At 37.9% G+C, this 576,716-nt stretch overlaps 3 protein-coding genes and 1 long non-coding RNA gene across 12 annotated transcripts in view; 3 read left to right on the forward strand and 1 right to left on the reverse strand.

The window, feature by feature from the left end:
* Positions 1-95,479: 95,479 nt before the first annotated feature.
* ARHGAP5 (Rho GTPase activating protein 5) lies at positions 95,480-144,844 on the forward strand. Of its 2 annotated transcripts, XM_054067652.1 has the most exons (8): positions 95,480-95,703; positions 102,951-103,057; positions 106,690-110,584; positions 120,348-120,495; positions 130,677-130,754; positions 132,101-132,232; positions 133,819-133,924; positions 138,140-144,844. In XM_054067652.1, the coding sequence occupies exons 3-8, from the start codon at positions 106,862-106,864 to the stop codon at positions 138,468-138,470; spliced, it is 4,518 nt and encodes a 1,505-aa protein (XP_053923627.1). In that variant the 5' UTR covers positions 95,480-95,703; positions 102,951-103,057; positions 106,690-106,861; the 3' UTR covers positions 138,471-144,844. The 2 variants fall into 2 exon arrangements, with proteins under 2 accessions (XP_053923627.1, XP_053923628.1); XM_054067653.1 differs by lacking the exon at positions 102,951-103,057.
* Positions 144,845-196,681: 51,837 nt separating this feature from the next.
* On the forward strand, positions 196,682-470,503 carry AKAP6 (A-kinase anchoring protein 6). 5 transcript variants are annotated; one of them, XM_054067987.1, is made up of 15 exons: positions 245,294-245,506; positions 247,867-248,224; positions 284,588-284,839; positions 289,796-291,574; positions 312,236-312,358; positions 329,081-329,177; positions 330,379-330,545; positions 383,881-384,029; positions 389,760-389,880; positions 420,070-420,216; positions 423,634-423,858; positions 440,954-441,169; positions 458,879-461,897; positions 462,057-462,351; positions 467,484-470,503. In XM_054067987.1, exons 2-14 carry the CDS (start codon positions 247,901-247,903, stop codon positions 462,308-462,310), a joined length of 6,873 nt encoding a protein of 2,290 aa, XP_053923962.1. In that variant the 5' UTR covers positions 245,294-245,506; positions 247,867-247,900; the 3' UTR covers positions 462,311-462,351; positions 467,484-470,503. The 5 variants fall into 5 exon arrangements, with proteins under 5 accessions (XP_053923959.1, XP_053923962.1, XP_053923961.1 ...); XM_054067986.1 differs by having other exon boundaries at positions 245,295-245,506; positions 458,879-461,945; XM_054067984.1 differs by lacking the exon at positions 245,294-245,506 and adding an exon at positions 196,682-196,794 and having other exon boundaries at positions 458,879-462,351.
* Positions 470,504-508,683: 38,180 nt separating this feature from the next.
* On the reverse strand, positions 508,684-516,645 carry LOC128852363 (uncharacterized). The gene is made up of 3 exons (XR_008450163.1): positions 514,512-516,645; positions 514,192-514,294; positions 508,684-513,761 (listed from the first exon to the last, which is right to left on the reverse strand). It is a non-coding gene; the product is annotated as an uncharacterized LOC128852363 (long non-coding RNA).
* A 1,225-nt stretch (positions 516,646-517,870) lies between these two features.
* Positions 517,871-576,716, forward strand: part of NPAS3 (neuronal PAS domain protein 3) — a 605,022-nt gene continuing 546,176 nt past the window's right edge. For 2 of the 4 annotated variants that reach the window (XM_054068727.1, XM_054068728.1), the window contains exon 1: positions 521,350-521,884. In XM_054068727.1, coding sequence (XP_053924702.1) covers positions 521,835-521,884 — 50 coding nt within the window. In that variant the 5' untranslated portion in view covers positions 521,350-521,834. Of the gene's footprint in view, positions 518,122-521,349; positions 521,885-576,716 lie in introns of those variants that run through there. The other 2 variants (XM_054068725.1, XM_054068726.1) reach the window with 2 other exon arrangements.

Here is a 576,716-nt window from a genome sequence, read left to right on the forward strand (position 1 = left end):
TTCTTAAATACATATTAATGAATTCTGTTCAACCTATGAAATTTGAAATTGCAGTTTGTAATATCTCTGATAAAAGTTACTGGCTTGGGGGTGGTGGTGGTTGGATCAGCTGGAGGTTGAACAGGAGACAGTGGCATTTAACCATAGTTTATAAGTACAGATTATAGACTTGACACACGGTGTTGTTTGTTCTTTTCAACTCCGATATTTTACTTTCATCTTTGTGATACATCCTAGCGTAGTAGTAAATTTTTTCCAAAAATGCTAATCCGGACAATAGGACCTGGCTTTCCCGAGCTGTATGGATAGATGCTCTTTGCTCAGGAGCAACGGAGGCTCACTGCAAAATTACTGTGATTATGGGTTACCAGCACAGACTTATTGAAGTCTGTAGTGCTGTAAGCTGCAGTCCCACGGACGGAGAGAAAGCAAGAGGAAGTCTGGGGAGGTGCGAGGCCAAAGGCAGGAGCTGGGACAGAGGCGAATGTCAGTGCCAGGTTACCTCTTGTGGAAGGTGATGAGGAAGATTCCCAAGATCACCTTCCATCATTCTTGTAGTCATTTCCCTTTAAAGACATGATTCTTTGTGTACAGACTGCGGTTGTATTTGAAGAAGATTCCTTTTTGTTTCTTGAATGAGGTGTATTTGAGTTGTGTCTTAACACAGTGCATTTTGGGGCTTTCACAAGTTTTGATTTTGATGCAACTCAAAGAATATGGAATTGTTTGTGTCAGTGAAATATATTGCTTTAAAATTCTTACTGCGATGCTAAGGTCAATGTGAACTGCTTAGCCTTTGAGACTGTGGTTTGTGCAGTCCTTCGGGTGTTAAAATTTCTCACAACAAATTTTTTAATGCTTATTTGAAGTTATGAGAGGGAAATAGTTTGCAAAGCAGTTTATCTCTACTAATTCAATTTCAATTTAAACTACACCCCATTTTAGTTGCTCTGATTGGTTCTCATGGTGATGAAATAATGCAGGGAGAAAATGGCCAAAGCAGGTCATCTTCGATATATTAACAAAAAAACACTCTGTAATTCTGAACTTGCCTGAAATCAGTTAGACTTACTGGGATCCAACACAACAGGTAAATCATCCTGTAATAACTTTCCCCTAGGAAGAATATGGTTTTCACCTGGACCTACTCAAACTCCCTGTTGAGTTTTCCCCACTTGTGATGCAGTTGGGGCTGATGGTAGCAGGCTTTGATGAAGGCGGGTGCTGCATACTGGTTTTACTGGTAAACTTTTTCCAGGCTATTATTTGGCCCTCTAATGTAAACCCAAGGCTGCAATCGAGGGGGAGAAAGAGAGTAGAGAAGGGCTGAATCTCACTCGGATAGGAATGTCTCCAGGTTCCCACAGGCTTTGCTGTAATAATACTGAGTTTGCAGATGCAACAGTATATGTGGGAGAATAACAGCAGGAGAGCAGCAAGAAAGGAAAACCCTTCTGTTGCTTAGGTGAAAAGAGTAAAGAGCTGTGAGAGGCTCTGTGGGCTACAGAAGTGATTGGCAGAGGCTGAGGCACTGAAGATGCTGCCTGATAAGATGAAGGGGATTTTGGTACTTACTGCAGCTGTGCGAAACTTCTGTCAGAGCATTCCCAATCCCAAGACTGGCAGCTGAGCTCTGTACCTGAATACCTAGGTAACAGGCACTGCTCCCATCCTTCCAGATATTGTTGCTGGGGCAGGATCTCCATACTTACTTTTCCACGAGGTGTGCAGTATTTGCCCAAGGTGCGATAAACTTGTCCGATGTCTGATGCTAGCTGAGAAGATTAAAATCCATAGCTCCTAAACTTACGAGAGGTCCTGGCTTAGTCCTTGCTCTGGACCGTGAAGGAGCAGTCATCACGGCTTCTGGGAAAGCTGTGTCACTTGTGGAAGAAGTAAGGAACCTAATTCTAATCACAGCTAACTGGTTTTTTTCCTAATGATTTGGGCTGGACTTCGATCTTTGCTTTGTGTTGAAGATTTTTACAGGTCCATGAATAAAATACTCATTTCTTAGGATAATGTCTGACATTGTCGCTGCTTACAGACTTGAGAAAAGGCCGGGAGGTTCTGTGTTTGGATTTTGATACCCATGTGTCATTTCGCTTTCTCATGGCCACATCTGGGCCTATATTGTTGTAATTTTTATTTAACAGGAATGCTTCTAGCAGAGATGGTCAGGGAAAGCTCCTGCTTAAGGACACTTAGCTATAAGATGAATCTGAATTGCTGATTTAATTCCAGAATTGACTTATAATGGCAGGAGTTATACTGATAATTATGTTTTATTTTGGCAGGATATCAGCCAAGGCACTGGTGTGTCAGCCACATATCAGAAAAACACAGCAAAAGAAAAAATTAATTCCAAAAGTAGTTTTCAGCCTGAATTTAAGACTTATCTTTTTTTTTTTGTGAGTTCTGTTTTACATTATAAAGACATTAAGTCTGAAGAAAAGGCATAGTCAATGGTGTGTGTTTTTCCATTATCTTCACATATTCAAGGAGGTCTTTTTTTTTCCCAAGCAAGAAGAGGACAGGCACAGCTTGTCATTCCTTATGCACCTACTCCTCTTGGTTTCTCCATTTGTATGAGTCTGGGTCTGAATATCCACCTTAATCAATGCAAATAAATGACTTCTTCTAGGGAGTATGAGAGTCTTCGAATGAGCTAGTGGCGGTGGGAAGAACATCTGTTGTCTTTTAACATCGTTTTGAAGGCTAACAGATTTATTTGAAGTGTTTTCACTAATACCACTGGGATTTTCTGAAACTTATGTTATTTCCTCTGATGCAGAGGTTGTGTCTTTTCTGTGAGAGAAAGGCAGGAGACCCCACGCTTGCCTCCCCCATGAGTGCTCCTGGTTACTAAACAAAGTGTGTTTTAAGAGTACAAACTTCTGCTTACTTTTTCTGAAAGATGTTAACTTATTTACAGTTACTTTCTAATGGTATTTCTGCATATGTTTTGTCTTTTACTTTCATGTTTTGAATTTTGGTTTTGTTTTTTTTTTCCTTCAAAATAATATTTAAGAAATACTATAATGTATTTTTAAAGCCTGGTCTGGCTGCATATTTGGGAGAAATCAACAGAGCGATTATTAAGCCAAGCCCAAGCTCTGTAGATTTAATCTTGTGTTCCTCCGGTGTGTAAAGTTGCAAATAATTTTACGTGTCACTGAGGGAAACTGTTAAAATGGACAAAAGTTCAGGAACTTGAACACTTTCCTGCTCCACGGTAAGCGTTTTTAGGGTGGTGTGAGGTCTGTCTGTCTGTAGGCTGGTCAGAAGGCCAGGATGAGTTTATATGTTGTTTTATCTGCTGAATCAGGACATTACTCCATGTCTCTTTTTAGAGGATAAACTTCCGCTTAAACAGGCCTTTGTCTGTGGTACCGAAAGGCCTCTAATTAATTACGTTTCAGATGGAGTTGGGAAGGTTTGGGTTCATACTCCCTACTTCCTCCTGCAGGATAATAGAACCCAATGGCTATTTTTGAGCATTACTTTTTAAAACAAGTGTTAAAAGGATGGGAAAATGTGCCTCATTGGCATCTAGGCTTTGAAAACTTGGTCTGATAAACCCAAATTTATTTGTGAGTGCGAGCACTACTGACATCTCTTTTGTAATGCCTTAATATCCAAGGCTTTTAGAAAGCCTGTAAATTTGTTGCTTGTTTGCACTGTTTTAGAAATGTGTGTTTTACAAATGCATTTCTTTTTAACATAAACACCACTACTTCACTTCTGGCTTAATTTCTCTGCAGTGTAAATAAACTTCTTTTTCTGAAGTGGTTTTTGTTGCCTATTGGAAATGCATCTAGAAAGTTATCCCCCTAGAGAAAGAAATGACAGGGCTGTTTGATGCCAAATGCCTTCTTCCCTGTTGGGTTTATATAGGAAATTGTAATTGCTGTCTCAGTGAATGTTGTTGGCTTTGTTACCCTGATGGGAAATAGTTCTTCCCTAATACAAAATGAAAGTGCTGATGAATTGCCTTTTAATTGTTAAGGGCTCGTAGTTCGAGAGCATTGAAAACAGTACACACCAGAGTGATTTATTTAAAATATTCCTATTTTTACACTTTTTAAGTATGTTTTTTAAGAAAGATGTTTGGGCAATCTCTTTGCTGTTGAAATGGATTGCTTTCCACTGGCTGAAAAGGTCTGCCATTTTCACAATGAATATAACTCAGACAAGTTAAGTATTATTGACTGTAGTGCCTGCGTACAGAATCCTATATATGAATCTGCAGCAGCAGGTGACAGGAGGGAAGAAAGATGACGTACCAGTATTTGCCTGGAATGACCTCATGCCAGGAAGCAACAGAAATTTGTTTGGCACCAGCAAAAATACAAGCAGAATTACATTTTCTCGTGCAGGCAGGTGGGTCAGGGCAAAGCAAGGTATGTCTTAGTGGTTTGTATATGTGACTGCAATAAGAAAGGAAATAAAACATTAATACTGTCAGAAATTGGGAACATATCCCACTTCTGCCAGAAATGTGTAGTCAGCCAATATGTGACCTGGAGTATTTGACACCACAGGGATGTGTTTGTCCTGGTCCTTAAGAAATGTGGTGAGACAGAATTAGCAGATTAGTACATGTCATCAGGAGTCCTCATTTATGGCACAGAAACGTGTTTTTACAAGTGAACAGCTGAAAACAGTTCCCTCAGAATGTTACTTGAGAAATGGGACTCTTCGGTTCCTGGTCAGTCTGGTTTAGATCAGATAATGTGCCATCACAGGGTTTACCCAAGTTAGCATTTTAGCTGCCTTTGCCCCAGGAGCTGAAGTTGAATACAATAGCAAGATCTGTAATTACTGCAAAGTACTTTTCCTGACACGTTGGTGATACCAGCAATGAAGGAGTCGTTTGGAACGCTATACTGAATTACTGTGACAGACCTTGACATACAGTAACCAGAAGTTTCATCCCGTTACAGTATTTTTTTTAATGTGTTTCATATTTCGTTTTCTAGCACTTTATTACTGTCAGTTGGTCAGATAACGATAAAAAGATTTATGTGCAGGGCCTCCTAGAGGGAATTTCGTGCTTCGAAGTGAGATTATATAATCTTTTTAAAAAAAAAAAATTAAAAAATGATGGGGTGTTTCTTTATTTTCTGTTTAGTTTTCAGGAACTAAGGCTGTGGATGTAGTCTTCTTGGACTTCAGTAAAGCCTTTGACACAGTTTCTCACAGCATTCTGCTGCAGAAACTGTCAGCCTCTGGCCTGGACAGGCGCACACTCTCCTGGGTTGAAAACTGGTTGGATGGCCGGGCCCAGAGAGTGGTGGTCAATGGAGTTCACTCCAGCTGGAGGCCAGTCACAAGTGGGGTTCCCCAGGGCTTGGTACTGGGTCCAGCTCTGTTCAATGTCTTTATCAATGACCTGGATGAAGGCATCGAGTGCACCCTTAGCAAGTTTGCAGATGACACTAAGCTGGGAGGAAGTGTCGACCTGCTGGAGGGTAGGGAGGCTCTGCAAAGGGATCTGAACAGGCTGGACTGCTGGGCCGAGACCAATGGGATGAGGTTTAACAAGGCCAAATGCCGGGTCCTGCACTTGGGGCACAACAACCCTATGCAGCGCTACAGACTGGGGGAAGAATGGCTGGAGAGCTGCACAGAAGAGAAGGACCTGGGGGTGCTGGTTGACAGCCGACTGAACGTGAGCCAGCAGTGTGCCCAGGTGGCCAAGAAGGCCAACGGCATCTTGGCTTGTATCAGAAATAGGGTCACCAGCAGGTCCAGGGAGGTTATTCTCCCTCTGTACTCAGCACTGGTGAGACCGCATCTCGAGTACTGTGTTCAGTTCTGGGCCCCTCACCACAAGAAGGATGTTGAGGCTCTGGAGTGTGTCCAGAGAAGAGCAACGAAGCTGGTGAGGGGCTGGAGAACAAGTCTTACGAGGAGCGGCTGAGAGAGCTGGGGTTGTTTAGCCTGGAGAGGAGGAGGCTGAGGGGAGACCTTATTACTCTCTACAACTACCTGAAAGGAGGTTGTGGAGAGGAGGGAGCTGGCCTCTTCTCCCAGGTGACAGGGGACAGGACAAGAGGGAATGGCCTGAAGCTCCGCCAGGGGAGGTTCAGGTTGGATATCAGAAAAAAATTCTTCACAGTAAGAGTCATTGGCTACTGGAACAGGCTGCCCAGGGAGGGGGTCGAGTCGCCTTCCCTGGAGGTGTTTAAGGGACGGGTGGATGAAGTGCTTAGGGACATGGTTTAGGGAGTGTTAGGAATGGTTGGACTCGATGATCCAATGGGTCCTTTCCAACCTTGTGATTCTGTGATTCTGTGATTCTGTGAACTTCAGTCGCAGTAAGACAACAACTGGGCATAATTTTAGGTACTCATATTGGCACACTTCTAACCAGGTGCTAATCATAAACACACAAGCAACATGAAGTTCAAGATTTTTTTGTATAAGAATGTCTTTATTTAACCTTGTCTCTATTGGCAGGGGAGCAATAAAAAACTGTGGTGGATAAAATGCAAAGGACATTTGAGAAGCATGTGAGTTAATTGTCATGGTTAAGGATCATAAAAACATACCCGTTGAATCCAGATCTCTGATGGACCTCCTACGTATGCTGACACTGGAGGAGCCAACAGCCTTCAAACAGTGCCAGAGAAGTTTCCACTTCCTAAGTGAAGTCCAAACTCATTCTGTGATTTGCTATTGAGTAAAGTCACACCCTAAACTGTGTCAGTGTTGAACCTTTAGACTGTGCCTACGCATGCCGCAAACATGGGAAGTGACTCACCAAAATGTTTATTCTTCACATTGCAATCTACTCTCCTCGGGAGAACAGGGGTCTGTTTACTCTGTCATGTATCAGTGCTTCTTATCAGACGATACGATGTCCCTGCTGGGGCTGGCACTGGTCGATATTTGTTAGTAGCTAGTATTCTGTTTGTAGAAGCACAGTTGCTGTGTGTAATACTTGGTAACCATGTTCTTAAGTTGCACCTGACTGCACCTGACAGTTATTATGGGCTCTGATCGTTGCTTTGATTTACTTCCCAGCTGAGTAATGCTGGGTTATTTATAGGCAATGGGTGACCCTGTAATTCTGAAGTGTTACCATTCATGAGGTAAAATCCTGCACCGAGAATCATAGAATCATAGAGTCTCCAGGTTGGAAAAGATCTCTTGAATCACTGAGTGCAAGCATTCCTAACACTCCCTAAACCGTGCCCCTCAGCACCTCATCCACCCGTCCCTTTAACACTTCCAGGGAAGGTGACTACCCCCCTCCCTGGGCAGCTGTTCCAGTGCCCAATGACTCTTTCTGTGAAAAATTTTTTCCTGATATCCAGCCTGACCCTCCTCTGGTGGAGCTCGAGGCCATTCCCCCTTGTCCTGTCCCCTGTCACTGGGGAGAAGAGCCCAGCTCCCTCCTCTCCACAACCTCCTTTCAGGTAGTTGTAGAGAGCAATAAAGTCTTCCCTCAGCCTCCTCTCCTTAAGGCTAAACAACCCCAGTTCCCTCAGCCACCCCTTGTAAGACTTATTCTCCAGCCCCCTCACCAGCTTTGTTGCTCTTCTCTGTTCACGCTCCAGAGCCCCAACATCCTCCTTGTGGTGAGGGGCCCAGAACTGAACACAGTACTCAAGGTGCGGCCTTACCGGTGCTGAGTACAGAGGGAGAATAACCTCCCTGGACCTCCTGGTCACGCCGTTTCTGATCCAAGCCAAGATGCCATTGGCCTTCTTGGCCACCTGGGCACACTGGTGGCTCATGTTCAGTCGACTGTCAAACAACACCCTGAGGTCCTTCTCCTCCAGGCAGCTCTCCAGCCACTCTTCCCCTCGTCTGTAGCACACAGAATAACCCTCTAGCAATGACACTTCAGCCTTGTGATTCCACCGATTTGAGAAGAGCTGTGCATGGGCAATGGCAGAGCTGCCCACTCTCCTCTTCACCATCGAGGACATCCTAGAGGCTATTGGGACACAGATAATTGAGGGTCAATTAAACAATATGAGGAAATAGCCTTCCATGTTATGTTAGAACATGAAACCTTGGAGGAAAGCTGGAACCATTCTACTGTTTTTCAGGCCTTTTTACAAGGAAGACTCCTCTTTTGCAGCATTACAAGTGAGCAGTTATAAGTCACATGGCTTTGGTAAACTGGATTTTTACTCTTGGTGTTATTGTAGTCTTAAAAGGTAAGTGAGCTTTCTGTGCACGTTTCATCAGTACTTACGTCACAAATTATTCTTCAGTTAGGTTGAATATGTCCTGATATTTTTTTGTGTTTTCGTACCCTGGTTGCCTGGTAACACACTGATCAGTAATGATTTTAGTAATATTTACTACATCACTTTGTAAAACAGATCATTATTTTCCCCTATATATATTTTGAAAGTGCCCCATTGTGCTTTCATACATTATGTGCAGTACCTCTCCTTAGTGAATTCTTTTGAAAAAACTTCTACTATTCTAACGTGTCTTTGCCAAACAATACTCAGAGCAAAATATGAAGACATTTCTAACTAATGTTTTTATTGTTCTCCAAGTTCTTTTGAAAGTTTGTTATTCATAATCTTTAAGAAGAACTGTTTTCTTTTAAAGTGACAGTGTTTAATATGTTCAACTAAGAAACAAACTTCAGAGCGCTGTTTATCGTATAGTTTTATAGTTTCTGATGAGGTATATGAAATGCATGTTTATATATAACCTCCGCTCTTTAGCTTCGTGCCACTAAGATATAAAATAATGGAGCCTGGCATCCATGGAGAAGAAGTGGTCAACATAAAATGCAAAGAAGATGATTTGTTGCTTGCGTTGTAGCATATAGAACAAAAGAACTTGCCTGCATCTCTAAGCCAAGCTCCAAGAGTGGTGTCTACAAATTAGAAATATTATGACTTCCAATCCCTAGTAGTAAAAAAATAATTCATTTCACTCCTGTGATGTGTTGTGGAGAACCAGATCACTGTCTCTTTGCAGAAGGCAGGTTACTGCTTGACAAGACTGGCAGCAGTAAAGTTTCCTAGCAATTAATGCTTTACTCTTCAAGAGGATCATTGCCTTTTGATTATGATCAATTTATTGGCGCCGTTTGATTCAACCCTTGAAACTGCTGAATGTTGATCTCCAGAGATTTTATCCTATAAGACTTCTGAGACCGTAGTTTGATAGGTTGTCCAAAACTCATTGACTGACCTCCAACCTGAGGTGCACGGCTCTGCTTATGCACGCGTGAGGCATGCATTGCAGAAGTTTCACTGAGTCATTGTCTCTCCCAGGAAACCTCTGCCTGGCTCACTTCAAGCCTTGCTTCCCCTAAGTGGATTTTGAGCAGTTGTGCTCTTTTAATGAGCTACATTGGAAGATACTCTTGAGAAGCAGCGATTCAACAAGAGCAGAAATACTGTCACAGCTATTTCATCCTGGAACTTGTATTAACTGCTCATTACCAGTGTTTGTCATTATGTTTTCTTCAGCTGTTGTTTTGGTGTAAGCAATGTCAAGTGATCTGACAACAGCAGAATATCACACTGCTTTCAGAGGGTTAGATGCAGTTTAAGTGTGTATCTAGCAGTTAGCAATCATCTGCAGACAAGCATCCCTTCCTGGGGGGATTTTGGTCGATGAGAAGCTCGACGTGAGCCAGCAGTGTGTGCTCGCAGCTCAGAAGGCCAACCGTATCCTGGGTCCAAAGCAGCGTGGCCAACAGAGTGAGGGAGGGGATTCTGCCCCTCTATTCCTCTCTTGTGAGACCTCATCTGGAATACTGTGTCCAGTCCTGGAATCCTCAACATAAGAAGGACATGGAGCTCTTGGAACGGGTCCAGAGGAGGGCCACAAAGATGATTGGAGGGCTGGAGCACCTTCCCTACGAGCACAGGCTGAGAGAGTTGGGGTTGTTCAGCCTGGAGAAGAGAAGGCTCTGAGGAGACCTTATAGTGACCTTCCAGTACCAGAAGGGGCTACGGGAAAGCTGGGGAGGGGCTGATCATAAAGGCTTGTGGGGATAGGACATGGGGCAATGGGTATAAACTGGAGAGGGGCAGATGTAGACTGGACATTTATTCTTCTAAAATATATATACATTTTTCTTTACATTTTCAAAAAAGAATTGGTAATACTAAGGCTTTTATTTTCAAACTGGAATGAATTGCAATTTCATAGAAGCATAGAATCACTAGGTTGGAAGGGACCCACTGGGTCATCGAGTCCAACCATAATAATTTATTTCATAAGGATTTTTATTCCAAATTTTGGTATATTGCATACCGGGGCATTTTAAAAAGTTTTTTTTCAGGTCTGTGTGTGAATTTGAAATGCTGTGGCAAACATAAAAAGGTGTTCAATTGCTCCGGATCTTTTTCGAAGTATATAGTGATAGGATATATACTATATATAATTGCTTCTATATCAAACTAATTAGTTGTGACTGTGATTTTATTATGTCCTCTTCTAAAAGCATACGATTCATATTTCAGGATTTTCTGCAGTTTACATTTATAACATTATTATCACCCAGATTATGCTAATATTGAGATTTCAAAACAGAAAAGGGATCGATCATCCTCCCCTTTTCTAAAGCACTGTGAGCATGGTTAGGTAAAATACCGCAGGGTGGACTGAATAAGAGATCTGCCTTGCAACCTCCGTTGGTTTTGTCAAGTTTTGAGATGGCTTATCGGATGCCCCTGGAGTCTTTCGCCAAGGGTTACAGAACAAAGAGACCTGTCACAAATGTTAACAGCAGAGGCACGGAAACTTCGGCCTCGGTAGATGTGTCATCTGAGAAATCCACTCTTTTCTATTGCTATAATAAAGTACGTGGAGTTGGCATAGATCACAGCTTGGATCGGGCAGCTGTCACCAAGAGGAGGAAATGTCATAAAAAAATTTACACGGAAGGAATGGAATTATCTCAGTCTCTGATGCAACTACCTCAAATACAGTTTGTTCAAAGATAATCATTTTCGTTTGCATCCTGAATACCTGATGCCTACATACTCAGAAAGTATAATATTTCTACAGAAAATAGCCACGTACTCCAATTTGGCTTACGAAAGAATCCCTGCTCCAGGGATCAAACAAGTCTGAACTAACTGAATTCCTTTGAAGAGGTGTGAACCTGTCTGAAGGGATGCAAACCATGCTACCAAAACTATTTGGAAGCTTTTTCAGTCAAGATCCCTCTGTGCCTATAATTTCAGCATACGTACAACAATAAGGCATTTGCGGAGCTACTTTTATTTAAGGACAGAGTATTTGATACATTTATTTATATATTGTGCCTAATAATACTCCACCTAAGCCCTGAATGCTTTCATGTTTACTTTGCTTACAGAGCTGACTTTGAACATCCCTCCTAAAAGCCAGCGCGTAGGCATCGCTGGTGTCACTGCTCCTGCTTGGATGCAGTGAAGCTCCTAACGCAGAGTTTGTTTAAGGGAACAAAATTTACTTCTGGAAGAGCTTTAATCTAAGAGATACCTTCTTCAGCTCTTACTCTAAAGTGACCAAATGAAGGCCCTACCTCAGCATTTTTGAAGAATTCAATTTTCCTCTTCCTTTAGACGGGAGCACTTTTCTATCTCCTCACTACTGTGATTCTGTCATGCCAGACGTAGTGAAAGAAGAAAAATATTTGTGATTTAATATTGCTTTCGCAGAACAATTAAAATACTTTTTATATTAAAATGGTATTATTTGTATCCATTCAGCTGTCTAGATGTGAATCAGGTAAGGATGGAAATGCATTTTTGTAGAATAGAAGGCTGCCAAGCAATTTGGTTTGCAAAGTGGTGAGTGGAAATCATTTCCAAAGAAGAAAATATGAACAAATACTGCCAGATATTCTTTAAGGAACAATAGGTACCTACCCACCACTTCTATTTAAAAATTGCTGAGCACGGCCTTGTTCTACTATTTCCCCCATGCAAACAAACATCTAAAAATGCTTCTGCTTATGGTCATTAGCATGAACACCTTCAACAGCACATTGAAAGTGACTTCTACATCTGGTTACCTTGTAATTTATTAATAAGCACATGCTGTTTAATAAATTATTGTATTTCATAAAAAAGCCATTAAGAATTTATGTTTGAGGTTTGCCTTTTTTTTTTTCTTTTTAGAGAAGTGAGAAAATAATTTGGGAGTTCGATTTTTTTTTCTCTTTGTATCTCCTGTAGATATCTGTATATTCTATCGAGGTACCAGGTAGTGCACGAAAGGGGAAACTACAAAGGTCAAAGAACGCATCTTTTCAATATAATGAGACAATGAAATGCTGAACAGGGAAGCCAACCCTAGCAGGTCACCATTGACTATGAATAATTTAAAGATGCAAAACCAGTGCCCAGTTTTGCATTAGGATGATGGCCTTAGCCTGCAAGAGTCCAGTCATCCAGATTTTCTCTGGTGGCTGTTACTGTTTGGTTTTTTTTTTATTATTTTTTCCATACTGAGGTGTGGTTAATTAGAGCTCATGTTTTTACCGCTTGGATTTGTGTTTCAGGGTTTGCTTTCTTGTGGCTTGGAGATTTGATGAGCTAGTGTAGCTTCTGTTTCCAGTATGCTTTTATGCATGATATACCTCCTTATTTGCATGGCATCCATACTAGAAAATTATAATTATCAATCTGGCGTGGTCTGTGTATGGTCTGTCAGGGCATCTGGACGTTTGCTGAGTATTGATTTTTCAGCACAATGTGAGTTTAGTGGAAGATTTCAAATCCTGAAGTCCGTTTTCTGACCAACTCCTTCGAACAGCATTGCAGAAGGAGCGTTATCAAAATAGGTATCTATTTGATAATATATCTATATCAAATAGGTATCTATTTGATAATATCTATTTGATAGGTATCTGTGACTGAAGAAGGAGCTGGCTGTGTGAGTACTTGGTGGCTTTGCACAAGCTGGGACAGTTAAAGCTAAACAAGAAATGAGAAAAGACAGGGAAGTGCGAAACTCTGTTTTATCCAACTTGAAATCGGACTATTTCAGACACCAAAAGGTTCCTCTCTTGTGACAGCTTTCAAACAGCCCTCACAGGCTTCAGCTGGCACCATCTGATCCTGTAAAGACAGAATTCAGTCATCGCTGGCCTTTTTTGGCTTTATTTCCAGGGGCCAAAGAGGTCAGAGTGGCTAAAATAAAGTCAGTATAAGGTCTCAAGATAGTTAACATTTTAAAACATTTGTTTTATATTTCTTGATGTGACCTTCAGTTCCAGGAAACAAAAGTGAAGGTGAGAACAGAAAGTCAAGAGCTAATATTGACTCGGAGTGATCCCAAGTTCAGTACTGCCAAACCTGAATTTGCAAACCATCGGGCTGCATGAAACTCATGATCTGCTTAGGGAGAACTGAAAAATCAGCCAACCAACCAAAACCAAAATCTTTTAATTTGCTTACAGTTTTTAAGACTGTGTTTGAGACTGTATTCACAGCCTTCTGCAACTGTGGAGACTAAAATTGTACTACTTTGTGTTAATGGCAGTCAACATAATAAAGTCTCAGAGCTGCAGTATAAGGGGGAAAATATGGGAGTATTTTAATTAAATTGTGAGAGCTGATAGTATTGCAGGTTATGGAGATACAGGGCAAACCTCTGTTGCTGTTTAATTATTGCTTGGATACTGACAGAAAGGATTAGCTTTCTGTAGCCTTATTTTAGTGCGGCTACTGAGGCCATTGGATGGATAAGGTTCTAGATATGACTAATCAATGAAAGGGGAAATCCTATGACAACGAGCCGACGATGGCAGTGGTGTGACAAACCACATTAAAACTACATTCTCTGACAGAATGCCTCTTTGAAGGAGCTCCTCTATCTCCTGAATTAGATTGTCCAGGGTCAAAAAAAAGAACTTGGCTGGATATGAATGTCTTCATCCCCGATCTGACAGAGAATTATCCCCGTGGAATACCACCCCTTACCACAAGCTGTGTATGGAGTTTTGCAGGAGACCCAAAGCTGTCCTGGTGGTGGTGGATGCTGTGGGAGCACCAGGCAGGGGCAGGAGGGCAGGTGTGTGTTGTTCATAGTGCTGCATCCAACTTCCTACTGACGTGAATGAAATCGCTAAGGAGGACTATGCAATATCTGAATTGCTCTAATTTCTGCTCTTTTATACTAAGTTGATCACTACATATAACATTAAGACTAAAATAAACTGTATCTCTAATGTGTAAGACACCAGGTCAGCTGCTTGGGAACCTTCTCGAGAAAGTCTTTCATCAGTAAGTGATGACTGAATAAAACCAAGCATTCATATGTTAGTTTCCATTTATTTACTTCCCTTTTACTCTTCCCTTTACTTCTTTTCTCCCCTCCCTCTTACCTCCTTTTCCCTTTTGTTCCTGCAGTTATCAGTGCTGCAATCTTCCCATGCCTATAGCATCTCTTAATACAAGTTTTGCTTCTTCCTAGACTGGCCTCAGGTATTCCGAGATCCGGAAAGTAAATTCTGCCCTGAGACCTAGGAGTTATTTTATATGACTTAAATACAACCTCTGTGTCTACCTAGTTCCTTTTTTTGGTACATACAGGGGTTTTTTGTTTGTTTGTTTGTTTTTTAATTTAAAATAGTTACAAATCCAGGCTCTCTGCTGTTGTTTTTGTTTTGTTTTTTTCCCCAGTCCTGGGCTCTGCTTCTGCAGGGCTTGTAAATCTTTTAAATTTAAAAAAAAATTAAATTTGATTGTATATTAATAAATCTGCTGAGCTTTCTATCTTGTCTTAGAATCCCTCATCTTGACACTGCTTCTAATGTCTTCAGGTTGAGGCATTGCCTCAAATGTGCATAAGCAACCGGAGAGGTGCAGGGGTGGCTGATTCATATGAATTTACTCTTTTCGCTTTTTCTTCAGAATTTCTCGTCATACGTAATGCTTTCCTATTTGTGCTTCCTGTGGCTTTCTTCTTCCTTCTTCTGATGAAAGAGCGTTAGCACAAAGATCTCCTCACTAACAACAGCCTTTATGTGTGGGGGAGGGCAAAGAGGTGAGATATTCCCATCCAGGGAGGGAGATGAAAAGGAGAAAACACAATGAAGCATATTCACAGCATGAGAATTATTAATCGGTGTCTACTAAATAGGCAAAGGTTGGTGTTTCTGGCCAAGTAAAATGTCTTGATCACGGTTGCCAAGTGACTCAGTGTGTTTTCTATATAAATTTGGAGCTATGGCCTAAAATTGTTGCATGTGGAAAGCGGCGGTTCTTAAAGCTCGCCATCAGGTTCCTGTGCTGTTCATACATCTGTCGGATGTCCCTTCCACCCTGAGAGCCCAGGGTGACTGACTGTTCACATGCGCTAGGAAAGCACCAGTTTTTCAAGTATCCTGCTGGTTTCCATTTGCATTAGGCTTTGGTGGACCTAGTTTTGACCACACTTGTTCCATATCAACAACCCTTGGGTACTCAGTCACACGATCCCCCCCGGTTTCTGAGGATTTTGTAATCATTTAAATTGCAAGATAATGGGTATTTGGTATATTGATCAGATCGCAGAGTAAAAGTTGTTTTGTGAACTAGAACTGCTTGTTTGCTGTCTGTGAGGAGCGATGCTTCTCCCCTCTCCAGCTCCCTCACAGGTTTAAGCTGGGACTATAGGCTTGTGGTGCTTTCAAACAGCTCCACAGCTTCTAAAAGTAGTGTCCCAGAGCTGCACAGAGCGAGGAGACAGAAGGCACCATTGTAACAATTTTAGGGCCGAACTGAGTGTTGTAAGACTGGGTCACAACGCTCCAAATGGCGGTGAAAGGAGAGGTAATGATGGAGGAAATCATGTCTGTTACCTTCTTCTTTTCCCCAACCTTCGCTGGGTTCCAGCTGTTGCTGAATGTTGGTATACTTTGTTTTGGGCCTGGCAGGTGATTCAGCAGACAGGTGAGCTTTCCATTGTGGAATTGTCCCAGACATTCAGGGAATGATGTTGCTCAAATCTAAGTTCTGGATGTGTGTATTGTAGAGGAAAAGTGAAGAAGACAGACATGGTCTTTTCACTTTAGTATTTCTTTAATAAACCATAATCCACTATGGAAGCTTATTTCTGTATGCTAATAAAATGGAACTGCATTTCTGAAAAGTGTCAGTATCAGCACAGTACGCAGACTTTTATAAAGACTTTCATAATGCAAAAAAAGAGATGTTCATAACCTCTTTTACTCTAGTAATCGCTGCTGTTAATTAGTATGTCTTTGTTATCTCTAAATTGAAGTAATACTGTGAGCTACTCGTGCTTCCTGCTCGGCTTTACTTAATTGTCCAGTCATTTGACTCGGCACTGACTAACCTAGATGCCAAGGCCGTATGCTAACGCATTCCCGTGCTCTTTGGGGACTGTTAGTTAGCAAGCTGCCCATTTAATGCTGAACACGTGGGATCTGCTGTGTGGTGCGAATGTGCTGGCCCAGCAGACTTCTTTCAGTGCCAAAAGGCTTCACAATCAGACATAATTTTTCAGTGTCACGTTCCCTTTCAAGGAACTCTCCTGATACATAGAGTCCTTTCTTTTCTTCTCTCTGAACCACAATTAGATGCTCAGAGATCCAGGATGTAAAACCTACCCTGAGATTTGGGAGTGCATTACATGGCTTGCACACCGCCTCCCTTCCCTTCCAATGCCAAGGTAGAAATGGCAATGAAAGCCATTCCCTTTAGCTTCACAATGGCCTCTGAACCTGTATTGTGGAGTTATGGGACTGAAACAGAGATAAAGATAAAACAAATTAAGAAAGCCCAGATGGAATCATTTGGCCTGCTAGTAAGTTGATGCCATGAATATAATACCCTAACACAAAATACAAGAGTCTACCCCTATGGCCCATGAGGCACAGTGGGGTCTAATCAAGGTGTTTCATTCAACCTGATCAGGTACCAACCTGCACCTACTACTATCTCAAACTTTAAGTAACAGCATTGCACTGTGAGGATGCTTCTGCTTGAGGTAGTGCTTTGTTGTGGTGGAGATACAATATAAATAACGTGAAGTTTGCAGGTGGAGACAATGTCTTTTAGGAGATCAGTTGGGAGAGCTGGAAAAAAAATTAACAAGGCCTTCAGCCCCAGAATCTTGCCTCTGGGTGGGAAATGGCAGCTTCAGTACAAACTCAACATACTGATGTTGCAGTAATGCTGTAGGACTGGAGAAACCCCAAAACCTGTCCAGCCTTTCCAACTCTACCACTTGGTGTGACAAATGATGTTGCCTCTGCCTTTAAACTTTACAGGCATTGTAGTATCCTTCTAGGAGTTACAAAATCAAAAGTTGTGGGCCATCTTTTCTGAAAGGAATGGTACCTCGCATTGTTGGTTCACTGGCACAATGGATTGGATCCAGTCTGTCACGGTTCTTTGAATCCCCTCAGGGCTTGGACAGAAGCAGCTGTGTCTCTCTCTGAGGTATAGTAGAAGCTCAGCAGACTAGAAATTTATTTGTATATTTTATAAATAATATTTTATTAATATATTTTAATATATTTTCCAAGCACTTATCTAGGCTCTCTTACCTTTCAGCACACCTTACTCTGCAGGCTGCAATGGGCAGTTCAAGGGCAACAACAGACTCCCAAGGATCCCTGGTTGTTGTTGGGAAAATCCAGCTCTTGATCTTTATGAAAAACAAAGACTGAGGAGATATGATATAATTAAGTGAAAGGTGAGAGCAAGGCATTGGTTGTATTGAAACATACCATTGATTCTCACCTTTGCTCTCTATTGTCCATTCTATTTTTATGGGCAGTATTATTAGCTCAAAATATCTATATATAGATGTTTCTATAGCTTTGCACTGACCCATAGTTTTGCTTACCTTTTTTGTGGGGCTCTGCCGTGGTGAAGCTGGCAGGTTTCCTTCTTTACAGTATTTGTACGCACCTTTATTCTGTTCATCACTTGCTGAGGATGGAACAGTATCCACTGTTGGTGCTGTGCCCTGTAAGGGTGGAATGAGGTTTGTCAAAAAGAGAAAAAAGTGTATTTCTTTCCCTCCTGGTGAACTGAGCAACATTTTGAAGCTTGAGCTTCAGAGGGTCCATGAATGGGACTTGGTAGTTTAAAACTAAGCAGAGCGCATAGTCCTTTCACAGTCTGTCATATCATGGATGACTTCACATTGTGCTCTTAGCAGTTTATTAGTCTGACGTTTCACTTGCTTTCACATTTCTGAATGGGAATTGCATCTCCAACAGGGTAGGGAAGCCCCAGAGACAGGCTGAGTATTACATATGGTCACAAACTTTTCATTTGACCTTTTTCTTTTGAAAAATGCTTATTCATTGAAACTGAGTTGTGCAGGGGACATTGGCTTTGATTTTTTTTTTTTTGCACTTGCTTTTTGCTGTGGGTGATACTGATGCATAGCCCTTATTTTAGTTGGCATGAAACGAAATGGAGAGTAAATAAAATGTTACGACAAGACTGAAGTCTTTTAATTTACTGGAGTTTTAATGCTGTTTTGTAGGGAAATACACATTTTTTTTTGGTCCACTCTGGAATGAAACAATTTTTGCAAAATGAGCAGTTCACCTGAGATATTTTGAACTTTGACCAGTACCGTGTGCTGCTCTGCACTTCTTGCCCTCCTCTTTCCATCTGGCTCTGCTGTGCAATTTTTGCTGTGGTCAGTTATTAGTCATGGTTAGAAATGTTGTCCAAGTATCAGCCTGGAGAAAAGAGTGTGACACCAATGAGCAACTTCTGAGGAGGAAAAGCAGACCAGCAGGAAGGGCAGCTAATGGGAGGAAGATGGAGGAACATTGCTTGCTGCAGTCCTGGGTTTGGAAAGTCAGAGGGGAGAGTTTCAGTAACTTTCTAACCTATTACTTGCATGGCAGTGTTCTCTGTAGAAAGGAGAGAAAACAATGGTAAGGATAAAATCATGGAACATGGGGAGATTCCCTTCTGAGTAAGTTTGTGGAGAGGAAGAGTGGTTCTGGGCATGCGGTGCTATTTTCTATGCATTGAGAGAGCAGAAAGCGCCCTGACTTTTGGTACATTTTCTTGTCTACTTCAATGTCTTGAGAGGCACAGTATTGCCCTAAAGCCTGATAACAGGAACAGGCTGTGCCATGAAATTCCATAAGTTTTAATTTATTTGACCACCGTGGATGTCACGGGGCAGGTGTATCATGCAATTACTCTTTAATTATATGATTAGTAATAGGATTTCCTATTAAACACCATGTAACTACGAGGAGATTACAATGTAATTACCTTTAGTAGATGCAAAACTAATTAGCATATAACCTGTATTCTTGCCTTGTGGTTCAAAAGACTATAATCTTGTAATGATACGGTACTCACTGTGTTGTTAGCCTGCCACTGCATGCTAGTTTCCATGTAGTTAAACACACAGTAGTTTTCATACAAGTAATATTTGTGCCCTGCTACAAGTTGTCTTATAAACTTGTGCCCCTGTTGGCTTTGACAATGGCTTAAACCAATTACATTTACAAATTGCCTATGTGAAATGCTTTTGTTATACTCCTTGCTTGCTGCTACACTGTAGACTCAACTGGATGTGAACTGTAAAGAGAAGAATGAGATAGGTGACTTGATTACCTTCATTCATTTGCTTCCCAGCCTCAAATCTAGCGCAAAATGTACGAGCCCATGTTACTGATGTTTACAGTTCATCTGTGGAAAGCTATGAGTTCTGTGTAGGTAACGCTGCAGTAATGAACCATTTCAATTATCACAATAAAATCATGTATACTTTAAAGATAAACCTCTTTGTCCAAGATATAGTGGAGGTAAACTGTGTTTTGTTTCTCTTTTAAAATTCAGATGAAATATTGGTGAGCCAAGCTAGCTTGCTTGTTAAACAGAGGCTAGGTTATATCATTTACTACATGAATAAAAATATTTATAATATTTGGTTTATGTTTTTGCATATATAAGAGCGAAATTAGCTATGTTTATTCTGCAGTGTATTCTTTGCTATTCAGTTTCTGATAAAGGACTCCATCATACCTCTCAGCTAGGATAGGGCACAAAGAATGAATACTATGAAGACAGTTGCATTGATTTTTCTGGGTTACTTGTTTTCCCTCTTTTTCCTTTTCCTTTATTTTAGCCACTACCATTGTCTTTGCAGTAGTTTTCACTGACAGAATACAAATATTTTTTTCCTGGCTAAGAGTTGAGCAAACCCGAATTGTACATAACAGTATCGGTCTGTGTAAGACACAAAATTTCACATCCTATGGGCTATAAATCCGTTTCATTTTATACAGGAATGATGCAAGCTACAACTGTTTCTCCTTCAGCTTTGAGACTTGCCCTGTAATTTGCCATTAAAACGAATAGTATTTTTCAGGCATTGCCTCTTAGCTAGAATAATAATTTCTGCACTGATAATTTTTACTGTGCCTGGTATGTGATTTCAGAGGCTGATGTCAGTTATTAGGATGTCAGTATGTACCTTTTTGCTCTCCACCCCATCAGACTTCCTGACTGATGCCTCTAAAGACTGTTTGGTCAATCAGACAACAGCGACATTTTCATTGGATAATAAAAAGAGGAGGAAAAGATTCAAATTAGTAGTGTGGGGGTTTGTCCTTGCTATTTTTACTTTATGCGTTATTTGCTAGTAGGAGTTTCGATGTAACCACAATGAAGTGATGCCCTAAATACCAGGAGTTACATCTGTGTTCACCAGCAGAACTTCCATGACTCTCAACATAAGGCAGCGCGAAAACATTCTCAGACTCAGTGTAAAGATACTTTCTGAGGATCTCTCTCAGCAGAGACCCCTGGGCCCCTGCGGTGAGGAAAAGGGGATGGTCGTGATCCCAGGGAGCTTGAATAGGAGCCAGTCAGGGATTTTCTTTGCTGAAAGAGATGCTGAGAGCATACATTGGGAGCAGACTGCTGTATCAGATGTAGACTTACCCCGAGGGGTCTGCGCAGGCGTTCCCAGAGCCGTGCAAGCTGGTGTCCTGCTGGTGCTCATGGATGGACCAGGAGGAGCTGTCTGCTGCCATGGGCACGGCTGTGTGCAGTCAGACCTGCAGGGAGGTGGTGTTGAGCCATGATGTCTGTACGTGGGTAACCAGCCCAAATTTGGGGTACATGGGTCTCGCGGCCTATGAGATTCCTGTCATACCTATGCACACATACACGCTCCTAGGTGACAGTATTTGAAGTTGGATTAATTACAAATACAGTGATTTGCTGCCTGCACCTGACCACTTGCCATGCTGCTGTGTCTTCTGCTTCTCTTTGCCTCCCGGTCTAGACCCTCTCCAGCTGAACTCAGACTCTTACCTGATTCTTCTTCCCAAACTCCAGCTGCCCAACATCTCCTTCCTGCAACGCTCCTCGTATGGTTTACAGATTCCCTTGAACTTAGAGTTACCTCAGACAGGTAAATGCAGTCTAAAAAATTGCTCTATTGTTCCCTGCTTTTGCTCAGAGGGTCTACTAAGCCCAAGGAGGGGTTACTTTGAAGACAATGGGATTTTTTAGAGTGGTGGGTAAGCCGTGTTGGCAGGGTGGGATGGTTGTGGTCACCTAAATTGCTTGTGCCCTGTTAGTATTCTGTCGCCTGCAGGTGTAGTAAATGCACTTCACATTCCCACACTCAGGCTGCCTGTGAAAATACTCATGGGGAGCAGACCGGGCTGGAGACCTGAAGATCGCTGCAGATCACTACCTAGTCTCTGTATCCTTCACTTTGACAGTGACATTCTGCTGATTTTGACTATGCAGGTTTTTTTCCCAGCCAGTTCTGCACCCATCTTCAAATAGTTTCATCTAGACTGTGTTTCCCTGTCCTATTTGTGCTTGGAAATGTCATGCAAGACAGTGTCAAAAGCCCTAGTAAGTCAAGATATATGACATGCACTTATTCTTTTCTATCTGCCGTGTGTGCTTCTTTGTCAGAGAAGGAAATTACAAAGGTTTGACATTACTTGTTCTTGGCAAATCCATTATTGGCTTTTACTCATCTCTCTCCCTCTCTCTCTTTTTTCCTTCTAAGTTTTTTGAAGTAGTTTGTTTATTTGCTCCAATATTTTTCCTGACTGCTATAAAAGGGGTTTTGCTCCTGAAACAATCTCTGATTTTTTTTTTTTTGTAATACATTACTTGGCTTAATAAAATCCATTACTTCTTGCTATTAACCCTTTCTGGTATGTATCTCAATGCTACTTAAGCTACAAAACTCTGACACTGCTAAGGTATTGACACAGATTGGTCTGAAATTTTCTAGCCCCTCCATTCACCTCTTTAAGAAAGAGCATGATATTGCTTTTTTTCCCTTTTGCTGGAGCTCATCATTCACTGTCCGTGAGCTCTCAGCGGTAGCTGCTAATGCTCCTGACTCTATTTCACCTAGTTCTTCAAGTATCCCATGACGAAATTGGCCTGTCCAGGTGAACTGAAAGCATCCAAATACTCTCTAATGTCTTTTTCCCTCTTCTAGGCAGAGGTATCAACCTGTTGTTGGTATTACGAGTGTTAGCGAACTATCCACAGCTAAAGGAATTTGATGCTTTGATCTCTTTCAGATCTTCTACCGACATCTTTTCTCTTTATGCTTAGAAAACCAACACTTTTTGTCTTCTTTTTACTAATACCTTATTTACAGAAATTCACTCATGTTGCCATGGAAGTTTCTTCTTAATTGTATCTCATTTGGTCCTTTTCTGATTTTACCCCTGCCCTTATTTTATATCCTTTCCTCTGTGACCCAACTTACACTTTAAAGTATGTTTACCTTTTGTGTCGAGGGCAATGAAGAGCTTATGATACAGATGGCAAGATGAGCACCACCTTATATTTAATATTTATATTTAAGTATATTTAAGTATTATTTATATACTTATAGTTAATACTTATATTTAAGTATTCTGAATATTTAATAAGTACATGAAATGCAGAAATATTAAACCATGTGGGAATTCAGATTTGTGAGTGGACACAGGCTCAGCAGAACTAGAGAAAATCTTCCTGAGCTGCGTGCTACGTTCCAGAGAAGTGGTTGCTTTCTGCAGCAGTTAATGTCCAGCTTTGTTACTTGGGACTGATGATGTGATTTATCATTTCAAAGTAGCTCTAGGAACTACGATGAGGCAGCAACACGGGAGAACAGAAAATTCTCTTGCCTTACAGGAAAGCTACAGGATAAAATCTGAGGCCTCTTTTATCTTCTATACCTTGTTTGTATCAGCCTTCATTTTTCTATGTCATTTATCTCTGTCTCACGTTTCTACTTTTGTCTCCTCGCCTGTTTTGATGTGTCAGAAAACAGTGGAAATCCAGGCAGAAGCTGGGAAAGCCCAGCAGGTCACAGGCAAAGGCAGTAAATGACAGGGAGTTAACAGATGCTCGTGGCTGTGGTGCCTGTTAGTGGGCTCAGAATCAGCCAGTACTTGTGAGGTTAATCTGCTGGAACTGGGATCAGTGGTGGAACTGGGATTCCTATTACCAGAGAGCTGGCAACTGTGTTAGTGATGAGGTCTGCTTGTGAGGTCCTCCTTGCCAGAACTGCGTGTAATGGCTAAATCTATATCTAAACCTATACTGGTTGCTTTGGCAATTCAATCCTGATCTTGTTGCTTCTGGTTATTTGAAATCTCTAAAGATGACTCTCTACCACTGTTGTAAAAAGGATCATAGTTCCTTTACCTATGATCCTTTTCACATAGTTTTTACCATAGTTCCTTTACTTGTGATCTTATACCTACTTCGAAATAAATGAACTCTAAAGAAACTGGTTCCATCCGGGTTGCCTGATGAAAATCTGATGTCTGATGAGAAGGCAAAACCAACATTGTCTGTCATCGTTTCCTGTCTGGTCTGTGATGTACTAAATAACTTCAGGCACACGTTGTGCAGCTTGCGCTAGCGTTGAACCAGAAGAAGCTTCGTGTGTTCGCTAATGAGATCAGTACCGTTGGGGGCAGAGTTGGTGCTGTCAAATTCAGTTCACGATGTTTAGTGCTGTCTGCTTTTGTCTTGTGTGCCGGTAAAAGGTTTCTGCAGTTCACAAAATCTGGCTGCTTGGAATCTGTTTGTTTTCTTTCTTTCTTTCTTTCTTTCTTTCTTTCTTTCTTTCTTTCTTTCTTTCTTTCTTTCTTTCTTTCTTTCTTTCTTTCTTTCTTTCTTTCTTTCTTTCTTTCTTTCTTTCTTTCTTTCTTTCTTTCTCTCTTTCTCTCTTTCTCTCTTTCTTTCTCTCTTTCTTTCTCTCTTTCTTTCTCTCTCTCTTTCTTTCTCTCTTTCTATATTTCTTTCTATATATCTGTCTTTCTATCTGTCTTTCTCTCTTTCTCTCTATCTCTCTGTCTGTGTCTCTTTCTCTCTCTCTTTCTCTCTTTCTCTCTCTCTTTCTCTCTCTCTTTCTTTCTCTCTTTCTCTTTCTCCCTTCCTTCCTTCCTTCCTTCCTTCCTTCCTTCCTTCCTTCCTTCCTTCCTTCCTTCCTTCCTTCCTTCCTTCCTTCCTTCCTTCCTTCCTTCCTTCCTTCCTTCCTTCCTTCCTTCCTTCCTTCCTTCCTTCCCCACCTTCTTTCGAGAAATCCTTGTGATTTGAGTTAAGATGATACTCATGATTCCATCATGGGACAGTGAGTATAGACATGGGTATTTCATAGAATCGTAGAATTATAGAATCACTAGGTTGGAAAGGACCTGCTGGATCATCAAGTCCAACCATTCCTAACAAAATTTAGGCTCTTAAATGGAAGAGAGGCACAAATTTGTGGGATATATTAAGCTTAAATCTGGGAACAGGTGCAGCCGCTTTCTGGGGTAGTAGTAGGGATATTAAAAGAACAATGTCCTAAAAGCAATAGAAGTTTAATAACAATGTCAGTAAGAATGAGGGTAGTCCACTTTTCAGGAGAATATAAAACTGTCAGTGGCATTAAATGTTTGATTTCTTTAAGCTTCCCTTTCTCACAAGAGCTGTGGTACTTTTGCCTGTTCTGAACGGAGATGGTGAGCATATCCCAAAAGAGTGATAGCGCTCACATTTTACTCATGTCTTAACTAGAGCTGTGAAGTGATCTATTGATTACGTACTGGTGAGGAAGCTGAAGGAATATCCTGGGTCTCGGTTCTCCTTCTTTTAATGAGAGCAGAGCCGTTTGGCAGAGTCATTCTTGTACAGATTGATGAGATGACAGGTAAACTAAGGGCAGGATCTGTACTTGCATCCTTGATTAGTTCTGCTCCCAGATCTTGGACTTTCATATGGGTATAGATACCTTGGCTTACCTCCTTCTAGATGGGGTGCTGTGGTGTGGATAACATAGCAACGGTGGGGTTTGAGTATTGTTTTTGACTGTAATAAAGAAAAAGGAAAAGTTACTTAACCCATATTTTAATTTTGTTTGGATTTTTTTTTCATCTATACTAACCTTTTTCTGTTCTCTTTTTTAAAATGTGGATTTAAGATTATATTTTTTTCCATCCACCTCTCCTAATCTCAGTTGTGAACGCAATATCGTTATCTATCCGTAGCTGTGCATGAGGGACTTTGTTGAGAAGCCAGTAAGACTTCTGCAACAGAAAATGCACTATTTGTCTGCTATTCATATTATGTGTTCATATGGTATAAAAATTTACCTCAGTCTGCTATCATGCAAAGCTATTGCTGACACATATAATCACTAGAACCATTATTACATTTTCAGAAATCTGAAATGAGATGAACGTATGTCTTACCAGATTTTGTCACAAATATTTCACAGCGTGGGTATCTCAAAGTCATTACAGTGCCTCGAATAGATCCCAAGACAATTATTTACCTCATTTGAGCAAAATAAATTTAAGTTTTCATTCAACTTGCTAGTTACATGAAACTAGTTAAGTACCATCATTTCTGTCTCTAGGTTTTTGCTTATAAATCTTCCAAAGGTTATGACTTCAGGTGATGCTTGCAGTCATGAAGGCCAGCTTGAAGTTCCTCAATAAATTTGAACTAATTACTCACTCTTTGCTCTTTCCGTAATGTGCATTAGACAGAAACGCTATTAGTGCCCTACTGACCATATCAGAGCTTCACTTTCAAGAGGAGACGTGGACTGTTTCCACTTGTGACTCTGCTACATTATATAACAAGACAGGACAAATGTGCTTTGTATTGATGGTATTGCTTGCATGACAAAGCTAAGAAAACTGGCCAAAATTGTATTCATGCTGTCCCAAACACAATTAAATAGAAATAACATTTACATGAGAGCGCAGACAAAGACGAAAAAAGCTGCAAAATAATGAATTGAAGAAAATTTTCCTGAAGGTGCAATGTGATTTTAGGACTCTCGACCAAAATAATTTCCAAGTTCAGAGTTTAGCAAAAATTCAAGAAAGGGATTAAACATACAAATGACTTTCAAGCGGAGAACGTTGCTTGAATACAATGATGAGCAACAGACCGTTATGATAACAGAGCATTATATTAAAAACAGAGCACTATGATTAACAGAGCATTATATGGAAAAGCAAATATTTGTGCTTCTGTATTTAGACTGAAATGTTAACAGCTTGGATGAAAAATCATGTCCTTTTTCCTTACGTCTCAAAAATGCTTGGTGTTTAACCTAAGCTGATCTTTTAACCATTCTCTGTAGTGTCAGGGGAGAAGGAGAGACAAGGAGCTATTACCTTAGCGTGTTAAAGCTCTGATTCAGCAATGAGTTCTCTATTTATCTGCACCAGACCAATACTTCATCGGGTCCAGACAGCAGGAGCACCACTGCTCATGCAGCGCTTGGTGGCTGATGCCATCAGTGAGTGAGGATGGCTGCGGGCCACGACAGGTACAGAACCAAACCACACAAAGCTGCTTCAGGACTGGGACATGAATATGATCTATGGTGATTACTTTTCGAATATCATCTGTGTCTAGACAGATGAGTATGTTCTTGTTAGCTGATGAGTTGTGTTAACAGCACTGGTTGGAATGTGTCTTCAGACAACCATTTACTTCCTCTGAGTACTGCATTTATGATGTTCCATGAAGACAGTACACAATTCAATAGATGCTGAAAAGCCTCTGAATGTTTTTCATAGTCTCGATGTTTTATTTTAAATAGCACGTCGTTTACAAGACTCCCAAAGACAGATAGCTTTCCCTGCTAGCTTGCAGTCACTCTGCAATTATATGGAGCAGACGATGAAATGATGATGGTGGCGTCTCGCTGCTACATTTTGCTGCTGCTATGATCTAACGTATTTCAGCAACAAGCAATTCCCTCCTGCATTTTGTATTCATCAGATTTTGACATTAACACACTGTCACTTCTATCAGCTATACTCAGGGTTTTTTTTTAAACTTGAAAAATGGTTTTTAATCTAGAAAAAACATATCGCTGTAACTGTAAAGGTGGAAGTTACCCAATGCAATGGTAGAATGATGCTTTACTATTTAAAATCTTACCCTGAGTGTTAAAATGTATATATTGGCCTTTTTGGAGCTAAGTGTGCTGGGCCAAACTTTCCATGCTGACTGCTTAGCCTGTGTTGTTCCCTATAAGCATTCGCTTGTGACAAAACCTCACAGCTGATGTGCCTGATGACATTTTTAGCTATAGTTTTAGTTTAGTTTATTGATGATGGTTTAAAAACATCTGTTGAGGTTCTGTCCATGCTTGATCTGGATAAAAAGGAGTGAATAAAAAACAAACATCAAATAGCAGCACACTAATGCTATTGAAAAATTCTCTCTGAGGTTCCAGCCCTTCCTAAATATGCTGCACCTCCCTGGGGGACACGTGCCTGTTTATTTCACAGAGATATCACTTATCCTTAGAGGAGTTCACAGTTCAGAGCACATTCTGTATCTCCTTTTTTATCTCTCTGATATCAAAGTCTGCCAGGTTGGTTTTTATAATGGAATAAAGCATGAAGTTCTAGAAAACAAAGGAAAGGTATTTGTTTGGTTTTCATCCCCATGGCTGTAAATCAAGAGATCAAAGACATATTGAAAATGCATCATACTAAAATGGTGAGTAGAGAGAATTTTGTACGGATGATTTGATTATTAATACATGAGGAGGAATCAGAAAAAATATGAACATTCTGTTCTACCTGTCTATTTATTTCTCTCTATGTATCTGGTTTACAAACAGTGATATCTTCATACTGAAAGAAAGTGCTTTTCACTCTTCCTGCTTGTTGAAGATTTTATTTCTTGTACATCTCTAAAAATACACAGAAACATAAAAAAAAATCTGCATGCAGCAACTTACCACCATGCGGGGACTTCCTCTGCATATGCTCAGTGTTCTAAAACTGCGTCAGCCATGGATAACTGCTCACACAGCATTTATTACTGACCTGCTCTAACTCTGCAGTCACCAGGCAAAACTCACCACCGATATTTTGCCCTCTGCTACTTTGTACCAAGGCTACAACTTCGTACACTTTACACAACTGAAGAATCTTCAAGATCAAAGCCTCATGCCTGAGCACAATCTTGTTCCTGGTATGTTACACCAGGCCCTTTTTTCTGCGAGCGCTTTGATGCAGCAACAGTCAGAAAAAATAACACACCAGGAGAGGAAGAAGGCATTGCAATGCATTCTCGTGTCTCTAGGATAGGCTTCTGCACTAAATCTAATACGTGCACACCCCCAGGTTTTGGTTGGTTTCTCTTCATTGCCTTTGTTTTCCTTAGTTACTGTTTCCATCAGTCACGCCTGGAGACTTCATCCTCACTTTCTTGGAAACACACTAGGGAAAACAAAGGATTCAGGCTGAGAGCAAGAGACCCTTTCCGGTGATTCCCAGTGTAGGAAGAATGGCACACCCATTGATTCACCTAGACTTGCACCTGGGCATCAGCGAATAGAAATGTTCTGCGTGATATTTAGCAATATCACCAACCTGGGAGGTTTGCAAGAACTATGTCTCCCTTCCATGGAACTCTTTGCTCAAGAATGGCTGTTCTCAGTGACTCGTGCTCATCTTTGAGTCTCCTAAGGGACTGTCATCTTACTGTGTTCTACTAGAAGAGGCCATGGCACAGGACTGAGAGTGGACATCACAGATGAGGCAGTTCAGAAGAACCTCTCATGCTCGTGAAAAGATAGACATGGTTTCCAAAGAGAAAACTAGGGTGGACACAGAGAAAAAAACCCTCTTATGTGAATGCCACAAGAATTCAGTAATTCCAAGAAACATGGGGGAAAAAACAGGGTGACCTTTGAAGCCAATGAGAGGCAAGACAGGAAAGTATGCTGCAGATCATATCTATTTCAGGCTCAGCTTCTGGAGGCAGCCAGACAAAAGTGTTCTCCTTTTTTCCCCTCATGGTAAAATAGAACTGCCGATCCCCTGCCTAGTGATTACACTGAAATACCATGTTCTCACTGACATTATGTTTTCACCTGCAGAAGGAAGCAATTCTGTAGAGGAAGTCTCCTTAGTTTCCTCTCTGTCAACAGGACAGAGAAAACCGATTGCAGGAAGGAAGGCTTTTCACTAGAGTCAGGGAATGGTCCTTCAGGTCACTTGTTGGAATCCATTTGTGCAGTTGCAGTCAAAGCACCCGAGAAGGTACCACAACACAGCAGAAGACACAGTTGCCCAGCTTCACGATGGTACTGCAGCTTCGGCTCCCGGGCCCAGCCGTGACCTGGGGCGTTGCAAGGTGTGTGTTGGCAGGCTTTCAGCTGCAGATGCCTGAACCTCAAGTAACAGGGCAGAAGTTTAATGTCTTTGGCCTGTCAAGCTTGGTATTAAGCAGATTTATGATCTGTGCCTTCAGCCTTTACCCAGGGGAAAGTCCTATTGAATTCAGTAAAAATTTGCATAAACTGAGATTTTAGGAATGAATAAGAATGTGGATTAAAATTGCTTTTCTATGGTTATTTATGACAGTGCTCTTTTATATGCCAGAAAAGTTACAAACACTTAGAGATGACAGTGAGGGTTTCACTCTATGAAAACAAACACTGGATTGCATTTAGATGGTCATACAATAAGTTAAACAAAGACTCCAGTTCCAAGTTATCTTCTGTATTTGCTTCTACTGGCGTGTCCATATGGATCTGCCAAATGGTTACCAGTAGGCTGAGAGCCAGTAGGGAATATTAAGCTTTTCTTTCTTGCTTGAATTGATTGTGAACTGCTGTTTGTAGTGAATTTTACCAAGTTTGCTGCATCTCACCTCTATCCTGATGTAAATATATGTTCTTCATATCATTTCCTTCATATCTCTTATGTCTTCAGGTTGTTTCCTGTGATTACTTAAGATATCTGCTCTTAATTAGCTGTCTATGAGTACACGTCATAAAGTGCCTATGAGCAGATTTCACTTTTTCTTGTTTTTTACATAAACCAGAAACCAGTATGTGACTGAGGATGTTCCTCTAACACAGTTACTTACTGCCATTTTACTACCGTCTTAAATGTTATCAGTAAAAATTCTTTTGATTACTGCTTTGCCAGATCAGCAGAAAAATCCCCTTCTGAGCCACAGATCGTGTGTGGGCAATGCCAAGCTTCTACTTTTGCTTTCATTATATTAATAAGACTTCTCCGTTGTCATATCAACAGGAATAAGTGTTGATAACAGCTAAATAGAGGATGAGGTAAATTCCTCAAGTGACTTTAATGTTTGAGCTGTTGCAGATGTTGGCTGTAGTAATTGCACTTGAACTCCCTGTCTGCTTTCCAGCTTCAATTCTTAGCTGATGTCATCTGTATTGTAAGGCTGGAATTCACTATAATAATATGAAATGGATCAAAGAACCACACAACTATTATTCTCTCAACTGATTTTTTTGCTCCACTTGGACATGCCAGTTCTTCAAACACTGACCCAACAGCAGAGCTTACTACCTCCATCAGCATTTAGAAAACAAACACAAACCCCAAAGCAAATAAAACCCAATAACGTGTTTCCATTAGAACATATATACCAGAAAGCCTCTACACACACTGTGTTCTCTATGACCTGTCTGCATCATGTGATTTTTGAAGTACGATATTTGCAGTTTTAACCATTAATAGGTAATTTGAAAAGGTTGGCATCCTTCAAGAGATCACATTAACCTAGAAAGGTATATGTTTTTGACAGGAAACCGTGCTAATGAATTGATTCAAACCAACCAAATCAGTTCATTTCAAGCTTTTGGAGACTTCTGAGCAGAGATCTGTCTAACATTCACTCAATGTGAATCATACTTAAAAGTCTTCATCCTCTGCCATGTAGATTCAGGGGAGTTTACTGACTTTCATGGAAACAGGCTCAAACACGTTATCCTGCCTACAGTGAAGTCAGCATCAAAACTGGCAGACTCTACATTAATTGCAAGAACATAATTGTCAACAATTTAACATCTGAGGAAGCCGAACTGAAAAATACGTTGTTCTCCATTGTTATAAACAATATATAGCAATAAAACAAAATTATTTTTTTCTTACATTGTCACTGAAATAAAACAAAACAAAAAGTAAAACCCTTTAATTCAGGAGAAACTCTCACAAATGTACTTTGGCTAAAGATTAGAAATATTTAGTATAAACACTTTTTTAAAGGTCCGTATATTTGCCCAATATATTCTCATTATTGTTTTACCAACATGAATCAGATGTAACTTGTATAGATGCAAGATGATTGGTGAAATGAAAACAAGACTATTTTCCTGCAGACAATGATTGTAGATGCTACTGAACAGTAAGACTTGTGTGGCTTTTCTTTTTAAACATCATCCTGTTTATGCAAACATTTACATTCCGGTTTAAACTCTTCATATTTTAAAATAACAATGAACACGTATTCAATGAAAGAACAGTATATAATAATATAGTCGGCATAGAGCCAACACAGACTTTTCTTAACCGTCTTCAAAATCGCGTCCTGGATAAAATCTTGTCTTCCAGTTAAGGGCAAACGTAAGGAAGGTAAATCCAGACCTCTAATCCAGATTGCCTCTCACAACAAGGCTTTACATGCCCACATTTTCTTTTTACATTCTCTTTCTGTTTATAGCAGGCAAGGGAAAGAACAATATGAACTATTACAGCCTTTGACTAGTAAATAGGTGCACGTGGTCTGTGTCCAATTGTGTTTCAATTGTACCATGGACGCCACAGTCTTGGTGCCAAAGTGTTGAATATAAATATCAGAGCAAGATTATGCTAACCTGATTGATCTGAATTGATGAGCTGCATTAATAGCCTAAGCTTTTCTACCTCATTTGCATCAGATGTAATGGAGAGAGCAAACAGTGATAAGAAACATTTTTCCCTTTAAGGGAATGAGCATGTCACCGTATAACTCGGTGGGGTCACTGGGAACTCTGCCTTTCTGAAGAATCTTGGCCATCTTCTTCAGAAATGATCAGAGTTAAATAAATAACAAAAGCAATGAGCAGCAAAGACTATGTGCAAATAATTTCCATTTCCTTAATGAATTTTTTTCAGTTCCAGTATCAGTCCTGGAATGTGTTAACTGCACAAGCTGTAACAGAAACAAGAGAAACATCTTTTTTTATTTTTAGTCGTATGCACAGCTGCCAAACTTATTATCACATCACAGACATTCTCCACGAGTTATGTATATCCTGCATGCTTGTGCTTTCTTATCAGTGAACATTACAGTCTACACTGCACTACATATTACTCAGCTGCTTCCCTTTCATGAATGCTCATTTATCATGTGTTTTTGTTCGTACAAGGATGAGGGTAACGGTCTCCTAGTTGCTGCCTAATTCACTCCTACTTTTCATAACTTCTCAGTATAGTCAGCGGTATTTGTTCTTAATGAGTGTATTAACTATAATTAAGCACCCTGTTTATCTGGGAGAAACTCAGGATCCCTTGACTCTACATCTTTCATCGTTGTTCTCCATGAAAGACAAACACTATCAGAAAAGGTTCACCTTCTCAATGATACTGTTCCGTTTCTTCTGTCCCATCCCTTCCCAAAGCTGTGTATTTTTAAATTCTCCTGAAAGTATTTCCCAAGCATCTGGACTTGTGTTACTCGCCTTCCTCAAGCATTGTCCTGTCTCTCAGCTTCTGTCCTTCCCATGTTTTCCTGATACACCCTAAATAAATCAACTTACTGTTTATTAGACCCACGGCTGCAAGCTGTGACAATACTGAAATATGAACATGTAGGTTATATTCACGTTGTGCACACTTTAAAGCCAGGCAGGCAAAATCTAGAACACTGCTTGTTGTTTTAATACAGTAAGCTGGACCAACAGGGGGTAAAACTTCTCTGGAAATGTTGCTAGTTTTGTCCTGAAATTTTCCTTTCCCAGTGGATTTAAATACTGAACTGCCGTTATGTTGCCACTGATCATAATCCTTTGCATCAAAGCTAAAGCAGAAGAAATATTCCAAGCGAGAATTCACGTTTCTCCTTCCTATGCATGTATGTTGCCTTATCTATTGATATTTCTCCGAGAGAACTGTCAGCGGATGAAATAAAGAGCACCTTCCTTCAATGGCATGGAAAGCCTGTATTTCAGCAATAGAGTTCCATTTCTTGGCATGCTTTGCGGAGAGCTTTAGTCTTCTGCTGCACCTCAGTGTACTTTGTTACAGTCTATCAGGCTTTTTCCTGGAACTACTGCCTCAAGACCTTTCCCTTCCAGACACCACTTCTGCCCTCCTCCACACCAACTGCATGTCAAACTCTGCCAGTTCCTGTTTTAAGATACTGATGTTCTTGGGAGCTGACAAAAACATAATTTGCAATGGCGTTTCGTTGATGTACCAAACTTCCCAAGGGTCAGGGTAACAGCCTGCGACGATATGACCTGCAAAAAAAGAAGCCAGTAAGTTGCTTTTCAAAATCAGTAATGCACAAATAGCAAGTCACACTCCTCCATCCTGCTGCTGCTCTGTCTCTAGAACTTTGAGCTCTTATCTGTCTGTATTTTCTCTGGGACATCTTCTGTCTCAGTGTAATCTTCCCTGCCATTTTCTTTGGCAACTTTCACCAGAAGTCTCTCTGCCTATTAAGACAATTTGAGGTGGACAAAATCTCCTGTATTTTATTCACACACTATGTTCTTCGAAAAAAATCTCTGGATTCTTCTCTGGATGTCTTTTTTCATAAGGGAAAACATATGCAGTGAACAGCAAGTAGCTGTAAGCCTACTTCAGTCGTGTACATGTTTCACTTGGAGGTGAGATAAATAGCTCAATAAAGCCTGAGATGTTAAGGTCAATACGATTTGAGTACCTAAATCCATTAGGTCTCTTTTAAAAAACCTAACCTTCATTTGTGATATATTTTAACGTTTTAGGCTAAATAATCACCTGGACAAGAGCCTTTTAAAGACATAGATCTGGAAAACCTAAAGACATTACTGTGTTCGTCTGAGAGTAGGGCCATAGGGAGCCTTTTAACCCCACCATCCATCCCCACCATCGTTTGAAATACACTGCCTGGCCAACGCACAGTTAAAGGGACAATCCAAGCCCGGAGCCCTGAGCGTCTGTTTCAAAATCTTCAGAATGTATTGTCACGACTGCAGTTGCATCATAGTTGTGTCCCTGAACTCTCAGCTACTGGTTCCCAGCCTCCAGCTGAGGAGCAGTTTGGATTGACTGGGTTAGTCCTCTTGGTCCCTTTCGGTGCCAAGTCATACAGATTAGTTTAAGACATATTGGTAATGGTTTAACTTTGTAGTGAAATATATTAAAGAGTTTTCATGCATGCATTCATCTTCTGCTTCTCATCACATCCAAACAGCAGGAATTTACTGTCTGGAGCAGCTGTGACATATTTACTTCTTGAACTGCTACAGCTGTTTCCCAAGCAAACTGAGGAGCTTGGCACTGACATCCCTGTACTTTTCCATTCGTACAGCCTTTGAAGAGGAATCGGAATCTCTTAATGAGCCTCTAGCCCTCTGAGGGCCCATTGGAGAAAAGTCATGCTGGTCTAGACAAATGGGTTTGCTGTGTGGCTAAACAACAGGTGTGGTGTGAGGTCTCAGTCCTGGGTCTTCAATACCAACGTGTGGTCCAGAGTTGCTTCTGACTTAAGTCGCTTCACATTAACTGTACCTGCCCTGTCACTATGACAAAGATCAAGCAGCTTCTTTGGTCAAACCAGCTCTAAGAAATGGGGACAGGCTGTGCGAGTACCAAGAAAATTATGGAGCTGACTCCCAGAACAACTGTAGACATCCCCGTACCTGATTGATCGCTGTTGTAGCCTTGCAGACAGCTACTCATGGACTGATCCAGTCATCATGAATTGGCTTACATCACTAGAGTCTGAGTTTTATACCTAGGATCTGTACTCAGCAGGGTGTGCACAGGAGATTTTGCCGCAGTGGGACATCAGCAGCTTCCTGAGAACTCCACACGAAAGTATGGGGGGTGAGTGAGAAATGGGATGGCACGAGGACAGCCAGACAAGACATTGGCAACATTGGCACAACTGCCCTGGATGTACTACAAAGGAATACTTCGAGGCTGCCACAGCATTTCACGTGAATGATTGATTCTCTCTGTCACCTCTTCTGTCCCAGGAAAGGCAAAACAATCCAGAGGAGACTGAATTACTGAGGATTTGTTGAAAATAAAAAAGAGGATCTTAGGAGTAAAATAGTGTTAATGGAATGAGCTCAGGATAGGTTCGAGCTCTGTGCTTATAAAGGGACAATATGAAAAGAATAACAGTAGCTTTATACCATCATCATAACCAAGTTGTATGAGTGCACATTAACCACCACACTGATGTTAATAAGAAGTGAAATCTTTTTTTCTGGGTGTATATTAACTAACAAGTGAATGCCATGCACTGGTAATAGTGGAAATACTTCGTTTAAGTCAAAGAAAATCAGAAACTGTAGATCTTTACCACCCTTCCTCATGCAGAAACTTAGTTGCAAAGATTTTTTCAGCCAGCACGGAGCAAGGCTGCATGCAGGGCAGATCCCAGCATCACCCAGCCCTGTAGCAGCATTCACATACTGACACGGCAGCCAGCTGCCCATCCCGCTCTCCCAAGGCTTGGCAAGACTTCCAGGGTCAATGCAATGCAAAAAAAAACCCCAGCAAGTTGTTCTGTACAGTCACTTGGGAAGTGCGGCTTACAGTAGCGAGGGATGGCAGAGCTTTGCACGAGAAGCTACAAGTATTTCAGCCCACGGGGGTGTAAATCTCTCTGTAGCCAGTGGCTGCTCCAACTGCTTTGGGACAGCAGCCAGCTGGATATTGCATAGCTGCGCTCCTGTCAGGACCTGGGTGCTAGGCCTCTTTCCAAAGCCTGGCAATTAAACCAGGAAAACATTCAGTTGGGGGATAATTTAAAACTTTAACTGGAGTACTAACCAGAACAGGAAATTCCATCATTTAACAAGATTGGTAATGATTATTTGCCCTAGAATGAAGAGAGAGGCACAGAAGAAAATTGAACACACTGAATAATCTCTGCATCCCTGGTAAATCAAGATTCACCTCTGTAGATATTTTACTGGATGATTTCAACCTAATCATAAAGAAAGAGGAACAAAAAAGCCTCTTCCCTTATCCCTCACAGAAGTGGTTTCTTGTCTGATGAACACTTGTCGGACCTCATGGAGGTCTCCTGCAGGATGCTGCTAACCAGCAGTTGAGTATGACTGTCCCCTGTTAGTTGTGCCCCTTAGAGGAAGGATACTGAAAGAGTGAGGATATAGTTGGAAAAGAATCTCTACCGTGATATGTCAGCCTGCAGGTGGAGGCAGGGTGGGCTGCCCTCGCTGAAGTTAAAAGCTCCAGAGAGGCTGCCAGTGGCCATTGTTCATCTCTGACAGGGTTTCAGTGCAATGTTTCAGCACCTCCGTAAGCTTCAGAAAGTTAATGAATCTATCCATTAATTTTTTTGGTGGTTTCTTTTGGCTTGTGAAAAAGCATGGTGTGATTGTAAAGTGTCTGTAGTCCAAAAAAGACTTGTTGAACTTTGCTTTGAATATTGCTTTGCTGCACAGAAGTACTTGTTTCCCCATTGGAGGAGGAACTGAAGCCCAGGCCTTCTCAGGATGTGTCCTTACTAAACCTATTAAACTGTTCTTTTAAGCTCTTTGCCCTAATGAATATTTAAGTGTTTTATCCAGACTGCTTCGTTCAATCTCCAAGCGGTAGGAAGTGTTGGTGGTAAATGGCCAGGGAAGACTTTGAGAAGTAATGTAAGTAGTAGCAATGTCAAAATGTAGATAGAAGCTACTCTTACTTTCTCAGAATATTTATTTTTATCTGCTTTTTGTTTTCTCCTTAGTCCACTGTTTGGCAGGAGCGTGATATGAAGAGCGTGTGGTGGAGGGAAAAGCATGGGAGAGCCCTTGTCCCTGCCCTGGCGGCTCCTCCTTAATAGATGGCTGCTCAGCAGAGCTCAGGTGGGATGTGAACCACATCCTTAAGCATCCTTAAGTTTTTCTTTATAAAACATGAAACTATTGCTTTAGGACCAGGACTCACTGCAGCAGGATGCTTAAAATGCGAAACCTAATTCACCTCTAGGAATTAAACCCCTATTTATTTCTTTTATACAGTACTGTTTGCAATCCAGCAAGTGCAATTAACTCAAGTTTCAGTCTCTACATATAAATAATGCTTTTTGTTTGCTTAAGTCTCTCTACAAGGGCATGTCTGTTTGAGAACTTGTCAATAAGGCTGGCAGGGTGACTGCTGTATGTTTCTAATTCTTTAACCATTTGTTTAGAAACAACAGTTGGGTGTCTGTGCTGTGCAAATTAGTCAATAAAAGAAGAATTTAGCAAAAAAAGCAAATGAAGGAGGATTCATTTTTTAACTGTTTATATTTCAATTTCCAAGAAAATAAATAGAAATTTCTGTGGTTTTTTTTTTTTTTAGGACAATACATTCCTTAGTTACCAATTCCTTATCATTCCTTATCATATTATATTATTATCATATTCTATATATTATATATTTATAATATCATATATATAAAATATATATCATTATATATTATTATCATATTCTATATATTATATATCTATAATATTATCATATTATATATTATCATATTCCATATCTGGGTAGCTGTGAAAAAAAAAAACCCTCACCAACTTAATTTAACATCACTAATATGATTTTAATTCTAAAACACTCAATTTCTATGGCTAGTTTTTTCATTTGTACACTCTCATTCATGCACAGGGAGCACACTGAGTTAGACCGAACCCATTCTGCAAGGAAAACTGAAGCACGACTTTGAGTGCCTTCCGTTGAACAACACACACCCATAAATCTATACAAAGTCAGAACCCCCACTATTTAACACAGATATTGGACGAAGCTGTTCAAAATCAGTAGTGTCTATATTGTTTTTAAACTTAAATTAAATTCAACAAAACCAGCAGCCATACATGAGCTCTTCTGTCATATCTCAGAGGGAACTAACAATTTATTATTAAAATTAAGTTAAAACCACATGAGCATAAAGATAAGCTTATCTTGAAGGAAAATGATACTAGAAGCCTTTGATTTTCACAAATGGCTTGATTTTGGTTGTTAGCAGTTTGGGGTACCAAGCTTTAACAGACAGGAGGATTCACTCTGTGAAAAGATGCATCAGCATGTTTCAAAATGCACAGATTTTAGAAAACTCAGACAGAAGTAACTTGAAAATAATAGCTTATAATATTCCGTAGTGGTGGGACCCTGTAAATGCAGTAAGAGTTGCTACATGCTTTTGGGTTTGTTTTTTTTTTTTTCTAGAACGTTGTAGTATTTTTACAGGATTGTTTAGACAGATGTTCTTTCTTTTTTTGTGTAAGAACTATTTGCTCTTTTGAGGCTCAGAGATATTCCTTCAGATGTTGAACTGACATCTGGTCTCTCTGTGGCAGGATGTCTGCAGGAAAAATTGCTGTGGAAATACATCTGTTAGAAAATTTAAGTACACAAAATTTTAGAGTTGTGACAAAGAGAAATTTGTAAGCCCACAAATCCTGACTAGTATTAAACGTACATCCTACCGAGTGTGAGAATGCAGAGACTTTTCAGATCAGTTTTTTCTCGTAGATGTTTCTGCTGCATCTTGAAAGTACAAGGCAGATTAATTTGATCATTGATATGACAGTTCTTGAGAATCTGAGTCATTATACAGCGATTTTTCTATGAGTCTCAAGTCACAGACAAATTGGAGAGCTGAGCCAGAGGGAGCACTATTAGAGACAGTGAGACTTACAGTTGCCTGGTTGTGAGACTGCTCTCTACATGGTTGGTTAGTCAGTTTGTAGGGATGGATGAGCATAGAAGAGGTCACAACAATGCTTATCCTCACTGCCCTGTCCCACAAGGATGATGCAGTGGGATAATGGGATAGATTGTCATCAGTTCAGAGAACACTTTTGTAATTGAAGCAGTCAGTATCAACAAATAGTGAGCTGGTTATCTTTGGTATCTACTGACCATTGAATTGTCTTCACTTTTTCAGATATTCAAAATTTTACACTACTGAGATTGCCTCTTTCCCAAAACGCAAAGCTCTCATCCTTCTGTCCAGGATTTCCACAAGGAAGACATTCAGGTGCATGCACTGTGCCTTAAATCCAACTTCTAGATATGTCAGGCTCACTCTCCATACATTTAGAGTGAACCTGATCATGTTTAGTTCTTCTCTACTCCAATCAGGATACCAGACATCCTCTAAAAAAAATAGCCAAAGTCCTCCTTTTACATCCAGACATGTCCAGAGTAACTCAGACACACAGCAACCAGAAAAAGAATTTGTTTGTGTCACATTCTGTGAAAGAAGCGATGTCGTTTCCTTGTACTTTTTTGAATCCATTTATGAGAGCTGCCTGCGGTCAGAGGTGAGAAATAATGCCATGTTTTTCTATACAGACTGATGCTACTATCCTTCCACAGTAAACAGATTTATCTCAATTTATCTCAAATTCCAGCAAAAGAAGAAATCCCCCTGACTGGTGTGGAAGGGCTTGGTCCTCTGTGGTCTCAGCCCCCCAGGTCATGCACTCCTGTTCCAGCCAGCTCAGGCGTGAAGCTGCCTCATCCCATTCAGACTGTTATTTGTGCAAAGCATGAAGCCTGTTGTAACCATTCACTCTTCCCTTTGGCACCTAAGGAGTTTCTGTTCAAGTTTTGTCATTTTAGGACGCAGTAAAAGAGATGGGAATGAAACTTGGCTGCCAGTAGAAAAGGAGAAAGGAAATACAACTTTGAATTATCCAATGTGCAATGGCAAATGTTGTCAAAAAATCAGGGGTGTGTCTGTTTTAACCTAAGAATCTGCCTGGGTCTGGTGCAAGAACACAGTGTTTGATGAATAACTCTCTGTTTACAGTTTTGAGGCCCCAACCAAATCAAACCTTTTAGCTATGTATGCTGCTGGAGCCACCTTTGCCAGGATAGCTCCCTGCAGAATTCCTGTGCTTACTTGGTTTACTGGCGTTGCTGACTCTAAATTTGAATGTATAACTGGGTAGCAAGCTGTCTTCCTATTTCAAAATACTGAAAGCCAATTAAAGATGAAACTACTCGCTAATGAGTTCTGTATTCACTGGACAGTTTTCACTGTGGTACCTCATTATTTCAAGTCATATAATTGTCCTCTAATAGGAATTCTTATACTGAATCTTATTTCCTTGATGTGAATTTTCATAGGTGCACCATTTTAAGGCAATATTTCAGCTGAGATGTTTCAAATGAAATAGTGTTCCTTGAAGCCAGTTCTTCTCAAGGATAGAAAATTATTTTTCAAATCATCCCTAGTCAATCAGCTAAAAGCATCAATTTGCCCTAATCTAATAGTGGCTCCAAGGAGTTAAATACATTCCTCTGGAGCAATGCCACTGAGACAAATTAGATATTCCAAGCAGAGCCAGGTTCATTGTGCAGTTTGCACATGTGAGACAGTATTATTCATGGAGTTTTTATCAAGAAAAGATACTGAACTTGTCAGAAAATAGTTTGTATTGGGCTAAACTGTGCAGTCTTCATTCATGCTTGTGAACATTTGCACAAATAAACCCATTGACTTCCCAATGAAAGTGTTTCATTATAAACATTCCCATTACAGTGATCATTATGTGATTTGAAATAATAAAGCACCACATCCTCATCGACTTCAGTGACACGATCCACCACCACGAGTAAGGTCTGTGCAATGTAATTAAGAGGGTCTTAATAACAAAACCCCTCTTACCAAGTTAAATATAATCCGTACCACAACCCTGCCATGGAATAGTCACAGAACTACATGGGTGTGACTCCTTCCACTCCGCCCGCTCCCCATCCCCCTCTAGTTTTTCTTTCAGAACAAAACCAGCTGTAACTAGAGGCTGAGTTTTACTAACTGAAAGGAGCTTCTAGCAAAAAGGAACAAAAGTGCCAGTGTGCAGAAGCCACCCTGCAAAGAATGTTGGCAGGAGAGGAAGCCAGACCCTTCCACTGCTGTAACCTTAAACTATCATTTGTTGATGTTGATGTATTTCTAATAAGTGAGGAAACAAGAGCACAAGAAAAAGGAAGATGGAGAACTTGAGACCTCTTGGAGACTATGCTTTTCACATTTATATGTAGCCTGGCAAGGCAGAAGGGACTCTTTATTGAGTGATAATAGCATACGCTGCACAATTTACCCTTACACTTATGTGAATGGGAAGTGCCATAATCTGCAGGCTTTTCGTTTTACAGAAGTGAAACTAGCAAAGAAAAAATGCTCTGTTGCTCAGGTCCAAATTGCAGACAGATATGGGATTGTGGCTCCAGTTTCAGAGGGCGCTGATGCTTCTTCACTGAGTGAGCTATTATATATAGCTATCAGATAAAGTGATGTGAACTGGAGCACAGCGGTGCATTACTTCAGTGTGAAAATAATACGAAGTTTGGTCTTTCCATGTGCACTAGGAAGGAGCCTCGGCTAAAAGACAACACCATTTTAGTAGCAGTACTGCTGCCCAGGGAGCTGCAGAGTCCGATGTATGGATTAATCTACGGTCTTGGGCTGAAGGTTTATCTTCATATGTAGAAGAAAAAATTCTCTTAGGCACTTTCTAGTGTGTGAAGTAAACAAATAAGAACCCATAGGCAGTCACTTTCCACCTGAGGATCTCTAAGCACCTCAGAACTCTGCAGTGTCCTTTACACCCATTTGACAAACAAATCATGACCAACAGAAGTTGTGGCAAAGCTATGACCAACACACACACTTACAGGCTCATTCTTTCTTCCACTGGAACGTAGCACTTAAAAGACCTTTCTCTGTCAATTTTACAGCAGCCTTTGACTTTGAATGGCTGAAGTGGAAATAACAGCTGCAGTGAAGTCAACAGCAATTTTTTCCCTCACTGCAGTGTCCCAGTTAAGTAGTAGATATTGTAATAAAAATATTTCACAGCCATCAACTCTGTATGAATTATCAGCAGCTGTCGGTTTTTATACTGAAAGATAAAGGGCAATAAAATACATGGTACCTTTTTAAGTTGTAATGCTCTAAGGATGAAAAATTCAGTCCATTCAAAGGGTTAAACCCAAGCTTCTTCTCTAAAGTTTCTATGGCAACTAGATGCAATCTATAGTGATATGGTAGTTAATGAAATGTTTCTTCCAGACCAACAGGGCAACATGTAGCATTCAGTAATGAGGGATGTCTTTGGGGAAAGAACAGTGGCATCAAAGCTGCCTTCTAGCAAAATATATTGCATGCTAAAAGCCTGGGGTAAATTGTGTCCCAAAGTCCAAATTCCCTTCTGGTTTTTTCACGGCACTTCCTTCATATCTTCTCTGATGATGAGAAATACTGGTAATAAGAACATTAAGTGAAAAGGGAGAATGTAAGAAAAGAGAATATATTTGATCATTTCCTTAATTGAACCATGAAAAGGAAAAATGCTTGCAAAGAAGTTTGTTTGTTTGTTTGAAAGAAGTTTACTTTTCCTTAAAAATGAAATATCTAAGTGTTGACATTTCACGTCAGCATGCTATATCATATCTTTATGTGCATGTCTGTGAATCATGTGGCTACTGATTAAGCCTCTTTCCTCTTCTTGGCTTCTCAGAAGCTGAAATCTGTGTTAGCCTCAATGCAAAACCCAAACATCTTTTTCAGCCTAAATTCATTCCAACAGATGAAAGACAACGTAGATAAAAGTGTATGTGTATCTGAGAGGTGGTGGTAGCAACTCAAACACAACAGCCCTTATGAGGGGCAACACAAACTCTGGTTGCTATGACAGGGGTTGGCCATGCTGCGAAGACCCTCCACTCCTGGGAAGAAGATCCTTCCCTCTACACTGGCACGGACTGCTTCCCCTGATTAAGAGGGAAGAGAAGGGGGTCAGGTTAGGGCAGGGCTTGGGACCATCCAGTAGTCTTCTGCTCTGCATGAGAAGGCAAGAAATCTCACAAATGACCACAGATACTTGACTTTGAGTGTCCAAGTTGTAGATGGTGGCTGTTGAATTTCTATAAATACTTATCCTACACGCAGGCCTTGCAGAACTCTACTGTTAAACAGTCTATCCAGAACAAATCAATACATCCTGAACTGCCTTTCTTCACTAAGATGTGAATGCAAGTGTCAGAGCATGAGAGAAGATAGCAACGTGCTCTCTCCCTAGTCAAAAGAAAGAGAAACCTAGAAAACCAAAAGACAGGGATTTTATTTCATGAGATGAAAATCAGTTGTTCTATATCAATGTGCTGGTTTTATGTTGTACATGATAATACCTACTATGCTGTAGTAATACTGCTGTTGCAGCTGTTATGGCCTAAGGATAAAAAAGAAAGAAAACAGGACCTCCAACACACAAATCCTTCTTAAGGACTTGGAAAACACTTAAATGCTAAAATGCTAGTCTGCTTCTTCCAGTGCTGTAAATGCTGTAAAGGATAAGCATACTTTTTCTTTCCACTCACCTAGCCTTGCTTCAGACACTTAGACAAAAAAAGAGGATAAACGAGGTCACATGCAACGCAAATTCTCATCCCGAAAAGAAGAATGAGTGGCTTATTTCAGTGGTTACATCCTTTTACCTGGACCTGTCAAGGATCTCCAGCTTTGTAGGAGTGACTGCATGTGACATTGACATTGTGACATTAGATGCTTTTATTTAGGCATTTGAATTTGAAGATTTTTAGCAAATCTAGTATTAAATGTATAAACTGGAAAAAAAAAATCCCTTGTGGCTGTACCCTTGCCTCTGTACTATTAAAATACAGTGAAAAAGACTAACCTCATCATCTGGCAGTGTGCTGGATAAAAACCAGTTTTTCCTTAGGCAAAATTAGCAAGATTTGAGTTTTTTTTTACTTTCTGGTTCTTGAAGTGCATTAACAGCCATAGGAAATAAAGAACAAGGTACTTTAAAACGTCCTTGTAAAGTTTATACAGCCACTTAAAATGAAACACAGTAGGAACCACCTACTAAAATGTGGGCCACCATCCTCCTCCTCCCCCACAGAAATCGCAAACTGCTTTATTGCTCGATAAAAAGAGGCAAACCTTATTTATCTTCCATCTCCCCCCCTCGACACAGTCCAATTACATCTTTTAACACCCCCATCTCCCTCCTTTCACTCCCACCTACCCTTTTCATGCCTTTCTGCCCCATTTTGCCCCAAATTGCAGAGCACCTGAGCTTTCTTGGAGGCTCCTCCCTGCCCAGGTGTTGCTGCTTTGCTCTTTCCAAGGATTCCCTTTTTCTCCCCAGGGAAGGGCAGCAGTCCCCAGTTGTGCCCGGCTGGGCTGTGGCCAAGGGATGTGTCTTCTGGCATCGCTGCTGCCCCGGCATCGCTGGTGAGTCCCCACGGCACACCTCGCGTCCTAAGGGAGCGCGGAGGGGGGGAGAAAGGCTGGGGGGCCTGGTGGCCCCCCAGCTTGCCAGGCAGGTAGGGGAGGGATGATCGAGGGGGTTGGTGGCTGCTCCAACATCACCCACGAGTTCTGGCTGTGCCCTCCCAGCGGGTCTCGCTCTGGGGTGGCTGAGGGTCAGTGGTTGAACTTTTGGTTTATTTCCAAAAGGTTGAACTTCATAAAAATTTTTGTCATTCCGTGAAGAATTCTTTCTCCTTAGCCACGTTACGTTAAGATGCATAATGCCTGTTCTCTGGAAGGCCTCGTGCCCTGTGTCTCTGCTCCTATTGCTCTGGCATTCTCCTTCCCCCGCTCATGCCAAATACATCCATGGTTAAAGCATTCATAGTTCAGGCAGTGTTAGGAGCAGAAACTTTATCTTCACGGACAGGGATTACATTTGCCATTGTTTTAGCAGCTGCGAAAAAAAAAATGTCCTGCAGTATTAAACAGAAACACTCTGTTTTCAGCTTCCTCCTTATTTTGGAACCTGTTTGGATCACTAAAAGAAAAGCAAAACTATGCAAGCAGTAATTCATCTGACTGAGAACGGGATTTGTTGTTACAACCCACATTATGCTAGCAATAACAGGATTCATTTGAGCTAGATGATATGCAGTAGGAAGAGTTGAACCTTTCTAAACCCATATTTTTCCAGCCTTCAGTTGAGTCAAATACAACATTTCTCTACAGATCCTATGCTTTTATCTACCTAGGGTTCAGGATAATAATCCAGTTTGAGATATCACCTCTGTTAAAAAAAAAAAGCAAACCAATCAATAGGATCACAAAAATAAAATCGGGATCACAAAAGCCAATTGATTCACAATAAAATCTTGCGTCATCGAAAATCAGTGTACAGTTTATAGCAAATGAGAGCCAACCAGAGCATTTTAGGAGGACAGATAGCCATTTTGGTGTAAGGGTATTGCACGTGTTTGCGTGGCAGCTGCTCTGTTATGAAAAGATCACTGTGCGTAGAGCTGAGGCACAAATAAAGCTGGTCTGGAACCACATTGTTTACTATGGCTGAAGAAATGAGTTTTTTTCTGCAAAAGTAAGTCAACTTCGATTTGAGTATGCGTTTTGCGTTGGTAGAGATTTCATGCAAGGTTCATTAGACAAGTAGCCCATAAATACACTTGCTTTTTGAAAACAGTCTCAGTATAATTAATGTCTGTGAGCAGCTATCATATGAACTGTATATTGCAACAACAAAGAAAATTTTCCTTGAGGTGGATTATGACTTGACTTTGCAAAGTGTTACGGAGCTGAAAATGCTGAATATGCACATTCAGAACAACTCAGGCTGCAGACTGACGCTGCTGAGACCCTGTCCTTCCCTCCTACCGTGCATGCCTCTGGTGCTCATGTGGCCTCATAACAACTGGTTTCAGAGAAGTGATGAAAGCTCATCCTATGAGAAAAGTAATTGCTTCTTGGCTAGATCAGCCTTCTGGACAAGCAAGGCTAGGAACACACAGCCAGGAATGAGGGAGGAAGGTTTAGGTTGACTTAATTTGCCCTGGAGGCACTCTCTGAAACTGCTTTAGCATGCTGATGGCTGGAGTCTTGAGAGAGGGGCTGGAGAAGCAAACCTTTTAGGTGTATATTCAGTGAAATTTATTGCTTTTAAGAAGAAGGAACCTGAAAAACCATGGTATGAGGAGTTTTCTGCACCTTTGCCCACCAGGTTGATCTAGGCAAGACTCGATGATCCAATGGGTCCTTTCCAACCTTGTGATTCTGTGATCTCTATGTGTAGCTTTTCCTTGCCCAGCTTGCAGTAATTTGGTAGGTAGAGGACTACAAACAATTCCCATGGTGAGTGGAAAGAATTCCTTCTTAGATTTCTACAATCTACAGATAGAATGTAGAAAATATAAAACCTCATTGAATGTCTGCCTTTTCCTGTTCTTTGCAAGTCAGTTTTGTACTATACCTAAACAAAGCGTGGTCTTCCTCTACAAAACCAGTACAAAAAGATGCACGCGTCATCCCTGACCGTTCCGTGTCATAGCAAAACCACTCCGTACTGACTGCAGTTTGTGAAGTCCCGTAATGTTGTTAGAAGTGACCTGTCCTTGCTCTTTCATTATTGATGCATTTCCTCACTGTGCTGAAAGATTCTCGACTCACAGATTTTTTTTCAGCACCGGAGTCTCATTGTATTGAATCAAGCGCTATAATATTGCTAAAGTTCATCATTTATCAAACAGACACAGGACTGAATTAAGATCCCATGTAAATGGATAAATAAAGATCACTGTACATGTAGTTTTTCTGGGTCACTCTGTTTTCTGGCAGTATAATTCTTCATGTGAGCTGGGCTTGTTGTGGCTGTCACAACAGCAGGAGATGTTAGTTTATGGTCTTTTACCACCATACCTACAAATTCATTGTACGGTGGCTTTGAGTACGATTGTATAGTCCTGAGATGCCTATCCTGTAGTGCACTGCAAGCACTACAGTGATTTTTCCCTAAAATACTCGTGATGAAGTATGTATAGGGAACTAGGTTTGTATCCTGAACTTGTCCCTAAGCCTGTGTTGATTTAACACAGAAAACATGTTTGTCTTTTAGGAAGGACACTGCCGTATGGCTTGGAGGCAGAGGTGCAGGGCAATGAAAACCAAATATAACAATGCTTCCCAAACATAGGGAAGGTTGTCATCATAAAAGACCAGCGGAGTAAGGAGGCAAAGATGATTGCCCTGCCTAGATTCAGCATTGTAGCTCACAGCTTGTTGTTTTATATGGTAAATTCTTTGCTTCCCCAAATAAATACAAAAAAAGAATGAAGGTAATGCTGCTTTTCATAATTTGAGGAATAAATTACGTTGTTATTACTATCAAACTGTAGGTGTGCTTCCTATTACTAAGTACTTCTCCTAGAAAGACCACAACATAACGGCCATCCTAAAACCTGGAGATGGAAGAGAAGCCTTATCTTGTCTTCCAGGATTGTTATTTTATAGTAACACCTTTCTTATTGGACTGGAGGTGTCGTTTTTGTCTAATCATATTCCAGAGAAGGCATTGCACTAGGACATGCCCGTAAGGGCAAGTCATTAAGTCAATTAACTGAATATATACTGGATATCCCAGTGATCAGATAGAATATCTGTAGCAGGTACATGTGCTCTGACAGAAAACAAGGCTGGTGGTGCAGCAGGTTGTGAGTCGGCACGTACTAACATACACCAAAATGAAAAAAAGATGAGAACCAAGAGTCCTTGGACAGCACTGAACAAACACAAAGCTGGCTGAAAAGATGGGGAGTGAAGTGGCACGTAGGGAGGAAGGATGCTGTTACCACTATATCCACCATACGCTTGTAGTTTGTCTCATCCCTCACAGCAGGTAAAGCTCCTGGAGTGGTACAAATGAGTTTTCAAGCTCCAGTGGGGTGCAAAACCCCAACATGGGCATGAGGGAGAGGGCTTGCGTACCCCTGTCCTGCTTTACCATCAGCAGGGGGGTTTCGTACCAAACAGCAGAGGCCCTGTGCAACCGGTGGCAGAAACCTGGCTGCAAATGAGGTGCCCTTCCCTGATTGTGCGGAAAGCCATCACCGCCTCAGGGCAGTGAACGTGCAGCCCCGCTGCACATCCCTGTGTAATGCACTGTCTGCTGGCAGGAGGGACCACTGCCTGCAGTAACCATGGCATCCTTCCCTCTGCTCCAGGACTGGAACCAATTACTGTGTCCATCCTGTCATTTTATCGCATGAAACTATACTACTCAGTGTGCGCAGATATAAACTTTTTTTTTCTTGAATATTCTTCTACCACTGGTAATGTCACTAGCTGACCTAATTCCTTCATTCACACACATATATTTTTAGTGAATGTCAGATAAAATAAGAGCATCATTGTGCAGCAAAGAACAAATCGACTGTATGAACTTCTTTTCTAAAGGTGAACAGTCCATGGGGAAATTAATGTCAGTTTTTAATTACAACATCACAATAATATTTGACTCCCACTAAAAGTTTTGCATTTCAAATGCGAGGGAAGAACTATGATCTAGTCTTAAATGCATTAAATAAAAAAATACGAATGTATACAAAACTACATTTGAAATTTGTGATTTAAGTGCAAAATAGCTTAAAATGCAGCTTCTATTCACCCATGCAGGAGAAGGAAGAGACATTAATTAGTATAATTTGGCAGTTAATTGTCATAAATGTTATTTAAAGATTCTAATCATAATCATGCATATCTAAGCAAATACCTGGAGACTCTTTAGCATTTATGAACTTCTTTATGCTAATGTATTTCTATATTCTAATGTAATACATATACATTATGTGTGCATATAAATATATATACATATCTGTACACACACTACGTAAACACTATGTCCATTAAAAGAGAGTAATCTGTTGTAGATTTGCATCTATTGCAGATTGTTCTATAACTAGAATCCCCCTTTTCTTTTCCCTTCATACTTACCAGGTGTGGTAGACATTGGCTCATTGAAAATCAAAGCTAAAACTTCCTGGCATATGTCTGAATTTGTTGTTTAGAAATAAAAGTCCAGTCAGGCATTTTACATGTAAAGCAAAAGTTACATATTTGTATGTGCATCTACATATATGTATTTATGATTACAGTATTCATAATGGTAGTTATGGTAAGGCTGAACATTTTTTTGAATGCTGGGGAAAGGGTCTCAGGGATGTGAAAATTGAAAGCTGGCCTCAAATGTTTCCTGTAAGCAATTTTTTTGCTGTTAGAATATAATTATTGTAAACATTTTTCATTTTGAAAGGAACAGAAAGAAAAAGGGTCACTAATAATAGGTAATGGACTAGAAAGATGAATTACTTGAAATCAAATAATGTACCGTATCAGCTAGTGATTAAAATAGATTTTTTTTTTTTCTTCTATCAGGAATCTAACCATTAGTTCCAGGCAACAGTATTCACTGTGTCAGCTCCAGGTTTCTTATAAGTTCACATCTGTGGCAATCACCATCTAATGGGTGATGCGCTGAAAAGATTTTCTAGATGTTACAGGCTAGACTTTGATTTACACAGAAAACAGCCTCTTCATTCCCATTTCATGGTGTGGTTGGGACACAGGCTCTATGAACTGACTTCCCTGAGAGCTTCTTGGAGTTCACATCCAGGCCTGAACTCAGCAGCGTTGGTCTGTCAACCCCCTGTCCAAGTGACAACCACTGATCCCGTTCATTGTGTTTGCTGTGAATTTTCCTCTGAGACTGAACACGGGAGTTGTCGGGGAGAGCTGCATTGAGGGTCAAGTAAAAGCAACGTGAATGGTGAGATCAATTTGCAGATAGGTTTTATTTTTGGGGGGGAATTGTATTGCGCATTGGATTAGCAGCAGAAAAATGCTTTAGCTTACCTAATAAGTTTTTGGGGGGCACTATGAAGAATTTTCCGTCCAACATGAACATTTTTCATGAGAAAAACGAAGTCATGTCTGAAAGAGAACCATGGGTAAAATCAATCTTAAAAGTACTCATTTCTTAATGCCTCTTTGGACTCAATTATAGCAACTTCTGCTTCTTGGCCCATGCCATCTGCCTGTCCTCAATTACACCATCCTCTGAGAACTGAGCCGCACGGCTCTGCGCTGACCGGGGCACCTTTAATCCCACGGTAGGTCCTCGAGACTCCCGTGAAGGTGATTGGTGCTGCTTGCCCAGCCCAGCTCTTAGTGGCTCTCCAGAGGGACCAAGTGGCCGGACTGCGTTCAGAAATGGTTGGCAGGAGCCATTCCCTCAGGGAAAGCAGCACCTGTGTTGGGTACCACCGGGGTATGACAGAGCGGAGAGGGTAAGTGATGGGCATGTCATACTCCAGTGGTGCTGGTGAGTGTGACAGGAGCTGAGGCAGAAATGCATTATGACTCTATTATAACTCCGTTACACCTCACTGACTTGCCACGCCCAAGGGCTTTTACGCCAGTGCTATATGGCAGAGCGGGTCCTTTGCTACTTTAACGCCAGGGTTTTATCAGCCTAAATCGCAGATGCTATCTTAATAGCTACATCTGCTGCTCAGCCGAGTGAAATTTGGATGCAGAGAAGAATTGACTTCCTTTGCTTTACGAGGGAACATCATCTTAAAGCATTGCTAGGGATACTGTATCGAAATATTCCTTTGGAAAAGCTCTCGAGTCCTATTCATGCTCAATAAATGCCTTTACAGGCAGATAAATGCTTCTGGAAATATTGTCTTTTGAGTAGTGCTGTCCTTCTGGAATTTTGTTGGCTTGATTCTTCAAATGTTACCTTTTAAAGCTGAACTAACGCTGCAGCCGCCTGCATGGACGTGGTCATAGGAAGTCAACTGAGGAAATGACCATTTCTGCTGCTGCTGCCCAAAAGTCTAGAGCATGTGGTTATTTATTTATCCACTGCAACAATTACTCTGTAAACACACAGTACATTCTTGGAGAGAAACAAACCAGTATCTCTCAGCAGGGAAGAGGGAGCCCACTGGTGTGTCCCACCCAGTGAATGCAGCCAAGCATTGTTCGGGGCTGTGCTCTCCGTTATCGCATGGGGGAATCTCGGCTGTGCAAATCACAGCCCACAAAACTCGTCCTTGGAGTCCAGATGAGAAACTTGAACTGAAGCAGGTGAAGTCGTCGATGAAGAAGTGTCCCCGTTTCTTACCAACCTGCATATTAAATAAAAAGTGTGAGGAATGAAGTAAAATCGTTATTAAAAGGACACAAATTCCATTTAGCATGAATAGCACTGAGTTCAGTAAATAGAAAGGTCATCTTTCTGTCTATCCCTCATTCCCAACTGCAGTATGACTTAGAAGAATAAACAATTGAATTGGTTTTGTTAGATGCCTGCGTGCAGATTTGCCTGGGGCTTTTATTACTTGAAATTTCATTCAGTTCCCTGTTTGTACCACACAAAAAACCAAATAAATTCTTAAAAAATGCAACTGTAAAAGCAATAATTTTTTGCATATGTTTAACAATCAAGTGTCCTGATTTCTGAAATATTTCAGCCACAGATCATTACATGTCCCTGCTTTTATGGAAATGCAGAAACTGAAGACAAAAATTGGGAGGGAGAAGTTAGAGGAAAAAAACATCATAGATTTGTGCATGGATCTAGAGGCTGAAAGTGCATACACAGCAGGTGTGCGTGTGCTTTAGAGATAACCACACCAGTAGTAATGTTTGTCGTAGTCTGAAGGGAAGAGGAGTAAAAGGAGAGCTGGACATCACTGAAGCTTCTCCTAAGCCATCAGGTTTGGGCTGCCCTTCTCTGCAGGGCAGGCTGTTTCCAAGTGTTTGGTGCACACTGGGGCAGGCAGAAGAATCTATTCCTTATGACCTCCTTTAAAAAAACAATGTATAAGTAAAGTTTGCAGATATTCGTATGCTGGGATTAGCCCTTGGTTTCTTTACATGGTACCTTAGGGTACATTTTTAAAGCACTACACAGAATTTTGGTCTCACTCGTCAACTTCTATTGACTTTAAACCTCGCGAGTCACTTTGACAATATATCCCAGAGGCTTTCTATCTTACATTGGCTTTTATTTCAATTTCCTTGCTTTTGGGGGGGTTATTTCTGAATCTGGGGTTAGCTCACATGGGAAGTTGTCTTCCAGGAGATTTTTCTTTATGTGGAGGATGGCTTAGAGATATTCTGCTTTCAGCTTTTCACACAACTCTTTTCCCTCCTGTTTTCCTTTGTGGAAAAAAAAAAAGCCATTTTTGTTAGTATCTGTAATTTCTTTTGCTTATTTGGTTTACGCATGCCAGCAAGGGCTGTATTACCTCAAAGTCACCATGCATGGTCCCCTTGTGAATGCTATTTTAACTTACATGTAATTGTAAAAGAATGTACTCGGCAAGACCCATAGCACTATAATGACTAAGCACTATAAATAAGACCAAGCAGAGCATTTTGCTAAGTTATTTCCTTCGTAGAATGGCTATTTTCCCAGGTGATTTTCCATATCAAATCTTTCACTGAATCACTTGATGTGATAAAGCTTTATGAAAGGGATCCATAGCAGCTGGATGCACAACTAATCCTTTGCCTGGTAACCTGTTAAGGTGCCCAGAATGTCAGATTGGCCATAATTTATGGCTATCACATAGAAATTATGTCAAATAGAGACATTCACAAGGATGAGAGAGTCATTTTGACTGTCCCTAGAGGGGTGTTTTCCCAATTCATTTTGTTACTTCTTCAAAATGCTACTGAAAAAATAACAGTAAGAAGGGGAGATCAGTGAGAGATAGGTTAGCGTTCTGCTAAATACAGATGGCAGCTAGAGTTATCTTTAGATTTTTTCATTGTCTGATAGCACCAGGTGGCATAAAACGTACAGCAAAGAGCCAGCTTCCTTGGTGCCGAAGAAATTTTAGTCTCTGTTAGTCACCTTTGCCGGGCTGTGCCATCGTGTACATCTGGGTATAGCAACAAACAAAAAAGTAAGTATTTTCCCTGAAGCACTTGGCAGAAAATAAACAGCTGGATCAACTGTCAGTAAATTCTTACTTCCTCCATAGCATTCTGGTGACAATGGGAAGAGGAAGGAAAACCCAAACAAACAGTACTTCTGTTATAATTGACACAATAGGCTGGTTTCTCCTCTTGTGACTTTATGTGGTGATATACAAGGATGCAAACAGCAATAAATGCTACAGTTACCAAAGTCAGCTCTTCTCTGTGGTGGTACTAAGGTAGCAAGATGGTGAAGAGTCAGGCTGGACATCGTTTTCAAAACAATTTCCTACTTTGCTAGAAAGCAGCAGGCTGATCTTCCTTTTTCCCAGTGCGTATTTCATCTAATTGGCAAAAAGTTGCTCCAGGATTGGTAAGCACATTGAAAACATGAAATAATACCAATGAAATTCTTATTACAACTGGGCATGGAAATATCATTCAGCCTTTCCTTAGAGATTGTAAACATCTGGGCCGTAACTACAGCATACATGATATTGCTGCACATTGTTATCAACAGTATTTTTTTTTATTAAAAGAAACATTTTCTCTAGCTTCAATAACTATTTCTTACTTGTTTTTTGAATCAAATGCTTTACTGAACTCCAGTTAGCCTCAGTGTATTGCATCCCCTTGGCTATAGATTTGGTTATCTTGGTAAAGGAAGATGTTTTCTTAGTGTTTAACTATACTAAGTAAGCTCACATTATATTCCATTCAATTTCTGTTGTGCCTTCAGTTCTGATTGTTTTCCCTTTTGAAACTCTTCCGAAAGCTTTGCATTTTGTTCAGATCATTCTAATGGGGCTATAGTGGCTCTTGCCACTCTTTCTCCTTCCCCACTACCTCACCTGTAGCTGCTACGTAGGTGATTTTCTGGTTACTTGGTATCAGAATTTCCTCCTTTGATAATTCAGTCAAGGAGCTGACCTAGCCCTTCACATGAGGAAATTTGTTTCCAAGTCAAGAGGACTTCCGTACTCTTTCCAACCTGTCCCTGTTTAATTTTAGGAACATACCTATACGTTCTTTAGTAACTACCACTTCCGTCTTGTATGAGGCTAATTTTATCTTTCCCTGCTTTTCAGTTTTGTGACTAAAGGGCATTGTTTTCTTTTCCTTTGACTATTGAATATCTTGACTTTGTTCTTACACCACCTGACCAGAAATATGATTGTTTCTTGGCCAACTGTTTTGGTTTTTTTTTTTTTTTTTTGCCATTCCCTTCTTTTCAGTAATGTTTTTGAGATTTTTCCTACAATCTTCTGCCTCAGCGTGTCAGTTCCAACTAGGAATGGCACCTTTAACTTACTAAAATTTCCACCTTCCTGATGCTTCTTTTTTTGCTTGGCTGACTTCACTGGTCCTCTCAGTTCCTTAAAGTTTATTGTTTCAAATCAGGAACTTTCAGTATTACGTGTACTGCAACTCTTGCAGTAATAATAGTGGAGTGTAAACCATCCATGACAGCTTTGAATGAGGTGACTCTTGTGCTGGTCTAATTGTGACGGTTAGGTTTGTGCAGACTAATTTATTCTATTTTTCAGGTGGGTTTTACTTCACCTCCTGCTAGTGCCCAAGTTTATTACAAACTGCTGAGTTTCAGCCCATGCTTTTTGTTTGCTCTTCCATTTCATTTAAATGTCATCATTTTCGGATCATTCAATTCAAGTTTATTTCCTGCGACCAAGTTCTTTTATAAATGTCCATGCTACTAACAAACCCGAACTTAAATTAGAATTCTGTCCGGTCGTTTTAACCACTATTCGATGAAAATATCTGTTGGTTATTGTACTGGGGAATAGCTGGCCTCTGAGTTCTTAGTGGCATTTCTCTCAATCCTTTTGCTTGGAAAGCTAATGTCACTTTCAATTTGTCTCCTTCCAAAGGCACAAGTTTCTCTTTATGCACACGGAACCTCCTCTAAATAGTTCTTGGTTAGAGGGAGACTGGCTTTGACTAGACCTCGTTTTGTCACTTGTTCCTAGGCAATAGTCTCTGTTTTGGCTGCTGCTTTTTCTACCATCTGAATACTTGGCTGAGTTTGCTCTTAAATATCTTCATTTCTCCTCTAATGGAAAAGTTACATCATTTGTTCGTGATCCAAAAGAAAACAATAGATGGCTATTTCTTAGGTGGACTTTCTTCTCCAGTTTGGTACCCTGCCATTATCTCTTTGTATAGCATCAACCCAGATCCTAAGGCATGAATATTCTTTTATATTCCTTCTAACTGGTAACAAGTCTTTACAACACTTCTCCCATATCTCTGGTAGAGATGCTACCGGTCGCAGTGCTGCGGGTAGTTGAGGAGCAATTGGTATTGACTTGTAGCTGAGAGGCACTTCAGGGCTTTGCTCTTCGGTATCACCAAGTTGAAGAGTGACAAAAAAAGTCAGGGAAAGTTCTTTCAAAGTCGCAGAATAAATCCCATCCTTGTTCCTATTCATGGTTTGCCTGCTGATATCCCTTCAATGAAAACCAGACGAAAAAGAGTTTTCTTAAGGAAATCATCCTTTATTTATGAAATTTGGTTTGCTATTTACTTATTTACTTAATATTGTCATTTTTTTTTTTTGCTGAAAGGGTGGAAAACTCGTGCCTGGAAACAAAACTGGAGAAAATTCAAAGCATAAATTTAGTTTTCCTTGCATATTCATGTAGAATAAATATTCCATATTTTCTCAGTGTGTTCAGGATATTTTCTGCCTGAATGCACAGATAGTCTGTGGGAAAGTTTTAGAAAATGTAGTGGATCACCAGCCACGCTGTTTAAATAAATGTCATAATATTAAAAGGAAATGAAGAATATTAACTCTACAACATAGGTATTTGTGTTCACATTAATTTTATTTAAATATCCATGAGAATGATAGTAATTTTTATCACTGCTTCTGAAACAAGTTGGCAAAAAAAATGTGTAAATTAAATCTGCCAGTTAGAAGTTTTCTAAGTAGGATCTGTTGAGGAAGGGTTTTAGTGTGCCTTTTGCTTAACTTGAACGTGAGGCCTCAACTGCTTCACTTCAATTACAGTTTGAACTTCACCTGAAAGTTTTTTAATTTAAAAATGAAGTTTTGATTACAGATATAGAAAAAATAATTAATTCAGAAAATCTAAATCTTCATAAAACTTTAATTTTTTTAGCAGTTCTCCAAAGCTGATACAAACTATTTGCAGGTTGGGCATTACCTATGTATCTGTGGTTTTGATTCTGTTTTCCTCTCCATGTGTATGTAGGGAAAGGCTAAAGATAAACAAGGCAGAAAGAAAGAGAGGTAGAAAGTTGGGAAACCTCCATTTTTGTTGCTGATAAGAAGTTTTCCACAGGAAAAAAATCTACAGCTGGCTCTTCAGCGTGCTTTGCCTGATCTATTAAGCTAATCAGTTCCCTTATTTTTTTGCTAGGCAGCAACCACTCCTTCAAAAACCCCAACTAATTGAGTGCACTATTTTGGGGTGTTTTGTTTTGCAGCTGGGAAGCCAGAATTTTTGCCAGTAACTTGTAGTCTCTGCTTCTGAATGAAACAACTTTGCAGCTTCCTCAAGCTGGGTTTTTGGAAGCTATTTGTCAAAGCATTTTTCATAGTTCAAGGCAGAAGCCTTAACTGCGGAAGTAATGAAAAACATTTGGTAACTAGAGGAATTTGTTGATAGTAGTTTCTCTGTTTTTAATCACAGAGGTGGTCTCCTGCTGGGAGTTTCCTCCTTTATATAAATGTTCTGTAGAGAAGACATTTCATGTTTCTCTCTTGCAAGGCGTTTTAGATTCTCTAGATTCTTTCTGAAAAGCCTTTGTTTCCGCTCCTGTGACTTTCTTCTTTTCCTTCTTTCTCTTGTTTTCCTGTGAAAACTATACATATTCAGTAATATTTTTTTATAGCTTACATTATCCTCTTCTGGTTTTTGTCTCTTTCAAGCCTTTTGTTTTCTTGGCATTTAACAGTCTGCGTATTATTAAACTTTAGTTTTCAGCTTTGCCTGCCCTTTTGCCTTCATAAGAGCAGTCTTCTGGTAACTGGTGCTGAAGAGACTGCAAAAATATTGACATGCTCTTTTCTCCCTCTGAAAAACTGCCTGAGACAGATTCTTCTCAAGCCTGTTCCATTTCGAATTTAGTCAAGTCAGTAGGCTGCATCAGTAACTCTTCCTCAGTTAAGATAGTTAAGTAAATACTGTATTTTCCAGTTAAAGCATCTCGCTATTCCCCGCTAGAGAAGAACTGCTGCTAGAGATCGCAGGCTGGCTGCACAATCTTTTCCCTCACTAGCCATGAATGATCCTGATCATGGCCTTCAATTTAATTTTGAGCGTGCAGATGAAGGTTGGCTGAAGGTGGAGGGAATGCATAAAGCGCGACTATTTCTGTTCACAGACAGTGGTGACTGTGGGTGGTGTAGTCTTTCTCTGTAAGATATGACCATTTTAAGTCTTTTGTTGGCTCTCTCTGCTGCTTCGGCAGATGCCCAGGTCTGATGGGTGCTGGGAGGGCAGGCAAATTCCTGCTAAAGAACAGGGCCAGAACGCACAGGGGATCACTTCTGCTGCAGGAAGAGTCCCACGTGAGACCTTTACCACTAAGGACTGAAGACAAGAAGCAGGATGCTAACACCAGAGCCAACATCGTCACCAAAAGCAGCATGACAGGATTTGGTGCAAACTGAATGGTTAGCAGTTCAAAAAGCTGAAGACGGCGGGAGGAGAGCTCATAGCAGTTGCTGAAAAACTAGAGGTGATAGAACTCTAACCAGAGGCAGTAAAAGTCTAACTATTTTGTCTTCCCCTTTCCTAATGTCTTATGTGTCTCTAATGAAAATTTGAAATTTCCAAGGGAAGTATTGACCTCTTCCCTGTTTGAGAGCGTGGTGCTTGCTAGAGTGCTGAGGCCACGGAAGGCAGGCAATTACTTACTAGCTTGTCTTCTGCTTGGATCTTTGCTTGCCTCCTGCCATTTAGTAATGGTATAAGAAGTTGCACTTGTGATATTTGCAGCCTCCTCTGTAGAACTGAAAGGCATCTTCTCTATTAAAGGTGCAAGTGAATGTAGAGCATTCCCAAAGGTTCTTGACTTTAGTAAAAAGACTCTACCCAGGAGACAGACTAATCTTTTAAACTTCCTTCCCATGAGCCCTTTTTTTTACATAATCCATCGTTGCCTGCTAGCATACTACTCTTGATAATGAGCCTGTCGTCACATCAGGTTAAAATGTATCACTACAATTAATTTCTTTTAAATATATTGTTCAGACGATAATGAGAACTAAGCCCTATTTTAAAGCTGATCAGGCGGTGCAAGATAATAGTCTAATTCTTTTCAGGAAAACTGTCAGACTTTTACCTTAAAACCAACTACACTTCAGGGAAGCTGTTCTGGATTTGGCCCCGTCCTCAGCAGAGGAGCATATCTTGGCACACAGGGGAGCTCAGCTACGTTATCCACCTGGCAGAAAACTGTCCTCTGCACTCACTTTGATGACCCCAGACAATGTTCCCACAAAACCATCCAGGTCTTAGGCTCCAGGGAGTGACAGAACCTTTCACTGCTAATGGATGGCAGTAGTAAGAACAGTTGTGTGAGGTGTGACCAGGTGGAGAATCTGCTCAGCGTGGTGGCTGAGCTAAAGGAAGTAGAAAGGTTAAGGAACATCAGGGAGTCTGAGACAGGAATAGAGTAGTGGAACCACGCTCTGCCTTCCCTGAGACAGAAACAGGACCAGACACCAGTAAAAAAAAAAAGATCAAGGAGATCTCTATCCTCCCTGCACTGGGCTGAAGGCGATAGCTTGGAGGAAAGGAGTGAATGGAGGCAAGACCATGCTTGGAGCTGCAGGCGAACCCTCTACTTGCTCACCTTGCCTTCCCAGGTGCCTCTGTAAAATAGGTACAAGGCTCTCCGTGTGAAAGGCTGGTTGATGGATAATGTGGATGCAGGTCCGTCAACGCTAGAGGTATTGCCAGGTTCAGAAAGGCCTACGCCCCATATCATGACTGCTTCCATGAGGAAGAAAAGATGGGTTGTTGTTGTAGGCAATCCCCTTCTGAGGGGAACAGAGAGTCCAATACACTAGACAGACCTACGCAGGATGGGTAACAAACAGGAGGAGTTGGAAGCCACTGGCCAAGGGGAAGGCTGAGGTACCGAACAACTTTTTTTGCCTCAGTCTTCACTGACAATCTCTTCTCACACCTCTCACGTGGATGGACTGCAAGATGGGGACTAGGGCAAAAAGGTCCCTCCCATTGTAAGAGATCAGGTTCATCCCGACCTGACAAACCTGAGCATAATTCAATAGGACACAAGAAGATGCCTCCCAGCGTCCTGAGGGAACTGACTGATGCAGTTGCCAAGTGCCTCTCCATGATATTTGAAGTCATGGCAGCCAGGTGAAGTCTCTGGTAACTGTCTGTATTGGGAACAGTACTGTTCAGCATCTTCATCAGTGGCATACTGGAATCAAGTGTACCCAGAGCAAGTTTGCAGATGACACCGAGCTGAGTGTTGCGGTTGACATGCCTCAGGGGTGGGATGCCATCCAGAGGTACCTGGACAAGCTTGAGAAGGGGGCTCATGTGAACCTCATGAGATAAAATGAGGCCAGGTGCAAGGTCCCACACCTGGGCTGGGGGATGATGGGATTGAGAGCAGCCCTGCTGAGAGGGATTTGGGGTTACTGGTGAATGAAGAGCTGGACGTGAGCCAACAATGTGCACTTGCAGTCTAGAGAGCCAACTCTATTCTGGGCCGCATCAGAAGAAGCGTGGCCAGCAGGTTGACGGAGGTGATTCTGTCCCTCTACTGCACTCTGGTCTGAACCCAGCTGAGGTAGTGTCCAGCTTGTGAGTCCTCAACACAGGAAAGGCATGGACCCGGTGGAGCAGGTCCAGAGGAGTGCCACCAAAATGATCAGAGGGATGGAACACCTCTCCTGTGAAGCAAGGCTATGAGAGTTGGGATTGTTTGGCCTGGAGAAGAGAAGGCTCTGAGGAGACCTTGTTGATGGCCTTATAAGAAAGATGTGGACAAAGTTTTTAGCAGGGTCTGTTGGGATAGAAGAAGGGGTAATGTTTTAAACTATAAGAGGGCAGATTTAGACCAGATATAAGGAAGAAATTTTTTACTATGAGGGTGGTGAAACACTGGAACAGGCTGCCCAGAGGGGTGGTAAATGCCCCATCCATGGAAACATTCCAGGTCAGGTTGGATGCGGTCTGAGCAACCTGACAGTGTTGAAGGTATCCCTGCTTATTGCAGGGTGGATGGACAGAATGACCTTGAAAGGTCCCTTTCAACCCAAACTATTCTATGATTCTGTGAAATCTGTGGTAAAAGCCCACGAAGTAGAGTTGAAATATTGCAGCTGTGATTTCTCCAAAGTAACAGAAGAATTCTTGTATTGTTTCAGTATGACACAACGTGTATGTAATAGATGAACTCTATTTCCAGATATGTTTGGACCAGAAGTATTGTTTTTCTTCCTTCCTGTTTGTATAACTAGAGGAATTTGGAGCCAGACCCAACAAAGGACTTTCAGGCATCTTACATGGAATTTAAGTGGAATTTAAACGCCTATAGCCAACGTTTTAGTGCTGAAAACCTCCGCTTCAATTGCCAGCTGATTTTGATGATACCAGAATTATTATCTTTGGATCTAAAGCTTTTCAGGCATTTATTGCACGAGCTCCAAACTGTCTCAGTTCTGTGCTCAAATCTAATCAGAATCACCAACTAGAGGGTAGATGCTTTTCTTCGCAGAATCTTGAGGCTGTAGGTATTTCTGGAATGCATTTAATACTGCTGACCCCTCTAAATATAAATTTGTGATGGCCACCAACTTCTTGTAAGGCACAAGAAGAATCGCATCTCATTCCTTTAGCTGAGTGCCTGGAGCACTAAGGTATCCTAAGAGATTCAGCTTTGGTCCCTTCCCTTCCACTACTTGAGGAAACAGAATAGCGTTCTAAATGCATGGCATATTCTGAATGGGGAAAAAGGGAGAACCGAGAAGAAGCAGAAAAGTCATTAAATATTTCACTGAGCCAAGAGGAGCACAGGAGGTGGCAGAGCTCTGTGACTAGGAAGATAAGGTAAACCTCATAGATGTTAGGGAGGTAAATTGTGCTTCCACGTGTTTCTTTCAATGTTTCATGTAAAATACTATTTAATCGTATCCAGTTATTTTTTTTTCCCAAATAAACTGATTTGAGGCAAATTGATTTTTGGTATTATGGTGTTATTATATTATGGTATTGTGTTCTGATCAAATGGTGGTTTTTTTTTTTTTCTTTTAAATTGACTTAATGGTAAAGATGCAATAAAAATACAAACATTTACAGCAAGGGTAAAACAAGCACAGAATGATGGGCTATGTTTATAATGTTCTTGTAGCTTGCAACAGTAGTCTGCCAGTTGAACTCTTTAGGACAAGTAATTGCATCAGAAATGTAATGATCTCATATATATGTCATGGAAATACTTTGCAAATCAGGTGACATCTGAAATCCACTATCTTTTCTACAAATAAGCAGCTCAAACATATTAAAATTCTAGGGGTATCATTTTTATGAAGAAATTCAGTGTAAGGTTTCTTAATGTTTAAAACATAAGTTAAAATTGCCTAGCGATTACTAATTTCCTGTACGTGAGAACAACCACTCAAAAGGGTGGCTTCATCGGTCTGGCAGTGAATGGGATCAGGAGCTCTGGATGGATGCTCAGAGATGCCTATACCATGGCGTTATGAAAGAAGATGGTTGCTACTAGTTCTACAAGTAATTATGGAGATATTCCTATCAACTCACACAGTGAAACCAACTTGTCAGACGCAGAGGAGGTCACAGAATCACTAGGTTGGAAAAGACCTCCAGGATCGTTGAGTCCAACCATTCCTATCAACCACTAAACCATGTCCCTGAGCATCTCATCCACCTGTCTTTTAAACATCTCCAGGGCTGGTGACACAACCCTCTCCCTGGGCAGCCTCTGCCAGTGCCCAGTGACTGTTTTTGTGAATCTTTTTTTCTGATGTCCAGCCTGAGCCTCCTCTGGCACAGCTTGAGGCCATTCCCTCTTGTCCTGTCCTCTGTCACTTGGGAGAAGAGCCCAGCTCCCTCCTCTCCACAACCTCCTTTCAGGTAGTTGTAAAGAGCAATAAAGTCTCCCCTCAGCCTCCTCTTCTCACTACAAGAGATGGCATTACATCTGGGAAGAAACAAGATGTTCTGTCAATTAAAGGGTAATGAGAAATAATAATAAACCTTAAGGCACCTTCTCCCCACCCCTCCCTTCTTCCTGGGCTCAGCTCTACTCCCAGTATTCTCCACCTCCTTCTCCTAAGTGGCACAGAGGGATGGTGAACAAGGACTACAGTCAATCCATCACACATTGTCTCTGCTGCTGCTTCTTCCTCAGTGGGAAGACTTCTCACACTCTTCCCCTACTCTAGTATAGGGTCCTTACCACAGGAAACAGTCCTCCATGAGCTTCTGGAATGTGGGTCTTCCCCCTGGGCTGCAGATCTTCATGAGCTGCCCCAGCACCGCTCCCTTCTATGGGGTGCAGTCCCTCAGGAACAGACTGCTCCAGAGTGGGTCCTCCACGGGGTCACAAGTCCTGACAGCAAACTTGTTCCAGCACGGGGTCTTCTCTCCACAGGACCACAGGTCTTGCTGGAAGCCTCCTCCAGCATGGGATTCCACATAGGGTCACAGCCTCCTCCGGATGCATCCACTTCCATGGAGTCCTCCATGGGCTGCAGGGGCACATCCTGCCTCACTGTAGTCTTTACCATGGGCTGCAAGGGAATCTCTGCTCTGGTGCAGCAGCACCTTCTCCTCCTCCTTCACTGACCTTGATGTCTGCAGAGCTGTTCTCACATATTCTCACTCTTTTCCTCTGGCTGCAAATGCTGTTGTGCAGAAGGTTTTCTTTTCTTTCTCTTTTCTTAAATAAGTTATCCCAGCGGTTCTACCCCCTTTGCTGATGGGCTCAGTCTTGGCCAGCGTCGGGTCCATTTGGGAGCTATCTGGCATTGGCTCTGTTGGATACAGGAGAAGCTTCTAGCAGCATCTCACAGAAGCCACTCCTTTAGCTCCCCACTGCTACCAAACCCTTGGCGTGCAAACCCAATACAAGTATTGAGAAGAAATGTTGATTTACAGACATAAATTAGTTCCTTATAATATTTTTTTTAATGCTGCAAAACATAGGAACCATTAGAAAGATCAGTCCCAATGCTACAATATGTCTGTTTCCCCTGAATACAAGCATTTTCATATAGGTGTAATTTGGATCAGGCCACCCTCTGAGGCAATGAATTTAGTGACTGGAGTGGGAAAGGGTATTGAAAATCACTGAAAATATTACTGAATCCATTGCCTGATCTGTCAGTAGGCAGCATCTGAACAGAAGTTTTATTTCCCTTTGTGAATTGTGGGTACTATTGATCGTCTTTCCAATAAATGTGTAGTTACAGAAAGAATAATATAACTTGTCCCTATAAGTCATACACTGAGTGAATGAGCTTTTGGAAGCAGAAGTTTTGGTGATATAAACTTAGAGCAGCCCAGTCTGAATTTTGGGAAAATGGAACAATGACGGAATCTGGATGGTTTATCCAGTGCCCTGGGAGTCATAGGATGTAAACCTATTATTATAGTTACTACTAATAATCAGTAGAGGTCCTTTACCTCTCTTTAAGCAGATCTTTCCGCGAGGCTGAAAACATGTGACTTCTCTACCTTGAAAAAAGGGAGAGTTTAGACTGTTAGAACTGCAGGAGAATACATAAACACGTACATTAGCTCTTTATCTGTTTCTGCTGGTAAGAAACTTTCCCTTATTTCATAAGAGCACAGTGCTGCAGGTTGCTGAGAATTCTTGATGTCGGTTTAACGGAGGATGCTCAGCGTTTCCTACTAGCTGGTTGCTATATTTGAGCCCTTTATGATCTTCTGAGCTTTTGGTAGTCCCAAGGTGGTGAGTGCTTAAAAATATCAGTGCACAAAACTTATCTGTCTTTCATGACATTTTAGCAATAAAGGAATTATTGGAAAAATATGCCAAATCACTAACCTGCAAAGTAACATTTATATAGGTTTCACTGCATCCAGTAGGAACTCACCTGTTGACTTGAGTGAAATGGGAAATTATTTCAGATAAAACACAAGACGCATCACCATAAAATCCACCTTAATTACCCTACCTTAACTTTGGAATCGCTTATTTGGAATAGCCATTGCGGAAATTCACCACCTTCCTCAGCTGGGTGTTTTTTTCAGCTCACATATTTTCAGCCCACTTTATATAATAATATAATGTAGAAAATCAGCAGAACTCAGGTTAAATGGAACTGTTATCATTGCTCTATCCATGGGAAAAGGACAATCACATAGTTGGTAAGTGTAAGAAAGTGGATGGACTAGTATATCAGATAGGGTATGGTCAATATTTTGGGTTCACCTGACCCTCTGTCTTCCTCCAGCTTAAGACGCTTTCTTAAGAATGGAGAGGCATGATAACAATGCTGCTTTTTAAAATATTCATGTTGAATTTTTCATTGCATTTTAATAGAGAATAATCCTATGCAACAGGTGCTTTTCCTCTGGCTTGTTGAATCGCAGTATAACTAGCCTCCAGTTATTGGCCTCAGGGAAAGAAGCAGTAGAACAAATCAGCCTTATTTTGAAATAATTGCTGCAATCCTACAGTGCCTGTCAGTTGCTATTTTCCTATTTTATGTCAACGTACAGTACATGTACAATAGGACAAACTGGGAGAAAAATGCAACCTATTAAATAAAATTTGAGAAAATAACTTCTGGATTTAGTAAATATGATTGCACCAGAAGCAAAGAACCCATTCTATATGTGGTATTAAAATCCTTTTGAGCAGAGCAATAATGAATTCCTAGCACAACGATAAAAGGAGTAAGGGTTATTATAATTTTGCTCCTAATAATTGCTATGATATAAGGATGTATTTTGTGGCCCCATTTTATGGCTTTTACGTCAGTATTTAAACAAGATTAAGTTAATTTAGGCAGGATTAAGGATAACTTCAATAGGAATTGAAAGCATGTTTTAACACTGATTTTTTTACATTTCTAAAATACAATAGCAGTTAATAGGGCATTAGTGCTATACTTAAGTGATAAATTCTTACCTATTTAATTTAACCCATGCAGCACGACTTTGTGATGAGTCCTGGATATTAACAAAGGAGACATCCAGCTCATACAACCCTCCCACTTTTGCAGTTATAACACTACACAAATCCCGCAGGTCAACAGAAAGCTTGGAAAACCATCCCTCTGAATTCGAGCCTCTCTAAAATCTACGGAAGACTCATACGCAGGCTCTCTGTTGGATGGGCTGTTGTGGAAGAAGGCATCGTGATCAAAGATGTGCATGTTGACCTCTTGAGCTGACAATTCCCATTAGATCCTGTCTCCTACACATCACTCAGACTCCGAGTCTCAACAATCTCTGTCTGATAACGTTCAGGAAGATACTGCTTGCTAGGACAGAGACTGATACTGCTACTATTTTTGCAGCACGCATAGACGCATTTAGCAGGTGTCGTTCTGACCCTACCGAAGGTGAGTCACCCACACCTAACGCAACCATCTGTGACAAACTTTGAACAATGTAGTGCAGCTCTACGCATCTGTTTAGGTCAAAGGCTTAAGAGGCACGGTCTTTTCAGAGGTGATAAATTAGTCAGAGGCAGCTTAGAACACACACTGCTGAAAACACGCTATATTCCTCCAATTTTTTTTTCAGTCTCTCCCAGGCTTACAGGAGGACTGAGAGCTGTGGATTTCTGAGCAGCTGCAATGCACTGCAGCAAGACATTGCTCAAGCGTGCAGCTTCCCTCGAGCTGGTGCAGCGTGAGGTAGAATTGTTCCTTGCAGTGGATTCAGGATATGAAAAATTTATATCACTGTCCTCAGTTCTACCTAGTGGAATGCAAAGACAAATGAAGAAATAGTCTAAGATAGAATTCGAAGTTATTAAACTTAGGTAAATGTGTAGACTGTTAAGAGCGCTTTCCCAACTGTAAAAACTATATAAATGTTTTCGTTACGGTTTATTCTTGCAATAGCAAAGCTGATAATTTTTAATAATGTATATCTCTGTAGTGTTAGAAACCCAAAGCCAATTTACTTGTGCTTTTGCATGGGGCTGGGAGTGTTTTGTTTCTACTTTAACAATGAAAGATGCTCTCATAGTACACATGGAAATAAATTGTTTATACTTTTCACGTTGTCCCCTCACAGAAAATTATCTTCAGAGCACATAAGGCTATAAAAAAGTTGAAACATGAGATAAAAGCATATTTTCAGATTTGGAGCATAATATGAATAAGAGAAGATTTGTTGGACAATAGACTAAAATAAATGAAGCTTTGTAGCCCATATGTCAGGTGGAAATAGTACTTACAGCTCTTTTCATGATCTGCAGCATTTTTGGTAATGTTTCATAATGTGAGGAGTGGAATGTATACCAGCACATAGCAAATAATAACAAACATATTTATTGTACTTCTTTTTAGTTCATGTATTTTGTTATTTTGACACAGTCTGCATGTTAACTTTTTTAAATTATTCCAGCTAGATTTTTACACACAACACTTGAAAATATATAAATATATAAAAAATGTAGTCCTTGCACTTAGTCAGAAATAATAAAAATTATGCATTTAAAATGTTGATGAAAGATGTTGAGTGATTAAATGTAATAATTTTGTACGTTTGTTCTTCAAATTATTCACTTGTTTTGTATTAATGAAATACATAGATAATGAAAAGTATAGAATAGACTTCACAGTTCAATTAACAGTAAAACAGAAGACACTTCAAAGATTTTCCTTTCTATTCGGTTTCTATCCTATATCTCTCCCTCTCAATTTCAGAGGGAAGTAGGAAGACAAGGAGTTTCTGCTGTAATAAAAAGGTACTTCCGACACGTGCATTCCCATTTTGCCCTCTTAGCTCCCTGCAAACATTTATTCCCCTTCCCTTCAGCCAGCAAGGAGACAAACCACGGGAATGATTCCCCACGTCCATCAGTGAAGTTATTGTGCATTCACTTTGGACTAACTGAATCAGCACTAAAATCAGAATCCAGCCCTGCTTCCTTGACTGTAGGTGGAACAGCTAAATGGGATTACACATACAGGAAAGTCCTAACACCTTGACCTTTTCTTATTATTTTCCTCCTTTAGTGAATTCACAATTGCTGCATATACTCCCATTTGAGGAGTCAACAGAGGAAAACAACTATATTGCAACAAATTTAAGAGATTAACAACTTTGATCTTGATGCCTTGTTTCTTATGAATTGCAATAATAAAGGCACCCATTTTTATTTTTTCCTGTCAAGTATGATCTAGAGCAAAGTTGTCTAAGAATTACAGAAGAGATCTGGATTATTTTAATATTATTTTCTTTTGAACTAGACGGAAAGCATGGTTTCTTACCATTTAAGTCTTTTTGCTTATGTCTCTTCTTGTTCTAAGAGTAAAAGTTACTTAGGTGAAATACCAGCCTAAGTGAACTGAGTTTTGGTGAATCTTTCGGCTGAAACTCAGTATTTGAGATCTACCCTGCATTTTCATTACACAATTTAAAAGACCTACATCATTTCCAGGATTCCTTAATTTAAGAAAATATATGTGTACAGACTAACATACCTTCTTTGGGGAGACAGTCCTCAATTTATTTGGCTTTACCCCTGTTAGAAACAATACAATTGAGGCTGGAAATCTAGACCCTAGTGAGATACTTAAAAATGCTCAAGAAGTGTGGATATTTAAAAGCTCGGTAGTAGGTGCCCACACATAGAATTGCTTCTAAACTCAAAATAGAAGCCCTATGATACTGTCCCACCAGCACTGGTTCTTATCTCATCTTTACATGGCTTTTATTCTCTTCTTTTCCAAGGTGCATCCACAGAAGGAACAAACACACAAAATGTAGAGTTATTCAGCCAGTAGCTAATTGTGACTGGAACCTTCTAATTGTTCCAACAGTACTAATTAACAATCAGGGTCCAAAAAGTGTGTGCGCACTACCTTCTACTTGAATTTTTAGGTTTTTTTGGTTTTTTTTTACTCTTTTATTTTGGGTACGTGAAGTAGCCAAGAAGTTGGTACTTGAAGTACATCAAGTGTGCTTTACTAGAGAGGAAGATGCTTGGGAGTGTGACTGTATTATCGTTGCCTGCCATAACCAATGGCATGCTAAGAGCTGTAAGCAACCTGCGAAGCTTGATAGCATCACGCATCAAGGAAAGGACACACTAAGAATTTGAGAGTCTTTTTAAATAAAAAAAACCCACTGTGGTCAGCCAGGGAAACGATTCAGATACGATCCTGTGCTCTGCGTGTTTTATCAAAAATTCTGGGTTAACAAAGCAAGTCAGGAAGATGATTTGACAAGGAGTGTCATTATAAGAGATAAATTAAATAAAATAAATCCAGTGAATCACTGATTGCATACATTTACACTTATTTAAATTATGGCTTGATGACTGCTCAGTGTTTCTGGTTCATTATGATTCCAGTGCCTGATTTCCCAGCTTTTTACTCCTGATTTATGCTAAATAATGAGGTACACCATTGGTTTCAGACTTTCTGTTTAACTTCATGCTACATTAACCTTAACTTATGGGTTAGATCTCATTACATTATTAATTCCCAAAATTAAAAGTGTGTTTGGGAAGGAGAGAGAGAGAGAGTACAAGGGAAGCAATACATTCCACTCCTGTACCTACATCTCTTTTTTATTTGTGAATGTTTGCCAGAGATTATTATCACACTATTTCTCATCAGAGCTGGCGTTCTAGTTTATCAAAGTGTCAGCATAAGGACTAACACCAGGGCAAATTTACTGCAATATGGCTAGACCGCGAGCCTCAGTTTGACAGTAAACTCGCCAGAATGAAACATATCTCTGTAGCTAAAAGGGTTTTGTAAAAATTATTGAGCAGTAAGGGACAGATTTTACAGGTACTTAAGCCTTGAATAATTTAGTGCGATGTCTATTATTACAGTTTTCAAAAGCATCTGCAAGTCTGTCACTGTTATTTTACCGGGAAGCAGGCATACAGGCAGTTTGAAAAATCATAGTGGTTTTTGTTTTTTGTGTTACCGCATGCCTGGCATTACACTACAAAGACTATGCAATTTCTCAGTCATGGATCTTCACAGGACAGGAGATGCCACATCTCTCAGGATTCCATTCAAATTTATGATACCTCCCCCATTCTGTTTTTAAATGGTTTTAAACATCAAGGAATTAATCACAAATATCAGAGATTTTCTAATTAAGATGTATATGGCAAAGACGAGCATCCATAGTTACTCTTCTTAGAAACTTAACTTATTTAACAATAATTGAAAGAAATGCAGAACATTGTGCTAATTTGTCCCATTCCCCTCCAGAATAACAATGTACCTATAAATTTCAGGTATTCCTTACCCCAGATCTTCAGGTATTATTCAGGTAATATTCCTTACCCCAAATATTCAAACCTTAAAAACCTCTCAGACTATTTGCAATCTTTTATACATTTAGTGCATTCATAAAACACAAAGTCCATGGCTCAGAGCAGGGGATAAACAGGATGCAATAAGATAAGGGGCTGAAGATATAAATGAACTGACCTTCATCATTGTATCACTGGTGGCACGTGGCTCTAGGGACACCTGCAGTGAGCTGTTGGAGAGACTAACTCAAAACAAGCACAACAGAAGGCCATCTCAGAGAAAGATTGTAATGCTTCTTTACAGATTCCAACTCTTGTTTTGCAGTTCTGAATCACAATATCATTCCCACTTACATCATCCGGCCTTGCGCAATAAAGCTGAACAGTTTGGGATTGTAGTTCTTCAAAGCATCATTAATGCAAGTAGTCTCATGGCCTTCTCCTGGACCAAACCTTCCCCAAAATCATGAACGCTTGCTGTATGCTCTGTTGACTAACTAAAATTTTACCTATGCCTATAAATTGATAATTTATGTCAGCAAAGTTTTTACTATACACATTTTTTTCCTCAAGACATGTTTGTTTAGTGGAACTAGAGTAAATCTTTTCTAGGGTGATAGTAGCAAAACTGAATGGCAAGCAAGCACCTTACTGATCTTGGACTTGCTGGCTGGACATCGTAGTGAAAGACACACTGGCAACTCATGAATGGATGAGTGGTCGCTGTTCTCTGTGGACCACTGTGTTGGCACTCAGGTCCTGGGCTTGAAGTTCCTATGCGGATAAAATATTGTCCATTGGAAGTCTGCGGGAGTTTTGCCCATGTAAAAGTTGATGGAATGGTCCCAAGGAGCAGTCATTTACAGGGGACTTCATGGGTTAAGGTCACTGCTAACTTTCTGCGGGAGAGGGATCAAGAACCTTCTGCCAGGAGGGCTTTCCTGGGCCCAGTGACTCAGACTCCGGTATTGTTGTCAACCATTGTGGACAACCGCTGTGATGAAAAATTATAAGCGCATCTTTGAAGGGGTGTGATTTTTGTGACATAAAGATTCTTTCGCTTAGAAAAAAAAAAGGCAAATCACACATGCTTAAGAGTGTTCTTTTTTCCTGCCACTTAAATGTAAATTTAAGTAATATTTTTATTTGTTTTTCTGTGTCAAATATCCACTTATTTTTCTTTTGTTTTAGAAATACCTTAAAACACTCTGCTCACTGAATATTTTCTCCAGAACAAAGACTGTTCTGAAGAAGAACATCAAATGCTAAAATGCTGCACGATCGAACATTGTTAGTTTTAAATGAAAAGTTTCTTTTTTTTTGAAAGTTTCTGAATTACTATGAGCTCCTTTCTGTGTCAGCCCTTTGTCACTACAAAAACTATTCTGAATAACCAAAAATTAGAAAAAGAGAAAGCTAATTACAGAATAAAACTCCCTGAAGAAAAATAAAAGAAGAAGCAAACTAACAACTAAAATATTGTATTCTAGTAGGCCTCTTTTAAAAATTGAACTTTTCTTGCTTCGCTAGGGCTATGACCAGACTTTTATTGTCAAACTGAGGTGTTTTATCCAATATTGGAATACTATGTTTGCGTAAGACCAAAAGTGTATATTGGGGATTGAATGCTTGCCTAAGTAATCAAGGTACCCAAGACAGTAGCATCCTGCACGATGAGTGTTATGTGTAATCGGTGCTTTGTTGAAAGAAGCTGTACTGGTACATAAATCTATTGCTATTTGTTGTCCTTCCTTTTTAAGATGATTCACAGGACATAGGATAAGGCAGAAATTCGGTTTTTGTAAGTATATGTCACTATGCAAATTCACTGCTTCACTCTCTAGGTTGCAATGGACTGTGAAAACTTTAGCTGATTTGGGAAATGCCGCTTACCAGCTTTTTTATTACAGTCTGCCAGTGAAAGACAGGTCTACTCAAGCTTTGTCCAAGGCTGAGAATGTGACTTTAAATATATTTCATTTATTTAATACAAACCTCTGTTGAATAATTCTGACTGATTTTATGGCTGTGTGAATACGTTTCTGTTATTTTTCAGCTTAATAGTTTTTCTAAAACTCTGATATTTCACTCCTGGTCATTTTGAAATTACATGATTTCATTTTTGGAGGGATGAGATTTTGTAGAACCATGCTTTGAAAACATGCTGTGAAGCTGATGTGCAGTTGACCCAACTGCCCCCTTCACAGTGCAGGATGCAGCTTCACATTATATACCACTTGGTTTACCTGCTCTCAAATGCTAAAATGACAGTCCTATTTCCTTCGTCTGTCTGTCCCATATATTTCCATTCCACCCTTGATATAAAATCTCAGCTGAAAAGAGATTTAATTCAATTCGCTGGCCTGATGATATTTTAGTTGTTATTTTGCATCATCTTTTTTTCTTTTAGTCTTGCTTGGGGTGAATCAGATTTCTGCTCAGGTGGTGAGTTGGTCCGACTTATCCTACAGGCACTGAGTTAGGCTGACTGTAAGCAAAATGAGGGGCAGAACGTACAGATTACGTGTGACATGAAATGGCAGTCTCAATGACTGCTCTTTGCTCTTGATATTAGCTATGTCTGGGCTGAAGCCCACTACTCTGTGTTGCTCGAGACGGCTGCACTGCCATTGCCTGGAGCAACAGGTTTTGAGCTACTCTGGTTTTGATCTCTGAATCCTCCCCATCTCTGCCTTAGCTGCCCCTCTTGACAAGACAGCACAAGGAGGATAAAGGAGTTTGGGCTCAAGGTTGCATGACTATATTGTCTTACTCAACGGAATACCATAATTTATAGCTATTTTTATGAGGTCAGATTGTGAAGTTGCAGCACTACAGTGCAAAGGGCTGCCCAACACACACGGCAGAGTGCGGTGCTCCCAGCACGGCTCGGGGGTCTTCCTTGGAAGCAACGGACTGACTGTCCTCATCACATGGCATTCAAGCTCTCGGCACCTGTCCTATCTCCAATGGAACTGTAAAAGAAACAAACTGTACTAGTTTGTATTTTATTTCTGTGAAAGAAAATTCATAGAATCACCAGGTTGGAAAGGACCCACCGGATCATTGAGTCCAACCAAATGCACAACTGAAGAAATACACACACTCTTTCACAGGCCTTTATTTTAAACTGAACAATTTAATGCTTTGTAAATATATGGCATGTAAGTAAAATAAAACAAATATATATATTCAAAATATAAAATATTTTCTATGAATATATATATAAAACAAATATATATATCCCAGCTAATTAGAAGGCAGTTACCTGCCTGAAGGAGTTTTTAATGGTTTTATTGTCAGACTTTTCCCTAGAATGAAGAAAAATTGATGTGAACAAAATCGTCTGAAGTCTCTGGAATATGTAACCTATATATTTTCTGCATGTAAATTTACATATACTTTGGAATGTAAGTACAGTAAAAGGCTATTTTCGGGGGGGGGGGCATTAGAATATAATAAAAATATACTAACAATAGATGTTGATATGTGTAATAGAAGCTTTGTGTTTATGCAGTAGAGAGAATAAGTATTTCTATTAAATTAAGTAACTGGAAATACGCATAATTTTTACCATCACTAGAAAAATACTTGGTGGAAGTCAGTGAAGGTAACTGGTTACCATTGTCATTTGTCTGAGAGCAAAAGAGACAGCTGCCTAGAAATAACATACAGCAAATATTTTTAAAAGAAGAGAGCAAATCACCGTGTAGTTCCTTTTTATCATTCATAGCCTGGGATGCATATTAGTCATCATAAATGCTGCGCTAGGGGAGTAGATCCTTTAAAAGCTTTCTTCCTCTTCTGGAAACATCTTGGGTGAAGACTGTGGAAGGAAATCCCTAGAGAAGAATAAACTATCATGTTTATAAGAACATCCTATTGACTGACTAATTGGAAGGATACTGAAAAATTCCCAGGGGAAATGATCTACAGCTCACTGACTTTTATAGTCAATACTTGGAGCAAATTTTTTTATAATGGCAAAGAAATCTATTTAAACTGAAAATACTCCATATCAATATTCCTAATCTGACCATAGATTCAAAACCAGTGAGTAACAGTGAAGAAAGTGATAAAATTAAGCACAGGGTAGAGAAAATAATTCCTGTACTAATAGTGCGGCTGTAAGTTCAAAGCTGCTTTCCTAATTCAAATTTGTGACAGTTTATTTCAGCAGAAAGAATCAAATGCTTTATTTGACAAATGAAATGATTGCCTTAGAAGAAAGAAAAGGAATGCCTCATATCTACAATGCCCCCATCCAAAGGGCCGATCTCTCCTTTGTATTTCATGCCACCTCCTATTACTGACAAAAAATACTGCAAGTGCAATGAGAGCGATGCCACAAAGGAAGAGTGCGTAAACAGAAGCTGAGGCGGTTTCTCTCTCTACAACAGAAACCGTGAAAACTCATAAGCCTGTCAGGGAAGGGACACGAAACAAGCAGAGGAGAAGGTCAGTAGATCCAGCATTTTACTTTTCTGGAGTATTCCAGTACCAAACATTGTCTGTCTTTCATTTAGTTTCTGATCTCTTGCCTCTTCTTGTCTCCCCTCTCTCTCTCCATCAATTTTTTTTCTCACTGATGAAGTGAACTTGAAGGAAATTTCAAGATCCTCTTTAAGAATGTACTGTGTCAATTGCCATCTATTTAGAGCTATCCTACAAAAAGTACTACTTAGACTTTGTTATAAAAAGTTTGCCCAATTATAGCAATATCTACAGAAAAAAAATTATAATTGTTACTAACTGGAATGTGATACAACTGAGCCATATAAATTTATTTGAATGTCCAGAAAATTATTCATATCCGGTTTTAAATTATGAACTGCACTTTTGATGAAAAGTAATAATGATGAGCTTGAAAAACATACAGTTTTGTCCCGTAGTTTTCTTAATTTCAAAACCATCTTTGTAAGAAAAGTCACAGGTTCGGTTTCAGAATCTTTACAGTGAAAATAGCTTCCACGCATGTTATAAACTCACCAGCCTGAAAAGCAAAATTCGGTTTATAAATTCAGTATGCTGTACCTGTCTGCTAATAAATAAATATAAAAGAATATCCAATTCAGAAATACATTAGACATACCACACATCCTTTGGACTCTTCCCAGGGATGATAGATGCAAAATGACAGATTTATATGGATTGGTTTCACGTAATATCATGCTTTTCTTGGTGTTATGTTTTTTTGATAGCTTGTGTATATAACAGCAGCATAGCCTAGAAGTTTGTTTTCATCTGGAGCTCTGCTACAACTCTGTCTATCATATAAACAAGGAATTAGCATGGCTCTCCTCAAACACAATACACTTATTCTGAAGGTCTTTGTAGCTCTGACTGCGACTGAACAGCATTCTGCTATAAGTTTTATATATATAATATATATTATATAATATATATAATATTATATTATAATATATATAATATATATTATATAATATATGATGTTATATTATATATTTTATATATTATATTATATATTATATATAAATACATATTATATAATATATATAATATTATATTATAATATATATTTTATATATATTATATATATTATATAATATATATATTATATATATTATATATATGTGTTATTTCACTTCCTCCTAACATTTCATTCCTTTTGTCAGTTCTTTCTGGCAAACACAAATGATTCGTGTGGTGAGGAACGAGAAGGGAGATGCAAAATAAGCTGTCCTCTCCCAGTGTCAGGCCTGCCCGCCTCCTACCTACCAGCTCCCAGAACCTCAAGTACGCTTTGAACAGGTGTCAGTAGGCACAGGGCAAGAGGCAGACGGGTCTGACCTGAAGCTTGTGGTCAGCCTTGTTCTTTCCAATGATGATGCACTATGTTTTTAGTAGCAATGTTTTGTTCAGATTTCATCTGTTCTGCCAAAGCAGACCATTGCAGATGTTTGAGAGAGCCAGACCAACGGCGATCTGCATTGCCTAGGTGTGAGGTGGGTTGGAGCACACCTTGGGCGCCCTTTTTAAGTCAACCTGTGCAGGTATAGGTGCTGCACTTCATGCACAGTTGCATCCCAGTGCTCCCTGCGAACAAGGCAACGTAACAGTGGGTGCAGCTTATTTGCAAGCCTGCCAGATCTTGATAGCTCCTTAAATCCCACCATGCCCTCATACCTCGCACACATTCACCATCCTCACGTGCACCTTGTAAAAAGCCACTCAGTCTCACCTGTTTGGCACCACAGAAGCAGCAAAACACCCAGGAGCAAACTGAGCTCAGAGGGGATTCAGATACTCATCAGTACAAACAGAGACGAGGATTCATCACTGCTCTGGCGAGGAGGCTGCCTGATAGGACTATATTCTGAGCATGGTAGAGCTGCCCTATGCTGGCTGTTCACAAAGCGAGAACGGGTTAAGTTTTACGTTCAAAGAAGTACCCACATCTTTGACACTAACCTTCGCAGATAACATCAACTTTTGCAGGCAGACAAGTCTCCAGAATCCAGGAGATTTGCTTATAGCGGCTTTCTCCTCCTCTTCTTTCATAGGCAGCTGAAACCAGGACACACAGAGCAGCTAAATATCAGGAGAGGAGCAGAGCTGTGGGAAGTATGTTTAATGTTCTGGGAGTGGGGAGCAAGGGTTGTGTAGGTGATGGGAGGCCACTCTGCTTAGATTTGGGTCATCTGACAACGATGGGTAAGTTATAGTCAGACAAAGGCAAAGGTAGGACACAGTGCTCTCAGGGAGAAATGGAGCCTTTCAGAAACAACTCACCCCTTCCATACCCATTTGCTCTCCCTCTGTCCTGGATAAGGGGAATTCGGGACTGTTTATAGATGGAGCCATTCTCTGTGCTGGGGAGAAGCAGTGCTAGGTGTGGCAGATTGGCTGGCAACTACCTGCTAGCAAGCTGTGCCATGGCCAGGTCACTGCTGCGGCTGACTGGAGTGCCTGAAGGTGAGATATAGACCTTTTTAGTCATCTGCAGGTGACACAAACACACAACCTTCCTTCTTCCTGCTGCACCAGCCTGGATTAGCTGCTATAGCACCATGGTTCTACACAACTGCTGAATGCAAACACACTGTTCAGATCAGTAAACAACTACCTGGTAGGACTCTGTTATGATTACACAGCATAACCTGGCTGCGATCGGGCCCTCCTCACCCTAGCTAGGCGTCCTCTCAGGCACCTCCCCTTTCTTCTGGCCTTGGCTTGAGTCATGGGTTTGTTGAGGCACAAGTCAGCATCCTATCCCCTGGGGATTTTCTATGCATGGTTTCGGTCACATTTTGGTTTCTTCACCTTCTCATTGGAAGTTCACTAGGAAAACAAGGTATGGCTCTGCACATTATCGAATAAGTCTAGGAAGGAGAAAGAGGTCATCCATTGGGACTGCAGGACAAGTTGATGACTGTTGCTTTCTTTCTGTGGAAATGATCTCAGGCAAAGAGACGACAGCAGGGTTATGTGCCAGGTTTGGATAAGAGCCATATCCCACCCACTTGTCTTCTAGCTCCCCACGCCACGCTCACCATATCCTTGGTGAAGGCTCACAAGTGTGTATCCTCTCAGAATAAGGAAGTTTGGAAAGGTAGTGTTGTTGGTAACTCCCTGGGTGGACCCTGACAGACTAGTTAGGGGCATGTGAACCATAGTCCAAGGACTGTACCATCTGCAGGGCAGATGTAGTAACTCAACATCACGAATGTCTCTGCTGTCAGGAAGGGAGCACCACTCTGTGTGTGCTGCAAAAGATCAGAATACCCGGACAGGAGGAAAACTTTGTTAATATAACTGGCATGGCAGCTGAACCACTTGAAAGTGAGAAAACACTGAAGGACTCTTTGCAGGCATCTTATATTGTCTTGTTAACTTGGAAGTAGGTATGCATTTAAAGTGGTGAGATGTGCAAATAGATTCCTCAATTTTTCTGCAGCTTCATCCTTGTCCAGGCACTGCAATAGCTAATGAAGACTTGTGGCCATGGCCGGTCTGTAGGGTTGTGCAGTAGGTGCAAGCTTCTCTTGTCCATGCCTGGCACTCTACAAAAGTGAGCCTCTTTTGGACTATACCTGGAGTCTTGTCTACAGACAGAAACAAGCTTGTTCTTCTGCTGTGCATGGGTATGGGTCAGGTGAGTCACGCTAGATCCACCTCCGTTTGCCCAGCCACCTGATGGACATGGAGGGTGGCCCTAAAGTGGGTTGGTTGCCCCTGAGTTTCAGCATGGAGCGTGAAGGGCAGCAAAAAATGAGATGTGGATCACAGGAGATATCTGAGACAGTGGAGTTTACTGAATTTTGCATAGTATAAAAGCTTCTGGTTGCAGATTGTAAAGACCTAAGGGATAGTTCATGGCACTCCTTCCAAAGCATGAGATGATATCCTGATGGGCTTTGCCAAGGCCAGGGCACTGGACTGGATCTGGCAAATGATACATAAATCTGTACGCGTTAATAAAGATAGAATTAGCAGAGCCAGAGTAATCAGTTTAATTAAATGCTTTATATCCATAGTTTGTCTGATTTTAGAGCATATTAAATTGAAATTAAACTTCCAATATGTTATTACAGAAACATATTCTGTTTCCTTTATGTCCCGTTATAGCTGTGATTAATATATTCAAAAGTATACATTACAGTGCCAGAATAACGAACAGAGCTAAATTAATATAAATATCTGTAGTAAAATACAAAAAAGTCCTGTGGTGCAATGGTAATGTTAGTCATTTTTGCATGAATAAATGAAGGCAGAGTGTGAGATTCCATAACTCTGCTATGATCCAAAGTCTCCTACTGGCATTGAGAATCAAGTCTTTGCAGGACTAGTCTGTTGTAAATATTTATTGCCACTAACGTAATGCTTGGTCACAAAATAAACGTTTTTATTCTTCTAGATGATTTCCTATCTCCACTGTGTTCCATTTTCATTTCTTTCTGCAAGTGAAAACTTGAGATTTGGTTCTGATGGGGTCAATTCTGGATGTAAAAATCAAGAGAGAAGCACTTGCTCTCACACAGCACAGGCTCTTACAACAAGTGATTCAGCACTTGTGGCTGATTGCTGAGAATCCTTTGATGCTGAATTTTATTGGCCAGATTAATTGCTTTTTTTAAGACCTGAGAATAGTAACATTTGGTTGCAGCTCCTTCATAGCACAGACCAGAACCTTAACTGACATAGAGCATACTTTGAAGAACAATAAAATCTTGTTTGCATAGAAAACTGCACTACTCTAAAGATTAAAAATTATTATATTTAAGTATCTGCACCTTGTTTCTGTTCCCGATTATCCAGTTTGATCATTTTAATCCACTGCATCTCTTACTTCAGTTGGGCAGGTGGTGAAGTTTTTCTTTCCACAGACACAGGATAATAATACATCCAGAACCCCATGAATGTGCCAGTAAGTTTGCATAAAAAAATGTGTAGAAGCTCATGTTGGGGAAATACAGATTGGCTTTTATTTCCAAAGAGACAAAAATGTAAGAACATTTTGGATTAATTCACAATGTCTTTTCAAAAAATAGAATTAATTTATTTCTTCTACAGGCTAAATAAACTCTTTATTTTATTTTAAAACATTTTTCAGTTTCTCATTAGAAATGCTACAGGAAAGGCTTAAACCTTCATTTTAATGAAAAAATGGAAACAGTTCTGAAAGACATTTTGCAAATGTTGAAATGAAATATTCTTATATCTTAAAAATTCTCTACATTTCTATTGATCTTTCTTTTCAGATACATTTGCCATCTTGTACTGAAATTTGTAATTTTCTTGGTTCTTCTAAAATACTGCTTCACAGCAAATGAAGTAATTACTGAAATAAAAAAGTTAGCACCCTATAACCATTGTTATCTTGACTACTAGACTAAGAAGTCCTTTACTATCCAGTCTTCTCCACTGCAAACACATACAGAGCATAAACAAGTCAGCTCTATTTCTGACATACACTGGAGAAGTAGAAAGTACAGCGTAAGACAGGCTTTCCAAAATTCCGCCCAAGCTTGCAAATCTTTTCCAATGTCTTTCTGATTTAAAACACATATTCTGAAAGGGTATATAGGTTTTCTAATACTTTTGTCACCAAACGCGAGTTCATAAGTACTAGTATGTTGTTATACTGACTGATATTTGCAAAACTGGAGAATCATATAGTTTGGAAGGGATCTCCAGACCTTGTCCGGAACACGTCCTGCTCAAAGCAGGGCCAGCTAGAGTGAGTGACTGAAGTTAATCCCCTGCCTCTACAAAGATTACCTTACACCACTGCACTGGAACTTGTATTCAGATGTTATCTGCCATGAATCCTGTTCCTTCTTCTGAGGCATTTCTTGCCAAGTAAGTGAGTGGCACCTAAAAAAAAAAAAAAAAGAATGGTTTAGGTCTACTGACCTTTTGGATGTGATCTCCAAATCTTCCTGACAGATCCCCAGTGCAAGTTAAAATAGCATAAAATAACTCCATTGCATTTCTAGATGTGCTGTTACGGGTACCTTTGTCAAGAAGGAATCCTGTGATGACCCAAAGGCAGCTTCGTGTCTCTCTTTGCTGTCCCTGCCAAAGGACCTTGACAAGATTCGTTTGGGGATGGAAGAGTAAACCAGAAGCATCATTTACTCTGTGATTGGTGGCTGGTTGCAAGATCTGTAGTTTTACTGTTTTCATGGAAGAATTCTACCTTGTGTTGGGGCTTGCTTTAACCTCAGGTAGCTTCTGATAAAGGGGAAGCCATTGGTTACTGCCTTCCAGGGGTGCCGGGAACAAGGCCAGAGAATCTCCTAAGCCTGGTCATTTGCAAACCTTTGGATCCCCTTTAATCCAGGCTTACTAGATGGAAGAACCCAACCTGACAAACGGTGCTGTGCGAGTAGTTTATGGGCAGAGCCTTACTGCCAGGCTGTGAGGGCTGCACAAAAAAAATTGTTTGAACTTAAAAATATATAGTTGTCTGCATCCCAAGTGAAGTGCTCTGAAAAGCAGCTACTGAGCATGTGGTCCTGCTTGCAGGTTTTAAGCGTTCTTGGATAAAAATCGTAAGCAGGAACAAAAAAGGTCACATTTCTACATCACGTCTGAAAAGTCCTCAAATGAAAGGGATTTGCACGTTCTTCTAGGAATCTGCGGACAGTAGAAAATATTTTTTACAATTTATCTTGCTGACCATCAGGAGGAGATACTAAGTTCCTGGGCTAACCCCTTTTTTGACAAATAAAAGGGCATTGTCTTATTTAGAGTTCAAATCAGGTTTCAGTTAAGTGTTTTATCTTTTCTGTTAGTGTACTTCTGTGCTGCCATCTTCAGCAGATTATACTTATATAGCCAATTTTTTATCTTTTGTTTTTTTGAGACATTCACTATTTCTGTTTTTGAAATTAAAATGGTGAAAATATGTCAATGTCAAATACTGGGTAAAAACTGTTAGAGGTGACAGTATTAGAATGTGGTTTTATGGGCTTGTATAATCTTTGAAAGTGACTAAAAAACCAAGAATAGATACTCCTTTCCTGATATGATTTTTTTTTTTTAAAAGTAGGTTTTCTTGGTCAGCATAGATCCTTGAAGGTCTTAAGCAATACCACTAGAAATCTGATTTTATTGGCATTTTTAAATAAATACGTGTGGAAAAAATTCTTTAAAATTTGTTTGGAGAACTCTGGAACGCAGCTTTACTTTATTAATCCACAATATTTTCTGATCTTTGAATATGCGAATAGAATTTGCCAAAATTGGCTAAATGTCATGATGGTGAAGGTCTTGTGGTCAGTCGCAAGCTGATGGTTGATGGGACTGTTAAATACTGGCAATGCAGCATAAAGTCATTGCTCCTCTGTAATATATGGATCTCTCTAGGAATTTGTTAGTAGTCCTGGTCCTAAACCCTAGATTTGACAATCAGAGGCTTTTGTCTTATGACTAGTGAAATTATTGTTTTCATTTTCAGGAAAATGGGAGTTTAATTTGCAGTAAAAGTAGGTTCCTTCACATCACATCACTTTGTGTGGTTCCTTGTACCACTTCCGCGCTTTCCGCTGATTCTGCCAACATACTGAAGGGCAAGAGCAGCGAGCAGTCACAGCACCCTCAGCGTACGTGGAGGTACTGAGGAAATCTTTAGGGTTGAGTAGTTCTTCAGGGCTGTATTTCTGCTACCGGGTCCATGAATTTTATTGAAAGTGGCATCAACTCACTTAAGAGTCTTAATTGTGGGGAGAAGCAAAAGATTTCAAACAGCTCAACTACCTCACTTTACAATCCCAGTGATTATAATTTCAGCAATAGGAAATTTTCCAACAAATGAAGGCTTTGCCCCATCTCTGGGTAATTTTCTAATGTTACCGGTGACACATATCAGAATGGCACCATTTTGAGTGCTGAGGAAGTGCTAGTGAGTTTTTGCGGCACTTCCCAGGCAGGCTGTATCTACATCTGGGTTGTCCCCTTTTAATGCCAGCCCTGGACCCAATTCTTCAGCCTCAGGAAGTATGTATTGGAGACCTGAAATTAGGAAAAAAGGGAAGAGAGTTAAAGAGCTCATGTTTCAAAGAAATAAACTGAAAATTAAGTCTCCGTATCAAGGTAGCACTCTATCTGTAGTACAGTCATGGAATCTGAATGAGAGGAAATGCAGTGAAAACGCTCAATTAGATTATAGCAAAACCCAAACAGATAGTCTGCACTGAATTAAACTACTGACATTTATATTAACATGCAAAAGACTTTAAGAACAGTTATTGAAATGGCCTAAGATAGTCATGCTTCAAAAAATCCTGTGGATTTACATCCTTCTGAAAGATTTATTAAAAATGTACTTTTAAAAGAATAATAAAGAAGATGGCTATAGTAATTTTGAAAACCACTGAGAACCAAGGAGAAACCTTATCTGACCCAGAACAATGTATAGCAATCATTTGACAGATTACATTTATTTAAATGACAGATAAACCAGAATATTGCTGACTTGACTTCTCAAGTTACTGTTGAATCTTGTAACTTTGCAAATGAAAACAGTTAGTAATGATTTTCTTATTGATTTACTCAGAAGTCTGAATAGTAAGCACGTGATTTTTCTACGTAGTATGAAAACTGCAGTAGAGCAAATTGTTGTCAGAGTGTTCTCACTTCACTGGTAAGAGCAATTGAAAGGGAATATAGTAACTACCACTCCGTGAAAAAAAACAAACCCAAACAAAAAAGAATGCTAAACAATGGTAACCCTGTATGCAAAGGAATTAACCTTCCTATAATCTCACAAAGACGTGCATTTATAAATTCACAGAATCATAGAATAGTTTGGGTTGGAAGGGAACTTTGAATCACCTAGTCCAACCCCCCTGCACTGATCAGGGACATCACCTCGATCAGGTTGCTCAGAACCCCATCCAACACGACCCTGAATGCTTCCAGAGATGGGACATCTGCCACCTCTTCGGGCAATCTGCTCCAGTGTTGCACCGCCCTCATCGTAAACAAAAATCATCCTTATATTTAGTCTAAATCTACCCTCTTGTAGTTTAAAACCATTACCCCTTGTCCTATTGCAACAGACCCTGCTAAAATGCGTCAACATTTTTTTTTGCAAATTATTGCAAATTATTTTAAAGCAAATTCATTACTAGCTTTTCTTTGTTCAGATTGTCCACTCAAGATCGTTAAACAAATTCACAACACAATCTATAGTTTACAGCTAACAAATTGAAATTAAGTCAAACAAGGTAAGCGTCTTCCTTTTCAGAAAATGGAAATGGCAATTACTATTTTCTGTACTTCAGTTTACTATAGACTTAAAACACAAATGGAAACTAAAATAAATCTGCTATATATGACATATCATAGGAAAGTCAGTTTATCTACCTATCTAGTCATCGAATGCTACCCGGAATTTAAGTGCATACCAGGAAAATAAAAGCATGGAAAAATAATGATGGATGTTATTTCTTTTAATGTAATTTCCTATTCTCCATTACACAAGAAGAAATTGTGACCTGTATTCACTGCTTAACTTTAGAAATTTCACGTTGAACTTGGATCAATAGAATTACCAACATCTGGAAGGGTAAATGTACATGTTCAGACCTATTATCTTAAGGAAAAATAATGATAGCAAGAGTACTACTCTGCATTTTTTTCTGACTGTTTCTAGGCTTTTTTACAGATCTGAAATTAGTGAAGCCTAACAATAACTTGAGAGATGACACAGCAATTTGTTTGGGGATCTGAGCTGAAAACCTGAGCTGTAAAAAATGAAGAATTAGTTACAGTAACTATTCAAAGTGTCACTTAGTGAATGGAGAGTAATGTAAAGATGCCCAAAGGAAGCCGTCTTAAAAGATAAGCAACTAGATCTCTTGGTTCAAAGAGCAGAGTACAATGGAAAGCCATCTAAGGAAACAGAAAATATGTTCAGTGTCATCTTCACCTTTTCTTCTCAGATGGGGAGTATTCAAACTTGTATCTTTTATTTCCATGGAAAGATCCAAACCACAGACAAGACCAAAGTGTTTCCACTGGAGTTTTCTCTTGGAGCCATGCCGCTGGGCAGAAATGAAGGAAAGACTGATGTGACTACTAAAAGGGTAAAGAGCCTGTCTCTACCTCTGTTATCAGGACACTAGCTGAAAGGGAGGATGCTGAAATGCTGGTCTTCCTATCCATCCTGCATTAGGAAATTACTAGAGAAAATTTACAAAAAGAACAGGTTACAGAGCTGGAACCAAAGTCCAGGATTCCTTACTCCTAAGGCAATGCACTGGGCAATATAACACAAAGTGATCTGACAGTAGGTCGACAGGGTTTTCCCGTTTATGTTTGTGCCCTGTTTTACATATGCATTACTGTTTTTAAAATCTAGCCCTAAGCAATTCGTTGATTCCACATAGTCATTTAATGGCAAAACTAATACATCCTTCCCTACCGTGACCAGCAACTCCAGCTCCTGCAGAGCACTATTGAAAGACATTTCAAAAGCCCGAGGCAGATGGCAGCAATTCATGCGACTTACAGGGGTTTGGCAAACGCAAGAGAAGCTGGTTACCTCTCCTGAGGGAGAAAGGTTTTTTGACAACTGACAGAGGAGTTGATTTTTTTCATTGTTTGGCCACAACGGGTTGCACATCCCAATGAAAGGTGGAGAAGCCTTGTGAGTATCTGGGCAAGAGTTCTTCTTATATCTGTATTCTTGATGTAGGTTTGGCTCAGCTCTGCACTGCTTGCATCTTAAGATATTAATGAATTGTATACATGCACGATGGGAGAAGTCCTAGTGGAATTATCAGCAAACATCCCACTGACTAAACAGGAGACTTAGGTGAACCTAGTGAAAACTAAGGACACAGATCAATCCCCGTGCAGTGTTTCTCCGCAAAAATTATCTAGCCTGCAGCTGGCAAGCCTCTAAAACAAGGCAGCCGTTAGCTATCCCACCAACTCAGTTTAAGTACTTAAACTCAGTTTAAGTACTGAGTTGGTACTCAGTACTTAAAGTACTCAGGTAGTCAGGTAACATTTTTAACTGGAAACAGAATTTAGCCGTTACTTTTATTTTTCAGACAAAGCTAAAATGACAGTTCTAGAAAACAGAAAATAAATGTTCTTTTTAAAGCAAAGAGCAAAATCAGCTAGTCAGCTTTCTGAATGTAATGTGTGTGATTAATGTGTCTCGAAATACAGACATTTCTATAAAATATTAATTACTTCACTTCTGGACTGAAATTAATTGTACTTAGCAGTTTTGAAATTCCTCCCATATATTTTAATGAGTAAATAATATTTATTAAATATTTTCAATCACGGAAATCACTTCCTGTATAATTTTACTCTTTTTGTTAAAATATCTGACTCATTTGCCAGGAACAATAAAAGCCCAAGGAGCTTCCTAGGAGCAGAGATGACTTTTGTGAGGAGGAATCTGAGGAATGCGTTTAATTTTGCTTATAGTTTTAGTATCCAAAATTTCAGACACATGAATGTTGAAGAGTGACTGGTTTTTTTTAGAAGCTTTACTTTTTTAATAAGATAGCATTATTGTAGCTTCTCTAACTTAAATGATTTAGATGTACACATATGAAAGTTAAGATTATAGCTTAAGTGCTTATTTATACCTCAAACTACCCGGAATGACTGCAATGTGCTTAATTTTCTGTTTTACTAAGACGAAAAAATTCCCCTAACTGCAAAATGGATTTGGTGCCATGTTAGTTGTTTAACATAATAAAGTTTAGAGTTCATAAATACATCTATCACTTAACAAGATTATTTTCTGTTTTCTTTTCGGTCTTATCAAGATGAAACTTTGTAAAGAAGGATTAGATTATGGGATAACAGAATGGTAATAATAAAAGCTACTGTTTAAAAAACACCCTATTTTCTCCTATTCATGTGTTCAAAGATAGAGAGGAGTGCCGTATTCTTTCATGTGCACAACAGATTTGCTGTCAGAAGACTGAGAAGTTGGCAGGCTCATGAATAATTCGAAAGAAGGAGAGCAGCTGTTTAGTAACAAAACCTTCTTAGCAGAGCCTTTCAGCCAGTTGCTGTACCTTTTGACGTGGTGCTTATGAGGGTGTTTGTGCACGTGTATGTAACTGGAAAGGCAGGAACACAGGATCACAGTGAAAGCACCGATTGTCACACTAACTTGGTAAATATGTCATTTTTGTAAAAGCAAAGCATTTTAAGATTTTAAATACGGAAATACCACCCGAACCACCTCTTCTCTGGCTCTTCTTAAAATTCTTTTTGCCAGCACAGCATACCTACAATAAGGCACTTCGTCACCATCACTGTTCCTGCAACACCCAGTCAGGTAAACTGTGGCTTTAGGACAGTCAATGGAAATTCTGCCATTCATACCAACTGGATAAAAATTTTACCCTACGACTTTTCTCAAGTTTACCAATATTGATAAATACATTAAAAAATATGCAATTGGAAAAGACAACAGAAAAATTACTGAGGGAGAAACACCAGGAATTAAGAAAATGATGAAGAAAAAAATGCACCTGAAAAAAATGGCGAAGAATGAATTTCAGACACTAAATGAGAAAAATCTCTCTGTTGTCTATAGGGGCAGTTCCCATAAATGTATATGCGTGAAAGTTATTCCTACTTAGTAGAGTAATTTTCTTGACTGCATTCTGCAAAGTCTATATATAGAGAACAGGAAGAATAGGCCTGTTATCCTGAATTCATACCACTGGGCAAAAGAAGAGAACTGCATATCTATTCAAGGCAATTAGCATCTATTATGGAAACATGGCTGTTCTGCATTCTTCACACAGGCTAAAGAGCCACATACACTTTTGGTGAAAAAATAGAACACATATGCAGGAACAATAGGTTTCTAGAGGATATATTCTGTAGTTGTCTTTGTCCAGGGCTCCAAAACACATTCTTCATGCTAAGGATTTAATGATCGTGAGGCTTTGCTTTTTTTTTTTTTTTCCTTCCAAATTTGAAGGGCTGTTACACTTAATATCAGAAATTACCTTGAAAAGAGAGTTATACAACCTAATGTCAAAAATTCCACTGTATTAATAAATTCAGATTTGCATTTAAATATGTTTCTATGAATCTATTATCTCATTTTATAATGACAACAAAAGATCTTTTCCTTGTTTACTTTAGCTGCATAATAACTTGGGTTTTTATTGGCAACACGGAGACAAGTTTGCTCAACTGACTATTCTCATTCATATGTGTTTTAATTTGTGATTTAGATGTAAGGTATTTGGCACAGGCATATGGGACCCATTTCGGAGTCACAGCTCTGAATCCAAGTTTTAGGAGTAAATGTTCTTGATGTTTTGTTAACTTACTGTGAGCTGAAACAGCCTGAATTCTTTTAACACAGTCTCACCTGACTGCATACTGGATGCATAATACTGGGCAAAAGAACAACTGTTTATCTATTGAAGGCAATTGACACCTCTCAGGAAAATAATGACAGTTCTGTTGTTTGCCTTCGCCCAGGATTCTGATACACATACAAAATAAAAGTCTATTTGGCTTCTCCAGCCTTAATGCAAGACCAGCAATCCTTTCCACCATACTTCTTTCCTTTACACAGGCAGGTACAGCCCCATAATTGTAATTAGGCTTTAAAGTATTCTAACTTCTTGGAACTTCTTGGTAGCTTGTGAACATTATTTCTATTTGATTTGCTACTCAAAACAATTTATAAATAAGTAAAATATCTTTACAAGGATAGCTTCGGTAGCAGAAGTCAATATGATTGATGGTGTGTTCACTTTCTAATTGTAATCTTTTGGTAACATGAACACTCCCCTTGCTCCTTCCTATACAATTTGTTGCCTTGAAATCTCCTCAGATGCTTTTAACTTGAAGGAAACTGCCCTTCTTGCGATACTAAAAAACTGCAGTTTTGACAACTTTTTATTAGAAAGATGCTTGCCCTATAAGGAAGACTGCTTTGAAACACAGTACTCAATACTATTTCTTTAGAAACATTATTTTAGCGTATTTTTCTTGTAACACCTGAACTGTTAGTATCTGATGCTGCAACAACTTGGTTATTGAAATCACCTTCATATGTTTGGAATTTGACTAGTAATACTGTAGTCGAATGAAGCAATGTATTATTCATGCTTAGCTGGGTCAGCTGAACGCTTTTCAGCTTTACCATGTTTGCAATCATCTTGACTAGTGTCATAATATTTTTCACCACCTCTCCCAAGGCACACTTAGCACCTTTTTTTTTTTTCCCCTTTTACAAAAAGAAATTCTCAATTAATGCTGCAAAGCAAACAGGCAACTGAAATCCACCTATTTCCTAAAGCTTTATTATCCCTGAGGCACTTGAAACAAAAATATATCACTACTAATTACTTAGCAGAAATAATCAAGAAAATCTGCTTATTCCCAACTCTCTCCTCTCCCCATAGTCCTACAACCAATGTGCCTCAAAAGAGAAAAGCCCGAGTTGTCTGGAAGCAAGCAGGGAGACATGATGATAGCAAAAGCTTCCTTCATGACCTTGTCCCCAGAAGTCTTTTCTGGTATCTTCTCCTCACAGCCCTCTTCTTGTTCACCTGTGATAAGAGTAATCTCTTCTCAGCAGTTCCCAGTGCTTCACTCACAAATTTCAACAAGCAAGCAAGCAAGAGAAGAGGTGCTGTTCATAAAAAAAAAATCTATCCTTCTTTCCCTTCATCAGATTGACACCTGTACTGAAATGATTTATCATCCCCAAGTCCATAGGAGCTCCAAACCTGCATGGCTTACAGCAGTAGCCTCCGTCAGCTGGAGAGGATGCTGCAGGTGTGCCTGTTGCATGTCGCCAGCAAAGTCTGCAGGGTGCTGTGCGTGGCCGTCCCGGTGCTCTGCTGGAGCCAAGGCTTCTGTGAGGCTGGGCCTGAGCACCAGGCGTTTAGTGCAGGAGTTAAAACTGCCTCATTATAAGTTAAATAGCAAAATGAAACATTCTGCTATTTCCTTCTCTATGTTGAGCTGGGCAACAGCTTTCTCCTCAGTGTTTAGGTTTCATCAGTATATATATATAAGTACTAAACTTATCCTGAAAGGGTGTTTTTCTTTCTTTTTCTAAACTAAAACATATAAAGTGAGTGGCTAATTTTCTTTTCCAGTCAGTAGAACTGCATTCTAAGTCTTTGCACACTGTCTCTCTCTTACACTCTGTTGGATCTTTCTGCACTCCTCTGGGATCTTCCAGTCTCTAGAAGCTGTGGACTTCGTAATGGCAGAGTGGAATGTAGGATGGCATAAAAGAGGTAGAGAGTTTCAGCTCAAAGAGGTGATTATGTGAATCTACTAGCTGTCATTGCTATATTGGAGTGTGATACAGATGTTTTGATCAACAGCTTAATTTAAATCACCGGATGACTTATTTTGTATGGCAAATTCCAGTTTACTCTTCCACAAACAGAGTATTTTCTGCCTTGCTCAGGAGTACAGGGGGACTCCTGAAAAAGAAAGAAAAAGAGTTTTCTTGTACAACTTTGAGGTCTGCTCAATATCCCCTTCAAAACTACCCTTTTTTTACAGCTACAAAGTGAATTTTTTTTTGAGTAGTACATAGGAATATGGTGATGTACCACCACGCTAGTCCACAGCATGTTCAGGTTGACAAGAACGTGATGTGTCAGCATCTATAAGAAGATGACCAAAGAGCCTGTGAAGTAGTAGCAGAAGTGCTGACCTTGTTCAATTCCTTTCCTATGGTTTGTCTACATGCTGCTGGATAGTAGCCAATATCACCTAAAATAATGGATATTATGGGGAGAAAAAATAAACAAAGAAAAACCAAAAAAATGGATGCTACCTGATTTTCTTACAGATGTGGAAAGAATGATGTTTCTGTCACTCACACTTAACCAAACCAAAGTGAGACTATGGAATGAGGGTAAAGTACATCATTTTGTCAGTATACATAATAATAATAACCTTAGCACAGAAAATCATTAAACAAAATTATAGATTTAGGAAACATTGTTGCGTAGAGCCAAGTTGTATAAAGCAGTGCATTGACATATTCAAATATTTATTTACGTTTCAGTTTTCAATAGATAAAATGGCATTCTGCTACACAAAAAGTCAATAAAAATTTAAGGGGAGAAAAATCAATAATTGACTTCTTGAAACCCCAACACTAATCTGTGGCTAATTGATTGTTTATTAACTAGGTTTTTTGCATGTATGTGAAGAATCCTTAAGGGAAACAGTACTGGAGGAAAAATGCTTGATTTTGCATAAGCCAGGCTCAATGTAATCACTGATCATGCTCCTGATGTTCCTTTTTGACATAGCAGATCATCCAGATTAACAAAAAATGGCAATCAATGTAGTATTAAATTTAAAAATAAATAAAAGATTTGTTTAAAAATCCCACAACCTCAAAACCTGAACCCCCACACGAGAACAAAGTGGAGATGAGGTGAAAGGTACACAAAGCGGAATATTCTATCTGCTATTTGTATTGTCAGATGTACAGATGATCAGGAAACCAATAATGCTGGTGAGCTTTCCCCTTAACACCGTGAAATTACACAGTGATGTAGGTCTCTTAGTAAGTGAACACTTTTATCTAAATGATTCCTATTAGAAACCAAATAGCTTTTCCTTAATAATTTGAGATGACAGTTTAAGTATTTATGCTTCTATTTTGCCCTCTCTTCCTGTATATGAATGCTTTTACATGGAATGCTATGAATTAACATGAGCATAAATAGTCGAATGATTTCAAAGTGTGTGAAGAATTTCTCACAGAGAAAGCTCTGTAACACTGATTCTTAAAGTTTATGCAAAACAGTTTCTTTTCCTTGAAGTGAGACAGACCTGGCAGTTCTGCTGTTTAATGAGGGATGATGGCGAAGAGGTCTGAAAAGCAGCTTGTAGTAAAATAATATGTGCAGATTTCATGTTCTACAACCAACAATGGCATATTGATTTTTGGTTCAGTACACGGGTAAGACTGCTTGCCTTGCAATTCCAAGTGGTGTAAAGAAAGCAATGATGGAAAAGCAAAGGCAATTAAAAAATTGCTGTACCCATGAGAAGTATGTGTATTGCTGATCTGATTTCTTGTTTGAAATCCCTTAATTCTAGAAACATGGGGAAAGTGACACATGAAATCTTACTCACATTTGGCCCTGCTTAATGAAAGAGACAGAAAGTGGCTGTTGTTTTCTATTCCTAGCACTCTGGAGTCCAAAAGGAAAGACAGAAGCAAGCTATTCATTCTTTGCTCACCTTGCATGGGCTTCTACATATCTAGAAGATGCTTACTTTAGTTGTGTTTATGATCATCCCTTGAAGCATGAGGATGTTTCTAAGGAGAAATCTGCTATGGAAAACAGCTCAAATAACAACAGCCTTTATAAATAAGAAATGTTACACATCATTAATTACTTTCTTCTGAGTTTCTCAAGGTTTACTAAAAGATTTATCTGAAATGTCTTTCTGTATAATTAATAAAACACTAATCTGGTTAAATTATTACCTGCATTTCTTTATTACACTTTCTTTCTATGCCTTCTCTAAGTTACAATGCTTCCTGTATTCTTCTCACTCACATAAAAGATTTTCTGAGAGAGTTCTTCTAACAAATATTTACAAATATTTCTGAACTATTTTAATAAGATTTCATATTGAAAATATTTCGATCAAGTTGTTTTCGTTTTATTGTTTAATTAGTAACATGAAATCTTGAAGTAGCCCTATAGCTCTAATTATTGTGCTCTCATAGGGGCATAAAACTACTTGTAGGTCTATTGTGTTCTTAGTGTTGCAATTTTCTCACCACTTTCCATGTGAAACTTCATAAATCTTGTATGTCTTCTTAATATGCATCTGAAATGTGCTACGTGTGTATCTCTACCCAATAGTAAACACTGAATTGCAAAGCTTATAAATTTCTTTGAGTCTAGGAAAAAAAAGTGTCATAAATCTGCTTATAATCCTGCTTGCTGGTTCATTGGCCATAATACTTGACTTTCTGTAGCTTTATCCAAAATCAAAAGGTTTAATAAGCTATGCAAAATCATAGCAAGCTGCCTACTGTAGCCTGCCAGAACTTTGCATGCTTCCTGGAAGGCAACAAGCACATGGAGTTTCTGCACATCAGTTTCCTCTTATTGCAGTGATCTGAAGTGAGGAAATGTATATGAAAATCAATTGCTGACTTTACAGTCTTCCTCTATTATATTAATTTTTGGGGGTAATATTTTGGGTCAGAAGAAGAAGAATTAGCTGATCTAGTTCTGCCTGGAAACCTGTTCCTCTTTTAATTTTTTTTTTTTTCCACAGAGGATTGCTTTTGGAGCCGATGGTGGGTCTACTGGGGACTAACATCACTGTAAACTATTTGCATGTGTTGCCTTTCTTCTGGATGCTGTGCATCCTGGTGAAAAGAGTACCTCCACCCTCCACGTAACTAGTGGTGCTGCCATCATGCTTCTAACTAAAGCACTTCTTGATGTCCTTGCATGTTTCAGGTTTGAGCTTGCTGGGAATGGTTTCCTGCTGTCCCTGCACTCATGTCCTGCTTCATTAAGTTTTGGGTGTTTTTTTTAACACCTGTACCTATATAAGCCTACTTGCTCTGCTGAGGGTTTTCTTTGACTCAGATCAGGATCAAAGTAAGTGACACAATCAATTCCTACATGAAAAGTCTTCTACACGAAAAGTCTTCTGCTGGATGAACTTTATGAAAATTCATTAATATTAACAGATTATGGTAATTAATACCTATGCAGAGTTTCAGAAGGATACAGATCTCGCTCCTTTAAATTTCTATTTTACTAAGCTAAGAAATCACAAAAGATTTTTTTTCTTCATATAAGATTTTGATTCTGGTAATGGGAAATGGCGATTTAATACCCTAAAGTATATATCTACAACAACAACAACAAAGAATACAGGAAAGCGAAAAACAGTAAATAAAAATTAAGTTCTGATTTTCTGCTTGTTTAGCTTGCCTTATTTTATTTTTTTTTTAGAAATAGGATGTGACCATAAAAACTCTTAAGCAGATGCTATGATTACAGTTCCTAATAATTTTACACCTCTTTAGTGTGGACCTACCTAAGATGAAATAATGATAACTCTGGAACAGGCTGCCCTGGGAAGTGGTGGCGTTCGTAAAACATGTAGGTGCAGCACTTTGAGACATGGTTTAGTAGGCACAGTGGTGTTGGGCTGACAGTTGGACTGGATGATCTTAAAGGTCTTTTTCAACCATAATGGTTCTGAGTCTTTCTAGAAATACTCTTCTGCCAGGCAGTGCCCACACAAGGCTGTTCACTCCAATTGAACACAAAAAGATTTAGCTAGTTAGAATTTTCTCAAAAATTCAAATTTACAGGCAATATGTCTTTAGCAAGGATATGAATTTTTAAACATTTTGAATTCCTGATTTTCTGATGTAAAAGTTTAAGATGTGCATGCAAAATGTAAAATTGCACAGAAAAACCTCAATATTGTTATTAAATATTATGGTTACAGGTAAAACACTTAAAACTCGGCCTGTGCCAGGAATGAGGTTGCTAGTAAAATATTAATTTGTTGTTTGTATGTATGCATGAAAATGATCTTTAGTAATAAATGTTGCATAGAATACGCATTTCTGCATAAAGAGAATTATGTTGTACGTGCATGATGCACAGAAATGCCCTGTCCCCTGCAGTGGTAGCACCTACTTACTAGTTCTCTTCACTGTGTCCCACACCTTAACTACCAGTGCCTGTGGAAACCCAGCTCCAAAGGCAGGAACACAAACACCCGCATCAGCTGCTTCACAACACCATCACTGTAGAAGTGCTTCTCGGGCTTCAATGGCAACCCAGGAGACCCCTGAGGGTGGGAGAGGGATTTTATGTCCTGCTAGTCACCTGCAAAATGGTAGCACGTGTGGATAATGCTGAAAAGCGTGCACTGTATTTGGGAGCTCAGTCTGTCTCCTGAATTGTCACGGCAGATGGTGTTTGCGGAACCTCCCTCGCGGGCAGGTGTTACACCTGCAGGCTGCAAAGGGCTCTGCTGACAGCCCTTTTTTTTCTCACAGAATCATAGAATAGTTTGGGTTGGAAGGGACCTTAAAGATCACCCAGTCCCAACCTCCCTGCCATGGGACATGCTCCACTAGACCAGGCTGCTTAAGGCCCCATCCAACCTGGCCTTAAACATCTCCAGTGATGCATCATCCACCAGTTCCCTGGGCAACCTGTGCCACTGTCTCACCACTCTCATGGTGAAGAAATTCTTCCTCGTGTCTAGTCTCAATCTGCCCCTCTCCAGTTTATACCCATTGCCCGTCGTCCTATCACTACGAGCCTTTGCAAATAATCCCTCTCCAGCTGTCTTGTAGCCCCTTTGGGTACTGGAAGGCCGCTATAAGATCTCCTCGGAGCCTTCTCCAGGCTGAACAGACCAAACTCTCTCGGCCTATCCTCGTATGGGAGGTGCTGTGGAATGACCTGGGTCAGAAGAGACCCACAAGCACCAGACTCCATCTCCTGTGTCCCCACACGGGTCAACCCCAACACCCACACCATGTGTCCTGAGTGCCTTGTCCAAACGCTTCTGGAACCTTGCCAGGCTTGGCACCGCGACTGCTTCCCGGGAAGATGTTCCAGGGCTCCACCACCCTCTGGGTCAAGAACCTTTTCCTAATAACCAACCTAAACCTCCCCTGGCACAACTTCCTGCCCTTAACCTCGGGTCCTCGAAAGGCAGCAAGTGCCGTTTTGCACTGGCAAAGCCTGGACTACACCGTGACAAGTTACAAGGCGGCCCGAGAGAAGCAGCGCTGACCGATGCTGCATTTTGGCATCTTCTAATTCCATCCCGCCCAACCACCATTTTCCTCCCTTGGAGGCGCCGCTGCCGGGTGAGCGCAGAAGCGGGGCTCCCGCTCAGCAGCCAGCCCGGTGGCCGCCCAGGGGCCGCGGGGACGGCCACCCCCTCGAAATCCGCTCTCCTATAGGGAGCGTAGCGGCGCCGTCCGAGGCGGGATCAGAACTCGCGGCCGCCGCCGCGCGCTACCCATGCGGCCACCGGGGCACCAGGCGCGCGCGCCCGGTCGGGCCCGGGAGGTGTGTGTGTGTGGAGGAAGGGAGGCGGAGCGGCGCGCGCGTGCGTGCGCGCGCAGCTGGCGGTCGGCCGCGCGCGCGCGCGCGCGCGCGCCCTCCTTCCCTCCCTCCCAGGCTTCCCGGGGAATCCAGCGGCAGCAGGAAGAGGCGCTTCCCCCGCGCACGCGCAGCTGGCCGGGCGGGCGCGCGCTGAGCCGCGGCGGCGGGAGGGAGGGGGGAGGGGAGGGAAGCGAAGCTGCTGAGGTAAAGTTAGGGGGAGAGAGAGACTCCGCCAGCCGAGCGAGAGCCGGGGAGGCTCGGCGGCCGCCATTACTGAGCCGGGAGCGCCGAGCCGGGACGGGGCCGCGGCGGCCGGCAGCGCTCGGGGGCCGCGGGCCGGAGGGCGGACAGAGCCCCGCGGGGAGGAAGAGCCCGCCGGGGGGCCGGCGTCCCGGGAATGCCGCCGCCGCCGCCGAGCAGCCGGATCCCGACGGCGCGAGGTGAGGGGAGGAATCCGGTCCCGCGGGAGCTGCCCCGGCCTGGCGGGCGGCGGGGGAGCGGGGGGAGGCGGCTGTGGCCCGGCCGGCGGGGGGCGAGCGGGGCCACCCCTCCCCGCGGGGCCGGCGCCCCCCCCCCGCCCCCCCGCGCGGGGGAAGGGCAGGGAGCCGAGCGCCTGGTCCCAGACAGGTGATGAAGGCCTGGGCGATGGGAGGGTCTGAGCCTGCTATGCGAGGCTGCCAGCTGGTCACGGCTCTCCGGGGAGGGAGGAAGGCAGGAAGGGGAGCTTCCCTGCTCTTTTCTTCTTCCTTCCTCGTTCCCTTCTCCCCCTACTCCTTTGGCTTCCTCCCTTTTTCCATTCCCACTGCTTCCACCCCTCCTTTTTCTGTTCTCCTTTCTCTGTACTTCTTTTCCTCCTCATCGCCCCCTTCTACTCGTTCTCGTCTTCTCCGTTCTTCTCCTTCTCTACTACATTTGAACAGTTGTCAGTTCCTCCTTCCTTTCACCTTCAAATATTGCTCGATATTAAATTTCAGAAAACTTCGCTCTCCTAATGACGTGTGTGCATTTCTGTTTTCCCACCAGGTGGATTTTAAGGCTTTGAAATAGGGTAGTCGGTTGCAGTGTTGCAGCTTTCAAGCATTTTTAATCCCTTCAGCCACCATAACCTTTAGACTCTCTCCACCCAAGGAAAGCACCAGAGATATACAGATATAATGTTGTGGTGTTGTAAATATAGGACATAAGGAGTATAAAACGCTGTTTTAATTAAGAGTTGTTGAAAGACCATTTACTTATAACAGGAAGACATACTTATCACCTCCCCTCCCTTCCTCTGTACCACCCTTTTGCCCTCTCCTGTATTGCTTTTGATACCAGCATGGAATATTTCCTTAATAAGTAGGAGGGAAACATTTTTAATCTAGACCAAAATAGGCCTGTGGGGGTATGTGTGTATTCTTTAGTTTAGTGTCATACAGATAACTGGAGGATTTTTTTTCTCCTTAATAAAGATCCTTGACAGAAATTTAAAAACTCTACACTGCAGAGTAAAAACAGTAAAGACAGAGCAGCATTTGCTGGTCAGTTGGACGTCCATTTTAAACCTGTGCACTGAAGCCAATTGCAGCACAGCTACCTGTATACTTATTTCAGAAATGAATGAGGAATTAATAGGTTGCTTTTTTCTTCTATTGTGTTGTCTTACCTTCCTAAGATTCTTCGATATGACAGCTGTTTTCAGCAGTGACATCAGTGACCAGTTAAGTGCCTTCTCAAAAGACCCATGCGTATTTAAAATCTACAGTACGTATCTAAACCGAGCATATTACAAATGCTCATCCAGGTGCATTTTTGTAAGGGTTTCTTTTCCCTTATGCTGCTTTGAAAATTACTTTTTAAGAAGTGCTAAAATTCTTTAAGATTCTATTTATAGTTCTCTACTGAAACTCGTTGCTACTAGAGCTTAGGAAGTGTGACATAAATACGGTAGTTTTTTAAAAAAGTCTATAGGACTATAAAGTATCAGAAATTGTTTAAGCCTCTGTAAAGTTATCGATCTTGTTTCAGTATAACAGGTTTCTTTTAAGCCTGGAACATACTGAGCTTAAGTAGTACGTTGTTTTTTTTTTTTTTCCTAAATACCCCTATGTAAAAATGTAAATAATTGCAACCAAATGCTTACCGCTCCCTGGTATTGGACTTGATTTTAGCTAAGGTGTTGCATGTGTAACATAATCCAATTAAATACTTTAGGCTCAGACTAAATTGTTTTAAAATGCTATATTTAGCACTCACAGGAGCAAATGCTGCACATGTTTTTGAGGTTGAAGATAAAATGTGCTCTCTTAAAGCCATAGGTGTTTTTTCCATGCGCGAACTTTGTAGGAAAGAAAAGCACTCATCATCAAAATAGATTGTTCTGCATAAGTTTCCCCTTTGGGACTTGTTATTTGAGTAGATGGTACAAAAATAATTCTGTTCTGTTTAATGAAGATATTAAAAGGATGTTGATGGTTTCTTGAGACTTCCAGAAGAATTTTCTTAACAGAAGACAAATCCCATGTACTGGCATCCTTCAGGAATACTTTGCATGAAACTTTAGAGCACTCCACATCACTACTTTTAGCAGACTAATACGTGGTGTATTCTTCAGATAACACGTGTGAGGAAGGCATCCCATCTTTCAGGGCTGGTACTGTGACCTTTCCTGAAAGAATGGAAGTTCGTGAAGCCGAGTGTTCTGCATGAAGTTCTGCTGGCACAGTTACGTCTGTGAGCGCTCTCAAAACAGGCTGTGGCCGTGACGTGCCTGTGGGAGCAAAGCCCGCGCTGCTGCGCTCTCGCCGTGCGATAAGGAAGGAATGCTTTCCCGCGGAGCCTGCGCTGTTGGGGAGGAGCGGAGAGGAGAGGAGCGGAGCCGGCCGTGCTGTCGGGAGCGCCTGGGCCCGCGCCGCCGCCAGGGGGCGGTGTCTGCGTGCCGGCCCGGGGGCGGCGGGGCCCCGCGCTGCAGCCTCCTGGATCCGGCCGGCCGCCTTCGCCAGGCCTTTGGAGGGAAGAGCTTAGAGTCGGACCCAAGAGTCCCCTTCCTTCTGGAGTGCTCCGCCTACTCATAGCTATAAGAAAAAGTTTAGTTTCAGATGATCCCCAAAACTCTGGGAATTCTGATTGTCAGGGCTTTTTTTCTCCTGTTCTTGTGTTATTCCCATCTTAATGGCTACACAAAACTTAATCATTTTTTTTTGTTGTTGTTTTTCTTTCCCTTTGACAATTTTTAGCTTAAAGGTCAGTGTAAGTGAGCTAGGATATTGGTTTTTTTCATCATTTTAAAAGCCTACATTTAAAGGTATTGTGTTTTATAGATTATTGGTTGAACCTTCAAGGGTATTGTGTTTTATAGATTATTGGTTGAACCTTCTCATCAATGCCATGTATTTGTGGATTTTAATGAAGTATTTAAAGTAAAATGAATTCAAAACTTATTGCAGGAAAATCTGAAGCGATTGTAGTGAAGTTATTTTCAGTTGGGTATTTTAAACATGCTTTTCTAGTCACTAACACTTATCAGAAGCCAAAATAATCTGTGGCTAATTCGGAACATGACATTTTTGTGGTAAATTAGAGTTATTTCTTTGCTTTTGAGTTACAATTCCCATGCATTTTTGCAGTTCTGCATCGGTTGACATGCAAGCATAACAGAAGACTTTGCAGTTTAAAAAAGTAAACCAAATAGCTACATGCACAATTTTGGAAACGTGCATATTGTTGCATCATGGCATTAATTTATTTGAGTTAGCTAATTATTATGCAGAATATTATTTGCTACTTACATATGCCTTTTCACTTACTCATTTCATGATTTAAAAAAGAATTCAGTAGCCAATGTTTTCTTTTTACACAGGAGGAAATTACACAGGTGGCTTTGTACAAGGTCAAGGAACAAGCCACTGTTTAAGTCTCAAAACTTATGGTGTTGAGTCCTGGATTCTATACTGCAGTTCCTTATGAAGTAAAATAAGATTAAATGATCCATTTATGTGGATCAGTGAAATTTGGTGAAGTTGCTGCTGCCAGATTGTAGATTTTTCTTTTTTTCAGGAAATGCATTTTAGCCCTGTTCTCTTCTTACGCTGATCCCTGCTTCCTCATCTGCTTCTTTTTCTTTCTTCTGCTTTTTATCAGTGCTTTCATGGATTCCTTTTGTAAAATTTCTCCATCAGTTCTTTTGTGTTCTTCCTGAATAACTTTGCAAATAAGCCTAATCAGGTGGTCTTGCACGGAGAAACTTCTGTGAGCACTATGTAAGTCTTCTGCACAGGAGAATCTGCTACAAAAATAACTACTTAAGAATTTGTTTTTCCTGTAAACTTGTACTAATTCATTTCCTGTTAAAATATAGGCTTTGAACATGTACTGAATGGTCTCAGATATTCAGAAATTTGTAGATTAGTAACTCCAGAGGTCTAAGTTCAGACCAGTGCAATGCTGATAATTTGAACTTTTGCAGTCTGTTTGTTGTGCCTTGATATAATTTGTGTAGATTAGTTCAGGTTTGTGTGTTTGTTTTTTTTTTTTTTGTGAACAGCAACAGTGATAATAGAGGATCACTGGAATGCAATGCTGTTTTATTTTGAATTTAGAAATAAAGTTTAGGCCTTGATTTTGTTTTGGGCAATACACTGGTGGTCTTCAGGGTGTTGTTATAAGTAGGAGAAATTCAGTAAACTTAGTAAGAATTAACAGCTTTGAACTTATGTTTTTAAACACCATTTTGCACTGATTTGTATTATGAAGTTCGGCAGTCATTTTTTTCCTTTTTTTAAAATAAATTGATTACTTTGCTTTTGTATGCAAAGGATTATCTAAGCTACATAATTCCTTTAGGGATGGTAGTTGGCCATCATATTAACTGAATCTGAAACGAACAGCGGTTGGGGTAATCCATTCTCATCCTTCATTTACCTAGCATGACTAATCACTCTACCACTTCAGCTATATTCCTTTTCAGGCAAAGTATCACTGTTGAGGGTATTTCAAGGCATTGTCTTTTACTGTCTTGTTACTGCTTGATCCAGCTTATTTCCTGATAAGCAGTCTAAAACTTTTTTCCTAGTGCTGGCTGTACTTGTGGAATTTTACTAGGGAGCGTTGTATTTACCCTTATTTATAAGTAAGATTTTTAGTGCGGTTGCTTAATTAAGATTACCAGCACTTGTGAAGGCAAGAATATTGGCACATTGGTAAAGAGGAGAGGAGATGTTAAGTGGTTAGGACCTCAACAGACTTTGGTGAATTGAAATTGTTGATAAGGTGACACTGTTATACTCCATATCCGGTTTAGTTTCTAAAAAAGATTTTGATTTGGAGAGAACATTTCTAACCTTGTTAAAGTGAAAAAGATACATCTTGGTAAATATTGAATGAGAAGTAACAACGTTGCATTAAGCTGCACCAACATTAGATTTTTCTTGTTTTTTTTTTTACTGGTTCTTGAAGTGGGAACATGGGAACAGTTGAATTATTATTCTGATATGTTTTGGGTAGAAGTGGTATTAGTGATGTGCTGAATGGTCTAGGAATTCAAGATACCATACTGAATATTTTCCAGTGTTAAATTTTGAGAAGTGAGGGATCATTCAGTATAAAAAAATTAGCATCAGCAGTTACCTGAATCCAGAGCTCTAACTTCCTTGGAATCTTTGATATTTGAAAATGCTATGCATTCAGAAGTCATCCTGTCATTTCAGTGATATTTGATGTGATTGAATTTACTTTGTTGTCTGCTGTAGAGGTCACAGTAACTTTCTGTTGGTGTATTAATATACCCTGCAAAGCAGGCTAGACTGTGATCGCTCCTTTTTTTCATGTGTGCTTTTCTTCGCTTGGTCAGCTAATTTACCAACACTATCACAAGACCATGGTAATTGAAACTAACCCTGAAAAATACTGGTCCATAAACTGTTGCATCTAGACTACATTACAGAGTGAGTAAAGGACTGTGGTGAAACTCTTACATTCTCTTTTGGCGCTGATTGTAGCTGTTCAAATAGTTGTTGGTCATGAGCACTTCTCCAGAGCCTTTCTGACAGCACTTCTGCTCCAGCCATGTTAGTTCTTCAGGTGGAAAGTTTTTAGGTTCAGAAAGCGGTTTTGGGAGGTATTCAGAAAAACTCAGGAATATTTCTCTCTAAGTTTTTCTTGGCCATTGACCCATCTACAAGTTCCTCTGCAGCCACAATTACTAAATAATGAAGGGTGATTAACCATTGTAGTACTTATTAGTTGATAATAATATGCCATTCTATGCTAATGTTTAGAATTCTGCGCAGAAGACTTTGTGAGACACATGTTTGAGAATAGGACTTCCTCTGGCCTCCTAATGCTTCTGGCTGATCTTGTGGGGGGCTGTATTTGAGATTTTTCTTATGATAGTTGGTGGTGTCCCTCTCCCCCAAGCCCCGGATGCATTCTTGCAGGCGAAGTGACTTTTCTGTCTGCTCTTCCACATACTGTTCTTCTGAGTTCCATGGTCTGTTTCCTCATATGCATCTATCTGGTTTGCTCACCTAGCTGGGGACATAGAAGAGTGCCATAGTGGGGAGGTAAGGGCAGGGAGTGTGACTTGCCTTCTGTCTTCTCTTTCAGGTGATAAGAGTTTATTTAGCTTTGCGGCTAGGCCAGGCTTAGTACAGGACAGATGGCCTGCTGCCTAATGATTTTGGTGTTATTTGGTACCACCGTTTGAGGATTACAGTGTTAGTGTGGTATTGGTATATCGCTTATCACTATTGCTGAATCTTTTGTTTGTCCAAAAGAAGATCTACTAAATTATTAAGATTATAATTGTGACAAAACAAGAAAAGCTCTGCCGTACCTTCTTGATGTTTAGCACATATACAGCATGGCACTGTATCTTCCTGAAAAATGTCACCTTTCTTTAGTAAAAAAGTGGCATACATCGTGATCCAGTGCAAGTGCTTCAAGTTCCTTTCCTTTTCTGCATCTTAATATATGTGCATCACTGGCCTGGCAAAGTCTGGGGGTTGTGCAGATGCAAACTGGGGAAGTTCTGTGGAAGAGAGTTCCATTTTTGATTACTTCGTAGCAGCATCCCTGCAGTGAAAGCAGCACCTATCAAGGTTGTCGTAGTAATTTCTGTCCTAGTTGAGAATTCATAATCTTCAAATATAATTATGCTTTCAATTTCTGATTTGTCACAGTCTGTGACAATTTAGAAATGTACTACGGGTAAAAGAGTTTTCCAGTAGACTGTGTTTTTCTCTGTATATAAATGTAAATAATGTATATAAATGTATTTAGACGTAAGTTCATTCAGTGTATTTTATACTTAGTGACTGTACTGACTTCATCTTGCAAAACTGTTTTAGGTATTTTAGAATTCCTAATTCCTGTACAAGTGATTAGTGACTTCTGTATGTCACGGTTTGTGTGTTGTCTGAGACGCTATATTAATTTTTTTCAGAAGAAGTTTTGGCAGCCTAGGTATTTTTAAAATACCAAGTTAAACTTATGAAATCAGTCACTTAAGAAGAATTGTGCCCTCTCTGTCCCAAGTAGTACTAGCTGTGCTTGGAGGATTTAGACCCCCGAAGTTCAGAGGAAGGAAATCTTGAGTTCTGTTTATGGGAAAAGAATCGTCACATATAGGTGAAGTGTTGTACCTTCTCTAGTTGCTGCTTCTGCTTTCATAATTTAGGAATTATTAACGAACCTCACTCTTTGTTTTCAGATCCCTCAGGGAAGGACTTACTGAAGGACACTGTTTAAATATATGGCATTAGTGCAGGAAGATCACAGCAGGATAATCATCTTGCTTTGCACCTTGTTTTCCTAAGGGTAAGTTTAGGCTTTAGGTCTCCATAATCTTGTGTTTAAGAGGAGAGGTGGGTGAATAATTACAAGATAATACACTGTTTCTTTACAACTACATACGGAAATATAAAAGCCTGTAGAGACAAGGTCCTGTAGTGTGATTAGAAGGTCAGAGATTCTTCCTGCAGTGATGTCATATACATTGTGTATTCTGTAGTTCTTCAGAATTCTTCTATTTAAACATGGAAGAGCTCTACTATATTCAATTCGAAGACTGAAATTGGTTGGGGAAATCAAGCAATCCCTCCCTTGAATCTGTAACAAGGACAAGAGAGGGAGGCAATGATGAATTGGGAGTGTTTTTAATTTGTTATAACAGAATTAGGCAGATTGAAGTAAGCCAATTGAACTAGCTTACTATGAATTTCCATTGTGTAAGTTTTAAGACTATATAAACTATAACATACCTTTAAATTATTGGTATACTCAAAAGAAAGATCTTCAACTCGAGGAGCAATTTAATAATGATTACATATTAAATGTGAAGCTATTATAGTGTCAGATTTACCAGGTTAATTGCTTAATTAGCATAGATTTCAGTCTGTGACTTTGGTTTGTACAGTCACTGCAAAGTAGAAACTGTACAAAAATGAGAAGAAAACCACACTGATTTTATATATCTTTAGTGATTCAGTTACCACTGTGGTGAAAATCTTCCATGTCAGGAATTTTTGAGACTATTTATTTTCTGATTTTGTGAGACTGTTTGTTTTCTTGTTGTCAGTATCCGACTTCACTTTACTACTTGTACTGTTTTGCGGAACAGCTTTTGCTCATCAGTACTTACTTAAAAATATATCGATGTGACAAAACATTTATTGCTGGAGGATGTGTAGAACCTTAGCTAAGTGAGGATGTAGAGTGTCTGAAAGTATTGATTGTTTCTTACAAACTAGTTGCAAATTGATAATGTCTTCCTGAGTAAATGAAATAACTCTGTGGGTGAACGGTTTTGTGTTCTAGATTAGTCCACGTCAAATCTGTATTGTGCTGTGGCAAATAGAAAGCATTTTATAGTGGAAGTGCTGACTAAACTTCTCATTCTAATAGTTTGAATGATGCTGCTATGATAAGCTTTGCTTTAGAAAAAAAACCCCACTGGGTTTGTAGTAATATAAATACTGCTTGTGATGGATTTACTTTTGCTAAGTATTTTTGTTCCCAGAGCCATTTTCTGTTAGCTCTACTTTTTGTAGTTTAAGAATATAAAACCCAGCAAAATCTAAAATACAAATTTGCTTTCTGAATGTTTGTTTGAGTAAACTGATTTAAACAAAAAAAAGAGAGCCTTTGGGGTGACAGATCCTGCTTATTTTTTGAAATGTAAAGGAAAGTACTACGGTACAAATCTCAACAAATTTTTGCCAAGAATGACAAAGTACATAACAAATCTGAGATATTAAGATTAAAATTCCAGTGCTGATGCTCATTATACTTTTTAATTTTTATAAGGTTTACTTATAGATTTGTTTATGTACTTTTATGTTGTTATCTTCTATTTGGTTTTACATTTGTGGAGTACATTCAGTGCAGTAGTCTGTACCTTTCAATTATAGTGCCATGTAATAGCTGTCCTTTTAGCAAGAAAATGAGAAAGTATTTTTATGAAATATTTCCACAGAATTACAGAATGGTGTAGGTTGGAAGGCATCTCTGGAGGTCATCTTGTCCAGCCTCCCTGCTCAGGCAGCATCAACTAGACCAGGTTGCCCAGGACCGTTTCCAGGCAGCTTTTGAATATCTCCAATGAAGGTGTCATTATCTGGGCAACCTGTGATAAGTCGCCCTCACAATAAGAAAAAAATGTTTCCTGACGTTCGTGTGGCCCCTCCTGTGTTTCAATATATGCCTGTTGCCTCTTGTCCAGTCACTGGGCACTGCTGAAAAGAGTCTGGCCCTGCCGCCTTTGCACCTTTCCTCCAAATACTTGTACTGAATGATGAGATCTCTCCTGAGACATCTTTTCTCCAGGCTAAACAGTTCCAGCTCTCCCAGCTTTTCATTATGATAGATGCTTTAGTCCCTTAATCAGCTTAGTGGCCCTTTGCTGGATTCTCTCCAGTAGCTCCGTATCTCTTCCACAGAGTAGAGCTGGACGCAGTGCGTCAGGTGTGGCCTCACAAATGCTGTATAGAGGCAAAGGTTCACCTACCCCGACCTGCTGACAATACTTTGTCTAATGCCGCGCAGGGTACGGTTAGCCTTTGCCACAAGTGCACATTGCATGTTCCTGTTCTGTTTGCTGTCCACTGGGATCCCTAGTTTCTCTTCTGTAAAGCTGCTTTGCAGCCAGCTGGCTCCGGGCACATACTGGTACGTGGTGTCATTACTCCTTGGATGGAGGACAGTGCACAAGGTTCCTGTCGCCCTGTGTCTTCAGCCTACTGAGGTCGCCTTGAATGGCAGCACAGCCTTGTGGTGTATCAGCCACTCCTCCTAATTTTGTTGCCAGCAAACTTGCTGAGGGTAGACTCTGTCCCGTCATCGAAGTCATTAATGAGATGTTGAACGGTGTTGGCCCCGGGAGGACACTGCTAGTTACTGGCCCCCAACAAGGTTTCATGCCACTGACCACAGCCTGCTCGGCCCAGTCATTCAGCCATTCAGTTTTTTTATGTCTTCCTCATAATGTAATTGCTTACATACATACCACAAACGGAAAGATATTTACTACTTTAGAAACAAAATCTTCTGATTAATAACTGAGTTAGTGGTAATCGTTACACTTGACAGCAGCTTCAATAAAGCCACTGGAATATTGTATGAATTCTGTGGAAGCTTGAGTATAGATATAGTAGTTTTTGTTTACAGTTATTAAAAGTTTTTGTATTTTTCCTAGAGACAGAAGGAATGATACTACATTGGAATCTTAAAATCTCAGACAGTCAAAGTCTTTTCTTCTGTACCTAGTATCTGTATAATGATATTTGTATTTTTCTATAGAATTCAGGTTAGAAATGTTTTGAAAGTAGTTTGGTGTCAGTATACAAATATAGCAGTTTACTTCTGCAGATAGGTAATGGCTGAGCCACATTGCAAACTTCCTGGGTTTACTTATTCATTTGAAAATTTCTTTACTGAAACCTAAAACTGACCTCCCAAATGCATACAAAAGTAGTGTTGTTCATGCAGATAAGCATGTTATCCAGTGGAATTTTGAGTGTGAACTGATGTATATGCGAACATTGGATTGGGTTTAGAGTTTTTTGTGTTGCATTTATTACAGTGAAAAATGCTTTCTAGTTCCCAGCACCCATAAGCTGTGAAGGAAAACAGTAACTTGGAGTGTTGGGTGTTGTATTTGGGTTTTTTACTTAGAAATATGCTGCTCAGCTGTCAGAATAGGTCTTGAACTATTATTAATCTGTACCTGAATACTGTTTGTTTTTAAATTTGTGAAATAAGTAGCATTAACATGAATGAATTATGGGTTTATACAAGTATACTCAGTAAAGTAGTTGTAAAATTTTCATATACATAGAAAACAGTTTCAGTGTGAACAAGCAAAAGTGCTTCTAAAAATCTCTTACTCTCATAAATAAAGAAATACCTGCAATCTTTAAATTTTTTTTCTCTTCTTTTTTTTTTTTTTTTAGGAAGATGATCCTCATCCTGGCTATCTGAGGTTCTCTCAATGACAAGCTGAAGCAGGAACAACTGAAAGCTATTTCTGGAACCCTGGACACGCAACTTAATTTATGGGAACCTTTCCAGAATGAAAACCACATACAGTTACCTTGACAATTGCAAAAGGATGAGAGGAAAGTTATGATGGCAAAAAACAAAGAGCCACGTCCCCCATCTTATACTGTTAGTGTTGTTGGACTGTCTGGAACTGAAAAGGATAAAGGTAATTGTGGAGTTGGAAAGTCGTGTTTGTGCAATAGATTTATTCGTTCAAAAGCAGATGAATATTATCCTGAGCATACCTCTGTGCTTAGCACAATTGACTTTGGAGGAAGAGTTGTTAACAATGATCACTTTTTGTACTGGGGTGACATAACACAGAGTGGTGAGGATGGAATTGAGTGCAGAATTCACGTAATTGAACAGACTGAATTCATTGATGATCAGACTTTCTTGCCTCATCGAAGTACGAATTTACAACCATATATAAAACGTGCAGCTGCCTCCAAACTGCAGTCAGCAGAAAAACTAATGTACATTTGCACAGATCAGCTCGGCTTGGAGCAAGACTTTGAACAAAAACAAATGCCTGAAGGGAAATTGAGCATAGATGGGTTTTTATTGTGCATCGATGTAAGCCAAGGATGCAATAGGAAATTTGATGATCAACTTAAATTTGTGAATAATCTCTATATCCAGCTCTCAAAATCTAAAAAACCCATAATAATAGCAGCAACGAAATGTGATGAATGTGTGGATCATTATCTGCGAGAGGTCCAGGCCTTTGCTTCAAATAAGAAGAACCTTGTGGTAGTGGAAACGTCGGCAAGATTCAACGTCAATGTTGAAACATGTTTTACTGCACTGGTACAAATGATGGATAAAACTCGTGGTAAACCTAAAATAATCCCCTATCTGGATGCCTATAAGAGTCAAAGACAGTTAGTTGTTACAGCAACAGATAAGTTTGAAAAACTTGTGCAAACTGTGAGAGACTATCATGCAACTTGGAAAACTGTTAGTAATAAACTGAAAAACCACCCTGATTATGAAGAGTACATAAATTTGGAAGGTACAAAAAAGGCCAAAAATACGTTTTCAAAACACATAGAGCAGCTTAAACAGGAACATATTAGAAAAAGAAAAGAAGAATACATTAATGCATTGCCAAGAGCTCTTAATACTCTTCTGTCAAGTCTTGATGAGATTGAACACTTGAGCTGGTCAGAAGCCTTGAAGTTAATGGAGAAAAGGCCTGACTTCCAGTCATGTTTTGTGGTGCTTGAAAAAACACCCTGGGATGAAACTGACCATATAGATAAAGTGAATGACAGAAGGATTCCATTTGACCTTCTCACTACGCCGGAGGCAGAGAAAGTTTATCAAAATCATGTGCAGCATCTTATCTCTGAAAAAAGGAGGGTCGAAATGAAGGAGAAATTCAAAAAAACTCTTGAGAAAATCCAGTTCATTTCACCTGGACAGCCATGGGAGGAAGTTATATGTTTTGTAGTGGAGGATGAAGCATTCAAATATATCACTGATGGAGATAGTAAGGAAGTGTATGGTAGGCATCAGAGGGAGATTGTTGAAAAAGCCAAAGAGGAGTTTCAGGAAATGCTTTTTGAACATTCAGAGCTGTTTTATGACCTGGATCTTAATGCAACACCGAGTTCAGATAAAATGAGTGAAATTCATGCAGTTCTGAGTGAAGAACCTAGATACAAAGCTTTACAGAAACTTGCACCAGATAGAGAATCTCTTCTGCTTAAACACATAGGATTTGTTTATCACCCAACTAAAGAAACTTGTCTTAGTGGCCAAAATTGCACGGATATTAAAGTAGAGCAGTTACTTGCCAGCAGTCTTCTGCAACTAGACCATGGCCGCTCAAATTTATACCATGACAGTGCCAACATTGATAAAGTCAACCTTTTCATTTTGGGCAAAGATGGCCTTGCACAAGAATTGGCCAATGAAATTCGGACGCAATCTACTGATGATGAATATGCATTAGATGGAAAAATATACGAACTAGATCTTAGGCCAGTTGATGCAAAATCCCCGTACCTGTTGACTCAGTTGTGGACCTCGGCCTTCAAACCACATGGTTGTTTCTGTGTGTTTAACTCTATTGAATCACTGAATTTTATTGGGGAGTGCATTGCAAAAATACGGGCTGAAGCATCTCAGATAAGGAGAGACAAGTATATGGCTAATCTTCCATTTACGTTAATACTGGCTAACCACAGGGACAGTGTTGGCAAGAATCTACCTATTCTAAGACATCAGGGGCAGCAACTGGCCAACAAATTACAATGTCCTTTTGTAGATGTGCCTGCTGGTACATATCCACGCAAATTTAATGAGACCCAAATAAAACAAGCTCTCAGGGGAGTACTGGAAGCAGTTAAACACAATTTTGATGTTGTAAGTCCAGTTCCCATCATTAAAGATCTGTCAGAAGCTGACTTAAGAATTGTCATGTGTGCCATGTGTGGTGATCCTTTTAGTGTGGATCTTATTCTTTCGCCCTTCCTTGACTCTCACTCCTGTAGTGCTGCTCAGGCTGGCCAGAATAATTCTTTGATGCTTGATAAAATTATAGGTGAAAAGAGGCGTCGAATACAGATAACTATTTTGTCATATCATTCTTCAATTGGTGTAAGGAAAGATGAACTTGTTCATGGATATATACTGGTCTATTCTGCAAAGCGGAAGGCATCCATGGGAATGCTTCGGGCATTTCTTTCTGAAGTTCAGGATACAATTCCTGTCCAGCTAGTGGCTGTAACTGATAGCCAGGCAGACTTCTTTGAGAATGAAGCAATCAAGGAACTCATGACTGAAGGAGAACACATAGCAACAGAGATTACTGCAAAGTTTACAGCTTTATATTCATTATCTCAATATCATCGTCAAACTGAGGTTTTCACATTGTTCTTCAGTGATGTATTAGAGAAGAAAAACATGATTGAAAGTTCTTATATGTCAGACAGTACAAGGGAAACAACACATACAAGTGAAGATGTTTTTCCAAGATCTCCCAGAGGAAGTTCCCTTGACTATAATTATCTAGATTCAGAGGATGATGCTGAAGGACCACCACCTTACAGTCCAATTGGTGATGATGTAAGGTTACTCCCAGCACCAAGTGACCGTTCAAAATCCCGGTTGGATTTGGAAGGAAATGAGTATCCTGTTCACAGTACACCACTCAATTGTCATGACCATGAACGCAACCATAAAGTGCCTCCTCCAATAAAACCGAAACCACTTGTTCCAAAAACAAATGTGAAAAAACTGGATCCTAACCTCCTGAAAACCATTGAGGCAGGTATTGGCAAAAACCCCAGGAAACAACCTTCTCGAGTTCCTATGGCACCACCAGAAGATGTAGACCAATCTGACAACTATGCTGAACCTATTGACACTATTTTCAAACAGAAAGGCTTTGCAGATGATATCTATGCGGTTCCAGATGATAGTCAGAATCGTATTATTAAGGTTCGAAACTCCATTGTAATAAATACCCATGGTGAGGAAGAAAATGGGTTTTCTGATAGAATATCCAAAAGTCATGGGGAAAGGCGGCCTTCAAAATACAAATATAAGTCTAAGACTCTGTTCAGCAAAGCTAAGTCTTACTATAGGAGAACGCATTCGGATGCAAGTGATGATGAGGCTTTCACCACCTCTAAGACTAAAAGAAAAGGAAGACATCGTGGAAGTGAAGAAGACCCACTTCTTTCACCTGTTGAAACATGGAAAGGTGGCATAGATAACCCTGCTATTACATCGGATCAAGAATTGGATGATAAAAAAATGAAAAAGAAACCCCACAAAGTAAAAGAAGATAAGAAGGTAAGTTAATTGATTTTATTTTTTTTTTAATTTTTTTTTTTCTACTTCTGGTACATTGTAAGAAGGGAAAAGTCAAAATATGCTAGAGTTGCACCCTGTTATGGAACAAGTTCTTTAACATTTTGGTATAACATTGTTTGGGTTTTGTCCAAGATTCTACTCAACTTGCTTGGAACTAGCAAACCTGAGGGAATGAGGTGGTTTGTCTCCCTGATTAGCTGTTCAGTGTTCTTTTCGCTTCTGTATGTACATGTGCAGTCTCCCACATGAGTAAGTGATGGCAGAATTTGGTCAACAGAGCCTTCTATGTTAATCATAACATCTTTCTTAAAAAACAACCACCAGAAACCTGCTTTATGAGTTCTTAGGTAGAACTGGTTCTTTCAGTTCTTCAGGGCTCGTGAATGAAAGGGGTGGTTTCTTTTTTAATTCTCAGTTGTCTACCTGGAACTCCAAAAGAAGAGCACAAGAAGGAAACTTTGTTTAGTGGTTTTACTGACTGTTGCATTTTCCTAGTGTGGGCAGTAAAGTTGAAAGCTATGCTACCTGTACAGTCCTCCATTCAAACAAAATAAGGGGAACAAAATGTCTGCCCAGTGTGGATTTCTAAATAATAATGGTACACTGTTTGAAAAATGTCAGTGTTTTATTTTGATCTTTATGTTCGATAGTTACTTATTTTTTTACTTACTGTTTTAAAAATCATTATATTGAAGTAGTGTTGAGGTATAGTTATGGATAGTGGGTGTATACTCTGTATAGTTTAGATATTAATTTTAGGCTAGCAATCATTGTCTTGCATGTAGTTTTTGTCTAACGTTGAATCAGGAGTGTTTCCGGTTGGTTAGATGTTTTATTCTTGTCTCAGAATAGGTTGACCTTTTTAATATTGTCTTTTGTAGCATTTCAAAAATGTCCTTTTTAGGTTAAATCCGGTAGTACTTGAATAGCATTTAGAAATCAGTTTTGTTCAAGTAGACCATAGTTAAATTTTACTAATGGTTTAAATTCTGAATTGCACTTCCTAGTATGCAGCTGTGATTTGAATTACACATGACTGATTTAATGGGCACTGCATTTTCTTATGGCTTACTCATAAGCATAGGTAATGATGTCTTGTGGGCGTAAAATCATACAGTTAAAAATACGTCAAGGTATTCTTTTTGGGAAGCTTAAATGTTTTTGAAAACAGTAATTTATATACTTTTGACTGAAATAATCCTGGTACATAGAAATTGAGATATAGTATTCACGATCCTACTACTGTCTCAGCTGTGTTGAGCTGACAAAGTTCTTCCAAGTTGGATATTTATATTTAAACTGTGGGATCTTCTGTTCCTGACATTGTGTCAGGAACCCTCCATCTTTACCAAAGCCTCTTTTGGCTTTGAGCTGTTGAGAGGTAGCCTAAGTTGGAAAGTTTCGGGCCGTTCTAAAGTTTTGCAGTGGTTAAGACCCTTGAAGAGTACAGAAATTGTTTCAAATTTTCTTCAAAGTATCTTCACTGTGTTGGGTTTTTTTTTAATTTGTTTGTTTTTTTACTTGCAAATTGTGGTCCAGGGCTGATGCTTTCAAACTTGTCAGAGAAAACTTTTAATAGAAGTAGTAAAAATTATTGTAATGGTGGAGAAAGCGAATATAACTTCATAGCTAAAGTGTTTGCAAGCATTCAAAATATCTAAGGATGTTGAGTGTCTAGTGCTTTGATAAGTAGTCACTTCTATGTGTGTTGACATGCAGTATATTGAAGTGAGAGAAGTTCTAATTCATGTGATGAGTTGTTTGAGTTTGTACTATATTCTTTTGGCTTTTATTAACTGGTTTGTTGTTTGGGATTTTTTTTTGCAAGAGAGATGCAGTTTTATTAGTTTTGGAACTTATTTACTCTGTTTTCTTGTGTTCTAGGTGAGCAGCTAGCAGTCTTTAATTACATAAGCTCAAAAATAATTCAAATGATACGTTCCTTGTTTAGTGTTAATTAGACCATGTGAGGGATATTAGTCCTCCACTGTTTGCAGAGTACTCGCTGTGGTTTTTTTGACAATTTTGACCCTTTGAATGTGAAAGGGATATGTAAAACTTCTGCAGCCTTTCTGAATATTTCTTAAATCTCTTTTTGGATACTTTTTCTAAATTGTTCAGCTGTATGTGAAGGGAACATAAGACACATGTAGCTATTCTTGCTCGAATTACAATGATTCTGAAATACAGAAACTTTATGAACAAAATGAATTTGTTTGCTAAACCTCAGCCTTTGAGGTCTGAAGTCCTCATTTTCTTTCAAAGACCACAAATTGATCTTTTTAAAAAATAGAAAAATAAATCAGCTCTGAGGTATGCTGTTGCTTTTAGAAGACCAAATAGGATTTAACATTCTTGGTACTCCTTTCATCTTTGCTGGTTTGAGGAGTTTGAGATGTGGTGTTTCTGGATATGTTTATTGCATGGTTTTGCAGAAGGCTCCTATGCATGTCACTTGTGGTTTTTGCACTTCAGTTTTCAGTTACGCAAAGCAGGTTTTATCTAGAGATAGTATTTGCCTATTAAGGTTTTGACATTTATAACTGTTTTTTTAAATGTTTGGGGGCCTTGATTTGTTTTGGTTTTTTTTTGTAATTGGCTTCCTCTCTTCCCCCATTTATGACAATTCCTTTAAAGTTAAATTTAACAAAAGTTTCTTAAAGTGGTATTTATTTTCCTTTTGGAGGTTTTGGAAATGGTTTTAAAGGCCAGCGCAGAATAAGAAAACATTTAAAGGTAATGTATTTCAGTAAAGAGACATGACCTTGCTTGAAGGATGTTCATTCTGTGCTGATGCTTTTAGATCCCAGCCTCCCAATTCACAAGATGAAATCATGTAAATGTATGGGTCCTAGGATCTCATGTACAGGGAGGCAGGGGATGGGTGCAGAGTGATTGTAGGGTTCAGTTAAAAAAATTGAAGGGAAGAAGGCAAGAGCTGGATAGATGGGAAGGAGGAAAGGAGTTTTGGCAAACAGTAGGAAAATAGGAAAAACAGCAGTTCCTTTTTACATCCCTGAAATTAACAATTGTAGTTTGACTGATCTGCTAACACCTGTGTACCAGACTTTTTAAAAAAAAAACTGTTGTGATCACAGGTTATTAAAGGCAGAAATAAATACTCAGACTTGTTCTACTTGTTGCTATTCCGATGTGTAAATTGAAATGTTTTACTGTGGGAAGTATAGCAATGACAAATCTATGGTGAGCAGGTAATGTTACTCACAAAGTTCTCTTACATTGCTTATACAAAATAAAATTAAACAATTTAAAACATAGAGAAGTTAAGTAAATGTGCTTTGGTCTGAATTATTTGCCCATTGTTGTTGTCCATAACATCATGTTTGTGTTCTCAGTTCTTGTTTCTGTGTAGTGGTAGTCAGCTGGAGTAACCATCCTTGAGCTCTGTTTTCAATTATCACAGAAGTAATTTCTCTGAAAACTTTTATCCCTTTATTATCACTATTCTGTAAAACTCCTCCAGAACTTATATTTTGTCTGTCTTGGTGAGGAATCTTCTTGCAGTTTTCAGTGTTCACCTTTCCTTGTAGTACCCTATCTCCTGAAATGTATTTCCTTTTCTGATGTCTGCCACCTCTGAACAGGTGAACAGAATGTGGCTGCTTCTGAAACTGAGATTTAGAAGATTAAAAAAGGTTTCGTAATTCCCTCTGAACGTAGTTTTCGATTGAGAATGACTGAAACTTTTTGTAGTACTGCGAAGAATGCCGTAGTAGTGCATCATATAATCTTAATATTTGTTGATCTGTACTGAAAAAATGCTACCTGAGCCATTTGTGTTATTGCACCCGACTTTTTCTCACCTGTAGCTGTTGTCACTTTAGGAACCTTTGGCCTATTCTAGTCCTTGGTAATTTCCAGCTAACGACCTCCTGCCATATAGTACAGGTGGTTTATAGTCCATGCATGTAGTAGTACATACACATAGTACATGCACATTCCAACTGCATAGTATAGGTTATAGTACATGTACCTTCCAGTGTGTGATTTTTATGTTAGTCTATGACTTTGTTCTTTTTGTTGTCAAATGTACCATTTCTGTTACTCCAGTGGTCACAGTAGTTTCCTGTATGCCACCAGAAAATGCCTGGTCCAGATTGGTCCACATCTGAAGTCCAAATTGGTAAAACCATCTGGTTGTAGTTTCATTGCTTCTAGAAAAGAATACAAATTTTAAATGGAGAAGGTTCAATAAGGGTAGCATAATTTAACCTATGATACACCCACCCACCTTTATCATATTTTCTGTTATTGCCATGTTTCTAAATGTTCTCAGAAATTTCTTGTATGGTCTTACATTTGCTGTTTTTTCTAGTAGGGAAGTATATGAAGAAGAGTTGAGAGAAGGAGGAAAATGAAAGCAGACTGTCTTTTTTAGCCAAGTTGGTGTGGAGTTGTGTGTGCATATTGTGCTTGAAAGCTTTCAAGTGCCAGTATTTGTTAAGCTGTAATGTTTGTTTTTGTTTTCTTTTTCCCCCTATGGAACATTTCCTGTGAAAGTTTCTCTAAAGAGAAAGAACCTAGTACTTTATCTCAGATTAAATGCATTATACAGAGTGAACTCTCCCCTATATCAACATGCTTTCTGTGTTTGATTATTCATTTCCTTAACAGTGTTCACAAATGAGGAGGAGGAACTAAGCACAGAGTACGATGTTTATAGGCAACTTTCCCTCAGCTGTTTCCACTTTGCCAAGTTAGACCTCTCCAGCTGAGATGTGTGTTCCATCATCTCGCTGTCTTTTTCACAAACTGCAAGTGGTAATTGCAAGAAGATGCTTATCTCAATTAGAATCTTGAACACTGTAATGCTAAGGTCTAGTGTAGAACATCATTGTGTATTGGTACACTCCAGTCTCTTTAAAAGCAGCAGCCTTGCTGTACATATAATAAATTAATTTTGCCTTTAGTTTTAACTTGAGTTATAGGGCAACAGAGAGAAAATGCAGGAGACTTCAGGACATGAAAGGGCAGTGAACATTCCTGGAGGATAAGGATCTTCCTGGAGGAAGGGTTCTTACATTTCTGACAGGAGAAACCTCTTTGTGTGTGGATTATAACACTAAAGCTGCAACTGTCATGCAGTTTATGCATTGATATGAGGCTCATACCACAGTGCTCCATGGCTGTTCGTTTTTCTCACCAAGTTCTTATGTGTAAACAGGCTTGATAGAAATATTACAAAATTATTTATGAATTATTATTGATTTATCTGGTATTACTACATTAAATAATTACGAGGATTTTTTGACCCTTGTCTTAACTTAATTATTCTCCGTACAGCAGGAAGCCTACCTGATCTGGGAACTTGCAGCTATTCCATATAGTTACAGTTAATACCATTGTTATTTAGCTTTACTATGGAATTGAGGAGTATTAAAAATTTAGCTGTCTCATTTAGAGCTCTTATTCTTCTGAACACTTCGAGATATATTGAGTGTCTAATTTAGGCTGTACTTTTTCCCCTTTTATGAAGTATAGTTATTTCAGTTTTTATCCTCACCAGCACATTAAGAACAGCAAATATCCTGCATAAATTTCTACAAAGGGAAAGACAGAGCCTCATCTTAAAATGACTTCTGCAGGCTTCTTGCCTCGTTGTAGAAGAGTTATTTTGTTAATGCATTTCTAAAAGTAGGAATAAGATTAGTGTATGTGTCTTTCAAATTTTTGTATGGAAGAAATTATTTGAAGTACTTCTGAAAACAAATCCTATCAGTAGAGATCCTGTGAACAATGTAGTAAATTAACTGACCAGTGATAATCCTTTGACATTATTAAATCTGAAAAGTTTTCTCTGTTCTTCGACAAATAGTTAAAAGGGGTTTTTTTATTCTAAGTCTGATTTTATTTTATTTTGTTTTTTTCTGGTGGCTGGAGTTCCCAACTGTGCTGTTAAATTAAAGCTGAAAAACGGAGCTTTAAAACATTATGCCTTGTAACCTTGTTTGCAGACATCATTTGTTTCCAAAGATGACTGTGAATTATGTTCTTTCTATTTTCCTTTATACCAAGATGATTGTAATGTGCTTTTTAATTTAAATTAATCTGAAAACTTGTCTCAGTATTTCAGCAAGAAAAAAACACTAGCGCCCAGATGAATTCTCATGTATCTTACTCTGACTTGTTTTAGAACATGATATTAGTACAGGTTTGACATCTGTGTTTCTATGTTTAAACTTGTTTGCTCTCATTATAATTTCAAAACTATATGAAATTTATGTTGAAACTGTTACTGAAATAGTGTCGGGAACTGTATAGCCCATGTGTGTTGATCTCAGTTTTAATAAGACTGTGGTAAACGTGATAAGTGGGAGATCAGCTGGCGTTTTTGTTCAGCTGTTTATGTGTAAATTCAATGGTTGACTTAGCAAAGAACTGTCTACTTCAGACTGGAATGTGCAGTGATTTTTTTCCTCCTAAGGACTATAGAAGATATAAAAATCTGTACTTACAGTTTTCATCCTTTCAAATTTAGCATTCTTAAAAGTAATATTTGGAGCCATGTGCTTTCTTGAGCCTCTGTAGTTTAAAGCTTAATGTAGCAAGCTGGAACTCTAGAAATGGCAGAGGGGATGAGGGGAAGAAAGAGGGAGCCTGTTAGGGACCATCATCTGCATTATTCATATGTCGTATAGTTTCTGATGAGCTAGCTGTGAATTAGAGATTGCAAATACTTTAAGCCTCTGAAATGAATACTGTTCATGGTACCTGCTTTTATGAAGTATTTTAATAGTTCTGAAACTACTGACTTTGCCCTCCATGACCTTAGAACTGACTGCAAATGAAGTAGGCAGAAAATTGGTTTTGTTTTAAAAGTAGTAGTGAAGTGTTGGGGAGGTAGAGAAGTGACTGTATTTCGCCTTTAGTAGTTCTGGTGGGGTGGAAGTGAGAGGAGAAAGAGAAGGGGAGCCCCTCTTGAACGTAGGGAACTTGCTAGAGTAAGCAACCCATCCATAAAGGGGTTTCATGGATAGGTTTGGGCAGTTTTTCAGTTTTCTAAGTTAATTTTAAAAATTGACGTGTGTTGTACTGTCAAAACTCACAGCTGACTGAAGTCTCAGCCTAGTTTCTCTGTAGATGAGTGCTGCTTAGCTGGTTCCGTGGTACCTTCAGTCAAGAGGGTTAACCTTGACTATAGTTTAAATCTGCACTTTTGTGCGTTTATTCTTTTTATAATAATATTTTTTGGTTTGAAGTCAAGAATTGGATACTGTGCTATGCTAGAACACATATTTTCATGTTTACCTTGTCTTTTATTAACAGGACTTCAGCTAATCTTTTGCAACATACATTTCAGTAATTAACTACTGAGGTTAAAGCAATATAGCAGGTAGATGCTTTTGATATCAGCAACACAAGGCACCTTTGGAATTCTGAGTCAAAAAATACGTAAAGGATCAGCTGGAGGTTTGCATTAACCTCTGTGATGGTATGAAGATAAGTCATCTTCAGCAAGAAGCAAGTGTTGAAACTGATGGTGGAAAGCTCAACATTAGAGCAGCAATCTAATTTTTTATTAAAAAAAACCCAGATGTATATGAAAACTTAGATTTCTGGTTTATGTGTTGGGCTTGTGTTTTAATTATGAACATGAAACAGGTGGTGAAACAATGAGCTTTTTGCTAGGATTAACTAACAAAACTGTTGTCCTGGTTCTTGTCTTCTCTAACTTGCTTATTAGTCCTTTTTTATTGTCATGTAGAAGCAGCATACCAAATTTCTTTGTGCCTACATTAGTGCTTGCTGTACGCCGTATTAGGCGAGTGTCATATTGTGATATAGGTCTTTTGAACAGAACTATTGGACTAAAAATACCTGTGGCAAAAATCCATCTCTGCCAAAATCTGAGAATTTACTCAACTTTTTCAGGTGCTGGTTAACTTAAATAAATAATTTAATGCTTAACAGTGTTTTTATCACTAAAAAGAAAATGGCCAATGAACTAGGTTGTGTGCTGGGAACTTCAAAGCAGGGGACTGTCACAGGTGAATAAAAGTGATGCAAAGAGTTGACAGTTCAAAAAAAAATGCTTTTAGGTTTTGTCTAGTTTAGTCATGGAATCTTATCCTTAAGTTTTAGCTTAAGCTTTTTTCCCTAAATTTTTATTGAATTTCCTGTTAATGTGAAACTTGAGAAATGGAATGCTGGAGACCAATTTTTTTCTAATGTTTTGAAGACCTCTCTGGTAAGTGTTCCTTCCTTTTAAATTATAAGTGCTGAACCTCTTCTAGAAATCCCACATTTGAAAGATAAGCCTAATTTTTTGTTTGATTTCTATTCTTGTGGTCAATCACAAGTACTCTGCTGCTGATTTCAAGAACAACCTTTCTTACCTAGAGACATTCCACATAAAAAGTCCTACTTCTTTAGTTGGGTTATTGAAAGGCTTTGATTAATAGATATTTTTTTTTATCAAGTGTTGACAAGTTCTAGAGGTGCTGTAGGGTGATGGTTACAGAAATACTAAGTACACTGTAGTTTCCACTTTCTCCCATAGACTTCAGCTTCAGCTCATTAATTCTCTGTGGGCAAGTCTATCATGACTACGTACCTTGCTGATTTGAAGTTCTAGATAATCTGTAAGGGCCAATTCAGTAAATTTGATGGTACAAAAGTCTAGAAGTTCTCATAGAAATGAGACATGTTTTGTCTTAGTACTTGTTTGAGGTGTAACCTTTATATAAAGTTCTAGAAACCTTGTTATTAAATTTAAATGTGGCTGTTGTGCTTTTTGTTTTGAGTTTGTTGTTTGGTTGGGTTTTTTTATTTATTTGTACTGTTAGATGTTGACCAAAGAGCTTTTGTATTAAAATGTAACTGTATTTAACTAACTTCTTACTGCATATAAACGTAAAGGTAAAATGCTAGATTTTAATGGTGATACTGATTTAGTTTCCATATTTAGTTACCTCTGTATAGACAGGTGATTGACCACATTCTATGGCCATCTTTGAATATTTTCATCAGTATTCAGGGGTGAAACATGGTGTCTAGTATGATATTAATTCTTGTGGTGATCTGAAGGTGATATATCAGTTGATCTGATAGATGCCCCTTAAGAAGAAAAAAAAAATAAAAGCAAGAAAGACAAGTCCATATGAAACTCATTGTCTTATTAGATATGCATGGGTGCAAACCTCCTTTTGGCTAAAATCTTGTGTCTCTAAGAAAGCAATCGTGCTTAATGGCAGTGCCTGCAACTCTGACTCTGAGATTTAATTGCTATGCATTCTGCATCATGATGTTTCTAGCAATATAAAGATTATTTAATATTTAATGAGATGCATACAGAATAGGCTTCGGGTTTTTTTGTGATATGACACATCACGTCTTATCCTAGGTAAGATAGATGTGTGCTTCAAATGTGATTCACATAGATTCCTTTGTGAGTGGTGCTGAAAGTTAGTATGTAAAGACTTGTTATAGCACTCTATGCGTAGTGCATTTTTTTTTGTTTCTATAGTATTTCAATTACTGGTGCATTGAGTCATCCTGTTCTTAATGTGATACAAAAATGACCAAATCTGTTAGAAGTTATTGGAGTGTTTGCTATCTAATGTATGCTATTTTGAAAGTACATTTATGTTTATTCTGTTTGCAATAGAGGAATTTTAATATCTGACAGATGTGTGATCTGTTTGTTTTAACTGAATGGTTGCAATATGAGTTAGTTATAATATTACTTTAATATTACTTAAATAACTCTGTTTTGTTGTAGCCGAAAAAGAAACCTAAGCCATTCACTCCTCCAATACGTAGAAACTGGGAAAGTAATTACTTTGGGATGCCTCTACAGGATCTGGTTACACCTGAGAAACCAATACCTCTGTTTGTTGAAAAATGTGTGCAATTCATTGAAGATACAGGTAAGATAGGAGAACTTTTAGACGAAAGATTTACCCACTTTGTGTAATGAGTAAAGCTTCTCCTTTTCTGAAGAGGTATTTTGTAGTATTTTTAAAATTTTACCTGAGAAAAAAACAGTCATGAGAAAAGCAGATTTTAAAAGCAGAGTATGTTATTTAAATTGTATGTTTATAATATAGTGGTATTTTGTTTTTATTTACACAAATGTTTTCTTTCTTTTTTGGCAAACATTTGAAGTTTTGCATTTATTTCCTGTAATTTAGAACACTTATCACTTCCCTAGTGCCAAATAACTTTTAATCCAGTGGCATTGCAGTTTTACATGTCTCACTGTTGCCGATGTATTTTACTTCATCTGTTAAAAAGCTCTGAAATTCACTTTTTACATTGCAGAAAACAGATACTTGGTGTAGTTTAATGAGTTAGCTTGTTGTCTTTGTTTTGTCAGTAACTAACTCATTTTGCATTTTAACTTGTTATAAACAGAAACATTTCTTCTCTAAATACTGAAATACATGAGTACATGAAATTCTAAATGAAATACTTGAATACTTTCAATAGATGAAAGGTGTGAAACAATTTGTTTAACTTGCAGCTCTCTAGTATAACATAAAATATTGACATGTATTTGCACTAGGGTGAAATTTGATAGTATGGTTTTCTCTCCTTTCTCCCTGGATTCCTGGTTGTGTGTCTGTCCCTGCTTTCAACTTGATTACTGTGTGACCATGAGGCGACTAGAATGATCTTGATGGTCCAACGGAAGACTGCATTTAGGAGAGGGGAGTTGTTTCGAGTTTTGGAAGTGACCTATGGCTGGGTTTTGTTTGTTTTTTTATCTTTTTTGTTTGTAAAGATGGTGAGCACCATTTTCAGGTAGTGTGTAGATCTTGCTTGTTCTGAAGTTGCGTAAATGCTATATTGCTCTATCTGAAGGAAATGAGAGTGTGAAACTGAACTGGAGCTGAAGCATGAGCAGGACCATCTTTAAATGGGTGACACCAGTTGGATGTTGTTTAGCGTAAATTAAAACAGCACCTTTTTTCAACATTTTCTTGGTTCTGTAATACGGTTTTGGTTGTAAGATGGTGGTAACAGTTTTGGCAAGAGTAAAACTGAAGGGTTTTCTTTCTTAAACTAAAATTCAGTTTTACTGCCATCTCTTAAGAGGAGTATTTCCAGAAGAGCTACTACAAGTGGTGAACCTAATAGTTGTTTTTGAAGACTCTTATACTGCATTATTGCCATTAAAAAAAAAAAAATCAGGTGAAACCTGAGGCACTGATCTTTTGGGAGTCAAATTTATACTAACATCTCTCTCTTTAACCTCTACCTCCTATTGATTCCTTGCCTAAAGGTAAGAGCTGTGTTTTGTTCCCACTTGCTTTTGCTTTCCCCTCCTCACCCAGGAAGGAAGGGGAAGGAAGAGGAAAGGCAAGGAGTAGTAGAGCGGTGTAGACAGTCTAATATATATTTTGTTTGCTTTTCATGTAGCAAAACCCAAACCAAACTAACTTTACGGGTGGGTCGCTGTCTGAATTAGTGTTCTTTAAAAATGGATGTATGCAGCTACTGTGTATAGCTATATAAAACAGACATTCACCAGTAATGAAGATCAAATTACTTTTTGAAGAATTACGCTTAGAATCTAGAAGTAATATCTTGAATCTGAGCATGTTAAACTTTGTAAGAATACTTGCAGACAGCAAGATTATAAACCCAGATCTAAAGAAAATTATATTTGCTTAAGAGTAATGTTGTCTGATACCTGTTGACTTTTTTGAAAAGTCTAGTATTTCTCCCAAAAGATTTTTCCGTCTTGTGGGGTGAGAGAGTGCACTGTAATAGTGTGGGAACATGATGCGTTGTCTTGCCCCCCATAACCATCAAATAACAAAAGGACCTGGAAAATATAACACTTTTATTCTGCTCTGATGACTTGTCTTTGAAGAATAAGGTATTTAGTTAAGCTGCTGATGTGCTCAAAATGTGAGAGGCTCCTCAAAAGTGGTCACTCAGGAGATACTTCTTTTCCTCTAGCTGTTTGAGTATATTTTAAGGTATACTGGGATGCTGTTGTGCAGCTACTCAAAGATGAAGAATTTTAATTCTGGCCATATGTGTAAGCTGGACAAACATTGAGCCATCTTCATGTTTTGTGGCTGCAAAGACAGTAGTTGTCCTGCTATTTCTGTTAAGCACTTAAGAGCTTTGGTTCCGTTTATACTACTTCTTATCTGTATTAAATTTTTCTTTCTCCTAGTCTGGATTCTGCATAAGTAGCTTCGGTTGTTCTTTTCAATTTCCATACTTGATTGTGGGATTTTTATTTTTGGTGTGTGTTGTTTTTATATTGGGTTAGTATTCTGTAGATAATTGAGTTTCAAGCGGTTTTCTGATTGTATTTGTTGCCTTTGAGAGAGGAGGATGTTTGCTTGCATTGCTTTCTAGTCCTATACTGAAAGAGACTGACATCACTGACTTTGAGACTGTCTGAGACAAAATTCCACAGATAGAGTTTTGGAGATGATCAGTCTGCAGAAGGCAAGTCAGGGTGTATTGGCTTCAGGTTGGAGTCATAGAATTATAGAATGCTTTAGGTTGGAAGGGACCTTTAAAGGTTGTCCAGTCTAACTCCTCTTCAACAAGCAGGGACATGTTCAACTCGATCAGGTTGCTCAGAGCCCAGTCCAACCTGACCTTGAATGTTTCCAGGATGAGGCTTCTATGACCTCTGGGCAACCTGTTAAGTCTTTCACCATCCTCACTGTAAAAAATGTCTTCCTTATATCTGGTCTAAATATGCCCTCTTTTAGTTTAAAAACATTACCCCTTTTCCTGTCACAACAGGCCCTCTTAAAAAGTTTGTCTGCATCTTAAAAGGCCCCCTTAGGTATTGAAAGGACACAATAGGACACAATAAGGTCTCAGTGGAGCTTTCTTTGGGCTGAACAACCCCAATTCTCCTAGCCTTTCCTCATAGGAGAGGTGTTCCATCCCTCTGATCATTTTGGTGGCCCTCCTCTGGACCTGCTTTACTAGGTCCATGTCTTTCCTGTGCTGTGGGCTCCAGAGCTGGAAGCAGTACTTTAAGTGAGTTCATACCAGTCCTCCTCCGCAAAGCTGATCTCAATCTCATCATAAACTCAGAGTGGTTTGGGTTGGAAGGGACCTTAAAGGTCATCCGGTTCCAACCCCTGCTGTGGGCAGGGACACCTCCCACTAGATCAGGCTGCTCAAGGCCCCATGCAACCTGGCCTTCAACACTTCCAGAGAGGGGGCATCCACTCCTTCCTTGTGCAGCCTGTTCCAGTGTCTCATCATCCTCATTGCGAAGAATTTCTTTCTAATGTCTAATCTAAATCTTCCCTCCACCTCCAATTTAAAGCCGTTCTGTCTCATCCTGTCACTACATGCCCTTGAAAGAAGTCCCCCGCCCAGCTTTCTTGTAGGCCCCCTTCCGGTGTTGGAAGGCCACTGTAAGGTCTCCCTGTAGCCTTCTCTTCTCTAGGCAGAATAACCCCAACTCTCTGAGCCTGTCCTCATAGCAGAGGTGTTCCATCCCTCAGATTATTTTTGTGGCCCTCCTCTGGACCCGTTCCAACAGTTCTGTATCCTTCTTGGGGTGAGGATTCCAGAACATGGTACTCCAGGTGGGGTCTTGCTAGAGCAGAGTAGAGGGGAAGAATTGTCGCCCTCTGCCTGCTGGCCACACTTCTTTTGATGCAGCCCAGGATATGGTTGGCTGCCTGGGCTGTGAGCACACATGGCTGGCTCATATCGAGCTTCCCATCAATGAGCACCCCCGAGTCCTTCTCTGCAGGGCAGCTCTGAATCACGTCATCCCCCATCCTGGCATTCTCATGATAGTTTCCTGAAAAATAGCTAACAGCCAGTAAGATGCTCCTCTACTGTATAGTTCTGCCACTGTTCATTTTGGGCATTTGTCAGACATCTCTGAATTAGTGGAGTTCACTGTATTGGAAAGCTATATCAGCAAAAATGGACAAGGTCCGTCTCTTTGGTATTACAGCTGGTGAGTTAAGGGTCAAATATGTGTCAAAGCAAGTGCAATGCAGGGAGCAGGTCTATGCAGATAGGCGCAAGGGAAGGGCAGAAACAGTGATTGGTGGGAAGGGGAGTTGAACCATTATTTTCATTTATAATGATCAGTTAAGCTGAGTCAATTGTCCATGAAGTTAAATGTTTAGTAAAAAAATGCATACGTCATGATTTTGTCACTCTTGCTTCTGGGTCAAGGCAGTAACAATAGAGTTAAATAGCCCCACAGTACATTTTCTACCCTTGTCAAGTTTGAGTAATGGTAGCGTGGGTGCTGTGGTTAATGTGTTTAAGGCCAGGGCTTCTATTGAGGGGAATGTAGACGAGTTGGAGGAGTGAGACAACAGGAACCTGATGTAATCAGCAAGGACAGATGCCAAGTCCTGCAACTAAAATTGCAAGGGCTAAACCCCTGCAGTGATACATGCTGAGGACTGGACTGGCTGGGTAGAAGTGCTGCTGAAAAGGATCTGGAGGTTGTGGTGGAGAACACGCTAAGCATGAGTCAGTGGAGCATTCTGCCAACAACGCCTTCTGTCTTGAGCAGTCGCAACAGAAGGGTGGGCACTGCAGCAACAGAAGTGATTATTCATTTTACTCCGTACTTGTTAGACTTCATCTGAAATACTACAAGAAAGATGTTGACAAACTTGATGGAGTCTTGCCTGTGAGTTTCTTCAGCTTGCAGTGGGAAAGGCTGAGGAGATAATGAAAAGTGACTTCCTATGCCTATGAGTACATTACTGAGAAGGTGCAGCGAGGCTGAAGTACTGAAATGCAAGGCAGGAGGATTGTGGTCATGCAGAGGCAGTGGTCATTAAAATATGAGATTTCACAAGTAAGAAAGAAAGAAAAAAAACCTCTTGCTCTGAGGATTATTTAAGTGCTGATTGAGGTTGCCCAAAGAGATTGTGGGCGCTCTGTTCTTGGACGTGTTAGAGATCAGATTTACATAAGCAACCCAGTCTGAATTCAGCATTGACCTCCTGCTTGTTTGAGCAGGAGGTTGGGCTCATCAACTTCCTGAGGATCCCTTCTATAATCATGTCAAAATTGGCATAGAATAGGTTTCAGTAGTTATGGAACTGTACACCAGTTTGTGTTTTGCAACTTTGAAATCGATCAAAAGGGGAGGAAACACTGTCCAAACTCAAGAGGAGGGATAAACATGTATTGGTTGTTTTTCCTAATGGAAGACTGGCAAGCAGACGGATCGAAGAGGAGAACATGCATTAATTTATTAGTGTGTGAGAATCGCTCAAAACTGTAAACAAATATGGTTTGAAATATTCATAAACACATGTTGTGCACTTGAGCTGTATTGCTAATTAAGGTGTCCCTTCAAAGGAAACATCGTGGGAATTATGTAAAGAATTCCTTAACAATGCAGATAGGACTAAGATGTCAGTATCATTTGCAGAGTACTTGCGGTGCTTACGCTGCTCCTCTTATTCTCCTAGCTTTCTGGAGGACCAAAGAGCTAGTATGCCTGGAAAATGAGAGTATCTTCAGGTGTCACCCGTTTTTAATAAAGTAAAGAATGCACTTACCTTTTCTTAGGCATGTTTGTCACATCATATTAATTGAAGGTTTTTATTCTTTTTTTCAAATGAACAGGCCATGAAATATGTGATTGAGTGACACATTATAGAAATGTTAATTCAGAGTGGATGAGACTTTCCTATTTGTTGCGTCTTTCTAAAAGTAGTGCTTATTTTCTTACACTAATTACTTTTTATCAAACATTTCAGTATTGTATAAAGTATTTTATTACAAGAAGCAGTGAGACACTTATTTTTAAATTCTGGTTTTCAGGGTGTGAAGTGAATGTAATGGATCTTTAAATGCCAGTGTTGATACACACAGATAAGAATACATTAAATGTAGAATTTCAAATGTATTCTATGTAAGTAAATTTAGTGCTAGGCTCTTTGAGGATTTTTTGGATTCTTTGCTCTGTAATTACATATTCCATGTGTATGCAGAAATTACCATTCTGGATCAATAAGGTGATGGTTCCTTTAGTCTTGTGTGGTCTGGGTAGCATAGAGGGTTGAGAAGTGGTACACCAGGTCAGTCTGTGGAATGAAGTTAATAGAATGATATAGGTCACAAAATTTACAAAGGCAAATGTGAGAATGATAGTCTCAGCTATTGTATTGGAGAATGATTCCTGAAAATGTGGACTGGTCAGTGGAAGGGAGGGTCTTAAACTGGGGAGAGACAGACTTGCAGTGATTAGGTGGCATGTACTCAGAAATGTAGACAGAACAGTGATAGTGGAACCTGGCTACAGACATCACGTTGGCAGATACTGCGTGACTTTTCAGCAGATTGAATATTATTATAGCTGTTGTCACTCAGAAAAAGGCTTTCAAATCATCACAGACAGCTGTCTGAAAACTTCAGCTCTCAGTACTTGCTATCAAGCAAGTGAAAAGTATTAAAAGAATTATGAGAGTGAGCAATAGGGGGAAAAAATCATGCCATTACATAATTTGATGGTATGCATACAGTTTGAATGCTGGTTACAATTTGGGTCAGTCTGTTTTAGAGTAGAAAAGAATTAGAAATACGCTGCATATGATAATAGTAGTAACTCTTGGATAAAAAGGGACTGAGCTGATTAGCTTAGAAAATTTTTGAGAAGGGGGATGATATAATGTAAAAAAACCCTGGTGCTAGGAAAGAGTAGAGAATTTACAGCTTCTTGTTAATAAAAAAAAAAAGAAAAAAAAAGACTTAATGAAAACCTTTCAGGTACTGAGCATAAACCCAGTGTGCTTTCATGATGTACATTCCTGAATTACAAAACTACCCTTACTTTGAATTGTTGTAAAGACCACAAGTAAATGACTTAAAGGGGTTTGGGTGAATTAGTGGATGATAAATCCCCAAGTGACTATTCCAACACCTTATGCAAAAGTCTATGTAAGCTGTCCATCTGCAGGAAGCTGTGAATTTATACCACAGAAAAATTGCTGCGTTTGTTTGGATGCCCTCTCCCCCACCTCCTGCTCTTCCTACCTCTTTCCTCAAACATATGCTACTTACTGATGTGGAAACTGACTATTGTACCAGGTAGACTGTGGTCTGTCCTAATGCTGAAGTTAGTATGTTCAATGGAGGAACCAGGAGTTGTGGAATACATTGATGCCTAAGAATAGAAGTGTTATACAAACTCCCAATAGTAAATGCAGATCCCTCTTGTTGTTATTCTTTGAAATGCTCTGAACCCTGTGAGGAGTTCTAGTTAGAAGGGACTGTGAGGAGTTCTAGTTAGAAGGGATAGAACCCTGATCACAACTGGCAGCACAGCAGAAGGTGCCAGAGGAGAATTTATTAGGCATTAGGAGATTTCTTTGAGATAGGAATAATCTAGACAAAAGAATGAGCTCTCTCTTGAAGTATATACAAGCTATTGTGATGTGAAATAAGGAGGATCTAATTCATCAAACCTAAAGGTGTAGTAAAGCTAGCAAAACAGAGAAACAAATAAATCGGATGATTCTGATATGTAGTGTTAAAACAGCCATTGTGTCCAGAAAGAATATCTTGAAAATTACAGCTGTACCAGAAGGGGAATGGGATAAGAACATAGATAAGAGCTCTGAAAAAATCAGCAGGATAAAGGAACTTAAATTTTAAAAAGCCACCAAGAAAAAATAAATGTTGCATGCGTGCTCTCTCTCTCAATATGGATATACACTGTAAGTACACAAGAAGTTTAAAACCTAAAACTAGCGAACTGAAGTGTGTTACACTTGATGAAGATCTTGATGTAACAAGCATTGCAGAGACCTGGTAGAATGAATTGAAGCATTACTTAAAAATTCTACTTTGAGACTTCTTGCTACACGTATGCACACAAACAGATTCAGCTTCTCTCCTCATGTGCCCTAGAGAAACAGTATAATGACAACTGACCAACTATTTTGGTGTCTTACTTTCTAGAATGTACAAGCAAGAAAAGAATTATTTTCACCTGAGGAATTTAAAAGACAAATTTAGTTAACTTGATTCCAAATTGCAACATTTAGCTATTTTTAGAAGGTGCTGCCTGTATTCAGTAGGCATCTCCTTGTTTGACCTGAAAATTTTGTACGTATTTTAAGTTGTCCTTCTATGTTTCTCAGAGCTGTACTGGTGTGAGCAAAAAAAAAAAAAAATTAGCCCGCATAGATGCAATAGAGCATCTTTATCTCCAGACCAGAGCAGTTCAAGTATTCAAGGTTTAAACACCCCTAAACAGTGACTGGCTCAGACTTCTTGGAAATGCTCTCGCAGTACATTCAGTTGCTTTTGTGCTGAAAGAAACTGAACAGTAGTTGGATAAAACACAGAATACCCTGGGGATGTATGGTCTCCAACTTAGAATTCTCCCATGCCAAACAAAGAGAATCTTGATCCTAGGTTATGCTTATCTACCAGTGGTTTTTTGTGTTTGTGTTTCTGTCTGTGATAGCATATAGCACATTCAGGGTGTTTTTTCTAAGACGAGTTGATACCCCTCCCAACTGTGGAAATAACTGAATCATTTAAAAATTCAAAAAAGCAACAGCAGATATAATTCGGTGGCACAGGGCAAAACCCATTTTAAATGGAATCATAAAATCTAGATCTGCTGTTGCTTTTTGAGGACGTCAGTGAATGAGGCTCAGTTTTTTTGAGAGGACTGTTTAGGTGTATATTTACAAGAGAAAACCCTTGGCTATGGATTTGGAAAGCTATATGGTAGATATTAAAGTTCAATGAAGAAAGGCTTACTGAAATAGCCTTGATTCAGCCAGTTAAGAGACATGTGAATTGTCCAGGCATTTAGAGTTAGAGAAGTTGATATCAAATTAATTGGTATAAACTTCCCAGCAGTGTGAAGCAGTAAGCACTTTCTGGATTTGGAGCATTGTAACAGGATTCCTAGTATTTCTTGGTAACTTAAAAGGCACGTTCCGTGACTGTGGTGTGACAGAAGAGTTATGTATTGATCTGATAATCTAAAATGCATTCAGTTACTGGACTGTGATGGCGAAAAGCCAAGAGATTTCATAAAGCTCTAGAACTTGTGAATTTTTTAATAGAATCATGAACTGTTACAGGGATCTAGCATATAGATAATTTTGCACCCATAAAGGTAACTTGGAGAATTATGGAACTATAAATTGCTTGTATTCCTTAATGGGTTCTAAATTAACAAAGAAAAAGATCTTGGGTAGTGATGTGAGTAGCAGGATGGACACTTTGATTCAGTGAGTCATTATGGGCAAAAACAGTAGGATTGTGATAGCAAGCATGATCACTGGAGTGCAGTGACCAACTCTGTATGCGTGTAATAAAGGTGTATTTTCTAATGTTGTTTATCTAGTATGGCTGCTGTAATTGTGACAACTTCATAACATGTAGTAAACCAAAGTAAAAATGAGAAGCCTGGAGTAACTCTGCTCCCTAACACCCTTCTCCTTTTCCCCTCTTTCCCTGCCCCTTAAAGAAAGACTTGTAACTGACATGATAACTTACCTTAGAAAAATGAGGAGACATGGATGCAAAGTTTATGAACTATAAATGGTAAAAGGGAAAGTACGTTAGAAGATTAAGTCTTTGTCTTGTGTAGGAGTGTGTTACACCTTGAAATTAAAAACTCAGCAGTCAATTGCAAAGGCTTGATTTTTCTGCAGAGTATTTTATTAGTGTGTTATTACTTGCCATACTAAGTTGTTAAGCCCAAATGGTGAAGGCAGTTATTAAAAACATAAATTGTGTGGGTACCAAACCGCAGAATTAAGATTTTTGGTGATTAAAACAGAAGATATGAATAACAGTCTAGTAGAGATCAGGGACAGAATAATTTATTGGTAAATTATTCCACAATTGCCTGCAGTCAGATTCTTGTTAACCTGCAGTGTGGTTTCCTCTGATTCATATTAAGTGGAATAGTGGACTCAATAGACAACCGATATTTTGTGGTTTTGATATTTTTCTATTGCTGTAATGGTTAACATGTTACTTTTTAGGCATTTAAGATGTATATTTCTGCTTTTGGTTTCTGAATTAGTAACTATGGCTGACTGTTCTCTATACTGTATAAACTTGGTTTTGATTAATTTTTTCCTCTCCTTCTAAGGATTATGTACTGAAGGCCTATACCGTGTTAGTGGGAATAAAACTGATCAAGACAACATTCAGAAACAGTTTGATCAAGGTAATGATAGATTTTGAATTCTCTATGGATTTATCATAGTGAATATAAAAGGACTGCACTTTCAAACTGACTTCTGTAGCACTGAGTGCTTAATATTCTGGTAGATTGTGTTGGTGTAGTCCAGGTTATTACCAATGAAGCTGTGTATAAGCCAAAGATGAGATAGAATCTTGCTGCAGGTGGCTTTAAGTGCTGTTAAAATATTTTCTAGCTGGTATTCTAGTGTTCAGAAGAGTCTAAATTCAGCCCTAGCTGCTCTTTCTGTTAATAGTTCATCAGTCCTTAAGGCATTCACTTCCCCCTTATATTCCCCTGAAATACAGTACCTCTGGATACTTACTTTCTTGAAAGCAGTCTTAAATAATATATTTAAGCAATTAAGTTTTGATAATAAATTTCTAACACAACCCTTTCTCATGCTGAAGTATCTTGGCATATGATTGGTAGATTATACCATTCACTTGTTTTGAAAGAGGGGGTCTGCTTTATGTTTTCCTTCTGTTTCCTCGTTTAATATATGATATAAGTTGGTATTTTAAAATGAAAACACTTCTTAAAAGTTCTTGGATGCTAACCATAAAGTCAAGCCTCCTACATAAGGAAGGTAAATATATTAATTAATATATTAGTTTTTTATACCTCACTATGGTGTTCCAAATAATCTGAGTATGATGCTAGATTTTGTTCAGTTACCTTATTAAAGAATGTTCCAGAGTTTCAGGTAGAGTGGACATCTGAAAGGTAAACTTAGCATTTTAAAAAGATCAGATTTTAAATACTTGAAATTCCGTGGTTTACAGTGCTTCTACGTCTAGTTTTGTTTTAAAGTTATTTAGCACAACTTTATTATTATAAACTAAAATTTTGAAGAAGTCTTTAGTTATAAAACACAAACCTTCTGTTGTTTGGTAGTCTAGCAGGATTCCTGTAGTCACATGATCCATAATCACATAAAATATGCAAGTTGATGCACCCTGTACCAGTTTTTAACAAATTTTTTTGAAATAGAATTTAAAACTTATTATTGGGAAAAATCGATTGATCAGAAGCCAGTCAATGGCAAATAGAAAGTTATTTAACTCTGCGTGGAGAATTAGACAACAACAAATTCTGCATTAGAATTAGGCAATTATTTTCCTGTTCCTATACTGTCAGATTTGCTTATATTTGATTTTCTGTGGGTCAAAGTGATGGCAGCTTATCCATAGGTGCACCTTTTGATGCCTTTTTTGACAACTATCTGGCAACATTTTCAGTGTTCTAAATAAATTCTTGTTTTCATGAAATACTGCAAGGAATGATAGCTGTAGATTTTATTTACACTGCTGTTTAATTTTGTTTTGCAGATCATAATATCAGTCTAGAGTCTATGGGAGTAACAGTAAATGCAGTGGCTGGGGCTCTTAAAGCTTTTTTTGCAGATCTGCCAGATCCATTAATTCCTTACTCTTTGCATCAAGAATTGTTAGAAACATCAAGTAAGTAATAAACAATCTTGTCTTGATCGAGTCATGTTATGTTGATTTTGTATATCGGAATCTTTATGTCACTGTAAGCTGAAAGGACTAGCTGTGCTGAAATAGATTTAAAAATGGTTTAGCCATTTGAATATTTTATGTTCTTTAAAATTAACAGAACTACATGATAATATATATGTAATATGTTATTTTTTTATGAATGAGTTGTGGCTTGTTATATCTCCTTTTCCTAGAAAATTTAATCGGAGAAATATGCTTTTGGCCCCTTCAGTATTAGTGCTATATTGAAAGTTCTTGGAGCTGCAATTGTTAACAGGGGAAAAAAAACTTGAATTCATGAAGTCTTAAATTCAAAGTAGGCTTTAGGAATCAGACACATCTATGCAATATTATGTCAATTGTCTTTTTAGATTTTTTTCAAATTTTTTTGACCTTATAAGATGAAATACTTAATTTTGTTTTCCTTACAAGCATTTTTTCTGGCACTTTAATGTGAAATAACTAAATTGTTCCCTTGTAAAGAATATCTGTCTTGTACTGGGACCAAGCTGTTTCAGAAAAAGCCCGCTACGCGTTTTTGCAGGATACAAGTCTGACATACAGTATTCTTAATGCTTTTTTTTGTTCAAAACATGAAAATACTAGGGTAAACTTAAGGGATGGGCCTGGACTTGATTAATGTATATTCCACTAGAAACTTTGTTTACAGGTGGCATCTGCAGGTGCCTATTTGTGGTATTTCTGCTGTACTTTTGAGGAAAATGCTTGTTTAATGTAATTAGTTAGGTTTTATTTTTTCTTAGAAGTGTATCAGTTAAATTTCAGTCAAAACATGCAATAGCTTAGAGTATAAACGGACTTACTGTTTAAAAATGCCATTAACACTTCTTTAGAAGTCTGTTTGGCATATATTGGAGTATATTTACCCTCATTTCTATGGTACTAGGGTACATCAGATTTCTTTTTAGCAATGCAGTCAAGTGAGGTGAGCTTGTATTATTTTTTTGTTTTATTCCATAGTCCTTTCTTACACTTTGCTTCTTCCTCTTTGAAATATAAATAATATTTATTGAGTCTGTGAAAATCCCCATTCTCCTTTATGCACTATATTTAAAATAGCTACAACAGGCTTATTCATATTTTTTTAATTATTTGAATAACTGATAAGCTTAAGATATGCTAAGGTCATGTGAATGTCTTCATTCCCCAAAATCTTTCTGAGTAAATTTTGTGTTTAAGTCTAACCATTTTGCAAGCAGAGGAAAATCTAACAAATGACCCTATCGTGTTTTCAGTTGCCATTCTGCAAGGCAACAATGAGCTAATCAAGTGGTTCATTGCTGTTAAACACAGATAAAAATGCTGCTTAAATTCAGAAAAATATTTTTGTTTAGGTAGTTACATCTGTAATAAAAAAGCTATTCTGTGCAATAGTATATGCAGATAGGAATTTTATCAAGTATTTTCTCACTTGTTATTTCTCTCTGAGTATCTTACCTGTAGCATTATACTAGGAAAAAGACTTAACAAGACTTTATTCAGTATGTCTTTCTAGATGTGTCAGAAAATGTCGCTTATTTCTATAGAAATCATGGATAAGACAGAACGGCTACACGAGTTAAAAGAAATTGTGAAGAAATTCCACCCAGTGAACTATGATGTCTTCAAATATGTAATAACACATCTAAACAGGTTTAGTATTTTTCTACTATATTTTTCTTTAAATTATAACATTTGCAAAAGAGATTGGGTTAGTAACAATGAATTTACTACTAGAAATGAGAAATCCATGCTGCATTGATCATCTATTAGTTTGTGTCCGGAAAATGAAACCAGAAGTTAGAGGTTGATTAGAAGAGTTTTGTATATTCTGTTCTCAGATTTTATTCAAGTATGAGTATCTGACATTGTCACTACTGTGAAGTTATAAGAGTGGTTGGTGTACATAACAAAAAAGCTTGAAAGAATAACTGTGCACCACAGACACAAATGTCTTTCTTCCCCCTCCCCCCCCTTTCCATGAAGTAGCTATAAAAAATATAGACTAATACAGATTTTAAGAGACCTGAAAGTCATTTGGCCTACACTCATCCCTCTCCCCACCCTTAAAGCAGAGGTAACTTCAATCAGAATCTGAAATGTAGCATCCAAAAACTGTGCTGAAGGAGTGGTTACACTTGCTTCTTAAATCTTGCCTCTTGCATGAAAATTTAATGGTTTTCTCTTTTAAAATTTTAATCTAAATACTAAAATAATCTGATGCCAGCAGATGTGTACTGCCTTACAACCTGACCCTTTATGTGCACAAGTGTACAATATTTAGTCATAAAAAAGGAAGAATAAGACCATTTTACTCATGTTCCTTTTCCCGCTAAAATGGGATTATTCTCTGAAATGCACTGAATGAGATTAACTACATTATTAGGAAAAAAGAAAGCCAAAGCTAAAATAACTTTTTTTTTTTTAACAGAGAACAACTTTATCCGGTAACGTGTCACTTAAATGTTAGCTTGAGATTTTTTTTCTACATTTTTAGACAGATTCACAGAATTGTTGAAGTTGTAAAGGTCCTTTTGAAGATCATTTAGTCCAACTCTTGGCAGAGTCGACTAGAACAGATTGCCTAGGATGGTGTCCAGTTCAGTTTTCAGTATATCCAAAGAGGGAGACTCTACCGTCTTTCTGGGTTATCTGTGCTGGTGCTCGGTCACCCTCACAGTAAAGAGAGTTCTTATCCTCAGAGAGAATTTCCTGTGTGTGTTTGTGCCTGTTTGGGTCGCTAGTAACAAAATAATCTTTTCTTCAGTAAGAAAGGCTGTTATTTTTTCTCATGGGCAGTGTCAGATTGTTGCATTCCATTTAACAAAAAACTGCTTGAGCATAAGCAGTTGCATGTGTATACAGAGGTAAATACAGGATCTTAAAGGGAACTTGTACCTGAATTCTTTACACTCTGTATTTATTTTTAAGAGATTGATTTGCGGTAAATTACTGCTAGTGTATAATTAAAATTTTGTTCATCAAATTAATTGCTCACTAAATGAGCTAAAACAGTTCTACATGATGGAAGTGTTTTTTCCTCATCAGAAACTGATGTTTTAAATACTTTGTTTATATGTCATATGACATTAGAGTGAGAAATGTGGTATTGTTGTATATTTTATAGTGGTTGGTGACTGATACAATTTTCATGTGTCCGCAAGCATAGGACTTGGTTATTAAAACAAAAAATACAGGCATTACCCTGATGAATTTGTTATTGAAATAAGAGTGAGGAACCTTTTCCTAATATGCTTCTGAGGTCTGGGAAGACAGAGGTGTACAAGTTTTAAAGTCTGCTCCTAGAGCGAGTTTACAGCCTGAAGTTCCTGAAGAGTTTGCAGTGCAAGAAGGTGGCAGGATCAAGACAAAGCCTCTTTATGTTCACTCAAATGAAAACTGAAAGGTGATGAGTAGACATTTACTGGGGACTTGGAAGAAGATTCTGAAGTAGTATAGGAAAGTTTGGTAGGAGATGACATACCATTTGGTAGGTTTCCGTTTACCCTTAGAAAGGACAAAGGTAAAGTTTAAACATAGGAGAGAACAAAGTTGATTATGTTTAATCTAGTTGTGAGCTACAGCTGGAAAAGAAGTGCAATGCTTTTCTTCTTTTCTCACTTCCAGCCATAGGTTGCTACCACTTCATTTGCTGGAACATGCTGCAGCGTGTTCTAAAAGAGAAAAGAAATAGGGGAAGTGTAATTTTCTGTAGAATACACTAGCTGATCTCAGACACCCTGTGGTCTGATGCCAGAAAGTTGGTGAGAGGGAGAAGGAAGAAGGGAATAAATGAAGGCTCACTTGTTGGCCACAGTTGCAGCAGTCTACAGCTACAGCAGATTAGGTTTCAGAAACAATGTGAGAGAGACAGCAAGCAGTGAGCTCATGACAAGGGGAAAAAAAAGATGCATGAAAAGGCCAAGCACGTAATCAAGTCCTAGAGGTGCTTAAGGATGATGGAGGGTATACATTTTAGGTTGTGCAACTAAAGAAGCCCTTTGAAAGATTTTTAAAAACAAAGCGAAAGTGACAGCAAAAAGCAGTCTGCAACATAGATGATCTGGCTTTTATTTGATTTTTATTGCATAGCAGGTGCTATTTTTTTCCCCAGTTTTATAAATTACCCTGTTGTGGTTTGTTCCCTAATGAAACACTATTATAGAGTTTGAAATCCCTTTTGGTGTTTTTCGTGGTCCTCATTTTAGGGAAAAGATGCAGACACTTCTGCTTCAAAAAACTCTTAACAGATTCATTGTCCCATCACAATGTCTTACACTTAAATTTTATTTAATTCTTTGTATCTCACTCATTGTTCCATCTCTAGAGTGTAGTCTAGGAGTAATTTATATGCAGAAGAATTAAACATAGGAAGAAAACTATAATAAAATACTAAGTAAAATGTAAGCTTACGTTTATATTTTTGGGTTCTTTTATCCTTAAATGAAATTAGAATGTAATTCTTTTAGAAAAAGATTATGAATTCCGGTCACTCAGAAATAGTATCCAAGTATCTTTTGGACCAACCTTACTCAAAACAGATTGAGAGGCAATATTTGTGTACCCTCACACTGCTTGAAATAAGTAATGTGCACGCTAAAATGGAAGTCTACCACTTCCAGTTACCACTATGCATGCATTGTAAATAAGTGAAATAAATTTCTTATAGCATTTGGTTCTAGTGTTTACTGCGGGTTTCACAGCTTTTGAATCTGTGGACTACAGACAGCTGTCATAAATTCTTGCAGTCGATCTTGTTAATCATCAAAGTTGTAATTGACAAGTTGCTGAAGTTTTATTTTCTGTTTGTTTCTGCAGGATAACTGTAGCTTGGTTATGTTTGTGCTTTCTACTGTAATAGAGGAATTGCGTGTTCCCAGCTGAATTAATATCTTAGGTGTTTGTCAGATTTGTTAACGCACAATTTTTATCTCTTACTAATTACTTCTAGATAAGATTGTGATGTTACTTTAGAATGCAGAGTATTTTAAGAAAACAAAATATCCTGGCTCTTTCTAGCCTATTGCTATGAAAAGCAGTGTGTTTTTTCTGAGGAGTTATGTAATTGTAGATTATAAATTGGGTAACAGGATGGTTTGTTGTTTATGTTTGGTTGGGTTTTTTTTCTTGTATAATATTGTAACAAATTTAGATCTTAAGTGAAGAACCAGTTTCAGCTCCTGCTTAAAAGCAGAAAGCTTCTAGGAAGAGAGACTCAGTTGGGAACCTTTGTGTTTTACATTGAAACAGAGATCACAATTAATGTGCATTGATATTGGTGAAATTTCTACTCAATGGCTTTTACAGCTTGGTGAAATTCTGTTGCTGGCTGATATGAAAAGAATGTTCAGAGATGTGCTTTAATCCACACTTGATATGTTTGGTTTTGTGTTTATTTTTAACATGTGATCTAATGTGATGCCTTTTTCTTTGAATGCCATAGATGTTTAGTGAATATCTGACTGTCCTACAGTAAGAAGCCATTTCTGTAATTTTTCATCAAGAACTTTGGACAAAATTTCAGTTTTGTGAAATCCTGTAGCTGTCTGAGAAATACTAAGTTTTTTTATTATTGTCACTTCAAAATGTTGGTTGCAAGGTTGTATTTCTTTCTTCATTAAAAGCTTAATCAGATTTGTATTTGTTGCTATCCAAGTCTGGAAAAGTAATGTTTTCTAAATTTTCTTCTGCATAATTGCTTTAAAAAACTAAGAATGAATCTTTTAATGGGTAGCTGTAGGAAAGTAACAAAAATCTTGAGATTGTTTAATAATAATAATGCTGCTTACGTTTAGGGAGCTATAAAAATATTTGTCGTTCATTATGTACCAGTTTGAATTCATTCTGTGCATGTTGTTCTCATTTCAGGGTTAGTCAGCAATATAAAACCAACTTTATGACTGCTGATAACTTATCGATTTGTTTCTGGCCTACTTTGATGAGACCTGATTTTGAAAACAGAGAGTTTCTTTCTACCACCAAAATCCACCAGTCAGTTATAGAGACCTTCATTCAACAGTGTCAGTTTTTCTTTTACAATGGAGAGATCGTAGAAGCACCTAACCCAGTGTCGTGTCAGCCACCGCCTTCCAACGCAGTGCAGATGGTGGAGCCAATGGTACCTCTTCAGTTACCACCACCACTACAGCCACAGCTGATACAGTCGCAATTACCAGCAGACCCTCTTGGTATTATATAAACAGAAGATGGTTGCAGGCAGCCTGGCACTGGACAGTAAAGACAAGCTATAGACATGCATGTTTCAGGATACAGTAATGTACTTCATATTTATGAAAAAATAATTCCCATCCAGCTGATTGGACATCTTTTTGTTATATCCCGTACTGTGTTCCTCATTTGTACACACTGCAGATAAAAACTATGTGATAAGCATGACTGGAGAGGTTTAATTTTTAAAAGCAAAAATAGCTATAAAGTACAAAACTGCTGCTGCATGATACTTTATTGCAATCACTATATCATTCCTGTGACGGTTTGTCACAATATATTGTGAATAAAATTTTTCTATAGAAATTTAATGATTTAAAAAATTACATTTATGAAACATTCAATGCTTACAGCCTGCTTTACGGCTGTTTTTGTTATTTAACATGCTATTTTTGGCGATTTTATTCACATTCAAGCATTCTGTGTATACGACTAAAGCCCAGCTATAGTTTATTTTGTAATCTCCTGGCTACGTATGTGATGGTATGCTTAGGACGGTTTATGGAAGAATGCAAAATGCACTGTTGAGAATTTTACAATCCCTCACCATCCATCTTTACTTGTAAGTAAACCTGTGGACAGTTTAAGGGCGAGTGAACTTGCTTATTGTTTCTTACAGCACAATACCAAGGACATGCTTGTTGTAAAAGTGAGTTTCAAATATTGTACAAAAATTTTGATGTTGCCTACTTATTTCTTTATGTTCCATTACCAAACTAAACATTTTGTAAAACTGTTAGTTCTGTAAACAGCTGCATGTTTAAAAGATCATTGATGGTCTTGTAAACTTAATCTAATATATTTTAGATATTTTAATTTTTCCCACTTGGGAATACATGTAGTGTTTAGGAAATAGTTCATGACATTTTCATATAAGGTTATATAACTTTTCATACATAAACATGAATTTTGTTGTAGTAAAATTCTCTAAACCAAACAATGTTTTAATCTAGGACTTCAATTAATCTATTCTTTAAATCTATTTTTATGTGACCCTTTAAAGATATACAAAAAAGCATTGCTAATACATAGCAATAAATACTTTGGGTACTGACAATTAACCTCTTTGGAGTATGTATATACAAAATCATAAACTTGTATTCATATTTTTTTCCTGTGGTATGTTGTACTAAAATTTCAAATTACTTTTTTTTTTTACCATATTTTTAAATTATCTCTTATTTTGTTTTCATTTATTTTCCTTTTACATTGGTACCAATTTTGCTGTAAAAGAATGCTGCTTAATTTAAACAAATCTTTTGGTTGAATATTTTGTTAGTAGTAAAAAATTTAGAAGGTTACAAATTGTAGCAAAGGGGAGACCATAGATGAACACTACCTGTGAGACTTTTCATAGCAGCTTTTTTTCTTTCATGCTCAAAATATACCTTTCTAGGTCTGCAAAGAAGAAAGCAGTTTTGGCTCATTCAGCTGCTAGAATGTTTTGTGTAGTTAAAAAAAAAAAAGCTTTATGATGGTCACTGTTGTAATCTTCACTTATAACAAGATTTAAGATCGTCTTGTATGTATTATAGTAAATAGATGATTTTGAGAATTAAGGCTTTTAAGAGTTTGATTTGCTCCATTTTCCCAAAATAAAAACTGCCTTTCCCACTTACGTCCTAGGTATTGTACTTCTAATTATGACTTGGATTATTCTAGATTACTATGATACCATAAACCTGGCTGCTGTTTGAAGTACATGTATATTATAAATTATCTTGATATTGTGTTATATTCTTGCAAGTAATTATCTTTTCTAAGAAAACATGAAAAAGAAAAGTCAACTCTATTCCTATCGCAAAGCACACAGGAATTCATAGTACAATAAAATCTGTCCTGTAAATTGTAGTATTCTTAACTTGTTCTACTTTACCTGTTGTCTATATAGCTTTTATTTATAGTTCTCAGTCTAAACTTGGCATGTTTAGCAAAGGAAATGAAACTTCAAGAGTTTTATAAACTATTTCTAGGTTGGTAAAGACTTTATTTTTCTACTGTATATGGTATAGACAAAGCATCACCTGTACAGGAAACAAGTTATTTCTAATAGAAGTAAGCTTAAAAATAAATGCCAGTCATATCCATATTTAAAAGTTCTATCTATAAATTATCTCCAGTCTTTGTAATATGAATTACATTTTAAACTTTATGCAAAGTCCAAGTTGTCTGCCATAACGTTTAACTAATATTTGAATACTAATTTTTAGAGTAATTTGCATTCCATTTCATGACAAACTTTCATTTTGGACTTGTGATTGGAAGTATTTGCAGTATCATTTATTTCTTGTCTATGTTATGGCTAAATCACTTCCTGATGTTTAAAAATCTTAACACTTATATTTGGCCAAAGCATTTCCTGGATAAAACATAAAAAGAGAAATAATAGGAAAACCTAGCATGTGGCACTTGATTGTCACACAGAGGAGTCCCTGCATACTGTTTGCATTATAAAAGTGTTACATGCAGGAATGTGGATATATGTGTAAAAGATGAACTTTGATATTTTTTGTGTGTTAGTTTATGTGCACAAGCACATGTGCACAGACTTGCATGCACATACACCCACACAGTCAAGTTTTAAAAAGAGACTAGGAAATTATACCATCATTATTAAAGATTTATAATAGAGCTTTCTCTATTATTATTTTTATTAGCATTATAAAATGAGGAAACGTCATTATATACAAATTCCTCATACTTTGGCTCATGTAGTCCCTGCTAGTTTTAATGAAAACCCCAACAATAATAACTATATTTTTTAATGTGAGCATTTTTACAGTAATATCTATCTTGATAAAGATACAAATGTATATTATTTTTGGTTGAGCATCTCAGTGACACTTTATGGAGTAGTTTTGTCTTTTTTATGTAATATTGATAAAGACATACTGCAGTGTATTGTCTTTCAATGTTTTAGCAATTTAAAAACCCCAAACCTGAGTTACGGAAGTGCCATTTAAAATAGTGCTTAACAGATTATTTCAAAATTCTTTACCTTCCATGATTTTGTGGAATTTTAACACATATAGTGTAAATAGATCACAGATGTCAACTTCAGTGAAAAACAAGTTTTTTGTTGTATGTTTTCTCCATTATTTGAATCCTGGTTGCTAGGAAATTATAGATATGTTTATTTTTAGTTGCTGGAGTTTAGCTTCCAGAATTTATGGTAAATACAGAAAAACTATCAATCGGAGATTAAAAACAATTGGCCTTAGCGTATCTGCTTATTTCAGGGTTTCTTTTAGTAATTGTGATGCTGTTTGTCAACTGAAAAAATTGCACCCATAAAAAAAATTTCAAGTCAAAATTTTGTTCTTTGTTTATAATGTAATCTTTTGTTGCTACATCAGCAGAATACTGCAGTGAATTAAATATCAGTGAAGCTTACTCTGTATAAAAGATGCAACAAATAAAATACTAAGATGCTTTCTGTCTATAATGTTCAGTTTAGTTGCCTACTAAATTTCTAAAGGCAAAAGCACTGTTTCTTTCACTTACAGAGATGAAATTTAGCAGTAAATCTTGCTAAACTGAGCGCACCAAGTGCTTAAGGCATCCTTGGGTGGGGGGAGGGTGTCTCTCTTGAATCTGATACATCTTTTAAAATGCTGAATTTCGGAAGTGATTCTCACAACGGTGAAGACTCTTCAGTAGGTAATGTGCCCCCACAGCTGGATATACTAGTGGATGGGTACCCCCCAGTGCATGTACTAAGGGAAGAGACGTTGGAAGGGACAGAATGTAAGGTGTTACCTTTAACTGTGCGGTGCATATGAAATTCTGTGGCTTGTATCCTATTATGTTTTTCATCTGACTCAGCTGCTCAACAAGAAAGGCTGTGATTAAGGAAATCAGGCTTTCAGAATTCTACCATGCTAAAGGAGAGGCTCTCTTAAAATTATTTTTCCTATGGAATTTTTAAATCTGAAGTAAAAACTGGGTGTTGAGGCGGGCTTCAAAATTTCAGAGCTGTACATGTTTGTAATTCTGCTAATTATACGGGATAAATCCATCTTTGATGGTAATACTCCTTTTAGCTCTTATGCATGCAAGATCTGTACTTAGTTTATTTGTTCAGAGCATCTTGAGTGATATGGTCAATGCAGAAATAACTCTGAAAACTTCCTGACAGCCTTCAAATCTGAACACTGGTGAAGTTTTATTGTGTATTGTAACACTTTAAGCTACTGGAGCACTTTAATTTCAAATAGGATGTGTCTTACCTATAACTTACTGTGCAAATCTCAGCTTTTAAGATGGCCTTATTAAAAAAAAACAAACCGTCTCTGCTTCATCTGAAGCATAATGCAGTGCTTGGGCTCTATGGCAGACCACAAGTTTCTGATGAACAGCTGTTTTAGGGAACCAAAGTGCAACATTAGTGTTCACTGGTGTCAAATTTGACCCTTTAACTGATTCATAGTTTCCATAGAATCAGAAGGGATGAATTTAATCTGTCATTGTAGGTAGTGAAAGCAAACACTTCCCTTTCTTATAGGCAGATTCTTTCCCAAGTGTGTAGCTGGTGCGCGTTGTGACTGTTGCCCATATGTTTCTCGTCTTCTTTATAGAATACAATGCACGTGTGTTTAGACCTGGTATTTTTGTTGCTGAATTGAGTGTCCTTGATGCCTAGCCAACATTCTGGTGCTTTTATATTACAGAATAGGGATTAATATACATGATTACCTTAATAATAATTTGTCTGTTACTGTTTATTATTTGGTGTGATTTAAAAAAATATGGAGACTTAATTTCACTGAATGCCTACAGTGCAGTAATTTTGTTTTTTCAGGCTTAGATTGTGATAATAATGAAAGGCTGCTGTTGCTTCTACCTACAAGCTGTTTGAATTAAGAAGAAATGGGAAGGGAATCTTGAGGTGATCCTTCCAACCACGACTGCGTGTCAGTGCTTCAGGGGTAGATACACTGACTTGAAGAGTACTTCTGGCTATTATGTGACTGATTTTTATAGTGTAGCTGTGTTTTCCCCAGAATTGCTGTATCGCAGTCTATCTGTTCTTACAGATTCTTCTGCCTCAAAACTGAAGGAGTGAAGGGAAGGCAAAGTAGCCATTTCTATCTCTTCTTGTAGTTCTTTCAACTTTGCAACTGCTGAGAATTGTCAAGGGATTCCTAAATTGCTTTTGCAGGATTTTACTGAGTTAAAGTAGAAAATTGATGGAGCGGTAAGTTATGATTTGAAGTTCTTTCGTTAAGTGACACTAAGTATGATGAATTGGTGAAGCATCTGGAAGAAAACAAGTCGTGCTATTAAATTAGAGGTGGTGTGGCCTCCTGTGGAAGGTTCAACCCTCGGTACGTGGCAGCGCAACCTGAGTTTCTGCAGTGAATGCCCTTTCTTAGTCATATTGATCCCATGCAAGAGCTGGGGATGAAGAAAATATCAAGAAACCTACCTCAAAAGAATCATGTACTTTGAACAGCTGCCTCCTAAAACACTTAGATTAAATTATTAAACGTAGAATACAGCAGAAAAAGAAACCTACGGAGAATGAAAGGTCCATGGTTCATTATTGAAATATGTATGTATATGCACATATGCTTTTTTAAGTTAGTGAAGAAGTAAACGTTGAGATAGTTGTTGTAACATGGTACGAGGTGGCCAGTCTGCTACAGATAACTATTGCTTATAATTCAGATGTTAAGTTTTGAAAACTGCTTGTAAACAGATGTATCTAATTTTGATATTCTGTGAGTTGTCTAGCTTCAGCGTTGGTTTAATTTTGTTACCCTCTGTGGACATACAAATAAGCTCGATTTTGTCTTTTATTTAACTGTATTAGAGTTGAAAAGTTTCTCTCTTCACAGATGACAGCTCTCTTTATTCCTTCTTCTCTTGGTATTTTTTACTTAATTAGTCTTAAAGTCAAAACTTACAGTTTATAACATGATCATAATATTTGTCTCCTGTAAAACTTACTGGGTCCCACATAAAGTTTGTAAAAGTGTGTCAATACTTTTGTCCCCTTTTGTCTGCACTTGTCTGTGTGCACTCATTTGCTGTTTTGAGTATGAGGACATGGGACGTTGTGGCACTTGTCCCTGTCTGGAGATTCCAATCACCAGGAGGTACATATTGGTGGTCCTCTTTCATAGCCTAACCTGCGTGTAGTGAAAGAGTGCTGGAAAGAGCAGATTGTTTAAAAATGGTGAAGGATAAACTTGATGAGTTCTGAGTATATTGGTGAGGTAAACATGATCTTCTCCGCTGGGCTTTATTTCTGTGCTAGAGGTTCATATGTGGGGAGCTTTCAAGCCATCCGCTGGTAATGTAAAGCAAGGAGAAGAATGTGGAAGCTCTCCCTTATACCAATGTGGAGTTTTGGTCCCTCAGAGGATCATGGATTAATCTGTGGCCTTCAACCAAAACTGGTATAGCTAAACAGCAGGGACGTACAACCTTACTGCTCCTGAAGCATGCTGCCTCAAGAGCATTTGGGGTTTTTTTTGATATAAAATCCCTTTAAGTGGTATTAGTACCACAGTCTGCAGTCCTAAGTCATTGCTACAGCTCCTCATAACTGGCCAGATTTATCTACAAGGATACAAATCTTCCCTGACCTGAAATACTGTCCATGGCAGAGTAAGTGAATTGTGGAACAAATTATCTTTTTGATCACGGTGGTAGTTGGTCTTTGAAGGGAACTTAAATACTTCTTTTTCTTTTTTTTTTTTTAACCTCCAGAAGAGAGGTGAACTGGTAATGCAATTGTGAAAGCTGAGCTCTGACTTGGTGGGGATACGAGAACAAAATTTGATTCCAGAAATACCAGAAAAGACTGCAGACATCTATGTCGAGTGTATTCAAAGTATCAACAGGAACTGGATTCTTCTGTTTTTCGTCATGACCTGATGCTTCTCGAGCTGAGGAGCAAGGTCTCATAGCTTCCTTTGGGTGACCCACATCCAGTATTCTACTTAAAACATTGGCCACAGTAAACGTGGTTTTAAGCTACTGATCTGTAAATAGGTTGAGTCTGGTTTCCTGAAATGTTACACTGCACCCCACCCCAACTTTTTTTCCCCCCTTCTTTATTTTTTCCTATTTTTTTTTTTCTCTCCTTTAACCCTACCCTTAAATCAGCAGAACTGCTCAGCTGGAGTTCCCTTAGTTGAAGAAGGGGTTCTGCTGCAGGGCATCCTCATTTGGGAGTACTTGGCTCTAGATCTCACCTCTCCTCCTTTGCACTACAAGAATGTAGGTTGCTTAACTTCTGGACTTGCTATAAAACCTATTCCTCTCCCCCCTGCACCCAAATCGCTGAGGAAGAGACGGGCAGTTATTTGTCTTTGTGTATTAATTTATGGAACAGGTGCCCAGAACCCAAAATGGCAAAATTTCTTCAGAAATTTAAAGAACAAAATGGCTTACAACTTCTGTGAGTCTCTGTCTATTTAAGGAGGCCTACAGCTATTCTTGCACCGTATACTAGTAAAAGCTGTCTTCTGAACTCATTTAGATGATGAATGTCTTCATATTCTAAATTGTCTTGCAAAAAAAAAACCCCAACCATGTAAGCGATTGCCTTCTCGCAGATAAGTGTTGTCTGTACAGCTGAAGTGAAGGACTACTGAAGTCTGTAAGGAGAAAGAGTGCGAGTTTTAAGGTCTTAGAAATTTTAAGCTGAGTCAAACGCAATATTTATGGTGGGTATTTTTTTCCCTTCTGGTGGCTTTTCAGTGGCTTCTGTTTGCATTTTTGTTGTATGAGGACATGCTTGAACACAAGCCGTTCCCAGTGCTGCAGTGGTCTTAACAGCCATCCAGTTGTATGCCTGATGAGAAGACCCTCGAGGAGGAGCTGCAGGCAGTTTGCATCAGCCCTTTTCCTTTCAACATAAGAATCGAGAGCTTTAAAAGAAATGCTTGCTTACAGGAAGTCTTTTCTGGTTTTGCGTAGGATAAGAGGGTTTCCCACCCTGACAAAGTTCTCAGCAATGTTCGTGGTTATCCAAAACCACAATCTCAACAGTGTCTGGATTTTTTTATGAGTTTTTTCCTTCCTTTCTTTCTTTCTTTTGGGTTGGGGCACAACACTAATATGCTTCTTTCTTATGGCTTTGTCTAAGTATATTTTATTTGCAGGTATATAAATGCCATTTTTTAGCTACTATAATTGTATTCAGTTTCAAAATAAATCTTGTGTGGAGGTATCTGCTTAGAGAAGGCCCTGGATTATTCTTTATTCTGATGGTGAATAAAAGGGATACAGATTGCTTAGTGAGAATATAAATGGAGACAGCTGACGTTCTTCCTTATTAAAGAACAACTAAGGTGACCTTTTTTTTGCCTGAACTGGTGGAAGTTTGTTTTCAGCTGCAACTGGAAGTACTGCAACTGCAGCATCTGGAGAACCCACGGACAAAGGAAAGAAAGCCTGCTCTGTGTATGTAACTTTGCAAAGAGAGAAGCAGTAGTTAAAGCAGATAAAAGCATGTCTTCATTTTTCCTGACTGAAAATTTGACTACAAGAATGACTGTCAGAGCCTGTTTTGTAGTCTTATTCTATGATTTGGCTGGATATAAATGCCAGATTTATACTTTCTACCCTATCCTCTCAAAAATACTTAGCAGACCTGTGTTCCTACATTCATGTTTTCTCATTTCTGACCTGTACTCGGTTTCTTTTAAAAGAGAAGTTGTCTATACCTGTACAAAATCATGCTAACTCAATGGCAGCATTAACTGAGTTTAGAAGGCTGTCGGCAAACAGTCTACAATTAAGAGTTTGCCTGATACAGTTAGACCAGGTCTGGTGGTGGTCTTAAGATGCTTCTCTCCTTCACCTTAGAAGTGAGGTAGAAGCTACCTTGAGCTGAAAATATTGCACTCCCTGCTTTGGTGAAGATTTGGTTAGCAAGGAAGACTTACATCTTTCTTTTTCAAGTCCCCAGCAGGAAGCTTCTACTTGATCAGTGAAGTCTCATGTATGTGTATGTACATGTGGAGAGTTATGACAATGGCTCTTCGACACTGTTTTCTCTACTTGTTATTTTATTATTTCTGTGTCCTTAAGTGTCTGAGCTCTGTATAGAACAATATGTTGAGTTTTCCACCTTGTGTTGGAAACTAAAACTCAAATTTGCTGTAAATGCTTGAATTTTTAGTTGACACTCGCTTCCTTAAGAGCATCCATGCTTTATCCACGTATTTCAAGAAACAGGAGGAATTAAAGGTGAGTGATTTTTACCTCTGTAAATTTCAGAAAATTCTGGAAGCTTCTGTATTGGGAATTGCCCTCTGTTTTGTGTCTGTGGAAGAAACCTGTCCGCATTGTTCACAGTGTGCTGTGGGTAGCTGCTCCCTCGTGTTTTGCTTCTAGGCAGGGAAGAGGCCCAAAGGTTGGCCTTTGAGTACAGTCGTACCTCTGAAAACCCAACTGTGGTGGATTACTGGGTACTGCCTTCTTTAAATACTGCGGAGGGAAAACGCTCTCCCTCTGCTCTCGAAAATCAGTTTAGAAAACTTACCTTCTTGTTTCACATCAGCAATTTGAGTATTTGCCCTTTTTTGCAAGAAGCTTAAAGGAATACTCCTCTCTTCCTGAGCTGCAAACTCTCTTTTCTCTCTCTGAATGGAATTGGTGTAGGAGATAGAATTGTATAAACAAATTTCAGAATGACTGAATGACAAAGTGGAAGAAAAAAGTTCAAATACACGCACGAGACCTTCATGCGCACATACCCCATGAGCAGAAATTGAAGTTTGGGGTTATTTTTCCCTTAACTCTAAAGAACAGTTGTTTTAAAGATGCATATTAATGCGTGGGTAGAAGTATAGTGGTCTTCTCAAATCTAGGAGTCTGATCTCACCCTGTGATTTGTTACAGGAACTGCAGATGATATTGGCAACCTTAATACTAGAAATTCTTCAGCCCTCCGTCCCAGATGAAACAAGTGACAAAGAGCAAGGAATGACCTTGCTGGGCTCACGTCGCTTGCTGTTACGCTGCAAGTCACCTTGCCCATTTGTTACAGCCACATGTTGTTTATTGCCTTAGCCTTAAATAACAAGGTTTTGGGACAAGAACCTTTCCATGCTTCGTGGTGTATGGCACCTTCTTAGTGGTGCATCTATGGGCCACACCTATACAATAAAAAAAGATAAGCTGGCCCATATATTTACACCAGCTGGGACCCTGATGATTTTTGTAAATCAGATTGATGACATTTCATTGGTTAAAATACCAATAGCGCTGTAACAACTTTGTCTAACATTATCAAATACGCAATTTTTTTTTCTCTGTACTTTCCAGAAAGCATAAGCTTAGAATATGAACTGCATTTAGAACTAAGAAGTCTTATAATGACTACAGTTAAGGCAAAAGTCTTCAAAGGGGGAAGAATTTAGTTTTTAAAAAAGGTTAAGATCCACTTCAGGATGCAAAAGTAAGTTATTTCAAGTGAGGGGAACAGCTGCATTTGTTAGTATAGGGGTTCTAGCTCAAGGTATGCAAGGAGGTTTATTTGACCATTCTGTATTTAAATTGTGCTGGTTTAATCAATACAAATACTCATTAGGTTTTAAAGTTTACGCAGGTATTGATGTACAACAACTCAACTCACAAAAGAGATAAAAATAAACATTATATTTGAAAGTGCAAATGTAAGTCTTAATTTTTGTATTTCTGATGGAAATTAATCTGTACTTTTCTTCTAAACCTGTGAAATAGATTCCACAGCTTTTGCCATGTCTTATTTCAGTGATTTAGTATCCTTATGGGAAGAAAGATTCTTCTGGTAGCCAAGCTAAATCTTCTTTACTGCAAGATAAACTGACTTATTCTAGTTCTATCGCAAGTGGATGTGGTGAATATTTATCACTGTCACCTTTATGGTGATCTTTAGATGCTGGCAGACCACTATGTCCCATTTCTCTCTCACCACTTTCCACCGCTATTTTCTTCATCCAAGTAGCACATTCCTTTTAGATTTTTTTTTTTAATACTTCGTGTTTTTAAACCTTATAGTATTTTTGTCACTTTTTGTGGCCTTTCTTTTAGAAGTATGTTGGTGGTCCAAACCGGGCAATGTCCTGACTACCATATTAGTACAAACGACACCACTGTAGTGTCTCTTGCATCTTGTAATTAACCTGTAAGGCTGATTAACCCCTGAGCTAATATATTATAAGCCTCAAATTTTATGACCATTATGTACTTTTAAAATTGTACCAAACAAGAGGTCTGATTTTAGCTGAAGTTCACAAGACTCAAGTTCTTCTGTCACACTCTTTGTTGAGTGTTTCTGTCTACTCGAGGAACCAAAATGGTGTGAACTGTTGGGTTACAGCCACCTCCTCAGTAAACCACTTGAGTGATGGGCAGAAGATGCAGAATAAGGTGTTCTCGATGCTGTCGTTGAGAAGGATGATAGAGAAAACATAAAAGACACAGTGAGTCTTGGATAAAAGCAAAGGCGGCCTTTCAAAGTGGTTACTGAATTAAGGAGTGGTGAATAGAATATGTGATTCTTAAAGCATATATACTTAATGCAGCTGTGCCATTTTCCTCAATTATTGTGGTTGGCTTTAAAACATATTGAAATTGCTTTATTCAGTGAGGATTCTAGAATTAATGCGTTTCCTTTAGTGGGTGCTTCTAACATTCAAGAATTATACTTAGGTGATCTTAAATTAGATGTCTTGACTTCTGAATTATTTTGATGTATCCAAAAAAGTTAAAATATTTCCTATTTCTTAGAGTATTTAATTAGCTTTTTTATAACCTAATATCTAAAATTGAAAGAAATTAGGCTTTTCCTGCAGCATTTTTGGCTTTGTCTGCGAAGAGATATGTGCTGTTGTATAAACAATGCAAATATCTTTGACACCGAGTGCCATAATAAAGATCTCATTTAGTACACTCTAATTTAAGATTTAATGTCATGTTTCCATAAGGTTTGTTGACTATTAAATTTATTACTCCCTTTGAGAATTCCAGGGGTAGATAAATGCAGCAAAACACCCAGCAAAAAAAACCATTTTAATTTGTGAAAAGAAATACCACTGTCTGGAAGTGTATGATTTGGTATTTTAAACACACAGCTGTCCTCCTCTCATTCTTCTCACTTTCTTTACATTCACGTGAAGGTAAATCCATAGCACTGCAGCATGACTTCTTGTTGCAATAGAGGCCATTAATCTAGTTATGCTGGTTTTGGAGTGTGGCATCAATATCATTCCTTTCAGCCTTTAGTGTTGACAGTACATTCCAAAGCAGCAGTTTCTTAAATGACAAAGCAAACAACTTACAGTAAAAGGTAATAACATGAAAAGAATGCTTCAAGAAATCCTGTTAGGAAGTACATTTCTCTAATGTTCTTGTTGATGTTTTTATAGATACAGCTATGCATACAAGATATGATATAATATAGAATACCCTCTATGTTGTTCCATAAATACAGTCCACTATGTGGGACTTGGGTTTATTGACAGAAGTGTTTGGTAACCATAAGACCAACTGCTTGCAAAGCCACTACTGAATGCAGAGTATGTATACAATGAAGAATAAATAAATAGAATCATTTTTTGCACATTTTGTGTTCGGATGCTAACATGAGATGAGTTTGTTTTCTTTCTACCACAATTATGTCGTCAGTATTCAGCTGGAACTTTTAAGGCATGTCTGGGAAGCAAGAAGAGGTTTAATGGAGTATCATCATGTTATCAAAGACCATGTGTCTTTGGTGTGGAAGGGGAAGATTCACGAGTGCATTCAGGCTATTTACTTGCATCACTCTGCTTTGAATAAGCACCAAAACAATGTATGTAAGAGTGACTCTTGAATTCTTACAGCTAGCAAAGGCCTTGCTGTGAATGTGGTTTAGATAAGCTTTCCTCATCATAGTTTCAATCCTTTGGGGGTCTGTTGACTAGTTAGCTGGCTGTAGTAGTATTTGTTTGACCTGCAAGTGGTTATTTTGTTCTGAGCAGCAGCTCACTGCTGGGCCTCAGTGTCAAAATTGTTCTGGGTTGGTACGTGTTGCCATGCCTGTGAAGGCAGGAAACGGTGCCATGTAGGCTGGGGTGTCCAGCTGTAGACTCAGTACTCTCTATCCACCAGAAATAAGCTGGCTTCAGAGATTAGTGGATGAGTTTTGTTTTAGTAACGAAGCAGGGAAAAAGAAAGCACATAGCTAGGTAAGTGACAGATAACCCCCACAACACTCGCTTTGAAAGAGTGGATATGACTTCATGGTTTAGTGGTTGATACGAATGGTTGGACTCGATGATCCAAGAGGTCTTTACCAACCTACTGATTCTATGATTTTCTTTGCTTCTAGCTTTCTCTTCCCTATGAAATGCCATAATGCTTTCAGGGAAACAATAACATTTGTGAAATATTTCACTACTCATGCTTTCAGCAATAATGTTTTAAAAGTAAAATGCTAATTTATTTAAAAATGCATAACTAATTGTTTGATGATTTTACTCCTTTTAAAGTTAATTTATCACTTTAAAGAAATCATACTTGCTTGATCCATTAAAAATTCACTGACTTTCCTGTTTGCTTAAAATGCTTTGGCCAGTTCTCACGTTTCTTCTCCTGATGAGATTTGCACATCTTGACTTTTATCATTGAAAGCATTTACTGCCAACAACTTCAAGTCTCCTCAGGCTGAACTGGATGTAGGAGTAACCCTTGTGTTACCTTTTCAGTCTGAATGCCTTCCTCCTTTCTTGCCCTCCTTATGTTTCAGGCAGGGATCAAGAGCCATATGGTGGTTCTGCTCAGCAATGCTGATCTGCCACTCAGCAAATCAAGCAGAACCCTTGCAGAACTTTTGCACGAAGTAGTTGTTGAGCAACATCATTAGAGATCCTTCTTTCTCTGGCACTTAACTCTTATTCCTCTGAGGTGATGGTTTGTATTGGCGGCAGGCCTCCAGCCCCACAATATTTGCTAAGGGACAGGATACACCTGAGTCAATTCTTCAGCAGAGAGACGTGCAGTAAGACAGCAGACAAGTTCATTATAGACAGCCAAAGGCCAGAAGGTCACATAGCCCCAAGTGCATGTGTTGTGTGAGAGGAGGACAGGATGCCTTCCCTCAGAGGTTCAATATCATCACTTGGATCTCCAGGTGAACATCTGGGAGCTGGCGTGCTGCCAGCCCCTGGGAGCAAAATATTTGAGTGCTGCAAGCGTACCCCTGGAGAACTGACCCCTGTAGAGTTCATACATCTCTGTTCCTTTCTTCATTTTCTCCCAGATCTGTGGCCACAATGCTCCTCTGAATGTTCACTCGTATTTTATCACTGTGTTTTGGTTTCAGAGATGGATTTTTCCTGGCTAAAAATCTCTATTCTGCAAATACAGAAACTTTCCTGAATCTTTTCTCTTGGTTATGGTCCTGGTCATGAAATGTACTGTTGACTAAGAACTTGACCAGCATGCTGCCCTCTTCTTGACATACTACTTTCAATTAATCGATAGTGCCATTAAACAGAATGGGGCTAATAGGAGTCTCTCAGATACAATGTTGTGGTAAAACCTTCAACTTGGCATTGACGTTATGTCATATACTGTTATCCTTTGAGTATAACTACACAGCTAGTTTTAATTCGTGTGACTTACTCAGGTAGACTAGCCCTCAGTTGAAGACTGGAATAAGCGTATCGAATGCTTTATTAATTCTCAGATTTGCTGATGATCAAGTCTGTCTCCCAGTGTGGCCACTTTCTGGCAGCATAATGTGCAGACTTGTATCATTTTCCCTTCCACCAACAGCAAACCCAATAAAACACTGGATAAGATGTCATTATTATACAGAAATTATGAATATTTTTGGTGGGGCTTTCGCTTATTTGTTTCTCATATGTAATTGGTTTTCAGTACAGTGTAATTTTTTAAATGGGGCTTTAATGTTCTTGTGAGGTCCCATCTAGCAATTCCAGGCTATCTAGAATTTAGAGTTAACACATCCGGTTTTATGGAAGGTAGACTAATAGTCTTGCCTACTCTAAAGTAACATTTTCTTTCCATTAACATAACTAGGTAAAGTGGAATCCATAGGCAAAGTGGATAGTGCTGTTCATTCAGTTCTCAGTGTGGTGTACTTTCTGCCCTTTCCCTGAAACTATGCATGAGACTTCATCCAGGTTTGTCCTCTCCCAGGTTTTGCGTTGCTTGCCTTAAAGGCACATATGTGAGTCAACCTCAGATTTCTTCTTAGCATTATTTCTGAATACAAGGAGAACCAAAGAATTAAGTATTTTCATATTTCTAAATTAATTCCTCCTTTTTTTTGTCTAAGAAAAGTCTTTACTTGAGCCTCTTCATGGTCAGGAAGTGAGCATATGGGGTGGTTAGGACATAAAACAGAACTCACGGCTTTCATACATACTTTTGGGTTGCCTGTTATCTCAAGCTGTTCTTACTGTGCCTATAGATCTTCAAGAAAGCAGCTTTTCTCTACCACTGTGAGGTACTCACTACTGCCACTTTAAATAATTATCTTTATGAAAACAGATGTCAACTTACCATTGTGACTGTTACTTTACTTTGTCAGCAATGTGACTGAGGCAAATACTTCACTAATATATCTTTGTGTTGAGCAATGACCCCATTGTAATCACTGTTTAATAGACTAAGTAAGAAATAATAATCTTCACTGTGGGTTAGTTCTAAAATTTTTTTTCTATGTTTCATACAGCGGATTTGATATCTGAGCTAAAAAAAAGGGCTGTGAGACCTCCATTCATGTTCACCGTTGAACCTTAGAGCACAGCAAATATATAGAAATGGGAAAAATAAACTTAATACATCAGGCCTGCATTTTGGACAGACCATCTCTGTACATTACATCTCTTTTAGTGAGATGTGAATTGTATTATAGCTAGAATAATGGTTATGTGTGCTAGAGTCTAATCTCTTGAATCAGAAAGCCATTTGTTTTATTATTCTTAAGGCTCTTACGCAGCTGGAACCTGCTGTGGTTCAAAAGTGTGAGTAGCCAGGCTGATGCTGATGAAAGTAAATATTGCAAAAAACCTGCTTATAGAGAAAAGCATAAACTGATGTATCTGTGTTAGATCCATTTAGAAGATTTCCAGTGTTGCATGAGTGCAATTCACCACAGGTATTTGAAATGAATAGTATTGGCTTTTGTTTTGTTGGTGCAGACATTGTTACTGCTGCTTTGTGTCTACACACACACATTTCACAGAATCACAGAATCACCAGGTTGGAAAGGACCCATTGGATCATCGAGTCCAACCATTCCTAACACTCCCTAAACCATGTCCCTCAGCACTTCATCCACCCGTTCCTTAAACACCTCCAGGGAAGGCGACTCGACCCCTCCCTGGGCAGCCTCTGCCAGTGCCCAATGACTCTTTCTGTGAAGAATTTTTTTCTTATATCCAACCTGAACCTTCCCTGGTGGAGCTTCAGGCCATTCCCCCTTGTCCTGTCCCCTGTCACTTGGGAGAAGAGCCCAGCTCCCTCCTCTCCACAACCTCCTTTCAGGTAGTTGTAGAGAGTAATAAGGTTTCCCCTCAGCCTCCTCGTCTCCAGGCTAAACAACCCCAGCTCTCTCAGCCGCTCCTCATAAGACTTGTTCTCCAGCCCCTCACCAGCTTCGTTGCTCTTCTCTGGACACGCTCCAGAGCCTCAACATCCCTCTTGTGGTGAGGGGCCCAGAACTGAACACAGTATTCGAGGTGCGGTCTCACCAGTGCCGAGTACAGAGGGAGAATAACCTCCCTGGACCTGCTGGTGACCCCATTTCTGATACAAGCCAAGATGCCGTTGGCCTTCTTGGCCACCTGGGCACACATTTACTACGGGCAGAAATTATTTGAATATTTTTACCTGCAAGAGGTTAAAATAATTAACGTTTTTTTTAAAAAAACACCAATTCAATGCTGTTTTTCCTTTCTGTCTGAGCTCTACTGAATGTTATGAACCTAAATGTTAACTGAAGCAAAGATTCAAAGCCCATTTTTTTAAAAAAAAACCAAAATAACTAAAGAAGCCTGCGCTGTCCCTGGAGATAGAACAAAAAATTTCAATATGTGTTAGGAGGAGAGTGGATCTAGACATATTCTTCTGCATCTCAAATGAATGTTGCAGCCATTTAACTATAGGGTGAAACTGGAAAGCCATCGCTTGGTCTCCTGGTTTTATGAGCAATGATTGTTGGAGACACCAGATTCTATGAGCAGACTCAAGACCATGATTCCCATGTAGACACGACCCCTCAGTTTGGTCTATGTATCTTCTGCCAAGAAAGGGATTTTTAAATCCGCTTTTAGTTACCAAATCTCTCCACACATCATAATGGAAATCTAAGTTCCAATTGAAGGCTGTGTGTTGTACTGGACTGTGACGTGCTGAAAAACAGGTGCTCTGAAAGCCAACTGTGGATCTAACCTGACTAACAAACGCTATCCTTAGGCCTCTGAAAATAAGCAGGAAAGGCTTACGCTGGGACAACTTTCACAGTAACTTCTCCAAGTTTCCTGCTCTACCTCTGTCCATGTCCAAGTTGTTGATGATTCAGCAGTTTATTACAGGGAACTATCACTCATTTCCATGTGCTCTAAAACTGCGCTGTAATACAGCTCTTTTGGGAGCTGTTTCACAAAGGGTTTGAAAATCCATGCGGTGGAGATAGAGAGATGTGAGCGTGTCATGTGTCCCAAGGTAATACGTTCTGGATGGTTAATCAAATCCTTCAGTTAAAGCAGGGTTTGGAGTGACTGAATTCTTTTGTGTCCTTGGAGCATATTAGGAAAATTGGTGCTTAAAAGACTTAAGAGGTTGTTAAAAGATTCTCCTCTGAGGAAATACTCCTTGCTTTGATGCAAACTAGTTGTCTACCAAGCAGACAGCTCCGGTCCGTTTAGAGCATCAGAAGAGGTGGACTGCAGGGAAACTTGTTTTGACTGTCGGGTGTCATCCGGAAAAATCGGTTTGTATATGTATTGAAACTTTAGTACAAGGTTGTGCTATGTATTTGATATTTTTTCCAAGTTATTTTTATTCCTTTTGTCTTTGTTTCATGATGTGAAGCAGGCGTGAAGCAGGAGATAAAGGTAGGAGCTGAGAGACAGCAATGCTTGTTTAGCTGCCTTCCTCGCTACATGCTGCTACAGTCATCTTTAATTCTCATTTATATTTTATCCACTGGATTTACATTTCTTCATACGTTTCTTGCTTTGTTCACCTTTATTTGCTTCTCTTTTTCAGGCAGTTACTCTGCTTTATTGTTCGTGTGTGCACAATTCCACTGCAGCTGTATTTATGAAAGAAGGTTTAGCCAAACAAACCGGCTCAGCCTGTGCTCCATTGGGACCCATTAAAGTTCTTGTTATTCTTACTATTCGTGTTAATGTTTTGAATTTTAATTACTTGCACATGCAGATAAATACTACATATTCTTTAAACTTCTAAAGCAGGTTCTATGAATTCTATGAAATCCCTTTTGTTTCATCTAGCATTTCTTCTATAAGATTTTCAAAAGGAGCAAAGTTTGCTGGGTTAAAATTCACGCTGAAATCCTTGGTGATTTTCATCTGGGTTAGATATAACGTTTTACAGTGTTTTGTACAGAACTGCTTTTACTGTAGATGCATATCAGGTCCACAATTAGATATGTCACTGCACATTTAGAAAGTGAATGTCATTTCTGATCCCTTTTTTGAATTTTAAGCACACGTACACGCGTGAAGATCTTCAGAAATGACAGAGCGAACCGGGCACACATCGAGGCAGTATGTGTGACAAATAATAATGCAGTGATTGAGACCTAAGTGAGATCTTATTGAGCTGCAGAACCAGCAAAGATGATTTGTAATGGAGCTTACGGAGCAGTGTTCATATATCAGAGTGGGAAGGATAATAGATAACGTGGCTAAGGACTGCCCCCTAATTTCAATATGCACAGCTAATTCCAGTTCAGGAATGACATTTAAATCTGGCTGACATTGTAAAACTTGCAGCAGTGAAGCCTATTACGTGTTGAGTGGGAAAAGTATGTTTCTTGATGCCTAAGACAGTGCTAATAAACACTACAATAATTTCTTAATATCACAAGAAATTTGGTGAAGTAAATGATTCCATATGTAGAATAAACCGCAAAACATTTAATCCTTGAGTTCTGTTGTTTGAAATGCCTCTATAAATGTGGATTATGAAGGAGCTTTAAAAGACTTAAATAGTAAAATCCCAGAGAAGGAATTTAAACAGGAATAATTTTTCATTTTTTTTGTCTTGGTTTTCCCCTCAGAAAGAACATTTCTACCTCTGACAAAGATTTTGAAAAGTTTGATGGTGATTGTGCTTTGTGCTTTGACTTTGATAGACAAAACTGTATATATTCTTTCCCCAAATACAGGCTTATTTCAGATCGTAGCTGGTGTGATGGTCAAAGAAAAAATTAAATAGCACAGGTTTCTTAAAGTAACAAAATTGATTTCAGCTTTCAAATTAGTTTGTGCAAATGTTTAATCCTCTAGAATATTTACAAGAGAAAGGACCCCTTAACTCCCTAGTAATATTTTTTTAAAAATTACAAATGCCATTTTGATGTAGTCTTCTAAATCAGCAGGTGAACAAAAATCTTTATACTTTTTTGTAGTGCTGAAATGAAAACTTTTAGCTCGATTATTTTTTTCCTAACAAAGAAACAAAAAAACAAAGAAGAAGAAATCAATGCTTAGTTTTCACTGGAGGAATGTCCATTTTGCTTAGGTTTACAATGGACTGGTTGTGTTCAGACTACAGTTACTACATCATAACTCTTATTGTAAGGCTAAAAGGAGTTCAAGCATTCATCGTATTAAAACCTCTGGAGACAGGAAGGCAGCTTTAATATTCTCTGGCATGGTGCCCTGGTTTAAAATACTCCTATACCATCTTTTACATATACTTTGGATTGACTGTGTTCAAAGCAATGGTGTACAAGCTGCGGTAGTTAACAATGACTTAGAATACACGTGGTGTTTTCTAGCCAAAGATCCCACAGTGGTTCAGCACACAATTTCCTAGAATCATAGAATGGTTTGAGTTGGAAAGGATCTTAAAGATCATATAGTTCCAGCCCCTCTGCCATGGGCAGGGACACTTTTCTCCAGGTCAGCTTGCACAGAGCCTCATCCAACTTGGTCTCGAACACCTCCAGGGATGGGGCATCCACAGCACCTCCATGCAACCTGTGCCAGGGCCTCACCACCCTCACAGGAAAAATTTCTTCCCAATATCTAATGTAAATCTCTGCTCTTTCAGCTTAAAACCATCAACCCTCATCCTATCCCTGCACTCCCTGATAAAAAGAGCCCCTCCCCAGCTGTCCTGTAACCCCCTTTAAGTACTGGAAGGTTGCTATAAGATCTCCTCAGAGCCTTCTCTTCTCCAGGCTGAACACCCCCAACTCTCTCAGCCTGTCCTGGTATGGAAGGTGCTCCAACCCTCTGATCATCTTTGTAGCCCTCCTCTGGACTCGCTCCAACAGATCTATGTCTTTCCTGTGCTGAGGACTCCAGAACTGAGTGCAGTACTCCAGATGAGGTCTCACGAGAGCAAAGTAGAGGAGCAGAATCACTCCCCTCCACCTGCTGGTTATACATATGTAATATAAGAATGTATATTATAATTTCCTTATAACCTTTATGGAAAAAACTGCTTAGATATTAAATCTATATGGAGAAATAACTGTTACTAGAAAGAGTTGCTGGTATTTTTTATTCTTTATTATCACATTTGTTTTATCTGCTTCGGAGGTATAAAGCTACAAAGGCAAACAGAATTACAGCCAGGGTAAAATTTGGTTGGGTACCAGCAACCACTGTTACTTAAATTATTTATTTCCTCCTTTGGGAGACTTTCTTCTCTTCTGTCAGTCATAAAAGAAGAAGAAAACAGACCTTGAATATTTCGTGATTCTCTCTTTGGCAAAATGAGAGAAGAGCTACACAGAATTCTTTGAGTATTTCTTCCTCTTGGTATCTCTGACTTCCTAAAAACCTCAGTTATCAGTAACAGAGCAATTTTGCATATGGGTTACTTTTTCAGCTACTGAGATTCAATATCTGTGCATTTATTTATGAGGATCTGCACATAAATGTTGTATATTGAAGAAAGCAAAAAGACAATTATTAGGACTGAAACAAGTAAATACCAGGGTGAGGCTGGTTTCATTGCTGCTAAGATTAGCTAAGTTAGGCCATGGTTTTCAGCTTAACAACTGGAAACTGAGCATCATTTGAAATAGTTATACCCCGTCTTTAAAGTTTGTAGGGAAATGTCATTTACTGAAAGCTTCTACTTGCAGGAAGAGTGGCCTGTGCCTCCCAGAGTCGGGGCTTATGCTCTGACGTGTTTTCTCTGTCCTGGCCACCCTTGTGCGGCTGCGCTGGCAGTCACAGGTGAGTGTCTGTTCCCAGCTCCTTTGCCCTTTGAGCCCAGACCAAGGGTACTGCTGTCCTACTGAGCTGGTGCTCTGCTTGCTCCTTCTTGCACAGTGGCAGCCACCTCACGGTGGGACCATCCCCTGCTCCAGCATCTTCAGCCCTGCTTTTGCCCATCCCTGCAGTCACCTCCACACCCTGCCACAGGACGCTTCTAGGGCAGAAGGCTCCTGTGGTCGTCCAGGTAAGCCACAGGCTTTGTTCAAAACCCACCCTGGCCTTTTTTATGCTTTGGAAGGGGGATGAGATGGAGAGAGGACGCTAAGCCTCAGACTCAAAACTTGAGACCACGTCTTGGCTCTGCTTAACGTGAAAGGGAGTGAGCACCCTGCGCGAGCTTCGAGGCTTGGTGGTGCCTTTTTCACCTGGACCGCTTTTGGTCATTACACGTGTGCATGTTTAATGAATTTGTTTTCAATACAGTGTCATTATTCATAACTAAAACTCTTTTCCTCTGCCTCTTGACCCTAAGCAGCGCTGGCTGTGATTTAATGCTTTCTCCCTCGTTGGAGAGTCCCTGCAGTTGGCTCCCAGTACAAGGCTGTGGCAGGAGATGGGACTCCAGCAGCCTTAGTAAGGCTTCCAGCTCTTTCTCATTCGGGCTGAGAGGTATCCTAATCCCAGCTTGTTTTTCCTGTAATGCGTTTCATTATTGCTTCCACATGATGAGGAAGAAATAATAATCAGACTATTTTTTTGTTTTTACACAGACAGATGGTGAATAACTGAGCTTAATGAGGGGAATAAGTTGGATCGTGGTGGTGGTGTCAAAGAGGGGATAAGGGCAAGTCTGTCTTGTACAAGTTGAAAATGCAACAAACAGAAATTGTAGCCAAAGTATATCTGTGTAGTTTCCTTATTTAATTTGTCGCCTTATTGCCAATATTTTTGCAGTTGTCTTTGTCACTGAAAAGTCACAAAGTGCCATTCACCTGTAGGCATATGTCCTTCTCAGAAAGTAGCTTTGAAATCTTTTTATTTTTCTGGGCTGTGTCTATATGCGGTTTATAACATTTCTTCCCAGGTATCAGATTTTCTTTCTTTTCCTCCAAGGTGATAGGAATTGAATTAAATCTTGTAATTTTTTTTTTTTTTTTTTTTTGTTATTTGTGTTGTAAGCAGAAAACGTTTGGCAAGTGCTGCTCTGCCTGAGGATTGCTCTGACTGGTGAACTGAGAACACTTAATTGCACTTTGCTGTCTCTGTTCTTGGGAGATTATAGTCGTGCGTGTCCCCAAGCCTGGCAGTTGGCCTAATTTAGGTTTAGGACCCATTGTATCTAGAGGTATTCAGGGCTGGCATTTGGCCAGGCCTATTTTAATTGCAGCTTCTCTCAGGCTCCTTCCTGGAGTTTTGCTTTCCTTTCTCCCCTCCTCTTCAGTTCTGTGGCTGGAGGGGGCGTAGAAGAGCAAATCATTCACAAAGACTTGAATCTTGGAAGGCATGCACAGGCAAACTCCTTTGCTGCAGACTAGCCACCCATGAACTCTTGTCATCCAACTGAGTAAAGCCTTTGGCACTCAGTGGATCCAGGTTTTTTTTGACTATAGATGGTAACATGGGTAAGTTTAAAAATGTGGAATGAAGATGTAGTTTTTGCCCCATCTATTTTATGGACAAGTGATCCTCGCTCACGAAGAAAACTTTTGTTGGCAAAATTATGGTGTAGGTTCCCGAGTGGGTTGTTTATAGCAGACTGTGCCTTTTACTTACACTTTTCTTTGTCAAAGGATGAATACCGAGCCAGAGCCGACTTACTGCTGCTTTTTACTTTGCCCTATACAAATGCTTCAGCAGACAGTTTTAGTTCAGGCAAAGAAATATGATTTTGTGATTCTAATGTCTCAAGTGTTTCGAAGAAAAGTTTTGGTTGTGAATTTTCTTCACTTTCATGTTATAATCTGTAACTCACTTGCCATCTAACTATAATTTTTCTTCCATTTGACTTTTGTAGCAAGAGGGAAAGGAAACCTTTATGTAACCAAGCTGTAACCTTGCAGACGGGTTATCTGCTTCACTGCTTGTGTATGGAGGAGTGTGAGAGCATTTAGTTCTGTAGGAAACTTGACTGCCTTTGTCCCTTACCTTTTACTTCAGCTATAAAACTTTCATTTCATCCAAATCTGGCAGTACCACTCATGCTTTCCTCTTAATCCGTCTTTTCATTCATTTATTATACAATTGGAAAGCAAAGTCATAAAGTTTAAAATGTCACATAAAAAAATTGTTCGGTATAGGGAGATGAATTAAGTGAGTTTCAGAGGAAAATGATGAATCCTCCTTTACTTAATATAGGGTTTTGCTTTTTATTTTCAAAATAAACCTTGCCACCATGTTTTAGAAAGAACATGCAATAGGCTAAATGTCCAAATGCTTCTCTCTTTCCTGTAAAAGAATTACCTCAAAACAATAATTCCCATGTCCTACTCCTGCTTTATTTGCAAGATTAGTTGCACATCTGGAACAAGGCTGGGAAGAGGTCTGTTTTACAAAAGGAAACAACTATTAGAGGAACTGCTCATATTTCACCACCTTTTTATTCCTTCCTATCTCATCTGTTCTGTAGCATAACACAGGTGCTCCCAAGCGCCTCTTCTTCACGTAAGCATTGACTAGTATTTCCAGCAATAGAAAGTGCTCCCAGAAAAAGATCTTGGGTTGTTGGGTAATGATAGGGGATAGAAGCCGGGGAAAAAATTGCCCCTGTAATAAAAATTGTAATCAGGTCTCCTGCCGGGCAGGATAATATTCAATTATCCATTGAAGTCAACAAGATTATTTTGCAGAAAAATTGCTCTGGTAGGGTAATGTTGGGAGAACGCGGCTTACAGCATCCACTGTGATAATACTGAAAAATCTGGTAGAATGACTGGTTCATATGGATGACTGACTTTCTTCATCACAAATTTGATCCCTGGTCATCGAATTCAACTGCATCTGATACTGCCATTGAAAGATCAGAAAAAATTAAACACTGAAAAATAAAAGAACAAAGCATATGAGCCTTAGCAATTGCATCTGATACAGACAGAAGAAACTGCTGTGATTGAACCGTAAGAGAAACTTTCTTCTTGAAAGCTCGCGTACCTTGCAGCCTGCAGCCTTTTGTAACCAGTCTCTGTTCTCCAGAAAACACAAGCTTTAAGACAGTCTCACCCTTCTCTGAATTTTTATTCTAAACACCATCCATATAGTGGCTCTTCATTACATCAGAATACAGATAAGATTTTTGCATTTCTGAATAGGATGTTGCAGCTGAGTTTCCGAATTCAGTTAGAAACGCTAATGAACGGGGCCTCCTGGGCTCACCTTGTTTCACAGCTACTGTTACTGTTACGCACAGGTTTTTGCACATAAAGGCTCACGGTATTTAAATGAAAGATGCACATACAATACTTCATGGAAATAAAAAGAGAACTCAAATATCCTCTTCTTTCTTGAATCCGCAGATGTTTCCTTATTTTTCTTTCTCTTCTACTACTACTACGGAGTTTTATGCTTTTTTGAGCCCATGGTTTCCTTGGTTCTTTTTTCCCCATTATGGGAGTTTAATTTCACCTTTCTCTTGCTGAAAACAGGCAAGATTTTGTAAATTCTTGTTCTTTCAGGACTATGTCCAAGGCTCTGCTTTTCTTCACTTTTTGTTTTCTGGTAGAGATATATTTCACACATGAAATTTCTGTCAACTTAATCCTGCTTCAGCTACAATATTTTTCTGCCTTTTAAAGCTTTTTATTTTGAAAATGTTTTAAATCTTTGCATAAATTTGTTCTGAACCAGACAGGGCTGTTTAAGAGTCTTGCCAAGATCAATCAGTAACAGTAAAAATAAATTTAAAAAGAATTTTTCCTTTTCACTTAATTTGAAAAAGAAAATGAAACTAAATTCCTTAGAACTCTATTGCTCCTAATGTTCAAAAAGAAAAATGAAATTTGCTGCACTGCAAGAGAGTATCTTGTCACTTTTTTGTCTATTTTCTGGCTTTACAATGACTTTTAAGGTGAAAACCTTTGTACTAATCAGGGGAGCAACCATGTAATACGCAGGAAATGTCATGTTGACCTTCTTGAGCCCTGGAAGTGGTTATCCTGCAACATGAGGATTAATATTTCCTTCATTATCATAGTGTGTTTTACAACTTGTTATACCACAAGATTTCAAGAGAGATCTGAAATATTGGTATTACATATCTAGCAGCTGTGAGTACAAAAAATGCTTCAGAGCAGTAACAACTGAAAAAAGAGCGGAAGTTAAGGGAATGCTACTACTTATCTCTAGTAAAAAAGAGTATTCTCTTAACTTCTTTTCTGTATGTGTATGATTGTATTATCTCCTTGGGGTGGTTTTCTAAATTTCTCTTTGTATCAAAGCACCATCCTCTTTGTTCTATTTTTCTTGTCTTTTGCTTTTCTTTATCTTTTCGATATGGAATATAACATTGGTTTATATTTCAAAACTTCTAGTCATTTTACATGATTTGTTAAAGGGCTCATTAGTTCCAGCTGGTCAGGTTTAGAGTTTATTTAGAAAAAGGTCAGTTAGGATAGGGAAAAGTCGGAGGAAATCCTGTATCATAAGGGAACCAATAACAGTTTTTTTTGTAGAAGTCATTTAACATTTAGTATACAGATTATTCACTCGACTGACCTGTTTATCAGCGGCCTCAGAGTATGTCTGTGAAATCCTCAGAAATCCACAAAGAAATGCATTTTCATTTCATGAGAAGAGATTATCCTTCTCCCTCATAACTGCAGTTGAGGAAGATGGGAAACTCATCATTGGCCGTCTACTGGAAGTCACCTGAGAATCAACTCCAGTTATTGCAGATTCATATTCAGTGTCAAGCAGACATCCTTCCTTCTTACTGCCAAATACTCAGAGAGATCAGTTTGGTAAACAGGATTTAACAAGTCCTTGTTTATTTGTGTGCTTTTCCAGACCCAGCGCGTAACAAGATATTCACACCAGAGTTCTCAAAAATTCAGACATAAGGTTACTCAGTTTAGACAATGAAATGAGGTCCTCTTTGTTCAGCATTCCACCTTCTAAGGTCTGTTAAAGAAGCCAATCTGTGATACACATGAACTAAATAGCCCTCAGCTGTCTGAAAGAGAAAATTTAGAAGAGATAAGCAATCATCTCCTTTTTCACAGTAAAGAAAGATGCCATAGAGAAACAAAATTGCCTCAACCAAAATAAAGGGTTTCATTGGTAGTAAAGTTTACTGAATGAAAAGTGTTGTTTAATTAACTGACAGGTCTTCACAAAAAAATCCTTGTACGGTAGGAGGGTAAGCCTTGTTATGAACACAGAGAGAGAGAGGAAGAGTGTGGCACAGAGGCTAAATAATAAACTGAATTCAGGACTTATCAAAAACAGAGTTGGTCGGAGAAGGAAAATCTATCCCACAAAAAATATCTCACTGGGAGACACTTTCCAGGCAGAAACTCAACTCGAAGCTCCTTGAAAATTAATGTTTGCTCCAGATTACTTGCTGGCAAGGATCCCATCAATTTTGCTCTCTGAGCTATACTGACAAGATATCAGAGACTGATAGCTTGGCTGATAGCCTAGCAATAGTTGCTGGGTCTGTATGTTAATCCTATAAAGGATTATTTTTCCTTGACTCATACATAGTTTGTGGCAAAAGTGCCTGTCTGCTGTAAAGACATTCCAAGTGTTACCTTTATTTAAGTCCATAAAATTCCTTGTCCAATGGTTTAACTAAGTATGTCCTGTGTGTCCCAGAAACAGAAAATTTCAAACACTAGTATTTCTTGAATTATATTCTTCTATGTAAATATTCTAAATAAAATAAAATAAAAAATTCTAAATAAATTCTTCTATATATATATTTATATATTTACTTTTAGTTTATTGAATAAACTCACAGTTGTTCAATTCAAGATCAGTTCCTGTTCACTCTTACTGAAAGAAAGTGACTATTCAGTTATAAAGTGTATAAAAACAATTGTCTTAACCAGAAGTAATCATGTTTTTAGTAGTGTTATTAAAAGTTGGTTTGGTTTTTTTGTTTTATATTTTATAATCTTTGTTAATGATAAGACAACTTCTGGCAATTATTTCTATGAATGAATGTCAGTGTTGTCTATTCACCTCTGGGTTTATACAGCAGCCTCGTTTTGTTCTCTGTCTTACATCTAGTATGCATTAATGAAGGAGGCTATCAAACACCTTTATATTTTCCTGTTGTCCTGGATATCATTTCAATATCTGTGCTCCATTCAGGATTTCCACACCATTGTGTTTCTGCTTTACAGAGGTATCCTATTTTGTAATCCTTAATAATACATCAATTTCTTCTAACTTGCTCCTTGGGATCTTTTTATTAATATAAAGATGCTTTGGTTTTCACTGACAGCACTTAGTTCTTTAGTCCCGTTAAACGTGGTTCTTTCACTGAATGTTCCATCTATTTGAGTACATAGCTCTTCATACTTAGAAATCCTTTTCCAGGGTAAAGTTCTTCCCATCAGCTGTGCCACTTTTCAGGCAAAAGTCTGTTTCTCCAGATTCTCATGTAGGAACTGCCCTTCAAAATAAGTGGTTTTATGCAATTTTTTCCTTATGAATTATAATAAATTACTCCTGGATATAGTAATTCTTGAGCCTTCTGTTTATCTGTGGTTTTTTTGTCATTGCAGTTTCCTTGTCAGAATCTCTAACTGAACTTCCATGAGGAACTTTCGGTTTTTGGATAAAGGTCACTTATCACTACTTGCACTCTCAAATCTGTCTACATGCACTAAAGCCTACCTTTCAAAGTCCAGCTATTGACAGGCAGGGTAAGATTTGTTTTAAAGCAAGTCCTGCATGATTCATCTTTCTTAGACCAGCTTTCTTTATAACCCTTGATCAGGTTTTGCCTGTTAATATTAATTAGATGCTTAAACATCCCGTACCATCAAGGATTATCATGCTTCGTTAGTATTGTTGTTTGAACTGAATGCCAAGAAAGTGTTTGGTCACAATGAACTGTAATATCTGTATTTTTAGAAACATCTGAATTTTCTGCCTTGCTTAAAAAAGGGATCAAGACTGTATCTCATTAAGACATGGCTAAAGTTCAAGTTAGTAACAGATTTCAGATGCTTTTCTTGTGAAGGATGAGGCTGTAAGATTTGAGTTAAGATATTTTCGGTGCAATATATCTACTTTCTTATGCTTTCTGTAGATGTCAGTAAATTAGCATATATATATAATATCAGATATTAGTAAGCAATACACATTATCTACTGCATGTGCTAGGAAATTGAAACACGTTTGGCAACAGTTTATTAGGATTTGAAACTCCTAATTACTGTGATAACTAGCAAATATTAATAAGGCTAGGGATCCTTGTATATACTGTTTTTTAGAGACAAGAGAGGATGGGCGTACTACATATTAGGATCTGCTTGTTTCCTGAAATAATGATGATCAGATTTCCTTATGAACGTGGCAGCTCTGCACGTTCTGAAGCACTTTTCTGAAAGGCAAGTCTTTGAATGGCTATCCATTATTTCAGTTTTTTCTGCACTTGAAGCAAGTGGCAAACAAAGTTAGAACTGTCTTAAACATCACCGAGCTTTCAATTGTGAACAGTTTAGTTTGTTTACCTGAAACAACAGCACCTGTAGAAATGGGGACAGAGGCTCAATTTCCGCGTGGTCAACTTGCTGCTATCAAAGAAGCACTGTCTGTGGCAAGTCCTGGAGTGCCGTCGTTTGTGTGGGGCAGGTATATGATAAACATATCATAATATAATATGTGCCTCTAGCTGGTTGACTGAGGACATCTGATTTCCGAGAGTTGCCCAGTGACATGGGCCGGCAAAATTTTGATAAAGGAAAAGACTTCTTTCCTCCTCCCCCCCGATTAACTCTGTTTGCCACCTCCACTATCTTGTACTTCTAGTTTTCAAAGGTCGCCTTAAGCAGAAGTCGGTAACTGCGATATGATGTTAGTAACACGATTTCTTTTTTGCAGTTCATCAGCTGTGTCCTAATGTGAAGAACTACCTGTGATAGTTCCACATCTTCCTTCTTTGGTCTTTGGCACGACTTCTCAAACAGCTGGTCAGGAGGCCTCTTCCAGGGGGTTGGTTGGGGAATGAAACTGATATGAACTGGATTAAATGTGTGGAAAGTTACTGTGAACCAGCAAATTCATAGTAACACTTTGTGCATGTGCTCTCAACCAGAAAAACTGTTAGGTAATTAGATTTAGCCCGTTTTCACTGAAATTCATTAGTACAAGCTGCTATGTAGACTAATTAGCCCTGCTTAATAGTCAGACTAATACTGCACTGATGTGTCTGTCTTATTTCTGGTACACCAATTAATGCTTTTGGAGGCAGCTTTGGTCACCTCAGATTTGATTTCTGTGACACAGACATACGCCTGTTATACATTTACCAGAGCTATGTCAGACCTCCCCGGCACACGGAGCGAGAGTAGCCAGTTGTGGCTCTTCCACATGTCCTAAAGGTCAGGTCAAAGTTGATCCAAATCAGTTCTAGCAAACAGCTAAGCATAATAAAAAAATGTAGTGTGTTACTTGTGAGTATTTAAGATACAGTTAAAATAGGTTGCAAGATTTCCTTTTCATTGCTAAACAACACAAAAATATTCTTATTATTTTTTTAACCGAGATGTATGTGCCGTTGTCTCTTCACTTTGCTAAAAGTAGCCTTCAGCAAAATGGCTTAAAATCTTGAAAACACATTAAAGACATTAAGTAGTGGGAAAAGTGTTTTCTTCTTTTATAGGTATATATTTTGGTCAGTGCTTTAATGCAATGATTGATGAAAATGTTGTCTGTGGCTGACATCTGGTATTATTAATGGATATAGAATCAAATTTCTTTGGCATTAGAGGGAAAGGGTGATCTGTGTCTCACTAGATAAAATGTTCAAATGGGAATGGACCTTCAGTTTAATCTCAGGTTTTACATTTTAAACCTCTCAGGCTAACAAACAATGCAAGTTGCACCTATTGTTTAGGTCTGTGTTACTTAGGAGAATGGATAAGAAAGAGCTTTGAATTCTAAGGCTAAAATCTGAAGCTTTGATATGTGCAAAATTCTAATTGAAGCCGAAAGTAAAAAGCAAATAGGCGAGTTCAGAAGGTGGCATTTTGCTCTGTAACTGTTACCTTTTACAGCACTCCAGGAGTTAAAAGTAGAGCACTGCACAAGGCTGCTATTGTGAGAGCCAACTCAAGGATTTTTAATGCTGTAAGACAAAGGGTTCCCTTAGCTAAAAATAATCTTTTCTTTCCTCCTGCTCCTAAGCTTTTCCCTTCAGGGAGCAGATTCATTATGCTGTGCGTACGCACTGAGTGCATTGCAGGAGTTGCTGAGATTTATGACGTCATGACTCTAAGCCTTCCCCTCTTGCCACAAGGTCTGCACGCGTAGCTATTGCCCTTTATGTCTTGCTAAAAGACCGCTTTGATGTACTAATGCGCTTTTTACCTATGTAGAAGACAGCATTTGCTGTTCTAGGTCAGTAAATTTGCAAAGGGAGTGCGTGGATAAAGAAAGTAGGCTTGTTTTTGTTGTTAGACAAAGCTTTCCCTCGATTTAGGGCTTGCTAATCAAACAAAATAAAACACACACCTCATCAAGATTTTACACGGTTCACTTGTCAGGCAGAAGTGTGCCTGGAATCCATTTCCAGCAGAGGTCAAAGATCAGAAGTGCTAAGGCAGCCAAGGGAATGATTCCCCTGTGACACTTTTGCTGTGTTTTGATGAAAGTGAAAGCCATGTGGTACATGGATGAAAAAGCAAACAGATTTTTTTTGTTTTTTTTTTTTTCCTATGGCAGTGCTGAATTTTGAAGCTAAACACAGCAGGCAGGTAGGAAGAGTCTAATATTTGCAAAGCACTGGTACATTGAGACACCAAATCACTGATCTCTCTTTTCAACCCCTTGTTACATTTCTTACACAACTTCGTGTTTTTAAGATTCGCAGTACAATTTTGTTTTTCTTTTGTTCTAAGAGCCCAGGTGTTGCCCTTAATTAATCCCATACTGGGAGAAGGGGAATTGTGTCTGTAATGCACAGGAGGTCATAATGTGGCAGGTGATACGTATTATATCTTACTGGAAGAAGAAGTATACTTCCCCAGTAGAAATGGCCACGTTAACTTAAATATGTGACTGATACACGTTGGGGTATTACCTAAGGATGGGACTAAACCCCAAGGTTATAATTCATTTACTATAGCTTTTTCTACTATGCCATAAGTAATGTCTTGTTCTTATGTTTGACTATACGATTCTATTCTCCTGACATGATAGTTCCTTTCAATGGTAGTGTGCTTCTTATTTCTGACCCCTCTGACTGTTGCGTAGTGTTAATTCCATTGTATTGCCGTATTTGGTGCGTCATTAAATGCAAATGCTTCCACCTCTTGCATGTATGGCTTTTTATTGTACATTATTCTGAAGCTTGATGAACACGCTATTTTTTATAAGATAATAAATAACAATACTGCAAAAGCCACATAGAAAGAAAATTATCAAGGGATTTTATGACTCAGGGAATCAGTAATGGAATACAGAGTGTTTCACCTCTAGGGCACTGATTCAAATATAACCTAGGTCATTAGTGAGCAAAAATCATTACCAGCAGCTGTTCAGTGACCTACAGAATGTGAAATGAGTTTGTGGTCTCAATACAGTTTCTACTACATATGAATATAGATAACAGAAAAATCACACTCGGAATTGGCCTTCTTGTTGGCATTCTTACTGGAGGAACTATAATCCGAACAGATGCATGGAGTGACTAAATGGCTCTCACATTTGTGAGTATGAAAAGCATTTGACTGATAGAAGGAAGAGGAGAAATCCCATTGACAGCATGTTTAAGAAAAACGTACAGCTGACAGTTATTGATTGAAAATCCTCTCTCCTCTAATAAGGACAGATTCCCTTTCAAGTGACTGCTGCTGTGGACATCTGAAGGTCTTGAATTAGGCTTGTAGTGATTTCATTGTCGTTACCATATTATGCCACCAATGAAGCAAAGAATCGTGGGCTGAAATAACAAAGCATTAGGATTTCCAAGAGATGAATTTCAGTTTCTTAAAGTTTAGGTGGGAATTGTGCAGCAGCACAAACAATGTGGGTGGAAAAATGTTGTGGGTGGTGGGAGGGATTTCATGGCAGCTCTTTCCACATGACTGAATTAGTTATTGCCTTATCTTCTAAACCAGTTATGCATTCTTGCTGCAGCTGATGATTGTGGGAAGAAGATACAGTTTTTTTTCTTGGCCTTTTTGCTAAGAACAAATGTATCCTCAGCTTACTCTCTGATAGATCTTCTGTGACAGCCCTTGCAGTGACATAAATTTGATGAGCTCTGTAAGTCATTTCCATCTTTAAACTACAGCGCAATTAAAGCTTAACTGAGTAAGGATTCGACACTGAGGAAATTTTCTTCCTGTGTGATTTTTACATAATTTGCTAAGTTCTGGTTGCATTAATTTCCTTCTTTTTCTTCTAGTATTCCCAGGAAATGAATACACAGTGTTATAAATGCTTTCATATTTTTAGACAATTGATCAGACTTGTCACATTTTATGACAGGGTTGGGGCTCTATTTTAAAGAATGGCAAACTTGATTGCACTCCAGATAATGTTTATGAGGATAAGAAAGATGTAGCCATGCTGTCTTGGCCACACTTAGTTAAACAGGTTAATTTGGAATAAATCATCTATGAAGATGCCATAGGAAAAAAAAAACATCTGTGGGGGAGATTCCTGACTGCTGCTTTTAGGACTTTGTCTAGGTGTGATGCCACATGATAGCTGCTAGGTCAGAGATACAACGTGCGTAAAGCTATCCGGAGTTTTGCTGAGAGTGGGCAGTTATGGTTGAGTGAGCATGATCGGTAATAGCTGTATCAGATCTGTTGTGTTTTAGCTTGGTAGAAAAGGGCCTTCCTCCTGTGTAGTGCTCCAGTAACTTATCTTCATTTTACCTAAGCTCGTTTGGTCATCATTTTCTCTACACCACCCTGATAACCATTAACTGTAGCAATTGGCTTTGCAAAGTAGATTATCCCTCATGGAGTGAAACTTTCCTTGTTGAAAGCCGGGAACTATTTGCAGGTTTTCCTCTGGCTCATTCTTCTGGGGGAGGGAGTAGACTGTTTTTAGTAACTCAAGTGTTTAATACTGAAATCAGGCAGCTTTAGAAGACTGCAAGATCTCTGCAAAAGGACATAAAAGGTAGTGTACTCCTTCATTCCCGCATATCCCATGTTCTCAGAGTGTGAAGGCCTAAAAGTTGTCAGCCAGAACAAGAATACACCTGGTAGAGCACGGGGGTTCTCGTCAAGGCGAGAATTTGCAATATAGACGGGGAAAATCAGTACTGACCCTGTTTGGCTATAAAACACAGGTCCAGCATACTCTGGAGATGGCATCTTCATGGAGAGAATATAGTTGGCTTGCTCTGAAACGCTTCCTTCTTGGGCTGGATACGAAGTTTCTTGGGGATCAGGGTAAACGTAGAAGAGCAGACTCTCCCCCAGTCAACAGCCTGTGAAAGTCCTGCTGCGCTCTTATTTCCTCTCTCTTCCGTGGTGCCATGGAGAATTTTGTGTAAGCACAGAATGACATTTTCTTGATGCTTACCTTATTAGTCTTCTGCTGCTAAGAAAAATGACCCTTCAGCGGTTGTTCCTGTCCTAAAAAGATTGTTAAGTAGATCAGAAAGGTACAGATGAAGCAGATGTGACACGGTGTCTCCATAATTTCCCAGGTGAGAACAGAGATGCAACTCACCTGACGTCATGTGGAGAACCTGTGAACCACCAAGGTGACAAATCCCTGTGTCCTGAATTTAAGTTGCAAAATCACCTTTTTTGTCAATTTAGGTCGTGAATAAGATTAATCTTTCTCATAAATATAATAGAAGAACTTGAAATATATTTTTTCTTTATGTGCGGAGAATCTTGTTAAACGCCCTGGCCTCTCTCAGATGTAGGGCAATATCTCTGCAGATTCACAGTCCCACTGGTATAAACAGAAGATATTCTTAAACTCCACTAAATTACCTTGGAGGCTCTGGCTGCTTTAAACTGGAAATCCAAAATCCAATAAAGGATACTACAAGGTTTTCTTGTGGCATTCCAATTATGTTAATGTGTTTCAGTGAATTGATTTTTTTTTTAGTTTAGGTCTGGCTCACCTGATTGTAGGAAAGGGGGAAAGGCAGAGAAGTCACCCTTCTTTGGTTGAGCAGTTGACACTGCATGGAAGGGACAGAGATGAAACCGAGGTACCTACCTCTGCAAGTTTCATGGGTTTGCACAAAAAAAGGCCAACTTCTTGCCTGATCTGTAGGGTTAGAGCAGGGTGAAGGGATCACACTGCTGAAGCTGCAGTCGATGTTGTACTATGGTGGACGTTGAAGATGTTGCAGTGCACAGCCCATCTTGTTGTAGCTGTTCGGTCTGACTGTGGGTAACACATTCAGTCAGATGATGTGCTTTCTTCCTGACAAGCTAAAGTGATTTTAAAATCCCTTTTTTTACACTTCACAAAAAATTTTAATCACTTTAAGCTGATTTTTAACTGCTGTCTTAATTTGATTTTCTGGCTTCAAAGGATTTTGGAATAATTTTTCAACAAAACCACCAACATTTTCACAAGTTGAAATGGATATTTGTCATTGAGACAAGGTCATGTCAGGCTTTCTCAGCACATGACTGTGTTTACTGCCATGACCGCTGTGTAGTTTGCTTTAATGCTTCTGTCTGTTTTAACTGGCTTTTGCCCTGACTTCTGGCTATCTTTTCCTTCTTATTTTATTCTGAAATAACTACAACAGTCAGTTCCACTCAAAGATATTTCATAAATTGTTATTTTTTTTAAGCCTCTTAAAAGACCGATTACTCATATGGTACGCCTGGGCTGGAGGCCTTTCTGGAGGGCGTGAGGATCAGCAGTAGGAATAATCCTTAAGGGGGAAATTGCAATGTATTGATTTGGAGGTGTAAACAAACCTGGGAGGATCTGGTATAGAAGTAGATAGGAATTCTTATGTACACGCAGCACATCTATGTACTTATCATAAAAAAAAAAAAAAACAGAGTCAGATGGCCACTAAGAGTGATATTCCGGGGGAAAAGAACAAAAAATACGGTCTTGGGCAAAAATCGCTTCCTTCCTGAGTCTCAGTGATTAGTTACAGCCAGGCAAATATAAGAGAGGAACAGAAATGTAGTCTCTAGTTTAGAGAAGTGACTTACAATCTTTCTGTAAGGAGGAACCCTGTGGTGCACCACAGGACCACGACCGAGCTGCAGGACCTCAGGCTCGGCCCCAGGCTCAGCCACTCTGTGGCACAGGAGGACATCCCAGCCCACCAGGCATGGTGTATGCTCCCAGGTAGCTCCAGGCTGCAGGGGATGTTACTGTGATCTCAAGTCTTGTACTTCATGCTGAGTTCATGTCTTGCTCCTGCCCCGGCTCCGAATGCTGGATCTCAAGTCCTGCCAGAAGGCTTCTGCTGCTGGCCAGCCAAACTGCCTTTGCTTTGACCACCTGCTTCCCTCTGCACCCAGCATCCTTCTCTCAGGCTAGCCATGCTCCTGGAGAGCTGCTTGCCTGCACCATAATCCTGTCTGACAGACGCATGAGTGTTACCCCACTGTACGGACAGAGGCACAGCCCTGTGTGGACGCGGGGGAGCATTTCCCACACGTGCCCTCTGCCCTCATTATCCATCTTCAAACTTATGTTTGAAAAATGACTTTATCTTGAGCTTCTTGGTTTGAAGATTTACTATCTGAAAACTTGTCCAATGAGAAGTTATTGCCCTGCAGGCTGATTTCATTTATATTGAAATATGATCCCCTTTCTTACCCAAATTGCTTTCATAGCCATTTCCATTCAGTTAATCAAGGTATCATGAGACAACATTTGTGCAAAGCCTTCATTTGCATAATAATGTTTGAGCAGGTCATGATGACTAAACAGTTTAATCTCTTTTGTTTGTGTCTTTTTTCTTAAACCTTTGTTATACCACATGGATATATTGCACTGTTCCAACTAACATAGAAGTAATTGTTTAAGGATTTACTTCACTTGAGTTGGTAGGACTTTTAAAGTGGTATTTCTGTGACAACAGAGAGGTTGGTTATAACCATTATTGGTCAACTGTGTGGTCTTTCTGCCACCTTGTGGTGAAGAATTACTAGACTGTTGAAATGAAACTGAAAAGACATTATTAAAATCCATACTTTTCACAAACAGGAACTGCTGTAGCGGTGTGAAAATCATTGCTCTTTCCAAAAGTATTTCAAATTTATTACAAAAATGTAGTGCTGAGATCACCGTAGCTCACTAAAGGCTAAACCACTTGCAATGTGCTAAACTATTGCCACGTGTATGTATTCCTTAGTTTTTGTTTTCTGCGTGGCCTATCCGTACCTTTGCAGTAGCAGTTCTCCTGGTCTCTGGCTCATCTGTTTTGAGCCATATGGGTTGATATTATTGTCCTCACTTGAACCTGCAACTTCATAGCCTATTTTACAAGGGTTACCATGCCTATTCTCTAATTCAGTTAGAGCACGTGTAATTAGCCGAAGAGATGCAGCAGCCTCTGTTCGTTGTCTATGATGAATGTTAGTGAGCACCAGACATTATTAATTTCTCTCTTCTAATTCCTGGATGAGCCCCTCGCATTCAGCCTGTACACGGACATTGAAATCATGCTGTTGCCAAATGGAGAAACTTTTGCCAAGGCTAACCATGTTACTCAAGATGAATTTCACCTGGAAGCACGCATTGTTTCACCAAGTATGTCACAGGCTGTAAAATGTCTGTGTTTAGCTTGTTTATTTCTCCTATGTTTTTATTTCTCATGTGTGTTTATTTCTCATAAATGTGTGTTTATTTCTCATATGCAAAACCTTTAAGTTCTTTGTTGTACAGTGTACATAGAAAGTTCAGATTGTTGCAGCACTGTGCGTCAGAGATCTGCGGTGAACCGGGAGGTAAAATCTTCTTTAAAGTTTCTGTATTTTACAGTCAGTTGAGAATTGCCCTGCGTTTTCCTTCTTCCCTTCTTATCTGCTGTGTGAACGACAGAGAATCCAGCTCCTCCTCTTCTGTGTGTTGAGACTTCAAGGAAATGGAAAAGAATCCAGCTGGTTCAATCCAACTTCCGTTCTGCATGATCGCTGATTATGTGAATGCTTTAAACTGGAGATGGAAAGGAAAAGCGCCTCTGATTTTCGAGTGTATTATGAAGATGGACTGCTGCCTGGTGGGGGAGGAACTGGGGGTGTTGGTTGGCAGCCAACTGAACATGAGCCAGCAGTGGCCCAGGTGGCCAAGGAGGCCAATTACATCTTGGCTTTTATTAGAAACAGTATGGCCAGCAGGACCAGGGAGGTGTTTGTGCCCCTGTACTCAAGCACTGGTGAAGCTGCACCTCGAATACTGTGTGCAGTTTTGGGCCCCTCACTACAAGAAAGACATTGAGGTCCTGGAGTGTGTCCAGAGAAGGGCAAAGAAGATGGTGAAGGTGCTGGAGGGCAAGCGTTATGAAGAGTGGCTGAGGGAACTGGGGTTGTTTAGCCTGGAGGAGAGGAGGCTGAGGGGAGACCTTATCACTGTCTACAACTACCTGAAAGGAGGTTGTAGGGAGGTGAATGTTGGTCTCTCCTTCCAAGTGGTGGGATGAGAGGAAATAGCCTCAGTCTGCGCCGGGGGAGGTTCATATTGGACATTAGGAAAAATTTCTTCACTGGCAGGGTTATCAGGCTGGAACAGGCTGCCCAGGGAGGACGTTCAGACACTACCTCTGGAGATGTTTAAAAGACAGGTAGACGAAGCGCTCGGGTATATGATTTAGTAGTGGACAGGTACGTGTGGACTTGATGATCTCAAAGGTCTTTTCTAGCCTAGTGATTCTATGATTTTATGATTCAAACCAGTGTTTTTTTCTCAGCCATTTGTGCTACTGTTAGAATGACTTATGCTGATCAAATTTGGGTTCCTTTTGTGCTGGGTACTCTACTGGAATACACTAAGAGAAGTCACCCACACATATTCTGATCTGATGAAGAAAAAGGCTGGGAAAATAGAGATACATAAGCACAAAAGTGTCATTAGCCCATTTTATACTTTGTGATCTGAGTCATGTGGAATGAATGACTGATGGTGCAGATGGGTAGGTTGTAAATAATTTAACCTATGTGAGAGGAAGAGGCTATCGGGATGAGTAAGGTAGCTCATCTGCACAAGAATAGATATGACTACCTCTGAAGCATCCCAAGATTGTGTAGATCGTGTGCATCCAGGCCCCCAAGTAAACTCAGATTTCTATTATTCCAGTCAAATCCTCTAAACATTTATACTCTTCAGCATCAATGTTTCTATAGATTAAAACATGGAATATATATATTAAATAGAATTTTTATGTTTGCACATCTACATTATCCATTATTACAGTTTCTGCATTATTTCAAATTGACATGCAATTTATATTTTTAATAACGGCATTGTACTTTTTGTAGATAATAAAAATTATTCCTTTGCTAGCTTGTCTTTCTTTGCTTCTATAGGTCTGCAGAGAAAGAACTCGTGCGTTAATTTATCTTTGCTTCATTTGTTGCTTTTTTGCCTGGTAAGAACAAATGATGTAATATAGATGTTGGCGGTAGGAGTTATCTGTATCTTCTATTTGATTAGCCATAAAATTCCAGTCCCTGTAAAGATGTCTTTCCTGGTTCCACTATGCCGATGCTCATTGCTCTGGGTGACAGAAATCTACTGTTATTTCTTCCAAGAACTGTAGTAAATGACAAAAGTTTTGTGGAATGCTTTTGGGCAATACGCTTTCAGTTTGGCAGCTCTTCTTTCAGCCACTTGGCTTTCTTCTTACATTTTGCTGCCAGATGTAGCAAAGAACACAGTCCCCCGATGTTGCATATATTTTAACCTATAGTTAAATACAGGTTGTGAACATAAGCATATCAGAGAATAGAAATAAAGTCGGTTAACGTGCTGTATATTACAGTATTTTTGACTCAGTGCAGGCCAAAGCAGTACAATGGAGGAAAACACAATATAGATTGGAGTTAGAACTCTACAAGTCATCTCATTTTCCTTTTTACAGCAGAGAGTAGGCAAATTTTCTGTGTTGCAAGTTGCTGTCTTAAGTTTTTCAGTTTCATGTTGGCTATCTTGGCGCTCAGTCATGAGAAATCAACTAGATTTTCTTTTCTGCTGTGGATGAATATCACAACATGAAATTGCTTTAATTGCCATGACTCTTAATTATCATACTTATTTATTCCACTGCGCCATTGAGGATAGTTCTGAGGTAATTACCTGCATGCTATTTCATTGTCAGCTGGGCCCCGGCAAGTTTAATTGCAAAGAGATTCGGAGGGGGGTATATGAGGGAAGCAGAGGCAAAAGCTGGAGGAGAAGGGTATTCCCATTCCACCAGAGCGGGGCCAGCTTTGTGTTATGGCTCTCTAGCCTTTAACAACTTTTATTGTCTCTGAACTCCATCTTTCCTTTGAGGTGTAAGTACGAATGCGGAGAATCACGTTAGTTCTGTGTAGACGCTGATATTGGGGCAGATACCTGCGCTTAAGTAAGAAAAAAAATATTAGCTTTTTTGCTTCTCGAATTTATATTCGAAATTCAGTGGAGTCTCTGCCCGGGTGAGATAATTTTACAAAGAAGGAAGGCTGCTTCAACAGAAGTAGTAGCCTCTTCCTTGGTGCCGGTATCACCAGGAGGGAAACTCTGTCTTGTCTGTATAAATAAATGAAGAATACTGCTGAAAAGGATGGGCTCCAGACCATCTGAATGATCTTCTGAATCAACAGAGTTGAGCCCTTAATTCACTATGGTGCAGAACTGGGACTATTACTTAAAAAATAGTTAGAGAATAAGTTGCCTGTTGTGAATTTGCTATTTTGTCTGTTTATTCCTCCTTTCTGTTGTGTTGTTATAATAAAAGAAAACAAGTTTACACTGGAATGTATCCAGATGACTGAGAGAGCCAAGCTCATCTGAAATCCCAAGCAGAATATTTTGATTAGAGAAGCTAAATTCATGGAAAGTCCCGCAATGCAGTACTCCGCAGGTTACGTTTGCTGGCTCTCCTCTGTGCTGGTGTAGGCAGTTAGGTGGGCTACAGCCTGTTTTGTACACATTGAAAATATTTGCCTGTTGAATGAGCAATTCGAGTGGTAGGGGAATGATTTCTCCAGATATTTTCACATATAGGTTTTGAGCTACTTTATGTAAGAAACTGCTGAACTATCCCTGCTCAGAGCAGACATGCCGGCTAGTAATTTTTTTTTTTTTACATTATTATCTTTTTATTGAAGGAATTTGCCTTAGAACATTCATGCTTTGCACATTGATGTGAAAATTAAATTCTATGTTATATTTAAACACCTACGCAAAAAAAAAGGGAAAAATAATTCTATTAATGCAAAATTCACTTGAGCCAATTAAAGTGATTTATTGCTCTCATCTGACATATGATATATAAACTCTGAGAATTTTAATGTATACCATATGTAGAACATCTACACAAAGTAGAACAATGTTTTAGCTTCTTGTGCCACCCTCTATTATTTTTTTTATTTTCCCAGAGGCTACATCCTTCCTTGAGGGAATGTATCAGAGGTTTGGATTTTATTGTTTTCCCTACGCAGTTTTTATGTAAAGAGGTAAAATTCCAGTGTGTCATTGGGCCTGGAGAGAAGTGGCTGAGCCAAATGTAGTAGTAGCTACTGAACAAAACCTTTTGATAAGTGTGTAAACATAAAATCTGTTCCATAGTATGACTCAGAAGTGCTATGATATTTTGAAGAGTGGGATACAGTGGCAGTTGAAGTTCTACGTGACAATTTTGGCAGAATCTCTGCAAAGTCCTACCTTGTGTATTCCAAAATAAAAGCTCAGCTGTAGAGGTTTTTCAACGACATTTAGGATTCTAAATGGTCCGGTAATTCTACAGTGTAGGTCTTAGGAGCTTAATTTTTATTTTTCTTTTGGAGATGAGTTTTGTCCCAATGACTATCATGTTCTGTTGTGTACTGATAAGCTGTAGGTGACTTGTCCTGCCTGTTTAGGCTAAAATCTATACTTAAGCAGTCTCATAGACTCATTCAATGTAGCAATAAGAGTGAAAATTAATCTTTCAATTAAAGTAAGATGGTTTTATTGCAAATATTTCAGTGTAATCTTTACACTGAAAGTAATCTTTAGCAGGCCTTTAGTAATCTTTAGCAGGTTTCACATCCTGTGGTTACTGTTTGTCTCTTTTACACTTATGTGCAGAAGCTTAAAGCAGAGCAAATCTTTGTTGAGTTGTGCAGTCTGTGGCTGACCAGTTCCATCTTATCCACTAGTGTCCAGCTCTAGCAAATGAAGCTAAGAAAAATCTTTTGCAAACAGCAGGATTTTCCCTACTTCCCCGGCAAAATCTGTGTAGAGGGGAATGCCCATATGTTTTCCCTGTCTTTGAGCCAAACTGCATCATGAGATAATGTTCATCGTCTCATTATCTCAGAATTTCCAGACAATGATACGACTCATGAAATGATGGAATGTCTTTTGAAAGCTCTGGAAACAGGCTGCCACCTCCCACTGAAACTGTCAGAACGTAGTTGCTCGCTCTCTCTGAACCGGGAAATGCTCAGAGGGCTGGAGGCAGCGTGATTCAGGCTGACGTGCCTGGATCCTAGGCTCGGGGAGCAGTATCTGGGGAGACTTAATTGTCAGACTGGTTTCCAATCTAGAAAAGAAGAGAGCAGGGAATAAATATTTGAAATAATAATGAATTTAGACACATGCGTTCTCTGTTGCCTTCTTATTCTGCAAAAGATTTAAGCCATTAAATAGTGCCTCTAAGTCCTCGGTCTGTGAAGACATTGAATTCCAACTTAGAGCACCAATGCTCAGCCACTGTAGTCTAAATTTGTCCTCAGATGCCTGAGGCGTTCCAGTCAAAGCCGTGCATTTACCCCAGTGTAGCATAGGGGGTCCAGAACCAGGACGTTTCCAATGTCATCTGCTATACGTAACCCTGGCTGCTCAGGGCAGCTCTTTTCAAGAATAATGGCTAGAGGACTGTGTAACAAAGAGGAATGTTCTGTTTTGTTTTACAGGGGCAGGTTTGAAAGGAAGGCAAAAAGCAAATTTCACTCCTTCTTCCCTCCATTACCTCCAATGTTTCTTCTCACCTTTCCATCACGGCACTGGCACTTCATATAGTCTTTGCTAATTAGAGTTAACACTAACTTTTCCTAGTCTGCCTGAAGTCAGAGAGAGACTGTCCTAACATTTTCCTACTTTCCACTCCCATCTAGACAACAAAATCCAAAACAAGCCATCTGCTTTACTAGGAGGGCAGAGTAGCGCTGGAGCAGGTTACACAGAGAGGCAGTGGAAGTTCCATCCTTGGAGGTGTCCAATACTTGGCCTGACAAAGCTCTGGCTGGTCTGATCCGATCTAGTGCTGGCAATAGTCCAACATTATTCAAGCCATGGATTGGACCAAACACCTCGAGAGGTTCATTCAAACCAGCATTTCTATGATTCACCCCTCCTCTGCAGCGATGAGCTATAAAACCTTTGCGAGTTTACCCAGTGTAAGGGATAGACTCATTTCTCATCTTTCACAGCAGAGCTGTGTCTGCTGCTCGTGTAACATACGTGTCTCTTCTTGCCTTACAGTAAGATTACTCAAGCACATCTGTTTCTATGGATTATTTTTTTCCTACATTTTGGTTACTTAATAAAAGATGGCAAAGGAGGAGGAAAAAGAGAGAACATCGTTAGTGTTACTGCTTTCGGATTCAGTAGCTACAAATAAGATGGATGGAGTAGAAACTCATGCTACGCTAGAGAAAATTTTACAGGTTCAAAGCGTGCATGTTCCTATGCAGATCTGTTGGTTTTGTGCAAATTTGGATAATGACTAATTGTAGCTTACCATGCATATTGCCGAGAAGATATGATGTGTTGAAATAGGCACATATTTTCATTTTCCTGGCAAGACCTGGTCAAACCTGCCACATCACTCATCCTGTTGGGAGAGAGCATAAATCCTTAATTATCCTAGAAATAACAACACTGATGAGCCCAAGGGCATTTCTGAGATATTGCTCTCAAAATTCTGGCATAGAATTTTATACCAAGAATCATTGGATAATCTCTTTCCTTTTTCACAGTTTCCCAAATACCCTCTGCATAATGTTCAGTTATTTCTATATCTTATGAAAATACACATGGAAAATCCAATTTTTGAAAGTTGGGAAGCTTAATAGTTACATGAATTGCCCTAGAATGTGGAACCTATGAATGTCTATCTGTTTTTATTTAAAAAAAAAATATGCATTATGCAATAAATACGTAACCTTCTATGTTCCAGAGCAACTATGAAGTTGTATAGGGAAGTCTAGATTATTAGTGGATTTTTCACTAAATTATGTTGCTTTACTGATACTGAAGTTAGCTCTTTGCATTATTACTGAACATATTTAAAGCTTAGTGCTCCAAACAAACAAATAACTGCCTTTAGGTAGAAAAACATAATCTTTGCTCCCTTTGGCATTTTCCCTGTGGCTATACACATCTTCAGGATACAGAAGTTACAAGACTTGAAGGGGCAAATATTTTGGTAGTCTTGTGTTGCACTACTGATTCTATTAGAGGCTGGAAATAGTGCCTTGTAACATGCCAGCTTTTGAACAAAAATTTCACCAAATATCTGAGAAATCAAATATTTTTGCAGTCTTACTAATGCCAATAAGCAATTAGTATTTAGGAAAAGGTAGATGACAGCCTTGTAAGCACGCTATACTTTAATTCCCAATTGCACTAATATAGTATAATAGAATTATCACAGTTTAGCCCCAGTCCAGCTTGACTGGCAGATAAATGTGAGCGGTTGTGGAGCCCAGTTCCCTTCTCCAGCCATTCAGCCGTTATTTCCACCACTGTAAGCAAACACTTAACCTTGGCGTGTTTGAGGGGTTGTGATATAGTCAATTTGCTAGGCCTCTCCCTACTTATATTTCAACCATCTACTGCCATGGCACAAAGATTTTAAACATTTATCTTGTTCTATTTTGGCTTGTTTCACAGTTGTGGATAACCTGCACAATAGCATCTGGGGTTAAATCCACCACGTGGTCAGGCCCATCTGTATGTTGCATCCCGTCCTTGGTGACCTGAAGTATCATGGGCCCCCTGAGCTAGAAATACTTTTATTTTTAAGTAGAAATACTTTGCTTTTTTTTTTTTGAATTACCAATTCAAAATTTGTTTGGAACTCTTCAGCGGCCTTATCTTCTTGCTGTTTGATTTTGATGTTCCTCAGTGGCTTGGCTGGCGGGTACATAAGCATCTACACAATGTGTCTTTTTGTTTAGTTTCTCTAGCCAGGCCACAATATCTCACCACAATGTGGCAGCTCAAATGGGTTTACCTCTGTGCTACCAGTTGTTCTGTTTCCATTGCTTTAACCATCCCCACAAAGCCTTTGCTATCATCCATGAATCAGTATAGAGATAAATTACTGTCTGCTTCTCATTCTGCGATGTCTAAAGCCAGGTGTTACTTCTGAAAATTCACCTTTTCCTTCAGTTGCTTCTGCAGCTCATTTTGTGTGGATCCATACAGCAGCTTTCCATCATCAATGATTTCTTACAAGGTGGCAAAGTCCATCACTGAACAGAGCACAATGTTCCTCTTTTTCAAATAGCTGATGATATGGTGGGGCTTCTTCAGTATGTGTCACCACCTCCTCTGGTGGCATTCCAAAGTGTTTGCCTTCCAGCCTGTCCATTATAATTTCTAGGATTCCTGGATGATTTGGGCTTCCTGTGTGGGCTCGCTGAGTAATTAACACAATCCCTTTAGTCCATGTAGCATTGGTGACATGATGAGTAGAAGAACCTTTACCTTTGAACATCCAGCCCAATACTGGTGATTGGGGTGCCAGGAGGAGCTGTGCTTTGGTACCAATCACTTCCAAAGCAGCTATAATTCCTTCATAGGCTGCTGAGGTTTACTTTTTGGCGGGCCTTGGAGCCTTTGTATCCTTGATTCCAGAGTCCTAAGGGTCAACATCATGTCACTGCTAGAGCTTTCTGCCAAAGGCTCCAGGTAAGACCAGGGATGTTTTTGATGTCTTGTCCTGTTTGGAGCGGCTCTACGGCTACTGCGCGCACAATCTTCTGTTTAATTTGTTCAAAGGCTTGTTGTTGCTAAGCCCCAATAGAAACTGATTTTCTTTCAGATCACTTCATAGAAAGGTCTCACAATTTGACTGTAACCGGGAATACGTATTCTCCAAAACCCCACAATGCCTAAGAATCACAGAAGTAGTGGTTGGTACTATACTGCCATCAATGTGGTGCTCGCAACTGGTCTTCAGCCTTCAGCAATCTCTCAGCAGAAGGGTCCTCTGTAAGACCAGGCAAGGTAGGCAGCTGTTTAATATTCTGAGTCTTTATAGCTGCTATGCCAAAGGCCCATTTACACTGCAAAGAGTTTTGGGGTACAAACTTTGTAAATCTCTTCCGTAGTAAATGTAAAAGTGAAAAATATATTTAGGGTTTTTTTTACAGCCTTAAATTATTAGCACCCCTTGCATATTCAAGTTATCTACTAGCTTGACAGACTCTTGACAAGCTTTCTGCTATGTTCAAGAGAGAAGTTACAGCTTGTTTTGCTTTTGTGCTTATGCAAGCTTTTCTCCTCAAATACTTTTTTTTTTTGGTCCCGACTTACCATATTTTTATATTTGAACTGTCATGGTTTATAGTCTTTCTACATTCCTCATTTGGATACAGCTTTTGCTATTTGAATGATGTCTTCCTGCCATTAAATCTTCTTTACCCTTCTGCTCAGTGGCTTTCTGCTCTTTCATATCCTTCTCTGAAAGATATGTTTTTTCTGTGACTATAAAATGGGATCTTTAAATAGTCAGTCTCCAGCTTGCCTGCAAGGATTTAACTCTTGGATTCCTCATTTAACTTCTTTTTAAGAAGCTGTCAATGTAGTGTCTTTCTAAAGTTGATATAGTTATGAGGGACAATTTCTCCTGGAAGGGCGCAGTGTTTGTACATTACAACATTACAGCTGTTGTTACAGAACAGCTTCTGATAGTGACTACCACTACACCAAAGTTATATATTTCATGTTATATTTTTATTCCTCGCTACCAGCTATTCTCTCTTGTCCCGTCTGTGTTATCCACTTTTGTTTTTCCTATCAGAGAGAAACACTGTATCACATCTCCTCTCTCCAGCACCCTTTTCCACTCTCACATACCAGCTTCACTTTCTCTCACATATTGAACTAAGCTTTTTTTGACAGCATTTATTCTCATCTTGTGCATATCTTGGAATTCTTTACTTACGTTTACAAAGAAGGACTAATTTTCCACCTTTGTGAGTTGGTCCGATGAAAATATATCCATTTCTAGCTTCTGATCAGTTTGATGGGCTGCTGATACTGTGATAACTCTGCTTTATGACCTGCACAATGCCTTGAATAAATAAGGGAGTTTTAGGAAGAGATTTCTTTGAATCTCTATGAAAGTTCTTCAGATGCTTATGAGGAGCTTTGCCAAAAGAAAAAAATGAAAGCAAGTAAGCAAACCATTCTGGAGGGTTTTTTAAGGGTGATAAAGTTTTGCACCTTTAACTGATTTGGAGATGGGAATGAAAAGAGATTGATGTGGTGGTGCTGCATTAGGAATGGAAATTAAAGGGAAAAAATGACACTTGTGAAAAAGCAGAGGAAAGCGGAATGTGATAAAGGCAGAATGACAGTCAACAATAAGATGATTTTAGTTTCAGCCTAAACCTATCAAGGCCAAATGCTAAAAGATGTCAGTAGCTGAGTCATGAAATGATAACTGAGTGGATTAAATCTGTAGCTGTGCCTTTGGACAGACAAGAAGGGCTGTATCTTAAAGTCATAAGGGAAAGTCTCCATAGGTTTTAAAGCCCATGGCCATTTTGCTGACTGTTAAAGAGGGTTACAAGCATTTGTTTTCCTTGTGAACCCTGGCTTTTGGAGGAATAAAGCTATTTTACTTGTATGAAGCCTTGTTTCTGACACCACTGGGATGCCTGCAACACGTTGGGGAGCCAGTTGCTCACTGCAGGTGCCCTCAGCTCCCAGTGAAAATACCATGCAAAGAACCACGCCGCACTGCAGCCTTATCTGCTTGACTTGCTCTCAGAGAGGGACTCATGCATCAGTACTGTTCAGAACAGAGGGAGAGTTTAAGAAATAGAACATTTTGCACAGCGTACAAGTAAAACGTCACTTTTGGTTCTTTAGATTTTTCTTATTAAAAGGCAGGTGTGCAGAGAGCGTGGCTGGACTATCATGTTCTCATAATGTTTTCAAAGCTAAGTATTTACATACTTTCTTCCACGCTTTCTTTTTGAATTTTCAAGTATTCCTATATGTAAAAATCCATAATTGCCTTCTGGTCTGGGAAATGCACATTCAGAAGGGAAAGTTTTATGCAGAAGCACAAACTCTGCATAATTTTATAATTTTCAAAGTACTGACATATCCAGCTATATATTAACTAACCTCATGTTAGAAAAGTGATAAATTGTTATCTTCCTCTGTTAGCAACCAGTAGTACTATACATTTATTACCTAATATTCTTCATATGAAAATGTATTCTTATTTATTAGGTATTGATAATTCAAAGATAACTAAAGAAAAGTCACTTGCATGGTCAGTCAGTCATCTACCTATTTCACAGCTTTGGAGTTTAGCTTCGCTTGATGGCCAGGCTATACCTGGATTTGCTCTTTGGCATTGGCTTGTAGCCCCTATGCATGTACCTGTGTTAAATTCACATCTTGCTGCCGTTATCGTAAGTAACATAGAGCTTTTCTTTTGAGGCAAATTGATGAGGTGGATCTACCCCAGGTAGGATCAAATATACAAAATTTCATGTTTTGTTGGGAAAACCTGCTCTGCAGGTTACTTATCCAATTCAAGTAGCCAAATCCTAATAGTAGACAACACTAGAATTACCATTTAACTGACCCTTTTGCATGACTGCTTTCTAATGTAGTCTAAGTAAAATGCTCATCTATTACTTCCACCCCTCAAAATGTCTGCATGGGGAAGAAAAACATTTTGATAAGTGTGATAAATGAGTGAAAGCAAAAAAGGGCAGGAGAAGATTTCTGTATTATCCATCACTCCTCTGCCGTAAAGTTGAAAGTCTGTACAAGGTTTTGAAAAAGTTCTTGCCTGTGTTTCTATCTCTACTATGGAGCTTCTGTACAATGTTGGCCAATTTTATTTAACCCAATCTTTCATCACATTAGTGCTTTTTTCCTTGTATTCCTTGGTCCTCACTTGAAAGACTGGGAACTGGCTTGCTGACTGCTCACAGCGGAAACATAGACACCCGGCAGCTGTATTTTGAATAGAAAACATGCTGCAGGAAGCCGTGTGCTCCTGAAAAGGCAAATCTTAGATCAGACACACAAAATTAGTCATACTTTTATTTTTAATCTTTGTGTGCCCTCGTTTATCTTCCTTAAAGCAGGATTAAAACCTCTCCCATTGCAGGGATTTTGTAAGCATGAAGGAGCCTGGTTTTATGATCCTGTCCAGTAGCCCAGTGAGGAGTAACATGGAAAAGTTCACAAGAAAATTTTATCATTCTGCCTGTTGAATTCATACAATGAGTGACAGCTTATGGCTGTCCATTGAACGGAAATAAAACAGGATGGAGGAGCAGCATACTAAATAAAGCTGACCTACCTTATTCAGGGAAGGAGATGGCATCCTTTAAATTACAAAAAACATGGTCTGAGTTGAATAAATATGTCTCTGTTCACATATGCCATAGTAGGGTGTGGGAAATTATTTCCCCAAATCCACATAAATAGGTAAAACCAATACAATGCAATACAAGAAAAATAAAGAGAAGACACAGAGGACATGGAAATATGTACTCTGATGATGTTTGGAGGTATAAGCAGCACAGGTGATGGGGGAGGACAAGTGCATAAAAGGACTGACACATACAAGCATTACATAACCACACTGAAATAAATGTCAGACTGTCTCCTGTCATCGCCAGCCCTGATCCAGCATCAAGCACTCTGTGAGATCTGAATCGTTCCCCACTAACCCCAGAAAGAATGTGTCAGAGGAATATGTAGAAAGAGAGGTGAAACGATCTATCACCTTACTTCTAATAGCTGGAGTGGCACAAAATCAACTGTTTACCCTCAGCCAGTCAATTTATTCTACTAATTTAGCAGGAAATAAACCCAGCAAAAAATGGATCATTTTCTGCTGAACTAGTGAGTTAAATGGGTTGATGACATTATCTGACAAGTTTTATTAGTGTGAAGGAAGGAATGTAGCTGCACTGCTGGAAAGTTAAAAAAGGACTAGGAAGGACCTTCTAGTACCTTATAGCAACCTTCCAGTACCTGAAGGGGACCTACAGGAAAGCTGGAGAGGGGCTATTCATAAAGGCTTGTGGGATAGGACCAGGGGGAACGGGTATAAACTGGACAGGGGCAGATTTAGACTGGACATTAGGAAGAATCTCTTCACCATGAGGGTGGTGAGGCACTGGCCCAGGTTGCCCAGGGAAGCTGTGGCTGCCCCATCCTTGGAGGTGTTCAAGGCCAGGTTGGATGGGCCTTGGGCACCTGATCTACTGTGATGTCCCTGCCCATAGCAGGGGGGTTGGAACTGGATGATCTTTAATGTCCCTTCCAACCCAAACTATACTATGATACTACTACGATACTAAGGAAGGAGTAAGACATCTTTCTTTTTGGTAGAAAGCAAACAACTGGATCAGCTCAGCTGCACTGAAAAATTTTATATGGAAAACTGTGGAATTCAGTCTTGCAATATTAAGAACTCTTTTCCATTTACCATCCAAAGCATAGATGCGTGTTCAGGCAGGCAAAAGCCAGACTAGACACCTCTAGGGGCTATGAAGGCATGGGGCAGTGTCAGCCTTGCTATGCAAAGGACTGTAGAGGCTCAGCCATGCCAAGTGAGAACGCCATCTTCTGAGACTGTGGCCAGTAATATCTGAAAAGGTCTATCGAAACATGTGAATTGCTGTTTTGAGAGCTTTCAAGGACCAAGAGTGCACGGAGGTTGAGTGATGCAGATAATTTGTTAGGGGAAGATGTAAGAAAATGAGAGGGATGGTGACATGTGGGATAATGAGAGGAGGAGGAAGGTGGGGTGAAATTATGGGTTTCTTGCAAGACTAGGGAGAGGGAAGAAGCAATGATGCAGAGCCAGCTCAGGTTTACTAAGACTTATAAGATCAGATGCTGTGTTGTGTGAATGCAGCTGTAGTGTCTTTAGGGAGAAGCCAGATTTTGAGGCTATGCAGTCTGTTTAATGCAGCACAGAGCTAATAATGCTGGTTCCGAGCCAGCTGTTCCGACAGCTGTGAATAGTGAAGGTGCATCCAGGGACCCCACAGAGTCAGCCTGGTCTTGTACCCAAGCAAGCCCTGCCTCTTAGTGAGCTCAGAGCTGTAGAGCAAACTGGCTGGTGCTGGGGACATAACATCTATGCTAGCAGCATTACAGGAGGCGTCACTGCAGGCTAGACTGTCTAGTTCCCAGGATTAAATACTTTTCAGCAGTTGGAGTACATTGGGTGCAATCATGGAGCTTATCTTTTGGTTTAGCTTTGTGAGAAAGGAATGCAGTTCATGTCCTTGGAGACTGCTCAGTGATTTGAATGCAAGTACAATAAATGCGCATGATGGGGAAACTAGCTTTAAAAATGTGCTCCTGCTTTGGATCGGAAAGCTGATTTAAACACGCACATGGAGGTCAACCAGTCTGGATCTAGTTAGTGTCTTGGAAGGCAAATACGTTGTTTGGCACAGTCTTGACCACTCTGAGCCCAAGGATCCCTCTGCATTCCATAAGTCGTGGGGACAACGCTGCCTCTGGTTGTCTTGGGAGACAGCAGTGCTGTGGTGGGATGGAGTGTTGCTACTGAGCATCCCCAGCATCCCTGGTCCCGGGGAGAGAGGTCTGTCCTGAGTGTAGCAGGCATGTCGCACCCAGAATTTCAAATTTCACCCTTCTGCTGAGGGCTGTTTTGCCTCCCTGGTCCTAGGAGGATGGAAACTCTTGTGCCTACTCTTCCCACAGCAGGTCCCTCAGTTTGTTTTGCATACTTGTTAATTGGCCAACCGGCCATTCGGAAGGGCAGATGAATCTGCTTTGTGGCTGAGGTTTGACACCAGGTTTAGCACCTGCAGGAGACCCACCCGAAGAGTGGGAGCTGAGGGGAATAATGGGTCCGGGAGGGCCACGGAGGGGGGTCAATACGCACCAATGAAGCCAGGTTTTGGCCATTTCAACATGGTGCACAGGGTCTGCTTGTAGTGACTGTTCAGTAAGAGGTCTTTGCCCTGAGGGTAGGGTAGAGAGGCATTGCTGTTGGTAATTTTGCTTTCTCTGCTGGTAGGAAAAGCTGTTTCTGTCCTGTTTTTTTTGTTTTGGTTTGGTTGTTTTTTGTTGTTGTTGTTTTTGTTCATTTGAGTTCATTTAGACAGGTGAAGGAGGGGTGGGCTTGGGGCTTAAACATGCCTCTTCCATCCAGAGAACTCATTGTCAACAGCAGAGCTATCTGTATTAGACCTGGATCTGCAGGGGCATTAAATGCTTGCTGTGCTCCAGTCTCGTGGCAATGTTACACTTGCTCGACTTGTTTTTACTGTCTTTGAAGCCCAAAACATTTGTATAGACTATAACTGTAGCCAGAGACGCTTCCTGAATGTAGGGAGGTAGTTAGGATAAAAATAGTACCTGCACTCTGCCCAAAAGATAGTTAATGCCCATTTTGATGCGAAGAGGTTTTTAATATAAAATCTTATTTAAAATTAATGGAAATAGTAAACAGTGACTATCTTTTCAATATATGAAATAAAGTATTTAAAAATATATATGCGTGCCCATATAGGAGAGGTTCTGAAAAGGCAAGTTGGTAAGAAGATATTCTGGGCACAGCAGTAACATAACTAAGTGTATTTACCATTGGACAGTAAATGTGGGCATTTATTGTTTATTTACGTTATTACAGAGTGAGTAAACTCGTGCAGTTTGGTGAGGTTGCTTCTAACAGCGTGTAGAAGCTTTCACTGTTAGTTACAGCCTCCCAAAGAGCTGTAGCTGTATGTCCCAAGAAAGGTACGTACAGCTCGACTTCAGGCACAGGCATCTAGTTTGCATCCTGCTCGCTTGTTAGTGAATGACATTGATTATTGTTTGATAGTAACAGCCAAGGTGAAAAAAAAATAAGCAACCACAGTTCTTTACATCTTTTTATTAAGAGAATGATTTGTCTCCTCACATAAAAATGAACAGATTTACTGTCTCAGAGCATCTGAGTCATTTCAGCAAATGGGTCAGTGACTGGAATGTGAAATTTTTTATTCTGCTTATAAAAGTGTCTGCTATACAAACTAGTTAATATGAGGGTAATACGCCAAGCATGGCTTGTAATTTGCTGAAGGACTATTCTGCATTTTATTCTCTGAAGTTGTCTTCCTTCAGGGCTATCAGACTTGTATATAACACTAAGTTCTTAAAAATGTAATGGGTTGTTTTCTGCCAGTGCTAATTCTGCTCTATCGTGGGTTTTAGTACCTTACAGCAACCTGTGATCACCAGAAGTTTAGTATTTCTTGCTGTGTTCTTTCTGCTGTGTTTTTTGATTTATTTTCTTACCACGGTTCTGTACTCCGTTACACTGATAGCCAGAATTTTTTGCCATCCTACTGTGTTTAAATATTAACTTTAAATACTAACTCTAAATACTAAGTCTCTACTGCATGTTAAACTATGTTTTTAAAAAGAGAATATGCAAGATTAAAGCAGCCTCATTGTAAACAGATGCTCTTAAAGCCATGGCCCTAATGAGATAAGAACATTTTTTTTTTAATATCAATTTTTTAAATGACGAATGTGCATATTCTAAAAATAGATCCCTGTTTTAACTAGTATGGGGAACAATGCTGTGTTTAACCTCTATCAGGCATGCGTACAGTAGGTGAATTAGCTTTAAAGTGAACTGAACTTTTAGTCTAATAGTGGAATGCATAAACTATCTTTAAACAAACCAGTTTCAGAGCAAACGGCTGTAAATTGAGCAGCATGAAACCACTGATTATTCAGCTTTTCTCATGGGTATTTCAGTTTGTACTCTTGTTTGTACTGTGTTTATGCTATTAGTCTTTTTTTCCTACAATGCAATATATTGTAAAGGTGTGAAATGAGGGGAGGAGCATGACTGGATTTGACTGGAGTGGGCTGAGGTGGAGGAAGGAAAATTGAATGCTTTAGAACATGTTGGCCAAATATAATGTTGAATTCAATCAGTGTTAATATACAGCTTGTCATTTTCCTTTTCATTTACAAGTAGGTTTAGAGCTGTTGAAAGCAATGGTAGAAAAATTTTAATGATGATTAAGATTATTCCAGATTTTTTTTTTCCTTAGGGATTTTTCTTGTTGGAAAAGGAAGTGCTTACGAAGGAATAGAATGGAAAGGTTGGAAAAGGAGCGCTTATGGGAGAAATAGATTGGAAAGCTACTGGCAAAGTGCAGACAGTTCTGTAGGACCAGGAAGACGAAACTATGTAGCGTTTTCCAGAATGTTTGAAGTGAAAATAGAACAGAGGTAATCATATAGGATTCAGTGCTGAGTGATTTAAATCTTACCGTAAGATGATGCAGAAAGATGAACTTATTACTAACACCCTGAATAGAAAGAGACAAAATTGATCTTTGGAGGTTGAAGAGTAAGATTTTGCTGTTTTCAAGGCATGAAGTGATTTGATCTCAACTTTGTTTTAGACCAGTATGAGTGGAGAGAAAACAGGAGGAACAAGTTTAAAATATATGGAAAAGTACACATAGTGAATTATATTAGTCAACAGATCTGGTTGTAAAAAAGGCAAAATGAGAGTGTGACCTCTGTTTCTGTCTATTATGGTAAATGTTGGACTAAGCAGAAAAGTTTAGGTGCAAGATTTACAACTTGACTTGGGAAAGCTTAAGTTTTATTACTAGACTTGACTAGTCTTTATATGGAAGATAGTTTATATTTAACAGCATAAATAAAATTAACTTGAGATTTTTCTCTTTATTTTATATTTATAAATGTTATTTTAATAAGCTGAAGACCTTCTAGGTAATTTTCTTATTGTGTTAATAATATACTTCTTGGGTGGTTGAAGGCATGAGACCAAAGAAAAACAAATACACTAATATCATAATATTATGCGCCCTGTAGTGTTCTAACAATGTATTCTTTGGTCCAGAGCTCAACCAAGCCACTGGGAGGTTTATGTGTTTCCTCCATCTGAGGACCGCCAGCTCATTAGTGTTGGGCAGAAGTGTTCCATTACTCGTGTCCCTACAGTAATCTTTTGATGTGTCAGGATAGAGGATGTTTCATTGACTAAATAAGGTTTGCACTGAAATGGAACGATTTTATTCCAGCATATGGATGTAGAAAAGGGGTGACCGAAATTTTTCAGGTTGTAATGTTACAGCTATCTTTATTTAATATAGATTCTTGACTAGGTTTTTTTACGATTTGTGAAGTTATTTCTGAATAGACTTAAGTATAGGATATTTGCACTAGATGCGTTCACGTTATAGGGAAAGAACAGATGCTTTATCAATTACAAACTTATTAACCTTCCAAAAGATGAACCAAGGTATTCCTATTTAAGGAAACTGAGCTTTCAACCTTCTAATCTCACAGCTTCTCGAGAGCCACGTGCGGGTAGGAAATCAGTGATTCTCTTCCCTTTTAGGCTGTAGCAACAAGTATTAATGTGTTCATCATGTAATTAGTGACTTTTTTGGGCAGCACGTTTGAGTTGCGTAGTTGTGGGAGTGTTGCTGCTTTTTCTTCTTCATACAAGAGTGCAGCTTTGCACCGGAACAACAGTTCCCACGCCCAGTCTCCCATAATGTAGGACCAAAGGATCAGATGGCCTTGATGACAGAGCAGAATATATCTCCTACCTCCAGCACAGGCAACTTATATGTTTAATGAGTTTAGTCAAGGCAGACATTACGTATCTTTGATCTTAGCAATACAGTATTCGGTATATGGATGCAATACAATGGATTCAATTAGACCTCGATTTATATCCTTTTCCTTTTACAGGAAAGGGATAGACTTATTACCAGTATGTATGACTTAGCCTTTCCTTACGACTGAGTCAATGGTGGAATAGAAACCCTGACATATAGCTGTTTAGTTAAGGCAAAATTTGTGAGATGGGTTCTTAAAATGGATTGCAAAATCTTGAATGAGAATCATAGCTTCCTTTGTTGAATGTCGTTACGCATTGCTGGTCTGTCGTACTCCAGCATTCAGTAATTATGATTTTGGGTTTTATGCATTTTATTTTTAATTTAAAGTCTGGTTCTGGTTTGTCTGACAGTTAATTCAGAATATGCAATTCTCATTTCCTTCAGTCCTCCAGCATACTTGACCATTTCTCTCTTGGCTATTTGAGTAGAGTAGCTGGCAACTGGTGACCAACTGCTTTCATTCATTTGGAGGAGGAAGCAACCCCAATGGAAACATCTGGATTTTGCAGAGGAAAGATCTGCAATGGCATTTTACTGAATGGAAATTAAATCATGTAAATCATGTCAAGGATTGTCCCTGGTCTTACAGAGGGGAAATAGAACCTTCTAAAGTTAAGGCAGTGCCTGCTTACTTACTGAAAACCTCTGTGAATTTTGCAAATGTTAGTTACCCACATAAACTGATCATAAGGGAAAATAATGGCAGTTGGCATATGGAACATTTCTTCCTTTCAAATGAAGATCAATAAAACTTGTTCCATTTAAAGAATCGGGGGAATCCCAGTGTGAGGGAAAGGAAAGACACTGCATCTTCGTTGGAGGGAAAAAATATGATTCAATCAAGAATTTAGAATAAGAAATTTATGCTCAGCATTGACCTGCGTTGTTATGATTGAAAGTAGGACAAAATACTTTTGTTTTGATAGAAAAAGGTACAGTCAAATCCCTGTGCTCTTGGCTTGGAAACTTACTGGTGATACTTCAAAATGACCAAGGTGTTCATGTAGCAATAGGATGGGTTCAGCTCTCCCTTTCTCCATCTCCTGTTACAGTGAACTGGAAAAACTTGTTGTTTGGAATGACGGAGGTTTGACATTAGAAAGGAGAAACAGTCGAAAATGAGAACATATAAGGTCAAGACAGCAGTAATTAGAAAGGTTATAATATTTCCTAGCTTCACGCAAAGGTTTTGTATTTAATCCATTAATCCAAAGACATGAATTTTTTTTCTCTATTTTCCTTTTTTTTTCAAAGGTCGGTAGTGGGGAAGAGGATATAGAATTACTTCCAATTGTTTCCTCTGAAATGAAAGATAAAAATTTTTACTTAAAGGCTAAAGTTTAATGGAATTGAAGGGCTTCAGACAGTGGAATCCATATTTATTGGACATCTTCAGGGCATTCAGACTTCTGAGTTCAAGTTGGCTTTTGTTTTACTCTGGGAAAATCAAGTGTATAGGATTTGGGTTTTTTCTACTTTTTTTCCCCGCCATGTAGAAAGGGATTTTCATGGCTAGGGAAAGCAGTTTTTGAGAGAAATTGTTCTCATCCAAATAGAACTGGCGAGTAGCCAAAAATGTGCTGGTTCTTCATTGGGTGTGAATTTTAATTTCCAGACAGCTCCTTTTAGTGTTTGTTCGCATGGACTTTGCTTCTCTCATCGCAACAGTGAACAGAGGATGTGAGCAAGCTCCCAGTGCCAAAGGTAGAATCTACAGGCTCAGCCTCCAATCCCAGCCCCTCAGGTATGTTACAGGGAGGGACTTTCCTCTTCTCTGGCTTTCCTGCTCTACCTGGGAGGTGGAGGCCCATTGGACGTGCAGCTTGCCCACAGCTTTCAAAGTCCTTGCTCATCTGTCTGGGCAGATGAAAGCCAGGCTACTCAGCATGCAGATGGTGGTGCAGATTGCCCTACAGCTGAAAAATGATAAGAAGATTTTTACTTGGCTGGCTAGACACTTCTTTACCCTCCTGTGACTAAAAAGCCCCCACGTTTTTTCCTTTAAACTCATTGTCATTCATGCAACAGTGTTAATTCTGCTCATATTTTAAAGTATCAAGTGTTTTTCCCTAGCAACAAGATTTTTCTTGTAAATGACAGATGGGACATAGGAGCAGGGTGGGGCAGGGTGAAAATGTATATTTCTTGTAATACTGTTCAATGACAGTCTTTACAGCCCTGGTGCTAAAATAATATTACTGACTATTTATTTTAAGTAAGATTCCCTTATGTGATAAACAAATTCGACTTATAAAATTGGTTCTTAAATTGACACACATGATATTATGTTTTAGATGTACAGATAATTTGTAGCTCACATATCTAAGTTCTGTATCATCATGCCGGAATAATTTGCCTAAAATATTCCTTAATAAAAGGCATGCACTTGAAGGTGGGCTCCAAAATCTATGGCACGGTACTTTAAAACCCTGTTTGCATTTTGTCTGTTCCTTTAAAGGGCTTCCGTATTGTCTCAGGCTCCCCTGGAAATGCAGTAAGGATTCGCATCACATCTCCGTTGCCATGGCAACAGCAGCCTTTCCCATAATGAGCTGCATCATCTGAACTGATGTCACAGCATCATGCAGCAGGTCACACAAGGCACCTCCTAGTATTGCATCTTACAGATGCCGTAAACATCAAAAGAGGATGATTTGAACAGGACATGGTAAGTGCAAAATGCTGTGCTGTTTTTAATTGCATCATTATTTTTCCTTGTTTTATGAGGCTTTCCTAATATAAGAATGTGTGGGTTTTGCCTTGTGAAAATCTTTGTGAAGAAAGATGCTGCATGCTTAAATATCATTTTTCAGACAGAGAGGCTAAGACAAAGGCCTACAGAAAACACATTCAACCTGACTTGACAGCATTTGTGATAATGCCCTGATGATTTGAAGAGAGGATATTCAAATTTCACAATCCAATTAAAGTTGCTGCAGTCTGATTGCTTAAATGGAAAGAATAGCTGTTTTCAGTTATAATGCCATAAACATAGCTTCTTCCTTTCCCTATCTCTTTATTTAAGCATTCCTATAATGTGTAGCTTTTCTTTCAACCTATTTTATTTCAATAACATGAATATCACTTATTTGCTTTAATTGGCCTTCCATAACGTGATAGTGCTGAAAATACTTTGCAGACCGACGCTGAACAAGCGACCAGAACAGTATTGATTTTAGAGATGGTTCAGTACTATCCTATGTCTGTTGGTATTCTTAAAAAAGCAAAATATTGCTACAATTATCAAACAATAACCAGGTATTTTGAGAGTACAGTAGGTTTCAGCTTTTCCACTGACTTTCTTTCAATCTGTTTTTCGTTTTTTTTTTGTAACAGTAATATTTATTTAGTGGATTTTAGATCTGTCTTTTGCTGAAAGGAAAACAAGTTTCTTTTTTTTTTTTGCTGCTGCAACTGCAGTAAAAGCTGTAGCTAAAGATTCAGGCATTCTGAGGGATTTTGTTATGAATAAGAAAATTACAGGAATAATTATAAAGGCTTCCACCTCTAACATAGGAAGAAAATACCTGTCTTTTATATTTAGCGAGACGGCTAAATTCATGTCTATAATATTTAGCAATTCTTTACAGTGTCCAATATTTGTTTATTTTGTATTAAAGTCTTGCTTATGGAGGCCAGGATAATTTTGCTTAACTTTGAGTTAATCTTGCTGAATGCTATACAACAACATTAATTGTTTGATTTTTATATGTTTAAAAGATTCAATCTTTCAGCTACTTGCTATGAGAAGGAAAGAAAAGACCAGACACATGTCATTTTAATTGATCAATATGTCCACTAGGAATTAGGGAGTGGTCTCTGGCTCTGTTCTCTCTGTGTAGTTCCTATTTCAGAAGTGCAGCAAGAAAAAATAGCAACCACTAATGTTGTAGTGGTGCCTATATTTCTCATAGTTTTTAGTCCCTTATACTTGACAAAGTATAGAGTAGTAAATATAATGAGATTTAACTCTGTTTATATAGATGAATGCGATGGTCTTTTCTGGCACAAGCTGGAATGGAGATCCTATATCTTAATTACACAGTCTATAAAGCCTCATAGATGCTTTTTTTTCAGCATAGTCTGGGTACATTTGTTGGATTTTTTTCCTACTGCAAAAGACAAAGCAGATGACCATAAATGAACATTAGAATGATGTGGGTTTATTTATTTGTGATGCATTTGGCAGCATGAAAGAAGGGGTCTCCTGCGCTTGCTCTGCTCTCCTTAGGCAAACTCGGAAGGTATGAGTTAGCAAGAGGAAGGGAGGGAGGGCGGGACAGCTGATGTCTGGCTCGTGTCAGGATTAGAGATGTTATGGGAGCTGCGGAGGAATGCATTTAACTTGCAACTTTAGGGACCATCAAAGAACAGTTAATAAGGCTTGAGCGTAAGACATATGTTTTAATATTAAACTTTATTAATAATAATGTATTTTGTCAGATTTTGCAAGTGACCTGATTACCACTACAATTTCTCAGACTAGAGTTGAAAATGAGGGGAAACACGTTGGGGAAAACCAACAACTTTTGACAGTATTGATGGAGAGATGACCTGCTATGAAGTCCCCATGGCAGATTTTTTTTGTTTTTTCTAATAACTAGAACACAAATCATGTTGTTTTTCAAACAATTTTTCTTTTCCGGTTCTTGTTACTCTCTATTCCACACCCTTCTCACAGCACGGTTTGCCCTGGGAAACACACCCTAAGAATGGAACTGTGGTGACAGTGCTTGTTTCTCGGTGAACATCTTGGCTATTTCTGACTCTGGCTGAACGCTTTGACTGTAGAACACTTGCGTGAGTTTTTGTATGGGTCCAAGTGTTTCACTGGAGTCTGTATGTGAGGATACGGCAGAGCATGGAGTGATGACGAGGGTCTTGCTGTAAAAAAGCAAGCCTGATTGCCTGAGTCAGAGCATGACTTGAACGTAGAAATGCTACAGATGTAATACAATTTTGCTTACTGTTGAGGCAGTTTTGTAATTGGTGCAATTATACGTAAGACAGTGTCGCACAGTAGTTTTGTTCTACAGCTGGTTTTATTCATCATTTCTGAAGGCAATATGTTTTGTAAATACACGTATTCATCTCCAAAGAAGCTGAATTCGGACACTTACTCTGGAGGCTGGTGTTCTCTATATGCAGTTTCATACCGATGTGTAGTTGGAGATGGGTATATACTAGTGAGCTGAAAGGATGTTGCTGTTGGCTTGCTAAAGGATTTTATATCATCAATTAAATAGGTTCTTCATGGCTTAGTGCTGAACAGAGAGAAAAAAACCAAGCTTGATTGCTCCCGAAACAACTGTGGGAATTGATGAAAAAAAACCTGAGTCCAGCAATGGAATTTGGTCCAATTTTAACACTGTGGATTTTTTTTGTCAAGGCAAAGCCTTCTGAGAGTGGATCAGAACACGTCCTCTGTAGAAGGAAGCTTTTTCTTCCTAAGCAGCATAGGAGGGAAACTTTATTTTCTGTAGGTTGTGTCACAGTAGAACAGTGGTGGGTGGATGTTCCGTCCCTTCCCAACCCCAACGGGTCTGGAATGGGTCTATGTCCAGGAACTCCTCCTTGGAAAGTCAAGTCAAAGGAGCCCTCTTTATAAGAAGTCCTCAGGCATTGGTTAGAACCGGTGGCATTTCCAAAAATACAGGCGAAATATTTCCTTCAAAATATCTAAGGAACTGAAAATAATTTAAAAAATCCTATGCCATTTTGTAATTTACTTGCACCCCTGTGTTAAAATCAGTATTGTGCAATGAAAGAAATTTTGACAGAATTCTGGGCTCAGTGTTTGTGTGTGTACCTGCGCTGAGCGCTGCTGGTGTCAGGAAGAGGTAGTTGGACAAAACCTCTGAAGTTCCAGATCTGTATTTAAAAGAAAGAAGATTTATATGTATCAAATGATACTCTGTTTTACTTTTGAAATTGTATATTTATGTTTTTTATTGTAAGCATAGCCTGTGGTATATAATGAATTATCTGCATGTTAATGAGATGGTTTACTGGTATTACTAGGATAAAATACACGAATGCAAAGATAGCGTCAAAGGATCATCTTGCAACCAGGTCATGTCTGAATACTAACATATCCGTGGACTGGAGGGGAAGAAGGTATCCTTTGTTTTGCCCTTTCGATTAAAACAGCCACTTACTAAAGCAGGTTTCAGCTACAGAAAACAGAAGTGGTATATGTTACTCCTATAATGAGTGACTTGGGCTGGGCCAAATCTTTCCTGCCACAGGATGAGAAGGAGCAAAAGGAAAAGCTGAGCTGGATGGAGAGCCAGGAGGAGTCTAAATTGCTGCTTTATGCAGTTGGGGAGCAGGATGTACAGTGGATGGAAGTGGCAGTGGTAACCATATCTGACATCAGTGCCGTGATCCAGAACTCTCCTGAAGAGGCAGCTGCCACCCTGGACTTCTCAGCTTCTGCAGGCTTTGGCATAGGGAAAGAGAGATCTCAGCTACGTTCCTAATCCTAACAAGTTCTTGCTGTAAGCATTTTCTATTTTATCCATCCTTGAAGCTCCCTGTTCCTTCTTTACTGAGCAGGAATGTATGCCTTTTAATCAGTTATCTTGTACAAAGGCCCATGGAATATTTTCTTTCTCATCTCTGGTTTTTTATATAACATTTTCTAGTGATTTTTTTTTTTTTCAAAGCATCTATCTCCACTTCACACTAATCAAGTTAAGCCAAAAAGATGCATAATATAAACCCCTCAGCTGGCTTGGTGTAGTCAGAATAGTTTTAACTACATGAATACTCATGCTATGTGTGTCATATACATGTATGTATGTCATGTGCTATGTATGCACACATATGTATGTGTATATATATCACATCAGAAGGATCATCATAAAAATCACTCTTTAGAAGTATCAGAATGTGCTTTCCTGAACCAAAAGGTTTCTTATTTTTAAAATGCTTTCAAAAAGCTTTGCTTCATGAGAAAAAGAGATGGCAATAAAGGAAAAAAACCCAATCCAGTTAGCTCTTACCTTCCTGTTTTGTGATGAAACTACAGGTTTCAAATAGCTGTACTCTTGGGTACTTTGAAACCCAGCAAGGCTGACTCAGCATTTCATCCCTCCAAGGTCAAAAAATTCAGCTCGGTGCAGTTTACAGCGTCTGGCACACTCACACAAGATATTTAAAGCCAGGAAGGTTCTCTGCTCTGTGGGAATGCTCAGTTCTCATGGCGCATCTTAGGTGCAGGCGTGCCCTGGCAGCCTTGGCCAAAATGCTCTCGCCACCTGCTTCTCTCCCAGTATTCCATCCCAGTGCCAAGCAAGGAGGGACTTCCTCTCAACTGGTGAAAGAACATCTTCAAAGGCACCTGGAAGCAGATATAGCTTGTAAACTTAAGTTAAGTGTTCTCCAGCCCGAAGGGGATAATCATTGTGTCCTGCGGAGAGTGTCAGTCTCAAAGTTAAAGGTGGAGGATGAGCACCGTGAAACGTAATGATGCTCTTAACTTTGCCAGATAAGTGGTTTCTGCGACTTTTAAGAGCACCCAGGACAAGTAGTCAGCTCTCTGGGCGACCGATTGTTTTACCAAGTGAGGCTTTAAAAAAGGTGCTGTGCAAGAGGAATCACAGGAGCTTCCATGTAGCAGTTGGACTTCTATGACGCTGAGTGCAGGCACAGAAAGGCCTGACCCGAACACTGCTGGTGTACCGAGTCCAATTACATGGTCTTAGACACCACGTACACTAAGCAGATAGCCGAAATGTTCTCTCTCTTTGGCAAAGGGTTCTTTGAAGTGACTTCTACAAGGAAACAGCTCAGTAAAATAGATTTCCTAGCCCCCGTGGTACAGTGTCTTGTGGGAGCTGACACACTTAAAAAGATGGCTTTTGTTAGTATTGGGTTGTACTAAAAGAAGCCCTACCTATTTTTAGGTGAAGAAGCACCCAACTGCAATAATTAGTTTCAGTCTGTAAATACATTACTTTTGCATCTTTTTCTTTCAAGAGTTGCCCTGTACTGATTGTCTTGCAAACTGGATGTTGTCATAGTTTCAGGGTTAGAATGCAGACATAAAGTTGCTTCATGAGCTGTCGAAGAATAATATTATTTTTTTACCAACTCAGTGTGTGGATAAGGTAAAGGATATCTATATTGGAATATAAAGTAAGTCTCTTTTTCTTTTTTTTTCTCTGTAACATTTCATGGTATTATTTCTGGACTAAAAGCTTGTAGTCAAGTCTCTATTTCAGTCTTAAAATGCATGCCACCTAACCACCACAACTCCTCTGTGCATACTATGTAAACTTGCATTTCTTGTTTTCAGTTCTTGCTCAATTCTATCAGGTATTGACTTCCTCTGTGTCTTAGGTGTTTCTCCCAGCTTTCTGTTCCTGAATGTTGAGCGTGATTGTTGTCTTCTACCAAGTTGTCCTTCTTTTCTTATTTAAATCCTTTAGAAAAAAGTTATATTTCCTCTGGTGAGTCTCTAAAGAGAGGGATTTCAGGATTATTACTATCTTTTAAAATAACGAAACAATTCTGAGATCTCTACCAAAGTTTGTATGGGACTCTTAAAGTGTTAGGGACTGTACAAATACCTGAGAAATGGTGAAGTCTTTCCTGACAAGTTTGCATTAATTTTCAGTTTAAATTGAGATAAGAAGCTACTTTCCTTATTTTTCCTAAATATTCCTCATAAAGATTAAGTAACATGCCCAAGTTTTTTGGAAAACCTTTGGGAAAAATTGTTATTTTTCTTATTGCTTATATGGTACCTGAAAAAGAACATATTCTTTTGTCTTTGTACTTTCGTGTTTGTGCTTCTGTGCTTGTTTTCTGAGGTTGGTTGTTTTTTTCTTCACTGTGGTTTTATTGGTTAGAGCTTGTATTGGAGATCCATGAAATGTCAAGGTCTTTAGGGGAAAAAAATGATTGTTACCTGCCATAGGTTAGGTTGCAACTTAACACAGTGACCTCGGGAATGTTCTGGTCTTTCAAAAAATGAGGATCTGCTTGTGAACCATTTTTAGGTAAACGTTGACTGTACTATTTAAAATGAAACAAAAAATAAAAATCTTAACTGATGGAAGCTGGATTTTATATGCTTAGTTGGCAACAGAAAGGAAGAAGTTCTGTGCACTTCGTAGTTTTAGAAGTATTAAAACAGACTTGATAAGTGCTTGTCCTTTGTTTGACAGATTGCTGTGATAGAATATCCACTGCCAAGGGAGTTGATTTAAGAAAATATTTCTGCAAAATTGATTTTAAAGAAAGAAAACAACTTACCTGCTTACTGAAGTATTATGCTCATTACATAGGAAATTGGAAAGTAAGGATAAATGCCTGGCTTGCACTACAGTGTACAACCTTAGGTTCTTCTAAGTGAACCTACCAAGAAATAGCATTTAACAGGTGACTTGTATTGCATTTTTGCCCTTTCAGTAAACACGATTCAATAAACAAAGATTTTTGACAGGTATTTAGTTGATAGAGGCTGATAGAACTCATGCAGTGAACACAAACCAAACATAAAGAAGCCAGATATTGTCAAGTCTGAGGGCTGCGTAAGGTTGTTTTTAAACTGATGTTGCAAGACAAGCCTTAGAGAAACTAAAATAAAATGCTAGTTAGCAATGACAAAACCAATGAAATACTTTTCTCAACATTTAGGTTTTGTCAGGAAAAGCTGCACTTCGGAATTGAGTGCTGTTCACAGAATAATAGGGGTCTATCGAGAATGTTTTCAAATGAGGGTGTCTTTCAAAGCTGTTGCATGTAGCTACTCCAGGCTGCTTACTGTTTCAAGTGGGTTAGATCATATTCAGAAGCAGCTTTTCCTGCTGAGGAGGCTAATTCTCTGGTCAAGGCACTTTTGTACTAGCACATGTACTAGCACATATCCTTACTATACTTCAAGCTGGTCTCCTGAAACATACTGTATTTTGTTAGAATAATAAATCATATTTTGATTTCCACAACAAAGCTCAACCAAACCCCATAGCTTCAGCTGGAAAAGGCTGCTGTCTGGTGGATTTCAACACATCTAGTCTGTGTTGCTAAGGCAGTGACACAGCAGATATGTGAGTTGCCATTTTAAGGGTGAGCTACTAAAATAGGCGCGGTATATTTTATAGATCCTTAATGTGTCATCTAGTCTTATTCCTTCTCGAAACTTCATCGTGGCATTTTGCTAGGTCATTAGCAAGAACATCCCTGTTTAATTTTGTTGCCATTATGCACAGATACTTCAGAAAATAATCAGGGGATTTTCGGATGTCTTGTATCCGGAGAAGGTGGAGTCCAAATATGATCTATGCATGATGCAGGAACAGGCAATGCATTAACAACGATGACTGTTCTTTCGCAAAAAACCAATTTTGCACCTCTTTGAAATGCAATACTCTTTAAAGTAAACCTTTTAAATTAGCAGAGACGTGGTTTTCTATTTCTGTGAATTATGTAGGAAACTTCTTAGTTATTCTTTTTATTCAGCTTCATTATACCATTTTGAGTTAGATTGGAACTTGAGTGGTCTCACCTATGTGATATCTAAAATCTAAAAAGATTTTTTTTCTAAAAGAAGGAAACTAATCTTTAGGATTTTTCACAGAATCATTTAGATTGGAAAAGACCTTTAAGATCATCAAGTCCAACCATAAACCTAGCACTGCCAGGTACACCACTAAGCCATGTCCCTAAGCGCCACATCTACATGACTTTTAAATGCCTCCAGGGATGGTGAGTCCACCACTTCCCTGGGCAGCCTGTTCCAATGCTTTATAACCCTTCCAGTGAAGAAATTTTTCATAATATCCAACTGGTGCAACTAGAGGCCATTTCCTCTCTTTCTGTTGCTTGTTACTTATGTGAAGAGATCAACACTGGACTCGCTACAACCACCTTTCAGATAGATGTAAAGTGCAATAAGGTATCCTTTCAGCCTCCTTTTCTCTAGACTAAATAGCCCCAGTTCCCTCAGCTGTTCTTTACAAGACTTCTGCTCTAGACTATTCACCAGCTTCTTTGCCCTTGACACGCTCCAGCAGCTCGATGTCCTTCACATAGTGTGGGACTCAAAACTGAACACAGTATTTGAGGTGCAGCCCCACCAGTGCTGAGTACAGGAGGACAGTCACACCCCTGGTCCTGGTGGCCACACTATTTTGATACAAGTGAGGATGCTAATTAGCTTTCTTGGTCACCTGGACACACTGCTGGCTGATATTCAGCTGGCTGTCAATGAGCACCCCCAGGTCCGTTTCCACTGGGTGGCTTTCCATCCACTCTTCCCCAAGCCTGTAACGTTGCATGGGGTTGTTGTCACCCAAGTTGTCACCCAAGTGTTGTCACCCAAGGCCTGGAACTTGGCCTTGTTGGACCTCATACAAATGACCTCAGCCTATCCATCCAATCTGTCCAGATCTCTCTGTAGAGCCTTCCTTCCCTCAAGGAGACTGACACCCCTGCCCCCGGTGGCATTGTCTGCAGACTTACTGAAGGTACAGTCAATCCCCTTCTCCAGATCATCCATAAAGATATTAAACAGAACTGTCCCCAGCACCGAGCCCAGGGCAGCACCACTGGTGATCAGCCACCAACTGGATTTAATTCCATTCACCACGACTCGTTGGGGCCAGCCATCCAGCCAGTTTTTTACCTGGTGAAGAATACACCTATCCAAGCCACACACAACCAGTTTCTTCAGGAGAATGATGGATGTCTGCATCCTGTATAGGCTATATGGCCTGAGCCATAATTTAGAAGCTCAGACACTTTCAATCTATTTTAAAGTGTCCTGGGATAGAGGATTGCACAGCAGAAAACTTACCAAAAGTATGGAAAACTTTGTGGTATTGGCAAAACAAAAATTGCACCACACTGTTGAGGCTGCTTAGCTGAAAATAGAAGCTTAATTCCACAACTAAGTTTGAAAAGCTCAGGCAAATGCCTCTGCTGGCTGAGTCTAAGTGACTTCCATACAGACAAAGAGGCAGCAACACCTGATCTGTAGAGCTTGAAGCAATATGTACACGCCATTCTGCTGTAAAAGAAATTATTCCTTTTCAGGGAATGAAGAGGGGCCCACCAGGCTTTTGCACAAGCTTCAAGGGCTCCGTTCCACAATTGGAGCTTGGTAAGAATTATACTATAAAATGATGCTTTCTCAGTCATTGCTGATTCATTAAAACACCTGTTGTTGATCTTCTTTAAACTTTTTTTGCTCAGCTTTTGTTCGGGGAGCAGACAACCCAAACCAGCTAATGACTGATGGATACGCATTAAAATGAGGTGTAAGATAACACAGGGCTAACAGATGTTCTGGATTAGGCACACCACTGGGTTCTGGAGATGTCACTCTTTCCTATATAATAAATATTTATTAATAGAAACCAGAATAGCTTTAAATGTCAAGTGACCTAAGGATGTATATTTCCAGTTCATGGGCCAATAGCTCAGGGAAGAGGAGCAAGGCAAGAAAGGTACTTTATCAGCAATCAAGAGTAAAAATAGCCTCCACAATTAACTTGTATTGTTTTCTGATTCCCAATACAATTTAGAATCCATTTCAGTTTATTCTTCCCTAGACCTGCACACTGGCATGTGGCTTTAATTCTTGTGTTTATCCATTGAACTGTTAAAAAAATAGTCTAAGGTTGTGCATAATAAGTAAATAAATCAAGCTAGTATATTAAACTCAGCATCTAAAAGTAATGTTATACATATTTAAATTCCTTGAACTTTATTTGAATTAATTACAAATTAAATTGTGTGTTTCTCTGTGGTCTTATTGGGTATTATTTGTTGATGGGATATGAGCTTGTACAGTTGGACCTGATGACCTCAAAGGTCTTTTCCAACCAGTGATTCTATGAGTAGTGGGGTTTTTTTGTATTATTCTCACTAACTGACTAGTACCTCTTGGTTTTAACTGATCCTTAATAAGTTCATACTCTGGACAGCAATTACTTAATCAAATATATGAAGATAAAATAAGGTTCTGTGAAACACTAACTTGTCTGGTGCTTTCATTGGTGTGGGAGAACCATAGGGAAGGCAGAGGTTGCTGGGAACCTCAATAAACTTTCAGTCTGTGAAATGATATTTCCCCTGTCTATATTCAACCTGAAAATTATATATTCTGAAAGTGAAATTTGATAGCATTTGGAGCCAGGCAAATAAGCCACTCTGGTAGGGCTCAGATTTATTTCTTTTTAATTTATTTTCTTTTTCAGCACTATATTCCTAGAATGCAGAAAGCCTCAGGGGTTCTAATTAGCCTCTCTTGGGTTGATTAGTGTTGGGTACTTCAAGATCTTTGATCAATAAAATAACATATCCTGACAGCCTAGTGGAAGGAAATATAGCATTTCACTCTGCCTTGCAGGGAGCCAAGAAAATAATCATTTTGGTAGATAAAATTCTTCTATGAGAAAAAATGCCAGATATATTGAATACTTAGAGGTAGTTATCTCCTGGATCAGGATGCACAGTGCTTTATTCCAGCCTATCAAAGCATTTTACTGGAAGTCAGGAAAGTATGATCTGTGCCATAAGGCTCTGTTTAAACTCTCCTCATCTTACTGAGGGTTCATAACTGCTATCTGTGTATTAAATTAAGCTTTTTTTCTTAAAACAAAAAACCAGGCATTTTTACATCTATAACTTAAAACTATGCACAGAAATGTACTGATGATTAAAAGGCTAAGTAGATCTTTTCTGCTGATCTATGTAGTTCTATGATTGGACAAAATATAAACAAGCATTTCAGTTTTAATTACATATATTTAAAATCTAACTGCATAGAAGAGTTTATATTATTTTCAAAAATGGAAGAGCAATTGGTTGTCAAGAATGACTAGCAAACGAAAAATTAAATGGAATATGGAACGTGTATATTGGAAATGGTTCAAATTTCCTTCTGAAAATTGTTTCGAGTAATCCTAAAGGATCTTCATTTGGAGAACTAAAATACTCAGCAATATACTATTGCAATAGGACTGTTTTTGCGAACTATACAACTATGAATAGATGCATTGTTTGCAATCAACAACCTTCTGAGCTGATTATATTATCAGACAGCATTTGCTACAGTTTGCTTGCAGCGATTTAACAATCTGTTCTAAGATGTGTCTTTAAAATATCACGTATTCAAAGTTAGATTCAAATAGGATGAGACAGGCAATGCTTCAATAACAAAGAAAATGCTGTTCAGTTACCATTTAGAAGATTGGTAAAAGTGTAGATGTTGGTCACATAATCAACCATTTGAAACAAAATTTATTAATCTAGTGGCAACTCTGTGGAGATGAGTGTAGAAGAGCCAAGCAAGGAACCCAGTGTTCCCCATCATTATCAGTCATATGAGAGTCCAGTATTACACTTTTTGGGTGGTAATGCGACACAAATATTTTCTTTTTCTAAAGGGAGGAAAACTATTGTTCTTTTTGATTAAAGAGATTAGAGGAGTAGAAGTGTGGGGATGGGAAGAGAGGCTGATATCTAAGCATTCACTTGACTAGCTTATCAAACGTGTGTGCCAACGACATTAACTCCAAGAAACAAATCTAGAACGTATTGATACACAGCAGGGAAAACTTGATTTAAGAAATGCACAAACAAAACGTGAGATTTTGGGAGTATTTTTGTTTTTAAATAAGAGTGAGGGAGCTAGAACGGTATAACGGTATTTTAACGGCTCCCAGGCTTTGCAATGAGATCATTCCTGCTGCAGCGACTAGAACGAAGACTGTCAGAGTGCTCTTGAGAGCAGTGTAATGCAGTGGCTACTGGAAGAAGGGTCTGCAGCACAGCAGCAGTGGGCGTGCTGCTCAAAGTCAGGTTTAATCTAGTGATGATGGTGCATGCTTATAAACTATGTCTTGGAGCAGCCCAGAATTGTCAGCATAGGGTTAGTCTTGAAGCTGCCCTAGCATTTCTTTTCTTTCATGATAATTCCTCTGCTGTGGTTATTACAGGAATGCCACTGAAATTTGCCTCAGGAGATGGTTAGTTCTTGCTCAGGTCTAACCCTGTTCTTTCTGTTTTCTCATGTTTCACTTCTAATGGAAATATGAACCTGTGGGTCTTATTCAAGGCTTACAGAGTCATTAATAAACTCCAGGCCCAGTACCTTCCTGTGTTGTGTAGGGCTGTTCTCATTTTTTTTTCCTGGTTCTGCCATTTCCCCAAGGGAAGTGTCATCCGGTAAATTGAACAAAGCCAAGCAGAATCCTTGGAAGCAGCAAAACTATTTGAAACGTGTGTGCCTAGTTTGAGATTCAAAGGTTGGGAAAAGGGCTGTGTCTCTGAAAAGATTTGTGAATAAATTGCTCCACAGTTTCCTGCCAAATAATGAAAATGTTATTGGTGTCTTCTGTGAAGTTCAAGTTGCTATTAGAGTTTTACGGAGTGCTAAGGTATATTCTTTGTGCCAGACTGTTGATTGAGATCTGGGCACAAGTAATATTATGCAGGTGGGTTCTAGATTATTTTTTCAAAAGCTAACATGAATTCTTTGCCTTCCTGATTGGTGATAAAATATCTTACAAAATTTAAGTGTTTTATTCTGGCTGCAATTTTTGAAACGTAGCATTAAGCTTTAAAAGGGTAATGAAGTCAAAATTTTCAGGAATTTATCAAGAGCTTTAGAAATGTGTGGCTTTATTTTCTGAAGTGCCAAGGAAGATATGCATGGCCCGAAAGTATGATTTTAAAAAATTGGGGTTTTTTTTTGTGGGGAAGGCTAGAATTTTAGAAATTAGACTATAGTTTTGTTGGGCTTGTTTTGCTTTTATTTGGAATGTGAAAATTTCCCAGTTTAGGATCTCAGAATAAAAGATTCTTGTTGTACAGGAACAAAGTTTCAAGCGGAAATTTCTTTGAACTAAAGCATAATGGCAAACTTAAAACATGAATTTACAGGAATTATTTATGATAGCCCCAGGGAATGAAGTCCTTTTTAATGAAAAGGCAGGAATAAATGTGAAAAAATAGACAGAGGGTAAGAACATGAGTTTCAAGATCCACAACTCCATCTGCTAATATAATTCAACACAATTTTGGAAAAATAAACAGTAGGTACAGTGGATGCCAGTTGTTTTTATAGATTCTGAAGCCAAAAAGCCAAACACAGTACTGTGATCTATTTTGGTATTGGGATTATGTTTCTGTAGTTATTGTTGTTATTATTGTTGGTGTTGTCAGAGAGACTTAGCATGTGAAGTCATGCACAGATGCACACAAAAGTCCTGAGTATTCCTGCCCCACCCCAAACCAGACGTGGTGTGACTCTAAGACGTTGTGTGACTCCAAGAGCAGGTTTGCAAAGGAATGGGCCAGGAAAGTGGCAGGTACATGGGAGGGTACTAAACGTTCGTGACATGAGCTCCTATATGACCTAAAACAGTCCTATTGGGTACTGCCCCCATCAGTTTCTGACAAGCCGTATTTTATTATTTAAAAAGAAATTGAATTACAAAATGTGGTGCAAAAGTAGATACCCAAAAGAACTTGTGCTGGAGGTACAGGAAGGCAGCCGGGAACAACCCAGCTGGTGAGGGTTAGAGTCTGGAGAAAGCATTAGAGAAGGGCACAGAGCAAGAAGAAAGAGTTTGGTAAGAGCTACCTCAAGCCAAAGAGAGGATTGCTACAGGCTGAACAGGCTTGCTGTGGGCTGTACAAGCTGAAGGAGAATGAGGAAACAGCTGATACAAGCCAGCCAAAAGTTAAATGCTGCTTAAAGACTCCACAGGCTCCTACTCCTGTTCAGCTCTGTCAAAATAACATGAGCATTGCAAACTCCTCTGTGGCCATCTAATGGATACGATGCACTATTTCTAGCCATAGTGGGAATAAGTCTAGGAAGTTTAAGGTACAATATGCAACAAAATGCATCTAATGGCATTATTTAGTATGTTTAGAGCATGCAGAAAATGAACCAGCAGCAATTTAGGAACATTATTATAAACTTAACTTCAGCTAGACAAGCTCATTTTTTAAATCCTTGGAGACGCTGCAGGATGTTTTAATGGGTCTTTTGTGATGTGGATATTTCCTCAGTTTAAAAAAAAATGGACTAAAAAGGTCCATTTTGAATAACTTAGGAAGGAGCCTTCGAATGGTAATGATTTTAGGTCACTGCTAAACTGGACCAGATGTGGATGAATAGCTCAACAGTGAAATGCTACATATCCTATTACAAAGCTTTTTTGGGCTCATATATTTGCCCTCATGGCAATAAGCTTGCAATTAATGAGTAAGTCCTGAATACATACTTATATGATAGAAGGCAATAGCTGTTCCACTGCAATTCTCAATGATTTGGGGGTCCTTTGAAGCCAGTTAGGGACAAAATAAATTGATAGAGCCATCTGTAATTAGGAATAAGTCAATCTGTATATCATTGCCACCCAGAAAGATATTGCAGTCTCTGCTTGTGCTATAGAGGTTAGCTGAGAACCATATTGAAAACCTATTTTCTGGGTGAAATGAAGGAAATGGTATCATGAGAAAAACTACTAAATAAGGAATGAACTTTCTGAAATACTATCTGTGGGCTTGAAAATATAAAAAGTTTTCTTCTGAAAAGAAGACATTGTTGACTTGCAGAGTTCCAAAGTCATTAACTGTCTGTTCTCTGAAATATCAAAGGTAGAAAAAGATAATTTATCAACCTTTATTCTTGTTGATATTTAATATAGTCTAGAATAGTTCTGTTGAAAGGGACCTACAATGATCACCTAGTCCAACTGCCTGACCACTTCAGAGCTGACCAGAACTGAAAGCTTGTTGTTAAAGGCATTGTCCAGATGTCTCTTAAACACTGACAGGCTTGGGGCACCCAGCCACCTCCATAGGAAGCCTGTCCTAATGTCTGACCACCTTCTTGGAACAGAAATACTTCCCAATGTTCTGTCTAAACCTCCCCTGTGCAGCTTTGAACGAGTAGAAGTAGCACGTAGGGATATGGTTTAGTGGTGGACCCAGCAGTGCTGGGTTTACAGCTAGACTTGATGATCTTAAGAGCGTTTCTGAACCAAAATGATTCTACAATTCCGATGTATCCAGTGGGAATAGTCTGATAACAGGGAGATTAGCACCCGCCTCTCCACTAGCGTCTCTAGTTTTCTCCAAACTAGATAAACCCATCTCTCTCAGCCACTCCTCACAGGACGTGGCTTCCAGCTCCTTCACCAGTTTCCTTGCCCTCCGCTGGACACACTCAGGTACATTAACATCTTTTTTAAATAGTGGGCCCTAGAACGGCACACGCTATTCGAGTTGAGACCACACCAGCACCGAATACGTGGGATAGTCACCTCTTTTGACCATCTGGTTACTCTGTGCTTGATGCCCCTCAGGATGTGATTTGCTCTCTTGGTTTCCAGGGCACTTTCATGACTCACATTGAACCTGCTGTCAACCAGCACCACCAGATCCCTTTCTGCGACGCTGCTGTCCAGCCATTCCTCTCCCAGTTTACACTCGTGCCCGGCGTTACCTAGCTTCATATTATATTTTGCTATAATAGACCTGAAAAGGTTAAAATGATTGGGCTCACAAGTTCAAATAGCGTTGAAAGCTTGGTTGCATTTGATGCATAGTGTTCTATTCTTAATCAATTTGTAGATACGCTCGTTTTTGTTTAGACAGTGTTTTGCAGTCCGAATGGTTAAATGAACCCTTTGACAATGATGGATCATCCACTGAACATTATGGAGGTGTTCAGCCAATTAACTAATGAAGCCTTTATTGTGCCTGTTTTCTCCACTATTAATTTTGTCTATATGTCAATGCTTTGTCGTAGAAGAATAGAAGAAAATTTAACTAAGTAGATAAGAATGTAATTAAAATTCATATTTCTGGAGAAACTTTATACCTTTACTTTAAAGTAATTATCGGTGTCTATGTTTATATCATTAAACAATAGATCTGTCCTCTATTTACTTCAACATCAGTCTATATAGAAAAATCTTTTAAAAATATATATGCTGTGATTTTAAAATTAAGACATGGGAAGAGGGGAGAAAGTGTATTTTTACTGATCTTGCAATATTTGGAATATTAAAAGTACAGGATAAACTACTTGCACCTGCAAAACAAGAAACTATTAATACAAATATCTGTGTTACTTTCTGACAATAATAGCTACAACCATATGGCTTGGAGCTTAATTTAATCTATGCTGATTTTGCATCATTTATTAAGAATTTGTTTCTCTGCACTACTACATCCAAATACTGAATGATGATCTGCTTAATAAATCCAAGCATAGGAAAACTACACTTTAAAAACAGCAATTGAGAACTTAAATTAGTACTCTGGCATAAATGACATTTTCTCTGTGTGAAACTAAATGAGAAACACAATTTCATACCTTTTTTTTAATCTCTGGATCATATAGGTTAGGCATATATTTTGCAGCAAATTTTGTAACTTAATAGGCAAACAATTTTCATTTTTTTTCTGAGAAATACTGCATTTTTTTCAACAGTTTGAAGACTGCTCAAGGTTTTTACAAGTATTTAAGAGGATAGCTCACCAGCAAAACTGTCCACAGATGAGTGAAACCCAGGAAATTTTTTCCAATGCATTTGTGTGGGATAGAATTTAAAGTTCCCTATGCAAAGTGAGAAAAGTTGCTTGGAACAGGAGTGAAAAGCCAGTTTTGTGCCTATCATTTAAATTTTTCTACAATGAAATTGTTGCAGCTTTTTCATTGAGAGATATGTATTCTATTATCTTAGTGCGCTTTATAGAATATCATTTTTTTCCTTTTGGAAGTAAGAGGTTGAAGTGGTTCATGATTCCTTCCTTATTTTTCATTAAATTGATGGAAACAGGTATTTCCATTGACTTTCCTGCTTTGATAAGTTTATTTTTAAGATTTTTTCAAAGATATTTGCTTTCACATATATATGAAATCCCTAAGAATGATTGCATTATAAAGCATTGTAAAAATTGTTGACCAAAGTAATAAGAAAATTAAAAAGAAGGAATAATTTATTTTGTTGCACAAGTTTTCCTTGTTTCAAAATTCTAAAAAAAAAAAATGCATCTAAATGATTCTAAAATATATCTTGAATGGTTCAATCAAACATTTATCTACCTTATTCCAAGAACTGTAGAAACATATCTAATGTAACATTTCAGATTTGATTTTTCCAACCTATGCTGACTTATAGTTAAAAATTTGCAAATAGATCTTAAAGAAAGAGAGAGAAGGTTTTGAAATTCAAGTGGTATTTTCTGACCTCCATGAGAGAAGTTTCTGATTAGAGCTGAAAATACTAAAAAATTGTGACAAATCAGAGATTAATGGAAGATGAGATATTAACAAATAACCTAAAAGTAGCAAAAATTGTATTTACAACCAATTCCGCACACATTTTCTAATCTTTTAGATCAGTCTATGGTTCTAGGAGTATAAAGTTTTCACAGTAAAACATTTTCAGATGTAAAAATAAATGATGTGGTAATAGTAAAAATAGAGTTAGTATTAAAGCTGGTACCTATTACAGACCCTTTCACTGACAATTTCCTGAAGAAAAATATATTATATGTAATAACAGAATTAAAAGCTAAGTGAGAGGTTGAAGTGGAGCTAAAAATAGATAGCTTTTAAATCTGCAGCTTTAATGTATCGCAAAAGATATTGATCTTTTCAAGCTGTTTGGTCTTCTCAAGCTATTCTGTCTTCTCAGAAGGGAAAAGAAGTATTCCCGTGCCTAATGAGCGGACTAAGTTAAATGCTTGTTTGGGCCGTGAAACAATATGAAATGTGAATTTTTGGGATGTTTTGTTATACTTTACCCTCTGTTTGCTTCTTTCTGCATTCAGAAATTCTTAAGTACTGTGGGAATACGTTCTTGTGGTGTTTCTGTCCTGACCTCAAATGAAAAACCGAATACTAGAAACATCTTTACACTTTTGGTATCTGCTGCTCCCTATTGCCTTTGTGAGATTCGCTACCAACGTATCTTCCTTTAATCAATTAAACTAGTTACCTTGGCCAACGTTGTGCTGGCTACTGGGCATAACAAGGACTGTTTCTAATTTTATGCACTCTTGAGGCTTAGATGAGACATTGGTTCTCACCGAGCTTCAGTTCTGCTAAGATCCAAGTAGCAGACAAAACTTCTGAGTAATTCGAATTTTCTTTTTCACAATCGTTACTTTTAATTTAAAAATGCCCCTTCTTTAATTCCAAGGAGTAAGAAGTGATGGATGCAGCTCAATGAATAAATTAAGTATGGAATGAAAAGCATTGATAATTGAGCTCACAGTCTAAATCTGTAAGCCATCTAGCACTTGGTAACTTTTATTACTGTCAGTAGAACTAACGCAAGCTTAGGTGCATCGATTTTTATGGAGGTTTATAAGGCGTGAAGCCCTTCAGGAGAATTGGAGTACTGGATCAGTAGGGAGGGTCCTAAAATGTACAAATATTGAGCTTGATTCCTACAAAACTGATACGCTTACAACTCTGAACAGGCCCATATTCAAGCTTTGGCTGGTTAGAACTTGGAAAATCTATATTGGACTAAAGATATGTTGTGTGTTTTAGCATACTATCAGGGTATGAAACAGTAAAGTTAGAATAATGCCCCACAGTTCCTCAAAACTGGAATATATATATTAAATCTCTTCTCAAGTGTCCCAGGACAAGTCTTGTGCTGGCACTTCTGGAATAAAATGGACTATTTAGAATCCATGAGATAACAGTAATGAACTTCATACCTTTGCACCATACATTGAGATGAAGACCTCAGACCACTAAAGCAGTAAGTGCCTTTATACTTGAGGCAATAAACTTATCTACCAGGTAAGCTTAATACTAACGGAATACGGCTACTTTTGGAGTAATCAAATTCACAAGCTTCAAAAGTCCCTCAACGCATCCTGCTGTGTAGTAGGGATGATAACAGTGTCCACCTCACGCAGAGCCTCACTTAGTGTCTACAAAGGAACTAAAGTAGTGACAAAAGAGATTCTTGAAAAAATGTGACTTATAACTTGAAGTGAATATTCTCTGTGGAAGAATTTGCATTTTCGTTCTACTGGAAAGAGAAGTTTTCCCTTGCAGTGTAAGGTTATCGTACCACGAGGTGGTAGAAAATGTATACGAATCCTTAATATATGCATGTGCACATGTATACACATGCATGTTATGTTCTGAGTTCTGGTATATTAAAAAGCTTTCCTTAATTTAAAAATCATTGCTTGATGGTTCAGGTCATCCTAATTTCAGGAGGGTTTTTTTTCCACCTTCTCGTAGAGGGGTGACGCTTCACTTTACCACCTGCAGTTTGGTCATTGGCAGAAGGGAAATGGGTCGAAGCCTCTCAGAATCCATATGTTTGCTCCCAGTGGGGAGCTGAGGGAAGAAATGATTGGTTTCATCCTTATTATTGCAAGAGCAGCTGTATGGAAGGCGGATATTTTGTATAACTTTAAAAATTAATTCTAATTAAGGTAGAGAGTGAATTGGAAGTACAATAGAATAACTCTGTGTACACGCATTTCTATTTCATCATGGTGGGTACTCTCTACTGCTGCCTGTTTGCTGCTAAGCAGCTGCTTCAGCACTTCCCTGGATTTTTGTTTCTTCAGCTGTTATCAGCACTGCCCTTCTTCCTCTCCTCTTCTTTATTGAGATAATGGGTGAAACAAAGAGATTTATACTCAATAACCAATGTTATTTAGTAGGTATTATTATGTAGTGCTGGAGGAGCACTGGGATTTATCCTCAGAGTACTTCTACCCAACAGTGATTTCAGAGAGTTTTATGTACACAGAGGTGTGTTAATAGCCATAGTTTTTACTGGAACTTCATTGCATATCAAATGGGTTAAAATTAGTCCCATCCAGAGTTGTTAGAGCTTAGCTACATCTAAGCAATTAGTCCACTGGAACAAGAGGATAAAGGTTGTTATCATTATCTTAGTCGTTAATCCTAAAGCATTGAAATTGACGTTTCATCTCAACATTTACAAATCACCATTTCAATTCCCCCCTTTTCAAGGCCTCTGCAAATTCTTTTGCAAAAAAGTAGGAATTTGCTACCAATTTCCTGGTGAGCATCACCTCTCTGGTGCCCTCTACAGTGCACGATAGCCTCTTGTCCTGGAAGATTTACAGCTTCCAGCAATTTAAAGATTTCTGCTGCATGTTTAATGTGTTTTCCTTGGGTGGTAAGGAGTGCGTTCCAATGCTCAAATTAAGGCATTATTTCAGCTTTCTGGGCTGATGTTCCTGGGGGTAATGGTTTGACCTTGATCAATTCTACGGTGGTGGTCACAGCATGCCCAGCCCTGCGGTGTCCTGGCTTCACAAAGCGGCTTCCATTGGTGTACCGGGAATCTTCTGCATCCATAAGTGGTTCTTTTTTTAGACCTGGACAGCTGGAATATACTGTCTCAGTGATCTTCAGGTAGTCGTATAGCACCAGTTCCAAAGTGACACTATTAAGGAAAGATGCTGCATTCACAATGTTAATGGTGAAAATAACCAGAATGGCTTTGAAACTTCAGGGAGACCTAAAGCCTGGGCCTTCATCAATTCCTTCTTTAATTGTTCAAATGCCCTTGCCTCCTCGGTCCATGCCAGTTTTAATGATCCCATTGGATATTCTTTCAATAGTTCATACAATGGTCCTGCAGACCAGCCTTCACTGTTGCGCTACACTAGAAGCTGGTTTGACTTGTTGGCAGCTCTCTCTGCAGCTCCTGCAGTAGCTTGCCTCTAGCTGTTTCTCTTTTCTTAAAGAATTCTTTTTCCTTTTGCTGACACACACTCACTGGAGCAGTTTTGTAAAAAGCAGTGTAACAGCTCTTTATTATTCTGTCTGGAGGTGGAGGAGAAATTTTCCCTTGATGTTACTGAGTTCAAGCAAAGAGGAAATGCTAACTCTTTATTTATTTGAGGCATAGGCTTAGATTCTCTGCTCAGGAACTGCTGTAACCAGTTTGGCCACAGAACAGGATCAGAAGTGATAAACAGAAATTAGGAACAAGTAATCTGGCAGCAGGGCAGGAACTGATGTATCTATAAATGACCGTACCAGTCATTGAGGCATCAATTGAATTGGAATGTGACCAAGGTGTCACATTCTACAAAGTCCGGACTGAGAAAAGATGCTTTTCAGGTGTTTCTTTTGAATTGTTCTATATTTTCTGGTGACTTATACAGACATTAATCTCTAAGAAGCCTTGTGAGTAGCAAAAGCCTAAAAGAACCACAGATGAATCATTCTGTTATATCCTGTCAACATCTGGTAGTTTTTCAGACCAAGAATATTTAGAAGATACCAAGAAGATTTAAAAAATTCCTGATTTGAGTAGTGAGATAGATGATGGTGGCTCTTATACATTGACATTTTCTTAAAATTCCTCAAGAGGTTGTTGTCAGAATGTGCACATACTGAAAGCATATGTAAACATGCATGCCTGAATTTGTACATTCTGCTCTGCTCGTGCTAGTTGTTGCACATGGAGCTGCCAAAGAATCTGCCTTTTTTTGCTTACTTTTTCTCCCAGCTTCTTGAATGTTTGGGAGGCAAAAGTGGAAAACCATAATCATTCAGGCTTTAATTTGAACAGCTAAATGAGGTTATATTAGGAGCAGGATTTGCTTTACATTGTAAATTAACTCCTAATGTACCTCCCTGTTTCTTCCCTTTCTGCAGCAGTTCATGCCTTCTGATTTTTCTCCCCACTACAGTGTTCTTCAAAAATTCTGAGACATGAAGCTGTCAACAAAGTGAGTGTGGGCACCAGCCTCACATCTTTGTCTTCACTTGCTCTTGGAGCTGCTATTTCTTCGCTATCTCTGCTTTCTCGCTTAAATACAGTCAGTGAGAAAGAGAAAGGGTTGGACTCCATGTAAATCCATGTCATGTTCCTTTGAATTTATGAGCCATAGCCCATATGCATTCTCAAAACGTTTTCTATTCTAAATTGTATTTTTAGTTTGGCTCAAAGGGGTATCCTTTGATAACTACCTACTGTTGCTTTAAGCTTTTGTGGTGGAACTGCTACATTCTCTCCAAAGTCAGGCATCCTACTGATGTTCACTTTAGTAGATTCTCCAGAATCTTCATGTGCTTTTTTATTTCAGGTCAAGTCTTTCTCTTGAAATGCTGTGTATGTAGAAATATGACTGAATAGCTCAGGATGTTAAAATCAAGGCAGTGTAAGATGTTTCTAATAAAGAATGCCAGAAAGAGGAAAGAAGAGAATACAGCTGAGATAGAGGGAAGCCTCAGTGAATGCACTGAAGGGCTGTCAACTCCTACGCTTGCATCCTCAGCGCTGAATCATTAACCTGTGCTGAAGTGAACGGAGGTGAAATCTGTCTCTCAGACTTACACGTTGGTCGATATTTCCTAGGGATCAAAGAATTTATGTTGGGTCACAAAGAAGTTAGGTAGAAAACATGTAAAAAGCATAATTAACTCACAATAAAAATTTATTTCGGGCTTACCGGTTGTAGCCTTTATACAAAGCTTTATTTATTTCACTCTTCCTATTTCCCTCACTAGTGCAGCTCTGTTCATAACAGCATTTACAGGAGCATTGGTGTAGACCAGCCATTAGCACTGTGATCCCTGTGATATGTATGTATGACTTGTACTACTCAGAAGCCAAAGTGGTGAAAATGCTGACTGCATACATGTATTTCTAGTCCTATTCGATAGCTACAGGTACCACGATGGCAACGCCAGCATGCTTTTTCTATGCTTAAAATACGCTGTATGTTCAAACTGCAAGCTGGATGCCACCCATAGCAGTGGTCTCTGACTCGTAAAAAGAACCAAGTGCTGAGAAACCGCGGAAGGTGATTGCGCGTGCAGGTTTGGATTTGTAGCTGGACCTGCGAGACAGAAGTGAGAAGCACTGTATGAATAGTATGATGGGATTAGAAGACTTAAAGGATCACCACTGCTAAGAGTAAGAAAAAAGATCAGGGTAATTCTCCACTGTACTAGGAGAAGTACCCAGAAGCATTCTAGTGTCTGACAGGAGCGCGATGCCTGTCCTTTGCTTTAAATTTAACTAGGAGTAAGGTACAATTAGGACCAAGGCTCAGCTAGGAACATGGTTCAATATATTTCTTTTGCATCTTTAAATGCACAGACTTGAACCAGTCATGCGAGTGGATCAGTGTAACTCTATTAACCTAATTGAGCCTCAGGATCAACCTCAAGGGGTTTATGCTTTTTGTTTTGAGATTATTCCTTTCCACCCCCTTCCTGAGCCTTTTTTTCCCCTGCATTTAGCTTGTAGGTTTACAAAATTTATACTAAGGCTATTTAACTTTCCTTCATCCAGTGGATATTTTGTGGTTCTGAAGAGTAGATATAAGCAGGTCACAGCAAAATACTTAGGATGTAGAATGTATTGCAGCTATGTAAATTGTGCCTGTTCAAGCAGAAAGACAATCTATCTACTAGACAAGTTAAGATAGCGTCCTGTATGAGACCTATTTACTTGTGTCTGGATGGTCGCATAAAGATCTAAATGAATTTCTATTTATACACAGGCAATTTTTTTTATATTTTTGTAAAGTTGTCTGTAAAAGCTTGATGAATTTTTAGCGTTTGACATGAGGTTTCGCAGATGGATAAATGCCTCGGGCTGAATTTTCTTTGGATTTATTTCAGGACAGGGAGACTGCATTTTTGAAAACATGAGAGAAAGTACATATTTGCTAGTATTAATTAAAAAAAAAAAAGCAAAGAAACCATGAGAACTTCTGTAAGGTGTTTAGAATGTTCGAGATCCTTTAGAAGGATACTTAGAAAGCATAACATAAAATAAGAACTTACTATCGGCAGGAGGCTTATCTTCATGTCTTGCATGCTTTTTTGCTTCCATAGTCATTCAGGTATTACGGTCTTGAATATTCTTCATGTGGGTGAGATTTACAGTTATTTGCAGTTTACCATGCATTGCCTCTTGAAATTTCCAAGTATAATTCTTGTGTTCGGCATGAAAACGAGAGCAGGAACATAGGGTTTTTTTTCTTATTTTGATGATCTTTTTTGCAGTTTTGCAAGCAGTGAAGAGGTAGAAGTGATCTCCAGGTTCACAAAAAGTGCAAGACTTCCTGTATCATGAAACAGTGTTCTAGCTTCACATTGCATGTGGCTCGATAGAACATTCAGTTCTCTAAAAATTTCTTTTTCCTTTTCAACTGTTTAACAAGTTCAAAATTATTTGTCATTTATAGAGTAAAAACTCTTTTTTTAACTATAGATTTCCCCCAAAGCAGTCTAGGTAGGAAATACAGCCAAAATGAGTTTTACATGCTGTATTCTATTTTCACCCTCCAACAAATTTCCAAAATTCAGATCCATTAAATATTAGTTAAGCATGACACATGCAGATATTCCGTGTGCTCCAGGGCAGCCTGAGCACCAACATCAATTCTGCAATGACACTGATTATATAATGGGTGCTGCCGGAGCTGGTCTGAGGACAGCAGCTCCTCTTACTTGAGCAAGCTCCAGGAGTTTGATCTAACTTTATTTGTTAGACCTTAACAGTTTCCCTTTTTCTTTACTTCCCATTATTAACATGATGATCTCTTTGCATTTCCTTCATGGTCCTTACAGTGATTTGCATATAGTACATAACTACAAATCCATTTTTTTTCTATTAATTTTCCAAAACTGTGAGAGATAATCAGTAACTGTTGACTTGTAATACTTGATATGTTTTCCCTAGTCTGAGTCTGGTGTTAAAATAACTGAGCTATTGTAAGAAGAAAGATAATTTTCTAGTACTAGTTTTTGGTAGATCTATAACCCCAGGGTAAATGATTTTCCACTTCATTATTTTACCTAATAATGCTTGGTTGTTTAAAAAAAAAAATCATGTCACATCAAATCATCGGAGCTTACAGATCTTTTAGAGGTATGTGCATTTTGGAAAAAGCTGTAAAGCAAGGCATGGAAGAGGTAAGAAGGGGAGGATATTTTAAAACTGAAATAACATGGATTTTTAGTTTATATAGAACTAATGACCGGAATATGAATATCATTAGAAAGTTTAAAAGGCTGTAACACTTTAGTTTTCTTGCCCATGATACTGTCCAAAACAAACAGAAGTTTACTTGTTTAATTAGACTTACAGAAGTGGTTCCAATTTTTAGAATTATGCTGTGCCTAAGAGAAGCCATGCGGATCTGTTCCCTTCTTTTTAATATTAAAGTGTATCAGAGAACTTCTTTGCCTGCCAACTGCTATTTGCCTAATTAACATTACAATGTAGTATTACAGTTTGAGGATGCACTACAGAAGTCTTTCACCAAAGACCCCAAATCAGTTCATTAGTCAGTCTTGATTGTTTGGTTACTGCCCATTATGATACTTATAAAAGCATCCTTATTATCCTTATAAAAGCAGCCATCCTTATTATCACTTTGAATTTAAGTTGTGCAGGTTTCTTGTCTTTGGTTTCATTTGACTCTGATTGCTGTAAACTACTTGAAGGTAAATTATAAAGATTAGTGGCAGCTTTCATCGAAACACACCTTCTTCATGCCTGAATGAAGCCAAACATTGCCCATTTTTTGGTTTTGTTTTTTTTTTTCTTTCTTCTTTGGTACGTTTACCATGTGTTATGATGCTGTGTCCTGATCTCTCAGTGCATTTCAAAGGAAGACTGATGAGACTGTTAAGACATCATGTGGTTTTTTTGGGAGCACGGTGTGCACAAAATTTACCAGCTATGCAGACTCATATGTTTTCTATTTAAATATTTACTGTAAAGAGTATGATGCCGATTTTGTGTGCTTCTGAATGCACTTGTCAAAAGTATTGTCACAAATACGTCAGTCAGTCTTCTGTTAATCTAAACATACTTGTCTTTGTATTTTTACTTGGAAAGAAACAATTTGGCATCTTTTAATATGTTTTCTAAGAACAAATATCAAGTTCATAAATGTAAAATATTTTCATAGATGATTCTTTTCTCCTTTTCCTTTCTTTATGATACACCCCATCACTCATCACTTGTACAATTCCGCTACACAGCAGCAAGATGCATTGCAGAGAATGTTCCATTTAGATGCGCTGTGGCCTGGTGCTCTGCCTGTATTTCAGTTTCTTCCATTAATTCTGAAAAAAACGTGAGTGTATATATAAAAAAGACCATTCCTAAACACAGAAATATGAGCGATACAGAAATTCTTACCTGGCCTTCGCAGCTGGGCTATGAGACTGAGGACCAACAGCGCATATTATTACTTCTGAGACTTGTATTGCAGGAAACAACATCCAGCTATTTCCTCCTTGCTCCCTGCAGACTTCTGCCTGCAGGCAGTCTGTCCCTGAGTTAGTGAGGGTCACGGCAGAGCAATTCAGCCTACTTTTCTGTGTGATTGTGATCTCTTTTCCTTCTGCCTATGAAATTGTGATCTCTCCTGAACAGCAGCTCCTACAGTTTATCTGCAGCTTGAGACAACTGACACCTGGGTTTTTATCCTTATCAGAAGGGAGCTTTCTGGACAATGTCTGGCCCCATTTCCAGATTGCCTGCTATTCCTAATTCCTTTTCCAGGTTTTCCACAACAAATCAGTGTCACCTTTGCTTCCATTGTGCCCTAACCTGTGCAGAATACCTCACATATACTTACTGCCAAAGGACAGAAGTTTACACCAATGTGTTACCTATTGCAGGTTACAGCTGAAACCACGGGGCAATCCAGAGAGATAGCAAGCCAGGCAGTTGTTGCAGTTTCTTTTCTTTTAGATATGAAAGAGCTATATTTCTTTGCCTTGAACCTCCTTAGAACTTCTATGTCTATGAACAACTGCTCCGAGCTTTTAAAATCGAAAGAATAGTTTTATTCTTGCTTATATTTGTGGCCATTATGACTCTGTTCAGAAAGGAAGTTCTTTTTCTTCTACTGAAAAACATCTGTACAGTGCACTACTTGCTTCTGTTTAGCCTTTCAGCTAGTGCAATTTTGCTGGTGTTTATGAAAGGATAAAAAGAAGCATACGTTAAAAAAAAATCAGAGAAAATCCTAGCTAACAGTCTATACTGGTGGATATTCCTCTTGTAAACAAAACACCGGTGATTTTAAAACAAACCAGTCCCCAGGCAGCTACACATATTGATGGTCTTCTGCATGATTAGTGAGTAGTTAAGCAAGAAACCCAGTTTGAGTAAAGATTACAAAACAGACCCTTTTACAAGGTCAGAGAACAGAGCAAAGAAGGCAGTGCATCAGTTCAGGAGGGCTGTTGTGACTTGAGCGCGTCCCAAATGCTATCTGGGTTACCTGTTTTGGGGTCTGAAGATGCCTTCCAGTGTAAGGACTCAGAAATGCAGGGCTAGTTTAAAGTCACTTATACTTCTTGTTCCCCCTGAGCTATGAGTTCATGTGTTTGTCTTCAGGACAGACAGCAGGCAGCTTCACCGTATAGCCACGTGAAGGCAGACAGAAAACAGTTCTGTATGGTATTATTGTGTTTGTTCAGATCTACCTGAAGTGGTATCCTTAGAGCGATGGCTCATCTCACACTGTATTTATAATACTTTTCAAATTTTACTTTAAAAAAAGCAGTAACCCTTCATCTTACTTGGATATCTCACTGGGATATCTCACTTGGATAAATCCTACACAAGTAACTTCTGTAGATGTAGGTATATATTAATTATGAAGAGCAGAAATAAATGACCACAAATGCAAAGGAGTTTTCTCACCAGATCATGTCTCTGTTAGGGTATGGGGTGGGTTTTTTTTTTGAACAACCTGTGAAAAAATATAGGCCTGACTGCTTGAAAACAAGCTGATAAAAGTCAGTGAAAGCTTTTAAAGGAGCAAGAGATTCTTTAGAAGGCACATATATTGGAAAGATACAAAAGATTTGAAAGATTTCAAAGCTACAGCTACAGCTTTGAAAAAGTTTTTGCATTCAGGATTTTTATTTTTCCTTGCTGTGGACCAATAACTATTCTTGAGATCTTGTGAAACGTGCAATTGTTGCCTCAGCAGCATGCTCTTAACTAGAGTTATGAGTTCATCTGAACGAGTTCAATATGTAACTTCTAAGACTTCCTACCTTGTAGAAATGATAATGTCAAATTTAATTCCAGGCACGTCGGGGAATAAGATGTGTTTGATGGAGTCCAGCATGTTGAACAGGGAGCTTCTGAAACTGAAAAAACCCTCCAAAGACAAACAAGCACGACATAAAGAAAGCTATAATTTAAACATGACCTCAAACACCTTTCCCCAGCTCAGAGTTAGATACCTATCTCCTTAAAGATGTATGGCTTTGCATTTAAACAATTATTCTTCTGCCTTGGAGTAAGAGGTGATGACTTCATGCCATGTGCAGCTAGTCAGAGTGCAGGAGTAGTCATAGTCACTCTCTCAGGAAAGTATTTTAAGCATGTAAAGAGTGGGATTAAAGATTTCATGATGCAATCTGCTCCTTTTTGTTTAAGATATCAGTTGCACCTTCAGAGTGAAGTACAAAACTTCTATATAAGTTCTTTAAAGCTTTAGCTGAAGAGCAGTTCTCATGGCTTGTGTAGCTCAGCGTATGTTTCTTTATTAGAACCGGGTGAAACAGCTCAAGAAGAGTTGTTCACATTGCAAGCCTAGTAACTTAGAGGATATCCTATCTCTTGGGAAGCTGGAGATTTGGCTTCAAATTCCTTCTCCACTGTGGGCATTTAAATCTGTCTCACCTCCCAAGGAAGCAACTTTAATCAACTTTTCCAAACTCAAGCTGTGTGTTAGAATAGCTCTCAGTTTGGTCTGTGAAAGTTTAGACATATTTTGACCACATCCAGTGGATCGGGTGCTTTATGGAGGCTGTTGGGGAATTACGCATCCTATTGAGATCTACACATGAGATAATCAGTAAGAATTGTACAGGTTTAGGTGGCTGTATACATGCTCAGGGAGAATAACACACCTGCCTCAGAGATTTTTCAGGCTGTGAAGGATTTTAGACTCTTCCAGAGCTGACTTAGTTTAATGATGAAAATTAGCAGATAAGTGTTAGAATTTGGCACATAAATAAGCATCCATCTCTGAAATAATGTATGCAAATTATTTTACTCCGAGTCTGATAAACTTCCAAGGAATTGGGTAGAGTTTTGCATAGTGTTGATTGTGTGGTTTTCCTGTAACTTTGCAGTCTCGGGCAATCACAAACGAGTCATCAAAATGCTATTTCAGACAGAATTAGGTATAGTAATCTTGTTTTATTGGCTTACTGACTTGTCCTTTTTTGTCTGTGTAGGTGATATCTAACCTCTTCTTATCTCTTCCTGGGGACACAAACTCTTGTATTTATAATGTACTGTTAGTATTATGTTATATATATAATTTTATATAATTAATATATGGTACATATATATATTATATATAATTATATATAATACTAATGGTATTATGTTATATATATAACATATATATTATATAAAATTATAATTATATAATATATATAATATATAATACTAACAGTATTATGTTATATATATACATATATTATATATATAATTATATCTTATAGTATATATAAGATTGCAATGATGGTCCATCTAGCACTGCAGAGCATGGCAGCTTTGAATGTATTATCTTCTCCAAACTTTATGATGCTTCTCTATTTTGTTTTTGCTTCTACACATTACATCCAATGGCATTAATCGATGAGCATTTACGTGTGTAGTCGGATGTTGATCTCAGGCATTTTAGTGTAGAACATGGACTGCACGCTAATCAAAAGTTGAAAGGAAACTCTCAAAACAGCAGGAGGCTAAAATTCAAACCAGAAAATAGTGTTACTATGTAAAGACATTTAGACTTGATTTTGCCACAACAGGAGTCCCTGAAATGACTGCATGAACAGTGGTTTGCAGGTAAGAATACAAACATTAGCCTATTTTAAAACAAATAAATAAACAATACTGACTGTACTGCCCACCCATCCCCTGCCTGTGAACTTGCTTTATATTTCAACACCAACTTTAACTCTTTGAGATAGTGTGAGTGATGAGATAAGCAACAAGAACAACCTGTGAACGATGGAGTAGATGACAGAACCCACCTGTGAATGAGTTTAATCTGACCTCTGATTTTCTAATATAACATGTAATATAGAAAAGTAACTGCTCAATAAATGTGTTGACATTCATTTTTTCTTTTTGCAATTCTTTTCTGCTGTGCAGTGTGTGACTGAATGTTTGACTAAAAGTTAATTTGTTTCTCATTGCTGCTGTTTCTTGTTTTACTCCGACTGCAGTACGTAGGTAAACTGAATTTCTGTTTTCTTTAGATCCTTCTATCATATAATACATTGAATCATTGTATTATCTTAATAGCCAGAAATTGTTTGCAAAACTGAACAAAATTAGGCCTTGGGCATCTGTGCTTTGCTTCATATTTGTTGTAGCTAATCATCCATATATCAACACTCATTCTAGAACTTTAATTTTTGGCTAGGGAAAAATCTCATTTCATGAACTATGATCCAATGAATACAAACATTTTGGCATATAAATTTCACCCATATCTTTAAAAATTGGATTTTTTTTAATCTTAATCTGATAAGGTTTACAAATAAAAGTTGAATGCAAGTCAAAATTAGTGGGTGGATATTGAACATAATAAGATTAGTCTTTGGTTCTCTGTCTTTTTGAAAAACAGGGAACGGTGATACCGTCAAACACCCAATTCAAAGCACTGACGTTGTTTCAAATATTCTGCAGTTCCATCGTTCCATGTATAATATATTTGTATGAGCAAGCAAACAGGAATGTGATGTTCAAAACCAGGATAGTGGTTTGGCCCTTTTCAGTTTGGAAATCTCGTGCAAATGCCTGTTCTGTAGAACGTGAATGAATGCTATTATTGGTAATATCTTCTGGGAAAGAGGTAAAACCACGAGTGTTAACATCAGGTTTTAAAACGAAAAAAGTTAAAGGAGGAAGTAAAAAAGAACTCCTTAATTTCCATAGTATTAGAATCTTTCTGGGAACAAGTACAAAACAAAATGAAAATCCATTTAAGAAGTGACTTGCCTCTAACTTGATTTATACACATGTAATATACATACTATAACCTTTTTTTGTGATTGTGTTTATCATTACATGCAGCTACTGTTATAGAGAAAAAGGGAAAACCCCAGTTAGGGGTTTATGATGGCAAAGAAAAATATCAGGAGTCTGTTGGAAGGATGAAAAACAATTTTTGCTGTAGATTTAGGTATTGAACTGTGGAAATGCTGGAAAATGTCATGTCTGAGGTAGAAAGAGTAAAGAGAAACAAAAAGAATGGTGTCCTGGACACAAGAACAAACCAACATATGCAGCACATATACACTACATAGAAGTATACTTATATCTCGATGAATACTTGAAAAGGAGACAGTCTAATTCGTGTTGTTGGTATATAATACAAAGTAGCTTATGCTCACCTTACTCAGGTGGCTTTTCTGTGAGTTTCATCTTCAGATATATGTTAGGTAGAGTTAGACCATGCTAGTTAACAAATTACTTTTTTGGATACATCCATTTTTGTATATCGGTTTTGCAAAATTACCTTCGTATATACATTGCACTGCAAACCGCACTATATAAGGTGGATAATGTACCATATCATATCCTACAGAATGGAACTCATTTAACCCAGAACACAAAACGGTTAATATTTGGTATACGCAATATCAATCTACCTGTAGTGAGATTTATACTAATTACATGAAGTGCCAACTTCTGAATTAGTGCTTTCCTGATTTCCTTTTCAGACAAACTTTGTAGGAATAACACTCCAGGAGAGAATGCATAGGTAGCTGAAATATACACATACAACCAGGAATTACTTACCTTTCCAGATTTTACAATTTTGCTGATAATTTTTTTTTATGACAGTAAATGTAAATTTTCAAGACTGTTTTCAATATCTGTTTCTTAGAGATGATGCATTTTTATTGATCTTTGCTTTACTAACAAGCCGCACAGGCAGACAGGAAGTATTGCTTAGATCTTTAGTAAAAACATTGGGGGGATAACATGGGAGGAAGCAATGATTAACAGTTTTGTGGCCTTAAGGGCAGATTTCAGTTGAACTTGGTGAAAATGATTGCTTTGTGCTACAGAGGTACAATACATCATGAACTTTAAAATGGGCAAATGAGGTGATAAAGAGAACACGTGTTAATGGCCCAAAACATAATGATGTAATAAAACTGATAGCTGAACAGTTGACAACTGTGGTTATGAAGGACTTTGAAAGAAAATGATACTAATGCTGTAGAAAAACTTTCCAAAGTAGTGTTTGTTGGTGGAAAATCCAGGTTTTTGAAAGCAGAATCCGCAGTAGGCATGCAATCTTAACTACCAAGACCTGCACAGCTGGAGGTGTGAAAAGTGAACCCCTGAAATTAGGGAACCCAGGTATAGGCTAGTAGTAGTAGGGTCGCATAACCCTTGCCATGTAAATGTCCTCACTTTCAGCATTGTAGCTTAGGATTTTAGCTTTTTACACAGTAACATTAGACTGCAAAACATCCGAAGTGCCCACAGACTACCCTCTGCCCAGCCCATGGACTGTACCATATTTATATGCCATATGATGTACACAAATGATTACTTCCCTAATTACGTCTGGAAAAGACTTTTGTGAAACGCAGTCTATCAATACTGGATTGTTCTGTCTGGAGGCGGAGGAGAAATTTCTACCCTTGTTATTGCTGTGCTCTAGAGGAAACGCTGGAGCAGTGTTTCCAGCGGGCAAGCAGGCTGTGATCAGCTGCTCACTGAATTCATTAGCTACCCTCAGCCACCTTCCCTCCTAAAAAGACCTTGAATTTGGGGCTGCAGCTTTTGTGGCTTGTTCAAGCAGCCGACAGTACGGTGCCCACGAACCCCTCAGACATGATATATCAGTTCAGAAGATCATGAGGTACGAGTACGCAGCCAACGGTGTCACTGGCAAAAATTCACTTGCACGCTAAGGCACACTTCTAACGCTATAGCGCTGCTATGAACAACTGCTGACAAAATGATGCTCAAAACTTGAACTTAGAATACAAAACACATCAGGGTTGTTTATACCTCCTGCAAAGTTATCCATTGGCAGCTCCATATCATATATTATATAAACTAAAGCTGTGGCAATGGCAACTCATATAAATTCTTACTGTTTAGCCATGCCAACCTTCCCTTGTTGTCTTGCAGACCTGCTCTTCCTAGAATCATATTTATATAAACAAGTCTGCAGTTCTTCAAAGATGGAGCAGTTATGTGAGTCAGTGAATTTTCAGTTGCATCAATGTCAAATAAAAACATTTTCAGCAGAATGAAACCTTCACTAATACAGACTGCAGTGACATACAAGATTACTCTACCTGCAAAATAGATTGCAGTGCTTGTGAAATTACTATCTGTGTAACTATAGAACTTTCAGAGCCTGTTCAGGAATTTTATGAATTAAAGAGAAGTATTCCATAAGTACAAATGTAGTTCTTTATTTACAGAATCATTGTTGAGGTTATATTATATAAAGTTCAATGCAAATAATTTTCCTCTCATTTTCTAGACCTTTTCCTTCTCTCTTAAAGAAAGAGATGAAAAGAAGCAGAAGGAGAGGTGTATTTCCCTCTGTCAGGCTGTATTTGCAGTGGATGTAATATTCTGTAATTCTATTCTCGACTCTCTGACTCTGCACTTTTGGAAGGAGAGCTGTTCTCTGCAATTTTTAACACCTCTTCTTGAAACTTATTTTCAGTGTCAGAAACTTATATTACCAATAGGCTGAGTCAAACCAGCATGATACACTGAGTAATATAGTCTAAATGAAAGCGCCCAGAATAGGTTCACTGCATTATCATCATGTTACTTCAGCTCTGCTTCAGGGAAGAGTATTTCTAGGTTATCCTGAAGATGATACATTCATTGCTTATTTTTGAAAGTCTGGAAAAAATAGTGGCTGGATGTTAATTGGGCTCTTTTTTTTTTGCCAGAAAAGGAAAATTCTTAATCCAAATTTGGTTTTTTGGATTGGTATTAGGTATTCAGAAATGATGTTAGATATTCAGAATGATAATGACAATTCAAAAGAATTCTTTAGAGTGTGGTCAGAAGGGGTCAGACACATATTTTCCCAGTAGTTCATCAATCTTTACTATAGTGTTGTGAAAGGTAGTGCAGCCTGTGGTCTAACAGCTTCTAACAGGTTTTAAACTTGTTAGGTTTTTGCATTACGTGGGCCAAATAACTTTCATTTGGCCAACTAATATTTTCCTTTCTTGATCAGCAAGAGGCAGAGAATCCACTTTTTTTTCTCAGTAATTTGATAATTGTGATTAATTGCCCATATTGCTGGAGACTTCTTTCATAATCCGAACTTATCTGGCTTGAACTTTCACACCTGAGTCTTGCTCTGCTTTTTAATAGGAAATACGTTCTTTGGAGGTTCATATGCTCCTCATGGAAAATATCTCTCAGTTTTACTGTTGATACATTAAACAGATAAAGCTTTTTATGCCTTGTAGTTTTAAACCTCTCTCTCTATTATTATTTCAATGACTTTTGCCACACACATTCCAGTTTTTCAACATTTTTTTACAAATGTGTGTGCCACACCTCTAGACAGCATTCCATTCTCACTGTTACCTAAGTGCAGAGGTAGTACTAGTTTTTTCCTACCATTCCCAGCTCCTGGTTTTTTTTCCAAAAATTGCATTAACTCAAGTGTCCATGGCATACCACATAGTGCTCATTTTCAGTTTGCCTTTAACAATCTTTAATTTCTGAGTCAGAATTCCCACATACTTACTGATTGCATTCCCACTACTTACCGATTTCATTCTTTGGTCTTTGGCTTGTGTTGTAGTTTGAGATTAGAGTCAGTTGTGTGGCTGAATTGCTGTATGTAACTTCACTTCTCTGAAAACTAACTGCGTATTTTTGAGACTGCGTTTTCTGAAGTGATAACACAGGGCACTGGTGTACAAAAAGGCCAATGCTTATACTTAACCCAGGCCATCCTCAAGCTGGTAGAGAAGGAGCTGCACCTGCAAGGAGCAGCAAATAGGGCAGGTGACCCTAAACTGACTAACAGAGTATTCCGTTCCAAATACGTCATACTCAGTATAAATTTGAGGGATCACAAAAGTCTCACTCTCTTCTGTGATGGCTGATGTCCAGTCAGGACTTCATTTGTCTGGTTGCTCCTGATCCCGGATCCATGCATTCCTGAGTCCAGCTCCCTCCCAGCTATGGACCCGTTCCCTGACGTCTGCTCTGCAGTATTTGCAGTGACATAGTCATTGAGGGGTGCTGGGGTGACGTTATTACTTTCTAATTATTTTCATTGTTATCATTATCATTGCATTAAAGCTGTTGTTGTAGTTTCCAGACCATAAGTCTTTTTCCTCTCACCTCCCTCTCTCCTTTCCCTGCGGTGCGTGGGGCGAAGGGATTTTGGAGGCTCAACTGCACGGCTTTAGCTGCCGAATTTCACTCCATTGTGAGCATGCAACTCCACATTTACTTAGATTAAAATACATTTTAATTAATGAGCTAGTTTTCAGGAAGCGTGATGTTAACAAGCAGTGGGGCTCCTCTGGAAAATCAGAGGAGTTTTCCTGCTGTAATAGGCCTGGACTGATCACTCTTTAGCTCTCCACCAGTCTGTCCATCTGCAAATATTACGAGCAGTGTTTTATATTTGCTTCTGAATTACTGCTGAAAATGTCTAACAGCATTGGACCTCACTAATCCCTGTGGAATCGCACTCAAAACAGCCTTGTTTGATTCCCCACCAGATATTTCTTTCCAAGATCCCTGAGCTATTCAGCTGCTTCTTAATTATTTCTGGTATATGCTTTATTTCTATTCAGAAAACACTGTGTGTTTTATCAGTGTTTACCTCTCCTCACTGCAAGCATGGCCTTGGGGTTAACAGGCCGTCACTCTTACCACAGGAAACTCTGCCTACACAGAATCACAGAATCACCAGGTTGGAAAGGACCCACTGGATCATCAAGTCCAACCATTCCTAACACTCCCTAAACCATGTCCCTAAGCACTTAATCCACCCGTTCCTTAAACACCTACAGGGAAGGCGACTCGACCCCCTCCCTGGGCAGCTGTTCCAGTGCCCGATGACTCTTTCTGTGAAGAATTTTTTTCTGATATCCAACCTGAACCTCCCCTGGCGGAGCTCCAGGCCATTCCCTCTTGTCCATAGAAGTAATCAGCTCAGAAAATGCATAAGTTTTATAGGGAAACTTTCATTACTTCAGCTTGTTTCTCCTTTCCTCACTAGAGAAATGCCTTTCCTATCTCCAAGCCTGTTTTGCTTGTATCTTTTAAAGATGATTAGATTTGTTCAACCAGAATGAGACACAGGATGGCAAAGACTGTCACCGCATATTACTCTAAAGAGCTACTGTTTCAGTTAACTTTTTTAAGTTAATATTCAGTACTGTCCACTGTGTTCTCTGGTGGGCAAAAGGCTGATTGCTATTCTGACTAAAGCTGTTTGGCAACATCAGGATAAAATGGGGTTATTGGTATTACAGAAGAGAATGCCACTATGCTATCATGCTATGTTAATGCAAAAGAACACACAGCCAAACCCAAAGATGCTTGAGAGAGGATATGCATTAAAAGTCCCGTAGGGCACAACAGCAAATGTTAAAGGTCACCTATTCCTTTGGCATTGCTACATCCTTCTTACTGCTTAATGTCTTTTTGTATTTAAAGAATGAAAGTTAGGTGATGCTCATATAGCATTGTTCATCCAGATGCTCCGTCGCACTAAAAATATGTTGTGAGTTCATTACATCTTTGCATTTCATCTACGTGTTTCTGTTACGCAGGGGTTCATAAAGCATATGAACGAATTATTCCAAATTGCAGAATAGTTAGTGAGAATATCGTTTGAAAAAGAAGTGCAAGTCTCACGTAGTTTGGCAATTAGAAACACTTTTTAATATGAGACTCCATACCACTGTAAGACAATTTCTAAGTGACGAAGTAGTAAGTTGAAACTTGGGGTACATTTGTAGGGTAGCTATTCAAATGCATCCAGTTATTGTTATTATTTAATACATGAACACCCAGGATGCAGTGGATCCAAATAATTTGATATTAATGTAATATTAGTAATTAAAATAATTTTAAACCTGCTCCTGCAATTTACCAGCTGGAAGATTTCATTGTCAAATGCTTTCACATTTTCTTTCCTGCCTTGTTTGTGGTTTCAAGAGCAGCAGAATTACTTCTCTTATTTCTCTTTAATGCTCTTTCTTACCACTGACGACTCACTTTCTCCCCAGGATCAGTGTGTAACTCATCTGGAAGATTTTGCTATTCAAGGAAAAGGTTTGAAGTCATCATGAAAATAGTCTTGACAATATGTTCAACAGTTTTTTAATACAAAGGAAATCTCAACTTTATTTTACAGGTATTACTCAATTTCCCACACATTCTACTCTACTCTTCTCCTTTTTGAATAATATTTCAGACTGAATTTAGTTGAAAAGTATTCTGTGTTCACTGTGGCCTTCTTTAATACTGTGTGTACAGATGATACAATACTATGAACAGAATAGCACATCTATTTTGAAGCGTCAAATTCTTTAACAGAAAGTGAAAGCAATAACACAGAATGAGAAATTTAAAACTGACAACTGAAATATGAGCAAATTTCTCTAAAATTAATCTTTCCACTAGTGCAGAATATTTATTTATTAATAAAGTAATATACATTATTTCAGAGGAATGTGTGATTCTCATAGATTGCTGAAAAAATAGTCCTCCTACGTTTTGATGAAGAAGATTTCCAGTGGGACATACAGTTTACCAGGAAGATTCTTATTTATCCTGAGGACGAAGAGACTCAGGATAAGACGCAGGAGATAATGCTGTTTAGTCTTCAAGTATGATTCAATTAGGTCATGTACTTTGACTGAAATTAGAGGCCGAAGGCGGGTAAGCAGATGAAAACATACTGTGATGAGAGATGTTAGGAAAACGAGGTGAGCCAACCGTAACATGGACTGTTTGGCATGTTCAGTTCAGTTCAGTTGGCAACAGGTATTTGAGATATTCCACGGTAGTGGCAGCTCTAGGGCTTTTAGTTGGGTGGGATCTCAGCAGGCAAGGTCACCATACTTCCTCTCCTGGCGTGTACTGCTGCTTCTGGTGAGTTGTGTGAGGCTTGATGCTGGCACGTGTGTGATCCATACTTTGTGTGAGAAGACAAATATAACTGTAACACAGACTGCAAACGTCTGGTGGAGCAGAACTCTCTCTAAAGTAAGAGCTGAATCATCCTAGAATATTTTGCTTGGCTTTTGGCTAGAATATCACGTTTTTCTCATAGCTCCTGTGTCATAGTTACCAGCCCAATAGAAATATCTTTGATATTGAAAGGATATAATTCTAGGTGCTGATTGTAGAATAAATGAGTTGAAGTCTCTCACATCTAAGAAAAGCAATATATAATTCATCTGGAAAGAAGATTATAAGTCCTGGATGTTCAGAGTGGCTGTTGCTTTGCTTTTCCCTTCTCTTCACAGCCAGTTATTGTTTGCTACCTGTAGGGCTTTAAATTCCCCGACATGATTTGGCTCCACTTTATTATCTCTGCTGCATACTGAAAAGAATTATCGGCCTGAGGAACTTAGTCATCAAAGCATGGAGACAGAGGTGGTGATTTGCTTATTCAAAAAGTGCAGAATCAGCAGTGGGGGGAAGGTGTCCTGTTCTTGTTCTTGACATGGCTTGTTCTTCATCTACACAACAGAGAATGTGAATGAACTCACTACAAAGCAGGGAAGCATTTTTCGTGTTACTGAACACACTTAGCTTTCTGTGATATGTTCCATGTCATAGTATGATTTTGTTCCTCCTGAAAATGTTTATAAGTGAATGAGAGTTTGAGCTTGGGAAAGATAATTATCCTGTGTCCACCATAAATGACTATTCTGAGCTTAGAGGAGTTTCAAGCTCTTGTAGAATGGCACAGATTTCATTCCATAAAGAAGCATCCGTAACCCTTTAAAATCAATTTTTCTCAACATTAAGGACAAACAGATCTAATCACCCATGAAGCAGTTTGCCTTTTGCTTTGCAAAATAAATTTGTTTAAGACAGAAGCATCTGTTTCTATTTAAAATGTCATCAAGGGGTGTAGTTACCAATTAGAAGAATGATGCAGAAAACATCCATGTCATCTTAATTATATCAGATTTTGGCAACTGCAATAAAAATTTCCTTCCCAGCAGACTGTTCATCTCTCCCACCCTCTTAGCTTTTCAGTGATTTCAAGATTTTTCTGGAAAAAGTGTTATCACTTGTGGTAGGCTCTATAAATAGCATTTTATTCCACAGCTTCTGGGAACTTAGACATTTCTGGTAGCTTTCTGGCTGCTGAAATATTGCTGTCTGTTATTTTCTATTACTAAGCTCCAGAATAACTGAAGCTCATCAGTGTCTTTTCTGAGTTTATGAGATAAAGCACACAACTTTCTTCTTTTTCTTTTTTCTTTTCTGTTCTGGAGCCCTGGTACCTGACCTAAAACAGATAAATCTCAGGGTCTTGTGAAATGGCTGCCCTCAAATTTATTTCAGCTGCTTGTTTAAGCTTTCACTCCTCCTTACTGCTGAGTAAGTCAATTGTTTGTCTCAGGTGCTGCTCAAGGATTTCCCAAACAGCAACATGAATTTTTGTGGGCTATGCAGAAAGAAAAGCAATATAACGAAAGAGTAGCTTAAAGAGCCCCCACCTTTTAACTAAAAGACACCTAGGAACTCTCCAGAGAGAATTTATTTATTGCAGGTTATTTCCTTGCTGCTTCTTTGCTCAAGCAGTTAACCACTGTTTGATGTCTTGGTTGTTTCTGTTCGGAGGGGAGAAAACCCAGTCATAAACCTGAAACTACTGAGTAAAAGCAGGGTTTTTTAATAACATATTTATATAGACACAAATGTTTTTTTCCTGAGCTGTCTCCTTGTTCAAGCTGTCAGACTGCTTTTTTTTACAACATCCTAATATGTAGATGTTTCAGCACAAAAGATATCTTTCAATCAGTTTTAAATAGCAGCTGTATTTAAGAAATCAATATCTGGTTTTGATCACTATATTGTTATATTATAATGCCTATATATATATTATATGCTTGGTATTTAAGTTAGATCTTGCACTAATTTGTTGAACTATAGTTATGGCATATTTTTGAATCATGCTACATTTCTTTGCAGTCTTGTCTCTACTTCTCTGACTGAAATGTCCAGAAAGAAAGAAAAAAGTACATCCAAAATAATTCCTCTCTCCATATATCAGTTAAATGAGAGGATGTCTGAAATTAGCAAACTCTATAGTATTAAATATCATTACTTTTCATACTGCTTTGATTTCATGTTAGTCTGTTTCTACAGACCTTTACTATACCTGCAATGCACTGAAATAACCCCTTGGCCTGAAAGAATTAGAGAAATATGTACTGTATAATGATTTATAAACTATGTGTCCTTTAGTAAGAGACTGCACTTCAGTACTGTTAATTTTGAAGAAGCAGTGGAAGTTTCAGAGGAGAAAAGATAAGGTCTTCAGTTCTGAGAAAGCAATTTTGGTTCAATACCATGTCATGTATACTACAGCTGGTCAGAACTAATTTCAGGTCAGAAGACTCAGGTGGATGTATACCGTGAAGGTACTGTAAAGCAAGCAAATTGGAATTTGAGACCTGATTAAACAGAGCTGACAGTGGACCGATAGATATTTTCAACTAAATGCATTCATTCAAAATTATACAGTTTAAATTTGAACAGACATCCTATATTTTTACCTGCAAAATCAGATCCTGAAAACCTAACTTGGACTGGAGTTTACAATGTTGAGTGCTATCAGCAGCTGCCTCCGATTGGAACGGATTTGCTGTCAGAATTAAGAAAAGAACTCTCCTTGCAATGGGTGAGGCAAGAGAGGACTGTAATTCACCACAGCTTCAGTGTAGACCAGCATAAGCCAATGTAAGATGGTAAGGTCAGAAATATTTCCTTCATCTTGCCCTAATCAAATAAGTCATATGTGTTGCGTAATTCAGAATTCTCCGGGTTTTTTTCCTCCAGTCCCATGTTCTGTATGAAAAGCATGCAGAATATTGGTTTTCCTTTAGTTTCTGTATACCTGATCAATTCTCTGAAGACTTGGTTGCTTTACATGCGTGAATAAATCACACGTGCTAAATCCGAAGCCTCATGCCCAGGGGAGAACCGCTTTGCTAAGAGCAAGTCGTGGTGGTGGATTTTCCTTCATGTATATATGGTTGCAGAATCTTAAACTGAGTGAAGGCTTTAATTCCCACTCCTTTTCAGAAACAGCCTCCACTTCGAAAAGCACCTTAAACATACCTTTATGGGGTGCTTTGGGTGGAGCTTGCTCAGTTGCTCCAGTTTAATTCTACTTTTTGTAAACTTCTTTTTAACATTGTGGCTGGAGTCTGAACCTTTCCAAGTGGTTATCTTAAAAGTTCAGGTTCCTGTAGGGTCTGTAAAATCATATTTGTTTTTCCATCCCTCTGAACAAAAACTCAAGATTTGAGGCAAAATAACCCAGTATTCTAATTTATGCTGAAAACCTGTATTCTTCTGAAATACTGTGTTAGTATCACCATTGCAGTTGTATGTTTTAGTGTACCATAGCAGGTTGGCAGCAGCAAGTAACTAACCTGAAACTCTCTAAAAACTATTTCAGAATAAGACTGTAAAATAATCAATAGCTGGAATCAATACGTTGTCTAACAACAAAATTAAGGGTCTGATCCTGAACAACTCCAGTAAGCCTTAAAGGAAGTGACAGAATGTCAGAACTTCTCAGAAAGCAGCCCTAAATAATAGTTTAAAGTTTAATATTTAAAATGACTCTGGTTTTGATATTATGTATTAGGAGTGGAGGAATAAGAGGTTTATTCTTATAAAATTTTGCATATGGCCTTGAGAAAAGTTTAAAGTATTTTGGGTTTTTTTAGGGGTGGGTTTTCAAGCCTTTTATGTTCCCTTGAAATTATTGGCTTAGTTGAGGAACAAATAAGTGTCATAGAAGAAATTCCACCTTGTGAGCATTTCAAACCTAGAAAGTGGTGACATCTGGTGAGGGTTGAGTCCCTCACCTGGAATTTCAGTCCCAAATTTCCCTCACTGGAATTTCAGTCCCAAATTCCAGACTGAAACCTATATAAAACAAACAGATGTATAATCTTTTCTACACATAATTTCCTACTTAAGATTAGGAAAACACAGACGGAAACACATGACTGTATAAATTCAGTCATTGCACACTTAAAAAAATTATTCTTGTAAGTGCACCTGAGATCACAACCATTATCATTTATCTTCGTGTACAGTGTACATAGTTTTTAAATGACTATACATGATTTTTCTGCTTTTTAGTAGTTTTCTGCTTTAACATTCTACTGGATGTATGAAGTATCAAAGGCATTCCTGCATCCACACAGTTCACAGATCTATGTCTACCCAGCATTTTGAACAAATTCTGCCTATCTGTATAACTTGATTTTGCTGAGTAAAAATGGTTGTAAATTAAAAAACCACAAAAACTGAAGACATAGGATTGACTTGTAGTGCTATGGTCAAAACAGTGATGAAAGTGTATTTTTTTATATAGGTACTATTCCATCATAATAAACATTTTATTTATATACAAAATTTAAAGATCATACAGAATTAAAAAAATCTAGAATAAAACTGTGAAGAACAACACTGGGAAAAAATTGGTCTTACATCTGGATAATGAATATTTCTCAATTCTGCCCATTTATACGCTTCCTTTTTCTTATAGTGTACACATATTTGGTAGTAGGATGAAAAAGTCTTTGAAGGAAACGCCTGTAATTACATACACTGACTTGAATTTGACTAAAGAAAAATGCTAGTTCATATCAGTATTTCAGTTCTTCAGAATGTATTAAGATAGTATTGTTCCTGTAAGCGCTTGATCTAAGATTTAAATTGCCTACCAAACTGAATGGACCTCCTGTCGACTGTTTATGGCATCTCTGTTTATTGATTCACATGATTGAATTGTTCAGTACAATTCTGAAAATAATGAGGGGCTTATGTGAGTTGAGCATGTTTGCCAAAAGTGTGCACCATATATATACAGAGGACAAGGAGTTTGCAGCTTGTTTATTCATAAAACGTGCTGGCACAAACCTCTTACTGCCTGCTGGTGGCAGCACATAGGATAAGATCCATCATTCTCAAGTTACTCTTACAAAGCAAATTATGTCTGAAGACCCTCTTTAGACCAGTACAATTATTTCTGGCTCTGAAAAATTAAAATAAAAAGCCCGGTCACATTTCTAGGAGAATGCTCTGTGTTTGAAAACATTCGGAGAAGTCTTGGAACATCATTTTACATATACCTTTTATATCAGGAGAAAAAAAAATAAACCCAAATGAAGCATATTGTCTGTATATTCTCATAGTACAAAATTAGTGTAGCCCAGTCATAATGGAGCAGACAACAAAGACAATGCTTTCTGAGTTGTTGGGGTCCAAGAATCTGAATTAGAAATATCCAAACCTGATTATTCCCATGTACAAGTAGCTTTCATAGCTGAGGGTTGCCATCTTTTTCTTCTGTACAAGCCCATGGGTTAAATTAAGAATCAAGTTGCAGTTTTGGTGGTCTCCTTCTACTGCACCTTGGCCAGGACCCATTGTGTAAGGTCAGCTTTGAAGTGGCCTTTTTTAGAGGACTGTAAGCTGGTCCTGGCTCTTAGTCCGTTATCGTAGAAATGCCCACACAATACTGAAAATTTGTGAAGACAGGAAGCAAGAAAGGAGATATTCAGAGCAAGTAACTCTTCTATTCAGAGTCCTTGTTCCCTATAGTGGAGCTCCAAGTTATAAATCTATATCTTCTCCTTTCCTTGCTGAACTAGACTGCAACTCCCACACAGACAACATTAATGCTTCAAGCCCTATCTTCCAGAATTCCTGTGCCATTTCTTAAGTATGGTCACAACATGTAGTTCACCTTATACAGCCATGGAATATAGATAGGTTCCTCCCATGATAACAAAATGCTATATATAAACAATGACAACATAATTTTATAGATGATGCTGAATAGTATTATTTTTTCCTTCTCTGCTTGCCTTTAGGAAGGAAAGAATTCTGCATCCTCTCAACTATTTGTAATTACAGGTATAATTCGGCTTTAAAAAAAAATTTGTACCCATATCTATTTGGGATTTGGGTGATGGGATAAGTATATTACCACTTCACTGTGTGGGACTTTGAGAGGCATGTTTTGCAAGATTAAAAGAGGAATATTTTTCTCCTGAAGAAGTTCTGACTGGCAGAAAGGATAAACATATAGCTTGAGTTTAATGGTTGAGTTTTCCATTGCTACTGTAAGGATAGATTCATGGTAGAAAATACGTCAATAAACCACTAGAACTATATGAGTGAAAACTCTTGCCTCTTCATTTGTTGTTTGGATGTATTCTGTTCTTTCTGGTCTGGATGTTTTGTCATGTGCATGTTGAATAAGAGAGTACCATCAGGCAGGACAATGAATGTTTATATTTTACTAAACCTTCATTCCGGTGTTACGCTCTTGATGATTTTCTTCCAAAATAATCGTTGTACCACAATTTCTTCCATTAGTCTTTCTGTTACTGTTGTGTGCCATTTCAGATAATCTAAGCCTCTTCAGTTCACTGGGTCAAAGCACCTCCTTTTGTCTTAGCATATTGTTAAGCTGCCATAGTCAAATGTGCTCAAGATAGTGTAAGCTCTAATGCCGATATAGATGAATTTATGGGGTGCAATGTTACAATTGGTCATACTGAAAAGCAGTTGTCTTAGATCTCAGCCTGCTTTTTTCTTCCTAGAAATGACATCATCATCATCAAATACCTCTTATTTTTTGCTTGCATCATTCCTCATTTCACAACAGCTAACCTGCATTTTAGATTGATTTTCCTTTCTGTTACTCTAATTATTCACTTTTTAAATTTATTCCCTACAATCTTTTTGTCTTGCACACATATTTAAGCTTCTTATTTTCTTCAGCTCCTGCTGGCCTCCTTTTATTTCTCTTTTCTTCCAGCCTGTAGTCCTTCCAGTTTTGCTTCATCACTATTAGTCTTCTTTTCTTTTTAATTATTATTAACTCTTGCATTGAGAAACTGACCATCCAGTATTCCACTACCTGTAACATATCTGATAATGCCTTAGTTTAAAGAAGAAGAACATTATGATGTTGAATGACTGCTAGAAACAGATATGACACTTGCATTGTAGTGGTAGTTAGAGGTCAGCTATAACTGACATATTTGTACAGTACATATGAGTGTATAAGAAATAATAGAGCTTGAAAACGGTCTAAAATAACCTAGCCCAGTTCTTCTTGTCTGATCTATTATGAGGTCATATTGCTTGATACAAGGAATTAATTTCTCGTAGTCACCTTCCGTAATATAAAGGAATAAGCTTGTTTAGCCTCCCAATAATTTTCCCTGAAATAGTGTTAAGATTTCTCCCAAGTGATCAGCATGTATTTATTATACATCGTGGAGAGGGATAATATCAGGCTTGCTCAAGACAAGCTGAGGGATGACACAGCGAGGTTAGAGGAATGGGATGCTAGCGAGGACCCTCAGCCCGTGTCTCTGAGACGTACTGGGTACACTGGAGAAATAGTTGAAGTCTTATGGAGATGAACCAGGGGCCACTGAGGCAATAGGAGCCAAGAGAGAAATACCAGTGAAACACCTTAATAAAAGTGTTTTCCTCTAAGAGGGTGACACAGGTAATGGCCCAGCTGAAGCGTCTCTACACCAATGTAAAAAAAAAAGCATGTTGTCCCTGCCTGTGGCAGGGGGTTGGAACTGGTTCATCTTAAAGGTCCCTTCCAACCTAAACTATTCTATGATTCTGTGTTGGGTCATTGCAATGTCTTAAATCCTGATATATAGACATAATCAGGAACTCAGTTATCCATAGCGGGATTTCCACATTTAATTGTTGGTGGTCTGGCTTTGTTATCATTAAAGCCTTGCGGGTAGACTTGTTAATGGACTTTAGGTCAGTGACATTAAAAAATATAATCATAATTCACATTAATGTTCAGGCTTAATATTGGCATTACTATATAAGGATCTTTGGTGTGTATCCTGCAGGAGTTGTGGCATCATAATATTCCTTGTAAGACATATGTTCTAAGAGTCTACACACATCAAGGAAGAGGCGCAGCAGTGCTAAATGATATTTTCCCCCCTTCCAGTCCAATTTGTTCAGATTTTCAGGTGTAATAGTAGGATATTGTAAAGGAGATATTTTTAAAATCTGTTCACAGGGAGTGATATGAAGAGAAAAAACAAAATTGGATCTCTTAGAATTTAGTTCTTTGAAAGCTTTTTGAAATTGTCGTATTTCTCCGGTCATGTAGGAAATCTGCAATATAAACTATGTAGCATGGATAGTGTTAATGTGATATTAAATGCAGGTTGGTCCATATGTAGTTGCTGACATTATATACTTCAGTTGCAGTGAAGCAGTTTATCCTTACAGCAGATACAGTGGATTGCATTTTCAAGAAACGATGTAGTGCGCCTTGTAACTTGGCAGAGAATTCCTGAGACTATAGAAATGGAAAAGAAATGGAAAAGAAATGGAAATATATCTTAGCTGTGTGAGACAGCAATTTTGACTGTATCTATTTAAGAAAACTCAACACCAATGATCTTATTAAATTTGATGTTAAAATTTACATCTTTAGCTTTCAAAGTCAGCAAGCAGACATAATTATTTAATGATGGAGTTTCTCTGGGGTTTTTTGGCCATTTTGGAGAATGAAATGAATTGCTTACATGACAGACAGGTGGCCGTATAGTGCTCATGGATGATTTAAACAATATGTGACAGTAAGGAGAATTAAAGCTTATTAACATTCACTCGACCCAGTGTCTGCACCACTGATCAACGTCTGGACTACTGTGTGGCTTAAAATGCTTAACAAATCTTTATTTGACAGCAGCCAACTGCTGTTGGAGGAAAACGTGGATGATCTGATAGCTGGCAGAGTAAATATGGCTTGCACTTTATAAACAAGGAAAATGTAAATAATTGGGGAGCAGAATGAGTGAGGGAAGTCTTTCAAGGCTTGTGGCGATTGATGAACTATATTACGGTTGACACACACATTCTATGTTTTGCATAAAAACGTTAGCATCTGATTGAGTGGAAAACCAAGGGAAAGTGAGATTGCCTGTGTGATTAGTGGAAGGTAATCAGCCATCTGTTAGGCATAATGCACTCACGAAAGATGAGGATAGGAAGCATATGTGTGCGTGTCCTTAGACAGAATCTCTCACCTTTCATACAAGTATCCATGAAAATACAGAACTGTATATAAAGAATTAACACAGGGTAAAAAGATACCCTCAATTAATCTCTATTTTTTTTCTCCCACCAGCAGCCCATGCTTGTAGCTATGTTGCGTAGTTCATAAAGGGGTTCTTTTGGCAGATTGAAACAGTTGCTTCAGAAGTGACAGAAACAAATAAATTGAAGCGTATTTTTGAAAAAAGAATGGCATCATCTCTCTTTCTGTGTGATTGTAATGATTAAATTAAGGCTATACCCTGAAAATATTGAGAGATTATCTTTTAATCGATCACTTGAAAATGTATTTTCAGCTCTTCAGCAGCAAATTTAAAATAATCTAGTTTACACAGCTATTCCAGGTACAGAAAGGATTTGGTTTAGAAGAAAGCTAGTTTCAGTGCCTTGCCAGTGCCTTTTGTAGGTCAGTGCAAGCATGACATGGGAATTGAGTTGCTTTGCCACTGCTGCGGAGGAGCTGGGGGAGGGATAGTGGGGTGGAGCTTACTGGTTTTCCAGTCATTTCAGGAGCACTCCTGTGCGTGCGCTGCTTCAGTGCCACTTTGCTCAGAGAGCACAGGAGAACCTTTCAGTTTTTCTTTCTAACAGGGTAGTTGGATGATGATGCCTTTTTATTCTGCCAAGAAACAATTTCATGAATCTGTGTCCTAGTGTTGGATTCAGTCTTTTCTAGCCGCAACAATTTCTGCTTTCAAGCATTTATGGGATTTTCAAAGCTTTGTTAGTATTCTTGCTAGTTAGTATCCACTGTGTGTTTTATTACCTTCAAAGGATATTTTTTTTTTAAAGAATGTGAAAAGAATGATCTGTCTTAAAGTTCCTCCACATATCCTTTACTTGAAGTGTTGCAACTTGTGACCTGTCAGAAGGGAAAGGATTCAAAGGATTTGACTTTAAGAGCAACTAGGATTAAGGAGATATTAGCTGCAATACTGGAGAGCCAGTACAGAGAGTCAAGCACATCGTATCAAAAACCAGGTCAGCAGGTTCCTAATGGTTGCTAAATTGCAATTCCTAATATGCTAAATTGTGTATCAAGGCTGGAGCTACGCTCTGCATGCAGCATGGACTGCCTGTTGTTTGCTTCGGCAAGAGCATGCTTTAATTTCTTTTTGCTAACTGACTTAATGTCCTTATTAGAGCTGAGTCACGCTGAAAAATTCTTGCAGTGCCAATATTTTGTGGAAAACTGATAAGCGAGTGCTGCACTTCCTCTGTTTCCGTAGCATTCAGTGATTCAGGACCAAGTCTTTTGATGGTAGGCATGTTTAATTTGTTAATCATAAACATGCAGAAACAAGAACCACGTGCACTTCACTTATTTCATTTTCAGGAGGAAATAATGTAAATATAGGCTTGAAGTAATACGATAATTTTGGCTGCTAAACCAGTTGATTTATATGCTTTAAAAATGGCACGATGAACAAAAGCATCTAAGAAAAATGTCTTCAAATTGAATGATTTGTCTAACAGTGTGAGTATGCATGGTTTAAGATCAAAAATGGGCACTGAAGAGAGATAGACCTGAAAAATACTCAGCATCCTGAAATGTTATTTTCATACAATCTTGCTGCAGAGCTTTTCGAATGACACTGTTTAATGCTGAAGTCTTCAAAAATCTAACTAAAGGACTTGGAAATTGTACAGCAGGCACTGAGAATGGATGGAATCTTCTTTCATCCCCTTTCCTTGATTGCACTGATAGAATATTTGGTTCTGAAGTGCCAGATTAATATTTACTAGCTTAATATCAGTTCTAAATACTGTTTTGTGGCAGTTATGAATGTACAAAAGATAATTAACTAAGTAGTTGCAGGGTAGTAAATAAAATCAAGGTGAAATGTAATGTCTTTGTCCTTCTCAGCCATGAGAAGTAGGCACGTGTTTGGATAATTCTTTGTTACTCTCATTGCCTTCAGCAGTAGTCTCTGGCTACTGAGCCTTCACTTGAGATATTCAGAAATATAACCCAGTCGTTACTGTGTAGTTGATTTGATAGTGAAAAACTCTGATTTCTTTTTTGCCTTATAGCTCATATGCTAAAAGCTAAAATACAGTTTTCATAGAAAAGAGAGTGGAACTATAAAAGCTTAGAACGTTGCCCAAATTAATACCTTTATAATTGAGTTATTTGCAATCTTAACACTAAGGAAAATGAGCACAAACAAAGGCTATTAAAATGTAGTTGAAGTATTTCTAATAAGCACTGGTTAAAAAAAAGAAGAAACATTTTTAAAAGGACCAAATCTTCCCAATTCTCTTGATGTATTCTTACTGAAGAACCCTTGCTTGGGGTTGCAAAGTATGGAAGAAAAAAGTAATTATTGGTGTAAGGTGTAATGAAGATGTATGTCAAAGGCTGGCATGTGTCAAATTTGTCTGTCCAAAATTAGATAAAAATACATCTGCTGAATGAAATTTTTCCTAATGCTTTAGGTACTTATCTCCAAACCAAGTGTCTGCTGTTGAGTATTTTTTTTTTCTTGAGCACAGGGTTTATGGCAGCTTTCTGTGTGATGTACAGCTTGAGTTTACAGAAAAAGAGATACAAAGTAAAATGTTTTCCTTGTTTGCTTTTTCCAGTATTTACCTACTTGCCTTGTAAGTGTATATTGATGACACCGCTTTTGGGCTTTAATAAAGCCACACTTGTAAAATGACTTTTTAATCCTAGGTGCATATTTTTATATTGGAATTCTTATCTATAAATTTTGATAGAGTTGTTGCTTATCACAACAGTTCTTAATCTAACAAAACTACAAGAACTTAAACTTCTAAACTAAAATCTGCCTTCAGTAGATCAACCAAGTGTCCTCAATAGTCTCTTCAAATTTGCCTTCAAAATTGTTGTCGTATCTGATCAATAGTCAAGTGAATAATTGGGCAATTTATAAAAGAGTTGAGAAATTTTTTTATTTAGTCATTTTAGACCAAGGAATTTGTTCTAATATGTGCTAGTTTACAAATACCAATCCTACATTAACTCATGGAGTTCAGTAAAGTTCTGCTAGCTTTGTCAATGCTCAGGGTATGTATGTTGCATAAGCAGAAAATCAGAACATATTTTTCACCCATGAAAGCTTTAATTTCTAAGGTAACTGTCGACAATGAGAGAGGTGCAGCATTTGTTATTTTTCTCAAAGAACTTGTTTGTTCAAATCAACAAAGTTAATTTGAAAACTCTATTTATCCTTGAACTTCTATTGTAGATTTGCAGGGTGAAGAACTTATTTAGAAGTCTACCTCTCAGATATTGATATTTACTCCTTGTCTTGTGAACATTTTTGTCACAAAACTTGGTCTCATAACAGCAGCCTCTTATCTTTTTATCTTCGCAGCTATTTCGGAAAGAATTATGGTTTAGACTTCCCCATGTTAGCCATGGATGTAGCACTTTCTCCCATGAGAACGCAAGGACTGGATCCCATGTCGTCTGATGCATCTCCCATGGTTATAAACATGACTCCTACAGTGGAACAAAATGGGGAAGAGGATGTCATGAAGGACCTTGATTCTAGCCAGCAGTATGAAAAGCCGCCTCCTCTACACACTGGGGCCGATTGGAAGATTGTTCTTCACTTGCCAGAAATTGAGACCTGGCTTCGAATGACGTCTGAAAGAGTCAGGGATCTGACCTACTCTGTCCAACAGGACTCGGACAGTAAGCATGTGGATGTGCACCTGGTGCAACTGAAGGTAGGATGAATTTTATTTTGCAGATTTTTCAATGAAGATGCAAAAGACTTTGCTACCAGTAAAGTAAACAGGGCGTTTTTATAACTGCTGTCGTGTGTCTGATAGCCTTCTTTAAAAAGTAAATGAATCTTTTTCAGGGAGAAAATAGAAACTGTACAATTCTGATTTTTTTTTTCAACATTATTTACTCATCACTAAATTCAACAGTCATAACCATATTAATGAACGTGTTCACACTCCAAAATCAGCTAATACAACACTAATAATAACCTGACCTGACATTTCAGAAGTGCCCAGAAATATTCCTATTCATTTTAATGGAGTTAATCTAAAACTTCTATATCCATTTCTCAATAAATGTGGCTGCTTGTTTAAAAGCTAAGCAAGTTTCAGAGTTAGTAGGGTAGAAAGGTGGTCTAATGTCTGGCCTTTCAGTCATACAAAGGTTACATTGAAGACTGAGCTCAGGTGGGACTATATGCAAAATGATAAAAGTGTAGAAATATTTTTTTCAGATATGAGTCTTAGTAAGAAATATGAAGTGAAAAAAATCAAACAATATATCCAGTAAATCAAGATTCCCTCCCAGCAAGAAAATGCATTAGGAAGACTGGACTTTGTCCAATCTGTGTTTCATGTAAACTAAAAGAGCAACCATCTCCCTTCCCCCAACCCTACAACTCACACAAGTATTTTTAAACAATTTTCTCTTTTTTGGTCCCAGATTTAAATGCTGGTGTTGAATCTTTAAAAATATTAAGGTAATTCAAGGTGATAACCAACTAAATAGTGTCTGGTACTGGATGTATACGTTCATTTGCATGGCTTGGTTTGCTGCAGCAGATCAAGCGTGCTTTTGAAGGCAGCAAACAACTTCCAGAAATAGCAGGCAAATGTTATCTCTTCAGACTGAGCTGTCTTCAGAGTTGCATTCTGAGGCCTGTTAATGTGAACATAGTCTTCCTTCATACTCAGCGCGATGGTATTTTGTGTTTATTTTAGGACTGGAGCTGTAGGCTGTCTTAAAATACAACTCTGTGTCCTAGTGCTAACCATAGAGCAATTGTACTGAAATCAATCTGAAGCAAACAGAAAGTTGATCTTATGGTTTTTATGGTCCCATTATTTTTTTTTTGGTAAAATTTGGGGTGGGCATTGCCAGATTTTGATGAGACAAAGGACTATGTCTCCAACAGACTAAAAGATTTTAGCAAATATGCTTAAAAGGTCTTTCTGCAGGCATAACAAACCCTGCTGTACCGGGTGCCAGTTCTTATCTGGAATTGCTTGTGGCCGTATTAGCGCGGTGCTGAGCTGAAACTGAAGAGCTGTGGAATTTGTGGGTAGTATCTACTCACAGCTTTGGGCTGGCTCAGAGCACAAGCAGAAGTGATTTGTGCCTGCTTACAAAATGAGAATATCGTGTACATATCACTCATCCTTACTCATCTGCTAGTTTATTTCTTTTTTCCCCAAGAATAAGTCAGTGAATGAATAGCATTCCTCTCAATTTTCTCCTTTTTAGATTTAGTTGGAAGAGTCAATGGTAGTTCATAAAATACTTTCCTAATGTTTTTTTCCATGTAAGCAATTGCTGTAGCACCTGGGGGTTATTTGGGACTAGGAAGAAATCTTGTTAATGCACCTATAAAAAAGGACAAAAGAATAAAATGAAAGAATCTCAATTGTCTGCAATTATCTGGTCTGTCAGCCCGTATGTGGGGAGGCTGTCATTGAGCCTGTCAAATATTCTATTTACAGACCCTGGACTCACAGGGAAGTGTTCTGTGTGTTTATACACGTGCATATCTTTGCACATGTTTAATGACTTGTATTTGAAGTTCTTTTTTAAATATTTGATAGGTTGTAAAATTATTCACAAAGTATTAGAAAAAGAAAAAACTTGTAGTACTAAAAATCACAGCCAAGTCTTAACAGATACATTAGGAAAACAGAACTTCTGTAGTATGCTTACCTTTAAATCTGTATACCGACAAAAAAGAATGTAAAAACAAGTCTCGTGGAAAAGCTTTTGTTTGGAATTCAGATATATTTTCAATTCTTTATCCTTCTACCTTGTTGCATAATATAATAATATAATAATATAATAATATAATAATATAATAATATAATTTTCAATGTAATTAAAACATGTTATATATTAAGATATTATATAATGTCTATGATAATATATAATAAATATACCTAAAATAGTCCAAGATCTGCTAGGCAGTAAAACGTCCCATAACATCATACAAATTATCATTTTTCATTTGTCTGTGTTCCGGTAACTGTCCTTGAGGAGCTCGTTCTGACTAATCCTGATTCTCCTGGATTTGTTGCACATAGGCTTGACACAGGGCTCAATGTGAAGCTTCACTATTGCCAGGAGACAGGAAAGAGTATGTCATGTCTTTCAAACATTGCACAGCAATTTAGTATTTGCTTCACAACAGCAGGAGATGGTTGATTCGTGTTCGTCTAGTTATTTGCTGTAACTCCCAAGCTCCTTTGCTGCACTATGGGTTTTTCATCTCCCATCCATTTTATCTGTGAAATTTTACATGTGGGGTTTTTGCCTTTCTCCTTTATTGTCCTCTTTTCTTTTTTTTCTAATCCTCCATTTCTCACTGTGTCTGTAACTTTTCGAGGTCCAAATCTGTCTTCTGATATCTTTGAAGTATCTCCCCCAAGCACACATATTATTGCCATCAGCAAAATTAAAAAGCCTTCCCTCCACTCCTTTTTCCAAATCATAAAGACAAAAATGAATGATACAGACCCAGGATAAAAGTCTATAACTTGATGAGTTTCTGAACCTAATTTTTAAACTGCAGATGTAGTGATAAGGCAAACACTTTTTTCCTTTTCTTATAGCTTGCTTTCCTCAACCAGGAGACATCCAGTTCCATTTCCTGATAGCTTTCTATTTGTTTTGGATACTTAAAAATTGCTTTCCTTCCTTTGGCTGTCAGTTGGCTCATGGTGATGGTTTGAGGCCATAGCAGACTTTTTATGTTATTCCTTGGAAAAATTGCTCAGCAAACAGATCATCTCTTTCTCTTGTGAACATTTACTCTGTATTCCTATTGCAGATTTGTCTGTGCTTCTGATCTTTCTGAGCAAGACAGAAACAATGCTCAAAACAAGAGCATTGTTTCTTTTTGTGGCTTGTTTGCTGGGGATTTTGGTGTTTGCTGGCAGTCTCTTTTCACGTTACACGACTTAGGGCTTTACCAGCCACCACTGATCTTTTCAAAATTCATGTTTCTCTCACTTTTGTAATGCCCTTTCTCAGAAGTAGCTATGCAGCATGAGTGGAAGGCTTGTCGTCCCTTGGGAAATTTCCTGGAAAGCTTCATGAGTGCTTCAGTAAACTGGATGCATGAATCACCACTCTCATGGGTCGGGAATGCCTTCTATTAGTCATTTATCTGGTCATCACTCTTAACTCAAGCTGTGCTAAGATACATTTACATCTCTCTAACACATTCAGTATAGCTGCTACCAACTGCAAGTATTTGTAAAAGAGATTTGCTACAAGTAAATCTGAGTGTTCTCTCCGTCTTTGTGTCATATGGACATGCTGAGATGCTTTCATGATCTATTTCACTTTTTTAGTCTGAATAAAATACGCTTGCTTTTACAACAAATTCTTTCTTGGAATCCTCCTGTAGTCCAACTGGGATGTAACTCCCATTCTTCTGCTTTACTTCATATCCCTTAACTCTCTCAGGGCCATTATCCTTTTACCATCTCTGTTTCCACTTTTTTAGGGAGGCAAAGAATTTTTAGCTGTTTTTCTCCATGTATTTAAATCCTGGATAACAGAAGAGCGTAAGGAATTATAAAAGCAAGGTATTAAAGAGTACTCCTTTTAAATATATCTACAGTTAGATACAGGTTATTCCTTTTTTAATTCCATTACAAACATTTTGAAAAAAAATGTAAACCCAGGGTACTGCAGGTATCTTTCTCTCTCATCCCCTCCTCTTGAATTCAGTAGGTTCCTATTGAATAAATTATATTAAATATTCCTGCTTTTATTGAATAAATACTGAAGGCTCAACCAAATGATTTTTCTGAGTACTTTTGAAGCTTTTCTTTTTCAATAAGCTCCCCTTGAGAGCAAAAATAGAGCCTTTTTTTTCAGATGTTAAAATAAGTCACTCAAAAATATGGCTGAGTCTGGAAGATAAATTCAGTAAGTTCAATTTATTGTAATATGGAACAAAGAACTGTCCTTATCGTAATCTGTAAAAGGACTTATTCAATGCTAGCAGGATTACTGAAGTACCTAATCTACCATGTCTTTCTGTAACATTAGGAACAGGGCTACTCTTTCTTCTCGTTTTTGGTTTGATGCCTTTCGGTGGCTCTATTATTCTGAGGCTTGTGACAACATATCTTGCCTCTGCACTTGTGCAGCTTTTCAGCTGTGCTGCCTAAACCGATTTTAACTAAGTGCACAAATGAAGTTTTCCTACTGTACAAACAACTCTATATTATGAGAGAATTTGGAGAAGAATTAAGCCTCATCGTGTTACCATAACATAACTGATATTTTATAAACGATCACAAAAAATGTTAGTGACCGTATTTGCGGATGTATATACACACATTCATACAGATGTATATTTATATGAAGCTGCTGACGGAAAGATTGTTTGGACTGCTGTATCTTGACAGAAGTTTGTCACAAGATATAATGATTGTATTCAAGAGAACCTTAACTGGAGAGCTCAACGGCAAATTTGTTCAGATGTCTCACTTGTAGGCCAGATACAATCCTGATACTTCAGGTGAAGGATTGCTGTGCATATTTAGAAGAGTCATTATTCAAAGGGAGATGAAGGGAAATAATGACTCAAATTCGTAGAGATATTTCTGAGAATACTTCTGGGCGTATTTAGCAGTTACGCTTCTTGAAAGAAATTTCTCTGACAAATAGTTTTATACTTTCCATGTGTGGATGTTAGTATGAGTGTCTACAAAGGCAGACATTTGATTATAAACTATGACCTATAGCTGAATGGAGAGAACTTAAAGATTATTTTATTAAGTCTGAAAATCAGCAAGTTGTTGCGCATCGATTTGTGGAAGTGTTATTATTTGCAAAGAGTGTCAAGTCTAGCAAATAACTTAAGAGCAAGTAATATGGTAACTATATGATTTTGGGACTATTTACAATCCTATACTAAGACGTTACCTTAAGTTGCATATGAAACAAAATTAGTTTAAACACAATTGCTATGCGATTCAGTTAACAAAATTGAACATTTAAGAGTTATCTGTACAATAAGGTATCTCTACCCTAAAATGTGACTTTCAGTATTTGAGGACTATTTTAGAGGACAGATTGTGCACATCAAAATCTAAAATGGAAGTGGACTATAAGTACAGTGGAAAATGTAACTTCTTTCATTCTGAACTAGTTAACGTACTAAACATGTATGACTGCGCACCTCAAAGGACTCTCTTTAATGACCGTTGACAAATTTTAGTCTCCTTGATCCTGTTGAAGCTGTAAACTTCTCTAAGAAATGGTTCTGAAAAGTTTGAAGTTTGAAAGAGCTCATTTGATGAGCTTTTGAGTTGAATAATTTTGGTTGAATGGTGAGTGGGAGGGGAAATATTCTCCATGCTATCAATAAGGGTAAGTGAAACCAAATTTTTTTAAAGAGCATTTTCTTGAAATAGTTGAGGTTTTGGTGTGCACTACAGATTTGAGACAACTAAAAAATTATTCAGAATCTTCAAATTATTCTTTAACTTTAAATGTAAAAAAGCAACTGCTAGCTGCAGCTCTATAGCAGACCCACAGTTCTGAGTAACAGGATGTCTTCACTGGAAGTGTGGTAAGAAAACTGGAGATCTTGATTCTGTATATAACACTTGGGGTATTTCTATGTTAGATCAATTATTTCAAGGAAAACAGATAGAAAATCTTGTCCTTTTTTTCTTTTTTCCTTTTTTTTTCCAAATTCAATCCAAAATTTAATCTGATGGCAGATCATATGTTGTGAAGCTCCTGAACACCAAAACAAACAGTAATGTGACTATAAAAATTCAGCGTATTGTACTGGGTTTTATGCACAAATGTTCCAAAGATTTGACAGTCTTTACAATCCAAGTAACTGCAGATATGACTCTTTTTTTTTTTTATTGCTGTTTTTCAGCCAGAAAATACAACATAAGCAGAAATATGCTACCCGACTGGCTGCAAATCAAACCCAAGTTTTCTTATGGAAAGTATGGTGAAAGTCTATATAATGGATATATGGAACATTGCCAGTGGAATGTATTTATGTATACACGTAAAATATGTTTATATTACACTGGTATTGGTGAAATGCTTTTTTTGGAAGGGAAGGGTTAGGGTTAAGTGCATATTCTAGCTAAGCTGCCAATCAAATATTAAATTTATTGCGCACTCATCCCAACAATCCCAGATTGGCAACTTTATATGCCTTAATTCACCTAGTGTTTAACCAATAGGTGTTAGGATTTAATTGCATAAAACCAGATTTGTTGTGGATTTTTTTTTAAATTTGTAGGATCTATCGTATTTCTTACATTCAAGTTATTTTTCAGACCAAATACACTCAAAAATATCTGATACTTATAAGTGACTTTACAGGAGTAGATGATATATAGTAATATATATCTATAGTGCTATAATGCCACCTTGATACTTGTGTATGTTGGCAGAACATACCTGCTACATGTAGTAGTTCTATGCTTTCTAAAGACAAGATTTCATACACAATTTAAAGGAAGTGACTGATGGGTTAATAATTTGTATTCTGATGAGTTCGGCTTTGACCACCACGGTGGAATAGCAGCATTCAGCAGGGCAAGAGAGTGTAAGTGCTGGTAAACACATTAACTGTTCCAAAGTTGGGTTTTGCAGAGGTTACCCTCTACTTACAGCCCAGGCTTGAACATCGAACAGGTGTGTTTATAAGCCTTTCTTATTTCCTTAGTAGTTGAGTGTGCCTGGATTTTTTTTAGTTTTAAATTTTCCTCTATTCCTGGAGTGTATTTCCCTGTTTTAGAAGAATGCCATGGAGTACTAGACATAAATACATGTTTCTCAAACTCTGCTTGGTCCATCACATTACTTAGAAGCCTTTCAACTTACATGGTATTTCTACGGCCTTGCTCAGGTTGGTGTTTTTGAGGAAAAAGGTGTGACTTGTTGACCACATCTTAATGTGCTTTACTACAACAGCAGGACAGCAATGAAAGTCATCTTGGTTGTGTAGCTTTGAGGCTAAATTCTTTTCTCTCTGAGGGAGGTAAACCTACTTTTTCCACATCCCTCAAAAGTTCTCCTAAAGACTTGACTCTTATCAAAGAAAACCAGAAGCTAATGGTCTATTCTACGTAAAGTGCCATCCTAGAGACATTAGTGATCCTGTTCACTTACCCACCAGGTTAGTGACTTCAAGGATTAAAATTATGATCAAGTAAATGTCAGTTTTCTAGGTACTAATTAGGTTTAGAAATTAGGTGCGAAGTTGCTCAGACTTACCAGAACTGGTGGTAGTCTCAGCTCGGAAATGCAATATATTAGGCACTGGATACTTTTAATGAAATGAGCAAAAGAGGTTTACCTGTGGTATTTAGATACCTATGACCTAAATGGCAACAGAGCAAGATGATTCAGGACCGCACTCTTGCCTACTTTCTGTCTTAGTATTTATTCTGCTCTGGTCACTAAAGTCTGTTAAGAATTAATCCTGGAGGCCCAGTTTAAGTTCCTATTAGAAAAACACTATACTGTTCTGATTGTTTAGAACATTTCTCCACAAATATATGAATAATTTGGATCACTGCTAGTTATGTATTATTATTGGTGCTGGAAGTACTTTTGGTGTTAGAAATGTTTTATATTAAGTGAATATCTGTTAAGCCTGTGTCAGCTTTTATATGTTTTCAACTTGAAGGGCCTGAGTATTGCTAGTGTCTATGTTGGTTTATTAATATATAATCTGTTCTTCAACAGTAACCCTAGAAAAACCAACAAACACCAACATTTGTAACATAATTTTAAATTATGATCTAGTGTAGTTGTAGATAATACTGCAATTTTGAAACGACATTTTATACCTTTAGTATTTAGCTAATGCACATCATATTTAAAAATCTTTTTTTAAACTCAAATAATGGCAGTTTAACATAATGCTTTTTAAAAAATAGGTGGATTTAAATTGGGCCCTTCAGCCTAATAGAAAAAACTTCCTCCTCTCCTGCCAGTGTTGTTCAGTCTTTGTAGATACAATGAAGTTAAAATTTCTTTCTCCGTTTAGAATTTAGTAAAAGTCTATTGATAGAACCCATATTTAAGCAAACCCACTGTCCTCTCAATATCTACTTGAGTGCCATAGGAGACATAGTATGAACACAGAAAGAGCAGACATACTTTACTGGAGATTCAGTTGCATTCTAAAGCAAACTAGTCATTATTTGAGAGATCAAATTAAGATGGAAGGCTGCTGGCTTAGATATCATGAGAAGAGGAAACAACGGGATGATAATAAAAATTAAAAAAATGGAGAAATAATATGAAGTTCTTATTTGTTGTGATATTATTTCTGAGTAGAAAAGAGATAACTACTTTATTAGTCTGCTATTATGTATGTGTCAAGGGAATAGGAATGGAAAAGACCCCATAACCTCACTCATAATAGAGGATCTGGCTTGCATAATTTATTAGGATAAATGAATAAATAATAAATGTTGCAGACAGTGTGCTGGACCCTTTTTAAGCTTGGGCTCACTTTCTAGAAGAGCAAGAAAAGGATACAAACAAAAATGTTTGGAATCACTGTCCTTGTGACAAAGGACTTGAATATTCTTTGGAGAGGTAGAAGATAGTATTCCTTCTGGGCTTGGGCAAAAGATTTTTAAAAAAGAAGAAAAAAAAAAGAGGAAAAAAGGCATAGGTTACCAAATTGACCTATGTGGGATCTATATCCACTTGGAAAGGCCTTTGGAAAGGAATTGTGAACAACGTATAGAGCATCTAAGCTAATCCTTTAGTGGAAGGGTAAAATCTGAATACCTCCTTCAATCAGCTTGAGTTTCTTCAAAGCAAATCAGTATGGATACACTGGGTGAAAAATACTGCAATCTGTGCCCTTCCCTCCAAGGGAGTGCTCTTCTTGTGAGGTAGGGAAGCATTCATTAGTTTCTGAGTAATGTGCTTGAACAGAGAAGCATGATGTGCATTCGGAGGGGTGATGATATAAAAGTAGAGCAGCATCTGCAACGTTATGAAGGCTTTAAGGTTTTCCTGAAATAGACATTTGGATTATTCTGCAGTCAGGAGAAGAAAAGTGAACATTTGCCTGTGAAAAGGGAATTTGAGCTCTAAGACGAGGAAAGAAGTGGGTGTTTTACCATTCTCAGTTGCTTCTTCTAGTTCTAAAAATTAAAAATCGGCAAAATCTCACCCTTGTTTGGTTATCTACACTTTTGAAATATGTACTTATTCCAGAATTTCTGGCTCAGACCTCAGGAATACATGAATGCATGTAAGTGCACTTTGACCAAACATAATGATTGTTTTTTCCAATTTCACACTTCATATCGCTCCTATGTTAAAATATGCTAATACGAGCTTTAGAAAATGAGGTAATGTACTCCACCAATGGCCTCTGGAGAAATATTAGGGTAAATATCAAATTCCCGTACAGATGTTACCTATTAGTCTTCTCCAGTCTGTGTCCTAATATGACTCAAACACAAATGTTTACTGGCTATAATGATGCAATGATATAAATACTTTCCAGTATGATGAAAATATACTGTATATTAAATCAAAGTACAAACTAATTAACAAAAACATTTGCAGAGGAAATATATGTTGTTGTTTAGCGTATGTATATATGATGATAGTAACACCCACCGATATACAGATTTGCTGGAAAAAAACTAAATTAATGCTATTTCAGTAGTATGAGTAAGATTTAGTCATGTCAACTTTTTAAATTAAAGGTCATTGAAACTATCATTACTTTTATTTGAAAGTAAGAATATCAATGGGAATTTTTTTATGGTAGCTCTGACTTTCTTGAAAGAATTTATTTTATAAATATATATGTAAATATATGTATTTGTGTGTGTATATATAAACAAAAGCACATACACACAAACCAGTGCCACGTAAATCCTCCTGGCGATTTTTTTCTTGTGGATTTGTTTGAGTCTACATGTAGTTTAGAAGGTACGATAGTATTATGTTTTAGAACAGTCATCAAGTTCTGATCTGCATTGTGAACTATTATGTTTACAGACATGTTCTTGCTTTGAGTATTTCAGTAGGCTTCGTCAACATATTTCTTATTAGCCATTATACTGGCACGGTTTGTTGCTTTTTCAATTTATAATTACATGTCACTTATAATAGATATCTAAACCCTGTAATATGGCATAAGGGAGCAGTCAAAGAATAGGCATAGAAAAGTAAGGAATTTTTTAGTTTGCTGCATTATTGTTAAAATTGCCCAACGGGCTTTTATTATGAGAGAGTTTAGGTTGATCGCTGTCTGAATGCCAGAAACGCAACATGAGTATTGGAGTAACATAACACACTTGCATTTTATTAAGAACAAGTTCCACGAGTTTGTGGTTTTTAAATACCCTTGGATATTTGTCTCTCAGATTATATGAATTCTTCCTCAGGATGAAATCCCCTTCCGCATAGTTAACCATTAAAATGCTTTCTGCGAATTGATGAGATTCCTTTCTAAGTCTATTAAAAGTCTCACAACTAACAAGCAAGTACAGCAAAAGAGATTTGTGTATTTTCTGTGGAGAACAAAACAACATGTCTGTTTAGATAGGTTTATAATTTTACTTGAAATGTTATTATACGCACAGTACCCATCCTGTGTCTGAGGTGCACGAGACATTTTCTGGAAGACTGAAATGAAGTTCATGTGGTCTTGCCCAAGCCTGATCTGTCATATTGGACAATCTGAGAACTTTGATGGACACTGAGCTTTTTAAAGGTTTTCTCTGGACTTTGGCCCCATTGTTTGAATCTAACAAATACAGCTGGGTGGCAGGTCTGGGCAGGAGCCGAGGGTCATGCTAATGTTTGACGGACATCATACGTGCAGTGATGTCATCTTCTTTGCTAAAGGTTATACATACACACGACTTTTTTTTTGGATTGTCTTATGCTTCCTTGACTCATGTATAAAGAAGCATTAGCAGTATTGCATACGCACATCCAAAAGGTTTCATCTGAATATTTTAACGTTTTCCACGTAGCTGTCTCTAGTGACATTACACAGAATCAGAGACAGATGAACAAGCATTTTCTTTGAACAGGAGCAGAACTATTTGCAATGGACTGTGGCAGAAACAGAGAGGAAAAGGAGAATTAATACCTACCAGTTCCATCTGTTAAAGCTTTCTCCTTCTTCTCCCTGTAAATGATTCCCTGGAGGAAGGTAATAGCTTTTGTGGAGTCAGTTACGATTCTAGATCTTGAATTTCAAAAGATGGAGTGCTTCTTGTTTTGCAAATGTTTCCATTTCTTTTTGGAAAACACATGTAATTTAGAAGGCATAAAACCACACTTCATTAACAATTGTAGCACTCCAAAATTCTGACAGACCCTTCATAAGTTTTCACGAAATATAAAATCTACTCAATCTATTAATACATCGCAATTTCCTTTTCCTATTGACCAGTGTGCTTACTTTTCATAATCTGTATTGGCTGAAGAAATGCATCTCATAAATTTCAGTGAACTGTGTTGCTTTTATTCTCCTTGGTTGACTCTGCAATCCTACCCGCCCTTAGCTGTGGGTACATGTTTCAAAGGGGAATTGAAACAAGTTACAATATACAGTCTTAGTTTTTGGTGAGGCCATACATCTCTTTATGTTCTGATGAATATATTTGCTTCTGATCACAAATTATACAGACACTCAAAAGGTGAGAAAGCAAGTAATGTTTCTGCAGAACAGGTTCTGTAGATTTAATCATTATTTACTTGGTAATGTATAGAGAATAGATGATTTTATTTGCGCATTTCCAATGTGATGGTGATCTAACATTCTGAAACGTTCTTTTTAATAACTAACATACACACAGGGGCATATATGTGCGTAAATATGTGTATGTGTATATATCATGTTTGCAGCACTGTTAAAGAAATTCAGTGCCACTACCTCAGTATTCCTATATCAACTTATTCTTCACGTGTTCCTGGTTTGTATACTCCAAGATTCTTCTGAATTCTCTGCCCTACTGTATTTGAGCTACTACACTACAATTCACTGTAGTACATAATTTTGTGTGTGTGTGTGTATAAGAGTTCTACATTAGCAGTTTACTTCATTCTTCATAGTTATTGAGGACTATTCTATGTGTCTATTTAGTACACTGACACATTAAAAAGTTTTGACATGACAGAGCATTGCTAATGTTCTTTCGGAAGCAGAAATTGTACTCAAGGAACAATGTCATATTGTAAATCGTGCAAAGTATCTGTACTTTTCCATACAGTAAAATACTCGGGTTCCCTCCAAAAATAACAGAAACATATTTGAATCTTTAAAGGTATTAAGCTGTGTAGATGAGCAAAATATTTTACACACCACTCAACCAGCTTGTATGAAAGGTCTGTGGCTGGAATTTGTCACTGCATCCCAGCACTAGAAGACAAAATTGTCCAATGGAAGTCTGCAAAATCATTAGCCAACTGTGCCCTAAAATCATAAAGCTGAAATACTAAACTGAATATTCTTGTTTGCTCTTCAGCAGTTATTTTGAGGCTATATTTTTAAGATGCAAGCAAGGCTAGAAATCTTTTAATTAAACTCAGGATTTTGAGGTAATAAATGAATTTAATGATCTGGACATTTAAGAACATTATCAGGCATCACAAGACTCATGATAAAATAAAAGGAAGAGGGATATTTCCAAGGGCAGTACAGTAGGATTTGTATAGATGTGGTACCATTTAAGCTATCCTATGTTTTCTTTGCTGACATCATCTGGACTTATTTCATACAGCATTTACAGAAACTGCATGAAAGTCCAGATGCCTGTGAAAACAGGACAGTTTTTTAAGCATTTGTTTGTCCATTATCATGTGCGTGGGTCTTTACCTATTTTTCACATGGGTCTAGTGTCTTAACTTGAAATGGATAATTTTGATACCTTCGATTAAAATAGAAATTTTTATGCAGTGCATTACCTGTAAGTGTTGGTAATGTCTTATCGATTCTCACATATGATGCACATATATCTATATTTGAAGACAGTAGCAGTAGCGACCTAAGCATGATGTAAATCGTATGGGATAAGGTGGGGAATGCTCTGGTTTGACCTAAAATAAAATCCATTTCTAAGTTTAGCAAAGACTCATCTAAGTAACTTAATTTTCTAAAAGTTAACTGTATGTTTTTCAGACAGTGGTTCTCTCTAGCAGTGATAACATGGGGCACGAGTATGCAGAAAGACCACTGCTTATACTTATCCCTGTAGTAACCGAGGCCATTCTTGCGCTAGTGGAGTGCCATAAGTCAAAGAGGCGAAACAGGTCACACTTGGTAGGGACAGACAGGACAGGTGACCCCAAACTGACCAGCAGAGTATTCTATCCCATAGATGTCATATTCAGGATAAAACTGAGAGATCACGAGGGTCTTACTCTTTTCTGTGATGGCTGATGTCCAGTGAGGAGTCTGTCTGTTCGCCCCTGATCCCAAATCCATGCATTCCTGAATCCAGTTCCTGTATCCAGCCCTCTCCTGCCACTGAACCCTACCGTAAGTCTTTTTCCTGTCGTTTCCCTTTTCTCTTTCTCTGGACGTGGGGATGGGAAAGGAATTGGCAGCCCAATGGCTCAGTTTAACTGCTGAAATTGCCTGGGCAAAATTGTGACACAGATATAATCTTCAAAAAGTAAGTTCAAGTATCCATACTGTTTCTGAATCTAGGCCAGAGTTTCACTATGAGAGATTAGGGCAGAGGTAAATAGGAAAGGTATACATGGGAAGGGCACCAGTTACTTTTAACCACAGGAACATTACATCTCTGGTTATGAATAGCATTGCTTTCTTTCAAAGGAACACAAAATACTGACAATGCTGTACTTCTTTCAGACTCCAGGTAGAATAAGTAGGGAATGCTAAAAACATGCTTTTTTAAAACCACATTACAAATTAAATTACATACTTTTGACTTTCAGCTGAGATCTGCAAGAATAGCTTCCCTGACTCAAATTTGCTCCAGATTCTTCCTTGATCCTAAATATGAATGAAATACTTATCTCTTTCTCAATGTCTATTCCTGTTTTCTCTTTCTACATTTTTTTTAATGCTAAAAAATGCATGCAGCATCAATGTAAGGTTTTGTCTGGCAAAGACTTCATGATGATCTCCACTGCTATTTAAACACCCCCTCTTAGTTTTGTAGTTATAGTATTTCGGATGCATTTGTGAATTTTGCTCCAGTTCTTAATTGTTAGCTGGATTTTCTTTGCTACTGTGTTGTCTTATATAGGACATCTGAAAAAGACAGCAAAGACAGAAAATCAGAATGACAGAGCCACACATCTAAGTTGTTATAGAGGTTGTTTGAAAAATTATCAAGGAAAAAAACAAATTATACAGGTGTCTTACAAACTGCTAAAAAAGAGATTTTCCTCTATTCAAAAGAGTACACATTTCAGTGCAGAGCAGAACCAGGAGCTTTATTTTGTTAGGTTGCAAATCAGTTTCTAGCTATTGGTTGCTAGTTTTATTTTCCAGCCTCTCTCCACCGTTTTCTTTCCAGGTTCTCTCTCTCTCACACACAAATTTTGTCTTTCAAAACTCCCATCTGATTCTTGTCCTTTTCCATTTTCTTCTTCCCGTTTGTCCTTCACCAAAGCACATTGCTGAGTCATCTGGTACCACGCTGAATTGTTACTTCAAAAAGCTGTTCTTTCTTTCTTAACCTGGACCCATGCCACATTCTGTGCCGAGGGTCGGAGCCTGCCAAAGCACATGGTTAAGAAATACTTACTGCACTAGAAATGAAGGAGGGAAGTAAAAGACAATGTCATGCTCTGCGTATGGGTCTTATTTCATTTAAGTGACTTTTTATTTATTTATTTATTTATTTATTTATTTATTTATTTTATTTATTTATATCTGGCTTTGTGTGATTTCCATGACCGTTGATGAGTAAAGAGAAAGTTCAGTTTAAAATCTTTAATACCTTCTCTAGCATGCTCAAAACAAGGAATGCCGGGTTCTCAAGGTGCAGAACTTGCTTCTGCTTCAAAGAGCTTTTAGTACGGTTGTGGTCTGTTCCTGCAGCGCGTTAGCTAGTCAGCAGTTGGCTGTGTGTGTTCACGCGTGGTCCTGCATTACTAGAATCTGATCTTGCTGACTTTAATGCGAGTTTTCATACTTAGACTTGAATGTTCTCTTATTAAAGACCAAGATTCAGTTGCTGTAATCGAATGGACATTGGTTTTATAGCCTTGTTGTTTGAATAATCTAATGGTGAATAAGAAATACAGCTATTAGCATTTATAGAGAGAAGCCAACTTAATTTTGGTAGTGAAAAATGGCAGTTGAGAAGGAACTGTAAATTAGACATTTACTGGAATTTCCAAGAATTCTCCAGACTTTACTCTTTCACAGAACCAGCTGCAATTGAGAAGTTACCCAATGCATAGAATTCTACTTACCAGGGTGGGCTAGAATTAACAAAACCAAAAAAAAGCTACATAAAGTCAAAACCTCTGCACATAGTAATACACATAAAGCCAGAGAACTAATGTGCATTTAAGACATAGTTTTGCAAACATATGATGGCAACTCTGTTCCTGGAAAGATCTTGAACTGCATGGAACCACTCGAATATGGAGTTTAGTAACACATAAGAGTTAGTTTTTAGCATGTAATTAACATATCTATAATGTTGTGCCTTGTTAAGTTATTTTTATAAAGGATTTAAATGTCTTTATTGCATTGTATTTATTAGTTTAGAAATTAGTTTCACCAGGTTCAAGTTTTGTATCTCAGCGGTGTAGGGAAATCTTCGTAATTTATCTGCTTGGCTTCCTGCATAAGGAAGGAGATAAATTGTACGTTCCCAAATACTGGCTTTGTGTGTAATTACTTGCAGTTATTATGTACATTAATTTTCTTATTGCTTATTTATTTCTATTCCTAAAGCATCTGTTAGAAAACTACGCTAAATATAGCGTCCTAGAAAGCTAGACTTTCTTTTTAAAAATGGCAAAAAAATGAAAAACTGGTAATAATGTTTAGTAAATTCAGTATTACCAGAAGCGAGGAGATGGTTTCAGAGAAGGGTTTGCTTTGCAGCCTGCAGGTACCCATTGTGGTTGTGCTGCAGCACCACCTGGTGCTCCGGGAGCTGCTGCTGCTGCTGAGGGCAGAGGGAACAAATCCTTTAGTATCCCATGCATAAAACTTCGAAGTCTCAGTAGTAATTTGCAAGGTTATTTTAATTTTTATCTGAAAAAAAAATCATTACTAATGTGTCAAATGTAGCTTAATAAGGCTTACATAGTAAAACGCCTGAGTTTGAGCTGATATAGAGCCCTCAGGGTGTGTACGTTTATGTATATGCTGATATTTATAAATATTTAAAGCAGTACTCTCAGAAACATTCAGTTTCTACAGTGCTCTGTGTGAGAAAAAATAGCATCCTGCAATGCTGTTAATGCTTGGCTGTTTAACTTCAGAGTGTCCCTTAAAAGGGAGACACCTACACCCTGGAATGTTCTCCTTTGGATACAAAACTACAGCTTCTCCTGTTCTGCATGGGTCACCGGATAAATTAACGTTTTAGGTGTTTTTACCCACTATTTTGCAGCTCGTTGCACACCCGCAGTATACTTGGTATGATGCAGTCCAGACAGACACAACGTGACTTGTACTGAAGTCCAAAATAAAGTGGTAGAAAAATCAGGAGTAAGAACAAGTTCTTTCAGTTCCACAAATACACGAGAGCACTGCTGTTATCATCCTGTCTCCCCATCACTCAGCAGTTCCTAAGGCAAGTTTGCTCTCTGTAATAGCATGATTCTTTTTCTATTTCATTTACGCTTCACAATTTATTTTAGTAAAAATGGGGGTTTATGTTGTGCGGTAATCATTATTACAAAATATGTTTTCTGGAAAAGATGCAGATGTTGATGTAGCAACATCCTGGAAATGTAACGTATCCAGCATGATAAAGTTTGAAAAATGCCCCTATGTATTATGTTTAATGGATTTTTTAACCTTTCTTTGATAAGTTAATAACTAACATCTAAATATGTTTTTAAATAGAAAGGTGATAAAATTTTATCCAAATGTACTCATGTTTTCCTTCACTGAAAAAAACCAAAAAAAAGGCAAAAAAGAGGGTGACTATACGAGCTGGCACATATCCTCAGAAGTATCTGTGCTCTGTCTTAAAAAATCTGTGTGTGCTTTCCCTTTTTTCCTTCTATGAAGTCCTATGAGAATTATTCACTCATCACACGTACAGCTGTGAACATCAAACCCTAATAAGAAGCAATGTGAAATAAGAAACAAAATACTGTACCTATTTTGCATGTGGGAGAAATAAGGGGCTGACTGTCCATTGAGGCAGTGATAAGACCTAGATTTTTGTATGTCACGTTTCCCCTAGACACTTTTTACTTTCTGTTGCCTTGGAACAATACATGGGTTCATTTAACTGTGGAATAAAACACTTTGGTCTTTTGCACAGTTTAATTTTGCTGCAACTCAGATGGACTGAAGCTGAATAAGTTGATATTGAAAACATAAAGGTCATGAATATTGGATGTAACAGCTGTTTCCATTAAAAAAAAAAAAATTGAATTATGTAATCCCATTGCCTAGAAATGTCTGGAATGTGACAATCAGTCACTTGGAATAGGAGCAGGAAAACCAGTTTTAACCAGCCTTTCATTTCCTAGGGAAGACCGTGTTTAGAGTTTTGCATGATTAAATCCTTCAGGGCAAAAGCTAAAACTGTCATTTGTCAAGCTATTTATTCGCTATGAAATATTGGAAATGCAATTTAGAAAAGGAATTTCTCTGCAGTAGCCTTACTCAGCTTTTGATTTTTCAGGATGATGATGAAATGTTATAACAGAGAAGTCTGGCTCCACTTAGAGTCTTTCAATCGCAGTATATATCTCTGAATATGTCAATTCATACTTTGTAATGATAACACATTGAGGATTTTTTTTTTAATACGATAATAAACTTGAAAAGTGTGGGTGAAATCTGCAACTTCATCTGTTTTCAGTGTTTGCTAGAATAAATCAGAAGCTTTTCTTAGGGAAGAGTTGCCAACATGTCCACTCCAAGCAGCCCTGTTTAATTCCTTACTGTCTGAAGGAAAGAAATTGAAAGTGTAGGGAGGAACAGTTGAAACCTTCAGTCTCTGCTGTGTGCAAATGGGAGATACGCTGCGTCAAGGGGATACATAATAGGCGTGCAGTGAAAAAAATTATTTAGCTTCTCAGTGATTCTCAGTTTAAACACCAGTAATGAAAATGCCAAAGGCAGGATTCTCTAAAGTTTTATTTATTAACAGGAGAGGTTAATGTCTATACTACTTCTCTGTACCTCACAAAGGTGCATTTTCTGAAGACGTTAAGTAAATGCAAATTCATGCAGTAGGACCAGCACTTGGGACAGATTTGTTGTTAAACATAATTTTTAAATTAAATTATGGTGATACAAGTGCTGCAGAAACTGTCATGTTAGGATTTATCTGTTTTGCTTTCAATCTATTCGCTGCCTTTTACTGGTATGTTTTCCTTTCTTTGTTTAAGACGACTTAGGGGGTGTTCAGGGAAAATTTTAGGGGAAATGATGAAAATATAATTTAATTTAAACTTCATTAACGTCAAACATTCCCATTTGTGTATTTAGACTTGGTTATATCGCCTGCAAGAGAATTAAAAAATCCTTCTACTCTATTATCTTCAACCCCCAAATTGAATATAATCAAAAAAGTCGCAGAATAACATGTCGTGCATCTGATAGTTGTCTTGATACACTTCTTGAATTATTGTGCATAAGTCTTTGATGTACTCCATGCACAGTTACTTCTGTGTGAGTTAGTAAATACTAAGTAGAAAAGAGATCAGAATGTTGGTCTCTTGCATTCCACTTGACAGCTACGGAAATATAATGGGCTATAAACCATTTCTTTTTTTTAACCATGATCATTAAGTCACTTACACAAACCGGGTATCATGGAGAGAAAGGCTATTCTATTTTTGAGAAACTTTTCCAGTCAAATTATGCAAAAATTTCTTTGCAAAATTCTGATCTGAATTCATGCGTATTGTTTCCAGTGAAGATTCAATTCAAAACTAGCTTAACTCATGGTATCCAGGTCTGTTTGCCAAACTCATAAAAGATCAGGCTGGTTGAAGGCGAGGGCTGCATTCTTAGTCTATTACATTGAAAATGTGAGTTTGTAATATAAATCATCCAGGCTGTCTGGTTGGTAAAGATAGCACAAAGGAAAAAACACACGTATTAAACCCCGAACAAACGTATATAATTGAAAAGAGTTACAGGGATATTACAAGTTTGAAATGAGAAGCCTTTCATATCTTAATTTTGATACTTTTTTACTAAAAAGTTAAAAAACCAGTATGATCAAATAAAAACAACCCCACGCAATAATTCTATTTAGAGTGTGTAAGTCAACCCACGAGTGATGAAACTGATCATGACTGTCTCTTACTGAATGTTTGCATTTTATCTACCCTTTCTAAAAGTGCTTGTATTTCAGGGAAAATATGTGACTCGCTCTTTAATTCTACCCCTGAGCTGTTTCCCTGACTGCCTTCTCTCTTTCGCTTCTCCAGAATAAATTGCCTAAAATTGCCATGCAGAGCTATTAGCAATAAAGATCTTTCAAAACATTTATGATGAAACCATCCAGCTCTGCTGAATTATCCTTTTTCTGTGTAGTATTTGTCTATTAAAAAAATCAGCTCATGGATATTACCCTGCTTATTTTTCTTTCACCAGGGATTTATTTATGATTGTGATAGTTTTTCTGATTAAGATGGTAGTCCATTTCCAACTCATCAGTAGACTACACGTCTTTCTCACTCAACTTGACTCATCTATAGCTCCTTCCTGGAACTGGGAGTGCAATCAGCAAGTAAAATACTGGGTAGTAAAGCAAACGTCATGCTGAGTTGTGTTTCTTGGAGTTACCTGGTATTCAACAGGAAATACCCTTGCAGATTCATAACATCTCAAGGTATCACACCACTGCTGCATACAAATGAAATAAAGGTTTTAATTAACATTGGAAAATTTATTTCATATTGTAAAATAGATATAAACCTACTGTAGCCCACATATCTATCTATTTAAGTACTTGCACTTGATGGAAAATGAAGTTTTTCCTATGAAAGAGGTAATATTTCTGAACTAGAATTATTTGAAACCGGAACTGAAATAATTTATAACTAAAATAATTTGAAATAATTTTGAGCTATGGTTTTTAAAAATTCGGCCAACGAGCTTCATATAGCATTGTTCTAAATAACTTGAATAAAACCAGGTAATGCAGCGTAGGAAAGGATCTTTGAGCACAGACCACGCACCTGTGGCCAAACCTGGAAATGCCACTTCAGTCATATTTTTCTCCCCTTTACTTTGAAGCCAGTAGTCATAAGTTATTGTGGGTTGTTTGATTTTTTTTAATTTATTAAGCACTGAAACAAAAAAAAAAATCTTACTGCTATTTTTTCTGCCATTTTTGAATCAAATTCCTTTTTCCTACAGAAATCAACCTGTATATATATATGTTCAGGAATTGTTCTAAAATTGAAATACATCAACTTTAATGCAGGCTTTGTGATTTTCAGGTTTTGAAAAATAGAATATCTGAGAGAGGAAAAATCTTATTAACTTCCTTCGCAGAGTTTTTGACAGCTGAGGCTATCCTGGATTAGCAAGCCAGTATTTCCATGATGTCTTTGAATAGTTAAGTTATGATATCTCATAAGAAATATTCTCTGCATTCTTCTGAAAAAAAACGCTAATTGTGTATCCATGACAGTAGCATTTCTGTCCTTATGTTCAGAAGTGTGCGTGCAGTCATGTACTGTACTATCCTTGGTGACTACAATATCCTTCAGAGTGTTGACCACCTCGAAGGTATATGAACGGTCACCTCAATCAAAAACTCTACCTCTTGGTCTTGTGATATATTTAAAGACTCTGTCTGGTGCCTATACTGTATTTTAAATTTTGCTAAATACCTCTGACAGTCAACTTATTGCTAATTGTTTTGAATGCTGTCTCAAGTTTGTGTGTAACTCAGGGTACATTCGATATTTTTAAATGAGGGCACAATGAATTTATGATGTTTTCACTATTGTTTTCTCTGTACTCTTAATTATCAAAAGTATGTTTTGATGCAAGATGAAGGGAGCAGTTTCATAGTGATTAGTAATGTTTAGAAGTTCCTAAATCATTTGCAAAAGTAACAACTTCTCATGTCAGGAATTTTTGTTTTGTTTTATTTTATTTTATTTTATTTTATTTTATTTTATTTTATTTTATTTTATTTTATTTTATTTTATTTTATTTTATATTTTATTTTATTTATATTTTATTTTATTTTATTTTATTTTATTTTATTTTATTTTATTTTAATTTAATTTTTTATTTTATTTTATTTTATTTTATTTTATTCCATCATTTGCTCTCTCCTTTAAAACAAATACCTCTTTATTAATGGTGTTTCTGAACACCAAAAAAATATCTTGATTTGTGTGTGTGTATGCACACAAGCTGACTGACCATTACAGCTGTAATCTGAGGCAGTCAGAGGAGATGTTTGTCCTGGTTGTATCCATGAGGTTAGATCTGCCACTGTTGGAAGTATGAGGATGGGTGGGAACAAGAAAGCTGATCCATGAACAAAAAAGACGAAAGAGGAGGGAAGGAATGAGAATGAACAACAAATGAGGGCGTGGAGGCACGACTGAACCTTTTGACATGACTTTGAAATAGTTAGACAGCCAGAGAATTCCAAAGGAATCCAGGGAAAGGGAGAAGTTACCAAAGGCCTGTACAGAAGAGGGAGCTCTTTTCAAGATAACCAGGGAGAAACTAAAAGATATTGTTAAAGTCCGGCTGTAATAAGTTCAGCTCCATAAGTGATTTTCTCCTCCCATTCGGAATGTAATAGCTGATCACTACGAATGTGAACATTACAGAAATAACAGTCTCTGCTTTGTAAGCGATGATTCACTCCACTGGGGAAGTCGTTAACTTCCTGCGAATACATTTGTTCCAAGCATGTGATCTACCAGACCCTAAAATAAATCCTAAGCTTCCTAACATTAACCCCGTAAACATTTCCATTCCATTCAAAGCTTAAAAATGAAAATCAAAGTAAATTGGGGTCAGATATTTGCTTTAACACTGTGAGTTAGAGAGTCCCTCATTCTCCTCTCCGAGATCAGCTTTACAGGGTTACCAAGTGACCGATATTGTACCGGATTCTTTCCTCTCATAACGCCATAAACATTCTGCTGGAACTTAGGTCAGCGCTTAAAATAACCTTGCTAATTGCAAGTCTCCAAGTGTCGGCTGAAATTTCAGTTAGCTGCTCTACAGCAGATCCGAATGCTGAGAAATCACTACTGTAGCCCTGAACGTGCGAGGGAAGCGCAGGCAGGCCAAAACTTGATCTGCACAATCACATAGGTAGAGGTAGCAGACTATTTGCTGTATTTCATGCAAGAGAAGAGCTGTTGACTTGGCACTGAAGATGGATTGGGTTACAGATCATACACGGCTTGCGAACAGACGCTGATTTTCTCAATTACTGGTTGCATATAACTCCTTTAGCTGAGGAAAGGAAATGGGACAAGCTTTTTTTTTGCAAAGCTGATACCTGAAAACTCTCCTTCCCGTACAAATAAGGTAAGAAACCATTGAAGCGGAATGCTTTACAAAACATTAGAAATGCCTAAAGCGATAAATTATCAGCGTTTGCAAATTGCTTTTATCAGTGAAGGCAAATATTTTTTTCTTAATCAGCTGGGTTTCAGCTTCTAAAGAAGTATTGCATGACTTAGATGTGTTTGGTTTGAAATAATAGGATTCAGTTTCTGTGCACTATAAATCTAAATTGCAAAATTGAGAAGTCTTTTTCCCTGTGGGTGTAGATTTCAGAATATTGAGAAAAGCTCGTTCAGTCTCCTTCACTCCCTGTTCTACATAACGTGAAGTTTCTGCAGTCACAATCTTAGGCTTAAGCAATTTAAATCTTTCACGTCTGAAGGTAAAAATGATGTTTGTCATGTAAATCTCTTAGTCTCACATATCAACAGGGAGGTCACAGCTTTTCCGCATGTGCGGAGGTGAAACTTAATGCTCAGTCCTTTCTATTCCCTGATATATTACTCAGCTAACTTTTTATACGTAACAGTATAATTAGAAATAGACACTGTAAGGTTACAGTTACATTACTTTGGCTAAAACTTTGACCTATATTGAGATGTGTTTAATAATGGCTCAGGAAACCAACAGACTGAAAATAATGTAAGTAATGGAAAACATGGAACTTTGTCGTTATATTTTACTAACTTTATTAGAAACTTAATAAATCGCGTAGCTTTTCATAGGGAGATGGAATATGACATGTGAACTCTCCGATGCTTATCACTATTGCGTTAAATTAGGAAATGATTTTGAAATATTCTCTGAGCTGTAACTTTTCTAAAGATCCTTTGTTTTATTTTTGTTCTCAGCTCATAAAGTTGTATGTGTGCCATGTCCTGAGGAATATGGTCAGAATGCTCAAAAGAGCCTGTTCTCTCCGCAAAATTATTCATTCTTTTGAAACTGTATTTACAAGAAAAGTTCAGGATTTTTTGTTTAGCCAAGATTGTTTTCTTCAAAATTTGCATTGGATTAACACAATAGAGCCTTTTGACTTCCCTGAAGAAAAATTGGCTGGGGATGGAAAATTGTTGACTGAAGTATAGTTTGTACAAGGTGCCAGAAGAATGGAAAATCAGCCACAGATTATGACAGCTGCTATTTGGGTAGGAATTTCTCATTGACTTTAAAGAAGTTTTTTACTTTTGATCTTCATCTGCCCACCCATCAGCTGTCAATTGCTCTTGTTTAGACTCTGGTGGCTAAGCAAGTTAGGACCCTCATCTCTATGGTGGCAGTTGTAGCTGTATTCCTCTCCAAAGTGCTGTTCATGAAAGTTTCATTTACATCTCAGAAGCATCACAGAGTGGGAAATTCTGCTACAGTTACACATCCTTTGCACTACACTAAGTGCAGTAGGTGCTTACTACATAGAAAGTACTGCTCTGTTTCTTATCCTTTTCTGAATGGTGTTTCAGACGTTGAAATACATCAGCAAAATAGGAGTTTGAATTCTTTCTGCTCTGTATAAGAAGAAGAAGAAAGATCTTTTTTCTCTTCTATAAGTATGTCAATATAGCCATTGTAGTTTGGGTTGAAAGTGTGATTTCGAAGTGAATCTGCTGTTTGTCAACATTTGGCAGTCTTGGGTTCGTGCTGGAGAACAGTCCCCATGTGTGCAAGATGCTTGATATTTCTCACAGTCCTTGCCAGCTAGAGCTTTCTTTATTTTAAATGTATTTTCTCAATCCCTTTGTCTCTATGTTTCATCTGTTGTCACATCTGTAGTGATATTTTCTTCTGCATTTCATCTGAATTGATACTTTCTTGTGAAAGCACATTTCACATACAACATATATGCGATTGCTTTGAATGAGTTAAACTTACTGGTATAGTGATTCTATCTCCTATGTCTATTGCCTGTACGGATAAGCAAAGAAACTTTCTCAGAAGTTAATATTGTTGTTGATTTACTTTGTTTTTGCAGTATGCTCACCCCAGAAAAAAAATCAGAAAGTGTAGAGCAAAGTTCAGTTTTGATTAGTAACTGAATTTTATTTTGTCTGCAAAATAGAATTTTCATACTGTATTTTCTGTAAACTCAAGTTCAAAATGTCTTCAGGAAATATTTTTGAATTATTTTGATGCTCCTAATCCCACTTGAAATTGTAAAAAACATAATTAAATACAAAGAGTAACGTTAAATTTTAGAAGTTCTTCATGCTGTGGGCTTCAAAAGAAGACATGGCTCATCACAATGAGCAATTCTGTCATCCTTCATGCTTGTGCTTCAATCTCAGAGTGAAAGACTGCTCCACTCGCTATGAATTATGGCTTCCCTCAGCCCTTTATTAAGAGAGCTAAACAGTTGGTATGGCTTTTACGACAACTTCTTCCTGGAAGTTAATTTATAGTGATGTGTAAGAGGAGTCACAATGCACTACTTAACATATTAGTGTTGGGTTAACGTATTTTTGGAGGGCAGGATATTGAATTATAGGCTCACTGTGACTCAATTTCTCACAAACCTCTTCATGAAGTGCTGAAAAGACCTTAATATTTAACAGTGTAATAAAGAGATTATTTAAAAATACCGATAGTTCTTCCATTTTACTCAGACTTGGCAGTATTTCTGCCAGGATCAGCAGATATCTTAATGTGGCTTGTCAAGAAAAAGGAAATAGTTGCAGATTTTGCTTTTTCTACAGCTTATTGGTTTTCATGTTTTTGTAGAAGCCGACCTGCATATAAACCTATAAACCCAGTTGAAATGTGTTGAAAATACAAAAGCTATAGAATCTCTTAATAATTTAGAACTTTGAGGTGTATGGGGTTGTGTTTCTTCCTATCAGTTCCAGACCAGAAATCACAGTTTTGTGGTCAGGGCTGCTGCGAGTGCTTTCCTTTCCAAGACTGTCATACAGTAACGCTGTCTTTAGCCTACCATAGTCAGTCCCTCGTTGTCCAAGGGCATTTTATATCACCTGTGAGCAAGGTGGAGGCTTAGTGCATCTATCTGTGCCAGGCAGAGTGAGTCAGGCTTTGGCAGAGATGTGAGTGACACCACGTGAATACAGTTACTGTATTTCCAGGGTCACATCCAGTCCAGCAGCAGGACGGCCACAGCCTGGGAGCAAAGCTCTACAGACTCAGCTCAGTGCTTCCAAGAAGAATATGGAAATATGAACACCTGCAATTTGATGTGTTTCTTACCTTTCCTTCTTCCTTCTCCACACTTCAGGATGCCAGAATCCAGGGATCCCGTGCCATTTCTTGTTCATCTTTTTCTCCGAGGAAGATGAAATGATTTGACTTTGTGTAAATTCAGGGTTGAATAACATTGATAATTTTTTTTTTTGCAGGAAATAAAACTACAATACACAAGTAGGCATTTGAAGCCTGAAGTCACTTAAGTTCATTAACTTCCACACAGAGAAATTCAGCTATTGAATTTCAAAGGGTTAGTGTACAAGTCCAGGCATAGCAACAGCCTTTCTTTTTCTCATTGTGCCTGCACAGTGGTAAGAATTACACTCATCACTGAGAAGTACAGTCTAGACAGAGATAATTTATAACTTATCTCCATAAAATTAAAAAATAAAACAAATAAAGAAATTCAAGGTTGTTGATAGATGAAACTGTCCTTTTGTCTGTCAGCCCAAGAAACAATTTATCTCAATCAAAAACACAAGTCATGCTGTCTTACTTTCTTAAAGATGTGAATGATACTGACTCTGAGTGCTTTATGAATGAAGGATCTTACTCCAGTTAGCATCATGTAATAAATAATTTGCCTATATATACATATGTGTATATATAAATGAATAAATATTTAAATAAGCACTGCTCATTTCCTGCTTCTTTCAAGGCACTTCAGTCCTACTGTGTAGTGCACGAGTACTTTCTCAAGCACTATCAACAACTTAACAGTCATTAAGCCTGCCAGTGCTTTACATCGGAAAGTTCTCTTGTAAAGCTAAAACCAGCAATATTAAGAGAATTTTCCTGATACAGCACAACATGACTTCTCAGAATTTCCACATTGGAATATGTTATGTGCACACAGGCTGTTGGAATATGCTCTGCAGTTTCACAATATGTTTCTAAATCACAATTACATTGTATTTAGGTAGTTCTATCTATAATAGATAGAGCTAAGTCTAATTATATAGTTAATCTATGTCTAATAGATAATAATTAATCTAATAGATTAATCTATGTCTAATAGATTAACTATGTCTAATGTTAAAACTAAATATTTAGTGCTAAATACAGTATGAAAATGCTAATGACTGGGATCTCAATCTTAAAAGCAGCCAGAACAAGCATCTATTATCAATGACACTGAATTTTAGGTTCCGTAGAGACAATTTAATTGGAAATTAATGCTTCATTTTGTCTGTTGGAAATGACGATTTTGACTAGATTATGTACTTATGATTAAAGTACTGCCAATACAGTATAAATTCTGAAGTCTGATCATTTGCCACTTATACAGTATCCTCTTTAAATCTAAATTTTAAAAAATCAAGGGTATTATGGATACGATTTTATTTGAAAAGAAGATGCCATACATAGACCTTTAAATATACTTCTATATTAACCAAAAGCCACCTGTGGGATGACAGTGAGATTTGGAAATAAGCAGACAGTATAGACTACTAGATAATGTATTTTAATTGTTAATCTCATGTAAGCATTTTGATACCTGCCAAAAGATAATTAAAGTAGTTTGGATGGTTCTGTTATCTTTGGATGTCACATTAGTCCTGCAGTTCCAAGTTTAAAATTTAGGCTCCATTATATTCCTTCTCAAAAAAAGCCTGCAAAAAAACCCCTACAGCATTCTTCCTTCTGTGGATGTAAATTAGGTTTTTATTTAGTTTTGTCTTTATCACATTTGAGGCCCAAACCCACAGGAACACTCTCTGTTGTACCTGTTACGTACTAACTAGGAATTATTTCTATTGCAACATATTGTCTAATTAGGAATCACGATACAGGATTTGATTTGCCTGCTAGAAGAGCTCTTTCCACAAATAAATCAAGAAATTCCACGTGCACTTTCAGAAGGGAAATTAGAATAAAAATCTTGTACATTTTATATGTCTTTAAGATTCAATCTTCTAACTTTTAATTTTTTTCTATAATTTGTTCATATTTCTTTATTCACTTAAGACTTTAGATTGATAAAATAGTAACTTAAGCTTTCTACTGATCTTTCAAACTGTTCTTTCTTGATATAGTAAACTTAGGTGTGGTTTCTTGTTTATTTTTTTTAACTAGCACTGATATATATTCTAACCGACTCTTACAAGAAAGTGAGTGATAGCCAGTGTGGAACAGGCCTCCTGGTATGCTGGGTAGGCGGTAGCTGTTTCAGACTCCTGGAAGTGCCTCCACATACTTGGAGTGCTTTATAATTGTTACTAACTACCTATAAGAGCTTTCCAGCTGGATTGAACAGTTGTTCTGGAGAGAGGGCGGGAAGGTTGCGAACAGCAAGCAGCACGCAAGGTAGGCTATAAGGATCTTTTTCATGTTTCTGAACCACGCGAAAAAAAAAAACTCAGTGATCCCAGGAAAGCCTCACGGATTAAATGTTAGCTTTCATTGAAAAACATAAAAGAGAACATCAGTGCTAATAAAGTCAAGTCTGCGATTAAGGAATGAGAGAGTTTGTGTCCTTTTTCCTGAGCACAGCAATGACTGTGGAAAGTAGCTTCAAAAACATGTCACAGAAGCTCTTGGAGGCGTAGCTGCACTGAGAGAAAACAGCCGCTCATCTTGAAAACTTCCTATCATGCTATCAATTGTCATTATAGAAAACTTGGCACAGATGGTAGTTCTTCAATTCTGACCATATTGAGCATTGAGTGAAGAATCTCCTTCATCAAATTCTCTTATAGCCACAAAACTTTAGTCAAAAGACAGTGAATGAGGTTAGCATTCTTTGGCTTGAGTGAGCCAAAACATTTTGATTAAAATTTTTCTCATGTTCTACTTGTCTATGCAGAAGGACTGAATCCTGTGTGAACTTGCAGTTCCTTTTGTTTATTTATGTTGATGTCTCACATTTCTGTAGTTTGTTGATGCCTCAAATATTTCTATGGGGTTACCTTTCTTATTTGAAACTTTATTATTTCAAGAATGAGACTTCTTTTTCTTTGAGATTTTTTTCTCTTTCATTTAACTTCTCTTTAAGAACTGTCGGTCTCCACCAAAGACCCTAGTTAAGTCTGTTCAGTTTAATAAAAAGGAGAATCTTACTAAAGAAGACTGAAGAATCTTTTCAGAAAAATGGACGTACTTTCTTGTACAAGCAATAAAAAGAGATTGACTCATCAGAAAATAGACTTCAGGCAATGAAGATCCTATGGTCCTGCAGAAGTTGTAAGGAATTCTTGAAATTGTCTTGTTCCCTTTCAAGAGTAATTGCAAGTATTCTTCTAACTAAAACTGAGGACAGAGCAAGAGTGGGACATATTCAAAGTTGAGCTGTCAGAGTAATAGACTGGCTGAATGAAACTTTGAAAACTCAATGTTTTCAAAACAATATCCATTTTTCTGGAAAATTACTCAACTATTCATGCATTAGAATTGAATTCTGCTAGTTATTTTGTATTGTAGACCAAATGATGAAAGTTCTGATCAAATAATAGGAGTGGTCTTCTTTCTGCTTCTTCATGTAGCTGACGTGATTGTTTATCATATTCAGGTTTTGTATATCTTGCATAAAATGATAATAAGGGTTTCTTCACAGACAGTTAACTACTTTCTACACCGAGGCCAAAAAATGTCTAGTCCTAGCCGGGCTACAAAGAACCAGTTGTTTTGAATACAGCAGAGTGTATATGGTCACTGTGAGTAAAACATCCTTTTATTTGCATCTTCGATTTTCATTTTCATGTGATAATTGCAACTTGTTAGAAATGCCTTTACCTTTCAACCAGTACATATGGCTTGCAGAACACAAGAAAGTGCTGAGGAAAGACAGTAAAAAAAATAAAGATGTAAAGGTACTTATCTAGATGATTGCAAAATATGTCCTACCTATTGCTTATTGTTTTTCAAAACTTGCCTCTACTACCAGTTACTTCACTAAGTTTTCAGATGGGTTTGGGCTTGGGTATTTTTCCTTTTTCACTAGTACAAAACTAGAATTTGGTGAGCAAAAATATGAGTTTTTCTATCAAGTTTTATGTTTTTACACACTTTTTTCTTTTAAATTTAGAAAGTCAGGCCTTTATAAAGATAAGTATGCTTTAACATGCCTAAAGCAAGACAAACTAAAGGTAGGGCAAGTCTCTGAACATTGTGAGCTTGGCTGATTGTGGGGTGCAGAAGAATATATTTCTTGTTCTGAAGGTTTCAAAGGGTGTTCAGGTCATTACTTCAGGCATATTACACAGTGGAATCAGTGGAAGTTCAGGAATATGAAAGCATTGAATGCAGAGGTGACATCACTTCCCAAACCAAATTACTTACCATATTCTGTTCAAATATGTGGTTTCTTACACAAATTAAATTCATCATGCATCAATTTTACTGACGTCAGGAATATCCCAGAAATGGCTACTCTAGATTTGTTTACGTGACACACTTTCAGTTCAGTTCTGAGGTGCCTCACTTCACTGCCTTAACTCCTGTGGTTCTTCAGTCCCATCCTTGGTTGGGTGGTGGTAGAGTGTTATTGCACTACTTCAGCTGTCCGAAGCTTACTGGGTGGATTAAATATCTCCTTGTATTTAAGAATCTGGCCAGTGGTGAGTGCTGTAAACAGAAAGCCTTTTTACATTAAAGTACCGATTAAGCTTAATAGGGGAAATAAACGTTGGAAAGCAGTCTACCTTCTCCACAGCCATCCTCTCCTGCATAAAAGGTAGAAGCTGGCCTGTTTTGTAAGGCACTGCAGCTGGTCCTGAAGTGTGTTAGAATAGCTTCCAGCAGCAACTGCTCTACTCCTGGACAAAAGGATCCTATTGCTTCTTCCCAGTATGTTTGATCCTTTGGCCCCAGCAATAGCCCATATGGCAAAACAAATGTGCGCTGCCGGAATCTGGAGGCGGGAGCTTAACAATTAACATTTCAGGCATTGTTACTTAACAGCCTGAAGTGCTTAGCAAGTTATAGCATATCTTACTCACTTCCTTTCTTCTTATTCATTTTCCTTGCGTGTTGACAATAAATCAGTATACCTGCACAAGAAATGTCCTCATAAAACGCATCATATAAGCTGCTAATAAATTATTATAGAGCAGCTCATGTCTGTAACAACCCCAGAAAAACCATTACTATTTTAGGAACTCTGTCAAAGAATCAGTGATTTGACATCGACTTCGTATTATTTTGAAGTATAGGGATAAAAGAACGTAACTCACTGAATCCTGAGTTCAGAATACAATATAAATACACCTACTTAGAGTTCACCAAACTGGAAATTTCTTAGTAAAACTTTTTGAGCAATGTTTGCACAATAGAAAGTGGAACACCTTTTCTCGCAAGTGTGCCACAATGAGTAGTTTCCTGTAACAACTGAAGATTTCCATTGAAGAAATCTGTTTGAAAACAGGAATCTCGTGAGGAAAAAAAAATAAAAAGCAAAATAGTTTTCCACAGGGAAGACCCACCAGTCAAATGAACAGCTTTCCCATATTCCGACAAGTTTCTGAGAATTTTAGCAAAAGGTAAAATGAAGATTACTTACTGGAATTTTGCAGTGATGAAAGCGTTGCACATTTATAATAAGATATTACAAAAAAATAATAAAACTTAAAATAAATTAATCAAAATAAAAGCAAACCTGGGAAAGAGAATAATGTGCAGGAAAGGATGGCACTCCAGAAAAAGCTACTTTCACTACTATGTGTATTACCAGGACGGAAGAGCAGGGAAGCTTACTTTGAGGATCAGCACGTTTCCACGCTGTTGGTATCAGCAGAAGGCAAGGTCAGTGACCTTAGAGCCCTACCGATGGCTGTTTTCCTGCTGTACTTAGCATTCTTCACCCAGTAAAAAGTATTCCCCTAGTCACTGAATGCCACAGGGATACCACCTACAGTACTTTGGCATTTCGACTCACTTTCTAGTCACAAAATCTAGAGCTTTCCATGGAAGTTTATTTTGCTTAGTCAAACTCTAAGAGTTTTCATGTATGGTTATTTTCTTTGACTTAAAAGTTTGCTTAAAAACAGCTGTGAAAAAAGTGTGAATAGCATTTTCTCCTAAGGTATGAGTAGCATTTGCTCTTAAGGTTTCACCAATAATCCAAAATAGAAGAGAACAATTTTATCTTTATTATAACACTGCTTGGAGGTACACATAGTTAGAGATGAAAGACTATTTCTCTCTGAGAGGTCAGAGTGCATTTTAAAGGAAAAATACCTTTCTGAAAGCTGCTAATCTTTATTTGTGTAGCAGTAAAAAACCTCTTTTTTGCTCTTTCTCTATAGTTAAGCATAAAAGGGCATTGCAGAGAGTGAGATTAATGGATAATTTTCAAGTACATTTAAAAAATGCATTTGAAAATTCTTTGGCAGATATTCTAATTGTTTTCTGTAGAGAAGAATTTGTGCAATCTGACTAGAATATTTGTCTTATGAGAAATTAAAATGTGCTTAAGGGGACCAAATAGATAGACGTTTTCTTAAATCATAAACACTGTTTGATATATACAATAGTTCTAAGACTCAATGGCAAACTCTTTTTCCTACTGAGGTTTTACTGTGAGATCAAAGCATTGAAATCTGCAGTATAGCTTCTCTGTCACTGATATTAGCTTTAAAGGAACATATAGCAACATTTCATCTTTCTGTAGTACATCTTAACGGAATTTCTTGAAGAGCAGAGAAAAAATATTTTTTAAAGTCATTATCAAAGCTTAGTTTTCATCGACGCTCGAGGGTTTGTTTACGTACTTTGTCTACCGCAGTGTTTTCAGTTCAGGGTATTTGAGTTGATGTGGAGGGCTGTGAGCAGGCTGATGGATTCAGCAGCTGCAAATTACAGGATCAGCTGTTTGGAATACTGAGTGAAGTGGGCAGTTGGCCGCCAAATGGATACAAACCCTGCAGCCTAAGAAATTCCGCAGTCAGTGCTCCAGGGTAGCCTGCGAGAGGATGACAAAATCTTTACAATGAAAATGTGTGAAATAAATGTCTAGTTGATGTTTGATTCAATGTCTAGTTGATGTTTGAGATCGATGACTACAAAATGTTATTTTGGAGACGGTGTTTTTTAAAAATCAGGCTATAATACCTTCCAGTAGGAAACTACATAGTGATAAAAGGGGGAAGAATTTCCATGCTATATATATATTATTGCACTGACCTGGAACTATGCATATTTAGAAACAGATGCCAATAGATAAATGCTATTTCCTTATTACTTAAAAGTACGTGGTATATTTTATTTACCTGTCACTTCTGGTAAGAGCAACTGGCACTTGTGACAGCATTTAGGTACTATCTTGTGATACCGCTGTTCTTTATTTATAAATACAAAGTGTTAAAAATGGCACATGACAATGTTCTGCTCTTTTTGCTCAATCTAATGCTACATCACCTATAGGGAGTCAGGAAGAATGAGAACAATGAGGCCATGTTTTACCAGGCCTTGAGCCTCAGCAAAATCAGGAACTTGTATAACATGACATTTTTGTGCTGTATTCCGGGAGGTGGTCGAGTCGCCTTCCCTGGAGATGTTTAAGGAACGGGTGGATGAAGTGCTGAGGGACATGGTTTAGGGAGTGTTAGGAATGGTTGGACTCGATGATCCAGTGGGTCCTTTCCAACCTGGTGATTCTGTGATTTGAACTGCACTAGTTACAGAAAATTATTAAGTTGACAGCTGTGCTAGACACAAGTATTTCGTTTCGTGGAATTATATGTAAATCTAGACATCAGGTACAGGAGTAAGAAAATGTTGTCTTAGATAATGCCAACTGGATTTTACATTATATTGTCTTCTCTCAATATGCTGGGTTTTGCCACGCAAGGGTAAAGAAAAGATGCAAGGAAATAGGCTGCAGCTTTATTAATGCTCCTTCACTAAGGACGAATGAGCATTAACTTATACGGTGAAAGTGAGCATTTCCTCATAATGGTGTTCTCTCAACAAAGGGTTGGCATTAGCCTTTACACAGCTATTCTATCCTCTGCACAGCCTTCACCTTCCCATCATCATGCTTCCTATCTTATGGCCATACAGTCTTTCTAAAATCTAAATCCTGTAAGAGCTGGTGTTTTATTTCTCTCTGACTGAGATGGTAGTCTTATATGTTAAGATCAGAGGATGTCACCTTCACGGGAACATGGACGAAGTCAGTCTTAGGTCGTCCCCATGTTACCGAAACTGTCAAAAGTGGTTACTTACCTTGTTAGGACATAAAGCTTTTGGCTGCCACTACGCTGGCAGTAGTCTGTAACTACTTCAGACTTTGACTTTTGAGGAAAATGAGCAACTTATAACAAGCCATATGAAAATTAACAGCATAAGTCCTCGGATGTGTGCTTATTTCAAACCTCTGTTGGTGCTGGGATTTGCATTTTGGCATAAAATTTTCTGTGTTGTTGTGGAAAGTTTGTCTACATCAGCAATTTGAGATGCTTTGATAGCTGATGTAACAGTCACACGAGAGCTTGTTTGAAGCATGGGCCTGAACTCGATTTAGAGTACTATCTAGATTTGTTATCCAATATTTTCAGTACATTCTCTGACAATTTTGGAGAGACACTTGATCATTGTTAGTACTTTCTAGTACAGCTTTGTGTTTTCAGCCTCTCAGAGAATTCTTATGTCAATCGAATTCAGCATGTAACTGTATTCATGTTGGAAAATAATGAAAACTTGTTTTGCAGGTTGGCACAAACCAGAGCTCATTCACATGAGTAGTCAAACTGAAATATATTAAGTATTTTTCTATAGATTTAGTCTAATTCATGAAATCACAATTACTGGACAACAGCCTATTGTTTAGTGTCTGAAATGGAAATTAAACTGCTTTATGGCCAAGAGCAAAACCACACGAACAACATTGGAGAAGTGAATACAAATGCAGTCAAAGTAATTCATTAAAAATATTCTTCTAACACATTTGAAACATAGAAATACAGCTGTGCTTATCAGTCAAGTGTCAGCTGTAGTCCGATAAAAGGATAACAATAAAATTTTCCAAAGCTTGGAAAAGATTTTGCTGAATTTCACCTTTGTCTGTGTGTCTGTACAATTGGATTAGCACACTAATCTGCTCACTACCGCATCCATTTTCTCACCTGAAATTGTGTGGATATTTGAAGCCCTGAGCCCTTGCAACCCTATGCATTTCCAAGCAAGGCTGTTTTGTGCTTGCAAAGGTAGATGCTGGTTGTCACTACAAAGGGACTGACGATAGAGGGGAAGAGCTATTAAAATATGCTATTAAGTCACTTTTAATTATATGCCACAGATATGGGGAAAAAAAAAAAAAAGTTCTATAATCCAGCGCTTCTTTTTATTCCAGTATTTTAATCACATTTCCTTACTTGTTTATAACATGCTTTTTACACATAGTTTTCAAGCAGAATTATTACAAAACAGTTGTATATGCCCAGTTGTATATGCCTAACTGTTCTTTAGTCTTGCGCTGGCTGACTTTATTCTTTTGCAAAGAAAACTAAGATTAGATTGTAAAAATTTTACACTATATATGGGGCAGTTTAGAAATGTGCAACATTAATTGTTAAATTTGGAGGATACCATCCTACCAAAACCTTAGTTTCATAACCTGGTAACTGACGTTTTCTTTCCTGCCTTCTTAATACAACTGTTCACAGCTTCTTTCCTCTCCCTTTTTCTCCACCAATCTTCTGTTCAATTTTGAGTCCAGAGCAAGACTATGCAAAATTTAGCACTCTCACATTGCAGCAATCAGCAAAGATCTCAGAAATACTTTAGCCACTTTGAGTCTATCCTAGGCTTTTGCCGTGCTTGGCTATAGAGACTAGATTAAAAGCTAAATTCTCCCCAAAATAATTTTGTCTATGATGGCACAGATCACATTCTTCGCATTTGAGGGGCGGGGATGCCCAAAGAGGGAGACTGCTTGTGGCACTTTCACTGCTGTTGCTGTCTTCTAGGATGTCACTTTACAGTGTTAGTTTTCTGCTTCTGATTCATGTGATCTTGTTGTGCCATCCTTCTTTATTGTATGATGTCTCTGCACTTACTGAGCAGTCCTGCCAAACAGGACAGCTGCTGCTTCAGTTGCTGTAGCATTGCCATAAATAAAATGAAAAAAAAAAACCCACCCAAACCAAAATGATCTATTAATTACATTATCTTTCCTGTCTGAAATAATCTATGCTGCATTTAATAAAAAATAGATGAAAAGTAGAGCTGATCCATGAAAGGACCATGCCTGTAGCTAATTATCTACTTCATTTTTCCGTTACAGGATATTTGTGAAGATATATCTGATCACGTTGAACAAATTCATGCTCTACTAGAGACTGAGTTTTCCCTGAAGCTTCTGTCTTACTCTGTCAATGTGATAGTCGATATCCATACAGTACAACTACTCTGGCACCAGCTACGTGTTTCTGTTCTGGTTCTGAGAGAGCGTATTCTCCAGGGACTACAAGACGCCAATGGAAACTACACCAGGCAGACTGATATTCTGCAAGCATTTTCTGAAGAGACCAAGGAGGTATAGTAACTAAATTCAGTTTTGAGTATTTCATTTGTATTTGAAGCAGTTCATCCCTGCTGCACATTTAAAATCACTAGGAAAACAATTTTAATGATGGCTTATTTATCTTCCAGATATTTTGCTGATTTTGTGTTTTTAAGTGTCTTCAGCTGATATTTGTTGTTACTTAACCAAAATAAAGCAAATTAAGGTAAACTCTCAGAATTGTCATGCTAGTGGCTAGCGACATTTCCTTCTGATGGAAATATTTTTCATACAGGGTTGGATACACTTACAGAGGTGCAACTAGCTGAAAGTCCTTGGTGTGATCACCCATAAATTCAAGGTTCATATTCAATTCAAAATTCAGTTTTTATGTGCAATGAATTGTTTAATGAAAAGCTTAGACATCACCTTCTTGCATACACAGACCTGAAGCTTACATGATGTTTTCCCAAAATCTTCTAGATTACGTCAAGTTTTCTTTAAAACAGAGAGTATGGACTTTAATTTCTTTGAGTCGCAATTCTGCAAAATGCCTCTAAAAAGTCTGAGAAACAATGATGCATGAATCATATGTTTTTTACTCTAACGGGGTATTAAATTCACATACATGTAAATGCTTTGTAAATAGGGATTTATTTGATAAAAATGCCTTTTCCTTTGAATTCACCATTACTAAATTAGCTTAGCTAGAAGGACACTACTGGCTCAATTTTATAACTGAAATAAAATGCACATTTTAATAATAATTAGTGGTTAATAGAAGATACCTTAGCATCTAGAGGATTCTTCATTTGCTGAAAGTCCTTAGATTAGGATAAAACACTTCTGTTAGGATTAGACACATTTACAAAAGGAGACCGCTAGATCTGCAGTGAGATTCTGTGGCCTCTGTTACAGAGGAAGTCAGAAGTCTCCTAAGCATATCCTGAATTTCATATCACTCAAGTTTAAAGAGAATGTGCATATTTCTCTGCTCCCTGTTGGGTTTTGTCTTTGGCACAACGAGTGGGTAGTCCTGAAATCAATACTCAGATATGTCCAGGCCCACCTTCCACACCCCCTCTTCTGGATATATACGTACCCGATGCTTCAGATTCAGTTTCTGCTTTGCTGGTAAAAATTCTTTGGCAAGTCTGAAGGAAATCCACATTTCTCTGAATATCCAGACTGGTGAATTAGAGTGAAGTCATCATTTTATGACATGAGCGTAGTGATTTCAAAAGGAAGGGCAGATTCAGACACTAGGAAACAGGAAATATCCCATCTGGATCTGATTACAACTGCTGTAAAAAACATCCCTCCAGTACAGGGGAGGACCGACTGGAGAAGGATAGATTATTTCTCAGCGGGGAAAAAACATGTTGCCAGATAGGCTTATGTGGTAATAAAAAAGACAAAATATCCTGACAGGAATCTTTTTTTCCACTCCAAATAAAACATAAATAATATTTGATAAAATTAATGGCTAGCAATAGCAGAGACGTGATTTAAGTATTACATTTCTGCTCTATTGCTTGAATAGGTTCCCAGAAATTGCTCTGCAGTTTTTAACCTTCAGCTATTCATTCAAGCTTTTCATCAGGTATAGTGGTAGAGGCTTTATTTGATGAAAATAATTAAAGAAATAAAATGTAATGTAAAGTCAATTTTATCTATTCTTATCTACCTTTGTTTCAGTGCTTCCCCCATATCATTTCCTAGACAGGACTAATACATGCCTCATGTTGCAAGTATTATCTATTAGGGAATTTAATGCACATGTGAATAGTGAGAATAATCGAGCAAACCTAGAAACTTTTGCCCTCACAGATAACTCTTCCTTAGAGAAACATTCTCCTACTTTTCAATACTCCTTGGGGATTACAAACCAGTAATCACAGCTTGTTTTTTTTAACGAAGGTTGAGGAGCCATGCAGTTTGAAATGAACAGAAAGAGACTTTCAAACAACAAAGACTTCTATTTTAGAATTCACTACCATAGGACAATTAGAAGGTGAAAGAAGTTCAAAAAATAGATTTGAAAATTAAGCGAAGACAGGCAGAATCATAACCTCCAGATGAGGAAGCCCCTGTGCTGATCATTCGTAGAAGCTGGGAGTGCGGCTGGGACTGCTGTGTGTGGAAGGGCCATGTATGTACACACATGCCTGTAGCTCAGATAGCAGAAAATGCTCAGAACTGATGCAGAGGCAGACACTGGGCTAGACAGAAATTTTATCTGAACCAGTACAGCAAATGTTATGCTATTCTGTAGTCCAAGAAACTATCATTTCACAAACTGTTTGGCTCCCTCCTCACGTCAGCTGTGTTCTGCATAATAGCAAAGAGTGGCTTTGGCTGCCAATGTTAACCGAGGAGCTCCACGGGAGAAGTGACCTGCCAAGACTTCTCTCATGTTCAGTGAGAAAGTCTCATCTTGCTAATATTCAGTGCTCTCTCAGTTCACAGGCTGCATAGTTTATCACGCACAACTGTCCCGCCTGGGCTAAATCTGCGCTGGAGCTGTAACTCACATGAACGCTCATAAGTTAGCCTCAACCTAATGAATGAGGATAAAACTGGTTGTGTAGCTACCAAAACATGAAAGTGTACAGCACAGGCTGTACTGGCTTGGTTAGGAACCCAGCTCATTAACTGGGCAGGCAATAGCTGTGCTTTTGGCTATCTCAGCAGTGCCGTACTGAATCGGGTGCCAGCAGCAAAGAGCACCTTTTTAATGGCTTGGAGGAAACAGTGAGGCAAGCTGCAGTGATGAAGATGCCATTACAGGGCCATTTCTTCTTCAGGAATTACCCAGAGATACGTAAGGAGGGAAAAATGAGTTCTGTGCAGTCTGAGTTCTATCCATCTGAACCTAATCTGTGAATTTTAGTTCCAATTGATAAAGTCATGAAACATGGAAAGGATCAGTATAAGTCTCTCTTAAATACGCTAATCCTGATTCACTAATCCTGATGTTCTCAAACAACTGGTAAAGTCACGAAAGAAATATTTTACAAATTAAATTAGCTTATTTGATAGGGTAAAAAACCACAGTACTGTAGTGGTTTACATATAAATACAAGAAAGTATTAGACTACAGAACTTTACAGGAAGCATTACTATGTGAAAAGGGACATTTTTTTTATCTGAGGCATTCCTGTTGATAGCCATGCAAATAACTAAATGTCATATATTTCTGAAATAAAAACAATACTAAAAACACAGTAATACTGGCATTAAATAATGCTCCGCTGAAACACATATTTAAGAGGCTGCTTGGAAAATAACCAAGCAAGATGGTTTAATGCATGTGATTGTAAATTTTATTAATGTTAATAAACACATTTTTAAGAGATGAACGAATGGAGCTGATTACTCAGGAGAAATGAAGGCCGTTTAGGTTTTGAAAAGGTTTTGATTTATATGTGGTTTTACAGTTTCCAATCTTTTCGTGAGATTAAAGGGAAAATGCAGTTGTAACACCGATCATTATTTAGTCATTATTTTCTTTAATAAATGCAGCTGCAAAATATAAATTTGACAGTTTTATAGAAACTTCCTCTTTTAATTCCAGACTATTGAAAATGTACAATCTGTGGCATAGATTCTGCATCTGGATAGAATGAGCTAAATCAAGGATGCTTTCAGTGTCCGAAATTATGGTTGATAAATAACTTTCTAATCAATCTTTTGTATAAATAATAGAAGAGTTCAGGGCTCAAACATTATAAGTTTATGAAGATGGCAAACAATAGCCTTCTTTATTGAGACTGTTCTTGTTCAGACCAAAATCCAAGTACTTTATTGTGAGATGAAGAGATTGTGGGTTTATTGCACCTTCGTCTGGCATGATGCCTAAAGTCCTTAAACTATGGATTTAGGCAGCGTAGTGAGACAAGCTGCTCCAGAGAACAATTCAGACAGGAACCTATTGTGGAGATGCAAGAGTTTGCTTTAAAATCTACTATGAAAACCAAACATGGGTATAAGGACTAGTATACCGATTTAGGCACCTAAAATTAAAATCCTGGAACATGAGTTTCTGCCCTTTATGATGTCTTTTCTTAAGAAGCTTCTGTAAGCATTTGGGTTAATGTTGTCTTCTTTATTTTTAATTCTGCTTTTCAGTTTATTTTGTCCAATTGACATGCTCTGCTAATTTATCTTGATCTAGATAGTTTCATGGAGTTACTTAAGATTTACACCAGTGTAAACAGAAACTGTTTCAGAATTATTTGATCCTGTGTTCAAGTTTCAAATTCTGTGCTGGGATCTGGAAATATTGAGGCCCGCCTAGGTGTCAGAACATGAAAATTTTCTGTGATTGTTATATATTGGGCTGCTTTTGGATCTTAATGTAGTCAGATATTTTCAATGTCCTTCAAGTAAGTCACCAAAATATTTATAAACACTAATTTTCCTTGATCTGTTTTCTGTTTGTGCTCCAAATATCCAGCAGATAAATCCTCAGTTGATAAAGCTTCAAAAAAGTGAAATGTAGTTAGCAAACCTTATCTCATTAATATGGGAAGAAATGTCTGACATTGCTATTTGATGCTTGAAAAAAAACGTTCTAGCAATCAACTGAAAGATCACAGTGCAAAATTAATTTCTGAGAACATAAGATCAACAAGTGGCTGAAACACTCAGCAGTCCCAAAGATACACTCTCCCCTGCTTGAGGTAGTTACCACGGGAAATTCTGTGAGTCTGTTTCATGGAATTTCTGAGTCCACCTGGCATAGTAAGTAGAACTAAGAGCAGAATTCAAGGAGGAAAACACCAATAAACAAAATGAAGTTTTTAAATTCCCAAATACCTTAGAATGATTTGCTTATCTACGAGGTAAAGCAAAATCAGGCAGGTCAGTGACGAATGCTTTTCTGAAAAGTAGGGAGTGAAACATAGAAACTGATTGTTACATTTTGTGTGCTGTATGTGAAAATTATTCTTCTAAAAGGAAGTACCATTTCTTTGTCTATTTCAGGACCGTCTTGACTCTTTAACTGAAGTTGATGATTCTGGACAGTTAACCATCAAATGTTCTCAAAATTACTTGTCACTGGATTGTGGTATTACTGCATTTGAACTATCTGACTACAGTCCTAGTGAGGATTTGCTAGGTGTTCTGGATGATATGACCTCCAGCCAAGGGAAAGCAAAATCATTTGAATCCTGGAATTACAGTGAGATGGAAAAGGACTTTCCAGGACTTATCAGAAGTGTGGGTTTACTTGCAGTAGCAACTGATTCCATTGCTTCCCAGTGTAATGAAGCACTAAATGAGAAAGAAACCCATGTACCTCATTCAGGAGAAGATGGAGAAGAAATCAAAGACAGGAAAGCACCACAAGAGCTGTCCCCTTGTGTGAACTCCTCTCTTTCTAAAGGACCTTGCTCTGAAGATGGTGTTTCACCGACTGACAGCAAACCAGTTTCCACATTAAAGAAACCAGAATGCAATCTTCCCCAGCACACCAGTGAAAAAATCAAACATTCTCACTGTGAAAACTCTACACCTAAGAGATCCATAAGAGACTGCTTTAACTATAATGAAGACTCCCCTACACAGCCTACATTGCCAAAAAGAGGTCTATTTCTGAAAGATGATGTGTTTAAAGACTATGTGGAAGCCCATGATTTAAAAAGGCAAATATCTCAGATAGTTAAAAATGAAATGAGCAGAAGTACACCATCATTGTTAGATCCACCAGACAGGTCCAAGCTTTGCCTAGCTTTACAGTCACCCTACGCTAACAGCCCATCTGCAGTTAGTCAGTCATACGATTGCTTAAATACAATAGGTGACAGAAATCTTGAATACACAACAAAGAATCACTTTAAGGACAGTCCCTTATGTCTAGGGAAATCTAACTTCTATAACCGTAAAGAAAAATCAAAGCACAAGAAGTCTCATGATGCACCAGAGAAAGTGAAAGCTAGCAGAACACCTGGAGGTACAAGTAAAACGGCTTCACCAATACAAGTGAAAAAAAGAGGACGTTCTTCTCTACAAAATGGAATTACTTCTCGTAACTGTCAGTCTCTGGATGAGACAGAAACAGATTCTTCTGTATCATCAGATTCTTGTAACCAGATAGACCCAAATGGGCAATCACAAGGTAAAACTGAGCCTTTTATTTCACCAACACGAAGCCGAAAGAGTGCTTCCTCAGCTGGTTCTGAGCATACCAACTCATCACCTCTTCTACTCAGAAGAAAAAGTAAAAAAAGCTTCTCATCATCACCAAGCTATACTCAAAAAAACAGTAAAGATGGTGAGGTCTGGTATGGATCTGATGAATATTTAGCACTTCCTTCACATCTCAAACAAACTGAAGTATTAGCTTTAAAACTAGAAAATTTGACAAAGTTATTGCCCCAAAAGCCCAGAAGAGGAACCATTCAAAACATCGATGACTGGGAGCTGTCAGAAATGAACTCAGATTCAGAAATGTATCCAACGTACCAGACAAAAAAGCACAAAAAAATGGGTAGAATTTCACCAAGCTCTTCAAGTGACATAGTATCCTCCTTAGGTGACAGTATTGAATCTGGGCCTCTCAGTGATATTCTCTCTGATGAAGATCTTTCTATGCCTGTATCTTGCATTAAAAAATATACTGAAGAAAAGACAGAACGGACTGCTGTCACCCAGCCCACTGAGAATGAGACTTCTGCCTCAAATAAATCAGCTTTAATTCATCAACTGATGCAAGATATACAACATCAAGAGAATTATGAAGCCATATGGGAAAAAATTGAGGTAAGCGATAACCCTGTGTTGTGCTGTGTTCTTGTTAAGCCTATATACAGAGATGGAGCTATGGGCAGGGGTGGTGTTGCTTTCTTGTTTTCTTTTAATGATGAAAATGTTCTCATCTAGTGGCTGCTAGAAGTAGAGAACAGTAGTAATCGTTATAATTATAAATAGACTGCAATTAATTTTAACTGACTACACAAAATTTGCTTACATTATTTTACTTACACCATTGCTTTTAAACTTGGCAAAACATTATTTATCAATAGAGCTTCTCTTTGCCAAGACCAGGTACATGATAAGATATTTTTTGCATTAAGCGAAAGATAAACATTGGAAAAGCAGGGATCTTTGTTGTATTTGACAGTAGTTATACTTAATGTAATCTGCTTATTTTCTTTATAAAAAAGGAATTGCTTTAGTCCAAGAGTAAAGGGATAATTTTCTTGATTCCTGTCATACCACATATAATATAAAGTAGAAACATTTGCAGCAGTCAACACTATGGGAGACCTTTTCAAGGAAAAAGATAAACTGCAAGGAGAGATGAATTTCAATGAATCATCAAATAAGGACATAGCCATCTCAATAGTATAACTATGAGCTTACATTCTTGCTAAATTTTTATTTCAATTTTCTGATGAGTTTGTCTTCCTGGCCATTGTAGAAAAGAGCTCTCCTATTCAGAACATTTAATGTTCATCTTCAATACAGTTCAGTAAAATGGCTGTTGAAGTTCCATCTCTACGAGATTCCCAAATCTTTAAAATTCATGAAACATACATTAAAGAGTGATCTTTGCATCTCATTGCTAAACCTGGTATCTGCATTATCTTCTGTGCTATCAAGCTCCATAAGAAAATAGCTTTGTAACTTAAGTAAATACTTCTTAGAAAGCATGATTTCTATAACTTTTGAAGACAATGGAAGTACTATGCCTAGTTGAGAAGTAGTTGAGCTAGAGATGTATGAGTTTAAAGACAAAGTAGAAAACACAGAAAGAGAAACATCTTCTTAAACAAAAGAGGGAGCAGCAGGTATCAGCCTTGAAACAGAGAGTTCTATCGGGCAGCGCTTAATGCTTCAAGTTGTTCACTCTATCCTGACGGCTGGGGTTCATCTTCCGGATTCTGATGAAAGATCTGTCTTCAGAAAATGCAAGCTGTTTCTGTGCTTAAGTTTCTGCAGTGTTGAATATTAGCCTAGATGAAGCTGACAGATATAGATATATTCCTTCATTCTTTGCAAGCAACAAATCCCATCAAAGCTACTTGTGAATAGGTAAGATGATGTCTTTCAAATGACTGCCTTTTTAAGGAATGGAATCGCTGAGTGTCTAGGGACTAGCATCAAGAAGCAGGCGGCAGAGAAACTTTCTGCATTGCTCTCTCAAATCATCATGCTTATTTTTCTCAAAGATTTTGAAAAGGTAATTCACTTTTGAGGGGTCATCTGTCTTTGTGTGATTCCCTGTAGCCGGGATGGAAGAATAATAACCAGCTGTAACAACTGTCTGCAGCTGTAAACACGTGCTTCCTATCCATACCTATCCTCTGCTCACCTCCTCTGGAGAGTGTGTTGAGCTCCTGACAGCAATTAAAGGTAGTTAGCTGTCCTCTGGCCAGAGTAAACCCTTCCAGCTAACGGTTACAGCTGCCACTCTTGTCCTTGAGGAACGTTGCTACTGCTGATGCTGCTTTTTCTACAATTTCTCAGTGTTCCTGGTTATGATGAATGTTTGCAAAACGTTGATCATGGAGTTTGCAAACAATCTTAAGCATGTTGTGGTTAGAGGCTCAGAGTAGAAAAAGGGCTTTAAACAGAAAGAAGAGCAGATGCACAGAGCACTGCTAGGAAGAGAGAGAGTGATCTATGCCCTTAAAAGCAGCACACAAGAAGGTGTCATATTATTTCATCCAGAAATGCATACACTATCTAAACCGATTGACTTAAAAATGTACTTCCTGAATGGTGAATGAAAAGAATCTAGAGATAAGTTTTGAAATATTTTACAAAGCAATTATAATATTATTATATTTTAAAGAAATATAAGGTTTTCTCAAGGTGTTTATTTACCTATTTTTTTCCATTGCTGCTAGTAATTATACCTTCTGCTTGTAAGACTAGTACAGAACCAATTTTTCACTAGAAGAGCTCTTACCAATCCTGCCTCAGTAACAGTATGGTGCCTTGCTAAGGTAATTTGATTTGACTTAAATAATAGAAAACCAGAAATTTTTTCCCTTATGTTATATTATTAAGTATTGTAAACAAAATCTAACTAAAAATACCATACCTGTGTCACAACTGAGTCCTTTCTTTTGCTAGATCTCCTGTTTCATAATTCCTAAGCAGAGTATCAAAACTGTGCCATTGAGGTTTTAATTATTGTCATTTGTCATTTATGGTAATTCTGTTACTTAATAAGAAGTCTCCAACTCAAAAAAGAATGTCCTAATTGCATGAATACATGTCTTAGCAATGATTCCATACTACCATTGTTAGCAGTAGTTTTGTGCTAAAGAAACCAGATCTGAAATGAGAACTTAATTAAGGACAGAAGCAGCATGCTCACACCCATTAATAATCCAGTTACACTGCTGCAAATGTCTGGCCTAATATGTTTTACTTACTGAGATTATAAAAAAACCTAAAATAACCCAACCTTTCATTTTGGGATAACAGCAACTTAGAAATGACTGCCTGGCTCAAAAATCATTGAAAGTCATATTTTAGCTAGGTAATCAAGGAAGTTTCAGTATTTTATTCTGATGGGAGTAATTTTGAATTAGTATAAATCTGGTAATATCTTCACAGTAAGAGATTTGTTGAACATATGCTCAAGCATTTATTGGAAGTCTTATTCACTTCTCAGTTATATGGAGGACAGTCATGCAGAAACTGATAAACTGTAGTTTTTCATACCTGAAAATTATGCAGATGTCCTTGCATAGGTATGTTAATCTATCTGTTTTACCTACAAACAGAATTCTGCTTGACTGGGCCATGTGCTGTTACATAGAATCACTTTCTTACTTCTCAATAAATATTGCATACTCTTTCATATTTTGCCTCAAACTGCAGCTAATTCCTTAGCACATGTTTTTAGCACTGGGTGCCTCCGTTCTGTGCCAGTTCCTTGTGTGTTTCAGAATTTACTTTTTGGAGTTAAATGTGCGAACAAGTGATATCAAATTCTGAATATTCCTCTTATCATCATAGTTCAGCTTTTAGTAGCTACTCTTTATAAATATTTAGTATGCAGATTAAGCACTGTAGTTTCGTTATACTAACTAGAGGGGGGAAGGTATAACATCATCATTTTCACAGGTAAATTCAATAGAATTGTTTGCTGTAAGAATATGGCTGATTGCCACTTCTCATACATAACACTAAGACTCTATGTTATTCGTTTCAGAATGCTTTAAGATTTACTTTATGTGAGAAAACTAAGTTTTCTTTAAAATAATACTATTAATTGACTTTCAACCCCTTTGAACCCAAGATGCTTCAGTGGAGCCGAGATTAAAGATACCTTCTGCAAATTATTTGAATAACAGGAAAAATTTTACTGTCTAGGAGGAACCAAGGATCAGTGTGACCTACAAAGGAGAATGTATTTGGGCAGTGGAGAGCTAGTTGATCAAAAAATATTTGGAGAGCAGACACAAAGGGGAAAGAATTTGCGTTGTTTAGATTGAAAGAGGACAGAGTTGCTTCTGGGCAGAGAATGGATTGAAAACACACATGTACTGCTAAGGTAGCTGGATTGCTTTAGAGGAAACAAAGTTTATTTGTGTTTGGAAGTGATTTTCATCACTACAGGGAAAAGCATGCAGAGAAGACGATGTTTGAGCTGTGGAGCTAGGCTAGTGAAGAACTAATAGGAAGTGTTTTAGTGGTCTCTTCAGCCCTCTTGCTTTGAATAACTTAGTAACAGTGCTTCTAATAGTGACCCTCTTAAAATAAACAGATGCCTATTTTTCCTTATAGATAAAGTGTTTGCCAAAATTTGTTCATCTCCAAATCTTACTATACTGCTTCATACAATTCAGTTTGAATCACTGCTCTTGGTTGATTACCAGTTTATATATTAAAAAAATAAGTGAAAGAGGTATCAGATCCAGAAATTCCTTGGCAACTTCGCAGTTTTCTCAGCAGTCCTGCTGCTTTGTACAGCATAATTGAAAATGTTGCTTCACATTTTGTACGAAGAGTGAAGTTTGTGCTTTGCTGTTTTGAGTCTGATGATACTCCGCTGCTTTGAAGGCCCACTCCTCAGTTTGCAAGGTGATTGAACTATTACCAAGCAGTAATTTAGTACGCGTATGAAACCCTGACTTTTACTTAGATAAATACTTCTTTACTAGAAGATGATATTGAAATACAGTGAACCCTCTCTTTCTCCAAAACACTTAGCTCCTAACAGTTGTCTTGAATTTTAAACAGCTCCTCAAGTACATTCACTTTTCTTCGGCATTTGATTTACCACAAATAGTCTGAGCCTGTTTGTCATCAGCACGCTTTGCAAAAACAGCAGCTTCTATGTAAGCTGTGTGAATACTGAATTTGTAACTTTACATGTAAAACTGACTGAAGGAACTATGCTTTCTTAATGAAACACATCTATAGCAAAGCATACGCTTGTTCAGAAGTATTTAAATTTCCAGCTGAAAGACTTCAGAATGATTTGGCAGCGAGAAGTTGTAGATCAGGGATTATTTTACATTTGGTATTTGGCCAGACATTCTGTGTAATTTTGGGAGGGGGAGGGGAGAGGGAAAAAATAGAAAAAATCTGCTCACAAATAATTTTAGAAGCATTGATTTAAGGGTATGTCTTTACTAGTATTTAGAACTGATTGTAAGGGGTATGTCTACATCCAATATTTGGTTCACACCTGAAGTGAGACCTTTGGCTGCAAAAAGCCTCCTGATTCTCTCTCATTGTGTACGTAGTTGGATAGCACATTTCAGCTCAGGAATGACTACTAACAACTTATATGAACTGAGGAAGTGCTGCTTTTGCATCCATGAGTCTGTGAGACTCCATCTCCTATTCTAATGTAGTTACTCAGATCAGCTTTAAGTGACCATTGGCTTTACAACACAGAGTCATGTCTTAATCATCTGTATCACAGCCCAGTCACAAGCCTGCGCCACAGCCATCCATGTTATTTATTTGTGAATGGGAAACTTGAATTGGTCAAGGATCATTTTTCGCCTTCTGGAATAGGCAAAAGGGTGTTGAAGATGGAAAGAGGGAAGAATGCAAAGGTGGATTTCCTGCTCTCACTGAGGACAGACTTAAAGGCAAGCAGTGGGTGCCAGCTGACCTACTGGGAAAGTCAATAGAGGCTCCAGAATTAAAAGGGACAAAGCAATAATTTGGAGAACTAATCAGTATTAACTTTAAGATAATCTTATGATTGATTCATTTCTTATGATTGATTCATTTCTATCCATACAGAGACCCTCTTTATGTCTGGGACTGCTCAGTACTTCCAGTTCTCCCACAGAGATAGAGAAAGGCACTCAGAAACCACTGAAGTAGGTTTGGAAGCTTTCAGTGGTGACACCAGCTTTCAAAACACAGAAAGAATCAAATTGCTATTGGGAATTTACTTCAGAGTTTGTACGGTGGTTTAAGAGGAATCGTTTTGTGTTGTTCAGGGCTGAATCCTCAATAAGTGCTGTCTTACAGCGGGCAGGTACTGGAGATTGTCTGTGAAAAGTGTGAAATAATTTCTCAAGCTACCCTGTTAACTAGATACGGTACTGATTTTAGGGCTCCTTGGAGTGCCACCGTTATTGAACAAAAACTGATTGAATTTAAAATTATGGTTTCTAATATTCCCTTAAATATGGTAAATATGGAGGGGTGAGAGGGAATGCTCATTGCTTTATATTTTCATTGTGACCTGTAACTTTCCTAATATTTTGAGGTCTAGCTGTTCTGTTACATAATATACTTAGGCTCTTGGATACTTATGTTTTATGTATCTTCTGTGAGGAAGTACAGGATATTCCAGAAAGATACAGTATACCAAAACCACTATTCTGAATATTTAATTATTTAAATAATACATTGCTACTAACTTCCACCTAAATCAAATTCCGGTCTGTCTACTGTTGTTAACGCACCACTGCCTTAAAATATGTACATGCTGGAGATGAGTCAGAGCAAGAGAAATGATCAGGGGTCTAGAGAGAATTAACCTGAGAAGAAAGATCAAGTCCACTTATGTAAGATTATTGCATAACTCCTCAAAATATGTTCACATCTTTTTCTTCTTGTATATCTTTATATGTTTTGACAGCAACTGGTTTTCATTGCTGCATCCTTTCCAGTATATTATGATCAGGAATGAAACATTAAATCACGTTGAATCTCCAATCGAAGTCGTCATCATTAGGCATTGGAGTGAATACAAGTTGTAGTAAAAATAGACAGGAAGCTGCCTCTCAGAGGCTTGTTTCAGGCTGTCTACATAGCTTACATAGGTATTTGGAAGTTATCTTGAAAGCAACCAGAAAGACAAAAAATTGTTCTCTCATCCTTTCTTCAGATCTTGGAGCACAGATTATAATCCTCGCAAACAGCTGATCTGTCCTTAGCAAATCAAACTAGAATCTTATCTGAATATTGCTTTATTGTTAGTAAAGACTTCTTTTGAATGCTGATTCTCATGTTGATCAAGTAAGTTTGCCAGAACAAGGGCTAGACTCGCCTCTGGTTTCCCTTGTACAACTTTTGGAAGCTCTCCAGGCTGACAGAGGGAGACTCAACAAGAAAACAGATTTTTTATAATAGACAGTGTAGCTGTTCAAGTCACAGTAACTTAATATTACTAATTGTTTTTCCCTAAATTGCTTTTTTGGTACTCAGCATGTGACTATATTAATGTTTCCTCATTGTGCTGAACAAGACTAAAGACACACAGGGTAATTTAAAATGTAAACACTGTTGCACTATTAGCAGCAACTGAACTATAGCAGCTTGCACAAAATTAGGGAAGTCCACACTAAAGTCAATCTCATCTATACAATGCTGTGTAAATCCCTTACAGCTCACCTGAGGTAGAGAAAACAAAAAAAAACCCCGAAACAGTAAATTTGTTAGAAACAACACAACTTCTGGGGTTAAAAATAAAGAATAAGATGGCTAAAGACGAGAGTTTGGTTTTATTTTATATTCTAAAGATATCTAAATTTTGGGATGTGTAAAGCAAGTCAGAATTAGGGTCTAGAGAGGGTATAAATGAATGCGCCCTAGAGTCCATTGGAAAAAATAAAGTATCTAAAAAGGAAAGTAGATGAACCAAGAGGCAAAAAAAAAAACCCAAATAATCAGTGGAGAAATCTAGTAGTGACAGGATTGCTTTGGAAACTGCAGGTGAACAAGAATCAAGTGCATTACAGGAGGCTAAATTAGAAAAATAGGGAAATAATGGAGGAAAGAAAAGTGGTTGTGAATCCTAATCTATTCTTGCTGCTGCCATGGTTAGTGAAGAGTGGCAATTTCCATTTTTGCTGGCTTTAAACTTCTAAAACTTAACTGCAAAACAAGTTCATGGATCAAAGAATTATAATATCTCTTGTGAGTTGACACACTTAACCTCCTTTAGCAAATTAGCCTCGAATAATAGGAAATGATGAATTAAACATTCTGATTTTGAAAGGGGAATCGTGGTCATTATCTCTTAAGTTATGTCAATGATATAGCAGAGGTAAATATATTTAGCAGTTATGCACAAGCAAACAGCATATAATCTATTTCAGCAAAAAGAGGGCTTTTTCCCGGTGGTTTGGAAAACTTTTAGACATGGTGATATATCTCCCTCTTGAGGCCAGAACTTGTTACTGCAGTTATTTTACAAAAGTGCATTTTACTTCCTTCTCAAATGAACGACGCTCACTTAACTTTACAAACGTAGTTGTTAGAAATTCAGAGATAAATAAACCATAAGCTAGAATCTTTCCTCCTTATGAAGATTTTTTTTGCTTTGGTGCATTCACCAACAATTTTTTAATGTATTTTATTCCAAGAAATTAAATGTTGAAATATTGTTCTGATTTTAAAAAGCAATAGCATATGTAACTAGATTATTAAACTTTAAAAAAAAACCTGCACGTGCACTTCTACAGATTTTTTTGAAATCTATTAAACACATCCCCCACATCCTCTGCAAAAAAAATTTATCTCCCTGCAAGGTAACTGCCATTTTTATTATTATTTAAGTAACTGTAGTTCCATTATTTAAATAAGAAGTGTTTAATCCTGCTTTGTGACCATCAGGCCAAGAACATAGTGGCTTTCTTCCTTTAGCTACCGCTTACCGGCTAACTTACTGGAAATGTTACATAAAAAATAATGAATTTAGGTCTTATTTAAAACGTATAGTAGAATTAATTTTGTGCCATTGGGTAAAGGTATACCATTTTAAAACATGATTTGTTCTTTGTTTGGGAAAAGGGAAGTGCACAGATCTCTGGTTAATTAACATCCTGCCATAGGGTTACTCTGATTTCAGGCTGCAGAGACAACCATAGTATATATATATATATTACGCACATGTTTCAAGGAATTAAATGCTGGGGAATGAGGTTCATTTCTAGGAACTATGAGATTAAAGAGTACAAAAATGTTGGGGAAGGGGAGGTGCCAGTGTGGCTTTGACTGAGTGTCCTCCAGTACTGCCCAGTGTACGTGCAAGGCAGCAGCTGACCAACGGCAGAAATAACAGCTGCACAAGGACATTCTGCCCCCAGTTCACCGTCTGAAGTCCAAATACTCAAGGTATGCAAACAAAAGAGTGATGGTCATATATAATAATCTATTTTTCAGGCTTTTAGTTCATCTTTTGGATATGGTTCAGCTCATAGTCGATACATGCATTAGGTGTAAAACAATCTAAGGATAAGGTATGTTGCCAACACAACACTTATTATATTAAGAGGCAATGCAGTACTTCCAAGTACCCTTACATCACTGTAAGTTGCTTCAACATCAGCAGTTATATTGGTAGCATTTTTAGAATAAGCACATTAGACAACTTACTTCACTGAAAATGAAGATACTGATTATACACCCACATTATCCAGAGTTTAGATCAAGGTTGCTACATAACAAATATTTCATACTGAAAGAAAGGGGACAGTTCTGATTAGAAGGTTTGATTTTAGGTTTATCTGTAGAATAAATTATAAATTTGCACTTAAAAATGACAGGTCCTGAAATAACTTCTACGTTTTCTATTCTAGTTTAGAATTGCTTATAGTGGACAGAAGAAAGGAAATTTGGGACTGTGAAATAGATATGAATATACAGCAGCATTGTGTCACTATCTTTTGAACAGGACATAGCAAGTCATTTTAGTGCCTGGTATTTTTGCCAAAGACAGACTCCCTCTCCCGTGCTGTGCTCAGGGTCTTTCCAGAATCCACTCACTCATTCCATCTGCTGCTGCAGAGTTAAGTCTCTCTTTCTGGGAGTTACTTGCATTGTCTTTCTTGGCTTAAGCAGCTTTATTTGCTATTCTTCTCCTTCCCTTGATACATGGCTGGCTACAAATTTCTAGAGGCATTGTGTTCATAACTCACTCCCTGGTTTACCAGCTGAGTAGAACAAGAGTATGTGACTTAAAAACATACACGTCTCTTAGCTGATCTCTAGATATGGCAAGTCTTTGACTTAGACAGGGTCACAAGACAGTATAATCTAAAAATGCCTCAGTTTAGGATGTTTGATGCTATGATACCTAAGAGAAACTTTAAACTTACCCTGTTACAGAAGATGTTTTGGGCACCTATCTTTATTCCTTAGCTTCCTACTTAGGCATCTTGTGTTTTATATAGAGAAGAAATCATTCAGAAAAAAAATATTTTAAGAGTAGTGAGTATTTCTGTGAGATATGACCAATAACAGGCATTGCTTTTTGTGAGTAAATATATTTTCAGGAACAATACATTCAGTCCTAGTAGTATGGTGAACTTCAAAGACCAAATTTGGATGATCATTCAGAAGGCTGTACGCTACTCAGCTTGTTCACAATACCATGATTGCTGACCGTTCTGCTTTTAACTCTAAGAGCTTTAGTCTGCTTATTTTCCTTCCAATGACCCAAAGAACATAACACCTTTTTTTAAAAACAAAGTAAAAAAAGCTATCTTGTCCTTTGCTTATATTTTCTCCCCTCTATTTTCTTCCCTGTTTATGCCCCATTTCCTTATTCTCTGTTCTTCCTTCCTGTTTCTGTCTCATTTTCTAGGCGCTTGGAATCCTTTATTTAATCCCTGTGTTCTTCCTTTCTGCTGCTTATACTATTGACTCCATAGTTTCAATATCATTCCCTTGGGAAACTTTTCCCAGACAACCTCAAAATTTCACAAAGACGGGGGAAGGTGAATGAGACGAATGCTAGAAACACGCGAATACAGAATTTCACTGCAGAGGTTGTCTGACAAAAGCCAGTACTGATTAGAACAGTGGAAAATATTTACTTCTTTAACCAATACATCTGTATCTGCATAACCCAGTGGCAATAAAACTTATTCATGTAAAAGCTGTGGGGGTTTTGTTGATATTACATTCATCCATTCCAGAGGATGCTTTAGACATCCAAAAGAATGGTTTTCAGGCGGTATAAATTGTCTCCACGAGAGGGCTTGCGCAGGCTGTGTTGCAGCCAGTGTGTTCTCTCGGAGGCCAAGCTGCAGATCAGTCTTTGCTACTGCCATCCAGCACCATGGCCTGACATGGAACTTGAACAATTTGTTCAAGTTTAGATTCAAGGTAGTATGCATGGTAACTCAGGAGGCAGATAAGCAAAATTATTCTCTGTCATATAGGATGTGAAGGCACAGGTAAAATTTTTCAATACAAAGAAGGATATGCTAACTTAGTTATTAGATTCCCAGGATCACTTTGAATCTCACACCACTTTTGAGATACAGCACTGGCCTCCCATGTTTTCTCAGTGTAAACTATTGTCTTCACTTGAATGCAGGACGCCTAAAACCTTATCTGGTTTTATATCTCTTAACGTTACATCTCAGGCAGAAAGCATGGCCAAGTCAGTATAAGAAGAGATCATCAGCCGTTTTGTATGCCTGGCATTATTGCCATCAGAGCAGATGGCCTCTCTGGAGGTTTGTAACCAATCCATATCACTGTTAAGTTCATACCAGATGATTCTTTAAATGATGGATGAATCGGGCGCTCTACCCTTTCCCCTCCCTTTTCTCCACTAGTCCTCTCTGCTCTTGAACGCTTGCAAATTCACAATGGTGCTGGCCTTTCTTATGCTGCTATATAACGCTCATGCACATAGCTGTCTTGGCCTCAGGGCTGCATGGATCTCTTCCCCCCAGCAGTGTCCTTCCAGCCCATGGATCTTGCTTCTGTGGTTCTAGGTGTTCACTGACACTTTAAAAGGCCAGGGGAAATGTTATCAATAAGGGTTGGAAGCTTGCCTGCTAGCTAAAAATACATGTCTCAGGAACAGGGTTTAGGAAGCATATAGCTTACTTTTCCCATACCTATCTTTGTCCCATGGCCAATCTGCTAATACTAAGAACATCCCTTTTTAGATAAGTTTCAAATAGCAGTTGGGGCCTTGTGGTAGTTCTTTTAAATAGAAAGTGGATCTTCACCTTGAGCAAAAGGTAAGACAAGGCATAGGTTAAAGAAAAAAAATTGTGGCATCATGGAAAGGTTTAAGTAATCTTCAGGGATACATTTGGGAACGATTCTTAATATTCAGATTAGCGTAACCTGTTCTTTGTCTAAAGGCAGAAATAAAGTCAACAGTCCCACGGAGGCAGTGAACTTTTTATTGCAGAATCAGGTTCACTGTCTTTGAATATAGTTATTTTTAATGGACTGAAATGTAATACTTTGCATACGTCTCTGTATCATGCTTTTTATGTCTGTCCTGCTTTTATGATTCTGGCTTTTTTACCTAGAAGGCTTTAGGAAACTGAGAACTTCATAAAAATCTTTTCTGCCATTCCTGCTCTAGTCAGAGTACAGTATGGAAAAATAGCTTGGAAATGTTAGCAAAATCTGTTGATTTAGTAGTGGACCACAAGGTCCACAAAAATTAAGAGCAACCTATCATCACGTTTTAGGGACAAAGATAGAACTCAGTTAACTTGCAGTGTTTTCCTACACTTGAAAGAACTGGGCTTTGCTGTCCTCACTGTTTCAAGACTAAGAAGTACTCTCAACTTTCCAGTGAAATCTCCCTGAAAAGTTGAAATATGTCCGATTGGCTCTGCTTGATATAACTCTATATTTTTATATATTAATCCTTTTCTTTTCCAGCATCAGAATGCATCCTGGGGTCTCAAAACCAGGAAAAGACATTAGCCAGTGACCGTCCTGTTCTACCACTTTCTGTTCTGTAACCATATAAACCAAGACTGATTAGATAGATGCCTACTAGAGAAAATACCATCAATAGTCTAATTTCTAAGTCTGTGTGTGGTAGTAAGGACAAAGCTTATAGCTGGCATTCATGCAAGACCTGTGTAATTTAACAGTCTTAAAAATATTTAATGAGGCAGTATATAGTAGAAGATGAAGATGTATCTACTTAGAAAAGTATTTAATCTTTATCTTTTCCCTGTTTGGAGGGGTACATTTAAGCTGCACATTCTCATAGCCCAGGGTTATTGAGAAAATGTGGCACTTCTTTAGCAGAAAGCTGCTAAGTTCTGTTTCTGAAGTGTTTCTGAATGAATGTATCCTGAACTGCATATTAAGTATTGCCATCCTACTGATGTATTTGGTCAGGTGTATGGTTCTGTGAGGTCACCGTCTGCCACAGAATCTTGACAATATCACACAAAGAATATTTTCCATTGTGGCACCTTGGTTCCTTGGGGATCCCAAACATCTGTACTGCTAATGATTTTATTGTTGCCTCTGGGTCTAACTCCAATTAAATTGACTGTGGCAGTTTGTTGCAGCCTCGTCCTCTTGAGTACCTGGATTTCTTTGACTTACCTTTGCCTATGAAGAAAGTGCACTTTTATCCTTTTGAAAATAAAGTCCATGGGCAGGAATGTGTTACTCCTGAGACTAATATGCAAGTCCTTTTGTGGTTAGACAAAGGGTTTTCTTAATGCATTCTGTGATAGAAGTGCCCTTAGAGCCAGCCCATCCTCATATACAGACCCCTCTGTGAGCTCAGTCTTTTTATAAATTGGGAACAAACTTTACAACACCGTCTGCTTGCAACAAAATTGGACATTCATTTTTAAGCACACAGCCTCATAACCAATTCTTTTAAGAAGAGAACTCCTGTTGTGTAATAAAAGGGAAGGTAGAGAGAAAAAAGGTCTGAGGTAGTGATTTAACAAGCACTGGTGTCTGGTGCTTCCACATTGAGGCTTGTGGAATACAGTAGACTTCCCACCATCGCTCTTCATTACCATGGCAGATGATTTTAGTAATTTTGCATTTAGTAGTTTCATGTGTCTCCCTATTCTGATTTTAATCTTAGCTCAGGTCATTAGAAAGGCTTTGTTCCTTTACTAATGCAATGACCAGAAGTGCCTTAAGTGTAAGCCAGCATACGCATAAAAGAAAATGTTAGACTAATAAATACTGCACAACTTAAAATTACAAGCCAAAAAGTATTAAAATAATTCTGCTACCTGTGCCATGTCAGCGCAGTAAATCTAGATTTTTTTTTCAGTAAAACAAAACCAAAATTTGGTCTAGGATGAGGCTCATCAAACTTCATAATGGTATTAACTGGATGCAGTTGCACCCTCTGGTTTATGCATAATTTTGGCAATGTTAATGCTAGCTTCCATAAGTGCAGATATCCAAATTCCCCATCTAAATGAATCTCACATCAAAACTCTATTAAAAATATCTAAGGTACAGGTGCTTTTAATGTATCAGAGAGAAAAAAAAGAGGTTGCGTCTTTTAATATAGTAAAATTTCCATGGGTTTGCATTTATTTTTTCGGTAACCATAAATATGCTATTTCTTAGAATAAAGCTCAAAATTACAGAACTGGGCTTTAGTCTGTTCCCATTCTAAATTTGTTCTAATAAAAGCTGGATTTGTAAAGTGATGGAAACATCCTCCTTTGCCATTCCATTCAATTAATGAAAGCTGAACATCAAAGTCTAAATGAGATCATTTGAAGTGCTAAAATTATTGAACATCAGAACTGTTTACTTCCCTATCTGACCGAAAAAGAGAAAGCTTGTAATATAAAAGTAAAATTAAACCACTGAAATTAAGTTAGGAAACTTTAAAAGCTCGAGTGCAAGAAGGGGCATTGGCATAGTTGAGAAATATTTGTGCATAATTTTAAGTGAATCACTTGACATACATGTGAGTTTTTTCATGAATGTGACAACAGGAGGTCTTTTCTGGAAGGTCTTCGTCGCGTGCTGCTCAAAAAATTGCAATCCAGTAAGTATATGCCTGAGCAACATCCTTGACAAGCTAAGAGAATATGCACAGATACGAGGGACTGGAACCTTTCTACAATATCACAAAAACTTATGTTGTTTGGAGCTGTTATCAGAAGTTTTTAAATTCGTGAACTGCACGTTATTTTGCTGACAGTCCATAACATTTCTCTGGGACTCTACTTCATACTTTATTCACTGTGAGCATTGGCTACGTCATCAATTCCACGGGAGCATGTAACTATGCTCAGTGGGTACCAAAACCTCTTCGATCAACAAGTATCTGAATAGGGTCTGCTGCTGCAAACTAGGAAGTGGAAAGTTAATGGATATCTGTTTCTGAAGGATGTCGGGTTTTGGCCAGAGATTCAGTGGGCTTCTGAAGCTCAATGGGGAAGTTCAGAAGGGGACTGTAGAAGCTGGAGAGACATAGGGAGTGAGGAACTCCTGGGCTGTACCAAGAGTCAGTAGAGAAGTGCTGCAAATTGTCTGAACAGTGTTGTAAGCAGGGAGGAACAGGCAAACAGGATCCAGCAAAACAGGAAAAAGGAATGAAATCAGACGCAGACTGCTTAGGATGACAAAGACTGCCTATATCTGTATTAGTTTCAAGTACTTAATTTTTCTGACACACACCTGGGATAGACAGAACATACAGAGTCCTATTAAATATGATGAATTACATGAGAGACTTGTTCATCTGACCAACTCCATAGGCCTCACCACCATCCTCCAGGGCTTCTTGTACTGGCAGCGCTCCACCATAGCTGCATTCCCACTTTGTTATCCCACAGGCCAGACATAACCAGGCTGCCTAACCCAAGATCCTTTGCCCACCTGTAGAGGGTACAGGAAGCCCTGCAGCCCTGTGCAGCAGCTGGGGAATTTGTATCTTTTGTATGTCCTTATATTTCAAAGAACAAGGGTGAAAGGCACACTTCCAGTTCCATCCTTCCTCATCCCGATACCCACACATGTGTTTGGCTTCTGAGCTGATGCACCCCTGCCCTTTTTGGGTGACTCAGCAAGTGAATTCTTATTTCTTATGGCTCAAAAATTTTGAGTGTTCTTGTCATTAATGAGTAAGTCTCAGGGTATTTAGTTAAATCTCATCAAATTTATTTTTAATTCTTCAGTTAATTAATCTTTTAATTCTATAGGACAATTGAATTAAGTATATTTTCATTCTATAAGGCACCAAAGCAGACACAGTAAGTTACAGTTGGGTTGGTTATTTTTCCCCAGTACTTAAAATTGTCTGTCTTTTTCATTCACATCCATCCAAAGCAAATAGAATTAGACTGCAAGAAATAACTTTGTACTTGCCTAGTTTCAAATGAAGCCATTTTTGCTCTAGCTTTGATCCCTGATCACGGATGTGTGACCAGGACTTTCTTCCTCCTCCTAGGAAAATCTGTAAAATTATCATAAAATAAAATGGAAAGACGAATGTTTTAAAGGCAAATGTTTAAAAATTTTTGGTGTGGGGTACAGGAAGAGCTTCATCTTTATTTGCAAACTTTACTATAGAAGTTGGTAAAAATCATCCAATAACAACCCAGAAACATTTATTTCTGTACTAAGCAGCATGGAATAAGTATAGCTTTATACTGTGTCATGTACGGTCTTCAGGTTTTTTGATAACATCTTGCTTGCTAGCACGGTACAAAACTATTACATTTGCAAAACTGAACCAGCTGATCAAAAGGCAGAGACTGCATTATAGTGATGCTTCTTTTTTTTTTTCTGTTCTGTTCCCCTCTCATGTTTTCTGAAGAATTATTTTACAGTAATATTTAGGTTCAATGTGGCTGACTACAGTTTTTCAACTTCCAAGAAGTTTTGGTGGAAAACGCAATAGTTTAATTCACCATTGCAAAAGCATGAGTTGTGTAGATCATACCCTTACCTAGCATAAATCAGCATAGCTCCACTGAAGTTTAAACCCGTTGAAAGTCTTTTCTGCCTTAAGAATGGTAAAGAAGAAAAAACATAGAGGAAGAAATCATAAGTTCAAACAGAAAAAGCAGAAAGGTAGGAAGTATCTTGGGAGGGATGTAAAGTGTTTTCGTGTGCATCTTATAAAAGGAAAAAAACTCTGAAAAATATGCTACATTGCTTAAAATTTGTCATCCTATGAATTTATTTCTTTCTCTAAGTGGTCCTGGATTTGGATTTAGGATTGTATATTAAGCCTCAGCCTTTCTTTCTATGTAATTTGCCTTGTAATCAATTTTTTTTTCAAAGCCTAGTCTCATGCTCAATAAGACTCCCACAACAGATTTTCTGTATTGTAAGGCATCTTCTCCGTATTTTTTAGAACTTACTTTGTCTGAAGCTTTTATTTCAAACACACATTCTCAGAGATACCCTAGATGATGAGAAAAGCAACTACTGCAATGTTTTTTGTGTTCCTGAGTATACGTGCCTCATTAATTGCATTCTGTTCCAACTAATTAGGCCATTCTGGTTATGTGGAATTGACTCTGTGTTGGTCAATCTGTGGAAGAGCAGTGCTCCTTCGGTCAGGGATAAGTTATGTTTTGGACTTCGCCCCTGTTATGAGACTAAAGGAGATTAAGGGCCTGGATTTGTGTTTGGACAGTGCTACGTGGATCAGTGGTTGTCCAGGGAAGCTGTGGCTGTCCCATCGCTGGAGGTGTTCAAGCCCAGCTTGGATGGACCTTGGGCAGCCTGATCCAGCGGGATGTCCCTGCCCATGGCAGAAGGGTTGCAACTGGATGATCTTTAAGGTCCCTTCCAACCCAACTATTCTATGATTCCACGATTCTCTGATAGCGGAGGCGCTCCTCCTCTGAGTAGGAGAAGGCGGACGGCCTCTTGGCTCTGGCCAAGGTGGGTCAGCAGTGCTGGACCACTGGTACCAGCCCTCGGCTACGGCTGACGGCGAGGACTGCCCTAGAGTTCAAAGATAACCACACTTGGACAAAAAAAAGTGCAAGGCAGGAGGGAAAGTTCAGCCTGAAGAGCAAATTGTCCTCATGTCCGTAACTCCAGAGCCGCTGCAGCCGGTTACCTCTGCACTGGGTGCAGTCCCGAAGCGGAGCTGCCCGCCAGGCACAGGCGAGTCACCGCGCTGGCGGCTGCACACAACGGCGGCTCCTTCCCCGCTCCCTGCCGTCACGCTATCAAAATGGATGGAATCCCAGGCTCTTGCTACGGAAAAAAAAAAACCAAACCGAAAACACCCGAGCTGGGGGCACCGTTTTACCTCTAACGCCTCTAACGCTGCGCGGGGGGTGCGGGAGCGCGCGGCGCCGGCAGGTGGCGGTGCGGGCTCGGGCACGGGCAGCCCGGCAGCGCGCTGCCCGCCCCTCCTGCTTGCTTCCAGGCCCTTCGCTCCTTTCGGTCACTACAGATGTGCTCTTTGCAATGCTTGCAGTAGAGTTTTATTGCTGTCATTTGAGGGAAAAAAAAAAAATAGTAGTGTCGCTGTGAGCTGGGGAGGGGCTGTTCACAGAGGGTTGTGGCGATAGGGCGAGGGGCGATGGGTATGAACTGGAGAGGGGCAGGTGGAGATTAGACATAAGGAGGAATTTCTTCATTGTGAGGGTGGTGAGGCACTGGCCCAGGTTGCCCAGGGAAGCTGTGGCTGCCCCATCCCTGAGGGTGCTCAAGGCCAGGTTGGATGGAACCTGGAACAGCCTGATCAGTGGGATGTCCCTGCCCGTGGCAGGGGGAGGGAACTGGATGACCTTTGAGGTCCCTTCCAACCCAAAGCGTTCCATGATCCCGTGACCCTATGATCTGTGCTGCCTGGCAGAAGAAGCCCCCGGCGGCTCCAGGACTCCCCATCTCCCCCACCACCAGCCCAGCGTGCGGGCAGCACAGGTGCCATCAGCCTCCCTTCTCTCGTCTCAGATAACTCCGCTCACAGTGGGTCTGTAGGGGCTGTATCTCTCTATTAATTCTTTTCCAGCTTCCCCGTCCAGCCAGCGGGGCTGGCGGGTGCTCTGGGTGGCGAGGGGAAAGGCAGTGATGTGCTGAGCCCGCTGCTCGGGAGGCCCTGAGCACCTGCTGGAAGGAGCAAACGTCAAAACACGGACATCTTTTGTGCGAGGGCAGAAGTAACTCGGCTTGCTGGAAGTCGCCTTTTGTACTGGCGCAAGCCTGCAATGTTTCTGAGCACCCTTTTGAAGGCATACAGACATCGAGTACTGCGGGCAGATGTTTATACGTGTCTGTCTCCATAAAATACATGACGCATACACAAGAGAGGCTTTCTTCATTTTTTTTTTTTTTGGTGTTTTTTTTTTTTTGTGCTTACCATATCACCTTGTCTCTCAAGGACGGCACATTGCTAAAATGCAGGCAAAGATTTATTGGAGGGACTGGAAGGACTTTACTCCTCCTGCTCCTCTCCCCCTCACTTCACATCTCCCGTTACTCTGCCAGTCTGATATCGCTTGTGCTCAACTGTGAGCTGGAAGAAAGCAAGCAGTGAAGCCAGTGGAGCATAGTGCTCCTCCTGTGTCCCATGGCTTGAGGCGGCGAACATAGCCCTTGTGGTGTGACCTGCTGTGGGGGAGAGAGAAAATACAGCTACCTTTGTTGCTTGCTTGCTTGGAGTGAAGGCACATCATTTTAGTCACCATAACCATTGGGCTGTTTTTCCAGACTTCCCTCTTCCTTTCTGGAATGTCCTGATAAACACCTTACAATAAAACCCAGAGAGTAACAGTTTTCTTCTTTATAATGCTTTGAGATACAGTGGATTCCATGCATATAGATGGCAATAGACTTCTCATCCAGAGGACTTGTAGGGACTTATGTGAGTAATAATTAAGATAAAGTGTTCAGAGTGGCTCAGTGAGTGCTGTCACACCGGCAGCATGCACTAGAGCATCTCGCCAGAGGATCGCTTTGGTTCAGAAGCACTGCCGTTTCAGGTGGAAGCCAGGAGCTGATTATTGGACCTTGCTTCTTGGCACGGCATTGTGCCAAAATGACTGCTACCATGAATTTTGAAGGAAGTGTGGCTCTGGTTGGTCTGGGCTATTAGCACTGCACTTCTTTGCATAATGCAGCTGTGTGCCAACTGCTCAAACTCCTGTCTCTGTCTCGGTTAGAATTCCAATTTCATGTGCCACCTTGGAGAGGGAATTTGTGCTGCTGAGTCACTCCGGAATCTTTTATGCTTAGCTTGCTTTTTGTTATCTGGATGGACTAATAATTACCGGAAATGATTCCATAAATAAAGTGATGAGAGTGAGATACTGAGCATATATACTGTGTTGTTATCCAAGTGGAAATTAAAATTTTCACTGTACTGCAAAATTCATAGTTAATAACTAATAATATAAGCATAATAATAACTAACAATATAAACATTATGAATTAATAATATAAATAATATAATATTATAAGCTTAATCTAGTCTTACAATGCTTGTAATAGATGGACATTCTGCTCAGAGTTAATTTTCAGGGTGCTTATAAAAATCACGGTCAGTTTATACCATTTAATCCCTTGGTTTGTGCTGGATAAGACTTTGGTACTCAGTATGTGTCTATAGTATCATCCAATCATGTAAATTCAGGGGCACTATTCTTAATCAGACAATATAATTGGTACTAATCTTGAAACAAATGGTGCTCCTGAGAAGCAGGAGCTCCTGTCTTTTCAGGAGCACCCTCTGCGTGTCTTATATGCAATCAGCAATATTTATATTAAATGCTATGTATTCTGCCTCACCTACCGTTTGATTTCTTCTCTCTGAGTCCCATCCTGTGAAGCAAAACAGACCCAAGTTCTGACAATTAGTTTCTTCCCTTGGTCTACTGATGCATGCCTTGTTAATGCAGCTTTGTTCTGCACTTATTTCAACCAAGAGTCTTCATGCTACACCCAGTCTGCCCAGTGCAAGGTCTTCAGCTTTGTTTTCATTGTAATCTATATGCAGCTTTTTGTATATTCGCCCTCATGTCTTCTAAAACTTTACTAGTTTTTCTGTTTCATCGCAGTCATATGGATCTCACATTGTCCTGTCTCAAAATGCCACTTCACATTTTCCCCAGAAACACGGTTCTGCTCGACATTTACTACAAGACCACTTGCTGTTTTTCCTTTGCATGCTTGTAAAAGTCAAAATTTTACTGTACAATATTCTCCTGGCTTAAAAAAAATAATCAAGCATACATTGGTGATATTGCTGTTTCACTAACAAATATGCTTTTCTTGTTCTTTCTTTTTTTCTTATCTGGTAAGGGGTTTGTAAGCAAGCTGGATGAATTCATTCACTGGTTAAATGAAGCCATGGAAACAACAGAGAATTGGACTCCTCCTAAAGCAGAGACAGACAGCCTTAAACTGTACCTGGAGACACACTTGGTAGGACAAGATTATACTATGATTACTGTCAGTAATTGAAGTGTTTTGTTGTGCTTTTTATTTTATTATTATTTTTTAATTACTAGTGTGCATTTGTATTTTAATGCAAGATTTGCAGCATTGCAGTTTATTTTAATGAAAATACCAAAAAATATTTTCTGTATTAGAAATATGTACTGATAGCTTTCTAAAAACTAAATTAAAAGCCAGAATTACATTATCATTCAGGAAACTGGAAACTGGAATAAAATGGCATTAGATAAAGGAGCAAGGATAATGTTTTTTCTGCTGATTATTCTAGGATTTTTACTATGCTGTAGCATTAACACAACTCTTACTAGTAGGGAGCGAGGATAAAGGAGCAAGGATAATGTTTTTTCTGCTGATTATTCTAGGATTTTTACTACGCTGTAGCATTAACACAACTCTTACTACTAGGGAACTCTTATTCTCTCACAGTTTTAAGATGGTACAGTCATTTAAATAAAATATTTGAAATAATTATTTCAGTCATTTCACATGATACAGCTTTCTGTTGTGTAATTAATACAACTGTCACTAAACCTCTTTTTGTGCAAAAAGCTAAAACGTTGGGTAGAAGTTGAAAACGCTTGGATGAGTAATCTTCTGAATACATTACAGGATAGAATTATAGATTGAGAATTATTTGATAAACCTCATAAGACTTTCACTGAATTCTCCAAGAGCTGCTTCTGATTATGAGGAGATGAAGTGAAGACATGAATTAAATCAAGTATTTAGTTCTCAAAAGCAAAATTTTATGCTATAGGTTGAGAAAAGAGATCAATATATGTTGTTCAATGGGTAGGTATCCTAATAAGTAAACTACTCTTATCTGGGAGAAAAGGGGAAAAAAAAAGAATGGAAAATTAAGCTGAAAAATGCTCTCTGCCAAAATCATAGGTTCTCACTGATATGAATTTGAAGAAAATCTGGTGATAGCACTATTCTGAGCCAATGAAATAGACACTCCAGCTAGATAAAACAGTGCATTAGCTGAACCACATCAACTGCCAAAGATCATTCTTATTTCCAGTCTCTGATAATCTGGTGGTGAAAAATTACTTGACAGTCCCAAGAAGTCATGTGATACATTACAGGAAAAAATGCCATCCCAATCCTTGCTGTAATACTGGAGTGACCATTATTAAATTATTTAAGCATACATTAACCACATATACAATTGAAATTGAAATGAAAACTGTCTTCAGAATTCCAGCATACAGAAAACTCTTGGATCTTTTGTTCTTAAATGTTTCTGTGGTAGGCAGCCAATAGATTAGATTCCCATTTACGTAGCTTATAAAATACAGTACAAAGACACTGCATTTTTGCCTTATGTTGCAGATTTTTGATTTTGTGGCAGTTTCAATTTTTGCCGTGTACTGCACACACACAGTCCCGTGATTCCCATTCTCTGAAGACACAGAGCACATTTCGAGATCAGACCTTAGAAAAAGCATTGGTCATTTCAATTTGTTTTCCTCTTAGTCTGCAACATGAAACTTTTGGAAAGATGAGGTTTTAGGAGTGGAATTGCGATTTTCACTCTTGACTGGATAAAAAGCAACATATTCCAGGAACAGGGCAACCACCAGGCTGAATCTCTATCACAGTCAGTTTCTTTTTCCCCTTCTTACATGGCAAGAAGTACAGTAGCTCTTTTGCAGGCAAGTGCCTTCCAACTTTGCCTTGTGGTTCCGTTGGAAGTGAAGCCAAAACCAGCGATCAGACAGAAATGTGGAGTAATAGCCCAGAGACAACTTCTTCATTGCTAGAGATAGTCAAAATAAATGAGTATGTGTGGGCACCTGCACTAACTGCACTTTTCCCTGTAAGTACTTAGACTCCCAGCTGTACTCTCTATATTTGCATAACTTTAGGGTAAGGATCTTTGTATGAAACAAAGTAGGTTTTTTCTTTACTTCTGTGAAGAAGTAAAATGACTAAAGAACAGTTCTTTTTCAATTTGATGATATTGTAATTAAACTGTTACTTTTAGTTTTGGATTTCAGAAAACATGTTATCATATTCATTTCTACACAGTAGAATTCAACTATTAAAACAGTGCATTTTTATTGTGGGGCAGATCGTTATTTCTATTAATTAGGTTGCAAGTTTTGCAGTGACATTTGTCTGTCAGAAATCCTGATATGTGTTTCAACAGAAGTAGATGAACTTCAATTCACATTGAGCTCAATATTAAAATTTCTTTTGGTTGAGCATATTAAGACAACAGTGATCAAGGTCTTTGTGAGGGTACTTTTACTAGTCATAGTCATCTTTTGCCCGTCAGATTATCAGGCTGTCAGACTCACTTAAGATTTGTTGAAGTAAAGGAAGCTTAGTACTTTATAAGTTTAGGTTCCAGACTTACGGGATCATAGTACAGACACCAGTAGAAAATTAATCAACAAAGAAAATGTGTTGGTTCTTTTCTGTATAGTGCATCTGTGCTAGCAGACCTCGTAGCTATGATTCTTCACTGGTGCAGATTTTCTAGTTGTAGGAAGAGCGTAAAGTCGGTGTAGATTAGTGTTTTTATTTTTATTAGTAGAGACAAGGCCTTAGCCTTTGGCACAAATTATCAATTTCACCACCTGTGATATTGTTTTCTTGCAGATATGTTTGTTGCAATAACAAAATTAGAGCCATAAAGAGGGAATATTTTACATTCATGAATTAAATCTCTGCTGTCAAAATCTAGGAAAAGAAAATATGGGAGCAGGAAAACAGAAAAATGTACTTGTTCCCTTTCTAGTTTGCTGGGAAAAGTCTTGCAGAGGAGACAAGGACAAGGTTGTGAACGTCCTGCACATTTTTCAGTATGTAAAATTCTTGACTGTCACTTTAGGGTCCCAATGTGAATGTTGATAAAGGACTGAATTTTAAAGTCTCTCCTGACTGAGACTTACTTTTCTACATCTTTGACATTTTGAAAAATGGTGTGGCATAAACACTTAAAGAGTGTGTGTTTATTAAAAAAAGCCAAACCCAAAAAAGCCCATCACAAGAAACCTACAGTATCAACTTATTCAAACCTTTGCAAAGGTAGTGCTCACAGGAGGAGTCAAATGTCTTGAACAGGATGGCAATGTAAGTCTCCATTACAAGCATCCTTGCATGACATCTTACAGCTTAAATTGGTAGAACCCCAAACTGTTGTTCTAGTTAATTGTTATACCTGCTCTGGCAAAATTGTTTACCCGGGATGTTAATCAGCACTTTGAAGCATATGAGTAGTGCCTGGTTGTTGCTATTGGCCCAGCAAGAGCTGCCTGCAGGCATCTCTGTGACAGTCTGAAGGTCCCATCTGGACAGCTCTTGAAGTAATTACTGAAGCACTTTGTTGTGAAGGTGGAGGGCAGCCTCTCCTCAAGTTGTTCTGTTGTTTCCAGTTAGCCCATTCTCTCACCTGTGTAGAGACTGGTTGGAGAGTTTCTGAGCCACCCAGAGAACTCATGAGTAAGTGCACTGGATGTGGACACAGGCACAGCCCTGATACCCAAACACACCACAATTATCCTTACTAACTGTAGGACAAATTGGAATTTCATGCTTAAATCACAGTTACAGTGTAAACTCTATAGATTTTGCTGTGAGGAGTAACCATATGGTTTGGTGAAGAGTACATTATTTCTACAAACTGAAAGGTAGTCTACGTTTGGAAGGTGTGGCAAAACAGTCAGTCTTCAGCCTGGAGGACAGTTTTGTAGCAAATATTAGACCCAATTCCCTGATTTTCTGCAGAAAGTAGGTTTCAATATGCTTAATTTTAGAAAACACTGAAGCACAAAGCTATCGATGTAAATGCTTTCAGAGACCCCTGAATTAGTGACTGAAATTATTCTTTCAGTTTTACGTGTCTGTACAGCTGACTAACATTGGTGAAACTGATCTGGGAGCTGTGTGCTTCCCATTCCTGTGGAAAGGCTGACATGGAGCTACCACTGCTTGAACTTCTGGCACCCCTGCAGGCAGCCACCCAGGCTGGCAGATGTTGGAAATACTAATATGTTTTATGAAAACAACAGAGTTTTCAGCAGAAATCTCTCTGCCACAAAGGCCTCAATCAGCCCTACTAGAGAAAAAATTGAGACAGGTTTTGAATTTTGTGAATGATTAGGTTCAAATCACTTCCTAATGAAAAGATAGCTTCATTGACCTTATCAAGAAAAGAACTTCTGAAAATGGTTTCTAATTCCCTTTACTTTTTTTGTAGCTCTTCTTTTCTGTTATGTTGGTTCTTACACATTCGCACCCTGATCAAAATCAGCTACTAGCAGACTCTAAGCGTAGACTTGGTGGTATGCAAATCAGTTCTCATCAAAAACAGTATCCTGAAGGCAGCTTATGAGCTAAAATCATCTGTCTAGATTGTACTGCTGGGCTTCTGAAACCAAGCACAATTTCTTACAACTTAACAAAGAAGAATTCACCATATTGCTCTTGACCCTTTTCGTCTGCTAAAATAGACATTTCACTGTTTTTATCCCTTACCCCAAAAGATACGTGATTTTAGCATGGCACAGGAATACCCAGCAAATAAGGAAATTTGAAGAGCCACGAGGAAAAGTTTTAAATGAAAGGCACTATATCTATTTGCTGAGGGCGAGGACTTTTAATTCTATAGTCTTAATTTTTCCCTTTGTTGTTAACGCAGTGCTCTATTTTCTTGTTGCTGCACAGCTCCTTGTTGTGCACCTTACTGTGGTGTCTCAGGTCTTTTGGCCAAAGCCATTTCTATATGTGGGGTCATTCTTAGAGCTAGCCAATACAAGACTATTTAATGGAAACCGACAAATAAAAAATATCTTATTTTCAACTTCTTTGATTGAAATGTTTAAATCCTTCTTGCATTGTTGCTAATGTTGACAAACAGTATCTTTCAGTGGAGGTATAAAGGTCGTCTTAGAAATTTGGAACTTGTAGTTATGTGTTTTTGTCTGAACAATATTACTCTTCAGAATTTTCTGTAAGAGTGTAATTTTGGAATCTTGAAGACAGGAAACATAGAAGATATATATATGTAAAGAGAGGAAGAGAAAGTAGTGGTAGATTTTGCTTTTTTTCTTCAAAACCAGATGAAGAGTGGTCAGAGGTTCCTGTGATGATATGATTTCTTTCAAAGCGGCTTTTGCCTTTTGCCCGTATGAGTAAGACCATGGGTGTAACCTGCCTACATTTAAGTCTGTAATTTGGAGGAGAGCAAATCATAGACATAGAGCAGTTTGAGGTGGAAGGGACCTTTAAAGATCATCCAGTCCAACTCCTCTGCAAGGAGCAGGGACATCTTCGACTTCGTCAGGTTGCTCAGAGTCCTTGTCCAACCTGACCCTGAATATTGCCAGGGATGGAGCATCTATGTAATACGACCTCTCTGGGCAACCTGTTCGGCGTTTCACCACCTTCATTGTAAAAAAATGTCTTCCTTATATCTATACTAAGTCTGCCCTTTTTTAGTTTAAAACCATTAACCCTCATTCTAATCTCAACAGGCCCTACTAAAAATCCTGTTCCCACCTTTCTTATAAGCTCCCTTTAAGTACTGAAAGGCCATGATAAGGTCTCCCCGGACCCTTCTCTTCTCCAGGCTAAACAACTCTTAACTCTCTCAGCCTTTCCTCATAGGATAGGTGTTCCATCCCTCTGATCATTTTTGTGGCCCTCCTTTGGACCTGCTCCACCAGGTCCATGTCTTTCCTGTGCTGGATACTCCTGAGCTGGATGTAGTACTCCAGGTGGCGTCTCATGAGAGTGGAGTAGAAGGGGAGAATCACCTCCATTGACCTGCTGGCCATAGTTCTTCTGATGCAGTCGAGGATACAGTCGGCCGCCTAGACTGCAAGCGCCCATTGCTGGCTCACATCCAGCTTTTCGTCCACCAGCACTCCCAAGTCCTTCTCTCCAGGGCTGTTCTCAGTGTTTCACTTTACTCTTACTGTGTGTCATGGTTTAACCCCAGCCGGCAGCTAAGCACGACACAGCCTCTTGCTCACTCTTCACCCGTGGTGGGATTGGGAAGAGAATTGGAAAGCTAATGGTGAGAAAACTTGAGGTTTGATATAAAGACAGCTTAGCAGTTAAAGTAAAAGCCACGTGTGCAAGCAAAGCAAAGCAAGGAATGCATTCACTACTTCACATCGGCAGGCAGGTGTTCAGCCATCTCCAGGAAAGCAGCTTCTTTTTCAGCCCTGGTGTGTTCACTGGTGGGGCAGCGTGAGAAGCAGAAAATACCTTGGGGCTGTGCAAGCACCGCTCAGCAGTAACTAACCTCCCTGCACTATCAACACTGTTTTCAGCTCAAATCCAAAACATAGCCCCATACTGGTTACCATGAAGAAAATTAACTCTGTCTCAGCCAAAACCAGCGCACTGTGGATATAAGATATCCTTAGAAAAGACGGCAGCCAATGGTTTCCCGTTTCTCCAGACAGCACAAAGAGGATGTGTTTGTTATTTATGGAGAGAATGGAGGACGATGGCCTCTTTGAAAATAACTGATTGTTCACACCAGGTTTATTTGTTTGTTCATTTGTTTTTAGGGAAAAAATGATATGTTTTGATCACTTGAAACTAGGATAGAAAGAAATGTTCTTTAGAAAGTATGAGTGGCTAGGATTGCATGGAATCATTGCGGTACAAAGTGTTGTTTGGATACACTAAACGATCATTGCCATGAATAAGAAATTCTTGGCTTTCCTTTCTAATAGATTGTGTGATCTCTGGCAGTAATTTTTACCTCCATTTAGTTGCAAGCTTTGTGCCCAGTTAAAGTGCTTTTTAACCTAGAATTATTCCATAATTTTAACCTTCTCAGTTACCGTATTTACTTTACATGTTGCAGTTTTAAAAATATCATAAAGTATCATTAGTATTTTGAACCAAATTATAGAAGTTGATTCAAGCTAACATTTATTTCTCTTCTGTAGAGAAAGTTTACATGTCATCTCCATTCCAAACCCAAATTCTTTTAAGATAGGGTTTTTGAGCATTTTATTATCTAAAGAGAAATGAAATAAGAATTTCCCAGTGTCCACTATAAATGTTTCTGGGCACATCAAGTCTCAGCACTTTCTTAGCTTTAAACAGCAAATGCTTTCATACAGAAAATAGATTGTATTTTCATGTTTAAGAAATTGTATTGGTGAAGTAATGATGTTTCTGTGATATCTCATGGTAACTGATTATCTGTTTGTAACACGTCTGCAATGTCTAGAAAAAAACCCTAACCCATTCTCATCTGCCTGGAAAATCTCATTTTCTGAAAAATATCAGTTTAGAGAAGTGTTAAATACTTGTTCTCATTGAAAATAAGGTTAAATACACATGCCTTGGGCTAATCTACTGGCTGTCTTTGTGGTAGCGGTGGTAACAGTAATTTTATTAAAGACTCTAAAATAGCTAAGTTATGTACTGTGCTTTTGCTATATGGTCATTCCCAATGTCCGTGGCAGCCAATTTATATTTGTTCCTGAAAATATGCAATAGTGTTTGCAGGATAATGGTGCTAAAGAGCCTGAGCACCATGAGCAGACTAATCTCCTGCTTCTCTATGGACTTTGGATCTGTCTACCCTGTTGCTAGCTTGAATTTTTGAATTTTATGCTGTTATATTGAAAGATACTTTGGGTATGCGTGGGTTCCTGAATGTATAACCTTTTATATAGGAAGCAATCAGCAGAACATACTAATCAAAGATATACACTAAACTCAGCAGATTTCAATGACACAGTGAAATAAAAGGACTTTGCAGGAAGTAAGACATCAACCTTAAACAGAGAGAATGCACGTATATTGTCAGTTGTGAGTTTCTTGAGTTAAAGTGCCTAAGAACATCAAAAGGAGATGTTACCGTCATTTAACACATTTGGCTGTACCTGTGTTATAGTGTGGAGCTAGAGTGTACGGTTGCCAGCAGTGGGAAAAATATAGGTTTCTAAATGGTTTGAACTGTTCTTTTGAATTTCAGTGATTTTTTTTTTATTTCTTTTTTTTTTGGTGAATAAGAGAAAAATCAGGTATTTAAGAGAAAATACAGGTCTAATCACAGTACTGTTGACCAATACAGAAATACTGCATTTGATCTAAAATTGTTTCCCATAAGTTCATGCAGTGAAGAAAAGCTGGTACATGTTTTTTGTTTTGTAAGGATAAGGAGTGGGCTATGTTTATGCTCCCAATATCACAGAAGTGGGAGATCTGTTATTACTATGCCTGTTTTATGTGAAGAAAAGGTCTGTCCATTTACTGTCCTCCCATACTGTTGCTACCAGCTAGTCCTACTCAGGATGTTTATTTAGTGCAAGCCTGTAGCATAAGCAATAATTTCTTTATAATTTTCCCAGAGACTGAATAAATTGAATACTGTTAAAAGTACTACTTTTTTCTAAACCTGTCTTCCAAATTTGTAGAGACCTAACTTTGTGTAGGTACTTCATACAGTTGTGAAGAAAGAAAGGATATTGCAGTTTGTTTTTTGATTAGTTCAGACCTTCCCAGGGCTCCTTTTCTTTTTGCTACCAACGCAAATTTACACAGTTGTGCATAGGAAGGGGAGAGCAACCCATAATAATAGTTAACACTGTTGGGCCTGCCTGTAACAGATTAGTTGTTAACTAGCTCCACAGGAGGCTGTCCAAGCCTTTCTAGTTTTGAGAGCCGCAGCTGTCTTTGGGCAGAGGAGGTATTAAACCACAATTAAACTATTAGGACATCATCCTGAAGTAGCTTCGCTTCTTCCACTGAAGGAGGAAAGGAAATAGTAATGTCCAAAATCTAACCTCCATCACTCGTAGGGGATTCAGTGCCTATAATAATCTAATGAAATCATACTACTATTATAAAATGTTTTTAAATAACTCAATCGGGACATTTCAATGAAAAATTATTATAAGTCCTGACTTAGAAGCTTTATAGCAATTGCAATATAATCACTCTTTGAATGACAACTTGTTCATGCTCTTTACGCTAATTTAGTACTGTAACAACTTTTGAAACATCTTTAAAATTTGATTTGCAAATAATGTTTATTTTATTAATAAATTGTATAATGCTTATGTGGGAACTTTGTACTTTTTATGTCTATTAAAATGTATGCTATTGCCTGAAATTTTAGTGTGCCAGTATGATCAATATAGATGTAGTCTGTTACTTGCCTTTCAAAGAGAAATGAAATTTATTTTATAAAAATTCTCCAATTGGAAATCATTAAAAGAATATAATGCCAGGTTCTCAAAGGACAAGCAAGCACACTTTCAGCAACAGTTCAACTATATTTGCTTTTACTTACCTGCCAAGAGCTATGGTCCAGTCTCATGGGTTCTGTGTTATGTCTCTCAAAAGCCTAATATTCACACTTTCAGTACTAAAATAATACAATGCTGTCTGTGTTTTGATGTTTGCAATGCCAACGTTTTCAGCAGAAAAGTAGAAAGATTCAGGGCATGAATGGAGGTCTTAATTGGTAATGCTTTTCTTTGCATCTCCTATGCTATTTATTTTTTTCATTTCATAATTCTACAGATTAATTGGGTTAATAATTTGGGATCTGAGTCTATTAGGTATATTTTGCTAAGGAGGTATTTTAGTTCACCTTTAAATTGCATAAAACCTTATATCTGTACCTACATAAAAATTAAATAATATCTCCTTGTATTCCCTGGAAATTTTAATACAAGTGAAATCCTTCAAGAGTTGTTCTAAATCTATCATGTGTTATTTAATGCCAGTGAATGCTTTTTTGTCCGTAAGTCAGTAAATTTAAATTTAAATTAGAACAATATATGTATATGTTTTTTTCTCTGTTGTAACTCTATATTTGCCAAGGCTGCTATGCCCCGTGACTTTTCCTTTGGAGTGGAAAGCTGTTTTCTCTTGTTTGTTTTTTTATCTGCATGTGGTAGGAGAGTATTAGGCATGTTTTGATGAAATAGCTTTCAGGTATGGTGGGTCTCCAGGTGGAAGAATTGTACCTAGAAACATGTAAGATGAGCCTGACAAATGCCATCTTGAAAGAAACACGAGTCAGAAGACTTGTGACTTCTGCAGATTATTTCTGAAAATCTCGAGACAAGAAATTATCAAGGACAGTTATATGTGGTGCACTGAACGTGCAGTTCACCATGCTTATGGCAACTTAGCAGTAGCTTCATTGTATAGCCATTTTGCCCATGTGCTTTCCTGCCTGTGCTCTTCCATCCCTTGTTGCCTCTTGATAAGAAACAAATGGAAATTCAATTTATGAAGCCTCATGTTAACTTTTCTCCTTTTTAACAACGTAAAACCTCTAAACAGAAGAAAAGCAAATAGAAATTTATGTAGTGAAACACAAAAAATAAATGAGAATTGGCATCACAAGAATCTAGGTGAGTTTGAAGTATGAAATATCTGCAAAAATAGCCTCCATGCCTTCTAAAGTAAATTTGCAAAATAGACTTCCTAGAGAGCTCAGATAACTATCATTTTTCTCCACATCTAAAATTATGCATTCAGGACTTGGCTAAATTACCTAAGAGATGGCAAACACAATGAGGAATGAGAAAGAGAAATGGGGGAATCTAATGTTTTTAGTGTGAGGAAGATTGTGCTATTCATGTTTGTTTAAGCGATAACAAAGGAAAAAAACATTGATTGCCTAATACTGCAATGGCAGAAGCTGTGACAGAGAAGAAAGGGGTGAGGTGGTTTTACAAAGGGATTAATGACTGTTGGACTCTGGGGGTAGAGCCTGACCCTTTCTGTTTAGTTTTGCTGGCCCGTCACAAATTCTATGGCATGTGAAAAACTAAGGCTGCTGCACTGTCAGCCCGTTACGTTGCAGTCCTTCTACATTTTTATCCAGTCTAGATTTAAAGGTCTCAAGGGATCAGGACTTTCACTGTTTCCCTTAGGAGATCATTACGCAATCTAATAGATCTGACATTCGGAGGAAATTTCACTGGTATTTATCTTAAATTTTTCTCTTTCTTAATTTAATTACATCAGTCCCATCTACTGTACCATCTGATGCTGTACTGTGCTGATAGATCTTTCTGCTTGGTGTTCAGATTCATGAAATCAGATGTTATTCATGGAGTATCAGTTGCTAATAATGGCCTTTTCTCTTGATCATCATTCAGTCAGTCTTGTTTATTTCTTACAATCTTTTGCCCTTTCCACCTTTAAACATAATTTTTTCACTCATCACTAAACTCTCAGTGGTTTGCCTCTTCATAAATGTGCTTGGTCTTGCCAGGCAAGAGTGTTCATTTAGATGGAGTGAAAGATGGAGAATGTGTGTTAGTGATCAGTGGGTAAAATCATTCCCAGGGTTGCTGTAATTATCTCATCACTAAAAATTTTGAACTCAGAATGTTCAGTTAATATTACATTTAAATGAATGATAAACTTACACAAAGAAATTGTCTAAGTAATCAAACCATCTCGCGTCTGATCTACTCTACAGTGGCACAATGCCAGCATGAGATCACTATTATGGGATTTCAGCAGTGAGGTTCCCAGATCAATTTTATGTTAATTCTAAAGGCATTTTAGATTATGGTCTGATATTGTGAATCATCATAGACAATGATATTGTTATTTTGCCCATTTTTATCTGCCTACAGATGTCAGTGTACAGAATTACCCCCAGGGAAACACAAGAAATTATTCTTTTAAAGCTTTCTCATTGTTATAGGGAGTAGAAGACCACATCTTCTTTCCACTTAGAAAATACCTACCAGCTCCCACTGGTTACAGGAGGAAATAATGTGTAGTTCGTCTAAGGAAAATGATGGCCATATTTTATTAGGCTTTAGAGGTTTGCTTAAGAGTTGATTTTAATTGGCTCGGCCATCATTGCTATAGGAAAGGTATGTTCTCAGTCATGGGAAGAAAAGAGAAAGACTCTTAATGAGTGCTGCAGCTTCAGAGAAAGATTCACCACATTATCCTTAAAAAGAAAATGTGGAGTCCCTGCTATTATGGTAAAACTCAGCCTTGACTATGGAGCTGCGTAAAGCGTTTCCATAGTGCTTGTGTTCTGTTTAACAGGTGGAGTGTCCCTCAGACAGAAACAAAGATTAAAAGAAAAGAAAATAAAAATTTCTTTATAGTCAACCAGGGTATGTGGGCAAAGGAGGGATCATCTGGAACCATTTCACATGTAACATTTAATTCCCAGGAAAACATATCCTAGTGACTGCTAATACTAAGTAGGCTTTATTTATCTGATGGAAAATGTGGGGCTTTCCTAAATAAGATATTTCTCAATTGTTAAAACCCATATACTTTGATTATATATTTGTAGATGTAATGTGTGAAATGTACTATTTCATAGAAGATGGGATCTTTTGCAATGTATAAATTGCATGTGAACATCCATTCTATATAACTGTTGACCATTTGTTTATGTATTTAGTATTGCATTAGAATGCTAAATATATGACCATTTCCAAAAATGCATCTTATGTGGTAGTTATTTTTTTTATTTACTGAATGTCACTGGTAGATCATGTTCAGGTGTATGAAAATACTGCTACGTTACTACATGGCTTAGTAAGTTACTAACTCAAGTACATATGTACTGGGCGGTAACCAAACAGAGACTTTCTGTGTGGTCAGAACTCTTCAAGAAAAAAGGAAACAAACAGACCAAAACCAGCTGCCTTTCCATACCCAAAAGTTGAATTCAGTATTGATATCTTGGTATTTTGTCATAGCAAGCTGTTGGGAGGTAACTACCTGTGCCAGAACCAATACAGTTGCAAAAGTAACTGTATATTAAGAATGTAAGAATAAATTTTCAGGAGCCGTTTTAAGTTGTATTCCCTTTAGGGCAAATTAAATCTTGTAATTTGAAAAAAATTAAAATGAAATTTTCAACATTATTTTTTCTTGGAGATTATTGGTATATAGCGTACACTTAATAAGTCATACATGTTTTTTTATTCCATTTTCTTAGAACTTTACTATGCATTGAAACTGTCTCCCTATCTGGAAACATAACATTGCCGATAATATTTGTGGGAGTTTGGTTATCCTTCCAGGATTGTCTCAGTCAAAGAATCCCATTTCTTTTCTGCCAGAAACTCTAAACTTCACAATTGAATTATATCTGCTACGATGAGTATTACAATTAAAAGTGCTACATTCTTATCCAAATATATATATAGAACTGTACCTAAGTACAGAATTCCTTATTTTACTAATATTATGTTTTTCTCAAAAAATGCAAATTACTATTAGAAAATTTTAAATTTTCTGTATCAAATTCTGAAATCATAGGTCACTTAGATAATTTTAAATGTCTGTGCCATTGCTCTAAAAAATAAATGCCCTAGAATCAGTGATTTTTTTCTCAAAGGTATTTAAACACATCAAAAATGAATCTCAAGAAAAGTAGGTCTTGAGGTACTGCAGTACAACACATTCTAATGGTATGATTGACTGAGAAAATTAAAATATTTCTTTTACTACATTATCTTAATTTGGCAATAGGTGTAAACTGCTCTGCTGTTTAAACTATTCTATATTTATTGTTGGTTCACATGATATCTGGTTGCCTATTTGTGTTTCAGAGACACAAAGTACGTTGGAAATATTTAGTTGGATGCAACATGACTGAAAAAAAATACATGCTTGTACATGTGTGCCTCTGAAACAAAAATATTTATTCTTGACTCTGAAACAAAAATATTTAGTCTTGACTATCCTTACTGCAGATATGTGTTGCTCAAGATCTGTGTTGTGTTTTACCACATTACAAGGATTTGCTAAGAAGAGAAAATTGCAAAACCCTGGAAGACTGCATATCAGAGCTCTATCTGTACATACCCGGGGATATCTGCTCAATAAATGTTTCCTAAATTTAAGTATCTGCAGCCATAAAATAAATCCTCAGGGGAACTTCAAATAAATATTTTTTTTCAAATAGTTTTTTCTCATCCCCAATTGTACAGACAAATAAGCTGACAGGGAGAGATTATGAGATGCTGGAAAAGCGCTCTCTTATTTTTAGTCAGAGCTCAGATAGATCGGGTTGCGCTGCTTTTTTCCCCATGGAGGTTCTGCAGTAGTATTGTCCAATGGATCAATCGGCTTCCTAAAAGTCAGGGAACAGCTTCATTTTGTGAAGACTGAGCTCCTTTGCCCCATGCAGTCGAGAGACGATAGCACTCCTGGGGCTTTGTACTTACACTTTTGGAGTCTTTATTCCCATTTATTTACAGTTCTGTAGCTTTAATAAAACTGGATGGTTCTTGCCTCACTCTTCCTTTCTTGCTAAATAAGAACAGTTGATATTTACATATAGGTGCATGATGACTGAGAACTTCATAAGGAAATTTTGCTTGTTGCAGCTTGTAGACTACATTATATACACTGTAGTGCCAGGGATGACGTGTTGTTTAAAAAGCTGCTGTCAGGCCAATGCACATGCATTTTCCATAATGTTTATGTGCTCATGTGTGATATTTAGACTTTCTTAGGAAATTATCACCTGTAAGAAATTATATATATGTACCCAGTTCTAGAGCCAAACTCATACTTCACATCAACTGACAATTTCCTTCACTTCTGTTTTTTATTGATACTTACATGAATGACTCCCTCCATTTGGTGCCTCTGTGCAGATAAGAGTTTCTTTCTGCTAATTTAATGTATGTTCATGGTATTTGTGCCGCACATAATTTATCTATAAAATCAGAATTTTGCACAAGGCGAATATTGCTAGTCAGAACCCAGAAGTTTGGCCCCGTCTTTACTCATCATATTTTCCTTTTTCAGTTGACATTATTACTGGTTAATAGGTGCACCTGAAAATCAAGCTGTATTGTAGTATCTGGTGTGTTATGTTAAATGAATCTTTTCTAGGACAGCAAGTCTCTCTTTTTTTTTTTTTTTTTCCCCTAATGAAAAAGAATACCTCATCTTTTCCAATTTTCCTATCAAACACATCCACATCATCTCGAGACACTGCCACATCCAGCTGCATCTATACTCAACTTCAATTATATGAAATTACACAACCTACTCTCAGGTCCTTTAGCTTCTCTTTTGCTGTGTGAGGCACACGCATAGTGCATTTCCTGTGAAGTGCATGATTACAAACTATTCAGTACTAGCCTGTTTTAAGTAAACAGTAAATTAAATATTGTCAGTCCTTGTTCAGATGTGCTCTTATAAAGGAAAAAGAACTTCTAGATTTGAGTTCATAAAACTCTACATTTAAGAAAGGGCCAGACATAAAGTAGGCATCCTTTTTCCTTTTTGATTTCTCTTGGCTGATCCAGTTGTTCAACAGCTGGTACAAAACATTATATTCAGATGCCCATACAATGAAAACGGGGCTAGACAAATCGCTGAAGGTAGCGCGATTCCTGTTTATTGCTCTTTGTTTGAATGGAGAATCCTCAAAAACATTGTCACTAACTGGCAGGTACGCTGCTGCCTGAAAGACTGTTAAGAGTCTGTCTGAGCAACGTACCTCTTTCAACCATGACAAATATAGTAAAAGAACATAATTTTATTACAGTTCCGGCAGTATTATTTTCTGCTATGCCAATCAGCCTGACTACAGGAGCCAGGAAAGAAAGGGAACGGTTGCTTCCCTAAGAAATGAGGGCTCCTGAGTATTTTGTGGTGTCTGCTACTTCAGTACTAGCACGGCCACTAGTATTTGGAGAAGGATAAACAAGTTTTTTATAAAACAGAAGCTGCAAATATGCACTTGCAAAGTCTACTTTCATCTCTGCCAGTTAACTAATTCCCAAGAGAAGGCAAAATTATTTTCTTCCAAGGGGTCAAATATTGTTTTCAGTCATTCTGTAGACATTTCAAAGAGAACAAGAGTTACATAAATGTGTTCGGGGCTGCACATGATTTATGAATAAATACAACAAGTAACGCTTTCTTTATTGTATTTTGTTTCTTTCGTACGTGCAACTATGTGTGAGAAACCCTGGCAAACAGTTGACAAATTTATCAAGTTATCAGTGGTATATGGAATGGCATAAAATATAGTCGATCATGGTTCCAGTTCCTTTATTCCCAGATTTTAATGCGTTTTGTAAAAATAAAAAATGAATTGTTAAAAGAAATAAAAATCTTAATCACTGCTAGAGCAGAGATCCTTTGCAAACTAGTAAATATATTAGTGCAAAAAAGGATGAAAAATACTTACTTTGCAAATTTAGAAAGCAGAGATCTAAAACAGTCTGATTTGTTCTTTGAAAACGGATATGAGAGTTAACTCAGAAACACAATATTAATAGATTTGTATGAGTGCACATAAGGCCAATATATTCAATGTTGTAATTTTTTTATGGTTTCATAAATAATGCTATCACCAACATTTCAAAGAAATCTGAAAAAAACCAGAGCTCATGTGTGGTGGCATAAATTTAGTGTATTTTATAGAACACTGTTACTCCAGATATAGCCTACGGGTTGTGACTTTTCATAAAACCTAATGAATTTCTAGATTTGTCAGATGTTTCAACACAGATGCACTTTGCTGATCTAATGGAAACATTTTTAGTCCAGATCCAAAATATCAATAGCTTTTAGTATCACAAATTTGTGTGGCTATTGGGTAAATGGCGATGTGATTCTTGATAAAAAACCAGCAGGTAATTTTATATGTGTGTTTTATGATAACTGCCTCTCCAATGTCTGATACTGAGTTTGTTTCTTTCTTCTTTTTCCTTTCTTTTTTTGCAGAGTTTTAAGTTGAATGTAGATAGCCACTGTGCTTTAAAAGAAGCAGTGGTAGAAGAAGGACGTCAACTTCTTGAGCTTATTGTATCTCACAAATCAGGTAAATCCTTCTGAAATATTGCAAGTCTTTATGTCTCCAGACTATTAAAGAATGAAGAAGCATTGCTGTAAATTACTGCATATATTCACTTCCTTATGTATTATTAATATTTACATTATCAGATTGACCTTCAAGATTTATAAATGTTTCATATACTGCATACAATGCAGTGATACTTATAAAATGAAATACTGCCTGCAAATAGTCTGTTCATTTTATTTTGGTCTTGCTGCTCAGCTGAGTTTCAATTGAAATCACATCACTGAAAACTTCACACTGACACATTCTTTGATGTAGGTGCTATGGAAATAACATTAAGATAATGAATTGGGGTTGCAAATATATATTTTTTTACATACTCTGCATGGGTAATTGCATTGGTAAAGTTTTATTTTGCCACTTAAACTAATTCTTACATTGATTTTAATATATTTATGAGGAGTAGATTAAAATTAAAAATTACCTTCTTCCTTTGTTTAGGCTTGTTTTTTTTCTGCAGAGGCCTTAAATCGAGAAGATGGAAAGAGATATACTGACTTTCTATTCTCTGTCCCCATCACTCCCTATACTTTTAAATGTTTGCATGACTTCTGTGATAATGGGTTTTTAATCAGCATATACTGCAATGGAATGCCATCTTAATTTTGGCCTCCTTAGCATGATTTTCTTCTAGGCTGATGTTCTCCTTTGGTCTACCGTTTTCATAGTATTCCTTACACCTCTATTGTTTCACAGCATGGTGACTTCTATACATAGTTCCAAAGGTGTATAGAAGCCATAGCAGAGAAGGGTAGTGTGTGTCATCATACATTTAGAACAGAGTAATGTGCAAATTACAGAAAATATTTACAGAAGTTGGATATAAGTGTTGGAAGATTATAAAATGTTTTGAGATATTAAAGGGTGAGATTACCATAGCTTTCCCTACTGCGTAGAAATCACAATTTATGTGGGATTTTCCTTTTCTTGAAATAGCTAAACATAATCAAAATTTAACATGATAACTAAAAGAAATGTTTTAACCCTATTGCATTGTTTTGCAGTAAGAACAATAGCAATGCTTGGATTTCTTGCTGAGAGAATACATTAAAATTCTTGCATTTGTTCTTTTAAATATCCTGCTAATTCTTAGAATAAAGAATCATATGTAACAAAGCAGTTGGGTTTACAACTTTTACTTTTTTTCCCCTTCGTTTTGGAGAAGGACTGAAGGACATGCTGCAGATGATTGCAAGTCAATGGAAGGAACTACAGAGGCAAATCAAACGGCAACACAGCTGGATTCTTAGGGCTCTGGATATCATCAAAGCAGAGATACTGGCTACTGATGTGTCTGTAGAGAATGAGGAAGGGACTGGGAGCCCTAAGGTAAGTGGCTTGAAGTTTGCCTTATTTCCTCTTATTTCCTTCTTCTTTTGAACTAGGCACCACTGAAGTTTTCTTTCCACCCTAAGGCTTTTCATTTCTACTGGGTAAACTTTTTTTTTTATAAACAAAATGAAATGCCTTACTCTGAAACAATAAAAAAAATCTTGAAACTTTCAAGTTTTCCAGGAAGACCTGTCTCATTGTGTGTAGAAGGGCATGAGGGGGAACATGAAACATTTAGTAAACAAAATAAAAAGCATCTTTAACATGAATAATCCGAATAGTTTTAAACTGTTTTGTTGCAACTATAAATCACTATAATCAGTGCAATCACTCAGCTCTGACATCCATTAGCCGCTTGGTTACAGCAAATTAACAAAGAAGAGAGAAAGTGATTCATTATCTCATTCCTGTTAATGACTATCAGATGCATTGCTTAATTAGGGGATGGTCATTGTAGTGGGAAGAAGGTCATATGCCTTTTCACAAATCTTTTTGCTTTAAGTTCTTTATGATAGTGGATGTGTTGAATGCAAGTACTTTAAGAAGTAAGTATTGATACCTGTCATCATTTTATGGATATTATTAAAGAGGGCTATAGTTCTTACCAGTTGCCAAATTTAATATTTGTAAGAGCATTTTAAATACAAAACACGCTTACTTAAACTGGTGCAAACAGCATAGGGACACTACACACGATGCAAACTTCAGGCATAGGGCCATGACCTTTCATTACTCTCAGTAGTAAGCAAAGGTGGTTAGGCGAGGGTGCATTGGAAAGTGTTGATTTTTACAATGTGTTGTATGCAAAGAATATGCAGCAGAGCAAAGAAGTAACTCAACATCTAGGCATGCAGCAGTCTGAAATTTATAGAAAAAATCAAGATTCTTGTTTATAGAAATAACAGAGATGGTTGCGTTCAGTAGATTTTCAGATTTTCACGTCAAACGCTTCTTTGCATTGATATTCAGTGCTTCCTAGAGAGTAGTTTGTAGAGTGACTCTTGGCTAGGGTTGCGTGAATTATTCTGGTGTTTTCTCACCATAATTCTGCATAGCAAGAATAATTTTGGGGATAGTAGAGGAAGAGCCAAGATTAACAATGGAACAAAAATACAGCAAAAGACTTATATGCAGGAGACACAATTCGAACTGATATCGTTCGTCACCTGCGTAGTGGAAAAGGCTCCTGTGCCACATAGCTCTTAGTTTAGAAAGCAGGTGGTGAAGCAACACTTGGTCTCATAGTTAGGTTTGTTAAAGTAAACAGACTAGCTCAAAATTAAGTTTCTACCCCCTCAATAATATGACTTTGACTGAACAGCTTGACTCATCTATGGCCATGAGTCTTAACTGCTTAAAATAAATTATCATGTAAAAAATGTTCTAAAATCCAGCTTGATTTTGCTATGAAAATTATGGAATCCCTAGCTTGGAACGATTATATACAAATATTTGTTTGAAACGGAAGAAATGGAGGTGTGGTTAATGTTGCAGTAAATTTTCTGTGTGGGTAGGTGGTAACTCCTTGCCCAGTGCTTTTTATCATAGAAATAGGAACCTGAAGCAGTGCTTTTTTTCTTGTCTACAGTTAAATAGAAACACAAGTAGACAAACAAATGACCATACAAAATGTGGTTTTGGGTTATTTCATCCATTAAGTCAAGTCTGTATGCAATTCTTGTAGGTATGGGCAAGAGTGCAGTCAAATACCATCTACATAATGCTGAAAGATAAACTGAAATTAAAATACAATTGGTAATATAACTGTAGATTACAGTTTGCACTTATTTCAAAAGCCAGAAGGAACCGGAGAAGTACAATAGGAAATCTAAAGATTATATCTAGAGGGTATTTTTCTTTTGCCTTGTTTGAGAAACTACAGGAACAGTGTTGGTGTGAGAAAGCTGTAAAGCAATAGGAAAAGGAGGAATTTCAAAGACCCTAGGGAACTTTTCCCTTAGGACTTTTTAAACATGTTTTCATAGCACTGTGGCATCTTTTATGCAAGCAATGGAGAGTAGAAAGGAGAGAGGGGCATTGTCAATGTTTGTATTTAAGAATTGATATTTTGCTTATGGAATTTTTCATTCTTTTGTGTGTAAGTTTCATAGTGGTTTATAATGATTGCTGTAGATGACTTAAGAGATTTTAAGTATTTTTGTTGCCTTAGCTCTTCTAATGTATTGCATTCTCTGTACAATCTTAGAAAAACAATGAGATCCCTTCATTAAGTATTTACTCTTCATTCCTGTAAATAAACAAATGATAACTGTATTCAGCTTAAACTGGAAGATATAAGTTTTTGCCTCCTAATCCCATGGAGAAGTACCTTTAATAATAATCTCAGAATTGCCATGATACATTTCAACAAGTACTTATCTAAGTTTACTAGTAGTAAAAAGACATACAATACATCTGACTTGCTTTCAGAATCTTAAGACACTTGGCTAAGAGTAAGGGTTTTCTTCTTATGGAAACAGCAATATTCTAAGATGTCTCAAAAATAGGAGGAATTTGTATATACGCATGTATCTTGTGGTTTTCCACCTTCTGGAGGTGTCTGAAACCACTTGTTTTGTAACTGACCTCTTTACAATTGAGCCACTTCTCCATCAGGAAAAGCCTACTGGAAAGGTATGGTTTTCAATAAATGGTAAAGAATGGTATTGAGAAATAACATGATGCACTTTCTTATCTAGTGGCTGTGAATGTTACTGCCTGAATATCACCCTGATCTATTTAACTCATAGTTTGGTGGAAAAAATCATTGCTTTCTGAAGAGCTTGTAAGTTAATTGTGTAACTAATGCTCTTGAAAAGTATACAGATCTAAATAGCAATTGCCCATAGTAGACATTAACCTTCATTCAAAATTGTATGCAATAGTAATCTTAGAGTCAATTTCAAGTTCTATTCCCAGCATGCATTTGGACAGTTAATTCATGACTGTAATATTTGGATCTGGATATTTTTTGTTCTGCAAGTAAATGTTTGAATTAAGTTTTGGGTTTTTGTGTAACAGTTGAAAGCATAACATCAGAACCTAAAGGCTGACAGGTTAAAAGTATAATGGTGTACTCTAGAAATAAATATGTGGAGTGTACTTCTAGACATGTTCCTTTCCAGGATAATTACTATGCTACTGAAAAAAAAAATCTACATTTCCATTGTTGCTTCAGAGAAACAATTATGAAACTGGTTAAGGTGTTGAGCCTAATGAACTTTGAAATCTGATTTAGTTGTCTCAGGTAAAAAAACACGCTTAGGAAGGTTGTCTTAACTCTATTGGACTTGTCTGTCAGTTGGTGATAAAAGCAGTAAGGATTTAAAGAATATTAGAAGAAGAGGTAAAAATTAAGCAAGTAAACCTAAAATCACAGAAATAGTAGGTAGCTCAGGATAACAAGGTCTGAAGTGGTTAAACTAACCTCTGTATAAAGGGAAAGAGAAAACAAATGTAATTTCTTCTTGATATGTAATTAAGCATCCCACACTTCCAGGATCATCTCCTACTCAGTTGCATATAATTTCACAGTTTTTACAGCCATTATAAACAAACAGACTTCAATACACATAAAAGTGATTTTCAATAAAAAAATGAAAACTCAGTGAAGCCATTGGATATCTACCAGAGTCTGGGATTCTAGGGGTGCTCCTTGACAGACAGCTTTACAGTGGTACTGGTCTCAGACTTAGATGGGGAACTAAACACTGCAGCCTGGAACAGTTAGGTCTTGCTTAATGCTTTATTATGAGGATGGGTTTGTGAATTGGACAAGATGACAAAGCAAAGAGAGCAGTAACAGTCCTTTCTTTATTACTTCAGACTTGTAACTTGTCCTGGACATCTAATCATGCTCCTGTGACTACAGCATTTAGATCAATATATGATACAAAAGGAATATACAAATGAAGTGTTAGGCAGAGAAATGTCGTATTTGTGAATAGATATTTTGCTCTTTTCTCAGTGTGTTTTATCAGCTCTAGGTTTCTAATCTCAGACATCAGTATGATGCATGTACTGTAATATTCAAGCCAACACACTGGTATTTTTCCTGATGTCTTCTGTTATTTAAAAACAGGGAAGTCTGTTGTTGGTACAGTCTTAAATATTGTCAGTGGGTAAGAGAGCATGATTTCAGAATCTAGTGTTTTTACATATATAACAACTTTGAAAACCGAGTTTATAGTGTCCTATATATGCAAATGGATTATTGTAAATATTATTGTCTTGGTCAGTGCTTTGAAGTTGTCAAATATCATGTGTAACTGACCATCATTCTCTTCTCCTTGAGTTAGTTGCTTCTAGTGAAAGGGCAGGAACAGCATATGCTAGAGGGATCATTTTACTTGGGTTGCTGGAGTTTCTTAAGTCACAAGGGACTTCTAAAGCTTCACACCTCAAAGTGAACTTATTTATTGAACTTGCAGTCTCTCTCTCTGTCTTCCACATTATAAAACTCAGGACCAGATGCATGCATTCAATCCTGCATCTCATGTTCTTAAAATTGTGGAATAAAATGTCAAGTAAATGGCCATCACTTCCATCAGTAACAATTTGAAAGATAATGAAATGGAAATCAAACTTCCATTCCTGACACTGGGCAGACATATGGAAAGGGAATTTCATCTGGTGATACACATGCCATCCTGGTCTATGGTTATCTCATGGCCTAATCAACTCTTTTCTTGGATAAGAAATGTACAAGCAAAGTTGGTATTTGTGCTTTAGGAGAAGTAATTTTTTTTTTTCTAATGTGCCTGTAATGAGCCATGTTCCCATCTATACATGAGAAGGTTTTATACTGTGGATGCAACACCTTATAGATCAGACATTAAACTAAAGTTCCAACAACCTTTATCCAGGCTTACTTCCAGTATCAGTAATTACCATCTGCCACCTTAATTCTTTGCTGTTTCAGCTGAATGTATTAGTCTCTTCTGTTCAGAACAACTGAATAGTCTTGGGCACAGTTAAATAGTTACTACTTTTCACTGGTGAATAAAATACCTTATATTACCTTACAAAGTATTTCTTTAAGCATTACAGTAAGTCAGTAGCTTGCCATTTTCTACTTCAAAAGATGTTAATAGAGGGAGTGATTTCCTGTGATTAAAAGAGAAGGTTCTGCTATGTTGCCAGTGAGGCACAGTCTTACATTGTTGGCTATTTAAAATGCTATCGGTACATAGAGTATTATTGTGCCGAACAGCTGAACAGTTTGAAATCGTTCCTGTGACATTTCAGTTCTGAATCTTTTGGAACTTTGGAAGTCTAGAATAAAGATACTGTGATCTCACTCTTATATACAAACATTGCCATTAATACTGCCCTGCTAGGAAAAAAAATGCATCTACACTTATTATTTTGCTTGGCTTTAGATATTTCAGTATGTGACATTACAGTGTTCTTGATCTGTCAGCCTCTGTGATGGGGATTTGAACCATGGATGAGTTGGTCAAGTGGACATAAAGGGTAGTGGTATTTACAAAATATTTCTGTAAATCAATAGAAAAAGATTGGTTTTGCAAGGAATAAATCTTTTAGCGTTTTTACAACTGACTTCTTTTTATATTAGTTATTATCTAAATACAGGGTTTAAAACATCTGTTAAGAATTTCCAAGCTAATTAAAACAAGCTACGCTGATGTGGCAATGAAAAGAATCTAAGAAATAAGCAAGAAGAAAGAATATTTGTCTCTTTTAGTGCAGCTAGATGCTTCAAGTTCCTCAGTTTGCTATTTCTTGTTACCTTGCTTTGTAAGTTGTGTATATTTAATCTTACAGACATGACCTAAAATGTGGACAGACCTAGCTATCATTGTAACAAAAAGTAGCTTCAAGAAAGATTTGAGAGGTGAAACCGTAATTTTACACATTATTTTAGAATGGATGAATAAAAGGAAACAGAAAGATGTTTTAGAATAGGTGTAGGAGCAGAAGCTGGCACCAGTAAAAGAACAGCTTGAATATAGACAACTAAATTGCATCTACTATTAAGTACAATATTTAATCATGTTATAAAACATAAGCAAGTTTTTAAGCCAAAATTGTCTAATATTTACTGCAAAAATACCAAGTCTTATTCAAATTGAAGATGCGAACATGGAGTCCATGGTATCTGTGGTAGTTATAGTACGCTTCTATAATTTTTACACCTTGGTGATTCTAGATGCCGTATATTGATTACTTTATGCAATTGTAGGCTCTTTAACAGCCATCACGGTTAATAGAAACAGTTATGCTTAAACGGTTAGCAAAGAAATTATGATTTTTTACTTTAAGAATAAGGAAGGCTACTTTCTATGAAAACATAGATCAAGTTCAGTTTGAAAGATGTTTTAAATCTAAATCACTCCACTGAGAACAAGTGCAGACTGAGAACTTGATGAGAGGAGATATTTAAACCGACATAAGCCCAAGGGGCAAATTTTATCATAACGCTTTTTGAATCTTTGAACACTATTATCTGAAACTCTGAGAGTATTACATTAGGTGATTTGAGCTTCACCTGTATAACTGGACCAACTCTGACAAGTCTTACTTAGGCAAAAATCCCAGCTGGGTTTGGCCTCTACTTGAAAATACAAAAACGTGAGTGTATTTGTGCATGTATTTATATGAACACATTTATCTTAACTGGCAAGTATTAACCACTCAAAGGACTTGATTTCCTAATTTGCCAGTGTCTGTTCATTCTGCTTTCTCTACGTGATTGTATTGATGCATTTTTGTCCTGTTATTTCTAATAGAACGTATTTTCAGCAGTGAATATTGGTGGAAGGTCGCGTTCAAAAAGTTTTTTGTAACACACACACATGAAAACACGCAGCTTCATTTTAATGAAAACTGGGCATCTTGCACTCTAAGCAGGAATTTCTAGGATAGCCTATCAGAGCTATTGCCCGTCTCATTTTCCATGGGGACTCTGAACCCTGTGTGCCCACTTAAGGCCAAGTTTTTACAGCTGCAGGAGAAACAGAGCTTTTTCTTTGTTTTGGGTTTGAATTAAGAAGCTGATGGAACACACTAAAATAACTTTGTAAATAAGCAAGTGAAAAGAAGGAATCCTAGCTGACTGAAAACGGCTCGATGGAAGAAATTTGTAGCTGACTTTATATAGATAGTGATCACCTGCAAAGCAAATTATTTGAAATCCAGGTCTTTTCAGTTAACTTTCATTCCTCATTCCTGCTTCCTTGTCCTCCATGCCATCTGTTGCACGTCAGAATAGTTCAGGATTTCGGCAGGATCACAACTGAAACAAAATACACGAGCATGTGGGGAGAATCTCTTATCACAGGGATCGCTGCCTGGCAGACCCAGATGGCAGTGCACTAGGACTCAAAGACAAGTTTCTATAGAGGTGGTAAGTGATTTGCAGACCAAATTGTTTCTGGTCAGCTCAAACAACCTTTAAAGTTTGAATGTGTGCTCTGCCTGTGTGTTCTTTACCTGTCATCACAATGATAAATACTTTTGATTGTTCAGAAGACGTGGCATAAGAGTCAGAGGTTGGGCTTACAAGGTTTCTGCTTTCTCCACTAGCCTATTTTGATTTTCTAGCTCTGGTAGTACCAATGCAGTATCACCTCATGCTTCTCATGCTGATTACCTCTGGTAGAGCAGGTGTCAGTGGAGTAAACTCTCACTGTGCCTGCTGTACCAAGATGTTTTCTTTGGTGCCAGACTGTTCCAGCATGTTTTGCATTTTAAAAAATGATGCTTAAGAAGCTAGTTTTCCCCCTTTGGATACAGTCCCCTAAAAATCTTGTACTTTAAAAATGCAGCTTAATATGGATGCTATTGTCATTGCTAAAGATTGTTGCTTCTGTTAATATAATAGCTTTCTATCTATAATTTTATTAAAATTTTATTACTGCTCTGAAAACAAAAATTACTGCTTTATTCAATTGAAGAGTGACTGGCATGGCACTCCTCTGATCTTTAAAAAGAAATTTTGCTTTCATTGTATTTGTGCATTAAATTAAGTGTTCCTATCTACAGAATAAACTAACATCTTATAAATATTACTGTGTTTAATTATCAATTCAGTATTTGAGTTTTTGCTGTTATGGTTGATGTCTAAAAGTGATTAAATGTGTAATAGAGAACAAAAGGAACATTGATGTGAACAGAGATACTATTAGATAAAGGTAAAATTTATCTTCTCCATGTTTTTATTCTTTTTAAAGTATTTTAATTACTTCTATATTCAGGATGATTGGGTGGCGTTTCCTTTTTTTCGGTTCAGTTCCTATTTCAGTCCTTCAGAATGACATCTTCTGGCAATGATTTAGTGTGTAGAATCTTTCAGTTACTACTCTCAGCTGTGTACATAAAGCAGCTATTCTTCACTGGGTTGGTCACAAAAGAGAAATCAGGTAAAACAATGTTTGAAGGAAAAATCTACTTGGAGATACTGCCTTTTAATCCTAACTTGTTCTTAAATGTCTTGTGGCATAGTACACTTGACTACACTTAAATTTTAAATTCAGGTTGATGTTACCTTTTTTCTGTGTTTTTTAATCTGCTCTATTAGAAAGCAACAGAATACTGTGCCGAGCATTGTGTGACCTGACTTCTCTATGTATATTTATCTGCATTATGAAGAAAGAAATGAACAACTTTTTCAGTAGAGCACTCAGTGAAGTATAGACTTACATATTAAAAGAATGAAAGATGCATATGGTAAAAGCGTATGCAAGTTTGTACATCAGCTCTAGTAACTCGTGGATGATATTTTTGTTGTGTCTTTTTTTTATTTTATTTTTAGTATTTTGCCAGAATTTCTAATTAAGCCTTTCCTATAATATCTCAGACACTCCTAATTTATTGATAATTATAATTACCTAGGGTAATGTAATTTATGTGGGATGTACAGTGGGAACTGCATCACATTTAGAAATTGAAACTTGTTCCTTAAACCCCTAGAAGTAACAGCAGAAAACTAAATGCGGTAGTACTGTGTTTTTAGCTGCATCCCATGAGCAGCTGTAAACATTAATGACAGTTAACCTAAGATGTCTTTAACTGTAAAATGGGATTTCTGACCAGGAGGCAGGTGGTATGCAATATTCTTTTATAATCGCCCCATAGCATGCTTTATGAACCATCATCACGTCAGGCCAGAGAGAAAAAATAGCTCATCTGGGCACGTACACTTCATTTCGTCATCCTCTTTTTCTTTTTTACAGTCATGTTATAGAAAGGAGCCATGCATTTAGCACGGAATGCCCTAATACTTGGGTTTTTGAGCCCTAAGAACATCACAAGTGTGGCTGATACTGATAGGTCACATCATCCCTTGTGAAATGGAGAAAAAATGTGAGAAAGGAGAAAGAAAAACTGCAAAGGAAAAAGTTCATATCTGTTAAAGAGTTCAGTACATGTGTTTTGAAATACTTTGAGTTAAAGCTATGATATGCGAGAGAAGTCTAGAATGATATGTTTATGATTGCTTGCATTTGAGGACCAACATTTCAGTTCAGAGGAGAAGGCAGAAGGAGGTGAATGAGGTCAGCTTGCCTTTTCTGTCCTTGCTGTTGGTTTGGCAAATTTTCATGGAGACTGCAAGGATGTTAAGAACAAGTATTAACTTGTACATGCTGCCCTTCCTATCTTAGATTTGAGGTACAAGAGTTTAGAGCGCTGTATAATAAGCAAGTAGTACTAGTACTGCAAAATTTAAAGAGGAATGCAAGAAAATAGGATCAGTTTCTATTTTACAGACTGAGTGTAGTTAGATGAAACATCTCTGAAACAAGGAGGGCAAATATATGCCCAGCTATTTTTTTTCTAAGTACAACAATTAATGCACTAGTTTGAAAATCTGCTATTTTTTGTTATTAACTAGTTAACAACAACAAGATTTAAAAGTTACTTTCATAGATTTCTCATCTACAAAATGTTTTAAAAATGTTGTTTATCTGTTGGACAGTGGTTTAAGGAAGTAAATAGAATGTTTAAATTCATGCTTCTGACAATTCATTCTTTTGGCCTTTGCTTTTTACTCTTTAGTATAGATATAGTATAAAGCATCTATATTTATCTCAGTGGAATTATTCCTAGCATGTATTGCTTCAAAGACTTTTGTTTGTAGAGTATCAGCTAATTAAAATAAATCTAAAACTGAACATGAAAAATGTTGATTTCCAGTTTAGTGCATCTTAGCAATATTATAACAACTTTGGTCTTAATTCTTGAAAAACATATTAAAATTAACTTTTCTCCCATTTACGAAATGTGTATAACTAAACTTCCTCCCTACTGTGAGACAGTTTCATTTATTGTTATTTGTAAACAGCCTAGTAAAGATGCATAGTGGATTGGTCTAGAAACTCCTTGAACAGTTTCTTTTGAAATAACACTACATACGTTAAGCTCAATTACACATCCAAACAGCCACAGCACACTTTTGGTAATTTATTCATTGATTTAACATAGTACCCAGAAGAGTCATGCCTGCTGTCAATTTTGTAATATATTATGTTTTAAATATACTCATGCTCACCCATGCACGCCATTAAGGTGTGCATAAACCTGTGTTTTTCTCTCTTGACAGCTATAAATGTTTGTTATTATTACACAAAACATATGTTCATGTTGTTTTTGTCTAAATTATTCTATCTGGGGCTATAAAGTTTTAATGTTATTAGTTGCCCTTAGAATTTTAATGTTTCACTGCTGTAACCTTCTTAGGATTTCTCTGCAATTAAATAGAAACTATTTCACTACAGCCTGGAAGAACAATATCTTTTATACAAATAATAAAAAAAAATCCTTCTTGCTCCATTTTCTTCCACTGTAGTAAACTGTTCACTTGACAGGTTTCTATATTCAGCAATCCTACCTGTAGTATTTTCCAGAACTGCATAGAATATAACACTTTAATACAGTCTTCTCATTAAGAAAAAAAAAATCTAGCTTAACCTCTTTAAGATAGGAGTTATGTCATAAGCAGTTTGCTGTGAAGACCATCTCCCTGTTGTTCTCTGGTGTCCCATTGCTCGGTAAAGTAGCTGCATTACAATGGAAATCTCAGTCAATGTAACAGATATACTATGGAAAAAAATGGGGGGTTAGGAGATAGTGTGTTGGTGTAGAAAAATCATTTGAAGAAATGCCTCCTGTGTTTTCTTCTAAATAGCAGTAGTGTTGGCAACAGGAAAATGTATTGCTTCCCCCCTTTTAGTTTCCAAGGCCTTTTTCTAAGGAAAGAGAACAGATGGGATCTCATCCAAGACATTAAAAAATATTTACTGCTTTTAAATGAGCAAAGGACTCATTTAGGACATTCTTTTCTGTATACTGGATTAAGGCATTATGTGGACCTTTTTTTTAATGTATTTTACGCCAAAATACCTTCTCATGGAGCAAAGAATATATAACAGCATCATGTAGATTTTAACGATCTGACTTTTATGATCTTATTTCTAAGTACAGCACACTGATATTTCTACTAGATTCATCAGATTTTGTTCCACAATCTGATTCTAGCTCCCTATTTGTGCAGAGGAGCAAGAGGGAGCAACTATGATCAGAACATGCAAAATAAACTGATTAGAATATGCTTTCTCTCTTAAATCGATTAGGTGAGATTTCTTTTAGGGGAAAAAAAAAAAGTTATTTCTAGCTGAATTAATGCAAAATGCTTGAGACACTTCTACCTGAGTATTTGAATTGGAAGATACTCCATGAATATTACATTAAAAACTTGAAATCAAAATAACCTTCGTGACATCTTTATATGAGGAAGAAGACAGAGTTAGTGGCATTAGGAGCTGCTAATGCTGATGTTTTTGAAGCACAACATAAACTTCAGAATGTCTTTCGAAGAAAGGTATTTTTTACATTTTACAGAGAAAGACGCTGAGGCAGAGGGTTGAGAAGCCTTCCCCACACTTACAGGGAGAGTCATTAGGCCAGCTGGAGTTAGAATTCCAGAGTTTAGTCTTCAGCGTTGTGTTAAGCTCACTAAACCAATAATTCTCACGCTTCTGTAGTAACAAAGATCCTTTAACATTTAGTGCTTCCAGAACTTTGCCAAGATTTCTTTCATTATGAAAATGAATTCTGTCCACCCAAATTTAATTGTCTCACCTGCTTTCCTTACTCTTTTTCATTTGTTCTTTCATTCACTTTTTCCTTCACTTCCTTTATGCTCCCGTATCTTTCAGTCTTTTTTTAAATTTATTTTTCTTTTTTTTTCCCCTTCTTTTGTCCACATGCTGTTAGAGAATTGTGTCTTTTCATCCCCAACAATATTTCATTTTTGTTCCTCATTTTTCCTAGGCATCTCAAACCTGCCCTCACAACTGCTGTGTCTTACAGGACCAGACTTATTGCTCACAGTACTTCATAGCATCCTAGTTTTCAAGATTTCAATTGTTTCTGAAGCTTTGCCAATTACATGGTGAACTTCTGCATGGGAAAGAATAAGACCACAGCCTTCTATCCTCAGAACTGAAAAGCCTATAATAGAAAAAAATCTACCATTTGTTGAAGAATAGAGATAACAGGAGAAAAAGCAGTGTGTCAAGGTACTTGGTTAAACAATAATCTCTTACAGAGCACTCATTACTGCTAAATAATTGACTGTGTTGGGAGAAAGGTTTCTGTGTGAAGAGGGGTTCAAGAAGGTCAGTTATCTAGTGGTAATGACCGTAGCGGTCATTAGAGGGTATTAATGCTATTAAGAACAGAACTTTAACTTTTTATTGAAGTTTTTATTTAAATTGTATTAACTTTGATTCAACTTTTAATTGAGGTGCAACCATCCAAATTCTATAGTCAGGAACCAAGAAGTAATGAACATAAAATTACATGTTCTTCTGATAGGCTGATGGGTCTTTAATATATTATAATTTCAAGAGTCTCTACAGAGCAGTTATTAGTATAAAACTATTCAGAGGTATTCTATTAGAATTAGGATTGGGTGACTGACTCAGGAACAGATCCCAGCTTGACCCGTAGCAAATGCAGACGATATATTTTCTGAGTAAAAAAGGACCTCTTTTCATAAATACAGTTGCATGTGATCTCAAAATACTTTCTAAGTTAAAGTAAAAATCCTTTGAAGCCTAAAACAATCTGTCTTATAAACCTGATGCATGGAAGCAACAGCACTGAATTTGTTCCAAACTGAGTTTATAGTTCCATACCAAGTTCAGTACTTGTCGTAAAGAGAATTTCATGCTGCAAGTAAATAGAAACAATATTACTGTTGTTCTTCTAACCACTACAAGACCTAGAGTCAGATTATGGATGGGGCTCCCAGGAACCTGAAATAGGAGCTACGACGTGGAAGAACTGAACTAATACATCAGTTGCCCTCCTGCTCCATTTTTCTATGTTGCCTTTTTCTCTAGGGCATTTGGCCGCGGAGTAAGTCTAAAGTGCTGGAGGGCTAGAGAAGAAGTATGAGACTGTAAAATGAACTCTCAAGGGACCAGAACGTTACATGACATGCCACCTTCTGGTCTTCTTGCAACAGAATTTTTTGTCCTTGCCTTTTTAACCTTCGGACATAGTAACATGCTTTAAAATAACAGCAGCAAAACCAACATGCTACCAGAGCAAAATGGTAAGCACTGTTTTGTTCATGTAGGGGAACGATGAGCAAAAGAATGGCTGATATATGACAGGAGTTAATCACGTTGCCAATTGCGTGTCTGGACAGGTGCTAAGAGACTTCGGTAAGAAAAGAACAGCATAGCATATAGAGGATTGCAAGCTGAACAGAATCCTCCACGCTGTCATGGCAACTTTTCAAGGTACAATTTGAGATCCAAAAGCTATACTGTGTTTATGAAAAAACTGTGACATTAAAAAAGATCTAGCAGTCCTATGAAGTAGCAAGGGGAAAAGAATCTCAGATTGGGTTACTTATAACAAAGGAGAACATGCTATAAAAAAGATGTTTTGCTGCTCTTATATTAATGCATCAAATAAAAACAATAAGGTGAAATAGTACTTAAGTGTTGCATTATTATAAGTCTATTTTTTTTGCAGTGAGGAAAACCTAGTTACAAATACTATCAGTGCCAATTTACCTTACTACAGAAAAAATGTTCTGGGTGTTGCCAAAATTCCCAAAATGATGCTCAATTTGCAGCTCTATTGTTCGTTACAGATTTCTATAGTTTCATTGTATGGACTGATGCACAGTTCTATGAAAACATCTTCTGCTTCTAAAATCCTTTGAACTTCTTTGTTTTCTCGTAATTACAGACTTCGGAAATACTTTGTATTAAATTGGTCTGCTGCCATTTTCTTGCAGGGAAATTTGCTATATGAACTGATAATGGCTTTTTTCCTGCATTAAAAAGAAAAAAGAGTAAACTGCTTTACATTTTTGGTAGGAAGCCAGGATTTTGTCATTTAGACATGTCACATCGTTATGAAAACATCATGCATCATAACACAACATAACAATGTGATTTTCTGAGATGCTGACTCCTCTTGAAAAATTGTAAAGTTGTGTGTGCATACTTCCATGCAAAGAACTACTTGAGTATTTTAGAGCGTTTTCCTGGGGCTGCCTAACACAATAGTCTAATGTATTAGCCTTGTAACTGGGAGAAGATAGGTTATAATGAGTGATGTGCAAGTCTTTGTAGCTCTACTTCACAAGTACATGACATTTTCATAAAATCATAGAACAAAGTAATAAAAGACATTCCAGGAGGTCATTTAGTCCTCTCCCCTGCTCAATGCACAAAAAGTTAAAAATCACATCTGAACTGTTTCTGCTGTCTGTTTTCTTAAAAACAGCCAGTGGTGGGTATTCTGTAACATCCAAAACAATTTATTCCAGTGCTTAGCAGACTTGAAAGCTTTTTCCTACTGTCTTGCCTAAATTTACCTCACAGCAGTTTATGCACAGTTGTTCTTGTCCTATCCCCCGAAGACACACAGAATCGTTACTTTATTCTGTGTGGCAAGATTTAACGTATTTGAAGATCACCACCAATTTGCTATTCTGTTTCACATTGCACGGCTTGTTCTGTCAAATTGTAAACCAAGTGTAAAACTAATAATAAATGAAAGTCAAAATAAATTACTTCCATGGTAAACATAAACAAACAAAAGAAGTGACATCCCCTTCTCTGCACCTCTTGAGATTCAAACATTATGCCAATATTCTGCAGGGTGGCAGAGAGCCTTCACCTCATCAACAATCACAGGAGGATGTTTCCACCTCCCCTGGTCCTTTAGTGCCAGGTCTGTACATCGCTGCTGTTTCTCACATAAAACCGATTCTGTAATCCCTTAGACCCAGTGGAAAATGAGCTTGGGAGCTGAGGCACTGAAAAGAGTGTCTAAAGGCAGATGACATTTAGTCATCAGCTACTCTTCCAGTCAGAAGTGTGTTGTTGTTAACCTACTTATCTGATATGACATTTAAACTCGATTAAACTAAAAATGTGAGAACAAATATTGCAAAGAGATAAAATAGTTAAATTGCTTAGAGAGGGTGTAAATGGAGTAATAAAATAAATTATGCACCTTATATTTAAAATGGCATAAAAAATTCTCTCTGTCTTTCAGCCCCGTCGCTACTTGCCTCCTGTCAAGGTGGGAGATGTGGCCTTGTGCATGCTCTGCATCTCCCATTCAGATCTTCTTTCTTCAAATCTCTTTTGGAGATTTTCTGGGCCAACCTCTTTAATTAGAACAGAGTTCGTTTCCCTTTGTTAACTATGTAGAAATATTCCTTGATTGTACTAGGAATGATCTCCTACACTTAGCTTACTGGTAAACAACTGTTTACTCAGGGACATGGGCAATTTGCCCCCTACTCCTTTTATTGCTACTATAAATTCTCCTTAGTGTGTAACATAACTTTTGCTCTACCTTATGTTCTATAGTAATATATATGTTAAAATATATAAGATAAGTAAATTTTTCTTAGCTTTTCACTTTCTCTTGACTAAGCCTAGTGTCACTACTAGTTAACTGCTTTGGGGTGTTTGATACTCAAGATTTTCCTTTTAGGGAGACCTTGACAGAAGACAGACAGATGAGTAATTGGGGAGGTGTAGCACTGGCCAAATAAAGACAAAAATACTTTAAAGTCCTCATCATTTAAAGTATTAACACATATATTTATCCATGTGATGATCTTATTAAAGGCAAAGGAACTATTAACACGAGCATTTAAGAATTTATAAAGATTTAAGAATTTATAAAGGTTTAAGAAAGTTCTCAAAGGTTGCCAGAATTAAGTTGTCTGTAGAAACATATCATAATGGTAACAAAAATTGGATGTAGTAGGATTTTTGAGAAATGGAGGAAAAAAACACTAGAAGATATAGGCATGCTATCCATGCATCATGGTAGCTAAAAATCAGGAGTCAGAGTCATGTCTGTTTGAATTGTTACAGTCTTTTTGCATTTGCCTGTTGGAACTGTGTAGGCTGAAGAAGAGAAGTTGTGGAGAAGGGAGGTGTCTGAAGCAGACTGAACCTGATGAAAAATTGAAAAAGCAATGATAAAAAGTTAATGAACTGAAGCAATACAAAGTAAAATAATGGGACAAGAAATAAGGTTACTGTCTTTTCCTTAGACTTTTTTCCTTAGACTGTCCTATCCAAGCAAGGGAGAGGGTGGATCTAAGCTTGCTGAGATCAGAGCTGCTGTGCACTACATGTCATGAATGGGTGTTCTTGTTTTTCAGAGGTGGTAGAACAATGCAGACCAGGAATGACACCATCAATTGATGCAATTATGAATGATACTGAAGATGCGAATGGGGAAGTTACACTTACAAAAAGACAGCAGGCGTGAAAGGCTAGGCAGACCTAAAACTCACTTCCTATGCTTTTGGCGCAAGTTGATAGTGAGTTCAGAATTCCCCTGGAAAAGCAGAGCTGCTCTCAGGAGCTTCTCCCAGAGGAGTGTTAGAGATAGAAGCTGTATATACAGAAGACACTGAAGTCTGGATTGAGTATTATGCCCATCTAGGGGCAGTACCAGGGCATATGGTGCATTTCTGTTTCTCAAAGATTGCAGTGTCTTTAAAATGCGTACTGCAAATTAAAATAAGGCAAATTTTCTTGCTGTCGAGTTTATTTTGGGAATTTTGTGCAAGATCAGCTTGACTAAAGTTCCTGCCTTATAAAGAGGACTAAAAACATTTTCCCCGAAAGAATCGGAAAGAAAAAAAACTTTAAAAGTCGTTGACTATATAAGTAAATATAATCATCTTTTGGCAACTCTAATATGAATTGTGCTGTTAGACTCACATGTGCTACACGAGCAACATTTTGTCAGGAAAGTCAAATGACCACATGTATTGATTTTTAACTGTAATTGAAATCGCTTAGTGTTGCATGGTATCTGGTTCCAATTTGTGACTTTGATTTGTAGGGATTGTGAACTAATCTTGCCATCACATGCTACGTTTGTAAACCAAAGTTTTAAATTGTCCTTATCAGACATATGTAGAAAATTACAGCTGCACTGCAGGCTTGCACCTGTGCCTGGATTTAATCTTTTCTAGTCTCTACTCAGGGCACGTGTATAAGTTCTGAGAAAATGTGGTATTGGAAACCTGTACTAGTAGCACGTGTACCAGGAACAAGTGGATAGGAAATATCCGTGGTTCTGGTTTACAGTTAGGGAATCAGAGGTGAAGACAAGGAATCAGTATTAAGAATTTCTTATAGCAGGTTAGAAACAAGGAAAAACCAGAATCTGTATGTCCTTTACTCTCAGTTCTTCTCTGTGTAGACTCTCTAAGTCCAGCCTGCTTTGTTTTTTAGTCCATTGGTTGCTACTTAAACATGGTAGAAAGTAATACAATAACCACCATCTCAATAAGCAAAGCCAAGGAGTGGTGGAAGAGATGTCACACTGAGTGGTCAATAGTGATGTTATTTGCTTTGCATCTAAAAGCTTGTCTGCATAGTGAGCACTTAAGAAATTTTATTAAATCGATGAAGTTATTGTGCAAAAATTAAAGAGCATTAAACTCCCATATGGATGTTCTTACTCAGAAGTAAAGTTGCACTAGCTTGCTCTAGCTCCTTTGAGAAGGATTAAGCTACAGCAAATTAGGGCCACTTTAGTCCTGAATGAGTGTCCACATGGGGGATTAATGTATTTTAACTTATGCACGTTAGTTTTGAAGCATTAGTTAATTAATCTTCGAAGTCTTGTCCCTGTGCTGACAAGCCCACAGAGAGCTTCCAGAGATGTTGATTCCCTAATTGCTGGTTAGTCCTTTTTGCATCTTTCCTAATATGAAGTTTTCTGAAGGAACATATTCTTAAATATTTAAAGGTCAGTATTTAAACACGTAATTTCTAAAGATGTGCAGTTCTATTCCTTTGCTCGTTTAAACCACAAAACCACCGTCTCAAATAGGTGATGTATGTTGACATCGTAATGGTGTCAGAAAGAACTCACTTCTTTCGATAAATCACAATAATCTTTAAAAGAGGAAAAATCATGTCAAAATAAACAGGGTTACATAGGCATATTTCACACTATACTGTGATTTCAGATAAGTATGAAAGCTATTACAATTATATTTGTCACGTTAGGCTGTATCACTGAAAAGCAGAGCAGTATGTGGAAATATCCCTGAAACTCAATAGTTCCTCCTGGTAATGCAGTTGAATCTGATGAAACATTCCAGAATGTGTTTATTAACTTATTATCTTTTTAAAAGATGCTGTGCAAGACGTATCTTATATGTAGAACAGAAAGTTAGTATTGCAAATAAGGAGTGAATACTGGTAGGTAATATTGTTATTACCCAAAATAAAAATAATTCCTCTAAAGCTTTTCAGAAGTTTGACCTTGAAAAATAGCCAAATGGACATTAATTTAAACGGAGGAACTTCAAGAAGAAAAAGATGACAGCAGTTACTGGTCTGACTTTATTTACTTGACATTATTTTCTTAAATGTTCATCCTGACTGCAGCTGTTTGATTAGGAAATGCTGTATCTATAAATAGAAAACATGGCAAATTCTCTGGTTTTTTTCCCCTGTACCCTAACCTTGCATTGTGTAATGGATAAAAGTAACCCTCAGATAAAATCACCTGAGAAGATATGCATGTTTTCTCCCATCCTAGGCCAAAACATATCCAAAACAGTACTTAAAAAATGTTGTATGTCATTAAGCAAATATTCATTTATCCGCTTGTATACTTTGTTTCTCAGATTTTGGATTGTGCAACAAAGACCCCAACAGAACAAAACCCCAAACCAAAACCAAGATAAAGTCTGAAAGGGAAAAAGATAATTCTTTATTCATCATGCATACAGAGTTGTCAGTTCATTAAAGTATACGTATAATTAAAACCTTAAGTTAATTAAGTTTTTAGTTTTTTTATATTCTCGTTATCATAAAAGAGAAAAAAGAACAGTCTGGAGGGATCTTAATGTCTTGCAACTATTGCTGGTTGGAAAATGTCCCACCTTCTTTTTCTTTCCATGAAATACTGTTACTGAAAGAAATGGAGCATGTTTTTTCAGGATGAAAACTAAGATGTATTAGGCCATAGCATATATTAAATAACAGTGTTATAAAAATTCTGCTGTAAAGTAAGTACATTTTGCAAAACAGCAAAACGTATCGTTAAACAAAACCAAAATCTCCCATTGAAAATACAGTAGTGCCAGGAAACTTTCAGCATCCTTAACTCAACACAGTAAAATTTAGCATTTAATTTGTTTTAAGTCTTATTTGGGTTGACAGTGACTGCTATTGGCAGCTTTGTATTTATCAGTGGTAGCAGATTTTGTTGTTCTTTGCAGTAAGCTTCTGTATCTGTAGTTTCATCAAAAAATGTTTCTAATGAACTTATGAGCTCAGAGAAACTTGTGAAGAAAGGAGTCAGGATCTGTAGAAAGCTGGTTTCTACAGATCCTGCAGGACAGACAGTGCTGGAAGGAAGTCTTAGTTTTAAGAGATCTCATTTGTATACTTCGTATCAATATTCAGCTTGTGGTATATCAGGAAGGGCATCCAACTTTAAGTTTGTATTGACTTCGAATTTTCTATCTGAATGTAGTCTTTACTTTTGTATTTTTTGTGTTAGGTGTTCTCTTCTTGCCAATTTCTGAAAAGAAAAGAAAAAAAATCTATTACACGTTGCAGAGTTTAAGTGCTTTCAAATTATTTCAAACCAAAATAGGGATGAATGGAGAGGTTTGTTCTGTTTCAGTCTGATTTTACTTATAACTTACAGATTTTCTGAGCACAGGTCATTCGCCAGAAAAATGAAAGTATAATTTAAAGTGAACTACTGGACATGTGGGTTTTTTTCTTTCAGTTTCTAAAATTAATCTTCATTTCTCCTGGAACTCTCTAGCATAGACAGTGAAAACATGGTAAGAAGAATCCGACAGTACTGCCACCCTTCCCCCTGTTTATTCTTTTTTGGCATAGGATAGCATTTCCATGGGGAATTAAATCTCTCAGACAAGATGACTGTAAGATAATGTGGTCACTTGGAAAGTGACCACAGGCAAGAGTTCTGCAGTGCTGGCTTCAGCTGGATCATATGAGGCTCCTCAAGCTGCTGTTCTGCTGAATTCTTACAATTATCTGGCCCATGGTCCTATGTCACTAATCAAGCCTATGATGGATCCATTGCCACAAATTATTGTGAAGGACTTACTAAACATCTTTTTGTTGTCTTAATTATGTATAAAGGAATGTCCTGTATAAGCATTTCTTCACCTGCAGGGACAATTACTACTGGCTGTTGAGAAGTGTATTACTGATGTCCAGTTTGGTCACTTCTGCAGCAGGAACTGCCTGGTCCTGCCAGGTTGACCACCCAAGATATTAATCAGCACTTTGAAGCATACAAGTCTAGTGTCTGTCAATTGGTCTAAGCACAGCAGTAGCTGCCTGCTGGAATCTCCAGATCTGAGAATCCCACACGGAGAGCCCCTGAAACAATCAGTGAAGCACTTTGTTGTAAAGGTGCTGAGACAGGCAGTTGCCTCTTAAGTTGGTCCGTTGTCTCCGATCAACCCATTATCTCCTCTGTGCAGAGATTAGACAGGGCATTTCTGGGCCATCCAAGGAATTAATGACTAAATGCACTGGATGTGCGCACAGGAACATGATATTGTCAATTTCCAGCTGCACCGCAATTATAACTTCAGTACAAACCTGAATTTCATCTTATTACACCTATAACTTAAATTCCACAGCCCTTGCCATTAATATCTGCTGTGAGAGACTCATTACAGGTAGGAAGAAATGGAATATCTCTTGCAAAGCTGTATAACCACAAAGGAAAAAAGAGTTACAGAGGTGTTACTATATAAGATACAAAATTCTTTGTTTTGGCATATTAAAATATAAGCATGAAAGAAAGGGGATTTGTATTTGTGTATTCCATTGTCTATTTTTATTTTTGTATCTGTCACTCCAAAATCTGGATTGAGTGCACAATAGAGATTAATTAAAATTGGAGTTACTTCAGAAAGCACTTCTTATAATAGAGCTGTATTAGTAAATTAGTTGTGACTAATAGTCTTTTGTAGATGGATTAGGGGAATGAATTAAAACGAAATCTGAAATAACATTGGTAGAAATTATGTCTGATAAATCCAAGGTAACTTCTATCCTTGACTGGAAATAGAATGCTGTTATGCCACTGTGTGCTCCTACAGCAACACACACTACAAAAAGTAGCTGTGCTCTAGGCTGTCCATTTTCAAAAAATTCATTAGCAAGAATAATCAAAAGCACAAATAATACCCACTCATCAATTAGCTGAGTCTGTCATCGGATTCTACCCAGCTAATACCCTCTACTTCGGTGTTTCTACCAAAGTATAAATTAAGCTAATATTGTAAGTATGTATATGTATGTATGTATTTTCTATATATAATGCATTCTAATCAATATCTAAGGGGTTGGTATAATTTAATTTATTACTGTGACAATTTACTACTACTCATCCGGTCAGAAATTTTCATCCCAAGTAATTTATTAAAAAGGGCTCTGTTTTTTCAAGTTTCAGATCTGCCTAGAGGCAGATGAGGTGTCCCTCTTAAAAGTGTAGGCTATTAGTTGCCATGTGAGAACTAATGCATGACATAATAATTTTATAAACATTTTTGTAGGATATAGTAAATGTAAGGCAATATTAATATACACCTCAAGCTATTATATTCCAGAAATACTTCTACATTAAGGTACGACATTTCTGTACAAGTGAGGAAAACTAATAGAAGTATTCAGACTGCACATGTTGAGTTTCTGAAAGACCTTTCACAAATTAGCATTGTTTTGGACTTCTCAAATTTAATTTGCGAACTTTCCAAGTCTATTTGGAAAGACCATAGTGAAACTAGTAAGCTAAAAGCAGCCCTCATAATTAATTTCCCGTTTGAACACCAGTACTGAAGTTTACTTTGGGACACATAAAAAGTTTAGTAACACTTCTCCATTGTTCCTGTAGAAGGCTTTTTTACACTGGGCACTTTTCAAGTCCCGAAAGCATCATGTATTTAGACACTGGAAGCAAGGGTGATTTTTTGAAAGAAATAGGTTTAAAGGGAGATTTGTATGAGGATTCAGTGATTGCTTGACACATAGGATTTGGGAAGCTGATGAAAGCTTTAAGAAGTAGTATGAAGAAAGTATAAAGCTGGGAGCGGGACTAGATAAAAGATGAAATTCACTGCTATGCGAAAGGCCAGCACAAAATCTATACATCACTTAGATCTTACTTAATCCCTCAACATAGGGGTTTATATAGCTATGAACTGTTTGAAGAAATTATGATGGAGCTTAAGTGGGACTCATGCAGAGCACTGATCTTGTGCCAGCTCATTGCAAAATGAGCACTTACCATATGGAGGAGGATTGTGATAAGTCTTAGGAGTCATATGGAATATATATAATTATATGAGAGTACACGTATAGAAAAGGTCAAATGATGAAGTCTGAAAGTATAACAGGATGAAAGGAAAAAATATTAGGAAATATAAAGAAAATAATATTTCCAGATGTACCTCCTTTAAGTAAATGATAAGTTATGATTCTCCTCAGCCTAACATAAAAATGAAATTAAAAGAAAAATAAAAATAAGATCTGTAACACCTATCTTGTTTATACTAATCAGGGTTAGCTTTATCCTAATCAACAATCTTAGATTCAATCTGAATAATATTTCATTAGCTTTTCAGATCTACCTTTCCTGTCTAGGTCTAATTATATCTAATGGAATGTAGCTCAACTCACTATATTAAATCATTAAAAAAACCCTCATCATTTTAAATGATTATGGGGCCTTGGGAAAGAATAGTCCCTCCTTCTTCAAAGACCTAAAGGGCTTGCCCCAGATGCTTGTCATCATTTTCCTCCAGCCTGTTGTATGCTTGAAAAGAAACTTAATATATCCATTTTCATTTGTAACCATCTATAAACAACTACATAAGTACAAACATAAACATCTGTTCTAATCAATCCTCGGAGAAGTTTACTTATTCATAGAAGTCTGCATTCTCATAGAGGGAGATGTTCTTACAATTATAATACTTCTGTATTGTATTTTTGCATCGATTCAGTGTCTTGGATATTCTTTATAAAAGATTTAATGCGTATATTGGACTGTATTCAAATGAGCTGTGTATGGCATTGAAAAAATAGCCAGTACCATTCACTCACGTTGCAAATACCAGAAATGTAGACATGTAACACCTAAAGGATGTTTGCCAGAGCAAGACATATTAAAAAAATAAATTCGAAGATGAAATTCAATATTTTTTAGAAGTAATTATTCCCAAGGAGACTAGATGTCTGAACAGTGATAGAGAGCATTTATTGGTGAATTTACAGAAGAGCGTAGCATACTGGTTGATCCCAGACAAGGTCCTGGATTCTTAGAAGAGCAGTGGGACAGAAGTTGGTGAATGATGAAAAATGATTGAACCTAAGATAGGTTTGAGAAAATGTTACATCTGTGTTTCATCTGTTCATATTCTGAGTAGCTTTAAGATGTGTCATTTTTTAAGGACTAAGCCTACACTTCAGGAATTCCCAAGAATTTAGGGAGGTCTGGGGAAGAGTTAAAGTAATAATATTGCAGGTTTTATCACTGCTTCTTTATCTTGCTGGCAACTATAGTTCTGTATATATGTGACTGTGGTATCATGAGCCCAAAAGAATAAAGCAGTGAAACATATTGATTCTATGCTTTATGTGCTAACTTTGGAGACCAGATGCACGTATCTTAAGGCAGAAGGGAGAGACCCTCCTGGGAAATTCTAGGGAATCTTGACTTGAGCTTTCATATTACATCTACTTATATAAAGAGGCACAGTTGTCATGTGAAGGTGTTTATGCTGAAAAATGTGTTTCCAGCACTCTGACCACTGAAGAAGCTCTATCATTAGGAAAAAAAATGGTTAATATTACATTTCTGGAAAGGTACCATCATTTGTAGAGAAGAATAAGAGGTGATTAATATAGTCTTTTTGTTTGAGTAAAACTATTCCACAAGATAAAAGGCTGTTAAGCTAATTAGCTAGGTATCAGTATCATTTTGTTTGCTTATTTTTTGTTTGCAAAGTAACTTTATTGCTATTTTGTTCTTGTTGTTATACTCAGCTATATATCAATGATAAGAGAACACAATTAACATGAAAAATTATACTGCGGAGGTTGGGTCTATATTTTGTAGCTTTACTATTGCCCTTTTTGGAATCTTGCAGTTATTTCCAACTTGCAATAATTGGCTTGCAGCCAGGAGCATTGTATTTACACAGTTTTGTCAAAACAATTTTACTTCTGAGGGAGTTTTATCTGCATTGGTAGAAAAGTTCTGTTTCTGTTTAAAATTTTAATGTCAGTTCTTGCATCTTTATTTCAGGCAATAGAAAAATTTTCTAAATTTTTCTCATATTTTCTAAATACTTCCTTGGCAGATATTTTTCTTATAGTGTGTAGATTTTATTTGATAAAATACAAAGAGAAAATCCTTGGAATTAGATATCTTGCTTTGAAATGGATAATGAAAATAGCATCAAATTGAAACAACATCCATGTATAAAATCATGGAAATTACTGTTATGTTCTGCTACATAATTATGTCCTGGCTACAGGTAAAAGTGAATTGTTTAAAAAAAGGTTAAATAAGCCCAAATAAATTTATTAACATTAACTTATCCTGATTCAAAAAGATTTATTTCCCTTACTATCCTATGTAAGACTGTTATAATTTAGAACAAATGTTAATAATGTATAAATGAAGCCATAAGAGTGTACTAATAATCTGTATGTACATTTCCCAGAGTAAATGACAGTAGAACAATATATTGGAAAATGGTCAACACAACAGAAAACTCAGTGTATGTTGGCAGTCTTCATTATTTCATTGTTTTTTGTTAAAACATCTGCAGCCTGACACAGAATTAGTCTATGTACAAAATTTCCAGTACAGTTAAAATATACATATTATATTGGGAATCCGGCATTTCTAGTTCTCATTGCCCAGCTGCAGCAGGAAGAGCAGACAGTACCTCGCATGCAGTCTAGCTGTCTGAGCAGTTACAAGAAATCAAATCTCTATTTTCAACTTCCCAAGAGAATGCTCTAATTACCAGCCTATCAAGAAACAGTTTAATCATAGCAGCTCCAATCTCCAGATTTTTTTAAGAAAACAGTGATCTACTTTTCCGATAGAGCTAACATAACAGAGATAACTCGTGGATTTCATATGTTCAGGAGGCATTTTACTGTCTGAATTCCAGACTTCCAAGACGTATATTTTAGGCTCATAGGCTAAATTTGACCTTTCTTCAACATTTGCTATTGGTTCCTTATATAACATTCTGCTCAGTGTACTGAATGTCAGAAATCCCCTTCTTAGTATCCAGCCATCTCCATTCCTTGTAAAGAGAAGTTGGCCACCTTGCCTGGACTGTGAATTCTACTTCTAAATTCCCTCCCATGCGTATGTCTCAATCTGGGTCTCACTTGTCTCTTTAATTTTACACACCGTTTAGGTACGTGCTATTCAGCATGGGTATAAGTCATGGCAAATTCAGGATTTTAGTTACAACTTTCATATTGAAAAAAGATAGATTAAACAGCAGGGAGCCTGGTATTAAAGTGCTGAATTGAGTAGGTATAAGTCAACAGAGAGTTATGCATAAATTTTTTCCTGACCTTGGGAAGGTCACTTAAATAAAAATACTCAAACCTGAGTGTTTAAAACTGCATACTTAAATCAACACTTTGATGCCCAAGTATCTTAAGTTTTCTTGGGAATAACTGGGACTGTGAGGCACCACTTCTGACAAGCAGACTATTCATTGTAATGTCCGGGCGTCATTTAGCTATATAATTTTATGCACAAATATTTTTGTCTTGTTTTCTGATATCGGATTGTCTCCTGGAAGTAAGATTTCCCCCTTGAGGTTCTCCAGGTCTCTTCATCATTTGTTGATCTGAAGTTCCCTTTCACTCATTAGAGATGTAAAGCAGTTATATATGAATCTTAAGTGTTCAAAAAATGTATAGGGCCAACTACACATCATCTATGTATGTGCATATTGTCTACTGCCTTAATAAGAGCATGCTATTAGCTTGGGCTTTTCCTGTCAGCCACTCCATGAATAATGTATGGTTATTGAAAGTAGTATAGCCTTGAAGTTTATCCATTTTGCTGTAGGTGCTCATTGGAGTCATGGTAGGAAAATGTTCTTGGATCTGGCCCCCCATACCCTAACTTATAGCTGATAGTTTTAAATTTAACTCCTGATGCCTCACCAGGTTGAAGAAATTCGGTACATATAAACAATAGCGCCTGCTTCCAAGGCAGTGTTCATTGCATATCCATACCTTTTCCTAATAGTGGCCAGATATTACTTTCTCTATTAAGTTACACACCATCTGTCCATTTAGAAAAAGAGAATATAGAGAATATCCTGCCTGCAATGGCCTGGTCCTCAGGAGATCGGTAGTTCAATTTTATATTCTCTGTTCCTGAAGGAATATTCAGCTGTGTAGTAAGCAAGATGCTGATCTTCATTTCTTTTTTAATATACTTTTCACATCCTCCTCAGAATTCTGTTTTCCTTGATTTACTTAATTTTACCTTCATTCCCCTGTTTCTCTTAATCTTATGATGACATTTTCTTTGACAAGGGGCTGGCGACTCCTTCACTTGGAGACCAGCTGAGAATGTCTAATGACAGGAAAGGTTCTCTGAGAGTTGTTATAAGGCTGCCAGCACTAAAGGGATGTTTAGCAAAGGCAGCACTGTATTCAGCTGAAGAAGTCACAAAACAGTCATCTCTGTTAAAGATTTATTCTGTGTGGTGAATACTGAAGCTAAATCCTTTCTTATTATCTTGATCATAAAATGTTCACAGGCACATTACTTATGTTTACGCAGTTCCCCTATAAAAGAATATCTGCTCTCCTTAAAGACCTACATTTATTCTAAAGGTCAAAAGGAGTCACTACCATTCTGACAGTGTGCACTGACAAAATAGATCAGAAAAAGCTGTTATTAATTTCTATGCATAAATGTGCGCACATTTTAAAAAGTGCTAGTGACTAGTGTAGCAAGAGCCACAGTCATGAGAACCCTGAAAATGTGCCTTTTATTAAAATCACAGGAAGCAATCAAGAATATTGTTTAATTTTCATTTTACAACAGTGCAAATGCCAAATTGCCAGTCTGAATCCAGGCAGTCCTACCCTCTGGAATGAGTTTGTTTTTGCAGTTCATCCTTGCCACACTCCTACTTAAGACTGCAGGAGACCTCAGCATCAAACTATCACTATTATTTTTCCTTCTGTTTGTATAGATTTCTTAAATAAAGTTTCTTCTTAGTGACTATCTCGTGATTCCTCAATTATGATGCGATGCCATAATCCTGTGTATCTGACATTACGGTAATTTTTGGTAAAATGCGTTGTCATGAAACAATAAACTGTCATGTGACAAAAAAAATCTGGCTGGCATAGTAGCATCCTTTAAAGAGTTATTTCTGTGGTATTTACAGGTGTATGTTGTAGCAGTTGACAGGAATAAAAGAGGAATTCTGATGGTCAAAGAGCATGTTATTTTCCTGCTTCTAGAAATACTGTACAGCTGCAGCCACCTAAAGGGACTCTTGCTGAGATACATTAGTGCCCAAACATCGCAGGAGGCTACAAACATCTAGAAGCCTTCTTCGAAGTGCCTATACAAATTAAGCACTGATGTCCCTCAGAAAATAGTGGGAATTTGGATACGTGCATGCGTACTTTTGAATTTATCTACATTACTGAATCCTTGAGCACTGCAAACACCTCTGAGAACTGTTCGTTTTGAGCCTTCTCTGTAGTTGTTTGTTAAAATCTTCATCTTGCAACTATTTATGTCTGAGCAGATACCTACTGACTTCAGTGGAACTTTCTACACTGGGGTCCACAAGGCTTGTCAATGGGCAGAGTGCAGGAATTGAATACATCAGTTAGAGAAATGTAGCCTCTGGAAAGCTCTCACAAAGAAATTTAATTCAGGGTGTAAAAATTTCAGCTAGTTCAACCATTTTAAAAGATATTAAAGCAATATAGAGGAATAATAAATAGAACTTAGAGAGAATTATGCTCTTGCCAGGTTTATAAAAGTGTAGGTATAACTAAATCGTGAATGCTTGAAAATTATCAATAAAAGAAAATGTTGCATTTTAGTAAACACGTTAGAAAAGATGTGGAAACACCCAAGGAAACTTGACTAAGCAAAAGGGATTTTATTCATATCTGATAATGAACGGGTAACTTGAACTGACACATTTTCTCCTACTCTTGCATAAATTCTCAGAAAAAGACCATGGCATGAATTCAGTGAAATGCTTGAACATGCACTAAAACTGAAAGCATGTATGTTGCCTCATTGACCTTGCTGAAGGTGCTCACGAGTCTGAAGTTCCTCTCTCTACTGGGGACAAGAAACAGTGCCAGCTGAAGGGCAAATTAAAGATAAATTTTTTGGGAAGTGTAGTCTTCAGTTTTGGGGGTAGTGAAGATAACTATATTCATCAATGGTAGCTAAGCTCCTGGATGTTCCAGTTTTCCAAACTCTTTTTCACAAGAAATACTTAAGTCACAGTAGTAAAGATGGAAGAGTGTGTAAGAGCTCTGTGCCCAGTATATCAAGACATATTTTTTCTTTAAAATGTTAGAATTAACTAACATTTCATAACATTAACATTTCTTTTAAATGTTAGATTAAAATGTTAGAATATTATTTAAATACTTAGAATATTATTTTTAAAAAATAATAAACCATGCACCCCCAAAAATATAAATAGAGTAAATTATGAGATAAAACTGTTATAAGCATTAAATCCTCTTTGATAGTATACTCACATCTGTGTCTGATCATGAAACTGTTAAAATTAAACACAATTATCTGTAAGACAGCTAGGTTACTTCATAAAATTTAACCTCATTAGTACATGCTTTTTGAATTGTATGTCTCTACATCTGCATTACAGACTGTCTCTAAATTCCTTGTGGATGTGTGTTCAGCAACAACTATGAGGTCGTGAGGTATTCTTGTTCCCTAAAAAAATCCCAAAACCAGAAGTATTATATTTTCCAGTGTTCTGTTTGATGATGCAGTAAATGGTAAAACTTCACGTTAGCATCAGATTACATTAACAGCAATAGAATACATTTTCCCATAAATGATATAAGAAAGTCTTAAAATCTACTAGCATGCAATCTCTGAACACAGGTAGCCTAAGTTCTCACCTGAAGAGAGTCATCTTTTGGTTTTGAAAGCGAGCTACTCCTTTTTCAGAGGAGCAGTGAGTGTAAATTTTAACTTCCGCCTTATCCTATCTCATTTAGAAACATTTAAGTACTGAAATCCAGACTCAGTCAACATATATTTGCAAGCATTACCTAAGAAAAACAATCCTTTAACATTTTTTAAATTGGGTGTCTTTTATTTCTGAAAAGCTAATATCCAAACTTGCAACAGTAAAGATGTCCAGGTTTCAATGAAATATATTTCATAAATTAGCTTATCATTGCACTGATTTAGTATGCCTAGCAGGTGAAAGACAAAAACATGTGTTATCTTCCCTAGGGAACCTTCAATGAATGTCATTCTAGCTTCATATGTCTTTCTTCTCTCCCCTTCTTGAACTGATATAAAATTCTAATGTGTGCCCTCTGGTTCCATCTTCATTGAAATCTAGCAAAACCGCTGAAGGTAAGATAGTGGCAATGGTGCATGAAAAAAGGGAAAAGGAATACAGTGATTCACAGCATACTTGAAGAAAGTTGCAGTTGTTAACAGCACTACTTTTGTATGTAGACAGGTTAAAATGTGTCATATATCAGTGTTAAAAATAAAGTTATTCATCTTGGCTATTTTCTCGAAGTTCAGGAATAAAAGCAGTAACATCTGTGCCATGTGTACCTTCAAAAATTATTTCATGTCTCTGAAAACAAACCAATTCAATTGCTTTCAATGGTAGTAATAGTATAGGCAGCGTTTTTACATTGTGTAGGTTTTGTAGCTTTGAATAGTGATTGCTGTGTGTTGAAAATCTTCCACACGTTTTCAGTCCTCTTTTGTTCAGGAATGTCCGACTTACTAACATCAAGTGACTTTTTTTTTTATTTCACATTTTCCTTGGAAATCATCATTGAAAGTAGACATAGAAAACACCTAACAGATCATCACTGTCAGAATTTTAATTTATAGGCACCGCGTGGTCAAATGTTCTTCTGTAATTTAATAAATTTGCACAATAAAATAGAAAATGTAACCAATAAGGCAAAATGATCCTGTTAAATATTGAGCAAATCAATAGCAGCAAATTAAATGAAAGGAACATTATACCATTTCCCCACATTCACAGTAATGAAAATGAAAGCAGCAATAAAAGACTAACTCAGAAATAAAATGCTATGACCAAGTCCTTTAGTCTTCTCTGAAAGGTGACAGGAATATATTGTGGCATCGGATATGTCTAAGAAAAATCTTGACTGAAAGATTTGACACGCCTTCGCTGGAACAGAGCATAGTCTGTGCAAGTTGGTAGGTTCAACTTTATCATTTGCTTTCACGGCTAGGCTTATAATAAAAAAGCATTAACAGCTTCACCCTGCAAACCTGTACGTGTGGAAATGAGTGATCATTGGAGCAGCTGCCATGAATTTGGAAAGAGTGCTGTTTGAATAAGGTTCCTGCGTGAGTATATGTTTGCAGGAAGGAGTCTGACTTGGTGTGCTGGGTACAGAACTTGCACTGACGTCATGGAAAGCTGCGTGAGTAAAACCACGTGCAGCACTTTGAAAATGTAACAATGAGCACATCGGGGGAGTGGAACATCCAGCGACTTCAGACAGGCAGCGTCATACTACACAATTCATCTTCAACCCCTCAACTTTTTAAATCTGCAGCTCAGAAATGCAGAAGCTGCTTGGGTTGTTTTGGGTTTTTTTTTTCCCCACTTGCTTTTTGTTAGAAAGCAAGGATGACTTTTAGACCGTAAATCATCTGAAAGACCTTTAAGCCATCCCATCCTTAAATGACTCATGATGGTACACAAGCCGCTGTCACCAAATTATATTTCAGGCTCACATGACATTTTAAAATAACTGTAAAGAAGTGGAGTTTTGGAAACAAATGCTTTGATTAAGGATATTTTCATTGATTCATTGGGCTTTGAATAAGGCTATGAGATTTTTCTTCATTAGACACTTGAAGAGGGGAGAACTATAAATTATACTGACTGCATAAAATAGATTAGTAATGTGTTTTTGACAAGCCTGAGAGTCCAGTGTCATATCTGTCTTTTTTTTTTTCTGACTAGGAATGAAGGATCCTACTACAATTAGTCTTTCCATAACAGTCAGATTTTTCTTAGGTTTTTGACCCCATATTTATGTCGCATTCAATTCACAAATAAATAACACAAGAGGAAAAAAATATGTAGGCGTGGTCTTCAGTCTTCAAAACCTTTAGGCAATCCAAAACTTGTAGTGGTAACTATGGAAGTAATCCTATTGCCCTTCGATGGGACAGATTATATGCTTGAAGTTAAGCATGTGTTTTAGAGAACTAGGGCTTTAGTTACTGGCTTTGCTTTTTTGTTATCAAAGTTATGTCCCTTTTTTTATACAGAATATTTTAGATCAAATGTTTTCAAGCTAGCAAGTAGTAAAAAAAATGTGTTCTTCATAACATATCCTTATTTGGTATGGAAAAGATACAAACCGGTTTGATTTAAATCTCTGCAGTGTTTTAGTTGCTCATTTAGAAAGGAAATTTTAGATAGGTAGGGCAATAGGATAAAATTACAGTGGAATACATGCTACTAGAATGACTAAGTAGATACATTTTCAATTAATATATAAACTTAGTGTTCCTTTCTAATATTTGCTTGTTGATTATAAATGAAACTGAATGCTTTTTTTTCAGTACTACATACTGTGTATTAAATCATTTGCAGAAGGATTCCAGTCCATGCTGAAAGCATTTCTGGGCACACTTCAGATAGTTCGGTTAGTGTCAGTAACAAATCCAACATATTTGAGGGCACACACTCCATATTTGTTAGATTAGAGATTCTAAATGACTGGTAATGGATTCAAGTGTACAGCCAAATAAAGCTACAATACTCATAAGCATATGTATCCTCATATTCAGATGTAGAAAATTCAGTTAGGCTTCAGCCCTTCTTAGTTCTTCATTCATGAGATGATACCTTTACAGCAAAAGCAAATAAGTAAAAAGTTTCTTTTACCTCAAATTAAAAAAACCCAACATTTCTAAAATATAAGTTTGACGTTAGTCTTCCACAGATAGCCAATTAAATTATGCTAAAAATGACATTTTTAATTAAACACCAAGGTAAGCATAAATGGATTTCAAAATAATTAATCAAACATCAAAAAATTGAAACCTTTTTCTGCTTGAGCAGCAGAAATGAAAGAACCAGTCTTCAGGTCTCATAGAGATTCAATCTAATTTAATTCTCTGTCTTCTCTAAATAAACATTCCTAAAACCTTTTTTTCATCTGGGGGAATAAGGATGAGAGGGGTAATCAATATTTCTAGCATTTTAATTAAAACCGTTAGTGGAATAAATCCATTTAATTATCAGTTAATGAAATACAAGGTCATTTACCTGACAGGAACTTTGAAGGTGGATTACTAGCTGGAATAAAGTAGAAGAACCCAATGTCACAGCCATTTAGCTTCTGTCAAATTTAAGGTTAAAATCCTTTTAGGCTGTTTAACCTATTTTCTACCATTTTCTATTATGTATGCCAATTGGCAAGAAGAAATACATGATCAAAACTTACCTACCTTTATTTTTTCTCCAAAGTTTCTGCTAAGTTTCTATCATTTCTTTTCCATTTTTCATGTAGAGAGATGCAAAATGCAAATGAATCCTGTGGTATTTCTACTTATTGCAGAAGGTCTCCTCCTTGAATGAAGTTAGCATACTTTAACTTTGGTAGGCAATTACTAACAATTAAACAAACACAAATGTGATGTAACTAGTAAAGATATTTGTTGATGAGAAATATTTAGCTTCTCTATTTTTTGTATATAGTGAAGAAAAATATGTAACTGGACCACAGAGGGTTTTTAAGGCTGATATTCTCATTGCTAGTGCAGGAAGGAAAATGGAAATAGAAAGAATTCTCTCTGTGACTACAGCAGCAAACTTTCCATGCTCTTTGTAATGTGTCAATAGGACAGCAAATCAAGTGTTGGACAAAAGTTCTGCCAGAGATACGAATAGTGAATGTCAGTATTGGCAAGCAGCAAGATGGACAGAGAAAGAAATACTCTTACCAGGATTCTGGGACAACCATGCAAGCACAGGAAAGAAAACAACACAACATTTCTGCTTTGTTTTTAAGGATAGGATTTTAAGTTCAGAGTTGATGTTAGGTAATTAGAAATAGGTTATATCAAATTGAAATGGATACTAATTGGAATTACAAGTTCCCACTAGAAGTATACACTACCATTTGGGAACATGCTATGGTGCACTTCTCTACTATCTTTTTTTCTTAAAAAAAAAAAGGGGTCTGTAAATGATGTGCCATGTAATACAGTGCCTATCAGAGTGATTGTTTGCAATGCTTCAGTGTCTTTTATACTGTGGCATTTTAAATACAGAAAAAATAAAATGTAGGTTTTCAAAACTGATTGAGTTAACTTCAAAGTTGCATTCTCATATTCATTGTGGCTTTTGTAAGTGTAAGTCACATTTGCTAAATTATCATAAACCTCCATGAGATAAAAGTAAGTTATCATTCCAGTTCAGAAAGGATGTTAACTATGTATTTTCACAGCCTAAGAAAAGTAATTGTTCTTAACAAAAGGTTATCAGATGCTGTATATCACACACATTTTGCTTTTAGTAATTACAGAGTGTTCCAGGGGTGTTTAAAGTAGTGCTTCAGAACACATCAAACTCTATGTGGTGCACGACTGCTCGTAACTTTAGTGTTTAAGGACAAGTTATGAACTACAAGCGAGGGAGGCAAAGTTTAATATCCCTTATTAGACCATCTGGTAGAGTCACAAAAAGACCAGAAAGCTGAAGAGATGGCACTTAGCACAGTGCAAGGTGGGTAGTTGTCTATGGTAGCCATGACCCTGCTGTCTGTCGATGTCTAACTCATGGGAAACTTACAACTGCAAATGAAGAAGTTGATGTAGGAGTGACAACTACTACAGGAAGGCAAAACCACTTCCCACAGTGAACGAAGAGATCTGGTGTCCCCAGCCTTTCCTTTCTGCAGCAATATTGGAGAAGCAAGGCTGACATTTCAAGTTCCAGCCCAAGTTATTAACTGAACCCTATATTGTCCCATTTTCCTCATGACAAAAGGGGGCTACATTATTTTTAGAGCAGTAAAATTCACTTTTTCCTATAACTGCTGAAAAACATTGACTCCTCTGCACTTGCTTTCAAACTTTTCTTTGTTTGCAACATCATATTGTGATAGTTAAGCTACAGTATGCATGCCCTATCCTAAAAATATGTAGAATATTCGTGTCAAGAATCCATATCTTAGAAATTATGAGTTTATATACATATAAGGGTTTGTCATGTGATTTGTAACAGCATATTTTACTTGCTTGAAATAATAATAATAAAATTGACTTTCACAGAATACAAAATATCCTTCATTTTCTAGATTTAGCTTTTTTTTAGAAGAATTTTGAACAGTGGCACTTAAAAGACCTCACTGAGGGAAAAATGAGGAATCTTTCAAAATGTCATGAACGCAATGCAGTTTATTCCCTGTGTGTTTATAATTCTTGTGTTACTGGAAGTCTGAAACTTCTTTTACACGATTGTTTACTGAAGAAAAACATTGCATTTAAGAAGGACATCATATCTAATACATTGAACAGTTTGAGAAGTTGATTTTCATGTGTTAAAACTGACAGTTTTAACAGATTTGGAACTTGCTTATTTATAACATTGTATGATGTGTGTATTTTTACTATGTTAAGACTCTTAAGCCGCTCATTTTTAATAAAGAATCTGAACAAATTTACATAAGGAAACGTGGAAATGGTGGCACAGATGAATGAAGAACTTATTTTAATATAGTAGAATTTCTGGGTTGGTTATTCCCAACTCTTAGCATTAAAAGAGGACCATGTCCTCTGTGGTAGCAGGACTAACGAAGTCCTGTAGTATTCGTAAAATCCATCATCCTAACTTCACGCTCATGTAGGTAGTACAGACAGCTGTGAAAGAAATCAGAGCACTTAGTCACCCGAACCCGACATTTGCAAATCACTGCAATCAAAATTGAAGTTTCTTATTGTATCCTTCTGTCCCCATTGCCCAGCAATAAGTAGGATTCCTCTGAAACAGTGGAAGTGATGGGTACAGCCAGATATTTCATTATGTTGCGATGGCAATCTGAGGATGATTTTCTGATGGTGCTGTAGAGGAGCTGGTTTTTTGCAGAGTTATTGCATGTTCTACAGAGGAACAGGGGTTTCTATGGCTTCTTGATCACTGTATGATCAATACCCCATGGATTCTCCACCTCAAGATGAGACTACTTCAATTCTCAAGATGCTGACTTAGGCACTTTCTTGTTTCTTTGTTACTTCCCATGGGAAGAAAATGTGTAGTTAAATTCAACCAAATAAGTAAGACAAATATTTTTGTGGATCCTTTCAGTATTACATGTAAATCTGAATATGCACAGAACTCGAAGAACTCTGTGTTGTGAAAATCAGTTTTAAAAGTATTGTCACATTGCTTTACAGAAGATACTCATTTCCCGATCTCTATGCGTTACTCAGGTGTGAGTCAGGACAGATTTTGACTATTTATGTTGGTTTCAGTCTAGCTATGATTTTGCAGGATATAAAATATGGTGAATTGAAGAGTATGCCATAAAAAGCTTTCAGCAAAATATTCTTTTAGCTGTAATGTTCTTTTAATACCAGGGAGAACTGTCAAAACTCCACAATATGTCCTGCAGAATCCCACAAAATCTGGCAAATTGCACGAAAGAGATCTAGCTTTTTTTCCTAGCTGGAAGCATTGTAGATTTGGTGTCTGGAAAGCCTTACATTTGAGCTGTCTATGTGTGTTACAAATATGAAACACAATGTAGGATTTACTCCCATGGAGAAAAAAGTGCTCAAAATGAAGCCAGTCTTTCCAGTTTTAAAGTGTTTTTTTATCTTCATGTTTCTTTCATGAAAGTTCTTTCCCATTTAACAATGTGACATTGATATGGTACTTGTAGGAGCTTCAGAAAGGACATACTCGTCTCTGCACATGTACATGCTGTCTTTGAGATCTGCAGATACTTGGATGCAATATGAATATAGTCCTTTAACATTGTCCATTCCTTTCACTGCCAAACGCAGTGGAGTTTCAGAACGTGCAGAAATTATAGAAACAGATCTTGGTTTTGTCTGATTGTATTATTCAAGCTGACACATCCAGCATCTTATTAGAAGAACTGTATAACAATAATTAATACATGTTCCACCTCTACTTATTAAGAAAAGGAACACAGGAAATAAAGTGAGTGGATCAGAAATCTTCTTCATGGTAATAATGAGGTTGTAGAAATGGAAGTTAGCATATTTAAAGAAAAGCTGTCTGGATTATGTGGGTAAATGCATAATAGAACGAAAGGATTAGGAAGATGAAGATATCTTTGCAGTGTTTGGAAACATATTGCTGAGCTCTGCAACATTTGATTTCACAGGCTTGGGCCGAGTTACTTATGTTTAATATGTTTGGGAACAGAGTATGCTTCTAAATATGAATTTTAACTTCAGATGCAAAGTAAAACAGTCCAGAGTCATAAAGTCCTTGTCTGTATCAAAGAAATATTTCTGTATTTGGTTTGAAAGCATGAGTGTAACTGCACTTGTTCAAGTTCCCTTGCTTAGAGAGCTTGTACAACTGTAAATGGGACCTGCTGTGCAGGAAGGCTGGTCTTGAACCAGCTCAGATATATCACTACAGCTCCACAATGAATTGAACTCCCAGTGGTGCTGATGCTCAGTGGTGGGCTCGGTGGCACAATAGGACAAAAGCTTTTGGTAAAACAGGTTATTTCTTGAGGGTATTGTTTAAGGCTCTGAGCAAATTCAAGAAGATATTCAGTTCATGTTTGCAAACGTGTGTTTGCAATCATAGGCTTACTTACTCTGCTGAGCAGCACGATGTTAAAAGTTTATGTGTTAAAACAACCATGATGGGAAACAAAGCTTGTACTGTTGACAGGACATTTGTTTATAACATTCCAGCTCTGGAAAATACAGTCTTAGACTCTGCCATAGAATTAACAGCGAGCAGTGGATCTGAGAACAACTGAATTATTTTCACTTATAAAGTGACTATTTAGATACACACATATGCAATATACGTATTTATAAATTTAGACAGAAGTTTTGAAGTATTATGTGAGCTTTCTTTATATTTTAGATATTCCTAAGAAATCTTTCCTACCTTTTTAAATATTCCTACCTATTTAAATATTAAACAAAGATGTACATTTTATAGGCATATTTCTCTTTTTAAAATATATTGATGTATTTAAAGAAAAAAAAGAATTGACGTGTTGTATGATTTACAGTCTTGGAAAAAATAACATAGTCATAACTTTGCAGTTTTTGTGATGCATAAAGATCAGATTTTTTAATGTTGGTTAATGCTTTACTAATTAAAGTGTGCATGTTAATTAAAGCAGAGGCTAATGTTAATTACCTATATTAATGGAATCTCATGTAGCACCTGCCTGAAGCAATGGGTTCAATTTTCAAAATATCTCAATTAAGGCTGAAACTTTTGATTTGCATCTAGTAGGATTTCAATTAACTGCATTGCAAACTTAAATAACACACTTAAAGGGATAATATCACCAATCACATGCAGCACAGTGGAATTGGTCGGTTCAGATATTGACTACGGCTATGAGAACTTTCACAGTTGGTAGGTAAGTACTCTGGTATTGGCAAGTGATTATTGTCTAGAGCTGCCATCAGTTTTGTGGCTGTTGTAAGAGAGATGTTAAATTGCTGTACTTGGGTCTCACTGAATTCCATTGTTGAGGGAGACAAAAATAGAATTATGTTTGCTCACATCCAGCGTTTAATGGTGAAGATTCAGCTTGTTCCTCTGAAATAAATGACTACTGTTCCATGACATGGTAAGGCATTTTATCAAATGGAAAAACAGCATTTGTGATAAAGTGCACAATGTTGCAGTGTGCTTCTCAGCCAAGCCAAGAGATGTGATTGTATTCCCAATCTCGGTTTCAGCCGCCACAGCATTACATGTTGACATAGGAGCTTTTAATGAGCAGCTTCAGGAAGCGATTAACAAAGCACTAGAAATAGATGCAATCATGCTGATTGGAAATTCTACCTCCATAAACAAGACCATAATGTCCTGCTACCATACAACTTTCTGTAGTAATTATTCCTGATAGCTTCAAGACTTGAACTTTTAATCGGAGCGTACTCCAAAAAGACACTGATGGTTTAGTTATAATGCAACCGAGATCTAAAAGGACATGCTAACTTTTGTTGGTTTGGACACTCACTTTAAGAATGGATGTTAGGTTCTGTGATAGGTTCCAAATTTTTTTTCACACAGATAATGCAAAAGTCTCATCAGGCATAATTCCTATGTGGCCTCTGTGGAAATGGATCACTAGAGTCAGTTTTTAACCATGCTTGGCAAAGAGAACCAGGACCACAAGGTTAGCCTGTGGCTTTATTATCAGGATTTCTCACCTATGCCCGTATATTTTCCTGCTAAAAATGTCCTTAGGCCTTAGACCACCCCACTACAATGGGTGCTGACCATGTGTATTATAATTTCCCATGCTTATTAATAAAAGCTGTGTGTTCTATTGTAACACTCAGGCTTAAAGCCTCTGTTTTAATTAATGCTGTGATAAAAGCAAAGAAGTCTTCATAGTATCAATCAATCCGTTTAAAGCATTTGTGAGATTAGAATAGAATCAAAGAATTACACAATCATGGAAAGGTTTGGGTTGGAAGGGACCTTAAATATCATCTAGTTCCAACCCCCCTTGCCATGGGCAGGGACACATCCCACCAGACCAGGCTGCTCAAGGGCCCATCCAGCCCAGCCTTGAACACATCCAGGGAGGGGCCATCCTTCCCTGTTGTGGGGATGTGATACAACTTCCCTGTTCCATAGCCTCACCACCCTCAAAGTGAAGAATTTTTCTTCCTTATGTCCAACCTCTTATCTTCCCCTTCCAATTTAAAGCCATTCCCCCTAGTCCTATCACTACTGTGATGCTACTACTTATCACTGTCCCTTGTAAAAAGTCCCTCCCCAGCTTTCTTGTAGGCCCCCTTCAGATACTGGAAGGCTACTACAAGATCTCCCCAGAGGCTTCTCTTCTCCAGGCTGAACACCAACTCCCTGCACTTGGCCTTGTTGAATCTCATGAGGTTTGCGTAGACCCACTTCTCCAATTTGTCCAGGTCCCTCTGGATGATATCCCATCCTTCTGACATGACAACTGCATGACTCAGCTTGGTGTCATCTGCAAACTTGCTGAGGGTGCACTCAATCTCGCTGTCAATATCACTGACAAAAATATTAAATAGCACTCATTCTGGTACAGATCTCTGAGGGACACCACTTGTCACAGATCTCCAACTGGACATTGAGCTGTTGACCACTACTCTCTGGATGCGACCATCCAATCAATTCCTTATCCACCAAACATTCCACCCATCAAATCCATATCTCTCCAGTTTAGAGAGAAGGATGTGGAGGACGTCAAAAGCTTTACAGAAGTCCAGATAGATTACATCCATTATTTTACCCATGTCCACTGATGTGGTTACCCCATCATAGAAAGCCACTAGGTTGGTCAGGCAGGACTTGCCCCTGGTGAAGCCATGCTGGCTGTCTCAAATCACCTCCCTGTCCTCCATGTGCTTTAGGCACATCTGGGAGTATCAGTTCCATGATCTTCCCAAGCACAGAGGTGAGGCTGACAGGTCAGTAGTTGCCAGGGTCATCCTTTCTATTCTTTTTAATAACAGGCACAAAGTTACCCTTCTTCCCATCACCAGGGACTTCTGACTGCCATGACTTTTCAAGTATTATGAAGAGTGGCGTGGCAACCACATCAGCCAGTTCCCTCAGGACTCTGGGATGCATCTCATCAGATCCCATAGACTTGTACATGTCCACGTTCCTCAGGAGGTCACGAACCTGATCCTCCACTATAGTGGGAGGGGCTTTACCCACCTGCTCCCTATCTTGTTGTCCATTGACCCAGGGAAGGCTGGAGCGAAGGGGAGGAGGAGAGTGGTTGTTGGTGAAGACTGAGGCAAAAAAGTTGTTGAGTACCTCAGCCTTCTCCTTGTCTGTTGATATGAGGTTACCATCTTCATTCACCAGTGGTGTACGCTTTCTTTAACCTTCCTTTTCTGGTTGCCATACCTGTAAGAGCCCTTCTTGTTAGTCTTCCCTTGCCAAGTTCAGTTCTTGGCCACATCCCTACACAACCGGGCAGCACCCCTAAACCTTTTTACCAAACCATATTTAAAATATTTGTTTTAAAATACTGTAATGGTCCTTGACTTATGAGTTATCAATTTGTGGCCTCATTTGAGTCTAGATTAATCAGTGTGTAATTATTTCTGGTGCCATTTTCACTTCTAAGGAGCCTGTGTCATGTTGTAAAGTCATTAGATGGCTTAGAACTCAGACTTCTTTTGGCTCTGGAAACAGATTAAGGTCCATCATTATATAAGTGCCCAGAATCGCCATATAGTAACACTCAACTTCTTTAACAGTATAGTGTTTTTTACATGTACTCTATAGCCACAAAATCTTGTTTTATTTATGGTTACTGGAAACTTGCATCTCTTAATTAAAGCTTTCCCCTGACAGATTTTTTAGTAGTAATTGAACTTCAGATTCCTTGAGTCAATATGCATCTTATTTTAGCTGCAGAAAAGTCACATTTCCATGGGTCAGATTTTAAAATGAAAAGATGCAACAGGTATGCATATTAAATTGTGATATGTTATTGTCATCTCAGTTATACTTCCTAATATTGTTTGAAGACAAAATATTGTTATACAATTGTATACACTCATGAACATTTGTTATACATATGTGGTGTCCTTGGACATCTTGAGGGGGTGATTTTGCTGTTCTCAGTCTGCCTTGGACCTGGCTCCTTTTCCTTGTAAAATTAAAATGTTTGTTCATGTCCAGTTAAATATCTGTTTAAACTTAACTAAAAATAGCCACATGTCGCCTATTTGTTGGGCTCTTCTTAGCACAGAATACTGTAACCATAAATCTTGCATTAATTTGGCAATTTTAACTACATTCTAAATGAGAAATAATGCAGCACCAGGCAGTATCTTGTGTAATTGTCATTTCTTTGATGAAAATCTGTTGAAATCATTGTATTTATGAGATTACTGAGTTTAGGTCTCTCTGGGCATTAGCTGGCCCAAAGGCACTTAGCCAATTAAAGCTATTGGATAAAATGAAAGCAATCCAACCTGAAGCTTTCTGAAAGGAATCTTTAACACCGTTTGCTTCTCTTGTTGTATAGGGACTATAGTATAACACTTTCGATATCTTGGGTATACTTGGTTTGGTTTTATTTTGCTGGGGTGGTTTTGTTAGGTGTGAGAGAAGAAAAAAAGTTTCATTCATTGTTCAAATTATAGAATAATATTACATAAAAAGCATCCTGAACAAGTGATTCAACAGTATCATTTTATTAGGGAACAAGGAAGAAGACAGCTATGCAAATTTGGATGGATTTTTATCAATTGTGAATTGACAGGCACACCTGTAAAGTTCTTATTCTTATGGGTTTTTACATATGTACTCCTCCTGGAATGTTTGCTTTATGAAGACTTTACGTGCTTTAGCCAAATCAGCTGCGCAGATTTGGGCCTGGAGTCTTGGCAAGCTTGTAAGAGAGTTGTTGGGGAAGATTAGAACAACTACAAGAACATAGAATGCAGCCTGTTATACTGATGTTTGCAACGAAAACGGAAAGAGCAAATAGGCTGAGTCGCATTAGATCCTCATGGGCTAGAATATGTGGTGTATTTTTAAAGGTTTCACATAAGACCAAATTGTGCTCTCTGGCAAAATTACCTTTTACTGTGGAAAGCTTTCCTAAATACAGTATCTAAAGAAATTGACTGCTGGGTATTGTCTTTACTTTTAAAGTCAATTTTGGAGCTTTGACACACGTAGCATAGATGTGAATCAAAATCTGCCTTGAAGTGCTGAGATAAAAGATTTTCACTAAATTTTGTCTTGGTAATGAAATAAAATGTTATCACATTACAATCCTTGTCAAAGTAAGGTGTCTGAAAAGGCAGCATTCATGAAAAAAGGTTTATTGTTAGAAAGCTATGTCACTTTTGTTATACTTTAGGGCATTAATTGTTCTGTTTCTTTGTCTTAGTCTTGAACAGTCTCTCTATATGAGTGGATCATATCTTAATATTTGATATGCATATATAAACTGGGGTTTTTAAAAATAAATTTATATCACATCTGGTTTTACTGCATGTTTCTGCATGTCTCTGGAGGCATACAGCATTTTTATTTTCAAGTAAATTTATATTAGTTACAGTCTCCAGCTGTTTTAGATATAGGATCATTTCCTTTTGGTACAGTTTCCAGGACAATTCCATTTTTTTCTTTTCAGAGGAATGAGAAATTTAATTTAACAAAGACATCCTATAATTGCCTTTGTATCTAGCAAAGTATCTAGCAATCTAAATATTTTATTTTATTTAAAACATCTGTCTACATAATATCATATGACTATACAAGCCTATATCAGCCTTCTGAAGGACAGCTGCTGCCACTTTTATTTAATTTATAAGAGACCAACAAAATTGCTCCTTAAGATAAAGCCTGTCTGCCACTGAATCATATATAAAAAAAATTTTGCAAGATGAAAATTGCTTGCATTTACAGTTCTTGTTTAACTAATCTAGGTCTTTTTCAAAATTAGAAGCATTGCTTCTCCTTTTCCCTCTGCTCCCTGCCCTCCTCCCCCATCACTATGGAAACATGGGAGCTTTACATATACATTGTTTAGAAGCTTATTTTATTAATATTGAAGGTACATTTCTTTTTACCATTGCATGCAAACTAGAGTCACATCTTAATTGCTCGCTTGTGGGATCTATTTATCTCCTGGTATCTTCATTTTCACAACATTTGGTGCAAATTATATTGGTCAGAATTTTCATGCAGTTTTTCAGAAAATACGTAGGGGAAGTGATAATGTCAATACAGCTCTTTATCTGGTTTGTGTTACTAAGCTTTGTTTGCAGTGATTGTAAACTGTTTCTTTGTATGAAGCAAGTCATACTGAAAAGAAAATGTTTAATAGATGGTATCAATTTAGGCAGAGCAGCCCTTCTAGAAAAATAGACATAGGCATTCTACAGCATGTCTAAATGAGACAAATTTCCTTTTTCCAGGGAAGTAATCAAAATAGTCCTTTTTGGAGAACTAAGAGTATGAAAGGAAAATGTTTATGCTTCCCTACTGGCACACAGTTATGATTGACAGGAAAAACCAACATGTATGCCACATGAGACATCTTGTTCAGGAACTTTCAGGAGGTTAGTAAATTGGTGTTGGCACAAACACAAAAAAATAAAATGACTTGATTCAGCAGTTTTCCATTCTAAATCCCCAGGCTCCAAAGAAAGAAGTAAATATTCATCAAATGATCAAAATTTATATTGATTTTTATTCTGCATTAGCAGCTCAAAGTCAAGATTCTTGACAGGGTGGATGTCGGTTTGAATGATTCTCTTTGAAATAAGGATGCAGGCACTGGGCTGAGTGCTACTGTGCATTCCTGAACCATAGGAAAAGACTATTAGAACACTAGGAAGCTAAATTTTTTAAAGATTAGTATAAAGACATGCTTGTTCTGTGCTGTTTTGATAACTAAATTGTTGTTGTTACTATGTAAAGTAATTCATGTTGTTCCTGCTTTCCATTATCATCTAAGGACAACTTTTCAATAGAACTTCAAAGGGGAATGGTAGTTCACGTACTGTGGTAACTGAGTTAATATCAGTACTTCCTCAAGTAGGTGTATTTTAGAGCAAAGTGCTAGCCTGGCAGAGCAAAGGAAGAAGAGATTGTATCTGCGCATCTAACATCTTTAATTTTGCAGTTTCTGCCAGGGAGTAAATAAAGATCTTGGGGGGAGGGGAAAAGAAAGTGAGCATGAATGCAGCACTGAAACACAAATGTGATGACTGTGATTACTGAGCTGTGAGATTTAATGAGAAAGCCTGTATTAGAGTGAAGCAGAAAATCATAACCATCACCTCTAGTCTATAGGAGTATAATTGGATCTCAGTCCCCAGAAAAAGTAAATAAATAAGTTAGTGACATTTTTAACAAACTTAAATATATTGAGAATAAAAAGGGAAGTTATCTCCCTGACTGCACCGTTGCGGTGTACTTGGGGTTTTTTCAAGTATCTCGGCTTGCATTAATATGAGATTCATTGTCATAAAATGGAAGAAGAGAACAGTAAGTGTGTGTTTGGGGCAGGGAAAGGGGGGTAAGTAAAACACAAAGTGAGGCAGAAATACTGTACCTATCAAAGTGTTATCAAATTTCCCTAATGTCCTAGGTGCTTACAATTCAGCAAACATCTTTAACAGCATAGCTTTAAAATTAAATTTTACAAACATTATGGGTAATGCTTTAATAGTATGCAAATTGCAATGAAGTCAGCAGCAGCAAAGCTGACCTCTCAGCAATACAAATATTTTATGTTTAAAACAGTTATCTTTTTACAGTTCCCTCTGCCTCAGTAGGTGTCAGATGTTTCAAGAGGCTCCTATTCTGAGGAGCATAAATAAACTGAAAGGAGCCGCTGTCTATGCCTGCTTTTTATACATGGCAAGGCAGTTGTACACATCAACATATTAAGCTATGTGTTTTGCTGTTGCTCTGATAACATGTTTGCTAATAATATTTTTTAACATTTCCTCAAAATTATTTCTTATGTTTTCTGTTTCTAATTTTCCTCAAAAACCATATACATATTTCTTTCACAGGTATGTGGATAGGAAAAATAATGTACAGAGAAAAACACGCAGCCTGCATTTCCCTGGTGTTATGTAAAAAATTAATTAACTGGCATGTATTTTTTATTCTCCTTCATAGTCTGCCTGTTCTTACTTAATATTGCAGTGGAGACAGAGTGCTGTCTTCATATCTGCACAATTTTATATCACTAATAGTTCAATATCTAAAAAGCTGTTGAAAAAAAATATAATTATTCCCTGTAAAAGGAGAGAATGTGATCTTAATTTAAAAAAAAAAGACAAAACAAAACAAAAACAAGCCCAACAAACAAAACCAAAAACTACTTCCCCAAAACCACAAAGAACCCCAAAAAAACCAACACCAAACCACTTACATTGCACAGTAAGAAAACATTCCCATCTCTAGGGGTAATATAACATCAAATAGAGTATCTAGGCATGGAAAGAATCTCCTTCAATTTCAGAACAAGTCAAATAAGCATTTAATGAGAATCTTTGAAGTACGCTCAGTGTAGGAGTTTGGACTTGAAAATGTTTGACACTACTGAGCTTCTCAAAAGATTTGACTGAAAATATTGAATCAAAAGGAGACTTTAGCTCAAAACTTCTGCAATTTTGTGAGCTGGTACGTAAGAGAAATTGTGAAACTAGTTGTTAAATATGAATATATATGTTTGTAAAAATCAGGTTAATAAATATGAAACATTTCTCAAGCATATAGAAGTTTAAAATGGAGCTACTCAGAAAAACACGCAAACTGTTTATGCACTACTGAAAATAATTACTCTCTAACATGCTTACAAATGATGCAGGCATCATCTTACTAGTCCTTCTACATTTTATGTATGTTCCTTTCAGCGTAAATAACAGCATTATACAAAAATCTCTGGTCATGAAAACACACCAAAACATAAAACAGGAATACTGTTGCAGTGTAGTAAAATTCGTTAAGAGTCAATGTGTATTACCCCAGTAACTTCAGATTCATACATTCCAAGTTTAAGGAAGTAAATAATTACCTTATATTTACTTCCAAATGAGATTTTCCAACATAATATATTCCGATAACTTGGAAGCCACTGTATACAAATAAGTCATCGGATTTCACTTCATAGGAAGACAGCTCCCAACAGTGAGAAAAGAGATTTCTCCAAGTTTGCCCAAAGTAGATCTCTGAGCAAAATTTCCAAGGAAATGGCTGTAACACTTTTATATTAGCTCAGTCATACCTTCCTGGTATGTGTTGGGTAGTTTTCCCCAAGGGGTACTGGTTTCGCAAGAGCTACCTTCCCTTGTTAGTTTTAAATAGAAACGTAGGTGTCAATCTGCTGCAGAGATGGGGGTGGAGGACTGTGCACCATCAAATTCCTCTGGCACACGTGTGCCGAGATTCTGAGCATTGGTACCTCTAGCCTTAAGGGCGTGGTCATTTGGAATGCCAGCCCTACAGACTGAGTTAAGTGCGTTGCTCATCCGCGTGTTTTGGTACACGAGCCTTTTAGAGGAGCACAACTTTCAGAAAAATCGGTGCTTTGGATGATAGGCAGACTCTTTAACAATCTCTTTTTAAGCCACTTCATTGCTTTAAAAGTGCAAACAGAGGGAATGGTAGGAACAATTAGAACTGTGCAAATAGTGAAGGTTTTAATTAAGTAAGATTAATTTTACAATTTTAGCACATGGAGGAAATTCTTTGTCTGATTTTTCCCTTCTTGACTACTTGGGGATCTTGAGACCGGCCCAGGAAGATCGTCCACCTTGAGTTTAAGTACAACATATCTGTGTTCTGACCTCCTATAGCAATTTGTTTTCTCTGCTAACAGGAAAGGAATCAGGACAAAAGGTTGTGCTGATGAATCGCTACCTTAATAGGTCAACTTTTCTGGATTTGTAAGAATGGAAGTGTTAGGACTTCCAGTTGTGGTGTATGAAGAGGTGTTGCTGAAGGGGCTGGAAGGCATGTGACAGTTTTTATGACCTGCACTCTAACTGGTTATGTTGATGGGTTAGGCTGGATCGGCATCCTTGTTATTTTGTATATTCTGCTTGGTTTTAACCAGCCCTGTTCATCATCCCAGCCCTTTCTGTTCTCAGAGCAAGCCTGTTCCCCACCTGACCCCCGATTATTACAAACCCTTCCTTTGTGTCCTGCCTGTCACCCTCTTGTTCTGCAGGATGGAATTGCAGACCTGCAAGACAAGAAAAGTAGCAAAAGATACCGACCATTGTTCAGTTCCCATTCTTACAAGGACTTTTTTTCACCTCACAATTTTGGGATGCTATTGTCAGATACTATTCACAGTCTTGGAAGTCTCTGGAGAGGTTAATCCTTTCATACTTTTCTTCAATGTGTATTGGTATTTGTGATATAAGGAACTTCTCTGGGTACATAGCTGAGATGTGTTTGGTGCACAGGGCATGCCACGTTTTGTGTTGTATTTAATGTTACTCTGAACAGAACCAAAGGCAGAGGGACAGGCAGGAATTAGACACCTGAGGTCCAGATTTTAAATTAGCAGTATGATCAGGACACCTCCACGGATTTGATCAGACAATGCTGCTGAGGCCATGCTGCTGATTGCATTTGCACTCCACAGTCCTGAAGTCACAGGTCGTGTTCCTAAACTTTATAACAAAAGAGCAAAAAACCTATGTATTTCTGAAAGGCATGGGAAATCCTGCAAAAAGTTATTGTTGTTATTTACTGACTTTATTTTTCTTTTTCTCCTCTGTTTTTTTTTCTGGTGGTTCTGGGAACTGCCTGAATTCCTGCTTGCTATAACACAGCCCTATTTTATCTAAACTTTCATTTTATGGCTCCCGTGGACAGGCTTAAAATTCACTGTGTTACTTAAACTCCATGATGACTTTAAGTACCTTGATATGTAAGAATTTTTTTGCCTTGTAATTCTGCTCGTTCTTTGTGGAAGTTTCACATTGTTGGGGTGGTTTTAATACTCTGAAAACAAAGTGATAAAGCTATTACCAATATAAAAGTGTTTCTGAGATTTATGATGATAAAACCACTTTGCTAAGTTTTTAACTGGTAACAAGCATGTCTGGATTAACAGAATTAATTTCCTACATGATCAAAACACAGTGTGTCCTGTGTAATAGGACTATCAAATGTTCAGGTCTCAGTAAACATATTTTATGATATAGGATTATTTTATAATCTGATTCGGTCCCGAAGAGAGTGCCAGATGTAGGATGGAAGATGTAGGGTAGCCAAAAGCAGGAAGGGTAACAGACTAAGAAAGAAGTCAACTGCAGCAAGGTCCCTGTTTTAATTATGTGAAGGGAGGGTGTGGAAAGAGAAAAGAAGAAAAGCAACAGGGGAAAAGAGTTACCATCCGGCTCCAACAACAAAAACAAATGCCTACACTTAGGCTAGAAGCAGTATTTCCAAGAAGACAGTTGAAGCCCAAGAAGCCTAAAACTTCCAAGTGGTGGACTTGATGACCTTAAAGGTCTTTTCCAACCTAAATGATTCTATGGTTCTGTTTTACAATGCCATTTAAAATGACGGGGTGTCTTTTTGGAAGTATTGCTTCTACCCTAAGTGTTTTCAGCATCTGAAGACCTGTGGTCTGGGACTCCACCTGTAGGGGTGGAGTGGCGGATGATCAAGTCAGTTTGTATAGAGTCTGGTCAAACTCTTGCCTACCCAAGAATACTTTCTGTAAGCTTCATGTCTATGGAAGATACTTTGAGCTGTGTACTCCTCAACTTCGTGTTATTTAGTAGCTGCATCTGTGAAAGATCCAGAGTCAGTTTCATGTCCTGTAATAAGGCCTCCTCCATGACTTTATGATATGGAGAAATAGACAGAATATTGTGACATGAAACTCCAGAAAATTCTTGAGGGCACATGTATGACCACAGAAATGCTACTGTGATCAACCTAATTATGTAAGGAATTACTCCCAGTTTTCTCTCTCAAGAAGTTCACCAATTACAAAGATAGAAAGAGTGTCAAGTTGGGGTGTGCATCCTTTTCGAAAGGTGCAGCTGAGTTTGCGCTTCTATAAAATATACATGTGGGTGAAACTTCTAAGTCTACATGCTGCATAATGCCACCTGAACACCCCTTGTTTGGCAGAAACTGGAATTTGTTATTTAAAAGACAACGTTTTTATCCAGCTTAAATTCCACTAATGGCAGAGGAACTGAACCATGTCTCTGCTTCATATGTAATTCTATAGGAATTACAGTCTAGTGTGGCAGTGGTGCGGCTTTCCTATAGCACTGCGGAGAAACTATAATGGTAGATAATATACTTCAATAATTCAAATTCAAATGCATGTATTATAATTTGTATATTTAAGACACAGAATACTTTGCTTACAGTAACATAGTTCATAACAGGACTTGTGTTCCCTAGGAAACGGTGTCTCAAAGTACTTCCCTTTCAACATCAATTCAGTGATATTTGTTCTGGTACATTCCAGTACAAAAAGTTTTGGCAGCAGAACAAAAGATGGATGATGCATACTTCAGTTGACTTTCTTAGGATTTACTAGATACCCATATCCAAGTTCTTATGGGTGTTTTAAGTAACTAAGAAGCATATGTAGGGCAATCTGAAAACGCATGCTTAAAATAAGCTGGAAGGTAAAGCAAGTAGCTTTACTATATCTGATCATCAACTAATAAAGTTGCTAGTTTATTCTGCCAGAATGCTGCAAAACTAGTCCTTCATGGTCATTTAAAGATTTTAAATTTAAACTAAACTGCAATAAATTTATAGCATATCTATGCTGTGTACATTTTTCTAGATTGTGCCTTGTGCCTGTCAGTTCAGCTTCTGCAGAATGTAGCTTTTTGAGACTTAAACTGATCAATACCTACTCAAGGTCTTCAAAGCCTCTTTGGATCTGCAGTTGATATCACTAGAACAGCGACAAAAAAAAAATGCTTCAGTACTACAGTGAGATAGATGAATTCATACAGAAAAGAAATCAGAGAGATCCATCTGAAACTCTACACTGCCCAGGTTTCAGTTGCTGTAAATATTTGCAATAGTTGAAGAGAGAAATTGGGTGTAAAAATATAGTTGATTTATAGAGGGATCATATTTGCTACAAGAACTACATTTTTCTACAAGAACTGGGACAAAATTGCTTGTATTCAGGATTCATACAGTATGATGGTGATGGAGTTCATAATCCTCAGTACAAGAGGTCCTTACAGCTGTGAGAAAGAAATAGTAGATTCTTATTCATCCCTCTCCATATATTTACTTACTCTTTCCATCCTGTGTTTCCTTTCCCCTCCTAATCTATTTCATCCTCCTTTTTCTTCTCAGATTTTTCATATATATTAACAATTTGCCTATTTACAAACTTTTTTGCAAGTAAACAGAGAATGAAAGATATGTGAAAAGCTGCTTGCTTTTTTTTTTCCTGTCTCTCATTTTAGAATATAGAGAAAATTACAGAGAGGAGAAATAGAAATATTGGGATAGTTTGCCATTTGAGAAATAACATGTATTCATATAGTTCAGAGCTGAGTTTTTAATTTGTATATATGAAGTTTAGCATTTAGGCTACATGTGCATTTACTCCTTTTGGAGTACTGGGGTGGGGGAGGAGGAGGGAGCTATGTAATTTCAACAATAGCTGAAGAAAACCCTACAAAATCCATGGGGAAAAAAATCCAATAATTACTTATCTTGATTTCCAAACCATCCTGAAGATCAGGGAAATTATTTGCTTAAAGTTTTGCACAGGAGTTCACCTCTAGACTTAAAACAATCATGGAAGATTTTGACTGATAATTGTTTTAGAAATTTACTGGTCACTCACAATAGGGCATTAGACTGAAAATGTTGTGTCAACTTATAACTATATTAAAAACAACCAGTAAAAAACTGCTTTCTGGTAAGCATAAATTAAAAGAACACATTTATAGCCTTATGTGAACAATACAAAACACTCAGTTGAACAACTGTCCTTACTAGTGAAGAATGCTTCCAAAAAAGAAAGGGGATTGTTTACCAGCATAAAAGAAAATGTACTTGGGTGTGGAAGAAGAATGGGAAGGTGATGAATTTTGTTTATTTGCTGCTTTGGGTCATCTCTAAATCATATAAACAGCAGCTTTAATTATAGTTTGTGAAGAGGTGTGCTTTATAGCTCTCTTAAACCTTAACCTTTTACTCTAACTGGACAGTCTCAACTAGTCTTGTATTCAGGTAATATTTCTTCATTGGTAACCCTATGTGGTTTAATTTTCTACTATTTTAGACTAGATATGAAAGCCTTGTGTTTAATTTATATACACAGTAGAAGACCTGCATGATTTACTTGGAACTTTTATCTTTTATCTTCTATGTCCTTGGAAAATTCCTAGTATTTTTTGTTGTTTTTAAAAAAAATTCTCAAAAACATGCTGAGGTTTACTACCGAACAACCATTCTCACTAAGAAGCAACTGAGAGAGAAAGCTGGCGATGTTTGAAAGAGGAATTTTAAAAGGAAATGAAATTTCCAAATCAGCCACATTATTACACAGCATAAATTGCACCAAGGTGAGGCATAAACAAATACATGTAATTGTTATTACCACAAGCTTATAAACACATTCTGGCCTTCCTTCAAACTTTCACTACTGACATTCTTCGCTGACCATTTCTGTTCACTTGCCTGCATTTTTCCTGGATTTTACAGGTTTCCTTTCTCCTTTTTAGCTCTACCACTGCTCTCTCTTTACAGCTGCCGTTGTTCCATAGGTTGGTAACTGTCATGCCGTCAGCTGTAACTCTGCTCCTGCAGCAGAAATTGCAAGAGTCCTTATGGAAAATTTCCTCCGTGCTTGTTGCATTCGCTTGCCATAGCGCCAAATAGTTAAGCAGGTATTCACCCAATGGAAATGAGAGTATGGAGTTACACAGAAGTAGCATTTTTTGAAGCATTATTAGAATTTGTGATGTGTTTTTCTTTCGGTGAAGCCTATTAAAAGAAAACAATAGCATATTGGTCCCAAAGTGCTTTTGAACTTACTCTACCTTCTGTTCTTTGTCCTGTTCCTAGGGGCAAGTGTGGCAAGGAGCAGATTTCATCTTTTATCATCTGGTTCTCTGAGCCTCAGAATCAAACTTATCACCACAGCTGCAATAAATAAAGTGTCTATTCAATAAGTTATGATGCCAAATATTATTCAACATTCTTCTGGCCAGGCACAGAGTCTGATGGAAAACAGCACATCTCACTTACTGACTTTTTCCTTGCAATGAAAAATGCTGAGTAATCAGTGGTCACCAGATAATGACAATTTGCTTGGTTTTGTTTACATTACTATTGAAAATAAAAGTACCTATAGCAATAATCATGAGGCACTGACAATGTGTTAACAAATCAGTCCTGAAGCCTGTAAGAAATGTAATTTTGTGTATCTATCTATTCTGTTACAGTGCATGATTTTGAATATCTTTTTTATTCATTTCCAGACATTTTTGTGCAGCATTTGATTGGATACACACCCCATGGAAGATATATCACATTCTCCGATAGAAACCTTAATAGTTCAGTTCTAGCATTTGGGAATACACTACTTTCCTCTGACTTAAAGGTTCAGCCTTTTTCGACTGTCGTGCAAGGAGAAAAAACATGGTGTGAAACAATTGGTTAAAATTGTTGCAGTCCAAAAGTATTTGTTTCGAATGCATTCTTTCTGAATGTCTTTTTTAAAAAGTTCTGTTGTGTTTTTTTCTCTTTGTTTTCTTTTTCTAGGCTGAGGTTCAGCTATGCTATCTGGAAGCACAAAGAGATGCTGTTGAACAGATGTCCTTAAAGCTGTACAGTGAGCAGTACAACAGTAGCAGCAAGCGAAAGGAAGAGTTTGCTGATATGTCAAAAGTTCACACAGTGGGAAGTAATAGGTAGGGAACTATTCTTTTTGTTGTTTTATTCTTACTGATCTGTGGGTTTTTTTACGTGATACACTTTTTCTTACTTCTAGTTAACCAGGATTTTTCTTCCTAGGCCAAGAGGCAGGGGGAAATTCTTTCTATATGTATTTTTTTTTCATATATGAATGCAAAAAATAATGGGTTGTGGAAAAGTTATCCAAATAGTTCATAGGACTACCTAACATTATTTAATAGCGATCCATTATTTTTATTTTAAAACATGTAATGTTTCCTTTCGCCTCAGGATTTTCTCTTCCAATGGCTTCATATCTTTTGATTTCTTAACATCTTCAAGGAAGCATCCTTATAGTGTATTAATAACTCTGCAAGACAGTAACTAGGAAGTACCAATGTGAAGCCATTCACTTATATTTCGCCAGTTCAAACGTGTCCGTTTTGTAACTCTAAAAAGCTTTAAGTTTAAAGGTTTTCCTTTCACTCGGTCTACTCAGTCTGTTTTTCAACAAATGTAAACGCACATACCTCCACACATATATATTATATATGTAACTGTATATATAAAAACACTCTTTCTTAATAGTTTGAGAAAAAAATCTTGGACAGATCAATGACTGACTATGCTAAAATGAGGTCTTGCTGTCCCTCCCTTTTTCACAACTAAGAAAACTTGTAGTTCTGGTTTAAGACATTTTCTTAAAGGTCTTTTGAACACCATATCTTCCAACTGCTAGCTCCTCTAAATGAACATAAGAACATACCTGTGAGTTCATAATAGTGTGGGACAAAAGCAGTTCAAAAGAACCGACTCGTGCTCATTGTTTAGATACACCCTCATCCTGATAGAAGTTTTCTTGCAACCAGTAAATACAGCAGAGCTTTGGCCTGTAGTTTCCTATGCAAGGGAAGTCATTGACCAAGGTGCTCATGAGTACTTTATCTCTGGAATTTCCTTTTCCAGTTGTTAACTCAGGAGGTCTTGGAAACACGATTTTATTAAATTACCAACTGTAAAGATAAATGAGCCTTGTAAACATCCCCTCTTATTATACAGAAAGATGACTGTTTTAGAGAAGTTGATGTGGTCTAATTATGTAGGATTACTGAGATCTTGATTACCTATGCAGAAATCTGTCAGATTCTCAAACACGCCAGTGCAGCTACTGCCAACCATAAAAATAATTTGTTCAGAATTGGTGTGTATATGTATATAAATGTGTACTGGGGGCTATATATTCAAAACCAGCTTCTGATGTTGCAGCCACACTGAATGTGAGCAAGAGTTGCAGTTGAAATTTTGCATGGGACTTAGGGCGGTAAGACATCAACAGACATTTGATTTTATTGAGGGTAGAGGATATAAAGCTTTAAGGCCCATGGAAAAATCCAGTTTGTAACTCTGCATGCCATATGTGTAAAGCAAATAGGCTCTTACATGCACTTGTTTACACCTGTAATTACATGCTTGTTACTGGGAGTGGTAATCTATTAGTGTTTCCTACCTTTTCTTTGCTGTGGCTACTTTCTGGGCCTGTAGGGTCATCACAGCCCTTAGATGCTCAACAGTGGCTTAAGGGGCCAGAGGACCGGAAGGAGACACATACTGTGCATTGAAACAAGGGTGGGCTGAATTCAGATGGAAAACTTCCAGTTGAACCAGTCTGAGGCGTTGAACACACTAGAAATGCCTTTCAGGTATTTGGAAAGACAGTTGATACATTTCCCTACTGCATAAAACCTGTGGACAAAAAAACCTGTGTGGACAGAAGTTCCATAGTAGGATGACCTAGCTAGAGCCTGGTGTCTCCACAGAGAAGGAACCATTTGCATAACAGGGAAAATCATTATCTCTATCCATTAGCTCATGTGGAAGTTTGACTTAGAGGAAAGAAGAGTGTCTACAGGGAGGACAGGAGTTATTTTAGATGAGGAATTGTTTATATGGTGAGGGGAAAGATCTGGAAGGTGGCTTTGTGTAGGACATAGCTAAACTGAGATAGGTAAGGTAGTATCTGCGTTTAAAACAAGCTTCATTTTTAGAATGGATGCCTCATATCTAAATGGATGGATCTACTGATCATTATTAAATTACTATTTGGAAGAGGATGTAAGTTACTAAGCTGCTAAACAGATATACAGAAAATCCAGCAATTGTAGGATCAGGGACAGGTTAAGATTAAAATGTACCTGTCAGTATTTCTGTGGTGTATTGAATAGTTCGTTTTTATTCAGAATCTATTTCTTCTGGGCTTAGCAGATCTTTTTGTCATATTGCCACAGGCAGAATCAGGGAAAGCATAACTTCTGAAATACTTATGTGTGTTACAGATACAAGCATTATAGAAATACCTTATTTTGGTTGCTTATCCAAATCCACCAATCATCAGAACAAGAATAAATTAAGTCATCTGTTTATTGCAAAAAAACACTCGTTTGTTAAAAGTACCCAACGATTGCCAACAAAAACGCTATAATTTTAGTTATAGAGCAGGTATCTACACCTTCCTTAATATAGGTTTGTTGGTTAATAAGCTAAAACCATTAGCTACGTAATAATTAAAATGACATTAAGTATATTTTATCTTGGTAAACAGGGAATCAGATATGCAGAGTTACATGTCTAATCCCTTGAACCCTAAACATATTTCTTAAAATGTGGACATCAATTTATTATTTTGAATGAAAATTCATGAGCGCCTTTCTCATGAGAAAAGCAGTTCGCCTGTGGCATTAATAAATAAAAAGGAATGGGAAGGTATTTCTATCAGCCCTTTTCACCATGTTTAACACACACTTCCAGTCTGCATTATTTCCTTGATGGCTCGCGTGGTATTTAGCAGTACTGTAAACACACTGGTATGCCTACCAAAGAAATTCAGACAAACAAAAAGTTCTTCCAAGTTTTTGGGTAAACTTTCATTTGGAACTCCTTTCAGATGTTTTTATTAGGAGGATATAGGAGAAATCATAGTTCTGTCCTTAACAGCTTTAAAATTGCCTTATATTTTGTGCATACTTGAAGCCCCCTCTAACACATTTATCTCAAAGGCTTATGCATGTAGGCCAAGTCAAGGTGATAACAGGATCCCAGGATCTGGCCTTCATATTGTAGAATGGTGCCATAAATATCGTATCCATATCTCCCAACAGTACCTGTATAAACTCCTCCCCAGTTTTGAGGGTATGCAATATTTCCTGCAGGATTCACTATAACGTTTTGCAGCTGCTCTCAACTATCTCTCTCTGTCTGGCTAACTGGTGTTCTCCTGTAGTGGGTATCTGTTCTTTTCTTTGTCGCTTTAGCCATTACCACGCAGATACATGCAAACCACCTCTATCACCATTGTAATAAGATTGCTATCCTACAGGTAATTTCCTGTTCTTTACACATCCAGAAATAATCACCAGAGTTCTTTTAGAACTATTAAAAATATTGCAGTCAAGTTCTAAGAAAGTATTGACAGTGCTTTGTAGCTGACTTCACTATCTTCAGGCTCAGGCAAAAAACTGCCGTAGACAATTTGCTTAAAAATGCTGCCAGATGACTTGATTTTACAGCAGGAAACCAAAAAAAGAGAGTAGGAACAGTATATAAATTATGATGGAAAAAAGTCCCCATTACATCTCTTCCTGGGCTTTTTCCAGTGAATCCTGTTTCTGTCACTTTTCCTTTTGGGTTGAGTTCCTGTTTAGAACTTTAGTTAGAAATCAAACTCATTTGTTCATTTGTTTCCTAGTGCTCATCTGGGTTTTATAAAGGCCAAGGCAGTGCTTTGTGTGTCTTTAGAGGATCAGTTCATTCTATTACACCAATAAATAGACCAACTTGGACTTGTAACTAAGTTGTTGTTCTACAGATGCAAAGCAGGTGCTTGGATCCAGCACATCATCTGCCTATTATCATAAAATATTGTCCACTTCCCAGTGCAGTTTCCAAAGTCATCCCATCCCATTCTGGCAGCAGCAGGTCTTGAATGTTAGGTATGGGCTTTGTTTCCTGTCATCTTCATATCTTAATTTAGATTTTTCACTGGTACAAATTCTCCAAGTCCAACTGAATCTGTACTGACTTATATGAGATGAAATCTAGCCTCTCATATCATAAAGCATATGTTTTAATAACTGCCTGTCAGTTTTACGACTTTGGATAATATTTGGATAAGATGGAAGGAAAAAAAAGGAGCAGCAGATAGTGAAGATACAGAATTGTTGTACTGAGGAGGGGATATAGATTCATTATCACTGCAAATATACCATTCAAAAGGAGCTTAGTTTTATTTTAGCTTCAAAATGACATCTGAGTCAAAGACTTCCTGAAACAGGAGAAAAGCCCTGAACTCCAAATGAAACTATTATATTTCAACAGTAGTAACTTGCCCTTTTATGCTTACTCTTCTTTATAATAGCATCATTGCTTACCTTCTCAGGGCAGCAGGCAATTTTAAGTAAGTGTGCCTCATAAATTATTGAGTGAAAGTATACTTAAGTACACTGTATTAAACTAGAGAGTTACTTCAGAAGCAGGAATCAACATTTTCACATTATACAAGACTTCCTTTGTTGTCAGCTCATTGAAAATAATACCACAGTAGGCAAATGCTTTCTTCACTCTTGCCTGCTTTCTTTACAGAAAGACAGTTCTACTTGTCACAACTTTATCTATAAGCCTTCAAATTTCCTATGCATGTGGTACTCTAGTCAACAACAATTGGAACTGTGACAGTATTTATAACATTAAAAGCAAGCTTAATTTATTGCTTCTCTGTTGAAGTACAGCTAATTTTTTAAATGAGATTGCTAAAAAAAAATTGGTAATAATTTGAGAAATTAGCTTTAGCAGAATTGTTTGTTGTTTGATCAATATGGGGCAGGTGGGTGATACTACTGACAAGGCTTTTGTTAGTTCCAGTTGTGCAAGTTTGAAGATCCCTTTTTGAGGGGTATCTTTTTGGGAAATGTGCAGTTTTTTGGCATGTGCCTTCTGTCTTGTATCACAGTGTTTTAGAAGAATCTATGCTTTACTTATTCACTAAGCTTTCAATAGAGAATCACGTTAATCCCTTTAAGCTCCTTATTCTAATGATTTATTTTGTTGAAAACCGTAGTGATCCTCCTTTGAATTTTAATGATTGCTGGCTATTCAAGGATTCATTGTTTTGACTTCCTGTCCTTACCTTTGTTTCTTACATGTCTGTAGGGAACACCTGTCTAATACTGTATCTGGCCTTAGTTCTCACTGGCTTACCGTATTCACTCAAGCCTATCTTAAGGCGTTAAGTTGAAATGCCAGCTACTCATCCATGAAAGTAAATGTAGGATATTTACAGAGATAGGCAGATAGACAGCAGAGGGATGGCTGAATGGATTAAGTCATTTTTCAATTAAAATAATGGTTTGATATGAACTGTATCAAGGCGATTGTTGAAAAGTTTGTTCAATATAAAGTCAGCACTTTAAAAACCATTAAACAAGATCTATGAGGGATTTCTATTTCAACATTTTTTAAGCAAATGCAGTATGCCAACAGTTGTCAGGATTTGGCACCAGCCGCTGAATTTAAGTCATAGCACTGGCTTAAATTGTATTTCAGTTTTCATTTTCATCCACTCTATATAAATACAGAATGTCTCTTTAGAAATAATACTAGGAACATCATGAGTTTTCAAGAATATATTATTCTAATACAAGATTTTAACAACTACACAGTATTTATGCATAATACATTTTGTTCCTTATCTACAGCCTTTTGGACTTTGATTCAGAATACCAGGAGCTCTGGGATTGGCTGATTGACATGGAATCCATCGTGATGGACAGCCATGACCTGATGATGTCAGAGGAGCAGCAGCAGCATCTTTACAAGGTTAGCACTACCGTTACTGCCTTTACCTAGCTATAGAAGATCTGATTAGCTTGACAAGTCTTTCTCTCACAGGATATCGCTGCGTTCATTGTATGTATCATGGTGTCTATTAGAATTCCCTTCCCCGTCCCCAACCTCATTTCCATCCCCTGTGCGCTGACAGCCTGCACCGACATCATAATTGCAAGAAAGTTCCCTTTATCACATTCTATTTGGTGTAATTCTATAGAAGGACAAAGATTTGTCTTCAAGATGAATAGAAATAAATGAAACTGCATTAATAAATAGACTGAAACAAAATGAAGGAAAAAAAAAAAAAGAAATGGCAGCATTTAGCAAAATGTGTTTTGATTGGAGCTTTCAGCTGGATTTTTATCCACCTTTCAGACCTCATCTGGGAAGAAAGAAATTTGCCCTGATTTTGGTTTGCTGCTGCCAGGATACAGGACTCTTCCAATTTAATTTTTATTAGTTATACATAAAGCAGACATTGTCATTTTAAGGCATCACACTTGCTTGTGATTTCAGCAAAATTATTTTGAACTTGCATATTGATTATAGAGTCTTCATCTAACGTACACACACACACACACACACACACACACGGTTTCTCTTGTTTATTATAGCAGCCTTAGCCTAGAATCTTTATCGTTTCTTTAGGTAGACAATACTACCAAGAAATGTGTGATTTGATCCTTAAATTAGTTAAGTCTTCACTGTAGTCTTCGGGTTTGAGGGGTGCTGAGGAAAAGAAAAGAGGGGCTTTCGACAGAAATATCAGACTGCAGTAAATCTTCCTCATTTAGGCAATTTTTATTGGAGTAATTCTGACAGTTGTCATCCTTGAATTGCTTTGAGCATATGGCATATTTCAAAGAGCAGATTGTGAATCATAAAAAATAAAATTAATAACTAACCACAGAATCAGCAACAGTATAATGACAAGAAACAACTACCCTCTAGCTTTTTTTTATTTCCTATTGAATAAGTGGTATATTCAAGGTCAAATAAAAGTTGTTTTCTTTCATCTATGATTGCCTGATTTGATAATTTCTTAAATATAATTTGTTTTCTCTTGCTTTGTCATCCTAAGTTCTTGGACGTCTTCTTGCATTTTATTCGCTGTCTTTTTAGTCCTTTTATTTAAAATATCCAGTGAGAAAGGGTGGTCACATGAAGTAAAATATGTTTATAAATGGAAATATGGTTCACATCCGAACTTTTTTAGGCTGCAAGTGAGTTCAATTCAGTGGACTCCATTTCATACTTCAACAATCATTTCTTTTTCTTGCTAATGTGTTTTTCCTAGCTTTCTATATACTTAATCAGACTTAATGGCACATTAAGAGTCCTGGCCCTGGCTAGGCTCAGAAATGAACAATGTCAGAAATGGGTAAAAAGTTTCTTGTAAATCTGAAATAAGGTGTTTCAATAGTGTCTGTCAATATAAAACCAGCTTGTACCACACCCAGTGTAACCACTAGTTTTAGTCCTATACTAAAAAAAACCAGAATAAACATAAATTTTAAGGAATCAACCCATCTATCAATATGAAAAGGAACAAAGCTTAATCGGTGAGCCCGAGTGTTTTAGGTGCTATCTAGGATACTTCCCTTTCCAATATCCAAATGTAACCGTTAAGCATAATTATAGATTATAAGGTTAGGGTAATAATACATGCTGAAAAGAATAAAAGAGAGCAATAATTTAAGAATTAATTTGCAGTACAGTATAGTGGCAAAATGAGAAACATTGTCTGTTTGGAATGGGAAATAATAGTTTGTTAATATTATGAAATTCTGTAGGCATGACACTTCCAAAAGCAGAAAGTTTGTGCCAAAAGGAGTAGCTGAGTCTGTAGTCTGTTCAGCACATAAAAAATACCTCTGCTTCCAAAGCACAGGCAGCTTATGTGTTCTGCGGTTTCTGCACGGAGGTCATCGGCTAGAATAGAGCCCCCATCTCCAAAGTACCTATCTGGTCATTGCAAAACTACTTGAAGAAGGGTGAGAACAGACTTCTTTCCCTCCCTCAATGAAAAGTCTCTGCCTTTCTACCATTCTAGTCAAAACAGCAAGCAAATCGTTAAGGACTGAAGGAAAGAATTAACTAGAAATATGGAGTTTTGTTAGGAGATAAATAAGGAGTGTCCATAAAGTAGAGGAGTACTTACAGGTAATGTAAAAAGCTTGGGGGCATAGCATTAAAAACACCTCCTGAAAAGTGTTGAAAGCTTCAGAATTTCAGACTTTTAAAAGTAGACAAAAGAGAACAATTTTGTACTAGCAAAGGAGAGACCAGATAAATCACTGATCCTTAATCATCCTTATTTTCAGAGATTCGCTAACAAAAAATAATGCCAACAAATCCAGTGTTAATAGTTTTATAAAACTAGCCTAGTAAACCTCTCTTCCAATCAATAGAATTTTATTTGGAGGCTTTTATACGGAGTTGTGGATGGTCTTGTGCTCACAGCCAAGGGGCAGGAGCACTGCCTTCGCTTCTCAGTGAACACAGAGGCTCTGGTCTGTGGGGAGAGCAGTCTGTAAAGAGATATTCAGGCAGCTATTGTTATGAGAATTCCTCAATGATGCGGGGTGTTATGAAAACACAGGTCTTGCTTTAGTTATTTTATATCAATTGCACCTTCAAATGTGAACCTGCTAATTGCACTCTCTGCATTTTGGTGGATTCTCCTTAACCCACAGATCCCTCTTCTCAGTTATTGAGCTGACAAGTAATTGCACCCCTCAGCCCGCTCAGCAAGCCGCCTCTGCCAGGGAACCTACTGTGGTATTACCAACAGTAATCATTGCCCCCAAGGAGTCTATGAATGGGAAGGATCAAGGCTAAAATAGGGAAATCGGAAGGGAAAAGTATACATTAAAGCAGTATAACATAATTTAAAAATGCTAAAATTGCATACGGAAAAATAAAATGTATTTTCATGGTTAGACTATTTTCCCCTGTAATCTGTTTTCAGATTTAATACAGATTTAAGTTAACTCTCAGCTTAATTTTCGTTTGTAATATTCCAGGAGCTTCACAGTTTTTATTAGGATCCTTATTATCTCTCTTTAACTAGGTTTTATTTTGCCCTTAATATTATAGCAGCAGCATAGCCATTTTTTTTAAGTCTGAAAATGTATGTACGACTTCCTCTAGATTTCCTATATTTTAGTGCAAAATTCTACAAAAAGAGGAAACTACTCTTCCTTACTGTGCTCCCCCTATAGCCCTAAATGATTTCAGCTTTATGGTCTTTAGCTAAGGATTTTGAAAACCAACTGGTGTTTGATAAAATGACAGTCACGGAATGAATTGCTGACAGTTTATTTGTCCTCTAACGCTTTACCTATTAAGTAAGAAAAAATCACAAGGAGCGTTTCCATGTTTTTGGACTCTTGCTTCTTTGTACTGTTGTAATAGCTCAGCTTAATGCCAAATGTATCAGCTTGTTTCATTTTAATCTACTGCATGTGAAGCTGATCTCATAAGCTCTAAGTACACAGAACTTGCGTTGACTTCAGCCATATTCATATGCTGTTATTGGAAAATCAAACCCAAAGAATTTAACTCTGCTTATTAGCCTTTTAGTGGAAACGTGAGTAATTCTGTACATTGAATGTTCAAAAATGAAGCAAATCAGTATTTACTGGAACTATGGAGACCAGAAATTAGTATACTAGGCAGAAAAGTTAATAATAATTCTTTCCATTTTCCCCAGAAGATTAATTGCAAAATTTAATTGTGTTAGATTAAAACCCCATTTAAATAAGTACAGTATCATTGTTACAATTGTTCGTATGTCCAGAATAAAATTAACTAAACATTTTCAAAAAAATTAAAGAAATATTCTGTTTTTCTGTCTGATTATAAGTAATATATGGTGGTTTTAATACAAACTTTATAAGCCATTAACTCTTGCAATAGTAAGTCTTCAGCAACAATGGTCATGATAGATGGAAAAAGACCCCTATGTAGTAGTGCAAAGATTTAGAAAACATTTAGTTGACACAACTTTCAAACAAGTTCACTGCTAAACTATTTTGTCAGAGGGAAGTAGTTCACTGTATTAAATAACATGAAAATGCACATCAAAAGCTAATAATACCTTTCAAAAAAAAAAAGTTGAGGGGAAAAAAATTCTTCCAGCAGGGTTTTTTTTTTTTACCCTACTGGAAGCTATCCCTTCTTGGAAGGTGCAGTTCATTTTCTCCTCTGGGTGTGCTGCTGCTCCATTGTGCCCTTCTCTCTGGCTCAGCATGCTGTGGCCCTGAGTGGATCAAACAAACCGTGGTGAAAGTTTCCCTCATTTGCATCACTTCTAGACAGCCTTGTCGTACTCTTTGCTGACAGGAAATCACTGTCTTTGTCACCTTTTTTCAGTGATCTCCTTTTGGCAGAGATTGGCCATGTGACCAGGATTAATCACAACAACAGTTCTGGCTCAGAACTCAATGACATGTTTTCCTCAGCACCTCAGTAATGGTGTAGAAGAGTCAGTAGGAAATGACTACATTAATTTCAGAGTGAAAAGATAATTAACACTTCAGGACTAGTGCTATAACCTATGGAGCTGTTATTCAAATTTAAACTAATTTATTGCAAACTTGTGAAAAAAAAAAAAAACCCACCCAAAAAACACTCTGTCCTTTAATGCAACTGTTAAAATAATTTTACAAGAGTCCCTGAGTTTAAGGAGAAGCATGAACTGTATTTAACACGGTAATGTAAGTATATAAAAACTTAAACATTTGAAACTGGAGGCTGCAGTATGTAAAGTGCTTACTTAGATGATATGAATAGGATACTGGCAAACAAAAGCAGCAGTGTGCTCCTAGAATGCTGTGCTTCAAGGAGTTTCCTTGGCAACAGAAATGCAGTTCCAAAAGTAGACAGAACTTTCCTCAGAAAACATACTATTAATAACAACCTTCCGGAACAACTTGGAACAATTTGACTACTTGGCAATAATAATGCCAAGTGTTCTGCAGATTAATCTAACACATAACAGTTATATGTTTCTCTTGCCCATAATTCTCCTGAATTAGGGGACTGAGTTCTCTGCTGTTAGAGGATACAAATGTGCAAAATGGTTCCAAATGCTGCGCAAACAGAGAGAGAGCTCAAATAGCAGCAGCCTTTAAGGATCAATTAATATGCTTTATATCGTTTTAACTTGTAAAACAGATTAGTTTAATTGGATTACTTTGTTCCATTTAAAATGAGTTCTGCATACCTACTGAAGCCACGTTGTAGTTAGCTCAGTCTTTATTTCAAGCAGATTTTCAATATAAAGAAAACTTATTAAAAGATTAACAGCCTGTAGAGTGATATATTTGGACAATAAGCTGGGGGGATTGGTTATAAACTAGAAAACGTGAAGATTTTTACTCCTACACTGCATATTCTGCACGGTCCAGGATGCCTTCTGTCTGTCTAGTAGTCTGTCAGTGCCTGCACGGATCTGCTGGAACAGTCAGTGGGAGAAGATTAGGATCATCACTTCAGAGGAAGCTCTCAGCACATTTCAGGATTGAGCTCCTTGTAGGTGGTAGCTACAAATCTGCTATACGTGCAGTATTTTTAGATATGTCATCATTTCTGTATGAGCCAAGAGAATAAACTAATTTCAGATTTGCCTTGCCAATAGGAATAATTAGAATTCCACTAAAAGCCATAAGTTTACCAGACAGGAAAGGTAAGCTGTGCTAGTACGTCGACTTCTCCTGAATTCTTAGATCTAAAGGTTAAAAGTAATCAATATCTCATTGTGCAGCCTGATTATAAGTAATAACCATGATGTTAAAATCTAAATGATTGCAGATAGCACTTAGGTGCGTTGACCCATTTGGAGGGGCTTTTTAATTGCAATCAGAATAGTCATTATAGTTTGCTAATAAACTTTTAGGCTACCTTGCAAAAAATCATCACCTTTTTAAATATGACCTTAATGCTATTAGCAAACTTTGTCCCAAATTATTTCACAAAGTGAAAGCTTTCATTTTATCTGACAAAGAATGTGTAACACTTTTTTAAAAAATGAAAGATTATGCTGATAAATAAAATTAGTGGAGATATTAATTAGCAAAAGTAAATTGTAGTACTTATTTCTGTGTACATGGATTGATACATGTCTCAATGGAAGTTACTCTTTGCCTTTGACAGTGTAGCATATTTAACTGTCACGTATAGTATAATGACAGATACATTTTGCACAGAACTCTCTATGATTAAGAATCTCTATGACTTTCCACACTGGGAAGGAAAATCAGCTGTTTTGTATGAGAGGTCTCAAAGTTCCTGGTACCCCAAGCAGCAGTAAAAATCTGACTGCTGTTCAACTAAATGGATTTAGGACCCGACACAGCGAAGTTTCCTAGTCTCTTATTGCAAGGGGTGATTAAACTGAATAACTTTTCTACACAAGTATTTTCACTTCAGTTGTGTTGCAGAACAGAGTGAAAACTCCTTTGTGACACATCTTGTGATAACCAGCTTGTTCTTCAGTGATCTATATCTTTAATTTTGTAATATGATTAAATTCCTTGCTGCTTCTGGCAATTTTTTTATTTTAAAAAGCGGAAAAGAAAATCATTGTTGGTGAAAAGTCTTACTTAAAGCAGAGACATGTCAAATTTTAATTTCTTGTGTAATTACAATAGGAAAACGCTGATTACTATGTCAACAGAATTACAAAGTAAGTCTAGAAAATGGATCAAGAAAGAACATGAACACTATTTTTTACATTTCCTTGGTCGCTTCCATAATGTATTTCAAATGTAAACATGCATTTTTAAAGGCAGGCCTGTAATTTCTATGGAGCAAACTCCCTGTATTTCTTGAAGAAGTGGCTTCATGCATTTCACAAGAGTCCCATTTCTTCCCAGCATGACATTGAAGATGAACTTCACATTGTAGCATAGCAGTATTTACTGAGCGTGTAGCAAAAGCCAGCACAGCTTTTTGGAGATTAAAGCAGTGTGTCTAGAATGAAAGAAGCATTCGACTTCAAACAAAAGTAAATGTGTACCACATAGCTGTCATCACCATTCCTTACTACAGCTGCAAAACGTGGACAATTTACAGTCATCACGTCAAGCATCTTAGTCAACTCCACATGCTCTGTGTTTGTGCTCTTACTGTTATAAAATGGTGAGATCTTAAAGCATTGTCAAATGTTCGGCACTGAAGCAATAGTCTGGCACACTCAGCTGTGGTGGTTTGAGTGCATATGTCCAGCAGTAAATTACCCAAATCCATTTTCTGTTCATCAAGCATTTTTAGCTTTTGAAAAATGGAAATGGCACCTTAATTCACCCCAAGGGATGATGAAAATTACAAACTTCATTGCTTTCTGTATGGTAGGAGTGCCTAGTGTCCCAACAAGGTAGAAAGGTCTCAAGATTAGTCTCAGATATACCAAATTATTCACATTCTCTGAAGTACAATAAGAATAGCTTACGTATAGCAGCACTCTAGCTTAATCATTGCACCAAGAGTCCCTAAGAAAAGACGTTATGCTTACGCCGTTATATGTGCAGCCATACACCAGGGACAACAATGCCGGTGCTACAATGTTCTTCAGTATCTTGAAATGAGTAGAGGCCATTTGATGCTCCAAAACATGGACCGTTTTATATATTTCTTAGCACAACCTTTCAAAAATTTATAGTTTCATCTAAAGGAGTTCAAGTTATCGGTTTTGTTTCCTAACACACTGGTTCGCACACAAACCACACAGTAGTAGTGCAGTCCTAGGAGCTGCCCACTCTTTTTAACAGCTTGATGGATTAGGCTTTCTTAAAGGGATGCAGGTAAAATAATGACTAGGAACAAATATACGGAGCAATAGTATTACCCTGTTTCTGAAGTTAGTTACCAATTTTTAATTCACTTCCCTGTTTTTTCGCCTCATACTTCAGGAGAAAATTTTTTTTCTAAACTCATAGGAATTATGTTCTTTATCCATGATGTTTTGCTTCATAAACATAATACAGGAAATACTATTTTCTTTGCCAATTACTTCTTATCAGTATACTTCATAAATAATTGATACTGTTTCTTTTTAAAAAATAAACAAAAAACAAATGACCACAAGAGATCTTTTTAGCAGGTTTTCTATATGAAACCCAAATTCACTAAATCTCAATAAACTTGCAGTGGCAATGGATTTAATGCATGCATATCTAAATTATAAAAAATAAGTTACAGTGAAGTATACCAGTTTATCATCTCCCGACTTTTTGTTTGTGTTTACGTTTTTGTATAAATATTTAGATTATGTATTATATTTGTATATAGAAAATAGGTAAGACATCCAAATATAATATAGATTTTTTTTATTTGTATGCATTTGTAACCTTTTTGCATAATTAAGATTAGTTGATGATTTTACATTTTTTGTATACATTTTTAATACATCATAGTAAAAATAGCCACAGGACTTTGAGCTAACTTCTTCTTCTAACAAGGTAGAATAAATGATCACTATAATATTATTCATAGTTTTTGCAGCTGTGGTTGCATGAGGTCTAATGGGGTCCTAGTGTAAGCTCCAGCCAACTCTTGTGGCCACCGAGAAATACCAGTGGTGGTTCTTAACTTTTTATGGGTGTGTCACAGTTTAGTACCACCCAGCTAAATTTCGGCAGCTAAAAACTCTGCCGTTGGGTTTCCAAAATCCTTCCTCCCCCCTCATTCCGTGGAAAAGGAGAGGGAAATGAGAGGAAAAAGACTTACGGGTTGGAAACTACAACTACAGCTTTAATGAAATTATAATGATAATAATGAAAATAATTAGAAAGTAATAAAATATACCAAATATATGAGATTGTGCCCCCACCCCTTGATGACTATACATCACCAGAAATGCTGCAGAGCAGACATGAGGGAATGGGTCCACGGCTAGGAGGGAGCTGGACCCAGGAACTAGATTCAGGAACGCATGGATCATGGATCAGGAGCAACCAGACAGATGAGGTCCTCACTGGATGTTGACTATCATAGAAGAGAGCGAGACCTTTGTGATCTCGCAATTTTATATTGAGTATGAATTATATGGGGTGGAATATTCTGTTGGGTCAGTTTAGGGTCACCTGGCCTATTTGCCCCTCCTCGCAGGTATGGCTCCTTTTCTGCCAGCTTGAGGATGGCCTTGGTTAAGCATAAGCGTTGGCCTTTTTGCATACCAACGCCCTGTGTTATCACTGTAGAGAAGAACGCTCTCTCCAAAACATGCAGTTACTTTTCAGAGAATTCGGTTACTTACAGCAACTGACTTAGTGACAAAACTGACTCTAATTCGCCTCACACTACAACAGGGTGCTGATACTTTAGCGTTGCAGAAGACGCGGTTGCTGTAGAATTCCAGCGATCATGAACTGTAAATGTTAAAGTTGACTCTATGGAGAGATGTTCTGAGGGAAAGACAGCAGTCCTGCCCTTCACATCCTGTTGTTGCAGCCCGATAGGTGCCGTTACAGATGAGCAGGACATACTCCAGCTATGTGGCAGAGCAGACCAGCAACACACTGTCGAAGGCTGCAGGGAAAGCTGTGGAGAGGTTGCAGTTTGAATAGCGATACATTGGGAGAAGGGGTGGACACTAATTTAGACTGCTAGGAAAGCTGAGTAGACCAGTCATGAGGAGGTTCTTCTAACGGGTAATTCTTAGCAGAACCTTAAGTTAAGCACTTTGAAGTAGTTTCAGAAGAAACCCTCTCTCTATTATCTCTTTTTCCACTGATTGCATAAAGAGGTTATGAACATCAGCCTCGGTTGGTGTTACTGCTCACTGACTCAGTTACCACAAAAAGAGGGGGTTTTAGCACCATTCTGTCATGTCTATGCCATGTTCCAGTTTGAAATCCTGCTGTAATGCATCCAGATTTTGACAGATATTACACCAGAGTTTGGTCATCTCTGCTTTACCCATTCATTTTTCTTAGAGATAGATGATAGATACAGATTTGCTATTAAAATTTTTCAGCTGATAAGTTTATAAAGATGAATATTCACCTTTTAGCATTAAGTATGAAGATTGACATATTAACACATAGTTCTTGCTGGCTTTTCTCAAGGAGGACTATATGTTGCTATGCAGGTGAAAGAACAATAATTCCCAAGATCTCCTACTTGCTATCATGTGTGGAGAGATCAAATAAACACCATCAGAGGTGAGAAGTAATTAGTCTTGTGATCCTAATTTGTTGTCTCTAAAAGTTCATCTCTACTGCTTTGGCTTTTTTGAGTGAGTATATGTAATTTATAGTCAGGGTTCATTTTTTTCCAGGAAGCCAATAGCCAAACACCTCATAGTTAGTATGGCAGATTTCTGCCTTTTTTTTTTTTCTCAGGTCCAAGAAGAAAAAGAAAAGAATTTAAAAAAAAAATAAAAGGAACACTTTCTCGCTGAAAATATTCAGTTTCCTTATTTTTTCAGCTTGGGCTAAAGAAAAATTCTGCTTTTAGAACTATTGGTCCGTGATCCCTTGGCCCACCAAAGTTAAAGAATCAATCAAGGGAGTAAATAAAGAGCCAGTTTAAGACTAGAACTATTAAATTCTTCCATCTTATTTCCCTGAATGCAGCATTTGAGATCTGGGACAACAGTCACATTAGAAAGGAAGGAAATATCTGTGATTACCCAGATAAAACACACCTGAAAAATCACAGGACTTAAATAGCAGCGACTCTGAGCACTGGGAAAGCTGGAACTCCAGACAAAAAAAAGCTTTGCTTTGAGGCAATAGAAACAATGTTGCTTTAAAATGCTTTAAAAATAATTGATCAGAATTATACAAAGAATTCTAAGTAAATTTAAAGCTATAGAAAGGTTTTCATAACCAATTCTAGAAACAGAAATGGGGATATGTTATGGTGCCAGGAACTAGAGCAACCATGTGTAACTGGAGGCATAAAACATTTCTTAATTGTATCTCTTCCCCAGGATCACTTGTGAAATACACAGTTCCTATTCACAGGGAAGACATTAAAGCCGGTCTAGCATACGCCCCAAGCAGTGGCTAAGCTATCCAGGAAGGTGCCAAAGCATAAAGAGCGGCACACACACACAGATAGAAGCCTAAAGAATCCATGAAGCAGGGCAGATGTAGGCTGGCTGAAAATGTAGGCATTTTAGTGTGACATACGTAGCGTAACAAGCAACACGAAAAGTAGAAGAAATGTTCTTGAAGAAAAGAGCTGGGCAGACAGATTGAATATTGCATTTACCTTTGAAATTAAAATACAGTGTCTGAAACCATTGAGAATTTAAGGCTTTAATAAAGAAGGAGATACCTGTAATAGGACTTAAGCAGATCTAAAGCTTCTCAGTGTTCTGGCGATGCAGAAGGCTGCCAGGCATTCAATTGCTATATTTGCAACTATGCTATTAGATCAATGACTAATTTGATACCAGCTGGATTGTGGAGCCAGCTGCAGTGTAACACTGATAAGGAGCAAAATTAGACTGGAGAGATGCAACCAAGCACTGCAGATGTGCAATGAAATCATTATGAGACCAGTGGATAAATGCAGTCAGTCAATAAGGAACCCCTGAAATAAGAGATGTCATCACTTAATGTTTACTATAGTTGTTTTACAAGAATTCTACATACCCGTGGCCACAGGTCTGTGCAATCTCTGGTTTCAATTGGAAAGCAATAGTCAAAGCAGTCCCTGAAATAGCAAAGTTGCTGTGATTGCTCCCTAGCATTCAAGATGAACATGACATATTTGAAGAAGATGAGCACTTTCATGTTAAACTGAAGTTAGCACAAAAAAACCTGACAAAGCATCTAGAGTCCATCAAAACAGAATTCGGTTATTCTAGTAAAGCTGCTGAAAAAGGCAGTGTTGCAAATCAGAGACCATGCACTCACGAAACGTGATGCAGAGTAGATAAACGATCTACTAAGGGTCAGAAAATCTTGGAGTAAACTGTTTCCAAATTAATTGAACAAAATGCTGAAAGCCTGAGATATGTCACAATTTTTTTTCAGGGCAACAGTGTTCACTGTGATGTCAAAAAGATGCTTTAGCATGTTGATCCGAAGGAACAACATAGACATTTGCTGCATATTTTTGTCAGGTATCTGTAGGCTTTTATGCTCATCAGTCTGAGCTTCTAGAGGTATTCCAGTGTAATATGGACCAGGCATCCTCCCTCTAGTGAGTAGCTGTTGGCAATCTAAATGTAGGAAAAAGGAATGTCAAAGAAAAGGCAATGCATAAACAATTCCTTTAAATGAAAACCCACACCAGAAGTATTAATCTAAATGCAGAAAACTTGACAGAATCTGAGTCACCTGTGAGTGGCATCTGTTGATTTTTGTAGGACTTTGCGTTTGGCCATGAGAAACAAGGAGCCTCTCGGGAAACAGGTAGAACACTTGACAGAAGGACAGTCTGGTCTTTCACAGAGATGAACAACTGTTTTTGGCAATTTTTTTGCACATTTGGCAAAAACATATGGATTTTTGCCATGGTAAATACAGAGTTACTGGGAAAAAAAAAAAAAAAAAACCAAATTAAAGGACCAAGAGCAAATAAAAGGGAGGAGGAGAAGAAGCAAGATAACAGTCCTTAAATAGTAAGACAAGGAACTGAGCTTTAGGAGATTCTCCTCCCAATATAGAGCTCCTGTAGCAGTTCCTCTATAATTTCACCCTGCACCGTGGTAGAAGTAGTGAATGAATGTAGGGGTAAGTCAGAATCAAAATAGCACTACTTCTATCAGAGATCTCCAGAAAGTCCTGGTGTCTGAAATAAGTGAAAACAGAATTTCCTGTCCTGCCCAGAAAAAACAGCACAACTTGCTCCCTTCCAATGCACAATGCACTTGTCTTCCAGGATAGGTAATGTGCCACAAGTTACCTGATGGGCTATATCTCACCTTTAAGAGACCACCTGCTGCCTCCAGCTGCAGACAGACCCACATCCCACCTTTTTTTCTAATCTCAATTTAAGTGCTGGACATTTCTCTACAAATTAATGGATAGTACTAAGTCCTCCAGATTAAAAAAGCGGATCAACATATTTAGGGACTTAGTATAGATGCGAGGCAAAGAGAATGTAGTTATTTAAAGACACATGTCTTCATTTAGTTTATCTGTCTGTAAGATACGTATGTATATACATGTCTTTTGCCTAACAGCACAAATGCTAAATAAGGGAACTTTGCTATTCCTGGCACATTTCAAAGTTACTCAGACCATTAAAATGCTAAGCAATAAAATGTGTATTTCATGGAAAATGTTTCTGTTAGGCTCACATTAATTAAAATGTGACTCTTCTTGTTAGAAGCCAGGTTAAAAAAGAGGTAGAATATTGCTGGCCAATAGCAACAGGCAACGGTAAGCAAAATTCCCCGTTGGAGGGGAATAGATGTGATATACATGAGGAGATTTTGCATCTCTTAAAAGCCCCATGTCCCACAAGCTGCTTCTTGTGGGACAGAAGAAAAGCAGAGTATTCTTCCTCTACGGACAAACCATTTCCACAGACGATGCTCCTCATTGATAAACCAGTAGGTAGGAAATCCTGACCTTGGTGCTGGGACATACTCGAATTATCATTTTCTCGTTTGTCCCTTCATGTTTCAGCAGTGAAGAAATATATACTTCCTGCACTTCACCTGAGTGAATTCATGCCAGAAAATGAATCTTTACCAATTTTCCCTGTTTCCTTCCCTTCAAGCCAGTCACTAGAAATCTAACACTGTAGTAACTTACACATCATTTAAAAACTGTTATGCTTATAGGTGTCTGTGTATGCTCTGAACATCTCTTTGCAGTCCGGGTAACCTCCAAAACAGGGAGACCTGGAGCGATGGGACATCTCATGGTTCAGGCATTTGGTATCATTAAAATCAGCATAGACTCTTTGGATCATGCATGTGATCTGTCTGTGAATTTGATGTAGAAGTATTATGAGAAGAGGCTTATATATTGATATTCATGGTTTTATGAGGCTAAAAATAGCACAGAACACTGACCATTTCCAGTCACACGAGTACACCTTTGCTCTCTGGCATTTTCTAAAGTCTTCCCTCCTGAAGTATATGATCCCTTCATCTACAGGTTCTTCAGAGACTGCTGCATCTTTGAATTCTTTTTGTAGCTATATCTTTTAGCTTGCTGACTTAATCTGCAAGGGGCAGAATTTGTTGCCCAAGCACTACAGATTTGAACACCAGCATATTCTGATTGAGTAAATCTCAGAAGCAGGGGCATTTCCATGATCTGATCCTGGAAAGCAGTTACAGATGTTTTTATCCAGATGTCCCTTCTGGTCTTTCCTAGGATGATGAGGGTTATAGTGCAATAGACTGACTTACTGTGGAACCTTATTTTATAAAGTGGCAGGTGACACCAAGCTTAGTGGTGCAGTTGCCACACCGGAAGGACGGGTGTCATGCAGAGGGACCTGGACAGGCTGGAGAAGTGGGGCCTGTGCAAATCTTATGAGGTTCAACAAGGCCAAATGCAGGGTCCTACACCTGGATCTGGGCAATTCACGGTTTCAATACAAGATGGGGGATGAAGTGATTGAGAGCAGCCCTGCAGAAAGGACTTGGGGGTGCTGGTTGATGAGAAGCTCAACCTGAGTTGGCAATGTGCACTCACAGCCCAGAAGGGAAACTGTGTCCTGGGCTGCATCCAAAGCAGCGTGGCCAGCAGGGCGAGGGAGGGAATTCTGCCCCTCTGTTCCTCTCTTGGGAGACCTCACCTGGAGTGTTGTGTCCAGTTCTGGAATCCTCAACACAAGAAGGATATGGAGCTGTTGGAATGAGTCCAGAGGAGGGCTACAAGGATGATCAGAGGGCTGGAGCACCTTCCGTACTAGGACAGGCTGAGAGAGTTGGAGTTGTTCAGCCTGGAGAAGAGAAGGCTCTGAGGAGATGCTATACCAACTTTCCAGTACCTGAACGGGCTACAAGAAAGCTGGGTAGGGACTTTTCACGGAGGCTTGTAGTGATAGGACCAGGGGGAATGGCTGTGAACTGGAGAGGGGCAGATTGACAATAGACATAAGGAAGAATTTCTTCACTCTAAGAGTGGTGGGGCACTGGCGAAGCTGTGGCTGCCCCATCCCTGGAGGTGTTCCAGGCCAGGTTGGATGGGCCTTGGGCAGCCTGAGCCAGTGGGGTGTCCGTGCCCATGGCAGAAGGGTTGGAACTCGATGATTTTTAAGGTCCCTTCCAACCCAAACTATTCTATGATTTTATGATAGAAAAGCTTAGGAAATTACCTACTGTTCATTTTTAACACAAGAAAGCATTTCTCAATCAACCTTGGTACCCTGCCTCAAGCAGCGACCACTCCTCAGAAACCTAAGATAAGATGAAGAAACACTGTCTTTTATGTATTAGTTCCAATAGGCTTTAGTTCGTGGGGTTTACGCATTTCTTTCATATTTACATGTTCTTTGTAGGTCCTTTCATATTCTCTTTAAAATGGCTAATGAGCTGGTTTGGCCACCAGGTGGCGGGATGGGGTGGCCCGGCCAGAGCCTGGTTGAAATTTCTGTTGTTTGATGGCAATTAATGCCATGAGTGGCATTTGTGATCTTAACTTGGTCTTTTTTGTTGTCCCAGTCAAATGTAAATGGATTCATACTAGCGGGACTTTTTCAGGCCTATGAAAATTTGCAAAATTAAAAACATGTATAATGTCCTTAAAGATTTTTGCATGGTTTAAGTATTAAAACCTTTTTCTGGAGTGCTTAATGGCATTACCAAAGGACGGTTAACTTCTGCTTGTGCTATTTCTTCCACATTTTATTAAAGAGGCAAAGAATAAAATCAATGCAATGGCAGTTTTTCAAACATCAGTACCAAATGCCAATCAACAATGAGCTGGAAAAATTACCTTCAATAGGGTTAATGTAGTGCTAGTGTGATCACTTAATGCACAAAAGTTTTCTGTTCTGTTCTAAAATATGCATTCACTACTTTAATTTCTTTAAACTTCACTTCTATAACAACATTATATGCCCCTATCATAATAGCTAACAAAATGATCAAAGTAGTTGACTCAGATATAGATTTGAAAAAAAGCAACCTAGTATTGCTAGGAACATGGAGTGTTCAACAAGATACACTTTTTTAATTTTTAGAATTGTCACTAATTGTAAAATTATCATTAAGCTAGGAAGTACAGTCACTTGAAGTACGTCATTCTAGTGCAGAGACAATTCATGAAGGTTCTGTCACCATAAAATAATTATTTTTCCTGATATTCTCAATAGAATGTGTTCCTTAAAAAATCTGAAAAACACACAATAAACAATGGGATCTTGTTATTTACCCCTCATCCTTCTCTTGGGTTTTTTCCTTCTATTTTTCCATCTTTGTTTGGAATTACTAAATTCCCTGCATATAGAGTATAGTATAACATCCATTAAGCACATAGATAACACTTAAAGTTGAAGGCATCAGTACATATTACTTTAAGCATATATCTTTTCTTAATGGGCACAGACCTTTTCAGTTTATATTTGAACAGCCAGGCAGCTGTCATGGCATGGATGGTTACTAGGATAGTCTTTCCACAAAGCAAGACCAGAACGTCTTGAGAGAATGCCAAAAAGACAAAAGTTCATGCCTTTCCTAGAGTTCACTGTAGCTGAAGTAGATTGAAAATATCCTGAATTTGCTTCGTATTACTTCACTTCTGGCTTTGTGTCCTGATATTTCCTGCTACTGCAATCCTTTGAAGTATTTCTTTCCTTCTCAGATATATGCATATCTTTTGCAGTTTTCAAGACATGCCTTTTTCATCTTCTCTATGTAGAATTCAGACATTAAAACAGCAATAACTTACTGGTCTTTAAATCCAGTGATGTAGCAAGTATTATATAGATTTGAATACTGATGCTATAGTCACCAGTTTGTCCATCTGCTTAGAGCACAGAGGTTAGCATTTCAGTGAGGCAACATAAGTCAACTGAACCTGTGGGTTTTTTCCCAAAAACCCATTTTTACAATTTTCTTGCAATATCTTTACAGAAATATTCTTTTCTTAATTGTTGAAAGACAAGTGTTGTGCTGTGTGCTGGTTTCAGAGAAGCTCATAAAAAAAACACTAAACACAAAGAGGTAGATTCCCTGGTCTGTCAAGACCACTTCACATTCAACTTTGCAATTTCCAAAGTGAATCTAGAGTAGTTGGTAGTGTGTACTAGAAAATACTCTCCTTCTGGGAGAGTATTTTCATCCTTTCTGGGTGAAATTCTCATTATCCACTTCATCTGCCACTATGGTCTTTTTCTCCTGTTGTCCATCTTCCTTTCTGGCATGAATAGAAGCAGGAAAAAAAAATTGTAAGTGAACCAGGAGAACCTAACAAGTAGAAGCCAAAACGTAAGTACAGACAATATTATCCATAGGCACAAACTATATCCAAACCTATTACTTTTCATGTATACCAAGGCCAAGTTATTGAAAATTGGCTTTCTGACAGCCCTAGGAAGAATCAAGCATTAAGAATGTCCAAAGTGTGTGTATTTTGAGTTCAGCAGCCTCTGCAAAAATTGTTATGCTTCCCTTTGTTTTGGTTCTATAAACTGTAATCCCCAAAACGCTGAACAGAGTTAACCTAAGATCAGTGCAAGTCATCTGGTTTCTTGTTTGATTCTTGCAGTAACATCTTGCTTTCACCGACATTCAAGCTATTGGCAAAGGTATAAGAAGATAAAATAGCTCGAAACAAATTCAAGCTAGAAACAAGCCATGCAGTTTCTAACAACAAAGGAAGTTAGTTATTTATCATCTTACCAAAGAATGCTCTGAATTTTCCATAATTTGCGTCTTTAAATCAGGGCTGGATGCAATATCAAAAGATTTTCTCTGATCCAGGAAGCTGAGATATTAATACGGGGAGAGAAGGTAAGACTGTGCGTCATTTTATACAAGTGGTGAGGTTCGATTATGACAATTTCTTGAACTTCAGATCTGTGAATCAGCCCAAGTTTTGTCAGAGAATATTTTGGCAGAATGCCATTAGAGATGAGAAGATACTTTCAGGTTTCATCATGCCAGCAAATAACAGAGTTCAGGTTTTGTAGCAACATAAATCCTTGAAAACAGTTACCTTAAATTAGGGAAATAGAAACAGAGGAAAAGTTTCTTTAGTTTCTATCCCACTAGTCGTTCATTAGACAAAATTATGATAGTGCATTATCACAAAGGCAACTATTAGTGTTTGTTCCTAAATGTCTTGTAGAAATAAAGATTTATTAACTTTAGAACTAAGGGATCTTTTATGATGACTAAAACGTATCATCAGTACAACAGTTCTTTTTGTTGTTTCAGTCTTGTGTGAAACAAATGATATCAAGTAGTTCTGAATAGTTCAGATGATATATTCTGTTGGGCAGAATGCTGAAATGGATCTCAAAACACACATCAGAGATCTCAGTTTCCCATTTGAAATTAAGAATAATATTTTTTTCACTTCACAGGACTGCTACAAGTCTGGAACTATTTGGAGCATGGGAACGGCAAGCTTAAGCCTGCCTGTAAAAGGCTGCATTAGGCATACCCTTATTTGTGGAAAGAGGCTGAGCATTTGTCCTAGGCATAGTGGCTGTTAGAGGTGCATTATTGCCTTCAGAAAGTCCATTTTTAGAAATAACAGTCTAATTTTCTAAAACTCCAGAGGTTAAAAAAAAAATAAATCATATATTTTATCATCTATGTTAGTTTTTAGAAAAAATGGCCACACTGATATGGTCCTTTAAATATCAGCAGATAAAGTGGTGGTGTTAAGTATTCTTAATTACACCTTTTAAGAAGTTTTTCCACCTTCCAGGCAGTCTGGTTCTTGCTGAAGAAGCTGCTTGGGCATAGTATTACTCTGTTTCAGTCATCAGTGAGGAAGAGAGAATGCATCAATGTTAAACACCCATAGGTCCATCAGGGTGTTACCAGTCTCAACTGTTCTAAAGGAGGCTAATTGTTAGTTCTTGCTGTTCAGTAATCTTTATACACTTAGTTTGTTCCTGGGGCTATTGAACGTCCTATTGATATGGGGAAAAAAAATGATCGCTGCTGTAGCATTTGCTATCAAAGCTGTTAATACCATAAAAAATGAAATATTTTCTTCCATGTTAAAATAATTCAATGACATTTGTGAGGAGTACAACTTCATGCCAACTCTTCTAATTTAAAACATTATCTGTCTGAGGAAAACATATGTTAGAAATTTTTAATTCAGTGATAGGAAAGGCAGTAATGAAATATGCATGTATGAATTTTGTATTGCATAAGTTTCCTCTTTCTTGAAATGTGATTAAAAGCCAAACATCTGGATTATGTTTAAAAAGCTTGAATTTCCAGTTTTCAGAGAGATTCAATCAATTTTGACACTGTACACTTAGCCTTAACATTTTCAGCATGCTGTTAACGTTACTTGCTATTGTAAAAAAAAAAAAGTTCAGCTTTAAACAAAGTTGGACTTACACTAATGCTAAGAATGTTTTCTGAAATAGCTGTTTCTGCAGCATTCACGTAGCCGTAGTTTAGACTGTGTCAGCAGTTCCATTATAAATTTGCTCTTGAAAGTGGTTTGTAGTTGATCATAAAAATAACTTTTCGACTTGAGAGTATTTTTTCTTTTATAATAAAACTATATTTTTTCCTAGAATAATATTAAAAACTAAATATTGAGTTCTTAAGACTTTATACGATTCAGCCTACTGTTAACACAGATAATGACAGTGGGGTGCCAACTTTCTCCTTTTGTTTTAATAACATTGATCTCTACTGGCAAAGTGAATAGCCGTTATCCGCTATGTCTCTTGAAGGGTTCAGGATACGTGTGTCTGGAGATGATAGCAAGTAGTTAACTGTATAACTTTCATTTTAACATGTTTTAACAATAGTTTTGGTGCAGTATGTTGTAATGGTGTTGCTGTAAGAAGAACTAGGGTGATTGCCAGTGTCTCAGATTGTCCGTGGAGATGTTTTAGCACTCCTAGTGGATCTGCTGTGTGTGCCAAATTTGACATAACTCAAGGGAAATTATAAGGAGCAACTCAAACAGCACATTATGAAAACTATTAGCTTTCACTTAATACATTACAGGATGTGCACTTAAAGTAAAAGTGACATTTTTCATTATAACTTTGGGGCAAATTGAGAAATCTGCTGTCAGCACTCTTTCTGATCAGTATCTAGACGGGCCCTTAAACAGGTGTAAGTTCTGTCGTGTAGATAAAAGTTCAAATACTTTAAAGATCATGTTGTTACCCTAGGTGCTACAGGTAATGAGAACTCCGATCCGCATGCTCTCAGGCTACAGACTGCGCAAAAGTCTGTCTGGGCTTGACTTAAGGTCACTCAGCAGCCTACGGAAATTGCAGGGCTGTCACTACAGGCCAAGGATCACTTTCTTTTCTCACAGCCGACAAGGTCTAGTAATGTGGATTACTAAAGCCACTGTGCCTTAAATGGTGGGTGTACTGATCTTTGTGAATTCTCCTGACCTTTGGTGGAGTTTTGAGTTCTGCCTCTCTGGTCTGAGAAACTTAGATTCCCATTTGACTCTTTTCGTCATTGGGGAAACTCTTCTCCTGTGAAACGGTACAGCAAATAGGGAAGAAGAAGAAGAAGGATCCAGAGCTATTCTACCCTCAAACATATCCCAGTAGGTACTGCTAGAAGAGAGGATAATTTATTTGTAGATTTTCAGTCAGACTTCACTCGTGGGAGGCTATTACTGACCACCATTAGCATTCTGGCCAAGTAACATTGGAGTAAGGACTTCAGAAGAGCCAGTCTGTGAAACATGAATGTGCAGGAACATCCATTTCAAAATAGAATGATGCCTGTAACACACAGCCTGACAATAGTCGGTGCATTTGGAATTAAATCTTTGTGTAGAAGACTTCCAATTTTATGTTTCATGCATACTGCAGAAGCAGGCACAACTTAGCAGAAGAGAGGACAACGGGTCATAAATTACTTCCTTTGATTATCTTCTTCAAAAAAAAAAATCTCCATAATCTTACATTGTTGTATTTTATTTTGTAAAAACGTAAATATAAAACTGTAGCTATATGAAATTGGGTACATGTGGGGTCCACGTTTTAGAATATCCAGCCAAAGATGGGGCTGCAACTCCACCTTTTTGTTTCCAGCCCAAATAGTTTCCCTGCCACCAAATGCATTTTCTGCTCAGTAATGGGCTAACTGCTTTCTACACCAGCATTTTGGAAATCTTCTTTACTCTGGGTTTTTTCCCTCAATAAATATATCTAAGCACTAACCCAAAAGTATAGTAGTTACTAATTTCTAAAGAGCACTATTTTTATTTATTTAATATCAATTATTCCTCAGGGTACTACAAAATGTAAATTAAGCTAAATGCACATTTGATATTTCAAGCATGTCTGTTGGCTGGATCTTTCTTAGTCTGTGCCAAAAGTCACACTTCTGGTGCAAGGTGTAGAAAAATCCTCAAAGCTCTAACAGCATCACTGCAAGCAATAAAAGATGAATCTCAGAAATTCCTTCATATATAGTCCAAAGATCCCAGTAAAAGGCATAGTTTACGAGATCAGTAGAATGTTGTAACGGCAAGTACATGAGCTCTGTGGCCTTACCTGAACCACGCTGTAACCTCTGTTATGGGACCGTTTTCTACCATCATCAGCCAGGGTTTGTCTTAATTTGTCGATGGGCGGCAGTTTGTAGATCTAGCGGAATCTCATGCACCTGATACTTGATTACCCTTGCTATATGAATTCAAACTGCTGTATTTTGGCTATATGTTCTTAGCAATATAATTATATTTAAAATCTGGTTAATAGTGTAGTAAATAACTGATATTGCTGCAAAATTGCATTCTGAAGGTAATGGGATTGAATTTCAACACAAGTTGACACTCAATTAAAATTTCCATATATCCAGTGAATTAGCCAGTTCTTGGCTGCTATATTAAGGTGGATGTCTTCCTGCTTAACTGAACACTGAGCAAGACAGGCAAAATGCATAATAAAGCCAAATCAAGACTTAATATACCCACCCAAATTTTTACTGTTTGTATCAAATAGTAAGCTTGCAGAACAAACTCAGGGATGTGGATTAAGAAAAATTTAAATAATCAGTATTTAAACAAAATTCCTCTACATTTAGAGTAACAAAGCTTAAAAAGAAAGAGAAGCCCCTAAAACTTCTTGCTGAATTACTGCCATCAGCCAGTAGATCCATGGGGCTTGTTCGGCTAAAAGCCACAACAGACTTTGTAATGCAATGATGTAATCTTGGCTTTGTGTCATTTATATTCAACCTAAAAAAACAATTTTCCTGAATAGATGGGCTGACAACAATATTGTTCAATGTTGGTTTTTATTTGGATTGTTTCCAAATGGTTCATATGCCTCCACAGCAACACCCCATGCCAGCTTAAGTTTTTACTCTGAATTCCAAAGTTTCCCCTTTTTCCTCACATTTTATTTTGCTTTTAAAGTCCCAGTTATGTTTGTAAAACTAACCAGCTCAGCCACAAAATTAGGATGTATCTTGCAGAGTGCATTCATTTTACTTTTTGCATATTTTTCCTGAGGTCATGTCAAGGTTAGTTTGAATTCCATCCTACATTAAGACTTCTTTCACAGCTATTTAGCTCTGCAGCCTACTCCCCGCTGGGGTCTGCCCCTTGGGCACGTCAAAGCTTCAGACCTGACAAATCACACACAGATGAAGCTGTACAGTTTTTTAAACAGTTTCATCAGTAACGCGGGGGGAGCCTTTACACTATATATATTTTTTTTAATTCTTTTTTTTTTTTTTTTCCCCTCCACTGGAGTTTATTCTCTGAATTGCAATATCCTGAAGACTGATTTCCATATGGAAAATTCCCTTGCACAGGCGAGTTGTAAAATAGAAATGGCGTTATACAGTACGTGCCACTCAGAGCCTCCCAGAAACCGAAGTATTGCAGGTCTTCTTAATTAGTAACAAGGTATAGCTCCTTGTCTAATAACTGTAATTGTATTGTTAACATCTATTTGCACAGAACAGCCCAAAACTATAAAGGCTGATAAATATTCAGAATTTATCATCCATATTGCAAACCTGTTAGTTATCCAGGAAAACTGTTAGTACTTCACAAGAATAAACTTCTGTCATCCTTGGGATTACTCAGATGAGTAAATGTTCATCGGTGTCAAGAAATGACGCTGTGCTTTAGCAGCGATCCTTATGGGACTCGGGAAATTTTAAGTGGGTGTATATGTGTATATATATATATAATTAGCTTCACAACTATCTGTGGGGTTTTCACCGCCTACATTCGTGCACAGACACACCCCCTGTGTTTTTGTCACTGCACAAAACCCATTTTGAAGTGTACAATGCAGCTCGCCGATTAAAATAAATTTTCTAAAATTCTTAGCTGTAGACTGCTATCTGCGCTTTAGCATTTTGCGAAACTAATGGTGCAACACCATTTCCCGTTTAATTGATGAAGTTAAAATGCTTGGCTGCTAATGAGTGTATTAGCAAACAATATACCCTTAACAAGCTTAAGCAGCTCAGGATTTTAGAAAGCAGCTTACTGTCCTCCTCATTTTTATAAGACAAAATGTACTGCCTTCTACAAATTGCTTGATCAACTGATGAAGTACTATAATTATAGTTGCATTGCAATTTTGACAAAGCCACAATAACAGATTGTAGTTTAGTCCCACTCTAGGCACACAACTCTTTGCATTACAAAACCCAGTTTTACTGGTCTAATTCTTACTGAGAACAAAAGGCACCTGGAGATGTTAACTATATACTAAAAGAAAACTTGGAATCTAGGAAATAATAATATTGAAGCATGACTTTTCTTCTCTCACTTAGTTCATTGGGAATGGTATCTAATGAAGAGTTGTCTGAAGGCTTGCTTGTTTGGAACTAATTAAAGACAGATATCCTAAATAGAAAAAGGATCATGGGAATTACATTAGGTGTCTGGAGACTTGTTATTCTTCTGGTACTCTGAGTAGATTGTGGAAGTTGTTAGGGATTCAAGAAATAAGGCAAGCTAATAAAAAGTTCTATTTTTCTGGTTATTGGCCAACTATTGTATTTTTGTTTGCAATAAGATTTGTGCCAACAGGCTAGGAGCTTGAATAAAACATTTAAACATTTGAGCATTAACACATTATGGTGAAAAGAGAGTCTTGTGCTTTCACTCAGTGCATTTCAGCCTTCAATTAACGTGAAAGCACTACAATGCCTATGCAACTTCTCTTGCCTAGTGGTGCACCATTTATCATTGCAGTTTTACATTGACCTTGACACCCACTTCATTAGAATAAAGATTGTCTACCATTTAGGTTACATTGTTCCTCTGCACAGAGACCCCATGCAAATTTCTGTTCAGATAGAAGAGCTGTGAGCCTGTCAGAGGTCATCTGCATTAAATGATTGCAGCTATTTTCCAACTGCTTCTTTTCATTCTACTCAATTCAGGCTAGGAGGATCAATCAAGCCCTCTGCCTGAAACAGTGGGACTGCTGGGAATATAACTGTTTTTGGTAGTAGTGGATATGCCCTAAACAGTATTAAATATTTAATATAAATTCATTAAAGGGCATACAAAGTCTTCAAAAAGGTATCACACTTATAGTAAAATTTAAAGGCTTGGGATCACCTTCCTTGAAAAAAGGCAGAACAGGGTTCCATCTGCAAAATTTTTTAATGTGGGCAAAATTTAGTTCATGAAGTTACTTAGTATTTCTTTCAATGTGTTTATTTCTCCGGCTGACACAGAAAGGAATGTACAGCAGAAGTGTAATCCACACTTGCGGCTTTCTGAAGCAAAAAGCAAGGTGTCTGCAGGGGTTTAAGGCAAAAGTGCTAAGATTTGTTTCATTTTGCAGGCATGCACCCATAGGCACATGCACTCACACAAATACATATTGCACTATTGTGCTTATTTGTAGGGGAAAAAAGCAAATGGAAATCAGTTAGAGCTCTCCTTCTTGAGTTTTCTGAGTGATATAATTGGAATTAAATTATTAATGGGAGATACTTAAAAAAAGATTGTTTTATGCTCTTCTATTAGAGAATTTGCAATTCATTTTAATATTTGTAGTTTGATTTATATTAAAGATAATGCAATCTATGTCCAATTAACAATACATAGCCAATGTAATATGATTTCCAGATCATGCAAATGGAATAAACTAGAAGAGGAAAAGCTGATTCTTAACCTCAGATGTAATTTGCTGTGTGAGTTCTGGCAATTTTAAATGACATTGCACTTTTTAATTTTTCCAAAGGCTCAGCAGCAAATTTATCCCAATCAAGAAAGCCTATTATTAATTTACAAGGACAATTGTAGGAGTCTTTATAATTTCCCTGTGCAATTATTTGCCATAAATTGCTAATAGTGAAATACATGAAGTTTGCAAGAAACAGCAACTTCTATTTATCTAGACAGATTGCTCAGCCCCGATCTTGAATGTTGTCCAGAGGTTCCAGTGCTATTGACGGCATAAGAAATATAACCAAGCTTCTGGACGGTTTCTAAAATGTTTCACACTGATACCAAAAAGGTAGAAGCATTAAGAGCTATTGTGAAGTGTAGGCTGGCCTCTAGCAGATTCCTTCACTTTGCTTGTATACAGCTGAGCTTTGGACCCTGGACTTTGGAATAAAAAGAGTCTTTGTTCATCACTGAATGGCATTAGGCATGGGCTTCCTAAGGGGCCACCATGAAGCCTAGCATGAAGAGTGCAAACATTATCCAGAAAGCAAAGTGAGAATGTTTGTGACGAGAGGATGGACAAATATTGCTCTATGTGCATTACTGGAGGTTTATATGTATTTATATGGCATATTTTGCGAATTTGCTTGCAGAGCATTCTTTACTCAATTTTAAGCGTGCAGTGTATTTTGCAGATGTGTGCCAATGCTGACTGTGCGTGCAGATACAGGGGCTGAACGCGCATGTGTATGTATTTGTGTCTGAAGCAGTGAAAACACCCTGAAAGGGAAGCTTTTAAAATTTAGAGATCCAATCCAGGTAAAACTAAAACTGCAGGTCCCTCAGTTCTGGTCTCCGTTGTGTATCATACAGTGCCGTTTGACTGAAGATATTTTGTTAGTGTGTGAATGATGGAATGCAGAACATCGACAAACAGCGCACCCTTATTCCAATAATGGAGAAAGTTCACTGGCTTAATTCTTCTGTACTTCGTAGCCATAGTTCCACTGTGTGTTCAGTATGTCTAGTCTCTTTTCACTATAACCAACAGAAGCACCATACAAAAGTCTTACAATGGATGTCTTAATCTCTCTGTGTGCTTTTAGAGCATTATTTTGAATTCCATCATGCAGGCTTTTTTTTTTTTTTCTTTTTTTTTTTTTTCTTTCCTCTTCTGAAGTTTTATTACAACAACAGAATTCCCAGGGAGCTTTAGGGGCAAGGTTCGCATAATATTGCCCTAAAGTTTTGCTCAGGGGTTGGAATCTGCACCCCAGTCCTGATCATCTTTTTGTGGTGTTTCTCTTTCTGAAAGATGCAGTGCGCAGTCTTACTGAGTTGTTAACTGTGTACAGATTTTTTTATTGTTTACCAGACAGTACACATCTACGAACCTTTCATGATGATTTCTTTCTCTGACCTCTCAGTGACTAGGCATCTTGTTCCTTAACACTGAGGGAGGCTGAAAAATGCTTGAGTTGCTCAATGTGTGCCTTCTATACCAGTTTCAAAATGGCTTATTCTTCTGGTTTCCATGGTGACAATTAACACTGTTACAAGGCATTGTTCCAGCCTCCATTTGGGCAGAATTTTCGGGTGTGATTTTTCACACAAAAAATGTTTTATATAATTTTTTAAAGAGAGAAAAAAAAAAAAAAAAGAAAAAAAGAGGCATAATTTAGTATAAAGTGTCAAAAAAAATGTGTCTTAATCAAGACTGCCTGGATTTTCTTAGAATATTTTTATCAGGGAAAGTAAGATTTTAACTTGCTTTGTTTTGGAATTCAACTTCTCGTGGTTTAAATATTTTTGCCAAACTTATTCACAGATAAACACTGCTGCTCTTTTTTAAATTCCACTATTTGTCCTTTGGGAACTATTGATTGCATTGAGTAAGAAGGAATAAAAAGGCAAAATTATTTAACTTACATAACAATGTTTTGGATTTCTTTTGAGTGGGTTTGGGAACACAAAACCAGCCAGGCATGCACACAGCTAATCATGCTGTAAATATTTTGCAGTTTTTCCAGTGTATTGTTGTTTGGGGGGGGGGGGGAGTTGCCTATTTTTTTTTAATATGACAGGTGGTGTGGGAGATGAAATATTACTATTTTATTTATTATTGTGACTGTTGCAAGAAACCTTTTACTTTAATTTTCTTAATCTCATTTTTGGCTGTTAAGCAGTAATCTATATCATAGCATCCACAGACTGTCACAATGGAGCAGCCTCTGCTCACTTAAAGCTGAGGAAAGAATGAATCTGAAGATTGAATTATCTTCTCAGCAAAGGATTAAGTAGTCCTACCAGGCTATGGTAGTGCAGCACTGATAGAACTGGTAGCTAATTTTTCCATGCAATTGCTTGGAGTGTAGGTGTTTAATGGATTAAAAAATAGCATTAGCAATAGCATCTCGTGCTATCAGTTCTCAAACTGTACCTCCTGTACATTAAGCTCTTCCTTTAAATACACACTGCATGTTAAATATCCAAGAGTGAAACAATACTGACTCTCAATCACATACCAATACATCTAATAATGAACTGAATTCTTTCATCTTTTGCAGTTACAGTATAATGCATTTTCTATCAATCAGCACTTTCATCGTGCTTGTTTATACAGTAGGTTACACGGTGACAAAGACAGAGCACGTACATCAAATCTAGCTTATTTATTTTTTAATGTAATAGCATTTTATAACATCTGTCACACTATTTGGATTATGCTGCGCTGAATTGTTTTATCTAGTCCAAAATTAAATGAAACGTCTTCTGTGTTAACAAGAGCACCGTAGTTATGAAACATGCAATGTATTTTATTTCTCCATCATTTTGGATCTGTTCAGGAACATATCCAGCCCCAGTCCAGGCAGCAGCGACTGCCAGCCTGGAACAGGTGATGAGCATTAACTAGCTGTGCCTGCACCAGTGTCACACAGCTAGAGGACTCCCTCAGTCTATTAATTCACTTGACAAAAGGAAGGGAGTAGCACAAACTGGATTTCAGTGCCTAGCAAATTGGGCTCTGGATTCCCCTTGATATTACATGTACTTATGGAAATAATTATGCAAATCCTTTTCAGCTATATCATCTTTAAATAGAAATCAGATTACATAAAGAAGATTATAATCTCCTCCAGTAACCATTCTGGCTGAATAGGCAATAATACCAAACCAAGAAGCTTACTTGTTGAATATGTTAGTCCAATAAAATGGTGTTGCCTCTTGGCGGATCCAGTCCCTTAGTGCCAGACCTAGTTGATACCTGCTGCTGTACATCCCTAAAACCTGAGCTGCAGTACAAGTATCGAAAGGCAAGTTCTTTATCAACAATTCCTTGTTTTTTACTATGCATATTCATGTAATTTTGGATACGCTGGCACCTGATCAGTGTTCATTAATAAGGAGAAATGGTTTAAATCACCTCATTTAAAACATTTGCTCTATGATTCACAAATGACTAATATTTGCTGAAGTTTACATAATACAAATGATGTGCATGTGTTGTGTAAATGAGAGATTAAAATATGAAACCAACAATATGCAAACATATGCATGGAAATGCTGAGGACCTGTTAGCTGAAACAGTGATTTCACACCTTCATTGTTTTCTTTAAGCTGGCTCCAATTGTATTTTTGCTTTGTTTTCCTACAGAGCATGTTCTTGGATCTGGCAAAGGCACCATGTTTTAAACATTCCTTAATCTATTTTAATTTTTCGTACTTAGCCCATTTATTAACATTTTCAGTATGAGCTGCTATAGCAGTTTTCTTGACTGAACATAAAGCAAAGAAAGCTTAATATTTAGGATGCAATTTTCTAATAGCTATGCATAATTTATGCATATCTTACAAATACCTTTGTAAGAATACGTGCTGAATTCTCTTTCAGGAAAGGGTGCGTTATTGGCTGTATCTGAAGTTCTATTTCTGTGAATGTTTTTATACATAAGAGAGAGAGGGAATTCACTTAACTGTATGTAGAGTATATGTATGAATGGATTCCCATGTGTTAAATTTTATTTTTTCATTTACTGTACCAGGTACTAAAACATAATTAGTCACTACAGTAACTATTATATTTAATACTCAATTCAGATTTTTAGGTAATACAGGTTTTAAAGAGATTTATTTGCCCATGTGTCTGTAGATTGGAATAAATTTTTATAGCATATATAAGAAATATAAAGGTAAAATATTTTAAAAGTCATATTGAAGTAATTTTGAAAGAAGCTCCTGTTTCTACTCCTGTTTTCTCTGTCATTTTTTTTTAACAATAAATAACAATGCAGGAAATAAGAGGTAGTTTCAGCTTGAAGAAAAAATTGAACTGTATGAACATTATGACTGTTCTCGTTTGTGAGTGCCATTTCCCTGTTCCTGTTGGTTGATGCAATAAAAATCAAGTTACTGGTATTGCGTTATAAGGGAATTATGTCTAACATTTTTGCATGTAATGGTGTTTCAGACCTATATATGAGACAGAACCCACAATGAGAGAGAAAGAAAGAGAGAGAGAGAAGAAACAAACTGTTCAGGAAACATAATTATGAAATTATTTCCTTGTTGCTATTTTTTTTTTCTTTTTCCCCAATGGAGAGCTTTGCATTATGTGCTAAACTAACATATTTGAAAAATACGATGCCATTGACTTGAATGAGACAAAGGCAGATCGAACTTCAGATGAAAGAGAGTTAGTGAATATTACTGTACAAGTGAATATTGTGAGTGAATGAATACTACTGTATGTAATCAATTGCTAACTGCCTGCATAGATACGTCACCCAGAACGCAATGTGCTTGGTACCTCAATATCTTATGATATATCAATGAGAAGGTTGTGTGCTTTAAAAAAATAAAATTAAAAAATGCCATAGTGAACATGATCATAGCTGGGCACGCAGAATCAAAGACTAATTTTTTGTAGAGAAAACTCTTCACCGTAGCTAATATTATCCATTTCTTTTCATTTTAGAGATACAATGTAGAAATGTCAATCAGGCACCCGAAAAAGATGGAACTGCTTAGTAAGGTTGAAGCTCTGAAGAAAAGTGGTGTTTTACTACCAAATGATCTCCTTGAAAAAGTGGATTCAATTAATGAAAAATGGGAACTGCTTGGGGTATTTGCATTTTTATTACTGTTTGTGGGTTATGTGTACATTTTTGTGTGTTGAAGTACGCTGTCTGTCTGATTTCTAATTTGAGGTACAAATATCTCTCTCTTTCAATTCACCACGTACGTTTCAAATTACTCATGCTGTTATAAAAACTTGATAGTATTTTCCTCTTCTGTTGATTTTTTTTATTCCATGCTTGTCTCCTGTCTGACTTTAATAATTTTAGTTCTTTAATACATAAAAAATGTAAGTAAAATATGCCGTGTATTATGGGTATGCACCAAGTCAACTATAATGCAGTATATCTGATATACACTGACTGTCATGCTTGAGTGAATGTTAATAGAATTTATTCTGAAGGTACATGTTAGAGACATCTACTGTTTAACTATTTACTATACCCTTAAGATGAAAAGTGGGGTTGTCACTGCATATTTCAGGTCACACTGATGGCTCAAAAGCAAATATGCAGATTCGGTACAAATCTAAATACCTGAAGCTAAGAATACAGCCAGGATGTGTTTCATGCTGCTGTATTCAGCTCACTTTTAACAAAAGCCAAAAAAGTTTCATGTAATTCATTTCACGCTATGATAGGCTGGGTTCTAGCCAAAGAGTAAAATACAAGAATCTGGCAAAAAAAGCAATATAGTGATTCTGTTACCCAGAGACCAATGATGGCACCGTGCAGGAGACACTGTTGTCCTATTGTTGTAAAACAACTGAGAGAAAGCGAGAGGTCAAACTATATATTTTTCCATCCACTTCTCTCCTTAATTGCCTTCACTGCAAATCAAAGGCCAGACAAATTTATAAATTACTTTAAATGATTAATTATAGATGTGTGATATTAGCAATACAGTTACATTGCATAATTTTACATGCGATTATCTTAGTTTAAAAAAAAATTTCCAAAATGTTATGAGTAAGCTATACATGCAGCCAGCCAACAGCATTTTAAATACTGACTTGTGTCACTTTAGCTTATTTAGTAATGCAATAGCCATTTAACAGAGGGTGGGGCTCTTTTAATTCAGCACAGTTGTTTCTAATAGATTGATTCTCTAAATATGCAAACTGCCCAAAAAATGTTAAAAGTTGTCTTATGACTAGTAAGCTTATTACTTTTTAATTTTAATCTGCAGCGTCACCACAAGAATTTTAAAAGTACTTGAACATGAATAGATTTACTAATAAAATGGAATTATTAATCTATTCTTTTACATCTGATCACGAAAACTTGTATTTTTAAAATCATTTCAGTTATAAGCCTTACATTTCTGACTTTTTGATTTATTTAATCAGGTTAATTCAGTGGCACTGTTTATAACTGGTAGGATATAAAACTATGAGATAAGTAATTAACTGATCCTAATTTTAAAAATCCTGAAAAACGCTTTCTTAAAAAAACGGAAGCTCTCCGCTTCTGAGTATTTTAAAATCAAAATAAATCTCTGCCATTATTTTCAGCATTTACAGAAATATAAAATATAACTATTACAGTTTTCCTGCTAAATGCAATTTCATGAATAATAAGCAGAGTTTGATAGAGTTTTGTTTAATTTAATAAAAACCTCTGCAGAAACTAACAGCGCTAGGCATACTGTTTTAATTGGCATGATTAGGTTTTAATTGGCATGAAAAAAATTAAAGACAAGGATTTTAACTTCTAACAATGGTAAAATAGAGGGATATGGTTTTTAATATTACTTTCATCTAAGGTGAACAGTGTGGAATGGAAATACATTAGAATGAAATGTCAGTGGTGCGTACAGTTTAATCTGTGAAATTTTGTCCCCTGTGCTGAATATTACTCTGTCTCAATTGCATATTAAACAACCCTATCAAGGCAGGCATTGGCATCTGCTGTGCTGACACAAATTGTGAATTAAATGAAATTGATGTCCTCTGTCGTATATTTATGAAGACGGACCATTCTCTGAAGTATTCTGTTTATGAAGAATTTATGATTGCAAACTGTTCCAGAACAAAAAAGTGGCAATAAATTCTTTTTTGTGACCCTACCCTCCAAGGGCATTGATTTCACCTCCTGCTGCTACTTTTGTTACAGCATAAAAACAATAGCTAGTGCTGGATTCCACTGAGGGTCTTCAAATTATCAATATCTGCACCATGCAAATAGAAGGGTGTTGCCAAGAAAGCATGTTTTTCAGTTATGACCTCCTAAAGATGTTATTTACAGAATGCCACACAGTAGATTAATGTCTGTTGATCTAATTTTATTTGTGTTTTAAAGCTTATTTTTGGAAGCTAACTTCATTGTTGTAAATTATATTCCAGTAACTTTCTAAACGTGCATTTTCAGCAGAGGCATTTTGGGTCACCTAAAACTTTATCTTCATGTTACAACAATTAACCACTACTAATTATCAGTTTGAAAGGTTATTGGATGTGATTGACAGTGTATATCCAATATTCTACAATCAGTAACACGGATCTAGTGCTTATAATAAGTGTCAGCCCGACAGCCTCTTATAGGTCAGATAAAATACTGCTTGGCATAGAAAAAACAGGCAACAGCGTTTCTCCCTTGCAATGTTAAAGGATTGCCTTTAAAAATACTGAAAAAGGAAGGTAACTTTCTATCCCCGGCCTCTTCAGAATATTCATTATGTTCACAGCATCCACTATCAAAATATTATTCAGTAGTTCTTTTGTTAGGAATGCTACCTTGAAAGGCTGTGGTAAATTAGTTTCATTAGCAATCAGAGGTGAATGTTTATTCTGGTTCATTATTTTTAAAGTGGATGCTTAACGTGGAGAACTTAAATCCGAATTTAGTTGCCTAAATAATTGGCCCGATGTTCAGGAACATCGAGGCTTTGCAATTTCTAGCTTATTGGCATCTGAACAAGTTTCTCTGCTTTTAAAAGCACATGAACTCTTTTGTGACCAAACTTCTCCTGTATACAGCTCCAGGTCTACAAGTTTGGAAATAGCAATCTGACAGTTGATACCTCAGAAAATGTTTCATTATTTCAGCGTTTTCCCCCAAAATTAGACAGTACCTTGGATTAGAGTTTGGTGAACTCAGCGCTTGTCATATTTTCTGTTGAAACTGGTGAGCCTCACGATCTAAAGCCACAGACAAATTCCTACTTTAAAAAGTTCCATACCATTTTGTCGCCTCTGTTCATAGTTGTTCTTAATAAACATTGATTTATCATGCTTCCAGCAGTGTCAGTGACCCAGAGAGAACAGTGTGAGTGCAAAACAAGGATACAAAAAATGAAATTGATTGAAACAAGGAAACAAAGAATGGAATTGATGGGTATTAGTAGTAATTATTAACCCCCCCCCCCATCTCTAGTCATTTAACAGATGCGTCTTGTTGCACATTAACCTGTATATGTTTTGGTACATAAGACTAATCTATGTTTTCTTTATCTGATGCATTAGAAAACCCTAGGAGAGAAGATCCAAGACACAATGGTAGGGCACAGTGGGTTAGGTCCACGTGACCTGCTCTCGCCTGAAAGCGGCAGCCTGGTAAGGCAGCTGGAGGTCAGGATCAAAGAACTGAAAGGGTGGCTGAGAGATACAGAGCTTTTCATCTTCAATTCCTGTCTGAGACAAGAAAATGAAGGAACAATGAATACTGAGAAACAACTGCAATATTTTAAGGTAATAAAAAAACAATCATAGTTTTCATAGAGAGACTCCTCTTTATGGTAGGATAAAATATTTATCTTATACATAACGTAATGCAATGCATGTACATATGTAATCATCTATTCGTATTTTCACCTTCTTTTTTTGCACTATATGTTCATTCATGTTGATTTTATTGAATCTTTACAATAACATTTATTCCTTAGGCTTTTTGCAAAAGAGAGCTTTAGAGCGTTAATCACACTGCAGTTGGAAAGGCAATAATATTGTTTCATTTCACTTCACTATAAAGCTGAGTTTTGTTATGAAAAGCTTCACTCTGGATTTCACTCCCTACATAGAATCATAGAATAGTTTCGGTTGGAAGGGACCTTAAAGATCATCTGGTTCCAACCCCACTGCCATGGGTAGGGAACATCAGTTAATTTAATTAATATATTTTATGTCCATCAGTTTGATAGCCTATTTCCCTGCACATATGAGTCAAGAATAGCCTATTTTAGGTCACATTTACAAGAGATATAAATTTAGCATACATGAGAAAACAATCAAGTTTGGGATGAATAGATATGTGGAGAAAGACACTGTAAGATTTACATTAATCTAGGCCACACCTTTAGCCTAAACCTGAAGGTTTATGGAAAGGAGGGCAAAAAAATTGTAGTCACAATACTATATACAGATGGATAAGCTGAAAATCAGCATTCAGCTTTGCAGTTGACTTAATGGAGACTGTATGTATTGTTCCATTCCCCAAAAGTAGTGGGACCGTTTAGGAAAGAGAGCTATTAAGTTAGCAGACAGACCTGGCAGAGCCATGTGATTTAGAACCATGTGATTTTCTTCTGTTCATAGCTATCACTTCTAAATAAACCCTCACCTAAGTCATCGTTACAGGTCACTTTACTCTGCAAGTGATCTTTGACCAAAGAATAAGAAAGGAATCACAAGTAATTGTTGAGCTTTAGAGGTAAAGAGGTTTTTACCTTCCACTAGTACATCAGTGTGTCCAGGGCAACAGCACTCTTCAGGTGATGGACAATTTATCAAATACTCACCTCAAAGGGCATGTTGCAAACACTTCTAAACAAATACTTTTTCATATAAGTGTTCAGGAAAATGAGAGCATAAAAATGACAGTCTTCCTAACCGGTCATTCTTTATCTCTTCCTTTTCCAATCATGAGGATTAGTGAGAAGGTTGTGTCAATGTAGGTAGGGTTGGTGGGGTGTTTTTCAGGTTCCTGAGCATGTCCCTTTGAATGCAATTTTAAGGTTTTTTTATTACATCCATGCTGTTTGGGGTTTTTTAATGATTTTTGTCTTTCTGCTAATGGGGAAAAAATCATGCTAGTTCTGTTTGTTCTATCAGCAAACTTCAAAGCTAGTGATTATGAAGGGCTGTTGATAGACTTGCAGAAATTCACAGCAATAGATCCATGTTTTTCATAGGAAATGCTGGATGTTCTTATTTCTGTGGAAAATTGTGGTATTTATTTCAGCACATAACGATGGATTTGAAAATATAATTTCAGACCAACTTGGTTTTCAGTATACGTTTATATACATACGACTAAGACTTTTATAGATGTATGTGAGCGGAAATATTATATTTAACAGTGTTACTTGCATATTTTGAATGTGCATAAATCTCTCAAATTACTTATTTTAGTATATATTATATATTTATATATAGAGATTTTAATATAATATATATGACCAGAGCTCTAGAGGTGTTAAACAGGATAGTATCACCCACCATGATGTAACCAGAGTATTTAATTACTCAGCTGATTATCTATTAACTACATAAATAATACACTAATTATTTTCAACATGGTAGCCATTAGAATATGAAAAAATAATTACCTCTCAAATATGCTGAGAGCACGTCACTTTGTGATATATATTAAACCATCTTTGTCTCATTAAATTTGAACTCCCCTATAAGTAAGTTTTCCATTCTTCACTAATCTCCTGGGGAAGTGTATAAAAGAGAAAATGGATATAATTAACAATACTGCGATGTGTAATACATATATTTGAGAAAGAACATTTAGAACATTTTCAAAAACATTAGCTATGCCTCTAGTAGGAAACCTGCTGGGCTTTAGTTTGACTACCTTTCCACTTAACTTAAGAATTTAACCTTATTACTGCTTTCACTGTGGTAAGTGAATCATTGTTTCTTAATGGAAATTTATTGTACTATACCATCCCAATTATATACATAACCACTGTATACAGAGAAACATTTTTAATAAAATAAACTCAACAATGCTGTTGATTTTCATTCCATAGTATTATGCTTCAAATTACACTTATGCCTTAGGAAAAACAGTTATTTCATTTTTCAGGTGTTTTCCTTTCATGTTGCAGTTGGAGGATGAATTGAGTGTATGTCACATGCAGTTCAGACTCAAGACGAGAACAAGGTGGTGGGAGGAGAGGTCTTTTTTTAAATTCACTAGTAGGAAATTATTTTGACTTCTTTGTTTTCTTTTATAAAAGATCATGCCTTGTTAATTCAAGTATTCTTTTTATTAAAGAATGTACTACTGCATTACTTTTCTTTTGGGATATTGCTGTGCAATCCTAATACTTAGCATTTCTACAATACTATCCAGCCAAGGACTTGTACGTGCTGTACAAACATTAATAAACTAAGCCTCTCTAAACCTTTAAGATGATTATAGTTAGCTCATTTTAAGAAATTAGGGAACTATAATACAAGGAAATTAAATGACTTTTCCAGGTTTTCACCTGGAGAGTCAATGGCTGTGTTAGGGTAGCATCCAGCTATATTTACCCTCATCTTTGGCGCTAGCCAAAAGTCAGCATTTCCTTCCTCTAGGTTACTTCTCAGTATATTCCATTTTCATATGTGATGAAAACAGGGTGCTTCCTTGTGTTAATCTCTGTTTCTTGTTTATATTCAAATTTTTAATCTTGCTGACTATGTTTGGCTGACTTTTTTCCCATTATTATCAGCATATTTAGAGATTAGATTTACTATAGTATTAAAAGTTAAGGTCATTACCCAGCTTATGTAAGGTCCCATGTTTCTTGGTTTTGTGGAAAGAACACGGTATGCTTTGGTCCACTCTGTGATCCATTTGTAACACAATGTGCCGCCAGTCTGCAGAGCCATTTTGTTACTCACGCCACCAACTTTCAGTGCTCCTGAATGCCTCAAACATTGTCATTTTTAGTTACAAAGGAGAGACAAACTTTGCTTCAGTCTATAGTGACACTTGCTGGCCATTCCACAGCAGCATTAAACCAGCTTCCAAGTATAGCCTAACCTGAATTCCTATTGAGAAGGGGGAAGGAGCGAACACAAGTTGCACAGCTATAAAGCAGAAAGTATGGTTGTGTTACTCCAAATTTTTCTTCTGTTGCAACATGAAAAAAACCCAATGAATCTGGACTAAGAAAATCAAGATATTGACATCAAATTCATGAGATCATTATAACTACAAAGATACTTTTATTTTATTTATTTGTCTTTTTATTTCTGTTCTGCCTTTTGAGTCCCTTGAGTTCATGTTTTCTAGCTTTTCACTGAAACAGTGAGGGCCAGAAGCAGAAACATAGTTTTTAAATGACATACAAGATTCTCAAGTAAACACAATTCTAGCAACCGAAAGCCTTAATGTCATGAGACTAGCAATGGGCAAAACTGGTTTCCTAACCTAATGATGTATGGCAATTTTGTGGATCAGGATAGCTTTGGAGCAGGAAAGAATAATGATAAGAATGGCCATTCTTTCATGAAAGTTTCAATAAATGTCATTTGAGTAAGATCTAGCCAGAAATTTGTGTGCTTGTTGGCTTGTAAGTGGGAGATACTTTTATGTATCAAAAAGCACACTGTTTTCTCTGAAAAATGCCCTCCAAAATACAGGAAGGGAGCCTAAATAATTAGTCATGTATTTCTTTCTTGCAATAAAACTTAGAACTTTGAATGTTCAATATAAAGGAATGACCCATCAGCATCAAAAAAGTACTTGTTATGGCTTTGGCTCACCGACCAGCTACTCAAGAACAAGCTTAAACTTGCAAGTATCCGTCCATCTCAGAATCCCTTCTCAATCACGTAGAAATGGGAAAGCTACTATTCCTTTAGGTAGCCAGATTTATAAGGGCTCCTGTTCTCTTCTTCCTTTAAACTTTGTTTGGAGGGGAGGCAGGATTGTTCTGTTCAGAACGGGATTTTAAGAGAGGCTTTCTGTTAAATTATGTTTTTGACAACAATAAACTTTCATTTCATATAGTTTTCTGATCTGTTTTTATTTTAAGCAATAAGTGACATGCTATATATACAATCGTGCCTGTCTCTAAATGTGTATTTGGGCCTTTCAAAAAGACTTCAGTCAATGTATTCGTTAAAGAAAGTGGACTGCTTATTTGTACCAAAAAATGTTGGAAACATTTTCTAATTTAATGTTATTAATGGTTTATTGAATTCCATAGCTAGTAGTATTTGTAGTCATTTCTGTTTGCCTTGTAAACAGTGTAAAATATCTGATATATTTTAACTATTTCTAATGAGTAGACTCACTCAGAATTCTGTTATCATCTTTCACTAAATTTTTTTACTGAGCATACCAGATGAATCAATGTCATTTTTAAAAAAAAAGTATTATTCAGAACCACCTCTTCTTTCTCCAATGCTTGAAGCAACTGAACTTTCTGATTAAACAATATCAATTGCATTGTAATTAATTATCAATCAGTTAGTCAGTACTTATGATGCTTTTCATTTTAACTAAGTTTGCATAAGTCAGCACTGCACATTTTACAAACAATTCAGTTAAACACAATTCTATCAAATACAACCCAAGTTAGTTTGGGAACAGATAAGATTATGGCAAAACTGAAACCAAAGAAAAGTATTAACTTTGATTAAAGATCTGAAGACTCAGAGACTGGAGAAAAGTGCTGGTTGTTCCTGCAGGTGCCAGGAATCACTTCCACTACTGCATTTTGGATCCTTTATAATTTTTTGAATGGTGTTCCTGCTAGAGCTGCAATCAAAGAATCAGGAATTCGGTGTACGTGTAAAAAAGTCAATCAGGATTTAATCCTATTTATATGCCTAAGAAGATTTTTTTTTAAAAGTAGTAATAATTTTAATAAATTTCTCAAAAGGAGTGTGACTTCAGAGCTCTAAATCTTTTCACAGATGAAGACATGTACACCCAATTTTTGTTTGGATTAAATTTTAACAACAGGAAGGCACACAGTACTAAATCTTGTGAAAAACTTGTAGGATTCCAAAGTCAAATGTAGCCTGATGCCACTTACAGTGGTTTACTTAAATGAGAATCCATCTCTTTATAGTAAAGTAGGTCTACATTTTTTTTGCCAAAAATGTGGTGTTTTGGCCCTAATACAATACATGGGTTTATAGCTCTTATTTAATTGTAATATAGTCAAATATCAATGCTAAGTATTATATACACACACTCGGACCCTATTCAAATACTTAATATACTCAAATGCATCTCAAATTTTGATTTCATATACTTATTACTGACTGAAAGTTAAGTTTGTGTTTCAATAAGCTCTCCTATTTAAGTTACAGTTCCCATTTAAGATTAAATATCCCATCTGAGATAGCAGCTTTCAGTCCATTGTCCCTTTTAGAATGTGAAGCTTGAACTGTGAATTCTCTGATGTTTCTTATATTGTTATTTTTTAACTAATCAAAAGCTAAAAATTATTCGCAAACGCTATCTTGTGCCAAAAACCATTTCTCCCCACAAAGCGCTCCCTTTGCTGGGGGAAAGAAAAACAAAGACGATCTAGTCAGCAGGGATGGTTAGAGCAGACTTGTTGCAGGGTTCCGCAGAGGTATCCCAAAATATCTGCGTGCAGTTCTAATTCAACAGTGTCAGTGGGCTTCTGGACTAAGATCAGGGGGTGTGATGGTGGTTACTAGAGTAATAGGAAGAACACTGAGTTTGCTGAAGCTCAGATACACAGAATCACAGAATCACTAGGCTGGAAAAGACCTCCAGGATCATCGAGTCCAACCATTTCTATCAACCACTACACCATGCCCCTGAGCATCTCATCCACCCGTCTTTAAAATATCTCCAGGGTTGGTGACTCCCCCCCTCCCTGGGCAGCCTCTGCCAGTGCCCAATGACCCTTTCTGTGAATTTTTTTTTCTAATGTCCAGCCTGAACCTCACAGCAACACACTGAACCCTTTGGTGGAGGAGAGGGTAGCCTCATGACTATTTTTAGCCTACAAATTCATATTTTGCAACCTTCCTAGCTCCTTGTTTGTGTACTGTCCCCTTATTTCTAGTATGCCAAAATGATTACCTTGCAGATGGCATAGCCTTATGGCAGAGGTATCTTAAAACAGGCTGGTAGAGCAGAGAGCTTGTCTGAGCTTCTTTTAGGGTAATTGAGGGGAAAATAGAACTTTTGGGATGTGATTGATCTGCCTTCTCTAAGGGATCTGGCTATGGAGAAGATGGTATCTCAGAATACCTTCTTTGAAATGACTAGCTCAGGCATGAAGTTCTCCATTAGCTCAGATTAATCCCATCCAAAGAAGCATCAGGAATGTCTTTAAGACTTGAGAGACTTGAAGACTTTGAGGCAACTGCAATCCCAGCTCAGAAGGATTTACTGCTAATGCTTGCAAGGTTCTCGCACACTAGCTACAGGCTTATTTATTTTCTAGAAAAGCTGAGCATGAATTTCTCTCTTGAGCTTCCCTGAATGTGCAACAGGGTGATTATTTGAACCAGTGCCTTCTTGTTAACTGGAGCTGGTGAAAAGGAGGCTATGGGGCTCCTCATTCTATGATTACACTTGTAAGACTTGAGGTCTGCCTCAAGCTGAATAACACAGAAGACACTCTGGCTTACAGAGAAAGCTGTCCGAACAGGCCATTACAAAATAAAATTTGCAATTTCACAGTGACAAATGGCTCACAGCTCCTTTCCCAAACCTTTCATGTCAACGACATCTCCAGACTTGGAGCCGTATTTTCCCTCTCAGTCATGGCCTCCTGAAGAGCTGGATGTGTAGAAGTCAAAATAGCTGACTTGTCTTCTTTGGAGAGAACATTCTCAGTTCCATCACTTATTATTGTCATTATCACTGAATATATAATTGATTTCCTTCTTTTGACCTACTCAAATGATTCCTTGAAAATGTGGCTGCTCATTGTCCTGATGCTGCCTTGAAGATCTATTTACTACAAAAACAGAATCTCTCTCTTCTTTTAGTATCACCATGGAAAAGGAAGAGGAGAAGAAAGCAAAATATGACGACAGAAATCTTTTCCTGAAAAATAAGCCAAAGTTGACTTGTACTAATTCACAGTGAGAGTTGATACTTTGCGTGACCTCTTAGCTCTATTTCATTTGTTAGCGTTAACATAGGAAAACAAGCGTGGAATGGAAATATAAGAGAGTTAACAAAAATTCTCTGTGCTGTCTCCATTATGATCCGCTTTGTACTATTGCATGTGATTATAAGATTTATTTGATTGTCTGTAACTCCCCCTTTGAAGCCATAATATTGCATTTCCAGGTGAATCTCTCCAGGTGAATTAGAGGATTATGGATTGGATAGTGTTCTCTGGAGCATTAAGCCCTACTAACAATGTTTTCCTTTAACTGGTGGATTGTTGACCTAGTAGACAGTTGCCTAATTTTTGTTTCAGTACTGGGCGGGTTTCCCAAGTTTCATCTTTACATGCAAGTTAATAGATTATATTCCAAATACAGAATAATATTATATACTGCATTTGTACCTTTACTCATACTAAAAACATTTTCATATTGCTGGAAACCCCATTGATTTTAGTAGAATTATTTGCAGGACAAAGTGTAATTCTGCATGATTAAGAATATGAGTGTAAGAAGAACTGGCCTTCAGTATACATTCTGAAGTGTTATTGCAATGCTTATCAGGTATAATATGTATTACAAGTATGAGATGTCAGTCAGAAATGGCATTTGCAGACTGGTAGCATATTACTAGAGACAGCAAAGTGGCTTAGATTATGCTTCCTGCATCAATGGGAAAAAGTAAAAGCTGTGTGGATTCCTGTCCTCTGCAGGGTGATGCCCTTTACTGGTCTGTTAGGAAGGTGTTGCATTTCCTCACCTCAGAATGAAACTGAATGCCTAGCCTCGATTCTGATAGATTTTCTGTGCATTTCTTCAATGACTAATGATGCAATGTTAGTGCAACACCTTTCCCTTTATCACAGTGATAATTATTTTCATGCTTTGGGCACAATAAGAGAAACCTCATTATGTTCATTAGTCTAAGCTTTAGCGAGTGAAAGAAAACCTGTTTTCTGCCATTTTTGCTTTCATCCTATATAGTCTTCTCAGCCCAATCCTCTTGTCCAGGCAATGGAAGAATGGCAGTTGAAGGTGCAATCATATGACTAACATTGTGCCTCCAAGATTATTGTACGTAAACAGTCACCTTATCCAGACGTGTGAGTTTTGACCACCCTTAGCTTTTTGACTGCTGTTCAGAGTTCATCTCGACCACAGGAACTGCTTCTGTCCTCACCTCTAATTCTAGCCTTGTCGTAGGCTTAGAGCCAAACCGTGCGTGTCAAAGACGTCCATGCCTAACTTGTAAAAGAGACAAGTTAAAGTTCATTTAAAATTTGACATATTTATGCAAACACTTGCCTAAAACTCATTTCTGCGATTAAGATACTGAGGTAGGCCAGCCTACTTCAGATATGAGTGGATCTTCATTGCAGTGCTGCCTGGCTGTGGTTGATTTTACTGCAAGTAACTTATCTTGTGGAGAACTTCTAGTTTTGTCTTGAGCCGAAACCAAAAAATGTGTGTCACTACGTGTATTTACGATTAAGATATGGAAATAATGTTTTTATGTTTTAATGATATATCTGTTCCAAGACTGCATTGATTTTTTGAAATAAGATAAGGAATAGCATTTCTAGAGAAGTCTGCTTGTTGTCCTTGTGCATATACAGACACACATGAAAGCAACATAAGACATTTTCATGTGTTCCCGGAGCAGCTCAAGCTGTACATTTTTGAATCCAGGCTAAATTTGCTTCACTGACACAAGAAAAAAAGCCAAACGAAATCTCTTTTTCCTTACTCATTAAATGTATTTATTTTCCATTTCCTATCACCCCGCCTGTCCTGAAACCTCCAAAAGATTAGTTTAATTTATTTTATGTTTGCTGCTTTACCCATAAAAAGGTAATACCAATGAACTACAGGATGGTTTTTTTTCCTGTAATTCAGAATAGGGTAAATTCTCACTGCGTTTCAGAATATACCAGGCCCGTTGCGCGGGGATAGGGAAAATGCATCTACCATCTGTGGGGGAACTAGGTTAAGAAAGGGAGTAAGTATAGTATTAATATGTGAACCTCTGCCTGGGGGTTACAGGTTTTGATGTACACCCATGCAAAAAAGTTTTTCCTTTAAATCCTCATATATAGTTCTGAGGCAGTATACAAAGTTTTAACAAATTTAACTGTTCCTTAAAGATAGCGAAATTCTAAGAGTTTTTAGGCAATTGGAAGGGGTTTCTTGGCATCTAATGTGTGATGTATGTTGAGAAACATCTAGATTTCTTTTAAGCTGTGAATTCTGAGTTAATTCCAACAACTGGAAGCAAATTTGAGCCTAACTTATGCCTCACTTGATTTTGTAAAGAAGTCTACACCTGTGCCTTAAGTCATTTCATCTCTTGAATTTCCACACACATCCATTTGAAACTTTGCCCAGTGCAGCACTGCGGCAAAAATTCCAAGTTTGTAGTGTGTGAATGAATGGCAAATTAATTTTTGGATAGTGTGATTCAGGCTTCATTGGAAAAACCAAAACAGAGTGCTGATATTTATCCTACCTGTCTGATGCTTTTATTTTAGGAAGGGGGCAAGATGGAACCCTAGCGAATTGTATCATTTCTTTGCAACTGGATCTATTTCTCTGGAAAGAGAATTACTCAAACTGAATGAAAAGAGGACATGAACTGAAGGCATTTATAAACACAAACAGTGCCAGATTAGAGAACTGGATCCTCCTGCTCTTGCATCTGGCTCCTCTGTCTGAATAACTTGGCTTATCCCTTAGAACCACATTAACCCTAGCTTTGCAGTGTCTAGTAAATAGCTCCAAGATATTTCAGTGCAAAACTGAATCTAATTAATCCCTTATACGAAACACAAGAAAAATAAGTTTTAGAAAATCTATATTGAATTTCAGTAGGGAAGATGTATTTATATCCAACAATGCTTTTCTTTTATTTTTAAGTTACCTTCCTGTAATTGCACAATAGTTGAGAGCTAAGATAGGAGCATCGTAACAGTAATGGGCACTTTTTTGGCAGATTATTGCCAAAAGCGCATTCTTTATTCCAGCGAGACATTGTAATATACACCAGCACTTTAGTAATGATACAAGCAATCTGTAAGCTATTATAGTTTCTTTTATAGTAACTTAATCTTCATATTGTTTTCTATGTCTGGAATTTTAATAATGTTTTAATTTATGGAGAGAAGTATATTACATACTACTCGTTACATGGGAGTATAAGCTAAATATCAGACCCTTGAACTACATCATTACAAGCAAATATTTTGAAGTGCTTAAACAAGCATAAGGAATAGAACAAAGAAATTAAAGAATAGTCTAGAGCTATAATAGCAGGTTTTATGCAATAAGCCCTAAATAATCTATTCTGGATTTTTACTGGTTTTAATGCATATATTTTAGTCCTGATGTAAAATGGGGAACAATATGAGTACTGTTAAAATGCTCTTTCAAAATACATTTATTTACCTTAGTAATACATTTATTTGCATTATTAATTGCAAATAAACACAAATTCCCATATACGTTTTTAATGCTAGTGAAACAAATTAATTAATATTTAACCAAAGTTTATTAAGCACTGGATATTATGTAGAACATAAGCTCCTATGTCAATTCTTGAAGCCAGTGCAAAAATTAAGTACCTTTCCCTATTAGTTCATTGCCATTTTTAACACATATAGAAAGAGGCACAGTTCACAAGGAAGATAGCGAACTGTGCTCAGACTTGCAAGAGACAGATTGTGACACTTTGCTAAGCAGTGAATTACAGAGAGATATGATCAGCGTGGCAATTTAGTGCTTGTAATGCTATTAAAAGTAGGGCTTTTAAATAAGGAGAACCAGCTCACTGTTTCAAAAGAAGTCATATTCTACTTTAAACTGTCATTCCGTATTTCTGACTTGCAATTAGACGATATTTCTAAAATGTCAGTTCTAGATTCTGTTGTGACCATCATTGTAATAAAATGTGACAGCAAAGATATTATATCAATACTTTTTCCATAATTAGCATTAAAGATCTCTCAAGGGTTAAGTACAAAGGTTTTCCATTGAATGGTCTGCAAGCCTTGTGCCTTTGAAATCTTTTGATATTACCAGGACTGGTGACAACCAGGAGACAAATCTACGAACAAACCTGTTTGGAGAGCGTAGTTTTGTGGTATGTGATGTATGTTACGTAAATGAGCTTATTAGGAGTCTCATCTATTTTATTATTGGTGCCCAATTTAATAGAGGCATTTAAAAAACAATATTTCTGCCTGACTCCTTGAAATGAAGAAGATACATTGATATAATTGAGAGCAAATGATTGCATGTTGTGCCATTTAATCATGTCATTTTTCAATTGCTGTTTTTTGCACTTCACTGAATACTTATAGAATATTTAGCTCCAGTATAGATTAAGTCCCACAATATGCAACTGAGTTCCCATATTAGGTGACATTTTCTTTTAACCTTGAAATCAGCAAAAGCACACAGGTTTTCAAGTGTTTTTCTAAAAGATGACAAGTCATCATTCATTCCCTATCTTTTTCATTTAGCTTTTTTATTTTGAGGAATTACTTTCTTACTAATATTTTTTTTAGGAATTGCTTAGTTTCTTTTTCATTCAGAGAAAGAAATTCTTATTTTCACCATGTGTCCTGTAATGATGGAAGTACAGGGGTGCATCACTCCAGACAAGAGAAGTTACAACAGGCATTGCCATTTCACAAAAAACACTGAACATTAAATTTTAGCCAGTATTTGCGAGCATATTGTTTCCTGTTATCCTTTCATTGGTGTATTAGTGATGTTAGCTTCAATTCTTAAAGTTTTATGTCAGCACACTTGAAAACTGAACTGCTACACCAGTCAGAATCAGACGTAAAAAGGCAAATTACATTTTTATAAGAGTTGCAGTTTGATTGTTGTAGACAGAAGGGTAGCTTCCTTTCTCAGATTTTTGCACTAATTTCTGCACGTGGCTGTTGTACTCTGTAAAAGCAATTCCATCTTCATTCCATATTCCATCAGGCAACAGCTGATGCAATAGGAAGAGCATCATCCCTTCCCTCACAAACCAGCTTTCTGTAAAGAGGAGAAAGAGTAAGCCTTCAACAGACCAAGGTTAGACAAAAACTTCATCTTGAATCTGGTTGTTCCAGGTTTATCTCCGGTTGATCTTCCCTCTTTTTCCTAAAAACTCCTGGTATTGCTCATACACGGAAGCACAACGTAAGCCTAGAAATAGCATTTCTCTCAAGAAGAACCTTGGCAGTTCTTCTGAACCCGTAAGCACAAAGAAAATTTGTCTGTGTAAGTTACCATGTCTTTTTCCAATTATTTGGAACGCTATGGGCACCTTTACATGAACCTTTGTTATTCCTAATTGTAGAGTGAAAGCAAGAAAGATGGAAATGGTTGAAAGAATTGCAGATCACGTAAAATATATAGGGATTATGTGAATTTAAGTGGGCTAAACTAACCTTAAAGTGGCTTAAACTATTTTGAAGTGCAAGTAGTCCCAGAGAATTCACTGAGAACCTTATTACTTTTAAATGATCAGTATTAAACCCCTGCTCAAAACCCTTGATGTAACAGTGCTTCATTGGCCAAATTATCTACCATGTTGTGGGAGAAAGCCTACTTCCCATCCACGTCCTTCGGTCATGCAGAGCAGGCAGTGCAGCTCCGGCATTGACCCACTGCAGGAAGGTTCAGGGATGGAGGGGGACTGAGGCTTGAGAACTCTAATATTCCTCAACTTTCCACCTTTCTAAGCCTCCCACACTGTGGCACAGTCTAAAGCTGCAAGCGTGTTTCTGGTCATATGACATTCACTTAGGAGTCACGGAGCTATGCAGAGCACCTTCTGTTCAGATCATAGCTACTTCCATCCCCATAGATAGTGCCACTAGCCCATGGCTTGGAAAGAGTGTTTGATGTCATTTGACTCAGCATGGGCTTTTCCAGATGATTTAAGGCATGGTATTAACAAGCTGTGAAAGTAGTTTCAGCTAGCCCTTTTTAGCTATGCTGTTGATAACTTCAAAGCACTGAAAATAGCAGTAGGCAGAATGAAGAAAAATCTTCCAGCATGGGCAGGAATCCTCAATATGGGAAAACATAACTTGTAGTAATATTATAATGAATAATACCTCAATGTTATCATGATATCTGTTGCAAAGCAAAGGAGTCAAACGCAAAATCAAGCTCATACATGGCAGCTGCAGTTACTGTGTATACTCTTACCCCCAGCAAAAAAAGTCAAACACATTAATTTAAGTCTCTCTGCAAATTATTTAAGTGAATGTGTTTCTCCCACATTCGCAAGGGTTTGGACTGTATGTACAGTTACCACAGCTCAACGGACACATGGTAGTGTGAGAACTGCAGTCAAAAGTGTCTGATTTCTTACTCTGTACTTCAGCAAACCTTCTACACGCGCAGGAACCTAAGTGAGCCTAACTGGTGCTCCTCAGTTTACTGTTAAACCATTTCCTAATTTTCTGAACCATCAAGTACCCAGCAGCTTACTGTAGCGGCTGTAGAACATCAGGCCCAAGCCTCAGGAGAGATACTAATTGTCTTTCTTTTGTTTATTGTGGATTATAGCTGTTAATTCACATTTTAGAACTGTACCTTGCAAATATTCTAATTAAAGTAACTGTGATCCTGAAAGCATACTCCGCACGTAAAATTGGTGTATTAACGGGTTTTTATACAAGCATGCCGTTTTGAACATTTCAGAGCATGAATGGATATACAACACTGTGAGATGTCATGTCATAGGATACAGGCAATTATTGTGTCCCTTAAGGACACCATATACCATACCCTAATACTGCTTAGATCTATTATTGCTAGTGCTATTATATAGGGTTTAAAGATGTCTTTATATGATTAAGTTCTCTGGCTTTTAAAGTATTGTTGTTAAAGCCAAGCCTTTCAACGTGTTATTAGATACAAGAACTTCATTCTTCTCCTGTTTAATATTAACCATAATATCATGTAATAAAATTGAAACAAAAGTGCCATAGGCCTAATTGTACTGTCACAGGCATGTAAATCAGAAATAGCTTCAGTAAAGGTACTATTATTATGCTGGTGTAAAATTGATGTAAATTAGAAGTGACTTTGATGCTGTAGCTCTGCTTTCAGATAACACAATATAAAGGCCTCATTTAAACTCCTATATAATGGCTTATGAATTAAATACTCCTTCCCTCACTGTGTTATATGGTATTGTATCAAAAAAAAAATAATATTTACAAAGGGTGACATAATCAGATGGGTCAAGGTAAGTTAATGTTACGGGACTAGATTCTGAGCTGTATTGACTTCCATGAAGTTAGTGCAGATCTATATATATTTGACAACGTCAGTGTATAACTTACCATCACTTCCATAAAACTGAAGTGCTTGGCTGTTATAAAATGTAAAATAAGAACCCTGATTTTATCCTTAGGTAGATTTTTTGGGGTTGGGTTGGTTTTTTTCTGACGTGACATTAGGCTAATGGACAGCATCAGAAAGAAAATGTGCCAGACGTAGTGTTTGCATCAAGAACTATGTAGAAAACTAGTAATGAACTCTAGGAAAATAAATAAGGGCGAGTTCAGGAAATGTAAGTGAAAATGCAGCTCTGGTATAAATCGAATAATAAAATTCCTGGTCATATTTTGCCATAAATAGTGGGTTTGGAATTTGTCATTGACCTAATTTAAAATTCAGAAATATTTAAGGTACAGGGTTCTCTCATTACAGAAGTAATAGAATTCTTGCTATTACAGAGTTAGGGTAATTTAAATAGCTATAGAATGCATTATATCAATAAGTGGAACATCTGTATGAAATGCCCAGCTGCTGATATACTTCTCAGTGTACTTTACCATGAAATGTACTTAATCATTTTAAGACATCTTCTAATGAAGCCTTATTGGGATTAACATTTTGAACACAAATACTTTTAGGCATTAAAACTTCCACTTTAAATGAGATTGCATTGTCTTGTTTACCCTTGTTGATTAATAAGCAATCTGTTAACTGTTAGTATGGCCCAATTGTGCCAGTGAAAGTAGATTAGTAATTCAGCTACGTCTGTGGGTTTAATCATCATTTCTCTTGAAAGCTTTGAATAAGAAAATCACTTGCACACTACCCATAGGCAAAGATATTTATTTTTAGGTGTTTACACCAATACTTCAGACTTTTGGCTTAATATTATTGATCAAGCACATATTGCAGCAGCAAAGTGCTCGGTTGAGATACAACATTTCAAAGTGCAAATTCCAATTTTTAAAGAAAAAAGTGATATGAAAACCTGGAACTTTAATTCACTTGCTATAGAATGTTATTGTTTTACTAATAAAATTCAGGAAGGCAAGTTCTGATTTTTTATCAGTTAGCACTTGTGAACCGCTTTGAGAGATGTGGTGGCTTTTTTTGTTTGCTTATTATGATTAACTGGAAGCTCAAAGGCAAATACTCTGTCTTCAAAAAAGATGATAGTTCAGATTTTCTCATGGGGTCATGCACTTTCATCTGTGGCATCCCACAGAGAGGAACAGATGTTGGCAAGTTACAATTTAAATTATCTGGAACGCTCCCACGTGTGGAGCGCAGTCCTGTTAAATTCAGGAGTAGCACAAGCCTATGATAATAGTTGAATACTTGAAGCATGCAGTGCTGTAGAAGTATAGGGTCTCAGAAGCTGGGCTGAAGCTGTCATCCTCAGATGCATTTGTGCCTTCTGTACACAGCTTCTATTAAAACATATTATTACTATATTACTTCTATTAAAACATATTATGAGATAATAAATTCCTAATTTGATGTTGAATGATGGTAGGGTGTGATTGTGGATAAAACCATGCTCAAAAGCACCCCATGACATTAACTGCTTCCAGAGTGTAGATCTCACTTTAGTTTGGCAAATAGGATGCATTTTTTACATTGCCATCCTATGAGATTCTCGGTGTAGTTAAGTTTCTAGTGTAGAACAAACCTATCCTGGCTCCCACCAATATTCAGCGATATTGATGCTGTAGCGATATTGGGGCTTAGCAATTGTCAGCCATCATGCAGTTCACATCAGACTGTGTGCTTGATAGCACTGTAATTGGTATGATGGAATAAACACAGTGAATAGCTTATCTTTAAGAAGGATACAGTCGTCACAGTATTCCTATATTTACTTGAATACGTAACTACCCTGGAAATATTTTATGATAATAAAGATAAGTCTGTAAAGAATGCTATACTGAATTTTCTCCTTTCTTAAATTTTCTCCTCTGGCAGGGTACATTTGACCCATAATTTCCATTGGTTTTCTAAGAATATATATTTTTTTCGTTGCAGTAAAAGTTTCCCCTTCCCTCCTCCTGCCTTTTTTTTTCCTGAAGAATTACTGAAGCTGATAACTGTCAGGGTAACTCATTTCAGATGCTTCCCCATTGAATGAAAATAAAAGGAAGAATAAACCAGTCTACACCATAAAAACATTCAACATTATTGAGACAGTTAGCTATGCATGGCATTTGTTTGAAGAAGACTGAAAGTAGCTTTACTTCTTCTGTGCTATTAAGATTAAGACTGTGTTTATCTGAAAATAAAACACTAGGCTTTGACACTAAGTATGGGAATTTATGGAAGGGCTGAAAAAACTATTGTAAGGCAGCGATTAGGCACCATTAAATATCAGATAATAGTTAGAGTTTTAATTTGCAAGGTATTCCACGCTGACATCTGTTGTTTGTCTATGCTACAGTCTCTATGCTGTGAGATCAAACACAGGCGCCGTGGGGTAGCCTCTGTGCTGCGACTGTGCCAACACCTTCTGGATGACCAGGAGACCTGCAACCTGAATGCAGATCACCAGTCCATGCAGCTGATAATCGTAAACCTTGAGAGGAGGTGGGAAGCCATTGTCATGCAAGCTGTCCAGTGGCAAACTAGACTACAGAAGAGACTGGAAAACGTCTCGGTGAGTGATGCTTGCTTTAAAAAGTTCTCATGTGGTTTTATTCTTCACAAGAGACACTTTTTCAGTGCAAGACAAATACCTCTATTTCAGATTACCGTCTTCTGACTGAAGATGCCATTCCCAGTCTTTACTGCTAACAAGTGAAGTTTTCATTTTTCACAAAGCGTTGTATTCTACAGACAAAACTGATTAAGAAATAAACTCAGAATATACGTGTTCTATTTGCTATGTATTTAACCTGACCGCTTGTGATCCTGTCAAGTTGCTCAGTTCCTAACATAATTGGACCCATAGACGTATTTCACTGATTGTAAATAAATTTCAGAAAAAATGTTTTCTCTTTAAGAAAGGTTTTAATTAGCAACCCAGAAGCAGATATGTATTTCACATAGAATGTCATGGATATGTGATTAATATACAATTCTGTGTTATCTGAATATAAGGAAAATGCATTAATTTGCTTTTATCTCAGGGAAATGATTCCTAAGAGGCAAAATAGCACTCTGCTTAAACCATCCATTAAGTGGCACAAATTAGACAGATTTTCTACAGCATAAAACTATATTACAGTGCAGTATCTACATTTAAACAGTAAACCATAGGGGGAGCGAAATAATCTCTACTGTAACACCGTTGACTGTAATGGATGAATTGGCTCAGCATGTTTTGTGCTGCCATCATAATGCTGAAGTCTGTACACTGCAGCTACATTGGCAGCAATGATACCCCATTTGATTACCTAAATTTTTAGATATATATCAACCAAATAAAAGGAAAAACACTTGACACATACATAACTTCCCAGCAATTATCTAATATTTGAATACTACTTTTGGCTTCTTTTTGTTAATATTCCTTTACAAAAATAAACAGAAGTTGTAATTCTTTTGATCAGTGACAGTAGTGTAGTAAGAAGATATACAAGATGTTTAGAAACACTAGAAGTTCCTGAGCAAAAATACTATTAGTCTAAACATGCCAAGAAATGGTGAGTTAGTGAGGAGGATGCTATGGAAAAGTGAACTGTTGAAGTTTCTAATAATCTGTTGCCTGCCTACCTTTAAGAAGCGTTATAAAGTAGGAGTGTTCCTCTGCCTGTTTGTTTTATTGGCTGCTTTGCTTTAGGTATTGAGATAGACATGAGACTTGAGGATGGAACACAGTTTGAATAGACTTTCAGACCAAGTCAAAAGGGCCATGTCAATGTATGGGGCAACTTGACATCACTAAAAATGATGACATCATCGAAAACCTGATGGAGTGTCAATGTTGCTGTTATAAGAACGGGAGCAGTCAACAGATAATGTAAGAAGTGCAAATAATCGAGGAGAGGCAGTTAAGCTGTCAAAAAAATTATTTGATTAGAAAAAGTGTAAAAAAGATGAAACTACTTGTGACTGTACAGTTGAATTTTGGAGCTTCAAGAACAAGCGTGTGCAGTATTAGGCAACAGCTAAACCAAAAAGTAGTTCCCAGAATCCTGAATTTTACTTGCTAGTGCGTGAGTATCTGTTGGGTTCATAACTGCCCAAGAGAGATTGGACTGGGTTTCTACTGTATTTCTCGAAATGGTAAAGTACTATAAAGATGATAAACTGCCTTCTTAATTTACAAAATTTGTAATTTTGTTGTAGTAAATATGTATCTTATATTGAACCCGGAAGAGAATCAAGTTGCATTTATGAGAAAGATTAGAGAGTGCCGAACAGAGGTCCAAGTCAATATAGTAAAGGCACAGTATCTCTTTTTGCGTGTGGACAGTTGCTGTGTGGAAGTAGTTTGTTGCTGGTAGCTGTAGTTACCCTAAGTAAACTATCATGAGTTAACCAGAGCTTGACGCTGCTCTTGCAGCAGGAGTGAAGTAAGTCTCGTGTTTCTGCTTGGGACTGCAATCAATCAGGAGTTGAGGCACGGTGAGGGTACTGCACCTTGCTCGATATCCAGATGGTGGAACTTCACAAGGTGCGTGCTGCAATAGGGGCACCATAAGTTTACAGGTAACGAGGAGATATTAGCATATATTACAAGCACCTAAAGTCTGGTAAAAGATGCCCTTCTCATAAACCAAAATTTATGTCTAGAATGTGAAATTATCAATAAGAATCACTCTAGAAGGGTGAAATGTGGTTGACTCAGTAGGTTAATCTAGCTGTAAAGAATGAAGTATTCGTACAATTAAAAAACAAAGATTGTTTTTAAAAAACAGTAGGAGACTTGTCTGTTACTGGAAGCAATCCTAATCTGTTTTAGCAAAAGAGGTTTTTATTTCCCCCATCTGTTTTGTTGTTGTGGTAAATTCTTTTCCCCCAGATTTATCATTCCATAGTTTGCTGATATAATGTTATATGTCAGAACTACACAGATGCCTTATAGTTTGCCTAACAAGACCCTGCTGGCAATCATCTTAAAAGAAAAAGGACTGTCTGACAATTGCAATAGCAATAGCAACACTCTCCAGTCAACTAAACCCAAAACTGCCATCTAAAATTCCTGCTCAACAGCTGGAGAAACTTTTAATTCACAATGCACTTCCCTTTAGAGGGTCCGGTCTACTTGAAAGACAGTATAATAAAAAAAATGTTTGGGACAAATCCAGCTATGATTATGCCCACAAGTTTACAACAGCTAAGTCAAAGTGGGAATATGTCAATTGTTTTATGCAATTTTCTTTTAATCTTTTGCTTAGCCAGTGGTATAACCAATGTTATAAAATAAATGTAAATGTATATGTAAAGTTATGCGTTTACCCTCAGTGGATTATTCCAGCAAGTACACAGTTTGGAGATGTCCCTCCAGGTCAGATATGTCTCTGTATAGAAAGCTACAAGGAAGTGACCATGGAAATTCACTTTTCTAGGACTGTTTTACTTTTCTGGGGCTGTTTCACTGTTTTACCAATGCTGAAGTATATAAAACTGTTGTACTGCTCTAGCTGGGAGGGAGACAAAACTGTGGTTTCTAGCGGATTTTACTTCTTAAGTTGCAATTCAATATTCCTGTCTTTCTGTCTTTTTGGTGACTGGAGAAACTGTTTTTTCTCCAGACTGTTCATTCATTGAATGCGAAATATCTGTTTTATGCAGCAGACAATCACTTTTCCTATTCAACAGAGAGGGCTAATTACGGAAGGGACACTATTAATCATGGAGATTTTAAGCTAAGACAATTTGGGTTAAGGTGTTGTAATTGCACGTTTTCTTGAAAATATCTGAAATATTAATTTGTCTGACCACTAAGTTCACGACTATACTTCGTGAACAATGTATCCCGTTCTTCTGAGCCGTGTCATGTGTATCCTACACTGTATGTCCAGCAAATGCCCCATCTGTATTGGCTTGAAAATATGCTGTACATCCACCCACATAATTGAAAATAATAAGGCCACAATAAATGGGATGGCCTTGGGGTATAACACCCAAGGGATTCAATTGGTGTCGCTTTGCATCAATGTCCATGCATCATGGTAATTGAGGTAACATAACCAATTACCACATTTTAATTAGAGTTGCAAGGACTTGGAAAAATCTGCAGTGGTGAGACAGCTCACTTAATAAAAAAAAAAAAAGGGCACCTCTCTCCTCTTTCTTAGGAGGTAAAGAGCCTGCTTAAAGCACTATTTAGGATTTTTTTCCAGCTTCCTCTTGGTTTCATTCCTTATAACACACTTGGAAAAATAAGTTATTTAAAAGTAGTGTATTGCTTCTGATGTGGTATCTTTATCCCTTTTCTCTACTTATCTGTTTCTGTGATGCTTTCCAGAAAAGAAAAAAAAAGTTCTTAATAATGCCAGGCATGGTGTTTCCCCTTCACTTCTCTATATTTAATTCACTAGTGCAATATTTTTTGTAGCCATGGACTGACATTTGTTCTAAGCTTAAGAAAAAGAAATACCAAAAAAGCCTGCCTTCAGAGGTAAAAAATGAATTTGTCATTGTTCAATTATTTGTTAGAGTCAGTAAACAGACGCTTGGTTTCTAAAAGATTCTTATTTTATCACAAGCTGTTATTATGTAAGGTGGGATCTAGCTAAAAATCTCGCATAAAATTTAGAAGTTCATTAGAAGTGCCTAATACAGCGAAGTGCTGAGTGATGGTTAACTTAATTGGCTTACAAAGGCACTCTGCATGGTATAAAGTTCTGAACACCTATTACATGATGCAGCCCTCACAAAGTAATTATTTAATGACTTATGTTTGAACCTTTAGAAATTACTTATTCATTGTCTATCACAAGTCATTTTTGTTTTGATGTTGGGCTACTTCATAGTCTACCATGTGACAGCACAATCATGATTGCTCATATTTGTTTATGTCAGTTCACTCATTTTTCGGCACTGAAGACTTCTCAGTTTGGTGCTTCCTTAAAAACAAGTATTTTGTAAGTGAATGGATATTTCACTGTAGAGTCTGCGATGTGATGCACCATCCTTGTACTTGAGGTGCAAGTGTTTTTAAGCTTCTGGGTTGCATTGCATGCCTGATGTTGCGACACTGGATATATTTTCTGTAGGATCTAAAATGAAGTTACATAAATGGTGGCACAAGTCTAGATTTTTCATGGACTTTAATTTAGGTGATATGCCCTAGGTTCTTCCAAGAAACTGTGATTCCCATAGTTTTCTTGTGGAGCCTGTTCCAGTGCAGTTAATCATTGCTCCACAAGGTGAACCACATAAGCAGGAAGGTAGTTCAGAATTCTTTTCTCTGCACTGAAATTTCTAGTCATACAACACTTCCTGCTAGTGTTGATTGCATTGATTACATATGAATTTCTGATTTCCAACATAATGACCCACAAGAACATTCCTCGCAGCTTGTTCAACCACAGTCCTACAGTAGCAAGTGCCGATCACCATGCACCTCAACTTGACTACATCTTTGAGATGCTTGTTTCTCTTCTCTAACTCTTCGTTAACTCTGAGGACAATTAGTTCCTTTGCCGTCTCTAGGGTACCCAGCAAACTTTGTAATGAGAAGTGAAATTTACTTTTTTGTTGCCAGCATGAGCACAGAAAATAAATAAAATTGCATTAAAAGTAAAGAGTTATTTTAATGAGAAAATCAATTGCTGATATACTTAATTACTCCAAACCCTCTTGGATTTTTTTTTTCCTTGATGAAGCACACAACATTTCTGTGCAGTATTTGAAATGTACTTGCTTTTTTAAGAAGACAGCTTTTGTTATGAGATTGGTAATGCTTCTTAAGGGCTGATCGTGGTTTTAAACAAAAAGGCTACAAAAGCAGAATAAATAAAGCATATATTTCCCAGTATCTTTTTTTAAACCAAACATGGTTTCTTGATCATCATCTACTACCCAGAGCTCAGTGCAAAACTGACTTCGGGTATTCAAGGCAGAAAATACCATGCTCACAGTGTGACAGGACTAAGTTGCTGGTATTATAAGTAGCTCAAAGCATATCTGAATCGAGTATAAGATACTATGTATGCACTAATATTTTTTTAGTAGTATTCTGCCAACAGTCTGTTTCCCAGACTGACAAGTCTTGTCTTTAAATCACAGATATTTTGAATTTTGTTCCCTATTATCCTCTATTATATTAGCAGAAGAATTACGTGAACTTGCTGGTGCAATGTTACAAAGTTATGTATGTACATCTACACATCTACACCTGTACATATTTCAAAAAGATTACTTCTTTGGACTTCTTTAATCTATTTCTGATAAAGGTCGTTTTAATCTGTTCAAATACATACATACAGAGAGAGGGAAAATTAACGTATTTTAAAGTTGCTTAAACACTTTAAGCTGTTACACCTCAGGAACGTTCAAGGCTGGTCCGCAGTGCTGTGTTCTCCAGTGAGAATCTGGAAATCTTTTCTTTTGGGTATATACAAAACTCCTGTGTTCATCCATGCAGCTGCAAAGTACTTCTGTTTCTCAGCTATCTGCTGTCCATTCCGAGTTTCAGACCAGTTCTGGAGTTGGGTGAGGGAATGTCATAGCTGGTAGAAAGTTGGTAATACTTCTCTTCAGATCTGATTTTTTTTCAGTAGTTGGTATTTACAAATCCTCAAGAGGTTCAGAGTGCCAACGTGGCCTTTGAAAGTGCCACTTTATCGCACAACTCTCTAATTTAACATATGATCACGTCCTGTCTCTCATGGGTAATGGTATTTGACCCTCACGGATGTTGCATCTCACATTCTGAATGTCTTTGCTTTTATAGATAGCAACAATATTAATAAACCTACTTGTCACACTTTTTAAAAATAAATATTTAACAAGTAATTGCAAAAATTCTGATTTGGGGACTGCAGAATTTAATCCTATAAAATCTAGAAATGTGATCTTTATAACTTTGTAATGAGAAAAGTCAGCATCACAGTAGCAGGTTTAGGTCTTTATACAGTAGTGGCATATATTCTACCAACTATCTGTAAATCTATTAATCTTTTTTTTTTGTGCTGCAAATTAAATAATGCTCAAAAGAATGAGAGTAAAGCACTTTCCACGGTTTTGTTAAAAAGGCATTCCCTGCTCCTGCAGTGTTCATTAGAACTGTAAGGCGCATAAAATCTTCAAGTGTATTCTCAGGAATTACCAGTTTTAATAGGAAAATATGTAATATTCAGAAATTGGAAATCTGATGTTTCCAATGCATGCAGATGCTGCAAGAAATCAAACACCATTTAAATGGCAAAAAAAATCATTAATGAAAAAAGAAAGAGATAAAAATGGGTAGTTTTTTTATTTTCAAGGACAGAGGTCTTATTTCAAAAGTACTCACTTCCTATTTAGGTACAAGTATAGGGTCAGATGTTTAAAAGTTCTCAGCAGAAAGCGACTCTCATTGCATCACAGGATGAAGTCAGTGTCTTATTCAGGTTCCTGATATCCTCTAATCATAAGAGCATGACTCAGGCCAGCATTGTTTGAAAAATTACAGTTAAAGGAAATAAAAAGCGCCAAACTTGTGATTCTTTAATTAATTAAATGTCTTGGCGCACTGCATATTTAATGACTCTTCTTCTGCAAGGAATTGAAGCTAATTTTTTGATATTTTGTTTCAAGAGTTCTCAAACAAAATCATTTTTAGAAAGAGAGGAAGAAAGCTTATTTTGTATCAGCTTGTACAGCGGTTATTCCCATCTTACAAGGGTCTTCCATACTGGATGGTAGGGTCCCAATACTCCAGCCACTATGGAAATATGTTTGTGGAATCTCCAGTAAGTATATTCATAATCAGTGTTTCATTGTTCAATGTTAGAGGGTGTTCTAGGAGCTGCATCAGCTGTAAGCAGACAAGAGTACAATAAAATGCATGAAAATAAATAATAAGGTACGATTATCACTTTTTTCCTTAACTTACAAAGTAAAAGGTACCCGATGGAATTATCAAGCAGGAGATTTAAAACAATCAAAAGGCAATTCTATTTTCACGTGGTGCAAAATAAAACCGAAACTTGTTCCTACAGGATGTTGTGGAGCGCAAAAATACAGATTACTGCAGTAATTAAGTAGACAGCAGAAGAGACATCAATTAACGCTTATTAAATTCCAACTCTGAAACCATTCTATCTGTTTGAGGTTTTTTTAACTTTTCCATAAACATTCACTGCTGACCACTGCAGGACATGGACTCAGCTGAATGGACTGTTGATCTTACCCAACACGACAGATGTTTTTGAAAGCACATGAACTTGCAGCTTTGTAAGCCTACCTATACTCTATTTTTATGTATAGCAAGGAAGTTATAAGGAATGTTTAGAGGGTTTTCATTGTATTGTTTTGGGGTTTTTCTCTATTTCCAAAAATTGGGATGTGGTCATTTAGGTTGTCTGCTTTCACCAGAAGAAAACTTCAAAAAAGTACCCGCTCAACAGTTGTTCAAGATATTTCTAGCACATTTTTTCTGTAAAATATGCAGAATATATAATATATATATCTACTTAATATTTAAAAATGTACACACATTTTTGTCTCAAAGGTGCTATAATATACATTAAATAATAAAATGTAAATCATTAGCAATGATGGTCTGAATTTCTTTTCTCCTTATACATAAGACAGTTGTGTCATCGTTGTAGCTCTAATCCATATTCAGGTCTTCGTGTTTGGTGTGCAGTAATATGTAAATTACCTAGCCAGCTGCATTAAGCAGTGTTTGTTTATTCTATTTCTTTTGGCATTGCATATAACTGAATTTCTGCCAAAAATGTGGCTGCTTCAGGGAACACTGAGTAGAAGGAAGTTTTGAAAGGAAACGCAAATCATAAGTCTTTACTCAGTGAAACAGTAAAATCAAAACAAACTTTCTGTTCATAAAAATATCTGTATTAATGTAGAATAATATGCTTGTAAAATACAATGAGTAAACTGAATCTCTTTAGAACAGTCTATTTACATTATCTTTGTAAACAAGAATACAACGCTAAGAGGCAGTGATTTTTTTTTCATATATGGGAAGGGTGACTAAAACTGGTGAAATGTGAAAATAGAAAGTTTAAGAGAAATTATTTTGAAATGGCATGTTAATATCCTCTAACACATAGCATTTAAATACATTTACATTTAGAAAGCAGTGAAGTTTTAAGTGTTAAAAAAAATTGCATTAATGATGCATAGAGCTATCTACTTATGCTGGCAGTCCTTTCAGTCTTCCAGTCTGACACTTCCTTTTTTATCCAGCCAGCTAATTTCCCCTCTTTTGTGAGGAGTAACTGTTTTCACACTAGTGCTTACCCAGCAAGCCTCCTCATTGTTTCATGGTTAATTATCTTCTTGAGCTTCACCTTCTCGAGTGAAGAGAGGAAGACTGGGCCTCCCCACAGCTCCACTGAAAGAGAGGTTTTAGAGATTCACTGTGTGAATAAATGCAGTGTCTGATCTAGCAACATAATAAATGAGTTCCTAAACTTTATGGAGTCACAGCTCATCCAGCAAGTTTATGGAATAATGCAGAAAGATGCTTTATTTTTAAAATCCTTTTTATTTTATTTTGAAAAAGGAAGAGATGGATATTGCTTCAGTGTGAAACCGAATAGCATAAACTGTTCCAAAATTTCTAAGCATTACACCAAAGGTGCATGTCAAAAATTCAGTTTCAGTACAAACCTGAGCTGCTGAATGAAAGACTTTGTGCTCTATGCTTTAAAATTGTAGATTACCAGCACTTATACTAATAATGTTAATACTAACTGCCCTATGCCCCTCAGTCATTACACTACTTTGTAAACTCTTAATACTCATTAGACTATTTGTGCCTCACCAGCACTAAAAATAGCCGTTATGGATAGAACTATGGTCCAATTTAAGACCAAGAGTAAACTGTGTACCATTTAAAATAAACTCTGCTGCAATAGAAGGCAGTTGAACAAAGGCAGTAGTGGTCTTGTAATGAGTTACTCCTCACTGAGTAATTTTGTACTCAGCCAAACTAAGGCAGGCAGGTGTAAACCTCTCACTGAAACAAGATATAGTTGCCCACTACTTTGTTTTCTTCTTAGGTAATTTCTACAAAGTACGCTTATATTAAATCATTTCTCAAGTGACCAAACCAAACTGTGTGTGTAGCAGTGGTACTTAAGACATTGCACAGGATCCATTTGATGTACTAGATAAGACTGAAAATTCCAGTCCTTTCTTTTCCAGCCAGCTACACGACTTAGTTGGTATTATTATATAAAGAGAAAACTATAACCATCGCCACTTACCAGTGACAGAGACAAGATAAAAAGTCTAAAAGTTCAAGGATAGGATAATCTTAGTGGAAGAGCTCTGCCTAGGGAACTCTTATACTTGGAGATAAGGCCAGTGTTCCTGTTTTGTAACTTTTGAAAAGCATCTCTTCTTAGATATAAGGAGCAGTCGCATTGTTGTAGCCTCAAGGTGCTTCCCCTTGGAATTTGATTATCTCCAGAAGAACTCTCTGCCACTTATTGAGGACTGTGGTGTTTAACTTAAGGTTTGGAAATCCAGAGGTAGGCAGACTGGAAGTACTTATAATATGCAACATTCTTCTCTCCTTTGACTTTACAGTACTTGCTCATTGACTCCTCTCTAGTCAATGTTCCAGATTTACAGATGGTGAATCAATGACTTCAGGAAGTGCCTGGTCTGAAATTACAAAGGAATGCTGTTGAAAATTAAAATCAGGGGAAGAAAGTGTCCGTTCTCTTTGATGACATGAATCAGGCTAAATTTTGTCATCTCTCAACTACTTCATGAGAAGGAGAACCTGACGACAGAACCAGATATTCTTCATGTAGCCCTGTTACTCATAATATGCATAGTCACCCTTTCCACTATACCAGAAGAATTTTTATTTAGAAATTCAAGCCCCTCTACTCCAGCTCTCAGCGAGAAAACTTTCTTTCTAGGTTTGTCCTAAAGTCAAGCTCCCAAGGGCTTATGTCCTATTCCTTTGTACCTTACATCTATCTGTTTCTATGGTGATTCCTGCTCTTTATTGTTTCTCACAAACAGTCATATCTGCTGAAACAAAGCTCTTAAAAACTGTGATTCCAGGTGTATTGAAGTGCTGTGTTGTAGGTTGGAGATGGCTATTGTGTCTGCTGAGTCCACTCATAGTATCCACTGAGTTGTCCTGGTTTAGCGGTGCTCTGTTAAAGGAGTACCAGTTCCAATGTAAATGATACTAAATTCAAGCTATTTTTTACCAATATGCAACTGTCTTAACTTGCAGAAAGATAAAGTAATAGTGATTTCATTATGCCACTGTAGCTTTGCCAGTACAACCTTGTCCACGAGCATCTGAACGCAGAGTGCAACTGGTTTATCATCTATATGGGCACACAAGTTTTGCAGTGTAGGAAAGCAATAGTTAAACCTGTTCAAGCATGATTGATTCCACAGACTCCCTGGTTTTCATGGGCATTTTTGTCTTAACCATAAAGACTGATCTTTGATTAGGTCAAATTCTGAGACTTGGCATAGATGAACTCCTGCCAGCTCGCATATCTGATGCAGAGTGCCTGCATTTGCTCTTTTCTGAACTAGGTGTGCATGGCAACATTTTAGGTTTCGTTAAAGCTAGGAATGTTTTTCTGAATTTCATAAGGTGCTTGTGTTGAATTCTTGCAGAAAGAAAATCATATATTCCTCTGAAGTAAAGGTGAGACCAAAATGACATTCAAGGGTGAAAAATCCTGTCATGTAACCTCTTGACAGATGAAAAGAAAACTACAAAGCAGCAGAAACAGTCAGTAAAATATGCCATGTAGACAGGTTTTCTTATCACAAAAAAAAAGCAAAGAAAAGCCCAAATACACAACTTGGAATATAGGTCTGGGATTGTAAACCTATTTGGATGACAATATGATTTGATATAAAAATGTTATAGATGTTCTTCTGCTCTCTAGTAACATTTAAAGGGCTTCTCCATCAAATGAGAACCAGAGATGTTAGAAAGCCATATGAGGATGCAGTGGCAAAAAAAAGGAGGCCACTGCTTCAGGAGGCTGGAAAACAAATAATGTGTTATGTGTTAGCAGCGGTGAGATCCTGGGCACAGTGAAGGGAGTAAACACTTTGATTCCCTCTTTTGCCTTGGTCTGTGATAGAGTAAGTTCCTGCAGGCTGTCTGCTGATGCAGCTCACCTTCTGTTCCAGCCTGGCTTGACTGACCCCAGAGCATAGAATAGCAAAGAGAATGGCCAATTTCTCTGACTTCTTAAACCACTTTTACTACTAATAGGGCATAATAGTTTTCAGATAGGCATCCTCTTAAAATGCCACTGCAATTATTTTGTCTGTTGTTTAGAAGGTGAGTCTGTAAGACTGCTATCACGATTAAAAAAATGATCAGTTTAAAAACCTGGATATGACAATCCTATCCTCTAGACTTTATTTCTGAGAATTATCAGAGAACTTAAACCATCATCATAAAGACAGGTACCTGAGCAATGGTGGAACCTCAGTTGTTCCCACAGACCCCAGTCTGCGCTGAGACCCTTGCGGATGCTATCTCTGACTGCAGAGAGCAGAAATGAAGTCAGTGTTTTCTTCCCGTGGTATATGAATCTGAAGGTACAACCACCCATGTAGAAGATTGAGTGATACCTGTAAGCATCCGTAATTCCTAACAGAAAACCACAAGTTCTGCATGTATGGAACTGAACATATTATTTCATCGAGACAGGCAATAATGAAGGAAATGAAGAAAGAGAATGTACAAACCATAGTTTTGGATCTTATTTTCCCAGGAAATAAATACGTACCTTCTTCTTTTAACTGCAATTTTAACAACTATATATGCTAATGATCAGTTTCTGTAGTGATCTGTGATAAAGGGCTGCTTCCATGTATTTTTAAGACCATATTGTAATGTGCATGTCACTTCAGTATTACGCACATGGAATATAATGCATATGCTTGTGCATATTAAAGCATTGGTGTTGTGAAATGAGGGCAGTATTCTTGTTAGCTACGGCATAGGGAAACCCATTAAAAAATGAACATAAGTGAAGCAGAGGTGAAGTGGGTACTGTACACATGACTACTTCCCTCAGAAGTACTTGGCCTACTTGCATTTTTCAAAAGACAAAATCATATTTGTCTTCCTTTAACGTGCACACATTCCTGGTGATGGGTTGTGGCTTTCTTTCTTTCTCTTTCTTTTTCCCCTGGACCCAAAGTGAAATTGAGTTGGATAATTCGTCCACAGAAACTGAAGGGTATGTTGCAGGGGAGGGAGGAACAGAGTTTGTATTTATTATTGTAAAAGCTCTTTTTTTCATGTTAATTCCTTCAAAAAAGAAAAAAAGATAATGTTACGTAGGGGTTTCATTCAGGGCCTGTTTCACCAACACAAAGTGTCTCTACTAGAGTAGCACATGCAAATGAAGCCAAAACAGAGAATCATTGTTTTATAAAATTTACTGCAGAAAAAAAAACCCAACCTATCTGTGTTTTAGTAAAGGAAACAAATGAAAAAAATGCATTTTTGAGAGTTTTCCTTAAGGAACACTAGGGCTTGGGAAATGCCTTTATTTGGTTTAATAATCTTATTTCTTCCCATTAACATTTTCAGCAGATTAACTGTTTAACCATTAAACATCAACCCTACCACCATTCAAGTGCACACTTATCTTTGCTCATATGAGTTATCCAACTGGAACAGGAATTCAGTCCTGAGCAAAATAGTTCAGGGTTCAAATTAAGAATAGCCAAATTCCTTAAAGCAGCACTGTCAAATACATTAGAATGAATTCAACCTTTCACTCTCCTGAGTCTGTAACTTAATTGATCCTTGACTTAATTATATTATGCAACAGTAAATGCTTTCTAAGTGTTGTTTATATAGTGGCAATATTTAAAAAATAAGAATACATATATTGTGCATCTTTTTGTTATTGCATTGTTCTTTTTTTACTTGCTTGGTTAAAGCTGTTTATCTTCCTTTATTGTGAACCTTGTGACCATTGAAGTCTACTCAAGAAGTAGTTGTATTTGGTGACTTTATAAGGATAAAGTCGTTCTGAACTATTTTAATGATACCCATTTTTAGAAAGAGAACGTATACACACATATATGTGTATGTGTATATTTATACACACACGCTTTTGCATGTATAAAAAACAAGTTTCTAAATTCCATGAAGTTTAGCGCCATCAGTTATACCACCTGATATCAAAATAATCTTTGCCAGACAGAATGGTACCTTTACAGCATGTTTTGTCATAGAGTTCAGCAAGGTCAGGACTTAAGAGTGAGTGTGCAGAGCTCACCCCAGTGAAATCTGAGGCTCTGTAGCATAGTCAAAGCTTCTCCTTAATTGTAGTCTATGTTTATGCGTGGAAATCAGCGTGTCTGTCTGTGACTGACACTTTTCCTGTTGGGTATTCATGGTTCAAGGAGTGATACCTTGAAGTAGGCTGGGGTAGAACATCCTTTGAGTGTGTAAGTGCAAACCCTGCAGGAAAACCACATTCATCATTAACTGTGATAGGATAAAAATTCCAATGCAGCTCTCATACAAGTAAAGTTTTCCCAGTTGGAAATCGCAGTAGAAGATTTGTGTGCTTTGTGTAAAAGATGCATTGTGCAATACTATGCAGTTCCTTGGAATGAAAAGCAAGACAGGAAAAGAAGCAACAGGCTTTTTTTCCCAGTAAAGTGAGCAATCAGAACTCAGCTCTGACACCAGCTGACGCTTATGGTGCTTTACCTGCCATCCTCTATAGAACACAAGTAAAGGATCGGTTTGGGGAACTTTAAATGTTCTGTTAGCAAGACCGAGTAATCTGTTATTATCATGGTAATTCTACTCTTCCAGGACCCTACCTATGCACTGAACAGCCTGATAAGGAGGCATCTGATGTGATAAAAATAGTCCTCAGAGATTCCCATTTTTTACCTTGCTGCTACTGTCAGTGCAAACATAGGTTGGAGCGGCACCGCCTTTTACTCTTCACTCCAGAGATTTATTCGAGTCCATATGGTGCCGCTCTCTTTCAGAACTACCTCAATGTCTAAAGTCTATTTCTTGTTTGCTAAATTTTGGAAAGAAACAAAGGGAAAATATATACCCCTTCTAAAAATGCCAAATACAAAATGTTTGTGACTTAGGCTCGAGTGGTTTGTTTTAACGTTAAAACTGGGTCTATACTTGCAAAGAGCTGCCAGTGTAGCTGATAATGACTAAAGCTGCACTTCAAGGGAGATGATGCTTATAAGAAAAGTAGTAATTCACTAACATAAATTTGAATAGTTCCATGGACAGAGAAAGCTTTGCTGGTGAGATGACCGTGTCAGCATAAAAGCCTTTGGAATTACGGCTGTGACAACCAGAAGGAAAAATAAAATAAAATCCCTTACCATCATAGCTTTGCCTGCGCAAACTTCTGAGTATATACCAGATCTCAGAAAAACATTTCATTTGAAGAATAAAAAATAGACTTTGAAGTAAGGAGCACTCAGTGAAGATGAATGAGGTGAGGTCACAACTCTACATGCTTTATTGTTTTAGTCCATCTGACTTGCAGAACAAACAAGGCAGCCAAGTGCTGATTTACAAGGGGAAGGTTATCTTCCTGACCAATAAGGACCAAATGTTTTCTTTTAAGAAACAAAATCAGATTCTATGGAACATAAAATCCTTGGAATCTGTTACTGATTTCGTGCCTTTGGGAATTTCTTTTTGCAGCTGGCAGAGGCTTAAAACAGTAAAATTATGCAGTTTGGGAAGCTTTTCACAGCAATGTCTTCCTAATGCTAAGTACAACTGAGTCGTAAAACATGCCACAGAAAAAATGAGTAATTGCAGCTGATTTCTTGTTTAATCTAACAGGTTTTCAAAATAATTTAATTATTTTTATTCTCTTGCACCAGCTTTTAATTTCAGTTTGGTTAAGGGTCAACTACAGGTCCAAGTACCAAGCAGGAGCCATTATGCAAACATGGAAAACTGGCAAATCCAAATATTGATTTCTGAACTCCACACTGTACAGAACTGCTCTGACAGCCGTAATTGTCCGGCAAAAGGGTATTTTCATGGGTATTAAACATTTAAGCTATTACTAGCCAATATCTCACAGGAAAAACAATTTCTATTGAAATCTAATAAATTTATTCCATGAAAGTTTTCAAGCGGGTAGATCCAGAAAGAGACTTTAGGTTTCAGCATTAGACGTGACAGATTCTCAAAAATCCCAAAAGCCTCCTAACTTGCCAAGGAGGAAAAAATTCTTTGGCACCCATATTTCTGCCCATGATTATGCGCTATATCTTAACACAGTTGCAGTACTCAGGGACCTACCTTAAAACTAAGCCTAACGAAGCATTTATCTTGCAGGGAGAGTGTCTCAGTTTATCAGATATATTAATAATTACATCACCCTGCTGAATGGTAGATAGCTACTCTGCCAAATTCAGAGAAAATATTTCTTCCTTAGGTCAGTTGAGTGTTTTAGCCGTTGGTTTGCTGGACATACTGGGACTGGATTGCCTCGCGTCTTGCACAGAAACAGTGCCACCCGTATCTATAATTAGACACCGAGTAGGGATTTAGACCTATGTGAGCCTCTTGCCAGCTAAATGTGCTGAACACTGCACTGCAGGATAAAATTCTCCTCGCCTATCTATGACCCAATTAATGTTTAATTGTTTTATGAAAAGTTAAACAGGGGAAGAAGACTTCCTTTCAGAACAGCATGTATGTAGGGCTTCTCCTGAGAGGATGGGAACCTGGTTCATGTCTCTTCTGCTCAGCCTGACATTGTGTCCCACACCCAGAATCAGTGCCGTAACTATTGAGCTGTTGGAGAACTTCCCATGATTTCTCACAAAACGGGTGGACAGCTTTAGTTCCTTCTCCAAAAAGAGAGTTCCCAGCTGAGAGTCAAAGTCAGAGAAACGTGCTTTCCCCTGCACAGTTAGCCTTGGCCAGGTCTTGATGAACCCAAGTCAGTAACTAAGCTGTGTAGAACTGCACTTCATTGGACTACAGCCTGTTTTTATCTCCTTGTTATTTCAATAACTGTGTGAGCTTCCTGTGATTTAGATTGCTGTTTGGCATGTGATCAATGCTGTATTTGAAAAACAGAAGTTGCTCCAAGAAACCTTGAGTGACCAAGAGATCATATTTGAAAGGTCTTCTGGAAAAAATGCTTGGGTTTCTGCATATAGTGATTATTGTTCAGCTGTTAAGATGATCTAAACTAATAATTCTACATTAGTTAATGGTTCTGTTACAAGATACTTTGTGTATGCAATCTTTCCTAAAGTGGATGTCTCTCAATAAATAGAAAAAAAAAAGTGAAATTAATTTCTGCTCAGAGAACCAGCCACAAAATCAGGGACCACTTCTGTCTTATTTTGCAAAGTTTAATGTAAGTTGGTACTTTTTGGCCATTTGACACATCTCAATTAAGGAGGAAAAGTTGTCAAGGTGTACTTTCTCTCTCGCACATGTTCCTAGTAGGAGAAAATCCTTAATACTATGTGCTTTAAGCCCACAATAGCAAATATTACTGGAAAGTTACGAAAGTCTTAAAAAAAAGCAAACTAAATTTAGCTCAATTAGCCCTTTCTCAGAAAAGGTGTCAGCACAGACAATATTTGAAATTCATGTAGTATTTGATTAAACTAATTGATTGTACTTGCAGCTGAATATATTAACATTCATTAGTCTTGTTTACTGGTCATTAGTACAGCCTTTATTATCAAGTAAAGAATAAATAGAAATTTGAATAAAACATCATCATCTTATGATTTGCAGTGCACTAGATCTGTTGTTTTAAGGTTGAGAACACAAAAAAAATCACTAAAAATATTTCAAAAATCCTTTAATAAATCTTTATAGCTTAACTCTTTAAAACTGAGATTAAGAGTGATTCTTGTATATGCAACGTAATAAAGTGATAATCGCATGTTTTTTACTAACATACTTACTAACTCCTGTGTGGTTCTGCAGAATGATCAAAGATTATTACATGCAAAATGACTAACAATAATTAATCAGTATTGAAAAGTCAAATTTCTGTATTTTTGTTTTAAAAGCAAATAAGAAAAAACCTAAGAAGACTAAGAAGTCATGCAAAATTTAACAGATTTCATTTTAATTGATCATTTTAATGTTACACAAAAGTAATATATAAGCCTATTAGCAATCATTTTTCTAAAAATGCACTTTACTACCACTAATTTACTTATATGATTTCAGTGGAAGCAGAGTCGAAGCACAGCTGTATATATTTTTAATCTTTGCCTTTTTTTTTTACAGGAGCCTTTGAATGTTATTGATCCCAGTTTGATGGATCTAAATGGTCCAAGTGAAGATGCGCTGGAATGGGATGAAACTGACATCAGTAATAAGTTGATCAGTCTTCATGAAGACTTAAGTGATCCTGATCAAGAACTCAAGAAGGATGATCCGAGCCAGAAAGCTGCCTCAGGAGAATGCGGTGATAACAATGTGAATGAAGATGAAAGTGTCAGCAATCATGGAAGTCCTCTTTATTGTCACAGCATTACTTCTCCTCCAAATCCTCACATTTATCAGGTCTACAGTCTTCATAATATTGAATTATCGGAAAAAAACCACATGCCATTTTTTAAAGAGAACTCCAAACTCTCCAGTGTAACACAGTCTAACATTTTAAACAAAAGTCTTAGCAAAGACTCTTCATTTTCATCTACCAAATCCCTGCCAGACCAAATAGGGGGGACCACATTGGCAAAACCGTATAACTACATGTATCAGAGTGGAAACCTAAGCAGGCATTCCGAGAGTGAGAGTGGGATAGTGAGTGAATGTGATACAGAAACTACAAATAATTCAGACATTTTTTTGCTAAATGATATTGAAAGCAGTCAGAGTAATCCTGAAATTGGGCATGCAGAAACTCAAGTGAATGGTATGGATGATGTAATAAAACAAAAAGTAAAACAAGATGAAGAATACCACGCTAATCTCTCAGATGATTTCCAGTTGGCACCTTCTGCATGTTGTGGAAGTGAAAATGATGAGGATTTGGACAGTGTTACCATTCATAACCCTGCATGTCTAGAAGAATTGCAAGGAAAACGTGATGTGTTTACATTTTATGATTACTCATATCTTCAAGGCTCCAAATTCAAATTACCAGTGATGATGAAACAATCACAGATTGAAAAAACGCACACAGAGGGCAGTTTTTCTCATGGCTTTTGTTTTGATAAAATACCTGGTAAATCTGAACATAAGCCTGGAGAGTCACAACCAGATGGGTTTATTCATGACCATACTCCTGCAAGTATCTCTGGAGAATCAGATCCCAATTCCTGTAAATCTGCAGAAAATGTAAGAAAATTAACTGTAACAGAGAATGCAAGACAGGTTTCAACTTTATCTCATAGTTCTTCGTTAGAATCTCTGTCTGTAGTAGGTGATTTGTTCAGCTCATGTATTTTTAAAGGTGGAGACAGTCTTCAGCGAAGTGCTTCTTTGGAGAGCTGGCTGACTTCCTACAAAAGCAACGAAGATCTTTTTAGTCATCATGGCTCAGGAGACGTAAGTGCAAGCAGTGATTCTGTTGGAGAGCTCAGCAAAAGGACATTAGATCTTTTGAATCGCTTAGAGAATATCCAGAGTCCTCTAGAGCAAAAGATAAAGCGCAGCATCTCTGATATAACACTCCAAAGTAGCTCTCAAAAAATGTCTTTCACTGGACAGCTGTCTTTAGATATTGCATCGTCAATCAACGAAGACTCAGCAGCTTCTCTAACTGAGCTCAGCAGCAGTGAGGATCTTTCTCTCTGCTCTGAAGACATTGCACTGCACAGAAATAAAATACCAGATTCAAATGCATCGTTTAGAAAACATCTTAATAGATCTGTAGCTGATGAGAGTGATGTCAATGTTAGCATGATTGTTAATGTCTCCTGCACTTCTGCTTGTACTGATGATGAAGATGATAGTGATTTGCTTTCAAGTTCCACCCTTACCTTAACTGAGGAAGAGCTGGGTATCAAAGATGAAGATGATGACTCCAGTATAGCAACTGATGAGGATATATATGAGGAATGCAATTTAATTTCAGGACTTGATTATATAAAAAATGAACTCCAGACATGGATTAGACCAAAATTTTCTTTGACAAGGGAGAAGAGAAAAAGTAACCTCAGTGATGAAATTCAGCGCAGTAAAGAAGTTAGTAATGAGACAACAAAAGCCACAGACACGTTAAGCCTTGAAACACTATTGAATGGTTCAGTACAGAAAATATCAGAAAATAATGGCAATAGTAAGAATGCACCACGTAATTGTGTAAAAGGGACAAAGAGCCACCTGATGAAAGATATTTCTCAGGTTGTGAAGGATCAGCTTGTGGATGATATGGAGAATGGAAATGTTGAAAATACTCTTGGCGGTCAAAAGGAAAGTCTTGTTAGAACATCAGCAACTCCCAAGACTCATGCATCACTTGATGTCAGAGAAGCTGAAAGTGAATGTTGTGTCTGTGAAGCATTTACAGACAGTTCAGATGATTCACATATGGAAGGCAAGGAGACTGTTCTGGCATCAGATGGATCCAGAAGCCCTCCAAAAGAATGTCAAAGTCATCTTCAGCCTGATTGTCACTGTGTTCCTTCCACTCCTGCTAAAAAGCCCTGTCGTGAATCTTCCTCAGAAATGAATTGTGTGAACATACAAGATACAGCTTTACAAACATCCTTACCTAAGGGTCAACAACATACAATAAGTATCACTGAAAAATCTACAGGTTGCTGTACAGCCTTGAAATCCAATGAAGCAGAATGCACCTCCTCATCCAATGGTCTTGATTTGTTCTGTAACTGTGAATCTCCTGCTTTTGATAAAAGAAACATGGAAGATGTCTCAGTACACAATTTTGTGAGGGAGATAATAGATATGGCATCAACAGCTTTAAAAAATAAGTCGCAACCTGAATGTGAGCTATCTGCTCCAGCTTCATTAGCACAGATTAAGGAAAAAGTGTTAGAACACTCTCACAGACCCATTCATTTAAGAAAGGGGGACTTCTATTCTTATCTTTCACTTTCTTCGCATGATAGTGACTGCGGAGAGGTAATCAAATATATAGAAGAAAAGAGCAGTACTCCTGTGCCATTGGACTTCACAGATGAGAGAGAAAATATTGAATGCTTTTTTGAAGCCTGTCCTGAGGAAGAACAGGTTGAGCAGCAGCAATCCATTTCTAATGGTACCCCTGAAGAACGAGTTGAGCAGCAGCAACCTATTTCTAACACTATTTCTGAAACATTTCCAGAGTCACAAGGTGAAGTGATTCTAGAGTCATTAGAAGTTGCTAAAACTTCATCTGAAGGTCAGGATTTATCTTTCTTCCGTGATGATGATGATATAAACATCCCCAATCCTAATAAAAAAGTTGCACCAATCAATTTGAAGAACGCTGATGATGATTTTCTGATTTCAGGCAGGCAAACTGAAGGTTTGGAAAAGAATTCTAAAGAGCTTAGCGCTAAAAAGAGTAATACAGGAAAATCACCTGGAACTGAAGAGCCCAAAGGTTATGTAGCTGCTTCTGAAGAGGCTTCATCTATGGAGTTTCAGTTAGAGCCTGGCCATTCACAGAAAAAGGATGTTTTGCGTCAGAACAGTAAAACTCTAACTTGTGAGGAACATCTCCTGAATCTTCATGAGGAAAGACATATAAATATGCACAGATAGAATGAAACCCTCTCCAGGCATGTACATTATCCTAAAACCAGGTATGTACTCTACAAGTTGCACATTCATTTTTTAAACCTTTTTTTTTTTTGCCTTTTTTTTATGTTTTTGTGCAATGAAAGGAGATTAGTCACTATTTGTTTTATGATAGTGCTTTATCATTTGTTTTGATTACACTATAATCCCAATTTACATGCCACTGGTCAACAAACGCAGTAAATACTAACTGCTTCTTGCCCTTTGGCTTTGCACTGACTGGAACTGCTCTCTTCTGGGACAAATCTGCTATCTTGCAGAATCTGGGAATCCTTCAAAAGTAATACTTCTATCTCAGCCTCCTCTTCCCTCCTCAACTGAGCTGTGGAACCAGAAACCAGCTCTACTGATTGATCCCCTTCTCCACAGTCAGGTGGCTTTCTGAGGTGTTCAAAAGAACTTGATGAAGCTGAACTTCAGGTTTTACAAGAATTTTGGGTGACTAGTGGGTTGGTGTTCTACAATATTTCTAGACAAGCCATGAAGAATGGCTAAGCAGACTGGAGAATAAGTAGAGCGATAATAAGTCATCTCATGATGTCAGTTTACCATGATTTAAGTCCAGTAAGACATTATTAGGAACACAATTATTACAACACAGTGTTAAGCCAGAAATTGAGGTTACCCAAATAAGAAATCTTTGCAACATCATTAGAGTATAATGTGAGAGTAATGTAGAATAAAAACCTGAATACCAAAGCAGATGGAAACTGATAGCCACACAGCGGTACTGGAAGCTTCAATCCTATTTTGTGCTGTGGAATTGGAAACATAAAAAATATGGTGAAACCTAAGATGAAAAAGTGGTTCTGTTCCCTTCCCAAGATTGAAAGTGGATTTTCTGACCTTCTATAAATGTCTAAGAATAACTGCACGTTTAACAGCAAAAGAAGAACTACAAAGCAAGCTCTGGATCAGATCCTAGCGTGCTGGTTTGAGTCTCACTAGTTGTTTGCTGACCCAAAATCCAGCATAGCTGTATAGAAAGTCACTAATCTTTGGAAAACACTCTTCCAGCAGACCAAAGCCAGCATGGCAACTCCAAATGGCACTACAATTCTAAATACAACTGCTTGCCAGAAGCTGTAGCAAGGTGATTTCCAATAAAACACAAGGCTAAGCACGGAACTAGGTTTCTCCAGGAAGTTCTGGAATCTCCATCCTCAGAAATTTTCAAACTTCAAGTGGATGTGGCCCTGAATAACCTGATTTACCTTTGAAAATAGCCTTCCTTTGAGCCAGAGGTTGAGCCAGATGATGTTAAAGTTTCCTTCCAACCTGCGTTATTCTGTGATTCCTTGAAGTTGCTAAGAGTAAAAGCTGTTATCCATCACTGTCCATGAAAACCACTAGTACTCTCCTCTTGCAAACTATGTAGCTTTAGCAGAAGATCTGGGGCCATTTATATGAAATAGATTGCTTTGCTGCTATTAGATCCCTAACTTCCACATCTCCTGATTTTGCCTTATTATATTACTATGAATTGGGCTTTTCTTTTGCACATATTGATTGTTTACCCAACGTTCACAGATTCACATATGTATAAATATGTCTAGCAGAGTCTTTAGGTTAGGACAGCTTGCCACTATCTCTTTTGACACATATCTATTTGAATAATGCATTATCTTGCAACCATCATAGCAAAGAGGGTATTACTCGAATGGCTTTGAAATAGGCTATCATGTCCTGTTGATTGCCAGTTAGGTTAATACGTGGAATCATCTGAACAACTGGAGAAACAATGGAATTCAACTGGGAATTACAAAACTCATAGATGATACTATATAGTCTAGAATTACGTTAGAAGGATTATGTGTGTATCAAAGCCTCCATTTGGAATCTCAGATGATGACAAATATCTGAGGTTGATAAGTGATAATTACATAAACATAAGGTTTTCCTGAATGACTAATAATTTTATTAATTTTCTTATTTTGTCACTAAGTTTTATAATATTAAATTGAGGAAGAAGGCTTACTGTAGTTCCCATTCTTTCACCAATGAAGACAATAACATATCTTTTCAATTAGTTATTACTTTTCCTCTGAGGATCTCAAAATACTCTACAAACTTCACCTCACTCTTCAGGACTTCTAATTACTTATATGGTGTCCAGCTGTGGTTTTTGTAAGACTGGGATATGACAATACGTAGCTGGACTAAGAGCATGGAGCTATTAACAAATGCCCCACAGTGCAATCAAGTATAATGCAGACTCTGTATGCAACAACTTCATAAATTTTAGGTTTTGCCCATGGGTTGACAAATATTTTTAAGGTAACAAAAGATAACAAAACTCTCACGCTTCATCCCACATTTTGCATCTAAGAAGTCATATTGATTCTTAACTGTTACATATAGCATTGCTTCCATGGAAATTATGTACCGCATTATTCCCAGCAGTAAAGTCCTAGGATAGGTATAGTTTATCTCTGGCACATCAAAAAAATGAAAATATGAGCTCCTAGATTTGGTTTCACTAAAGTCTGAGCTCCCTTCCCCCATTCACAAGCTTGGTGCTTTAACTTCATCTCTCATGCTATGGGGAATGAATTACAGAAGCAATCTATCCTAATTTGTTAACTTATTCAAATAACAGTTATTATACTTAACTATGCTAAAGATTATCTTTTTGGTGGCAGATTGTTTATTTTTTGATGAGGCTAATTACTGATTTTCCAAAGGTAATTTACATTTATTACTAATACATCTTTTAAAATGTGACAGATAAATGTTGTTCCCATAAGTGTATTATGAAAAAAGTTACTATTTAAAAACACATTATTTAATTTGAAAGATAAATGGCAAACACCATTATTTTTCCTGCAACACCTGTGCTGTGAGCTCATTTAAATGTGTAATTCCATGTGTAGCTGCAATACTTAGAGAAAAATAATCCATAGTATATGTGTACCTTAAAAGCATACCGAGAATTCAAAGCTGGAAAAGGCATAGTTTCAAATGCAGTTTGACTTTATGCTGTTTTAGTATATGCCTTGCCTGCACAGGACAGTAAAATAACAGTGAAGAAAATATTTTTGCCAAATGTTGCAATACTGTTATATAGCAGTGTGCTACAAAACTAAAAAAAAAAGGGCCATTATGGGAAAATAATAACGATTCTATAAGAAAGCTTAAAAATATCTCTGTCAGCACTGACTAGTCTCTTGTATAAGCCAACACGAACTTCTTCAACGGCCAAAAAAGCTTTATCCTGATTTTATTTCTCAAGTAGGGGGCAGCTTGAAAGCACTTTCTTTGTGTATATGAGATCATGTGCACTTCTGCTGTCACTGTGACCCGTGACTCACCAATGGGACGGGAATTTTTAGTCACATATTTAGTATGCGTAGGGATCAATACATTAAGGAGGTTTATGTGATGTGTCCAAATTCTAGAGGATACGTTAGACTTCTGTGTGCAATCTGGTACTTACAAATAAGTCCAAAATCTATTTCCTTCCTTTTATGCAGAATTAATAATTTAAACTTAAGTTTTAACTTAATTAGGGAAAAAGTATTTTACTTGGGCTTAGGAAATCTAAATTGGTTGTATCTGACAGTGCTGTAGTGTTATCCAGAATGTCCTTCCACTTACTACAGCCAGGAGAAACGTAGGACTGGTACTCAGAAGGGCCTCACTGTTATTTCCTTCTAAGCAGTTTTTGTATGGCTTATTTCTTCCTTGCCTCAGTTTCCTTATCAACTCATTATTCTCATTTTTTTAATTATTAAAATAATTCTCATTATTTTAATGAGAATAATGATCGATGGGACCTGTGAGGCATGATTTATTAACTTAAAAGTGCTTTGAGATCCACAGATAAAAGAGGATACGTATGTAAGTGCAAAGGGCTGTTAGTTAATTATTCGATGCAAGAAAAAACATAATACACACATTTACACAGTATGTTAATATTTAATAATTTAATAATATTTAATAATTTACTTCTAGAGACTGGAACTACAAGAATAATCTAAATCTTTTCTCACCATTTTTTTTTTAAGGTTTTTATAGAGAGGTAGATACTATAATTTCTCTTTATAGAGTTTAAAACAGTCTGACTTTTTTTAGCTCCCTACAGTAGCTGACTTAAAAAAATAGTATAACCAGATAATCTTGTATTGTCTGTGAATTACAAATTTTTTTTAAAACTTGACATAATCCATCAGTGCGATTTTTCTTACTATAGATATGTGAAACTCATGCCAGAGTTGTAGAAACCTTTTGATACTCTCTCCCCCTGTATTCAGATCAGTTCTTCATTAATTTCTAAATGAACAATTAAGATTTTCACTATATTTATTTAAGTATATTTCTTCTATAAAACAGGGGTGGGGTAATAGTGTCCAGTTGCAGCAAATAAGATCAAAGGAGAAGGTGACTGGATGGATCCAGATATTCCTCTTTAATTTGGAAGGCACATAATGCATGTCTGGAGTGCCTCCCAGGAAAAGTCTATGAGATGTACTTTGCACTAATCTTTGAGCTATATTCTGACAGTTATTTCTTCTTAATCCTCATCATAAGCCTGTGCTCTTTGATGAATAGTTTAACCCTAAACTCCGAGCTGGAAAATTCTGTAGTATGACAATTTAACTCATTGCTGGTGCTAGAACTGTCTAAAGCTATTTACAGTTTAAAAGTAGTGATGACACTGACAATTCTGCTCATGGACCACTTCCGTGACAATCCTTTTCTGGTCTCCATTGAAATCTCATTCCATATGTTATTATAATTAATATTTTAAGAAGTGATGGGTAGATCTCTTTGTTGCTTGGCTTTTGAAAATTCCTAGGTTTTCATTGATCAGGGCACTTTTGAGTGCGCTGAATGTAAGTTTGCAGGTAAGGAGGAAGACGGGATGTAGGGAAAAGGTCAGATTTTATGACTTCCCTTGTTTCTTTAGAAACAACCTCTTTACAGAAATCAGTGAGTTTTCTACATCAATACAATTTTTACAATATCTTGTACCTCAGGCTGTTTAAAGTCATTGTTTCCCTACTGTCTGCTTCTGCTTTAAAGGCTCTGGTATGTGATCATTTAATGACTGTCTATGGTTGTTCTGGAGGAGCTATGTTTTGCAAATAAAACTTCATTTTCTGTAACCCACTATTACTTTTCTGTTTCCTTTTAGAAACTTGGCTGCAATTCAGGTGCAGGTTCATCCTGTAAACCCTGGGATGACCTCCAATTCCATTGTATCACTGCCTTTCATTACACTGACTCCCAAGACAAATTTTCTTTCCAAATGTGATTTGTCCATGTTGGCTTTGTGATCAGACTGCATATGCTAGTCCTATTGCAATGATCAGTTTGTTTTGTAGCAAAGCCATTTGCTTTCATATGGATTCCTGTCCCAAGCTACCTCTAATGACCTCCCCTTCCTCAACTGGATGCTCCTGTATTACTTTTCACTGGTTCTGTTCTTTAAAGTTCTGAAGTTCCACAGAATTCACAATCTGACTCATCTTTTCAGAACTGTACCTGTCAGCGCTCTTCTATTTGTGTATCAAATATAATATTTCTGTGTATAATGCATAAGTTTATTCAAACTATTTTACTTTTAACGTGACAATTCTGTTGGATTGCAGCAAAAAGAAGTCATTAGCCCTCCTGATTCAATACATTGAAAAATTAGGCAATGAGAATAAATGGCATTTTATTTATTTAATTTTAAGATTTAATCTATGCAACACTTCAGGAAACAACTACATGGTGTTGTGTATTAGTAACTGTTGACATTCTACTGAATTAACTACAACATTTTGGGGTTTTATGCTTCTTGAGGTGGTAATGAGAAAAAAAGTTTTTTAAAAATGTGTGCCTTGCTGTATTTCTTATACCATTTATTAAAAAGCTGCTTTCACAGTAAAATTATGTTGATTTGAAAGGAGGAAATAGCAAGGTTAAGACGTGTGAATAATTTCTGTATATATGTATAACCAAGTGCAAACATTGATGTATAATGACAATATAAAATGCTTTCATGTTTGTGATGTCCAGTGATGTGGAAAATATAAGCCTTAAAACCATTAGATTGCATGGTAATTAGAACTGGCATAATAAACATAGTTTATTGAGGAAAAAAAAAAGCAGAACTGGTGATCTGTTTTACCTGCGTTCCAAGAACAGAATGCTTTATCCAAGTACAGAAGAATACGGTTTTGTTTGCAAATATTCCTAGCTGTGCAATTCCATTGCTGGTGAAGATTTGTATTACCCGGCTCAGAGGCAGAGAGCCTTTTCATTAAAGATTCTGCAGGTATTTGAGGCCGAACAAGGAGACACAAATATTTAGTAGTTTAAACTAGTACTGCCAACTGCAGTGGTGGCAATAATCAAGGACATCGGTATAGCAGATCTTTCCTTTGTTTATCATGAACGGTTTGTTGTCTGGTTCTTAAAATGTCATCGATTTACATAACTACGTTGAATAATCTTTATATGTATATATAGACACTCTTGCAGTTGGCTGTTTCCATGACTTAGAAGGTACATTGTTGACATCTTTATCTTGTGCTAAAAGTACATCGGGTGGCCAAAACGAGCCAGACAGCTTTATGACCTATCTCTGCAATCATGGCATTCGTCTCCTAAAAGCAGTATTGGGAAGGGATGTCAGGAAAGTTAAAAGCCAAGAAATACTCTCCCATACCATCTCTTAGCATTATTTTTCTAAGTATATAAATCTTTACAAAAACCTTCACCATTAATCTTCATTTAAAAAGTATGCATCAATTTTACAAGCTTAGCCTAGTAGCTTAGACAAACTATACTGAGCAGCTCATGTATTCGTGCAACACAGAGGGAACAGGTCTTGAAAACAACCACCCCCATATCTTCCAGATTATTAGCACCTTCCTATTACTGCAAGAAACAAATTATTTCACTTTCAATATGAATTTCCAGTGCATAATCTTGAGTAGGACAGAGTGTGGGTAAGGCAGCAGAAACAACTCTTAGCTTAAAAAAAAAGTGTAATTAATAAGTAATTTTTAAGAAAGCTGTTTGAATCCATGAAGTTTTCTACTCCTGTGTATCTTGTATCATGTAGAAATCTAATAGATTAACCTATAATTACCTGAAATGTGTAACTGTATAGCTAAAGATCACTTTAATATTTTTAAAATATTTTTAATTATATATAAAGTAATTTGGAATATAGCTCAATTTTAGTAAAATATTTATGATGATAATTATGTTCATCTATGAATTATTTCAAATATGATTTTAAAAATGGTCTTGACATGTGAATTGAGTTTGGAATAATTCTTCTTTTCTCCCTAGCAATTTCAGATATATATTTTATTTTTTTAAACTTAGTTTGACTATAGTCATACCTTACACTATGACAACAGGAAAGCTAATAAGTCAGCGGCTTTTCATATCTGTCATCTCACTCAACTGACTATGCAGAACTCCATCAATTACTTCTACCATTCTATTAGGCCATTTGCCACAAATTCGCTTTTTTTCCTGAGGGAAAATAGTAGTACTTGTCAAATCAATAAACCACATATTCATCATACAATATCTGAAATAGTATATGGTCACAACTCAAGTTTCTGTGGTTCTGTTCAGAGATATCCTTAACATTTTAATTTCACCAGCACTTCCAGATCTACATTATTCGTCTCATGAGATACAGTCATTAATTTCATCACTGTGACACAAGACCCACCATTATCACCTTTTCCTGGTTTTGGCATGGTTAGAAGGTTTACCCTTCTATATTTTTCTTCTCAGAATATATTGACTTTGTTGTCAGTAAAAATTAATTTCTAAAGGAAGAGAAATCTCCGATATATATCCTACAGGATTTGTTCGTGTCTTAGTATAAGTCATATGCTTATGGCCAAATAAGAACTTGCAAGAAGTTCTAGTGCTAACTCCCTAAAGAAATATGTTGATATAGTGTAAAATTAATGTTGATGTACCAATATTCTCTCTAAAATCAGCCCATACATGGATTTCTGTATGGGCTGGACAAGGGGGAATGGCCTGAAGCTCCACCAGGGGAGGTTCAGGCTAGATATAAGAAAAAAAACTCTTCACGGAAAGAGTCATTGGGCACTGGAACAGCTGCCCAGGGAGGTGGTCGAGTCACCTTCCCTGGAGGTGTTTAAGGAACGGGTGGATGAAGTGCTTAGGAACATGGTTTAAGGGAGTGTTAGGAATGGTTGGACTCAATGATCCAGTGGGTCCTTTCCAACCTGGTGATTCTATGATTCTGACACTGATGGTAAAACACTACGATTTAAAAGGTGTTTTGTAATCACAGTAGTTTTATGTATGGATAGCCTTGTAAACCATGTTCCCAGTCTTTCTTACTTAATGATGTCCTTTTTTTTCCGAGGGTGAGTCACAGAGATTTTATGGAACAGTGCCTCTGCACCTTTGCTACTGTAAGAGAAATTTTCGTGGGCTCTCTATGTCCTTCTGGTTGTTTGTGCTGTTCATTGCATACATGTGTACACAGAAGCATACAAACACACACAAAGCTACTGAAATTGTTTCAGTTTGTTTCACAATAAACTCAAATAAAGAGTTGCTGTCAGTTAGAAGGCATCTCGACCTTTCTCCTGGGTGACATAGCATCCCATGTTACATAGCTCAGAATTTTATTCCAATTTCCCCTCTGTTGAGCAACACAAAACAGTTTGCCTAAAACACGTCTAGTAACAGCGCTTCAATTTTTTTCTTTTGAGGGGGGAGGAGTGCACAGAAAGGGGTTATTAATGTTTAGGCCTGACCATACTCACTCTTGTCTCGAGAGGATTAACGGAGATGTCAAGTTCTTAGCCAAGTCAATCTCCTTCGCTGACATGTTTCTACAAACTTATTCCTAATAACAGCATCACTTTGACAGGGACTTTGGCCAACGAATGACATCTGATCTATTGCGTTCAGTGCTGTGCTTCTAATTTTCCACACTCATCCTACCTTCTCTACTAACCTGAAACGTTTACTTTTTTCATGTGGCTGCTGTTTGCTCAGTAAATACATGCTTATCGCTGGTTTTAGAAATGTTTTTCAGGACTAGACCATAAATGAGCTTGGCATCATTTGGTCTGTGCACTGGATGAATTACAAATGCTTCGGTGCTTTAAAACTGGAAATTTCTATGCAATAGCTGGTAGTATTACTTTATTTTGGGGCAAACAAGCTCAGTTAAAAGTGAAGTTAGAATTGTATAAGTCAGTAATTTTAGGGTACAATAATACTGGGATATTGCAGTTATTGTAACCGATTCTTAAAAATTACAAGGAGCACAGAAATACGTCATAATTAGAATACAATTACATAATACGAAAAGACCTCTTAGACAAATTGAGCTCATGTCTCTGTGACATTCTGGGTTTGTAAATGGAAGTGAAAATAATTCTTAAAAACACTTGCAATTTTTTAAACATTTTTCTCTCTGTTATAATTACTGTGAGGTTATTTTAAATGCAGCAAGGATCCCGTGGCAGCATTTAGCAAAGAAATGTGAGAGTGACAGGGAAAGGGAAACATATTTGACAAGACTCCATGCAGTAGTGAAAGACATAGACAATTCTTGGTGCGCTCCAATTATAGAATGAGAACAAATCAGTCTCTGAAAGAATCGATACTGAGCATCAACCATCTACCCCAAATCTATTCCTTTTTGTCAGGGGTAGATAAATGCTATGGGAAATAACACGTCCTCAGGTGAGGTGGTATGGCAGTTTCTCAGACAGGTTACTGTATACCTATATATGTATATACCTAAACTTCTGCTCTGTAGCTCTTGAATAAGAAGTCTGATCCCAAAATTGTCTTTAGCAGGCATGGGGTTTGTTGTTTCTTCGGGACCAAATTTGGGCCCAGAAACACATGCCTCTAAGCTTGAAATTTAAGTTTTAGCAAATGGATTTGAAATAATACAAGATGAGAGGCAAAAATTATAGGAGGAAAAGAAAATGAAAAAAAGCAATCGTTCTGTAAATCCTAACGGTCCCCTGCCAGTAGTGCAACCAAGAATACTCTAAACTGTGTAGGATTATGATACTTCTACTAAATGACAATTATTTACCCTGACATGCTGACACCAGACAGATCTGTGCCTCTCTACAGTCTTTGCTTTACTTACCTCAAAGTAGGGCTTTTCAAAGTGCTGAAAAGATTATGAAAATGCCTTTTCAATGGTTAAAATTGTGGCATGAATCAAAAGTAACCAAACCCACAGTGCTGTTCAGTTGCTGAGCATCCGTGCCAGCCCAGCTAATCAGTGATGCCTTTGGCCATACTTTGTGGAGGCAAAGTCTTTAAAAAGCTTTTCATACACATAGAGCCCTATTTCTCACTATTAATATAACTGCTACAGAAAGCTTCCTCTCTGAAGGGAGTTTGCCTTAGAGGAGAATACAAGTGTTCCTCAAACCTCTTGCTGTTCGTTTAACATTTCCTGCATCTATCATCCTCTGGTCTTCTGAGCTGAGCAGTTCTCCACTTGTACCTTCTCTTGTTGCAGAATACAGCAACTAAAGGAAAGTTTTGCAACAGATGTTTGTAGTGGGCAATTTAGAGGTAACACATTGGAAGGTGCGCAAGTAGCAGGGAGAACAGGGGACTGGAGAGAAGAAAAGGTGGCTGGTCAACATGTAGTACTGCGACTGTGCCAGCTAGGCTGGAGGGAGGATTCAGATCTGCAGACATCATGCTGGTTGATGACTGAAAAAGAAGAGAAAAGCAAAGGAGGAGGTGGAGCTTCAAGGTTGGTTGATGGGAACTAGCTCTGGTTAAAATATTTGTGAAATGATAGGAACATAGACGGTATTGAAACAGATTTATCTCTATTGCTAGACTTGTTATTGCAAACTGTAAAGTGATGCTACTCATGAATACTCATTTTTCTGAATTTGCTGTTCAGTATGCCAAGCATATCAATCAGATGTACCATTGTCAGTTAATTAACATTTGATTGCATTAAACATAGGGTATTTAAGAGGAGGTTTCTTCTCGGAGGGGGAGGCGTATCTATGTGTGAGTTCTTCGGAGGGGGAGGAATGTGTTCTTAATAATTACTGTCAATTGTGAGTAAGGTCAGTTTGTAATCTGTGTGTACATATTTCTCTGCCACTTGCCGCTCTTATGACCACAAGACGAGAAGACAAACGTAGTAGGTATACCACTACGTTAGTCCTTAGTCATAAATACTGCATATTGGATTTTCATATGTAGAACAGCATCTGGAAATGCAAAGGTCATCTTAGGTAAGTGTAGAAGGAAGAGAAGAGAAGAGAAGAGAAGAGAAGAGAAGAGAAGAGAAGAGAAGAGAAGAGAAGAGAAGAGAAGAGAAGAGAAGAGAAGAGAAGAGAAGAGAAGAGAAGAGAGAATGGAGGAAGGGGAGGAGAGAGAGGAAAAGTAGAATTATGCCTGTAGTATATAACTATTTGATAGCGTTTTGTAACACAACAGACATGATAGTACTCAAAATAATGAATGGTTTGGTTAAGACAAATCTGTCTGTCTTCTTCTCACAGCCACATTATACCAAGTCACTCAAGGAAATGGATTGGTAGTGAATTTAGACATGATGGAAGGCAATACTGTACTCCTTTGCATGATATATAATTAATCTGTGGAATTTCATTTCTACAAGAAATTACTCAGTCAAATAGCTTAGTGGGATTGTAAAGGGGTCTAAATATAGACTAGGCAGCTGTGCTAAGATAGCAGGTTAGTTCAAACTAATGACAGTGGAGAACAAACTTCATTCTCCATGATGAAAGCTGAAAGAAAGGGAAATTTCCTAACTCAATGCAAAAATGGCCAAAGCAAGATGGAGGATTTCTGCCTTTTTCTGAGGCAATCAAAAATGGGCTACTGGCAGACAAAAGGCACATATGAAAAGCATAGAAAATGCCTGTATTTCTTTTCTTTCCTCTTCATTCTCCTGATGAGAATGAAGATGTGATGTCAGAAAAAAATTATTTGCATTACTTGACAAGCCGTTGTTCTGCAGCATAAGAAATTATCTCAAATATGATTTTGGGAATAACTGTAACCAGCTTCCCATATGCCATATGTAACACATACATGATTACCTAGAAGGAGTTAACTGTGATAAATTATATTTCAATAAAGAAAACACTCATATTTCAGGATGGTTGGGTAACAATATTTCAGAAGAATAATCCTTCTTTAATCATATACTTTGATGGAGGAATGCTCATAAGCACATCAGCACAACTCAATTCTTTCCACAAGGACTGACATCTTAAACTGCTCTACACAATGAATCTCCTTGTCATATAAAGTGCGAAATGAAAAACCTGTTTTCAAACTCATCTGATATAATGACATTTACAACAACATGTTTGAGGTGATAAACTGACAATAATAATTATATTTCTCTTAGATTTCCATTGTGCTTTGAAAGTTTTATGCAATCATATGCTCTTTTTTTTTGTTCCTTCAAGAAAATTTTATACCGCGACTTTTACTTCATGGGTCTTTAGAACAAAGCAAGAGGCAAAACGCATTTTGCATACAACTGGAACTTTTAATTTTAGCATTTTCTTAAAAGAAACTATAGTTTCCATTACAAGCCTACTTAGATAACCTCATTCAAAGATTCAGGTGGTTCTTTTAGGATATGATATACATTAACATTTTTTTCTTACGTTTTTTTCAACAGTGATAATATTTACCTTTCCTGATCCTTATCAGGGCAGTAAACACACTAATGAAGGATCTCCGAATGTATTTCTTAAGTTCAGTCAAATTAAAACGATGCTATGGAGGAAGTCCATGTTAATCTTAGAAATCTACATTCTAATACTTATATTTTATTGTATATGCATGTGGAAGGATGAAAAAGAAAGCAGTTTCAGGAACAGCCTACCAGCTGCTCTTGCTGCTACCAGACAATGTTTTTCTTGCCCTGTCTTACCTACTACAGTTGGCATCTCTGAACAGGGGCTGAGATTACATCAAACCAGATCTGCAGCTGAACTCTGACATCCGTGAACAGGGGCTAAGATCTCATCCAGCTCTTCTAAAAAGAAGGTTTGACATGACATTTTTAGAGGTATTAGAACTGCAGTTATTTAGTACCTGCAACAAACACGTATAGGTCTGGTGCTATAGAAGAATGGGCCTCTGGGGTAAATTTGACTTTCAGTGCTGAATATGTGTGATGAGCTGGTAAACAAAGGCTTAAGAATATGCGATAAACTTTCCCAACACTCTGGTGAACAGCAGCTGACAATCTTTACTAGGAAGGAATGAAATGATAGATTAGATGCTCAGAAATTGGAATTTGATAAGTGATGTCTATGAACCAGCACATGGAGAAGAGAGGATTCGGTGAGGCTTCTGCCCAACCAAGAAAACCATTTCTCAAGGCAGGTGTGGGCTACCAACAGAATTACTGTAACAGCTACAGTTATATACTTGAACCTAAAATGTGCCTAGTCATCTTTACAGCGTTATTTTCTGAAACATCACTTTGGATAAAAATGTCTTTATCTTATGCTTCATTACCAATGGGACCTCATAAAAAATGTTCAAATGAACTTCTCATTTAAGTGATTTTTCCTGGTGCTTCTTCTTTTTTCATTATATTGCTATTTTCCCTGGTACCAAAGGTAATAATAGAGTAGGTTTTGGAAGAGTATCCGTTTGTTATTAAAAGGAGAAAACAAATAGCAACGCACTAACCCTCTCTACTCCTACTCACAAATAGACACATGAAACATTTCACATCTGCTAAGTTTTAAAAAGAAGCAAAATTATATAGTATACAGTTCTTCCATTTATGCCTAAACTTAAAACCAGGTCTGAAATCTTTAAATGTAATTTCATTGTGATAGTGTTAGTGGACAAAAGCCAAGCTGTTCCTACCAAAGGATCCTCCATAAGCAGTGCTTCTGAAAAGGGAGCTCTTGTTCTTTTATTTACTAGTAATGCCTGCACCATAAAGCAGGATACAGACTCTCGTTGTCTGTTTTGCTTATCAGGAAACTCTGTTCGCAGCACAGAGGACATGACTGGAATGAAAGGGGGAAAAGATCCCTGAGTATTCCTTCCTTTGCAGTGTTGGGAAGTGGAAGGTGGAGGTGTTGTATTCACTAGGGCAAAGCAATATATAAACAAACAAACAAGCAGTGACACAAGTTACAAGTATGGGAAAATGGATGATACTGGGAAATAGTTGCTTAAAAAGGCAGTATTGTTATGATGCAAAAAAAAATGTTGTGGTCCCATGAATAGCCAGTCTTCGTGCAATGTAATTTTCCATTATATAGATGGAAACCAGAAGCAACTAATATGAATTCATTAAAGTGCTAATAAAGGGGGATGAATCTGCCCATAGAATTAGAGGACCTGCACCTGTTTGAAGGGTGGCAAATGATTGAAGAATAATTGCAGCACCTTTCCTTAGCCCAAATCCTTCAACGTGTTTACGTACCATATGCTTAAAAAAGATGTAGTAATTTCTTTGTGCTATAGCAGTTTAATACAGATTATACTTTTGGTTAACAATCTGTCATTTTAAACAAGTTTCCTATGGTGCTGCGTGTTACCTATTACTTTCATACTAAACTGAGTTTTTTCATTATCTTGTTCTGGATATAGAAATCTGTTTCAAGCTCTGGTTAGAAATATAAGGTTTTAAAGTTAATTTATTTCATAACCAAATCTTTACCTTTTACTGTTGAAAATATCTTTAGAAAAAGCAAACTATTGTTGTTTTGGATTTTGCAGAACTTAGATCTTTTTCATAATTAAAGCTGCTTAGTGCACAGTACCATAACACACCCGAAATTGCCCTTTAGCACTGGCTAATGACAGAGACACAGCTTATTCGTAGCATTTGTCCTAGAATATAAACATGAAAAAAGTAAGTAATGACAGCAAAAGACCTTTATCACTCAGATAAATCCCCCAGATTAGATGATAGAATGGTGCCTGGATTTGAATTCCTGTCCACTTCTGTGAGACCACATTTTTAATACTTTTGAAGACAGAAAAATGGAATAGGCATTGCACTATTAATTCGTTCTACAATTCATGAATTAAGATAAGAATTGATAATAATACAATGTTGAAAAGCTTATTTTTTATTAGTGTAAGAATAAAAGCTTTACTTTTTTAATATATGATACTCTGTGTATTTCTAGTGTTGGTATATGAACTCTAAGCAGCTGAATAATTTAGTGATACCAAAAATTGTGCACTTACTTTTCCTGTCTTAAACAGTAGTGGCCTCTTTGCTCTCTCCACAGCTAGACAAGCCCATGCTTTTGCACAGAAAGGAGAAGTCTTACCCACTTCCCTTTTTAAAGAGAACTGAAAGTAAACATACTGGAGAAACTGTAAAAAAAAGTGTGTCTCAAAAAGGGGATCAGCATAGGAGCTTCACTGCGACAGCAGAAGAATGGCTGGTTTTGCTCACACTGCCGCAGCCTTGAATTTTCTTAAAATCAAGTCTAATAAAGCCAATATCCAAGTTGTGAGGTTGCCCAGAGGAAAAGGTTTGCCAGACTATAATCTTTGCGGAAAAGTTGTTCCTTGACCTTTTTTGCCACTGTATGTCTACTGCAGCATAGGGAGGTCAAAAGTGCACTAGTTGTTAGCTCCGAAGATGAAGCTTAACCAGACACTGAGAGCAATGATTGTCAAACGGCTCCATTTGCAAGACAAGAAGTGTATCCTTAGCGGAGCAAGGGAGATGAAAGAGATTATTTTCTAGGGGTCACATTCGTTCTTCTATTCTGACCTCTCTCAAGATGGCAAAAGAACTAAGAGTTTTCTATAGCAGAGAGGTGCTACAAAGAAAGCAGGACTGTGCTTTCCTCATCTCTTCTCTGCTAGTCTTCCAGCCATGGCTAAGCTCTGTTCAGCTTTTCTTTCTCTCTTTCTCTCTTTCTTTCTTTCTCTCTTTCTCTCTTTCTTTCTTTCTCTCTTTCTTCCTTTCTTCCTTCCTTTCTTCCTTCCTTTCTCTTTCTCTCTTTCTTTCTTTCTTTCTTTCTTTCTTTCTCTCTTTCTCTTTCTCTTTCTCTTTATCTTTCTCTTTCTTTCTCTTTCTCTTCTTTCTCTCCTCTCGCTCTTTATCTTTCTTTCTTTCTTTCTTTCTTTCTTTCTTTCTTTCTCTCTTTCTTTCTTTCTTCCTTCCTTTCTCTTTCTCTCTTTCTTTCTTTCTTTCTTTCTTTCTTTCTTTCTCTCTTTCTCTTTCTCTTTCTCTTTCTCTTTCTCTTTCTTTCTCTTTCTCTTTCTCTTTCTCTTTCTCTTTCTCTTTCTCTTTCTCTTTCTCTCCTCTCGCTCTTTCTCTTTCTTTCTTTCTTTCTTTCTTTCTTTCTCTCTTTCTTTCTCTTTCTTTCTCTCCTTCTCTTTCTTTCTTTCTTTCTTTCTTTCTCTCTTTCTTTCTCTTTCTTTCTCTCCTTCTCTTTCTTTCTTTCTTTCTTTCTTTCTTTCTTTCTCTCTTTCTCTCTTTCTCTCTTTCTCTCTTTCTCTCTCTTTCTCTCTTTCTTTTCATAAAAGACTAAGGAAAGCACAACAATTTTATAGAGAAATTAAAAGGACCGTTTCAAGTGCCTGTAATTTTACATTTTAAAGCCCTTCTTAGAACCTGGAAATGAGTTTGGGCTACAGTTTGGAGCTTTTGTTTGAATTTTTGCACTCTTTCCCGTTGTTTCTGTCAAGAGTATCAGTATGGCAGCAGCACCTTGGAGCCCTAGCCATGGGTCTGTGGGATACTGGAAATAAATAAGCTCTTTCTGTTTTGCATTTCCAGCCTGTCTCTGCTTGTTTTATTAACTATAGTCAGAAAAGAACTTACCGTATTTAGTTTCTGGTTCTCATGAACTCAACTCTATTCGAGGTGTCAGAACATTTCAGAAAACAGGTGGGTTGCAAAACCATCTCTATTCCACCCACTCCACCAGGATACAAATATGAAATCTTGCATGAAGAGAGATTGTTTTAATAGGTATCAGAATTCTGAAGATACACCAATGATACTATAACAATTTATAGGAGTCTCTTAGCTGATTTTAAACTACTTATTTGATTCCTCTCGGGAGCAGGCAAAAAGCATCCGAAAGCTATTTTAGCTCTAGAATACTGACGTCTTGATTTTGAAATAAAAAATAAATTCTTGACCTATGACTGAAGTCTTCAGGTTGTCATATATTGCTAAGATGAATTATTTGTCATTCAAAACCATGTGCACTTTTTTTTATAAGTAGTGAGTATGAAACTCATCACTTCTCAACTCTTCGATAAAACATCAGGATGGTGGATAAATGAAAGGGTTATTATAAGGAACAGTGTGAAAGTAGTTACTGATTTTGTACTTCTCTACTGTGACCTAAAAATCAAGTTTGACCCAATTTTTCAAGATCAAGGAGGGGGAAAAGAGAAATTCTATGCAGAGGTAACTTAGAAATATGTTTCAATCCAATTGACTGGAAACGTGGAATGAAATTCCTTAAGTTAGCAGGAAAAAAGGCACTATCGATTACATTTTTTGATATTACCGTCTTGACAGCGTACTAATAATCCAGATGTCACTTGATAAACATCCCTGTAGGGGGAAGCTCAAATTATGACCAAACACTTCAAAGCTATGCAAAAAAAATTTTAAAAATGCAGTAAGTCAGTGGGATATAAGGCTAAGAAAAGAAAAGAAATTCTGACAGTAATAGGCTACATTGTTTGGCTTCAAATGGGATTTCAAGTACCTTTGCAAAGCCCTCTATCATAGCAATGGGTTCTGTGATTATTTTTCTTATGACTTTAATTTATGTTTTACTGTCAGTCATAAATGTTTGTTTAACACATGGAAAAGTTTTATTTAAACATTTCCTCAAGCTACTTGGCTAAAATTGCTACCCATTGGGTGCCTCAGAGAATAAATTATTGAAATCTAAGCAGATTAATACCTCATGCTTATTCCCATGGCTAATGCACAATTTTGCAATTGGAATAAGAGTTTTAAGCCAAAACTTTAAGCAATGGAAAATTTTCCCTGCCTTATAAAGTAAACAGGTTCAAGTTGCCTTTTGTGTTTGGGAGGAGCCCTTACGTATCCCTTAATGTGGGAAGAATGGGCTGATTGCCCCTGTGAGCCCATTGAGCAGCTTTTCAACAAATAAAATTTAAGCAGGCTGACTCCATAGTTTAAAGGATAACGTAGGAATGAAGATCTTTAAAGGTATTTCATATTGTTCTTGAATATCTTCACACCAGGTAACGTTCCTCTGAAGTGAATAAAACATAATCTTTAAAAAGACAAAACTGTCACTACTTTATTCCAATTTTTGGCTGCTTCAAAACACTGTTTTCCTGACAGTTAGAAACTTGCTTCTAATTTATTTTTTTTTCTATGTACAAGAATCTTTATCAACAAGATGCTGATGACATTATATATAACACTGTGTCTGTCTGCCTTTTTTAATCAAAGATATTAAATGGATGTTAAATGTCTTCAGTCTTGTAGGCGCCACATTTCCTTGATTCTTGCTCTCTCTAAAAATTGCTCCCTACCTCTTCCTGTCAACAGCAACGATCTGTCTCACTGCTTACAATTTGCATTAAAAGCTTTTAAGTTGTAGCATTTGATATCAAGGCCAAGAAAAGAACTCTCCTTTTTTTCCCCCTTATCATAGATAGTTATCTTCTAATAAGTTTTACAATTTTACAGTACATCTCTGATGTCTTAAACCCTCTTAATTTCATTTTAAGCAAAGAGAAGGAAGAAATAACAGAATCTAATCATTTCTTACAAAACCAAGATGTGAACAGAGAAGTATCTCTGCAGTACGGTTTTAGGTACTGTTGGTTTCCGCCCCACTGCAGTCTTCAAAGTAAGAAAGAAGATGGTGGTCAAGTGCAAAATTAATGAACGTAGGTCTCAAAATTTGAAGATCTCAATTTATATCTGAATCTTGAAACAAAAGAGTTGTTTTTTCAGAAATTATGATTAGCCACTATTTAATTGACAGTTTCCCAATTAGACCACATAGACTGAATTTAGCCTTCTAAATCCCAAACACCTAATTTAGGTGCACAAAGCCACTACATCTGATGTTCTGAATGCTTTCTATGGCATTCAAAAACTTTTAAGTACCAAGGACAATATTCAATATAGCTTTCAACAGAAATATATTACTTGTGGCCCTGCCTCTTCTTTTCTCAAATTCATTCTCTCTTTCTCTTTCCACTCTTTTTAACTCAAAGATCATCCTTCATTTTAGCAATACAGCGTTAAGCAAAATTTGATAGCTCAATGCTATTATAAGACGTGCAATTGTAACAAGTGTGTAATACTCACTGTGTTACTGACAGACGTAATAATGACTGCTGTGATATGGACTGTACTTCCAGAAACGAGTACAAGATACCGTACTTAGCACTTTTTTGTTGTTGATGCCTCTATTCTCTTACATCTTCTGCAAGGCACATTTTAAGAAGCAGACATGACGTAGCTCATTGTGCTCAGCATCTTTTATAAACTTGGCAGGTCTGTGGAGAACAAACACAAAAAACCATGCTTCTGGCTTGACATATCAGAAAGAAACAAGAATGCCACAGAGATTGACCTAAGCATTATGGGTGCATGTTATGGACCAGAGCCAGGATGTGTGTTAGGTTAATTAACTCAGAAATAGTTGAGTGACAAACAGCAATGTTTAATTTAATAGAGAAAAAAAGTTATGTAAAATGTATCAACCGTAATGAAGATCCTACTGCAATTATTTCCTTGTGCTTGCTAAATCTTTCAAGATCCAGATGCACTTCCAATAACTAATTGTATAACTTACCATGCTTCTCTGATTTTATCATTTGCTTTGGAGAAAGGAAGTACTCAAGTTGGTTTGGATTTTTTAATGTAACAGTAGTTTTCAAATACAAAGGTTACAACTTACATTATCTTTCATTTATACATTACTTTATAGGAAGTAATTAATTCCACAAAACTCAGTATAAATGGTCACTCTGCACCTGAGAGTGTTGCTGTGGGAATGGCTGGCATGCAGCAGGCTAGAACTGAAGTAAATTGCCCTAATAAAGATTTCAAGCAAAGAATCAACAATCTGGTTGATATCTATTGTGACGAATTACTGCTACAAAAGTAAAAGCATAATATGATCATAGAATCATAGAACCATGGAATGGGTTAGGTTGGGAGGGACCTTAAAGATCATCTAGTTCCAACTCGCCTGCCCTGGGCAGGGACACCTTCCACTAGATCAAATTGCTCAAAGTCCCATCCAACTTGGCCTTGAACACTTCCAGGGATGAGGCATTCACAACTTCTCTGGGCAACCAGTGCCTCACTACACTCATCATGAAGAATTTCTTCCTTATATCTAATGGAAATCTACCCTCTTTCAGTTTAAAGCCATTATCCCTTGTCCTATCACTACATGCCCTTTAAAAAGTCCCTCTTCAACTTTCTTGTAGGCCCCCTTTATGTACTGAAGAGCTACTATAACGTCTTCCTGGAGACTTCTCCAGCCCAGTACTCTAAGCCTGTCTTCATAGGAGACATGTTCCTGCCTTCTTATCATCTTCATGGCCATCCTCTGGACTCACTCTAACAGGTCCATGTCCTTTGTACACTGAGACCTTGGAGCTGAATGCAGTACTGTAGGTAGGGTCTCACAAAAGTGGAGCTGATGGGGAGAATCACCTCCCTCAACCTGCTGGTTTCGCTTCTTTTGATGCAGCCCATGATACGGTTGGCTTTCTGGGCTGCAAGTACGTTTTACTGGGTTATGTTGAGCTTCTCATCAACCAATGCCCCTAAGTCCTTCTCCTCAGGGCTGCTCATAATTCATTCTTTGTCTACCCCTGTATTTGTGCTAAGGATTGCCCCGAATCACATGCAGGACTTTGCACTTGGCCTTGTTGAACCTCATGATGTTCATTCGTGGGCCCATCTCTCAAGCCTGTTAAAGAACCTCTGGATAGCATCGCTTCCCTCCAGCATATTGACCACACTGCTCAGCTTGGTGTTGTCTGCATTCTTGCTCAGAGTGCCTGCAATCCATGTCACTGAAAAAGATGTTAAACAGCACCAGTCCCAACAGCAGTCCCTGAGGAGCACCACTCCTAACTGGTCTCCATTTGGACATCGAGCTGTTAACTGCAACTCTGAGTGCAGTAACAGGAGTGAAATTAATAAAGTTTGCTAGTTCTGGAAGATAATAACGGGGTTTGACCCTAATACTATATGTAATGTCCTGACTGCCTATAAAAAGCCTCATTGATTATAACTATTATATATGGTCTATATTTACAGGAAAAGCTTAAAAACAGAAAGAACATGCATTGCCTTCATAGGCACAGATACCGTTCAAATTTCTAAATCATCACTTGATACCAGGTGATGCTGATGCTATAGTTAAAACATGCTTGGAGCTAACTTAAATGTTAAAAGTGTTTTTGTTTTAAATTCAAAAGGAGATGAAAGTTCAGCTTTAAAATCCAGGAATAAATGTCCGCTTTCATTACACTCCTAATGCAAAAGCCTAAGGATTTAAACCCATGTCTTTTGTACTATATCCCCATATGGTTCAATATGTCTTAACTGGTACAGAGCTATGCTCACAGTCTTTGCCCTTGTGAATATTTAATAATCCAACAGCCAGGACTAACAAGGACTTCCCTTCCAAAATCCTTGCAGCCTTGTGGCTATAGCACTAGTCAAACAGTTAAAAATGAAGGTTGAAGTCTCTTCAGGCAGAGTAACTTAAGCCATCTCACATATTTGGGGACTGCTCTTATCAGAAAGATATTGTAGACAGGATGGTATTTTCTTCATCACAATGGTTGTTGAATCTCTTGGGGGGAAAATGGTGTCCCGACATATCGTAAAGCATCTTCAGTTTAGCAGGATAACATAGAAAACTCTCTCTCCATAGTTTTAGGAAGACTTTATTTTAAATGTATTTCTTCAGTTATGTGGCAAGGCTATTAGCAAAAAAGTTTTCTTTAAAATATGAGTGTATTAGGTGTCATTGTGATTATTCTTTCACTGTGCCTTTACCAAATTGATGTCTACATATTGTATCCATATGAGACAAACTATTTTTAGTGGACAAGTAAAACAATTAACTGTTTCCTTTTTTTAAAGCAGCGGAGAGTTTTATTTTGGTGTATTGTTCGGGGGATGTGTGATTAATTAATTACTTGTCCTGACAGTACTAAGAGAATGGAATCTATCTTTCTGGAATATTCAGAAAACACTAGGTAAAATATTTTTAGATTGCTTTGAAATTTCTATTCAGAACACAAGCTCATGTGCAATGGTACACTATCGCGGTGTCCAAAAAAGCCACTGTAAATGGAAAGATCTTGCAGCTTAATAAAACAAGCAGAAGCTAATAATCTGATTAAGCTGATGGCCTGCCTAGATAGAAAAGCTTCTCATGGAATTAGTATATAAATTCCATATTCCCAGTACCAGAAGAATAATATTTACTTCACTGCAGTTAGGCCTCTTTAACAGAAGGGGAAATAAAGCACAAAAATTGGCATTGGGAAATGAGTACATGAGCAGTTGTACTGAATCTATATGAGGTGAGCGCTGACAGAACAGCTATAAACAACATTCAGTAATAAGAAGAGAGTTTTACATTAATGTTTCTTGGGCTGCTTTTGAGGAAGGCTCTCTCAGTGATCTCAGTGGCAGATTTAGTCTTTGCTCTTGTAAATCACTCTGGCTGTAAATAAGAATCTGTCTATGTGGACATCTTCACTGGATCGGGACCACTAAGCGTTGTACTTTCGCTGGAAAGATTATGTGACACTTCAAACTGTAAATCTGAACACATTTGGATACCAATCAGGCAGCCTTAACACCAGCAAAACTCTCGCTGACTTGAAGGGAGTTTTGTCTGTGTAGAGAACAGGATTAGCACCTCATAGCGTTATTTCCTCAGAGAAAATATCAGTGGAATGAGACATGATGCATTTCTTCTGAATTTAACATTATTTGCTCAAAATAGTTTTCTCCTGTTCTGTATTTCCACATTAATATAAACTCTTTGTGTTATTCTGAAGTCCATTGTCTTAAGGATGTTCACTCAGCCTTTAAATCTATCTCCACTTCCTAGGAAAGGTCTTGCAAAAGGCAATGAAACAAATGAAAAGAACTACTATCTTCCCTAGCAGTTTCAATCAACAGAGACCTTTTCTAGACTGAGAAAATGAAAGCCATGATAAAAAATACCCGATAGTACAGGTTAACAGCTACTGTATTTGAGAGTCTCATGTAGATACTCAGCGGACTGAACTAATACCATAGGAAAGAAGAGTACTGAACCCCAGCAATAATCTTCCTTTCATAAATACATAAGGAATTTAGAGTTAATATTGTGGCTTTTATTCAAGTCCAGAAAGGACAGAGCAACGATTGCAGAAGTCTCCAATCTGAATGCCAGTTTTGCTCTGAAAAGAGTCAATTCAGTGAATTGGACAAGTACTAATGGGTAAAATTGGACTATTGATACTAATCCTGCTATGGAGATCAAGAGAGGACTGCAGCTTCCAAATTACCTTTCAAAAGTACTACTTTAGCATGAGAACAGAGGATTTGATTCATGGCATGCTTTGAGAAGAATAGGTAATGAGAAAGCTGTAGAAGTTAGGAAGTAAAAGGTTTTGAATATTTTGAACGTGCACTGTCTTTCCTACACCATGGCACATGTCTACTTAGACACTCAAAACATGACTGTCAAACTCAAGATTAACAGAAAACTTAAATAAGTTATTGCATGTGCAACCAAACCCCAGTGCTTGCTTATCTTACTACATCAATGATAGTTCCCAGAGCAAAATTAAGTGAAACTAAATTAAATATTGCTTTTTGGGTACAGGATGAGGAATAACTTCCCTGTAATTCCCTCCCACTTTAAGAGGTTTTTACCTCTGCCAGAAGCGCCTATAACAAATGGCTGCTTGTTTCCTTTCCAAGCTTCCTGAAAATCCTAGTTGGAGGCCCTGCGGTTTCACAGGATAAAAGCTCTTACTTTGTTCTCTGAGGCAAGGGCCAGAAAAGAACTTCAACTTTGCATCATCTTGCTGCAACATATGTAATGCCTACCACCGCCCCATAAGTTTTACTCAGTTTCATCATTTTGTCTGTTCATTCTGTAGTACAGTTAGTTCTATAGTGCATTTTTTTCCTTCACGTGGAAAAATAATTACATCATGCAAATATTGTTCTTCTGGTGCTAAGTGCTTTATATTGCTGTTGGAATTTCAAGAGAAGCAATGTAAACATCAGCCACAATTATTGAAAGTATTTCCCTGTGTTAACATTACTTAAAATAGTCATATTTCAAATGCTTTGAACAAGAAGTTAGACTAACTCTGCATAGCCCAGAAAATGCTATTCGCTAAAGAGTTTTGTGAGAAAAGTAAATTGTAAAAGAAAAGAAAAAAGCCAACACTGACTCTGGTTTAAAATATATATATTTATTGATTCGCTCTTGACTGTGGCAAGAATATTGCACTCTTGACAGCAAAGGACTAATAGGATCCGTGCAGCATATTCTTTACTACAATAAATTTTCATGGATGGGTATTACGGCAATTAGGTCCCAAAAAATTACTGCACCAGTGCTCCATGGACACGTGTAGGCTTATATTAGCCTTTCTGGTATTTCCCATCTTTCTGAGATTTGAGCCAATGTGTTGTGAGGAGTGTCTTGGTCTCCATGGGGTCCCAGGGGAATTCTGAAAAAATCATGTAAATGGAGTTCTTTCTTTCCCTGTTTTCCTCAAAGAGGTATCTGTGTCTATACAGGTAGCAGAATCTTCCACATAAATGACTTGGGGAAGTGAAGAAAGAAAGAGACATGGGGAAAAGTGTGGTGGAGAAGAGACACAAAGGTCCAGCTGGTCAGAATTAATGTACATGTTAAGACTTCACATTTTACGCATCCCTTGGACTTCATTTCCTTTGAGTCTCAGAATTACCCCCTGAACTCAGATCCACAGGTATTTTATTACAGTAATCAGTACTGCGACCTCATGAAAACGTCAGCAAAAATTTCATACAATACGCTTCATAGGCAATTTAGAAATTGAGACATACCATTCCGTCTACTAAACATGTTTCTAATTAATTAAAGTACTAGACTAGTTGGCATTTCATCATACTGCAGAATAGAACTGAAATAGAAAAAAAATCTCAATTAAAGCAATTTAACACCAAATCCACATTTCAATTACAAGGAGGAATATATGACAAAGACAAAAAGGAAGAACTCAAAAGAACACTAACATAGAGAATATAAAATGTGAGGTTGCAATAGCGTAAATAATTTTCTATAATCGCTGCCCTATGCCAGCCTCGTATTGACATCAAAAGACACCAGATCTGCATTTAATGGTGCTTATATTACATTGAGAAATATTTCAGAGACATGATTTCATGGTTGCATCACCCAACAAAGGGTCGTTTATCTCTATGAAGACAAATGTGAGATTTGTACCAGTTTTCTGTGCTCTTACACATTTCCTGGTCAAAACCTAGCTGCTATATCTCTCTCAGCTGCTGAGCATATTCTTACAGAAGTTCCCCTACAACTTGTATAGCCTCACTTTGTTGCAGATCGTTCATATTTAAGATGGTTTATACCTACAGTAGCATTTTTGTTTGGATGCAAAGCGTGGTTTTGGATGGTAGATCTCAGTGATTTCCGCTTACCAGGCTTTGCTTCTTATTGCAAGCGGTCTAAGAGCATGGAATCTGGATTACTCTCAGACCAAATGTTTTAAAAAGTATGCCCCAATGGTACTGAACTCTAACGTACAGGAGCTCTAACGCACAGCTCTGATGTAGAGGACCAGACTACAGCTAGTTTGAAAGAGTCCTTTTCCTACCCTCCATGTTGAGGTACTGATATATGTTCGAAAACGCACAGTATGGATGTGGGAACGTCCCAGCTGTTCTCCTCTACAGATCTGACTTAGGCTATGTTTACATGATGAAAACATAGAGAAGCCAAAAGAAGCAGATTTGTAGAGGAAAACAATGCAAAACGCAGCACAGAAACTTCTGATTGATATGATATTTTGGTGGTTGATCTGTCTTTTACTGAAATTATGCCAGTCTCTGCACTGATTTTAGACCTGATTCTCTGTCTCTACCAAACTGCAATTAAAAATAAACACTCTCCCCTTCCTCCCCGAAAACACGCCTGTTCTTCATTTGAAAGCTCGCTCTTCTCAATTTGGTAATTATCTGTACCATATTTCATGAATATTTTTTTTCCTGAAAAAAATGTTTTTTATAGATTTTTTTCCTGAAAGGAGCAGTGCCAAAATTTAGGAGGCTGTATCAGTATCAGTGGCAAAGGTATTCACATGCTGCTTAATCTGCTTTGTCATTTCAAGAGGATGGTTGCCTTCACCTGCCTGTGGCAGCCACACAGAAGGCTCACGAGGTGAGTTCAGTATTTGAGATCTGCCCAGAGGGATGAGTACTCAAGATCACAATCCTGCCATTCCACACAGTACTGTGTGAACATAAAAATATCACCTAGGACTGCGTCCTGAGCAAGAGCATCAGCTGGCAGTGGGGGACTGAGCCAAACTGACTGTCAGAAAATCAGTCATTTTTTCTCTCAGAGGCGGAAAGTTAAATTACTTGTGAAAAGCTCTCTACTCACATCCATTGAAAGCATGTTCTACAACAGGTTGTTGAAAAACATTGCCTTCCTGAAGGCTTGTTATTTTACTGCATCATATATAATTTTTGTCTCCTACGAAAGAAAGAGAGAAAGAGAGAAAGAGAGAGAAAGAAAGAGAGAAAGAGAGAAAGAAAGAAAGAAAGAAAGAAAGAAAGAGAGAAAGAGAGAAAGAGAGAGAAAGAGAGAAAAAGAAAGAAAGAGAGAAAGAAAGAGAGAAAGAAAGACAGAAAGAAAGAAAGAAAGAAAGAAAGAAAGAAAGAGTGAAAGAAAGAGAAAGAAAGAAAGAGTGAAAGAGAGAAAGAGAGAAAGAGAGAAAGAAAGAGGAAAAGAGGGAAAGAGGGAAAGAGAGAAAGAAAGAAAGAAAGAAAGAGAGAAAGAAAGAAAGAAAGAAAGAGAGAAAGAGAGAAAGAAAGAAAGAAAGAAAGAAAGAAAGAAAGAAAGAAAGAAAGAAAGAAAGAAAGAAAGAAAGAAAGAAAGAAAGAGAGAGTGTACACTAGGAGGACTAACCAAGATCTCCTTCCATCTTGGGTAAAGTGTAGATGCTGTTTTGTGTTCTATGATTCCAAAACTCGAGTTCAGTCCCCCTGGACCTGTGTAGATATCATTGCTGCTTTTAAAACAAGCTTTTAATGCTGCAAAGACCGCTGTGGAAACACACTGCTTCGAATCCTCTGTGGTTTTGCCTTCTTTTGTTTTTTTTTTTTTTATTTTGTTTGAAGATCCATAATCAGTCATTATCACTTCAGGTTTTTTGACTGAAAGTTATTGACTGAGGTTTCCTGAGTTTTCTTCAGTATTTCAATTATTCCTTCAGTTAATATACCAGGTCTCTTTTTCTTTTATTTCCAGGTATAGCATTCACACCAATTTACTTTAGAATAAGCAAGCCAGAGTTAAGTGCTTGGCCATAAACAAGAGAAATTAAAATGATGCTTTAAAACTCTGTAAGGTACAGTACCAAACAATTTCAAAATTATTCCTTCCAAGCGAGCAGAGGAAGATAACAGAAAAACTAAGGCAGACAGACCCAGTAAATTTACATTAGTAAAGGCCAAGAAAGGGAATGCTTGAAATACATGAGCACTTGCAAGCTGCCTGTTTAAGATGACTGGCCTCTAACAGTGCCAAAGGAGTTACACCGTGAACTTGTTGTACCACTGGCATATTTGTCTATTTTAATTCCTGATAAAGTGAGACATACTGGACTGTAAGAAGGGAAGGAAAAGACAGACAAGGAAATTTTCAAAAATGTTCAATTTTACAGTGACTACTTTGTATCCCACAGAGAGAAGGAACAGGGCCAATAAACATCCAGATGGCTAAAGAGAACTACAAAATAAGCACTAATAAAACTTACCCGCTGAACGTGATTACTTTTTTCGACAGAACACCTAATGTCCTCATTTAATAAGCCAAGGAAGTCCATAAGAATCTGTCTGGTTGAACACCAAGTGAAGTTTGTACTGCTGGCTGTACTATATTTGGTTTCTGGTTAAATGTTAGGCTGTATTTGCTTCCATTTTTTTTTGCAAATTCAGATTAGTTTGATTTGGAAGAGAGTTATCAATTGATATGACAACCTGGATGACTATATACAGAGTGTATTGATAAACAGCATCACAGTGAATGGGAAAAAGAATTCTAGATTACAATAGGAACTTGTATTATGTTAAGTCTTGTTTAACTTCACTAATGGTCCCGGGAAGGCAGTAAACAGAGCTACTGATTTTCATATATTATGTTGAATTGGGAGGATCAGCCATTACTTGTGAGGAAGAGAGAAGTAATAGCAGAGGAAATCTACAAAAATTAGATTTGTGCATAGAAAGCAATCAAATCAGATTCAATTACAAAAAATAAACGCTAACACAATTAGTACATTAATCCAAAAGCTAAGAAGGAGACCTAAACCAGTTCTTTGAGTCAGATAGTGAGCTGTGGTGAGAGCGAGCTAGATGTGAAGATGCTATTTGATAGAGTACAAAAAAGGAGGAACACTGCAAATGTGGCCTCTTTGTGCATGTCTACCGCATCAGGAAGCCAGGAGGCAACGTCCTTATAAAAAAACTGATTCAAAGCCCACTGAAGCAAATGGAAGGACTCCAGGCCCTGTCAATAGGCTTGGATCAGGCCCTATGCATGTCTGTGTGAAGTCACTTGGAACATTGCATTCCCTATTTAGGCACAGCCATTACCACAAAGACACTGAGAAACTGAAGGGAGGCCAGAAAACTCTACTACAAGCACAGTGACTGGAAAGACTGAATTCAGCATGGATTCATTTAGATCAGCACACAGGAAGCTTGGATTTGTACAATTAAATATCATCCTGTTGTGTATTTGTATTTTATTTTCCTTGAGGAAAAGTTTATTCTTTCCGATAAATGATCAGTAAAGCATATCGATAAAACATATTTTAGCCTCTGAAATTTAAAGGGTTTTTTTTTATTTAACTGAAAACAACTAAGTATATTTATATAAATATGTTTTTAATTTAAAACTGATTTTACTGAAGACATAAAGTTGGAGAACTGATTCTTTCTGGCTACTATGTTCAAGCTTTTATAAACAGTTCATCTCATTCCTTTCTCTTAGTTTTATTTATAGACTAGAAGAGGAAAAGAAGTTTTCTTGCTTTTTAAAATCTGCCATCAGTTTTTCAGTTTTGAAAGATGAACTAATGAACTGAATACGTTTGAGAAAGGGAAAGGAAGAAAATATTCTCTCTGGATCTACGGGTAGGGCTCTCATCAGTAGCTAGCTTAGCTTTCCAACAACCCTTGGCTTTAAGTACACGACTTTTAGCAAGTTCAAAAAGCTTTTTGTCTTGCTTTTGACCTTCCACAGAAGATATGACTACATAATGTGCTTTTAAAATGACAAATTACCTTACAAATACAATAACTTGAGGTTTTACGAAGCTTAGAACAGACACTGTACACAGGTATTTCTGTGGAAAATATACTGTATAAGTAACTTCTTGCTGTCCTTTCTAGTTTTATCCACTTGATTGCTTTACTCTAACTTCTTTTACTGCTACTAAACTGCTAACTTAAGTGAGAGGGGAGTAAGGGAGAGTACTTTGGTTACCAATCTATAAGTATTTGAAGGACATGATTATTCAGGAGTTAGGCAGCATGTTATAAAGCTACCTGTAAAAGTGAGTACTAAAATAGGTAAGAAGGGAAAGAGAAAATTTTGCCATAATATCTGCTTTCCACAGAGCTAGCCAACATCTAGGTACAAGAACTAAATCACACCAGCAACTGGTGTTCGATGTCCTCTTCTCAAGCCCATTGTGTCCAGGGGAAATATCTTGAAATATTCCTATGTTGTGGCCATATTTAGGCCACTAGCAGCCAAGGGAGTTTTGAACTGCTGTCCTCAAGCACATATGGGAACAGAGATGAGAAAAGATCTTACCTACAGTGATATGGGCTGACAATATAGATGGCATATCATGAAAAGATAGGAGACCTACCAGAACAACTGTCACAGAATCATATTATCATAGAATCATAGAATCATAGAATCATAGAATCATAGAATGACTACGTTGGAAAGGACCCACTGGATCATCAAGTCCAACCATGAACTGTCCTTCAAGGAGGTGAGCATTGTAACACTTTCAACCAAACACTTATATCAAACAAACTCCCAGAAAGATCTGAACAATTTGATGCACTCAGGCCGAAGTGTCTCAAAACCAGTCATGATTTTCAGGTAGTGATGCTGCAACACCATGGAATGATCCCACTGACTTGAAATCAGCATACAAATTTTTGTAGTTTTGGGAAACTAGTAGGAGAAAAATCTGTGGTGTCTCTTACCTCTGTACGGGAAAAAAAATGGTATAATCTGGAATTAAAAGGAAAAGCAAGCCATGTTGAGGGGAGTAGAAAAGTTATTGAGTGCTTCAGCCAATATACATCTTACAGCTTTTGCTTTCTCAAGCAGTAATGCCAGAAGTCCCCTCAAAATGAGCCTCTGCACCATATAAAACATACACCCACCCCAGGAAAGCTTTGTTCAGCATGGTCTGCATCTTCAGGAGCTATTTACATACCACAATGACCTTGCTGGTATTTCATTTGACAATAAAGGCAGACTTCTGATCTAGTCACAAGGGGTTTTTCTGGACGTGGTCCTGGCTCCTCAAGCACAAGATGGTAACTGTACCTCGTATCTAGCAATTAACTTTTCTCAAGGGTGTGAAATGTACTCAAGATCTGAGGACCTGATCCACATCCTGTGAACCAGTTTGCCATCTGATGAACTCCAAAAGAGAGATTAAAACTTTTGGGTTTTAACAGCTACTGACCTACTGTCTTTAGTAGTACTGGGTGAAATTATATTGCACTAAGTCTTCTGCAGCCTTTCATTGCCAGGAGAAACATCATGAAAGATGACAGAGAATAAAGAGATGATCTTGTGATTAAAAGTTCCTGTTGCTCTTGTTGAAAACATCATGCTTAAGTATCAGTAATGATATAAACACTATTTTACCTCGTATTGGACTTTCAAGACAGCTGGTTTCATCTTGGCCTCCAGGATGTCTTGTCAGAAGGGCGTGTAGCCACATAGACTGTAGTCTTGTTCAAAATTACTCTACGTTTGGATCTTTGTGTTTCAGAGTATTAACCAGATTACAGGTCATAATCTGTAAAAGCTCCCCTGCCACTGCTCCGCTTGACTCCATTCCAGATGAAATCTCTTCAAATAAATCCTAGATCACAATGATACTGCTTTGTGTGTTTACAGCCAAACAGAAGGGAGCAGAAAGGAGGGGACGGAAGAAAAACATTGTATGTATATATAAAGAGACATTTCCTTCAAGGGTAAAGACCTAAATTAATAAAGTACTTCATTTATCATCTCTGGAATTCTAAAGTATCTGTTCTTGTAAGAGAGGCCAATTACAAAATTTAAGGCAAAGTAATTAATCTAGTGATCTCTCTTCCATTTCAAACTTCTTAATTTCTTATACCCCTTTCTGTGAATTCACAATGTGAATATACCTAAGCATGCATCTGTTAGTTATGGCAACTTAGAGCAATTACTTAATTAACTATGACATATGGTTTTGTTTTACATTGGGGGTTTTAGACCTGTTTTCTTTAAGACAAGAAAAGAAAGGCTAGACGCAGACAATACACATGAAAGGAATTAATTTAATTTGTTGCACTGCATTAGGCCGTTTACTGTTTACCATTCAAGACAGCAAGGGACCCAACTACCTGTTTCCAAATCCTTCATGAAATGAATTCTTGCTCAACTGCTTCCATTTATGGCAAAGACAATAGTGAGTGCATAAGACAGGGGAGACTACACTTGCACTTAGGGACGTAATTCAAGTAAGATATATTTATAGACATTTCTATAGTATGACACTCCACACTATATGACCATTCCATTCAGACTCAACCCTACATGAAGGTGAAATTTAACATCACTAGTTTCATTACAAAAAGAGCAAAGAACTACAATGGAGAGAGAGAGAAAGTGAACAATTTCTCCAGGATTACTCAAGAATTCTGTGGAACAAAGATCATCTGAGATCTCTGCACAATAAGCACTGCATCTAAAATCTAGTAGTTTCCACTCAAAGAAATGGAAGAATAAAGAAAGCAGTTGGCAGTTTTATCTGGACCCAAATATGAAAAAGTAAGGGTTTAACACTAAATCCACTGCAATATTCATAAATATGTAAATAATACAGGTGTTAAACTCTTGTTTCCCAAATTGACTTCAGCATTTAAAAGCCACTGAAGGAAAATTGGTGGGATTGAAACATCATTTCTGAGTGCGAGGCCCAGCCCCCAGTAACCATGAGAAAACCCATTCTATGGTAGTACAAAGAACACAAGATACGAAATGAAATAAACATTTCAGTACTCATTAGAAAACAAAATAATGGCTTTACTTAGAATTCATGTTCACATGAACAAAAGTGCACAATTTGTGATCCTCCTGAGAGTTAGGGTGGCCGGCTTCGGTAAAGCAGCAGAACTTTGAGAAACTGACTGCTGGGAGTGCACACCAGGAAAAGTATTACCCTACAGGATGTCTCTGATACTGTTTGCCCAGCACTCATTTTTGACTATCTAATTGAATGGATTTGAGTACTGTCCCGGAACATCAACTCTTACTCTTTAATGATAAAAGGGGTAGTAGCAATAGCCCAGATTGTTTACTGTACAGAAGGAAAATGCATATTTAAGTTTCATAAACTAAAATCAGTTTCTACACTATCTTGTTGACTGTTTTTCAGACATAGTGTACTAAGAAAAGTCTTGTATGTGAGATGCCATTACTCAGATCACTAACGAGCTGATATTTTCCCTCGTCTTATAATGATACTGCAGAAGTTAAAGTATCAAATACCCATTAGTATGGGGGTCTTTGAAGAAAGTAAATGTAGTATACATAAAGGAGACTACCTAAAATGTCCTTTGTACTCTAATATGAGTTTCCTTTCAACGAGTCTTGTTAGAGGGAAAACAAAAGAACAAGGTACTTGTCCAAGGTGGAAAGCAGAATGACAGTGCCCATGGTTTCTAACAAACAATTACAAGAGGAAGCTTAAAAGAAAAACACGCAACAATTAGATAGCCTGAAAGCCTGAGACCTGTGAAGATGATTCCAGTTCTCCGGGCCAACAGGGGCCATGAGGGCCACCTACAAGCGTTTGGCTGCTGACATTGTTAAAGACCGCCTGGTTTCACCTGACATGATCTGTAAAGCTGTAAATTAGTCACAGTTCAAGCACTTTTCATGTGCACTTCAAATTCTTTTTCTTTTGATATATGCTTCACTAACAGGATTTCCCACTTTGAAGGGGAGGAGTCTTTCAAAAGATGACTGAACCTCTCAAAAACATAGCAAAAATGAAAAAAAAACAACCAAACAACCCAAAGGTAAAAACAAAACAATGGCTTGGCCCAGCTCTAAAAGGTAATGCTAAGTAGGAAGAGTTTCATTTCCATCTTTATCGAACCATTTTATTACCTGACAAGATTTTTCACTTTAGTATTGCTTAAATGCATTTTTTTCCTGTAATATTTACTTACACAAGAAATTATTCAACGGACTAAATGTGTTTGAAAGTGTCCTTATCATTTGCATTTTGAACTGCCCGTGTAGGTTGTACACATATCGTACAGTTTCTTGCCAAGGCGTTCAGCTACAACATAAAATGTTTTAAAGTTCAAAGCTTGTATCATTGTTCACCTCATTCCTATTGTTTCACCCTCACTTCTGTTATATCACTAGAAGATGTTTCCCTTGCATCAATAAAACCCTTAATAACTTGCTCACTTTTAAAATGTGCAAGCCATAAATGAAAAAAAGAGACTGATATATAAAGATAAAAGGCGCCAGCTTTGTGCAGCTGCTATATTCAGCTATTTTTAAACAGTCAGTGTATAAGGTTCCAGAATGTTCAATTAACCCATCCATAGAGAAATTATTGCTCTGTTAGTGACTTTGTCTCCCACTCCAGAGCACATCTGTGGACCCTATTGCCTGGAGGGTTCCACACAGGCCTGCGGCTTCAATGAGAAGTCTCCAGTTGCAAGACTGTGTGTCTTTGTGCTGGCAACCACTGACAGAATAACTATATATATTTTTAAATACAGGTCAAGTTACCTGAGTACGTTTTACTTGCATATAATATCAGTGGTCATCTTTCTTTTGTATGTTTCTTGGTATTAAATTATTCCCTTTCTTAGCAAAGCTTTTTAAAAATAAATAAATATATAAATAAAACAAGATAGAGCTGCTTTTCCCCTCTCAACAGTCAGGTTTTCTCTCTTGAGCTGTAATTGGGGACGGGGAAGTACAAATCTTGCTTTGAATTTCTTGATTGCATTTTTGTGCTTCTTGCAGAGGCTTTTCTTTTCTTTTTATATGCACAGTAACAACAGAGATTGGGAATAAATTCTACTTGGAAAATACTTATTAGATGCCCTGAAAGTGTCTATAAATAAGGCTTATGATTGAGTGGAACTTAAGAGCAGAAGACAAATACCTCTACGGGATCTAGAAAGTCTTCGCATTTTCTGATCCTCTTTATTTATTCAGCAATAGGTGCAGGACTGCATTGTGTGTCATAACCTATGGCACCTATGATGATTTACAAAGGTTAAAATTACATCTGCATCCTCTCTATTCTCTTGTGTTGCACACCTTTTTCCTTTATTATACTGCAATTCATTTTTTTTTTCAAGAAGCACCTACCTCACAGGTATTTGTACAGACAACAGACTGTTGGACCTCTGTGGTCAGAAAGATCACATTAGAATACCTGTTTCTTACCGAGTATATTGTATCTCACTTGAAATGGTGACACAGTACAAACAGAAATCAATAAACCACGGTACACAACAGTTTGTGTTACGCTTTAAGAACAGATTGCTGTGGTGATTTTAGGTGTGCAGTCAAAGGACGAGTGCTGTCACTGAATAAAGCGTGTTATGATCAGACTTCACCGCTCAACTCCATCCAGATTCTGTCTTGAACATTCAAAATCCAAGCTATCCTATTAATTTGGGATAAATTACTTGTATAGCAGAATGTAAGTCTTCTTGTCTTTGTAAATGATGTAAATAAAAGGTTTAACATCAGGAAATGGTGGAAAGAAATAATTTTCCATTGGGTAAAAGTCTACATTTCAGGAAGACGGTCATCACCCACTGTGTTTGTATTGCATTTGAAATTTTGCTTGCATTTAACTCAATGTAAACATCATATGTGTTTATCTAAAAGGAAAAGAGATTCTTCCAGGACTACTCCAAACATAAGGAAATAGTACAGAGTATGTGTTGTAATAACCTTGCCCTTTTTACTTTTTAGTGAAGTGGAATGCTTTGGAAAATGTTCTGCGAAGCACATGTTCAGTTATTTTGCTGTATGAATATTTTTAATGAATGTGTCAATTATGCATGGGCTCAAGTTATCATGAAGAATCAGAGCCTATGAGTATGCTGGAAACAGAAGGCTCCCTGAAATTCTGGAACTGACAATTTAAATTACACAGGAAAAGGAAAAATGCTGACAAATAGGTCAAAACAGCTACAACAGAGGCTCTTCAGTAAGAGCAGGAAAAGGGAAAGTTGATGAGGAAGAGTGTAACCAAAAAGTGCAAAGTGCCTGCGAAAGAAAGTACTTGGCAGAAGAAAAATGGGTTGGTGGCAGGAGAGAAATGCAGGAATAAATGGGCCAAACCTCTGCATATTGCAGAACAGACTTAAAGGAGAAGCTGTGCAACTGCCCTTCTCCCTTCCTTTCCTCCTCTCTCAGTCATTCAGTGTTTATGCATATGTCTCTGAAAAGAAATCTTGATCCAGATAAGCGAAATGCAGCTCGGGCACCAATTTCATCTGAAGCTTCTTGACTCCAGCCTGCCACTTGCCTGGCCAGGAGGAAGAGCAATCAACCGTGATCAGGTTGGCACGACGCAATTCCCAAATGTAGGTGGCAAGTGTTGCTTTTGCTAGCCAAGGATTTTGCACCTCGGCTGTAATTGTCACCCCAGGAGAGCACTGGCCTCCCACAGCCCGGTGTCAATAGCTCAGGTACCCCGGGATGACTCAGAGACCCATAGCATCCGAACTGCACCTCAAATTCACCCATCGTGTATTTACCCAGAATATTGCAGCTATTGACAACCGTAATTCCAATGAATGGTCAAAAGCTGTACGTAGTGAATAATCACACATTTGTGCTAAAAGGTCAACAGTAGGAAAACGTATGGCTAAAATGTTAATTTTTTTTACCTTGTCTACATAGTAAAACTTAGCGGCTCTATATGCATTGGTCTATTCTATGCTGCTTCTATGAACATCATACATACTGCTCATGTCCAACTCGTCCAATTTCAACTTAAAGAAAAGATTTTGCAAGTGGAGAATGTCTCTCTTTACTAAGCATAAGAAGATATTTAGAGCTAAGGACAATCACAGAAATGTTCAAGTTACCAGATTGTTTGGGTCAGTGTCAAATATTGAACCAGGTTGTACAGACAGAGAGCTGTAATCCACACACTGGTGTGTTATTAAATTGCTGGAAAGTAATGAACTGGCACTGGAAGTGAAAAGGAAAAAAAGCGGTAATGTGGAATGGCCCCTTATTCAGGAAACTTTGAAAATGTGTAGCCATAATAGCTGTGGTGAAGTTCCTTTAAATGAGACCTTGGTATGCTGTGGAATAAAGTCAAAATAGGAGATTGTGGCATTCCAAGTCATACTGAATAAATGCATACATTGGGCCAAATTGTGGTCTTATTCACAAGGGAACATTTTCCCTCCCTTTTCAATAGAAAAAAAAAAAAAGGAGCTGAGAACACTTTAAGATACAGGGCACAAATGTGTAATTATCCTTGGCTAACATGGTAGCTGTTGATCATTTAATGAAACCATAATTACCATATAATGGCAGGGTATTTATATGACAGATTACTACATTATTACAGGGTAAGTGCATGATTATTTCTGTCCTCAAAATCAGAATAAAAAACACATGGAAGTGGAAAAATAAGTTGGAAAAAAAAGGGGGAAAAAAAAATTCTGAATTTCCCAATGCTACTCCCATATTGTTACTCCATCCCCACCTCAATCACACAGTGATGGCAACGGCCACCGGCATTCACGATGAAGCCAAATCTCCGCAGGAAACCCATGCCACAGTACAACAGATCATAAGGCTCTTTGCCAAATGGCTTCGGCTCTGGGCTTCATTGTACTTAGAGTTCAACTGCTTCAATAGCAATTTGGTCACTGGTCCCCTTGTCCTCAGAAGACACTGTACTCCTGATTGCTTAGAGAGGTAGTATGTATGATGCAAGAATTCACACTGAGATGTACTTAATTCCTGCTTCTATCCCTTTAGGAGAGAATAGTGAACTAATGTGGATTTCAGACTATTACCAGTTTGGCACTGGATGAGGATGCTGAATTCAGCAGGACTACCTATGGGCTGAGCATGAGTTCAGGACACACTGCTGGTGTTCACCAGTAGTAGAATGCAGTAGTAGAATTTTGGCCACGTGGAATTTAGTAAGGATTGATTTAAATTGTGAGAAAATACTTAAAATTATTCATGGAGTGGAGAAAAACGCATTGACAAGTTCTGAATTTACAAAGTTACAGAGAGTTTTATATGCTGAATACAGTCCATCTCAAGCTATCCAGAACAGGGTGGCAACTTTCCATGTGGGAGGCATAATCAAATTGTAAACCCAGCTGACTCAATGATTACCCGACTTCTCCATGGATGTTAAAAGACCTGGGCGATCATCTGCTCCACCTGAAATTTGCCTCTGCATTTTCATAGAGCCATTTCACATGCGTGGGAGAAGGCGGTCAGCACTCCGTATTTCCAAAAAGCACTTGCTGAGCCAGTATTCTAAGTTATAAGTTATTGTAAGTATGAGAATTTGGTTCTGAGTGATAGCTTCTGAAGTTGGGGAGATTCTTAACTCTGGTTTTCCTAGATTTCTATCTAACAAACAACATTCTTGTAGCTATTTTTAGTCTTTAGTAATTTCTTTCTCTTTTCCTCCTTGAATTTACTTGCAATGAGGGGGAAAAAAAGACTCAGGTAAAAGCCATTTTCAGTCACGTTTGCTCAGGATTTATTCTGTATGTCTCTAAAAGAAATACAGGTTGCAAGACAAAGAATTTGAAGACACGTGTACGCTTGCTTAGAAGGCAGCTATAATTGCAGTACCTTTGTAAACAGCTCTCTTAATAAACAGATTATTACCCTGAATGGTCAATGATTGCTCATAATTCACTGCTGGTAGGTTATTTCTCTCTGCAGAAGAAAAAGCAAAAAAAAAATCTCTGGTCCTTAAAAAGAGTAACGTAGCTATGATGCTGGTAGGAATTTGGTTATTTTAGAGCCTCACTCTGCTCCTCTGCTCTCCCTGAAGTCAAATAGAGCCTTAGCACACTGCCACAGGCAGCAGCGTTCATTCATGGAAAGCAACAGGTAAGAAGCTGACTATGCATTTTGCCTGATAGTGACTTCTTTAGACTATGCCAGTGATGTATTTTATTTAGTGTGGTGCCTTTTTGTGGCCCTCCCCACTGCAAGCCACGTTTACTCTAGATGAAAATTTAATGAATGAAAGAAGTTCTATGAACTGAACCGCCTGCTTCTGGTATCTCTTCATTACAGGCAGCTTCTGCCTCCACTGTGTTCTCGGAATTATAAATTGTTAAAATATATTGTCCAAATTCTATTAAAGCAGCCTCTGTAGATAAAATGGAAAATAAAGTCACCGTTATGAAGCTTTAAATTCAGGAGATTGAAGTGTTAATATTTTTCATATTTGAAGGTCTTCATAAAGTTCATTCTTAAAAAATTAAATGTAGCTGAGTTATTTTAATGTCTTGCATACTAAGCGTATTTATAAAATCACCCATTAAAAGGTGCTGGAAATCAACAGAATTCAAGGCATTCAGCACCAGAATAGGAATAAAACTATTTTTTTAGGGACAGTGATGCTTTGACTATTAGCATTCCCATTAGGAAAGTAATAAAAAGAGTTTTATCAAAACTATTTTTTAAAACTCTCAATCACTCAATAGAATATCAGGAAACATTTGTTCTCTCACTTCCCTGTCTTACTCCAAACAACTGTGTTTTACAAAAATCTTCAAGTAATCAAATGCTGTGTTTTTCTGCAAATCCTTTACAGCCATTATAATGTTGTTATCAAGGACCAAATCCTGGCACAGTAAAGTCTCACTGACTTCAACCTAACATGGTAGGACTTCAAGCAAGTCTGATGAGAAGGGGCTTTAAAATAAAGTTCAAAACAATTTGTAATGATTTTTAGAAACGTGTTCTATTTTGCAGCTACTGTGTTATCTTTACGTATTCTTTTTTTCATCAATTTCTGAGCAAGGGCACATATTAGTAATATTATTTTCAGATGCTTCTGGCAAAAAAAAAAAAAACCAAAAAGAAAATCAAATTTCTTTTAGGGAAATTTTCTCCTAAGGTAAAATAAGTCAACCTCCAACATTTTGATCTGGCAAACCAGCTTCTCCAAGGTCTCATAAAAATTCTGGGCTGTTATCTCCATATGCCTGATAGACTTTTCTGTGCTTGTATTTAAAACCGTCTGTCCTTTCTCTGTGACTTCAGGAGAATGGCAATGAGTCACAAGAGCTCCGAAAAAGCTAGAAGGATAGAGGCTGAGGTTAGCAGCTCGGAATCACTTAATCCACTATATTTCATCCATAGAAATGTAGATGTGAAGCACCAGAACCTGCCTTTCAATTCAGGCGACTTCAGAACAAGTGACTATGGCAGCAAGCTGTATCACGGCGTCAGCAAACACAGGTAGCGAAATAAACTAATTAACTCCATGCCTAACATCATTATACTTGTAACGCTATTTTTTACTCTTCTTGTATCACTTCTTAAAACTTCCCAGCAACATGTTTTCAACTATATCTGAGTAAAATTTATTTTCTGAAACACATGAGTACTGAAAAGTGAAATGATGAATACACAAGGTACAAAAATGACACTGAAACCATTATTGGAATGTTGTTAAGGGGAGAAATACTTAACCTTCAAAATAAAAGTTAGAAAAGTAGTTGACTATGATGTTCTTATTCTTTAGCATTTGGGATTACTCTTTACTTCTCACACTTTTATTTATTATCCAAATCTTAACAGATTTCTTGTCTCTTTTTTTTAACAATCTTCAGTTTTGAGGCTTTTTTTTTGTCACTTGGAGGAAGCTGGCTTACCAGGTGGGTCACTTCCCCAGCTCCTAGAGCCCAATTCTCCTCCCTTTTTAAAAAGAGAATGAATTTCAGCAACAAATTGATCTGATGTTAGAGCATGAAATGAAGGAAGATGTACTCCTAATGAAAGCCTTAACAAGCTAATTGTATTCCTGAGGATCGACTGATGCCGAGGGAAGTAAAAATGAATGTTTGACATGTTCCTTTCATCTTGAGTTCCTCCCAGATGAGTTATATAAAACTAAGTAAACAGTTATATACCCTGGTCCTGTCATTATGAGACTGAATATCATTACCGGCTTTGGCCCCTAAATTTAGGGAGGAAAGTTGAATGTCATGTGAGAATGACAGCGTATGTCTGAAGCATCAAGAGGCTGACTGCCTCCGAGACGTGATGATATTGGCGCTCACTGGACTTCAGAAAACCAATTATCTCTGAAGATCTGGATCTCAGGTAGCATAACTCTTTCTTTTTTTCCCAAAAAGAGTTGGGTATTTAAAACTATTTGATGATGTAGATCTAAGCTCTGCACAGGTTCAGGCTTTTAAAGCAGAATAAGGTTTGTTGATTAGAGACTGGATCTCTATCAAACACTGTGCACTGCTGTCCTAATAAAGCAAAACATATATCTACTACAAAACAAATACTCTAAAAGGAACAAATGCATTCTTGGTATAATTCTCATGAAATCAGCACAGGAGATGAAATTAGAAGCAACCTTCTTATGGAAAAATCTTTTATTTTTATTTTTAATAAATACTATTTCTTCAGCATACAGTAATTTTAAAAGGGTTTTTTTATCAAATTTATTTTGATTTCACGAAAACATGTACAACTCTTAATATGAGCAGGCTTATCAGTTCAATTCCTACTGAACATTCTTTTCGTTATTTTTCTTTATTTTCTTTTTAGCTTCCTGCTTTAACATTCAGAAGGTTTGCACTGTATTTCTGCACATATTTGGTTTGGTGCCCAGAAATGTATTATTTTAACAGGGCTAGTTCATTAAAAGTTATTACTTTACAGGGGTCCTACCACACATACATAATTATAAATATGCCCTTCTACAACGAACATTGCGGTAAAGTTACCATTAAAAAAATTCTGCTTTTTTAGGGTTTATCATCTCAGCCATTTCAACTCACATTGATTTGACTAATCCTAGCATCTAACTTTCCTGCTTCAGTTATTTTTTTAAAAGGTATTAAACTAAAAACATAATTTTCATTCTTTCTTCACTAGTATTTGTCCTTCAGAAACTATTGGGATTGTGAATCGTCCTCCCTTTGTGCTGTTCAAGCAAGCAAGCAGAGCTGCTGAGAACTTGTCTCAGCCCAAACCAATAAGTCAGTTTTCAGTGACCCACACAAGAAGTGGCTGTGATGCTTATTCAAAAACCTTTTTGATCACTGTATTTTTCAGTAGCTCCATGCCGCTCTATGAAGACATTTTGTTGAGAATATCTCCAGATATACAATATAAATCTTTTTTAATTTTTAAGATTTTAAAAAAGATTTGAATAACCAATTTCATGATGAGAAAAATCTAGGCGAGTTTGTAAGATAAACAAATACGTAAAAAGAATGATATTTCCTTGCAACTATCTGTGAAACTGCATCACAAGGGTGTGTAACGGTAGAAAAAAATCCTGTAAAACCTTTGCTGAGAGTCGGCATTAAATGACCAAGTGTCAGTGTGAGCACTGCAACAGAGAACAGAGTATTGTACTAGCATAGCTGGTCAGGAACCAACATTCCCAAGCTGACCTGAAAAGTGTTATATGCTGGTACAACTTTAAAGTTACATAAATGTCTTCTGTACTGCAAAGTCTGATTTGCTACCTGCAGCTCGGGTAGAATGAAGAAAATAATGTATTGTGCTTGAAGGAGCCAGGACGGTTTTGCTGCTTAGTTCTCATCATTGCCCACCTGGAGTTTCAGAGGATAGGTTTGACACTACTTAAGCTCATCCAGTAACTGAAGGGGATGTACGTGAAAGCTGGGGAGAGACTTTTACAAAGGCTTGTAGTGATAAGACTAGGGGCAGCGGCTCTAAATTGGAGAGGGGCACAATGAGACTAAACATGAGGAAATTCTTCACAATAAGGGTGGTGAGACACTTGAACAGGTCACTCATGGAAGCTGTGGATGCCCCGTTCCTGAAGTGTTCATGGCTGAGTTGGATGGGCCTTGGGCAGCCTAATCTAGGGGGAGATGTCCCTGCCCATGGCAGAGGGGTTGGAACTGGATGATCTTGAAGGCCCCTTCCAACCCAAACCATTCTATGATCTACATTGACTGACTCAGTCCTGTAATAACCGCATTAAACATACTATGCTTATCTTTCGTCACCCTGTATACATCATCTAAGTCGGCGTATGTCCTTTGTCCCAGTGATGATGGGACATTAAATAGTACTGTCACTCCGGCAGTTCCATAATTACAGAATTATTCTGAGCTACAGAAACACACATGAATGGAACAAACTAAGAATTCAATGAAACTTTGAATTGCTGTACTTACACTTTAAAATTAAAAGCGTTTACAGTAGCATTTTTAATCAATGGGAAATAGATCTAGAGAAAAGAGAAGATTTTTAAAGTTTTGGAGAAAAAAACAAATGCAAAACCCAAATGATCCCAAAACCACAAACCAGCACATCTATTTATATACCTCCACATATCTAATCTGTGCTTGTTTATAGTATTCGCCCACTAAGATCGTTTTCTGCCGTAAAGTGATTATACAGTTACATTTGGGGAATGATAGCTTCTATGTAATGGTAAAGCAAAGGAAGTCTCTCACTATTAACTCATCCAAAATAGAGTAGGACCTAGTGGTGCACCTACTGTTTTTATGTGAGCTTCTCTAAACATTTGAGAAGTTAACAGTGATTACATTTAAAGTTTTAACAAATATCAAAGATTCCTTTCCCTGATGATAGATAGCTAAATTTATTCTCCATTAGTCAAATGTTGCAAAGGTATCCTTTCTCTCCTGGCAGAAGACTTTATTTTCATTTTGGGAAAGGGAGTGAATGTGCTTTTTACAAATGTTACTCTCTGCGTGAGACATTGGATTCCTTCAGCCCGATTCTCATGGCTACCTAGCAAAAGCAAGAGCTTGAGACACTGTTCAAAGAGTATAGGATAGGTGATATCTTGTCTAACATTTGTCTTTTGCAAACATCCTGTGTTATTATGTGAGCTGTGCTGTTAAATAGTATTGTACGACTATCCTAGAAGTCTGGCTGCAACATCTGTTTACAGTCACTCCACCAGCCTCTGATAATACTAGGGTTTTTTTTTTTAATATATTGAGTGAAAGTGATGATACGCACATCTTGCACTTGGAAGTCTTTTTTTCCTTCACAAGATAAGGCTGTATTGAATGTAATCGCACCATGTGGGGTTAACTTTCTGTAGCCTGTTCCTTTTGACTTCAATGGCTTGAAATAAAAAATTAATCTCCACAACTTCAATGAGACCCTTCTGATAATGTTGGCCCATTGACTTCAATGAAACACTATTAAAAATTATTCTCAATTCACTTTAATACTCATTTTAATAGCACCAGACTACTGATTCCTAATCATACTTTCAAGACCAAACGTTCAAACACTTTACAAAGACAAAAGCAAACCTCAATATGCTTCAGTGAAAACTTGTTTCTTCTGATTGTAGTTTGTTGACTCCAGATAAGCAGTACTGCGTATTACTTCATATGAAAGAAAGAAGAATCTTGCAGTCTTTTTTACTAGTACCCTTTTATAAACTCTTTTCTAGCGGGTGGGGGAAGATGCAAAACCCAGAAAGATATTTTCAAAACCAAGTGGATCAGCAGTCCTCCTTGTCGTTCACGATGGTCTTAAGAAAAGTTAAATGTGATATGCTTAAAATACTTCTTTATGCCTTTTTTGTGTGTGTGTGATGTTTTGCGAGGGGTTTAGGGTTTCTTTTGTTGGTGGGTTTTTTGTTTGTTGGTTTACGGGTTTTTTAGGAAACTACAAATTTTTTTCCAGGAAATTAAACTGACAATGGAGATAACTGGGGGAAGATGGGCATGCCTGCTTTATCTTGCTTGCTTTAAATAGACTACAATTCAATTATTACTCAAATTCATGACTGAATAAGGTGTGTAGCAGTTATGACCACTATGCTGCACTATAATGCTCTTATTTTTCTTGGTTTCTCAGATGAAATTTATTTTTTTTTCTTCCATTCATCCACATCTCAGGTTTGGTATCTGTTCAAGACATACACAAGCCCTCTAATATTTATCTATTACAATTTGCCGTGTTTGAGCTCTTCAGAGTTTGTCATTCATTTAGATTTTTGTGTTGTAATCACTGATTTAACTTGAAATCTATCCCTCTACATGCAAGACAATGTTGCCATTTTCCTTCAGAAGCCAGACAATTTATAGATGTGCTCAGACCAAATAAATCAGGCAAGATATATTTATAGGTCTAATATATCATATATATTAATATATATTTTTAATCACTATCATACTGTCACTCTGCAGAAATAATTAGCTGTGAGTAGGGCATACACATCTGCTATCCAAGCAGATACTATTGCTGGTATCCAAGCTAAGACACTTCAGAAGAGCCAGTGTTTAGAGTCAGTCACTGCATACTGCTTCTGTCCATTAGAGATGAGGTTAGCCTTCCTCGTTTCCCTGCACTAATTCACCTGAATGACTGTGTAACTATAATTATCTTTAGACTGAGCAATTTCTCCACAAGAGAACATTTACAGTAATTCTGAACAAAGAAATATAGATTCACAGTCACATTAACTTTAGTACTTAGCGGTGGAAAAAGACATCGACTCATCTTCTGCTTAACAGCTCCTTTTCTCACAGCACGAAGCCTCAGGAAATCCTCAGGTTTGCTTTCCAAACAAGGACTGTATCTCAGACAGTCGTCTCCATTTTGAGTTGACTGGATTTATGAATATTCATACATAAAAAACAGTGGCTTAACATTGAAAGATACTGTTTCCCTCGGCCCCAACTCTAGGCGAAGTTAACAGGAGACTCAAACTCTAGTTTCTGTAGGATAGTGAGGATTCAGCCCTGGACCTCCTTTGAAAGGTTAGTGGCAATTTTATCTTCCTACAGCACAATAACTTAACCTAATAATAAATCACTAGGCATCTGCTTGCAGAACAATGTTATTTTTTAGTTTATGGAATAATGTGTGTGTGACAAAATGAACAATACCAAAATGCAGTCCATACCTGAAGAAATGCTGTTTGGTAATTACGAAGGTACTTTCCGGTTAGCATGTTTTGCTTGTATGTGATATGTTTATTTCTTTTTTCCTGAATGCTTGTTTTCCCTGAAAACCATATTAATGGATATTCTTTCAGTTTTTAAAGATCTTCCTAATTAACAGTGAAGATAGCAGATATTTTTAACTCTATAAATTAAATTATTTAACTCCAGTTATGTGTGTTCTACTAACCAAACAGCACCACATGAATGGAAGTATACATCTGTTACAGATACCAGGACTTCTGTGTAAAAGGAATACAGAGTGATTTGCAATGTCAAGCATCATCTGCTATAACAACACGTTTGAAGAGCTTACAGTCTCTCAGAAGTCAAATTATTTTGCATTATTCCCACTCGTGGACTCTTCTTCATCTAGAAAGCAAATGCAAAAGCGTAATGCTAGTGGAAGTAGCAAGCACCAATAATAAGAATATTCTGAAAGCTAAGAATACTATTGCTATATAAACCGAATACTATTTCTTACTATCTTCAGATATGCACACTTTGAAGTATCATTAGTGCATCCCGTAAAAAGTGTAAGACGTTTAATGAGTTCAAGAAAAATCTCAGCTTTGTTATTTTTTTTACTTCTTTGGGTGTTCGATATATCAGTATTAGTCATTTTGTTAATTCAAGGTTTTTTTGTATAGATTATCTTTATTATGCCGTTCTTCGCCCCTTCTTCCACATAATTATGTACTTCTACATAAGCTGACAATAGTTGAGTAAGACTGATTAAAATCAAAAGTTCAGCTTCAGAAAGAGTAACAGCTTATAGTATATTCTGTATATATCTAGTTGCTGTACTTGGTTGGCATATAGTAAGGGGCCAGTCACACAGAAAAGCTGTTACTGAATTGATGGCATAAAAAATACGATGGACTGTTAATAATATTCTTCAAGACAAAATTATAATGTTTAGATTAATTCAGTGATTACATTTGAATATTAGAATACTGCTATATGGTCTGAATACCCCCCAAAAGATTCAAAATTACTTGTATCTGTTTGATATTTTTTATCTGTATGTGGTTTAACTACTTCAGGAAGAAATATTGAGTTAGCGAAATTAAAGGAAATCATTTTTCCATTTATATTTTTTAATGATGAAACTTCCTGTGATGCTACAGTCTGAAACAAAAACATTTTTCCACAAAGTTGCTGCAGAAATCGAGAAGCTGAGGAGATGAATAGTGATTATTACAGGTCACAACTAAAAACTCTGTCATTGCATTGCTATTGTTATAACATCTACTCATATGAACTCTCTGATATTTCTTCTTCTTCCAGACTGAAAAGGCCAAATCTATATTAAATGAAATATGCCTGACAATCCGTAGGAAGTTTTCTCCAAAATAAAGGACCCATGTCAAGAGAAATGATAGTTTGGCTGGAGGAGTTCCCTTGCTTTTTCTTCTGCATCACATATGGAGAAGAAAAGGTTGATATCCTTGGCAAGGAGTGACTTTCACTGACCAGTCATAGAATCATAGAATCACTAGGTTGGAAAAGACCTCCACGATCACCGAGTCCAACCATTCCTATCAACTGCTAAACCATGTCCCTGAGCACCTCATCCACCCGTCTTTTAAACACCTCCAGGGAAGGTGATTCGACCCCCTCCCTGGGCAGCCTCTGCCAGTGCCCAATGACCCTTCCTGTGAAAAATTTTTTCATGATGTCCAGCCTGACCTTCCCCTGGCAGAGCTTGAGGCCATTCCCCTTTGTCCTGTCCCCTGTCACCTAGGAGAAGAGCCCAGCTCCCTCCTCTCCACAACCTCCTTTCAGGTAGTTATAGAGAGCAATAAGGTCCCCCTTCAGCCTCCTCTCCTCAAGGCTAAAGAACCCCAGTTTCCTCAGCCGCTCCTTGTAAGACTTGTTCTGCAGCCCCCTCACCAGCTTCGTTGCTCCTCTCTGTTCACGCTCCAGAGCCTTAACATCCTTTTTGGAGTGAGGGGCCCAGAACTGAACACAGGATTCGAGGTGCGGCCTCACCAGTGCCGAGTACAGGGGGAGAATCCCCTCCCTGGACCTGCTGGTCACGCCATTTCTGATACAAGCCAAGATGCCATTGGCCTTCTTGGCCACCTGGGCACACTGCTGGCTCATGTTCAGACGACTGTCAACCAACACCCCCAGGTCCTCCTCCTCCAGGCAGCTTTCTAGACAGACTTCTCCTAGTCTGTAGCACTGCATAGCGTTGTTGTGCCCCAAGAGCAGGACCCGGCATTTGGCCTTGTTAAACCTCACGCTATTGGTCTCAGCCCATCAATCCAGCCTGTTCTGATCCCTTTGCAGAGCCTCCCTACCCTCCAGCAGATCCACGCTTCCACCCAGCTTAGTGTCATCCACAAACTTACTTAAGGTGCATTGGATCCCTTCATTCAGGTCATTGATAAAGACATTGAACAGGACTGGACCGAGCACTGAGCCCTGGGCCCACTCTCCCCGTGAAAAAGAAAATTTAAAGGTCTAGCACTGGACTGAAAAGAAATCAGATTATTTTCTGGCTTTGTTGACATTAAACTCCTTGAGCAAGGAATGTAAGGACACTTGGTTGAATGCTGCATGTCATACTCCTTAGTTCTTCTCAATGGTTACAGTATGGATAGCAATGACAGAACTGCAAGTAATATGGATGGAAGTCTAACTTTGACATGAATAAGGCTATCTCTCTAAGGTTTCTGAGAGACCATGTATAAATACTAGAAAGGTTTGTTTGTTTCTTAACCCAAGAAAAGTTTGAAATGGAAAAAGTAAGATTTGAGATGTATTTATACTTTGAAGGCCTCCTGTGAGTACGCACAACCCTTGAATTTCTTGATTAAGAAAAAAAAAAGGAAGGAATTTGGACAATCAGCTTCTTAACAGTGAGAACTGGAATTATAGAATAATAAACAGTTGCAACTAATAAGAACAGTGCTCTGTTAAATATTCCTGTACCTATTCAAGGATGCATTCTCAGGCAGGCTAGCCTGCATTCAAATATTTGACACACACATTTCCTTAGAAGTCTTGATTATTTTTGAAAAAGACAGTAGGACTAAAGATCAAAGTATTTATTTCTGACTTTCACACAAGCTTGAAGTTTCAGAAACTGTTCGCAGAGTCCCAGATTCACATGGCTGCCCACCTGGGACCACGCTATGCAGGAACACGATGCACTGTCTTCTTCAGTGAGAGGAAAAATAATGCTGCTGGCACTGTCTTCTTCAGTGAGAGGAAAAATAATGCTGCTGTTATAAAACAGGAAAAAAAAAACCCCAAACCAGCTGTGGAGAAGCATGGCTTTAAGGACGTAGCGCAGCTTTAAACTGTACTGGACACTTACAATGTCTGCTGCTGAGAGATCCCAGCTCCTACTTATACACTGGTGGGTTTGGTTCTGATTGGGACTTCCAACTTGGATTGTAAGAAAGGAAACACAGGCATTGGTAGTGTTGTGAATGCTCGTTTCATGTTCACTGCTGCATGACCCAGCAGAGCATTGCTGGTGCTACCAAGGAAGAAAGGCTACATTGGACTGTACTAGACTTGTCTGAAAGAGCTCCGAGTGAAAGCTTGATGCTTTTTTTGCTGTATATATAATTAAAGTGGATTCACTCATCAAAAAAAGAATTACAAGAAAGAGCATATTCTGTTTCTTTTGAATTACAGGGGAAAGACAATTTAGTGAGGGAAAGGATAAGCACAGTCAAAAAACCTTGAGCTGCCTATTGATGTTGTCTTTTCAGGACACACCAACAGCTGCTTCACAGATTATTTTGTTTTAGGAACACTGACAAAGGCTACAAATAAAGATAGATAAATAAATAAATAAAAGGAAAAGTGGTGTTGACTAGCCCTGTGTCCTTTGTAAGTTTCACTTGCCTTAGGGACGAGCAGGACCAAAGGGAATTACTGGACCAAAAATCTGGATGTGGTAAGAACACAAGATAATATGCTGATACCTCTTAGAAGCCCTGGAGATAAAAAAAGTATCTGCATGATTTGGTTGTCCTCTTCCTTGAATTAAGCTTCTTATCAGACTGTGTACTATGAATCGTGGAGGTGGAAGCAGCACAATTTAGTTGTGGTCTCCACGACCTCAGTTTGATGCCAATAAAGTAGCAGATTATGCTACTTTGGAAGCATACACTGATCTCGAAGACAAGGGAATTGGATACACAGGTGCTAAACTGCCTGGAAGAACATCACAGATTACGTGTTCTCTGCAGAAGCAGAGTCTGGGAAAACTAGCTGGCTGTCCCTTGATCTTCTGCTGGAGCTGCTAGAAAATTTGTGGGCCATCAACACTGCAGGAAACCTCTGCTGCTAAGAAAGAACTCATTCACTAAAATGTGGGACCAGGGCAAAGTATACAACACGAGAAATGTACTTTAATACTGATGTTCCAGTCTTGGAAAATCAGCTGTCCTTTGTCATTATGCAGTAGGCCAGGGAGCTCCTTTGCTAGCGCACCGGGAACGAATTAGGCTAATTGACAGTAGAAAAATCGCAATCCTCACTCCTTCCTGAGATGACATCAGTGGTCAAAACAGAGCCCAGATACCTACCTTTGGTCATGCGAGCAATGTATCAGTCTTTCTCCACTGTGGACTCACCACCCTCGTAAGGCTCTCAGCTGACAGTACCAATGAGTGAGATCCTAAGATCAGCCTTGAACCTTAGCTGCATTTTCCCAGTGGCAGCACAGTGTGCTAATCGCTGAGCCACTGGGATAGCCCTGTAGGGCATTCTTCTAATAGTTTTTCTAGTTCTTCCACTGATGTCCTTATACATCTTTTATGACTTCGATAGTGATGCAACTTTCCCCAGGCACTTTCCTTCTATCTTACTCTCTGCTTGCTTTTCTTTTAAATATAGAGGGGGAGGGGGCTACCTTAATCTTGCCCTTCATTCCCAGTGCAACCTTTCGGAAAAGACACTTCCCTCACCTGCTCTTTGAGCCTTGAGTACACGTCAAGGAATTGTGAAGATGGAAAATATCTGAGTACTTCCTATTTAAGTTTTGATGGTCTTTTTCCTGACTTCATGTTCTATTTAGAGGTTTTTCTTCTGAACGGATGAACAGCCAGTTCTTTTTGATTTAAAATTAAACTCCAAATATTTTCTTTCAACTGCAGTCATTGCTTTTACAAAGGAATGAAAACAAAATGCAGCACGTGACATCATTTGAAGAAGAAAATTATGTTATCTTATATAGTTCTAGAAAGAAACTGTATTTTTTTAACTGCAGCTCTTCTCTAACATGCACTGCTGATAAATAGCAAAAAGGAATTCTTTCCTAACTATATATTTCTCTCGCATTATACATATATAAATTCCTTTGGGAATAACTCCAGCAATATAACTTGAGATATAAGGCAGCTGATATATGTGAGGTATTAATATGAAAAATATTTTCACGGCTTGTATGTTACAAAGCTCTTGGAATATTACAGGCAAGAAAAGTATGGGTCAGTTAAGGAATCTCCTTATCCCTGTTCTGTTCACAATATTTTTCCTGCGGGTCCATCTTCTCTTGTTTTCTTCTCCTCTGTTATTTTTCATTTCCCTTCTCTTCCTACATTTACTGTTATGCAGGGCACCTTCTGAGGAGCTTATTTGCTCCACAGCGATGATGCATTTTGGAAGCAGCAACTGAAGCAACATTCAGCGGACACTTGTAGAGATGGTGAGCTGTAAAATAATAAATCGAATATTTAATACTTAAGACAGAAGATGTGGACTTTATCTATGCTTAATGGGTGGGGAGGCTGATTACTCATTCATAGCTACGCCACTTGTGAATGATGAGGTCACCCCTATCTCAGGAAGATAAATGCCATATCCTGTTATGACATATTCCTTTTATATAAAATTAGTTCAATTTTCTCACTAGTGAGGAATCAGTATAACTAAAAAAAAAAAAAATCACTTCAAGATAAAGGCATTTTTCTACTGTAATTCATTATATACCCTATTTTCATTTTATTTTATTTCTGTTCTGTTTTGTTCTATCTTATCCTGTTCTACGTATAGTATTTTACTCTCTACTTAAATGATATCTGACTAAAGTGAAGCAAAAATTAGATGATACAATGAAGCTTTGTAGCATTCTCTCTCATACCTGTCACAGGCTCCTTCCAACGGCAGATAATGAAAATTCAAAGTCAAACCATTTAACTTTAAGTAAATGGAAATGAATTTCCAGAGAAGAGATATTTTTTCACCTGTGAAAGAAAGGAATAGTAGTACACTGACAATGCGAATAAAGATATAATAGATAATTGTGATAGATAGGTATATGTAAAGCATAAATATTAAATGTTATTATATCACACACTGTCATGTGGTTTTAATTTTTATCTTTTCTATGTTTTTGCCTAAGAGAGGAAGGTCTACAGTACATTGTTAGAAACAGCAGTACTCCATTAGAACATTTCTTACCTTAATCAATACTAGAGCAACTCGCAGAATATCTTACAATAGTATATGGTACTGAGCCAAAGACGATGTCACTTGGGCACCAGAATCTGTCAATAATTTGAGCAAAATGAGAGATAAACTCCATTAAAAACCTTTGGCTTGCTTCTCATCTCATTTACACTAGCATACTGCACCAAATTAATTTAAATCCATCACGGCAGGTTGTAGCACTAGTGAAATACACGGTGAATTGGGTCCAAGCTATTTAATATGGCACAGAGTATAAGCTTGATGATATTTTCATCATTGTATAACGTCTCAGAAATTCTTATTGGATTTTGCCATTGTGGTTAATTTTGAAAAAAAAAAGATACAATCAAAATGGACTTACCTTCAGGTATGAGACAAAGTTTTCTTACTTGATATCTTTTTTAGGGGCTATGAGAATGAAAATGCTTCTGTATTCTGTAGACATTCACAAACCCATCTTTGAATCCTGCTCGTTTTACAGCACAAGAAACTACTTGTCAGTAGTTCCACTGATCCAGTGGGACTACTTGTGCAAGCAAAGTTATCTTGACTAGCTTTTCAGTTACATTAACACTTAAATTAAGGTATTAATCAATAGTCATGAGATTTTATTAAATATCCAGAGATCCTGGTTCTGCCTACGTGGATGAAAAAGGGTGACATTTGGGATTAAGCTGAAGTAAACTTGCTGAAGGCAGGCGCTCTGTCCCGGCTGCCCCTTTGAAACATGAAAATCTGCTTAGAGTTACCACTGTAGAGCAGCGAATGATGGGGACTTCGACATGATTACATCCACTCTACTGCCTGGCCATGCATTGACAGACAAAACTACTGTAATGGAGTGATCATTTGGAAAATGGCTACTGCCCACATTTAAATTCCTTTCAGTGTTATTCCATAGCCAATTAGAGTGGTAGCCCAGCCTATATTCATGCCAGTCTTGTACTATATTGTAAGAAAAAGGAAAGGAGCAGCTCAGAAGTCTTTAATTATTCCTCCAGCCATTTACTGACCTGCTCTCTAAAGGCCATATACAGGCCTTCATCTGCATGCAAAATTCCTATTGACATCACTGGGAGGGCCACAGGCAGATGGAGGGTACTTTGTAAACTGTACATTTTAAATATGTTGTAAGAGAATAGCGTAGAATTTGCCCTCCTTTCAAAAAAAAAAAAAAAAAGTGAGCAGCTTTATCAAATCCTGCTCTTTAAATATGGAGTTTGAATAACATTTTTGCTAGTAATAACCTTCCCCCCTCTTCTCTGCAAGCTATCTAACCTACACGTTTCTGTAAAGTCTTCATATTTAACACTCAAACAATTGATGTCCCTATAGTATAAACAGGATAGATAATGAATATAAGTGGGATAGAAAATTAATCCTACTTGCGAGGAAAGAGAGTCATAATTCACTTAGGCTTCTCAGCTCTTACGTTATGAGGTCTTCAGCTAACTCATGGGATCCATTCCACATCCCACAGATGCTCATTATGAATTCTTTTTATGTGCAACATGTGGGGACTAACCAGTTTCATATCTCCTGGTATTAGCTGCAATCCAAAGCATTTTGTATTAAAACAGAATGCAAACACAGATGCTATTTAATACAAAGGATTTGAATGCAGTCTCTGTTTTAACATAAAGTTGGTGTGTCTTAATTTGGTTTGGAACAGAAATGGAAAGAAAAGTCAAGATAAGAGGATATTGTTAGATTAGGAGCCAAGCTACGTTTCCAACAGGCACACAGTTGCATGGGAAAAGAGGAGACCGGCCCAGGTGACAGCTTTGATTTATGGAAGCGAAGTTTACAATGCCTTTGGAGCGACGGAGCAGCCTGAGATCTCTGCCCCTTTGGGAGATGCTGCTATAGCCTTTCCAACACCACACAGATTCGGGAGTGCAACCTGCATTCTGTCCCACGCAGCTCCTCTCGGTACGAGCCTCGGTTTCCTCAGAAACCAGACAACACTACAGCCGCTGCTGCTCGCGTAAGGTGCACCAGCCGAGCCCGCGCTGTTCCCTCTGCCAGAGAGCACAGTTCTCCCCCGCACGGACGGCGCTTTCAGCCCCACCAACCCGCAGCTTGGGGCTACCCGCCCGCCGTTTCGAAGTCCCCCCCCGCGAGCGGGGAGATGTGGTAGGACCCTCCTACGGGAAAGGGTCCCTTTTGCTGCTTCCCGCGCCCCCCCCCGCGCTGTGTCCGGCCGGGCACACCGCCCCTCTCCTCCCCCCCCCCCCCCGGGACGGGCTCCTCACCGCTCGGGGACGGGGAGCGCGACCCCAGCGGCACCCGAGGTCGCGCCTCTATCCCCCTCTGTCCCAGCCCTCCGCCGAACCGGGGATACGCGCTCCGCGGAGGAAGGCAAAGGCGTGCGGAGGGCGAGGCGGGGAGCGCGGCCCCGGGGGCACAAAGGAGCCGAAGCGCTGCGGCCGCGCGTCCCGCCCGGGGCGAACCGCCCTCGTCGGCGCTGCGGTGCGGGGAGAGCCTCGTGAGGCGCTTTGGCGCGGGGGGAGCCTCGCGAGGCGCTTTGGCGCGGCTCTCGGTATAATTGATATGTTGAAGCAGCAGCGGGGATCAGTGCGTGCACACACACCTTACAAGTTTGACTAGCAATAACATTGCTGCACACTAGGAGGGGAGGAGAGTCAGCTCCCGGGAATAGGGAACAAACTCTACCGTTGCACAAAAGCGGCGCATTTCCTCGCTTGTGAAAACCGTCCCTTTATGAAAAGAAAAGGGGGGTTGGGGGGGGGCGGGAGGCGGGCGGGAGAGAGGGGAAGCAAAAGCAAGTTACCAAGAGCTACAACTTGCGCTGCAACAATCCTCCACTCTTCCTCTTCTCCTCAGGACTCCGGGAGCAGGGATATTCCCTCCTCCCCCTCGCTCCCCCCCCCAGTTGGCGCTAACCCAGACTGTGGTCAGCCGCCTTTATTATTACTTCATTGAGACAGAGAAATCCTCTAAGACTTGCATTTTGGGTGGAGGGTGGGAGGTGGAGGGACGAGAAGGAGGAGGGAAAAAAAAAAAAAGGCAACATTCGCTGCTCATCATTTTCACTGCACCGCTAAAGTAATTGCGCCCCCCTCTCTCCTCCCTGTCCCTCCTCAGCTTGGATTTTTCTCTTATATCTACAGCTCCCGTGGTAATTAGACATACCTTCCCCCCTCCCCTAATATTCCACCTCCCCCCCAAAAAAAAATCTTCACGCGTTGCATGTTTGCAATTTGGTGAAATTCCTCCCCCCCCCCTTTACCCCCAGCTCCCCCCAAACTGCTCTCAATCTCAGCCCAGCAGCTCACATCAAAGCGCCCTTCCTCACTCACAGTGGCCGCCACTCACTAATGGGATTGCAGTGTGCCCGGCTCTGCTGCTGCAGCCGCCGGAGGGAGAGTCGCTGCTGCTGCACCTCTTCGCCGAGACTCGCCGGGTGCTGAGCCGCGGGGATGATCAGGATCTTCCCGGATTTCAGCGTGCAGGTGACGGCGGCGGCGGCCGGCGGGGCGGCCGGGGGGGTGCCGGCGGCGCCGGGCATGGGGCGAGCCGGCGCCGCGGCCAACGGCAACCCGCAAAACGTCCAGGGCATCACCTCCTACCAACAACGGTGAGCACCGAATGGGAGAGGGGTGTGCGGCTCGCTCTTCCTCAGGCTCCCTCACTTGCTTTTTTCTTTGTGCTTTTGTGTTTCTTTGTTTTCCTTCTTTTTTTTTTTTCTTATCTCTCCTTGCTGTTTGTTGGGGGGGGGGGAGCTTGCTTGGAGGGGAGGGTTTTTGTTTTTCTTTTGCTTTATTTTAAAATACAGCATCTTTTAAAATGCACTGAGAAGTAAACACAATATCCTAGTTTTGTCTTGGATGAGCTGGAAAGCAACAATAGAGAAAAAAACAAAAAAAAAAAAAAGGAAAAAAAAAAAAAGCGAGTCCCCGGCAGCTTAGCTTGGCTGCTGCAAAGTTTGGGATCCCGTCCGCTCATCCTTTCTAAAGAGAAATTTCTCAATGTCAATGCCTTGTGCAAATCCCAGTGTGTGGCAGCCAGGGGGATAATTGATCACGGTATGCTGATTGATAATTTGCTTTCAAGCAAGAAAGAGAACAATTTTCACTTGGGGTTGCACACTTGCAATTCCACATTGTAGTTTAACAGTGTTATCATGTCACCTGTTACTACAGGGAAATATAGCACGAAACCCTAAGTATACTCAGCACTTATTTTTTTTTTCATCTTAAATGCATTCTAATGCAAATGCAGGAAATTCACAGAGAGCGCCTTTAGGAAGCAAAGCGTAGAAAGTTGGCAGTAAGTCATAATGAAGTTTAAAGCCCTTCCCCATTCCCCCTAACAATTCATCGATATGTGCTAATACTAACATGAAGCTTAATTAATTACCTGACATGTCTTTGTGCTTCTATGACACAAAACCTGAAGTTTGAACCTGTTAGTTTTCTCTGTCATAAGCTTATAACCGAAGCCGAATACTCAAAAGAAAAGTAGATCACAACCCCTAAATGTAGACTGGAATCGGAACAAAACGTTTACATTTCTCTAAATGCAATAAAAATGGCACTGTCCCAAGTATCTTGCTTTCCGCTATTGCATTAAATTAAATATTGAGAAAAATGTGGTATAATCTCAATTCTCCAAACTAAACATCTCTATGATGTAAAAAAAAAAAATAATAAAAATCATAAGAAGTTTCAGCGTAGTATTTCAAACTTGATTGCTTTAGGAGCCAGATTTAGATAATCGACCATCGCCTGGGTTGTTGTTCAGCAACTTTGAGTTGCTTCCCATAGTTTTGCAAAACATATGATGTATTTTCCATTTGAAGCCCACCATAGAAAAATATTCGGTGGTAACTTTGTAGCTTTTCTTACATGAAAAACTAATAGGAAGCTGTTACTCCTGAAATAATCCCTGACGATGCCCAAACACTTTCTTAGCTGAAAAACATTTGAAACTTAAGCACGAGTCTTGTATAGCTCAAGCAAACACACCGATCTTTCATAGTATATACATAAAGTTTCAATGTAAGAGATATAAAGAATGGATTAAAGTTTATTTCTTTCCATGGTTTCTGTATTATTTTTGTCACTTATAAAATATTTAAATTACAATAGAAACTGATGGACGCTTTAACGAGGAAGTACAGGCAGCAATGACAATAGTTTAGTCTGTGAAGTAGGGAAGTCAAGGGTCAGAAATGTCAGATTGGCTTTTAGACAAATGAGAGAGACCTCTGGAGACTAACAGAAATATATAAACAAGGCAGCGTGCAATTACTTAGTGCTTCGCGTTTAATAATTTGATTATGTCAGTCTGTAATCAGGTAAAAGTTATAAAAGCTATACTTCTCTGACAAACTACTAACACCTCTAATCCAAATAGTGCTTAGCAGATACGCAAGTACTTTGAGTAACAGGAATTCAGACGGGTCTGGATGTCTCGCACGCAAACCTAACGAGGGGAAACATTGTTGCACTCCTTCCAGATTTTGACAGTATCGTATCGACAAGCAGCGTGCTTTACGTCGAACCATTTTTCTTCGTGCTTTGCGGAAAGGCTGAAACTGTAGCAGACACCGCTCCCTTCTTATGCTATTGCACAAGCCGAGGGGACACCTGTTAACTCCCCCTCCTTTTTAGAGGCGAAGGGAGAGGTTTCCCGGCAGGGAAGGAAGGGCATGTGGCACTCTCTAGGACACCCCCGTCCAGTTCTTCGCCTCCACCTGCACCCCGGGAGCCCCGGGCGCGGCCGCTGCGGGACCCGAGGCCGAGCGGCTGCTGTCTCGCTGGCGGCTGCGCACGAGCGGGGCGGGCGGTGCCCCCCTCCTTCCCATCCGCGCAAAGTTACGCCGGCGCGGTTGCCTTCTGCGGGAAGAACATCCCCCCCTACACCCCCCCCCCCCGGTGCGCGGGCGACGCCCCGCAGCCAAACTTTCAGGTGCTTTTGCGAAGTTCTTTCCCCACTGGCTCAGGCGCAGGCTCACCTCCCCCCTCTCTTCCCCGCAACTTTTGGAGTTGTCGCGGAGACGTTTGTCGTGAATAAACCCCTCCGACTCTCGGGGCTTTCTGCTTTCCCCAAGGAAGCGCGCTGGATTTGCCCCGGCATCAGGATCAGGCCCGGGAATCTGTACTTCCAAGGCAGCAGCAGAGCAGCCACAAAGTTACCTTGGAGATGGAAAGGTTTTTAGCGAAGGATTTCTCCTTCAAAAGCGCTCAGGTGTTCCCGATGTCCTGGAAGGAACAATTAAGGTAGCGGTTTCTTTTCCCCGCTCCTTTATTTTATGATTAGTTTCATACTCTCCAGTGAAGCTGCGCGAAGCGCTACGCTCTCTCCCGACAAAGCGGGTTCTCTCTCCCCGTTATCGTTCCCAGCATCACTCCGCGGGCCCCCGGGACGCGCCCCTTCCCGCAGGGCGCCGGGGGGCGCGCGGGGTCACCCGTGTCCCACGTTGTCGTCGCGGGGCCCCGCGGGCCGTAGGGCTCCCGCACTCCCTCCTTCCCCCCCCCCCCCCCCCCGGGCGGCGGCCCCCCTCGCCGTGGGAGCCCACGGGAGAGCCGCGGGGCTGCGGGGAGCGAGCGGCCGCCTCCCTCCGCCGCCGTCCCCTGCCGGAGCCCAGACTCCAGAGGAGGAAAGTGTGCGAAACTGCAACTGAGTGGCGTTGTTGCGCCGGCAGCGGAGGCTCCGTCCCCTGCACGCAGAGCGGGAGCGGAGCTGGGGAAAGAGCTGGAAAATGCCCAGAAATACTTTCACAGCGGTCAAGCCCGGAGATCCCTGACTCCCCTCCTTCCCTCCCCCGCCCCCGCCCCGCTGGCCCCGCGGCCCGGCACCCCGCGCAGCCGGGCACGGGGGTGCGAGGGAGCGCGTGTGCGTTCGCGTGCGTGTGCTCCGCGTGTGTGTGCGTGTGCGTGTGTGTGTGTGTGTGTGTGCCGCACCTGCCAGGCGATGCCGGCGGCCGGGCTGCCCGCCGGGGCTGCGCCACGGCTCGCTCTCCCCGCCGCCGCCGCCGGCCGCCGCCTGCGCTGGGCATGTCTCTGGGGCCGGCGGGGCCCCGGCTCCCTCCGCTCCTCGGCTTATGGACGGCGACAGCGGCAGCAACAGCGCTAGCGAGCGAGCGAGCAACCTGCGCCAGGACCGCGCTGAGGAGCGGGAGCCCGCAATGCTTTGGCCTCAGTACTTTTCCTTAGCCTGCCTGGCTGACCGGGGCCATTGCTGCCGCCGCTGCCGCTAGACACACAACACACACCAACATCAGGAGGGGGAAAAGTAAGGGAGAGAGGAGGAAAAAAAAAAAAAAAAAAAAAAATTCCCAGGAAGATGGCGCCCACCAAGCCAAGCTTTCAGCAGGATCCTTCCAGGCGAGAACGGTAACACTTTCTCTTTATTGAACCTGCGGCAGCCGCGGCAGCGCCGGGCCGGGCCGGGGCTGCTGCCATGCCGGGAGGGGGGGGACCCGCCGCCGGCACCCGCCGCTCGCACAGCCGGGAGTTCCTCCTCGTGCGCCGCCAGCCGCGCACACACCCGGCACACACACGCGCACGCACACACACACACACACACCCGGCGAGCCGCGCGGCAGCAGCTCCGCGCTGGCAACTGCACCGCCGCCGCTTTGCCGGGGCGAGTCTCTGTGTGTGTGTGTGTGTGTGTGTGTGTGTACGCGGGAGCGCCCCCCCCCCTCCCCGCGCAGCTGCCGCCGCTCGGCAGGCCCGGGCGGAGGGGTTGGCCCCGCCGGTGCGGTTCAAGCGCGGCTAGGCCGGAGGGGGGGGTGTGTGGGGGGGGGCGGGCTCGCGTTGCCCGGCCCGGCCCCGCCGCGGAGCCGGCGCCCCCCGCGGTGGGCAGAGCGGAGCCCGGGCGGGCGGGGGGCGGCGTGTGGGGCCCGGCGGGAGGCGGGGGGAGGCGGGGGAGGCGTCGCGCTGCCCCCCCCCCCCCCCCAGTTTGCTTCCCGGCCCGCCGGCTGCCCCGTACACTTTTGTTGGGGGAGAGCGCTTAATCTCCTCTGCTGGTGACACGAATTGCCCGTAGCGGATTTGTTCTAGTAAAGTGAATCTTTCTAGAAGTGACTGGTAGGAAACGAGACTACAAGTTCATTTGACGTTACTTTGTGATTCTTACAAAAAAAAGTATTCAAAGCTCTGTCGCGACGCTGCGATGAGATAGATGTGTGCCCAGAAGCAGAGCAGAGGGGTTGGGGTGGGCTCCCCCCCCCGCGGTGTTAGGAGTGAGCTGGAGGGAAGGGGCCAGGGAGATTCCTGGTTAGTTGCAAAAATGGAAATTAACATCTTGTGAAATTAGCTGGATCCTATGACTGGGGTTGTGTTTCACAGCACAAATAAGTCTGAAAAATACTTGGAGAAAAATCAAGCCTAAGGAATCAGGTTCATTTTAATCTTAATTGAAAGCTTGTATTTTTTAGCATGATCATCATTTCTAGTACAACTTCTAAAACCCACAGATTTTATCTAAATAGCTGTGGCGTTTCTCCTAAGGAAGCAGACTGCCGGTATCAGAAAACCGTACATTTCATATTCACCGCTGAAGTGTTAGTGTGGCCGTGTGTTAGATGCATTAGTATTAACTGTTGCGCTTTGACAAGGCTATATTGATATGTAGCAGAATTTGGAGATGCGTGTAATGGGAAGACAGTGCATCCTCAGAAGTCAATGGCTTAACTTACAGATTTCCATCTGCAACTATACATATATTTTTTAAATCTCCGTTTCAGTGGCTGCAAAGGTGTTGCTACTCTGTTAATAACACTTACAGCAGAAGGCTTTTCTCCTGCAGAGTTCTTTGTTGGAAAAAGAATTTGTATCAATAAGTCCTGTCCTCCCCCCCCAACACACAGTTCTGCTGTCTTCTTTCTGAGAATGGTGCTATATTAGTACTAAGTGTATTTGCCAGGATAGCTTCGGTAATCTCTTCAGCAGAAGCATATTTGTGTGCCATTTTGGGAATTTCTCTGAGATAGGAATCTTGAAGATAGAATTAATTTCTAGGGGAAACTTCATAGCCTGTGCATGAGTGCTTTCTTTATCACCTGTCTCCATTTGGCATTCGGAGAAGGTAAATCAAAGTGCGCGATTTGTTATTCTGCTCCACTTGAGAGCTGAACTAAATAACACTTGGTCTGAAATTCTGATTGAAGTTGTAGGAGGATATACTGTATTTAATTTAATGCCCTTTAATAGCATCTTCTTGTTCAGCTCTGATGCTGTCATTTTAAAGGTTGGATCGGAGTAGTTTTTCCCTGTAGGGAGTGGGAGGAGTAATCATTTCCGGGGAAAATATAGTCTAAATTCCTAGAACACTAATAGCCACAAACTTGGCCTAGTGTCCGAGGAGTTGTTTTTCGCCCTTAGGGTTCACTTTGTTATCACTCTTTACAATGCTCTCAGCAGTTTAGGTATAAATATTACGTGTAGAAGTTGATGACGTTTTTTTTTTTCATAGCAGAAATAACGGCAATCTGTTTGTTCTTTTAAAAAAAGTTCTGGAGAAGATCGATCAGTGCTTCAATAAAGGGGCACTTGTATATTTTATTGCAAGTTATGTGATGTGCTCCTGAAGTCTTGCATGTAACCGTTTATTTAAGCAGTCTGTGTACACATCCTTTCGGCTGTGTGCGCCAACCTATTTGAAATACAGGCGTGTATCCGTTACTTAAGGGGTTTTGCAGTCTCTTCTCTTGGTTACTACTTCGGTAAACTAGTTCTCAAGATGAAGAATCCTATAAGTGAACTTGGTGTACGTTCTTTGTTTAGTCTTCACTTCCACAGTATTCAGGCAGGTTGTGGTATTTTTTCAAGCAGGTTAGTGATTACAAAACAAATGTGGAAAGTCATCTCTGATGCAATCGGGCACCTGAACTGTTTTGAATTATTATTTTTTTTTCACCTGTTAAGGTTTTTAAAAGAACGTTCGAAAAGTTACACGCTAAACATTTGCTTGATTTTCTTTTAAACTATGGGTGTTAGCAAATTTTACAGTTGCAGTAGCAGGTTAGGGTTTTCCAATAGTGCAGATATATAGCCAAGAAAATTAAATAGACAGAAATGCCATGCGTATGCTGTGCCATCATTGGTTTGTAAAGCATAACATAACACCAGAGTGCTATTGGTTTAAAGTGAAAGAGAAAAACCCCTTTACTTTGGCATTTCTTTCTAGAGCATGAGCTTAAACATAGCAGTGATAAATGATGATATGCATTGTCTAACACTTGCTTTTATATAAATAGCTCCAGAAGATTGCTTAAATGATAATCGAAAATATGAAATAGGGTGGCCTTCATATCACAAGGCCAAGGGTCTACAAATGGAAAAACTGAAATAATGAAATATTTCCAAGGCAACAGACTGTCAACAAGAACAGTAATGCATGGGCATATCATAGAGCTACCAGAGAGGATATTAGATCTTATAGCTCTAGAGCGAGGAGTTATAATGACCTTTATTAAATAGAGCCCTCCCACATTACAACAATCTTTCCGATTTCTGATTTATGGATTAGCAGTCATACTGCTCTTCATAATTTGAAACATTCTCCCACCATATTTGATTTGCTGCATTTTTCTCCACTGGAATCATACATTATTTAGAGCTTGCATGAGAGTATTGATCAACAAAAGTTATATTACATATTTTCAGTAACTAATGGGATTCTGAATAACAAGGTTTTTGTCTGCAGCACTGTGTCTGCATTCTTTAAAGCACAACTTTTTTTGTTTCCTTCTTACAAGTTCTCTCCAGTTAGCTTGTTTTGTACCCATTTAGCAGCACTATATTCTAATGCTGTGTTATAAATAAGTGATAAGTAATGAGAGACTTACGTTAACAGATTAATACAGCACCCAGAACCACAGGTATTTTTAAGACAATATCGGGATGTATTGTCAACATCCGTCTCCTTTTATTAGTGTCTCAGCTGCATTTTGCAGGCTAATATATTGGCAGTTTCAAATGACATTTGTTTGAAACTTGGCACACAAGTTGCCAGCGCAGATGGGAATTTTACTGCGAGAGTGATGTAAAACAGTTGTTGAAAATTGACATTCCAGGCATTATTTTCATCAGCGTCCTTCCTAAAAGGTACAATTAGTTTAAATAAATATTTGTTTGATTAAATGATCTCTATAACAATACCCTCCTTATTGGGAGGTGTATTCTAAGATATGAATTTTGAATAACTGATACTGTTAAAAGTAGCTTTTATGATTTTATTAACATTTTGGGATTGATTCTGCTCCATAGAGGTGAGTAAGATGAAGCCGTTTTACAAAAGTGGCATATTTAATTTGATATTAATGAAGTAATTGTTTTTTGAGTTTAATGTAGAGACCATTTCCTGAAATCTCATCTCATGTGAGTAAACGTTACATTCGGTCAGTCCATGAGATTGATTTTGTATTATTGTCACTAGTATCTCTCGCAGGTGTAGAAGTGCTTCACGTGAGATGAGATTTCTGCATTAGTCATGTTTCAAAATGAATCAAGCAAAGTTGTTCTGCAGGGTGTCAGCCTTGAAATTTGTTTTTATATTTTAAAGGGAAGATATTTTTAACATACGTAATTGAGAATTTGCATTTTCACCCCAATTGTTTGTTTTTTTTGTTTGTTTGGTTGGTTTGTTTGGTTTGTTTATGTTTATCATTTTTCTTTCCCCCAAAGTAGCTACCAAAGATTTTTGGCCATGAAACAAAATGTTTTGAAAATTCATTTAATAATAATTAGAAAAGGCGATTTCTTTCTGTGTAATATTTGTGAGACTACCACATGTTATCTTTAACATACAAAGTCCCATTAGTGTGAATGAGGCGTGTGACTTTTTGTTTAATAGGAGTTTGCATAAAAAGGATAATTTGTAATAATATTGCATTTTTCTGGGGAAGATGTACCATAGTCAGAATAAAATGGTTGCTGCCATGTCTTATATGACTGGAGCATTGTTCTGTGACTAGCTCGAGCAGTAGTTTTGCAAGACACAAAGTTCTAGTCGAATGAATAGGAGCGTTGTGCCACTGATTTGAACAGGACTTTGAGTAGTAAAAATATTCATTAATTTTGTATGCTATGTTAGTGTATTACACAGGTCAAAGAAGGTATGGTAAGGGTAGGGTAGTGTTTGTGTCTGTAGCTTGGCAGAACTGGACCCTGTCCTTGGGGGAATAGTCAGTTTAGGTTGTACCTTAATCTTTAAAAAAGTCCCAAATGAAATTACGCATATAATTAAAGTATACTGCAGAGAATCACAAGCAAGGATAAAAGTATTTTTACCACATAATTCAATAGATGTGAATTTGTTCTCAGTGAGATTACAATGACAAACTTTAACGTGCTTAGTGGGAGGAGGAGTGAACTTAGCATCTGTGTATTATTATAAAACATGAAAGTCTCGAGATTCTCAAGTTAAAAAGGAGCGGTCCTCAAGGAGATTCTGATCTCAGCCTGCTGCAGCTGGATACTGAGAATCATGCCAGCCCTTGCCCTGCACTCTGCGTGCAGGTGAGAGTCGGGCACACTCAGGAACCAGTGATATGTAAGCAAGAGTTTGCAATGGTTTACCAAAGGCAGAATTTTGGAGGTTTGTTACAGGCTGTTTTCCCAGCGTTTCTTAGATGGTGCATTTTGGACTTTATAACTCTTTGGTCATATCTTGTCATTTGCCTGTCCTAGGGAGCTTGTCACTGATGTCATACAATGTCTGAAGAAGACTTTAATATTAATACTGAGTATTTCAGTAGATATGTTTCTTTCTAGAGCTTAGTATGCTTTGAAAGGTCTGTGAACACTGTTCTATGTGTTTTACTGATGAGATAGTTACGCACAAAACATTTTTGAGAACTAGCAGAAGTGGCAGAAGATGTCAATGTTAGTACTGGGAATAAAATTCTAGTCCCCATTTTGGCTGCACATGCAAAGATTACACTGCCTTTGTTTGAGGGATTTACATTTCTTTTACGGGCAAAAAACTCCACTGAAATAATGTGCTTTCAGAGAATGGCTTGATTGCAACTTAAAATTAGCTGTTGGCTTGATGTATAATAGAAATTCCACACTTACATTAAATAATTTAAGTGAAAAAGTACTGTTCCATTACCTGCAGGCATCTTAGGTTTACATATGTATATAGTGAACTTATGGGATATGGTCTGGATAATAGTATGTATGTAATCTACAGTGATGTCCCTGGGACTTGGATTTTCTGAGGAGCCTATTGGATTTAGGCATCCAACACATACTGCCTTCCAGTGAAATATGGGCACCTAAATCCTATAAGCCCCTTTTAAAATACTTGCCTGGGAATTTTGTGTCCAACAAGAATTTAGAACAGGCTTCATTACACATTACGTTGGTTTAAACTGAATTTTACTGAGTAATGAATACATTTTCAACAGTAATTTTGGATTAAATCCCAAGGCATTTTAGTTTTGCTTGAATTTAGGTGCAGAACTGATACATTTGTATTACTACTAAGGCGTCTATATTTTTTTTCCCTTTTGTTTATGCACCGTGTTTGAAAGACACGTGCAAATTCACGTTTACAATCAGTTTGCCCACAGCCTAGGCTTATAGGGGTTTGGTGGCTCATTGTCCTTCCAAAGTAGTAATTAATTTAGCAATAGTGTAACATATAGAAGGATGCTTATTAGTATGCTGTTTTTTCTTAAAAATGATGGGAGGCAGAATTTGTTACTTTGTGGAGAAAAAAATTTAAGTGGGCAGTCTTCGTAGGTCAAGGTTGAGGTCAATAGAAAGAACTGAGTGACTGAATCTGTACAGTGCTGACAGCAGGATTAAAAAAGGAAAAAAAGTCCTAAAAAAGAGAATAGCTGCCAGTGGTACTTATCCTTCAACCTTCACAGCTGCAAAAAAAGTAGCTGATTTAATTTGTCTGACTGCAGTTAGATATAAGATTGGCATGTTTGCTTTACCTTTGCATAAATTACTAACAGCATGGACAAGAGGTTCTCAAAAAAACCTGCATTATAAAACACAAAACTGTTTTCTCTTGGTAAGTAACAAATAGAAGATGAACATTAAAAAAAGAGAAACAAACATTTTGGCCTAATTCATTTATTAATTCTTCCAGATTTGCCATTCAGTTTTACAACAAAACTTGCATTTCTTGTGGAAAATCAAAACTACAGTAATTTTTTTTCAACGGCTGAATGAGCTAGATAAATGGTACTCAAGTAGCAGTGTTTGAAGGATCCAAGTAGTTTACTAAAGTATCTTAATTAATTGGATGTTCACTTTAATAGTGAGGTTTCCTGTGTGTAGGCAGTGCTCTGTAACAAGAACATATATTTGATACGTAAATGATATATATGATTCAGAAGGCCTGTTTTTATTCAGGATATCTTTTTTTCTAAACAGCTGTTTTGGATTAGCAAACAAAAAGAAATAAATGGAGGTGACAGAAAATACAAACTTCAGATGAGAAGCATGATAGAAAAAAATACAGCGGATTCCAGATCTTTCAAACATGTATGATGTTATTTTTATTAGTCACTCTACTTGCAGTTAAATTTCAAAACTAAGAGGTGCTGTCTTCCCTTTTATTCCTTTGTTAGCAGGAAGAAAAAATGCTTCTTTACAGCATTGTGATTTGGAAACTGTAATTCCAGGCTCTTTGAGGCCAGTTTTTCAAATTTTGTTTTTGTGTTACTTCTCGAGACCAGAATAGGAAACTGCAGGATGTAATAAGCACTCCAAATCCCCTCCTCTTCTCCGAAAATTTTTTTAACGTAATGAATGTGCATCTTTAGTAACATCCAGTATTTAGAGTCTGAATTTAGGAATCCTTTCAAAGCGGTGATTTCTTTTTTTACTGTTTCTTAACGGTTTTGTGAAACTACTGCAAAAAAGTGTTTAAGTCCTGTTCATGACTTATTTTTATCTTGTGGCAATATTTGTTCAGTTCAAATAGGAACAAAACCCCAAATGATTTAGGAAAAAAGTGTCTTTTAACTGATAGAGAATGGCAGAATACTCCACCTGAAAAACAAAATCAGTATTTTTCTGTATTTATTCTGCTTGTTACTAATAGTGAGGAAAACTTTAAGCTTATGTACGTGTATACTGTGAAGTGTAGGTATATGCTGTATGTTATATAAACACAGTATATGTATTTGCTTGAAGGGAAATAATCATACTGATTGTCCTCAGCGAGCTATAAATGTCTTACTTCAGATAAAGTTAAACGTAAATACATGCATTGGAATGGTGATTTTTTTTCCTCTCTAATGCTGTGAGGGAAAAGTAGGCTCATCCTTTTTTTTGCACATTTTTATTGTTCTGTGTAAATGTAATTTGTTAATCCTGTGAAATTTGTCATAGATAAATTTGCTTGGATTATCTTGTCACCACCGTATCTGCATTCTTTTGTTCATTGCTTATTCATAATTTAACAGTCTGGCAGTGAGCCTTTTTGGGATGCTCACAAAAGATATATGACCTCTACCAGCTGCTACTATAACCTGCAGAATGCACAGCAAGACATTAGAAACGTGAGGATTCCTCTACTGATTAAAGTGCTCTTCATTTAAACAGTCTGTTCATAAGAATCTCAGGAATCTTTGTGGATAGCAGTTTTGATTTTTCTTTTCTCACAAAATTTGTTCTAACATTTTTTTTTTTCCCCGGGTGGGGAAGCTAACATTGAATCTTAAGATGGTGGTGCTTTGCTTTCAGATGGACTAATGGAAATTAAATCCCTCATTATATATGCATATGTATACATAAGTGTGCACGTACACATTTGCATATATCTCTACCTATGCATACATATATATACACGTATTCCCTACAGTTTTACAGTGGGAGAAATCAGTGCCCATGTGTGTTATTTTAGAACTAACTCTTCTGTTAGGATGTATTTCAGCACATAGTGTTATCTAGTGCTAATTTACAGAAGAGTTGTCTGATTTAACCCTGCTTTAGCCCCAGCATCGTACACATTGTATTGGGTAAATACTTGATATTATACAGTACACGAAAGACATTAAATAGAATGTTACTTGAAGTGTAACAACATTTTAGATTTTCATTATTCTCCCGACTCAGTTTAGCATATAATTTTTTTGCTCTTTTTACTTTTTTTTTTCCCCTTATCTGCAGATCAGCTTGTGAGTAATGGCTAGTTTTTACCTCCCCTTTGTGCTGGCACGTGATTGTAGTTCAAAATAATTCATTGCTAATCCATGCAGTATTGGTTCATCTCCATCACTCTGTTTTGTGATTAGAGCCTCAGGCCTGTAAGGACATCTTTCTGCTCAGTTTTCTATCCTGATTTTCTTTGACTGCAACCCATATTTTTAATAGCTCTGTCATTACTGTTCATCTATCAATCCTTTTGCGTTTTTCAAAAATTGATCAATTACAATAAATTAATATTTTGGTGAGGTTATAGTTGACGGTTTTATGAAAAAGATTTTTTTATTTTCCCCTGCAAGAAGTATATAGGGCTTGGTTCATCTCAGCCGATGACGGAAATCTGAGTTGAGTTTCTCACTTTTCCTTAGCAGTCTCTATTTCCTGTGTAATTATTTACATTAGGTGCCTCAAGAAGTCCAGGACCTTAGAAAGGAAAACTGTGTCTTTTTGAAACAGACTGTAGTAGAATAGTAGTTACTGGTCTTGCCTTTTTTAACACAACATTTCAAACAGAGCTATAATATAAAGCCGACAGAGCAACTTTTAAAATATATAGTGCCTGATCCTAATTCACACTGGTTGAAGTCACTGTTTATTGGGTCAGATATGAACTGATATGATGTAAGAGCTGGGCTTATGTGATATAATGATATTGTACCTTGATCAGATTTAAATGTAATATTTCCAGATTATGAAGAAAATCCATCATTTTATTTCACATCAAATAATGCTAGTTTTATGAGAAGGTCATCTAAAAGATTTTTCAGGACTTTGTTTCAGCATTGAGTAGTCCTGTGTTCCTTTCAATAATTACTTTCATCTCATTGTAGCCGTGTGTTTGAAAGTGTAGGTCAATAAGGATGATCGCATTCAGAATTTCATGATCTGTGTAGTGGAACAAATTGAAAGCAAAGCCTGTATCAATCACTGTGAAGGGAGGGTTAATTGTTACTGCTTCTCAAGCCTCTGGACAGATAAACCAGTAATGAAATACTTATTGCTCTGATATGTGAATGGTTAAGGATGAAACAATGGAAACAGAAGCAGTCTTCAAAGATAAGCAAAAAGAAACCCAAAGAAAAAAGAATAATCTAGACTAAAGTAAGATACTGTATATGCTGTGTATTAACATTTTAAAAGTAATTTTTTTTCTTCTAATATTGCCTTCTAGTAATGATGTAAGCCAGCAGAACGTATTAGGTTTCTAAAGTGAATATAAAACATGAATTTAAAAAGCTTTTATTATGCAAACAATTTAAAATGGTTTGCATGAAGTCTGGACCTTAGGTAAAAGTAACATTTCTAGTTAAGTGTTTTCTTTTCTTCTCTTTGTTTTTTATTTGTGGTACTGTAAAGTGTTTTTGTTGTTTTTTTTTTCCTCAACAAGCACAGCTGTATTTACTAAATCGAGTATGTTTTGTTTTCTTGTGAAGTCATTTTAAAGCATTTTGTCTACTGCCAACCAGGACCCTAACGTAGTGTTTAAAGATAGAAACAGCAAAATAAATATGAGTGCAAAACCAAATTATGATATTACAGTAAACATTTAACTATTTCTAGAATGGGAACTGAACATTTTAAACATCTGTTAGTTACTTATATGTTAAAATATATGCAAAAATATTTAGCCAAATTGAAGTCTAAGGCCCATGACAATCATCTCAACACAGTGGGTAGTTCTGAAAATTAATGAGAATGATAATACTGTAAAGACTGTTCCAGAGTTTGCCCAAATTCATTATCTAAGACTCTTGTTAAGAACATCTCAAAGAATTTTAACCAGGAAAATATATTAATGGTTGAAAAGCATTTTTCAAAACGGTGATTTATAAAAGTATAATGGAATTATATATGCAAGAGCTATAGTTAGAAATACAAATAACACAGGAGCAGCACATTATGAAGGAATATTTTCCAATAGCTAGAGGACTTGGCTCTGATTTTGTCCATAGGTGTCAAGCTTTCCTTATTGATTTATATTTTGGGACGAAGGAAATGAAAAAGTGAAGCCAACTTACAAAAAATACATTTTTTACTCTTTGTTAGCTACTTAATGAGGTCTGTAGCTGCTTAAAAGCTAAGTAAATAATTAATGATATTAGAACTGGTGTAAACATCTTTTAGACAATCAAAAAGCACTTTTAGGAGGAAGGGTGATGAGACACATCTTTAGATTTCTCTTCAGAATGTTAAGAATTTCCTGTTGCCTGTTTCCTGGTGGGATCACGCAGCTGTGTATCATATGGAATGAAAGAGGAACCAAGTGCCTGACTTTCTTTTGTGCAAGTCCTTTATTAAAGAAAATGTATGTGTTGATTTTACTTTTGTTTTTTAAGAGAGTGCTGATACGAATGCTATACACAAAATTATCCAAGTGGGACCTAATTATAATTAATTTATCTATTTTCTAAGGGACAGAAAATTTTAATAACTAAGGTATATTAGTTAAGATTTTTTTCTGTCTTTTTTTTTATATATGCAACTTAAAAAAGCAGGATGCTTGTACGATTTCTGTGTCATTTTCAGTTGTATTTTCAGAAGTCGTTGATACATAGAAGTGTATGTATGTGCAGTGCAGCTTCTTAGCATCATGCTGTAGCCCAATGCTACGAAAGCAGAAGCAAACACAAATCCGGAGTGCATTGCAGCGACAGGCAATAGTACTTAAGGGCACGTTAAAAGGCAGAGCAGAAAAATATATGACTATGTAGGATGATCCCATTGGGTTGCCTCTGAGACTGTCTCTCCATATGGACTTCTAAATCATTATGCGAATTGCACTTTAAATCTTAAGTTTCGATCCTCTCAACCTGTCATCAGCTGTGAAAACAGTTGGCCACGTCCCTGTTCTTTTTTCTCTGTGGCTTCTGGTCAATTGTCCTTTTTCTGCTGTCTTTGGATACTTTATCACTTCTTCAGTGCATCATTTGGAGAATCTTTCTCATTCACTATTCAGCTTTGTAGGGGAGTTCCGCAACGTGTTGTCTCTCAGCCGCCCTCTTTTTTTCCCCCTCATTCCGCTCTTACTCTTTGCATAATCTAATGTGGAAACACAATTCAAGTGTCATCTATTTGGAGATGATTCATAGGCTCTTGGTATTTCTATCTCAATGAAAATATAGTCTTGCTTCTCTGTTATCTCCTTTATTGCCTAGCTTAGACTCCTTAGTAAGAAGAGATCTCCTAGAGTTCTTTCCAAGCCTTCTATTTTGTTTTTGGGATATCGCTGCTATATTGCCTGTTAGGACAGGTCCATAGTATGGCAAGCTCACCGATGCAGACCTCTCTCTCTTAGCTTAGCAATTAAAAAGGTGAGTAGAGTGCTTTTAGTAAGAAATAAATAATAATAAAAAAGAAACAGAAAACACAAACATTTATATAATTATGCCAATCCACAGTGTGTGCAGTTTAAATATTGTGTGTACTTCTGTTATCATCATTTCAAAAAACCTTGTGGTTTGAGAGAAGGGCAGGAAGAGTGAGATATATGGAAAGAGTTTTGTCAGAGGAAAAGTTAAATAAAGTACTTCATCTTGGAAAAGAGGTGATTGAGAGAAATTGGCTGTCACATCATGCAAGGCCTCAAGAAGGCAATCAGGGAACAATTAATTGTTAACTAATATTATGGGAACAAGGAAACATGCTGTGTAATTCTCAGGAAACAGTTTTAAAACATTTAACAGAAGTTGGGTTTTTGTTGTAGTTGTTTTGGAGGGTCTTTTGTGTGCTCCCTCTCTTCCCCCCCCAACATAACATGCAATTGAATAGTGGAATTCTTTGCCAAAGGCTGTTTTCGAGGTCAAAATATGAACAGGTTCAAAACTGCATCAGGCGCTAAATGTGACGGTGATGATACAACTCAACTGCTGGAAGTTTTTACACAGCTGACTGCTGGATGCTGACATGGGATATCATGGAAAGGAACACTCTGCTGTATGCTTTTTTTTTACTGACCTAGTATAACTGTTCTGCTTTGTTCTTAAGATTCAGACTACATCTAAGTCTTGCTTTTTCTGAACATCCCAGCAGTATGTGTTTTCCAGCCTGTTCTTCAGTTAAATGGTCATCCTCACTACCACTGAGGATTATTCTTTCTCTAGTCTTATCTGTCCAGGAACCTCTTACAGAGATAATTTTCAGATTGACAGAGAGTCAGTGACCACGACTTCTTCTATCCCGACTGGCCTCCCTTCTCTGGTGCATGAAGTAGTAGTAACTTACCCAAAGTTTAGAACCTGCTTCACCTATCTATGTCTTACCGTTTCTCTATCAAGGTTTTCCTCTAATTTGTATGGCCTGCCCCGTCACCTATCTACTTTATTCGTAAACACACATTTGTTTGGTACCTTATGCTCAAACTCCTCCTCCTTTGTAACCTTGCCTTTTGAGTTCATGTCAGTTCCTTATCTGTAATGCCTACAAAAGCATGACACCACCATGCTACTTCTAACAAGATATCCCTTCTTGTGATGCAGTTGCCTTATTGCTTCTAAATAGTTTCCTGTCTCTTATCTGATAGTTGCACTATAAAATTTTGAGGGCTAGGGACAAAGTTACTGTCCTTTGTCATTTGGTTACCTGGTGGATATGTTACTACTACAGTTACTGCTGCTAATGTGAATATTTTTGTCAATAAAAAAAATATTTAATGTATTACCAACCTTTACTTCTCTGTTTGCTTGGTTGATTTGGGATACTGAGTGCCTGTAAGTGCCTTTTAATCGAGTTGGGCTGTGAAAAGTTTTTATGAGTTTCAGAGGTGGGACAAACTAATGGCTGAGAAATCCACCGAATGTTGGTGAACACATACCTGTCTGAGGAAGTGCCTGCCCTGAGGATGGAGTCTGTGGGTGCCTATCATACATGCTGTCACTGTTTTCACATTGTTTCTTGCAGCTGCTTTTGGGGATTGTTGGAGACAGGATATGGGGTACACTGGTCTGGCCCAGTGTGTCTGTTCTTACGTTGTTGTGTAGGGTGTCTTGGAAGCTACAGCAAGTCTCTGGTGATTCCCTTAGAAAACTGTTGGAGGAAAATGGCCTCAACTAAGTAGTTTTGGCTAGTATTAATTTTTAGCACATTTCATGAGTCAATATGAGATGTGTCATAGCTTAATTACACTGCTCCATAATGTATTTTTGTCTCATGTTGATATGACTAAGAAAGACCTTATTGGGATTGTTTGGACAAAGCACTATACTGTATGATGCTTTGAAAAAAAGAGTCATCTCTGCTTTGAAGAGTTCATAATTTTAATTGCTGTTTATTTTTCATTTGTTGGAAAGGGGTTTCTTCTGTAAAATAGTAGTTAATTTTACACTCATATTTGAAATTTTTCTACTATCAAGCAAAGTGCATATTAAACAGGCTGAATTCAGTAAAATTAAATGCTTGATATTATTTTGCTTGGTGAAACCCCAATGGCATAAAATTAATTACGATGATGACTTGAACATTGCAATGAACATGTGTGAACATCAATCAATGTGTATTATAATTTTGAACTGGGATGCAATCTATTTTATATATGCTAACAGTAAACAAAACCAATGAGTCGTGATATGGACGTTATTTTAAAGGGCATATAGTCAAAGTACACATTGACAGCTTTTGTCAAAAGATATCGGTCTCCACGTAGTTCCTGTATTTGTGGCGTTTTTGGAGAAAGAAGTGATTCATGATTGTTTTCATAAATATGTAAGTTTGCATGCTAGCAGATAGAGGTTATCATGTGTGTAAATTTAATTAATTATATACATGACTACTTGAAGTCATGTTTTGCTGTTATATGACTGTGGATTTGGCACCATTAGAAAGGCTACAGATTTACCGAGGTAGCAGCAGGTATGCAGTTTGCACTTTGTTAAGTTCCTGTAAGTTGAAATATAACAATTCCTTTTATGTTGATTTGTTTAAGGAAGTGGAGGGAAAAAATAAATTAACTGTGTAATGCTGTTCATCAGAAGGTTGATATCCATAGCAGATTGTATAATTCAGGTCTGATAAGCAGATCTTGAATCAGAAGGAGATATTTGGGGAGTTCCAGGAGGGGAAATTGTAACTCGGATGGCCACATTTCCTAGGAACTTGAGAGAAAAAATGGTACCGGTGTTCTAGAAAAACTTTGTACTTATATCACCGTGCAGACTTCTGAATGAGCTACATACAGCCCAGAAGCGTAAAGGAATATTTTGGAAGGAGAATGAAACAAAGCTTTATTTGCTCCACAGCACATTTGGAAGAGGAGGGAATGACCTGATTTATTTTCAGGTTTGAATGTGTAGTACAATCTTGAACAAGGCCTGGGTTTACCATATGATGTCATGAGAGGCTTAGGCTATGAGTTGCTTCAAATAACAGAGTAGTGGAAGTTGGCGTGGACCTTTGGATATCATATAGTCCAACTGCCACCCTTGCTGAAGCAAGGTCAGCTAGAGCTGGTTGACTAGGGCTGTGCCCATTTAGGTTTTAAGTATCTCCAAGGATGGAGATTCTACAATGCCTCTGACCAGCTTGTAGTGTCTGACCATCTCATGACAAGAAAAAAGATTTTCCTAATATTTAATTGGAGTTTCCTGCATTACGGCTTTTGTCTTTAAAGCCTCTTGTCCTACAAATCTACATCTCTGCAAAGGGTCTGGCTCCATCTTATTTGTAACGTTTGACTAGATAGCTGTAGGCAGAAATAAGAGCTCTGTTTCGCCTACTGTTCTTATAGCTTAACAAACCCAATTCTCACAGCCTTTCCTGTTGCAGTATGTCATATGTTCCTCTGTGTATCTTGGTGGCTTTCTGCAGTGTCTTGCTCCAGTATGTCCTTGTGTTTCTTGTCCTGGAGAGCTCCAAACTGGACTCAGTACTCCTGATGCAATCTCATAAGTATTGGAAAGAGAGGAACTCTTGCTGCCTACAGTCTAGTTAATATAACTCACTATGCAATTAGCCTTCTTTGCTGCTAGGCTGCACGCTGATAAGGTCCACCACAGTCCAGAAATCTGAGGTTTCTTGTCGGGAAGACCACCTCTAAAATTGTAGAGCTTTCCAACAGGAATCACTGATTTTATGGATGTTAGTGGAATATAGTCACTTTGAATGTGAACCTTGCAACAAAATATTAAGGGTAGGTCAGTAACAGCAGTGATTTTGGGTGTCTGAGCAAATTCTGGTTAAAGGACGCACCACAGCAGATGACTGTTCTTCAGCTGTGATCAAGTTTGCACATTGAATTTAAGGGATAGAAATTCACCTGCAGTGATACAGCGGGAGTCAACATCTAGGACAGGAAGATTGAATCAGGTTCTTTTAAAACATTTGGGCTCATAAAAGATGCTAAGATTATGGCTGTAGCACAGTCCAGTTATTTTCTAGAGGGAAGCATCCCCGGAAGTTACTAATCAGGGGTCTTGTTTTATACCCAAAGTGATGCAAAACTATTCTCGGAACTGTGGAATTCTGTTGGTTCCACTTAACATGGTGGACAGGATTAATCAGAAATGGAAGCATGCTACAGATATTCATGAGCATCAGTGGTTCAGGCTGAAGTAAGTGCATTTTTTTTGTAGTTGCTCATAAGATGTGCCTTAAGCATCAATAGATCTCCTGCCACTTGAGATTTTTTTATATTTACTACCTGTATGTCCCTAGGTATTCTGGAAGAAACCAAGGATCTCGGTGCTATATTGCAGGTGACAGGTAATTTGATGTAAGTGAAAATTTCTCGGAGGTCCACTGACACTGGATCTCGATAAAGGAGGTGCTCGAAATAGACGATTAACAGTAGGAAGAGAAATTTTACTTCCTTAACAAATGAGTACATGAGAAAACTGCAAATAACTTCTAAAAACTTGTGAAAGTTGCAGCTAGTAACTTTTGGGTTAGCTGTGTCTGTAAGATATGCAGTGATCTGAGAATGGAAAAAAATAGGATTAAATATTAAAATCTCCCTTCATGGTGCAGGAGTCTTTTACATCACGTTAGCAGTATAGAAATGTGCAAAATAAAGTGCAGTATAAGAATAATTTTTGACAACTGCTTCTGGACATTAAAAAAAAAGAACTACTGTGAACATCTAAGACTTCAAAGCCTGTTTTTTCAGCCAGAGTTGCAGCTCGTCTTTAGGCCTGTTATTGACCTGGAAACAGTAGTATTATGGGAAAAGAAACCACAGAATCACCGAATGCCAGGTTGGAAGGGACCAGGAGATCATCTGATCCAACCTTTTAGGTGATGTATACTTTAAATTAGATGGCCCAGAACCCTGTCAAGCTGGAAATCCTTGTGCTGAAGAAATGCTTCAAATGGGCAGCGCAGAGTATCAAACATTATTTATGAAGGGAGCATTTTGCTCTTGAAGTGGATCATAAAGGATTACACTGGCTGCAGAACATGAAAGACCACTACTCGTATAGTTAGGCGGTGTTTTATTCTGCAGTGGTATGATTTCACTTTTTAGCATAAAACATGTTTTAACACCGGCTTGCATGTCTAGTGCTTGTTTCTGTCCTTAGAGTTGAAGCACTGTGCTTGTGTGTGGGAGGGTGGAGGGCTGAAAAGAAACAAATTCTTAGGGCAAGCTGACCTTGGTGAATAAGGAATGTCTTTATGAAGGAGAGACACTCTTTACTAAGGGACTGGACTTCTTCAGTTGTGGAGCAGAGGATCCCAAATGGAATCCTTGAGATAAAAGAGTTACCTTCTTCTAAGTAAAAGTATTGTGGAGTATTACAGAGTTGTCTGAAGTGACACAGCTTTTTCTAGAAGGACCAGATCAGAAGTACTGAATATTTATTCCTGTAATGTGATGGCTGGGTTGGGGGTAGAAAGGGAAGGTCTTTTGATCTGTAGAAGGGAAAAAGGGAGTGTTAGTCGGTGGCGGTAGCATTTTGTCTAGAAAACTTTTTAGCCTCTGAGTGTATATGGGCTGTATGTGTGTATCCAGGGCTGTATGTGGTGTGGACACTTCCTTTCTCCTCTTGATACCGTGAGTTAAATGGAACCAATGTATCATGACAAAGGCGAACGTGGCCATAGTTGACAAGGTGGGGCACATTAAGTGACTACTGTGGGGGGTCTAGTTACTGTTTTCCGTGTTCTTAAGGAATGCCAGGTATGGGCAAGGACAAAGTTGTAGGTCAGTTGAATGATTGGGTGAACTTGATTGCTCTCCAGATATTGGATTCCCTAAGTGCTCTTATTAATGAAGGTTAAGACAAGAGGCAAGATCAAACTTAGTACGTTTTAACACAAAAGTATTCATTTGTAAAAAAAATAGAAACTGGGATTCGTAAAGTACTGCCTGTTTCTCCGTAAGAGCAGTTGGACAGAAGAAGATGGAGATGTCTGACCAGGAGTTGCTCTAAGAAGCAGAAGCAGGCATTGAGCACTCATTGATGTCCAGCAGTTGGTAGTTTATAGGTGATAGTTTTCACTTTGGAAGGTAAAATGTACTCTTATCAAGAGCTGTAATAAACACCTTTATAAAGAAAAGAAAATTGCTATGTTTTCATGCTTTTTATGGTTTTATGCTTTTTATGACTTTTAAATTGGAGGGAGGAACCTGACCACCTCTCTTAGAGGCGGGCGTTACAGACCCAGCTCCCTGTTTGTGCATAGAAGTGTATCGTGCAGGGCAGCACGGGATGCAGTGCTAGTTTCATTTCATTTGTAAAATTATTTCACAATAGAGTCAACTACAACCGTAATGCAGTTTCACTTATGTAGATACCTTGTCTGAACAGGCATTTTTAATTTATTTCCTTAGTCAAATACTAGTGATGATGAAGTCAGTTGCAATATTCCCATGACCTCAACAGGATCAGTTTTTATCCTTCTTTCAGTGATAAACTTGGAGACATTGGACAGAGGAGGCAGGCTTAACTTATTAGTAACTATAATCATCATCATCATCATCATACGTGCTAGTGGTTATTGATCTTTGCACTTCGGATTGGAAACTAGGAGATGGTAGCTCAGGCAGTGCCATGGATCTCGTTAAACTGAGACCTTCTTTAACAAAAGAATAGTTTTTCGTAAAAAAAATGTTGGTACAGATTTAGTGAACACTGAAACTGCTTCATAATATTTGAAATATGTGGAAGCTATCAAGCTGCTGGAGACTTTCTGCAAGAAACAATAAATTCATCATTAAAATGGCGCTGCACAAACCACTTAATAAAGTGCTAATAAGATACTATAAAGTGTGCCTTGTAATAGTACCTGAGGTATACCTCTCTTAATGAGGTTGTTTTAAGATCAAATATTGACAGATAATGTTTTTAACAGTGTTTGAAATTATGTCAAACTTGAAATGTATTGCCCCTGGAGAGCTCTTGAGAACTTTTTTTCCCTAGTAAACTCTTTGTTAGTATCAAATAATGGATTCTGAGAGATGAAATTTGAGTATTTAATCAAGAGAAATTCTCATTTTTGCATAGGTCCAGTAGCTTTAAAACCAAAGAATGTCGAATGCTTAGAATTGAGGGTTTTTTATCTGTTTGATGTGATTCAGTAAAAAAAGTAATTGTCACTCTACGTTTCACCACATCACATTTTTTAAGATAGTGTCATCGACTGCTTTGCTGACACATGTAAGATGTTAATTGATTTTATTTATTTGAGTTCTTATTGACTATGGATCATTATTCGTCTGTGGAGACAGCAAAACAATTAATCAAGACAATGTTGTGCCGAAATAATGCAGAGTTAACTTCTGGTAAAGTAATAATCACTGGTGTAGAATTGAGCTAGAAAAGTAATGATGAAAAGGTAAAATCATCGCTCTTGATCAAAGAGAATCTATAAAAAATAGTTCATTGGCTGCCTCTTTACAAAGTAAACATGATGAACTATGAAGCAAACTGGAGTTCCACATTTAAGAACACAAATGTAATCAAATCCTGTCAATTGTTTTTTGTTTAATGTGAAGTTTTTCATGCCTCAAAAAACTTGCATCTCGGATATGTGTTTTCACATATTCAGGTTTTCTGGTTAAGACTAGATAAGTTGTGATGGATAAGTAAGTATATATTTTGCACATACTAAAGATACATTTACAAATAAAGGCAGTATTTATGTAAGAGATCCAACTATTTTACAATGGCAAAAAAAAGTAGTAATAAGCTCATCACAAATAATTCCCTTCCCAGAAAGCAAAAAGCCTCTCAGAGGGTCTGACTCGGAGAGTGGGAAAGAGAGTGGCAGAATGTGCTGTAATGAAGTTGTTAGTATTTACACTGATTTTTCTCATTGGAAGCACGTTTGTTACTGCTGTGGTGCTGAATTTACTACTGTACGATGTAAAATAATTTCTCAGATGTGTTTTATATAGCTAAATCCATATAAATCAGACCTAAATGTTTTTTGAGAACTTAGGTGTGCAGCAGGAATATACTAAAACTTTTTAAAGCTGTCAATGGGAAATAGTTTAAGGATGAGAAAAAGAAACTTCAGGATGGCTAGTGATGGGCAGCATTTTGTTTGTGCAGAAATAAATAGAGTGCTGCTGGTAGGCTGGTTAATTTATCTGAACTGATTAAAAGGGTGGAAATAATTAAATAGATTAAACAAAAAGAAAGGTTAATATTATAACAATTAGCCTGGAAATTGAAATTAACTCCTGGAATATTTTAATTTCTCATCTGTAATAGTACCTAAAAAAATCTAATGGCTGCTCTGAAGTAAATGAGGTCAAATTTTCATAGTGTCAGAGAAGGAGTTTATATATATTCAGAAAAATAATTGGAGTAGCGTTAGGGAAGGCCAGCTTGTCAGACATACTGAAAATTCTTATAAACCAAGGAGTTTGAGGGAAAATCTGTGCGACTCAAGTAATTTTGTGCATAGATCAAAACCCAGACCTATCCAGAGTGTTTTGATTTGATCCACTGATATTAAAATGTTGAAGAGAGCACCAGTAACTGGTGTTCTTCCATTTAAAGTGGATTCAATTGTAACAGCAATGTCAAAATGACTGAAATTTGCATTTTCCAAGCTTTAGGATCGTACTGGGAATATCGGTGTGGCTTAGGAGTGAGCTCTCTTTTCTCTGATTGAAAGTACTCAGAAAAAAAAGTGTAAACTGTGAGTCATTTTTTGCCATTAGTTATGTCCAAACAATTCCAGTGGTGTTAATGAAGTTGTGGAGTGTAATTGAAAACAGAAATCAGCCTTCTGCTATTGAACTTAAATATATATTCTGAAAATGTTTTCTAGGAAAAACAAATTAGTTCTACCAATAATTCAAGAAAAAGATGGGATTTGCTTAGATTTAGGTTACAGTCTTGATGGGGTGAATACTTGTCTCAAAGTTTTGTGACTATTTGATTAATAGGCTGGGGTTGATTTTCATTTTATCAGTGAGGTGCCCCCAAGAAGAAACAAACTTGAAAAAAAAATGATTAATTGTTGCTTATAATTAAACACGTAGAAATTAAAAGAGAGTAGTATTGATATTTTATTTTATTTTAATGCTAGTCTCCTGGGAGACAAGATTAATTGAAAGGAGAAAGAGAAGCAAACCCTTAAGGCTGGATAATGTATTGCTTTCAATTTCGCTTGCTCGTATAAACAAAGCACATGCTAAAGTTGCCCAATAAATTGAAACTTGGGTTTGCAGATAAGTTTAAGTAAAAATCTTCAGTAAGTCTTGGTAAATTATACTAAAATTTCTAAGTTAAGAGAAATGCTGCTACTTTAAAGCAAACAAATAAACAATGTTCTCTATTGAGCAATTATTTGAAGTTGTGGGGTAATATTTTTAAAACATCCAGAGTGTTCAGGATCTTAAGTTTCATTTTCAGATATGATTCATGTACACAAACCTTAATCTCGTTGAAAACGATGTAGGTGCTTAAGGACCTGTTTTGAAAAAAAAGGGACTTTGGTTTTACAAATCACCAGTATTTTTTTTAAATTGTTGTCCGCTAGTGATAAAATGTCTTCTGTTTTTCTTTTTTTTTCTCGTAAGAAAATGATGGTAACAGAACTTCCATCTGTTTTCAGTAGAAGTTGTTATTGGGCTTTGGTCATAATTCTTTGATGATGTGCAAGCCTGATCACAAGAAAGGTCTCACGATTTCACGGGTGAATATTTAAAGCCCAATAACAATATATGCAATGTGCAGATACTGCAGGTTGAATTTTAAAACCAGTTCTGTATTATCATGTGTTTTTAAACAAAATAATGTTCAGCATGCACTGGTGCGCTGCTAAGTGCACGCTGATGCTGCAGAAATGATCATCACACACGTTCTGTTCCTGTTGTAGGAGTTGTGGCTCAGCCTTTTGAATCCGTACGTTGCTACTTCTGATTTAATATCTATGTACTGGGTTCCTACCCGATTAAAGATTTTTAGGGTCACTCATATTTTAATGAATGAGTGCTCAGTGGCAACATACAGTATACCAGGACACAAAGTTACCCAAAGAACAGAGCATCCATTTAATATTTATTTAAAATTTGAATAAGCAAAAATAGACGAAATAGTAAATAATGCTGTGCTACAAAATGTAGAAGAAATAGGCCTGGGGTAAAACTTTTATGTTAAGTATTTTCCCTAAATTAAGCTATTTGTATATCTCTGTTTGGTGATCTGTTTTATCCTCACCGTCCAGAAGCAAGCAGGCAGAAGGCTTTATTTTAGAACATATACATCACCATCTAGCCTTGTCTTTTTATTACTTCAGGTGCACGGCAAAAGTTGATTTTTGTGTGAGGTTAGGGAAGTTACTGAAAGCCTCCCCAGAAAGCTGGCCATGCTTTGAGCCAACTGAGACGTTCTGTCCTGCCAACTCCTATGGTTAGGCAGTGGTTTTCTGGCAGAAGCACCTGCCAATAATTGTGGCGGATATTCCGCTGTTGTGTTCAGGCCATGCCACGATCGCTTTAAATACTTCAGGTTAATGTACACCAGAAAAGGGGGAAAGAATCCTTGACGAGCAGCTTGGTGTAAACAGAGCTTTATGAAGCTATACTTCAGATTATTGAAGACGTGGCTTTTTTTCCTGCCGTGACAGAAGAAAATCATGATTCTATGATTCTTCTGTGACAGAGGTACAGTATTTCCATATTTGTGCATTCCTAATTGAATTCTACTTTGTAGTGTATCTTGAAGCATCATTGCTGACCGATTCAGTTCCACTTCAAAGCTCGTGGAAGTCAATCAATGGAAAGACTCATTGCTGAGTCTTTCCAAAAGTGATTTTGGATCATACTCAGTCTAACTTTCTTAGAATCTCTACTTCAGTGGTAGTTTTGATATGTTTAATGTTATTAAGTAGGCTAGAAAAGTAATAAAAACAATGCATTGATTTTTGTCTGAAAAATTGTCAGGGTAGTCACCACACTTACTAGATAAAAGCCTGTGAAATGAGACACCTTATTACGCAGAAATCAAGAGTAGTTTCTGAAGGTTAGGGCAGCAAAATACTTCTCGTGTAACAGTCATAAGAAAAACTATAAAAAGTGGACTGTCAGGTAATCTAGTGAGTATTGTTGTAGGAATTTCCAAAACTTAATCTTTCCATGTTGCATGTTATACATTATCTTCAAGTGTCACTTGACTTTGGTTAGATTTTGAAAAAACTATGAACTCAGATTGACTTAATAGTTTTGGGTTTTGTCACAATTGAGCCCCATCCCAGCTTGACTGGCAGCTAAACACAAAGGGTTGTGGAAGCCAATTCCTTCCCCCTGCCCGGGGAAAGGGAAACAGGAGAAAAAAGACTTGTGGGTTGGAAACTAAAACTAAGACAGCTTTAATGAAACAGTAGTAGTGTAATAATAATAATAACAATGAATGTATAAGTATATGAAATTGCCTTCACCAACTGTGACCCCACAGATGCTGCAGAGTAGGCAGGATGGGGAAAAGGTCTGAGGCTGGAGTCAGGAACTGGATTCCAGAATGTACAGATCTGAGATCAGAGCAAAAAGAGAGACAGAGTCCTCACTGGGCATCAAAGAAGACGGCTTGACCCTCATGATCCCTCAGTTTTCCCCAGGGAAAGGGAAATGAAAGAGGGAGAGAGACCTGTGGGTTGGAAACTAGAACAGCTTTAATGAAACGATCATAAAAAAGAAAATAATAAAAAAATAATAAAATGTTTACAAACATATGGATTTGAACTATATGTCACCACTGACGCTGCAGAGCAGGCATGGGGAAAGGTCTTAGACTGGAGTTAGGAGGAGATGGGAGTTGGAATATGGAACTGGGTTCAGGAATGTGCTCGTCTGGGTGGGATCAGAGGCAATAGGACAGGCAAGGTCCGTCTTAGATGCTGGCCATCAACAGAGAGAGCTTCACCGTCATGATCCCTCAGTTTTATACTGAATGTGATGTATATGGGATGGAATACTCTGTTGGTCAGTTCTGGGTCACCTGTCCACTTCTTCCTGCTGATGTGACCCTCTTTCTGTTACAGCAGTCCACCAGCTCAAGGATGGTCTTGGTTTCTATAGGGATAAGTATAAGCAGTGGCCTTTCCACATACCAGTGCCCCGTAATAACACTTCTAGAGAGAAGCAGTGCCTGAAAAGCAGGCAGTTAACTTTCAGAAAACGAAGTCACTTAGACCAGGCTTAGCTAAAGTTAGAACACTGATTCTACCTGAGCTCAAACCAGAACAGTTCTTTTAAAAGAAGTTTTTATTTTTCATGAAGCAATTAAGTTGAATTGTTCTAATCCTTACATGTCCAGCTGATCGCTAGTTATTCATTTTTGGCCTGTCCCATAATTCCACCATTAATTTATATGAATTTCTTGAAGGGTGTCCAGTGTACTTCACAGTTTTAAGTGCCTCTTTCAGTGCTGTATCTTGGCCTTGCAGTCCCCCATCAGTAAGTTTTTCTCTGTTTCTGTGGTGTGCAAAGGCACACATTGCCACAGGCACTGTGCACACAGCAGGAGATTTTCATTACGAATCTCTTAACTGTGAGGTTACTCGAGGCGTTATTGCTCTGCCATTACCCTCCTGTCCCTTCATCATTTCTTTTGATTTGCACAAAAGATACAGGAATTCCCCAGACACCATTGTGTTCACTAGGGTCACGTTTATATTTTAATCTCTTTGGTGGGAAAACTTAAGCTTATTTTTGTCTTGACATCAGTAGATAGAGCCAGATTATTAGTTAACGTTACATGCTGTGGCTCCATTGGCTCCAGTGCTCTATTGTCATTTACACAAGCTGAATATCCTGCCAAGTATGTGCAGTGCAGCTAGGAAATCCCATCAAAATTCATTCCAACTTTCCTCTTCTGCTTTTTATGTTATTTTCTCTCCATTTATACACATGGTTTTATGCCTTAGATGCAAAACCCTTCACTTAGTGTAGGCACTAGGGCCAAAGTTTTATTTCGTGTTAGTCACCAAAATAAGTCCGTGCCAGTAAGATGCTTGCATTGGCTTAGATGTTGACCACTTATATTTAGGACATCTGATTTCATCACTTGGGACCCGTCACAGATGAAAGCAATAAGAGACTGTTCTTTGGTTTCAATGAAAGGAAGGTAACACTGCCGTTTCTGTAATTCAAAATAGTGGGTAGATACTGGAAGGTTATTTTATGGATTCCCATGGAAGGATGTGAGCCTTTAAAAACACGGGATTTCTATTCCTGACATCTGATAAAATTTTGTATGTGGGAAGATATGGAGAGAATTATATTAACGTACAGTATGACTTTGAACTTTTACCCATAGCTTTCTTTACTTTTTCTTTGTTGTTTTTTGTAAACACCTATGGTACTCTTTGTAAAGCCTGTTTTCTACCTTTATGCCCTTTAGCTATTTGTCAAAAGTGTGTTGGAGAAAATCCTTTTAATCCCTCCTTTCTCTTGATTCTTAAACAATTTATTACACACACGTTCGAACTGTAAAGGAAATGATATTTTAATTTCAATGTTTTCATAAGGTGAACGTCACTTATATTAGGTGGAACATGTTAATCACTATTTTTGATCTCTTTGCTTTTGAAGAGTAAGAGAGATTTGTAAAATGTTCAGAAAGACTCAGGTCCCATCTATGTTAGTCTAAGGAGGATTATAAACATAGTTTCCCCTTTTCTTAAGAAAATGCATTGTCATTCCGTAGGAGGACGAGGAGTAGGAAGAGCCAGCAAGAACACCATGGGACATAGGGCTGCCCAGGGAGGTGGTTGAGTCACCATCTCTGAAGACGTTCAAAAGGCGGGTAGATGAGATGCCTGGGGACATGATTTAGTAGTAGACAGATGCAATTGGACTTGATGATCTCTAAGATCCTTTCCAACCTAATGATTCTATGATTCTATGGTACATGTCATGCCTTCAGAGCCTCAGCGATGTCACCGTATGCTGACTTTGGTGTTTCATTCTTTATGCACACTTACAAGGCAGTTGGCCAGGGGTAGGCAGGTAGGCAGAAAAATATGTGACTGAGAAGCTGGTTGTTTCCTTTTCTATTCTGAAGTTAAACAAAATAATTCTGAAAGAGGATCACTTAGAAAATAGCAAGGCTGCAGTTATTAATAACAAAGATTAAGTTTAGATAATAAGTGAAAATCCTGTTAGTTATAGAACTAGCAAGGCTGTCCTCATCGTTGTAGGATTTTGGGACGGAAAAGTGGTGTTATATTAGTCTGGTTTGCTTCCTTTATCTTTACACATTGTAAGCCCCTGACCAGGACTGACTATTATATGCCTTTTTATTGCTAGCGCACTAAAATCTGGAGTTTGATTAGCCTTTGGGTACTCCTGGATTATAAGTGATGGCCAAAATAATAATAGAAAAGGAAAACAAAACTGTGAATGACTGGCTCTATGTTGAGGCCTAAATTCAGATAGAATGGGTATTGCATTTCAGATTTACAGGGAGTTGGCTGGTTTGGCAGAAGTCTTGCTAGGAAGTAGTTTTGGATTTTGGTTCACCACTATGGCAGTCGCTAGGAATTGGAACTGGGCATTCCATGAAATGCAGATTTTTGCCAGAGGTTTTTGAGCATGGCCATGGAAACCCGAGAGGCTTAGGTACTCATTGGCATTTTCCACCCTTTTTTGTGGAACTCTGTAATTAAGGGCCCATCAGTCTGGAGTGGCTGACTGGAGAAACAGAGGGTTCTTTCTTAACTGAAAATACACTTTCTCTGACTCAGATCTACCCTCTGGATCTCATTCTGAGTTGTCTGGAGTGTCAAGTTTAGTTAATTGTTTATTCCTGGTGAGTAGGAAAACTGGAAAAAAACTCCTGCTTTTGGTTTGTCGTTTCGTATTTTCTGAGGCTTGGGTGGTTTTGTCTTGAACTCCTTGAAAGCTGTTGTAAAAGTTCAATTGGTAGCTTGAAAAATGTGAGTTGTTGCTGACTGGCAGGATTGGGTTCAGCATAAGCAATTGATTTGAAGGGAAGATCTGACTCACAGAGACCAAATTTCCAGGTTAAAAAAAACTCTTAACAAATATTGTGTGGATTTGATTGAGCTTTACTTCAGTTAAAAAATAATGAAGATCTGCATGTTAAATTTCCTACATTGTCATGAATTATAATACTGAATGCAGTGTCATTAAATTGTAGCTTTTTGTTTCTTGTCAGCTACAACAATTTCAGCAGAGCACAATCCGTGTGAAAGTATGAATAAAATTCAGGGAGTAGCATCAAGGACTTCTGAGCTCAGGAAACTGAGTTTGGCAGTGCTAATTTGTATTAAAGTTGTTGTTGCATGACAGCAGGAAAAAGATTTAATGCTTGCCACCTGAATCAAGCCATGGAACATTGGTTTCTATAACTGCCATGAATTTGAATCAAGGCCAATATCTCTAAATTTGAAATAAACTGATACTCTGTCTTGAAAGAAGCTACAGGCCACTTATGTTGCAGAAGGTATTTAGAAAATGTATTTCAATTTAATTTTCAGTAGTATATATCTTTCAAATTTTTAGGCACTTTAGCACTGTCCTTTTTGACTTTTTCTATATTCCAGGAAGTATGCAACCTTTCAGCCATGTATTTATCAATGTCCCGTCTTGAACTAACGCTGATTTGTGCAAGACCACTGATGCTGGTTTTACTTCCACTATCACTATGCAGCCGCTTACCTTAACCTGAAAGTAATTTTTCTTTTGTATTTAAGTTTATTACTGGAGAAAATCAAGTTCCCAGCCAAGAGGTCACGTGATGAAGCTTTAAAGTTGGCAGATACAAAGCTGGTACCATAAGCCTTGTGTAGTTGCCTCTGCAACAGCATGTAGTGCGATGATACATTTCTTTCTAAAGGGTCCCCAAATGCCTTAGAACGAGGAAGTCAAATTTACAATTTCTTTGCTTCTTTTCATAAAACAGGCAAGAAGTTCTTTCCGGTGTCCAGACTGGCTTTGAATCTCTATATTATATAAATACCACACATTTACCCACAGAGATTATTTATCATTGTAACAAGAATAATTTTAATATTTACATATTATGTGGGAATAGTGAAACAACCCTTTTTTCCTAAATGTAAATTCATTTTTCAGTGTCCTTCCATGGGTGAGCGCACAAGATCATGCGAAGTTTCAGGACCGGAGGTGTAAGGGCTAAGTAGCAACCACTGAACACTTGAACCCATCTGCTTTCTTTCTGCACTTGCCCTCTTATGAGTAGTTTCTGTTTTTCACTGGGTACAGAAGGCCCTGGTAATTAATCCATTACGTGGGAATAACTTAATCCACCATTGTAATGCAGCCATCTAGATTGAATTGTAGCAGCTGTTTCATAGAACGCAGGAGCAATACACAAAAATCTTGTGATGGGAGGGGAAAAATATATGGTATGCATCTGGAAATGCCCAGGAAATTTGTAGAGGTAGAAGGCAGCTATTCCGCTAAAATTATTTGATGTCTTTGTTGTCGTATAACATACTTTCTTGGGTTGTCTTTCATGTCCCTGATGGAGCCCTGAGGATATACTCCATTTCAACCCTGTTTTTAACCTCTCACTATGCTCAAAGACACAGCCTCCTTGGTAAGGAGGATGAGATTCTCTTCAGAGCCTATCAGTACCGCTCCTTAATCGGCTGAAGTGGTGTCTGCACGATAACACGAGGTACTAGTCACACCTCAGGTTGTGCCAGCTGGGGTAGCTATAGAGAGGCTGGAAATTTAACCCAGGTCTGTGGCATGGTAATACAGAGCATTACCTTTAGGCTAGCAGGTCTAGTTACAGTCCGTAGTTGAAATTTAAAATAATTTAAAAAAATGCATTCAATTTGAAATGCCCCAAGGTTCCTATCATTTGTGAAGCTATCTCTTTCAAAATACTATGAGTGACTTTGAATTTTTGCTTGTGGTGGATATGTTATAAATATGAAGGATGATAAACCGTAGGGATGACTAGTTGTAGAGGAATATAAAGAAAATCTTGCACTGTCAGGTATTAACTGCTGTCATTTAAGTGGCTACACAGCATTAGGGCTGGGGACAGCTGCTGTTATTGAGCTTATGCCAGCGACTTCACAAAATGAAAGTACATAGTTCATACTTTATGCATTCTTTATTTTTAAAGAAAGGTGTGGGTGGTAAACTTCCTTTTCAACATTGTCTTCCCACTGAGCATGAGTGCTGTTCTTCAGTATTTTTTCATAGCTACATGTCTATGTTTTTTCTAGCAGTCTTTCTTTTCTTTATGGACTTGCTGTCTTTTGTGTATAATGCTACTGCATGCTAGGGAGTTGTAACATTTAAAATTATGTATAGTGTATCTTAGCAATACATATAAGTACACAATATTATTTCTTAACTTTCATGGTACTATGCACTCCCTTTTAGTATCAAATGTGTGTGTTGCACAATGCACTTAAATCTAAATTCAAATAATCATTTTAAGAAGGCTGAATAACTTGAAGACAGAACAGTTTGGTTTTTGGTTTATTTCGTCCGGCCTTTTTTTCCTCCACGGTGTTCTGGGTAGAGTTCATTTTCTCCCTGGTAGCCGGTAAAGTGCTATGGTTTGGATGTAGTATGAGAATAATGTGGATAACACACTGACGTTTTCAGTTGTTGCTAAGTAGGGTTTATACTAAGTCGAAGGGCTTTTCAGCTTTCCGCTCTCTACTGGTGAGCAGGTGCACGAGAAGCTGGGAGGGAACTTAGCCAGGACAGCTGACTCAAACTGGCCATTTTTTCCCTTTCATTCTTTCATGCTCTTCAGTAAGCATACCGCACAGGGCTTGTGGTGGACAACAGGCTAACGTTGTGCATTCAATACATGCTGTCATTGCTTTCTCGAAGCAAAGACTTCTCTTCAAAATCCTGTTATCATATGGCGGCTGATTGTGTCTGTTGGGATAATTTTATTTATTTTGTAGACTCGGAAGGGTGAAGAAGTAAGTGAAAAGGTACTTTTCTTCACTGCCAGTGGCACAAACTCAACTTTGAATTTGAAAGTCTAGCTATGTTCTTTCTGGTTCATGGATCGCCAACAATGAGGACTCCACAGCAGGAACTTCGCTACCAGTTCTGCTGAAGCACGAGCCAGAACACAATCCAGTGGACTCTCATTTTTTCCCCTTAAAGCGATTATGATTACTCTGAGAGAATATAATAAGATGGTACTGTGTTTAAAGAAATTTGTTAGTATTTTTTCCTTTTAAGCGGTGGTAACAGTTGCGTCTCTTCCTGTCATTAGTGCATGTGGAGAAGTGGATTAAAATAATACAACTTGATATATGGTTAATAATCTGTTTGGAGCAGGTTTCCCATCTTTCCACAGCACAAGACTTGGATCCCAGTTCCAAATTACATGTGAAAAGCCAAGGGTGTCCGAAGTCCTACTTTCTGGCAGAATGTGTTCCAGAGGTACCTCTGTGGAAAATATAATAGAAACCAGGGTTTTCCTGTTTTAATTTCTGTCAAAGAAGAAAGGTTCACAGTGCCTGTTCAGTCTCCCAGGTCTCATCACTTTAGCTAATATTTCCATTGTTGATGCTTGCAGTTTCTTTAGAGTAAACATTTCTGTTTATTATGGGTGGTAAAGTGACATCCTTGTGTTCTGTGCATTATTTTGTTATATATGTCCGCAAACAACCAACGTCTCAGTTCAATAATAACATCCAATAAAATGCCCAACCTGAAAGTGTCTTTATGTCCATAAACACAGAAGTTTATATACATTACGTGTCATTACTTGCCATTGCAGCAACAGGTGGAATTCAGCGTTCAAATAGGCTATGTACATCTATCTGTGAATGGGGAATATATATTTCTGTGCTGATAACATTTGACACTTTCTCTGGTCCAATGATGTCTTTGTTAAGGCCAGGTTTAGCATTCTGAGTACATAGCTATCTTTAAAACAAATATCATTTTTCAAAGTAATTGCAAAGTGTTTTCTTTTCCTCCACGAAATATAGCAAGCCTTTTATTTTGTCTCTCCCAGAGTTAAGCTTTTCTGACACCCAAAATGGCAAGAACAAGCCTTTGACTAATTATAGATCTTCTGTACAGGAAGATGGCACAGTTCTAGAGTTCAATATCTTGAAGCTCTTGAAGGGGTACGCTCAAAATTTTTGTGGCTTTCAGAGCTGTTTGTTTCTTATAATGGGTGGAATGATCTAAAATATATTTCCAGTATTTTCTAATCTCTATTAAAATTACTTTTGTGTAACAGAATGTAATTTCATTTAGAAAAATACAGGAGCTTGGTGGAATGATCTAGCAGTCTAGCATATCATTACATAAAACTTTTTATTAGTTATAATGGTATCAGGTATCTTGCAATAAGTCCCAAACTTTACTTCTGGTGAGAGAACTTCTTGTTACTGCGAACTTCTTGTTACTGAATCGTGCTGATGATACTTTTAAGCAATTTCACCTTATTATGCCTTCCCTTTATAGCCACACCTGTGAGATAGCCTAGGTAGTAAAGATAGATTCACTTTGTGCGTGCAGTACAGTCACACACACTGAGAATTCATAGTATTAGCAGAAATGAAAGTTATTGCCAGTACATATATTTATTCTGTTTACACCTTTTCATGTTTCATGTTTCCTTTCTTCTGTATTTGATTTTTCCCTTTCCTATCCTTAATTGAGAGGGATGATGCATAATAACCACATTAAAATATACGACATTTGGTAACAGTGCGGTATTCTAGCCTCGACCAAGCTGTAGTGTGGAAATGCAGATCTTTGGGATAGATAAGATTTCATTTTTGTAAGGAGCAGAAGTGAATGAGGGATACATCTATGTTTTACACCTTGCCCAAATAGTGGACTTCTCTGTGATGTAACCTATTAAGTCGGAGAAGCTTTTCTGTGTAGCTGCCCTGCGGTGCTGAGAGTAAGTTATGAATGCTGTACTGTTTAAGGCAGAAAGGTTTGCCTGGAAGAGAGCGGTGTGCCTGGGCCCCCTGCTATTGAGAAGATGCCAGTCAGAAATGAAAACGTCTTTCATGAAACTATAGCGGACTTCTCTGTGATACAGTACCATAATGCAAGGAATTTTTAGTCAATACCTGTAAAAATAAGTATAATACCTTGGAAATGGCAAAGAAGTACTTACTTACAAGGGACTATTTGAAGATCACTGCCAAAAATATGCGTGTTTTTGACACAGTTTTAGAAGTGACAGGATTGAGGAGTTTAAGCCATTTCCCCACCCTCTCACCCCCCGCCCTTTGAGATCTCCAGTTTCTTTTGCCTTTTGGTTACAACTACAAAAGATGTCTTCTGAGAAAAATGCTTTCTGCATGACATCAGAATAAAGGAATGTTCCACACTATTCAGCACGCTTAGAAGTATTGGTTGACTGAAATAACATTACATTTAAAATGAATGCTGAACAGAAGGCCAGTTGAGAGAGAAAACAGAGCCGATCATGTTGTTGCAAACTTTTATCTTTAAGAAATATTGATTTATTGAACTTTGTAAAAATGGTTTTGTTTTTTTTTTTAAATAATAAAATTACACTGTGTGTAACAGCACAGTAAAATAAAAAGAACTGCTGTTATATTAGATCGAATGCATGTAGCCACAGGTAAAGGCTGAAATATTTGGAACCAGAACGAAAAAGGATACATACATGTAAAAGAGTTTTGATGTTACTATAGATAGGAGAGAGCTATAGGAAATGTACTTGATTTTTGTAAAAAGTCTCAGTTTTTTGGCTATCAGTTGTTACTTTTTATTTTGTCTGACTTTGTTTTGCATCCAGTATTAGTAGAAAAGCTAATTCTTCTCACAACTCATGCATTAAAAAATTATTTTTTCTTGAGCAGTAACAAATACATTATTGTTTAACATGCTAGAATTTTTGTTGGAACTTGGAGTAGTCACAGAAAGAATTGGAAGAGTGTTAAAAATAACAGAAGGAAAATTTAGTAAAGCTTAAGCAAATATCTTCTAAACAAACAAAACACATATAATAAACGGTAGTCATACTAGTAATCGTTTTGAATTAAGGATTGTATCAGCTATAAAGGTAGGGGCCTCATTGTCCAGAATGAGGAAAGCGTTAATTTAATAATTGCTTGTAATGTTAGTAAATAACGACTCATTACAGATCAATGGGTCTCTTTCCTTGTTGAGGAGAAAAGGAGGACTCAGGTGCACTTCAGTTCGTAGGTGAGAAGGAAGACTTAAGCTTATGTGGTCAGATATCAAACCGTTGGTGCATTGCTCTGAAAAATCGACATGAATGTGTGGGGCAGAATAGAGGTCCAAACCCTGGCACTGCGAGCGTGTAGTAGCAGGAGTTTCACAGTACAAATGCCAGCCATACCCTTCCCTGGAGGCATGGAAGACCGGGAGCTGCTGGAGATGCCATCTCCCATCATCAGTGAGACGTCCTTGCCGTGCAGCTGTGTTACTCGAGTCCCGGCCATATGCTGGAGGTGTCATCTAGGATTTAGTGTTGGTTATATGACTCCCCTAAAATTTAGATTTCTACTTAATAAACTAAACCCACTCTAGAGTCTGTAATCTAAGCAGAAAAATGAGAAGCATCCCCAAAGCAGCAGCACTGGCTCAAAGAACAAGAGGCTGCCAGAGCAAGAGGCTGCAGGGAGGCACTCACAACCCCTCCTGGGGGGGAAGCCGCCTGCTCTGGGGCTTTCTCATCCAGCAGCTGTGTAAGAGGAGCCCAGGTGAGCTGGGAATGAGCTGCACCCAGGTGTCCGGCAGCCTGAGTAACAGCAGAGCTGCAGCGCTGAAGAGAACTGGGGAATTACAATTTATTTTTTTTTCCAGAAATGTAAGTTTCTATGTAGGTTTGCTCAGTTCTATAGTGTAAACATTTGTGGAAGAGCATGTGTGTTTTATAAAGCTTGTGGAAGAAGAAGAGAGGAACAGAAGCAAAATAATTGCATGATAAGGGTTGCTACAATATTGCCAACTCTCATCAAATTATGAATTAACGGGACTTGAAATCCCCTGCCGTCCTGTATTTTCTTGAGCTCTTTAACGAGACTCTGGAAACTGTACAGGCATAGAACCAAGAAGACTTATACCTCAAAATATTGTTATTACTACTATTCAGTTATTTTATTATGCATCTCATGAGATTCTTATTGCTGCATTGTCAGCCCTTGTATACTGGGTATCTATCCAATGCATCCACGCAAATGTCTCGCACCAAGTGAGACATCACCCATCTTTGCATCTTGCAGTGAGAAGCATCACAGTGCATGAGAAGCAGAGCAGGGGAAGAGGACACACTATCCTTTGTATGGACTCTGCAGCAAGTCACATCTGCACAACAGAATATTCTGTATAGAATTTTTGCTGTCTGTTGTTGTTCTTTTTCTTTTTTACCATCGTCTGTATGAATAATGAATTTGTGCTTGATACAGTCATGGGTTTATTTGGGGAGATACCTCAAATATACTTGAGATGAAAAAAGGAAGAAAAAAATTATATTGTTAGTTTTAACTTTGCATTTTAGAAATCAATACTAAAGTCATGAGGATAGCAGCATCAGGCAGACAGCAGGTGGGCCAAGCAGCAGGAGGGAAATGATACTTGCTACACCTGTTCTGCACACTTAAAAAAAAAAAAAAAAAGGAAGAAAATTTGGAATTTGCTAATTCCTGCATGGCACCTACTTTTATTCTGGTATTTCATGTCTGTATTTTCTTAGTTCATTTTAAAATAAGTGGGAGGGAGATCTGGAGATTACTAACCACTTTATGCTGTGTAGATTTATGTGTATACATATATTCTTATATGTATCATCGTGTTTTCTGAACTATAGTGCGATGCTAATAATGGTAAAAAAACCCCCTACCAATTACTTTTTAATTTTCCTGATGCAGATATTCCACTACCATTATTCCCATTTACAGGTGGACAAATACTAAATACCATAAGAGGACAACATCAGTTCATGACTTAACGATAAACATAATCTGTGTATTATAGCTCAGTTGTGTAAAGGATGGAGCCAGTGCATAAGTATATCTTTAGCTTCCCTTTTCTCTCTTGCTTCTCTCCTAGTTCAGTAATTCTCTACTTCACTGAGGAATTTGCTGTCTGGTCTGATTTAAGTCAGATTGGAAACAGCTGCAGGGGTCAGAAGGTGCATCAAATATCAGTGTGGCAAAGGAAGCGGCCAAGTCTAGGCATATTTTTCTTGTGCAACAAGCAGCAGAGAAGACTACAAGGTACAAGCTCTAGGTTGGATATGTAGTGCAGCAGGATCAGCTGTTAACTAGTCAAGGCAAGATTACCCAATTAAGTCATTATTAGAGCTATTATATGTGAAGCATGGGTTGCAAAGCAGCTGTGTTCTACCAGCAGGGTTGGCTCTGAGTTGCTGGCTCTCAGAGCAGACTGTGAGCTACTAAGGAACGTTTCTAGAGAGATGGTTAATCTAAAAAATTCATTCAGATTAAGTTGTCTGGTGTTCCTGGCTTCCACTTTTTGGTCTACAATGAGTCATTCCAAATGACCTTAGGTAAGTCACTTTATTTCATTTCTCTTAGTTTCCTCCTTGATAGAATTTTGCCCTGTTGCCTAACACAGATGCTACAAACGTTGCTTGGGTAGTAACAGTATTTTGCTTTGGCCATATAAACTGTCATAAAATACAGCGGTACTGTTTGTTTTATTGCACTGTAATTTCTGCCTCTGAAATTCACTGCTACAGAATATGGTGCATACAGGAGTTTTTAATTTGACATTAGAGCTAAGATATGTGGAGTAAGGAGTATTGAATAAATTAGGAGGGTATAAGAATTCACTGTCTAGTTTGTCTCCTGGTGATTGTGATTGTTGAGAAAAGTGTATTGTTGCCTTCAGAAGTTGGATAATATTCAAGATGCCAATAAAAACTATTTGAAAGTTAAGGAGTTCCTGCTACTGGACAAAATTATGTTCCTTAATAAGAATAACTTTGCATTGGAAGGGCTCAATTCTGTAAACAAATGCTCTGAAATGCAGCAAACAAAGGCTTCATAGAAGTAAGTGCTATGACTAATGATAAGAACTGCAGGCCATATACAGTAGGAGTTATTTCATTCCTGTTTTGACTAATCAGCATGTTTCTTATTGGCCACCAGCGATGCAGGATTTCCCTATAATAAAATGAAATTTACCTTTATATGAAATCTTGGTTATCAAGGCCTGTACTCAATCATAGCTCTTTAGAAGTAGTTTAGATGCTACTTTTCTTTTTCATGCTTGTCTCATTCTGAAAGAGGTGAAGAATTGCTGAAGAACTGACTATAACTGGAACAGCGAGCAGACTGTTGTCTGAGCACTCTGACATTCAACTACTACTTATATTAGGGCAGTACAAAAACCTTCAATTCAGCAATAAAATACAGCTGCCTTGAAATGAGAATTATAGATAGCTTGACTTGAGTAGATTAAAGTAGGTGCTGTATTATTCTTTAAATGAGAGCTCCCATAGTTTATCTTCCAAGTGTGCGAAGTACATTTTACATGGTTGTTCAATCACTGTATGTGTATTGGTGGAAGAGCCCATTCTGCCTGCAAAAAGATGGCTCATATCCGCCTTAAAAGAACTCTTTATGAAATGGATTGCATAATTAACAACTAAAGGTTTTGAGGAAGATCCCCTTTATCTCCCAAGTGTACTGTATGATTAACTAAACTATCACTGTCAGTTAGATTACTTGATAAGTCAGACCAGGTATTTGAAACGGACACTGAACGTTGTTTCCATAGAAAGAAAACATTAAAAAATAATTCCTTGCCAACAATATCTTATACACGTTTTTGAAGAGAAGGTTTGTATTTGGCAAAGGTGTTATCAATACATTCATTCTTTCAGGCAGAACAAAGGAAATCCTTCTCTAATGTGAAATCAGGACAGGTAATTCCAACCAGATGTTTAGAAGTTTGTTCCTTTTATCAGTCATTTATAACTGTAAAATAGCTTTGCATCTTGAAATACAGCAATTCGGGGGTGGGGGGAAGATGTTGTAGTTTTCTTTTTAATTATTTTTCCCCAATGAAAAATAAATGTGTAATTGAGTAGGTATAAAACCTTTGTTGCAGAACATATGGTTGTTTAGCTACAAAAGACGCTCAAGCTACTGAAGATGGGCTGCTGTTTGGATCTTTTGCACTTCAGCAAGGGGAAATTTCGCTGTAGTATACTTTCTCTTTTGCAAGCTGAAAATCATGTCCAACAGTGAAGAAAGTGTAGCTGTTCATTGCTTGTGAAGCTCTAATCAGAGTCAGCTGAAGTCTTGTTTCTTCACAGGTCAGATGCAGGTGCTGGTAATGAGAATGAAAGTTTCTGTAATCTGATCTACTTACTAAGACACCTTCCTCATGAGTTAGAAAAACAGGGAACCCTGTCCCTAAACTGGAAGTGGGGCGTTTAGGAGTTGAGGGATTTTTTTTGCCGAGTTCTGTTGGTTTTTTTTTTTAGATAGGCCTGTAGTCTGTACTTATATGATTTTGTTTATTGATACGGGTATTATAGCCTCATCTAGAAATTAGATTGTCATATGCTATTGAATCTAAATATCAGTTTGCATGTCCTGCCTCTTAAGTAATCTCTCCTTCAGAATGTGCCATGACACTGTATGTACATCCTTTCTGGATCTTGATTTTTTTTTTTTTTAAACACTTGACCTTACTACCTGTATTACCTTTAATATATACATATTTTTTTTTCTCCTAGCTATATTAAATCTTTAACTTCTGTAATCTTTATCCTCTCTTTGAAAATGCATTCTTTTTTGTTGGTGTTACTTTAGGTGCTAAAAATATTGAGTTTGCATACTGCAAAATGAACTTTTAAACTTTTAACATACTATATTAAAAAAAAAAAAGCCTTTGATGACATTCTTAGTCTCTTTAGAAAATACAGTGATTCCCAGTTCTGAAGTTGTAAATCATCAGCCTTCTGGCAGACCACAAGTGCAGCCCTGTAGTGTTTGCAAGGCTATAACAGTTAGAGTATCACAGAAATAGCAGAGCACTGATCGCTGCAGAGCTAAGATGCTTATTCACATGGTTCTCTCTTTGGTATTGCAATGCATCATCTTTGTAAATTCATCTCATCACTGAAAATCCTTGTGCCGTTTAGGTGCAGGGATTGATAATAAGGCTTTTTGTATTTTCTAACAAAGGCATCTGAGGAAAGATGGAGAAAGTAATTGCTTCTTTTTGGGTTGTCATCAAAATACATGGCTCTATAGCTGAAAGAGGAGTCTGGTGTGCTACCGTGCTATCTGTGCTACACACTGAGGACTAAATGCTTTCTCTCTCACACAATAGTAATGACAAGAAATTGAGGAGCCCTGCAGGATGCAGAGAAAGTTTTAATTTGTGTGTGCTAAAGACTGATGAAAAGACACATCATATCTTGCTTTTCTTTGATGCTGTGACCATGCCTGGTTTTCTTTGTCAGCAGTGTAGGCTTTCTGCCTGCTGTAGGTCCATAAAGTTACCCTTCTGGAAAGGAAGCTGCTCTTGTTTCTTATTTCTTCAGCCTCCCTTTCCTGCTGCCTGTTTGCTGCCAATAGTGACCAAAGATGTTGCCGATACTGGGTGGAACTGGCTTGCTTTATATGGTCTACCATAGGTCAGTAATTCTTACAGCCATCAGCATCGTTTGCAGGGTGGGGTGTAGTTGTTTTTAGTCTGTAATAACATGCCTTACCAATGGCTAGAGTGTAGTACTAGAAAAGTAATCTCATAGTTATATGTGGGTCATATTAGTCTTCGCCCAACAAAATACTTAGACATCTACTTCAACTCTAAGCCAGTGAATAATTCCATTGAGCCCAATGCACTGCTCACCTACTGCAAAATAAGAATGTTTAACTGCCTTTCGAGACTGAAGTCTTTATTAGTAACCTGCATATTATGTATGTGTATTGTTCGGATACACAGGATATTCATGCGGTGAATTATTCCTTTATGTTTGATAGGATTGAATGGTATTTTTTATCTGTCTGCTCTATTCATTTTTCACGTGTTAGACAAGATGAATGTCATTATCTGTGGCGTTTTTAATGTGCCCATCGCGAGAGTATCTGCCTGTCTCTTCTGCAAAATAAATGCCTCTCAAGAAGAGATAGGAACGGTAATGCATGTGTAATTATTTTTTTCTTAAAAAGGTTATTACTGAAACGTAGTACCCTTCCTTCCCCCACTCTAATACTTATTTTTTTTCCTAGTGACAAAATCTGCAGCAGAAAGCACCGAGCAACAAGTTTATCAATTTCAACAGGCCAACTGCACAACTAAGTGTATGTGAAACTTAACAAATCCCTTGGGGAAGCTGACTGTAAGCATTTCCTAGTCTGTGTCGAGTTACTGAGGTGCGACGTGGTGGATTGAACTTCATGCCTTAGGCAAGCACAGTCAAATAGAGAGAGTTTAAGATTTTGCTGTGTCCACGAAGGGATCTGCTGGTAGTTGTCTAAATTAAGCTTTCAGCAAAGAATGTAACACTATCATGAGCTCTTTCCCTTGAATATTTTGGCAGGTTATTCTGGTTTATAAGAAATCCAAGTAGGATTTCCTCTGTGTAAGCCTCACAGCAGTTGCAAAAAGATCGAAGTGTTATTCCCCTTACCAGGAATGGCAAAATACTGGAGCAGAAATTTTACATTACATTGTGCTGTCTGTTTTAAAGGCGCAGGGTCTTAAACCAAAACCAAGGATTCCCACCTGCCTGGGAACTGACTGCTATGACCCTGTAGGTGTTGCTGATGCTAAGACTGCGGGGAGTACACACCTGCTTTGCATTGCTCACCAACTCCTTTCTTCTTGCTTGCATTTCTGTGAAGGGAAAATTGTTCCTGGTGATCAGTCTGGCCTTAGTGACCCTTCTGACCCCGCAGCAGCAGCTTATGGAAGAGTCTGGATGCAGGCTACGGAGTTTAAATGAGGTCTGCCAGTGACAGCAGTGCCTTCAGCTTACAGTGGTGAACTGTATCTGTGCTAAGAGCTGGAGAGCCACCAGGAGGGAGAAGTTTAGGTATTCAAGTACCATCCACTAATGCAGACTAATGAGCTTGAGTGCTTTTTGAATGTTTTTTTTTGAGCAGCAGTGAGGCTTTCATCCTGGAAACTTGGGAGTATTTGATCAACTGTTTGTAGCACAGCTTCAGCTGTAGATGATATAGCTGCAAGAGTAACCAAGTGCTGTGACTGCCATGTAGCTGAAGTCCTCGGAGCGAAGCTGGAGCTGCTGCTAGAGCTGAGTCCTGAGTAGAGGGGCAGGATTTGAGCTGCCTCAGTCATAGCCCACAGTGGTGAGCAAAGTGAAGAGGGCTTTCAGAGTTAAAAATCACCTTTTCTTTTCCTTGAAAAGAGGCTGGAAACCTAGATTTCACTGTGTGCTCTCCACCCTTAGTTTTCATTGGGATCTCCAGCACCATTTCTTCTCTAGTGTGTACAAACGTGTCTGTAAGTGACATTAGGACTTCTTGAATCACCCTGTCCACAAAGGACCCACCTTCTTGGATCACTGCAGTATAAATGGCACGTTGACAAGGTGTCCTGCTTGTAAGGCACAGAGAATGCCATAATGCAGTCATAATATGAGGCAAGCACTCATTGGCTGGAGAGTGATTTTCTTTTTCTTGAAGCGTACTGAGTTTTGAACCTGAAAAATGGTTTTACTCTTTATGTGATTCTTTGGGTATTTTTTTTTCTTGTTCTTAGAATTTTTTTTATTATTTTTTTTCTCATTTAAATTTTCTAGGTAGCAGTTTGCTTGGTAGGAATCAAGCAGAGAAAATTAAGCATATATATACTACTTAGATTATTCAAAGGTGGTATTGGGTTAAGGTGCCACTGTGTGTTTGCCAGCTCTGTATTTAGATCATAATATACCTTTAGCTCTTTGTACTGCAAGTACTGAGGCTGCTCTCAGCTGTAGGATGAGCATATGCCCCGTTCTCATTTGTTAACCCAGAATCTCCAGCCGTCAGCTAGAGACAAATAAATATCATGGGATGCAAGAATGATTCTGACCTCTCCAGCTGAGTGATATCTTTACGTCAAATCACTAGGTGATTGAGTTAGATTACAGGAATTGATGAGCACATTTCTTATACTGGTATAGCATGGAGTGTCCGGGATAGACAGACTGTTGGTCAGGTGTCAAACTGGAGTGCTGGGGGCCTGTCTGGCCATTGATGCCATTTCAGGGTTTTTGGTTCCAGGGTGATGAGACTCTCCTTCAAAACCTGTAGGAACGGGCAGTTGGGCATATGAACAAGCCTGTGTCTGTCTCCTATTGCTCAAAGCAAGCCAGTCTGCCAACACAGTGACCAATCCCTGGAGTTAATTACCATAATTCATTAGCAAAGCCTCACTTCCTGGATGGTTTGAGTTGATTAGTACGCACTTTGTTCTATCAATTTTTTTTTGGCTGAGCATTCAGATAGAGGTTTTAGACTTACCCAGCAGGGAGAAACAATTGAATGCAATCTAATGCAGCTTGTTGCTTTTCATGTAGCCTGTGGGACTTGGTGCAAGCGTTCATGGGAAGGACACTTTTAACTTGAAACAGCAGAACTTTTTCTCTCCTATGCTTTCCTTCTGAGCCCTATGACCTTTTTATATCAGCTGACCGCTTTCAGAGAACTTGGGGTAATTTGTTTCTCAAATGCTAATAACATTGCAGAAGGTTGCAGGTGTTCCAGAAGAAGAGAAGCTATGAAATTTTTCTGTGGGATTGAGAACACGTGTATACTGATGAACCTGAACCAGTACTTTCAAGCAGAAAAAGAGCCACTTGTCTGTTACCAATGTGTGACTGAGAGTGACCAACTTTTTATTTGCTTATGTATTTTAATAGGCAATGGCATGTGGCAGGAGCATGAAGTCATGAGGCTGTGGGAAGGCACCACTTAAATCAGAGAATGTGGCAGTTGCCGTAAACCCTATAGCTCTAGATTTTGAGCAGATTTGACTGGCTGTTCCTTCTATTTGTGGATTTCAACTTTGTCCATCCTGTTTTATATGTTTGGATTGAGGCCTTGCTCGGTTCACTTGTCTATGGACAAATAAGACCCATGATTTTGTTAATGACTTGTTCAAGGTAATATGAATTACAGGCAAGATCAACTCTTCCCAGCATCGCTTTCTGGGTATATAACACTTCCTTTATAATCTTATTTTGTTCTGCTTCCTATTAAGTTGCAAAATTAATAAAATTTTAGAGTACGAGGTATGTATTTGATGAAGAGCAAGAAATACTCCCTCTTCTTCCAGAGTGATATTCTTGGGATGGAGGGAAACAGCATAGATTAGACTTGATTTTAACTACTGAGGTGGAAAGGGAACAATTTAATGTGGGGATTGAGTCTTTTTTTTATTTTTTCCTTTTTAGTTCATAGAATCATACAATGGTTTTGTTTGGAATGGGCATCCCTTTCCAACCCCCCCTGCCACGGGCAGGGATGCGTCCTGCTAGATCAGGCTGCTCCAGGACCCATCCGACCTAGATTTGAACACTTCCAGGGAGGGGGTATCCACTACTTCTGTGGACAGCCTGTTCCAGTGTCTCTCCACCCTCACAATGGAGAATTTCTTCATAATGTCTAATGTAAATCTTCCCCCTTCCTATTTAAAGGCATTCTGCCTTGTCCTGTCACTACATGCCCTTGTGAACGGTCCCTCCCCAGCTTTCCTGTAGGCTCCTGTCGAGGTACTGGAAGGTCGCTATAAGGCTTCTCTGGAGCCTTCTTTTCTCCAGACTGAACAACCTCAACTCTCTCAGCCTCTCCTCATAGCAGAGGTGCTTCAGCTTTATGATCATTATTGTTGCTCTCCTCTGGACACGTTCCAACCGTTCCATATGTTTCTTATGCTGAGGATTCCAGAACTGGACACAGTATTCCAGATGAAGTCTCATGAGAGAGGAACAGAGGGGCAGAATCCCCTCCCTCCCTGCTGGCCACACTGCTTTGGATGCAGCTCAGGACACGGTTGGTCTTCTGGGCTGCGAGCGTATGTTGCCGGCTCATGTCAAGCTTCTCCTCGACCAGTATCCCCAAGTCCTTCTCTGCAGGGCTGCTCTCAGTCATGTCATCTCCCATCCTGTACTGAAACTGCAGATTGCCCTGACTCAGGTGTAGGACCTTGTGGTTGGCTTTGTTGAACCTCTTGAGGCTCACAGAGGCCCACTTCTCCTGCTTGTCCAGGTCCTTCTGATGTGTCAACAGTGCCCCTCAGATTCACATTAAAAAGGATCTGTAACCCCTGAAAAACAGGAATGTAAGATTGATCTTGCATAGTAAAATATTACTGAAGTAATTTTGTGAAGCTGGCTCAACACATGCAGGTGCATAAGGTTAGAAATCAGTGAGTAGCCAAGTGGTTTTTTTTCAGCAAGGCATATTAGTCAATTTATAAACTCCTAGGTGGTTCCAGTGACAAATTATGAATACACTTTATAAATTAATTGAATGGAGAAATAAGTAATTTACACCTTAACTGATGTTACAGAGTTACTAGAATACTTTTGAAAAGTTGCTAGGAATTCAGTAGTCTCGCTGGCTGAGTACATTTGGTTGAGAACAGTCAAAAACTTATGTTTTTTCTGATTTTTTGCCTTTTTTTTGTTGTTATTGAAGCCTTTTGCCATTTTTGGTGGTATGTGCAGTAAGAAGGCAGGATAGGAAGAATTACTGCAAAGGGAAGTTTTATTGCCATGTACAGGTATTACCCTATCTTTAATACCTTGCAACAAAAGAATTCCAGTCTCATTGGTATTGTAGACTTAAGAGTTTGACATTAGGGCTGGACAGCATTTCTTCGGGGTCCACTGTATATATGGTGTTTTGCCTTTGGCTCTCATTATTTACTACTGCAAGGACTATTGGCTGTCGGGTAATTCTGTACTGCGAGTTAGTGTATTTCAATAAAGCTCTGGCCTTGGCCTTTAATCCGGTTACCAGAGATCCGTGTTTTCTGTCTGTGTAGTCCAGAGTGGTGTTTGCAATGTAACAAATATTTTAAAGATTTATTTATTTCTGGGACATGAGAATGTTGTTCCAACCTAGTGTTTCTTCCCTAGAAGAAGTATGCATCTTCAAATATTTAATTTTTAATATGAGTAATTACCCTGACTAATCTTATCTATCTTAACAGTGTCCTAGCTTTAAAGGAAATATTTTTCATTTTGCTGAAAAGACGTGACGGTGTTAGTTCTTTCCATGGTGGGTTTTACATTGAGGAAACTATACTAAGTTGTTGGAAAAGCTGACATTTCAGTAACTTAGGATATGTTAATGCTTTTAAGCTTTGAAGTTTATTTCTCGTAACAAAAGCAGTTCTGTAACATCACAATATCTTTAATTACCACTATGAAAAGATGAGCAAAATATGTATTTAATTTCTTATACTCAAAAATCTTAAGAAAATTGTTTTTATTTAAATACAGGATAAGCAGCAATAACATGTGGAGGTCTAAACTTGACTTTAGACCTTTCCTAGTTTTGCTGGAGCCCTCTGGCACACTGAAAAGGAGTGCCAGATGCAAAGCCTGCTGTAAGTTGAAACTCAATGAAAACACAGAGCTTAGTGGAGCTGCAAAGTGACAAGGTGTGACTCTGCCTTCCATCCACCAATAAACAGATCTCGCGAGCTTCCCACTGATGATAGAAAAATCTCTTGTATGGTGGACTACTGGTATAACCACAGCGGTAGGAGACAGTTTCAGTTATTATTTGCCATGTATCTTACTACGCTTTGCTATGTTCTCTCTGCCTATTTCATCGTCAATACGAATCTGTTCACTGGTTTTATAATTTGTTAACATTTAGAGCGTAAGTGGAAACTTTTGCCAAGCTTTTAATTTAGGCATATCAAAATTTGCACTGTGCGCTCCATCTAATCTAGCGTGCAGCTGACATATGACACAATATATTTACATGAACCAGCTAATAGATTTGAAGCTAAGGGACAATACATAACAAATAGTGATTTGTAACAGACTTTCTCACGTTGAATTATCCATAAATATCTTCCAAAACTTACTAGCTATTCAAAAGTTTCTCTCAGGATTTAAGTAAATTTATTTCTTACTGATTTGAGAGGTGCTATTTGTGAGACTAGTTGGGATGTGGTTTAAGCTCTTTCAGTTGTGTTTTATTCCCCCATTGAATTGATACAACTTTTAAAACTAGGTATCCCAAATGCTAGTGGTTACAAACTCTGCAGCAGACAAAAACAGTTCCTGTTTTCTTGCACAGTTCTGTCAGGAATTCAGTTTGCCGGAGCACTGGTAGAAAACAAACACAAAAATGTGTGAATATCATAGAAGTGAAGGTGGTAGACCACTGAAGTGAAAAATTTTTCAATTTCTGCAGTTTCAGAACAGAAATATATGAAAAATAAGTGCATGTGAAGAAGTATGGATAATCCTCAAATAGGTTACCTTCCCAAGAACGGCTGTGTATTTGTCCCTTCTCCATCTTCTTTTCCAAGTAAACATTTATAAACTGCTTAATCCCCTCTCAACATGTACATATAACTTCTGCTGACACTAATGGTAATTACTTACGCTTAGTGTCAAGGAAATGGGACTACTCTTAGGGTCAAATTAACTTCATTTGCGTAAAGCTCCAAAAATCCACTAATGCAATTCAAGGCTGAAGTGTTGGGGCTGTGTGCAGTCTTATAGCCTTTCAAGTCGCTCCTTGGGAAAATAACTCCAAGCAGCTTACCTCTAGCATTTCCCTGGCTACCATTGGGCTAGTTTCCAGGTTTTTTGATTAATTTTCTTGTTGTCTTTCTGGCTGTCAGATAGGAGTTTGTGCTGCTTTCAGGAGGTGTAATATATCCCATGATTAAAGATAGTGGGCTTCAATGAAGACACTTGAGTAAACTTGGAATTGGTAGGTAGGAATTGGCTTTCTGTAGGAAGTAGGTGCTTGGTGAAGCGATACGAAGGCAGGCAAGAGAAACACTTGCAAGGGCTGAAATGGTGACTACTAGTACAAAGAAAAGAAGTTTAACACAAGTCTGCTTTCACTAACCACAAGCTCTTCGGTGACTGAAAACTTGAGAGTTGTTCTCAAAAGCTGAAACTGGGTGAAATTATTACGGGTCAGTATAAAAGAGTAGTATGGGTAAGCAGAGATAAAATGTTAAAGACTTGGGCGCAAACTGGAATTCAATTAATAAGAGACAAAACACTGAGAAAGGAAGGATGAGAAAAGGGCTTGCCTATGTCTTAGTGAGTAGATAAGAGCCCTGTAAATGCCTTGGCATTCTCAGAATAATTGAACTTCTTGATGCTTGGTTTTCACTAGAATTATTAATGGACATCATGTCTTGCTACTAACATACACAGCAAAACGTGAGTAACTTGGATGTTTATATAAAAATAAAGAAATAAAGAATGCCTGGGTTATGGTCTGTGTTTTTTAATAACCAGTGATGTTTATCCCAGAGTAACTGAGAATTTACCAGGCCACTCACATAGTTGACAGTGTCATCTGTGAAAACTTGGAGAGCTAGTAAGATTCCTAGCACGCTAGCAGGTACAGAGCTGTGCTCATGCTGCTTTCTTCAGCAGAAGTTAGGTGCCTAAATTGGGACTCTACGCCTCAAATAGGGACTACAGATGATTCAAGGCTCCTAGTGGAGGCAGGGGGCTCCTCTGGCAGTGCCCTTCTGTATAAGAAATTATCATTTAGGTATTTAATTGTTTTCCTGAGAGAAGTCTCTGTGAATACTGTCTCTTCACTCAACCACGTTTCTCTTTAAACCTTATTGGCTTGGGCAACAATAGACCAGTCAGCAAACTTCAGTTACTGGAAAAATACACGTTACTGGTAAGGATCTGGAAGATGACAAAGACATATGTAACAATCAACATGTCTTCTACAAGAACAGAGTGTCAAACCTACCTGACTTTTTCAGTAAGAGGGGAAACACCTCTTATAGGTAGTAGAGAAACAAGGTGTGCGTCATGATTTAAAAGACATTGTAGCGCTAAATGTGTGTTAAATCATGACGCACAACTTGTTTTGAAATACCATTGTTTTGATATTCTTTCTTCAGATGTTCTGTGACAAACGTTGTTAAGATGAAATTGCCATAAAGGTGATGGGGATCACAATGGAGGAGAAAAATCATAATCGGGTAGAAAGCCTAGAATCCTGAAGTGAATGTTGGTAGGATACCTTCAGGGTCTGACCTCAGTCTGATAGCATTTGTCTTCACTGATGCCTTGGATGAAGGAAGTACTTGTTTAGTTTGCGGTTGTCACCTAGAACTACTTGCAGCGAGGAAGGTCTGCAACGCTTCAAATCACAGGCATAGAACTCAAAATAATATTGATAACTTGAGACAATAAAATATATCTACTGTTCACTAAAGCAAAGTGCTAAACTTTGTGATGTGAAGATTTTAAATACTTGATGAGAAGATGATCTAGGAGAAAAAGCACCTTGGGGTTATGACAGCTGGTAACAAGCTGAATGCAGGGTTAGTGTGGCATGTTAATACAGAAACAAAGATTGGGTCATCATTCTGAGATGTGAAACAGGAGTCTTGAGTAAATATGTGAGAACTAGAAAAGGAAAGACTAAGAGAGAACTAAAAGGAAAAAGTGAAAGATGTTGAGGATTTTTTGATCAAGGAAATCTTAATGAGTGGGATGTAATTGTCTTTAAATGTGACAGTTAAAGTGTTCATGTGTTGTCATGAGTTAGGACAAGGAAATGGAAGAAAACTACAGTGTCCCTTATTCTCTGCCACATATTAGCATGTTTGGACAGTGTAGAACATCAAATGAAATTTCTTTTGGGTGCAAGTAATGGCAACAGTTTATTGAATTAATTTAGACATGCTTCCCAGCTCATGTAATGAGCCATTTTGAGATGGCACTTCTTTTATTGATCAAAAATATTCCTTTAATAAAAAAAATACTGGTCTGCATATCTGCACTTTGTTCAACAGCTAATAAAGTTGGCATTAAATTATACTGACCTGTAACCTACTCGTAAACAATAACTCTTCTCATAATACATCACAAATATGCAATCTTCATATTAGCATTATAATGCTAATCCAATAATCGTGTTCTCTTTATATATATAGAGAGAGTGGCATCAGTGTAGCACATAAGTGTAAATTAAATGTGCATTAGGAGGGTGTGTTTTGGCATGGGTTTGAGCTTTAAGTTTATTTTGCAGGAAGCAAAAGTCTGTAAGGTGTCTCTTCAAATTATGTCACAACATGACTTGGGAGATGATGTTAGAGGATCTTTCTATCTGTTTCCCTTGTTCTCCGTGACGGTGATAGATGGTGAAGTCCTAAAGGCTGCTCCAGCATCTGAGCATCCGCCTCTCCTTTCTGTTTGTCTAGAACATATTTGTCTTATTATATGCTTTCTGTTTGGATGTAATGTATTTGTTTTATGAAAGGTTGTGCTCAGATTATTTAGAGTACATAAAAACAGAACTGTTTTGATTTGGGAGAAGGTGAATATTTATAAAGATCTTTGGAACTGAATTACAAATATCTGCTGCTGGATATAAATTGGTTCTCTGGTTTACTGCTATGTGAGGTTTTGGAGAAGATTAAATAAAGCTCAGGACTACTGATTCATTAAATTCAAATATGGAAAAGACCACTTAGATCATCCAGTCCTTCTGCTTATATACAGTGAATCTCCACATTTTATTTTCTAATCTTCTGTTTTGTTCTGCTAGGAAAGTCGAAAGCTAGTGAGCTTCTGCGATCTACCTAGTGGGACTGGTCTATGAACAAATACGTTTAGTTTTAGGAGGACTTTCACAATGATGCACGTGTTCATTCTTTAACCTCATCCTGGTGTTTCTCATTGTTCCTGTGTGTTTCCAGTTAGGTGAATACAAGTTTTCCAGTCATAATTAGACCATCTTAAGTGGTCCTTTGCATCTGTAGCATGATGTTCCTGTATTATCAATGGAGAACATATATGTATTTGCCTAGGCTTTTCTTAGTCTTTGTGTCTCTTAAGCTGACCTCTGTGAGTGCTCATAATCACTCTTCAGCTTTGCATCACCGGAGAGTGCCTAGAATAGACTGGCAGCATACCTCAGAGTAGTTTTCTCTTGCTGTCACTAATTGCCTCTTTTAGAACGTTTGGGTGTGGTATTGAATAGGATACCGGATTTTTTTGTGGCTAAAAATTGGATGCCTGCATAAGCTAAAGCTAGATGAAAGGTTTGGACTGCAAATGTAGCAAGTTTATAAAAATATGGTCAAATTTCTTTGCAAGTACCTTTTTGAACCACTGAGAGGGCAGATCAGGCAATAGTTGTTGTTGTGTATAAAGCAAAGCCCATTTCTTCTTTATATGAAAAAAGTGTGGGGCTTTGTCAAGTGGAGTGCTCAATAATCAATATGCCTCTAAAAATCAGATCTTTTTATTTGCCAAGCCACCTGGGAAGAAACAGGTTATTGATGACATGGGTAATAGTGATCAAGAGAAAGCTGAGGCAGTGCTGCCTAGAAAGATGGTCACTACATCCAATCTCTATTTGTTCAGTGGTTATGAAACTAATACTTCTGGAAGTCATTTGAATGTGTTAAGTGGAAGGGTTAAAAGTATTTGAGTTGTAAGTTTAAGGGAGTTTCGTAGACTAAAAACCAAGTTTTGTAATTGTGTTGAATCCTTATGAAGGGAAAAACCTTAGTCCCGTGCCCCTAAGTTGTAGTCCTGCACTCTGATACCCTCTACAACCTGCTCTGCTTTCGCAAAGCCTGAGAAACAAAGGCAGAGATTCAAAGACTGTTGTATGTCTCCATGGAAGATTAGTGCCTGAGCTATTTTATCTGTTGTTCTGAAGTACTTCTACTAGTAGATGTCATCAGAATTTGCCTTGTCTTTCAAAATGATCACGATTCCTTTACTTTAGTTGTGCCTTTTGTAAAGTATCTTTGTGGCTTGATCACCAGTGGCCTATGGGAATCTAGAAACAAAAACTTTATTTGAACTTCTGGTAGAAAGGATAATATTTTGATGATTTTCCCCTACAGCTTGTTTCAATACATGGAATACCCATTGACTTACGAGGTGTGGCTCAGCAGAGGCAGTGAGAGCAAAGCATTAGGTCAGCCATTGGCTTGGGTAACTGATGGATTTTACTCACTGTGGTCTGGATACCGGCTGTTCTGTCAGCTGTGGGTTCCTGATGCCGGTCTTGCAACACAACAGTATAAAAGGAGAGCTGTAGTTGTATTTATTTGGAAAGGAAAAAATGAAATGAAGCATAGTGCCATCACTGATAGCTGCAATTGGTAATAAAAGTCATAGGGTGTAGGAGAACGTCTGACACATTCACTTCTATATGTCTGGTATGCCTAGTGCTGACAGTTTGCAAGATGTAGAGTGTCCACTGGCCTTTCTGAACAGTATCAGTAGGAAGGAGAGCTCCCTGCACCTGTGCCCCTTGCATGAGAGCCCCAAACACTAAACAGAACATAGACTTTTGGTTTCTCTTTTTGTGCGATGAAATAGCATATAAATAGCAGCTGCATATAAACCAAACAACCAGTTTTGGTTTCAGTTCATTCAAGCAAAAGGAAGAAAAACCCAACAAAACAAACCTCAAACGTTTTTACAGTTGAAACAGAAACATAAATGAATTGTTTTCAGTTTCTGTCTTCTATAGACAAATTCTAATAAAGCAATTTAAATATTAAAAGGGGGAGAGACGCTGTTCTACTTGCAGAAGATGGTAACTTGTAGAGAGGTGAGATGGGTGTTCTTACCGGTAAGGTGGAGAAATGAGGCAGCAAGTGAAGAGTTGTGGAGTAGTCAAGTGGTTTTTTTTTTGATTAAACACTGAAGTTCTTGTGAAGGCAGTTGATTTGACCACGTGTGTGTATATATATGTAAAAAACAATTGGCAGAAAAAAAGACTAGGAAAAAGATGTAGAAGGCAGAATGTTTGCAGCTACAGACTAGAAATTATCTATTCTGGCCTTATGGCATTGTGTACATGTAAAAGTAATTTGGAAAAACGTTAATTTGAAGTTTTTGTAATTGTAACTACAAGTTATGGATGATAGGTGAGTGTACTCATGTTACAATAACGGTAATGTGCCTATATAATTTCTTACACTGTGTATTAAAAATAAAACAACTAAAACACACCAAACTTCATGTGATTATCTAGAATGCGGTAAAGGTTAGTCCATTAAACAGCACATTATTGTTTGCACTATTAAGAGAATAAACCTGTTGAACTGGAAGAAAGCAAATTTGTTCTTACTTATTTATGTGATGGAGCTATCTTAAATTAGTAACCAACAGCACTTGGCCTTTTAAAGGAATGAATTTACTGATGAAAAATGCGTGTTTGTTTCCTCTATGCCATGTTAACTTTATGGGTTAAATTGATTTCTTAGAATAGCAGCAAGCCATGCTTAGAAGACACATTTTCCTCCCCCTATTTTGAAAAGTGCCGAATTCTGCAGTGCTGCTTGGGGAACTACAGTAGTAGTTCAGGTAACTAAAATGGTGCTACCAGAACCAGTTGTTAGGTTATTTTGGTTTTAATTAGAAATAATTTAATTTACCCTCCTTTAAAACAAATAATTCTGTCCTTTTTGTGAAGGACAAGTACTATGTTGTTTTTTCTCATATTATGTGCCGTGTATGCGTGTGCACGGTTTTTTTTTCCTTGTTTAGTATTGAAGCCTGGAGCATAACATCATGTGTTAAATGATGTCCAATGTGAACAGTGGCATTTTTCAGATTTTTTTTGTAGTATGAGTTTAAACGATTACACAGAATACCAGGGCTGTAGACAAATAAGTCTTATTTTACTTCATTTAAGTAATGTGAGGATGTAAGGGAAATGTGTGTGGGTTCTCCTGACTATGCCTGTGAAACCCCAGTGGTGGCACCGGGTTGCTATCTGTGGGATTGCGAGGTGTAATTTAAGTATACTTAAGAAGTTGAATATATGAAGCCAATAATGTCCCAGTGGTCCTTTGAATTTGGCCCCATGAAATTAATTTCTACCTCCAGCTTGTACACAGAATAAATTAATTCATACAGACCCAGTACTGCTCTTCTATAATCTGTGTAATTGCTTGTTTATTCCAGCACCTGGTAGGTCTCTTTATCTCTGAACTTTTGTGCTCTGCAATATTAGCTTGTCTAAGGCTGTAAAATTAAAAGTTACTTAAGGATTTTATTGAGCTGAAGCGATTGTGTTTTCCAGCAGTAGAGGGTTTGTTTACTTAGCAGTGATTCAACCCCACCCAGTTGTAAGGCCAGCCCAAGCTGTTATCACACAATAGGACTTGGTGTTTGACCATAACTGCACGTCTCACTCAACAGGCAATCAGCATTTTAATTAGTGATTAAAGGAAAGTCATTGTACTCTAGCTGCTTTATCACAATAGCCTAATAATTTTGTGTTGAATAAATAGATAATGCAAAAGGGAAACCTCCTCTCATAATGTTGTTGTCATTAAGGGCTCTTTTACTCATCTGTGTATGTATTAAAACACACATGACATGAATAGAGGTAATTATAATTACTACAGGGTTTTTGGCAGATTAGCTGACTTTTTTTTTTTTCCATTTTAAACCTTTTCTTTTATAATGCCACTCCAAAATGAATGCAGTATTTAAAAGTTCAGATAAAGGTAAGTAGAGGTGGCTTTGGCTCACCAAGGTGCGTGGATGTGAATTGATTGATTTGCTGTGTGCATCACTGGAATTAGGTAACTTGCATCATGACTGTGATGTACTGTGTAATTGATGCAAGCACTTTCATAGCATTCTGAGATTGAAATCAATATTTATTTGTAGCGCAACAAATGTAATAAGCTGCATTTCTTGTGTAAGCGTTGCTTTAGCTCCATTTTTGGTTCAGTTTTGTAGAGGATAATTAAGAAGCAAGCGATACAGGTTTTGGTGTGGTTGAATTATTTAAGAGGATACAAACAAGATACAGAAGACAAGCCGGTCTGAAGCTGTGAGTGCATGGAGTTAACATATATTAATCCTTTCACAATAAAAAATTTTGTTTATTTACTAGTACCAATATTCTTCATCTGCATATCACATAGATGGGAACTATATGTCACTAAGCTTTGCTATGCTTTTATCTGTACTAACAGTGAATGTCAGTTACTAAAACATGTAATAGTTTGGAGACAATTAAGAAATTCTCACCTGTGTACCTGAGAGAGATCCTTTTGAAATTACATCATTGCAAAATTACAGTGCTGTAAACATAAATTTTTCTTTATTTACAGCAAGGATGCACCTTTGATGCTTGGGAAGACTTGGTACGAGGGTTTTCTGTTTGTTAGGGTTTTGTTTTGAATAAAATCACTCTACCTTGTAATTAACCACTTCCAACTCAGAAATTATAGGGTATGGTAGTTAAAGGGACGCTGTCAAATGGATTATTTTAGGTACATTGCGAAGGATTTATACACCCAGTTCTGATTGCTTAGAACAGGGAGTTTTGAGTGCAGTGCCTATTGTCATCAGTGCTCGCTTTGCTAAGCTGCTGTGTTCAGACTCGGAGGGGTAAGGGCAGGGACTTTTTGTGTTCCTTTACTCCACTATATGCTTTTGAAGTGTTATGGCTCCTGTTTTTAAGAGTCAACACCCACTCCATGCTCTCTTGATACACTCTTAGTAATCCTCTCTGCTGGCAACCTTGGCATGTTGAAACAAGCTCACCCCCACATGACTGGATAAAAGGAGTTCTGAAATAGATGCAGGGGTAATTTGCTACTAGTTATCTAGAAGTGATGTTAAAGCATTTTGCATGTTACGTGCTTTGAAGATATCAAAAGCATTACGTGAGCCGCATAAAGGACAGCTTTCATGCACAGGTGTTTTTGTGCGTGTTTTTGTCTGTCCTTCTTTCCCTGCTTCCCTTAGGTGAAGTCCACGGAGGAATTTAGACTTTTTGGTGTTGCAGTAGGTGTTAACTGCTATTAAATGTTTATTTTCCAGTGGTGATTGTTAGTGGGATTGTGAGGCCTGAATTACTAACATGTATGTTGCTTTATAGGCTTTTTGGAGTACCTATGCAAATGTACTTAAATGCTCAGAGCAGAGAGAAAATTAAATATTCAATGTAAAGCCTGGATGGCCAGCATGAGGGATGTGAACAGTAATGGAGACGGATCAGGCACACAAATTCTAGTTAGACTGGGGATAGAGAGGGAGACTGTTAACTCCACCTATACAGATTCAAAGTGTTGACTTTCATTTACAGACCCTCTTTTTCTCAGTAAGTGAAAGTCTTTCAAAACTTTCCTTCAGTATGATTACCTTTCTATTTTGTTCCGTGATAACATACAACTTTAATTAATGCGTAAATAAATAGCACGCTATGACTTGTGCTTTATTCTGTGCAATAGGATATTTCAGGGAACAAAAGAAAGTTTAACAAATCTGATTTTTATAGTCTGTTTGTCCTTGAAGCTCAAATAACATTTAAGATGTATTTGTAATATATAGCTTAATGGAAAATTATATATGGAATAGATGAGATACCAGTGCTAAAAGTTGCTAACTGAGCCATAATCCCTCTTCCTCGTAACTTTGTATTGCCAACAACTGAGTTATGTTGGTGTCAAATCCACATGTAGGGAGCTCCCATAATTACAGTACTGTTG

The sequence above is a fragment of the Cuculus canorus genome, chromosome 5 (genome assembly GCF_017976375.1).
Source record: "Cuculus canorus isolate bCucCan1 chromosome 5, bCucCan1.pri, whole genome shotgun sequence".
NCBI lineage: Eukaryota > Metazoa > Chordata > Aves > Cuculiformes > Cuculidae > Cuculus > Cuculus canorus.

Bases quoted from the DNA above. Each gene is read 5' to 3' on its own strand.
- AKAP6 (XM_054067984.1), top strand. From the start codon at position 247,901: ATGTTAGCCATGGATGTAGCACTTTCTCCCATGAGAACGCAAGGACTG. The intron at 291,575-312,235 runs GTAAGCGATAAC...TTATCTGGTAAG, and splicing joins CCATATGGGAAAAAATTGAG to GGGTTTGTAAGCAAGCTGGA. The intron at 330,546-383,880 runs GTAAGTGGCTTG...TTCTTTTTCTAG, and splicing joins AAGGGACTGGGAGCCCTAAG to GCTGAGGTTCAGCTATGCTA.
- ARHGAP5 (XM_054067652.1), top strand. From the start codon at position 106,862: ATGATGGCAAAAAACAAAGAGCCACGTCCCCCATCTTATACTGTTAGT. The intron at 120,496-130,676 runs GTAAGATAGGAG...TCTCCTTCTAAG, and splicing joins GCAATTCATTGAAGATACAG to GATTATGTACTGAAGGCCTA. The intron at 133,925-138,139 runs GTTTAGTATTTT...TTCTCATTTCAG, and splicing joins GTAATAACACATCTAAACAG to GGTTAGTCAGCAATATAAAA.